The sequence below is a fragment of the Melozone crissalis genome, unplaced genomic scaffold (assembly GCF_028551555.1).
Source record: "Melozone crissalis strain CALT ecotype California unplaced genomic scaffold, PUWL_Pcris_2 ptg000042l_1, whole genome shotgun sequence".
Classification (NCBI taxonomy): Eukaryota; Metazoa; Chordata; class Aves; order Passeriformes; family Passerellidae; genus Melozone; species Melozone crissalis.
Genome location: NW_026535820.1, coordinates 41896095 through 42472810, shown reverse-complemented (window position 1 = coordinate 42472810; position 576716 = coordinate 41896095). Strand labels below are relative to the sequence as shown.

The 576716-nt window shown below is 37.8% G+C and overlaps 1 protein-coding gene and 1 non-coding gene across 3 annotated transcripts; one reads left to right on the top strand and one right to left on the bottom strand.

Moving 5' to 3' along the window:
• Positions 1 to 147224: 147224 nt before the first annotated feature.
• On the bottom strand, positions 147225 to 147293 carry LOC128942778 (small nucleolar RNA SNORD123). The gene has a single exon (XR_008483641.1). It is a non-coding gene; the product is annotated as a small nucleolar RNA SNORD123 (small nucleolar RNA).
• A 4433-nt stretch (positions 147294 to 151726) lies between these two features.
• On the top strand, positions 151727 to 461829 carry SEMA5A (semaphorin 5A). 2 transcript variants are annotated; one of them, XM_054284906.1, is made up of 24 exons: positions 151727 to 151805; positions 170434 to 170509; positions 233365 to 233455; positions 251082 to 251280; positions 268602 to 268701; positions 280431 to 280476; positions 321258 to 321320; positions 327226 to 327324; positions 328449 to 328662; positions 341770 to 342055; positions 345285 to 345420; positions 348741 to 348945; positions 369208 to 369415; positions 381248 to 381365; positions 386580 to 386761; positions 389002 to 389145; positions 396580 to 396727; positions 430267 to 430492; positions 439957 to 440175; positions 449202 to 449372; positions 454240 to 454395; positions 456424 to 456471; positions 458675 to 458886; positions 460242 to 461829. In XM_054284906.1, exons 4-24 carry the CDS (start codon positions 251148 to 251150, stop codon positions 460359 to 460361), a joined length of 3234 nt encoding a protein of 1077 aa, XP_054140881.1. In that variant the 5' UTR covers positions 151727 to 151805; positions 170434 to 170509; positions 233365 to 233455; positions 251082 to 251147; the 3' UTR covers positions 460362 to 461829. The 2 variants fall into 2 exon arrangements, with proteins under 2 accessions (XP_054140881.1, XP_054140882.1); XM_054284907.1 differs by lacking the exon at positions 151727 to 151805 and adding an exon at positions 152166 to 152307.
• Positions 461830 to 576716: the final 114887 nt, after the last annotated feature.

Genomic DNA, 576716 nt, shown 5'->3' with positions numbered 1-576716 from the left:
GAAAAACTGAATGATACCTTGTTAGAGGTGAATGCAAGAGTGGGAAGAGCAGAAGCTGTAAGAGATTGAAGCATGGAATTGATGAGATGCAGCATGGAAATATTTGTTTGGTGATGTTTTATAAGGAAGTGAAAAGGGGTGTTTCAGCTAACAAAGTGTAGCAGCCTACTTGCTGTTTAGCCTGTCTTCTAATCTTATCTCTCAAAAGTAGACAATTTTTAGTTTCATTCTTCATTCTTGGGAAGTGCAATGCCCAAGGTCAGGAGGTGAACCCAGGTGTCCTGAGTTTTAGATTGGAGTTCTGTCTGATGGAGCACAGTTGGGAGCCACATACAAATTATTAGTTGCCTATCTACGAAACAGTGCTTGGGCTGGCAGCCCAGTAATGCTGTGCTGTTATTCCAGGCCTAATTATCAGTTTGACATAATGCTAGTGAATGAGTGTAAACTTCTAAAAAATTAGAGATTTGCTGTATTAAGCACTGTACTTTCTCTGTTAGTGAGAATTCAAATTCAGAATTTTGTAATTCAAAGCAAGTTATAGAACAGACACTTGGTGTACAGGGACAGTTCCAGATGACAATTAATGTACTATCTCACACATGCATTTTGAGTAACAGTGAAGTTGAGAGCCTGTAATTATGAAGGAGGTACACTCTGTTCAAAATCCAGATGAAGAGATAGATTAACACTGTCACTTCATTGATTACTGCTCCCATTTGTTTGAATTTCAATGCCAAAACACAATAGATGACATGATGCAAAGAGTGCATTGTAGTTGCTGTAGTTGTGGTGTCTGACTTTATACAGTTATACAACAATGCTCTGGTGCCCAAGAAATACTGCAGTGTAATTCAAATGCTATAAATTTATCTGAGTTCATTGTTTCTTCTTATGGCCAGGCTGTTCAAAATGAATGCTAAAACATTTTGGAAAGAATTTCCCCAGTAATTGGTTTATTGTGTTTCTGTTTAAGTGCAGTTTACTAAAGTATTCATCTAAAGGAAACACTGTCAATCTCTTCTGATGTGTACATGAATTTATTGAAGTGCACATTAGGGAAAATATCTTGTCACCCAACATCTCTCTGAGTGGCGTGATATGCTTTGAGTTTGCAATATATCTGTTTGGAAAAAAACAACTCCCCTTCATTCTGCATTTTCAGTGTACTCAATTCCACATGTAGCACCTATATAAACAGCCTTAAAATATTGCCTGAACTCTCCCTTACAAAGTCAATGGAGCATTATCTTGACCTACCTGGGACGTTTGTTACCCAAATGACACAATAACCAGAATAGCCCATCTGTTGAACCTCCTGGCTCATCTGCCACGCTCTGTGGGCAGTTCCAGCCAGCTGAGATTCCCAGCTACCTTGTGAGGAGAAATCAAAGAACGTGGCTGCTTGTAGATTTTTTTTACACATTTTACACCAGATTAATTGGACTTAATTGCTGTCAATACTGATGCAACCAAGAATTTTGCAGCTGCCCGGGCATCAGGTTTGAACCAAGGGATTGCAATGTTTGGTGTAATGTCCTATAAAAGTGTACAGTGGAGGTGTTGCCAGAAGCCTTCTTGCTAGACCTCATTCTCAGGCAATAGCCTCAAATAGCAAATTAAATTAGTGCTGCTGCTTGCAGTCTTCATCCCAGATCTCTTTGAGAAAAGAGGACAATGATACCAGATTCCTGCTCTGGCCGTCTGAGGGAAGCAGTGCCTGGCAGCCTGAATATCTGGGATGGCTGCAGAGAAGTCTGCCCCAGATCTCCTCTGCTGTGTGCTCAGCCTGGCTTCCCTACCTGTCCTGGACCTGCTGCTTCTGCTGAGCTGCCACCTGTCCTGCTCCTGGGGGCTGCTCCCTCATGAAGTTTGGAAAGGCTTCATCTTTCATCCATTTTCTGGCCTTGCTTGTTTGCTTTTTCATACAGAGATTCTTATGCAAGAAGGCAAGCAAATGTTTATGCACATAAAAACTGATAGTTCTAAATGGTTTAGGTGTTTTTAAATTTTTTTTCTGCTTTGATAAATACTTCAAAGTAACAGAAATAGTGGTGTCAATTTTCTCTAAAAGTCTTGGTCTTCCTGATATGCAGGAGCTCCATAAATTTATTGAGGTCTCTGGTTGGAAACACTAGACCTTTTTGTGGTGCTACAGTGAAAATTTCTTCATTTCTGTGCAGGATTCAAATGTTTGACAAGAGTTCATTTCAGCAAAAGAGTGTTATTGAAAGTGTAAAAATCTGCCAACTTTGGAAATTATATTTTCACCAGCACTTTCATCTGTGAGATTGTCTGGTTTTGGTTTTGGCTGGGAGGATTCTCATCTTCCCACTATTCTGCAGCCCTTAATATTGCTCTGAAGCCTACAAAGTTAATAGAACATTTTTCACAGGACATGATTACTTTTAATTCCAGTCCCAGTTGTTCTCTCTTGGATCTTCTCACCGGGAAAATTACTTGCGTACTAGTTTAGTGTAGCATTCTAATGGATTGCCTCCTTCTACCTTTCTCCCACCTTCTTTATTTCCTTCCTGAATTTCTTTTATCTGCTCTTGTTTAGCTGGCTGCTCTTCTCACAAGAAGGGCTATTTTTTAAATGAAAATCCATAACATGTAGAGACAGTAGCTTGCAATTTGTAATTTAGGCAGAATTAATTCCATTCCTGTTAACTGTGAATGCGTCTATCATGCACGTGTAATTGAACATAACTAGATCAGAGGAGCACTATTAAGTTTACATTCCTTTTAGGTTTTGAAAGAGACCACAGCGGTATTAAAATTATGGTTTCAAACGCTAAATAGAATAGCTATTAATCCATTTTGTATATTAATAAAGAGACAAATTAAACACCCTTGGTCATGGTTTTGTTTTAATTTTCATTAGTTGTTATATGAGATTTCTTTCCTATTAACAAAATGTAATTTTCTTTTGTCTTACTTGAAATAGCTCCTTACAAGTCTTCTGTATTTGTGGCAGAGGTTATTTCTTGCCATTTCAATTTACAGCTTTTTAAAATAACTAGTCTGCAACAGCTGCTATGTTGTTGACTCTTCAGGTAGCACGATAAATTGCATTTTGTGTCTGAAATAGTCCTATATCTATTTTAAAAATTCATGCTGTTTCACAGACATTTGTGAAGTTCAGTTTGTTCTGAGAGGTTTTTTAATCAAAGCTAAACACTCATCCCTCTGTCCCCCATTTGCACACTTGTCTGTTAGCAGGACAGATTAAAACATTACAATGTTCATAGCATAATGTGAAATCCTTTTGCTATTTTCATTCTTCTTGTTCATATATTGTGGTTTCATTCCTTCCTGAACAAACTTATTTTCCAGAACTACATATACTACTTGTGTAATGACACAAGAGCCATTCTGTTAGAAAATGCAATCTTTCAGATTGCGGTTTCAGCAAAGGAATGAATTTTACTGGCCACCCAAATGTAATACATCTGTTGTAGTGCATCTGTGTTTTATTTATCAAGGAGTATTGGAATGGTTCAGCACTTAGCTGCAGGGCTTTTAGTCTCAGAACAATTTGTGTATGTGGATACAGTGATGAAGTCTAAAGGAGGGCAATGGAAGGGCACACTGGACACCACAATCACAAGCATCAGAAGCAATTGTGTTTTGGGAGAAGAAATGGATGTCATACTTAGAATGTTGTTGAGAACTAGTTTTTATAACAACTGATTAAGAATTCCATCCTAAATTAACACACAGCAATCAGAGCTCAAATCTCAGAGTCTTAATGTGCTGCTGCCCATGAGTTAGACCTCAGCCAGACTGAATCAGGGAGAGGAGGTGCTCCAGGCACCAGGGCAGAGAGTCTCCCACAGCCCCTGGCACAGACCATGGTGAGGCAGCTGTCCCCCTGCAGACTGTGGAGTTCCAGAGGGGAGCACAGATCCATCTGCAGCCCCTGGAGTGTTGTCATCTTATTGCAGGGGTCCCATACTGTTGTCTCCTTATGTCAAAAGTTTCATACCTTGGTGTTTCTGTGGTCAGCTCCTCAGTGCACTGACTCCTTCCTGTTCACCAAGTAGCCAACTGACCCCAGGTCCCATCTCAACCAGCCATCCCACTCTTATAGCACTCTTCTTCTCATTGGTCACAGCTGTGGCCTGTTAAAGTCAGGCCAGTTCCTAATCTTTGATAATTGGTCCAGCTGCAACTCCTTAGGGGTAAGATTACTTTCTACACTACCTTTACTTTCTTATATTCGATCCCCCTACACTGGAGCCCTCCACACCAGAGCAGGTGGATGTTCAAGGCAGGCTGTGGCCCTGTAGGAAGCCTGTGCTGGAGCAGGCTCATGGCAGGACCTGTGGGCCGGTGGAGAGAGGAGCCCATGCTGTAGCAGGTTTGCTGACCCGACTTGTGACCCTGAAGAGGACCCACAGTCGGGCTGCCTGTTGCTATAGGACTATGCTGCATGGAGAGACCTACACTGGAGCAGTTGCTGAAGAACTGCAGCCTGTGGAAAGGACCCACACTGGAAAAGTTCATGGGGAACTGTCTTCCGTGGGAGTGACCCCACGCTGGAGCAGGGGAAGAGTGTGAAGAGTCCTTCTGCTGAGGACAATAGAGAGGGAGAGACCACATGTGATCAAGTGACTACTGTGGCCACATTTCTCTTCACAGAGAAAAGCAAGGCACAATTCTTCCCAAGAATATTTCTGGGTTTTACATTCTCTGAACCTCAGAGAAAGGAAAAACAACTCTTATGATTCACTGTGCCTGTGTTTGTGCAAAAGGAGAATGCAATATGGAGATTGTTTACCCAAAGTGATGGTGTTTTGTTTCCTTGGCCTATCAGGGCCAAGCCTGTGTGTGTGTGTGTGTCAGGACTGTCGGCTGACAGTCACAAGATGATGAGTGCAGTTGTGTGCAGAGTCGAGTTCTTGGCAAATGCAGTTTATATGTAATGTAATTTAGTGTAATATAATATGGAATAATACAGTATAATAAAGTAATTAATTAGTCCTCTGATAAGATGGAGTCCTGCTCATCACTCCTCCCTGCCATGGGAGTCCCTGCAAATACTATAGACTACAGCTCCCATTCCCTGTCCTCCTGCACCGATGGGTGAGGGGTGGTAGAGAAGTCAACAGTGATGTTGAGCCTGGGAAGAAGGGAGTGGTGACAGGAGAAAGAAGTTTTTAAGATTGGGGGTTTATTTTTGTTATCCTACTCTGATTTAATTGGTGATAAATTAAATCAGTTTTCCCAGGCTGCATCTGTTTTGCCTGCAGTGGTACCTGGGTGTGGTTTCTCCTTGTCTTTATCTAGACCCACAAGCCTTTTGGTATACTTTCTGTCCGTTGCCCAGCTGAGGAGAGGATGATAGAGCAGCTTTTGGTGATTAATCATTATCCAGTCAGGGTCAGTCCACCAAAAATAGAGAGGTGCTTACCATTCTTAGAAGCCAGCAATTGTATTTCTCTCCATGTTTCTACCAAAAAATTATCTTGAATTTATTCACGGTGCTCCTGTGCAATTATATATTCTTTATTTCTGAATTACAAGAGTAAACACCAGTAAATTTAAAAGTGTAATGAAGCACATACTGTTGAAAACGGGCAGAATACTAGTATATTTAGCAAAAGATCACAGTATAGAAGTGCAGGATTGTGACTAAAATGTAAATCTACCAATTCTAGTTTTATCTCAAATGTATGTTTACTTCACATTTCAGATGCCCCACTTTCTGATTGACTACTGAAAGGAATGATGTACACAGCATATCAATTGTGTCTTAGAAAAGTGATGCTAGTTCTATTACTTGACTGAAGTTTAATTAAAACACTAGAAACTAGTATTTTAGAAATTCCAAAATAAAGTTCCTAAAGACATCCACAAGTACAAAATCTACATGATAGAGATATTGAATCAAAGATAGCTTAGAAAAGTTTTAATGGCATATTTCGTACATAAGATTGAACTCTTTAGTTCTTTGTCATTTTAAATGTATTTTCCTCAGTTATACCTTCCCCAACTTTTAGGTGCTGTATTGAAATTTAATGTTCACATTGTCTTCACAAACTCAACAAGGCAGAAATATTTGATATGATGGAACTCCATTCCCCTTTCCTCTTAGCCTTTTTTGTTTTTAACGCCACATCTGACCTAGCCATACCTTTCTGTTGAAAAATGGTATCTGCAGCAGCCATTATGTGCCCCTTGAAGATGACAGAGAGCTGCCTTTCAGCATACAGAGGAAGGAACTGTTTTAACCAGTTTTCAGGGCATTGCTTCTACAGTGTTTCTCACCAGGTGTCTTAGTTTTACTCTGTTAAGTGGTTTGGTTTTTTTTCTCTTCCCTGTTTTCTTAAATGTTTTGCTATTCCTTTTATCATCCTTTTCTGCCAGAGGCAGGGGGGCAGTAAACAGCACAGCTCTGTGGATGAAAGCAGATCTGTGTGGAAAGTGCTTCATGAAGTATTGCTTTTGGCTATACTTTTGGGTCCCACCATGAGCCTGCTTGCTTCTCCTGAGACCTAAATTTGACACTTGCTTCCTGAATATCTGGTTGAGGAAGGTAGCTTTTGAATTTTTTTAAGTCTATCAGTCTATTTTTATAAGTTAATCAGAACAAGTACCTTCGGTTTGTGTCTCAATTTTTGAAGCCAGTCTAGTTGAATTTTTTTCTTTTTTAATAAAGTACCTTCTGCTGCCTTGCTTGTTAACTTTCAGAGGCAGAAGCATCAAATGAAGTCTGCAACTGAAGCATGCTGAACTCATCCATCTTCCTTCCTGCCCTGTCCCATGCTCTTATCTGGAGCACAAGCAGAAAGAGCATAACGATTTGGGGGCCCACATACTGGCAAGTGATGAAGACGATTTCTCTCTCTTCTTCTTCAACATTTAGTAGGCAGGGAGTCAGGGGTTCTGCTAAGGCCTGCCATGACCTGGGAGAGCACAGTGAAGAGTCCTTGGAAAAGAACTGAGGTTGAGATTTAGTCAGAACTTTTGAATTAAAGTCAGGGTTCAAAACCCTCAGAGAAGTTTGGGATAGGAACCAGGCAGGTGTGCAAATTAGAGTTTAGAAGGGAACGATTGAATAAAAAACCATTTATATTACTTATATATGGAAAAAGTAGGTCTGATTTGGAGGTTTGGCAGTAAAATAAAATGGTTAGCAGGGAGCTGATAGTATTTTGACACTGTTGGCAGTACTGAAGTTGTGTTGGGCAGCCTTGTGAAAAACTGTGTGTGTGCAAAACTTTCTGATATACTGGGGCTGGCAGCAGGCCCTCCATGCCCCTGGCTGCGATGAGCTACGCCCAACAGAGCCCATGTCCCTGTGTGCCTCTGGTTGCTGGGATGAACTAAGCCAAATGGAGCCAGTATCCCTGTGTGTCTCTGGTTGCTGGGATGTACTAAGCTAAATGGAGCCAGTATCCCTGTGTATCTCTGGTTGCTGGGATGAACTAAGCTAAATGGAGCCAGTATCCCTGTGTATCTCTGGTTGCTGGGATGTACTAAGCTAAATGGAGCCAGTATCCCTGTGTGCCTGTGCTGCCCGGCGCTGTCAGTGAGGTAAGCAGATAAATCTACTCCCTGCATTTTGGCTGTGGTTTGGTGGTCAGCCTGGTTACCTGTGTGTGTGGATTGACACAGCATTCCCAGCTGCTGCAGGGGTGCAAGGGAAGAGTTGGCCTCCAGTGGAGAGCCCCACTGCACTGGGGCAGGATGCAGAGATGGGGGAAAGGCAGCCCTCCCAAAGCCCAGGTGGTGAACAGGCAGGGAACAGGCAGCCTCTCCATCCATGACAACCACACTGACCCAGTGACAGGCCAAAGCACCTCCCAGCTTGGCAGTGCCCCTACATCTCCCCAGGCAGCTGCTCCCACACTTCCAGAGCCTGCTGGAGCAGCAGGCAGTGAAAGGTTCATCCCTCTGGCCCTCTTTTCCTACCAGTGCTCAGCAGCCAAACCCCGTGTAGCCTCCAGTGTGGTGCTTATGCCTCTCTGCTGTGTTTTGTGACTTTTCCACATGGACTGGGATGTCACACTCATACATCCATGCAGCCAGAACACCCTGGGTCTGGCCTGCCTCCCTGCTGTTGTCCATAGTTTACAATGCCCATGAAGTGTACAAATGCCCTCTACATAAGGCTGTGTGGGAAAAATCCCTAGAAGAGTGAAGAGATTTTAAAAATAAATAAATAAAAGGAGGAATAACAAGATTTGGAGATTCCATTACTTAAAAAAATACTTCTAAGTCTTGAGTAGAAATGTTCTTTAGGACTGCAGAAAATGATAACCAAATAAATTGTGCTGAATTGCTTCTCAGGCATTTTGTGTTCTTCACTCTGAAAGAGGTTAATAGACTGAAGGATTTTTTCTTGGTTTCATCAGAACTAAGAAATCCTATGGGCCTTTACATGTGAGAAGATTCATATCATAATTATTTTTATATGCCTCTGGGGCTTTTTTTTCCCCCAAACATGTTTTTCTTTGTGTTGCTACTCATTCGTAGGGGCAAAGGGTAGACACATTTACAGAAAACCCAATATTTTCGCCTCAACAATGGTAGCCATAAAATAAGATTTCTGTTTGTATGCAATATTTTTATGTGTGTGCTGCTCTGAAACACAGCAAAGACCTGACTTGATGATGGATTTTGACTTCTGAAATGCGTGTCTTGTATTAGTCCTGCATAGATGTCTTCCTTCAACAATTCTGAATCATGTTAATTTTAAACACTTGGGTGCTGAAGATAAATTTCCATTAGAGACTATTATTTAGTGTCTACCATAAGGTTCTTATGTGGTTTGCAGAGAAAATCTTCATGTGAATTATACTTATGATATTGTATAATTCACTATTTTCCTAGATGTAATTCTGCTGAAAAACCATAAACTACAGTAATTTTTATTATTTAGATTTTAATCTTGGTATTTTTTCATTTATATTAAAGTCTCACCTTAAGATACTTCATAATAATTTAATTGCAGCTATTAAAATGCATTTTGCTAAATATAATTCCTGTGCTTTTGTCATAACATATTACCTTTTTATGTAGTCAGGGTTCTCCTAAATTGCATTTTCTCTGTATTTTGTTTAAGGAGAAATCTTACACTCCTCAATTGTAGAGACTGTTCTTCCTGTGTTTTTCTGTACTGTGAATTCTTGAATCAGTCTCCTCTTTGAGAAGAACATCAAAAGCTTAGACCTTGCTTAACTGATTCCAAGTCTTTTTCTAAGGAGAAAGAAGTCTGTTTTCTGTTTCTGATTTTGGTCATGTTGGTCTGAATAAGGACCTCTTTTATCCCAATCAGTGATGCAGCTAAAGGGAGGATATGCTAAACTAAATTAAAATACTATCAAACCATAGGTTTCCTGTCTAGTAGTTATTTTTACCAGGTAAATCCAAGGTTTTTCTCATGGGACAGTGTAATTATTTTATGAATGGATTGCTTGGGGGTCCTATGAAAGACGTGGTAAAGACAAACTAGAATTAATGAGGTGAAATAAAAATAGTTTGATTGTCTAAGGCTGACAAAATTATTTACTAAAATTTAAGTAGTATATTGTTAGAGATTTCTGTTGTCTTGTGCTGTTTTGGGGCAGTTAAGGTACAAGATAGACTTGGTGTGGGTTTTTGGCAGTGCTTTGTTGAGAAACAGGATTCCTGTGCTCCAGTGAGATTATATCTGAGGATTTCCAGTGGTATCATCCAGCCACAGTGCTGACTCTCTCATCAGTCTTTGTACTCTGTGTTACTGTTTGCAGGATTCTGCTGCACCTGGCAATGAACAAGGTCATGTGTTAACTTGTTTCTTTCTATTATCAAGAAAACAATTCTTAAAGTTATGCAGTGGAACAGGAATTTATTGTCAATACATTTACAAGATGCTATCAAAAGTAATTTAGCAGAGAGAAAGTGGCCTTTTTAGAAGGTGTTTATAATTGTTCTTGACAGCAGCATCCCATCTATGATGCAGCTGGAGTAACAGTAAATGGGCTTTATGGAGATCCACAGAGTAGAATGAGAGTAGGACAGAGATTTGCTAGATTAAGCAAAGGAAGGCATTCCTGTATGCCTCAGAACATGGATATTACTCCCTAGAAAACCTGCAGACTTAGATGTGTATCTTGGAAGATGCTGAGGATTCTCTCAAAAGTGCTGTCAAGCTCCTTTCTGTCCTATTAATGCTCCCTGGTTTCATCTTTGGCTGTGTTCTAAGCATAGTCAAAGCAAGTCTTAAACCTGGTGTGAGAATTCCTTTATGCAATAGGAAATATTTGGTTGACATGGTGACTTTAGTGGGTCTATTGCCCTTTCCTTGAGATACCATCCAGATTATGGGTGCCCAGTAGGAACATTGATATATGAACTTTGTCCTGGCCATTCAGTTGATGATGAACAGTGTCTTGTGAAAGCTGTTTCCTCACACTCACAAAGTCTGTTTTAAGATTTAATTTAAAACATTGGCCCCATACAGTTTCTTGTGTGCACATTGCAATATCTGTACTATGATGTCAGGGTGGGTCTTATGGGTAATAAATGTAGAGCAGGAAACCCTCAAAACCTCTCATTTATGCTCTCATATATTCTATCAGTGTGTTTTGTTTTTCTCTTCAACACAAATGATCTCAGTAATTGCTTTCATGTCTTCTATTGGCTGCCACAGAGCAAATCTGAATTATATTTTCTAGGTAGTTACAGCTCAGAACCTGTCACTTTATGTCAAATCTCTTTTGCTTTTTCCATATACAAAACTTTACTTTTATCTTTAATTTCATTTTCAGAAGTGAATGTTGTTTGCCATGTAACTCTCCAATCTTATAAGACAGCTGTGTGAGGACAAAAACAATGCTGAACTGTGTGTCCTTTACAGGACTTGTTTGGGGGCCATTTTTTCGTATGCAATCTTGTAAGCTTTTTTTTAGAATTGTCCTTCCCCTTCAAGGTTCAAATGCAATTTATTTAAGAGACCCTCTGCCCCATCCCTCTTGAGGCTTGCTCTCCAATTTCCTAACCTCAGTGTTAAATAATTAGTTTTGGAAGGCTGAGCAGAAAATAAAACTAAATTAATATATGCATTTGAATGGTAGCTTTGTGCAGTTCCTCTTCTGCAATTAGAAAATTGTCTTGAGTGCTGGTCTACCAAAGGTAATTATGAGCAAAAGGTTGAGTTCTTTTTTTTAATGAGTTCTGCCTGATGCTGAGGGGAAAATCTAGTCTGGTGCAGAGTATATTCAATAGTGCTAATTAAACCATTCCTCCCACTTACTTTAAGTCAAATTAGTTTGATCCAATTGAGAAACTGTTTCACTGAGGCAGGTCTTTAAGGCTTAACAGAATAGTTCCATATTACCTTAAATGAGAGGGCTTTTTTTGTGAAGGGACTACCAATCTCCATTGAGTGAAATATAGCTTTCTTCTCTTTTTCTTTGTGTTACAAGTGAAACACTTGAGTAGCCTCTGCTACTCAAGTGTGGTGATGCCAATTGGAATTCTGTGTGTGTTGCATTTCCCCCCATTTTTGCATAGAATAACGGGTTTTTATTTTATTAGAAGGAAAATGAAAAAAAAATCAAGCACTTTTGGTGCTTGTTCCTAACTCAGAGGCATGACTTTTTAAAATCTACTTACAATAAAGTAATAAAACTTTATTATCAGAACTTCAGGAGATGACTTATTGAAGGCATCACCCCGAAAACTCTTCAGGGTGTTAAGGACCAGAAGTTAAAATGCTTAGCAGTGTTGGGTTTTTTTTTTTCAAGGAGTTAAACCCAGTCGTGTACTGCTTACTGAATTTCACTGGTTTGATGGGATTATGGACCATGAAGTATTTTTCTGTTATGATTATAGACATATTATCAGGAAGTGGATTGTTCCTATCAGTGTCATGGACAAAATTTGCCTTTATTGCTACTTAGACCTCCTCAGGCATATTGGTTTCAGGCAGGAGTGCTGCACTACTTTTTAAGGTACACTGTGTTGATCTGGATGTTCTTCTTTGGGAGGATGTGTAATGCTTCTCCTGCTGAAGTTGTATGATTGTATATCCACACAGGTAAAACTACTTCCCCCATGCCAAACATCACTGGAGAAAAACCCTCTGGTGTGACAGAGGGGGGGAATCTTGTACTTGCCTGTTCACTTGTGGGACTGACCCCCTGGGTGTGCTCAGTCTTTTGGGTACAGTTTGGGCCTGAGGAGGTGCCACTGAGGATCTCTGTCAATGCTGAGGACGCTTCACATCACTCCAGCTTCTGTTTCACAAAGGCAGGTTGTGAGCTGTTCTCTGTGTGTCCTGTGAGCACCAACCAGCCTGGACTCCAGGGCTGGCCAGCTGCTGAGAGAAGCCTTTGAAGACCCCTGGCTTTTGCAAGCTGGACTTTGTGGTATGCCTGTGTTACAGCAGCTGCAGCGGGGGTGAATGAGCTGAGTTAGCTCAAAGCTGCTGAGCTCAGGTGCTGCCAAAGTTACTGCTGCAGCAGGAAAGCCACACGATGGAAACTGGTTACAAACTCTTCCCACTTGGGTTGGCTCTTTCTTGCTGTGGCTGCATGGTCAGCAGTACAGTACCCAGGCTCTGCATTTTTGACTTATCAGGAATGTTTTTGTGAGCTGTGGTTACAGCAGTGAATGCCAGACACACTGCTCCTTGAAGGAGCAGTGCAGTGTGGAAATGAATATGTGCTAAAGAATAAAGAGCACTGGAGAACTAATTCTGGAGTAAGGACAAACCAGTAGCATTGGTGCTACCTGATACCATCTGTGGCTTTGATATCCATTCTGGACTGTGCCACTGGAGAGTGTAATGCTGATTCTTGTTTTGAGCAGCTTTCTTAAAGACTCCTGTGCCTATGGTAGAAAATAGAAGGGACCATACTGCATTTATGCATTCACAACACACTGTCCCTGACCTCTCTTATCCTGCAGACTGTACTTAATCTCCCACTGTCTGGGAGAATATTAATTACCAACTGTTGATGGAGTATACATGTTAGCAATTAAATGTTATGGATGAGTGTAGGCTGGTATTTGAGCCCTTGCCTTGCCTTGAATTTATTGATATAGGCACATGCAGTTAATTCAGTACCTTTTTACAAGTTCTGAGTATTCTCTAAGAGTTCCCAGGATTTTCCTATAAACTATTTTATAATTCCACCACAAATGGGCTTTTTTATTCCTGTTTTCTCTCAATATGTTGCTTTATATACTCCTGAAGTCAGCACGACTGAATGGCTGCAGCAGCAGTACTAAGTAGCTCATTAGCTTTATAAAGATGAGTGGCTTGATTTAAGTGCAATGATTAAAAAGAAAACTGTTTTGCTGAAGGAGATAAGGTGGGCCCCACAAATTATATGGTTTACATACCATTTTTTTTTTTTTATTACTTGAAATCACTGACCAACAGCAAGAAAAAGCACTTAAGCATTTGGTGTAATACTGGCATATACAGGTATTAAATAATGTGCATAATAGGAGGCAGGCTTTTTAGCTGAGAATTTGCCCGGACAGGCATCAAATCCAGGGGTTTCCTTTATAGTCAGAAAGAAGAAATCAAATACTGCAAATTGATTTGCATTTATTTTTATTTAGTTTATTTTTGTTTGGTGGCAGTCCCTTTTCAGTCTAGTTAAAAAAAAATCTTGCATGGGAGAGCTGCCAAAAAGTTGACAGATTAATGCTCATGATTCTTTTCTCAACCAATGATTCTTTCTTTGAACAAATATTGGACTCTTTTGGAGCTCCTGTGTTGAAGGTGCCATGACAGTAAAAACAAAAATATGTTAATACATTATAGAAGGGAAATGCATTCCATGCTGGTCTCTGATTAAAGTCTAGGCCACATTCTGCCTATGGAAAACTGCCTTTCCATGCTGGTTTGTAACTCAGTTAATGCTTGCTGCTCCTGAGTAGGTGAAGAATTGTCATATACAATTTTAATTGCAGGTAATATGAAGGGAGATATTACAGTTTTGGGTTAGTCCTTACTCTTATTGGTTACATTTATTCAAGAAACTTCATGAACATACGACATATTCCATAACTCTTCTAAGCATTACTCTAAAAAGCCAGTTGCACTTGTCAGTGTGACTTTTTTCAAAACTTTTCACAAAATCATTAAAATTTTGTTTGGACATGGCCTCTGAAGGCCATCAAGTCCATCCTTCTGCTTGAAGCAGGACTGTTAGCAAGTCTAGATCTGTTTTGTCTGACAACCTTGAAAACCTGGAGAGGCTTGGGATTCCACTTATGTGAATAATATGCTATAGTGCCCAACTATCTTTCTAGTGAAGAATTTTTTCTCAATGTCCTTCAGTCTTCCTAACTGCAGCCACTCCCTGTTGGCCCTTGTTTTGCCATTGGCCACATCTAATGAGAGGTGGTCTCTGTGGTCACTGGAGCTGCCTCTCAAGCAGCTGTGGGCTGTTGTTAGCTCTCCCTCTTTGCCAGATTGAACAAGCCCAGCTCTCTCAGTCTCTTCTAAGGGGCCAAGTGATGGCCATCCTTACAGCCTTCTGCTGGACCTTACTCAGCCCCTCATCATCCTCCATGAGTGGCAGAGCCCCAGGTTGAGCACAGCTTTCCAGACATGGTCTCTTCAGTGCAGGAGCTCCCTTGACCTGCTGCACCTCCCTCAGTGTGGCCCAGTATTGGCTTTCCAGCTTCCCAGGGAGACTGCCCCATGGCTCACATTCACATTGGCACCTGCAGTGGTCCCTGGCACCTTCAGCAGGGCTGTCAGTCAGGCAGCCACTTTCCAGCTGTGCTTGTGTGTGAGGTTATTCTTCCCCATGTGCAGAACATTGCAGTTCTGCTTATTAAGCTTTGGGAAATTCCTCTTGCTCTAGTTCACAGGTTTCTCAAACTGCTCTGAATTAAGGCTCTACCGCTCAATGTTTCAATTTTTCCTCCATTTGGAGCTGTCCTTGCATTTTCTAGTATGGGCATTCTTCCTTATGACCCAGGTAGCTGATGAAGAAGAGGAACAATGTCAGACCCAGAATAAACTCCCTGATTTTCTTTGTGTTATTGACTGCTGTCTGGACTTTGAGCCATTGATTACTGTGAGCCCACAGTGTCCAGGCAGTTTTCAGTATATCTCATAGTTCAGTCAGCTCATAGTTTCTCAGCTTTCTGAGCTTCTGTGTCAAATTGTGTCAAAATTCTTATGAGACCCAAAGTGGATCATATCCAGTGCTCTCCCCTGGTCCAGGGGATGCAGCTCATCATTTCATCATAGAAGGCAATTGGGTTGGTCATGGGTGATTTGCACTTGGTAAATCTCTGCTGATTATGCCCAACATCATAATTTTTGTCCTTCACATTAAATTTTCTTCAGATTAAATTTTTGTCCTTCACATACTTGAAAATCTATTTCCCTTTATCTTAATATGAGTTAGTGGAAAAAGCATATCATCTCTTTGAGACAAAGGCACATGAATGCAATGTTCTACTGGCAGCAGCAGAGGTATTTCATGTCCAAAGGAGAGAAGCAGGGATAAGCTGCTTTATTGGTACAGATAACATCTATTTTAATGAGGAAGAGAGATAACTGCATATATGCTAGAGATTAGTCACTGTTTCGCTAAGGTAAGATTTATCCAGGAATAAAGTGACACCTTAGGAAACTTAGCTTTGAAGAGAGCCATAGGAGTAATATAAAGTCTTTATTTATAATTCACTTAGGAAATATTATACTACATGGTAGATACAGAAGAATTCATTGACATCTCAATTATAATTATAGTCCTTGAGTTGTGAAAGCAAAAGAGTAAATCTCCAGATCTTTAATAAGAACAATGATCATTTTCTCTATTTTAGGTGAAATATTGGCTAGAGATCATGAAATTAAAAGTTAAACAGTTGCTAAGTAAATAATTTGGCACTTCAGGTGAGAAAATGTAAATCTTTTTGAGGGAGAAATATATTTTCTCAAGATATAGAAAGTTGTAATTTTATTCTGTAGTATATTTAAAATTCACCTTCCCGAGTAACTTTCGAGAAACTCCTAAGTCCTTCCTCCATATTGTTTAATTAATGATTTTTTACTTCCTCCTATACCTGCATTACGGTGAGCAGAAACTATCATTCTGAATGTATGAAGACAAATGCACAAATGGGTATCAAGTCCCAGGTAACATTTCAAATTCAAAAAAGTCTCCATCTACTCTGCTATTAGAGCACCTGATAATTCCAGCCGGGGAATTATTTCCAGTTGCTCTACTCAACATAGCTACATATGCTGCATATATGTTTTTATGAGTTAAAAGAAAGTAAACCACTGAAAGTTTGTCAGAGACCAGTTCCATTTTGTTTTCCATATGTCTTTGCTTTTCCATGTGTTTGCTTCAATCACCTTCTCTCAGACTTCCACACTCCTGAGACTTCACCGAGTTTGTTAGGAATTCTTAGTGTATTTTTGCTGCTCTTCAGATGAGACGATTGATTGATTTCCATGTTGGTATTTGCGGGTAAAGAAGTCACTGGATGCTGTGGCATTTTGTTTTGTTTTGTTTTGTTTTAAATAAGGGTTTCTGAAGAGGAGAGAAATTCCTTTTAATAGCAGAGTGAGTGAAAAGTTTCTCCACATATGTTGCTTTTCCTGGGAAGCCTGGTCTACCTGACCCAACTTGAGCAGAAGGATTTGACCAGACATCTTGAGAGGTCCTTTCTAACCTTTTCCGATTCTGAGATTTAGCTGTGATTTCCAATTTTCATTGGTCATAGAGGTTGTATGATGTTGCATATTCTGGAAAAATTGTGCTTGCATGGAGTCTAAAGCCTTAATGCAAAGAGATTTTGAACCCTTCTATTCTGGATAGAAAATATAATCCCAGCATCACAGGATAATTGAGTTTGGAAGGAACTAAACAAGTGTCTCATCGAACCTCATGTTCAAAGTAGGATGAGCTATGAGCTCAGATTACTTGGAATTTTATATACTTTGTATACTTAAAAATCTCCAAGGAAGGAGACTGCACATCTTTTCTGAGTAACCTGTTCCTATGACTGCCTGCCCTTGTGATGAAAAATAAAATCCCTTCAGCCAGTCTCAGTCTCTCATTTGAAATGCTTGCTGTGTCTCTTCTTCTCATCATGCATCATTTTGAAGAACCTCTCTCCATTGTCTCTGTGACCTCTGTGTAGATATGAGAAAGCTAGGTTCCTCTGAAGCTTTGTCTCTAGGCTGAGCAAGCCAAATTAGCTCAGTTTCTAATAACAGGGTGAATTCTCCTGGCCCCTGAGTGTCTCAGTAGCTCTCCACTGAGCTCTGCTGAACTTGCTCCACTTCATCAATGTCTGTATTGAGGGGGGGAAATTGGACGCAGCGTTTGAGATGAGGTCTGTGAAGAGCTTTTGTCTACTAGCTATGATAATACAGCCTAGGATGCCAGGGCACACTGCTGGCTGGCTGCCCAGGGTCCTTTCCAGTACAGCTGTTTCCCAGCCTATCCCTCCCTGTCTGCTTTTGTGCAAGGGCTCATTTCTTCCCAGGTGCAGGACTTTGAATTTTTCAATTTTGAAATTATAAAGCTCCTGCAAGCCTATTCCTCTAGTCTGTCTAGATCCCTTTTAACAAAGACTTGCTCTTAAGCATATCAGCTCTTTCTCCTAACTTGATGCATGTGCCAACTTGATGAAAGTGTGTACAACCACCTGCCTCCAAGTCGCTGATAAGTGTATTAGAAAGGACAGGCCCCAGGACAGACTTCTGTGGTGCTCCACTTGTTGCTAGCCTCCAGATTCAGTAGGATGGGCTACCTACTGTCTTCTGACACTGATCATTCAAGCAGGTTTTCTCATGTTCAATTGCCTACCAATACAGATCATAACATGATAAATTTCATACAAGATTATTGTGAGAGTCAAGAATATCTCTGAAGATGAAAGTAAATGACATCCATTGCTCTCTCTTCATCCCCAAATCTAGTAATTTTACCCTAGATGACAATCTAGATTAAATAGATGTTCACCTTATGTGACATCTACTTCATGTGCCCGGAAACACTCTTGGAAAAGACTTGCTTTGTGATTTTTTTTCCAGACATCAAAATGAGACTTGAAGTCCCCTTACCTTGTGACTTTTTTGAAGATTGATACAACATTTGCCCTCCTCCAGTCATGCGGGACCACTTGATCTCTATGAGCTTTCAAAGATAATAGAGTGCAGCCCTGCAAGGATACAGCCTGTTGGATCCCATGAGCTGGTGTGGGCTGAATTCTCCCAATTAATCCCTGAGTCCTAATGGACCGCTGGTAGATCTCCATGATCCCTTTCACTAATCACAGAGGTATGGTAGACCTCAGTGAGACAGATGGCATTAAATACATCAATGTTATTTGTGCCTGCTGTTGCTAAATCACCTGTCTCCTTCAGCAGCTCACATATTACTAGCTCAGCCTTACAGCTATTTTTCTACTTCTAGGCTCCAATGAGACCTTGTCTTTCACTGAAGCCACTCTAATCAATGTACTTGTCACGCTAGAAAAATAAATAAATGTGAGGACCTGTAACGAGATGTTACAGGGTCTACAAGTAGCAAGTAAAATTTTATTAGGTAGCTGTGAAACCTGGAAAATTTAAACCAAAAGCTGCAATATGCTTCTTGTTTACAGTTCTTTCTGATGGTGTTGTGCAAGTTGTGGTGGCTCTAGGGGTGCCAGCAGCCTTGACTCTCCCTGCCCAGCCCTGTCTCAGTGATGCCACAGCAGAGTCTGGTCTCCAGCTCAATACTGCCCAGCCATGGGTCCCACCAAGCTGGGCCCATATCCCAGCTCATCACTGTCCCATCCCCAGGGAAGTGCTCAGTGCCCAGAGCTGGGGGTTTCCTGGTGCCCTGTTCATGGCTGGGGTGGTGGGATGGGCACACACAGACCCATGGGCAGCCACTGTTCTTTTGCTGGTCCCTGCCACAAGTTGTATTTCTAGTGGGGTCTTTTGGGGATCCACTGCTATTTTCCTCTACAAGCAACGAATTCAAACTTTTCTGAAAAAGCTGTTATCAGGTTCTGCATCTTGTGTCTCAATAGAGTATTTTGAGGACACTGCTGAAAATATCTTTCAGTTTTGTTTGACGGGTACTTTCTACCACCTGAGGCATGTGCTATCTGTGTGTGTCATGTAGGGAATCTACTGCATTTTGTATTCCTGCTTCTAAGTTTAGCCCTGTGCTGGGAAAGGGATGGAATTTGAGCCCAGGAGAACTTGCTGAAAAGCAGCTTTTAATGCCTTCAGATCTTAGACTCCCTCTTGACTCCTTCACTTTCTTTGATGATGTCACATGTTTTGCAGTGTTAACTACAGCCCTTGTGCTGTAAGGAAGGACCTTTCCTTAAACAGGTCAGCTATCATATTGCCTTTTTAGTACTCATCTCAATCATACAGAGACATCTTAACCTCTGGCAGTAATGATGAAGGCAGATGGGCTGTGCAGCCTGGCCTTTTCAGCTTTGAAAATGCTTGTGACCCCTGTGCTATGACTACCATGCATCTCTCCTGCCCTTCTGATGGCAGTGCTTAACAGGAGATGGAATAAGGACAAGCCTTGCAGGAAATCTCCATTGCACTGTCCTTGAATGCCAAACACTCCATCTTCATCCAAGCTAGATAAAATAAAGGTATTTTTCAATGGGAACCTCTGCTGGGCCTGTTAATTTACAGCATTAAATGATGTGTTGCTCATAGAATAACTTTGCCAACCATAGATTTGCTGCCTGTGTGCACAAATGGGTTCGTGGTTCTTCTGAACTCCATTCATCTTGAGATAGAGGTTTCCTTCTTTTCTTCTCACCCTGCCCTGGGACTTGGCCTGTTTGGTACAGTGTGCCTGATTCTGCCCCCTGGAAATGAAGCAGATGAAACCCACAAGTACAGAAATCTTTTTACACAGCTTCAGAATAAGGCCTTCCACCTATGACTAGGCTTCTGAAGAAGGATAAAAAGTCTCAAAGTCACAATGTCCCTGCAGTTTCTATTGATTTCAGCAGTATTTGTGGGTGCTCAGCAGTTTTGTTCTGCGTGCTGACTGTACATGGGCTAAATCCCACTCAGCTGCATAATGAGAGAAGCTATAGAGGCAAAAATCCCCAAACCTTTTTGCCTTCATATTCTCTTTCAAATGCAAGTGAAGAAAAGTCTGAATTAATTAGTGGAGAAGCTGCAGAACACCCAAGAGCATGTCTTGATTCATTTGTTTTAGAACAGTTAGATGTAGAACAACTCATGGAGAATGACAGTGAAGTGGGCAGCTTCTAGAGAGCCAATACTAATTTTTCACTAAATGCTTAAAATGATGCGCATTTGTAATATCTTTATTACCTGTATGCAGTGCAGTGGATCAGAGTAGGCTTCAATATGAGGATTGCAGAAATATCTCTGGTATTTTTTTCAATTATATTTGTTATGATCTGTTAATCTTAGTAAACAATGCAACATTTTTTGAGTCTCTTCCTTCTTCCTCTTCCCCTGGGCCTCACATGTCTTCTGGACTCCTTCCCCACCACTCATACATTTAGATATTGAAATGATGAAGTTCAGAAGCCTGATATCTTCATCATTATTGAGGCAGAAGTTATTGTAAATATTTCTCTCTGCAAAGCACTGTGAGGTAGGGTCTATGCTATCACTGCACAATCCATTTTGTAGCTTAGATTTGAATAAAGATGATGAACATATGGTGCACATGCACTGGCTATGCACAAAGGCCTCAGGCAATGTATAAATACAAGTCATTGAGTGCTCAGGATTTGTTGTTTTATTTGTTTCGGGTTCTTTTTAATAACAATAAACTGTGAGTAAATACCTTCTGAGGTGCCAGTCTGATTTCTGTTGGCACCAGAGTGTTAAGTGTCTTTCAATAGAGAGCGAAACTTTGGCAGCAGAAGTAATAAATATACTGTGGGTGCCTAGTATTAATCAGATAGGTGCTCATGCAGCAAAGTTTTCTTCCTAAGGCCCTCCTACTGTGGGCATAGCTTTTTTCTAAAAAAAGTGATTCTACCAGCCAGAAAGAGGAGAGATTTTTCATAGAGAATTTTACATGTCATTCTTATGTTACAGTGATATCTCCCAATGCTGCAGCCACCTCACTGGCCAGGACCTGAAGGGGCCTGGAATTCAAACCAATGAGAACATCCAGACTGGGTCTTTCAAATGCCATATATAAAGGCGGGGCTGGAAAATAAAAGCTCTCTGTGCCACATGAATATCAGGGGTGTGTGGTCTCTGTCTCCCCCAGTACGTGACCTAACATTCTTAAATGGTTTTCTCTGAGTTTTCTCTTCTTCCTTATCAATATGTTAATGTTCAGGGAAGGCCTTTTACTTTTTTTGAAGGTGTCCATCATGCTCTGCACTTAATTCTAGTTTTCTTCCTATTCCTAATTAACTTTCTTAATGATTAGGGCTGCCTAGGATGGCAGGCAGAGAGTGACACTGAGAGTCTGGTTTTTTCTTCCTGCTTGGCTGGACAGGTTCTCTGCTATTTCCATCTCACATAACTTGATCTAGTTCTAGTTTCCAATCTAAAACTGGAGTCTATAGTCACGTATGTCTGCCTTGATATAAAATGAAGTGTATATAGTTGGATTATTTTTCTTACATGGTACATTGACCCCATCTGGAGGCTGAGCCCCCACCAGTCACTCATGCATTAAGCCCAGCTGTCAGGGGGGAAAATCAGAGGGGCAAAAGTGAGATAACTCAAGATAAAGATAGCTTAATAGGTGAGGCAAAGCTGCAAGCAGAAGCAAACCAAAATAAGGTGTTCACTCACTACTCATCAAGAGGCAGAGGTTTAGTCACTTCACAGAAAGCAAGGCTACATCATGCTTAACAATTCCTAGGGAAGATAAATGCTGTGGCCACAAAGAGTCCCCCTTCCTTCTCCTTTTGCTGAGCTTTTACTGGGGGGCACACGGTTGTATGGTTTGAAGTATCTCTCTGGTGGTAACTTTAGGTCAGCTGTCTTGGCTGTGCTCACTCCCAGTTTCTTCCACACCCCCAGCCTACTTGTCTGCAAGAGCAGAGTGAGAAGAAGAAAAGGAAAAAATCCCACAAAACCCCCCTCAATGCTGTACAAGCAGTGCTCAGTGATAGCCAAGACACTGGTGTGTTATCAACCCTGTTTTAGCTTTTAATCACAAATTCCCAAACTCAAACCACACCACCATACAGGCTGCTATGAAGACAATTAAGTCCATCCCAGCCCATTAAACTTTTGAGTCAAATAGTATGTGCAGATGGATTTAATTAAGGTATTTTTAGTTTGATCCATAATCATGAGTAATTTCAATTGAAACTCAGTTATTTTGTGGTTTTTTTTTTTTTTTTGACAGGATGTTTATTTTATTTTGAGCTAGATTGTTGAGAAATGGTATTTTTACTGAGTTTATATTTTAGACCTTCTGGGGAAAAAACCCCATAAATTTTAGTGTTCCCTTCCCTCAGTTAGTGACTGAGTTCACTAACTCAAAGATGCTGTTAAATAGCAGTGGATCAAAATTCATCTGCAATTGTCATTGGTCAGGTCAGCTATATATTTTCAGGCCTTAAAAATGCAAAAATGTCTTTCAGTGCTGGACTCTTGGTAAAGAAATCTCTCTGCCAAACTGAAGTAATGCAGACAAGTTCCGCAAAGATCCTCATTTAGTATTTCCTTACTTCAAAAGTCCTCTGTAGGTGAAATAGAGGAAGAGAAGACAGATCAACAGCATTTAATATGCAAGAGAGTAAAACCTGAGCTTCAGAAGAAAGTAAAAAACCATAGTTTGAATTAAAGTATTAACTCCAGTGTAATTTGTCCTGCATTTAATTTGTCCTGCATTGTATTCCCTTTATTAGGGGATACATGGTTTACTTCCATGGCTTTTAGATTTTGGAATTAGAAAGATCCATACCCTGAAGTCGTATTAATGTTAACTCTAAGGGAATGCCTAGCAGTGCTCTCTGTGAGCAGATGACTTTGTGGCTCACAAATTACAGAAACAAAAATGGACTCTAGTGTGAGCAGATCACCAGCAGGCTGGGGCACAATTGCTTTTATGTTGTAAGATCACAATTCCATTTTGCATTTGTAGGTCAGAATATATTACTATTGTGTTTCTGAAGTGGGGAAGAGAGAGAATTGCCCATCTTTCAGACATATCCAGAAAGCCACAGGTGATGCCAGGGAGGAAGAATGCTGTTGCATTCTCTTCAGCTTGATTCCATCAGGTGTTTTATGGTGGACATGAGCATCAGCAGCAGCATCAGCAGCTGAGACAAAACAGGTGCTGTGGAGAGAAGTAAAATGAGTCAGATTACATCAGCTGTGAAAGTATCTAAGTTGTTTTACTTCACTGATGGTTTGGTCTTTATTTCTCAGCAAAGCACTGAGTAGCTGCTTCAAGAGTTGGAAGTCCTCCATGGTGCCAGCATTGAAGGACTATAAGCAGGGCAGCCTCACCAAGGGAGTGGGTATTTGTAAGTATTATGGACTTATTCACTGGACTTCTACAGATGAGAATTCCTTTTTCTTTCCTTTCTGAGGTGATGCACATTTTACAAATTTTTGCTTTTTTGTCAGGAATATCCCATTAATATGATCTTAGTTTCTGGGATGTTATTTTGTTTGATGATGGTAATTTTTGGTTTGGAGAAATTTTTGTAAATACTTGAATCTGGGATTTTGAGATGCAAGTTCATTATAGTAATTCTTCCTTAAAAGATTAGTTGCTTAATTTGCCAGAAGTGGTATCATTTTGCCTCTTCCTTTTACACTAACTCTTGATGATTAAATGGAAATTTGAATTCCTTTCATGTCCAAACTTTCAGCTTTGAGCTGCTTTTATTGTTATAAAGTGGAACACATGTTCTGAACCTTTAAAAAGCTTTAGAAGAGTTCCTGAAACTGTGTTTCTGTATGTTTTGACAGAAATGCCCCAAATCTTTATTGGTAATTCACTCTTAGTTTCGAGTCACTTGTTGCTGAGAACTTGGGAAAGCTCCTAAAATTTACCTTCTCTAGTAAAAACATGCCAAATTCTCCATATTTTGTAGTCCCAATAGCGGAGTGTATTGGAGTAAGCCACAGTATATTGTAGAACTATAACATAAAGCAGAGAAAATTTAAGTTCATTTAATACAACAGTTAAATCATATAGAGAAAAAATGTTGGGTAAATAAAAAATATAAATGTTCTCCTAGCAGCAATAGTAGCAATTGCTTGGCTATGATGAGTAATTTATATAAAATTGTTGGTATAGTAATGTATGCATACAATTATTTGTAAAGTGTGTTCGGTGTGGTAAAATCAATATAGCTCTGGGAACAATAACCTTGTATTATCTTATTATCTTGACTTCTGCATATTGAAATGTTTACTTTTACTGTTGCACTAAGTCTGTTATATTTTTTTTAGATTAAAAAAAAAAAGTGCTGAGGAGGTGGGGCAGGGGTAAGGAGCAGAAAAAACCCAGCTCAGCAGGTGACACAATTATAAACCCCAACAAAAATGAAAATACATAGGCTTTAATGCTGTAGGATTGTGTATTTTGTGTTAGTGTTGACTTCTCACTCAGTAGTTCCCCGATAGGTAAAATCATGTCGCACGTGAAACACACAGGTCAACAAGAAACTCTGTGAAATTGTTATTTTTTAATATGGTGAATCTCATTATTTTAAACTGTGTCATTACAAATGTTCATCATTTTTCAGTGATACTTAACTAAATTATTGAACTGGATATGGGATGTCTAAAAGTGGAGGAGAGCAAAATGTTAGCAGATTTGCTTTCAGCCTTCTAGCTGAGGTTCACATGAATTTTGGTAGGGTCTACACTTGTATAAACTACACAAAATTGTTTTTGTATTACTGTGCTCTTAGGTGTCCTAGTTTTTCTAATGGTTAATTCCATGACCCTCAGATATGCTGCTTTTACCTACTTGATGTACCTTGCCATTCACTCAAATATTTGTGGAATAAAGTATTTTTCAACCTGAAAAATAGTGCAGAATATTTCCCTAAACTCATCAGTGGACATTGTTCTTTACAGCTTTACATTTGCTAGAAGAGGTAAGATAACATCTACCTTTGTATATTCAGGAGCAAGGGCAAAACAGAAATATTTTAATAGGTTTGTTTTGTTTTGGGTTTGTTTTGGTTTTTTCTCTTTTTGATAGAAAAATCTCAGCAATCAGGGATTTGTCAGCCTGTGTGTTTCCCTATCTTCTCTCCATTTTGCTCTACTTATAAAAGTCTTTCTTGCACAAACAGAAGAAGCCATCTCAACAGAGGTATTAACTGTCATGTTGATGACTGCTAAAATAAAGAGTTCAGTACCTCAGTACTTTAATATAAATAATGTTGATTAAATGAAAGGCAGCCCTGCACTTTGAGCATTGTCACAGTAATTTAGACCCTTAGAAATGTGCAGGGTGAGTGGACATGTAGGGTAGAAAAATGACAGAACAGTGACTCTTGAATTTTCAAACATTCAGATGCAGACCACAAATCCTTTCCCACATGTTAGCATAGATCCAGAGTTAACAGCAAAATCAGCATTTGTGGTCTCTGATTCATCTTTGCTTAATGTAACAGGGAATCCTTTCCTGTGACAGACCTCAGAATCCTCTCCTGTCTCCTTTCCTTGGGGGGAGGATCCTAATATGCCATAGGTGACCTTAAAGCCAGCTTTCTTCACAAGGACAGGAGTATTTGTCACTGGACTTACAGTCTTGTTTTGAAATAAATCCACACTATTAAAGCAGGGAGAAGGGAACAGCTCATGACTGCATAAGAATTCAGATGTCTTAAACCTTTAAATTTGAAGACATGTGCTAGTTACTTCACCTTCCATTGAAAGCCAATGACCATTAGTGGGTAATGAGCACAGAAGCCAGTTTTGGGGCAGGAGCTGGAAGGAAGCTGTGTTTGCCCTCTTTTGTTCTGCACAAACACACCACTGGGCATACCGTTTTCTTCCATATTATGTTTTGGCTTCATTCTTTAACTGTTTCTTTGCTACCAATAGCCTTTGTTTCACAAAGAAAAATCTGGACTTGCTTTTGGAGTTGCTTTATACATAGTGTATACATAGTTGGCTCTGTTCTGTGTAGAGGACAGAGCTGAGGCTTTAGTTTTACACAGGACACAATCATATTTTTTTTAGGACAGGCAGAATATTTTACATATTCAAAGACCACCACTGTCTTTTGCATAATCTCCCACAAATTATAAACAAGTTTCTTGTAAGTGATAAGGAAATCCTCAAATGAACTCTGGAGAAACCAGCAAGTGAGTGGGGTTGCAGTGACACACACAAAGCTTTGAAGTGGGATGCTCTTGCTTGTGATGAGCTCAAGGGATGGGGGCTGCCCAGTTTGTAAACTCTCCTATGGGACAGAGACTGATCTTTAAGGAAGAAAGGAACGAGTTTGAGGAGCTGTGAGGAATGGACTGCAAACTCTTCCCTAGAACGCTGTAGGTAGAATTGTGTGCATCAATGTTTTGTCCAAGTCAGCTGCTGAAGCAGGGTTGAGGACCCAGCACAGAAAATGGAAAAAACAAGCACATGAAAAAATAAATAGAAGCTGACTGAGAAATCAAGGAAATGCTTTGGTGACTGAAAGGTTTTTTTGCAACCTTACACAGACTGTTTGTTTTGTTTACTTGTAATAAAAGCAAGGGTAATATAGTACTCCATGCCAGAAACAGGAGGTCAAGGAGAGTCCAGTGGCCTGCAGAGAGGGGCATTAACAGATGTCTGAAACACAGAGTGTCACTTTGGCCCTCTGACCAAACTGGTATCCACGCCTCAAGGGCTGGGGCATGCTGGGGGTGATGCTCTCTGCATTACAGCAGCAATGCATCGCACCAGTAATGCAGTGCCCCAGTGCTGCTGGCACTCGCCTGTTCACTGGCTCCTCAAATAGCCATCACATATGAGTAGGAAAGACTAAACCCATTGCTTAGGGGTCTTCTGGAGAAATGAGATATGTAGCAGGCTTCTCTTCAGAGGGTAAAGAATCCACACACCTATTAATGATGGGGATAATGGGATGGAGCTTGTCCTCGTTAACTGTAACATTGAATCTTGCTGTGGATTTTTCTTATGTGACTTTTATTAGAGTTTTCCCAAATAAAATATTTTGAAATGTTCAGACATTCCGAACATATAAAAAAAAAAGGCCTGAACCCTAAATAGAGATTAAAAAGCCATTGAGGTCACCTAAATTTGCCTCTGTCCTGGGAAGGTTTTCTGGGGTTTTTTTTTTTGCTGGTTTTGTTGTTGTGGTGGGTTTTTTTGGTTTATTTTTTGTTTGTTTGGGGTTTTTTGGTTGTTTTTTTGTTTATTTGTTTTTGAGGGGGTGGCAGTTAAATTTTGTATTTGTATGGGAAGATTTTTGTTTTGGACAGAAATTTTTTATTTAATGTAGCCACACATTTCAGTTGAAAAAATATTCAAATATGATATGTAGAATGTTTTCAGTGAGATAAAATTCTAAAGTACTCTGCTGTTTTCTCAAAAATTATATCTATATTTGTTTTAGTAAATTCTTTTTACCCTTTCTTCTAAGGTCTTTGTTTTGCTGCCAGTTCCTGATCAGAAATCCAGATAGCTGAAATAATCCTTTGTGAAACATTTAGAGTTTTTTATGTTTCAACAAGAAGGAGAAATTGGGTGTTTAAATGTTGATAAGAAATTGAGTGCTCCTGCTGGAATATGTGTTATTATTTAGTTTGTGGACCAAATGATGATTGACATTGCTAGTATGTGTTTGGAGTAGAGCCTAATACTCTGTGGCAGCTCTTTAGTGGTAGCATGTCTTAATAAACAATTTTTGTTTTCTTCACACACCCTCCAGCATCGTTGATCTCTATTCTGGCTGGGGACTTCAAAAAAGAAATAACAAAATATCTTGAGGGAGCTATTCTCCTGGTGTTAGTTAACTTAGCTGAATTAACTCACCATCACAAAATGTGCTCAAAGAGGAGAGAAGTGAAATATTGTTTGACTGCTGCATGCTGAAAACTCTGCCATTAGTGGCTGAAGGATTTGTAGTGCTCAATAAAGAAGTAACCTATAGTAGTTATAGTTGTGCATGGCACAGTGAATTATGGTGAAGTGATTGCTCACCTAAGGCTGAAATTGCCAGTGATGCATTTCTTGGGGCAGCTCTACCAGGAGGATAGTTTTTATAGGCACGTAAAAGATACCAGCTATGGGAGAAGCCACAAAGCAACAACACTGAGTGGTGTGCTGCCATAAAATGTATGAAGGAGCAAAGGGAGTGGGACAGAGGCAGGAAAGGACCATTAGTTGTGCTGTACTGTTGGCAGAAGAACTATATTGATAGATGCATATGGCTCTCCTTTGCTCCAATTTGAGGAGCAATCAGCAGAATGCACTTTCTGGAAGTGGCCTTCTGTGGTGATAAGTCTGTTAACTTCAGAAAAAACACCCAAAAGAGAGCTGTGATTCAAAATGCTCTGCAGGTGATGTCCCTTCTGTCCCAGAAGCAACATTTTCAACACCACTGCCTCTTTGTTCATGAAGCTATTAAACAGAGGAAAAAATCAATACATAATTTATCTTTCCACAGGTGGCAGAGTTCAACAAAGTGCTACAAACTGATAGTAACTGAAGAAAAAAGCAGTGGTTTTGGTATTATGCTGGGAAGGAAATTCAGTTTTTATAAGAAAAGTTTAAATATACTTTTGTATTTGTTGCATATGTCAATGTCATATGTGAATGTTGCATGCATACATTTGATAGCTGGCTTTCTGCAGAGGTTTCAGGAAAAAAATTAGGACTGACATGCACAGCTAGGAATGGGAAGTGATAACAGTAACATTATTCTAATCAAGAGTGCAAATCTTTGTTCCAAAACATGAAAAGGTCAGAGTCAAGTCTTCCTCTGTCCAATGAGGCTTTAAAATTCATGTTTTACCTTCCAAGAAAAAAAAAAAAAAATCATCTCCAGAGAGACAGGTTGGTATTTTTCATCTTATATCTTTATTGTCCTGGATTCACCTCCATGAGTGTGATGTGGTGGCTGAGGAACAAGATAGAGCTCCATGGGAATTCTGTTTGCAGGAGTGTTTCTCTGGGAAAGGAAGTAAACTGGAGGATCTCCAGGTGCCTTCCTCAGAGGCTTGTTTGTGGACTCATGAGCTCCAAATTTTGAGAAGCTCCTGAACAACCTTTGGAAAAAGGAGGATTGTCAGCTCTCCAGACTTTTAAAAATCCCTGCTGCTGCTAGGAGAAGGGCTTCCTCATAACTGTCTGACAATGACTGTGCCTAATGAATGAGTAGTCCTGTAATTGTGCCTATTGCAAATGATCATTTCACTGCCAGCTGTAAAGCATTAGGAATTGTAGTTTGTGCACAGTGTGTGCTCTGAAGCTCGTTGGCTAGGGTCAAAATTAAAATGATTTGTATTTTGTTCAGCTCATTGTACTTTATGTGGCAGAAATGTTTAACAGCATTTAGGCTATTGTGAAAAATGCTACTGTATTTATTCATCTTTGCACGTCTCTGACTGTTCAGGGGCATGGGAGACATATGTCTGGTGTATCTTGGAGTTTCTCTTCAGTTCTGGGCAGCTGGTGCTGCAAAAGTCAGGTCAGTTTTCCTGGCAGTCAGTTGCTATGACAGTATCACTTTGCCTCCAGGATTTCCTCATTTATGTGTATTGTTTATTGCTTTGTGAGATCTCAACAGCTCACTGTAATTGTCTCTCTCCAACACAAATACTTTGACAATGAATCTTTATCCTTTTCTTGCAAACACAATATAAAAGCTGAAGTATAATAGTTCTTTATATGGTATTATCTAATTCCCTTCACTGCTGTTTTGAATCAAGGTAAATAAACTCATTAGTCTGGCAAACTGATGTTCTGAAATAGGTCAGGAGCATAGAATTTATGCTAGACCTTCACTCTGGGCCCTGGCTATGACCATGGTCTGGCTATGACCATGTTTAAATTTTGCAATCGGAGTTTACTGGTTTGGGCTTTGTAAGTATCTGAGGATATTTTGAGGACAAGATATTCAGATTTGGAAATTGCTGGAAAATGAACCAGTGCCTATACTTTATCATATAGCCTTAAATGCTTGAAGGAAAAATTTGCTGCATTTCTCATTTAAGGATTTTTCAGATTGTGTGACTTCGTGCCAACATTCAACTCATATTTATAGTTCTGCTTTAACAATAGTGTGATCTCAGCTCAGTGAGTGCAGAGTTTTTATTCTGCATGCTTGAATGATTTTCAGCCTCACTACTGAAGTAATTTAGACCTTCCAAGTAGGCTTCAAATGTTTCCTGAGACAATACCTATATTTACATAATTTAGGGTTGTTGTGGTTGGGTCTATTTAACTGATGTATGAAGAGAGAACTTCCTGTATCCAGCCATGATTACAAGACAATAGCACTTTATTTTCCAATTAAGAAACTTATTGCCATGAAGTTATCAAATTGGGGTTAATTGTTTAGGGGCTGCATCAATATGTGCCCCTTCAAGCATTTATATTGGTTTTCCTCTGTGTTTAGGTGTCAGCATTTTAAGCAGACAATAGTTGAGCATTGATCTTGCTCTCTGAGGCTGCGTGTACATTGGCAGTGAATTATCAAGCAGGAAAATACATTTCTGAAGCAACCTTTCTTCCTGTCTCTCTATTCAGAATGATCTTAGTTTTCAGAGTGGTCATGATGCACGTGAACTCTATATCTTTCAGAGGAAATAATTCAGAATAACTCCTCAGACACTGGAGGCCCCTTTGGGACGGCCATGATGGTCTAACCAAGAAATATGCCAGCTCACCATGACGTACCTAGCATAGAGCAAGAGGCTTTTGAACTACTGAGAACTCATTCAATATGTTGGAGATGTTCTTGCACTGTATCAAGGACTAAATACCATCTGTATCTATCCTTCTCCAGCTCTCAGTGCTCTGTTTTGACTGATGCTCCTTCCTCATTCACCTACACTTTTCCTGGTGTATAAACTTCTCTCCTTTTGCCTGTTTTACCTTCTGCTCCCCTGGTCCTTTGTCAAATCCCTTTTTAATATTCTCACAATTTTTAAAATTATTTTTTTCTCCATACCACTTCTCTTCTCCTGTGTCAAAGTCACATATAGAGTCTTTTAGTTGAGACTTACTGCTCAAAAGATGTAATATGTCACAGCCAGGCCCTATGACCTGTGTAATGCAGCAGATGAAAACAGACTCTGCTAGCCTCTTCTGCTAGTATGCCCTAACCTGTTTGAGATGGGTATTTTGTGTGGTGTCTGATGCATCATCTCTCTTTTTTAAAATTATTTTTCCCTCCAGTAGAGTTGGAATGATTGTATCACTAAACTGTATCAGTCACACAACGAAATTCACATTGTTAAATCGTTGTGCTGGAATCAGGAGTGTGTCCACATATGCAAAAAATAAAGAGGCTAGGTGCTCTCTGCCCTTTTTTTTATCCTAAGAGGCCATGATTAGCCTTTTCATTTGACTGAATAATCACTGGATCTCTGCTATTTATCCAAATCATGGTGTTAAAGAAGATGCAGAAGCAATGTGCTCCATTCTAAAGAAATTCCTAACCAGGAAATACTGGCAATTGAATATCTACACAAAACATTTATGCTGTGTTTTGAATCTTCTTGGGCCTGTCAATGAAACCTAAATAATAAATTAATGATGCTACACTGTCTGTAGGTTCTGTGTCTGACATGGTTAAGGTAAAAAACTGTAATGTCTATTTCCCATGCAGAGGGAAAAATACTGGTTTGTAAGGGCTTTCTCTTTCAACAAAATAGCACAGCCTACTTTAAAAGCAAGTAAGTTGCTTGCTTTGAATTATTTTGTATGCCATCTTTGTAGCCCTTTGATTTCATACAATAGCCTGCATCACTCACAAAGGATAATAGAAACTGAGAGAGGCTGGGGAGAGCCAGAGCACAGGCAAAGTTTAGTCAGCTCTGCCAAGCCTGTCAAATGTTTATTGTAGGCATGCACTAGTTTAGTACATGTAAATGAGTTTTGAAACTTTTTGTGTCTCAGACATGTCAATTTAAGGCATGTGTTTCATGATGGTGCTGCTGTTCCAAAAGGTCTTAAAATATTGTAAGGAAGGATAAATGTGGTCATTAGGAGAATTTCAAAGCCCTTACATTTAGCAAATTGCCCTTTTTTTTTTAATAAGAAAGCTATGCTAATCAGAAAAATGTTAAGGTGCTTGCCATGCTGCTGAGCTGAAGTGAGCAAAACAGGAAGAGGGATGGAAATTGCTTGTGAATTATATCTATAGAAGTGGGGTCATGATCAAGATTGAGTCCACCACTAGTAAATTCTGCTGTGCCAAGCTTTGACATTAAAACATGGGAAAGGCAATAAAGTTTTCATTTTACTAATGTAAGGCAAGGCAATACTCATTAATTCCTTAATTATTGTGAGAAAAATAAATAAATAACCCCCTCAGTGAAAGTGTTAAGGTGTTGGAGATTGCAAACTATTATAAAAGACAGTGGTTCTGGAGGCTCTTATAGGTTGTTGAACCTTGCTTTTCCATCAAACTCCAGGTTCTTCTAGTACTTTGCTAAATTGTCTATTTATTCATTGGTGTTAAGACACATTGAGGGACAAACTAACAGAAAATGGTACAGGTGCTCTTTGAGGGACACAGAGGCAGTTTGTGTGGACTGTGGTTATCATGTGCAAGAGAATTTCAGAATGTCACTGCTCTGGGATGCCTAAACAGAGACACTGGCATTGTAGAGGATAGCAGTGCTCCAGCTTTGACAGGTGTTGGATGTACTGTGCTGCAGAGTATTCGAAAGGAACCTCATAGTCTGCTTAGTGCTTGGAGAGAGTTAGAAGCTTTTCATGTTACTTCATTATCAACAGCCTTCTCCACCCAAAATATGCTACATTGAGTCAGCCAAATTGCACGTTTCAGCATATGTGGGTGACGGAGGAAAAGGCTAGGTTGGTGTCTGCTGTGGAGCTAGCAGAAGACCTGTGATGCTTTGAGTGATTAAGCAAATGCCTAATAGAGATCCAAAGTTTCATCATGTTGAGATTTTTGATGGTGCTGGGAGGTCGATTGGGAGGTTTTTATGAAGGTTGAGGGCCACTGGTTGTTTCTGTATGTGGATATGAGGATGGTGAGGATGGATAAGGCAAATGATCCTAAGTAAGCTTTGATTAGGCAGGAGTGGAGGGTGGTGGCAGCTTTAGTTGCTATTAGTTGTAGGTTGGCTAGTCCTAGTATTTTGTATCAGGAAAGGTCAATTAGGTGAGAGGCAATGCTTTGTCCTCCGTTGAGGAAATTAGTTGTGCTGAGGCGGTGGATAAAAGGGTTAAAGTATCCTAGTGATATGGAGAATTTTGAGGGAGGGGTTTGCTTGGGCTATTTTTGAAATTTCTAGGGCTAAAGTGATGCCTAGGGCTGTTATGACTAGGGCAGTTATTTTAATGGAAAGTGGTATAGTTGTTGGAGGGGTTTTTGTGGGGATGATAAATGAGGTGATGAGGAATCCTGCCAGGATGCTTCCCAGTGCAAGGTGAGTAATTGGAGAAGTTACTGCGGGGTTGTTTTCATTTATTTGGGTTAAGAGTGGAGTCTGAACGAAGCTGGTCTGTACTAATACGGTCATGCGGATCGTGTATACCATGGTGAATGATGTGGCTAGTAGGGTTAGGAGTAGGGCTCAGGTGTTTAGGTAGGATGTGTTTAGGCTCTCAATGATTTGGTCTTTTGAGTAGAATCCTGCTAGAAATGGTGTTCCTATTAGAGCGAGGTTGCCGATGGTGAGGCATACAGTGGTTGTGGGTAGTATTTTTGGAGTCCTCCTATTTTTTTGATATCTTGTTTGCCATTTAGGCTGTGAATGATGGAGCATGAGCATAGGAAGAGCATGGCTTTGAAGAATGTGTGGATTGAGATGTGAAGGAAGTTAGTTTGGGGAGGTTTAGTCCGATTGTAACTATTATTAGTCCTAGCTGGCTTGAAGTGGAGAAGGCAATCATTTTTTTGATGTCGTTTTGGGTAAGAGCACATGTGGCTGCAAATAGCATGGACAGGGCCCCCAGGCAGAGGCACAGGGTTAGGGCAGTTTGGTCATTGCTGAATAGGGGGTGGGTTTGGACGAGTAGGAAGATTCCGGCTGCTACTAGGAAATCAGAGATTTTGAACTGCACATCTGCTGCTCTGATAGCTGTCAATTTGTCCTGATTTATATTTTTTTTTTTTTTGACAGTGCCTGCCAGTTGCTGACAGTTGTTAGAAGCTGTGATTTGCAAAGTGTTACTAGGTTCTAAGTAACCATCGTGGGAAAATATGTGATGTTACTGTCTGAGTAGTAGGGCCTGGTGCCTCATTTGTAATCTTTAAATTTTTCTCCTCAATAGTAATTTTGAGTGTGCTAGGGCTCTTTATGGTAAAAGATATTAATAAGAAAAATGGGTAAAGTCACTTTTTATAAGAAGGCATTAAAAGAGTTTATAGAATATTGATTTAATAAGAAAATGAAATATCTTTTATGGCCTTTCTTTTGAAAAACAAGATAAAAAGGCATTAATTGATTAGTAATTAAAAATAATTAACACTTAAACATGCAAAACTCATTTATGTACTTACTCCTAATTACACTGCCACAGAGCATGGGTTTATATTTTACAACTTCTTACCTAATTATATAGATCCAGAATATAAAATGACAGTGCCTTAATCAGTGTAAATGATAAGTGCTCATGTAAGTGACTTTCATATTTTTACTGCCTATAAGATAAAATAATGTTTGGAAGTAGAAAGGTTTTAATGGATTGTTCATGCATTATTTATATTATTTTCTACCAAATGAAGGTGTTGATGATTGTATGAAAGTTGTGTTATTCTACTTTGTTAATATTTAAACGTGTAAAAAACTCCAAAATCATATAAAAATGCTGCATCATCTTGTCTTTATTGTGTAGACTAACTTTGCATTTTCTTGTTAAGTTTGAGCTGCCTAATGTTTTTTTCTATTTTTTATTTTCTTTTTCCCTCAGTTCTGTAGTCATTTTACTTTTGCAGATCAAGTGCTGGTCCACACTGTCTCACTTTTTAAACTGTAACACTTTTTAAAGTGTTATTAACACTTTTTTGGACTTATTGGATAGAATAATGTGCAACTGTCAGGGAAATTCTCAAAATTAAATTAATTAAATTAAATTAATAATATAATAAAATTAATAATAAAATTAAATAATAATAAAATTAAATGAATTTCATTTTCTCAGTATGCTTTAGGCACTGTTAATTAAGGATGGCTTCTACTACTGGAGCCATGGCCAATGCAACTTGTGTCTAAATTAGCAAGTTGCACATACTCTATGACAGGTTTTTTGTTTCTATTTGGTTGTTTTACCAGTAGGGGAATCAAGAAATGTACCATACTTATCCTATTTGCTATCTAACCTCATATGGGTTTTACATTTTTGTATACTCCAGAGAGTGCGACTGTTGGGCTTAAATTAAACCTGAAGAGTGAATGTATATGCAAATCCAGCTTGTTTATGCATAACCACCATGAACAGTTTAATAAGCAATTAACTGTTCTAATTGCTGTTTAATAAGCAGTTAACAGTTCTAACCCTGCAGCAGGTCACAAGCGATTTTGCTTACCACTTACCACAAGGTTCTATTTGAACATGTATCATTACTGTTGTACTGCATTTCATTATAAAATATAAGCTGTGGCTGGGTAAAAACATAAAATGGACTTGAGCTGTGTGTGGTAGTACTTATCCTTATAGTTATTTATTTTAACCTTGGATACAACATGGAGGCAAGGAACTGAATTAATTGAAAGTTTTCTTATTCTATGCATAAGACTGGAGCCAAGAGAAAGCTTCAGATGCCTTAAAGATGATGTTGATTTATTATTTAATCCTATCTTTCCTTCATTTTACTTCTAAATACTTAAAAAAATCTAGAGTTAAAACCTTGAAAACTCTCCTCTTACAAAAAAACAAGCTATATTAGACATATGGAAATCTAATTCCCACTTTCCTAGATTAGTTAGAAAAGCAGTTAGCTTAAATGAGCATTGAGAACTAGGTTTTTTCTGGTTCCCACAAATACAACTGAAGGAAAGTGGCAACAGTTAGGTTGTGAAAACGAGTTAGCTTGGAAAAATGGGTAGCCACTTATCAGAAGATAAATGGGGCTGAGATTTTTACGATTGAGATATGACATATGGAAACTGAAGAAAAAACAGAGTGGAAATAAATTCTTCCATTAATTTCCCCATAAAATATAATATATTGATTTGTCTAATGGGAATAAAGTGAATTGTTTTCAAATAAGGCTTACTATAAAATATGGATCTAAGGGCACTTTATGTTAATCAGCATAATCAATCCTTTATTCACGCTGGAGGAAGCTCAAACAGATGAGACATTGCAGTCATTTTCATGGCCCTGAGTTAGGCATGTCATTTTGCTCCTGGAGGAAAGGCCTGTCCTAAGGCTGGAATTCAGCAAAACTTCCTCATCAATGCACAGAGGAGCACAGAGAAAAGTGACAAAATCTGCTTTAGATTAAGACTGCTGTCTCTTCTTCCAGCTAAAGCAGAAACATTGTATAAAATAACTTTCTTTGTGTAGGTGTTTGAAATTATCCATAAATACCTCTTGATCTCTGACAGGCTTCTATAGAAAAGACAATAATTTTAGATCAAATGCATTTAGGGCAGTCAAATCTCCAGCTAATAAAAGGGGTATATTTCTGCAGAACTGAATTGCACTTTTTTGCTCTACAATGTGAAAAAACATCAACACTGCTTTTTAAAAATATATCTAATAGTCTTAGAACACTTTGTGCCTAGTTGAAGGCACATAAAATGGACCCAGAAACCAAATGGTGATTCCAGGGATGAATAAATTTCCTGTAGTGGGGCTGAAAAACTGATTGTAGTAAATGTGACTGGACTGAATCCCTCAATACTTACATCATCTGGGAGACTTTGGAGTACCTTCCAAAATGGAGATACTTTGCTCATGAGAATGGACACTTATTTGGTAACTCATGTATGGTGGCCTTAGATAGGATTCTGTGGCTTAGCCAATGGATATTTTGGTTTTTTACTGCTTCAGTTGTGGAGACTAGGGGCTTACATTATGTACTCTGCCAAAATTCCAGGCAGACATAGGAAGATTTGGCCACTGTATGTAGACACAAAAATTATTTAAGGCTATCTGATCACATGACTAGGTTTTTCCAGGTCCTGCTGCAAGTTTTGTGTATGTTTGACAAATTGTCACAAAAAGAGGTGTCCAGGTTAGCTAAACCAACATTTTTCACTCATACAACCTCACCGCTGTACAAAACCAAACTCTACTGAGCTAGGAATCAGTCACAGAAACAAAATGTTCCTAATATTTCTTGCAGCAAGGCTCTCCTTCAGCATTGTGTTTCCTTCATCATCAATAAAAAGACAGGGCTAGAACACAGGAGGCCAAATAATTCACCCTCCTTCCATAATAGATATTCCCCCCCTCTAGGTGGACTTCAGCTGTATGTTTTAAGCTAACAGATGATCAGCTGATCTGTTCTAGCTGTCTCCAATACTAGTGATTCCACCACAGATTTTCATGCCTGAATATTCTTATTGTTTTTCTAATACTCAGACTGACTCTTCCTTGCCGTGGTTACTTATTTTACTGTCTGCTGTGGGCATAGAGAGAAGTTTGTTCTGAGTAATGTTAATACTGAGATTATCTTTGCTGCATTTGTTTTCCCCTAGAGTATTATCATACATGCACATTTACATATGTGTAAATGAACACGATTTAGTCTTTTGTCTTAACAGTTTTAGTTTTTTTCCCAGGAAGTCTCTTTTTAGTCAAAAAATGGTGATCAATACTAGACATACTGCTCTCTTCCTCCCAATTCCGGAGAGAAGGTAAAATTTCATTTTTCTTTGCAAATATGTTCACACCGGGACTGTTTCTATATGCAAGCATTGCTGAAGGTCTTTTCTCCTGGGAATACCTTGGGAAGGATCCCAAGCCCATCTCTATCTCTGTGTGCATAATCTGTGAGTCACCTTTGAGAGGGACAAAATAGATAGACATCCACTTAGATAAAGGTGCTCTGAATGTGCTTTAAATAAAAAATTATCCTCACTGTCCAAGCTGCCAGGTGGTTTTTTCACATTTTTATCATCGCTCTCTATTTTTAAACAGTACATCCAAGATAAATTTTTTCAGATACAAGTTCAAAGTAGAAGCATGTATTTCATTGTAAGTGTGGCTTGGGTGTTTAGCCCAGGGTGCTAGCACTTCTCTGAATTTCACTATGGGGATGTTTTTTCTCCCTGTGAGATTTTTTTGTGATCTGTGTTAATTGCATTGCTGGGGTCACTGAGCCCCAGAACCTCTCTGATTAATCCCTTCATAATCTGAGTATTAAGCTCAGTGTAGGCACCCTCCATCTCACAGTGTAAGTATTTACAAGGATAACTGCATCTAACTTGTGGCTGAAGGCCTATTATTATAAATCAACAGAAAACTTAATATAAACTGGGTTTTATGTGTGAAACATAGATCTTCTTTTAGCAGGTGCACACTGTATCTGAAGGAGGGATATCAGTGACAGCAGTACACTTACAAGCATCTACAGACTGTATGTGGAAATTATGATAAAACACCAGCTTTGCATAAAACAGCGCCTGACAGATATTTTCTCATCTTCTGTCTCATCAGTATCTAGTCCTTTACTGCTTGCAAGCTGTAATGCTGAAATCTGTCAGAGGGTAGACTCTGAATAGTCTTAACTTTATGCCTTTAACCTTGTTTTGAACAGGTGGACATTAAAGTGATGTGTGTATGTGTGTGTATATATATGTGCACACACAGATGTATGTGTATGTGTCCATTCAGTCTTCAAACTCTATCTGTTCTGCCCCTTAGTTTGGCTGTAAGTTTTTAGGGAGTAAGATGAGTCTATTTTTAGAAAACTATTCTTCAATTTGATAAGTAACATAGCTTCTTCCTTTGTCTTATGAGAAGCACATTAAGTAAACCCTAAAATAGGAAACATTCTCTCCTTCCAATTCCTTCTCTGAGTTTTCTGAGGGTCTGGAAGGCTTTTTTGAGTTTCCTGTTATTTTTTTATAATAGAAATAAGTCTAGTTTTTTGTCTTATTGCAACTTGTTTGTTACTTGTTCCATGTGTTGTAAAAGGCTTTTCAAATACATAGGTTTCTCATCCATTTCATTTAACTGCAGCGATTGTTCTCATGCCCTCCAGAAAGTCCTTTAAACATGGATAATCATCAACTTTGACATTACTTGTATCATATTTTTCCAAAATGTACATATTTTCTTACATGTGCTCATGACCTTTCTTGATTTCCTGTATGAAAGCAGGAGAACAAGAAGCTCAAATCTGTTTGGTTTTTTACATGCTGTCTTTTAAATTAGGTGGGCAAAAAAAAAAAAAAATTCAATAGGTCCTCTAGTTCCTGTGATCTTAATTCTGCAAGTTCACTTCTTTTTATCTGAAACAAATGCTGGTTGCAATCTAAGAATAAATACGTGTGCATGACTGGTGCAAGTGAACTTGTTATCAGAATATTGACAGAAAATCCCTGACCTGCATAACTGTTAAGACAAGCAACCTTATTTTAAGGAGTAATGTCCAAAGAGTAGGAGACAAATCCAAATGGGAAGATATGGGGCAGTCTTATCATGAAGGACAAATAGAGGAGGCATCTGGGCAGCCTATGTTGAAATGCTATTTTCCTGCCTAAGCAGAAGTCTTTCCTGTCTAAAAGCATGTTAAAGATAGTGTTTAATCAGGACAGGTCCTCACAGCTCCATCTCCTCTGTTTTTATTAATTTTTAAGTCCTGATTTGTGTCTTGAACATCTTTTTGTGTTTAATTGAATTTTTGCATTTTGTGGTGTCATTTGCCTTCTTTAAAGGAGTCATATTGTTTTTAGACTGCAGATTAAACAGTACACAATCATAATCTCATTTTACTGCCTATCTCACAGTATTATATAGTGACTTCAAAGACTCCTTCTAACTCCAGAAATTTCAGTCAAATTCCTGATTGAAGTTTACTATTTACCAAAAATATTCCTGAACAAAGTCTGTGAGTGTGCAAGATGTGATGAGTTTCCCTTTTTAACTGCAATATATGACATATTCTGGAAATTGCTCTTCATATTCTCAGGCACACCTTAGCAAAACCATAAGACTTCCTCATGAATACCTTTATTTGATTGTATAGCATGGAAATCTAAAATTTTGGGATGGCTTCTGTTGTTTGACTTCAGAGATCACCAGAACTGCAAGCACATGTGTTTCTCTGTGTTTTCTGACTTGTTTCAGTTTATTTCCTACCATAAGGCCTTCACTCTCTGAGACAAAGGTTTCATTTTGTTCCATTTCTGTCATGCCAGTCAGAGGGGGGTGGGTCATGGTATGATGAATTATTTTTAATTGTGAGGAACAGCCACCAAATAATTGATGTTAGTACCAGATTCCCACAGTGGGGCTGTTTATGGTTGGCACAAGGGAGTGCAAAGTCATTGCATTTCAGATCCCTATGATCACCCCTGGTTTCTGAACCTCCAGCACACCCCACTCCTTGGAATGTCTGCTTCAGCTGCGCTGCACCTGTGTACCCCCTTTGGGCTTTATACTTCTTGTAAGAGTAGGGCTATGTAGGCTGACATGACAGGTCTTTTCTTGGTTTGATGCTGCCTTTTCTTCAAATATCAAATTACTTCTTCAAGCTTTTTGCTTGTTAAAAGTGATTTATTTTGTGCGACCTTCTCTTCACCATTTCTTGAATTATCTTGGGTAGTTTCTCTGTGTTAGCCTTTTCCCTTTTCCCTATGTTAGCCTTTTGAAGTCATCAAAATGATGTCTAAAAGAAACTACAAATGGAAACTATACTGAAAACTTCCTGATGAATGGGTGATATCACCTAATTCTTCATCACAAAACAGGTCGTTCTGCTGTAACCCATCAAATGACACATTGCACATCTGTGATAACACCATTTGTTCTTGGGAGTACTTCTGAATGCATCAATGTGAAGAGCATGTCCTTTATCCTGCTGTAAGTGTGTATCAGAGAAACAGAAGACTCACAAAGGGAAAAGAATGACATTTTTGTGTATATTTTACTGCATTCACAGACAGGATGTTAAGGATTCTAGCAGTTCAGAAATGTTCTAGGAATTCCTTATTGCTTTGAAGAAAAAAGACAGAAAAAGGTCAGGTAACAGCTCTAGGTGATGGGGGTGTATAGGGACAACTGTTTCAAAACAGTAAACTCCCAACCTGCTGAGTTTTGGCACAACCCACAGCAGGACATTCCATCACATCTCTCTGCAGAGCAGATATAGAGGATGTTTCTGTTTTGCAACACAAAGAGTACAAACTGTGATCAAACCCCTAGGTTTGGATAAAGAATTATTGAAATTTATGAAGTGTCATCAGCATCACAGTCATCCAAATGAAAATCATAGTTAACTATTCAAAGAGATAGTTCATATTACCATGTTCATTATATTTGCATTCAAGTGGCAGATGTGACAGGTTGTGGTGCAGAAAAAAGATCAGGTCAGATATTTTATATTTGCACTCACTCATAGACTGAAACATTTGGATGACTTCATGTGAGAAGAACATTTGTCAGACCTGTCTGTGAAACAGGTGTCACTTCCCACTATTAGAATGGTATTTCCAGACCTTCAGTGGATCTCTGCTTTTCATCTCTTCTGCATTTTTGACTAATTTGTTTCCTGTGATGCCTGCTTGGTCAAAAAATATCATAATGCCTCTTCACTCTGAGTCTTTTCTCCATTCTTCTTCCAGGGTCCCTGATTATTTTTAGTGTTTGTTTGAGATCACTCTTGTAGTCTCTTTTCAAAAGAGGTAGCTGAAAAATCTAATCCTCAGGTAGTTGTGGGGTTTTTTAAATGTGCTTTTTAGTCACTTATTCTCCAAGTTTAATTATTCCTCATGCAACTGAATGTGCAGAGTTTTTGGAAGTAATTATGGCTGCGATGAGTTCATATAAATCAGCATCTTTATTGGGCTACTATTTATATTTCTGCTTTTGCATTTGAAATACAGCACTTAACATGGCATTTGAAGTCAAGCTCTGATAAAGTTCATAAGTAACTATAGAGTAAATGGCTGTTTAGAAGCATTCATTGAAATGCACTGCTATGAGAACACCACTTTCATCAATTAGTGTTTGTAGATTGATGAGCAGCCTGAATAAATTCCCTCCTTCTCTCACAGTTTTTAATTTTTTTTTCTCTGATGTTCAGCTTACCTCTTTCATAATATTTAAAGAATGATAATTCTAAGCTGCAGTTGGAGACTTCTTAATCTTGGCAATCTTCTATTACTTAGAAATTTAACATTGGCTTAGCTTTGGTGTGTGAAAATCTTCCTTATTTGAAGGTCTGATGTTGTAAAGGGAAAAAGGGATATGAGAGTAATTTGAAATACTATTTTTGTTTTTTAGAACAGTTTGTTGGGGTTTTTTATAAGGCTTTTATGTCTTAATACTCAGATTTTGCTGTTTATTTCTTGAATTTTTCATCTGTGTTAAGAGGAAAGCAACTTTATTTGTAAGCATTTCCCTATGGCATTGAATTCTATTTATGTGCTATTTATTCTAATTATAATAGGTGGACTTTCTGAAGGAAAGTAGTTTTGGTAGCAAGACTTACAGCAGACATCTATGCATTCCTGTCTCAACTTCAGTGTACTGAAAGCAAAGCAATATGTTTCTGCCCTACTGCAATTTTATAACAGCTGTCAGTTTACTGTGTGTAAGCTGCAAAATTTATTTTCTAAAACAAGAAGAAAAGCCATTTGAGACACCAAATTCTGTAAAAAAAAAGGTACAGTTAGGTTACTGATTTAATACTACTACTCTTGTATGCTGTGTCACATGAACAAATTGAATCACAGGACTCAAATTTGTCAATATACAGCTTTTACAGTAAGTATGGTTTTTTATTTTTTTAGCAGATATATACTTTTAAAAACTTATAAGTTTTCTTTCTTTTCTCTATTGTCTTTAATGAACATTCAGTACTTCTAAGAGATTCAGGGAAAAGATAATACAGAGTTCCTCTCTGTAATGTAAGAAACAGCAGTCTCTGTCAAACTCTTGAGGCAATTTATCACAAGGGGACTGTTTGACAGAAGCAACAGCAGGAGTTCCTGAACCAAATCTCTTTTGGACTCACAAGTTGATCCTTTCTGGGCCATCTGGAAATAAACCTGAGCAATATGTCATCTCTGTGAGCCCAGATTTTTTTTGGGGAAGTTTTTGTTTTTTGATAAGTCTTGCTAAGAAGTGCCAGCATTATGCCAGTGCTCCCAAGAGATTTATTTGCTCTCCCTTTAAATTACTGATCATATGAAGTGGTGGTTTAGGTGTTGAGTGATGAAACAGCAACAAGTTGGCCTGTCAGTAGAAGGGTACTTCTCCTGAATAATCATAATTGGCATACATGTTTGAAATGGTCCGTTTTTCTCAGCCTTTTTTGTTCTCTGGACACATGAATGTCAGGAATCAGGGTTATCACAAGTGCAAAAATTTTCTTTAGAAAATAAGATTTCTGGCACCTTTTCCTTGACTGAGATCTATACATCCAGATTTTCACCAAAGCTGCAATGTGAATCTGGGGTAAACTTGGCATAATTTCAATAAATTGCCAGAATTACTACTGATAAATAGAGTATTAATTTGGTTTGAATTTCTCCCTCCTCTATCACCTGTGGTTCTTTGGAGAGAAAAGGTGACTTGTGGGGGGTTGTTGTTGTAGAGTTTCGCTGTTTTGGTTTTTTTTTTTTAAGCAGACTGTGTCTGAAAGAGTTTTACCCACAGAAATAGAGCTGATACATATGCCTTGCTCAAAGCAGTGCATTTATGAAGCACCCAGCTTCAAGGCATTCTGGGTCTGAACTTTTCCAACTCATCCCTCGAACTGGGTTTTGGTACAGTGTGTGTGTCTTTGCCACTGGGTAGTTATTTGTGAGCATTGTTATGCTGTGCATACAGCCTGGTGTCTTGAAGTTGTTCTGAGAATTGTGCTGGTGACCTACATTGAAAGGCAACATTTGATTCCAGATTTTTAAATGACGCATGCAATTTTATAAATTTTTTGAATAAAATTACATTCTGGATCAATGTGAGCAAGGAGATCAGTAAAGCTCCCATTTATCTCTTCCAACACATCCAAAAAAGAGTGAGAACTAAAGGTTCAAAAGCCTGGGATTTATTATTTTCTGTGCCAATTGAAGGCTCTCTTCATGTGCAGTGCACAAAAGGCCATTTGGTTGTTACTGAAATTGCTGACTAAAATGCCCATAGCTGACACATTTGTCAGAAGACTGACGAGCATGTGATTCAATAAAGTTTTCCAGCCTTTTGTTTGACATTTTGGTGATTGGTTATCATTGTGAAGGGGATTGTTAGTGAATTATTTTTATTCTGTAGGGCATACAGATAAAACTATTTTTTTATAGCTCTGCCATTGCTAAAACATAAAATAACATTTTCTTCCTCTCTACATGCACTTAGGTGAACTTTGGTTTTAGCACTACCACTGTTTTGAGAGAAAATACTTAAAAATCTGTAAGTTCTCAACACTGCAGGCAGATGATAGCTAAATATGAGGGTCATTGCCCAGCATTTCATTTATTTATAAAATATCTTCATGTGATAAGACAAGTACATGGCTCCCACAGAATGCCCATGACAACTAAAATGAAGTGTAAGCCTCATGCAAATATTATATCTCCTGTAGATAGAAAGTCAATCTTTGAGGTTCAACAGGTGTTGATAGATTTTAATATATTAGCTGAGTAAGTGTTTGTAAAGTGGTTTAATCTTTGATGCAATACAGCAAGTTATGCTGGGGATTGCAATGGGCTTTCTTTGTCTTCTAACAGATCACCAGGTCTGGGTGAAAAGTATTAATACAAAATATGTGTTAAATTAAGCCAGAACAAAAGAGAACTCTCTTCCTAGGTTCTTGTACTGCACTAAATATAGCAGGTCTTCAATATGTTATTTGTAGGCAATCTTTCATTGTGTGAAGAACGCAGGAAAGGTAGCTTTGGAGGGCATAGGAAGCGTCTCTTTCCAATTGCAACATTCTGTGTGTACAACTTACATGAAAAAGATGATGGAATCACAGAGTCATAGAATTGTTAAGGTTGGAAAGGGCCTCTAAATTCATTGAGTCCAATGGCTAAGCCAGCATTGTCATGTTCAACACTTAACCTTATCCCTGAGAGTCACATCCATGTGGTTTTTGAATATTTAAGTTTCCTTAAACTTATTCTACAAGATGCTTTATAATTTAGTCACTGCTCGATCTCCACTGCGTTTCAAGATTGGATGTACTTTTATTATGTCTCAGGGTTACTGTGCCTTCAGATTCTTTGATGAATTTGGCTAAGAATCACCCATTCTTCAGACAGGCATCATCTCTATCAACACACCAGTTCTCACAATGCTGCACTCTGAATTTTTGAATAGCTCAAGCCAGCATCAGTAAGCATCAGTGCCCTTTTCAGCATCTCCCACAGTCCTGATTTGATGTGCCAGACCCCCACAGACCTTCTGTTTTTGTGATCTGTTTCAGCAGCCAGAAGGATGACACTGCCTCTGAGGGGAATGAAAACCCAACATGAATATGCAATTTCAGAGCCTATGGAACATTTTGGATCTGCTTCTGAAGTTGTTATGTTTTAAGGTGACAATACTGTTATGTTCAATGCTAAGAAATGGCTACGGGATTCCTGCTTTTCTTCAGGTGCAGGAGAACATCCTTGGGCAAAATGGGAATCTGAAATGAGTAACCAGGGACAGGGAACCCATCTGATAAATACAAAGAAGAAATGGTTAGACTTTCAGATTCTTGGATCAGATGGTGTCAAGAGTAATCTCCAATGTATTTCTGACACCAGGCCTGTATCTTTGCTTCTCCTTTGCCTGCTGCCACCTAAAGACAATATTCAAGGCTAAATTTAATTCCTGTGAGAGTGAAGTCACACCTTACGACTTTGGTTGGTTTTAAAAGAACTTTTTCTTATTATGTTTACAGTGCTCACTCCTAGATTTGGGAAGTTCTATTTATATTAATATCTACAGATCCAAAGGAAAATCCATTTTCACACAGCCAAAGCATTTTGTACCTTGACAAAATGCTGCATTAGAGCTCAAGCTGTGTCTGGGACCTCACTGAAAAATGTCTTCTATTACAGCATTTACTTAGTACAGCTCTGGAGCTCAATCCCAGTCTTTAAATATTTGCATTTTTGCAGAGATATTCACTGTGGACATGACTTGGGAGGATGATCCTTCAGTTACTGTCTCAATGAAGGACATCAACATCCTGATAGCTGAGCCTGGAGTTCTTTCAAAGTATCATTTGTGTGGATGGGCAGCCACTGGAAGAAAGATGGAAATTACATCCTAGTAAGTGCAGTTTTCTCATAAACAGAGTATGGATATGTAAATGTTTTGAAGAATTCCAGTTGCTGATAAGCAACTTATTTTATGAGATATGGACTGGGAATTTGAACAACATAATATGTATATACCTTGACAGGGCCTGGATAAAATCCTAGGGCTACAACTTCTGGGTAGTGCTCAAGAGAAATGTTTTGCAGTTTTGTCTTTGCTTAAATGAATTCATGTGCAGTTGCAGGAGTGGGGAGAAGGCAGATATGGGCCTCTGATGCTTTCTGATAGGGCACTGATTACAATTTTTTGTCTCACATGTTGCTTTTGTATTTCTAAAAGAGCGAGAGAAGTACATGTCCTCCTTTTAGTCCCCATACCAGACTGGCACTCTCTAGTACTGGTGCTCTCTTCCTGGATGAGTGTCTGGGATGCTTTCTCCATTTCTTCAATACCCCCATTAGAAGTGACTGGAAAGTTTAAAAAAAGTTTGAAAGAAAGGCTGAAAAAATCCAAGTTGTTTTAAGGTTACTAATTAATTTAATTAGGATATCATAAAAATGCATTATGAAGCTTAAATGAATGTAAGTCTTGTTTTTCTCTAATTTGCAAAGATTTCTGCTTTTCAGGACTCTGTGATAAGTTTTTTATTCCCAATCAGTATCTTGCATCAGCAAGATGTCATAAAATTTTTATGATTGCATAAAGACATTGAAAAAAATGTCTAGTGACTATAATTTGTGATGGAGTTTTTTTATCAGAGAACTGTTTTATTGTCTTTTGCAGCTGTCTATTTCAGCTTTACTTTAGTTTTTCCACTACTGACCAGACTACAAAATTAAAGCTGGGAACAGGATTTGTTTTGAATTAAGTCTGTTTGGTGACCTTTGAGTCCACTTGAGTCAGAGATGGATGAAACCCTTGGTACATTTTGAACTAAGAATGTGTGGGGAAAAGGTGTCTTGGGAAGCTGTCAGAGAAGATGTTACTACTCATTCAGTTTCCTCAGGAGCTGTAAAAGGTTCCCCAAAAGCAGGAAATTATGAGAAAGTAAAGATTTTATAAAAACACCGACTTTAATATGAACCTTTCCAGCTTTACAAAAGTTTGGCAGGTATAGGCTTCTCTGATTTTAACCTACCACAGATTGCTGTCAAGAGCCATCTTAAGACAGCACTGATGGGGTAAGACAGCACCATAGCTGACCTAGAGCTTTTTGAGACTGGAACTTGAGAGAGAGAATCTGAAGGAAGTGCTATTTACATGAAACTCCAATTGAACTTGAAACAGTAATCTTGCTTTGTGATGGAACTCATTTTATACCTGCCGAACCAAAGGGGTCACTTAGCTTTGTCTACCCTTGTATTTGCTATTGTTGTATACAACATTCACTTTTGCTTTTGGGATGTCTGCATGAAAATCTATTTAAAAAAAAGAAGGTCTGAGGCAGGTAGTCCTTGCCTTTATGTCCATCTACTCAGCTGACCCGATGCCCTTTAGGAAGCATGACTTCACTATGTGCTTCAGAAAGGCAAGAATTTTTCAAGCCAAGACTGACTTCAGAGAAGTCTGTAAAACACAAGCAACAGAAGCTTCCATGAGAACCTTTTGTGTGGCAGCAGCACCAGACTGGGACCATGACACAGAGAATTACATCTGCCAGTGGGCTCTGACTGTGCCAGAGGTTGTCTTTTGGATGTTTCCTTTCTATGGTCTTCTCTCTGAGCTTGGGGTGGAATTCATGATGGGCCCAAGATGGAGAGAACAATAAGGACATGGTAGACTTCCTTTGTAGACACTGAAAATTCTTCTAACAACCATTCCTGTTTTTGTAGTTCAGAATGTAGTTTTGCAACATGTTCTGTCACACTGAAAAGAGAAGAGCTTCTCTTTCCTGTTAGTTGTGCTTGATAGGGAGAAAGTTGCTTTTGTCTTGGGAATGGTTAGCATCTACCTTAAGCGTCTAAGCCTCACACCAATTTCTTCTTCCATCACTGCTGACTTGGACCTTTTTTGTCTGTTTGAAGATGATAGAGTTACTCTCATCTTGAGTGTTTTCTTTTATTATTGTTTCTTTCTATTTCTGACATAGCCCCTTCTCAGGATATGTCTTGGAGCTTCATCTATGCAAAGAACTTGAGCTCTTATGGCATCTGACTCTTTCCAGTTGATAGATTGACAAGTGGTCTTTTTCTGTCTTGAATTAACCTGGGTTCTAGTTCGTGCAATTCAAGTTCTCTACTGAGAACTTATTAGTGTCTACCACTGCTTTAGTCTCTTGTCTCTTTGTGGTTTTGTTAACCATAATGAAAACAAACAAACAAACAGTGAAAAACCTCCAAACCTGTAGGCTTGAATCCCATCCTTATATTTCAAGGAATAATCTGCAAAGTTTTAGAAGCTTTGGTTTTTCCAGAACCATGGAAACACTTGGAAGGTTTTATTGATTTGAGTCAAAGATACAAATTTATTAATAATAACATATTTATAGAAAGGTCTAACCTGAAGTTACATCTTCTCTCTGATGAAGAGCAACAGAAGTAGAAGCACTGTGGTGATATGGTAGAATACCTAGTCCTGTCTTCTCACTGCAATTTCAGTCTGCTGATCTGAATGCTAAGCAACCAGCTAAGTGGTGTCAATCACAATGCTGCCATCCTGCAGTAAGACAAAATGAATTTCTTCCGTTTGCTCTGCTGTGTGCTGCATGGTTGGCATCAGTTATTTTCCTTCCTTTTTATGTCATTTTCTGGCTTTCTGTGATGTTACAAAAGGCAAATTTGCATAGCTAGTGAACAAAAACATTTGTGGATCTGCCTGTGCTCCACATAATTAGCCAGAAAATTACTTTTGTACTTAATCTAGAATGTCTTGCACAGAAAACAGTGCATTGTTGGAATTATCTATGAGTGAATAATAGTTGGGACATATGTTTACATTGGCTGTTTCTCTCAGCCCTACTTTCTGTTGTACTTCAGGTAGTAACACGACTCCTGCTGCTATTCCATTCTGCTAGCTGAACAATTCTCATAGTGTTAAGTCTAGGAATGATCGCACTTTTAGTGACTTCTAGCTAAGAATAAATATTGCTGTGCCTTTTGCATACAAATTGTAAATGACAGGATTCTATTCTTATTTTGAGTTTTTATGTGGAATTACCATGTGAGAATAGTAACACAATATCTCTTATTTAGCCATTATTTTTTAAAATGATATATAAATATTAAAGGGTTGTTTTCCTCATAGTAATCAACTTTAAAAAAGATGACAGTAATTGTATTGATCTAATAATTTAACAAATAGCTTCAGTATGATTGTTGACATTTTCTTTCTCCATGTTAGGCAAATTAAGGATATTAGTGCCCCTGATTTTGGTGACTGTGAGTTTCTTACTATTTAGGGTGTGGGGATTTTGTGTGGTGTAAGCCTGTACTTATTCACTGATTGAATACATTGTAACATCTTTTGTTGGTAGCTCTTTTGCACTTAATTTCTTTTGTTTTCTTTGTAACACTAGTGGGTCGCAGGTATTTTCTATGGAAGTCATGTAATTTTATGTTGTGGTTTCTCATGTTTTCCTACAGATTTATGTCTGTGTCCCATATCTTCATAAAAATCAAGCATTTATGGCTTGAGATTGACTTTTACCTGGACTACCATAAGATATAAAATCATGTAATAAGCAATCACTAATGAGTATAAAACTGTTGACACTGACATGGAGTTTAATTTAGAAGTATTCATAGTCTCCATTTCTACAGATACAGTTTTGTGGGCAAAATGATTTCAGCTGGGATTTTGTGTAATGATGTACTGTGAGTACAAGACTCCTCATTTAGACATCCTGTGTGGATAGGCATATTATGAAGTTAAATATTTAAGTGTTACTATTGAATGTGCCTCCACATAATTGCAGGTACCTGTAATATATGGGTGCAAAAGTAAAGGCAAAGCTTAAAAAAATCTGTTTCTCTTATCTCATAGAAAAGCTGGATACCAATGTACTCTCTTTTTTTTCTACTTCTTCTCCTTTTTTTCCAAAGTACATTCCTTGCAAATGAATATAAATTCTAAGAATCACTTCTCTCCACATGAAGATCTAGGCTAATGCCTCAGCAAAATGGATATAGATTTTTTTTCCTGTAATAGTAATAACATTTGCAAAGATGAAGTTGTCAGGATAGCTATTAATACCCCAAATTAAGCCTTGCTCATAATCTTCAACATGCTGAAGATTGTTCTTGATATATCTTTGGGAAATCCATACAAAATACTTTGCATTGTTTATGTCTGCTGAGTTTTCTGCACACTTCTTGCTCTCCCTCCTATTAACTGGTTTTTTGGCAGTTGGAAATTTTTGTAGCCCTGCGGAAAAAAAAAATGGTATGCATATCTTAAGCTATGCAATAACATCCCTTATTTGGGGTTTATTCACATGTGTTAATTTGAAAGGTTTTAATTCAGTCTATTTGGGAGCTGCTGGAAAGGAGAAGTGGCAGCAGTTTGCAAGTTGAATGTTGGAAAAAGAGAAATGGATGTACTGGGTATATGAGTAGATTCATTTGGGATAGGAAAACCTGAGTTTTGTTTATTTTCCCAGTCAGAGTACAGGTTTAAAGAGTAACAAACTGAAGTCATTTGTGAGCATAATCAGCAGCACTCATTACTGGCTGCTAAATAGTCTGAATTTTAACTGATGGAGGCATATGTGTATAGAGGTTTAGATGTCAGCAAAGCTCACCAATAAAGAAGGATCTATCTAAGATATTTTCAGCATCTACTATTGTTCACTGAGGCACCTCTGCATATCTGGGTTGAAAATTCCTGTGGAAATTTTGCCCATCAGCTGCCTTCCCCTTGATGCAAACAATTAAGCAGCTTTAATTTTCAATAGATGTTATCATCTCTTTGTATCTCACTCTCTTATGAATTAGAGATGGTCTGGATGGTCCTGATAACACAAGATATAGTTTAAATCTTCACTTGAAGTTCAAGTCAAATGTTAATTGGTGCTTGAATACTTTGGATTTAATTATTTGGTCTGCCATATCTCTTTCAAAACAGACGCTGCACTAAGCAATGCTGTTCTTTTATGCAGTTTAACTGGGCACATGATAGACTTGAATTTTTAAAGTAAAACTTTTCTTTGATAAAATTCTGTCTCACTACCTAAGTCTAAATTTTATACACTTCTGAAAAAGCATGAAAACCAGGCAAAAGTTAACGAGTTTTTGGTTTTCTTTAATGTAGTATGGAAGAATAAATGTATAGTGCTTCAAATGGAACAATGTAAATATAATACAATTTAAATTGTGTTAGTATTCAACACTAGTTTGTATTTTCATTACTGAATACCCTGAGTTCTAGAAATGTGTATGTGTGCATTTAGTGGCCTGCCTATGCAGGATAACTTGCAGAACTAGGTCTTTAAACATTTCAAGGATCTCAAGATATGAGTCAGATAAAATTGTACGTTTCCAGACAGCGTTAATGAAAATGTTAAATAATTCACACAAATCATTGCATAGAAAATACTTAGAATAGGTTTTGTGAAATTTATTTTCAGTTTTGTAATATACCCACTGCCATTTTTTGAAAATTGTAATTTAAAATGCATAATTCAGTGATGCTTATAGGAGTTATTACCCTGAATTAATACTTCAACATTTTAGAATGTTTGGTATAAAACTTTAATGTCTTTGTTTTTATTAAAGTGGTTTCAGAAAAAAACCTCATAATTTCCTTCTATTTGAGAGATCTTTATGCCTACTATTCTTAAAGAAATACATTAGTATGAAAAAATGAGTCATGTTTAAGCCATGGTCTGGCAATGCCCTACTAACCTGACAAGTATCACCAGTTCAAAAAGTCTTTACACTTTCATGACAGGGTTTATTGTATGGGTCTGCTGTGGTGGGGATTACTACCAAAGTGCACTGCATTTATTGCTGCCAATGTAATTTCTACTTGGCACCTCTTGGAGCTTAACTCTCATTTGCCCTAATGAGAGGGTGTGTAAGGAGTCATTCTACTGGCAGTGGTTTGAAAATATCTTCAGTTTAATTGCCAAAATGCTCTTAAGCTGGTTTGTGTCCACAGAGTAAGAGGTAAAATCAGCACAACTCTTAGTTGTAAACAAAGACTCAGGTGTAAGTATGTGGAGAAATTGAACCAGGTCCTCCTGGCTGTATTTAAAACACTGACAATCCCTGTGTAGGATGTTATTTAGTTTTGAATGTCTTATTTTAGGTTCCAGTGAAATAAAGATTTAGAAATAGAACTGAAATCTATTCAGACTAGAAATAAACCTAATTAAAAAAAAAAAAAAGGCCAATCAAGTAAAGCACCAAAGACCAACCATTTCCTGGGTTGTATCAGCATGAATACATCCAGCAGTTCCAGGGAAATGATCTTTCACCTCTGTGATACTTGTGAGGCCATATCTGGAGTATGGTGTCAACTGCTGACACCATTGTTTTCCCAACATAAGGTACTGACATATGAAAATGAGTCCACTGAACGGCCATCAAGATTGCCAAGGAAGTGGAGCACGTGAGCTATGAGGAGATGACTAGGCAAGGGAAAGTTTGGGAGAGATCTTCCTTTTCCTTCAGCTGACTAAGCTTGGAAAATATAGAGAAGATGGGGCCAGAGTCCTCTTAGTGGTATGCACTAGTAGGATGATATGCAAAGGACAAAAGCTGACAAATGGGAAAATATTATCAGATATAGTTTTTTACTATATTATCAGAAATAGTTTTTTTAGTTCATAGTTTTAATAGTTTTTTATATTTTTTTCTAATGAGTGTTATTATACACAGGAACAAGTTGCCTAGAAGACTCTAGAATCTCCACTGTTTTCAGAGCTTGATGAGTCACAGCCCTGAGCACACTTATCTAATGAGACCCGCTTTGAGCAAGTGTTTGGACTAGATAACTCAAGCCTGTATCATTCTGTGTTTCTGCAAAAACATGCTACTTGGAAACTGAATGAACATCCATGTTGTGCTCTGCTTTGGCTCACAGAATTATCTTAAAACCATTGTGATTTTATGTGTAGCTGGGATCTTCACTAACTCTTTTTTTTTTTTCCCCAGCTTGTCAAGTTGAAAGATAATAAGAAAGTATATGTAGGTTATGGAGCAAGAATGGAAAGCTGGAGGTCTTTCTGTGCACATTACACTCTGACAGTGTTCTTCACTCACTGGCTACTGACCAAAGCAAGCAGGGATGTGGGCAGTAGGAAAGTAATTCAGGAAAAAAAAATGGATTATGAAACTTCCAAACTTTATTAACATAGCATGTATGATTCTTATGAAAAGCTGAATAGACCCTGAAGACAAAGGGTAAATGCAGGCATGAGAAACTCTCTTTATGTATGACCCAAACAATGTTGTATCAATGTCAAAAATATTTGGCCTCCCTGCAGATGGAGTCAATCTGGAAGAACTGTAAGCAGTAAGAACAGGGGCATCAATTTAGGCAGCCAGCAAAGGGTACTGTCCTAATTGCTGCATCTGCATTTCATATCTAGAATCCCAATTCTAGGATTAAAGTGATTAAAGCATACTTAGTAAGTAGTTTTGTGTCACTAAAGATGGACTTCTAAAACTGTACAGTGACACAGGGAACTTTCAGCCTCTCTGGGATCTACAGGAAATCATAAGATTTGGACTCTGACTTGTGCTGCCCCATCTTCTATGGCTTCAGGCTGCCAGGCTGAGGCAAAGATTACCATACCTGGGGAACATCCCATTCCTCTCTGTGTTTCTGGTGCTGCCAAGAGTGACCCTGACCAAAGCTGTTTCACCAACACTGGCTGAACCCACTCCTAGTCTGTTTTTGACTGGTCCTTGCTAAGGTGACACTGTCCTCCTGTTCCGCAGTATGGGATCTCAGACCATCAGGGAAGATACCACCTCTGCTCCAGCCTGGCATCTGAGTAGCTGGTTCTCCTGTTCTATTTCACACTTTGCCCCCAGTCATTTGATATAGATTCTCCTTGGCAATTTTTACATAATTTCCTGTGACTGGTGTGATGCTGTTTACTGAAATGTGTTTTCAGCCTTCACCCAGCTCTAGACCATCCTGGAGTTTCACTATCATGATGAATTATTCTCTCTTTCTCTTTCTCTCTCTCTCTCTCTCAATTTTTTATTTTTTCCTTTTTACTTTTGACCATGTTTGAAGGAGAAATTCTCCACTGAAAACAGGAAATTCTCACATCCTACATAGTGCAAGTCAGTTACAGTACTGCTGTCATCTTTATGCAGACATTATCCTGGTCCTGCCCTCAAGACTCTAATCAAGGTCCTTGACCTTTGGACTTCTCTCCAAGCATGCACAGGAAATGCTAGTTTGGATTATTTTGTTGAATGAAGAACACTTGTTTGAAGATTTAATTTAAAAATTTATTTTAGAAATTTAAAAAAAACACTCATTTGAAAATTTAATTTAAAAATTCCGAGAATCTTTTAGAGCACTAAAGAAGGCACCTCAGCCTCATCTGGTGGAAGCATGTACTCACATAGACAGACATAGCAATTAATAGTTCAAACCCCTTGCCCATCAATAAGGAATCACTGATCGTGCCCAGAGGAAGTTCCTTCGTTCAGTTTTCTGAGGTAGACATGAGTAAGCATTTTCTCATTTAAGCTGTTAACTGTACACAGATGTACATTTAAATGCCATTTCACTGGTCCTTTTGCAGAGGTGGAGTGTACTGACATTATTAAAAGTGATAAATATAAAATCATGAAAAAGCTTTGAAAAGATTGGTGTTTCACTTAATTAATAGTTCAATATATTTGATAATCAAGTTTTTGGACAATATTTTGGCAATATTTTATGCTGGGTTTGGTCTTATTTTCCTGAGTTCCAGGGCCAACTTGTTTGAGATAAGATGACATTAAAAAATTATCTGTGAACTTTTTCACTCTTCCAGACTTTTCTGGGAGTTGGTTTCCTGTTTGTTTTCATATCAGGATTGATGTAAGACTTTCTGCTCTAACAAGAAGGATGCTATTATAAACAAGAAAAGAAAAAGTACATGGGTGGCAATAGAGTAAGTTTGAGCCTCTTTATGGCATAAGTTAAACCTTAATATTGCTGACCTTTATCTCACTGTAACAAAGGCAGAAAGCAGCAGGCACTGGATGACTCATTTCACCTCCCAGAGCTTGACTGTGTTTCTCACCATGCTGGATTTTAGAAGGGAAGAGGGAATGGGAGCACTTTGCAGCAGAAGCATTCTGCCCCTAAAGCTGAAGTGATGTTGGGGCAGGCAGGCTCTGTCTTGCAATAAATGTCACTTCACACAGGTCATGTTCATTGCATTGCTTAGGTGACTAACTGCTGTGGTTTAGCAATGGCATTCCCCAATTTTGTGCTCCCACTAAGACTCCCTAAATCACCATCACTCACTCCCTGTGGTGGGATGGAGAGGAGAACTGGAGGCACAAAAGGCAAAGATCCTGGGTTGAGGTAAGAACAATTTTCTGGAAACAGCAATGAGATAAGAAAACAAACACTAATATCAAATATGAATAACAAAAGTGTACAGGAGAGAGGTGAGTGATTCACATTCAAAGTGCTCACGATTGGGTTTACCCCACTTCTCCCTCCACCACACTTACTTGACCAGAAGGAACTCGTCCTCCCCAGAGGAGACTCTTCTCCATGCCCTCGGCAATGACAGGGTGTAGTATAAAATAACTGAGAGTCTTGGCCATGGCCCCTCCTGCCTACTGCAGGAATTAAACACATGTCCTGGTCAGAACCAGGACACTAATTTAACAGTTAGTTTTGAGCAGGAAAAAGTGCTGCTGGCAACAATGAGCTTGAAAAATCACAGGCAATTTTTCCATGAGTTTCTTCCTGTACCCAAGATTTGAGAAGCAAAAAAGAGATGCTTAGTCATATGTCAGAGGGTGCTGTGTTTTAAAATCAGTCCCTGATTGCTCCTTTCTTTTTTCTTTTTTTCTTTTTGTTGCAGAAATCCATAATAATGAAGGAAATGATAGAATTTATCTTTCTGTAATCAGCATATTTATTCATGTACTCCTGAAATAGGCTTTAAGTTTTCTTCAAGCTTAGGTTTGAATTATTTCACCAGCAGTGTGTCAAAGCACCACCAGTAAGAGATGTGAAGCTAAAAACCCAAGACAGTGAAGGCTTAAAGGAAGGAAAGGCAATGTCAGTAATTTTGTTGGTGATGTCTGGAAATTTCTTCTTTCCCTTTCCTCTGCAAAAATATTCAGAAAAATGCTCCTGAAACTGAGTGCCTCACACAATGTGTCCTACTGCTGTTGGAAGAGATTTGCATTTTTTAACTGACCAGAACAACAGCAGCCTGTTGTAATATGCATTTATTAGCAATTCTTCAACTTTAATAATAAAAGATTCAAACTTCATGTTACCAGTTTTATCCTAATAATAGTTTTTTTCTTTGTTCCTTACAGATTTTTTTCCCCTAAAGAATATAATGGAACTTTGTCTATTTGATTGCTTTTGTTTTTATTTATTTTTCTCTGGAAAACGAAGATGACCAGTGAGTTAGGAATACAGATTCTATTTAATTTTGACTACTGAGTCAAAGGCTCCTTCTTGCAGGCTTTAGACTAAAGCCCAACCATAATCTAATCACAGCCCAGTTCTTGAATCAGGTTATTGAACCTGACTCTGACATTGTCATATTTAAGCTGATATATCCAGACCTGTGGATGCATCCAGATCTGAATTCCTGCAATATTTCTAGGCAAAGTTTATTATTTCAGTACCTAATATAAAAAGTGCTTGAGGCTTAAATAAACTAATGAGCTACCCTAATTCTGATTTTTTTTTTTTTTAGGATGAAATACTTTGTTAAAAGTTTTCAAGCATTTAAGATTTAAACAAATTTGATGTTGGGTATCTGTCAGAGATACTGAAGCTGTGATTGCACTTATGTTGTAGCATCTTGTTATTGTTGAAGTTGCTGTTTCCCTTTCTTAAAAATTGCCCTCAGGCATTTTTACCAAAAGACTGACTTAATTTATACTTACTTTGTATTTTACCAGTTCACTAAGCAAGAAGTAGAAAATATTTGCCAGTTTAGGAATTCCATGAAGTAATACAGCTTTCAAGGGTTCAAAGCTTTAAAGTTATGGAAGAATGCTTCTTTCCCCTTCCCACCACGAATTTACTTTACTGTGGAGTTACAAATGTCTGTATTACAAAGGGAAATAGGAACCATATCAGAGATGGAATCTCTGTGTGAAAATATCTTTGATTTTCTCCCTTCTGGTATTCTAAAAACTCTTCATTTCATGATGAAGGAAATTACTGAATATGAAAACTGGAAGGGTTGCTGTAAGGGATCTCAGCTTCAGAGGCAAATAATGTTATTTTATCCTAGTTCTTAATCACTAATGGTTTATTACTATTATGGATAACTTTATGGATAAGTTTAGTTACTTCAATTGAATTCTGCTAACACTATGAGGTGTACTGAAAAGAGAAAAAATATTTATGCCTAGATATGTGTAAAAGTGGATTCAAATTAATGCCATATAATTATAACTCAAAGTGTATATGTTGATTAAATTAATGCTACATAATTATAATTGAAAGTGTATATGTTGATTAGGTGGTACTGGTATGGTATAATCCTTCCAATATTTATCCACATTTACTTTCTTCTACTCTTGTTTTACCTACTCATTCTTAAAGCAGAGCACCTTTAGGAAAACAACCTCCATGGTAGATATCAAAAGGTCTGGTTACTTCAGGTGGCTATTTTGTATTAGAGCAGGTATGAAATTCTAAATGAAAAAGAATTGGGCAAGTAAAGAATAACATATTCTTGTAGATATTCATCATTAGGTACAGAAACCTTTTTTTCAATTTCCATTTTGTGCTTTGAAAGAGGGGACAGTTGATGGTAAGCAGTTTTTGACTGCATACCTAGCAAAATTATTATTATTCTCTCTTCTGTCTGACTAGTATCTGGAGAACTGTTATGTGACCTCCATTTTCCTGGGACTCTTGGAATCTTTCTTAGGCACTCTTTGAGAAGACTGAATTTTGTGTGTGGAGCAATTTCAGGATTACTTCAAGTTCCTCTAGTGCATTCTTTGCAAGCTAGGTGTGATAATTCCTCCAAAGCAAGAAAGTGTAGGGGGATAGAATATAAGAAAATAAAGTTAGTGTAGAAAGTAATCTTACCCCTCAGGAGTTGCAGCTGGGCCAATTATCAGATATTAGGAACAGGCCTGACTTTAACAGGCCACAGCTGTAAGCAATGAGAAGAAGAGTGCTATAAAAGAATGGGGTGGCTCATTGAGAAGGGAACTGGGGTCAGCTGGCTACTTTGTGAAGATGAGAGAGTCAGTGCTCTGAGGAGCTGTCCACGAGAAACACCAAGAAGGTATGAAACTTTTGGGGTAGGAGACAACAGCATGGAACCCCTGCAATAAGATGATAAAAAGAAAGTAAGACCATATTGGTGAGAATTTAAAAATAAACCAATTCTTCATGTGAGTATGTGTTGTGCTTCAGGGTTTTTTTGGGATGGTATTAAGAGCATGACACTAAACCCCAAATATTTAACCCAAGGGAGAGCTCTTTATTTCTGCCACTGTGCCAAGGACATGAATGATGATGCCTTGGGAAATTATTAGCCCAGTACCTATGCTTTCCAGGGATCATAAGTTCTAATAATGTGTCTCTATTTATCTTCAGAAAAGAGAGGAAGAAACCATTTATTTGTCCTTTGGGACCATTTTCTTCAGGCACTCAAAATCACGCCTTTTTCTGCTGACATAGCACATTAGCAGTATCTGGTGACATGACTAGATTTTTCTTTCCCTAGGTGCAGAAAGTGTTGATATTGGGGGTTTACCTGATCTTCAGGAATTCATGCCTCTGAGAAGAATGGGCTGCTGTGAGGAAAAAAAGAAATCTAAAGTTGAAATGTTCATAAATAGTATATATTGTTAGAGAAAAGCATGAAAAAATTAAATCAAAGAGATGTCATCTAAAAGTAATGTCTCCCATGAAAATCAAAACCTATGCTGCCAAAGAATATATATACAATAGTCAGAACTGGAGCTATGGCCCCAGTATTGCACAGCCCCATCTTCTCATTCTCAGAAACCATTCCTGGATATTTCAAGGGCTGCTGTTCTGTGCCCTACTTGCTGTCCTATAACTTACTATGCTGTTGTTCGTATGATCTGTAAGGTTCAGTTCATAATCCTTTACAAAGTCACTCAGTTTGCCTTTACAATCAGGAAAAAATGGAGAAGCTTCACCTGTATTTCACACAGGTTTCAATAAACCTTTTTATCAAAGGGCAGTGTTTTATGAGTTATATTTACAGCCACAGTTGTCCTCAGTTCTTTAGGAGAAAAGATGATGTGGCATGTTTTATTTTGTCTCTGAAGTTACTGTTGTGGATTTTTTAGGTCTTGAAGTCAATGAGAATTGGAATAGCTGTTGTATGGAATTAAACAGATTTGTATAAAACTACCCCTGCAATACAGAGTGTTGTCTTGTCTCACCTAAAAATTGGTGAAAAGCAGCCACTGATATTCCCCAAACCTCCTACTTGGAAGAACTAGCTAGGTTTACCTCTGGGTACACAGTGTTGAGCTGTATTTGATAGCTGTGCTCAAAAGTGACTATCAGTAGCAAATGGCCTTAATATGAGAAGATGCCTTTCTGAAGAACAGGTGGCAGCTGGTTTATTCTGATCCACCCTAAGGTGCTGTTGAATGTTTTTACTACCCAGTTTAATAGTTAAATATACATTTTTATAATTTGGTGACAATAATCATCCAACAGTTTGTCTCTACTGAAAATGTATGTTAGAGAGGAACTTGGGTAGAACACTCCTTTTTTTGAGTTCCCTCTCTCTGTACAATGCTGAACATCACACCTGATGTTCATCCATGCCCAAAACCTGTGTGAGGGAAATTTCAGTGCTACTGAAATCAGAGGCAAGACTAATCTTGGTGGGAGAGTTTGAGCCATGACAATGTTGCCCTCTCCCAAACCATCTGAAAGACAAGTGAACTGTGGCAGAAGGGGATCAAAGAGGGAATTTCATCCAAAAGCAGCACAGAAATCAGTGTCTGTAATTGCAGAAACCACAGAAAGCTCAGAGGGCCAGGATGTAAATTGTGCACTTTGGAAAAAAAATGAGCTCGGAGTTATTAAGGCACAATTATGACTCCTCATGACCTGCATCTACCTAACTGGCAACAGAAATCTAGGCTGAAATCAGCAGCCTGAGCTCTTAATTTGTTTTGCAGTAACCTGGATTTAAAAAAAAAAAACCAACCCAGAACTGTGTCACCACTCTGATGCTCTTCTGACAACACAGATGATTTGGAGCTTCTGCCTCAATGCTGAGGACAAGACAGTACTTTAACTTCAGGTTTCTAATTTTGCAGTCTTCTGCCTTGTTTAACTTCAGAGCTAGTTGTGCAGTCTCCCTTGTGATTTATGGAGAGAAGAGTCCAGTGCTAGAGTATGACTCATGGTCAGGTGTGTATCCTGGGATGAGATAAACTCCACTTTGATGTGCCTGTGTCTGCTTATTGGCTATAAAGGTGCCCTAGGCAGCTGTCTCAGATGTAATGTTGTGTTCAGTAGACTTCTAAAGGTGAACAACAATGAGTTGTATCCTTAAGCCTGACTTAAATCCATTTCTAAGTGCTTGCTGTGACCTTGTAGTTCAGTTTTATCCTTATTTTTGTTGATTAGACCAGTATATTACATCAGAGCATGAGAGCTTTACCCAGTAACTTTGGAAACAGCCTGAAATGCAACATAAATCTTGTGTGTTTTTGTATTGTTGTACTTTCCTCCTGCCAGTGTAGTTTGTAGGAAACAGAAACAAACGTGACTTTAAATATTTCAGTTTCCACTTAGCACTCTTGTAACACACTAAATACTTCTAAGATTAGCATAATAAGGATGCTTATGCTGAGGTTTGCCGTCCCAGGAACTGCACTGCACCACTGGGTATTAATCACTACTGGACAGACATATCTTAAGATCCTTGTGAATCCATTAATTCCTGCAACCCAGCTTGCTGATGTCTTTGAATTTAGTAACAATAGACTTCCTCTTGCATTATTTAGATGATTAATGAAAATCTCCAACAATACTGAGCAGACAAATGTGGAGTCTTGTTAACCAGACCAGATGTAGCAGCACTGTGACTATCAGTTTCACACCCTTTGCAGATTTTTGATCTTTGTTGCTTCATATCCTTGTGAAAATTCCACATGAGATCCTGCCAATATCCTTATAATTTATAAATTCCATTGACTTTCCACTATTCACAGGGCATAGCATTCTGCTAAAGATGCACATTACCTTGATTTCATTTGACTTACTCATAGAAGAAACTTGTCCTAGCAATGATTTATTTTTTGTGCTATCTTTGCACTTACAATATTTTTTTATTCTAACATTTCTCTAGGAATTTATCTTAATCAAAAGTTCCCCACATCTTTCCTTACACTCTTTGTAAAGATATGTGCTATGGGGTTTTTTTCCTAGATACTTTGGTTTTCCATGAGCTCTTAGAGATAGTAATTTAATTGTTGTACTTCAGCCAGGTTTTTAAGTATTTTTACATTAAATTTATCCAAACTGAACAGCCGGAGAATATTTAATTTAGCTGGGCTATTTAATCTCTCTTTAATGCTGAATTTCTATGCAACGAATATAGCCTCTTCTAAAGCTGAGCGGTTAACATGGATAATATCTTTTTTTCTTTATGTTTTATTAAAATTTTCTCATTTCTGGTGCCATATGTCAGTTATTTCCTATCTTGAATAATGATCTCATGTTATAACTCTTTTTTTTGGTTATTAATAATGAAGAAGAGAATAAACTGTTTACTGTGTTTGGAAAAGGTACAAATGGGCCTAAATTTCAGTAAGGAAAATTAAGATTAAATGTAATTAGTAATTTTTTTTAATGATAAGGGCACTGAGGGCATGGAAAAGATTGTCTAGTGGGGCTCTGGAGCTACTTCTCACTGTGTATCTGAAAACAGGCTGGTCAAATTCTCTTCCATTTTTTTCTTGTTGGTTTGTTTGGGGGTTTTTGGTTCTTTTGGGATTTTTGTTTTGGTTTGTTTTTGTAATGGCAGAGGAACGGACTATTTACTGAAGTTCTTTTTCTGGGTCTCTATGAAAGCTAATCTAATTTTTTCTGGTGAAAAATCAGACTGCAGATATTGTGAATACAAACTGGGAGCTGTAGGTTTTATTTGCTGCTTTGTATTCTTCAGGCAACACTGCCAAAATGAGCCAGTTTGTCCATCTGCCTCTTGTGTGACACACTGGCTGCTGAAGGCAATGTCAGGTTACATAACGTAGAGACTTCTGCTGGGGTGACCCATATATCCTAGAACAGATAGCCTGGATCTACAGAGGAGTTGAGATCTGAGAAAGGACAGGAGAGTGAAGCTCACAAGAAAAGTGCAGACACTTGTAAAATGTTTGTATCTGTGACCGTGACATATTTGCTTTGGTTCCCACAAACCTCTTACATGAGACCTTCTTTTCAGATCTCTTGAGTAGGAGGCAGTGAAAAGGTCACATTAGCCCCCTTTCAACCTTCCTTGTACTATGAGCTAATAAGGAAATTATATTTTTCAGAAATTTTAATGTAAATCTGCATGTTATATGCAACACTTTTAATCTTGGAAAAGACTTCTGCAGTTATTGCTGCATGAAGTATTTGATTTTGGTAACGTTGTCATTCCACAGCTTGATTATGTATGGAGATACAAACTAAAGCTCCCTAGTTCTGCCATGTTTGAGTTGACTTGGCTGTAGAGAACAGCTTTTTATTTTTAAAACCCCATATTTTTGGTCATGGTATGTCAGACTGAAACAGAGCTCTTCCTTATGGACACACACAGGGAAAGGAGGATGGAGGGGACTTCATTTCACTCTTTCAGAGATTAGGCTTAATTACAGCCTTTCCAATAGTTACGACACAGAGAAAAGAGCAATCAGGGCTGTGGCTATGCTATGCTGAGCTAGCCAGTAGAGCATGCTGTTCACTTGGAAACATGGTGACAGTATTCTTCCCCTTTGCCATGGAAGTCAGTATCTCAATTTCAGGTTCAGCAGAGAACTGTGGCTCAACACCCCTCCATGAACTTTCCTAAAGTTCAGGTTATCACATTAATCAGGTTTAATCAATCCTGAATGATTTGGGATTCATTTTGAAATATCTTCTATGCTTTTAGTGACTGACATTGTTGCAGTAGGAACTAGCCCGATGCATCTTCAATTATAATTTAAAAATCTGGCATGCTTTTGTGTGTTTCAAATAGCAGAACTCCGTAAGGAAAATCAAAACAAAGAAGAAAAAACCTGGCATATGGGAGGCCTGCCTCACCTGTAAAACATTGAATTGTCAGGAAAAAACAACTATTTTTTGTGTTATTTTGTGTGACTCCTCATCATTTCTTGGAATACTTTTTCCCAGACTTTAATCTTTTAGAAATTCACTTGAATTTCTCTCATCATTAACTGTCAATCAATCATATAAAGTATCACAAAATTTATTTTTTATTTATTTTGAAAAAAGTGAAAATTTGGGTCCATGAATGCACTAGGATTTATAACATTTAAATATTATCATAATACATATTTAAAAGATTTAAGTGACCTTTTGATGGGACACACATAAAGCATTTAAGTAAAGTCTGGATTGAGTAGAAGATTGGCTAAGTAAACATGTATCAGCTTAAAACCTGTTCTTACAGTACAAATTTCACTTATTTCAGAGGTATCCACCATTATCATAACAATAGCTCACCATTCTGTGCTCTTAAGTATGATGTGATTATTTACTGCTTGAGTATTCAGAAATAACAGAGGCTCGTTCTGCCTTTGAACAGACATTCATATCTTCATAACTTTCTGGGTCAGAGGGAAGAAGGACAGAAGGAAGAGTGAATAGAAGTATTTATTTTATGCAAGTCATCTGTAAACTCTGCCATATAAATAAAATCTAGCACTCTTGAATTTTTTGAATGGTTATTTATCAGTGCCTTAATGGAGGCAGTACATGCCAACCCTTTTGAAATCTTTTCAATGTGCAGAGTAGCTGTTTTGCCTAACAATGTAATTTATTTGTTTATTTTTCAGATTTTTTTGATCTATGACTGTCATTGTAATGCTGCTTTGTATTTATGTTTTTATTCCTGTAAATACACTATGCATTTTTCCATAGCAAAAACATGTTTATCAATTAAGATACAATCTTAGCCCTGTATAGTTTGTAGTCTAAACATGTCTCTGGTTCATTTTGAGAACCAACTCAGATTTGTTGATTTTCCTCAGCTCTCCAAGAGCTCAATCCAGATTGTGTATCTGTGCCACATGCACTGGTGGAACAGTAGTTGTACAAGAAGATAAGTAGCAGAACCTATAAAATAGAAGAGTTAAGAAGCTGAGGGGAGAGTGTCTCCAAGTATTGTGGTCACTCTCTTTCAGCCAAGCAAAAAAGGAATCAACCACAGTCCAGAAACATTGTTTTTGTGTGGACTGCTGAGAGTTTCTGGTTACATTTCTCTGCTTCCCTTTACACCTGGCATGTGCCAGGGCCTTGAGGGGACTAAGGGGCTTTCATGGCCCTGACCAATGTTGCTCTGTGCCTGAGCTGTGCTGTGTGTGTCTTTGCAGAATTCTGTCTTCTGCTATTCCAGATTTGTCACTTGGAGTTCCCAGCTTGACATCAGACCTGATTTGCTGCCTTGCCCTTGTCTGGTGTCTGCTGGTGAATGGTGCAGTTGTCACTCACCTTGCTCTTCTTGCCCACTGTGGATCTGTGCCAGAGTAAGGGCAGAGCCTGCCTGTGCTGTTATCCTCCTGGCTCCTTGCTGGCTGTCCCTCATGGATCAGCTTCACAGCCCTCCCACCACTCCTGTGTGACCCCCAGATCCTGCAGGGGAGTGTGGCTAGAGTACAGGGGACAGCCTGCAGCCTGTCAGCCCTCTTTAGTACCCTCGGCACACAAAATAGTACCTCTGCACACCAAATTTCTTCAGCTCATTTGGGTGAGATCATGGCAATTTTTAAGTATCCTGCAGCCATCCTTTGCTGCCTTCCCAATGCCCAACCCAATGGATATTAGCTGCTTAGGAGAAATGGCTTAAGAGCCCTCGGTGACAGTCCTGGATGGGGCCACCCTCTGCCATGCAGCTGCTCAGGGACCCGATGCTCCAGGAGCCTGATGTCCTGTTCAGGGCTTCAGAGCAGATTTCTGGGACTGTATTCGTGCAACTGTGCCTAAGGCTGCCTTCCTGGAGCTCTAGCAAGGGAGTCACTTGGCTGCTGACAGCATCCATCCATCCATCCATCCATCATCTCTGCTGGAAATTGTTGCTTTGCACCATAAGCTCCTATTTTTTTCACTTTGATGCAGTATTCCTTGCTCAGCTTGATAATATCATTATATATGTGAGGGTAATTTCTTGTTCCCCAAAAGTGGTCTGGTTTTTTTCCTCAATGGTGAGACCTTTAAAGGTTAAGCTGTGAAGCAGAAAGATAATTGTCTTTACATCTCTTCGCTCATGGTTGATTTTATTCATAAACCTTTGTGACTTCTAAGTGCGCTCATTCCTGGCATGAAATAAAACTGTTTACTTTAGAAATTGTGTACTATGGATAAAGCTGTCCAGCCATTAAGTTTGCCCAGATAAAGCTGGCTTTAAACACAGCAGACAAAGATTATCACTTGATCATACAGAACTATCCTAATTTTTAGGATATCCACTAATTTACAGGAGCATTTGTTAGATGTCTTTCCATTCTTAAAAAAAATCTTTACAGGTTCATGTCTTGACTTATTTATGGATTAATTTCAACAATGCTGTCTCTGTTTCTTTGAACTTTCTAAAAAAAGAGGAAAAGTAAGTTCTTTCTAGTACCATACAGAATTTGAAAATAAGTGGTCAAGCTTGAATTTACTAACTTTAGGAGCGTATGGTAGTGCTTTGCAAGCTATTTCATGTACTAGGCAGGCTTCCTTGGCATTTCCAAGAAATTAATAGCTTAAGACTAAGAAAGGATCAACTTCTATTGTGTTGTCATGGGACATTTTTTTACTTATTTTAGCCCAACATGAAAATATGAACATCTATTATCCAGCTGAGTCTGTGAGGGCCACTGAATGTGACATTGCATTGTTCATGAGGCTGATCAGTAATTATGGTTCACAATGAAGTGTTTCAAATTAAAAAGATACTGGTTCATCATTTTTTATACTGCAGTTCTATGTAGTGATAAAGTTTATTAATACTTGGAAAAGATAGATTTAGACTGTGATTTTATTCCTATAAAAATCAAAGTTAACATTCCACCACAAGTTCATTCTGCCCCAGTAAATGGGTATGTGGGAGGAATCTTCATCACATGTTTGGGCAAAACTGTGTAGTGTGACATATTCTTAGATAATAAGTGCATAAAGCAAGGGAGTAACATTACATAAAAACCTGTGTTATATTTTATAAATATTAATATGTTTAACTTACTCTGTGTTTCAGAATTGCACTCCAGTAACTGATTTTAAAAATATCAAGTAGTGCATTCTGTGACTAATGCTGACTGTGGGTAGGGTTGGGTGTGCTTGCTTGTTTGTATTCTGGCAGGTAACTCCTTATTTCTCCTGCAGAACTCCTGTTTCTCTGTTTTTCTCTCTGGATACTGAAGGAATTTGCTACCTCTAGTCCAGGATAGAGATTGAATATCTGCAATGAGGAGGAAGGAACTTTCTGTATGTACAATAATGTTCTGCATATGGAAAGGCACTAATCACCTAAAACATCTACTAGAAAGTTACAAAAAATATTGTTTGTAGGTGACAGGACTAGAATCTGATTTGTCACGCTAAACAATACACTCTTCTGTTTTGGTGATAGTCCTTAATGACATCCCTTCAAGTTTTGGTAGTCCCTGCCTCAAATCAGCCTTCTTTGTTGCATGGCAAATGTCATACAAATGTTGTATTCTATGTCTTTAGTATCAGGACAAAGTCCTACTTTTTTTTAAATCTAAAATATTCTAAAAAAGTTTGGAGATATGGATCACTGCATTTCTATATCAAAGTTGGGCTGAGAAAGATGAAAGCAGCCTTTTGGTTTGCTATCTGTCCTATTTTTCTCTTTCACTAGGGTTTAAGGGCAATGCACACAATTGAAAAGGTAACAATGTTGTCTGCAGCAAGGCTGATGGCTTTGTCCATTAATAGCAAAGGGTGGAACAGGAACTTCCCATCTGAGTTGCAAAATAGATTGCCATTCTGTGCCAGGACGATTCTGCAGTGGGCTCTCACTTTCTGTAGAATGTTGATTGTCTGGTACAATGTGCTTTTACCTCTCCCCCTGTTAAGAGGTACAAGTAAAGGTTCTGGGCATCTGCAGAAGTGGTAACTATTTGTGGACTAAATTATTTTACGCCAGGATTGGGGTGTGCTGAAGCTCACTAGGTGGGCATCATGCACTCTTGCCATCTCACATCAGATTGTTCCTTGGCATCTCTTAACTCTTGCAGCCTTACACTATAAATTCTGTGTCAGTTCCTGTCTGTTTCCTTTCCTCCCAGCATCTCTTCAAACTGTTCTATAAAAGGTTGTGGACTTTTGCTAATGGTCTGGCAATTCTTTCTATAAGGCATTGTCTTCTCAGTCAGCAGTTTTTAAATGCCAGCTTGTGGTTGCAGTGGACTCTCTGGCTTCTCATCCTTCAAGCAATTATCTCCTTCCCCTCACCTTTCTTGCAACCTCTTTCTGCAGCTGGTTGATGACAGATCCTTCATGTCTACCAGTCTGTATCACTCTTCCAGTTTTCCAGACAATATGTTTCTCCCATAATGCATCCAGAAAACTGTTGTTATTAACTAATAGTACCTGCATGACTGTCTTATTCTGAAATTTCTGACAGCATTTATTGTTGAAAGTTCTCTATCTAGGATAGAACAACAGATTTTATTTTATTCGGAAAAAAAGTAAATATTGATATAATATGTACTATATAAAGACATAAAAATAGATAAATAGATAAAAGCCCCTATTTGTCACTCAGCTTTATCAACTTCATTCAAAATAACTTGTACAGCTTCTCCAAAAAGTCAGCATTTCTGTCTGAACTGTGAGAGTCCTGTGTAGACATGGGATCAACTAAACCCCTGTGTTGTCATCTTCCTTACCTTAGATAATCACGGAACCACTTTATGCTTTCTTTCTGGATAGACTATGTAGAAGTTTGTGAAACAGCTTCTCCCAGAACTGTTTTTGCTCAGTGCTACTGTCTGTACTCTTAGTTAACCTTCCTTCAGGATTTTATTTTTCAGATCAAAGTGAGAGCTGATTCAGGTACAGCTGCCTCTTTCTGCCAAATAACCTCTAGATCTGTTCATGCTGGACAAGTACAGTGCAGTTCTCAGCTCTTCTTTCAGTGAAATCAAGAACAGGATGCCTAGGATTTCAGTTTTGTCTTCATCCTTGAAAGGACTTAACTGATGTATATTTTCTTAACAAAAAGTGGGGATACTTTTTCAGAATAGGGAAAACTTGTGGTGCTGCTACATTACTCGCGGAAAGGGATCATAACTTTATTTCTTGTCTGATATTGATGTGCACTTGTTGCCGCACAAGTCTTGGATAAGAAACTTCCCTTCGGTTGCATCTCTACCAGTGTACAACAAGGAAGGTGGCCTTTTCTCGATGTGAGTGAGTGAATCAAGGGGCAATTAATCTGCAGTAGATTACCTAGTAAAGGTGGGACTTTAGGTGCCAGCAAGTGGGTGTTAATTCCAGGCTGGTGTTGAAACTCTGCCACAGTCAGTGATGGAATGAGAGTGATTCATGTGACTGACCTGTCTGCTGTAGGATGAGTGAGTTGCTGTCTGGAGCCCTCTGGCTGAGCCCCTGCTTGACCCAGACACCTGCATTAGGAGGTGAATTCCATGCTTGCAGTTCAGCTGGGAATGCACAGTCTTTCTGTCCTTGCTTCCAGGTCAATTTCTGTATTCTCTCTGAGGCCTGCTTAACACAAAAATCAATATAAAAATCCTCAGGCTAGGCAGAGAGCTGCAGTTGCATTCTCAGAGTCGTGGTGGTTTTAGCATACTCTGAGACAGTAATCACACTATTGCTTAGCAAACTGGAGTGGTGTGGAACTCCCACTGTCTGAACTTGTTCAACCTGTGGCATGAATGATGCACCAACAACACAGCTGGTGTGGGGAAGGCTGCTGCACAGACCTGGGACACTTCTGGACGTGCAGTTACTCTTCCTGGATTTGAGATCAGAGGCTAAAGTGCACGTAGTGTTTAGATGCCTTGGAGATTAGGTGTCAACTGAGTGGAAAGCAGAGAAGGCACAATTCTGGAGTCTAGTTGCTTTCAGTTTTGCTTTAGTCCCATTTTATGTACCTCCAGAAATACAAATCTGCAGTGAGTAGATTTGTTATTAAGCATTTCAGTACCAATACCTTTCTGAAATATTTTCTTCAATTTTTTTCCACTGTGAAAGCTTTGTGATTTTTTTTAAAGTTATGTTACACAGTTACTTCAGAAAGTATTTCTTCAGCCTGTGTTAATTTAAGACAATAGTGAAAACCAAGGGATCTTTAAATTTTCTTCTTTCATCTCAATTTTATAGTGAGTAAAATTGTGTGCTCATAGTGCACTTTCTCTTTCAATTCTCCTGTTCTTACTGCTGCCCTTTATGGGCTTTTTCCTTTCTTGTGATGCTGTCACATTCTCTACATATTTATTTATTTATATATAGGGGTTTTTTTATTATTTGGATAATATTTGCCTTTCAAGCTTTTAATTAGGGTTCTACTTGTGTGCTGCTCTTACAACCTTTCAACCTTTTTTTTTTTTTTTTTTTTTTTTTTTGCCTGGAGGGAACTATAGCTCATTTATTGTCGTTTTCTTACTAATTTTTTTTTTTCAGAAAAAACCCACAAAGACATGTGTTTGCATATCTTGCTATTGATTTTATTCAATCTAGTGGACATTATTATTGTCAACTAATTATTAAATCCTCCTTGTAAATAGTTCTTCTGGATATATTTGGCATGATGAGGTACTGTCTAACTGTGATGCAGATTTTGATCCTTAATACTGCTTGCTCTGTTCAAATGACTTAGATCATCATAATTTTTAAGTGATTAATTGAATTAAATAATTTACAATTGTATGCAATCAGCTTTTTTTTTTTTTTGCCTTGCTGTTTGGCCTCTTTTTTGCTGTGTATTATAGCTGTAATCACCAAAACACCTACTGAGATGACAGATGGGCACAAGACCTGAGTCACCCTAGGGGAAAAAATTGTTAGATTTTTGTTTTGTCTGGATTTCTTTTTATGTTGGGTTTGGGTTTTGTTTGTGCATTTTGTTTTCTTTTTGTCCTGGTGGATGAAACTGGTTATGCAACGTGGGCAGGATCTTGCCCAAGGCTGATTTACGTTTGGGAATGGGATTATTGTGTGTTTCTGGGCAGAAGGGCTTCTGCTTGACAATAGCTGACATCCTGGTAGTAAATTCCAGCTCCCCTCTACAGGCAACCTTCATGTGGAAAAGAGGCCATTGTAGTTTTGAGTGTATGACTTCTCTGATAAACACACATTTAGTTTAGCTTTACAAAAATACACTTGGATATGTAAATTAGGGCAGCTTGGAGCCAAGTCTGAGCTGCTTTTTGGATGTTATGCAAGGTTTATGCAGTGATTACTGAGCATTTCCACAGAAGGGTAGCAATTACCACTGCAACCCCTACATTAGATGACACATACACAAATAGTGAAATACTGGAAGGGAAAAATAAACCTAGTCTGAACAATACCCACAGATTGAAACTACTATGAGTAATGCATAATGAGAGGATCAGTGAAAATGAAGTGCTAAACTTTTAACCTAAAGGATGAGTAGAGGACAGCTGTGGAAAGAGGACAGATATCTACAAGTTTAGGGTGCAAAAGCAAAACATGCCTCACTTGATGGCAGATCTTTCCCCTGCTGGGTGCTCCTCTGTGCAGTCTGTGTGCATTCCCTTTCCTCTGACTGTGCTGCTCTTGTAGAAGTCTACTTCTGATCCTATTTACAGATGAAAAATGACAGAATGGGTAGGACTGGGAGCTGCAGTAACCAGTCCATCACCTGCACCCATGTGTTTCCCTAAAATTCTTAACCTTTATTAATTAAGATTGAGAAGGAAGGGAATGGGGCACACAAGGGCATCACAAACTGAGCTAGGTTAGCTAGATCTGGAACCCATCTTCTTGAGAAATGTGAAGGTATCTATTGGTGCTAGCAGACTTCTGAGAAAGGGCTTAGGAAAGGTCTGAGCTGGAGACAGGAGGGTTCTTTGATCCAAGTGAGTAAGCTGGCTGCAAAACCAGCTTCCTCCCTTCATGAGTTTTTAATACTGTGTTTTAAGTACTAGCTGTGCTTTTGTTCAGTGCGTGAAAAAAGATGTTTTACTCCTCTTAGTGGTTGATATTTGACTTCTTTCCAGATGTCTTCTTGAACGTCACCACTCTTCCTTTTCAGACTTGTAAATACACTTCAGGGAAGCTATTATTTTCTGGTGACATTAGGGACAGGAAGGCAGAGGAAAATGTGGATGTTCCCAGTTATCACTCGCTTCCCCTTTTTAGTGTCTTTTTGCCTTTTTTTGTTTGAAGCTATAATTTAATGACAAACAGGTTTTGATCTGCGAGCAGATGCAGGCCTTTCAGGTTTCAGTAGCACTGGGCACAAAATTGTGTGTGCAAGAGTAGAAGTGAATAGGGAAACAAAGAGGGTAGGACTGGAAAGATACTCTGCAGCTGGGACATACTGGTACAACTAAACCAATTCTCAAGATTTCATCCCTTCTGTACTGCCTTTTCTGACTGAGTGTTCATGCCGCGAGAGATACAGAGAAAGACGGGAATTACCAGGCATGCTGAATTCTACTTTGATTCCAAACACGAAATGTGTTTTACTTCAAATATATGGTCTACCAATTTCATCACTTCTTTTTTCCCCCCTTTTCTTTATATCTGCATTAATGCAGAGTAGCTTACCTTCTTAAAGTTGTAGTTTTCATATCTACGGTTTCTTGGGAGAATAGGGAAAAATCTTCACCTAGGTTTTGTCCGGTTAATTCAATGAATTTTACATAGCTTATATAAACCTACATGGTATGTTTTATCAGCGATTTTGTGTGCTATCAGCATTACTAACTATAAGATTTTGTGCATTATAACTGAACTGTTATTTTATTGAATGCATGAGGAGCAGTCATTTAGGATACTACTTAGAGATTTTGACAATTCAGCATCATAGACGAATTAACAAAAAATGAAGGAGATTAGCTAGGGCTGAGCAGGACTGACAGCAGAATGATATTCATTATATAAACACTAAACAAATTCTAGTCACATTAGGTTTTAAATCTTTTAATCTTACTTTTCTTCTTCTTACAGAAAATTGGTTAAAACCACTTTTTATCTACATCCAACAAGTTATATTGAGGAAGGATGAACTGCCATGGAGCTTGCTAATGCCTTTTACATTTTAATTTGAATTTTCCTACTAATTCTTTTTTTGCTCAATGGATATTTTCAGGTGAAAATAAGTTCTGATTTCTGACAAAGTTAACACATTTCAGTATCTCTGCTTTTAAACATAATTCCATGTACAAGTATAGATGAGAAAAATATAAATCAAATGAATTTATTTTCTAAATTTTCTCTCAGATATTTTTAAACAGAATTCTCTATTTAGAGACTGAATTTGAAAGCAAGCAGAACTTATCTTTGTTAACTACTGATTTTCTTTATAGTTTTTCTGGGGACATTTACAGGAAATTGGGGAGAAATTAATCAGAAAGTGTTAGATTACACTTGAAATATTCTTCCTTCAGTCATAACATGCCCTTAGAAATTATGAAAAATGGAGGCACTCTAAATATGACAGTAGGAAACAGGATATAGAAATTTAAGCAGTAACTAATTTTCTGGTTTCCTTCTCAGAAAAATCTTTTTCTGAACTACTTACAATGACTAATTTATAGACATATGTTTAATGATCTTATATCAACCAATGAAAGCCTTGGGAAATCTGACTTGTGCTTAGCCTTTTGCAGAAGACACAAACCTGTCCAGTGAGCCAGCTGAAATAAAGGGATGAACAGCACATATTGTCTGTTAGGAAAATGGACAATGCAAATGTTGCCAGCTCATCTCAGATGTGTTCCCATCTGGCTGAGGGATCCTGCTCTCCTTTGCTGGGAGGATAAAGTTGCTGTTGCATATAGTTTGCAATCCCAAAACTTGCCATCACCTCTTCAGACTTGGTGAAACGTGTGTGCACACAGCACTTTTAGGTTCAGTTCATGGTCTGATGTCTTAGGACAAACCACACCTTCATTAGTGCTTTAAGCTGATATTCTGCACTGTGAACTGGAATAATTGAGTCATGCATTTCCGTCTGCTAGTGTGCTAATCTCTGTAGAAAAATGACATGGGGAGTTAGGAATGGTGATAGATTAAAACTGCAAGATTTGTCAAAGTTCATCTGTCAGAACTCCAATTCATGAGTCACTCTAAATCACTCTACTCTTAAACCCCACTTCCCAACAACCAAAAAACCACTAGGAAACAAAAATTCCACAAGGTATCACCCAAACCCCTCCATGTGTCTGTTCAAATATTAATTTTTTTTTCAAATGGAGCTTGATATTACATGTTTATATGATACAGCATTAGCACAAAGCAGAGTGCAGCCTGGAGAAGAGAAAGTCCCCAGTTTCCCTTCTGGGACCTTCTAATACCTAAAGAGGACCACATGAAAGCTGGAGAGAGATTTTTACAGGGATATGTATAGATAGAACAAGAGGGAATGGCTTCAAACTGAATTAGATTAGCTCTTGGGATGAAATTCTTTACTGTAAGGGTGGTGAGGTACTGACACAAGTTACCCAAAGAAGCTGTGGCTGGCCTGTCCCTGAAGGTGCTCAAGGTCAGGTTGGATGGGGATCTGATCAACCTCATAGTGAGGGTGTCCCTGCCCATGGCAGGGGCTTGGAACTGGAGGATCTTTATGGCCCTTTCCAACCCAGGCCATTTTATGATTTTTTGGTTTTGTGATTTTATGATTAGACCTGATGACCAGAAAATGCTCCTAAGGATGTTTTCAAGAGTCAATGCTACTTGTGTAATCAGCTTTTATATTTCATTTGTACATTCTGGTTGCTTGCATGAATGTTTATCTTTGGGCCTTATGAGTGGTTTTCCCCCTTCAAGTGTCAGGTTGTTAGAATTAACACCATACACAGTTTTCACTTCTGTTTTATAAGATTTGTTTTCCAGATGCTTTTTAAGGTTCCTGAGCTACCACTTGCACAGCTGTACCCCAGATTTACTTTCGTGTGTCACAAATCTTTCTTCGGCAGATCCTTTTCACTTCTACTGACAAGCATAGTCAGAAAAACTAGATGGTTCCCAGATGGCCCAGCAAAAAGATAACCCCCCTAACTATGGTAGCTCTAGAAAGGGTACATCAAGAAACTGCTATTTGCAGCCCTGCACCAGAGAGGGAGAGAGAGAAAGAAATTTGAAGTGTGCTGTGTTGGTGGCCAGAACTTCCTGTAACCCTCAGCCTGGGCGCAGTTGGACCAGCTACTTATTTTAGGTTTCTCCAGGTGTTGCCCTCTGCCTGGCTATTTTGCACATAGCAGCATCTTGGACCTTTTATGAGAAATGTAAGCCAAATCCTAGGCTGAACCGAAAAAGCATCCAGGAGTGTCTGTGGTGGCTGAGTAGATGGCCCACTCTCTCCCTCTGGCCCCAGTGGAGCCTGAGCATCACTTTTGCTTTCATGTTCTGCTAAAACAGTCAAACTGTAGTGGCCAAATGCTGCCAGGAGAAAATCCTTGGGAAAATGGATGCTCAGCTGGATGGGAATCTGTACAACAGGCAGGGAAAGAAGGTATAAAGCAAAGATAGGAGGAAGGAAGGAGGAACAAAATATAATTCATGTTTCAAACAGTTCTTTTAGGAAAGCTGGTGATTTTGGTAGCTTCTGAAAGCATTTAGAGCAGCAAAGTGCTTTGCAGTTTATTTCAAGATACGAACTCACCTAAATGACCAGCCTATTCATGGGGACTCACTTTAACCACATTTAACTGATATTTTCCAGAGATCTTTTGTATTCTTTCTGTAGAAAGATTTTACATTGACTTATTTTCAACAATACTCTCCTGTAATGACAAAGATGTCTGTTCCTCCTGTTTCATAAATCAAACACCATTATTTTCTTTCTCACTTGTGCCTGTGAATCTAATATTTAAAATGGTCTAATTCTCCGCACAGTAAGACAAATAGGCTCCAGGAAATGGGTAAAAATGACTAAACCTCCTAATCTTGCAAAGTAGTTCTATTTTTCTTCAAAAACTTCTGCCAACAAAAGCTAAACCCAAAATATCTATACTGACTTAGCCATTTCCTAAAGTTGGGAACCATAACTTTACTTTGTATGAATAGTGATTAATTCATAAGATGTGGTGGATGGTTTGAAGCATAGGTGGCATGGGTTAAAAAATGCTGGAAACCATTCTTTATTCCAGGATATGCAAAAAGGAGTGCATGAATAAATCTATTGTAGATATCGAAGTACCTTGGCTGGAAAAAAGTCTTTACAACTGTGTTTAGATAGATTTAAAATAATACTGCCCCATTTGTGTTGTACTTTAATATAATTTGACCAGTTAGTAAAACTGAAAGTGCTTTATTAGAAACATAACAATTCTACTGTACAACTTTTCCAGAAATACCCAGTAGTGTTTATGCTGATAAGATGTTGCATTAAAAATTCTCCACAAAACTAAAAAACAACACCCCTCATTCTCTCAGTCTCCTTCAGAGAATAAGATAGATTGTAAGTTTTAATTGGATGATTGGATATGGATACCTCTTTCCTTTTTTTTTTCTTCCCCATTTTGTTTTCCTTTTACTTGCTGGTAAACTTGGTGGGTAAGCATGAAAATATTTAGCACTTCCCAAAAAACTTCCTTTCCTACCTCATATTGAAAAATGCAGAATTGTTTTAAGCAAGTTCATTACAGAACACCTTTCTTTCACGGTCATGTTGTAGCTCCTTGAGGTGGGCCTCAAAATCAAGACTTTGAAAGGTGCTCTTCCCTTCTCAACTCTTCTGTTCTGAGAGAGTGAAGCTATTGTGCACTTGTCAGGCTTTAAGAAAATGGAATCACTAGTAGAGACTTCTGAAAAGTAAGTCTGAAAATGTGTGGAAAATAAGTATGTACACATGCATGCAGTGTTTATGTGTAGTGTTTTTCTGTTGGGACATTTTGTTATTGCTTTGGTTTGTTTGTTTTTTCCCTTTGGCTTCATCAGTTTGGCCTTGTGGTTACTTCATTAATCTGCAAAATTAGAAAGAAAGTTGTATTTTGGGGAAGTGCAATTTTTATGTCACGGCATATAAGATCTAACAAAATTCACAAGTACAAGGTAGGATTCATTAAGGAAATATTTACATATGTTTGTGGCAATCTTGCAGATTAAGGACAGCTTGCTTTGTTTCTGTTGGTTATTGGCATGAAGGCATTCATTAGCTTGGATGTCAGGGTTGCAAAAAGATACACTTTAGGAGCTGAAGCAAAACACCCTTGTGTAAAAGAAAGGTAGCTGGGTGAAGGGTATTTGTTTCTCAAGGCAGGAAAGTGCATTTACCAATTATCCCTGTTGACCGTGCTCCTAACAGGAAGATTTTGCAAGATGTGTTGCTGTGTGTGTAACCAATGTACAGCTGTAAGTAACTAAATATGTAGTGAGCAGTTTAAACAACCATTATGAGCTGAGTGTATTCATAACAATCCATACAACAAGGAAAGACAAAGAAAACAGTGCTTCTGACTTTATCAGCTAAGGCAGAATAGTAAATTTAACTAGTAGTGCTGTCTGTGAGAATATTAAGGGTCAGCATTGATCAGCTTTTCTTATAATACAAGATTTTTTTTAAAGACTTCCATTTAAACTAGAGATTGATAATGATTGATTATGATTGATTATTCTCATTAAAACTTAAAATCAAGCCTCAAGCCTAAGAACTACTGCCACAAAGGCCATTGGGGGAAGATACTGCTTGAGGCATACTTGGCAAAAGCCTGCTTTTTTTAAAAAAGAATTTCCTGGAATTTCCCAAAAGCAGAAAGAACATGTAGTAAACTTAAAAGTTTAACTTCTTTTATTCTTTTCTGCTGTGGCTGGGGAATCACAATCAATCATGCTCTTATTTTTAACTCTGATACAGATGCTGTTCTTACAAATGTTGTAACTTACTGTAATGGTGTTTTATGTAACTAGACAAAAAGGTATCTCTTCATGATCTCACAGATGTGTCCTCACCAAGTTTCCCCTGTTGTCTTAGGAAATATTTTCTTTCTGCAAAAACTTTCTGCTTTTTTTTCCTTCCTTGATTTGTCACTTGCAGCTTATCTCCTTTCAAAGACACGTTCTGTAACAGAATAAAGCCAGTTTCTGGTGATCTTTTAGGAAATGGAAAAATAAAGGTAGATCAGGCTGAAATGTAGAGAGCTTTGAGAAATTATATAAAAACATACAAAAGTCACAAGCATCAGAAATGCTATTTCCTTCTCTTCCCCATGAGAATCTTGCTTAAAACAAAATAAGAAAAATCTTACATTTATATTGCTTTTTAACTTGGTCTAAGCCAAGAAGAACTATTCTATTTTCAGTTTACCATTAGAAAGCAGAGACATTAATCTATGTTTAGATCCATTGTTTAAATTAATGTTAATTTACGACTCTGAAATAGGCTCACAACATGACAACCTTTTGAGCTGACATCCAGCTGTGGGATCTTGGCAGGTATCAGGAGAACAAGACCAGATTTTCTGGCTTCCTCCAATTCTTATGGTTTTCACTTCAGAATAACTTAGATTATTATATCCTGTGTAAGGCTGTAACAAGTGTAGTGTGGGGTCAGGAGCCTGCAATACCCTCCCTATGTTATTTCTTGTATTTCTTATCCTCAGGTGCTTCCAAGGGAGAGTTAAGGTGATGTGACTGCAGAGAAAGATTTTTCAGTAGCAGGGTTATTCCTAAGTATACTGATAGCTTTTTGTAATCTCTCTACTGTGGAACATATCCTCTGTGTCCCTGAGCTGCTCTTCTGTGTTTGGTGAATTCACCCAAGGATCATGCTAAATTTTAATTGAGTTGTTGCTTTTTAGTGAACGTTCAAATGCATGAGTAAGGATTGCATTTGCAGGACTTTAGATTTGTGCAATTTCTATCTACATTAGCCTGGTTCCTCGTAACACGATATCAGCAATTTGAAAATGTGAAGAATGTGAAAATCTGGAGATTATTAGCAGGAAATGCGGCGAGGGTGTATCTGGCCTATGATGGTCAGCGTCCGGCTAGCAGTGGGCAGGCCGACACCCTGCTGCAATCCAGGGCAAGCACCCCTTGGCGTCTGAGGGCCTCGGGCTGTGCTCGCACTACGGACCGGTCTCACTGCCTGTGCGACTGCGAAAGAAGGAGCTGGACTCTCAGTGGGGTTAACTTCGGTTTAATGAACAAGCCAAGATGACATCCAAGGAATAGCCACAGGGAAGGAACCAAAGGGAGAACCCCAAGGAGAGACCAAGTAATGGGGGGGGGGGGGGGGGGGCAGTGAAACAAGGTTATAAAGGGGGTGGGTGTACCAAGGAGGGCTTTACATCGAACCAATCAGGAAGGGTGGAGGGATGAACTTCACATAATTGACTTAAAGGGGAAACCAATAAATACAAAGTAAAGGAGGGGCTCCGGGACCACAGCCAACCACAACCCCCAGAGAGGAGAAGATTCTGGAAAGTTAGGAGGAGTGGGGGGTGATTGACTGGGCCCAGGGAGGAGAGAAAGTCCACAAATAAGGGAATAAATGGGAGGAGGAATTATATAACTTAGATGACTGACACTAACCAAGGGCAGGGGTAACCATAGTAACCTAACTGTCAGTAGGGCTATGGCGGGAAAACTGGGCAGGGCAGAGCCATTTTACATTGAACAGGGGGAAACAATACATAAAATGGGGGAGTATTACAAAAAACTTAACAACACACCACAACAAGGAAAGATGTTTTGAACAGAAGTAAAAAAGTCACACATTTTCACTTGCACTAATTACTAGTGAAATATTGCTAAAGTATAATTTTAAATTCTGGGTGCAGAATGATTGTCTTGTTGTTTTAGAGAAAGAGAGACAAAATGCATCTATAAAATCCAACTGCAAATGTTTTCCTGTGCTGCCTCATTGATTCCCAATGTCTTGCTGTGCATCCTTTATGATTAGGGATTCACCAACTGTGTGGGTCACAGCATTATTCTCAGCTTTGGTTAATTCCTCTCTGCTGAGGGCACTGGCTGTGTTGTACAGCAAATATCCTTGGGCTCTTCAACTCTGAGTATTTCTACAACAGCTTTTCATGTTTGCATTATAGTCTTCAGCAAAACACAATCAGCATATCTGCTGGGGAATTCAGCTTTACTTTTTTGTGTGATTCCACTATGTCTTGAAACTTTTAACTGCACCATAAAAAAATATTAAGTGAAGGGTAGCTGAAGACATTGGCAGCTGCTTGTGTTTCTGTTGGATCTTTGCTCTCAGAGAAGTGTTACAGGGAGTTAACTTTAGAGTGTGTAGTGAGCTCACTGGTAGAATGCTACTGCTAAAATCATCAGCAATAAAGAGGCCAAATTCACAAACCCCATATTGTTAACAGGCCATTAAAGCTGACAGGAGCCATATTTATCTTTTCTGCCTCTGCTGTTTCAGACTCTCTACAAGTGAATGACACCCTGAGTTGATTTAAGCTGCTGTTGTACAAATCTAATTTAATTTTAGCCTTTCATTTTCCAGATCCCTTTCTCCTCCCTTTCCTGCTGCTACCTAGACTATTGCCACCATGATGGAATACAGTTGCTCTGTCAATTATGTAGTGGTTTGAGGGTTTTGGGGGTTTTTTGTTTGTTTTTGCTTTTTGTGGGTTTGTTTGGTTTTTTTTTTGGTTTTTTTTTTTTTTTTTTTTTGTGACAAAACCTGTCTGAACTGTTCTGTGAAAATGGTCTGTTTTAAAAATAACTAACCAATCACTCTCCCTTCTTTGGGAAAGACTATGCATTCTGCACTGCTTTTTCATAAAGGCATAGTTGTAGTTCCTTCCTTTTCTGTGTTTTTGAATGGAAAAGATTCTTGCTAAGGCATGATGTGGATCGGAATTATAAAATGTAACTTGTTCTGCTACGTGCAACAACTCTGTGCATGTCTGTCATAGGGCACACATGCACTCAAGATTCATGCTATTCTCCTTCAGAAAATCATGATTATTGATTCTATGGTATTCTAGTTAATTTTTCCTAAAGGCAGAAGTTAAATGTCTATTTGTCATTTAGCTGAAAATATCAGATCAGCGTCAGTCAGTTGGTGCAGTGTTAGTACAGTATCAGTAACACAGATCATCCCAGTTATTGGTTTGCCAGAAAGAAGAAGAAAGCTGTTACAGCTCTATAACTTCTCTCTTTTCCCACTTGCATTGCATCATTTGGTGCCAGGCACCTCTCCTCACTTGGGGTTGCTGCCTACATACATAAAGATCTAATTTAATAGTCTTATTGAAATTATCAAGGGCATAATAAGAATTTGAAAATATAAGTCTAGATCAACTAAATGCTTTGATAGTAACTTTGAACTACAAGGGAAACAAGTTCCTTCCCTGACAAAAATACTTGATTTTGGTTGAGATTGCAGAAGATTACTGTACTTTATGGTGTGTAAGGTGTTTAGAAACAATGTGTTTTGATCAGATAGAGGAGGAAAACAAAGATATCAACAAAAAGAAAGCAAAGATATCAACAGCAACCAAAAAGAAGAGTAAAAAAGAAAAAATCCAAAAAACCCAAACCAAAAAAACTTTATGCTTACAACAAACCTTTTATACTTACAACCAATGGCAAAGAATTATTCTTCTCAAGGAAAAGTTATGACACTTGTTCGTGTTGTCCAGCCTATCAAAACGTGCATCTGAGCAGGCTTCATTTTAGGGCTGCATTTGACTTTAACACCGAAGATAATTTTCTTGTTAATTAAAAATCTATCTACTGTTGGCTAAATAGTTACCTTGCTTCTTATGCTAGTTAATCTGTATGCTCAGTGTTTCTCTTCTTTTGAGTGGCTGGGTTTCTTGGGTTGGTGGTCTGTGAGTTGGTGGCCACCCCAATCTATCCCTCCAGAATTACCCTTTATCCAGGCAGAGCTGATTTCAGCACAGTTGCTGAGTTGGCTTTCTTAGTTACTTCATTGTCTTGGGAGCTCTGACAAATGACCTTGTGGCCTGCAAATTCTGCATTCTGTGTGTCCACTCTCAATGGTACATCCTTCTCCCCAGGCTTTGTCAGTCTCCCCCTAGGTCTGAGATCACTGCAGCATGTCAAGCCCTAAATCTTAACAAGGGAATTCTACTGACATGTTGTTTATCTTTCTAACACCTGGACATTCAATCCCTGCTGAGACTGGGACAGAGTGAGAAGGGGACGGATGCTGCTCTCCTGAAGTTCTTCCATCACAGCCACATCACTCACCATGGGCTGAGGGCTGCTGCCCCAGCCACTGGCAGGGTTTTGCTGTTACTGGAGATGAGCTCTGACCAGTTTTCTGACAATGTTCCCAATGCAAGGCTGCTCATTGGGAAATATGGGACAATGCCCCCCTTTCTTCCTGCTCTTAATCTGGTCTTCCAAAGGTGACTGCCACATGACTGCTCTGCAAATTGATGCAATTGTGTTTGACAAGCATGGATTTTGTGAAGTAAATAGGAGTTATTTTATGCTTTTCTCTGTTTTCTTCTGCTGTACTGCTGTAGGACACTAGTCCCACTATTAACTAGAAAATTTTATCTTAGAGCATCTTCAAACTAGAGCAGAGGGGCTGTTGGCAACTCCAGCTGAGGCTGCATCTGGTCCAGGCTTCTCTCCTGCCATGAAGCAATTTAAGTGTCTTCCTGTGAGTCATTACCTGAGGTGAATCGATATTTACTTCTGTGAGCGTTAGAATTAATGAAGATTGGTCTCTGAAGGATTTGTGTCTTATGACTACAACCTCTGATGTCTGCTGGAGTACAAACACCAGATGAAATTTCTTGTGCAACTGAGGTTCTGCAAACCTCTTTCTGTACAGATTTTTTTCTAAGGATCTGTGCGTGTTTTAGCTTGTCCTTTAGTGCAGGCCTCTTTTTATTTCCAGTTTTCTGGTTCCATGAAACTGAAGGATATAATGGCATTGGAGGTTTTTATGCTCCTGTTTAATGCGTTTGAAATTGGCTAGTAGGTTGAAAGATAACTGGGGAATGGAATTGCAAATTCTCACATGCAGACATAGTGTAATTGAATGAGATTTTCTTCTTCAAGAAGCCAGGTTAAGAAGAGGTGAGACAGGCAATCCTGCAGAATGATTGCCTAGACTGTGAGGACCACAGGGCTGGAGTACAAGGCTGTTTGTAAATAGAAGATAAGCTCAAATAAACAAGTATACTTTAACTCTGCACAACCCAACATTTCATGACAGAGCAGATTTGGAAAGGCAGGGGCTTATTACTAAATCTTTTTCTGATGATATTGGGGCACTGAAAATAATATTAATGCACTCATAACTGGCAGTTGCAGCTCAGGAAGGAGCACTTGGAGTTGTCATGACTGCTTTCATAGTTCTCTGAAATCCATTAGCTCTTTTTGAAGCAGAGATCAAACCCAGGTTTTTAAAAATATAAAAATCTTGGCCAGGATCAAGAAGGATTTTAAAGATAGGATGAACTGCATTATTTTGCTGCTGTATAAAATCATCATGCACTTGCATCTTGAGAACTGTGTGCAGTTTTGGCATTCTGACCCAAAGGAACATAAAGTACCACTTCAGAAAGAACAGAGGGAAGGGCAATTAAAATGATGAAATGAATGAAACAGACTGAGGAGGGACTTATGAAGATCCAGGTTTCTTCAGTTTTGAGCAAAGGTTGAGGCGTGAGGTCACCAAATAATACACCACCACAAAGGCAGCACATAAAGTGTCGTCCATCAACTTCAAATTGCAAGAATTGAAGGACACTAGACAAAAATAGCAGTAAATAAATTTCAAGTACTCAAAATAAAGTATTTTACACTGAAGGTTGCAAACTTTTCGCATTTACTAGTAGAGGAAACAGTGGAGATGGATAGTATCAACAGGTTCAAGAAAGTTGCTTGAATTTATGAGCAGCAGCTCCATAGATGGATAGTACACAGGGGAGGTTAGTCCTGTCCACCATTTCTAATTCATGGAGTTTGGAGACTGGAGGATGGAATAGATTGTGGGAAAAGCATCTCTTGCTGCTCTGTTGCAGAGGCAATACTGGGCTTGATGAACCATTGTTCTGAACTGTTGGGACATTCCTTAAGTTCTTGTAGTGTCCTGAGCTGACATACAAGGCAAAAACTAGACTGTAGATTTGAAGTGATGGTGTGTGGAACAACAATTAAACCCCCTAGTTTTATCTGGTCTGTGTCAAAGGCAATAATCTGCTGACCCTAAATGTCAGTCTGGGGTGATCACAAAGCCAAGAGGGAACAAGTGAAACTGTGTCAGCATTATTGCTTGAAGAATAGATTAAAGACTTTTTTTTTAAGAATATATTAAAGATTTTTCTCTGCTTTTGCATATTTTTCAGAGCTGCATGTTGAATTGTGGTTGATGATGGAACTACATGCAGATGACAGAGGTTGGTGACAATTTTCTTTTACAGTGAAACCTGTGAATTTGCTCAAACATACACTGTTAACTGGATTTTCCTCTTTGAAAATGAAACATCCCGTTTCATCACTGTGATATAGCATTGTTTAGTTAAATGATGAAGTATATAGAGTACAGTGACTAATTTGAGAGAGACGAGATCATTGTATTTATACTCTGGTAAGCAAAATTAGCACAATGCATTTTGTGTGTGTAATCATAACACTTTGACCTCAAAGTAAAAATGCCTGATAGTTTGGGGGTTGCAACTCTTTCTGAAGCAAGACTTTAAGTATTTACTAAGTGGCATTACAAGAAATAGCAACAACAAAAAAAAGAATTAATTTCTAATCCAAGTGGTGAAATGAAATAACAAAATAAATTTTTAAAATATCTGTTTTCTTACATTATGGCTCTCAAAGTGGTTTTATTTTCTCAAAGACAGCAAGAAAAACCACAGAAAAAAACCTTCTTTGTGTATGTTGTACATTACAAGGTGTTGCTTTGACTCTCTTACATCATGCTAATTATTTTATGGGGTTTTTTATCCAAATGGGTGTTTCATCATCTTCAATGGCCACTGTAGGGTGCATTTAAAATAACATGAAAGACTGAAATACTTTGGAAATGTCAGTGGGTACAAGTCTCTAAGTATTTATGGGCTGATACTTTGAACATTCTTTGGGCTCAAGAAAGTATTTTGCCTTCTTACATAGCCAGGTACTTGACACGTGTTGAGCATTTTTTTCTCTACTCAGTGAAACTTTACATGGAGTAAATTAAGTCTTGGAGAAACATGTTCTTTCACAAACAGCTGTTCTCTCTGCAAATGTTAGTCCTCCAACTGTTCTTTGCTATCTATCAGTCCATTTTAGGGCCAAACTAGGCTGGCTTTACACTGAGTGGATCTTAATGCTGTGAGTCATTCATTATAATGGAATGTTGCTAAGGTAAATAAAAGTACAGATCAGAAAGGAAGCATATGGTTATTACTCCATTTTTGTTTTTTTAATGTATGTGTCTCCTGGAAAAAGTAAAGAATATGAACAAAGAAAGAGAGACTGAGATGTGGAAATGTGAGAAAAATGTATATAAAGGATGCTTCAGAAAATAATTGGAAGGGAGCAAGGGAAGTGAAATAATTTAATTATGACAAGGGATTCAAAAATATTTCTGTTGCAAGAACCTGCAAGTCTAGTGGTGTCAAGACTAAGTAGTTAACCTTGTCTCTGAGATGCAATACAACAAAATAGGACAAAAAGAGAGCACTTACAGGCAGAAGGAAAAGAAAACTGAGGTCTTCTTAAATAATAATAATAAATAAAATAACTCAGGAGACTGAGAGGACTTCAGCTATGGAGGGTGACAGTGCCAAGCACTAGTTCTTACTTCTAGACCAGCCTGAAAGTCTGCAAAGAACAGCAGGTTCCTTACTTTCCTTGAGATACCAGGGTCATACTGGATCCTGGCATGCCTGTTGCCATCATGATTTTCCTTAAATTCAGGTGTTTTGCATCAGATACAGCCAGTAGATCTGGTCCAAAGTGTGCAGAGATGATTAGTGTGGTGGTAGAGGCTGGACAGTCTGCCCCTGGCTTGGCAGTAGTGTTCTTAGGTGGATGTTGAGCTGCAGCAAGTCAGGAAAAAAAAAATAGTTAAATTTCTTTCTACCAAAAGAAACATGTTTACTGTCAAGGCCAAACTTCTTTTGCTCTTGATATTTACATCAGCAGTGAGGATAAATCTTCTCTACTGAGTCCTTGTGTGAATAGTGCAGGGGCTGTCCCTCTGTCCCTCTCTTGCTGTGGGTGTAGCAGTGTGGGTGAGCAAGCACAGCCGGGGACTTGAATGGTCCATCTGAAATGTGCCCCAAGGTTTCCAGAAGTCTGTCCTTGTGTTGAGGGGTGTGGGGAGCCGTGGCCAGACCCAGGGATGATGATGGTGGAGATATCAACGAGAAGTGTGTGTGCTCCAGGCTGGTTCTATGGGCTGTTGTGCTGTGGGACACCAAATCCCAAGGGTTTCCTCCTCTTGGTGAGTTATTTAGGAATGTGCTCTTCTTTTGCCAGGCTGGCAAGCTCTGCTACACAGAGGACAGGATAGTTCTTGATGAAGAAGGATTGCAGCAGGGAAAGAAAGTCATGTTTCTCTGCCTGTGGATGACTTTTTGTAGAGTTTCTGTCCTCACCGAAACTACTGCTGGCAGGCAGAAAGCAGAGCTTTAGTTTGGGTCCCTTAGGATGTGATGAGTGGGGAGTAGGGAAAGCAACTGTAGAAACAGCATGCAGCAAAGTAAATGAAGAGCCATGCTGGGACATTGCTCTTGCAGTTTATGGAAAATAGCAGGAAAATACGTACAGCCAGTAACCACAAAAAGATTTGAAATAGATGACAACTGAGCACCGATAAGGAGGCTTAAAAACATTAGAAACAATTTTGGTTTGGTGACTTGACTGTACTACATTTTAGATTGCTCAGGTGATCACTAATATGAAGCAGAGAAACAGATTTTGGAAGTATAAAAGCTCTGCCTAATGGTGAAAGGAAGCAGAGGCACAGACACATGGATAGAGATCGGGTTAATAGGGGCAAAATTAGGAACAGTACAGCATGCTCCCAAAAGGATTAAGGAAAAAGAATTGGTAGAGGATGAGACAGTAAGAACAGTGAGAGTGAGAAGACAAGAAGAATAATTTAGTAGCTTGATGCTAAAAAGCAGATTGAAGATATGAAGTGGATTGGAATTAGTAGTGTTATAATTGATGAAGCCTTGTTCAGTAAGAAAAGCTTCTACTTCAAACTTCCAATAGCATTAACAATGTATTTTTCTATCGTGGTATTTTTAGTAAGTATTTTGTTTGTATTTACTGCACCATATTAATGTAGGACAAGCGTCAGAAAAAGCAAGACACTATTTGTCTGGAAGTTAAAGAGATTTTTGTGCTTCTCCTTTGTTTGCTCTTGCCTTCTCTCTCCAGTCTTAAAAGCCTTGAAACATCTGATTAGATGTATCCTTCATGGCTGGAAGGTAGCTGCAAGCTGCCATATGTGTTTGTTACAGAGAATAATCCTCAGTCTCTATATGTTCCCATGTTCCTGTCAAAAGGGAAATTTCAGGCATGCTAAGTATAATTTTACAGTTTCCCATGGGGGCATAGTATCTCTAGGTAAGAAAGGATTTTATCACAGAAGCAATAAAAATTAGGACATGGGGCGTTTACATTGCAGGTAAAACAGTTGAATTATTTATTCATTTAATTGTACAGATCAAGTTAAAAGGCAAAATTATTTCTTCCTCTACTTATTACACAGTAAGAATAAATTTCTCTGTGCATCAGTGCATCCAGACATCCAGAAGAACTGAGGTTATAATCCAAACCCCATATAGTCTACAGTTTCCTGAATCCTATTGAATTCAATTGGTTTACTATAAAGTATAAGCTGGAAAGATAAAGTTCTAAAATAATTCCTCTTCCTGATAAATTTGCTGCTGAATGTCAATCATAGTGTTGCTTTGCTAAGACATGGCATTAGAATGTGTGTTGTGGGGCAGACATGAAAAATTTTATCAGTGTTTGTTGGAATTGGTTTCTTGGCTACCACCAAAACTTACCCAAATTATCCATTTTTTCTGTCATCAATTTTTAAGGCTGTGAAGCCATCCTGAATCCTGATCTTTTGTGTAGTATGAATCTGCATTTTGCAGAACTCTGGCATGTCTGATGTTTGTGTCTGTTCACTCACGCTGTTACCCTGGCATTGTAAAGAGATGAAGGTTTTATGTACATGAAAATACATACAGGTGAATTCTTTGTTGCAAAAAGCAGTGATGGGTGTTAGGCAGACTAGTGAAATAGAACTTTTGCCAGAACATATCCCCATGTGAGTCTTTAAGCAACTGATGTGGGCAATATCTATCATTGTGTCCTGTGTAGCATGACCATACTGCTGATATTTATCAAAGAGGTATCTGAAAAAAAAAATAATTTTTGCTTCCAGTTTTGGGTGAAATTCAAATGTAGAACATGAAAAATGATGAAATCGTAGCTATTATTCAGACTCTAAAAGTTTAGAGAATGTCTAGTGCTTTGGAGGTTTGAGAGAAATTATATCTGAGCTTTGCTCATATAAGCAGTTCAGGATTGGAGGAGAAATAGAAAAGAAAGGGAAAGTGAAATATGATGTATATATGCAAGTTAATACTGACTGTTGAAATGCTCTTTATCCACATTATTCTTTTGAGGCTTGAACTTTAAGTCTCAAAGTAAAATCAGCATGTATTTCAGTCTTAAAATTTGCTGAGAACATGGAATGTAAAACACAGAAAGAAGGCCATGAGCTGTATGCACTTTCCTGTGGAAGAAACCACTAAGGAGAAAAGCCAACTAGAAAATGCACAGAATGGACAAGCAAAAACCTTGATCCAGTGTGTTGCAGGTTCCCTGTTCACTTCCCTGTTGAGTGATAGGGGAAAGAAAAACTTCCATGAATTCTGCTGCCACTCTTCAGCTGTAGCCATCAGGGAAAGTGTTAGGAACAGGACTCTGCTCTGTGTATGCACACTGGGAGCTGCTGCATGTGTTACTTCACCTCCTCTTTCTCCAGTCTTTGCTCATCCAACAGTAGAATTTTCAAAATGCTGTGAATTGAGTGCCCAGCAGCAAGCAGGCCACTTACTGAGCTGCAAAATGGAGCTTCAGGAAGGGAAGGGTACTGACAGTAGACATGACCAAAATGGAAGCTGAGAGATAAAACCCAGGAAAGATGATTGCGTATTTCTAGAGCTGCATATAAAACAGGTAGTACATTTATCTAACTATGAGATGCATTCAATGGATCCTGTTTTAGGGGCTGATTAATGAAGCACATAACGTTGGAAGGAGTATTATAGATCTCTTGTCACTGTAGTGCTGTGACATGTTGTATTGGCTTTCTGTAAGTGGCAATAAAAATAGGAAAAAAATGCCCTCTGTAAAGGAAGGAGATGTCTTGCACTAATCCTCACTGCTTTTGAAATGGTATTTGGTAAGCCTAGGATGTCAGAAGCATACCTAAATAGTCTCTCAGAGGAAATGATCTTGGGGGCTTGTGGGGGGATAGAATATAAGAAAATAAAGTTAGTGTAGAGAGTAATCTTACCCCTAAGAGGTTGCAGCTGGGCCAATTATCAAAGATTAGGAACAGGCCTGACTTTAACAGGCCACAGCTGTAACCAATGAGAAGAAGAGTGCTGTAAGAGAGTGGGGTGGCTGGGTGAGAAGGGAACTGGAGTCAGTTGGCTGCTTTGTGAAGAAGAAAGAGGCAGTGCTCTGAGGAGTTGACCACAAGAAACACCAAGCAGGTATGGAACTTGTGATAAGAATGCAACAGTATGGAACCCTTGCAATAAGATGACAACTTGGGCTTGGATAAAATTTCTTTAGAGCCTCCATAAGTTATGTAGGCGTTCATAACTTATATTTCTTAAAGTTATTTACCAGTAGATTTTCAGTGTTCTTTGGTTGAGAAAGAACAGATAGTGTTCTTGTGGTTTAAGCTTAAGAAGAGTTTTTGTTAAGATATCTGGGCTCAACTGACGTCCACAAGAAGAAAACGTACTATGATGTAATGAAATGTTTAAATTTAAATTAATTTAAATTCTTACTGTCTGAGTTCTCTAGGCCAGAAGCAGAGTGTTTTATGTGTCTCTGGAAGAGTACTTCTATTTATATTAATAATTATTTTCTAGAAATATAATTTCCTTCAACCAGAACTACTTCAAATTCTATCTGAAATAAAAAAAAGATCATTTAAATGGAAAACCTAGGAGTCTTCTAGATAGCAAAACCTGAAAGGAAAGATTGCATTCCTCTATCCTCCTTTTACTCAGTGATTAGCTCAACCACCTGAGGTATGGAAGGACTGCCTGAGGTGATCTGCAGTTATATTAGAGTGCAGCAGTTGGTGGTTTCAGCAATTTCCCTTGGTTAAATAAGCTAAAATTGGTGTTTTAAGTGCATCTGTTGAAGAGCCAGGAGCATATTTTGTAGCTCAGCAGAAGTAAGGAGCCCGAGGAACAGGTTTTAAGGTACATGAAGGCACTCTGAAATCTGTGCTTAGTGGAGACTAGGAAAGAGCAGTCCCATTCCTCATTTTGGAGTCTCCTGGTCAGTGGCAGTGGCACCAACCTATGGATCCAGTGCCCTTAGAGCTGAGCCTGATTTCATTTACAGATTGCTCTGGGTGAAACGAAACAGTTCCTTGTTATGATTGTCAGGGTTTGTCAAGGAAATAATCTAGATTTACAGTTTGGACCTGGCTGAACTGAGGTGTGTGTAACTTCTGTGCAGGCTGGTGCTTGCTGACACACAGGTTGCATCAGTTCAGTCACCGAGTCCCACAGGTGAGTGCTGTGTCTCTGCTCCAAGCTGGTTTTTGGTGCTTGGTGGTGAGCCACACCTTGCAGCCCTGCACTGCCAGGACCAACATACTGCTCTCCATCCTTGACTTTGTAGTTCCCATGCACTCTGGAACTGAGCTGGCTTATGCAGGGTTAACTTGAATGTGACTGCACTAACTTCTGAGGTGAATTCTTGTAATGCAGGAGTGACTTTTACTCTTCTATTAAAAAAAAAAAAAAAGGGGGTTGCATTGTTATATAGGTTTAGTGTCTAGGCTAAGTTTGAAACAATTTATAAACAAAGGATTTCTTAGTCCTAGTCTAAGGACTCTCTTTTGGTAACTGATTTACAATATATATATCAGTACACTTAAGCCTGATGACTATTTAGAATAACAAAACAATATTAACGTTGGTTCATGTTTTTGTAGCCAGGTTCAAGTTTTACAGTATTACAGAAAGAATGTAAACAAAGCCCTACCTTGAACTTGTGACTTTTCTGTTTGGGTGTGAGTGAGAGGAACATTGGGAAAATTGGTATTGGCACATTGACTTAATTTAGAAGTCTAAAGCCTGCAAGGTATGAAAACAGATACATTTTTGCTCTGTGATTAATTTTGGTCCCAAACCTGTGAATTTTCCCATAAAACTCCATGAATAACTGAGCCAAGTAATATACAAAATTGAGTAGGTTCATTTCTCTATGATGACATTGATTTCAGCAGCTTTTTGACATTAAGAAGCTGCATTAATTAAAACCAAAGGGCCTTGCAATCGATTTTCTCTACTTTCTTGCCAGATTTCTGTGTGGTTTTTAAGTGAAACGAACTTCTAACTTTCTTGCAAAATATACAAAAAGTATATGTGATTTGAGAAGAAATATTAAAAAAAATTCTCTGTTTTGGAGCCATGATACATAACATGATTAAAAGCCATGGACATGAAAGGAAAGACTTCTACAGGCTTTTTCAGGCTTTTGATGAGACTCTTCTGTTGATAGTTAATCTGTGCAGAAATGCAAAGGGTAATATGATTCTTTCCTCAACATGCACAAAACGAGGAATGAATATTAAAATGCACGGTGTCACCTCAGTAACTGTTTTCAGGTGTCACCTACACTTCCTTGTCAATAAGGAGATGTGGCACACAGTACAACAATTTTGTGTGTTTTAACATTTAAATAATGCTATGCAACCTTAAACAGCACCAAAACTGCATTTCCTGTCCCTCATTATATTTTAATTAAATATTGATGGACAGTTTGTTTATATCAGGATTTTATTCTGTTAAAAATAATGCCAGTTTACGACTATTGTTAGTGAAATAGCTGGAGCAGCAAGTTGGTGATTAGTGTCAATTTCTGTTGACCCAAGAAACATGATATAAATAAATTAATTTGTGCTTGTCAGTTGAGCTGCTTTGCTGGGCTGGAATAGATTAAGTTTAGCTAAAGTCAGCTGAATAACCCTGAAACATTTTGCTGTATGTACCTTATGCATTTATAAACCTTGTGTGTTGTAATGACTTGTGTGAACTGTGCTATGCAGACAGTGCATAAAAGAAAAAATTGCCAATATTGCGCAATGCCTAGTTTTAGGTACAATTCTAAACCCAGGAATACTGCTTTTGATGTTCTTAATTGCTGTCCTGTCTACTGGTTACACTGCATGTTTTAGTTTTTTTCTGATGACTTGATGCATTCCTAACTTTCATGAGATTTGTATCTCCGTTCATAAACTACTAGATGGAATGGAAATAAAAAAAAATAAAACTAAAATGTATTACAGAAAATAGAACTCTAGTAGCAGTTGGAACAGTATATCCTGTATTTTTTCTCATATCTAATTCTCATCATAATTTTGTAGGAAATAAATCCTAATCTCAATATGTTGATTTAAGCAGTAACCTAGAAGAACTTGAAATGCATGATAAAGAGAGAAATCCAAAGCAGACCAGAACAAACCCTTAAAACACAAAATTACTAATAGAAAAAGAGGCATTTGTCCTGGGCAGATGAAAGTAGTGCTATAACTGAGAGTAGTTTGTAATACAGAATATCATTCAACTTCCTCTGCAATGACATTGGAGATATTGTTGAACATGGAAATATTTGTGTTGATTGTGTGCTGGGCTAATTAAACATCTTGTTCCGTGTTAGAAAATGCACAGTAAATAATGATGGAAGAAAAATGAAGTTTTGAAACAAAAACCTCACTCTCAGTTTGTTGAAGAATTATTTTCTCAGCTAGCAAGGGAAACCCTATACATCAACCATAATTCTCATAATCATCCATGAAGTTACTTAAGAAACAATTACCTGTCCTTCTTAAAATAGCTTCCAAGTGATAGAAGAACATCTTCTAACAAGCTAAGTCACCTTTACAGTTTGGCCTTTGCTCTTAAGTAATGTAATCCTATTGAGCTGACTAGATGCTAATGGATTCCTCAGATGTCAGTGATGTGCTTTAGTTGGCACGTTAGAGTGCTCAACTGAGAAGATTGCAAAGAACTTCTCTGATACACGAAGGTGCTTTGATACTTCATGTAAGAAGCAAAAGAAAAATGAGGATGTGGAGAGATTTTATGAAGTTTTGGTTTTTTAGTGTAGTGGGAGTGGTGGTTGGTTGGGTTTTGGGGTTATTTTAAGCAAAGAAAGTAAATGGAAGTAGAAAAAACTTTTATTTGAAGAGTATATTCTAGAGAATTTGAAAGAAGGGTATTAATAATTTGCTGTTATTACCACACACTGATATTGCTTGGAAATGGCCTATGAAGATCCTATTTGAGAGTCCAATCCTCAAACAAAGAAGGAAAATCTAAGGTGAGGTTGCTTTTGATAGCTTTGTCTAGCTGAGATTTCAGTATCTCTAGGGATGGATATTTCACAGCATCTCTCGGCAACTGTGCCAGTGTGTAACTAACTTCATGGTTAGTTTTGTAATGCTTGATGACTTGTCTCTTGCTCTTCTTGGTTCTGACTGCCCACTCATCTTAGTGACCATCTACCAGGCTGGCTTCAATACGTCAATGGTTTTCTTGTCCTGGGGATGCCAAAACTGGACATGGGACTCTTGATGCAGTCTCAGGGTTGTTGACTAGAAGGGAATAACCCCTTCTCCTGCCATTTGGTTGGTAATGCAGCCCTGTCCATATTTGGCTCTCCAGCACAAGGCCACTTTGCTAACTCAGCTTCAAGCTGTGAGCTTCACCTTTCTGCAGAGCACTTCCTTAGCCAGCGGGTGCCCAGGCTGAGGGCTTTTCTCTCTTGGCTGTAGGATTTTTACTTTCCCATTGGTGTGCTGCTGCTGAACTTTTTGAGGCTAATGTCAGCCTTATGTCCAGCCTTGAGGTGTGCCCTCAAGGTTGTTGATCACTCCGCTGAGCATAGTATCTTCTGATGGATAATCCCATTGACACATATGGCTGATTAGTCGTGCTTACCTAGATGCTCAGTTGTTTCTCCTCTCTTAGCCTTTGAGCTGTGTATTAAAAATGTCTCATTCTTTTACTCTGTGTGATGAAAAAAAAAAACAAAACACAAAAACCAGAAATCCCCACCACTTTGTTCTTTATACTCTTCATTAAGCTTTGTCTGTGAAAATCTACAGTGACTTACTTTAGGTGTCTCCTTTCTTTCACATCAGAGTAGAGATGAGCGACTTAGGAAATATAATAGTTGTTATTCAGATAACTGGACTGGTTTTTAAGGGATGGCAAGGCAAGCATGATAAAGTTGTGCAGGATTTTGAACTGAAAAGAGGAAAAAATCTGAACTTTTTTTTCTGGGATTCACTATATCCTTTTCAATGGCATCTCACCTCTAGTTTCAGAACAGCAAAACAAGTAGGTGGGTACACTGAGTCCTGCCTGCTAGATGACTTGTGCACATGAACCATCACTTGGAATAAATCTTGTGAGATAAGTTCAGTCATGGTTTGTTTGGGTTTGCTTTTTTCTTTTGTCAGTGAGCTCTCAATAAATACGAAGGGCTATTTTCACCCTTTCTAATTGAAGTATTGTGTTTGCTTTGGTGGGCTTGTACACCATGCTGCCCTTGGGGGACTGGCAGTGGGACTCAATCGCTGTGCTGGCCTCTGCCAGTTTCTTTGGTTTGTTTAGGAGAGAAGGAATAAGGGTCATTTTCTTGTAGGAAAATGTACAGTTTTTATTATCTGACACTGGTCTTCCTTCCCTTTTCTGACCATCACTTCCTTCAATCAAACTAAACCAGGTTTAATTTATCTCCCACCTCCTGTTTAAACTGCTCATGCTAATATATAATTGCCTGCAGCTGGTTAGGAGGTGCCCACAGGCTCATCCATGGCATAGCTGACACAAACCTTGATGTCGTGGCCAAATGTGTCTGCTGCCAGCCACCAGCAGCCAAATGTGTCTGCTGCCAGCCACCAGCACATGCTCACTTCACCTTTAGTCCATTGCTGCAGCCCTTACACCAGTGGTAACTACACCTCTCTGCTGAAGCTGTTGTTATGTGAGCTAGTGGAATTAAATCAGGGGTGGCAGCATGGGCTTCACTGTTGGTTTTGACTGCAGTACAGGTGCTCCTTTCAGAAACAACCTGATTTATAGGTGTGAACTTTCTCCCAGCTTGATAAGAAGAGATATCTTTTCAACCTGCCTTCTCACTGTTCCTTTTGAGCCCTGTGGCAGCTGCCCCTGAGGGAACTGCTGTAGATTTGTGTTGGCTATTGCACATTTGCCTCTAAATTTTTATTAAGTATTTTTGGTGTCACAGTTATATACTGACCATGATCTGGAATATCTCTTTGGTCAGTTGGGGTTGCCTGTCCTGCCTGTGTCTCCTTCCAGCCTCCCAAGCATCCCCAGCTTCCTCATCATTGTGGCAGCGTGAGAAGCAGAAAAGTGCTTGGCTCTGAGCAAACCCTGCTCAGGAATAACAAAAACAGCTCCATATTTTCAACCCTGTGTTCTACACAAATCCAAAACCACAGCCCCCTGCCAGCTGCTGTGAAGAAAATTAACTACCCCAGCCAAAATCAGCACACGCCTTTACTGCTCTTGCTAATGTTATCACATATTTTCCAAGTATTTAAATGCATTGACTTTTATGGGGGATGCAATTGTTACCTGCATTGTCACTTACCGTGCACCACCTGTTTGTTCTTGCCCAAACTTGTACATTGTAAGCTGTGATCATTCCAGGGTCAGCTATTTCCACTTGAGGTTTTTATGCCCTTTTTTCTGAACAGCACATTTGTAACAATAATCTGTAGGACAACTAGGAGAGAAAAAGAATTAAGTATTCTATGCAAATACAGTTTAAATCTATAATTCATTATTTTTTCTAATTAACATTTAACTTATGCTTTTAGAATAATATGAAGTTTGGTCATGCTTTTCAAGATAAGTTCTAAAAGATCATCCTTAAAAACATTAGTGAGTATAATTGAAAATTATATGTAAATTACCTAAAATTTCTTGGAGCAAAAATAAGAGATAATTGTGGCCAGCTGGTGTTTTAAAAGAAAAAAAAAGTTTAAATTAAGGGCCATAAAAATAAAAGTTAAGAATCTAAAAGCAGACCTCTTAAGTTTGCTTTAGGTTTTTATAACCTCTTTCATGAGATGTGTTTTTGCTTCTTGTCATTTGACCTGGGAGAGGATATGTGTATTGATGCATTTGTTCATAGCCGAAAAAAATTTCAGAAACAGGTTAGAAATTCAGTGTTGGCATTTCATTGTCTTTATATTTGAGTTAGCTCAATAAAGTCATACCAAGCTGATGTGCAGCACTGTGTTTTCAGCATTACTGAAAAAAGCTCCACATTGAAAACTGAAATGGATAGCAAGCAATATTTTTCTTAAAATGACTGCACTTTCAATATCAATGAAATCTTAAGGTAAATAAGTTTTGATTTGAAGGTCTAGCTTAGATTCAGGCAACTGAGCCTATGCACTGCCAGTATGGATATCAGGGAATGAGGGTTGTTAATTTGCTTCAGAATTAGCTCCTTTCACTTTTTCCTCCTGCTTAGTGCTCTTCATGGCATCACTGCCAGTTTCAAATGCGCCCTTGTCATGTGCAGCTGAACTCACCAGAGCATCTCATACAGTAACAGGCACAGTGAAATTTCAATTCAGTCTTTGGCATTCAACCTATCATTCCTTGTAAGGTAAATGTTTCTTTTTGAAGGCAATCTGGAGTATTTATTCCACATATACAATTGCTGAGATCTGTCATTAATTTGAATTTACAGTTCAAATTGACTCCTCTTTTTCACTTACCAATGAAAGCATGCCACATTCTCTACCATACATAAACATAAATTCTCTACCACACAGGTATTGTCCTGACATAGCATGTTAATGCTTCATATTTTCTACTTGTGAGACAAAGGGAACGAGAGACAGCTTAAGAAATATAAACACTTATTTTAATCTCATTTGAACCTATGGCAAGTTGACTATTTCATACTGGTATATTTCTATATCTAAAAAGTAATCATCTTGATAGGTGTGTATATCAGAACTTGGATATATTTTGTTCCATCCTTATATCTAAGGATACATAAAACAATCCCAGGTATGCTGCACTTTTTTTCAAAACACATATCTCTTCCTGGTTTTATATTTTTATGAAAGTTTGAGCAATGAGCCTGGAGGTGATATGTGACTGTAATCTGGATTTTGTAACATGTTTGTTTCATTGTAATATGAGTCTCCCAGTGTCCTGCAGGCTAAAAGTACCCACATCTCATGCGATCTGTGGGTAAATACGTGATTCAAAATCAAATATACTCAACTGAAAACAGCCCCTGACAGGTCCCAACAAAGTAAGGGTGCATGACCTCGCTGGTTAAGTTTGAGTACGGGAAAAGAATGAGTTATCCCTGAGAAAGCTCAGTCATACTATACAGGAATATATGAAGGCAATATAAACTCTAATTTATGTTTATGGGAAATAGACTATGAGGAAAATCTAGAGGGACTTGGTGCAATGTTGCTGGGGTCTAATCCCAGATAGCAACTAAGCCCCACACAGCTGCTCCTTCACTCTCCTTGTCTGCTCCCAGAGGGATGGGGGAGAGAATTAGAAGGGTAGAAGTGAGAAAACCCATGGGTAGAGGTAAAGACAGTTTAACAGGTAAGCATGCAAGCAAAGCAAAACAAGGAACTCATTCACATCTTCCCATGGGCAGGCAGGAGTTCAGGCTTTCCCAGGGAAGTAGGGCTCCATCACTTCTAACAGTGACTTGGGAAGAAAATGTTATTGCTCCATTTACCCTCTTCTTCCTACAGCTTTACGTACTGAACAAGATGCCATATGGCATGTGATGGCCTTGGATCGATTTGGGTCAGCTGTCCTGGCTGTGTCCCCTTTTGTGCACCCCTCCTTGTGCACCCCCAGCCTCCTCGCTGGTAGGCTGAGGAGAGGAGCAGAAAAAGCCTTGGCTCTGTGTGTAAACACTGCACAGCAATGGCCAAAACATTTCTGAGTTATCAGACCTGTTTCTAGCACAAATCCCAAACATAGCCCCATATTAGCTGTTAAGAAGAAATTTAACTTTTTTTTTTTTTTTTCCCAGCTAAAATCAGCACAAATGTCAGCCCAGTATCAGGAAGGCAACACTGTTCTCCACCAGCAGTGCCACATTTTTCAACCAAAATTAGAACTATCAAGTGTTAATAAGATCTTGGCTGGCAGAAAAGCAGACTTTTTTTTAAACTAGGAAAAAAACCCTATCAAAAGTATATTGTTGCATACAAATGGACTTAAAATATTGCATTTAGTAGCTAATAAAATTTTCCTTGAATTGGCTAGTTGCTTGGTGAGGGACCAAACCCTATTTATTAGTATTGGAAGATAAATCTTGGCACATATTCTCAAGGCCTTACTTGAATAAATAGGACGTTTCTTATGTAGCATTACAGTACCTAACACTGGAACAGTACTTAAAGCAAGTTGCCACCATCCTAAGAAGACATGGGCAATATCACATCTGATGGAAATATAACCAGACTGTCAACAGAGACCAATCTCCTTCCTCTATCATTTTCCCATTTTTCAGAAAAAAAAAAAAAAAAAGAGAATGTGTATTGAGCTATATGTCATTAAAAGCTCAGAGAATAATCTTAAAGAAATCTTGCAAAAGGTCATCAGGAAAACACAGACGCTTCTGTAAATGCCACTTTTTAGAACTGTTCTAATAATTCTGTTTTAATTTCTGCTAGCTTACTCAAATTAGTCCATAATTGTCTCTAAATAGGGCTGCTCTGTCAGGTTCATTTTATAGGCTGATGATCAGAAAAGAAGTATTTAATTCATAGATTTCAATACAGTTTCTGCTTTTTGTAAAACATTTTATCTCTGTTTTGTAGGTGAGATAATTAAAGGATAATGAAGGATGTGAGGGAGTTTTGCAGTAAATCAGCAGCAGAGTTAAAAAGGGGAGGATGAAGTTTTCTTGATTTTCAAAATAATGCCCTGGCTACTAAGCTGTGAATTAATTTCTACTGAAACTGTCTCCCATGCAAAGTTTCTATGGAGTATAAAGTAAAAGGGTTTTGTAATACCCCAGAATTTCCTCCTGACTATGCTTCAAATTGTTGCACTTTCACTCTGTGTGAGTTGTTGTCCTGATGAGTTTTTTCATATTCCCTGCTGTTTATTTCAGTTGTTGAGTAAAAGTAATGTAATTTTAAATACAAGACCAGTTCTGCACTTTGAGTTCAAATTCAGAGTATTTTGTGCTTCTAGATATAATCCCATTGGATTCCTGCAAATTTACCAAGTTAAGTTTGCAGTTTACTACTCCCTCACAGTAATTGTACTATACAGTTTCCCTCAAACTGCTGTAAGGATTTCTTGAGCCAGTGTTCATATCATTTTCTGTTTTACTATTCAAGATTAATTTTTTTCCATTGGTTTGTCTAATTCTTGATTTTTGAAATAAAAAATTTTAGTATTCTAGAAAATCCTAATGCAACCAGGCTGTTTGATTGTGCTCTGTAAAAAGAATATTTAGGCATATTTGGTTTGAGCTCAGTGACTGACATTTTTTGTCAGGTAACACAGCACTTAAATTACCATCAGTGCATAGCTACTCCCTATTCATCACTGCATGCTGCTCTTCATTTTACAGATTTCTGTGGTGTCCCTTTTATCATTGCTTCTCCTCTCAGCAGCATCTAATTGTGTTCCTTTGGTTTGCTGTTTTTTTTTTTTTTTTTTAACACAGAGGTGTTATCATATTTTTTTTTTTCTTTTTGTAGTAATAGTCTACTTGTTGAATGCAGAGGAGCAGATAATTCTGGGTTTGAGCACATTACTGATATGTACTGTAGCATAACAGTCTCTGTTTTGTGCTCTACTTATTTCCTAACGTTCTGTTGTCTTTCTGGTCACCAGTGAGCATTTTACCATTTGTTTTCTCAGAGCTATCTGCAGGGAATATAAGGCCTCCTGCTTGAGAATAGCAAGCTCATTTGTTACTGCGTGTGCAGGCAGGCTTGCCCATTACACGTATTTATTAACACTGAATTTCAGCTGCTCCTCTATTGCCCAGTTGCTCATCATCATGAGATCCTTCTGCAACAGCTGGCTAACTCATGAATGTTTAGAGCACCAAGGAAATGTTTGATGCAAGTAAACTCACTGCTTGCTTAAATACAAGGATTATACACACATGTCCTTTCATGTCAGGTTTCCCATGGAACTGTCTGGATGTGGATGGAGTTCTTCTTTGGTTCCTGCTGCTGCTGAACAGGGCACTAACTTTTATTTAGTTCTACTCTACTGTAACTACATCTTTTTCTGAGCTTCTCTGTCCATCACAGAGGGCCTTGAGGGTATGATGGGAGAAACTTTGATAAACATGGTTTATGTATTGGCTGGAAGGCAGGATATTTTGTAGCCTCTGAGGAGCTTTGGGAAGTATTAGATCAATGTGCAAATTGCTGTAGTCAGGGCTGTGCACCTCACTGGCTCCCACCTGCCTTAAGAGTGGAGCTGATTTCAGTCAGGCACTGAAATTGAAATGCATCATGACAGTGAGGAGAAAAAGCAAAAAATGGTGCATGAAGTACACTTCAGTAAGCTGAAGGGTAATATATCCATCACTGCTTTGGGGGGACAGATGATCAGATAATGCCAAACAAGCGTCATGTCTCACAAGCTCTCTTTACTGACGCAGTACAATGACCACACTATTGACTAGACTAATGTCAGATTTTAGGGAACAGGAGTAAGAGATGCTTTCAAGATCATCCTGAGTTTTATCATGGTTCTTGAAAACTGTGCATGTAGCGTTTTTCCAGTGGCTGCTGTCTGGGGATCCTATAATGGGCCTAGACTTAGCTGTTTTGGGCAATTTTGGGTGTCTTCTGATCTACTTAGTTCCAGCTACCAGACCACAAGGTCTCCTGGAGAGCCTGAGTTACTTTTGACTCCCTCCTTCCTGAAACCATGATTCCTTCATGACAAGGTGAATGACTGTGGAGACTGAATAGTTATAGCCAATTCTCTTGCACAGAATACTTAAAAAGAGCTTGACTATGATTCCACAGTAACAGCAAAACACAATCTAAGGAAAACCTTTAATGGAGGGAAACACTTATGTAATAAAGTAGATATTTAATTTATATGACGCAGAATATATTTGGTAAGAGTTATGAAATTTAGTTACTGTGATCATTTTCCTCAAAAGATATCTTATGACATTTTACTTGGGTAATTTTCTTCCCCTGCGCTCCCCAAATCTTCAGCTCCAGTGAACAGTATTTCCCTCTTTAATAGGAGGAAGGAAAATAATCCCCTTATTCTGGGCAGGAACTGACTGGAAATTCTTGTATAATTCTTCTGAATTTTCACACTGACTGTTCTCTTCTGTGCATCATACCACATTTTTCTGCAACAGTTGTAACAAAGAAACCCCTTCAGATTTATTTTCATCCTTGTGTAAGTTCATTAAAAACATGGCTTTGAAGATTGCAATGTCTTTTTGTTCAAAACTGTGGGAAAAAGGCCATTTATGATTTATCATGACTCCGTTTCCAGTCAGAGAAAAAAAATTTCATTTCCACGTATAAGATTTCAGAGGGCAGAGTTGATTTGTTTTTTTTGTTTGGATGTTTTGGTTTGTTTGGGTTTTTTCCCATGATTTTGGGGGGGGTGGGGGGGGGTGTTTTTTTGTATTTTCCCAGATTTTTGAAAGGTTATAGCTCAGATTATTACATTTCAGTTGTGGGTCAGAAGGCTTTGCTTCTAAACTTTTTAGTTAAACCAGACAAAAAACGAATTCCGTGTTGGAATTTATTGGATGCAGTGTGTTCCATTGCTTACTGTTAATAAACAAAAAGATATTGCTAGAAAAAGATATTGTGACTGAAGTTATCTTCACAGTCTCTCTTCAACAACTTCAGCTGTGACAGGATATGTTTTGCAAACGCAGAAGCGGTCGCACAACCATCTTTTTTGTTTGTTTGCTTTACTTGGTCTCTGCACAGCGTAAATCACGTAGTGGTTTCTATAAAATCAAGTTACAAAAAGAACCTGGGTTATAGCTGCTCAAACCCTAGAGATAACTTAGCTTGCAAGGAGTGGGGAAAGAAGGGATTGCAAAAAGCAAACAGTTACAATGCTCTGTGACAGAAACTGGTTGTAGGGTGTGTAGCTGGGCTCCATTTAAGTTTATTCTTTGTCCAAGTCTTTATGCATCTCCTGTACACAGCATTAGTTTGCATTTTATAAGAGACTTCCTTCAAGAAGATGGAGAATTTTAGTAAATGGTTTGCAGCTTGTTAAAAGTTAAGTTTCAAATCAGAGCTTCTTCCTCCACCCTGAGAGCCCAGAGAATTAGGCATGTACTACCAGATAGATTGTACAGAAAAAAAGCTGTAGTGCTGAGAGATTTGAGTTCCCAACAAATCACTCACAAAGTTAAAATTAGAGCCTGTTATTTCAAACTTATTTATTCAATTTATGGTAAGTTTTAAGATTGGCATTAAGAGTAGATAATAACAACAGTTATATTGTTGTATTCTCTATCCCCTCTCTCTGTATTCTCTACAGTTATGGAGTTGTAGAAGGCGCCCCAGTGCCTTCATTTACTCGTGTTGATAAATGTCTTTGAAAATATAATTCTAGGATGTTCAATTGTTCTGCTCTTGTGCCTTTTAACTCTGAAGCTGCTCAGCACAGAGACAGAAGAAAAGAAATGGTTTTACCACTGTCTCAGGAGGCAAGTTCTGGCAGGTGTCTGTCATTATGTTGGTAACTTGTGAGCAGAAGCACAGCTGAAGTAGGAAGTCATTCTGAAGTAAGAGTGGCAACCATCATAAGTTTATGTCAGCAGTGAAGTTAACGAGTATATTCTCACTTCATAGCCCGTGGAGGGAGCATTATGTACAATTACTTGCCTTTGCAACTAACAACAAAATATGACAGGGAAAACATTATAATGGAACCACACAAAATTCTGTTTCAAAAACCTCTGACATGTCTGCTGAAAGGATCTTTTTTTCCCCAAAGTATTTAGAAATTGCTGCTGAGGAGAATTATAAGACCGGTTGGAATACCTAGGAATAAACTTTGAAAAATTGATAGCTTTTGATCCCTCTAACCAGTTAATAACTTCTCTGCATATATTCTATGAAAAACATGATAAGTAATTATATTTGTTAAATAATGTAATAATCTTATTTTATATCAGGATTATTTTTGAAAGAAAGTTTGGTTTGGCAAATCAAAGAATATTTTACTTTAGTCTTCACCTGTAGACCAAGCTTAAAAATAAGCATTAAGCTGTATAGTATATGAAATACCTTAAATTAATAACAAAAAATATAAACTTGCCTATACTCCTTATGAGACCTTATCTTAGAGGTCTTTCCAGATGAATGCTTCTCTTTTTTTCTCACTCAGCCTGTTTGAGGAGTAGAAGATAAACATTCTTAAGCAGAGAGAGGGCAGTTTCAAAATTGGATGATATACCCACTGTCTAGGGGGAACACCATACTTAAAAACTGTGCTCTCTCTGCAGAGAAGCCATTTATCACCAGCCTCTGAACTGGTGCCTGGATAAAGACTTTTTATTCTTAAAGTGTGCTCAGGTCCAAAGCCTTAGAGATATTCTGAGCTAGATCATTGATAGCTCAATCACTAGGAAAAGGAAATTTAATTTTACCTCAAAGTGCTGATAGAGGTCAGGTTCTTCAAATCATGACTCTGAAAAATGTTGCATCCTGTGTAATCTCTTCTGAGTGACATTGCATCAAAGACACTGCACTGAGTTACAAGCCCTTTCTTATACCTTCTGGAAGTCAGTTCCCTTCTTCCTTGATATTTTTGCTTTGACTTTTTTACTTTTGAGGCACTACTTCCTTGCCAAATGCTTCATACCTATATTATGTTGGGGGTTTTTGTGTGCCATTCAGCTTGGAAGAGGAGTTTGGAAGTGGAATTCCTTGTCCTTGGAGGAAAGGCTCTCAGTCCTTCTACTGGCAGTAAGAATATGGACCAGACTCCTTCAAACTGGACATGACAGCATGAAAGCAAAGCTCCTGATGCAATGACAGGCCATTCCAGTTCATACAATTATTCTCCCTATTTTCTACAAAGCAAAATAAGATGTGATTTCAGAACAAAGGGAACCTGGAAAGAGTAGAAATCTTGTAGTCCCTGGAGCCCTCAAGCCACCCATTCTATGTGATGCTCTTTGGCAGCTCTAATATTCTAAATCACCACTGCCATGAAGTTGGTCTTTATTCATCCCTGGATAGAAGAATTTAGAGCAACCTTCTCCTGTTATCAGAAAAGTGGCCAGAGTGTGGCATCAGATTTAAGAGGTTTATAACTTGACTTTCCTCAGACAAAAAGTTACAACAGTACCAGGGTCGATAACAGAGGAGGGAGTGGGTTGTGGGCCACAAGAAGGTCTGCACTGGGAACGGTTTTGCTTCATGAAGGGCTAATGCACTTATGATGTTTTTGCCTTTCTATCTCTATGTGGTCCTTGTATTTTCTCATAGATCCTGGCATTAAACAACACATCTGCAAAAAGAATGTTATTTCGCTCCTGCAAATAGTCAGTTCTTTCCCTTTTTATTGCATTTTATTGCTGTTTGGTTTGTGTGGGTTTTTTTAATACATGTTCCTATTCCTTTCTTTTTTAAAAGCTGATGAGTACCACCTTTACTTCCCAGCTGTCTGAGTTAAGACAGATATACTTGACATTTTCAAAAATAACATGGAATGTTGATCTCAAATCTAGCTGACAAGTGTAAAAAAATTTCTATTTCATGGACCAGGTACAGGTACCACTCAACTATCTATTCTATGAATGCACACCAGTAAACATAAAATATGAATGCAAACTTTTGCATGTTGTAAACTTCTGCTGATGCTGCCCTGATGACCATCAACACCCACCTTCACAGAACGCAGTGATGAATAAACTGGCTCACCAGTCTTCATTGTATTTGCTCCTTGGGAACGAGCTCGGAGTTGGAAGAGACACTCTTAGACCAAAAATTGTATGAAAATTTCTTCAGAAATGAGATTCCTGCCTGGAACTCTATTGACTCCATTTATTGACCATTTGGAGAATTTGGTGTTGGTGCAGGCTGGGGATTCAAGCAAGCTGCTCAATCGAGGGTGACAGTTTGGCCTCCAGCTGCAGAACAGCTTAGTCTAGTCTTTAAAACCACAAAATAATAACAAAAAACCCATTCCAATTGCAAATGAGTAGTATTCTAAATCACCATCTGATGGTTGCTCCAGTTTTGTGGTTGTTTCCATAAAAAGACAGCACTACCAAAAGCTGGCATTTTCAAAGAAATTTGAAGAAAACCCAGTAGTTTCCAGACTTGAGAGTTAATATTAAATGCTATTAGTTTGTAGTTTTAGTTAACTACTATATCTTGAACTATTTCATTTTGAACTGCAAAAAAAGTATTGTGCTGGGATAACTTAAATATTTTAGTGGTTATATCCATTGTCTCTGTATCAATTACTGGAAGATCATCAGATGTTTTGTGTCCTCTTGCTTTGGGAGTGATTAATAACACTAAACTATGAAGTCCCAAGGCATTCTCTGGGCATCAGTTGAATGTTCCCACTTTCTCAGAGTCAGGAAATGCTGGTGCTCTGTCAGTACTTCTATTTACAGTACTTGATTTCATTTTTTTTGGTGGCGGAAAATATATTCTAAATTTTTCTTCCCTTAAAACAACATTTTGCTTACGTATTTCCCTGGTGAACATCTGGTCTGTAGTCCTGTTGCTTGTGTTCTCTCATTCTTCCAAATGTTGACAAATCAGCTCTGGCACCACTTCCATAAATAGCTAAATCTTGCATGCAGGTGATTCCCTTAGCTTCAGTGTACTTATTTACTTAGTCAAAACTAGATATTTGCTGAGACCTCTGTAGGTTTATGTTTATTTGTTGGGTTTTCTTTGTAAAAGTTGTAAAAAGAGCAGTTGAAGTCAATCATCACAAAACCGTGTTAAATAAGGACCATGGGTTTGGGCTTTAAAAAATGAGTGTCTTTCCCTCCTAATTTTGATGGAAGATGAATTTTGAAATAAATCATCATTAAAGATGGAGATACTTAACAGCAACATATAATGATATAATTTTATTGTTTTCTATTAAAGAATAATTTTATTGTTTTGAAATATGTTAACCTTATATTCTTTAGATTATAAGAGCAATTGTTCACATTAAAGCAGTGAATTATTGTTATTTCTTGGGACAAACTACCTAAAAATAATAAATGCCAAATAAAATCCAGATATTTTTTCTAGAATTTTAATTTAGGGGAAAAAAATAGTGCTCTTAATAAAATAACTGGCAGGGTTTTTTTTTTTCCTGTGGGTCCTAACTCTAGAGCTGTGTCCTTGAAGTGAGATCTGGAAGGCTGCATGCAGGTCAGCTCCCTGTGTCTCCAGAGGAACACACTGGCTGTGTGTCCATGAGGGCAGGCTTTCCCACATGCATTGTTTCCCACTTCACATCAGGGATGCTTCTGCCTTTCTCCATAATCTCCTTTGTGCACTGCACAATCTGCCTACCCAGCTTTTTTGGCAAACTGCACTCTGCTTTGCCCTAAGGCAGCTCTGCTCAGAAGGTGCTGTGCTGGGGTTTATGCAATCAGCACTTTTTGAATCTGAGCTGCTTCTGTCCACCTTGGCAAGATTGCCAGAAAGTCTTGCAGACAGCCCATCTGTTTGTTAGTGTGCAAAGCCTTAGTCTTTAGCTATTCAAGGCTCTGTTGGGGTGGATTAGAATTAAAAATTTGGGGTGTGAACATTATTCATGTTTAGTTTTAATCACATTTACACTGCTCTTTTCATAACTCATCTAGATTAATTGCAATGAGGTCAGTCAGCAGCAGGGAATATGTTCTGAACAAGGTAAAACTTCACACCTTCCTGCCTGGAAAAGGGCAGAGTATCACAGAGAGCCATAAAATCAGGACTGGCATGAAAAATGGGAGTGTGAAATAATTTAATCACTGTTTCTCAAAATACAGGGACTCAAGTCAGTCAATGGAACTATTTGATTTAAAAATAAATTAAGTACTTTTTCACACAACGTACCATTATGTTGTGAATTCATTCTCAGTGCAATCTTGAGAGGGCTAAAAGCATAAATGGGTTTCAAAACAATTCTGTGAATTCATAAAGAGTAACTCAATTGGTGACCAGAAGAAAATCTGCTCTGGATGCAGACTCAGAAGGCACATGTCTGGCTACTGTGTAGATATGCATAGACTTTATTTTTATAGCAATCTCCAGACATTTTCAGCTGGCCACTTTCAGGGAAGAGGATCCAGGTTCAGCAGACCGATGCCTTGTTCTTGTGCTTCCTGAGTCCCCTTCTGCTCTGGTGCCTGACAACACAGTCCCTGAATGTCTGTCTGTCTGTCTCTGCTTGCTGCTGGAAGGGACCCAGATGAACACCCCACAGTGAGAGTGTGATGTAGGGCTAGACCTGCCTGCCAGGTTTTGAGGGGTGCAGTAAAAACACAACCTGAGTGACAATCCAGCTTTTCAGGCTTTTAAGATGAACCTTCAGAGAGTGGTTTTGTTGAGTTGTAAAGTGAGATGGGTGATGTGGAAGCTGGCGCTTGATTTGACCCTCAAATGCAGGTGGTTTCATTTATGTATTGGTAACCAGGCATGTTGCTGTCTTATGCTAGACTGGGAAATCATGATGAACTTTCTTTTGGAAATGGAACTGCTACAGGCTTCATACCTGCTAGACGTGATTAAGACCAGTGTATGGCTGGATAAATAAATTCTCTATGTATAATGTATATTCCAGCTGCCTTCATCCTTCTAAATGTACAGTTTGTACATTTTATGTTTGTGGAATAAAGCTTGGAGAAAGGAAAGGCAAACAATAATAACAAAGCATAGGGGTATACTGGCAGACGTGGACTCAGAATTGTTTGCTCTAAGGCTTCTGGGGAGGAACTGTGATTGCTCTCAAACATTAACATAATCAAGAAAAAGTCATTACTTGCCACCAGCTTTGTGTCATCTCTCCCAACCTACACTACTAGGGTTAAAAATTAGTAGTGCTGAATGACTTACCAATAGCAGTTATAATTTCTATATTGAAGATATATATTCAAAACTAGTGTATTCAAAACATAACTCACCTCGATTTCAAAGCATGCTTAGGCGCTCTTGAAATACTCAGTAGCTAATCCTCATTAGTATCCTAATTCGGTAGGAAAAACAGGGACATGACACAGTGGAAAGTGAAGGTTTCTTTGTGGGAGATTATTTTATTTACAGTATTATTTCTTTACTGTATTATTTCTTTACTGCATTATTTATTTTATGTTTTATAAAATTTTAAAGTATCTAGAATTATGCTGTGTACATTATGAAACAAAATACTAGCTCTGTGAGGTTATTTGTCTGTTAATAGGAAGGACTTAAAAGAGGATCTAGGTGAGCCAGGGATGTTGGAGCTCACGAGACCTGAGAAACTCTGAGATCTGAGAAACTCTGCACTGTGTTAAGGTAATCCCAGAATTGTCTCAGATAAATGTCTCTGGAGTAATGACACGTTCTGCTGATGGGAGCAATCAGTGTCAGTCTCACAGCCAGGTGTGCCTCCCTGCCTTGGCTGGAGTGGAACACTGAACAGAGCAATGTCTGTCCTGGTGTAATTGCTGAGCTTGCTGATTGGACAGTCAGGCTCTATCCTTTTCTGGGTCAGTGCCTAGCCCCTACCTAGAGCTTTCTGGCAGCAGGAGCTTTCTTTGGTTACATCACATAGCGAGGAAAGAGGGACCATGGGATCTGCTTTACTCCATCCTGAGGGTACTGCCGCACTCTCAGGGCCTGCCCTGGATGTTAGGCTGCCACCTGCACTGAATGCAAGCATTTTCCACTTCTCCTGACACTCCTGGGCCACTGGAGAAGGAAGGAATTAAAAAATTCCTCTAACTATACCAGCAGGCACGGAGGCACATAGTGCAGTATTTCAGGTAGTTGATTGAACAGTGTGGATCTTTGGACTCCAATCACTGTTCGCAAGATTTCTGTTCACTCAGTTTTCTATTTCTGGACTCTTTATGTATTTTGTTTAAAAATAGTCGTTGGATAAAATCCTTTTTAAGTTCTTTAAATGTTTGCCTTTCATGCAAGCATGAAAGAGAAATTTGTAAATACATGTAAAAATAATTAGGGTTATTATCTGTAACGACCAGTACATAAAAACTATGTGAAGTACATAGTCTCACTGTCAAAACCAAAATTTACTGCAAAAAAAAAATGTTTCTAATTGATTTTCTTTTTTATTAATTCTTAACTAGCTGTTAACTCGTAGTGTGTGGTGCTTACAATAAACAGTGGAGCCATATTTCTTTTGATACAAATTCTACAGTCCTCAGGTTGCTGAGTATGTGTCCTTGTTCAGCAATGGATGCAGAGACTGTGCTGGTTAGAGAGCAGGATGGCAGAAACCCATAGAAAATCTGCTGTCTCAATGCACATACTTCTAGCAATGGCTAAGGCAATAAAGTAGCCCCAGGGCTCCATGAAATGAACATAAATGCATGCCCTTTCCTTAGGATTTCAGGAAAACTGGAGTTTATCTTTATTCTGGCCTCAGCCTTTCCAGTTGTTGGCCACTTGAATGTAAAACCACATGAATGTGTTTGAAATTGCATATACTTATAAATTTGTGTAAGAACATGTTATGCATATATAAAGATGTGCTAGATCTAGTCTAGTCTATGACTAGTTATCTGGGATGTTTATTTATCTTTTCCAGAGAAAATCACAGTGTAATTCAAACACACAAAATGAAGCTTTTGAAGTTTTTTGCTCATAATAACAGGGGGTTGGACAATTGTTGGTTGAATAGTTTTAAAAAGCAGAATGAAAGGTGAACTTACAGAGAAAAGGTCTGAGGCATCAAAGGACACTTGTAAGCAATAGAGGATACTGTAAAAGGGAAAATTATATTACATTCAGAAAGATCAGGCTCCTTTGAGAGAAAGAAAAAGTGAATACTATGGGAGACCGTGAACTAAAAATAAAAGAAAATTAAAGGGAAAGATGTACCCACTAAAGGGAGCATAGAAAATACTTATTGAACACCTTTTACTTTTTTCCCTTTAACACTATTTAGGCAAATAAAAGGAGTTCAGACACCAAAGCTGAGAGAGGTTTCACACTATCCTTTTTGAAAAAGACGATGGGAGTGAAGATGAGTTTGAAGACCAAAGAAAGGGCAGTGAGAGAGGCTAACAAGGAGGAGAACATACTAATGGAATAATAATAAAAGGGTTGTTTGGGTTTTTTTATCCCTTTAATATTTGAGAAGAGTATTTAGGGTTTTTAAATAGTGTGTCTAACCAGCAGTGAGAGCAGTAGTGAGCCTCAGCAATTGAGCTTCTCCATTTTCTTGTTTTGAAAGGACATTAGAAGCAATCTAATTGCCTGACACTACTTCAGTACACTATAAATCTCTACACAGAAATACATGCAAGGCCTTCAGAAGACTGCTTGTTCATCAAATGGAGACAAAGAAAGAATGGTTCAAGGTTCAGATTATGGTATCAAAGAGACTGCACATATCAGCTCTCCCCAACAGAGCAGTTTTAGAGTAGTTTTATGGTCCTTCTGTGTTCTCTGTTGCCAATGTCACAGAACATTGCAGCATAGGGAGTCTACATGCTTTTCAGATGGTTCTCATGAAAATAAAAATGGTGAAAAGCTGAACTGGCACCATTCACTGTTTAAAGGCTTCCTGTCAGACTGTTCTTGAGTGAATGCTTAATTTCAAGTATGCTTAGAGCTTAAATATAGGGTAGAAAATTTAGAAAATAAAGCAAGTTATTACTGGGGAAGCAGACGGATCACAGGAGAGCAAGGAGAAGGAAGCTGTCACGTGCCACTTTAGGGAGCTATTGGAACTGAAGGATAAATGCAGAACATAGTGTAGCCTTAAATAATTATTCATCAAAACACGTAAGACAACAAGATTTTATTCTTTAACTTTTTCTTCCTTTAAAAATGGATTTTCATTTCTTTGAAAAGTTTAGGGTTTTTTTACTGAGGTCCATGCTGTAAGAACTGGAGGCAGTGCTTATTAAATGAAATGGGACTGTCTGACTGGATATAGGGCTGGTTTGTGTTTTGTTTTCTCTTGTAGGGATTGCCAGGTAATTTAACAGGTTGTGCAGAGGGGCTATGGAGTCTGGAAGTTCTGAAAACCCTGAGATACTGATGTGGATTCCATGTTAGCTTTGATTTATGGAGGAAGCTGGACCTCCTGAGGTTTCTTCCAACCTCAGTTATTCTGGGAGTCTATTTATTACACCTCTGTCCTCTTTATCATGCAGGAAAAAAGTAGGGCATGGGATCACATGGTTGTGTCCACACTGTGTCTTGCATACGGAACTTTAAATGCTTTCAAAAATAAACAAAAAAGTGACATTACTTTTCCCATAAATTTTGATTGTCCTTGGTTTTCATATGTGAAATAAAAGCAGAATTAGAGGGTATTTGTTTGTTTATTTTGATTTGTTTGCTTGTTTATCCTAAATCCACTGCAGACCTCAGAAGTTTTCCTTTGGAGAGCTTCTTTGTATAGGCCTGTTACAGTAGCCTAGCAAATCAAAGGATAACAATTATGGAAAACTTTAATAGCACATTTGTGGCAGTGTTGGTTACACATCTGGCTGACAATGCCCCTGGTGAATTGTCCCATCTGCCCACTTACTCTGCTTGCATGAGATATCAACAATGCTATGCTGAACAACAGAACCTGGCAGGCAAAAATGCAATTGAAAAGGTGTTAAAGGGTGATAATTGGGCAGATTATCTTATCAGAGCTATCTGATTATGTAGAACATCGCAGATCTAATGACCTTGATTTAAGAGGATACTCTTAATCTGGTAGTGCATGTCCTTGATAAGCATTGCCTGATGGCATGTCTGTGGAGCAATAAGCAGAAGAAAATATTAAAATTTACTAAAAAAACCCCAAAACCCTTAGAAAAGAGATTATTGGAAAATAACGTATGTGTTCCTTGCTGTGTCATTTCTAAGGATCTAGACTGGATAAGGAGTCAGAGATTGTAACATGTGAAATGTCACAGCTGGTAAAACCTGAAGCTGATCTTTCTAAAAAGCTGAGTAATTCACTAAGTGTTTTCCTTTTCAGAATGTGGGTTAGTGAAATCACACACTCCTTGGCATTACTTCCCAGTGCATGAAAAGCTTCTGTTCTTTATGCCACATTAACATACATGAACAACTGGGCTGAGAAAGAGGATTAAGTGTAGGGTGTTGTAAATTTTAATACATATAGAGCACCTAGGTCCTTTTACTGACAAACTCTTGGCACCAGGAGTCCTGCACAATTGCATGATGGGTTTTGTCAAGGTCTGGTCCAGAAATATCCCTATATTTTTCCTGAAACAGTTTCAAAAGTTTTTCCTCCCCCTTTTCATCAGTTCTCTGAAAAAGTACCTCCACAGTTTGAGGTTGCTCTTTTGTTGAATTACCTCACCTTTACTTCCCTCATAAAGCCACCTCTTTGTATTTACTGTTGTTAGTGAATTCATTGCTGTGTTTTTCAGTTGAAACCTAGAGGATAACTTACAAAAAATTCCATTTTTCTGGTAGAATATATTTTGATGAAAAATCTTTTGTCAACTTTAGTTTTTATGTCTTTCTTTAAAGCATCCAGTATTGACTGGCTTCTCATGCATACATCATGCATGTAGAAAAATAACTATAACAAAAACCTATGCTCTTTCATAATGGAAAGGTTGACTATATACCAGTCAAATTTCAGATGAAAATTTTAAAATATCTTTTTCAAAATAAGAGTTTGATTATGGGTCAAGGGCAGAAAGCAAGACTGGCTGGCTCCAACAGCAGTTGCCTTATCAAGGAAGAGGGTAAGTCACTCTCAGTCTTACTAGAACTACAGTTCTTTCTTGTTCCCTTGAAAAAGTATTGATAGTAAATCCAGGGTCACTGTACAGCTGTGAAAAACTGCATCCACTGTATAGAAGACCTTTTACCAGTGGTGCTTTCGGATTTGATAAGGCTGAAATTACTTAGAGTTGAGAGAGTAGAGGGAATGATTATCAGAAAGGAAATCTGCAAGCAGTTCAGAATTTCTCATCGTACTTTTTTTTTCACTCTTCAAGGAAATAGAGTTGTAGCAACAGATATTGATCTAGCTTGTGACACAACTTGCACTTTGTTGCTAGAGTGAATATTGTGAGTTTCTTAACATGTAGTGGTGTTTATCTTTCCACAATAAGGTTCAGTTTCATTTGGCAAAAGGTAGCACTTCAACTAGGCTGAACTTTGGGATGTGTCAAAATGTAAAGCCTGAGGGGCCTTTTTGCATGTTTATGTTGCTTTTGCAAACATGCACAATGCCAGCTGTGCAAAATGTCCCTTCTGCCTGAGGCTGGACAGGAAACTGCACCCTCTCTTCCCACGCTTGGCTATGTTAATCCACGCTTGTGATTGCCAAATGTGATTACTGTAACATGTTGCACTGAAAAATCAAACTGCTAGCCAAGTCAATAGATCTAAAGGGAGAAATGGAAGTTTACAGAGAGGTCCCTGGTCTTATTGAAATACCAGCAAGGAGTGCTAGGTCAAGTGTTAACATGAGACATGTCTATCTCATAGCAATCTCCTGGCTTCTGCATGAGCAGTCTTTCACAAATCTTAAAAATGCACTAAAATAAAAATCAAACAAAAAACTCTAGTTCTGTTAAAGAGATTTGCTATATCACAAATTAGCAGAGAATTCTTAGGTGTTTTCGTGCTCTGTAAAACCCAGCAAGGAAATGTGTCCTTCTCTGCAGCTGCTTTGCAGTCCTGTTACTCATGGAAGCCTGTAAGTATTCTTCCTGCACTGATAAAGTTGACTGGAACGCTGTAAAGCTAAGCTGTGTTTCTTGGTTGGTGGATTCAGCAGCTGAACACTGTAGGTGAAACCAGAGGTGTTAATACATTTTTACTCCCTTATATTTCATGCATGATGCATTTTCTTTTTGACTCACCCTGGCAGACTGTTGCAGCCCCCAGCCCTTCTTGTGTTCCATGATAGGCAAGAGTAAGCCATGGCCTCCTCACAGCACTGCCTTAGAGACATAACTTGCTAAGTGCAATATTTTTAAATATCTGAAGCTTTCTTTGTTAGTATAATAATATAAATCCTGGACTGTCTTGTTACTGCTGGTGAATGGATCAATTATTTTTACATACATCTATTACAAAATCTTCCTTCTTGAAAAAATTTTGAGTGAACAGGCCTGCAGATCATCTTCCCAGTGTGAAATAAAATGCCATGAAAGAACGCTGAAAAATGGTTGAAATGTTCTCTTGACCATCTGAAATTTTGCATGTCACCATTGTATTTGTGACCTTTGCTCTTATTTTTCTTTTATGTTCTGTAAATGATTCATATTTTTCTTGTTGCTGCCAAAAACTCAGTTCTCAGTGCCAGTTCCTAAACTGTCATCCAGTTTCAACTTTTGCTCATATATAAAATAAGCTTGAACTACTGAATATCCCTGTTTAATTTCTCACCCAGGGAAGTCGGTTAAAAATAGCTAACAGGTCTCATGCAGCTCCTAAGGAGGCAGGTTGGGACTTTGAGACTGTAATCAGTTTAAATTGCTACTTTTTCATATTTTAACCTCTACTTACTCCCTGCTTGTCTTTGCCTCCTGTTCCCTCCAGGATACTTTAATTCTTTAATTGTTTTTATGTGTTCGCTTTACTTTCACAATCAACTATGGAAAGGGAGTGTGCATAGACACTGACAAGATATATTTGTTTGTGACACATGATATAAAATGTGCCATCCACCTTTTAATATCCTATTTTTGTGAAGGTAGTGTCTCGGGAGCAGCTGGTGAAAAATGGCTCTGGCTGGGTGAGAACCAGGATTGTATTGTGTAATAATTAGGCAGCCGTTTCTCTTGGAAGTTATTAATTTTGCCTGTGGATATAGAAACTTTGGGGTTTTTAACCTAAGGTGCATTTAACTTGAAATATCTTAGAATCTGAACAAAAACAGAAGGGCAGATACTAAAAACAAATATGACAATCAAGCATGAAGAAGTTTATAGAGTTAAAACATCAAAATAGAGTACATTTTCAGTTTGATTCGTGTCCAGCTATTTTTTGTTTGTTTGTTTTCTTTGGTAGACAACATGAAAGATAATCATTTGGTCTTTCTGCCTAGTAAAATCAAGAAGTATAATACCTATTGAAGAGTTGCTGTGGAAGCATGTTTCAAAAATGTTTATTTCTACTAGAACTGCACAATAAAATGAATCTCAATGTGACTCTCTTTTGTCTAGGGCCTGTCCTATAAATACTGCCTATTTTACCCTTCTTTTTTCGCTGTGAATACTCATGGGAGATGGCTAGAAATGTTTAATCAGAGTAATACCAATAGCTACTATCACACCAGTTGAAATTCTTGTGCCATGTCTACAGTTTACATGTGCACACAATTCCAGATTCCTGTGTTATGGGGCTGATATCTGAGGTATAGTACTTTAAGAAGTTAAACACAGAAGGAAGACAGAGCAGGAACACCAAGATGTGAATTATTTATAGTTTTTTCCTTCTTAGGGTTTTATTTGCTTTTCCTAGTCTAATAAAACCATGGTTTAACTCCTTTATTTAATATTTCTTCTTAAAAAAAGTTTGAGTTTTAAATGTTCTAGTTATCTTGCCTTGAGATGAGCCACAAGATCTCTTATTTTTCATATTTAAGCAAAACCATGCAAAATGAATACAAATCCTGAAGCTGTATGTGAATGTCAATGCTGCAGAATGCCAGAAGTCTGTTGGCAATTTGTATGAAAATGTCCCAGCTGTGAGCTTGCTGGCTCAGGTGCTTCCAGCTGTGCTGCTGCTGCTGCTGTGGCATGAAGTACAGTGCAAGCTGCAAGCTCTCCAAATCTGTGTAAATACTTAACTCAAAGCTGCACTGTGCCTTGGTGCTGTGTCTGCATGGCTAGCACCCAATGCAGACAGAGCAGAGCTGGTTTTCCAGTTCCATTCCAGTTATAGTCATCTTTTTTTTTTTAGTAGTCATACTTTTTATTACTCTGTAGATGTATTACTGTAAGGCTTTGTACTCTACATGTAGTCAGTACAAGCTAAAACAGGGAACATCAATTGTTGTTCATTAATCTGTTGGTTTGGGTTTGTTTTTACTTGTGTTTTAGACAGCTAATTCCATATAAAATAAGATGCTTTGGCAGGTTGTCTCTGTTTTACAAGGTTAAAGTTAGAAATAGTCATAATGACATAACTGAAATGAGGTCCTTCAAACATGAAAAAACCCTGTTTATGAAGATCCACTTCTCTGAAACTATGGTGCCTTGGTACCACTTTGCTACTATTTTCTCCTAACCAGTGGTGAAGGATCAGAACATCACTGTGGGAAAGGATGAACTATTTCTGTAACATACTTTGTTTTCCCCACCTTTGATCATTCAGTTTTTCTCAACACCTGTTATTAAAACAAAAAACTAGGAAAGATTGAGATGATTCAGTAACTGTGTATTCCTTACTTGGTGGAGATGACTGTCTCTTACTGGGTTCTGTGAAACACTGATTTTCAAATAGCACAGATAAAATGACCAATTTCTGTTTTGTCAAAACCTTTGCTGTCTTTAGACTTGCTTAATAGTGTTTTGGTTTTGTTTTTTTTTTTTTCTCTGTGGCCTTCAGTATAGAGATTGCTGGGAATGCAGGTGAAAGGAAAGACCCCTTCTGTCTCTATCCATCCTGCATCTTTCTTTAAAGAAGGAAAACATGTTCATCTCAATTGTTATGCTTTTGTTTTTGTTACCTCTAATAAAGTCCAGTAAGCAGGCTATGCTTATTCATTTTCTGCAAAAGAAATAATTTTTCTTGATTGATCCCTATATCTGGCTGTGAGGTACAAAAGAAAGTATTTCAGTTAACAGCTACCTAACAATTTCAATTTAGATTTGGAGTGTTCATTACATTTTGGAAATACATTATTCACCATCATTTTATTTTAAGCTCATCTTAAAATAAAACTGCAGATGCCATGTTACAAAACACTCTTTTTTGTAAAATTTTCATGGTTCTGATGGTGCTTTTTCTCCACATTTGACATGTTCTCAGTGAACAACATTTCTGTGATGTTCCTTCCTATGCCATCTTTCATGTTAATTTTCTAGTTCCATATAAGTATTGTTAACTACATGCTGTAAACTTTGTATGGGATTTAATGGGATCTTGTGAAAAAGAAATGCTTTAGATGCACAAAAGGTACCTAGTACTTCTGTAGCAGCACAAAATAAGATGCAATGTGTATGAGGTAGCTTATGCTGATGATTTCTCATGCTCTTCCTCTCTTTACTTTGTTTTTCTTTGTTTTCTCTGTCTCCCTTGGGGCTCTCAGGTGCCCTCTGTTATGGCTTACTAAAATTTAGGAACTATAGGTGCGATGTTACTAACAGCTCCCTAATATAGTCTACTTTTGGTTTTATACAATTTTTCATTACAGGTATTTTAGCTCTTGCTCCCTAAATTTTCATAATACTTTTCTGTAAACTTCATTTGTGTCCTCCACTATTTCAGTTTTTAGTAAAACAGGTGTTGATTATCATTACATAATTGTTAATAAGAGAATATCTTTTGTTTTAATCCAGCACAGACCTTTCTAATGACTAATTGTAGGCTGTTCCCCTAAAAAATCTTCTGCAGAGAGAAGGCTCCAGCTGCCCCTTTTCTAATTCTGAAATTGAGATAGTGTCTTCACCCCTGAATTAAAAACCTCACTTCAGAACAAACTGTTTATGTCAGGTCAGAAGATGTTTATCAGGAGTGTCTGTGTGCCTACTTTTCTATGTAGTTAAAACAGAGACTGCATTGCTCCAAAGAACTGACCTCGGGAAAATGTTAGTAGGAAGTAAAAAATCAAAATAATATTAATGCATGGGAACTCTATTTAGATGGTAAATAAATGTACTCATGGATTCCTTAGTCTGGCAGCAGGAGAGAAGCAGTACCTCACACATACCAGGCTCTGGAGATAGCTGGGCATGACAGTAAGAGGTGATTTGATATGAAACTGCTCCCCATGCCAAACATTTATTTTGCTTTCCTCAATGTGTTCCTCTGTGCTCATCAGTCTTGAGAAAATTTAAAATCTAGATTCCTGGTTTAGAATTGTTGAGGAGCACACCAGGGATTGGTGCCAGCTGAAAGCATGAACACAGAGCCGAATACAGTCCAAGGCCAGTAATGTCTGCTTGGATACTCCCGAAGCCAACAGCTGAAGATGAAGAATTAGCAGGCCACTAGAGACTGAGGACACAACAGTCTCAATCCAGGGAAAGAAAGGGTGGTGATAAAGCTGAGGTTGAAAAAGCAGTATATCCTTCCTGCTAAAGGTTTATGGGAATAATTAAGACTCCATTCAGTGCCAGGACCTGGTTTTGAAAACAGCCTTAATGAAGCTCCCTAATAACAAGAAATGAGGAGCTGTATCTAAATTCAAATAGAAACGACAAGAAAATAGCTACTGAAGTCTCATAACTCATGTAGCTGGAATTCTGTGAGAGATTTCCCTGGCATGACAATGGAGCTCTTACTAACATGCCTGCCCAGTCTGACCATCTGAATTCTGCTGAATTAATATTGATGCACACCAGGGTAGTGATGTCAGAGAGCCTGAGGCTTCTCCAGAGCAACCTTTGTTATGTTGAGGGAGTATTACAGCCATGAGTGTTTGTCAGGTGGAGGATTTGGAGGAGGAGCCATATTTTATCTTAAGATCACTGGAGTTTCTCTTGGCATCTCAGGGGCTCTTTGATTCTTCTTCTTCATCCAGGACAAGGTGAATGCAATGGCAGATGATATCTCCCTGATTTTTTTCTCTTGTGATCATCCTACTAGCCATCAGTCACTGCTGCTTGGCCTCTGTTCTTCAGGTTTCCATTTGACAATTCACACTAGTAATATCTGGCTGGCCTTTGATCAGGTCCTTTTTTATTTCTGCACCAATACCTTCCATGCATGTATTGAAAATGACTCTGATGCTGTCATGAGACATCTTTCTGCAGAATTTGGCCCATCCTCTTTGAAAAAAATAAAATGTTGGCTCATCGTAAGTCCTCAGTGACCTTGTCTGGGCTCTCCAAATATCCTGTCTTTTTGCACAACGATTATCCAGAATAAAACCCCTCCTCATGCAATTTATTGATACATTTTTTCTTACAAAGTTCAGATGGAAAGACTATTTAGGATGTGGTGGGTCATTCTCTTAAAGACTTTTTAATCCTCCACATAATTCAACTCCACCAGTGCATTGCCATCACCCTGGGTTACTTTCTCCATCACAACAATTATGCCTTCCTATTTGCTTCCTTCAAACTGACAGACTGTTTTCCAAGTCTCTGAACTTGAAAATGAGACCAATATTTCCAATTCAATTTTCCCCGTTCTTATAGAAATATCTCTATAAGTGATTTCACCACAAGGAACAAATGGAATTTGTTGTAAACAGTGGAACAGAGTCACAGTACATGCATGCCTTCATCATATGTGGTCTGATTTTTAAACCTTGGTACATCATACTAAAGCATCCTTAAAGAAACTTGGTTCAGTGTTTTCAGTCACTAATTTTGACGGCCTTCTCTAGAAAGCTGGATTTTGAAAGTTGAATCTCTCAATTGTGTTTCTTTGACTATGCTTAGTAGCCTATATTTAGAGAAGATTTTTAACAACCTTTTTGGCAGCCAAGGAAAAGAGACTGGAGAGGGAGACTCTGAAGAGCAGCATGGAGCTGTCACTGGGAGGAGGTGATTGGGTCTTCTGATCTGTGGCTACTCTTCAGGGGAGCTCTCTGTGTTGTTCTGAGCATCTGTTTCAGTATTGATTTCTGTTGAGTGTTTTTTCTTTAACCTGTTATTACTTCTCCATTACGCATGCTAACAAAGCTCCCAATTATACAGTGAGAGCAAAGTTGAATCCTAAATTAAATAATTAAATTATTAAACTCAGTTTGATGTTTCAGGATATTGTCTTGAAAGCTTTCATTGGAAGATCTTTTTTTCTCTCCAGGAAGATATATTGCACCTCTTACTGTTATCTCCAGAGTAATATAATTATCTATTTATTACTTAGGTGAGGAAAATGGCTCTTCAGACAATTGGTCACTCACATCTGTGAATGCCAGTGAAATGGACTAGTGAATGTCAACCTGCTCTAATTATGTGCTGCTGGCAGTGAAACACATTGTGGTTTAGTTTGAAGTAGCAAATTAGAAACCCAAAGTAGGTAAAAATGACAAAGATTGTAATGAACTATTTCATTCAGAGAGTCTCTTCTCATCCTACTTCCCAGCTTTTAGGGGGAAAAAATTTGCAATGACTGCAACCAAAGAAAAACAAATAAACCACAAAAACCCTCACACCTCAACAATGTAGAGACTGCAACATTTGAAAATATTAAAAAGGACATACTTTGCATGTGTCTCAAATTTTTGTGACTGACAGAATGTAGATCCATAAAAAAGCCTTTGCATTTACATCTCACTACATTAATTATCAAAAGTGGTTATATACCTGTTCTTAATTATATTTGAATACCCGCACACATGTATGTTAGCATTGCTAAACAGACCTAACAGTATCTGTAGGGACACATTGCGCTGAGTGTTCAGAGAGCCCAATCCAACAGAGCATACCTGGATCATCAGGTAAAATGCTGCTGACAAAGGAGAAAGATGGAGAAAGTATGCTCTATTTTAAAGGTGGGATCATTTGGAGAGATCATCTGCTGCATTGGAAACTCTGGTTCCTTTCCCTCTTCATCCTCTGTAGAGGTTTGAAGCCACATGTCCCACAAGCACTCTAGTTACTGAGTTCTAGTGGTTGCAGTTGTCCTAGCTGGGCTTTGCAAGGAGCCGTGCTTCCTTCAGTCACTGTTTATGATTTATAGGAAATGGTTGGGAACTTAGCTGAAAAAATAAGGACTCTTCAGTAAAAGTAGGTTCTTTCTTATTTTAAGGAATTAGATACCAAAGACTCTGAAAGTGAGCATGCTAAATAATAAGCTTCATATTTGCTAATTTCACTGTCTCTGCATTGCTTTCTGTGGGCCTTTTTCTGCTCAGTCCCCTTTTTGAAGCATGGCTGCAGCTTCCACCAGACGGAAGTTACCTGGGTTCCTGATAGCATAATGCTTAGTATAACTGCAATTTTCTGTGTAAACTTCAGTTTTCATCATTGAGCAGCTACTGCTCATGACAATTCTTCTCTTTTTAGAAGGGACATCTATGAACGTTCTTCTCTCTTGAAAATGCCTACCACTTCCAACCTCTTGAATCCATTTTAAATATGCCCATTGTATGTCATATTTGACCATTTAAGAGATTGTGTATTGAAGGCTTTGCAATAGCACTTAGAAAACCCTCAGGCTCACCAGCACTGACATCTGGAAAACACAAGGCAGTTTTCAGGCCCTGGTGTATAAACTGCCATGATACCTCAAGGGTTTAGAATAGTCCCTGGCAGTGTAGACTACAGCATTTGAACTGTAGAAGTTTAGATCATTCTGTCTGACAAGAGTTTGGGCAGTTGTAATCAACCCCAACAGTGCTATTCACTAGAGGCAGACAAGTGAAATGTGTTAAAATATTGCTGAAATAAAAATGTGTCAGAAATGAACACTGAAATGAATATTTAAGGCAATGTAACTGTAAATTCTGATAAATTTGTTCCTGATGGGCCATTCAGGTACAGCTTTTAATTGCTCTTCACAGAAAGTTCATTTTGACCTTGTCACATTTTCTGCTTCTTTAATGTGCCCTTTTTTACATTTCCTTTTTCAAAATTAGTGCCTGTAGTGTGTCTGTTGGTCATCCTCTTACTCTAGTTCATATGTAGAGACTTTAAGTAATTTCAATTGTCTTTGAGTTTTTCAGGTGCTTTCCTAATTTAGCAGACAAAGAAATATTGTAATTTCTCAGTTTCTTCCAACTCTGGTTTCACTCAGATGATGAGGATAGAAAGCAGCAAGGTTTTCCTGGTGTGAAAGTATGTTCATTAAATTACATCACACTTCTAAGTTATATTACCACTTTCAGTAGTACTGCATGAATGACTGTGATTGTGGGATCAAAGGCTCAGAGCTTTATGCATTTGGAAACCATGATTATGTTTCTGTCCTAGAAAACCATAAAAATCTAAACATAAGATTCAGTGGCTGATGGATAAATGACTGCATGGATTTAATGTGAATTGCTCTTAAAAACAGGCAGAGATTATATTTATTTTTCTGTGCAAGGATCTGGGTAGAAATCTGAGTGACATTGATCATGGTATTCAAGAGAAACATAATTTCCCGTAGAGTGTTAAGGGAAAGTGACTTATTTTGTATTCCATATACAGTGAAAATCTTTTATGTGAGACACCAACAGGCACAAAAGGAGAATAAAACAACACTACCAAGACTTGTTTTGCTTAACTGGAGCAGGAGACATTATTAGGAAACATCCTTTGATTCTCTTTGAGGCAATCCTATTTCTACATAGAAGAAAACATAAGTGAACAGTTATTTGCCCAAATCAAGAAACCTGGGTTAGGAAAATTAACAGTTCAACCTAGCATATCAAAAAATACTGGAACAAATAATATATACTACAGGAACAAGCAGCATAAACTAGCAACTGAGTAAATTTTATGGGGTAAGGCCCTGGAGCATTGCATGCTGGCAAAACTAGCTCAGCTAATCACTGGGAACCCCAAATGCGTTATGTTTTGACTTGAAAGGCTTGATTGAGGAATTAAACCTGAGTAACATTTCAAATATTTGAGTTGTCATTACCCTACCCTCAATAGGTTCATAGATCTCCATTCTGGCAGTAAACAATTTGCCACAGTTCAGGCTATATTTATCATAGATCCATAGAATTCAACGACAGAAGGAAGCACTGGATCACACTGGCTGATCCTGTTATCCAGATCTGTGAGTCTGTGTTGCCTATGGTATAGATGCTTTTGCACGCACAATAAATCCACTCCACTGGTCTCACCTTCTGCACGAGAATCAGGGGTACATATTGTGCAACAGTTTTGTCAGACTCACTGAAATCAGGTGCTGGAGCTCTTTTTGCAACGTGGTCCCCATGAGCCCATGCTGTAAAATGACCCCTTGGTGCACCTCATTCTGTTTTGTTACCTGCTGTCTCTCTTGATCTGAATAATCCATGTTTGTGGAAATTTACACTTGGCTAGTATATGTTTTTCCCAAGAGGACACATTAGGTAAAAGCTGTGTCTAATTTCTGTTTTTATTTTTTCTGATATCGGATTCTGAACGCTAGTATACTTTTCTTCCTTTCCTTTCTGTGTCAGAGCTGCATTAGTATTCACTAATTTTTCCACAATAAAGACAGTTGAACTGCATGCACGTTGCCTTTCATTTCTCACCTGTGATGAAGTGACAGTTTGAATTATTTCAAACCCTTTTTTCCCAAACTACAGGCTGGTTTTGTGGCTCTTGATCATCTTCAATTCTCAAAGCTCTTTTTAAAAAACACAAATATTGACAGTGGTTGTGTAATCTACATTAGTTTACTGCTAGTTTTACTAAAGTCACGGTCAGGTGTAATTTCAGCTGATCACAGCTTTCCTCTTTATCTGTCATGGCATAGCATGGCACTGGGAGTTACTGCTGGGCCTTTTGTGCTCTCCCACAGAGGCTGTCCGATGTTTGTTGTTAGCCTGATGACTTAGTGTGAAAATGTGTCTTGTTAGAACAGCCTGTTCTGATGTGGGACTCTGTGCTCTGTGTGATGGACCCCTCTTTGGTTTGTGTTCCCTTACATGGAAAGAGCAGCTTGGAGTTCCCAGCCAACACTGCAAGCCAGCTCCCATCCAGGGGACACCCCCTGCACTCTGCTGATCAGGTGAAGTATGGGCAAAGGGACCTCCCAGACACAGCAACCATGCCCTCACCTACCTGCCCTGTTCTGCACAAATATATCTGTTGCCATTTGTCCTTTTGCTGGTTTTTGTTTCCTCCAAATTTATTACAGCAGTCCAGGTTCTCACTAAAAATTAATAGTGTGAAGCAAGGTCATTTTACAGTCTTTTCCTGTCAATTCCCTTAAGGAAAGAAAGTCCCCTGCTAGTCTATGAGATTTCTATAAATCTCTGTCTCTTCTTAGGTATTTCTCAGTTAGCTCTTATTTTTCCTGATAAAGTATGCATAAAATTATACTGTGAAGCACTGGCTGTTTGATTAGTATGTCACAGGACATTAAATAAAATGCCTTGCAGAGTTCTGTGTTTATGACCTCTCCACTCCCCCAAATTTTTATCCCCTAAAAGTGTAAAATGAGACCTGGGAAGGACTATATTCCATTTAAAAAAAACTACAACTCTTATATTTCAAGACTCAACAGTGTCCTCTCCTTTCTTGCTCTGGCATCAATGTCATATTCAATGGCCCATTGAAGTGTAACTCAGCTGTCTTTTTTGACTTTAACAATGCAAAGGGAAAAATTATTTTTCCTCTCCATACTGTGGAATGATGGATTGGCCCTTTTGTATTAATATTTTCTGATAATTTCTTTTATTTTGCTGGGAAATGAATAAAAGCAATAGAGAGACAGGAGATGGGATAAGGAATGCACCTTCCTGCCGGGGAGCTTGAACTCCTTTTGTATGTGTTACTCGAGAATTGCTGCAGCTGGTTTGCCGTGGGTGAGCAGTGCAGCCAGTGCCGTAGGGTTTCAGAAATATCCTGTGCTCATTTCTGCTGCTTGATGTGCAATGGGCAGCTTTTAGGAGAATCAGTGCAGAAACTATTTTCAGGTGCATGAGAGGGCAGTGTTTGCTTCATCCTGCTGTGAAATGTTATGATGCAAAATCAATGTAGCTTGCCATGGAGTAGTCCCATAACAATTATTGGCTTCATAACATATTTTTCTCTGCAGTGTCTGAGACATATGTTACATTACAGGCAAGTGGCTATTTCCATACACAGATAAGTATCCAATGAGCGCAAAAGGTACCTTCCTTGCAGCAGACAAGTATCTTCTTCCCGCAGAAGGGCTGGCAGGAAACAGCTTCACAGTCTGCAGCTGCTCAGAGTATCAGCAGTAGAAAGTCCAAATGACAAAAGGGCCCGTGATGATCTTTACCTCAGTAGGATCCTCTGTAGTTCCTACTAGACAGGCTTTTTTATAATGCGATCTCTGCCACATTTGGCCAGTGCATGAAAAACTGGATGAGTACATGGCTTGCTTTTTGTCTGTTTTTCTAGTCAGGAGAAGCGGAATAAATTTGAATGTAGTTGAGAATCTTTATAGAAAATCCCTCTGTGAAGGACAATTCTGCACCAATACCTCTGTGAAAGATCTCTGTCAGCTAATTCTTAATGAATAGTGTGTGCATAAAGGGGGATTTGGCCTTTATAAAAACACACTAAATTTGCATTTGAAGTAAGTGCAATACATCAAGTACCTTCTTATGCCACCTTTTACCACTTGGATCGTGGTATTGTACTATGTAGTGAAAGGAGATAAAACATTTCTTTTGAACACTGGTTTGGAAGGAACCCTTGTGTTTGAGCTCCAGATTAATATGCAGCCTTTCCTGTCAAAAAGTATCGGAGATGTAAAGCAATGGTGGCAAGATCAGCATCAGGGAAGAGTCACAACAGGACTGAGAGAGATATGGCTCATTATCCCAGCACAGCAAAAAAATCCCTTCTCCAGCCTTGCTGAGGCAGAAAGGGAAGGGGAAGTGATGATCCCTCTGGAATCTGGCTATTAACACCTATCTGAACTGTATGAGCTCCTTTAAAGAGAAGAACTTGCCTCAGAGGAACTTGCTCCCCAGGAGGGAGATGATGATGAAATGCAATGAAGCTCTTTGGAAAAGTCTTTTTGTTCAAGGTCTCATTTACACAACAGACAGAATCTGTAGCTGATCAAGGGTCAGCAGCACACTGCCAAGCCATGCTGGATGCTGCCTGGCTGCATCTGCAGGCACAAGCAATCTCCCACTACTTCTGCATCAGAATAGACAACTGAGACTCATTACTGAAAGGTGACAACCAGATGCTGGCCATGGCTTGGGCCTTTCAGTCTCCATCCAGTACACATTGCTGTTGGCATAAGTTGCTAGCCATGTGTCACACTTTTGTAAGCTTTGTTAAGAAGGAAAGCAATTTTTAATGCATTTATCAGGCCTGATTCCATTGTGCATGAACAGGTGAAAGGATAAAAATATTTACATGAAGGAATAAATGTATTTTTCCTTCATAAAGAAAAGGCATAAAGGCTATTCCACTGTCTGTGTAGGAATAAAATATGCAGTAAGTTCACAGCAAAACAAACCTGTCCTATGATCTTGAATCAAAGAAGCATAACCCAATAGTTTATTGTGAGTTGATTTTCTGATCAAATAAATCACGAACCTTGCTAATTTTGCAAACTTATGAAAAATGCCTTTTCTGATATAAGGCAATCATAGATACGAATTGAGGTCTCTGTTGTCTGTGTGCATGGTTGCTGTTTTTTGTTTTGGCAAGAGAGATGGAGGTAGTCCAAGGACTGGGATATATGTTCTGGATCATTGACTACATTTCAGAGAAGTTTGGCCATAACTAAACATTGTGCTTGACTTCCTTACTTACAGAAAAATGAGAAATGTTCTCCTCTGGGAGCAACTCCCTCCACTCACTCAAATGTGGCTTTGTTAGGGATAATGGTCTTGTGGCTTGGGCATGAAATAGGGAAGCACAAGAGTGTCTGCTACCCGGTCCTCACCCACAGGCAAATGGAAATGATGGAGTGGGACAAAGAATGTGGAGTTTGCGCTCTGGCCATATGAAGCATTGGTTTTTAGTTGGAGGACTAGGCATTAGGAAGTTAAACATATTTTTCGGGCATATAATAGGTTTTTGTGACTATCACAACACCCTTCTTTTCCTAATGTGGTGTAATTCTGATGTAAATAGTTAAAATTGTCCAAGGCAACCTGTCCAGTTCTATGTCATTTGTGCAACCTATACCACCAACAGAGGAGTTGCCAAAACTTTTGCAGGTGATGGTGATAAGAGGCTGAGAGGGAAGAACCTCTTCTACAAGCACCATGATTTAGAGGAGGATGACTATCCACTAAGACTGGCCTTGGACTTGTGTCACAGGTCAACTTTTCCTTTCCTAGGAATTATTCATTTCTTAGACCCTGATTCTTCTACCACGCTTATGATGGTGTTTATTTGTCCTTTCTGTGTAATTTGAAATATAAATTTTATAAGTAGGGTATGCATAATCACTAGAAAGTACGTTCTCTGTGCTGCTGTCCTGCACCAGATCATTTGTGTGTTATGGTTACCTTCCAAAACTGCTAGTTGTCATAGTTTAGGAATAGTACTCTCTGATTTTGTGCCCTCACTGGGACTCTCCACTCTGATGCCTCTTGCTCACTCCCTGCCCCTTCCTCTCCCCCTTCCTGTTTGGTGATGGAGTTGAGAGCTGGAGGCATGAAAGATAAAATCATGGGTTGAGATAAGAGCAATTTACTGGAAACAGCAATGGAATAAGAAAACTAACAGTAACAGCAACAATTTAATGACAAAAGGTATAAGACAAAAAAATTATTTACATGGCAAGTAAAACAGTACAGGACCATTTTGCCCACCACACTTTTTCCCCCAACAAGAAACAAGAGAGAGAATCCCTTACTTCTGCTCCTGGCAAGTGACCTGACAAAGGTACTGAATAACACAAGAGTCTGGCCACATTCCCCTTCTGGCTACTGTAAAAAACTAATCCTGTCCTGGCTGAATCCAGGACAGTAGTGAAATCTGAGCTCATCAGAAATATAATTCAACTCTCCTTTATCTTATCTATGGAATGTTCTCTTGGACATACCTGCCAGAAATCAGAGTCTTTACAAACTTTCTATATAATTCTGGAAAAACTACAAGAAATTTGATCATACATAGATCTTTGATCTATGTATGAAGGCAATATATTTTTCATTTGGAACAACAAGCATTTGTCATATTAAAATAAACTAAAAAAGCAGAACCAAAAACCAACCCAAACCAAAGCCCAGCAATCTGTCCAAAGTCAATATCATAAGAAAAATTGGCTCGAGAAGCTAAGCTGTCAGTGCTGAGCTCAGTGATACAGAAAAAGTGTCTATTTAAACCTCCTGCTCTCTGAACAGATGCTATTTACTTTGCAGAAGGACCTTTTTCAACCTTTGTTTTAAGTCTCAGACTCTTTGGTCCTTCAATAAGAGCTCATCTGTTTAGAAACCACTCTAGCTATACTTCAGTGAACACAGCACTAAAGCCTTCAAACAGTGCTGTTGTTTGGCCCAAATGACTGATCAGTAATTCTTTCATGTCTTCATCCAGTGAGGTCATAAAAGAAAGAATGACAGGAGTTCCAGAACTCCCTCATACTGCCCCTGAATGTCTGTTCATTTGTCATTCATTCTGCAACCTGTCCCTTTCAAGCCAACAGGCATTAATTCCTTGTAAAATCTGTCAATAGTAATTCTGATTTTAAATTTTTTTGTAAAAAAAATATTTCCCAGCATATTTGGCATCACAGTGGTTTCAAAAGTTGGATTCAAAACATGAGGGACTCATGCCTCTCCAGAGGCAAAGCTTCTGTCTACATTGTTTTAAGAAAAAACATTCAGCTGCTTCATCTGTCAGTCATTCTCTTCCAGGAGAAGAAAATACAGGCATAACAACAAAATGAGATTGCTCTCTGAAAGCAAAGAGTAAAAACTTGAAGCTTTTTTATCTTTTTCTATGATCTTCCATTATCTGTCTCTTGCTGTCAGTAAGGATATAGTTCTAAAAGCAGGGAATTGGACAAGCTTGGTGTTTTGTGCCAAACTTCCACTGCTGATGCAGAGAAAGTACAGAGGCGTAAAAACAGAAGAAAGGAAGATCATATATGCTTGTATTTCCTGACTGAGAACAGAGCTCAAAGTACCATTTTGGTAGCAGCACCACTGAGGAATGTTCCCCAACCAACTCAGCTTTTAAGGGTACTCTAGTCCCTTAATAACCAGAATTCTGCAAAGAATAAAACAAAACAAAACATTTAATATAATTTTTTCATTTCTAAATATAACAATTGCAACACTGACACAGGCTCCACATTATTATCCTAAACTTAAATTGTCATTCTAAAAATGACTATAGTAATTTATTGCTGGTGCAAATTATTTCCTCTTCAGTACTATACATAGTAAATATACTGCTGAGTTTATCAAAGTGTAGAAGCAATTTTTTCCCCATTTATCTGTAGTGTAGCTAATTAGAATGGCCTAATACTCCTTTGTCCTCTGGTTTCAAGTACTCTCAGATAAGTTTTTAGGGACAGAGATGATGAACACCTAGTAAGCAAAGAAGACAGAGATCTTGAATCATGACAATGTACCCTGCAGCTTCTCCCAAGAACCCTTCATCTTCATCATCATGACATGAGTACACACTGTTCTGCTCTTACATTGCTCCCAATTGATCTCAGAGCTTTGCAAGAGGTGCCATCCATAGCTGGTACTACCCTGAAGACTGAAAAATCAATGATCAGAGGAAAAAGAGCCATCAATTACCAACCCATTTAGATCTTGGAGACAAGTTAGTGATGTTGTTTTAGAGAAGACATCTTGAAGTTATTTTTAAAATGACACTAGGTACTATAATTCCAGATGCTAAGAAAACTAAACAGCTTTCTCTAATGACAGCTGTTCCCAGGGACAAATAACTCCAAAGGCCAGACTAAAATAAGTGAAGTACGCCTCTATTTCAGTCCAACTGTGCCTAGAAAAATAACATTATGTAAATACTGCTTACTGACAGAACAAAGCATCTGCCTTTGTGAACAGATTTCAGTCTCAAGCTAAATAATACAAGGCTTCATTTTGTTAAGGATGTTTACATTTCCATGAGTAACACTGGAAGTTTAGTCCTTACAATTACTTATTTTCCCATATAATTTGCCATAATGATTATGATGATAAAGGGTTCTTCAAAAATTCTGAAGAGAACTCAGTTTTTCTCTTTTGAAGGCAGAAGTCCTTTAAGCTGCTTAACATATAGAATGCAAAGTCCTAAGAAAATTATCTGCCCAAATATATCTCGGTCTTTTGGTGGAGGCCCTTCAAATATCAGAGCCAGACAGCTACAGAGTACCTACATGTTTGTAGTGAAAACCAAGCGGTTATGTTTCAAGAAAATAGTTTTTCTTTTAAAAAGCTGCCATCATTTACAATATGTGAGATAACTGAGGTAGCTCAAGGCGATATGTGGAAGAACAGTGACAGTTTTTTCCAGTGTCTTCAAATTTGATCTTTACCTTTGTTTTAGGTTTGAGATAGAATTATCATTAGCCAGGCCCTAGAATTCATCCCTTTTGGGTTTCCTCATCAATCACAGATTATTTTTGTGGCTTTTTTCATCTTTTTCATGGATGTCTTTCATGAATAGCATGTGAAAAAATATAACTTTGTTTTATTGGATACCTGACTGGTAGGTAATTGGTGTTTTGTAAATCAAGGGGAAAAGTCTACTGGTGACAATTAATTTATCCAAAATAGAAATACAAATATTTATTTCTATCTTTAGCTTGAGGAAACTGGATGCCTCAGTCTCAAGATCATATTCTTCTTTCTCTTTTTATAATGCTAAGGTGTGACAATGGTCACAGAGGTTCTTGAATGAGGCAAGAGACAAGAATGTTGACTCCATGTTCAGAAGGCTTGATTTATTATTTTATGATATATACACTACATTATAACTATACTAAAAAGAAATAGAAGGACAGGTTTCATCAGAAGGCTACCTAAGAATAGAAAAGAATGAATAACAAAGATCTGTGGCTCGGACAGAAAGTCCAAGCTATCTCGTCTGTGGTTGGCCATTAATTGTAAACATTCAAGATGGCCCAATCAAAAATCCACCTGATGCATTCCACAGCAGCAGATAACCATTGTTTACATTTTGTTTCTGAGGCCTCTCAGCTTCTCAGAAGGGAAAAATTCCTAAAGTAAAGATTTTCACCAAAAGATGTCTGCAACACTAAGGACACTTTTTAGCTCCTTTCCAGATGCATGCTTCCATACTGTGACCTCTTTCTTTCCCATAAAATATCTGCGATTCACAGCAAAGTAATAGTCAGACTCTCCCTGGTGCTAAGGGTGTTTATGGAAAGTGTTCATCAACCCATTGTGCTTATGGAGTTAATGCAGTTAAGTCTGTTCAATTACTTACTCAAAGCCATAGATTTCTGGGCAGCGCTACAAACCTTGAACTTGAGTTTTGTTCCCAGCAGCTGAATCAGATGAGAAACTGAAGCAAATTGTCACTCACTGGAGTTCAAATGGACTACAAATAGCAATTGCATACCTTCCAGAGGAGAGATTTCCAGTCCATCTGGACAGTCATCTGTAACCTCAAGATAAATCTGTCAGAGACAGATTTCAGACTGTTTCAGACTGTTCCACCACATGTCAGCTTGCACTCATGCAATGCCTGAAGCCAGACCTCACCCTTCCTCCTCTGCAGAGCTGGCAGAGGTTGGTATATCAAGCTGTGGAATGTCAAACAGCTTTATATGTCTCCTGTCTTGGCTTAAACTGATAGGGTTTGTAAAAATGCATCTTTCTCATAAAACTCCTGTTGCTGGCTTACAGAAAGGGCTGCTCACTGGGACCATTGGATAATCCCTGCTACATGGTCTCTATATGTGGACCCAGATGGAGACAATACACAGACATTGAAAGCAAGGAAATCAGTGGAAGACACTCCATCTTCTTTTAAAGATTTCCATAGACCAGAAAATATCTCACTAAGCATTGTGAGGTATGCATAAGTATGAAAGAGCCCCTTGGGTTTTTTTCCGCCCCAAAGCAATAGCTGACAACTATTTACATTTTGTTTTCCTTTCAGGAAACAATCTCTTGTCAGTCTGTACTCTCTTTCATGATTTGTCCTTGGATCAATGTCTAAACCGTAAGTCCAGTTAAAGACCTATTCACTGTCAAAAATACCTCAAGTGTTTTGTTTTGTTTTGTTTCTGCAGAAAGACTCTGATCTCAGAATGCTTGCAAATAGAAGGAATAAGGCATTATGCATGGGTTTCCTCTGGTCCCCTACCAGAGTATAAGAAAAAGGAGAAGGAAGGAATTAAACTATGTTTATCCTAATAGCTTCTAAGCATCCAGGACAGTTGTACCTAATTGATTTCTTGCAGTTCATGCCAGCCTCTATAGACAAAAGAGAGGAATATTTTCTATGTAGTTTGAGATTAAATAGGCATAACCATGAGCCTTCATTGCCTGAGAAAGCATAATCAGTGCAATGTGAACCAGGCCATGGCACTGACTACTTAATCAGGAATTATCTATCAGAAGAAACAGTACCAAGGCATATAATAAGAGAGGCTTTTACCTCCCTCCTTATGACTGAATTCTTTCTTAATGCTCTACCAGTAAATTTTCTGGAGATGTGTGTTCTTTCAAGTTATAACACTAGCTGGAAAACCCATGCTTCCTAACTCCAGCTTATTTTTATTTACTGTCTTTTTTTCCTAATTACTAGTATTCCTATTTGAGATGCAGAATGCCCAGTGTTGGTTTCCTTTTATTGCTAAAGGATATGCTTGCTTCTAGGAAATACTATCCTTAAAAAAATAGGTTTTAGGACTACATCACTGTTTTAAGTTATGTCACCGTATGTAAGAGGATTTGCAAGTGTTTAGAAGTAAGTATTACAGTCTGAGGAATAATAAAAAAAGCATAGGTAATGGAAGTTATATGAGAATGGGAACAGAAAAGCTGGATTTCATGGCAGAGATCAAGAGTAAGATTCAGAGAGATGATGCAAAAGCCTGAACCTGCAATATGTGCCCACTAGATACAGGCTACTGCAGTTCCTCCAAAAGAAAGCTTGTGGTGAGCATGGAAAACTGGGAGTACTGAGATAAAAAAACCAAAAAGACCCCATGAAAATAGAAATAGGCATCTATTCAGTAGCACAGACTTCATTAATCACTTCTTGTACGAGACACATCACACTCACAGGTGCACTGGAATGAACTTTGTGGAAGTCGACTTAAGCCCTTAAGTTTGGATACAGGAATGAAATTACAAATGAGTTAAAATATTAGTAAATTCAAGGATTAAGGAAATATGCAGCATCTGATACAAGGCAGATCAGCTGAATTGCCTAGAAGGTCTGAGTGATTGGAACTTAATTGGAAACTTATGTACTATCTCTGTTCAATATTAGAAGATGGTCTTTTCAGAGAAACACACTTCACTAAAAAGACTTTCACATTTATTTGCAAATTGATGGTGTAAAACCTACTGAGGATATGCAGAACAGGAAACATCTGGTTCTGTCCTTCTGACACATTTTGTGCAGTCTGCCAACATAATTTATACGTAATTATACTAGTTTTAGCAAGACTACTGCCTCTGCAACTCTAATGAGAACAAATATATTGCAATTGTTGGCTGATGTTTGTGCTTTTCTAAACTTTCTGAACTACAATGCTTGTGCAAGATCCTATCTTAGGAATTTATTTGCCGGGTTGCATCATTCAATTTCTGTGGGATACAATATAAGTACTAATTTTGTTATCATTATTTTTCTTAGGACACCCAAGCCCAGATCAGGCACTCACTACATAACAGAGCCTATTGTCCATCTAAAATAAAGGGTGAAAAACTGAAGACAAACCAATGTTCCAGGAGATTAGGGGACAATGTCAATTAAATGGGCTTGTCTTTGACACAATAACAGATTAATAATTGTCAGTTGGGGTTTTTTTTGGGAGAATTATTAGGCACTACAGCAAAGATGTGTGCATGAAGAGACCAGGGCAGTGAAAAGCCTAAAGTTATGTATATTTATGGATAGCTCCATATAGGCTTTTTGAACAAATAAGCAGACAGGGCAATAGGTGGACTAATTAAAGCTTGAACCTCATTCCTGGATAATAAATGAAAAATTATTCATAGAATGAAAATAGCTGTCAATTTCTTTCATTTTTTTGTTTGTTTGTTTGTTTGTTATGATGGCTACTGTTGACCTTGCAAAGAGCTGCATGAGCAAATCAAACTGGTGGGTTTTGAAGACGGTCTTGGCAGCAGTGTGTAAATAGATGTGCCCAAGACCAAACTGCCTTTTCTGGGGCCAAGATGTTGTAGTAAGTAAGCTGTAAATTAACTGAGACCTTAATGAGAACTTTAACAGCAAGAGTGGATGAAAAAGGCCAAGTTTTAGAGATGGTTCTGTGTCCCGTCTCGGCTGTTGAAATGGCCTGGTAAGGCTCTGGATGGCCTTGAGGCAGCCCGCGCTCCAAAGGATGAAAGGAGTCTTCAGGTTTTTCAATTCTTCAGTGTTGTTTATTAATTCTTATCTACAATATTTTCTCCCGGCCCGACAGAGGTCCGCACAGCAAGCCAGCCATGAGCACACTGACCTCCCCTGGGGCGGCCGCTTATTTTTATACCAAAAACTACATGTAAGATATTTACCTTTTCCTCCCAATACCTTTCACCCTTATTGACAAGTGTACATTCAGTAAGAACCAATCTCAAAGTGCCACCATCACCACCGAAGATGGACGACAAGAAGAAGAAGGACAGGACACGCCCTAATTCCTCCATCTTGTCTCCTAGAACCCCCCTGTACCGAGATTCTAAAACCTGTGTTTTCACTCTATAATTAATCTATCCCTTCACCACTTATCCCCGTGTGATCCTCCCATCCTCATACAGGTGTTGCGTCCAGTGCAGGATCAAAGTCCAACCACCAAAAACTTCCGGCAACGTTCCAGGACTTCCGAGCCCCCCAAGGGTTGTCTCAGCGACTCTGCACATCAGGAATGCTGTGCCGAGTTCCCACAGTTCTGCGGGCATAGCAAAGAGTCTAAATTAAACCTGGCATCCAAGTTATGGGTGTTTTTAGCAGGACAGGAAGAGTCCTTTCAGAATCTGGAGAAGAGAGACAGCACTCTGTTTTAGCTGTACTGAACTTGAGATGGCAGCCAAGGGCATATCAGCAAGGCATACCCTTGTCTTACCCTATGAAGGTAATATTTTGGGGAAGAGAAGTCTGGAATGAAGCAGTATCTGAGATATTGAGGTTAAGATGATAATGGAACTTGTAGGTGAGATGAAACCGGGAGTAAATCAGAAAGAAAGGGACCAGAACTATTGGAAGTGCAGACAACGTGACCTATGAGGAAATGATGAAGGAATAAAGATGGTTTTTTCCTTAAAAACAAAAAAGAAAGTTTTTTTACTGTCTACATAAGAATTAAGTGTAACTGGAAAATGGAGAAAATAAACTGCTCTCCACCACAATTGCAAAAAGAAAGTGTCAGTTTAAGGTAAAGGAGCACAAAAATCCATTTCCAATAATATGGGTAGAAATCCATGAAGACTGTCATCTTCCTTAGCTAGATGCTTTTAGAAACAGATACATAACTGCCAAGAAAAGCAGGTAACAAAGCTAGCTACAGCTGAATTTATCAAGGTAAGATGGTTCTAATGGTTTCTTGCAGTCTCTTCCAAGTTTGACAAAATTGAAGGTCCATGAAAAGTCTAAAAATGGGACACTTTTTATGGATTCTTCACCCTTTGAAACGTTCATATGCATCCAGTATGATATGTGTGGGTTTCACTGATATTTAGGACTTTTCCCCAGCTGATGTGATTTGAAAGGCATGGTGATACTTAGGAACTCCTGTAGTCCTTAGCCAGTAAATATGGTTTTTGCCACCCCTAGCAGAAGGTCACAGGCTTGGTGGGCACCTGGCAACGTAGAGGCTTAGGACACGTCTGGCTCTGCCCTGGTGAGAGCTTGTTTTAGCTGTGGTAGATATTGCCTGGTGGACACTTGCCTGATGTTGCCTACCTTGGCTTCACTTTGGGAATGCTGGGGTGTAGTCACTTAGATTTTCCTGTATATATTCTGATTTTTATCATCATCATGATTATTACTACTATAAATTTTAGTAGTATTTTACTAGATGATTTAGATAACAGGCTCATCATAAAAGGCTAGTTGCGTGTATGTGGTATATTGCCTCTTGCCTGTAAGCATAATCTTTTCATATAAGAGTCTGATGCCTTCCTCTGATTCAGAGTTGCTCAATTTATTCAATGCATTATTGTTTTAATTTTGATCAGATCCTTGATGGATAAGACAGATAGTTTTAGTGCCATATTTCTAAGACTGGTTATAAAAATTCTTTAAATATTGAAGAACTGGAACATGGATATGTGTGGGTATTTTCTGAGGCACTCCTATTTCTTAATAAAAAAATTTAGCTAAAATTGTGGTGTTAGAAGCCTGTTACATCATGACTGATATATAAATTGTTGAAGCCTTTACAGTATGAAGAGCCACAACTCTTCCACAGAAGCCACAATTAATTAAACTGATAGAAGGGAACAACTTCTCTTAAAAGCCCAGCCTTGTCCTCTGGCTACTTGTTAAAAATATGATTTGACTCCCAAGTAACTACCTGTACAGATTTTTTTCTTAAATCTCTGAATAACGGGGAAGGAAATGTAGACAGCTGTGAACCCACTGTGTCTACTGGAAATGATGACCCAGTCACACTTTCATACTCATTAACTGAATCCCTGAAAATGGAATGATCAGAAGATAATACAGTGCCTTGAAGGGATATTAATCCTTTTTTTCCCCTTTGTTTTCATCAATATATTTTTCTTCTAATTTTTACAACTTTTTATGCTTCTTTTGTTTGTAAAGATTTATGCCAAATTTTTTCAACGTGCTCAAAAGCCAGAGAGGTTTATTACAAGAAGAATTTAATTAAGCTTTTCCAGAAAAACATTTATTTCTTCATCCACTATTTTTTTCATCATGACCTCTTCAATTAGTTTTCTTTATTTACCTCAGATAGTACAGAGGGGACTTTGGAAATTGTATTGTTATGTAAATTAACTTATTCATATTTGCTTTGTAAAATGAAGAAAAATATGGGGAAATGCCAACCTATTATCTATGAGGTAAGGGTGTCTGAAATTTTAATATTTAGCAGCCATTGACCAAAAGCATTATATTATGTATTCCTCACTTGTTTTAAATTGTGGCAGTTAGAGCTGTAACCAGAAGCTGAAATGAGCTGCAAGCTGTGAGCTGGTCTGGCACTGTGCACTCACACTTAATTGTTTTCACTGCTACAGTTCTGTCACTGTACTGCTCTCAATTTCTCAGTAACCTCAGCAGAACTCTAGAAACAACAAAGCTCACTGACTGACCATTGTTGAAAACACTTGAATGCTAGTTGTACTTCTGGCTTGTATATCTTTGTCAAAGCATCAAGCTCAATATTCATTGTCAGATCTTAACCTTAAGGCTCAAAATGGTGACTTCAAACTGAATTGGCTATAGTCTGTTCCATTCTGATGCTGCTGATCAAAGAAATAATCCAAATTATTTGGAAACCAAAAGTCTTCTGTGTAAAGGTGGTAATCATGACAAGTTTTATAGGTTTTTCCCAACTCCACAACTCCACCAAAGATCAGTGGAATGCTGTTTTCATTTGTAGGCATAGCGTTTTGTTGCATTTTTCTCAAGTGCTTGTAATACTAATTTTAACTTTTCTGTTTAATAAAATCTGATGAAAATTGATCTGTTATTCTTCATATATTGCAAGAGGTACTTAAGCACATGCAGATGAAGTAGAGTTATTTTGGGTAGCAAAGATGAAGAGCAGCTACAAATTCTGCAGAAAGATCTCAGAATGTGGAGTGAACGGATGATAAGAGAGAAGGTGAAATTCCATGTGTGCACTAATAATGGGACACACAGAGAAGGAAGCAATCCTAACTTCACAAGTGATGGATTCTGAACTTGCTGTTGTCACTCAGAAGCAAGATACTGGAATAGCAATAACTACTTTTGTGAAAACATCAGCTCAGCTTTCAGTGATGCTCAAAATAAGTACTGAATGTTAGAAATTAGAAGAAAAGGATAGAGAGAAACCAAGATAACCTCCTATGGCTTCTCTTTGAGGTTTAGTACTATGTAATTCCATAGCATGCTAAAGCCTAAAAGTGTGCTTACACTCTTGATTCCTTCTTTTTCAGGACAGACAGAAAATTGAGATTCAGTGAACTGGATGTGATCTGGAGAGAACAAATAGATAATGACTAATCACTTTGCCTCTATGATAAAATGATGAGGGAAACTAGGTGTTGGATTTCCGGGCTGTTTAGATGGTCTGGGAAAAAGCCCAAAGATGGCCTTGGGCCCCCGGGTTCGAAAGGACGAGAGGAAGCTTCAGATTTGTTCTTGGTCTTGGTGTTTATTAATTGCTTATCTAAAAGATTTTCTCTTGGCCTGACAGAGTTCTGCTCAGCAGTCAGCCATGGGCACACACTGAAAGCCCCTGGGGCGGTCACCTATCTTTATACCCGGAGTTACGTATACAATATTTATCATTTTTCTCCAATACCCTCTACCCATATTAACCAGTGTTCCCCTAGTAAGGTCCAATCCCGGAGTGCCAACATCACCACAGAAGATGGAGGCCTAGAGGAAGAAGAAGAAGGAGAAGGGCACGCCCCAATCCCTCCATCTTGCCTCTCTAGACCCCCCTGTACAGGGATCTTAAACCCTGTATCTCACACTCCAATTAACTTGTCCCTTCACCATTCACCCCAGTGAAATCCTCCCGTCCTCATACTGATGTCATCTCCCATGTGGGATCAAAGTCCAGCCACCAGACATTTCTGGCAGCATTCCAGGACTCCCGAGCCCCCCAGTTCTGAGAGACTGAGATCCCACAACTAGGTGGGAAGCTGTTCAAAAAAAAGGGAGTGCACCCTTTCAAAGCACACCTCAGCTGTGGCATTCCTCAGCCTAAGAGGCTGTAGGTGCATCAGTGATGGAAGAAATTTTGGAAACAGGTCTATGAAGGACTGTATAAATGTACTGAGGTCCTGCACTACTGGATGTCTGTAAGCCTTTAATCACTGATGGGCAGCTGTGTGCTTGCCTTGCTGAACTCCTTAAGAATCTCATATGGGTGGCCATCAGAGACAGGTTAATTGGGCTAGATGGACCATTGCCATATTCCATCTCCTACACTAAAGAATTTGAGTGCTCTGGGTGGAGGGACTATCTGAATATTGTTTGGCAAAGGGTGAGTTGATATCAGGCATAGTACTGAGGAAACACTTTATTATTTGGTTGACACAATGAAGGAAAACATAATTTTTCCTTTTTGTTTTTTCCTTACCCTTCATTTTGTTTTTATCTTTCTGCTTTTCCTCATCTGCTTGCTTTTCATCTCTGCTTCTCTTTCAATTATTTTTCCTTTGTGCCAAACAATCCTCCAGCCCTAAAGAAAAACAGGGCTAAAAAAAGTAAGCACCCACACTGGTGAATAAACTCTGTGAAGCACTTCCAGCTTTCCTCCTTTGTTCTTGGCTCTCCACTGTGGAGCTGAGCTTGGAGTTTTTGTTCACCCAGCTATCAGACAGAATCAGGAGATGCCATAGGGTGAGATTTGAAGTGAGTTATGATTCTTGTTTAATGTTGTTCTCTCTTATTACTATCTACTGAGGATATAGATAGGATCTACTGTTTAATGTTGTTCTCTCTTATTACTATCTACTGCAGTTTGTTGTATGCTTGTTCATCAGCTGTTCAGAGATCAGGTTAAAAAGTGATTCCAGAGCAACAGCACTGTCTGAGCTCCTGGTCCAGTATTGATGGGATGCTGGTGGAGTCAGTTTGTTTTGTGCTGGGTCTGTTGTGCTTTCACTGTGTTTTCAGTGTTAAGAGAGCAACAACAAACATTTGGAGGGATAGAAGTTTTTCTGTTTTGACCCAGACAGCGGTGCAAGCCTCTTGGTTTTTTTCCAAGATGAAGCTTTACTAATCAGGACACCTTGAATTGAAGTAACATAAACAAGTGGGATATTGATGAATTTTTGGAAGAGCTGTACTGCTTTCTTCAAGTGGGTGGAATTGAAGTTGTCCCATGACAAGCTCCATTGAAAATTCAGTATTTCTTGTTATGCTTTTACTAATCTTTTTAGAAAGTGCTCTAAGTGATATATACATAGCAGAACATTTTCCCCCTTCTCTATTCTAAAATAATCAAAGGGATTTTGGTAAAAGACAGGGAATGTGTTTGAAATGAGATATGAGATGTTAATTTGGCCTCTACTCTGCCTTGGCATTGGAATAGCAATTCATTGGCAAGTTAAAACATTCCCTTTTAGCTCCTGATGACCCAAACTAGTTTGAGCCCCCAAGCTGTCAGTCTTTCTTCATTTAGCCTTCCTTCCTTGAGGCCATTGCTACTGGTTTTATAACAAGCAGGGTTTGGTATCATCAAACCCAGCTGTACACATGCTGAGTGATTGCTGTGACATAACAAATTGCATTTCCAGAGGCTTTAGTAAAATGCATTTTTATTTATAATGTTACCAGAAAGAAAAAAACCAAAAAACTCAAAACAATCAGCATGACTTGTTCTTCAGCACTTCAGTTACAAAGAAGGGAGTTAAAAAGAATAAATACCAAGGAAAGATGTATGTTTTCAGATAATTAATTTCTGAGAAACCAAATATACCCTTAAAGATATTTCAGTCAGACATAGTTAGACACTCCATTCCTGGGTCTTGGCAGTGTTAAGGGATTCTCAGATCTTTATATCTGATTATAGTACGAACATCTTTGGCTTTTTCTCCCATCAGATTTGTGGAGTTTATCTGTAGCAGCCTCCGCAGAAAATCACAGTGTGTAACTTTCTATCAAACATAAGGACTGTCATTGATTTTTTTTACTTTTTTTTTGCTATAACATTAATGCCATTGGTAGTTCCAAACAAAACCAGAGTCCTACTGTGCTAACCACTGAGTAAATACACAGAGTTACAAACTCATCTGTGGTTTCCTCAGGTGTAGTATTTGTAGATGACAACACATTATCAGCAGTAACCAGTATTGTTGTGCTCTTAAATAGATGAAAACTCCTAGTACTCCTGATATTGAACAGTTAGGCAGCATAGGATATATGTTAGTTATCTGTATTTTTGGATGAGTGATCTGAATTTGAGAATGGAAAGGAAAACTATAATGTAAAATGAGAAGACTCAATATTGGTTTTCTTTCATGATCTCAACTAACAAATCCAAGGAGTATTTTGGCACACTCTAAGTTCTTTCCTGCTGATTTTTCAGTTGCATTTGGTATACAGAATATGCATTTGAATTTTGTTTTGTGTGATTATTCATAGAGTTCCAAATAGAACATAATTGATTCAGGTTTAAAGGATGCTTTTCATGCTGTGTCACTTACAAGACTTGTGGTGTATTGCCAGATGCCACTAAATACAGCAGGAACTTTGAGCTTTATTTATTTATACTATCTATTAGTCTTCCTCTAATTGCAAATCCCACTGGTGTGAAAGAAAATTGCAGGCACTTAATTTCCTTAAAAGGGTCTTGGTTGTATCAACACAGAAATGCTACAACCCATTCTTGCTCCCACTCAAGTCAGAAAAAAAAAATCTTTCCCACGTATTTGTTACTGAGCAAAACTCCTAAATGCTTACAGGTGTTCATCCTGCATCTAATGAAGAACAACCCGGTTAAACTGGGAGGCTTTGCCTGACAATCTGCTGTAAGGAATATCTAGGGCATTCCTGATGGCAGGTCCATGTCTGCTGATCCTGGGAACATCAGCCATTAAATGTTTAGTAGAAGTGTTTTGAAACTAATTTCCTCAGACATTATGAAATAAAATTTTAAATCACCAGTATTTTGTCCATTCACATTGCTTTTGATCACAGCAGCAGAATGAAAGTGTTTATGACCATACAGAAATTTTCCAGTTCATACAATTTTTCCCTCAAATAATAGAACAACTCTCCAGTTCCCTCCCTAAAACAAGAGAAGTAAAAATGTGAGTAGTCTAGAAAGCTTTAGACAAAACCTGAGGTCCTTTACTGAACAACCTGAGCACGTAAAAAGGCAATAAAATCAATTATACCGTTATGTCTAGGGGAGCTGATCTGTGCTTGTTTTCTCCAAAGATGCCAGGAGACACGGTGGAAGCAGCATGATCAGGAGGGATGGGGGAACATAGTTCACATCTCTTCCAGGGTATGGAAAGCAGGGGGAGCTGAGGGTGTCACCATTCAGACATAGGAGACAGCCTAGGGAAAAGTCTTCACTTCTCTTTCCATGGAGCTTCTTGCTTCCATGTGCAGCTGCTGTGACATTGCATTTGCTTTTGTCTCATGGAGAAATTACTATGCGAAACTCTCCCAGAAGCTGATGCTAATGAATATGTGTCAGACTGATTTTTTTTTTTGGTTACATGATTTATCATGTTATAACCGGAAACTCCCAATTGTCTACCATGTTGAGTGACTGCTTGCTATTTTCCCATGCATGCACACTTTGGAATGAATGTGTCTCTTCCTTTGTACTAGTTATCCACTTTCACTCAAAATGAACAGCTTTGGGGAGATGTTCTCCCAGAAAAGTCCTTAACTTGTGAATTAGTTTTTATCTTCTGGTCCAAGTTGCTGTGTCTTTGGGACATAGCCTATTTTTGTGAAAAGTCAAGGATGTTGGCAGGCATGGAGGATTTGGGTTGCAGTTGGATGACTGTTATTTTTTTCTTGGGATAATTCAAGTAATTTTTTCCATTTTTCAACTGAGTTCTATTATCAATGCCTTCATTTTGATAGTACAAGGAAGTGATTATTACAAAAAAGAGGATAGCATTACACATGTAGCTCCTGTGTATTTCTTCCTTTACTTGCTCTCGTCTTTTTAATTAGAATCTCAATCCCCTGCTGACAAACCCGATTGAAATCTGACATTTTTATGCAAATTATTTCATTAACATTTCTATCACAATACAACTATTTTTAAAATTTTAGCCTTTGAATTCTTAGTAAACATATGGCTGATGGAAGAACAAATGGTGAACGGGCTTATTTTGTTTACACAGCAGCATCAGTGCACAAACCAATCCCCCAGCCCTCAGCTTCTGTTCTGGATTGGGAATGTCCACTAGAGACAAGAGGCACTCCAAAGTGTGTAGACATTAACCCTTGGTCTCCTTTTGTTATCTTCTGGTACTATTTAAAATATGACAGTGGACTTGGAAGGTGAACATGGGTTTTGGTCTCCCCTGTCAACTTGTGTCTTTAATGAACCCCCAAGTCTGAATAAGTAGCAAAACCACTTAGTAATTGAATTGGAGCTTGGCAAAACTGCAAAAAATAGTGGGTTTTTTTCCTCTTTAGTAGCATGTCAGCACATCCCTCCTCCTGCTTGAGTGTTCTGCAATGAGACTTCAAGTTTTTTACAAGTCAATTTCTGGCTTCCTAGAGCAGACTCAGACTAGGTGTCCCCTTCTGAAGCAAAACCTCTTACAAGTTTTCAATGTGTCCAATAAAATAATTATTATGCAATACTGTTAACAAAGCAGTTTTTATTATGCAAAACATAAAGAAAAAATATTTTGAACATGTTACTTCTGATTTAAATAATTTCAATAACTACAGTGTTTTCAGGCTATGGAGAGGAATAAGAGTGATGCATATTTAATAACTGAACTTATACTATACAGAATACTAATTATTGTTGAGGGCAATAAGTCAAGCACTCAAATGTTAGGTAGTCATAGTTGGTGATTTGACTCTAGCTGGGCACTGGGTAAGCACCAAAGCCCCTCTGCCACTCCCCTCCTCAGGTGGACAGGTGAGGAAAAAATATACTCGCGGAAGGGTTCACGGCTTGAGAAAAGGTTAGGGAGAGATCACTCCCTCATTGCTATCAAAGGCAAAGCACATGTGACACAGCTTTGGGAAATTCACTGAACTCATTATTTATTACTTATTGTTGCCAAGCAAAATAAGAGTAGGGTAACAAGAAGTACAATAAAAACACCTTCCACCCACCACTCCTTCCTTCTTGGGCTTAACTTTATTACTGGTTTTATACTGCAGTCCTGGCAGGGCAGGAAGATGGGAAAAGTCCTCCATGGACTTGTCAAACATGAGTCCATCCCACAGGCTGCAGTTCTTCACAGACTGCTCCAGTGTGAGTCCCTTTCATGCAATGCAGGAGCACTGGGCCTCTTTCTCTATGGGCCCACAGGTCCTGCCGCGAGCCTGCTCCAGCCTGGGCTTCTCATGGGGTTACAGCCTCCTTTGGACATCCCCCTGCTCTGGGATGGGGCTCTCCAGGACCTGCAGGTGGATCTCTGCTCCCCTGTGAATCTCTGTGGGCTGCAGTGGATCTCTACTCCCCCTGGACCTCCACTGGCTGCAGGGGAATCTCAGCTTCAGCATCTGGAGCACCTCCTCCCTCTCCTTCCTCATCTTGGTGTTTGCAGGGCTGTTGCTCTCACGTATTCTCACTCCTCTCTTCTCTGGCCACAATTACTTTTGTGCAATAACTTTTTTTCTTTTTTCAATATTACATCCCAGAGGCGCTACCACCATCACTGCTGGGCTCAGCCCTGGCCAGCAGCGTGTCTGTCTGAGAACCAGCTGGCATTGGCTCTGTTGGACACAAGGGAAGCTTCTGGCAGCTTCTCAGAGAAGCCACACCTGCACCCCTCCTCTACCTGAATCTTGCCATGAAAACCCAGGACAACTGAAATTAATGTCACCAAGTGATCCTATTTTCATTTTCCTACAAGGCTACTACTTCCAAGTTTTGTTCATTATGGAATATAACTTTGCTTATACCCTGAACTGACAATGTCACAATGCACACAATGCAGGCTGATATATATATATATATATGTATATATATATACACTCATATATATACATGTATATATAGACACACACACACACACACACACACACATATATATATATATATATAACAACTAATAGTAGAAAAATAGCTGCACACTTTTAAATGGTCCGCCTGCAATAAATGGATGTGCTTTACTTTGCAAAGCTCACAGCTGTTTGGGAAATGGTGGGATCTCTTTAGTTTGGGGATCACTATGGGACAGAGCAAAAAAATGAAGGCTTAAAGTTTGACAGCAGAGAGTTCAGCTCAACACAGATTCTTAGCAGATTTTTGGTATTGCTAACAGGCAACTTTTGAAACACATCAACAAAAATCACACTTGCTAAATTCTCAGGCGATACCAAGATGCACAAAAAAAATGTAAAAGAGTGGGCTGGGCTTCCTTTCAAGTCAGGAAAGATATAGGTACCTCCTTATACTCTCATTGCTCTAGTCTGGCCTGAGTTCAACTGATAACAAAACAGAAGACCAGACTGTGAGGAGGGTGCTTTAGTGTCTCAGTAAAATCATCAAAGTAACTGAATTCAGATGGGTTTGCAGTGTGTGTGTTGGTGTGTGTGTGTGTTGGTTACTTGTTTCTATTTCTCAGTAACAAACACTCAGTCATTTAATTTATTTTCTCTTTTGTCTTTGCCTAGTACTGGCTTCCACAGCCACTTTCAAGTTGTTAAGCATTTTGCTCTGTAACAATTCTAGATTACAAAGACTGTATTTAAACAACTCCATCTAGTTCTTTCCTAACAGGCAACTGAATACAGTGTAGGAGCAACTGAGGAAAATATCACTTCAACTGAACTTGTAACTTTTATTGCTGCTATCAAATGATCTGACAGGAAGTGCATGGCTGGAAAAACGCTTACAATATGTCACACAGCTTGTTAAGATGCTGCCTCTCTTCCCTCCTACAAAACCCCTCTTGACAAGTACATCTACCTTACTGTGTTCACTGTCAGTCTTAGAGAGTGAAAAGGCAGAGAGCAAGTGGGATCTTGGTCACTTAAATATGCTGTCTGTGCCTAACTAGAGGGGTAAATGAACTCTCATTAAAGACAGTCACACTCTTTATAAGAAAACCCATTACTGATCAGTCTTTTGTTTGTTAATGTCTATTTGATTTATGTGCATTTTTTAAGTGGATTTAAGATATGCTAAAAGCAAAACAATAAGGTTCATACAGGGGTTCACAGTAATTTAGATAAATCACTTTTTAAAAGTGACTTAGATGTTGGCCTACTTCAGGAATTTACTATTAAATAAAATTAAATAGCACAGACAATTCTACCACCACTTGGTAAGCTTCTTATAGGGCTCCTAGTGCTAGATCAGTGCCACAGAAATGTTATCTGAGTTATGAGGCCATCACAGCTTGTTAAAATTCCTTTTAGAAACTGCAAAGGTCTAATTCTATGACAGCAGGAGTTATGCCAAGTATCCTCTCTATCCACTCATCCCCAGAAAGCCCAGCACAAAACTGAAGTCTAGATGAGCTCCGAGTCCTGTGTTTTAGACTCCTTGGCAGTGATAAAGTTTCATTTATATATGAGTGTGTGTGTGTGGTGTGTTTGTGCTCTCTATCCAAATTCCACTTGTACTGCTGGGTGATGTAGTAACACAGGAATTCAATATTAATGATTAGGGACAAGCAGACAGAGAGGAGCAACTAATGGATTGCTAATATATACCCTGGCTTAGTTTGAAGAGGTGTCTTGGGGCTAATATAAAACAAAAATGAAAACTTAAATTAGTCTATATAGGAAAGTTGTATAAGGCAGCAGAATATATTACCATCCAAAGTAGAGGAGAAGAAGCAAATATTTTTATTATGTATTAATTTAAAAATCTGTGAATCTTGATTCAAATTTAATAGCCCTTATGTCTCAGGTTTGTAACTTTACATCATTTCAGTCTGAATTCTGACCTATGTAAGAGACCAGAGTTATTAATATTTCCTATTATTTCTACTCCTCAAACTTTATGACTGGATTTCTCCAAGGCATTCTTCATTCTCATTCTTATCTTCCTCTTGATTTTGAAAGTAGCAGTTCAGGGAATTGACTGAAAGATAGAAAAACAGACACATAAAAATTGTTTGACTGATGGTATTCATTGTAAATATTTTTTTCCTGGAGGAGATATGAAGGTGAATCAGGAAATGGATGGCATTTTCAGATCACATGAATCAGTACCCAAGAATTCATCATTTTCACCAAATATTTAACTACTTTTAGGGACTTGAAGTTAGATGGTCCTTTTTAAGAATTCATATAATAACTTCTTTAACTGCCTTATCTGTCAGAGACTTTAATGGAAAGAAACGAGCAATTACTAAAAATCGTATCACAGATTTATAAATGTAAGTGCACATATATTTATATAGCTGTGTTGAAAATATCTTATGCATTCATAAAAGCAAACCATTTTGTTTATAAATAGCCCTAATAATAGAAATGCTGTGAGAAATATTACTTTGTCTTTTGATCACAAATGGTAAACATGAACTCATCAGTTCTCAGGAGCCAAGTTTTAGGCTCTCACCTAGCTTTTCCTAATTTATAGATATTATGGAGACCAGTCAGCTGAACCTTTAAATACAGAACTTAATGTGAGACAGTAACTTAATGGAAAACAACAAAGTTTGTAATTATTGACATTTACTTCCCTATTATTTTCATGAAGAATTGCAATGGTGTCTTTTGCTAAGGCAATTAAAATGATGCTCAGTCTGACCTCACCCTGTGTCTCCTACTGGGCATACACAGCTACAGCCTTTCCTGGCATGCTTTTTAACAGTGTACTTCCCTACCAGACCCATGTGAGAATGAGGATGGCAAACCTAAATCCTCTGGGTCATCTGCTTTCCTGGGATGGTGTCATTCCTGTTTTTACACGTAACAACAGCACAAGTCCCTGGTATTTAAATATGGCAGACTTGTGATGATCCAGCCGTGCAAGATGATGTTGCTCAATGCAGGTGGGAATGCTAAGGGCTCGTCAACTCAAATGCAGCAGGGCAAATACTTTCCTGAATCTCAGTGGGAAAAGAGAAAGAAACAGAAATGTAGAGCTGATGATTGGGTATTTCAACAATGTTGTGTAAGTCAGGTAAATTCAAGACACCAGACTGCACAAACTCTCTGCTCTTAAGCATTGATTCAGGAAAGGGTGCTTGTTTGTATGCACCACTCTTCTGCCTGGTCTGCTCTGGAAAGGCTCTGGTCACCAGTAGGGTTTCTCCTCAGTAATAAATGATGTGGTTAGAAAACACAAAAGTAGGCAATCAACTGTGAGACTTCAAAGTTTTCCTCTGCCTGTTTTTCATGAATTAAACAAAAATGACTAATGTTTTCAGTGGTCTGGAAAAAGTAATATGCAGTGGTAATAAAGACTTTGTGATCATGAAGCAAGCAAAGACCTTTTCCTATGATGGAAGTATAACTCAAGGTTCAGTTTTACTGAAGCTCACACCTTCTTCTTTTTCTATTGTTTTTTCCTTTTTAATCTGACTTAAAGTTTCAATTTACTGTATCTGACTGTTTTTCTAAATGGTGAAAGAGATGCTTACTATCCAAGGTGCTTTTGATGGGTAATGTGAAGACAGGCCTTCCCTTACACTGTGACTTTCCCACCTAAACAGATGGAAATCCACCCCCTTCCCTGCTTTCTAACACTCTTTATATCCTGCCACCACAGGAATGAGCTGAAATCTGGCTTCCCACCAAACTGGCCAAAAGCCTGAAGGTGCTGTGCAGCTTTTCCTCTTCCAACTGCAGTACCATGACTGCTTCCACACGCTGCCATCCTTAATATGCTCGGTCTGTTTTGTTGGAAGGAGAGATTAAAAATTACTAACAGTGAGAAATGTAATGTCAGGAAAATATGAGGCAGAAGAGAAAGATGAGCTCCACACTGGAAAAAAAGCTGGATGCGATGGACTTGGTCTTCTTTTTTTCCCTTCCTTAAATCAGATAGCAGAGCTTCTACTGCTGCTTTCTCCCTTGCCTTTAGCATAATATTCCTAGATTATATTAGATTATCCTTATTTATTTTGGATATAGTAACACAATGAGGCTTAGCCTAGGATTGAGACACCACTGTGCAATTTATGAAGAAACAAAAACCGTCAGCGCCTACTTGCAAGGGTACATCTGGGGATTGCATCACCTAAAATTGCTGGGCTCATTCACTCAACTCATCTGGTTTAACTCTGGAACTTAGACATAGCACAGAGTAACATGTAATATTAAAACTGTTACAGTTTTTAGCCTTAATTTCAAACATGATTAATCTCACAGGCAGTTTCAGACATCTTTGCCCTTGAGCTTTTAAAATAAAATTAAATAAAATTAAGCATTGACATCATGACTGTTCTTCCATGAAACTGGTACAGAACTATAAAGTGCATGACTAAATGCTCTGTGGGTGATATAGAGTCAATATGATTCCAGTGGAATTTTTCTTAGAATGTGCTGTATGCCATTAACACAGTATGATATAAAGATATAAATGTAGTGAGTTTTGGGATTTTTTTTTTTTTTTTTTTTTTTTACTTATATGCCTATTATTTCATAGCCAAACTGCAGAGGAATTTTTAGAGGCTAAAATGTACATCAGTCAGGGGGCCAGAATTTTGATAGGTTTTTTTGGCAGTTGGTTTTGGTTACATGGTGCTTTCTTTTCACAGATAAAGTAGGGGATGTTTTATTTTTTTTTACACAGCAGTTGGAAAACAAATATATCTCCTCTTTAAAAAGAAAGTCTAAATGTATTGTAATAGGTGGAGGTACATAAGAAGTGTAGGACTTGTTGATCTGAAGATGTCTTAATAACACTCCAAAGAAGTTAATAGTATAGGTATGTGAATCATCTCATATCTGCACTTACTTTGATGGCAATTTTTAGGTGTAAAACGAATTCTTATATTTTCTGTACAAGTATTTTCTGGATCAGAAGGAAATCACATGAGAAAGTGACCCCAGGAATTACAGTAATCACAGTAATGGCTTCTTAAACACTATTGTTATTTATAAGCAAACATCCTTGAGTATCAGGGTTACATGACTTTATGAAAAAAAAATAGTTTGGCCTTTAGTATTTGGGTTGGGTTTTTTTAATATCAAAAAATAATCAGAAAGAATGTTCCAAATTCCAGGACTTCATTTTACTGATAATTTCAAACTTCTGTTAATGTTTCTACTTGAACAAGTTTCTTTTATACCCTAGCCAAAGTAAAATTGAGCTAGAAGTTTAAGGCAATTTGGATTTGGAACATTTGGCTTGCTGATAAGTTTTGATGCTAGTTGTTTTAATTAGCTAACTTTTATAAGATTACTCTAGCATGGATGAATTCCATGGTTTTGTTTGTTTTAATAAACTCTTACTGCTTTTAGTCTTCTAAATTGCTTGGTCTTGCTGTGAACAACAAAAGTCAGTTTCTACTGCAGTTTGAAGTAGAAATGCGCAAATGCTGTCACAAAAGAAAAAAACTCCAACTCTGATGGAATTAATTACAATGCACACGTGAACAGAAATAACCTCCTAGTTTAACACAGGTGAGCTGACAAAACACAAAGGCATGCGCCGAAGACCCGGGCAGCGCGACAATGCGAACGCACGTACCTGGGGAGATGCCTGCGCGCCCCGGCTGCAGCCCCGCACTGCCACGTCTCACCGTGCCACGCACGCCCCGGGACCTTTATAGGGGACTCTCCCAGGGCCGGGAAATGAACTTTTGGGGCTGACACGTCGATCGTGCCATGGGGGGGGGGAGGGAGGGGACTGGAGGGGGCGGAGAGGGACTGGCCGCAGGCTCTGACGTGGCGGCAGAAATGTCAGTACCCCACTTCCCCTGGCAGCGGGGCCGGGGCCGCTGCTGCGGGGCTCCTGTTGCCTACGCGGTTGCTCGCCGGAGCCCGGAGGGCTGGGACCGGGACAGGGGGGCTGGCCGGCCGGCTGTGGCATGGGTGAGGGGGGTGCGGAGAGCCGGGGGGCGCCGCTTGGAACTCCCGGTGTCCCTGCCGTCCCGGGGCAGCCGCTGGCGCCCAGCCCTCCTTCTCCTCCTCTATCTGCTGCTCCCCGGTTTTGGTACATTGCCCCGACACCGGAGCCCCGGGCAGCGGCCGGGAGCCCCCTGCGGACCCGGCACCGGCAGCGCTGCCCGTGTGCCACCGCCTCCCCTCCCTCTTGCTGTCACTCGCCGGGATTTGTTGTGCTTAGTTGTACTGGCGCTGAGGCACCTCTGCTCAGATCGCACGGAAAAGCAGCAGCCTCAGGTCATGTTTTTGTGAGCTGCGGTATTAAGGAATAAAAGGAAATAAAAATAAAAAAAACCCAAACCCCAAGGACAAATATCTCAACCAGTTGCAACTTCTCGGCTGGCCCGGAGGGGGGAGCGCGGGGGAGGACAGGGAGTAATGCGAGATCGCCCCAGCCCGGGGCAGCGCCGGCTGCGGGACGAGCCGAGCCGAGCCGCGCACCGCACCGCATCGCCGGGGCCGGGCGGCCGTGGCTGCTCCGCCCCCGCGGCGGGGCGCTGGGTCCGGCCGCCGGGCGAGGCGCGCAGCTGCCGCGCCGCAAACTTGGTGCGAGCGAGCGGAGCGCGGGCGGCTCGGCGGGGCTGCGGCCATGGCGGCGTGAGGCGGGAGCGGGCATCGGTGAGGCGGCGGCGGAGCCCCTGCCCGCCCGCCCGCCCTGCCCGCGGCGAGCAGCCCTCGGCGCCTCCAGGTAACCCTGCCGGCCCCTCTCCCCTCCCCGCCGCAGCGGCGCTTGGGGAGCGCCGCGGGCATTGCGCGTTCCCGGCCGCCCTGTCCATGAGCGGGGCCGCCTCCCCGCTCCTCCACCGGCTGCGCCCCGGTGTCCGCCGGGCCACGGGGGGCTCGGAGGCCGGGCGGGCTGGGGTCCGGGCGGAGCGGCGCAGGGCGCCGGCAGGGGGAGCCGGCAGCGAGGCGGAGCGCCGCTGCCGCTGGGCTCCGGAGCCGGGAGCGCTGCCGGCGCTCGGAGCCCGTCTCGGGCATTGCCCGGCCCCACCCCCGAAAGTCCACTGAGCCTTTCAGAACGGGCGGGCGTTCTCCCCGTAGACGGAGCTGTTCGCTCGAGACCAGACAAAACAGACGGACAGGGAGCCGTATCTCCAGAGGGGCCGGAGCCCGGACCGCGGGCGCTCCGCGCTGCGGGACCCCCGCGCCGCTCCTGCCCTCGGGAGCGCGGTCTCGCCCCGGAGAGTGAGGTGCGTGGCTGTCGCTGAGCCCCGGCTGCGGAGAGGCAGCCGCTGTCTCGGGAACGTTTCGGAGGGTTTTGTCACACTTCAGCAAGTGAAGTTTGCTCAGGCTCATCTTCTGGTGAGAGAAGAAGTGGCGTGAAAGGCACCGTCAGTTGTCTGAGTAACGTGGGTCTTCAGTGGGATGTTCGTGTAGTGCGATTTGAAACCCCGATGTGCTTTTATTCTCACTGTTTTATTTAACTGCACTGTCTTCGGTCTGTGGCGTGACTGTATTTTGGCACTTTCTGAATTGGGGTGTTAGAGTTTACCGTTCCGCGACGATGCAGATGGAAACACCTCAGCCAATTGTATACGTATATTGTTCTGTGAGGATTGCTTACCAGATTAATGACAGCTATTAGGGTTTTTTGTATCAGTCCAGATGCTGAGTCTGCATTGTAGATTGACACAGCGATAATCTGCCCGGGATTACTCCTGGGGGGCAGCTGGAGTGGGGGGAGCTGTCAGTGCATCTGCCTCTCCAGCAAACCGGACTGTTGGCAGGAGAGGTCTGTGCATGCAGGAACACGCAGCATTGTGAAGATGGTTAGAATATGCAAGATTATAGCTGTGACAAACATCCTAAAACTAAAACGTGGTGTTAAAGTTATAGTGGTAGCGTGTTCTGGGAGCCCTAAGGTAGTGCATCTGAAGGTCTTACTCTCTGAAAGCTGACTAACCACTCTTGGTTTGAATTTTGGTGTAACAGCCTGATGTGGTGCTAGCCCAGCTGGAGTGATGTAGAGTAGATTTTTTTTCATAGTGGAAATTGCACTCAAATCTTATTTCTAGAAGTTTGAACATCTCCTGGTTGTTATATAAGGCTGACTGAGTTCAGTAAAGTTTGACTTAGAATTGTTGAGCTTGCTGATGTCAAATATGTAACACATAGTCAATCAAAAGTGTATTGCTGCCTTGAAAGGCTGAGGTATGGCCTTGGCTACTTTGCTTAGTAGAATGAATGATGTTGGTAAATTTCTGGATTTTGTGCTGTGTTCCCACCTTCCTCTCCAGCAGGTACCAATAATATAACTTTATTACATTTACTAATGAATTCACCTCATTTTCTCATTTTAATGCTGAACAGCTGTGAGGACTCCTGCTGAGAGCTAAGGTTTTGCTCTGGCGTGTGGGAGTTTACTTCTCTGTTTGAGAGGTTCTTTTGAACTAAGTAGTGTAAACACTGGCTTCTGAGTTGTACTGCTTATTCCTTGGGATATTGTTACACATTTGTTTTGGTTGACAAAGCTGAAGGCATTAATATCTGAAGTGTCTCATTTCTTTTAATCTTTAACTAGTGCTGTTTTCATAAAATACTTACAGGTAGTAGGAGTGCCTGTGCACTTTGTAATGATCCATAAATATGGTTGTAGTAGGTTTGTTGTACTCATTTCCTGCTGGGCAGAGATGCAGAGGATGGTAACTCTATTGCTGCTGTTTTCGGAAGAAAGAGTTGTGTGGTCATTTGTTTTTCACTTTCTTTTCCCCCAGCTACTTAGTGAAACCACATGGATTCTGACTTCTGTTGATACAGTCTTGTACAAATACAGGATTTTCAATGAATGAAGTTCATTACTTTTCAGGGAGTAGCTGTACACTACAGTCTGTGAACTGCAGAAATACAACATAATTCTCCTGCAATTTTTGGCTCTCGTGTTAGAGGTTGCATGCAGGAATTCAGCCAAGGGAGCAGCTGAGCTCCTGGGGTGAGCAGGAGCAGAGAGACCCGTTTCTGCCCTCTGGTCTGCAGCAGCTTTATCAGCAGTGCTGGCTGGGTCTGATTTCTGTGCTGTGGGACACGTAAGTGGATTGCTGATACTGCTATCAGTTAATAGTAGGTGTGTACTACCAGTACTATCTGTTGATAGTGGGGAGGAGGATGTGTGAAATCTGATACTCTGCTACTTCATGTAAAGCAGAATCTAGTAATTGGTTAGTATGTTGTGGTGATGGACTTTTGAATAGCAGTGAAATACGATTTAGCTTTAGATTTAACATCTGGTTTTTAAAATTTAGATATGCTCTTGATGTTTGGTAATGTGTGTTCTGAAGTTACTATGGCTCCTGAGATGGATTGCTATTGCTATGGCCATAATTATAGGAAGCAGCATGAGGAGCTTCTCCTTTTCTATAAAATCATTTTATGGAAATGTTTAATGGGTATTCTTGTCAATGCAGAGTTCTCCAAATTATTGTTAATCAGTCTGTTTCTCTTTATTATCATCCTTTTATCCTCTCTGGCATGTGCATGCATTCCGATTGGGAAACAGTGTTAAGTTACAGCCTCTGTGTTGGTTCTGTCCTAACGTGTTTTGGAAAGCTGTAGCTGCTTCCAAAGAACGTCTCCTTTTTTTTTTTTTTTTTTTTTTTTTAAATTTCGTTCTGATTTGTCAAACACTATAAACATTTTTCAAACTGACCCTTTTGAGGTGTGTTTGCCAACTGTTGGCGGTAGGCTGGGTTTAATTTCCAGGCTGCAGCATTGCAGCTGTGACCCGTGAAAGGCAGGTGGCACTCTGCTATCTGCAGTTCTCACAGACACCTGGGGAATGCCACGGCCCGAGCTGTGCACTTCAGGTACGGCTTGCTGCTAAATCTGTTGATGCTAAAACGGCAAATTGTTTTCAAAAAAAAAAAAAAAAAAAGTTTTTTTTTTTTATGAGTCTTTTATTTTAGTTTTCTCTATAAATATGTCCTATGATTTATTTAGGAAATTTGCCAGTTTGCATCTAACTATAGCACATTTGCTTAACATTTGTCAGGAAGGTAGCAAATGTAAACCAAGTTAATGATCCCCAAACTGCAGTCTAATTAATGTCCTCTTGATTTTTTGCTGGAATCTATATTCCAAAGTATGAAGCACTCAAATCTTTTGTCTTTTAGTGGATTTGTTCATGCATCTATTCTCAAATTTGTGTTTTTCCACAGAGACTTTGATGCAATCCAGTTGTCTGCTGTCTAGTATCAGCTCTACATAATAAATATATTAATAAAATTAATCTCTGTTTGGGGAGATTGATTTTGGAAGAAATTTCCTGGTGTCCCAGTGTATATTAGAAAATCAGGCAACTCACAGAAAAGCTGATGTTTGTCAATGATAGTAGCAGGAGACTGGGGTTGATACTTAGTCTGCACTGAGGCCTTTTCAATGAAACTCTTGAGTTTAACTCAACTGTGGAAACTTATCTTTTCAAATATTATCCTTTCTTTGCCAAGAGTTTGAATGACTTGTTCAGAAAGTTTAAATGCTGTGTAGCATGTTAGCTGTGCTACCATTTCCAGACTTATCTTCAATTAGCTTATCTGTTATGAAATTTCTTGCATGATAGCCATATAATACAGCTTTTCAATCCTTTTACATTTTTCTTTTTAAAATCAGGATCTGGCCTTGAGCTCCAGTATACCTTAGAATTGTTGGATCTTAATTTCTGGCAGAACTTGTTGATCTTTTCATTGTTACCAACCTCAGTAGTGGAGATTACTTTCATTGGGGGTGTTGATTGAGCAGCTCTGAGTCTTTGGCATATAATATTCTGATTTTTTAATCCCTTGCTAGATGAATAGCAACATGCATCCATTTTGCAGTATTTTTTTAGTTTAGGAGAAGCTCAGGGAAATTATAACTTTGGAAATACTGAAATGTAACCTTTTACTTTCCTCCCTCTCTGTAATACTGGGATATGTTCTTAGGCATTACTAAATATATGTGACGAACAAATTAGAGCACATGTGATGGCTGCAGGATTGGCTTATAATGTGAATTGGGTGGGCTGAAAAAATGAGCTGTACTGTGAATTGTGTTGATTTTCCCACCTCTCTCCAAATTTCAAAACTGAGCTGCTGTCTTTTGTGCTGTTGTCCTTCTCTGAATTGCTAGTCTAGCTGGAAACCCAGAATGCTGTTTAAATGTGCTTTCTTGTTAGACTTAGGTTCAACTGGGAATCAGGAATGTTTAAAACAAAGTTAACTATAAGGCCTCTGTAGCTAGGGAGAGAATATTTTAATAATTTGGGGCCCTGTTCTTCTGACCCACAGTAATCTTATTGCTGAATCAGTCATTTCTGTTAGTGGTGAACTCTACAGACAAAGGCATGAGAAAAAATATTTGTTTGTAGTTTTAAAAGTTATTGGGCAGTTGTTCACCACTGTGTCTTCCTCAGCACACAGTCTCTTCAGAAATTCCTGTTGCCTTTTTATTTCACTGTTTATATACATTTTTTTACTGTGTCATTTTAGTGATCTGCTTTCACTGGAAACCTACAAACATTTGCGTTGGCAAATGTTTTGAAGGGCTCCCTGGGAGCATGGCTAAAATGACCTTCTTGTGGGACAAAATGTATGGGAGGAAACAATTTCTTTTGACCTTGTCTGATAGTGAAATTGCCAAGTACTTGAGGAAAAACTCCTGGCCTTGCCATCTTCCTATGGCCTTGCCATAGGAAGATAGGTTATGTCTATTGCTTTGTTTCTCTCAATGTCTGTCAGAGTTTTAGGGTTTCTTTACTGAGTTGTAATCAAAACTGAAGACTGGAAAGAAATTATCCAGAGTCATTGGGCTGTTACATTAACTAACATGAGTTCAGTTGCTGATGGTCTCTTCTCTTGATGGTCTCGCTTACTTTCTCATTCTGAGCTTGCAATAGCAATATATGGTTGTTTTCGTAGGTTTTGTCATATAAACTGTGTGTGTGTAATCCAAATTTTAGCTCCTTCTCATGCTCCAGTGCATGCTTTTCCTTGTTGCTTTTTAAACCTTACCAGTGATACTGAAATATCTAGGAGACAGTATGTACACAAAATTGTTACTAGTGTCAGGTGTTACATTACCCAGTGCTGCAGAATGGGACTCCTAGCTTAGCCAAAAGATGGGATTTCAGCTTTGGATAGTTTTCTGATAGTGCTCTTCAAGGTGTATCAGCCTGGGATAGCCAAGAGCCTCATGACTCCGATGATCCTCATCAGTAGCTCTGATGAGGGAGTTGCTAAAGATGATGTTGGTACTGTTGTTGTCTGTTGTGCTCATTTTATGACCCTGTAAATCCATGTCCTAGCTCTCACTTGATAAAATACTTCAGAAAAGCCCAACCAGAGAACCCCCTTAATTCCTGTCCACTGTTGACGACTTCTCTTTGTGACCTGATCACCATGGTATGCCATGATTCCCGAAGGCAGGCAGATGTAGATGGAGGATGCTGTGCCATCAAAGAGTCAGAGAGTGCTGTTGTAGTTTGTTGTCCTCCTTGCAAATTCTGGGACTGTGTCAGACCATTGCCTGCTGGGTCCTTTTAGTTGTGCCAGTGTAGCTATTTATGTGGAACCAGAGTGTAAACAGTATTAGGGAACTGATCCTCTTAATGCTTTGCCTTTGAAGTACCCCTGGCCACCAATCCCAGTAAGGCCCCACAGGCTCTGGTCTCAGTGTAACTGCAGGTGTGCAGTCACTATTGTCAGGTGAGGAAGGAGAAGAGGATTGTGTGTGCAGAATAAAATTCTAATAACAATGAAATGTGGAGGATTTTGTCTCGGTGTTTTAGAGTGTATCCAGACAGCTTTTTTTAATGTCAGCTGTATAACAGGCAGCAAGCCCTCTTGTGGAGGCTGCCCATGGACTGAGGCACAGCTGCATGCCTGCCTTCAGCAGCAGGCTAAACTTGCCCCCTGAGGAGCGAGGTACCTGAGCAGCAACGCCTCGTTGCACTGCCCTTGAGTGTGTCCGGAGTGGGGAAATGCAGGGTAATAACCTGTTAAATACTGAAGTTCAGTCTTCCAGAGCTTGTCTGCCAGACCTTATTCTACTGAAAAATGGTAATAGGTTCTGATGCATGCTGTTGGAATTGATAGTAGAAAGCCTCAAAATCCTTCTACATTTATGTGCCAGGAGCATGAGTTCATGTGTACAGTTCTAGAGACACACAAGAGGTGAAGTTGGTGTTTGTGGGAAGAAAAACTTCTCTTGATGCATATGGGTACAAGTCTGAAAATGCTGCTACCCTGGCCTCTGGAGACTTGTCTAACTGATGTAATTCTGTTTTAAGTCTTGGTCAGAATTTACAGTTTCTTGAATTGTCCAAGAAAGTTGCTGGATTTTCCAGTTTATCTTCTGTTGCTTTCCTAAGCGCATAGTGTCAGACTCTTTGCCTATGCATTAGCTGTATCTTTAATATAGAAGGCAACCCAGTGGAGCCTGGGCATCATCCTTTAATGGCTGGTTGCAAAAAAAAAAAGTGCAACCATCTACAATAGCAAAAAGAGACCTGGGCTCTAGAGCTGAATTGTTGTTCTTTTTGGCATTGTGGTCTATTGTTTTACATTAAATTAATGGTCTGGGTGGGGGAACTTAATTTTTTCCTCCAGTAGTCTTTCTTTAGGCGAGTTTGCAAGTAGGTTTGATTAGAACATTCCATTTTTGCTCACTTATCTATCATTGTCAGGAGAGATTGTTTTGCAAATTTATTTAATCTGAAGGCCAATGAGATCAGTATTGAATTTTGAAGAAAAATAATCTTGAACTAGAGGTAAACACTTAATTCTGATATTTAACTTGAGCCTTTATATTTTGCTCTCAAACCCACAATCATAAAGAGCTCTTAAAATAACTTGAGCAAGCATGTTATTTTTCTTAGAGTGCCCCTGTGAACTCATTGCTGGCAATGGTTCTCTGCCTCTTGGGAAAAGGACACATAGGCCTTTTTATAGGATGGCTGTTGACAAAGCTTGTCCTTCAGCTTCACTTGTAGAGCTGCTGTGTTGTAATTGTTTTTTTACCAAAAGGTTAAAAAAAGAACTAATTTGCTGTGGAGTCATATCACTGATATTTTAATAAGGGGAAATATAAGACTTGTTTAACTGGAAATATAGGGAACTCCATTTGTTAGTTTTTGAGGAATGGTTCATATGCTTAACTTACCTTTCAGATTTACTGTAAATTCTGTATAAACTAGACCTGATTTATAATTGCATGTGATGGTTGGTTTTTGGGATTTAGCATTTTCCTTAAAAAAGTAATTTAAACAAGAGGTTTGGTTTTTTTTCCCTGGTACTCTCATCAACCTTGATCTTTTTTATAAGCCCCAAATTTCTAACAGTGCCAACACTGAAAATTTTGGAAGTGGCATGCAGTAAGTGGAGCAGTTGACACCAGGCCTGTTCCCAGCTCTGTGCACGCACTGACACCTTCAAATACTTGTCTGTAGCTGTAGATCTAGTCTAGAGAACCTGATTACAGATGAAACCTGAGGATCTAGAGATTTCTGGTTTTAACTTGCAGCTTTGGTTTGCTTCTTGCTAAGTTGGTTGCTTGTCTTCTCTTGTCCTTTTCTACATTGTGAAAAGTGTTGCTTTGTAATGTCTGGGTACCTTGTCTCCTTCTTGAGTATTTGGGGACTAAAACTTTCTAAGCATTAAAAGAAATTTTGCATGTGTTGAACGTTCTTGCTTCCACATAAAAACTTAATTTCTATGAATCAATCTTCATTTGAAGAATAGAGTTTCTGTGTTTGTATTAATATCTATAGATAGTTGATAATTGGAATGATCAGTCTTTGAATAAAATTGGCTGTTTGTGAATATCATGCATGTTGCCTTTTAGATACTTTAATGCCACCTTTCATCCCAAAACATTAAGAAGAGAAAAAAACTACAACCTTTGGCTTAGTAGTAGCATCTGGTTTTACTTTCATTGTCGTACTTGCCCTAAAATCACTTAGGGTTGTGTGAACTGGAATGCTCATAGGAGCCTTACTTTTGTGACTGAATGGGAAGGATTGAATTAACAAGACTTAGTATTATATTTTTCAGATTTATGTGTTATATTGTGACTGAAATGAGTTTGGAATTGCTCTGCCAGGCAGGTGACCAGGGAGAAAGTGAGGAGCAGAAGATAATCTCTTCAGCTTTAGCAATGGCAACTGATATATAAACTAGTGGCTTCTTCTGAAGTGTTTCATTTGGCTTCTTTTTGCCACAATAGTTCCCAAGATTCACCATTTAAACAGAATTTGGGCTTGTAACTGTAGTCTTTATGTTGCAACATGTGGAATATGTAAAATTTTCTTAAGAAGGAATGTTTATTGATATTTCATCTTTCTATAGTTTTAAGCCTAATCAACAAGAAGGGTGATGTAATCCATGAAACACAGAGCAGCTAACAGGCAAGCTCAAAGTGATATCCAGTTGTTAGAAGAACAAATTACTTGTTGGTAGAATTCCCTTGTTAAGGTTTAGGGCTGGACATGCTGCAGTGATCTCAGACCTAGGGGGAGGTTAACAAAGCTTGGGAAGAAGGATGTACCACTGATAGTGAACACACAGAATGCAGAATTTAAGGGCCATGAAGACATCTGGCAGAACTCCCAAGACAATGAAGAAACTAACAAAGCGACTGTGCTGAAATCAGCTCAGTCTGTCTGGGTAAAGGGTAATTCTGGCAGGGGCAGAATTCAGCTCTGTCTGGGTAAAGGGTAATTCTGGCAGGGGCAGATTGTGGCCACCAACTCAGACTGCTGACCCAAGAAAACCTGACTCAAAAGAAGAGAAGCACTGAGTATGGGACTAATTAGCATGGGAAGCAAGAGAATAATTTACCAATAGACAGAATACTCATTAATAAGAGAACTATGTAACTGATAGCCAATGAATGCTAATTCCTTTGTTTGCTAAGATATATATATATATAATAGTAAAAAGTTTTGATGGCTGGCATGCTTGATTTGAGTAGTATCACTGAGCACCCACGCTTGTGCAACTCTGAAATAAATAAGCAATATCTCCCCTGAGTGTGTAATTATTGGCTTGTTGCACATTGGGTTATGAATCCAATTTTTCTGGACGACACTTGCGTGTTGATCCCAGGAACTCATCTACAGAGAAAGTTGTTGCATCAATTTTCCATAATCCAGTTTTTCTAGGGGATATACCCAGGTGTTCAAAAGTGAATGGAAGAATAGCATCCTTGCCCCAGGGCATCTATGGATGGAATCAGTTTTTTCTGGCAAGATCACTCCCAGTGCATTCAACTGTAGCTCAGCATGGGAAGTGAAGGATGCAAGTCAATATTCAGAATCATTGAAATGATACTTCTTATACTTCTGGCAGTAGTATTTTCACACTTGCAGTCCTATAGAGAAGATTTTGTAGACACTGTATTTAAATATCATCTGTGAACTATGTTTTCTTTAAACCTTCTTTACTCAAAGTTCTACTTCAGTAAGTCCTGAAAGATTTACTGCTAACTCTTGCCAAGTTTCTAATGTCTCCAGACCTGTTGGAATGAGTCCAGAGGAGAGCAGAGCTGGAGCACCTCTCCTGTGAGGACTGACTAAGAGAGTTAGAGCTGTTCAGCCTGGACAAGAGAGGGCTCTGGGGAGACCTTGTGGCACCTCACAACACCTAAAAGGGGCCTTAAAGAAAGCTGAAGTGGGACTCTTTGCAAGGACATGTAGTGACTGAACAAGAGGGAATGGCCTTAAGATAAAGGAGAGTAGATTTAGATTAGATATTAGGAAGAAATTCTCTGCTGTGACTGAGGGTGGTGAGGCACTGGAGCAGATTGCCCTGAGAAGTTGTGAACTCCCAGTCCCTGGAGGTGTTCAAGACCAGTCTGGATGAAACTCTGAGTAACCTGGTCTTGTGGAAGGTTCTCTGGCCATGGCAGGTGGTTTGGGACTAGATGATCTATCTGAAAGGAGGTTGTAGCAAGGTAGAGGTTGGCATTTATCCCAGGCAACAAGCAGCAGGACAAGAGGAAATGGCCTCAAGATGGGCCAGTGGAGATTCAGGTCAGACATCAGGAAGAATTTCTTCACTGAAAGGGTGGTTAAGCATCAGAATGGGCTGTCCAGGGAAGTGGTGGAGTTACAGTTTCTGAGTGTTCAAGATGGGACTGGATATGGCACTTAGTGCTGTGTTTAGTGGACAAGGGGGTGTTCCATCAAAGGCTCCATCAGGAGGTTGGTTGGGTGTTCCAAAGGTTGGAATAAATGACCCTGGAGGTATTTTCCAATCTTAATGATTCCATGATCTTTAAGGTCCCTTCCAAACCTAACCATTCCATGATTCAGTGATTCTGGTGTCTTACATAGTGTGGCTTAAAGCAAGCTGGAGACACAAGCTAATTAAGCTAATTGCCTCCCTCTGGCATTTCTGTTACAGGCAGCTGCCTGTAACCTGTAGATCGCATGTTCCATTCATTCAAGGTTCTGACCCATCAAGGGAAAATGAAGTATAACACATATCTGAAGTAAAACTACAGCGTTGATAGTTACTTTAGTAATGTGCGACAAATGTATATGAATTAAATTAACAATGTGCTAGACAGAACTTATTTGAGCAATAATTTTGTGTAGAAATTGTTGGATGGGGCTCAGTGACCAAAATTATTCTAGCTAGATAACTGGTTCATAGTAGTGTTCCCTCCTTACAGTAAAACTTATCTGTATTTTAAAAGATTAATATTAATAGCAAAATGTGTGACACATGTAATTTTCTAAAGAACTCCTTGCAAACAGCATCTATAAATGCTTCCTGGTTTACTCTATGAATGGTCAAAATTAACCTCACCTTACAGTTCTTCCACATATTTGCAGGGGTGCTTGCTTTCCCCTGTCTACACACATGCATTCACCGCAGTTTTGCTGTCTATACTAATTTGTCAAGCAGTGGCACCTTTTCATTCTCAGGCTAGATACTAGATAATAATCTCTTCATTTGTATTGTCAGATTGGTGCTGTAGTATCCCACAAAGTAATAGTGGAAGGAGAGAGAGGCCTTTCTGGTGGGAAGAACTTCTTAGCTTCAATCCAGTGATTAGTGTGCAAGATTGTTCTGAAGACAAAGTGAATTGAAACAGAGATCAGGACACTGTTCTGATAGTTGATAGTTCTATTTTGAGCTCTGAAGAGCTCATCACTTTGAAGAACAAAGAAATATTGGTATCAAATATTGATTGTGTATTATCCAAAATTCATAAGCTTCTTAACTTTATTCTAGCAAGTTGGACTGCACGGATAAATGCAGCAACGTTTGCTGGAGAATGAAAAAAGTTAATAAAAGAAATACCATTTGAATTAATCTTTCATTATTAGTGAGATCTTTTAAAGGCAGATGTGATTAAATGATTTAACTGGATTCAGAAAATATAATTGAATCAGAAGAATTTTTGTAAATGATGAAGTTAGGTTAATTTAGATGAACCAGAAACATGGACAGGCTAATTGGACTACGCTAATGTACACATATACTTTTCTGAAAGCTGATGAACACTTTGTAAGTGCAAATGTTTCTCCACAGTTTGCCTCTGATTTGATGGTATATATTTCCATGCTCTTACTACAGGCAGTGATTAAATGTTTGTGTTCTGTAAGATTGAAGTGCAGTTGTTATGTTTTAATTTCTAAATTCTTCAGGTTCTGCTGCCTCAAACTGCAGCTGCAGTTCTGAAAGTGGCATCAGTAGGTCCTAGTATGGTAATTAAGATAATGTGCTGTAATATGTTGCTTTTGTAGGGCTCTTAATTAAACGTTAGGTTGCTTAATGTTAATGAAGAGGGGTGGAATATTGAGGGTTGACATTTAGCACTACTTCATTAAAAAAAAATTGGAAATAAAAGTTCTACACTGTTTGTTATCTTCATTTTAGATTAGCAATGCTAATAAAATGAGCTCTTATGCTCTGTTGAATTCCTTTTTGCTGTGTGTACATTTTAAGGCCAAGCCAAATCAGAATATCCCTTGCTTTAATGTTCAGTAATTTGGCTCAGTTCTTGTAGATCTAGATCTGTCCTTTGCAGGATAATGTCCAAAGCGTAAGGCAGGCTGGGGCACTCCGGCATTCTGCTTTGGGTTAAATGTGTGTAATTGTGTTAATGAACAAATAGTTCTCTAGAAGTTCTGGTGTTGTTAGCTGATTGCTCTCTCTCTGCCTAATCCATCAGTGGTAAGAACGTCTTGTGAATTTTGTAACTAGGTGGAATTGCTCTTCTCTGCTTTCACTCTGCAGTGAGTCAGCCAAGATGGTGTCCCAGCAGGGGAAATTATGTCTGTGAGCAAGCTGAAGGTTGCCATCAGGAGGTTGCCAAATGTCCTGTTAGTGCTATCACATGCAAGACATGCAGGTCACCTTTCCTGCATTCCCATAGCCCAGGCTGAGTGTACTGCTGTCAATACTGAACTCTGAGCAAGCAGGGGGCTTGGGCTGGCAGGAGCCTGCTGGCACTCACAGAGCTGTCAGGATTTTTCCTGCTGCTTTGTGTCCTGAAGCTCAGGACAGAGAAGGGCAGCTGCTGGTGTGTAGGTGGGTGGGGATTTTTCAAGGAGCAAAGATAATGGTGTAGGTGGTGGGCAAGAGGGGAGAAACAGCTGGTAGAAATAACAGGTGGGATAGGATGTTTTGGGTGAGTGGGAATAGAGGGCTTCAGAGGAAACCAGAGCCTGTGTGCCATATGAGGGCAGTGTGGTGGGAGCTAGCAGATGGGCAACTGCAAAATTGTGAAAGCCTTTCTCCCTTCTCTCCAGCACTACACACCTGGCAGCACACTGGGCGCACAGTGTTACCCTCTCACCCTGACTGCTCCAGCATCAGACTCCTTTTGGACTGGATCAAAAAGCAAGGTGCCAGCTAACCATTTCCACTGCTGCTGCACTGCTTTTCTTTAGTGCTTAGAGGCACACAGTTAGCTAGAGTTTCTCACACACATAGCTGCTTGAAGCTTCATGGCTGTGTTAATGTCAATATTTGGCAGGCAGGAGGACTTGCTATATAATAGAACTACAGAAACGAAATTCCAAGTTGGAAAACTGGGTCAGGCTAATTGAAGTAATGTCACCAGCTCTGGGGGTGGACAGTGTTCTCCTTTGCATGTTGAAGGTCTGTGGATCTACAGGGCTTTCAGCTGTTCTCCAGGTATGAACTTCCATGCACCTTTTTTTAAATTTGCTTTGTGTTTCTTTTGTGAATTATTATCTGCTTTGCAGTAGAAGTCTAATGTTGATGATATGATCCTCTGTATGTGTTATGGAAATCAACAAGTTAATTTTTCAAACTTAGGAAATTCATCCTGGTTTGTGGAACCCAAAAGAGAGCAGCAAAACCATCCCATAAATAAGAGCATGCACTCAGTGTTAAATGATAACAACTTGGTTTTATATCTTGGACAGAGGTCCTTGGTTTAGTGTGGCTGCTTCATAACCCAGACTCTTTACTCTCCACCTTTTATTTCTGGAAAAATAAAAATGTAATATTTTTTACCAAAGCAGTCAAAAAGCCAATATTTTCATTTGTCTGAGAACTTAGGATCATCAGAAGACTTATGAGGTACTCATAATGCTCAGTTTGGTGTGAGAACGCAGTTGAAATAGGTTGGAAAATCATGGTGGACTTCTGCCTGAGTTCTATTTATTGTGGAGAATATGGAACACAAAATATTTGCTTGAATTATCTGTAATACAAAGTATATTCTGAGATAATAATAAAAAATTCAATACAGCTTCTTTATTCCACTGTCAGCACATCCAGACTTTCCTTTTCCCCCTGTGTCTTTAAATATCTTCTTGTAAACCTTTCAAAGGTAGTTTTATTAACCTAACATAGTGCATATGTTGCTAGTTTGAGAAATAAGTCACAATGACTTGTAGTATTGTGTCAAAAATATCATTTAGAGGTTTAGAATGAGGGGAGCAATTAATGAACAGTCTTCACTACAAACAAATGTCAGAGACTCCTCCAGGGCTAAGCTGCTTCTGTGCCATATTCATTAATTGCTCTTTTGAGCAAAGTTGGTGTTGATGAGTGGGTTTAATTAAGTATACCTGAGAAAATCCACAAAAACAGATCCAAAGTATTAGAATGAAAGATTTGCATTTGATTTAATAAATAAAGGCCTTTTCATTCTCAGGGGGTTTTATGCTTCATGTAACAGTTTCTGGCTGACATTTCTCCCTGACTGCTGTGTTGTCCTCACTGCAGAGTGGCAGACAAGTCTCATGGTTTGCTTCAGGATGCATGCCAAATACCATGCCCATATTTAAGTCTCTATTATTAAATATGTATTAAATCTGTCATAATGGAAGATCTCTCACAGAACTCTACCTGTTGAAAAATGGCAGGAGAGGGAAGAAGCACATGTGAGTGGAAAGATAGAAATCTTAAACTGCTAAAGCTCATTCCAAACTTGCTAACCCTCTAACCTTGCTAAAAATACCTCCTTGGGAAAACTCTGTATATTCATGTGTTTAAAAAAAAACCAACAAAAAACCAAAAAAGCTCCCACCATATGTAAAGCTGGATTTTTTTTCAATGTACTTTGTGGCTTACAGGTCTAAATTGAAACTTGATGAGTGGTTTTTGAGGGCCCCCAAAATCCATGTTATTATGGGAAATACAGTGATACATGTATCAGCATGGGGTTTTTTGTTACATTTTTGGTTCTATTTTGACATGTGTAAGAGTCTGCCGAGAAGGAAAAGGCTACTTCTGTATCTTTTCTGTGCATTGAAATGAAAATTGCATTAATATATAAAAAATACTATTAGTTTGTGTTTTGATGAGAGGGTTCTGGGGGAGGGGGCCCTTTTTATTTATGCTGCTTTTAGGTGTTTGTTTTGCTTTTATTTGTACATTCTATTGTGTAGAGTCAATCAGAATGTGAAGAACAGTATAGTGAAAGTACTCATAATTTGCAGTTTTGAGCCAAGTGGTAACTGGAAGCTTTAATAGCTTTTCAGTACCACTTCAGAAATGGAGATGTGCCATTGGACAGACATGTCAGAACTTAGTAAAAATAGCATATCCTACAGTGGGCATTCATCCAGAAATCTAAATTTAGCATTGTATCCTGGATATAGTACTGCAGGTGGTCACATGCACTAAATTGTATTCAGCACCCTCTGTTATTCAAGCAGGTCTCAACATTCTTATTTTAAACATTTTATGGTTTTATGCAAGGCTACCTTACTGTTATTACTGTGGTTCTTTATATGGCATCAAAATGTGAGACGTGTTTCGTAGGAATTAAAACAAAGCCTTAGCCAGAGATGTTTAGTGTCATGGTTCTGCGTGAATGGAAGTCAGTGGCACAATTCCAGATGACTTCAGCTGGGAGTATTAGTAGATCCTGACTTATTTCTGATAATACATATAAACACACAGCCAGCTGGCAGGTTTGAGTGTGATTTATTTCACATTATTCTCTTTTGCTTGTAGCATTCCAGTAGAGTTTGGCCAAAGAAGCTTGAAGGAAAGTTCTATCTGTGCATTAGGGGAATGTTAATCTTGAGGAGAAACAGAGCTTGGGTATTATGGTTTGATTAATTACTTGAATATTTATGCAAATTACAGTAGGTTCTGATGAGTGTCATATGGGGAAAGTCTGTACTGAGCTTTTTTTTCCATTTATTCTACCCTCTTCTTCCTGTTTCTGGAGCAATAGCAGGACACAGGATTTTTAATAACTGTGGGCAGCAGGTTTCTTTAAAACCCACTGGAATGACTTGTAGAAATAAGGTAGAATTTTCTTATGACATAATTACTGAGTACAGGTGTTAGTTATTGTGTTTGTTTTCAGATAGGGAAACGAGAGCATATGTTTCTCACTCTCTCTATAGATGACTATGTGTGTGGGCAGGGTGTGGAAGAGAGACGACAGAACTCTGTGTATATGTAAATATTCTCCTAGGGGACAAACACCTAGGAAAAAGATGGTTTCCTTTATTTTTTATATTTTAACTGTATGTGATCATATTTTTTTTTTATTCAGAGAGTGTTACTTAATGGTTTGGAGGTTATAAATAGACTTCTGACTTTTTAACACTATCTGTAAGGTGAGAGACTGCTGCTTCACATTTTCAGATTCATCTGCAGATCTTTATTGCTTTGGTCACAGTTTTTTTTAACAGCAATTCCTTGTCATATTGAATACTTGTGAGTATTCCAACAGTTTCTTGGGTGATAAAAGAAATTATTCATTTTTAATTTAGATGATGTCTGATATTTTCATTACTTTCACATGTAAGAGTTTAGGTAATGCTGGGGTGGAGAGGCTGGATTTTTAGGTGTAATATTCATGACTAGAGTGAAGAGAAAGCCATTCATGTGTACTGAAGGGGACACAACGAGTACAGTGGGTAAGATGGAAGTGTGATTTCTCCAAAGATTCGTAGCAGAAGCTTATTCTGTTTATTTGCCATAGTAGACTACTGGCAGGCTTCAAAACAGTGATAAGATTGAGCAGTACTTGTGTTTTAAAAAGGCTGACAAGGAAAACACCCACACAGATAAAGTGTTTAATAAAGGTAATTTTAAGTGATTGCAAATGCATCATGTCTTTGTGGAAATGGAAGTGCTCAGTAAACCTAAACCCAGTGGCCTAAGCAAGTTTGCTTTTTTAATTATAAGTCTTTGCTATTGTAGGAACAATAAGTAAAAAAAAAAAACCAAAAAAACAAATAAGGAAGAAAAGTAAGCTTTTGCCCTCCAGTATAAACCTGGCATTAATGGGTCTGTAGTGTGGTGTGGTGTCACAAGGATCTCTGCTTCTTATTTGCATCTTGGAGGAGCAAGTGTTACAGCCATGAAAGTGAGCAGAGTTACAAGGGCAGCAGCCACGCTGAAAGTGGGTGCATTGGCTGGAAGCAGAAATGAGTTCTGTGGATCTGGTTTACTTTCCAAGTGAAATTGATGTATGTGGGTAAGTGCAAGCACCAAAATGAGCCTTCTAAGAAAGTATTAAGTACAGGATGAATTTTGGGAAAGCTGAATGCTGTGTCATTAGATCTAATGAAGTTGTAGTTATTGTCTTAGCATGACACCTATTATAAAGGCACATAAATAACAGATTAAGGAAAATATGGGCCTATAATGCCTTTCTCCTGTCTAAGGGAGAAACTAATATGTACAAGCCTGTGAAATCTTTTGTAAAGGAGTTCAGACTGCTTCAGTGGAAGGTGCTGCATGGGTAAATAGGTCAATTATATCCAAGTTCAGTGAACTCATTTTAAAAATAATTTTAAAAATTGAGCACTAATAAGATTCTAGTACTCTGATTTAAAAAAAATTCCTCTCCTATTCTAGTCTTAGTGTGAACAGCAACATGAACAGTTGAAAAACACATTTAAGATAACCAGAATTTTATAAAAATAAAGACTGGAGATACCAAAATTGTTCAAAATTCTTCTATGTTCTAAGATTTAGAAAAAAAAAAAAAAGGCAACAGCACCTTCTGCCCCTTCCCTGAAAATTACTATTTTAATGCTTATTTCAACTACAGCAATTGTGCTGGCCTAGATGGGGGCTAGAGGAAAGAAAACTTCTGAAGGCTGAGCTTATTCATGGACTCCTCTTCCCCCTCAGCTTCTGTGCTTCTCAGTAAATGCACCCTGTGCGGGCAAAGCATTTTTGATTCATCTCTCTGAACAACCACATCTGTGGCTTAGATGGTTCATCTCTTTTTATAAGAAGGATGTAAGCTTCACAGAAATAAATTATTCCCATATTGTTGTGAGTTTTTGCACTAATTTTAGACAAAGATGCTTTAGATGTGGGTAAGAAAGTTCTCTGTCTTATTTAGGTGACAACTGGAGACTTGCATGAGAAGTAGAAAATGTGGCTAGTTCTTTATGATATGACATTTTAGGACAGATTGACAAACAGCTTGAACGACATTTGAAATGTGAGATGTTGTAAGAACTCACTGCCTTTGCTGTATGTAAACACTGCTGTGAGAAAAACAAGCTTTTATTTAAAAAAGAAAAATGATGAGGGAGAGAAGAGCAAGTTATGCCTTGAGCTATTTCCTTGTATGATTAACACCTGGACTGTCTTCAGAAAATGGCTTGTCTTTCTGCTTTTATAATTTCAGAGTGGGTATTGACTGAGCAGCAGGGGGCTTTTTTTCTTTATCTGGTGCCTTACTGAGTTCTTTGCAGTCTCCTGACTCTGTTAGGAAGCTAAAATTGCAATTTTAGCTATCAGGCATAGAAATCATTAACAACATTTATTGACTTCTAAACACTCTGCTGTTATCTCGATGCTGTCAGATCACCTTTGCCCACTTTCTACAAAACATAATTGAAAACAATGAAATTTCTCAACTTTTGTGGACAGGTTACAGACTGGAGAAGATTTTTATCTGAGAAGACATCATTCAAGATGAAGCTATAAGAAGCTGCATGTGCTAGAGGTAAGGACAGCTTTAACAAAGAAATCTTGACAAAAAAACGCCGTGTGCCTTTTCTACTTTGTCCTTTGCATTGAACCAAGGGGTGTTTTGCAGAGGTCAAATAAGAAAGTTGTAGTGGAACTGACACAGAAATCCATTCATGCTGACTTCAGATTTGTAGGTTTCAGTATCTGTAGCTTCCTTGCATAGCTCAGTTCTGTTTTACAGTAATAATTAATGCTTTGGTTTTGATTCTTTAGGGTTGATTTATGTATGAAGCTCCTTTGAGAGAACAGGATAGATAGCATTGCCACTGCTTCAGGTGAGGAAATGAGTGAGAATAATTAAATGCAGCTTTAAAGCAGTCTTATGTATCGAAGAGCATTCTCCATGAGGAGTAATAATTTCCTGTCAACTAAGAAATGAAGAAAAGGTAAAGAGAAGATAATTTAAATTAAAAAGCAAAGAAATCTTTTAATAGACCAGAAAGTAGGACACAAAGCAAAAAGGAAGCATACTGTAAAAATGTAAACTCTTTTTTAATACATTAGCAAATCAACACATTTCTCTTATATTTCACTTTGTATTTGGAACCAAAGCTACATGCAGATACATCTTGCTGGAAATATGTGATTATTTTTAATTAGAACCTTGCACGTTTCTTTGCATATTAAGTGCAACAAAGGAGTTAGTAAATTGATACATGAGAATGTTAGAAATAAGGTAAAAGTAACCTGGATGGTTATAGTTGTTACACACTGACTTTGACAGTCTGGGTACTGTAAGTTCTCCCATGTTTTGAAGTACCTGTGAAAACTGGGAGTGGTGACAAAAATCTGCTTTCTAATGCTGTGTAATAATATCATTTGGAGCAAGCCTTTGGCCTTCCAGATATGGATTATATCTGTTCTGAGGATGACATAGCTGGAACAATCTCCCACCCTCCCCCTCAAATTATGTGTTGATAAAGAAAATAAAATACTACCCCTGTTTACTGAGCTTTGTTTCTTTTTGTCACTTTTGTGTGCTTTTCCTATCATAGATTGATCCTCCTCTGTAAATTTACCAGACAGTAACATCTACATAGGAGTCCTGTATCATGAGACACTGGGAGCTTAAAATGCTCATCACATATATGTATATGAACTGTACTATTTGTCCTGATCTGGAATATGTCTTTGTTATTATGTTTTTTAAATGCTGAATATGTTGTACTGCCAAAGGAAAATAATTCTCCCTGCCATCCATTGCGTTTTGTTCAATTTAAGCAAGTTTTACCAAGTTCCTGTCAGGTTGGGGTGCGGTGGCTTTGTGTAGATTAAGCACTAAAAATTGTGTGAGAAGGATAAAAGAAAGGTTGAGAGGAGTGGTCAGGAAGTGGCAGGGTGTTAGGAGATGGGTTTGGAGTGAGTTCAGAGTGAAGAGGCTGATCAGGATGCGTGGGAAATGGATACATTGTTCTCAGACATAAGATGCGGAAGGCTGGTATCAATTTGTTGGGAGGAATGTGATGAAAAATGAGACTCTGATAACTGTTTGAAGGTTTGAAAGCAATCTTTGATATATTGTGAAATACGTGTCCAGTAACATTTCCTAAAACCAAGGATGGCAATGCTGTCAGCTCCACTTCAGATGAGGTCTTGTAATTTTTTAACATTGCTACTCTGTGAATAACAGAAAGTAACACTTGTGCTGAGCAGTAGAAGTGTTAAGGCTGTGATGTGCACAGGGAAGGTGCTGTAAAGTGGCACCTGAGGCTGTGGTGTGGCACAGGAAGGTGTCTCACAGCCCCTGCTGCAGCCACCTCTCAGGGCCAGGATGGGTGTGGGAGTTCACACAGAGCTGGTGGTGTTAGCACTGCAAATAGCTCTGGGGCACTGTCCTGATGCACCACCTCAGAAAGAATTGAAGTGGTCATCAGGCCATGCCCACGGTGAGTGCTCCCTCCAGAACTCCTTGGGCAGAGGTTTGCTTTCAGCTTTGCTGAAGTGCCTGGGTTCTCCTTGTGGTTTCTGAGGCAGTCACTGAATGTGCGTGGAGCACAAAGGTAGCCATACATTCATGGGTATCGTGAACTCAAATTTACTGCCAGAACGTGAATTCCAATCATTATGGGGCACCTGACATTTAAATAAAGAAACAAAATGCCTCAGCCTTGATAATTCAACTTGCTGCATTCGTATTCATCATTTTGGTTGTGCAAGGGAGGGAAGGAAAATTTGCCCTGACATGAAGTGCCAAGCTCAGCTGGACATCAAACTGTAGCAGGTGTTCTCGAGGGATGAAGGGCCTGCAATTTGCAGGAAGCCTGCTTGGGAGGAGTAGAGGGCTGTCTGCTTTTGGACAGCAGATTTGCAACTACTTGCTGAAACTTTCGCCCAGTGACTGTAGTTGCTATTGGCCTCTTTGGAACATACAGAAGCTTGCTTGCTGTACCATGGTGATTAGAAAATATTAATTTTGTTATGCACAAAAATCCATCATGAAAGTCCTTAATGAAAGGTTGACCATTTTCTGCTACTGTTAATTTCTAAACTTTTTTTTTTTTTTGCAAATGTAATTGCTGCTATGATTACAGAATGCCAAATTGAGTTTGGGGACATATGCAATATTCTTTTACCACTAGTCTAGTCAAATAATTTTTAATGAGACAAAGAGCTCGTTGAACACCCAAATTGGTTTGTTTACTTCAGTAGCTTAACTGCATTAAAATCAAAGAGTTTGCATGGGCAGGGGGTAATCTGTGTCTTTGCTGGGCACCATTAATCACTCCCTCGACTGAGTGCAACACTTTTGAAAAGTGACTTATAGATGATTGAATAACTTTACTCTCTACACCATTAATGGCTCCCAGCAGGCTGCTAGTCTGCAATCACAAACATCTGTGCATTTGAAAGTTTCCACTTCCTCAAACAGAGACATATTTTACAAAGAAAAGAAAAGGGAAGAAAGAGGAGAATTTGTTTTTGTGTGAGTGGTCTTTTGGAAAAAGGGCTAGTGGAAAATGTTCATGCTTTAATTCTTTGTTCATGCTTCTATGTTAAAGTGTCGTATGAGTTTACCTTGAGATCTTAATGGCATTAGAAGAATTTTTTGTTTTTAATTTGTTTTTGTTGTTTTTACTCCATAGGATCTTTCTGACATTTGATATCCAGTAGTGTAAGAAAATGTATCCTGATTGCCTAGGAACTCATGGATGTTTTTGTTTTAACTGTGTTTAAAGTAAATGTAGCCACTTACCCCTAGACACTGCACAGTGTGCTTTACTTATTCAAAGCTGATTTCTCTTTTGGAAACCCGCTTAACAGAACAGAGAGCAAAAATCCTTTCTCCAGGCAGTCTGTGACTTTTAAAGTAGTCTTTTAGACAATCAATTATTCAGGGGAAGAGTGCTGGACATTGGCCATGTTTCCTCTCTGCAGAGTGTCACGGTGGTTCCCACCACACCTGACCCAGGTGGGTGCTGCACAGCTGTTGTCACTGTCACAGAGCCACTGAGGGACAGTTGCTTGGGACTGCAACAGATCGTCCAATCAACCACCCATGTTCAAACTGTGTTTGTTTTCCTTTAGCTTCTTCTAGCACATATTTCAGACTATCTCAGCTTTTTGCTTTTGAGGACTTCCAGTACTTGTCCTATATAACCTGTTGAGTATTAATCCAAGAGTAACATATTAAAAGCATGAGATTGATGGTGCTGTTTCAAAGTTCACTTTTCACTGTTCTTGCAGTGAAAAGATCTCACCTAAGAGGACTTGATAGGTAGAAAAAAAAGGACGACCCAAAGGAAAAAAGAAGAAGGAAGGATGCCTCCTTTATTGGTCAAAGATAATTGGTTCTGTACTGAAGACATGTTTTAAGTTATCTATGGGTAAGGATATGACAGGATTAATCAGTTTCATGAAGCAGTGAAAATTTACTGTGTAATTGAAAGGTGAAAAGTTTGCATCCATTAATCAGATTGGTACTGGGGTAAGATAAAGATAGCCTTGAGTTAGAAGTCTAACAATTAATATTGAAAAGGAAAGTGAGATGAATTGTGTGTGTTCCCTAACAGCTATGCAGAATGGGACTCCTAGGTAAGTGTCTGTTACCCCAGAGCATGTTATAACCAGAAGTTGATGTATAGTGGGATAATAGGACATCTGAAGCTTCAGTTAAGTACCTCTTTGACAAAGCTAGCTATGATTTTAGGAGACTGGGCATCTTTGCCTGTTCCAGCATTGCTACTATGAGTGAGAAATGTTGGATCCAGAGTTCCCACTTCACTATCAGGTGGGGAGGCAGATTTTTTTTGTGCTGTCCCAAATAACTTGCCCAGCTACTTAGATGAGGCACCCTAATGGGTCTTGTGTCCCTGAAAATTTTTCCTATCATATTTTTTTTAAATTTTTCTGTGAGCTTCTAATCAGTTTAACTTCTGTGGCCTGTGGTTTAAATGTACTCATCACTGGTGTCCTGGACTGAGCACCAAAGGGGTGAGGTCCAATTCTGAGCAGAAGATAGGAGTTTTGAACATCCTGAATGTATTCTGGCTTGTCATCTGAACTGGTGATTCCTATTGATGGTAGGAAAATGATAGGAAAAAAATATGGCTGACAGAGTGATCATATTGAGAGATTTTTTTGTCCACTAGACTCATATTTTCTTTGTATGTGTGTTGCACTACCTGTTTCCTTTTTTTTTTTTTAGTTTCAGAGAATTACTTGATTATTAAAAGCAAATCCACAGTAAGATGGAACTATCCCATGGACAAATACTTCCCTGTATAATTCCTGTAGCCAGAGAAATTTAAGCTGCTACAGCAGTAGTGAAGTGGCAAGGATTGGTCACAAAACTTCTTTGCCAAGAGGGGATTTTGTTTGGCCTTATGTCTGGCCATATTGCTGCTCCTGATCTTGTTAAATGCTTTCCACTACCCAAATTATTTTATATGTATGTGTTTGTAATATACAAGAGAGGGGCTTTGTGTGTCAAGACCAGGAAAATGAGTTTTCATTCCATCAAGGCAGAATCGATAAGAGGAGGATCATGAGCTACTGGCACTTGTCCTGGAACATAACTTACAAGTGCTATTAAAAGAATGTGGCTGGAGCTGTCTTTAGCATGAGCATTCAATAGAACATCATGAGGAGAGCGCATAAATCATAATAAAGTTTTATAATCCTTTTCCTTTATAAATTAAAGGAAATTAGGAAATCTTATTTGTTCTGTGTGATTTTTTTCTTTCTTTCTTCCCACCTCCCCATGTGCTTGTAGGTAGTGTTGGATTATTCAGCTGCAAATAGTTTGTTGTGAATTTATCCCTAATATTCACACTTTCATTTATTCTTTTTTTTGTTTTCATTGTTAGTGACTGAAACTTGGTTACTTAACTGCTCTTTGTATTCTCTGCTGCAACTGTCAGTGCTGGTGCCCAATTCTGCTGATGGATTTAGTGATACAGAGCTGGGCTCCAATCAGCAGTGTGTTCTGTAGGCAGTGGGCAGATGGTGATATCCAGGATCCATGATGAGCTGAGGCTGGATCCGTGCAGGCACTGATAGGCACTGGCTGTGGATGCAGTGTTCACTTGTGAGCTGCTGGTTTATGTCAGCTCTGAGCTTGTCCAGTGAAATTTTTCATAGCAGCTTCTGAGCAGCCGTGCTCTCACGGGGTGGGGAGGTCTCCCTGTGCCAGCCCCAGTGCTCTGGCTGTGCCTCCTGTGATGTCTCCATACAAGCGAGACCCTGGCTTAGCTGCAGGAAACCTCTGGCATTGTGGCAGAAGCGGGAGACTGCAGTAAGTGAAATGTGCTCTACACGGTTCTGCAAGCCCTCTAATTTGGAGCTTGTGTGTTTACAGACCATGATAACTGAAGCTAAACAAAGCCAAGCAGCCTTTAAGAGATGTAATAAAAACAAACAAGCGTGTACATCTCTCTTCCTAGGTGCCTTCATTATGGCAATGGCTTGGGAGTGAGGCTGTAACTAATCCTCTAAAGTGTCAGCCTCTGTTATTTATAAATTGCTTTCTCATCTGAATGATGGAGTCTCACCCTCTCTCATGCTTGCAGAAAAGTTGATTTGGGCTTTATTCCCCTGTCTTCTTGTTGGTAATAAAATGTACAATCATATGTTGTGCTCTTGACTAAGTTTCTTCTGCATCTATCTTTGTTGACATCAAGCATTAGTAACAAAATATTTTCTCTCCTGTTTTTGTAGAGAATTGCCTAACTGAAAACTGAACTGTGTAGGAGCAGGGGGAAAAATAGCATGTGTGAGCAAAACCAAGCCTCCATATTAAAAAAAAAAATCCAAAACTTATTAGTAATTAAGTAATTATTAATCAATCTGAGCTACATATAGAAGGAGGTCTTGTATTTTGTGACAACATGCTTATAGTGTTCTATAAGCACTTTGGGACACTATAAGTGTCCTTTGGTTATTGTCTGGCTTAGGTGTGGCAGCAAAAGCTGTTTGCAGTCTTGTGCTTGGCATGTAAGTGGCCAACAGGTTGTGAACCAACACGTTTTATGTGTCACTGCTGAATTCCACACTACAGTGTTGCTTTTAAAACAGTAGGTTTGTGTTGATAAATGAGTCAGCTTCTGGTAAAGCAAGGGCCTGGAAGAAAGATTTTTTTTTTTCTGGAAATAGTACTTGTAAAGGATGGCTTGAGGAGTAAGGTACTGGTTAGGGCTTTTTAAAAATAATGAGTTAATAAGAGTTGCCTTTTAATAAGATATGATCAACTGTGTAAGATACATTTGCAGTGTAGATCTGAAGTGTATGTGTTCCTAAATCATTACTATTTTATGCTTCTCATCCTCAGATGTGAAGTTTAAGTACAAACATCTATATTTAATATTCGACACTAAAAGTAAAGTGTATGTTTGGTCAATAAATTAAGGAATTAAGAAAGGAATTTTGGATGGTCTGAGTTCACATGTCATACAAACATAACATGATCAATTTTGTATGAAAAAAATTGATCTTTTTGTCTGCCAGAGGAAAAAGAGTAACTTCTAATCAAAACTACAATGGGATAGTAATAAGAAATAAATTGGGAAGACTTATTTTGCTATGGGTCAATTATGCCACATTAAAAAAAAAGTACAACTTCCCTAGGTGTATTAATATAATACAACACTGGGATTGTTACCAGCGTTCACTTCACACTGAATGACACCAGTTTTTCTTGGAAACTATTTAGTACTCATAGAATCAGAGACTGTCCTGAGCTGGAAGGGACCCACAGGCAGGCATCCTCAAGTCCAACTCCTAATAATAATGGTGTCGAGGTTTTGGGGTTTTTTCCCTCTCTCTCTTTTATTTTTTTTAATCACAAAGATTATTCGACAGGGAACAATAAAATTGCTCTGAAACCTCAATACTAAAAAAATTTAGCACTTTTCATGTTGTGGTAATTGCAGGGAGGTCCTTCTCATAGCGTGGATAAGTGTCCAGGGAAGTCTGACCTGGCTGCAGTGTGGGCCAGTGATGCAGAGTGATCTGCGCTTGTAATACAAAGTGTTGTGCAGATGAGCCCCATGTTGCAGCCACCATGGGTTGTGTAGCAAAGAGCTGGGAGCCCTTTTCAGTGGCAGCTGGAGTCCTGCCTCTTGGGCTTATGCAGGGAGAGGTCACTGAGAGTTTCCTGGCACAGGAGTTTCTTTCTGACAACACTTTAAGCACTTTTTGTTTTCAGTCACGTAAATAGTGTGTGAGCTACAGAACAAGATCAACTATGGTATAAAAATGGGAAAAGAGATAAATATTTTCTGCTTTGCTAAAGAATAGGTGGTGGAAATGACACACCTAGCTAGTGTGCTAGTCAGAATTGGGCTGTTATCATCTGGTCTGCATTAGAAACTGTGATTGATACTGGTAAAATAAGTGAATAGAAGAAGCTGGCATCAAAGCTAACTACTTTCCCATATCTTAAGGTAGAAATTAAAAACTGACTCTTTTTTTTATGCTTACAAGCATAATTACAGCTGGACTGGTATCCTTATAGAAAACAGATTTTCGGCATTGCGTTACTTATTCTTGAAGATAGGCTTCCAGAATAAAAACAACATGCTCAGGCATTTTAAAAAGTTTTTTATTTTTTTTAAAGGATATACAATAATGATTTCTTAGCTTCAAGGCTTTAGGATAAAAATAGATAAAACAGTGAGCTGAAAAACTCTTTTCTGTCCTGGCCAATGGGTTATCGTCTGCTCTATATATTTAGCTGTATACAAACAAATATATGAAGATAAACCTTCCCCCTTTGCTCCCCCCAAAAAACTTTGAAGGGTGCTGTTCTTTGTTTAGGAGTGGGCTAGAAAAAAAGAGTATTGCTCAGCTTCAAGCCTTGGCTGTCATATCTTAGCATTTGTGGAAATACTCCCCAGCTTCCAGGAACAGACCTGTGAAATCTGTGAGATGAAGACTTTTTTTTAACAAATGTGGTCCTGGCATTGGTTTGTGTACTTACTAAGTTACATTTTGACTATAAATTTTTATTTTGACAAGTGCAGAACATAATTTGTTGCTAAACAAATTATAAGCTAATGTAATAAGCTCTTTTTGTTTTTTGCAACAAATAATTTTTGATGCTCTTATTTATTTATTTTTATATCAAATACCATCTGTGTTCTTTATTGTAATACTGTAGTTTTAGCAATTAGCACTACACTGCTAGTGCTGTACCACATATGTTAATAATTTCTTTCCTAGTTGGCATTGATCTTTTGTTCCATGCTGTTGGTTCTGAAATCTGGAACTCTGTTGCTTACCTCTAAATTACTGATCCTTGAGCCATGAAGTATGTTTCAGGTTGTTTTGATATTGCATAGATTAAGTTTAGAATATTTTAAACTCCACAGTGCTGTGTGTGTTGATTTATTTATTATTTAAATACGACACAACTTATCTGAGGTAGTGCAGTTTTTTTCAAATGCAGAGGACATTTGAAGTGTCTCCTGCCCTGTCTGGGAGTTACTGCTCCTTGGATAATTAGCGTGGATTCATTCACTGTAATCCTTATGCAAGTAACTTCTGGATGAATTGGTGTGTTTTATAGTCAGACCTCTGCAGGAGTCAAAACTCTGCAGGAAATGATCTGATATCCTCATTCCCACTTCTGTAACACTGAAGATGATGGCTAGCTAAGGGCACTTCCAGAACATGGAGATACTGTTTCCGTGTTGTTTGACTCGGCTGTGTTGAATGCATCCTGGTATTAAACAACAAAACAATCAGCTTTGTATGATCAGAAGCACAGAGGTATGACTTCTTTTTTGATGTCCTCTCATGCCTCTTGTTATCATGTTCTGAATGTGCCCACACAACACTTAAAGGCAGAGGGAAGCTTGTTCTGTTTGTGGTTCAAGCTGGCTGGCAGGGAGCCAGCTCCCATCTGAAGGCTGTGCAAACTTTTCAGTTCATTGCAGTGTCAGACTTAAGTTAACACAATTCTGCTGTGTCTACAAGTCTTATTTTTTCCCCTGGGTTTGTTGGGCAGCTTGGAGCTCCTGAGGTATGACCTTTTCTTCAATACATGACATAACTGTACTCTTTATCACATATGCCTTTTTTTTCTTTGGCAACCGATGAATTGGATTCTGCTTAGAAATTTTAAGGCTCTTCACTTTTTCCTCTCTACATACATGCCCAGACCCATTTGGAACTTCTAACAACAACAGTTAATGGTTTTGGCTTTTTTTTTTTTTTTTTTTGCGTTCAGTAGCTCTGTTGCTGCAGCACTTGAAAAATGGGGTATGGAAAAAAATCAAAGTAAAGAATTTGCAATTTAGAAAATTTGTAGCTAGCTTTAGATTTGGAAAATCTAACCCAGAGGTTTTATATTTGTGTCATGACTGTTTAATTCACATTCCATCTTGCAAGCTAGGCACCCAGAAAACAAGGGAGGTGCCTCTGGGAAGTTATGTATGGAACTTGCTAATCACAGTGGAGTAAAGGGGTAGTAGTGCCCCCAAACTTTGGCTGGAAACCTCAACTCGATTGTTCTCTCCTCTATAACCCTCAGTGTTACTTACGTGAGAACCTACCTGTAAATGGCTTCTCCCTCCTCCAGCCTCTCCTATAAATAGGTGTGCAGTGAAAGTGTAGGACTGAAGATGAGAGGTGTTGGAAAAGGCCAGAGCATCGAAAACTGTCTGGGGAGTAAAACTGAAACTCAGGCAGCTTCCAGCCCTGGCTGATGAGCTTGTGAATGTAATGCAACCAAGTCCAAGCATCAAGTGACAGACCAGTTGTGGCTGAGAAACAGGGAGTGGAAGCAGGAATTTGAAGTACCTGTTGGTAGCTTGAGCTCTGCAAGGGCCATCATGCAAATAGGATTTTCTGTTCTACGTGAAAATTTTGGGTCTGTGCACTGGCTGCACTCTTTTCATATTTATCAGGAGGGACCACTTGTTGCAAGCACTGAGTTGATGGCAGGCCACCTCATTCCTTTGACCCTTCAACTGGAATAGCAAAAGATGCCAAAGTCACATTTTGCTTACTTTTTTATTGCCTCTCTTTAAAGCAGTCATGATTTTCTTGAGGCTATGAACAGAATTCATTTTCATCACCAACACTAACTTTATGATGGTTTCCGAAGCTTGGAAGTGATCTTTGTCAGAAACTGGAGGCTGATCCTTTTCAAAGAAGGCATGATGAAGTCACAAGGGTAGAGGCATTAATCAGATCTGCTTGCTGTCAAGCAGGTTCTGTGTTCCCTGGATAATCAGAAACCTTGCCCGCTGCTTTGCCTCTCTGCAAAGCTAGCTATGCTTTTACAACTAGAGAAGAGAGAAAATAGGTTTTTTCTTTTCTCAAGGTAGTCTAGATGGCTCTGGTGCTTTCTACACATCTGTTAGCTGGGGCTGAAAGTCATTCATTAATTAGCAATGTTCTCTATAGCAAGGAAATATTATCCCAGTTGTAAGATTAAAGTATGACCTTCTCCTTTTTAGCACCAGATCTATATTTCAATATTTGTAGTAATTTGTTTGAAGGGCTTGGCCTGGACACCCATTAAAATGCATTTATTTTTAACACTTGCTCCAAAACCCTATAACAGTTTCTTTTTTAAAATGTGCAAGGCTGTGGTTTACAGCCCCTGCTCTCCAGCTCTGTTGGTGCTGTCAAGACCTACGGCTGCTTCAGCACGTGGGTGGGTTGGCAGGTGTGATAGCAGTGCCTGGACTGTGTCTTTTGATTCCACAACACTTTCTTGACAATCAAAGGTGGTGTTGGCCATGAGTTTCATTATCAAAAAGGGTTTTTTTTTATGTGTGTTTGTTCAATTTTAACACTTTTAACCTCAGATTCCGAAAGGTGTGTTGTTGTTACTTATTTAAGGAAATCTACTTGAGAGAATGTTAAGTAGTCATTCTTTTAATTGGTTGCCTATTTTTAGTTTCTCTTTTGTTGTTATAGTTGGAGGAATAGAGTTGGTATGTGTGGAGCATCAGCCTTTTGCTTGTCTTTAGTTCCTGTGTGCACAAGAACTCAGGGGAGTTGCAGATTTAGTGCTTTGTTCTACCTGGTTGAAAGGTCTAATGTTAACCAAGAGAGTTATACATATATCCTCTGCCTGCTCTCCACATCAAGGAAGAATATAAGCTGTGGATTTTGTTTCTTTGGCTTCAACTGGGGCTGGATTAGAGGACATGGAAATCGAAGATTACCTTGTTCTCACTATTGTTTTTCTCTCACTTGTCTTTGTAATTGTTTCAAACCTGTGTGTGTCCCAAGACCAAGTCTTCAGTGATCTTGACTTTGCAGCTGTTCTGTGACTGAAGTTTTAAAGTTTTTGATTCAAACTTCTTTAAAAATTCTTTTGGGTGAAGGAAGTATTAATCATATCTTCCAGAATTTAGTATTTGGTTTTGTAGCTTAGTTGTAATGAGTGTTGCAATCTCTTGCAGAATTTAGTATGTCTCTTTTATTGGAGATTATGGAATGCATTTTATGGTTGGGGAGGAGGAAGCTGCAGGGGAGTACATTTCATTTTTTCTGCCACCAAGTCAGAGGAGCTCATTTCCAGACACAAGGCTCTATTACCATTCTCCATCTCCTGTTTTTTATAATTGCACGGCTACCACCTCAGTTTGATTTGGAAGACCTCACCAGAAATTGGCAGTTACAGGAGGGATGCTCCTTCCTGTCTGTCTGCTGAGGGCTTGTCCTCACATGTACCTCTGGCATATCGTTTGCCAGGTTTGATGCTGGAATGGAAAGAGCCTTGCTACTGTGACCTGGATGTGCTCTGTCTGTCTGGGGCATTTCAAATTTGTATTCAAAGCACCCAGTCACTGGCAGATTTGATCAAAAACCAATTTGAATCCCTTTTCAAGATGTGTAGCTTACATTTCTGCAGCCTTTAGTCTCCTCTCTAAACCTTACAAAAAGCCTAAAAATATGGGAATTTCCTTAGATGATGATGATGTTATTATTAACTATTACTATTATTATTAGTTTTTTTGTGGTGCATTGTACTAAATTTTAAGCACTGCAAAGAGTAAAGGACAATATAGATGTGACAGAAAATGCATGGGATACAATCAGACAAAATATGTGCTGTTGACGATTGTGTGACTGCTAAATGAAAACAAAGGAAAATGTGAGAAGAAGAGTAGGTAAATAAGGATTGTTTTATAAAACACTGACAGGAACCTTACTTATCAGGATGGAAAATCATACATAACTTTAGAGAATGTTTCAAGCAGTTTTTTGGAGTATCTGCAGAATGAGCATAAATATGTATTCTGTGCCAGAGGAATGTTTTCCTGGTGCCAGGTAATATTTTTGTTGTTCTGACTTTTTTTTTTTTTTAATCCTTCTAATCTAAATGAGATTAAAAAAAGCCACAAAACCCTCTTGACTAGATTGTTTTAAATATATTTGGGTTTTTTTTCTACTTCTGTCTATTGACATCCCTATCTTATTGTGGTTCTGAAACTCTGATGTTATCTAATCATGCCATTGAACTAAATGATATATTTAGGCTTACTGTAAGATTTAGGAATAAAGGAGATGTTTACCAGAGGCCAATTTTCCAGTGTTACAGGTGACTCTTATACTTGTGAAACTGTTATTTTCTTCACTTCTCTGTGTCTCTCTTCTGTCCAATAAAGTGTACAAATCCCACCATTATTATATTCTTTTTTTCTTCCTTTTTAATCCAGCATGTCTGCTGTGCGCATCAGGAGAAATGCATCATGTGTTTGTGTAAAGAGTGTGTGATATGAGTCATTATCAGTGATGAAATCTGTCATTCAGGCCGCCCTTCCATGAGTTATTGGAGGATATTGTAAGAAATTATTTTGCTGCTCTGTAAATCAGCTTTGGGGTAGACCAGAACACAGCTGCTGAATTTCAAGACTGTTTGCTACGGGGACACAGGAGTGGAGGTTGGAAGTCATTATAGTCACATAGTCATTATTCCACCATAAGTGGAAGAGTTAGAAGGAGCCTTTGAAGATCATCTAGTCCAATCTCACTGTTGTGGACAGGAGCATCTTCCACTAGACCAGGTTGCTCAGACCCATCCAGCCTGACCTTGATAACTTCCAGTGATGGAGCACTCAGAATTTCTCAGGGCAGCCTGTTCTAGTGTTTCACTGCCCTCATGACTACATATTTGTTCTTTATGTCCAGTATAAATCTTTCAATTTATAAACATTGCCTCCTGCCCTGTCATGGAGATCTTTGCAAGAAGTCTCTAGCTGTCTTTATTTCAGCCCTCTTTACGTATTGAAAGGCCAAAATTTTGGTTTCCAGTGCAGCTTCTGTATGGAATTTGCTGTCTGGGTCACTGATTATTGTTGTGTTTGTTGCCAACAGAGCCCTGTAAATATATCTCTACTGTTTCTTTATCTTGTCCCCACTTTTGTATTGTTTCTGCTTCCCTCACCATCCTGTCTTGCCTCTGCAGGCTTTCTCTGCATGTCTGCTTTGTACTGTTCAGTCCTGACCTGGCTTCCTGAAGCTCTGCTGTTCTGTCTCATAGTCCTTCCTTTCTGTTCCAATTAATCCTAAATTCATTGCCATTGATAATCTGATCTTTATTCTTTTTTTTTTCCTTCAGTAATACAATGTTCTTAAGTTGTTTTTTACAGGCCAACCGTTGCATTTCTTTACTGTGGGACTTCTGGTTTCTCATCAAAATTGTTTTCTTCCTCCTTCCCTTCCTTTTATCTCAGGTCTAATGGACTAGCAGATCTGATTACATTGTTCCCTCCCTCTCTTGTGCTTTTTTTCCTGAGCCTTATGAGGCTGTGATGGTCTCTTTAACCAGCCAAAAGAATCTGAGTTTAAAATGAACCCATCTTGTGGGGATATGTATTTCTCTGCTTAGGGCTATTTTTTTTTTTTTCCCCAGAGCTGCTGCCTCAACTAAACCATTTTGGTCCCTCTGCATAGCTTCCTACCCCTCTTCTTTTCTTCCTTTCCCCCCAAGCAGCTTCTTTCTCTCCTTGGGTACCTCAAGAGAGAATTTCTGCTAATACAGGAAAGCCCCTGCCTCCCATTCTCAGTCCTTTCTTGTTTCCATCCTTGGTGCAGCTGTATCTATGAGCTGACTTCAGTGGTTATGGCCTGAGGGAGTGTGCTCTGCAGCATCCTCATGTCAGCGAGCTGGCCAACTGTTGCTGTTGAAAGATGTGATTTATAAGAGATATATTTGTCTCATAGTGTTCGACTTTGGCCTGAAGAGAGAGCTAAGTGGAGTAAGGATAGACCTTAGCTGAAATATAATGTGCAGCTGTTCTCCAAACATACTGTGTTTATGACCCAGGATAATTCAGCTAAAACGATCTGGAAACCTTCAGAGATAAAATGCGTCATTTGATGGTTATACTTCTTACTTTCTGAAGCAGCAGTAAGCTTGCACTCTTTCACTTTCTGATAGGTGAACCAGCTGGAACTTAGAGTCTTGGAAAGACTGGTTTGTAAGAACAGAAGATCTCAGTTCATTTGGACAGGCTGTATTTGCTGGGCCATGCACCTGGTGGATGACAACTTTTCCAGAGGAGCCAGAGTATGGCTGGAAAAAACTTCATTCCACCCTGTCGAGTAATAATGTTTTTACTGAGAGGGGGAAAAAATATCAGCATGATAGATACCACTCAAGATCACTCTGGACATTTTTGTTTTCACCAGCATATGATGAGGGATCAGCTCATAGTGCAAGGACTGGAATGTGGCCAGGACCATGGAGATGGCTAGACAAGTTACTTACGTGCCTGGGACGCTTGGCCTGAGCCTGATGTTGGTTTTTTTCCTCCTCTGTAACCTCTACAGAGTGGAACTGACATGCTTCTTATTAATAGTGCACTGGAACAATGGTATGTAAAGGAGGTAAATAACATTTGTTCTCCCATCCTTTAACACACATGTTCAATACAAAATGCCAAAATATGTGACTAATAAATGGTGCAAAGTTTCTGTAAAGGATGCTAATAGGTTTTCTGTGTTCTCACTTCCACTTGAAAGTGACTTCTAATACTCCAAACAGAAAGCACTGTACACAGCAGTAATTTTCTGTGTGCTTACTAGAAAACTTCAGTACAGGATCTGATTATAACCTCTCTGTCAACTTCAATCAGAGGTGCTGAATTTTAACCCTAGAACACTGATTAATGTGGAAGATTATGCTCTCTGGCCTATGCTTCAGAACAGAGGGAAATTTAAATGGTGGACTTATAAAAATATTGTGTCAGTCAATATTTGTCTTTACACAAACATACTGAGTTTGGAAAGTGTTGTAGGTGTTCAGCTTGAGGAGGAATCTCGTAATTATGTGGCAGTAGATTTTGCTTTTCCTTCTCCAGTTTGGCTCAAGGTGCTGCCTAGCGGGATTATCTGTGTGCTTGCTGCCATGAGCAGGGCAGTCCTAGTTCTGGCTGTGTGCTGGGTCTTCCTCTGCTGAAGGTGCCCTGATTCACCCCAAAATGAGAACAGTTTTCTGTTGCTCAGAGGAGTGAACTGGCTTGCAAACTGTCTCAGTGAGCTCCAAGGAGCTCAAACGTGGACAAAGGGGGGTGAGAGTGGAATGAATTCATCTACTTACTCTACAGCAGTACACTCTGCTTAGCTCAGCCTCCTTGGTTGATATAGCAAATTTAGGTGGAATTCAGAGCAGCAGTAGGAAGATGCTGGGTGCCCCATCCTTCCCCTGTTGCCAGAGGCAATGGTCTTTCTCAGAATATAGTCTGGAGTAGTCTTCACAATGGTGCAGTGTGAGCAAGACCCTGTATTTGCCATCACCTTGGTCCAGGCAGTGACTGAACTGTTCAGCTGCAAGTTCTCTGAGCTGTTCAGTCTGCACTTGCCATAGGAGGCTGCATTTCAAGTGCATGAAACATGTGAGGTGTCAGACATCCCTAACAGCTGGCAGGACCATTCCACCAGATCCAGCAGCTCTGCTGGTGCACAGCGCAGGAAGGCAGGAAGGAGTTGGGCCTTAGGGAAACTGAGGGAGAAGTGAGGAGGGGTAGGGGAAAGGATAGAGCGACACATGGCAGGAGAAGAAGTAAAAACAAATTGGGAAACTGAAAAATGGAGTAGAAAAAAAAGCTCTTGCATGGATGCATGGATTTTATGTTGCCTTATTTTTTGCTTTTTTTTGTTAAGGACAATGCAGTAAAATAATTATAAGCAGAACTAATTACTCAGATTCCCAGAATTCTGGTCTGATTGCCCTGCGCTGCAGTGCTTGATAGATTCTCCTTTATACTTCACTGAATATGTTTTGAATGTGAATTTGGTTTTGGTGTGAGGTGATATGGAGGGTCACACTGTCTGTGTGACGGCTGGCAAGAGCACTCCACTGTCGCTCCTCCAGCCCAGCCTTAGGGAGGAGGCAATAACAGAGTTATGCCTGGCCTTTTTGCTTGCTTGTTCTGTGTGCCACCATGGGAGCTGGGCACTTGGGATTAGTTTTCTTTTTCCTTTTTGGGTTGGTTTGTTCATCCACTGGCTGTAGCAGGGATCAAGGAGAAGGGGGAAATTTTTAAACATGGTAGAATAGCATGTGTGGTGAGAGGATTTGTTATGTACCTGTCTGACCTGAACAAAGATTTGAGGTTGGCTTTGGGGGAGTAATTTTTCATGGAAGTTTTCTGAGAGGGCTTGCACCTAGATTACTGTTCCAGTCCCTGGCTGCTTAGCTGAAGCAAACCTCTTACTGCAGTTCTAACTTGCATTTTTAATCACAGACCTTGAATCACAGACACTGGATTCCTTGCCAGTAAAACTAAACAAAAAGCATGCTCTTTATCTACTAATGGATGCTCACACCATGAGGCCAGACTAGAAATAGAATGAAGTGAAGCAACCCAAAACGTACATGGTATACTTACAGGCATTTGGTTTTTAGTGTAGGGGAAAAGTTTTAATACAGAAACATAGCCTCTGTGTATTTCTTGTTCACTAATTTTTGGTGGCTTGATGTCCTCATTTCAAGGGTATGCGGCTATAGTTACAGATGATGAAACCTAGACTGGGGAACAGCTTGTGGAAGAAAGACTGGTGGTAGAGGAGGTCCATTTTGTGTGAAATGCCAATTCACAAGTGGATCCACAGATTTCTACAGACTGAACTGGGTGCTATGTGGTACCTGTGCCAGACAGCAAGAGTGTTGCCATGTTAGTGTCTGTTTATACCAGCATTCCAGTTTTGGCTTGGTTATTTATAATTTGACTGGATTGCTATAATTATTACTCACTCTTAGGCCAATAGCTATTGCACCAGATGGTGAAAGTGATCATGCTATGACTCTGCTTTGCCTTGCTTAAGAGTTCTCAGAATCCAACTGGGCCTGCAGAAAAATTCTTCTAATAGAGATGGGTTCAGTCTTTGGCTGAATTCTCTGTCAAAAGTTAGAGGTGTCTCTAAACAAAACCAGTCTTTATCCCATAGTTAGATACCCATAATTGTAAATAACCAGCTAGGAGTATACACCAGGTATTTAGACAAGCTAAATCTTCTGGATATATTTTAGAGGTTTCATCTAATTGTGTGAAAATTAAACTTCATGGTTTTTTGATTCTTTGTTGAAGTATATGAAAATTCATTATCAAATTTAGGTGTATCAACTTGGTTGTGGTAGGGGGAGCTTTATGGACAATCTATTATTTAGAGCTGTCACATTAGGAGCTGCAGGGAGGCTGGCCTGGATTATAAATTTGTGCATGAGGACTCTGCTAGGCTTTCTCTTAACCTGACAAAAAGGGGTGTGAAAAAGCTTTGGGTGCCAGCATGTTATGGGAACAGAGCTCATTGTAGGTTTTGGAGGGAAATGCTGGAGATCCCCTTAGCAGGGGGGGTTGATATAAAGGAAGAATGGGGTGGAGGAGGTCACTTCCAAACAGCAGCAGGAGCAGATGTCAGAAGAGAGGTGTAGTCTGTCACTGTATTTAGATGAGCGCAGCTTTTGCCAAACTGGCTATGCCCTCTGCTATCTGTATGTGTTGTGTTTTTGTTTTTTTTTTTAAACCAGGGAGAAGAAATTACAATGCTCTTAGTTGTACTCTGAGACTGTGATTCCCTTTTTTAGACTGTTTTCAGAGCTGCTTTGAAGCAGTTTCCAAAACAGTATTTAAAGATAAAATTGATTAAGGTTTATATTTTAAAAGCATGACAAATTTCTCTGCTTAATTTAATAAAATTCAGGCAGGTATGTATTTGAACCAGTAAAATATTAAATTGAATTTTTATATCTGTGCTGAGTCTGTCTGAAGGGCAGACATGGGAACAGAATATTGTCACTAAGCTCTGCCTTCAGGGACTGCAGTTGCACGTTTTGGAGCTGTCTCCAGGCCACCATTGCAATCAATATTTGCTGTAATCAAAAATGAAATGAGGGAGTCTTAAAGTGGTGGGTGCATTTAATAAGATGCTATAATGACCTAGCAATGAATTGAGGATCAATTGAAACTTTTTAAACTGGTGCTGAATTGATTTAGTGATTTGCATTTGGCTTAGTACTGTATGACTGTTGACAATAATTTATTTAAAAAATTGCATTGCAATTTCCTCTTAATTGCACATGGTATGCTTCAGGGTGGCAGGGAAGATATTAAAATATGAGTAACAGATGTGATGTTTGCTAATGGAGCATCACATCCTGTATATCTTCCTCATCCTGTTATTTATTTATCTTTTAGAAAGAAAAAATCCACTTCGTCCTATGAAGTATCTGTTTTGGGTTTTTTTTCCCAGAGGGCTGAACTAGTCATTGTTTCTCATAAATCAGTAAGTGGAGAACAGCCAAGTATAGCAGTTATGTACCATAACATTATTATTACTGTAGGGTTATTAAGTCTCAATTTGGCCTTCAGAATTTTAGATGTGCACCACTGTTTGGGATCTGAGCTAAAGATGTCTGGAGAGAATTAAAACTTGTGCATTCATGTCTGTGAACTCTCTAAGAAATCCTTTACAGCTGTATTCTGCCAGGTGTGCTCTGTTCCACATGTGGCCAGGTAAAGTTGCTCTTGTCCCAGGGTAGCTCTGGGAGAATTCTGTTTGCAAGGGCACTGCTGTCATATTGACCAGCTCTGACATCATGTGCAGATCTGTATGTTCTGTGTCCTGTTACTGCTGACACTCTTGCTCTTCCTTCTCAGTGCAGACACTGTCTCTCTTTTGTGCTGTGGGATGATACAGCACCTGAAGGAAGGCCCAATTCCTGTTGTTTTTTTTTTTAAAATGCAGATACAATTTTGGAGATCTCTTGATGGGAAAGTACAAACCATGCTTCCCAGGCACTTCTCTTGCAGCCTCTTACCCTTTTCCTAGATGAGAGCAGTATCTTGGTTAAAGACTTGAAAGAAATTCTTACTTTAACTCATTTTTAATTCAACTTGGATTATACTTCTTCTAAGACTGCCTAAAAGTATAACAAACTTGAGATTTTCAAAGGTTTTTTCTCCCCCTTATTTAAGAAAAAGGAGAAAAAAACCCAACCCCCAGCATGCCTCCCAACCAACCATTAATAATCATTGATTATTACCAGTAACTGTTTTTTGTACATTTACTTCTTTCCTCAAATATCAGAAAGCTTGAAAGAAAACTGTTTAATAAAACTTGGATATGAGAGAAAATTACTTTGCTGAAAGCATAGGAACTTTTTAGCTGTTTTGGTTTCCTGTCAGTTTTCTCTGTAGATCTACTGGGAAGTAAAATGCCCTCTAAGACAGAGTGCTAGTTGTGTTGTGATGAAATAATATCCATCCTTTAAAGTCTTTTTCGTATTCTAATAAAAGAGTTGTCTTTACTACCTCTGCTGGTACTTAGAACTGCAGCCCAGTGTGTTCTGCTGGTGAGAACCTGGTGTTCCTGTTTTGTGAAAAGTGATCTGACTGTGTTGCAGTTCATCTTCACGGACCATGTAACTTCTTGCTAAGAACACATATTTTAAATACTTTTAATAGTTTCTGTTAGCTATTCCTGTGTGTTTCCATGGAGACAAAATGGAGCTTTTGAAATAGTATTTTTCATGGAGGAATGCTGCAGTTTTGTGCTCTCTTTTGCCAGTAATTCTGATTAATTCCTGTTAATTTCTATGACATCATATGAGTTTTCTGATTTGTTTCCTCCCAAGTTGTACCGTTCAAATTATCGTAACACAATTTCTTTACCATTCCTTAATGGCCTTATAGGACCACACAATGCATGCTGAATGAAGTAAAGGTAGACCAGCAGGTACTAGAAAAATGACATTATGCAATAGATGTCAGGAAAACCTTCACCAAAAAGATAGTTGGTACTCTTGCAAATAAAAAATAACAAGGGGCTACTTTTCCATTGCAGTGATCATCCATATAATCCTGTGTGAGCTGGGTAGGAACACTCTGTGCTGAGATGAATATCCTGTCTTAGAATAGTCTTAATGTAATCACAAATTTATTATTGGAGAATCATTCTCACTGTTGTAGACTGAATTAGTGTGATAGTTGCTGGTGATGAGCAGATATGTAGGAATGGTATTACACTCATGGACTTTGTGAGTTTTGGGGCAGTGCAAGCTTGGTGCCTGGGTATCCATGTTGCTGATGTCACTGCTTGGTGGGATGCATCACAAATGATAGAGCAAATTGATATTTAATATCACCTTTATTTACCTGCATGACCTCTGTGTAGCATAGGAGTGATTTAGTTGTGCAGAAAGATGGAAAGGTGTGCTGAGTTACCATTAGATTTTTGCTAGGAACAGCCTTTAGAGCATTAAAGTGTGACCTAAACTGGCTTTCTGTGGTTTGTATTGCAGCTTTGCTGTATTGATACAGTGTATAATACAGAGTATAACATCCCAGGGGAGGCTGTGGAGTCTCCATCCTTGGAGTTACTCAAAAGCTGCTTGGACACTGTCATGGCCCAGCTTAAAAACAATTTTGGACCAGATGACCTCTGGCAACTTCAGCCTTTCAGTGATTCTGTGATATTTTTGCCAGTGTAGTTGCCTCTTGAATGAAGGGAGTAAAGTGGCTGTATTGGTAAAATACTCCTAATGTAGACCTGACCTGTAATCATTTTGTGCTTGGTTTAGAATACTGTACCTTTTTTGTCTGTGTGGCGTTGCAGTAACTGCTTTGTCCCATCAAGACTTTAGCCACAGGATGAGGGTTGTGTATAGTAAGCTGCGTTTTGGTTGTCTGTGCATTCTCTGGTCTGAAATTTAACAGACCTTGTTCTGACATCTGGAGTTTTTGTGACCACTGACATCCAAGAGAGCTTAAAAACTGAAAAATATAAAAGTGCCTATAGGTGGAAAATACTGAGAAATTTTTATACTGTGTTGTACTTTTGCTAGTGAAAAAAGTATTTCTGGAAATTGTTTCTGGCAGGTGTGTGGCAAGTGAAATCCATGAATATGAAAGCCAGTAGCATTTGTATATAGCTGATAACAGCATTCCAAAACCAAGATTGCTAGCTTCTGATAAAATAAAATACAGAAATACCTGTTTACCACTTTCCATTTTGGCAAATGGACAAATTTGACTTCATTTAAGTGAAGTGCTTCTCAGCCCTACCCTCCTGCATCGATAGGCTTCAGTAGTTGAGCCTTGCCAAGATGAACTTTTGTAGTGTTCTTAAGGTCCTTAGTAAAGTTGTTCCTAAATTGACCAGCTTTTTTTGGAAATGGACAATGAAAATAAAGCTGGACAGGTAGTAGTTAGATGAGACCTTAAAACAGAGTTTATTGTAGGAGCAAACTGTCCTTGACAGTCCAGCTGCTTTTCTCATAAAAACTTCTGCAGACTTTTCTGGGTGTGGACAGTGAGCAAGTTGTGAATCTTTGATGTTTGTGGCCTTGATGCCTGGCTGGGTGAAATGCTGTCTGGGAGAGTAATGAGAGGAGCTGCCGTTCTCCTACCCAGGCCTGACCCCTCTTTAGCCTGCCAGTGGGGGGACTCTCCACATCTGCAAGTTGTGTCCGACTGGTAAACAACTCCAGGGTGGATGGCAAAGAGGTTCAGAAGAGGAACCTGTCTGCAGGCACTTCCTAGGCGATTTTTCCTTGATGCCTATCACTTTGTTATTAAAATCTGTCTGTTTTGTGCTGCATGAAACATTTGTGTGTGTTGTTTTATGGACTGCTGTGTTCAGTGCAGTCTCGTGTACGATAAGCGTGGAGCTCGTTGTTGAGCAAGGCACTTGTGTAGCTGTTCAAAAACAGCCCATGCAGTACACACAGAGACAGGAGAAAAGCATATTTTATCTTAGGACATCCAGGAATTGCTTGTCTAGCTGTCTTTAAGGAAAATAATTTTCTGCTGGAAACATTCAGTTCATGTTACTGTGGGTTTCTGAATTTCATGACAATTTGTGGGTTTTTTGAAACTTGTCTGAGGTGAAACTGGGCTCTGAATTGCATCATGCACTTCTGTGCTAATGTGAGTAGCACTTGTGTTTTTATATTCACAAAATAAGACACCTAAATTAACTCTTAACACCTGGTCTGGGCCAAGTCTTGGTTACAGAATCCTGGGTGAGCCACCCAGTCATTTCACTTTCCCAAGAACCAAAAGTGGTTGTCTTTGGTTAGAATGTTTTTCTTTGTACTTGGATAACAATTTATTTTTTGTGATTTTATCATACAAGAACTAAAAATTTAAGCAATCCTTCTGCAACTGGATAATCAAAATATGACTTTATTTAGACATTTTCAAATATAAGTCTTTGACGCTTTCTTTTATAAAATAAAAGCAGGTTGAAATGAATAAAGTGATTTTTGAGGGAAAGGAGGGTAAAAGAAAAGTTTTCAACCCCTCAAATCTGTTTATAGAAAAATCATTTTTATTGACTCTTTTGTAACACCATGTGTCAAAAACAGCCATTTAGCACAAAAGTAATCCTATTTTGTGGCCTTCAAGGAAAAAGCTTTTTGTAATTGTGTTTTTTTTTAAGAAATTAGTAGAGCTTGGGTATATGCGTGTGACAATATAGTAGTGTATTGACGTAAAATTTTGTTGCTGCAATGAATAAATACTTGTTTAGATAATGGCTGATTAACATGTTGGATCTGGCATATCTAGAAGTGTGTACTTGAACCAGAAGGATTGTGAGGGTTTACTCTGCTTTGTACTTCATAGAGAAGGTATTTTAACCCTTTGAATGTGCAAAATATCCCCAAGTGAGAATTATTTCAAGTTCGAAGTAGCAACTTGTACTTTCTTTCTGAATTTATAGGGCAAAAAGGTAGAAAAGGTTCGGATCAAGACTTTCATGAAGTTTTTAATGAAACAGGAAAGGATCAGTAATTTGGAAGTAACCAAAATGACCCTCCTATTGTAAAGGCTTGGAGTTTTCTTCTACACACATATTTATTACTTGCTATTAATCATTAACTTAAAAGTCTGCCTGTGCTTTCAAAGTATGTCTTGAAGGTTTGTGCATGAAGGAATACAAACACAGGTTTTCCAAAGTGAAAAATAATTAAGATTAATGTTGAGAGAGGAGCCAAGTATTCGAATTTGGCTTCGGTTGAATTACTACTGTCTCAGGACCCGTGGCACAATTCCTTTGTGTAATAAATTATTCTGCCTAATGTGTTTAATTTTTATAGAATCATACAATATTCTGAGTTTGAAAGGACCCACTAATCATAATATTTGAGAACTAGTGTTTAAGCACGCATTAATAAAATGAAAATAGTTGTAAAGATGGCCCTCAGTAATAGTTTGAGTAACAGTTCATTAATAGTGGGTCATGCTGAGTTGCCAAATCTGACTTCTCCAGGTTGGAAGAGTTGTGGGTATTGGGCAAGTGTGACTGACATGCACACATATATTCCCAGGCTGGTTTTCCCATATCTATTTCAGGGACTGATGGGTTGGAAACATTGGTGACTTGAGCTTCACCCCTAGTGTAGATTTGCTGGGATGTGATCAGATTCATGCCTATCCTGCTATTGATACCTATGCTAACCAACATATAACTCAATTGGTATGTCTGCAGCATAGATAAACTCTGAAAAGAAAGTGGTGAAATACTGCCCTAAGCAAATTGACCAAGGCTTTCTACTGGCAAATAGTTTGCAGCAGCAAGTGAGGAGAAAGGAGCATTTTTTTCTCATCTATTTACAAGAAGTTCCACAATAACCATAGCCACACAACTGTGTGGGCATTTCCTTGGGTAAACAAGCCCTGCCCTCTGTTTGAAGAGGATAAGTGTGCAGTCTTTTGCTATGTAAGTGGGACTTTGGCCATAGAATGTTGCAGATAAGGAACTCTGTTTACTCTCTATCTTAGATTTGCCTTGTGAATTTTGACTCACAGCTCAGTTTATGGGTATTTAGGGAGTGAGAAATAGCAGCATTTGGTTTATAATTCAAACTGAAATGATTTCTTACTGCTTGTTAATTGTATGTGTTCACGTTAAGAGACTGGAAAAGTGATGTTGACAGGAGCTTGGGGTAACTCTACCTGGAGTCATAGGTGTTAAATGTACAAATTTGATTAGAAGAACTGAGTCACTGGTTAAAGGAACTAACCTTAAAAGCCCAAAAAAAAAAAAAAAAAAAAAAAAAAAAAAAAATTAGGGAGATTCTCTTATAGAATGAGGCTAAATATTTGGATTTCTAGCTGATGACATTTTCGGGTCTAAACTAGTATTCTGTCTCACAGAACATAAACATTTATTATCTTCCTGGTGCACAAAACACCTTTGTGCCCACTCTGTGGTTCATGGGAAAATGATTTGACCAGGAACTAGTTGTTTGGCCAATACTTGTCTGTGCAACATAGAACATCTTGCAACATTATTCATTTTGAGTAAATTTAGTGAGAAAACTAGGAAAATATTTCTAAAATTTTGTATTTAAAATCATGTGGAATTTGCTGTATGAAGAAAATCTACTGTAGACTTGGCACACAGAGACATGAATATTTTAAGTTTTTGTTTCTATTCTACTTAAAGTGCACTTCCCAACTGCCAAAGTATTTTTTACTTTCCAGTTTCCTTTAAGGGCATGAGTGTTCTTTTAATCACAAGCTGGCAGCTCACAGCCTTCTTTAAAACACTTGCTCAGCTGCTTCCTAACTGAGGATCAATAACTTCATAGATAATTAAACTAACCATCTCTTAAAAATAGATGCCATCTTCCATATCCCTTATACCCCCAACCTCCCACTTATCCTATTTGACAGCCTCTGCCTATGCTGGTTTGCCAAGCTGGGTATTAATACTCCAGTGCCAGAATGCCTGGCTCGAGCCAGTGAGGGATCCTGTGCAGACAGCTGCACTGCAGGCATTGTAACTTCATAGCTTGAAATGCAGGCACTTATTTATTTATCCTAAATATAACTAACAGCAATAGAAATGCATTTTTTAAAAACCAAATGCACTTAATTATCAGCCCAGCTGTTGCTGTTATGAACATTTTCTAGGAAATACTGTTTCGGAAGTTCTGATTTAGTTTTTTTACTTTAAAAGTAAAATTAGTATATATTAACAATATTTTTGAACCTTTAGACACAACATTGAACTTGTGATTTCTATCAAAACACAACTAGGTGACTGTCACAAATGTATAACCTTGAGCAGCTAAACTGACCTGAAATTTATAATTATTGTTATGAAACATGACACTGTTCTGCAACAAAAGCCATTAAGCTGGTGTAACAAATGCAGTCTTCATTTATCATTCATACTGAGTTGTGTTATCAGCTTTCCTGGAATAAATCATACTTTCTCCATTGATATTTTCAATTGGAAGAAAAAACAAGTATATTCCTTAAGATAATTCCTGTGTTCTTAGAATTTTTACTTTACAAAATTTAACATTGTCAACTCAAATTGCCTCAAAGAAGTGTGGAATTGAAATCTAGACTTTGTCTGTTAAAGATTGAGAGATGTTGATAATGGGGATTAGACAAAATCTCTAAAGAGGTTGTCTATAAAGGGAGATTATAGGCCTTTAGGTTGTGTTTTGTAAGAGTATAGATATTCACTTTTTATCTGTGAAATGCGATGCAAAACTGTGGTGTAAATTTGTACAGGAGACAAAAACATTTCCGTGCTTCAGTTTCAAAACTACTTTCAGTCAGTGATTGCTCCTCAGTGCCATTTAACTTTTGTATGACTTGCTGTGATGCCTAAGATTTCTGGGGGAAAATATTGCTTAGGGGTGAGATTATTCTTAAAAAGCATTTAAAATTTTGCATTCTGACATACAGAAGACTGTTTCCTCTAAAGTACCTTGAAACACAGAGGTTTTTATTAGTGAAGCTCTAAGTTTGCATCGTGTAATTGAAAGGCTTTTCTACTGTTAGTAAAATTTGGATGAATAGTAGAATAGTATGTTCAAAAGTCAGTATCTCTCTTATAGGAAACCCTACTTGGTTTCTCTGTAAAAACTCTGTTAAAATAAATTAGAATGGCTCATATGTGGGCCATGATGAAAGACCTGGTAGCATTTGTTGTCTTAGTACTTAGAATTACCAATGACACTGAATAAAAATTAATGAGAAATTATGACTTAGAAAATAGTAAGAACATAGGTTTTATAAAGTCACTGTGTATTTTGATATGTGTAGATAAGTTAAATTTTTTTAGTTTATATACAGTTGTGTCAAAAAGCATTCAGGAACAAATTGCCAAACGTAAAGGAAATATATGTTTAATATGTTTAATACATGCATTCCCATTCCTCCCTTGCATCTTTTTTTGTTAGTGGAACCTTTTTTAATATTCCAAAATACTGAAGCTGATAAGCTGATACAAAACTAATTTGTATAAATTGTTCCATGAATACATATTAGAACATTCAGATGTAGTGTGAATATTCTTAATTATGATTGTGTGGTTGGGGTGAACACTTTTATTTTACTCGATTAAATTTAAATCTTAATATGGTCATTTGGACCTAAGCTTGGGAGGGAGATAGGGTGAAGGGAATCAGATTTCTCTGTAACAAAATGAACTTGTTTTTCTGCCCGTCTCAGCTTCCTTGCAGATTAACATTTTAATACAATGTTAGTAACATAGCAACTTTTTAGATATCTTCTTTTTAAAAGTACTTAACTGTTAGCACTATTCCAATGGACTTTAAAGAAACGGTTGAAGAATGTCTAATTAGTAACTTCAACTCAAGTGCTGACAGGTTTTTAATAAGCTTTTAAATAATATGCAATGAGATGTTTTTTTGTTCCCAATATAAAATACATTAAAGGAAAACTATATTAAATAAAATTTAAATTAATGCCTTAAAAATCTATTGGACTAGTAAAGTTAATAAATATCTTCTGATGGCTTATGTTATAATTCTGATATGACTGCCCATACCCAGTTGTTGCAGATGATGGAGTTATTTTCTGAGATGGTTGTGTTTGTAAATTATAGTGCAGCATTCTTCAAACTGCATTGGCAGTTACTCAATGCATTTCTCCATGGAGTCTCTTTTACTAATGGAAACACTTATGCTAGTGGAAAGGATAAATTATTGTTTGCTCGGATGTTTAGGGTTCAGGCTAGTAAAAGTAAATTAGTCTAAGAAGTAGAGGAAATGCCTGGCCTAGGATACACACAGGACTAAATGCCACTGCTCTTTCTCGTGGGAGAAATTTTTCTTACCCTCTTGTGTCAGGAATGTTTGGTGGGTCTCAGCATTTCCAATCTCCTCCCTCCCTGCACTGGGCATCAGATGTTCCTGCACTGAAAAGACTCAACAGCATGTTAACAATTCCCAAAATATTTTTGGCAGCCAAGTACTATCATGCTGGGTGACTTGAGGAAGACTCTAGCAGTATTGTAGGAGTAGCTTACTAGTTTGGCTGGGAATTCTTTTGGGATAGCAGATTTGTCAGAGGGCACACATACCTGTAATAGAGATGAGAGTAATCTTCTCTTGAAATCAAAGCCTTATTTCATTTGAAATTAATGGTATTTATGATACTGGAGGATGGACTTTGGTAGTGGTAGGCTATGAGTTCTTAAAAAGAAATAGGGAGGGGAAGAAGGAAATGAATAGGGTTGTTATTTTAAAAAAAACCCTACAAATCAACAAAATGCTTTTCAATACAAAATGCTTTACAATGCTTGGGAAAACGTGGAAGGTGGTCTGCAAACAAAGTGCTTATTTGTTTGAGATCTAATGAATTTGATATAGTTGCATGTAGGGGGATAGAATATAAGTAAATAAAGGTAGTATAGAAAGTAATCTTGCCCCCTAAAGAGTTGCAGGTGGGTTAATTATTAAGGATTAGGAGCAGGCCTGATTTTAACAGGCCACAGCTGAAGCCAATAAGAAGAATGTTATAAAAGAGTGGACTGGTTGGTTGAGGGGGAGCTGGAGTCGGTTCGTGTAAGGACAAGGAAGAGTCAGTGCCTAGAGGAGATGCCTACGAGAAATATCAAGGAGGTACAAAACTCTAGCAGTATGGAACCCTTGCAATGTAATGACAATAGAACTCTTGCAATATAATGACAACAGTTGAAAATGTTCTATGTGACTTGAGTCTCTGATTAATCTTTGTACTTTTATAGCCACACTATTTCTGTTAAGAGCAAGGAATTTTAATTAATCTCTAAACTCGTAGAAATGGGATATGTCCTTTTAAAGTCAGCACTGTTTTCCACACCATTTGCCAAAACTGTGACAGCTTAACACAGAAACCCAAAATTATCTTCTTGTTTAATAATTTGATGCTGCACTTTTGTGTCTGCCTTTGAGAATGTATGAATGATGACCCACAAGGGTGAACAGCAACATTTGAGTGTGGTATAGTGTTTTCAGCACTGCTTTCAGGTCGTCTGGGGGTGTTTACCACAGATGTGTGGTGGGTTGACCATGACTGGCTGCCAGCTGCCCATCCAGCTGCTCCCAGGGTCTCTGTGTTCCTGGCTTGGTTCCCCTGGCTCAGCCCTGGCTGCTGGGCAGCGTTTTGCCCTCCCTTGCCCAGGCTTTCTCAAGGGCTCAGCTGTGCCCTGCACTGGGGCTGCTGTTTCAGTGTGGGAGCTCCAGAGAGATGCTCCACATGGAGCTGCCCCTTCAGCTCTTGCTGCTACAACATCTTGACACCTGCACCACGTACAGGTGTCAAGGCTCTGTCACTGACAGGAGGGCTTCATTCTTCTCCTCCAACACCTTCTGCTCCCGGCCGTGGGGCACCAGCCTAGCCTTGCCCTGGCTGAGGTGGCTGCTGTGCTGTTGTGGGTCACTTCAAACTGCTGTAAAGGCCACTTGTGGAACATCCTGCAGGTGAAAAAAGCAGCAGGGAGGAGCAGTTGTTCCTGCAAGCTGTGTCCTCTCAGGTTCTACTTGCCAAGCAGCAGTGGTCTGCACAAATGCTGATGGATGCTGTCCCTAGTGGCTTTCTTGTTCATTTCTAGAAGCAGGGAAGAACAGGAGCAGAAAGAGACTAGTTTTCTGTTTAGTACCTGGTCTCCCTGATTTCATGGCTTAATCAGGGATGGTGCCTGCCCTGCCCTGGCTGGTGGTAGGTCAAGATCAGAGAGTTCCTGCCAGTTTCAAGGGCTTCTTTTGGCAAGCCTTGCCCAGGGCAGAAGGTGGCTGGCCTCCCAGAGGCACTGGACCCTCCATCTCTGCATCCAAGATGTCCCTTCTCCAGTTAGATCATTTTACATCTCAAGGACCGAACTGGATAAGTTTTGCATCTTGTTCTACTTGCTTTGCTTGATTTTTGTTCAGTGTTTATCTTGCATGGTGGTACTGAGCAGCTTCTTAAGGTGACATGCAAAAGTAGAATGTTTCCCCACTGAATCCTGATTTTGAATTTCTAAGTATACTTTCTGGAAGACAGAAGACTTCACAAATGCACTTGAAAGAGATGATCCTGTTTTTCTTGCAGAGATAATGCTGGGTTAGGACTTCAAAGAATGCTTGTCACTATCAGACTGTGCTTGGGTAGATAGGATCTTTTGTTTGCATGTGTTTGGCCTGAAAGTGTATCCCACAGTTCACTCTGGTGTGTTACTCTATTACAAGCACTTAATTATTTTTGTACTAAATGCAAAGTTCTCATTGCATTTTAGTCAAAGGGAACGGCAAATATTTCCTCATGGCTGCAAAATGAAATATTCTCAGCGCCCAGCTTTTCTTCTTTCTGTGTCCATGCGTCCAGATTGCCAGTAACATGAACAGAAGCTCAGCTGAGATCTGCTTTGGAGTGGGCTCACTTTTGGAGGGAGAGCACAAAGCTGCAGTGCTTTTCTTTCTTTTCCCACTGACCCGGTTGTTCTTATCTTTCCTCACTGGTTCATGGTGTCAGGGACATAAAAATTGCCTAGAGTAAGAGTTGCTGTTCTATTTCATATAAAATTTTATACGGGCATTGAAATTGTGGGGTAGTAGTTCTGGCAATACAGACCTCTGAAAATGATGTGGTTTTAATGTACTCAAAGAATGCTGTATGTTTAAATGATAAGACTCTAGTTTAAGAAAAATAATGGAAAAATAGTACTTACTTTTTAAAAAACAGTACTTGCAGTCTGAAGGTGTTTTTTTTATGTCAACACTTTTGAGACCAAGATTGTGATTTGTTTGAAGTTTATTGGTCAGTGTGAAAATTTACTGTGAAAGCTGTCTGTGTTTGTCAAGTTAATTTTTCAGGGGTATGAAATTCAAACTTTGCAAGTTTAAATATTTAGCCTAGAGCTGGAAGCTAGTGCACTTCCTATCAAAAATGTTGTAACTCAAATTGTAAGCATAGTGAATTATCCCAGCATTCATATGGGATTTTTATTTTTGTTCTGTTATGTGATTAATTAATACTTGTTATGTTCCAGTGACCTGCAAGATGCTAAAATAAAGAAAAAATATTATATGTTATGATTTAAGCTGGTTATTTAAATGTATTCAATTAATTGAATTAAGAAATTACTTGGATGTCTTGAAAGCAATGCAGTTTAGTCCATCACATATTTATCTATTAGTCTTCCGAATATGTTTGCATGTTTGTTAAATTGTTAATAAATTGTGACTTGTTCAGATGTCCCCATGCTTTGACATTCTTTGGAATACTGAAATTGCTGCATTTTGAAGTGGGATAACAAAGCTCTCCAGAGCTTGTCAAACATGAAAGGAGAGTTATAAATTGGAACTGCTTAAAGATTTATGCACACACAGCTCACCAGAAGTTTTGTGAAAAATTTTAAAATTTATGGACTCTTGTGAATGATGGCTTAAAAGTTAATTTGAAAATTCTTCTGCAGCTGAGAAATCTGACTCTGACTGGAACTGCAAGGTGCTACAGTCACAGTAGGTGATAATGTGGTAACTTGGCTTCATTTCTGTAATTTGTGGTCAACAAGATCCTAGTACTGTAAAAGTGGAAAAATCAGTTTCAGGGCGCCTGTTGATTTGTGTAAAGTTTTTGATTTATTTGTTATACTACATCTTTGTGTTTTGGTTGGCTTTTGTATTCAAATGGCTCTTTCTAAACTAAATGTGTTCTTTGTTCTCTTAGCCAGCCTGATTTTTCATATGTGAAATAGTTTTCATTAAATAGTTTATAATTGTAGTTCAGGGTATCAATTTTGCGTCTGGGGGTATCTGGATGAATATATAGAGCAGTATAGTTGTGAAGACAAAAATCATAATACAACCAAGATGGCTTAGAGTTAATTGATCTGGAGATGGGTTGACAGAACTCTAAACACAGCCAGCTGTATGCCCTGATAACGTTCTTGGTTACATCCACGGGAGTAGAGCCAGTAGGTGAAGTGATTATTCCCCATTATTCGACACCTATTAGACCATGTGTGGAGTCCTGGGTCAGGTTTTGGCTCTCCTGGCACAAGAATGCTGATAAGCTTGGGTGAATCCACAGACAGGCAGTGAGACCATCAGAGGATTGGAGCGTGGAAGGGAGGGAAGAGACTGGGTCAGTTCTGCTTGAGTTGAGGCTGCAGAGGAGGTGGTGTGAGGAGGCCTAGTGCATGCAGACATATGTGCAGAAATAGTGAGTGGTAAGTCCTGGAAGCTTCATGCTTCAATTTAGTTCTGAGTGGAGAAAAAAATCATTGTGAAGATATTTAAGGACTGGAACCTGTTCCTGAGAGACAGTTTGAGCCCCTCCACACTTTGATGCTGTCAGGACCATGCTGGATGAAGCCCTGAACTGCCTAAATTCACTGTTGTCCCTTCTTTGAGCAGAACATTGAGTTAGGTCATCCTACATTTCCAAGCTGGAAGGTATTGTGATTTTATGGAATGCTAAGTGATGAGTGCAGGGCAGGACACGCTGTAGATGCTGTGCAAGTGCTGTAAACTGCTGAGAAGAGTTTGGCGCAGAGCTGCAAAAACTTGTTAGAGCAAATCTGCAGGCAGAATTCCTGGTGTGAGGATTCACAGTATGCAACTGTTGAAATCTGAAGGAAAAGTTCATATTATTCAGAATAGATTTTGCATCTAATAGATAAAGCTATGTCATTATTGAAAGATTTTATAGAAATTACTTGCAAATTCCACTCCATACTAAAGAGTTTCCTGCCTTCTTTTCTCTAAGGCAAGGATTGTATTTTTCTTTAAATGTCATACACATGCACTTTTGAATGGTTGTGGATTATTCACATTTGTGTCCTTTCTAGGTTTCTATTCCACTTCTGGTTCTTAACCATCTTCCATCTTGAAACAAAGTATCTCCCTGGATGCCTGACTGCTTCTGATTTTGGGCTGCTTCACTTTTTTCACTCCTGCCTGGCTTGAGATAGATGGTGTTTTTTTGTTTCCCAGTCACCATTTTTTTTCCACTTAAGTACTTGTGTTTGTCTTGATAAATTGGTTGTTAAAACTCCTTGCTGTCACACCAGTGACTTCATGGGCCAATTCTGTCAGAATTCTGGTGTGCAAGCTACCATGCTTCTTCAGCTAAAACTAATTTTGTTGTTAAAGTTTTGTTTCCTGCATGGACAGTTACTGCTTGCTTGAAGTTTTGTTTTGTTTTTTTTTCTGATTTTAAGAAGAAACATCTCCAAATCATATCCAGATTAATCAGTGCTACTGCTACTACAAGTAATCATTATTACTATATATTTCATGTTTCCCTTCTATTGCTGGCTAAAGTAGAGAAGGAAGAAGAAAACCCTCTATGTCTGTTCCACTTATGACATGTAATAGGATCCCTGCAGAATAGGGAGTATTGGGTGGTGAGGAGAAACAGGAGAAAAACAGGAATGGGAAGGGAGGTATTTTGGATGTGGAAAGGGGGAAAAACTGCTGGTTGACACATGGTGTTGGTGACTTGAAAGCTTTGAGGTATGCACACTTAGTTTGGGCATCACTGAGAAACAGGACAGAATGAATCATTGTCATTTGGCAGAACAGATGCTGAAGATCAATTCTGGAATCAGCACTGCATTGACTTCATCATGAGAGTTGAAGAGAATGGTTTAAAAAGCCAAAGGTATCTCCTAAACCTTGTGCATTTTAGTGGCTTGAAAGACTGGCAACATACAAGTATGTTGTCACCATGGTACTATTTATTCAGCTCTTTGCTTTTTGTATTTTGCTTTTTGTCTTCGTTCAAAGCTTCTGTCTTCTGTTGTGGTCCTGGGTTTTGTATTGCAACCATATAACATACTTTCTAGATGCCTGAACAATAAGTAACAATAGGAATATTATTTCTGTGACCTGTTTAATGTTTGCTACATTTCAGGCCTCTGCTGACATGTCAGGGTGGTGGAGTTGCAGGTGTGTTGTGCTCCTTCTCTGGGTTTACTGATATGAATCTGTTCATGTTTTTCATACTCATTGCTCAGAGCTCACATTTACACTCTTCTTCTTCTAAAATCCTTATTAGAGAAGAGAAATTTTGGGTGTAGAATATGTATGGGTCTCTTGCTCTGAGATGCAGTTTCAAAAAGTACCAAGTCCTCCTTCTATACATTTGAGATTTGAAGCATTTCCTGCCTCTTCTTGCACAGGGGATTAATTAAAAAACCCAAAAAGCCAACCAAAACTCACAGTTGTTAGTTGTCTGAAGTAACACCAAATTTTTCACTGAGGGCTAATTTAATGAGAAAAACAGATTAATTTTAAATAGGAAGATTACTTTTTAAAAAAATGACGTGTTCAATAATTTGCATATGCATTTCTTTCCCTTTGCATATAGAAGTAGATGTCTAGAAGTTTGGATGTTTTCAGTTGCAGAGACTAAAACGTCCCCTGTTCATGCTAGTTGCTCAGATGTTTCCCCTCAGAAAACTGGGATGTGTGGATAGGTGATTAGGTATGGACGTGATATAAGCATACCTTATTGAAAGTGATGATTTAGAAGGTGACAGTGTTGAAGTACTTAATGTTTACTTAAAAAGAACAAAAAAATCTGGCCTAAACCTGTTAAGGCCCCAGAATGCTAGAGAAATGAGATACTGACAGTTAAAATGGACTTAATGCCCCATCTCCTGAACCAGAATTAGGAATCTTACAGGATTAAAATAACAAAAAATAGATTTGTGGTCAAATTTTAGTTTATTCTGAAAAAAATTGGAGGAAAACAATGTAGATATCTTCGGTGGTTTTTCTTGTGAGGGTCTTCTTTCTTTTTGTTTACTCTTGGTTTTCAGGTCTATATAGAAGATCTACATTGAGTTTAGCATTCATTGATTTCTCTCAAAAGCAAGTTTGACACATCTTAGTCTGTTTAATGAAGGTGATATTTTATTTTGAAAATAATCATTATAAAGATTGTTTTTCAACTTGTGAAGCATTACTTCTGGGATGACTAACACTAAAAGTAAATAAACATCACCTTCTGGTTTCTTGTATGAAATCCCAGTTTAAATGTCAGAAGACTCAATTGTAAGAACACAACTTCATTATGAGTTGTGGAAGGGATGGCCATCTTTTATATTTTTCTTTCATCCATTTGCTAAGGCCACTTTAGTTATCAGATAGAAGCAGATTGCTAGATTTGTAATGGCTAATTTTGTTTTTTTGTTGGAAAAAGCAGAGCCAATCTGAATCTCAAGGTGTATCTGATACTATATCTGGAAAATATTAAATTGAGCATTCAGGTTGTAACTCCAGTTGAGGGTGCACTCTGGAGAGTTTGGCTTGGTGAAAAAGAGACCCCAAACAGGGATTTTGAATTGGACAGTATTTAGAATTTATAGTAGAGAATTAAGAGTTTATATGGACTGTGAAAAATGCACTGATTCCCTGTAGAAACACCGAAATTGCCGCATTCAAAGCACTGAACCCCCCTGGCCCTTGACTTTAGACTGCCAGGGTGGTAATGGTTTGTCACAGTGAGGTTTCTGAATAAAATAAAGCTGTTAATAAATGACATGCATGGTAATTCAGTATAGTGTTCTAGTTAAACATTTGCATCTTTCTGCCACTCTCATAGATTAGAGGGGACTGTTGAACATTAGTGGTAACAAGATGCACCTCATATGCATGCTAATGGATTATAACTTTTTATAGGTGCAATTTGTACCTGTCTCTCAGTGGATTGGGAAGTGGTGCATGTGGAGCAGATCGTTAAGCATCAGTAGCCAAGCTTTACTAATTAGCACGTCTTCCAGTGCCAACTCTCTTTGTCCACAGAGAATGTAAATTATTCTTATTTTCTCCCTCAATCTTTTGGGCTTCTTAAGCAATGTATCTCTTCGACTGGGAGATAGAGACTGCAGATTTGTAGTTTTCAATTCTCATTATTAATTGAAGAACGTGCATGATTTATTCAAAAGCAGGGATGCTGCCAAAAATGATCTAATTGGTTAAATAAATAACCCTAAGCTTTTATTACTCAATATGTTTTTTATTGAATTATTAATGCTATATCACCCTCCAAATCAGTAAGAGCTAATGACTGATTTGCCTGAGGCTATTAATATTTTTCCAATCAGTGGTAAACTGCTATGACGATTTCTTTTGCTGACTTGTATCTCACTGTACTTGTTCACTTGCTAAAATGGTGTTGATCATAAGAGAAAGGACTGAAAAACAGCATCTGAATTTCAGCTTGTTTTGATTGTTTTTTTGGTGCCTGATGAAATATATGTAATTCTGTTCATAAACTAGATTATGAAGTATGTTTTGGGATAGGGGAAACAAGAAAGAGGAAATATTTTTTGAGAACCATTTGTTGTCAGGAGGATTCAAAGAAAGAGAAGCATAATGCATTTATTTAGCACCTTTGCTGTGAAAAAGGATGAGGAATTTGAGCATTGTATGATTTTGTAGTGGTAAATAATATTCCCATATATGAACAGAGGTGTGCACAAAGAAGTGCTTCAATGTAGTATGGAATGGTTCTGAGCAAGTGACCAGAAAAAAAAGATGAAGTAGGCTCTGACCTTAGCAAGGCACTAAAGATCTTGTAAATTAAGTTTAATCCTGTTTCTTTGTATCTGTTTCATTCTGAAAGAGAAAATCATCACTAACTGTTTCTAACTACAGAAATAAGATTGGTAATCATCTAGTTAACTGTATCAGATGGCCATTGTGAATGTGTATGAAAATGTGGGTGTATCTCTGAAAACTAATGAAAGAAAAATTATTTTAAAACCAGAAAAATGTTTCGTGTTATTGACTACTAGTGGATGATATTACCCTGTGTATATCCAAACTAGTGTTGCTTAGACCTTTTTGTTTCAAATGTTAGCTTTTGTCCATCACGTCAGGTGTAAGTGAGGTGGTGGAGAAATGCGCTTTTTTCATATCAGATGTTCAATTTTTTTTTTCCTTTTGAAGCTTTTCCAAGTGGGTTACATTGCAACAAATGACTGAGCCTTTTCCCTTTTCTCAAACCTTTACTTGAGAGTAGGGATGATTGAGTAGTCACTAGGAGATGGATGAATAGAGTAAGAGGAAAGAATAAAGCCATGAACTCTTCCTGATGGAGAGGAACAGACTGTGTGTGGGGAAGACAGCTGAGTTTTGGGAAATCACAATATGGCATTTGGGAACTGTCATTTGTTAATTCCTGCGATACAAGGAGAGAGAGAAACTTGAAGCGCAGTGATATCCAGGCAGCAGCACTTGCTGTGGCGTGAGGTGCTGAAGGCTGAGGATGACAGATCAGGTCAGAAAGGAAGTCTGTCTAATTCACAGGCAACAACTCTGTAAGGGGGCATCAGAAATATTGCCATCCAGCATCTCTAGTTCAAGAGCTGCAGAAACTGGCAAACCTGTGGTGTTCCTGAGACTCATCTCTAACTGCTCTTGGGGATGCAGCACCAGACACACCTTTGGCCTGACCCTGTGGGGCATTTCCCAGCTACTTAGGGACAGTAGCATTGATGCTGGAACCCATTCGTGCAAAGAGAATTTGGAATTCCCTTAGCTGCTGGCTGTTAAAATTTTGGATGTCACTGTAGCTTCTAAGCTGAATTTGGGGTTGTCTTTGAGAGGAAAGCGTATAATAGTGCTTCAGCATTCTGGTATTCTGTTAGCTGCCAGTGCAGCTTCTTGGGGTCATTGAAAAAGTGGATATACCATTGGGTAACTTTGAGAATATGGAGTCAGAAAATACCTGAAGGCTGGGAGAGGGAAAGTAACTTGGTCACATTTGTCCTTTTCCATTCTTTTCTTTAGTATGTTTATGTGATAATACTGTTGCCATGAAGAGGGTATTGGAGTCTGAATAAATACTTAGAGATTAAAGTAGAAGCAATGAATTAGTTTAAAGTAGAAGCAATGAATTACTTTAGAGTTCCTAAGGCAGATTTGTGCATTTGCATTTTTCATGCAGTCCCTATAAACTAGTACTTTTTTTTTGCTATTTCTTGTTGCTAGGTGAAAGACCCAGGGGGGGAAAAAAGATAGTGCCTGCCCTCTCAAATTGTTATGCTTAAGAAACAGTAGACTGGTGTGTGGAGGAAAAACTGGGACTGGTCTCTAATATTTTGTTTTTACCAATGGCCTAAGTTTATTTATAATAATAACGACTAAGTAGTCTTTTCAGAAAGAAATACTTGGAATTACTTACCGTTTTAAAGTGTTTCAGTAATAAGCTGGTACAAGAAGTCTATTGTTTACATTAAGAATCAGGTCAGGTTTTGTCACAAAAATTTAGTCAGGTAAAAAAAAAAACAGTATTTTATTCAGTGCAATGAAGGGAGTTGTTTTCTTGGCTTTTATGAGGATAGTTAGCTTTTGCACAGACTTTTATGAAGTTCTCATGCATGAGCCAATCTAATCAGAAGTGTTCCACGTTAGAAAAATATTGCAGTGGCTCTCAGAGAATCCAGAGGTGAGGTTTAATGACTTGATACGTCTTTTGCACTTTCAGTTTAATATTTATGGTTTTGTGATATGTGTTTTGCTACTGGAAGAAATTGAAAAGTGTGTGTACAGAGAAAGAGACAAAGGTAGGGCATGCTATATTCTTTTTAAAATACTAGTAGTTCCTTGCTAAATACATTCTTTGGTTGCTACGTGGCTTTGGTTATTTTTTTGATAGTGCAAAGGTAAGTGTTTTTTTGCATATTTAGTTTCTTGTACAATGAGGTCTTAAAGCCTTTTCATATTATAAAGAAACTTAGTGAATGAAACTAATGTTTCTTCAAAATAAGGGGTTGGATTTTGTGTTAGAAGACCACTGTAATTATAGCAGTTGATTTGCTGGGTGATCTGCCTGTGCCTTTGGGATGGAGCCATGAGAATGCAGCACTCTACAAGTGTTTTAAACTCTTGCAATGGATATTGTTTCAGTGGTTTTAATTTAAAGATTTTGGCTATTACAAGAATACATCTACCTGAAAAAGTAATTTCTAGGTTGTTGTAATCAGGAATTTGAGTTTTTCGCAGTTCTGCTCAAAGATGTTGTAATCGTGACATAAAAGGTAAGAAGAAAACTTCAAACAGAAATGCAGTGATGTGGTCACATTTGTGAACTTTTTTCAAGTCACATCCTGGTGGTCCATATGTAGAAACTCTTTTGAACTCCCTGTGGAAAAGACTTTATCATCATGAGGATGATTGTGGATCAAACCTGTAGAGAGAGAGGAGTGTGCACCAATATTTACATTACTGTGCTTTTACATCAAGGTTATTGTCTGAAGGGACATACCTCTCCTGAGGAACAAGAAAATATTCAGGGCTGAGCTGGCAGATAGAATAGGAAAAATCCCCAAACAATAAAATAAAACAAACAAAAAAACCCCAAACCAACCAACCCCCCCATCCCCCCCAACAACCAAAAAAAGCCCCAACCTTTGTTGCAACTTTCTTGAAACAAATAATGCAAATGAACTAATTGACACAGTGGATTAGTCATAGCAGCAATACCACTGAGACTTCTCAGTCTGAAAGCCTTGGATTCAAACAATGGAAAATGGCATGCTGCCTGTCCATATTTGCCCTGTAAACATCATGATCTGTCATCTTTGTAAATGGCTCTGCAGCTGATAAGGATTTAAATCTCCATTTTTTAATGTTTGGCTTTACATTTTGGGGAAAAATCCTAATAAACATACTTATTATCAGACGAAAATTTGGCTATGTATTTATTATATTATCTCTATTTTTACTTCATGGTGTTTATTTGCCCACCATTAAGCACATAGTATAATTGTTTTCCCCATATAATAATACAACCAGAAGGTTCTTATGTTATTAGCCACATGTTTGTGCAGGAAGAGAAGGTTCATAAAGCCAGGAAGATATTTTGCACTGAATTTTGTTCAGTATTTTAAAATGAGTTTTTTAGCTATATCAAAATTCTACTAACAGCTGGTCTGGTCACTTCCCTTATTTCTGCATAGCCCTTTGACAAGTCAGAGTCAGAACTTTAAGTGAGGATTTCCTCAGAACCATTGGGTCCATAACACAGTTGATTTTCAGCTGTACGTGTTCAGCTGACACTCGGCCATGCCCTCCTGGCTGCTCCTGTGAGACAGTCCAGGTAGGACACCTTAGTGTATGTTTTGCTGTGGGAAGCATTTTTTTTTTCTGATAAAATGGGAAAAAGACTCTTCTCTCCCTTGCTCACCTCCCTCCTCTCAGTATCTGACAAATCACGTTAATGCTATTGACCTACACTTTAAAGAGCAGTTTTTCAGTGTTTGAAGGCTGATTGTTTTCATGCATATGAAATGGAGGTAATGCAAAAATCTGCCTCATGTGCCTCATTTGACTGAGTTTATGTGAGTGTAGGCACTTTTCCACTCACTGTTTTACTGAATATATCAGAGGATATGTCACAGAAATCTTTTAATATTTCATTCTCAGTTAGTAGGAAGTAATGAAGGAAATTTGTGCCAGGCTTGCTGTCTAAATCAATGGCCTCTCTGCTTACCCAGAAAGTTTCCTTTTCATCCTTTTCTCTCCAGGTGTCCTTGCAGCTTGTGCTGCTCAGGACCCCACAAGAGAGAGACCATATCTGGTGCCTACAGACATAACAGTGTCAGTGAAATGAACTTGTGTTTTTCTCTTGCATTTTAACAAAAGCAAGCCTTATCTCACTTTTAATCTTTCCCTCTGATTTCTTCTTGTTAGCTTTGGACTTCTTTGTTTTTTCTGTACATGTATGTGCCCCCTTCTGATTAGAGTACTGCTGACTAAGGGTGCTGAATGCAAAACAAATCTATTAACTTAGTTCAGTGATCTGCAAATGCTTTTGCTGCTATTCTGCTGGACACAAGCTATCTGTAAGTATAACCATTTGGAGTGTATTTTCTAGTGCTCCGCACTTTGGAGAAATTGATTGGATCGACTCCGATGCCAGGCCAGCATAGGTTTGGGGTTTTTTTTGGAAGTATTTGGATTTTTGCTGGAACTATCAAGACGTCTAAAATCTTTTGTGTTTAAGAACACTGAGAAATGTGAAAAGAGAAACCTGGAGATTAGAGATACCTGCCAGTTAAGAGCTAAAATCTAATTTGAAACTTCAAATACTAACTTGGATTAAGTGGTTTTAGAATACTATTGGTTTTTTTTGGTTTTTTTTTTTTTTTTTTTTTTTTAAAGCAGGTGATGATGTTTGACTTCCAAAACCAGTGGGGCTGCTGAATTTTACTCTGGTCAAAACTGGATGAGGTATTTATTCAGAGCTTCTATTTCAGTATACTGGCAGTAGTTCAGGTGTTGGCATGTGCTCTGCTGTCCCTGCTTGAACTGTGACCCTACCAGGAACTGCATCTCAACATGGACTGTGTCAAACTTTGTGTCTTCCTGTGAGTTGCTGGTCTGGCTATTCTATATATAAAAATGAAACCAGTATTTGTAACATCCCTAATTCATTTTAGGTAGGTGAAAGCTGTTTTGAGTAAATCCATTTAGTGGTATTTTTTTCTGTTTTTAAAATTTTTTCCCCCTGTGATGATATATTTGGATTTTTTTTTTTTTTTGTGAGCAACTGCTTCCTAAATGCAAAAAGTGAAAATATGAACATCTATATTTAATAATTGGCTGATTAAATTATTTTTTTACATTCTCATCAGGGTTTTAGGTATTGATGCATAGTGACTATTACATTTTTTTTTTAAAGTAAAAAAATGAGTTTGGGAATGGTGATTTTTAACCTTGTTATTTTACAAAGAAGTAACCCGTTCCATTGTTAAAGATGTGTTTTGGATACTCTGACACCAGCTTTAGTCAGGAGCAAATATGCAGCTGAATGTGTTTAGGCCTAATACAGGGTGTTGCTAGTACATCCTGAATGCTTTGGCACTTCCCCAAATTTTTCAGCTGGAAATCATGAGACAAATGAAAATGGTTCATTACTACTCTGTGGTAATTGCTTCTTCCATCCCTCCTTCTTGATTTCCAGCTTCAAAAGAATGCAGTTGATGGTCTGTACGTGCATTTTTTGGGTTGTACTTGCTTCTTCCTCAATCACACGTGTTAGTTATACTGCTTATATATATCTATGTTTTACTGAAATACCTGCATGAAAGAGAGATGTTTGCTCTGATATAGAGGGGATAAGATAGTAGAGTCCAATTACAGGGACTTGTGGCTTGTACATTTTAGGCTAATTATGCAGTGTTTTCATGGCAGTAAACCAGTTGACTCAAGAGAAATAATGCTGTGAAGCTGATTATCATGAAAACATGGAGTTTAATATAGAAGTTTGGAAGATAAGAAACAATGGGACCAGTGTAATCTCTTGTCCTTTGATTTTTATCCTTGCTTTTCAATGCAAAGTCGGAAGTGGTAAGTGTTATGTTTACAGTGAATTTTTGAACAGCTTGAGCTGACTGGATTTTATTTTGTTCAGTAGAAGAGTTTGTTCCCATCTAGACTAGAAGGAGGCAAAAAGCCCTGTATGTGTACTCAGAAGGGCATCAGCCTGTCCATTGTGTGGGTGTAGGCTTGGTGTGTAAAATGGTCACACTGCAGGGATGTCAGGAGATGTGAACACAAGGTGAGCCACCTTTGTCTAGAGTCTGCTGTGATATTTTAGGAGTTCAAGATGTTGGAGGTGCAGGGGATGCAAGATGACAGAAATCTTATGACTGAGGAATTAGAACTCAGCAAAAAAGTGAAGCCTTTTAGATTCCTAAAGTATCTGTGATCTAGTCAATATATGAAACTGGAGAAAAATTAAACAAGGAATGGTTTTATGAGCTTTAGTCTCAATAAAAATAATTTAAAAAAAATGAAAATTAAAAAAAGAAAAAAAGAAAAGAGGATGTGGGGAAAAAGCTATGAGATAACCAAGATAGTCAAGTTGGAATAATTTGTGTGTGGGTCTAGAATAAGTCTAGATAATATTGATGCAGAACCCAGTAAGGTCATTGCACATGCATCACAGATAAATTTGAATTGTAAATAAATGTTAGTTTCCAAGGCACTCTTGAGAAGTTTTAGTCTGAAGTTAAATTTGTGTTGTCCGTGATGAAATCTCTGTGGTCATAATAAATTCCAAATCCTTCATGTTTTGTTAATGTGAAGAATCAGAACACCACCCCACCCCACCCCCCCCCCCCCTTAACCCCTAAAAAAGAAAATGTAGTTTGGTTGTTATTATTTGGGAAGTGAAGGTATAAATGACAGTGAACTGCTTTATCAATACTGCTGGTGATGGAAATGAGAGGGTGTGATTTTCTGTATGAGGGATTACTGATCTTGTCTTTCCCACAAACAGTATGTGGGCTTTGGAAGTTGCCTTTTTGCAGGGCTAGTTCTTTCCCTGGTTTTACTCATACCACAGGAGCACAGTTTTCTAGAATCTGGTGTTGTGTTGATGTGATGTGGTATTGCAGACTTAAATGTGTGTTCTGCAGATGTTTGTATTATTTCACAGCTCTTTGCATTTCTCAAGTCTCCTATTACTGTTAGAAGAACTGGAATTGCTGTTTGTTTTGACTGGCAGGTAGTTGTATTAACAGGCTGATACTGCTGCAGATATTTAATGAAGAATATATTAATGGTTGATAACACTACAGTCATTGCTTTGAATTTTATAAGTATTAAGTAAATATTCACTGTTTAGTGCTAAATGTTAAGGGAAAAATAGTGAAGCCTTGTGTTTTAAAAGAACTTCTCAATGAGGAGAAAATTTCTGTAGATACTCTTTCAGTTGCATGGTGATGATAAATGCTAAACAACATTTACTTCTTTTTACCCCCAGTATCAGTTGCTTTATGCATAATTTTAAAAAAATATCTGCATAAAGATAATTAAGAATACATTGTGCTTGCCCTGAGTTAGCTATGGAATGCTCTTTCTATTAGAAAATATTAGATGCTGAGCTAGTTTCATAAAATCAAATACTATAGGTATGTAGTTACTTACAGTGAGACAGATTTTTAAAAATGGAAATAGAAACAAGTTTAGTTTTCATATTAAATGCATCTCAGCAAATTTGTGTTTTCTGTAATTATATAAATTGTTAGATATTACTCATTTTTGGCTGTGTGCCTCATAAAAGCATGCCTGTTCCTGTTTTTCGTAATGCAAGCCAAGATGGGCAGTTTAGCAGGCAATCTCTAAGCTGACAGAATGCCAGCTTTATAAAGGAAAAACACTTCAAATGCATAAGTGATGAGCAGAACACTTTTTTACTGAAGCTGAATGAGTTCAATGCATAGAAAATGCAAGTTAGAGATAACTGAGTAATATCTTTTTTGTAACCTTTAAAGCAGCCATCACACTGAAAACTCTGTTTCTGTGCAGAAAACCAGCCCTGATGTGGCATTTGTTTTCACCTGCTGTACATTTAGAGTAGCAAGCCATCTGTGGCTTTTCATGGTAGATGGTTGCACTGTCTTAGAAGGTACAGAGGAAATTTGTGCAGCTCTATCTCAGTTTAAAAGCACTAAAATGGTAAGTCATGAAGTTGCTGTCTTTTTAAATAGAAAAATCTCATTGAAAGTGGAAATATTGTGAGCTGTCTTCTCCTACATGCACTTTTAATAAATATGTAACATTTATATTTCTTTGAGTTGCTTAATGGCAGGGAAGAACATTTATTTTGATAAATTAAAGTGGTTTATTTTATTTTAATATTTTTGAGTGTTCTTTTTTGTGTAGCTGTCAATGTTTTGTATGTAAATATTTTTAATATATAACACATATACAGTAAGTGAGTAGACATTGTTTTATGTAGGAAAAAAGTACTACAGAAACAGAGTTGTAAGATAAATTCTAGTGAAGATAAGTGGTGAGCTGGTTAGACTTTTACATTGCTTACTTGGTTCTTGAGGAGAAAGATAAAGAGGAAGGAAATATGCAAGTCCTTTGTTTCTGCTTTAGACAAAAAAAAGTAGTGTTGTACAGAGATATCAGATCATATTTTTATGTAAAAAATTATTTCCTGGAGACAGTCTTATAAATCTCCAAGCCTTGTAGTACTGTTTTGTTTCTTTGCTCTGAGGTACACAGAGAAGTTGTGTTATCTGGCTTTCTTGATGGGTCCTTTTGGATGTGCCTGTCCTTGTGGCATTGTGGCTGCCATCCAGCCAGTCTGCCTTGGTGCCATTCCTTCCACAGCAGCCAGGTCTCGGCCTCTGTCTTTTCTTTTTAACTTCTCTTAAGGGTGATCCTCTGTGACCCACCCAGACACATAATTTATTAGTTTATGAACTGTAACAGTTAAATTTCTGTGGTTTATAGGAGGTCATTCTCTCTGAGGTATTGCTTATTTCTGAATTACAGCTGGTCATTTCTAATTGCACAGGCCTGTTGTACTGCTCAGTGTGACTCCAGTTTCACAGGATGACCATGTCTTTTCCTAATATAAATCAGCTACATTAAATAGAATATTTTACTGAGCTTCTTGAAATCAGTAAAATTACTGAAATGCTTAGCACTGAATGCAGAGTTGCTTTTCTTTCTGATGTTCTTATGATGTAGAATGCTTTTTGTTGAGATAGGGATGAAGTTGTCTCTCTCTAATGAGTTCTTAATTAATATGAAACCACTTCATCTTCATTGTTGTTGAGACTTTCTTTAATCATTGTGGTATAACAGTAGAATAAATAGGAAATAATAAGTCTCATTTCTTGCTTAAAGGGATTTTGGATTTAAATTGAAAAAAGAATTATGGTCTTTATATGAAGAATCTCTCGCTTGTTGTTGTTTTTCCTCTTTTAAGGATTTGGACTAATTTAATAGGAATTTTAATGTAGGAAGGCAGGGTCTGGCAAGTGTGTAAAGCATGATACTTCTTTTTATTTTGATGATTTTATTGTTGTGTTTTCTTGCCATGTGCAGCTTAAGTTTTATTTATATTATACATCTTTTCATCCACAATCCAACCATGTATTTATGGTGTTCTGCTTTCATGAAAAGTGAACCTTTTCATCTTATACGACTGTATCTCCTTAAAGATCTTATCTTTTAACATAAACAAATAAAATAGATTGCCAGGTATTTCCTGGGTTCCACACTTCTGATGGTGACTGAAGTCAGTCTGCTGTTTTCCTGTGATTTCTGTTCTGACATATATTGCTTACATTGGGTTACTTACACTTAATGGATTTCTCACCTTGCACTCAATTGCGTTGACATATACCCATGGAAACAATTTATTTTCTGCATGGGCATGCTCACTATAAATATTAATGCAGATTTTTATGAAGAATATTTTATTATTTAATATTTTATTTTGTGGTAATTATCATAAGAATTGGTCTCTGTCACGTTTGTGCCCTCAAGCAGAGGAAAAAAGGGAGATGTTTAATAATGGAGAGCTGTAATGAGAACTGTTCTGTCAACCATAGAGGAAGCCTGGGACAAGGCAAAATGTTTCTACCTTTCTACCTTAAAACGATGGATGGTGAATTGAAGGGAGTACTCAGGAAAAGTGAAACAAATCTGTCTCATGTTGTAAACAACTGTGCTCTTGCAAGTTTGTTTTAAGGCATCAGCAAATTAGAGTAGGAAGAGATAGAAAAACAGGGAATGGAATTGCAGATGCTGATGTACAGCTTCTCTGAAGAGAGATGGAGTGGGAGGAAGGCCTGGTGATAAATTAGCAGCAGGGGCTGGTTGAAAAGGCAGGTTGGAGGTAAAACTGGCAGTAGGTTTGGGGAAAAGATGTGCTAGGAAAATGCTTGTTTACAGTTATGTACCTGAATGTGTAAGAACAGGCCACAGGTGCATTTCCCAGCTGTGACAGATGTTGCGATAATTTCACTTTGCATTTCACCTCTCAAGCATATTTGGCATGGATATCAAGGATCAGGCTTTAGAAAATGTGTATACATTAGATAAAAGGCCTTCAGTGCTTTGAGTATTACAGCATGAGAGAATTGCCTGCATGCAATGTTGCTGACCCTGATGTCTATCATGACTGTAATCTGCAAAAGCCTCCAGCACATCAAAATATTGAGTGGCTTTGGCAACCGCGCTATTTGTGAAAAGCACATGTTGCACTTTTTGCTCACCTATTGTGTAAAGGTAGTGGAGATGAGAAGGGAGAGGGTGCTTTAGAAAAGACACTGCTGAGGTAAGAAGTTACTCACTACTGCATTCTGAAAGAGGAGCATCCTTACCCCTTGGAAAAACCCCCAAGCTTACAAAATATTTTGAAAGCTTAAAGAATTCTAGTGCATTTAGACAATTATGCCTTCAGCACTTACAGTCCTCTGGGAAATTGTTTTATTTCTTTGGGAATTTTCCTACAAGGTAATAAAGTAATTGTTTCACAAAACATGGCTAGATAAACTTTTTTATGTTTTCAGTGTGGTTTCAGCTATAGGCTTTTGTCATTTAGGAGTATTCACATTTATGCACCATTTTCACTTTGCTTTTAAAAGCCTTTTCTACTGTTGTATGCAAGAAGCAAACATAAAAATTGTGTAAGCCAGGAATTCTGTTTATATAATCTGCATGAAGAAAATGATAGAGCTTTTTAAACCAGTGGGGTTCTTTTAGAGTAAAAAATTGAGTTGTAAGCCTGTGTGCTTTTGTTATTACAGCTGGGTCAGTTTAAGCTTGTTTTTGACCTTAGGTTCCCTTGTTCCCTCTAACCTTTTGGAGGCCTCAGAGCTCTCTCAGTTCATGGGAAGTCTGGCAGAGAGGAGGAGGACACTGGCAGTGTTTGGACAAACACTCTGAGTATTTCTAGATACCCAACTGTCACAAATTGTTCTTCTTCGTATACTTAGGAGGAGAAAAGCTCCAGTAATTTTTGCTAAATATTTTATTTCCCCTCCCTTTTTTTCAGTTTTACCTTTTTAACAGGAAGTAAGTTGTGAAGTTGTGTTTTACTTCAAGTATCCTTCTGCTGGTCCTGTTTCATCCGGTGAAGTACTGGATATTGATGACTGTGACCAGTGCTTAGAAAAAGTTTTAAACCATTAAGCAATTGCTCTTTCCAGCCATTTTGCTGGAGATCAAAATCCATCTTGGAAAGCTTGTGTTCATGTCAAGAAAAGAGCAGCTTCCTCTGTATAGTATGCCAAGAGCTGCAACTGATTTAAAACAAAGGTTCGCAAAGTCCAACAAGGTCTATTCTGAATAGGCTCTGAGTGTGAAAAAAGCATTTCAGGCACATCCGAGGTGAAGATTCTGTCCCACCACCATGTATCTGGAAGCTGAGGGAGTTGCAACTAATGATCAGGCCTTCTGCAAAAGAGAGTCCAAAGGAGTAATTACTGGTGATTTTCCTTGTGTTCAGGATAGCATTTTTGCACTGCATTTGCAGTCTGAGGACTACTAGCTGGGAAAATAACAGATCAAACACAGAGCATACAGTGGTCCTTGTCCTTAGGCCGTTGTTTTTTCATGGGTTTGCTGGCACCAGTGTTTTTGTACTCAGATCTCAGCCAATTGTGATTGGTGACTGCTACTTTACAAGTGAAGTACTTTAAACATCTTGATGGTGATGTGATTAATCGTTTATCATTCTTACAGGCTTAATTTTTGGGGTTATTTTTGGAGGAGTGTTTTTTCTGTTTGTTTTGGGGTTTTTTTAGTGCTTGGCACAGAGATAGTGGCCTCTTTTTTGCAGTATTTGCTTCTTGCAATTAAAATAAACTGTTCTCTATTCTGGTTAACACCTTGAACATGGTCCCATTTTGTTGGCTATTGTTGTTTCTATTGTCCCTCCATTCTTATCTTCCATTTCCAGATTGTTTTGAATCATGGCTGTGACTTTCATATTTTTCCACTTTTCTCCAAATGTGCTCTTTATTGACAGCAGTTTTAATTGAAGGGTTCATAGTGTTCAGTTCTTCACGAGGAAGGGACTCTAATTTGCCCAGTACAGGAACAGAAGGCAATTGTCCTGTGGAGTGACTTTGTTCCTTGACTCTGAATGCATTTCAGATTCTGAACTTCAGTATCCTGGTAGCATCCTAGATGAGGATGAAGTAGTGTCTCTGGAGATCTATTCTGTTTTAGAAGCCAAAAAGAAACTGCAGTGTGTGTATGCCTGGATATTAGAAAACTGAGGTTTTCTAAAATATTGCCTTGGGACTTCTGCTGTTGCCTTTCTTTTATATGTATGCTACAGCATTTTATTTTTAAATGAAAAATGTTTCTTGGTGAGAGTTCACAACTAAACTATATGTGATGCTCGTGACTAGGGATAAAAGTCAAGGCAATTTTCTAGCAGCTGACTTTTCCCCACTACTTTATAATAAAATATTTAAAGATTTGTAATGATTTGGATGACCATGATAAGTGATTCTGTTATTGTTCTGTATTTTATATATGTACGTGTGTGTTTTAAGAATACTTCAATTTTTAGGGTGATGGGAGATGAAGTTGGAAATAGTACCTACAAATTTCTTCTGTTTAAGTATAGATTACCTGTTCAAGCATGCACAAGTACAATTAAATGGTTATCTCTTGTGTTTAGAATTGGTGGTGATGGTTTTACTTGTGCTTTCTTTTGCCTATCTACTCCTTAGTATTAAAGTTGATGTTCTAGGAAACGGAAATAGGGGGCAACAAAAAAGGGAATCTGGCATCCATAGAAATAATTGTGAATATTGTCTCCTTTTTGTAGCTGGACATGACCAGGTTTTCTTAGGACTTTAGTGAGAGTTTAGTAAAAAAAAAAAGGTTTAATTAAAATAAATGCTGGATTGGATTAAGGGATGATTTTTATCAAGTTTCATATTTGTTGTATTTTAAACATATTTCTCCTTTTGGTTCAGTTTAATAATCCATGATGTACAATTTCTTAGAGCTGTTTTGTAGGACTAAGTTATGGGGTTTCTTATAATGAAAAACCATGAGGGCACTCAAAGCTTGTCTTCTGCAGAGTGAGGTACTAGCATTTTAAATTAGGTTTTGAGTTTGTGCTGGAGAAAACTCTTTCAAAATATGGCAGATGATGTATTTAAAAAAAAATTCAGAGGAATTGCAGTGCTGTTTGAAGTCTAATTTCACCAACCTTGCTATTCAGAAAAGTGTTTGAGAACTCCATGAGACTACTTTGTTTTTGTTGCTCTTTGAAATGAGAAGCTAACAGGATAACTCAAGATAAGTAATGAAGAATTACATTGTAAAATTCGATAATTAACAGAAGGCAATAAAACTCTGAAAAACTTTGAAGTGTGGGCCATTTGCTACTTTTACCATATGTCTAAAGTTCTAGTAGACCAAAGCTTGCAGTTAATACTGAAACAGAGTCAATGCTGCAGTGTTGCTTTGAGCAGAAGTATTAGTTCTGTGGAGATGGAGGGACATCCAGTATTCAGTAAATATAAAGAATTTTGCATCTTGGTCACTTTTCTTGGGGATCAGTTATAACTATTGCCTTGCAAACAAGAGTTTAACCATATCTTCATGTAAGTCTGTCTTGTGTAAGTCTGGAACCCATTTTGAGGGCTAGAGAAGCAATTGAAATGATGTAACTTTTCTGAACTGAGCAAGCTGTCAAATCCATCCAGAGGTGTTGTGTGATAGTTCTCCCTTCGTGTCTCAAGACTAATTTGTTTCAGAGGACCTTATTGCATTTTGTAATATATATAAATAGAACCATTTTGTGATACAGTTGATTTAAAATAGCAATGTCCAGGAAGAAAGGCAGAGCAGATGAATGCTCTTCTGCTGTAGGATGAAATTATTGGAAATGTTGGATCCATTAAAAATTTAGTTCCCTCACTAGCTCTCTCAGTATTTTAAGGGTGAGCTTCATCCTGCACTGTCAGTATTTCTTATGAGATGGACTACTCCTCATTAGTCCTTTGGGAATATTTATAGGTATTCAAAGGCCGAAACTGGAATTGAATCGCTTCCAGTCCTGTTTATTTGGTGTTTTGTGGAGACCAGTGGGAGTGCTTACAGCAATCTGCGTGAAATTTCTACCACGGTTGCTACTCTTCAACTCTCCCCATTCCTTTGCCATTAAGGGGATATCTCTGGCATCTTGAGGGAATCTTTTTTCCCCAAGGAGGTAGATCACACGTCACAAGTAGTATGTCTGTAAAAACAAATTGAAAGAAAGTAAAAGCTGCTCCCCTTGGTTATGCTGTTGCAAATGAAGGTGCTTCTTCTGAGGCAATTTTAGTAGAGTACATCCTAAAAAAGGGGTGCTAAACTTACGTTATTTTTCTGACTTTTTCCAGTTTTTCTACCTTTGACTCTTTTACACAGAGGCAAGTAAAAGAGCAAAATTTGCTTGACGGAAAACTAATGCAGAATGGGAGAAAATACCTGAAGAAATTGTGTTCCTGTGCAGTATATAGTACACACAGTTAGCAGGACTAGGTGGTTAACTAGCAAGGTTTTAGACAGGTCTCCTCACAAGATTTCCACTCTGCAGTTTGGGAAGTCACAACTTAAGTGCTCTGAGCAGTTTTTATTGATGTTGCATCCCATTGTACTGATAAGATGCCTTGAAAATAAGCTTTGCTAATTTTGCCATATTGCTATCAAAAGACTTTGACGTTTCTAGAAGTGTCACTGAACAGGATATAGGGAAGATATTATGATAACTATAATATTCTTCTTGAGCTTCCCCTTATTAATTTTAGCTTTTATTTAGAAAACTGGCTTTAACATGCAAACCGCAAGCCAAGCTCAGAACCTGAGAAAAAATCAGCAGTCCAGGTGATAAATCTTACAATAATAACGTTACAATTTGAAGTAAATTCTACTGTACCTAAAAACAAAAAAAAAAAAAAAGGAAACCATACTGCACATAGGCTACCCATCCATAACTGTTTTCTGTAGTGACTTTTTTGACTTACAGATGTTTCAAGATATGCAGAAATGGGGCATGAATTGGGACATTTTTAGGAAATGGCAAATAGCCCTGCCTCCTGTGGCAATTTCAAGCATGTAAGAATGTCTAAACAAGAAAGAGATTCTTGGTGCTGAGTTTATTAACCTCCCACTTGATGACTTCTCTTATCCTTTCCATTTCAATATTAGTTTTGATTTCCTTCAGTTACTGAATCGTGATTTCCCTCTCTTCTCTGCCTTAATTCTTGCCTCTCAAGTGGGCTCTGCTTTTGTGTTTTCAGACAATCCATTTCTTTCCCACTAGTGCTCTATATATAAAAATGAGGTATTTTCTTGACTACCTGATGAAAAAGTAGGTGATCCTTGTACTCTGAAATAGGAAGGCAGTCTGTAACCTAAAACTGGTTTATCAGGAAATGTTTATTGGAAACTTTCATTCTTAGTATTTTTCTGTGCTGCCCTTCAGTGGATAGGAGGAATTACTGAGCTACAGGAGGGTTGGTACTGCTTTGTGATTTGTGCCTATAAGCTGCATTCGAACAGCTGCATATCACCAGCCTGCCATAACAAGATGTGCATAATAAAGTAAAAGCAGAGTGCTCATCTTTTATTTTTCCCTGAATGCTTGGTCTCTGCCTTGAGAGCTGCCCTGTGCTGCATCCCCAACCACTTTGACTGTCTGATTTGCTTTACAAACTTTGAGACTTTAACCATGAAGTACAAGGCCCATAGGTGTTCTGGGGAACAGCATGTTCCAACAAGGAAATAGAAAAACCTTTCCCATTTTTTTCCCGGTATTTCCCAGTAGTAGCACACAAAGCAGTGCAAAAGATCTGTTTCTGGGTAGAGAAAATATTCTTCAAATGCTGCATCTGAACTGTGACCTTAAGAGGATTTTTTGGGTAACAAGGAGGGACTGTAACATAGGTTAAAACTGTATAAAGAATAATGTTTTTTCTGAATTTGGTCCCTAATTTTGGGCAGTTGGGGAGGTGTATTTGATCTCTCAAAGACCAAGTTCTCCAGATGTAACACAGTTAAGAATATGACTTGAATCCTAATAGAGGAAATATATGAAGAAAACTCTTTGCACAGAAATGTATGGACACAAACAAAAGCAAAAGGCATCTTTTAGCTTTATTTTTGATTGGCAGTGGAGGGTAACTATAAACTGATTTTTAGGTTTTTTTCCACCACCAAGAAAGGAGAAGGGGTAGGAGAAATTACCTGAACTGAAGGGGGGGTGTATTGCTTTTTTATTTTTTTCCTAATAGATTGATTTTGGTGAAGAAAAGACTCTTCTATTAACAGTAAAATGTAGTCCTCAGACCAGTTAAAACAGTTGTATAATTTTAAGTTGATTAAGACAGAGCAGAGCAAAGAAGCTTCTACCAGAGTATCTGCTGAGTGCCCTGCTAGGATGCTCAGTTTCAGTAAGTCAAGGTTGCATATCTGAAATGTTCCCTTTGCATTAAGTCCTTTTTCCTGTGGCTAAAAGGAAAAAAAAATTAAGTTAGAGTTTTGTTTAACTGGAGCCTTTACTATTGCTCAGAGTTTCTGAGTGAGAGAACCAGAGGGGCCTCCTGATTTGCAAAATGATGTGCACTTCTGGGCCAGCACTCACTGTGTAGTGTCATGATAGCAGAATGTCTCCCACATGCTTACACATTTTTGTTCAATTTTGTCTCATCTGTGGTGATGGTAAAGTAATACAATTTTTTTTTCAAAATGCTATGTGTTTTTTAAAATCCTATTACTTTAATGTTATACTGTTAAAATCCCATTTTAACATTGTGTTTATATGGGAAAATGTAGTACACCCTTCTGTGTGGTCTAATTTTCATTTGTGATCTTTGTGTATCAATGCTGCCTCCAGCACGATGTAATGTGAGAGCCAAATTAATTTGTTTTGGAGAAATTCAGACCTTGGGGTACCAAGTGAGAAAATAAGTTGTGGGTAAAAGCCCTGCCAATTGCAGCCTGGGCACCAGCTATATGTATTTAGTCTGTGGTGGAGTTTGAAGGTTATCTTAGACAAAGTGTGATTATCTCACAAATTTATCTGCGGTGCAGCTTCTCTTTGCTTTGTTGCATTGTTTCAACTTATCTTACCTTTGAAAGATGATGAGCACTTTGGAATATGGCAGCTTTTCCAGCAGCATTGTTGGTATTTCTGGAGGGAGTACCAGTCTTAAAATGATGATTTTCATATGAAGTTTGGGTGTGTCTTTGATGTTTCTTCTGCTTGTTTGTACTATTTGTTTCCTGTAGTAATTCTAGGAAAATTTTAGTGGCTTGCTCTGATGCAGGCGTTCTAAAAAATATCTCTTTCTTCATGTATAATTACAAGAGGTCAGGAACAATGGAAGCATACAAATCCTTGCAGATAAATTTAAATAGGACATGCATCTGTACTAGTAAGTAAAATCTTTGTTTCACAATTCAGATTCTTGGAGATTCCTAATGGTGTTTCAAATAGGAGTTTCCTGGTTTTTGGCGAGTTTACTGCAGTTAGTTGTATATGTATTACTGATTCATACAATTATATTGTGAATTAACATCAGAATTGTAAGTGTTGCTTAGTGAGTTGTCAAAGACAATGAGAGCCCATACCTGATACTGTAGTTAACGCTGCATTTTAATAAACGTGCCTCAGGACAATGTGCCTGTGCCTCTGTTTACTTTCCTGCACAAGTTCTCCCAAAGCTTGAGTACCAAAACTGCAGATGAACTCCAGCTCCAGCTACCAAAATCTCCTGCTGTCTTTTGTGTTATGTTTTCATATGCAAATGGAATCTCAAACAAACTTGAAATACAGTAACCAACATCAGATCCAGGTGTTCTTTCTCAGCTGCCTGAGGCGAATGCGGAATCCTGTACTTCATGCTCTACTTAGTGTGGATGTAATAAGTTAATTGAAAATGAGTATAAATTCTTTGGATTGGAGATACAGGGGGAAGGAGAGCAGTGAAAGGAAGTTCACTGTGGACACAGTGCTGGGAAGTTCTGCTGTTTTAATCCTAGTGCACAGCAAAGCATAGAAGGTGTTTGTTTTCAGCGATGGCTTATGATGAGCTAGGCATTGTAATCAAAGTCTTGACAGGGATCCTGCTTGTATATTAAAATTCTTCTTCCTTAATCTTGTTAGTACCAAACACAAGAAAAAGAATCTGTTGAGGAGCCTGGAAATTGTGTGTGTCCTCCCTGGGATGGTGCCCAGGACTGAAGTGTTTACCTCTTTCTATTTGCTTAGCCTGAGGCATTTGTGATTGCTTCAGCACGGTGAGCAGCCAGGGAGATGAGATGGGAGCTTGCCTGCATGTTGGGTGGCAAAGGGAGGGATAGGCTTCTAGAAGAAAGCATTGCATGTTTTCATTGCTGATGGGGAAAACATTTGGCCCTGGGTAAGAGTATTTTAGACAAGGCTTGGAATATGTCCACATCACAACAACCATATTTTTGCTATCTCTACAGTCACCTAAAAAAAAAGAACCCTAAACCCCACAGCATTCTCCATGCTGAAGAGAGAGAGAGTAGAAGAGCTAAGAATCTTGCTGTGGGAAGCAGGGAGCATCTATCACTTTGGGATTTATGGTACCAAATGGAGTGTGCTGTGTGTTCTGCCTAACATATCCAGTGATGGATATGTTAAGTTTTATCTTTCTCTCATGCATGCTGAGATGGAAGAAGGGAATGCATCCATCACTGAAGGAGAACAATCAAAGCAGAAAAAAAATTAGCACAGAATATGAAAGCACTGTAGACAAAGAAACTGTTGCTACTTCTCTCTCTTGTATCATAAATGATTTCAGTATGTTTGGGCTGGGAGCCTAAACGGTATAAACTTTGTTGATGAGTTGTACCAACCAGTGTACGTGCACGCTCCCCTCCCACCCCAGCCCCCCTTCCCATAAGGTTTAAGAAGTCTCCCCCCATTTGAAAAAGCAGATTACAAGTCAATTTCTTCCCTGATACATAACAAATAAAATTTATAGACTTACCTAGGATTTAATATGATCTCCTGTACTTAAAATGGAATGGGTATGATTTCTTTAAATAGTTTTGGAACACTTAGACCGACAAAGTGGATAAGCCAGTTTTTGGAATAAACTGGCGTGTAAAAACTGGCAAAGTTTTTAAACACTGTGCATTGTAATTGCATTTTGTTGGGATATTATTACTTCAGCTGCACAATTAAGGGAGTATGTGCGTATTAGCAGACACTTTTCCAATAACCTCAGGCTATATGCACTGAGTTGGATTTTCCTCTTCAGACTATCATCTTGGATTCTCCCAGACTACATACCACTGCTTTTTTTTTTTCTTTCTGTGCAGCAGTGCATGCTATAAGCAGTAGTGAGTGTAATACTTTCTGCATTGTTAGGCAGTGAGCATTATCAGCAGCTGCAATATTCAGGAGTAGCCTTTTTGTTGTTATTTGGCATCTGCAGTACCTACATGAATCTGTGCAGTCCTGTTTCTCCAGAAGGCAGCTGGGCTCTCTGACTGAGAGAACACAACCATAAAGGTTTCCTGTAATTGTCACTATCCTCAGGAGTTCAGTCTTAATTGGAGCTGCCGAGTTTCCAGTGCAGTTCACTGAGATGTATAGAATCTTGTATTTATTTAAAGAACATGGGTTATATTAAAAGATGTCCTCACATTTTATAATGGTGAGATGGGGTCAGCTCAAGGTTCTCAAAAATGCACCACAAATCAGTTCCTGAGTGAGAACTATAATCCAGGTCTCATAACTCCAAGCTTCATCCTTGGTCTGCTCCCAAGCAGATGTCCCTGAATTAATTATGCTACAGAAAACATATCAGCTGGTATCCTGGAGTACAGCAAATGTATTTCAAAATAGTAAATAAAATCTAGGACTTCCCTGGGGCTTGAACGTTTTTTTTCTCTAGGAGGTGTCTGTCATCTAAGCTTTGAGTTTTTTAAAACTGAAATGAAAAGGTTCACTGGCTTTTGCCAAAGGTCAGAGTAAACATTATTTTTATGGTTATATATTTAAAGATGCATTTGCTAAGGACTGATAACCATAGTTTTGGTTTTACCTTTCTTAGCTTATTTGCTGCTTTTGGAAAATAAAGGAGCCATGTACTAGTTAACGAAAGAAAGGAAGCAGATGTTTCATGCAGACTAAATTACACAGAATTCAGTTTTGTTGGTTTTTTGCAAATCTTCATAGATTTTGGAACACATGATGATCAATGAAATTTAAGATTTGCATGCTAGCATCAGCTACCAGCATGTCACTTAAATCAGAGAATCAGTTAAGACACGAAATTACTTGGAAGACTTCCAGAAATTCCAGAAAAGCAATGATGTTTTATTCCAAGGACAGTTGTTCTCCTGTCTGGGTGGGTGGAGTGATGCTGAGACTATTTATCTTACAGGTGAAAATGGTAGAAGAGGTAGAAGCTGTATGGTGTTGCATATTGGGAAAGAAAGGAAATTTCTTAAGAAGACCATTGCATGGTATCCTTCTGCAATATTAAAATGCGTGTGCGCGCAAACACACAAAACCAAACCAAAATGAACAAAAAAACTCCAAACCAAACACAATACATCTATCTATTGAGCTTCATCTTAAGGACACCCAAAAATGTTGGACACATTTATTTTTATCTAAGTCTTGTAGAGATACACACAGAAACAAATTTTGTATACATATGCTACAGTGTTCAGTAATTGTTTTCTTTGACTTGCATTATGAAGTTGATTTCTGTCGTCATGACACTCTTGGCCTTTTATGTCCTCAGTACTAACACTGTTTGGCTGAATGGTACTAAAAAGTGTTATTCTTGTCAGTATCCTGGAAAGTCTGCCTGGATCATCAAACCAGTGAAATTCAGGTTCAGAAAAAACATGTAAAAGTTTCAAAACATGTAGGCAGCAAATACCAGTGGCAACAGAGCACTATAGACTTCAGTAAAAGACAGAGAAGCCCAAGGATAAATGGCATCACACTCAAGAATAAAGATTTTCAGAAGTTTTGCTGTCAAACTCAAGGAGATTAAAATTGTATCAGAAGTGATTTATTTTGAATAAAATTACTCAGTTGTGTAATTTGAAGCAAGTTGGATAAAGGCCATGTTTTCCCTGCTCTTTGAAGTCTTCATGAAAAACATTACTTCAGTGGGAGCAAGACCACAATAATTTCTCTTTTATTACTGTTTTTCTCCATCTCTACCATTTTAAACAAGGTAGTAGTGTTTGTTCTGTCAGAAGTCTTTATAATGTATTATACTTTAAAAATGACTGTTTTGGGATCATGATGTGGTTTTTGGAAGAACTACGTGCTGCTGCTCTTGGACTATAAATCTGTGGTGGTTGGTTAAAAGGCTAAATGAACATTAACAGGTCCAGTTACTTTGACCTCAGTGGAGTTAAAACAAGTAGCAGGGCAAGTTCGGTGGCTTTAAGTGAATTATTATTAGTCAAATCCCTGCAAAACCAGATAAATGTTATGTCATTCTGTTTTGTAACTTTCATCCAGAGAACTCTGGCTGACTGGTGACTTCACATATTCTGGCCTGTGCTTTCCTGCTTGCAGTATGATTCCTGTCCTGGCACTCCAATCTCTGCATTTCTTCTGTTTTGGCCTAAAGGAGTCTGTTCTGGTTATTTTGACTTTACCATGCCTGTGGAGTCAGCCTGACAAAGTCAGGATGAGTCACATGTACTGTTCATGAGGTTTGCATGTGCCTGTGTGTGTGTGTGTGCGCACATGTCCACAGTTGTTAATGCCTGGGAGCTTGTGCTCAGCAAGGTGAGAACAAAGCTGGAACTTAAGAGAGTCCAAGTACTGCTCCTGTTTTGATTGGATGTAATTTCTGAGATGAACCAGAAAACACGTGTGTCAGGACCTGGAAGTTTCCCAGACCTGCACATGAAGCAGGAGCAGACGCAGCACTCTGTACACTGAGCTTCTGCTTTGCAGTGTCTGTTTGCAGGTGTCTGTCTGTTTGGGATGCATTTGTATGAGCTGGTTCTGTGGTCTCAAGCAGAGGTGGCTGGGGCATGTTCAAGGATGTTTTTGATTTTTAATTTATTCTGCTTTCCTCACTCCTGAAAATCCCTATGTTTATTTTATTTTGGTTTTATTCTGCCCAATTTATAACAGGGCTATTCCTATTTCTGTCATGTTTCTTATACCTAGATTCTGCTCAATAATTGCCATCTTTCTATGTGCGTGCATTCTTTAGTCAAGAGAATAACCTGAATTTAATGAGATATTTTTCCTTATGCAAGGACCTCTTCAGCATGAAGAGAGAAAGATAAGTAGTAATATTTGCTAGCATACTTCATAAGGAGAAATGTTAGTATTTGTAGAAGGAACACAAGGTAGTGGATTGTAACCATTCATCCTTGATTGATTCCTGAAAGTAAGATATATTTGCATAATGCAGGCATGTTTTGGAGGAGTGGAAGAGGAAGGAAAATATTTTATCCTTTTATTCTTACTCTTGTTTTCCTCTCCTTTTCTCAGTTTTGATACCTTTTCAGTTTTGACAAGATTTTCTTTGTCAAATATCAACAAAAGCAAAGAATGTGTTCAGTAGTATTTTAAATAGTAAGTGAAGTTTACTTATATATGTTCAGTTCTCCTGTGCATAGATGGTGAGAACACTGAAGTCTGGAAAAGCCCCATCTACCTGGTGTCCCTAACACTTCTACTTTAGCCTCACTGACATCATCCGCAGTCACTTGGAGCAGCTTCCTCAGCTCAGGTTGTCAACTTTGTGGAGTAAAAGCCAAGGCTGGCTGGTGGAATGATGTGGAGCTGGCATGTTCTTATCCCACTCAGTGTCCTTTTTTGTCTTGTGAGGTGAGCAGGGGTTGTCATTAGGTGTTGTGTGAAGGTCCTGAGTGCCTGGGCAAGCTCCCAGATGTTATGAGGTGAGCAGGGGTTGTCATTAGGTGTTGTGTGAAGATCCTGGGTGCCTGGACAAGCTCCCAGGTGTCTGGGTGAGGCGAGGCTCTGCTGTGGCACACTGCCTGAGCAGTGCCGTGCAGCTGCAGCAGAAGTGGGAAGCCTCAGCATGCAGATGAGCCACGGTGTCTAGACATGCTGTGATTGTTTCTTTGCTCAGTTCCACGTGGAGCCAAATATCTCTTCAGGTGTAGCAGACAGAGGTGAGCCCAGTGCCTGCACCCATGTAAGAGCAAAGGCGGTAACTGCGTGTGTGCTCGCCGCAGTGCCCCTGCCAAATTCAATCGCACTGCTTGCTCATACCAGTGACTTTTGTGCTGTATCCTATCAGCAGCAGGAACCAGCACTCCCATGTGTTTTGCTTTAAATCTTGTGATGATGTCTTGAAACCTTCCCCTATTATACACCTATGTCTATTTTTATCTGTTTGCAGAAGTCCCCTTGCTGCCCCATTCTTTTAAATTAGTGGGTTTCTGGAAAATAAAATGTACCATGGTTGAATTCCCCTCTTGTGTACCTGTGTTTGTCATTGAGAGTAGGTACAACAGCTGTTTGGGAAGTGAGTTTGTCTGTTGCTTTTCCTTACCGTTTTCATAGAAGTTTTTGCGTTAGACTGAAACTGATCATCCATTCTAAAAGACATTTTGAAAGGAAAGAGTGCGAGACAGAGGCATGAAGCAAAGCCACTCTAACCTTTTTACTCTAGCAACTCATGCTAAACCAAAGCAAAAGTAAACTAAAACATGATTGCATACCTTCCAGTAAAATTGATGTTTTTTTTTTTTAGTTAGACTTCTAATTTTGGTGGCTTTATTTACAGTTTCTGTAAGACTGGTTTGGTGTGGGCTGTGTAGACCGAGTTAGCCTAATTTTAGCTTAAATAAGCGAATACTCAGGGTGGTTTCTGGTGTTATCCTACCCACAGCATGTACTGTATTGTGCTTGATGAGAGTGCTTCCACAGTCACAGGAGCTGCAGGGTTGCCATATGAAGAAGTGTAAGGGGAGCAAGACATGAATCTGTAGAAATCAAACTTTTACGTATTAGTTTTTGTGTGTGTGTATAGTTTCCCTAAATCAATAAGATGGATTCGTACCCTGCTTTCCAGTTTTGTTTATGTACTTAAGATTAGAATAAAAGTAACCTTGTTCAAGCTTTTATTTTGATTAAATAAAATCTGATATGTTTATGTAGAAATAAGAATCATGAAGTGACCAGGTTCAGGTGCTTATAGAAAGCACTAGAAGTGTTAGGCTTGTTTAGAAAAATTGAGGTATACAGGCTTCCTTGTAATGTTTCAAAGTCTAATAATTCTGCTGCTCATTCTGGTGTAGTGAGTGCATACATAAATCACTAGCACACTGCATCTTGGAGATGGGTTGCTTGTAGTTGTCTGTAGAACTTGCTGCAGAGTAACAGTTCTAATTAATTACTTGACAGACTGAATGTCTCAGAGTAGTTTGTCATCAACATGCACTGGTGACGGGTAGTTTGAGTGCTGAGGTGTTTGAGCATTCTCTGGTACATAGTAGTATAAAAAGCAGAATTTGGTCCTCTTCCAAGTTTTAAATTTGTCCTTGCCTTTCTGAAAAGTGGGAGGCAAAGAAAAGGCGATGCAATGTCTTGTTGAAAATATAAGCTTCTCCTACTACCTTGGACTATGAAATTGAAAGTGACTTTCTATACTTCAGCTTTGCTTGATCCCTGTGCCTTGGAGAACACCATCTAAATCTGTTTTTGGCAACTTCTACAGCAGAGACATCACTGAATTTCACGGAGGGGTCTGTATATGTGGACATATGATATAAATGATATGATAAAATTCCTAATTTAGGATAAAATATGTAAATTGTAATCTGAAGTACTTGATGATAGGGAGAATGGGATTCTTGAGAAATTTTGATGTGGTAAACATAAATCTGAACTTGTTGGCCAGTCTGGAGAGTTCTTCTTGTTCGTATGAGGTTTCCAAATATTTCTATGGTTATGCATTTGGCAGGCTTCCTGAGACTTTCATAGGTCAGGAAAGCATTGGAAAAAAATCACAAACACTTCCAGTCATCTAGTACAATCATTTCATATAAGTGGGTAAACAGAGTGGAACAATGACTCCTTTTTTGCCTCACGTCTCTGTTTAGGTTCAAGGGTGAGCTGTTGATTGCTGGTGTATTTGTTCTGTTCTGTAGACATTCTCAATCGAGGAAACGAATGCTTTAATTGGACAGAGGACTACTGTTTTTTCTTGTGAAGTGCCTTTTTCTTGAGGTGCTGAGAGCAGGAAACTGCTATGGGATTCCTGTCTTGCTGTTTCAAGTAGAGATAGCACTTGATTGATTAGCAGTACTTTTTTTGGTTTAATAAATAAAAAAGCAAGATAATTTTTTGAATATTTATCTTGTATTTGTCATTCCTACAAGATGGGTTAATGTCTTGAAATGTCCTTAATGATGCATCTCTCTCTTGAAAATGCTTTTTGTGTTGTTTTGAGATATTAGAGAGTAACTATGTTTTTCTTTTGAACTTTGTTTTATGGAAAGATGGAAGAATACTGAAGTTTTACTCACCTGAATTTTGTTATGGATGCTACTCAGGGACAAATTTAAGTCTGTGTATTAGACATGTTTAATTTTAGTGGTATTAAGGCACCAAGGCAAAATATAGAGTAAGGATTTTTCTCAAATTCATGTCTCATGGATTTTGGTAATTCTGCGGCAAATATTCCTCTTCTGATTCTCATCCCAAGCTGCCGAGTATTTTAAAAAATGATTTTTTTTCTATCTCTTTCCTTTTGGTTCTTCTTCACATTGCATAGTTCAAGTGCCTTACATTTCTAATTTATTGACTTGAGAGACATGTTTTATGTCTGCAATAAATGTCTGAGAATTGCTGATGAGCTGCCTCCTCAATACCTATTATTTCTCTTCCGTGTTCCCTTAACTCCTAGGAACCTCCAAGGCAGACCCAGGACCCCACTTTGGCTCTGCACAAGGCTGAACAGAGGCAGTACATGATTAGAGAGGGATGATGACTAAAAGGTGGGTAAGAGACTGTATTTTGTTCAGTCAGTAGATGATAATGTCATGCAGAGATGATGTCTGGAAGGAAGACTTGTGATGTGACTTTGTAGACCATTACAGTTGTTCTGCCTTTCTCTTTTCCCTAAACTAAGGAAATCCAACAAATGGAAATGGGAGGAATGAAAGAAAAAGAACCTGCAATTCTGCTGTCTTGTTACCTCTCTTGAATTATGCTCAACCTCAAAAAGGGAAACTATGTAAAAATGGGGATGCTTGTTTACAGTGACACTGAAAGAGTAATGTATTTGAAGGTCACTATTTCAAGATGCTGTTTTGGAGGCTCCACACAAACACTTAACCATCAGTCTAAAAATGTCTTAGGAAAAGGAAGCCTGTATAGCTAAATGACCAGGTGAAGGAGACAATTAAAAGCAAGAGGACATCTTAAAAAAAGCTGTGTCTATGTTCAAAGAAGGAAATTAAACCAAAACATTCCCCTATCAGGCTAAACAGAAAGTTAATGAATGCTTTTTTCAACCACACCAAGAGCAGGAGGCCAGCTGGAGACTCTGTGTGGCCTGTGTGTAATGACTCTATGGCAGGAATGATCCAAGATAAAGCCATGGCAGAAAACTGAGTAATTCTTGTGTGTATGTGCTCACCACTGAAAAGTGTGGGGTGGTTCCTGTTTTGGAAACCTTCTTAGGTTAGGAGAAACCTTCTTAGATTTAGGAGATTGCTTTTCTGGAACTAATTTAATGTTCTCAGTTTAGCAGGTCCAGATGTAGTCTGCCTAGTTGTTTTAGGAATGGTAGAGTGAAATAGACTAGCTTCTGACTGTGGTATGCAGCCCTTTGCTTTTAAGTATCTCACCAGTTGAATACTTGAAGATGTCTAATTTCATACCACATTTCAGAAAGCAGTCATGTGGACTCAGAGAGTCTAAAAACCACTGGGTCACCTGTTTAAGCTGAGTGGATTAATTAAAAAAATTAGATTAGAATCTCTGTTTTAGAAAGAGCATTGAGTATTATGGTGGAGATACTGAGAAAGGATTGATTTCTGTGAATAAAAGCCCAATTAAGAGGATGTTTAAGACCTGATGAACTGGTTAATATACGCCTTCACCTACTTGAAGGATCTTTAGAAAGATGATGGAGCCAATGTTCCTAGTTGTTACAAGGCTTTGCAAGGGTTCCTCAGGGGTGAAGACGAGAATCTGGACTTCATGATCAGAAGGCTGGATTTATTAATTTATGATATATAATACATTATGACTATACTAAAAGGAATAGAGAGAAAAGTTCAGAAGCTGCTCAGCTAAGAATAGAATAGGAATGAATAACAAAGGAGCTCTCTCTGATTCTGTCCCTGAGAGAGCTTGGTCATTGATTGGCCCTTAATTGTGCGCAATCAACATGGACCAATCACAGGTGCACCTATTGCATTCCGCAGCAGCAGATAACCATTGTTTACATTCTCTTTCTGGGGCCTCAACTTCCCAGAAGAAGGAAAAATCCTAAAGAAAGGATTTTTATGAAAAGATGTCTGTGACACCTAGTTGTGGCAAACCAATAGCAGGAGGTCAACATACACAGATTGCAAATTGAAATGTTCTGATTGGACATTGTAGGTAAATATTTTTCTGTAGGAGTATATTTCAGCACTGAATAAAACATGGGTTTGAGTGGGGGTGGCACCTCTCCTAGTAGAGCTTTCGAGTCTTAGTTGTACAGTGCTATGGCTGACCTGATCTTCTGTGGCTTTTAATGGCTGGCCAGACTGTCTGACTGGAGGACTCCCAGAGATCTTCTGTAGCCGGTGTTTTTGTGATTTGTAGTCAAATCACAGAAATGGCCTGTGGTCTTTGAAGGAGACAACTGGCATGCAGGTGAAAGACATCATTGGATGTATTGCTCTACTTAAATGATGAAAATTTATTTCATATTGAAAGTTCTCTTGAAAATTTTTTAAAGGAACTAAACAGGCACAAGTTAAGGAGGAGGACTGTGTTATTAACTGTTTTAATAATTGTTTAAATGGTAAGGAAAAAAGCTTCCGGGGAAAAATGTGTTGGAAATCACCGATGGATTCCCATAGATAGCTCTGTGAGTGCCCGCGGGTATTTTCATATTTATAAGAGACTTGGGACAAAAGTGTGGTGACAAGGTTTATTTCTGAAACTAAGTTTTATGGGACAAAAGAAGGTAAAAAAATAAAAGGGGCAGACTGAAACAAACACAAAAGAACCATGTAAAGCCAAATGGCCATTAAAATGATGGAAGAAATTCAGGATCAGTAATGTTAAAGTATTTTGAGTTAGCTTGAGGTCTTGGGACTATAGGCAGCATTTATTGAAAAAATCACCTCTATATTTTAGGAACAATTGGGAAGGAAATTTATATCAGAAATTACTCTAAAAGGAGAGAAATTGAAATATTAGACCACTTTCTAAATCTGTGAAGTGTTTTGTCTTAAAGATGGTGTGCTGTCCTGGTCTCCTTATCTCAGAACAAGTGAAGTAGAATAGGAAAAGTTTCAGAGAAAGGCAACAAAAATGAAGAAGGGCAGCAGGATGCAGAAGACATCAATGGAACAGTGTTCCATGCAACAGCAACTAACTAGGTGAGAGTTTCCAGACTGGGAAAGAGAGAATAACCAGGTCTTAATGCTAAGTGTTTGTAAAATTATAGGAGCTGTGAGGTGTGTCAATAGGAAATGAATACTCAGTGCCACCTAATTTTATATTAGAAGAGAGATGAGCTGAAACAGACAGGAAACAGTTTTAAAGCTAGGAAAAGAAATGTCTGGTTTGGGGATTTTTTTTTTTTTTTGCATAGTGTGTAAGTTCTGAAATTCCTTGCCACAACATGCTGTGTGTGCTGCATGGTTATAAAGAGCTTCTGAACAAATATGGAAAAGGAGGTGGAAGAAAAAAAAAAAAAAAAAAGATAAACAAAGGTACTATCCCCAGGTAAGAAATTTACTGAGCTGCAAATTAGGGAAAGTATGAAGTGTTTTGGGGAGAGTGGAAGAGAATTTTTGCATGTGGCTGCTCTAGACATCTGCTCTTAGCTGCTTCTGAAGGCAGAGTAGTAGGTCAGGCTGGATGTTTTGTCTGAGTTGGTTTTGTCATTTCTGTTGGGCTAAACAGCCAGCCTGACCCACTGTGGTGGTTCTTCAATGCTGTTTTATAAACAGTAAGGTTGCAGGGTGCAGTCCCAGAAGAGAACTCCGTTACTAACACTATTTAAAAAAATACTAAGCTGTTATGTAATTTGAGGTCTCCCACAGAGCTTGGAGCCTTTCCCCTCATTTTAAGATAAATCCTTTTAATCTTGTTTTGGCACTTGATAAATTACAATTAAATTTGTTTTAATATGTTCAAGCTGTTTCTTTGAGAGTTCAACTCTTAGTCAAAAAATCTCAGTTTTCTGTTTACCCTGTTCTCTGTACAGTCTGTAGTGCCTGTCAGGGAGTGAGGAATTACCAGAACACCTTTTCTTCATCTGTGAGTTCTAGTGAGACCCATTTTGGTGTAGAGACAGTAAACTTCAAGCAGAGAGATAAGCAAGATGAAATGACAAAGCCTAAAGGAAGTACAAAGAGAAGGGGAAACCACTGATAAATCTGGAGATACTTTTGTGTTTGTGAATTAATTTGAGGAGCAAAGTGTTGGAGTTATCAAGATCAAAGGGGAAAGGCTAAAAGTGGCAGCATTTCATATGATAGCAGTTTAAATGGCTGGAACAGATCAAGTTACTGGAAGGAAGATGGTAATGGGAGAAAATTAGAGGAAAGTAGGTGAGTTGATCTTAAGGAATTGAATGAAAATATGTAAACAAATTTGAGGAACTACTGAATAAAGTTCTGAAGAGTTAACAGAATTTTAGGAGCTTCGAGAGGAGTAGATACTGGGAATGAAAGCAGCAGTATGCTTAGTTTTCCATCAGTGGTTTATGCATGTGAGATGGATGGACCCATGCAAGTATTGAAGAGTATTCCAACTTCCTGTACCAGTATGTATACTTCCTCTGGGAAGCTTTCCAAGGGACTTGAAATCAAAAATTTCAGAAGGGGAAATTATTTTTTTTTTTTTAATTAGGTCAGAGAGGTTAGTTGCTCTTTAGCAAAAATGAATTTTGTTAAAACAGTAGCAAAAATGAATCTAAAGAAGCTGAAATGGAGACTGAGAATTTCTAAGTAACATGGCCAAGACTTGCAAAGACAGAAATGATACGAAAATTTGAAATAGTAATGTACAGTCCTGAGGAAAGAGTATTTTTTTTGCAGGAAGAGGGGATACAAAGGTGTAGGTTATATATGGATGGATAGGAATTGCAGAATAAGAGCAATTAAAAGGGAAAGAAGAAGAATTGTATGACAGAAGTCATTACGAATTTAAAGTAATGCTTAGGTTAGCCATTTCGCCACCCACCTAATTCTTTCACCTCATCCATTTATGAAGAAAAGTTCTTCTTCTTGGGCTTCTGACTCTTCTGGTGTCTTCCTTGTGGCTCTGTGTGTAGTGGTGAGGGTTTCCATTTGTGCAGAACCTGTGGAATTTTAACAAATGAAGCATAACAATGAAAAGCTCATTAGTAGTAGTTGTTCTTTGTTATAAGAAACCTGCATTGCTTCAAAGCAGCAATAGCAATTTCAGAGTTGAAGGAGCTTCATTTTCTTCTGGGAACTTTGTGCTTGGTGTGTAACATAACTGCAGATCACTGAGCTGCAAACAGCTTTGTACTGAAGTGATGAATTGGGGTGCGCTTGAATCTGCATATGAGGTGAGGAAGGATCAGGGAGGGATGGATGAGGTCATCGTGCCTAATGGAAAACTCTTTGTTTCTTGCAGGGAATGAGACACTTCCCATTAAAGACAGTTAAATCTCTGAGATTAATGGCATCTAGAAGCAGGGTTTTAACACCTGGTGTGAAACTAAATGGTCTTTGATTTATAATTTTAATCTCTCTATTTTTTTCTTATGCTTAAAATTCTAGTTAGGGGTAAAGTTCAGCTTCCCCCCCACTGGCACAACTGCCCTCCTTTAGGTCACACTCCTTGCAATAGAGATGCTACCTTTAATTATTCCAGATACCTCTCATTTGTCTAAAGACTCATGGGATGCTTTCTCTTGTTGTGATGATTGAAAATGTCATAAGAATTTGTAGAAAAGGGCACTGTTTTGAGACCTTTTGAGCTGACTCTGTTGATCCAAGTTTGGTGGATTTATATTTTTTTTTTCACATGACAGAGATTTTTCTGCTCTCAGTGTGTGCATTAAAATATGTATAATCTGTTTGCTCTGGAAGCCCTTTTGGCAACACCGCTGAAGCAGTTTGAATTATTTTTCACTCAGAATTCAGATTGTATCTTTATAAATTGTGGTAAAATCCAGTGCTGGAAAGCATGCGAGATTGACAGCCCTGGAAATTGAAATCCCTGTTAATCCATGTACTAGCTAATACAGCCTAGCTGGAGCAGACTCTCTATCTTGGCAGCACAGCTCATGGTTAACCTGATGAGATGACCTCTGTTTCAGTTATTTATTGTTTACAGAGCCCTGAAGGTTTGCAAAAGATTTTTCACAGTAAAAGCAACGTGTTTCAATTTCTGTTTTCAACATCTTTCTACATGGTGTGTTTATTACAGTATAAATACAGGTTTGTGACTTTAAAAAAAACAGAACGCTGCACTGAATTTCTTCTGTAAAAGAGGTGTTTGTGTGTGGCTGTATTATTAGTTGTAGAAATTGGCAGGGCTGTAGTGAAAGAAACAGAATGCATAATGGTGACATTAGCAATTTAGAAATTTCTGCTAGATTACTCTGCAAATGTCCCATCAGCATCATGGTGGAAGTGGCATGTGACAGGAGAAAGAGTTGGCCATGTATGAAAGGATGGGGGGAATTTGTTCCTCTATCCAAATGTGCACCTCAGAGAGAGTCCCATCCTCTCCCTTCCCCCCTCTCTGGGAGGCAGCATGCTGGGGTAGAGCATAGCAACACATCATGCTAGGAAGTTTGGTACTGCTCGTTGGTAAGTTGAGTATCATTCTCGTGTTAAATGTCCGTCTTCTCAAGTTACACATTTCCTAACACTGCCAGAAATTGCCAGGTTTTACTTGGCCAGACGTACACAATATATGCAAGTTTCCTTGTTTGATGTGGTTTTGGTGTGGGGCTTTTTGTGTATCCAGTCCCTTTTCTTTTTGCCCCTCTCTAGATCAAACCCTGCATTTTATTAGTGCATGAGGTACCCAGTGGAAAGGCATTTCATCCTCAGCATTTTCCCTCTGGGCTCTTTATTTTGAATTCCATCAGTAGATTCCATAGACCCTTCTCATACCTGTGATACTTGTATGTATTTCCACCACTGCTGCATAAAGTGACACTTTTCTCTGAATTTTCAACACCATACCCACAGCCAAAGGGAAGGTTTTATTTGTAAAGTAATTTATTGTTCTTGTATTTTACCTTGTGCTATTAGTAGACACCATCTCCAAGGATTCCTTTTCATATGTTTGTTTAGTTTTTTTGTTTTGGTATTCCTTCAAGAGCTTTGATCTTGGGCTCTTGTCCTGGAAGTAGATGTAACATTTCTTTCTGTAGCAATGTGCAATTCACATCAATGCAGAGACTTAGTAAATAAAGGAGAAAGACTATAACTGCAAAAAGCTTACAGTAGAAGAGATTAAGACTGTGAGATTTTAATATTTGAGAGCATTTTTAGCACTGCTGTCAGGTGAAGAAAAGAAATAAAAGCAGATGCAGGAAAGGAAATGTAGTGTTTTAGCATTTTATTGGTGTTTACATGAATACCCTCTTCTGCTGATGACAGCATGTTTTAAAAAGGAGAGGAACTGAGGTCTGCAGAGACTGGGAGGATGAGCGGGGATGGAGTAGGGGAGCACAAAAATGGGTACAGGCCCTTCTATATACGTTTTGGGGGCATGTATATTTAATATATATTTTTTGGTGGTCTTGGGCAGCACTAAGTATCTTGGAGATTGCACATTATCCAGCCTTGCCTTAAAATGAAGGGGTGGTCTGGAAGTTTCCCTTTATGCAAATGTGGGGGTTCTAGAAAAATTGGATACAAACTAACTAGCCCAAGAAAGCTGAATCTGTGCCTTTACTGTTGGTAAAATCTAAGCAAAGATGCAATCATCCTATATGTTTCTGTTTAGGGGCTGAAGGTGACCTTGACACATTTGGTCTCTGAAGTGTGGATTCCTCAAAAGGAGCAGTCAGAGCTGTGCTTCAGTGTATGCAATCTGTGCATACATACTGTATGCTTATAAGATTCCAAAGTGATAAATGAAAAATGATGGCTACAAAGATACCAAAGTGATTTTGTATATGATGGAGACATCAGTGACACTTCATGTAATTTAGTCTTTGACTGATGAAAGCTGTCAGGCACTGAGAAACCATTGGGATAGATGTCACTAAAGAAATTGAATTTTCACAACATTGTTGTTTTTTTTTTTTTTTTTTTTTTTTATGGAATAGATTTTTTTTCCCTGAAAGCTTGTAAATGGAAATCATTAAAAAGAGCATCATCATTAAGAATTAGATAAACCATGGAAATTAAAGTAATCTAAATAAAATAAGAGGATTTTTCAGTCTGGAAAAAAATAGAGTGTATTTATATTATTATTTTTGAGACACAAATACACAGAGCAGGACAGTGTATGCTCTGAAGAAAACCCACAAGAGGCTTTCCTTTATTGAAACAAGTAAGTCAAGAGCCATTCATTTCTCATTTAACTTTCTATTTGACATCTCCTTATTTGTTGTTTCACATTGAGAGCATTGCATCATTACATCAGTAGTATATGATTTCTCTTGTGTCAAGTTTTTACTACTTTTAAACAGACGTAAAAATATAACTTAAATTTTTAACCATTGTGTTGGAGGAAGAAAATAAAGTTATGATTTATTCTCTTTAGAAGAACTTTTTCTTCCTCTCTCTTTTTTCCTTTTTTTTTTTTTTTTGGTGTTGTGATATATTTTAGGATGTAGTAAAAAATAAGCAAGTTTGTATTTACAAGGTTCAGGTGTGTGCAGGGATGTTCCTCATATGTGTAAAACCTCGTTATGTGAATATATGGGGTCTTAAGTATAAGCATTGTAGTAATAAAGAATTTGGCCTTTTATTTTTGCAAACTCTGATAGTTTGGATATTTTAGCTATAAAATGGTCTTTGAAAATCTTTGTGCCTTCTCTTGTTTTTAAGTTTACGTGGTTTATTTCAGGAAAAGATTTATTAACTTGATATTTCACAGAAACTTTAAAATATCTGTATCTTACTTCAGGATTTAGTGAGTAACTAAAAATGTGGATGAACTTCCAGAAAGATCTAACAGAAACAAATTTTTTTTCCTTCTGGCTTCTTATTCCAGGATCCTGATAGCTTTGTCAGGGTTCTCTATGTTTCTGATTAACATCTTCAGAAGACAGAACTGATGCAGAGGAGAGCTGTCTGATTTTTCTGTTGCAGTTCTAACTGAATCAGAGATCTATATACAAGGTCTGATACAGAAGAGTGTAATTTGGATTGGTGGAATCCCCTTTGCTTATGGTCATGGGAGTTAATCATGGGATTAGAGGAAACATTGAACAGTGCTTTCATGTGTGTGTTGAATCTCTGTAAGTGTGTGGTAAAAATCTTGTTGATGTATAAATTATATAAATCATCATCTTTGCAGTGATAGTGTTAAAGGGCTACAAAGTGAAGTAGCAGCCTACTTGTCCCTTATGCAATCTGCTCTGGTGGGAGGTGTCTGTGTCCATGGGATGCCATGACCAGGGTTGGACCTAGATGATCTTTAAGGTCACTTTCAACCAAAACCGTTCTGTCATTATCTGATACTAATTGTATATTATCTGTACTGATTTGCATAATCAGTGCAGACTGAACCATTGGATGGTTCAAGCCGCCTATCCCATTGGATAACCTATTGCCTATCCAAGAACTGGTGAAAGAATCCAGAATCTTGGTGAGATACCTGTGTGTTTTGAATGCTTACATTGATAGAAAAGCCACACATAAATGAATAGTTGGGGAACAGGAGTGTTCTGTAGCAGAGAAGTGGGATGGGAGCTCTGAACTGCCTTACCTCTCCTCATGCTTTATCAGTCTGCTAAACCTTGCTGTCACTTAAGCTGTTGTTGTGAAAGCAGAATATATTGGTTGTTGATGGAAAGAAACAAATCCAAAGCTGGGAATTACATGGGAGTTGAGAGGAGTTCAGAGTCTGAAATGCATTTGCAGATGGGGCCATGGGGCTGAGTGGATTTGCCCTAAAAGTTGTGCTCTCCTCCACTGCATTTTGGCTGCCTTAGTTGTGCACCACCTTGCATTTGCTGAGAAGTGTTTGTTTAATACCCAGTGCCCTTTAAAACTGTACCAAAGAACTTCAGGACTGAACCCACTGCGAGAAGATGAAGTTGCCTTTATTATCTAAATAAAGCAGGCTGTCTAATAGTCATTTCATGACACTTTGGAACTTTTCCAGCAGTTCTTTATGGTAGTAACTGCTTTAATATAATCTTTATTTTGGAAGTTTGCCTAGTATTAATGTGCAGAATACCCACTAATAGTTTTGTTTTAACAGTAAAATTTTGTCCTTTAGATTGCTGATTCACATTTAAAATATAACATATAAAGTTTCTATGAGAGTTAAATACCAGGTACTGTCAAGTACTTTTATGCAGTGATAAACTAAATGACAGAGAATTTTTTGAAGTTGGATATTATTTAAAAAAAAAAAAACAAAAAAACCCCAGTTATTTGAAGTTGCTGTATCACTGTCTTCCTTCTGGTTTCTCTTTACATCCATGTGCAAATTTTGGCATGTTTTTTAGTACAGTTTACAAATATAAAATAGTATGTCCAGATGGCTACAGCAATAATCTGTGATGCTATGATCTTCTTTTTAAATTATTCAACACATGTGACTCCAATCTCTGTGTTGCCTTTTCCCAATAAATATAGAATGCAACAGCTAAGCTTGCATTACTTTCTTATTGCCTCTTTTTTTTACCTGCTTCAATTAACTTTGCCTTTGCTTGAAACTACTTTTGTACATCTTTCAGATTTGATCTTCTCCCAGTCTGAACTTGTGCTTTTGCTTCAATCAAACCTTGCTTATAAACGGGGTTTTTGGTGTTTGTTTTAGTTTTCTGGACAGCTTTCAAAACACAAGCTTTTGTAATTTAAGAGTATTTTATATATAATGAAGTTTCAGCGCATTGTTAATGCAAAGTCACAGCTTTACTTGTAGTTATGACCCTGGTCCCACATAGATTCTTCATTCTCATTGGTGAAATTTCAAAATTCACTTTCTCTGTGACTGAAAAGCTTGCAGAAAAGCAAGACTCAGACCTTAGCAGAAAATGGAAACCTGGCTGTGCTTGGTCAGAGGGATATCCAGCCCAGCATCTGGTCCTAGGAGCAGCCAATACATGGCTCGGGGAAGAGCGTAAGACCATAGCAAGCAGGTAGTGGGATTTTTCCAGGACATTGTTTCAGTTTCAGTTTTAGGAAGTTCCCGAATTTCACAGTGCAAAATGGGAGTTTCTAGGTATTTTATAGCTAGCAATGGGTCTATTTTCTGAAGGTCTTCCTGACCCCATTTTGAAACTTTGTAATTTTTTTTTAAATGAGCAGAGCCCTGTTGTATGGACTCTGTTCTGAACTCCTGTTACTCTCAGCACTTGAAACTGTGTTTCTGCTACAGAACAGCTTGTGTTCTATGTCGCTGATGGTGGTGACAGTCTGTTGGGCCCTAAGAAAATGTGTTTGGTATGTCAATAATAGTACCAACTGGAAAAGGAGCAGGCAAGTGTTGTGTAGAGAGAAAAGAGAAGACGAAATGCACGGCTGTATGTGTTGATCCCTTATTTGCTACAGTTTTTCCTTCTCCATTTCCTTTTCCCGCCCTAGCTGACACTTTTGGCCTTTCCTGGATCATTGTCTTTCACTTCATGCCTTTTCCTTGTTAAACCTCTTCTGTTTCTTCTTTCACTTTTCAGACTTCTATTTGCAAAAATCATTACCATTTCATTTTTTCCATTTTTTTGTAAAAGAAAAAACCTTGCTGACTTTGTAGTTTACTGAGGTGGAGAATCCTTCCTTTTACTGCCTCGTTTCAGATGGTTGGTCTAAGGATCGGAGTTCAGTGGATGTTCCAGGCATGGCATGGGGAAAGGCTCTCTCAATGACTGGAACAAGGCACTAGATATGAGTGGAAGGAAACTTTAAGTAGGAATCTGTGTCTTGGGAGGATATCAAAAAGGCTAAGGAACTAATGGATAGCTAAGAAAAAAAAAGTATTTCAAAGGAAGTGCTGACATTTTATTGGGATTTGGGCCTAGTCTGTGCTGATTTGGCTTTATTTCTAATCCTAAATGGCCTGTGGTTCTCATTTGCCTGGTCTTGCTGAGTTGGCCTGTGCTTGCTCAGGAAGCTGAGCTCCACTGGCTGTACACCCCACTGATGAGGCAGAGGAGCCCACCGTGTGATAATTGAGTTCCAAGGTGTTGTTACAAACTCCTGGCTTCACTCAGGCCAGTGTTCTTGAAGCAGTGCTTCCTTTGCTGAAATCACAAATACCAGCTCTGGGAGAAGTGCTGGGGAAATAGTTTTGATGACAGATTGTTGTTTTATGACTTGTCACCCCTAGCTACAGATATTAGCTGTCTTTTGGCAGAATGTCACTATGAATTCAAGGACTGACTTTTGACTGTGCTAGTCAATGACAGCTGATGGCTGTCTGCCTCTTGCAGAACTTAAAATTCATGCCACTGCAGAAGTGAATGACAGTATTAAAAAAAAAATTGAAGGAACTCAGTAATCATTTTTTTAATTGAAGCTGACTCTCACTTTATGCAAATACAAATTAGAATATGCTACTCTGCTGCATAGTAAACAGTCTGCATTGCTGGGTCCAGTGATGACGCTTGATGGTGTATTATTTCACTGAAGAAGGTCTGTAGTTTCCAGTCTCATCTCAGTGTTTAGTGAGGTGATCTTTGAGCTATTGCTCTGTTCTAATTGTGTATCTGACTGATATGCAAATTGTTTTTCTAAAGGTGTGCTGAGTAAGGAATCTATTTCAAAGTAAATGCACTATAAAGAGATATAGATTTGTGGTTTTTGTGCATTTGACAGGAAATAGTATATGCTACAGTAAAAACAACTTCTTGGGGGATTTTTTTTTTGGCTTTTTCTGTCTTTTTTTTTTTTTTTTGTAAGAGCCCTCTTTATGCCTCCTTCTGGCCTCCATCCCTTTTTCCTTCTGGCCTCCAGGGCTTGTCACTACTGGTGAATTGAAAGCATACACATTGCCTTAGAATTTAGCTAAATTATTGGTAGGTGTGGTGACAGAGTCTTTCTTATGTATTCTTTTCTCTAACAGTCTTCCTCTCAAATGTTTTGCATTAGTTTCAGGAGTTTGGCTTTAACAAATCAAGAAGAATTACAGAAGGAGGCACTGAGCTACATTGCAGGGGTATTCATGATGCCCCCTTTCCTGATTTGTGTACATGCTTACTAGTGATACACAGCATTTTTTTGGTGAAGAAACGACAATTTTCCCTGTTTTCTTGTCACTTGCAGCAGGAAGCAAGTGTTCTCTTCTTTTAATAAATTGTAAAAAAGGTACCACTAGCCATACAGTAGACAAACTGGGTATTTTTCATAGAATTTTCATGACCAAAGATGAAATAATTACTACTATTTTAGAGTGTATGCAGTAGCAATATGGAGCAACATCTTTCTTTGTACTCATAATTCTGTTCTAATGAACCCACAGAATGTGCAGTTTGTTTCATTAGTTAAATACTTTTTTTTCCCCCAGGCTTGTGTTAGTGCAAAAAGGTCACCCGGAGTAGTTACTTCACATGAGCAATTTTTTTTCCAAATCTTTACTGTTTTGCAAAGATGTGGAGCGAAGTGCCCAGGGAAAGTGGAATGAGTCTCCTGCAACAAATTACATGAGCAGCATCTGCAAGAGTAAACAATGGTGTGCATGTAAAGAAACCCCAGTCCTGCTTGTGAATGCCTGTACCCAGAACTAGTTCTGAAATTGGCACCTTTTAAACATGCCAAACCCTGCTGTTTGTACACTTACATTGGCATAGGCTCACTTCATCTTTTACTAAAAATGTAGTTTAAATCTGTCACTTATAGAATCAGCAAAGATAATTATTTGAAAGCATCTTTGCTTTGGAACAGCTGCAGCTAGTGTGGCAGCTTTTGCATACAGTGGCTTCTTTTGATTGAACAAAGGAAAATGTAGTTTATAATTCAGAGGTAAATTGTACTTTCAACACGGTGTGCTTTAAGTGATCTAGAAATATTGACATCCTGATTATTTGACTTTATACATATGACTTCAGTGCCTGGAGGGAATAGTCTTTAAATGAATCTGCTTGGACCTAGCAGTAGCAGTTACCTGCCTTGCATGCTTAGCTGTGCACACTTTTTCTCTTTTTTTGATTCAGCTGAAACAGAAAATCTTGAATTGCTGGGTTTTTTTTCTTCATCAATTCCTGTTGTTGGAGAAACCAAAGGCTACATTTGTAAAATAAAATACCTTTGCCTAATAAGCCTCATTCATCTTTATATTTCTTCTAGGCAAGCTGGATCAAAAGAAAGGGAATGAGGGATAGAGTAAGTGCACTAGGCTCTTTACATACAGGGATAAAATAATATATTGAAATAAATTGCATTTTATAGCACTGCTTATTCTGCTTTCTTTTTCATTTTACATCTTCAGATTGCTTTAAAAACTTGTGAAATGCAATTTCTTGAAAGTCTGAATAAAGGTCTCTGATAGAAAAGTTATGCAAATGACAGGTCAATGTGCAAATATTCGGCAATAGTTAAAAAGCTGGTCACTGTCACTATTTGGATATATGTTTTGAAGAGTTTTGACCTGACCATTATTGTCATTGTTGAGAGAGACTTACATATGTAAATTATACAGAAAGCAAGGAAACTGGTTGAATCTTTTCATGTTTATTCTCTTGGCTTTGTCTTGTCTTGTCATATTGCTTCAGGCTACCTATCCCTTCTTGGCATGAGAGCTGCACTTTCAGTAAGGAGAGGGGTGATTTCAGGAAAGATTACTTTGTCTGCTTCGAGCCCTCTGACTCTTTGCAGTGTCTCAGGTCTGTGTAGCTGCTTCCACAGGCTCACTCTTGCAGCTGTTGTCTCGGGCAGCAATGGAGCTGGTGCAGTGGTCCTGGCTCAAGGATGTACAGAAGGGAGCAATCCAGCCAGTACAAGTTCTCTGGAAAAAGATTCAGTTTTGAAGTCTCTTCTAAGGTGTCTGTTCATCGCTTCATGCTGTGGGTGTATGTTGAAGGTGTATGTTTCTTTGTAGGGGGTTTAGTTGTATTTTTTGTGAGGGTTGGGGTTGTATGGTTTTTTGGTTCTTGGGGGAAGAGTTTTGGTTGGTTGGTTTTCCTTGTTTTGTTTGTGGATCTTGAAAAAATCCATTTTTTATTTTTCACTCTAGCAGTGTATTAGGTGCAGTCTCCAGACTCCTTTCTCCGTCCATGCATACGCTAGTGTAGTGAAATGAGTAGAAACTTAAAGAACTTGTGATAAGGTTTCTATCTACTGCCTTGATTTACTGTTCTTCTGTCAGTTAGGGCCTCTGAAGGTTCTCCTCTGAGTTGTTGCCAGTAAGCTTCTCCTCACAGTTCTCTACAATAATGTGTTTAAATTAATTCATCAAAAATCATTCATGGACTTAAATTAATAAAATATGCAATGCACATAAACAGCTAGAGGTTGAGGTAGAGAGTAGTTTAGGCTGTTACTCTTTTTTTCTGAGATGTATGGTCAGAAGTGTATTCACACCTTTCTTTCTTCCTCCTCCTTTTTCCTTGTTTTTGCATATTCTAAATGAGAGAGTGTTCCCTGTCTCCGTTTTTGCCATGTGAGATACATGCAGTGCGAGGAAGAGTTCAGCTAGTAAGGAAAAAAGTCTTTGACCCCAAAATTCTTCCACAGGATTACTATAACATGCAAACAACTGTGTCAGAGACCACCTATGGCATGTAAGTAGTCTGTTGAGAAAGAGAATGCTGTTTGGATTTAGAGGCCAAGGAGAGGTGGTGTTGTGAAGGAATCTTTGTTACTGCTACTGAGTTTTGCTCACAGGGCACAGGTGGGAGAAGTCCTCTTGATACCTGCAGGGTACAAGATATCAGACATTTACATAATTTACATCTTAGTCTTTACTAATACCACTATTAATCCCATGAAATTAAGTATCCTTTTTGTAATGGAGACCAAGCCACCCATAACTATGTGCATATTTAATATTTGGATGAAGGGTGCTGGTAATTTTCTTTCTTTCTGGAGAAACAGGATTATCTTTTTGCTGTGTTTGCTGAGTAGAGTTGGTTTTTTTGAAACTTGGCTGGCATATGGAAGCCTGGTTACATAAACACCATGGGCTTCATTTACAGCCAAAGAGACAAAGAAGGCTGAGATTTCAGTACAAATGTTTCATTTTATTCTTGTTTCATTATCTTTTCCATTATAGTCACACATTTATGAGTATTTATTTAAATTTTTTTAATATTATTTCTTTTAATTTTGAGACTTTCAAAATTAAAATAAATAAAGTTTTGTTGGTTTTTTTGTTTCTGTTTTTTGTTTTGTTTTGTTTTGGTTTTTTTTGGTTTTTTTTGTTTAGCATGGAATTACCGTATTCCTAGGTCTTGGGGTATGTGCAAGCAAAACATTTTTTTGAGACCTTATGAAGGTATCAGGCCTTCATTTTGCTTCCTAAATGCACAAACATAATCTTACAGAAATCTGAATTAGAAGTAGTTGTTAGTAGTGTATTTGTCTTTAAGTTAGGAATAGGAACACTACAACCCACATAAACTACTTTAATTTGTGTAAGAATAGTGCATCATGCATATAAATGTCAATCTTACAGAAAATGAACTATAAAACATTGGACCAAGTCCTTTATGCACTACATACATTAGTATCCAGAATTTCTATGACCAGATACTGCCTGTTGTAAGCCATAGACAATTTGTAGGGCCAGGTTCTTATTGGTAAATGACATAATGAGACACTACTTAGGAAGGTAAGGATATGAATCTAACTGCCTCATAGCTTCTCCTCCTTTTTTTTCCAGTAACTTAAGAAAGTTTAGCAAAGAAGCTAAAATTGACTATTAAATTTACTGCTCAGATGTATTATGCCTTTGATCTATTTATTTTAGTTTAAATGAATGAGGATTAGAAGTGTCCATGTCTAGGCAGGAAAGATTCTAAAGGCAGCAAAATAAGGTGGTAATAGAAGAGCAGTTAGTCTTATGAAGTCTGGTGCTAGTAATGTTAGGGACCAGTGTTTACAATCCATTCTGCTTTCTGAATGTAGCTTTTAGAGCACACTGCTGTTATTGTGGAGTGTTTTTTCATTAACAGCCCTTTGTTTTATGCATTTAGGATGTTTATTTTACGCAAATAGAAAGTTTCCACCTTATTAAACAGCACACTACAATTCAATGAGATCAAGCATACTAGAACTCAAAATTGCTCATTTTCTTTTCCTGAATGTCTCCATTAATTAGCAGAGTGACATTTCTGCTTTTATGGAGCTGTCTTAAATCTCTGGTCTTCCCTCATGAAAGGCAGTGATGTCTCATTTCTGCGTGTCATCAGCACGCAAGCCTGTGTGACTCACTAAAGCTGCTAGTGGTGAAGGTTTCTTTTGGGTTGTATGATTAGGTTGTAACTGCTTGGCACATTTTTAGTGATGAAATGAAAGGAACTGGGTTGGATCTAAAATTATAATGACACTGTACATATTCCATTACTTATGTAAGGGTGTGGTTATTGGATGTTTCAAAAAATCAGGGAGTTGAACTTCAACTTTTTTCTGATTCAGAACGAAAACCATTACATTGTTCATTGATACCTAAATTTTCCTAGAAAGGGGTCTTCATCATTTGAGTCTGCAGTTCGCAGCCTTGTCATCAGTCAGGAAATGGATGGGGACTAAGTCAGTATCAGAAGTAGTGACCCTCACTGCTGTAAAGCAGAAGTGTGTGTCAGAGCATTGAGGTGAATCTTGTCCTACCCCTTTCTGTGCTGTTCCATGCAAACTCTACAGATGGGCAAAAAATACATGCTCTAGGGCTGTTGCTCTCTCAAAGTAGTCATTCACATGAGGGAGCAATTCCTCTTCTACCTTGTGCTTGTAAGAAGTTAGAGCACTCCTTTATCTCTGAGGAAAGCAAGGCAAGAAGCAGTGGATCCAAGTGAAGGGAAGAGAGATTTAAGTATGTTTGCTCTATTTAAGAGGATAAAATAAAAAATGTTGAAGAACATTCTTTTCCCCTCATGTTACAAAATAAAAGAGAGGGGGTAATGAACATTGATTTTTTTAAATCCTGCTGGGTGATCAATTTTCCTAAATTGGGTAACTGATGATAGGTTTGTGAAGTGATTAGAGGAGCAGCTGACAGTATAATTTTGAGTAGTCAGATGCTGCACAAAAAGGAAGCAATGTTGTTTTGTTTTAAACTTCAAGAATTGTCTATTTTTTCCTATGGTTGCTCTTGTTCTTAAATAAATCTATTTGAATTCTCCAGGTGCTTTTCCCACATGAGTGCAAGAAGAGTAGACAGTTAAAAGAAGTGACTGCTGTGGAGGACAGCATGACCACCATGAGAGGAAGCTGCTTCCTCACACTGCTCTTGGCAGGACTTGGGGTGTTAGGAATACTGGAGTCAACAACAACAGAAGATACCCACTGCCACAGAGCTGAGCACCCAATTATTGCATACAAAGGTAAGATGTAAATGCCAAAAATCTTTTCCAGAAGTAGGCTAAGTATTGTGTAATCACTTCATGGAAACCTCTGCTTTCAATGTAGAATGACATGGGAAAAAAGGTGCATTCAGTGCTGTTGCATAAAAATCTGGGCTCTATTCTATGCAAATTAAACACAACTAAGCTTTCAAATTTTGTTCAGCATTTGTAGCTGAATGTATCACTTAAAGGTGGGTGACCCATTTTCCTTTGTGATTAAACCCAGCCTGTACTGTTGCATGGAGTTCTTCTTTTCCAAGTGCACAATTCTACATGTGTGCCCTTAATTACATGAAGGACTGTGTTCAATTGCCTCCCCTTCTTCGTTAAGGTGTTAAACACGATGGGTCCCAGGATCAACCCTTGTGTTATTCCACTTGTTGGTGGCTCAGGTGGAGTAAGGGGAATTAAACATTTACTCTCCTAACGATAGTTCTTGCTAAACAGCAGATGCCTTCTTTGATATCTTAGTGGAGGTATTGAGTCCCTCAGCATCATCCATTTTTGCTGCCACTAGGTCGGATCTGCCCAAGTCAGATGTTTTCCCTGTTTGACCTTTTATCCCTGTTCAAACTTCCATTACTATTGGAGTGGTAGAAGCTGTTCCTGTTGTCCTTGACATTCCATGCAAATGGTAACTCCCACTGAATGAACTTTGTGTAACCTGACGTAATCCCTGCATGCCCATGTGGTCTTTCTAAATTCCTCCTTGTCCCTGCTTATGCCTGATACAGCCCTTTTTGCATTGGAGCTATGTGAGTTCCTTCTTTCACCAGGACAGCCTCTTCATACATGTGGTTGTCATCTTGAGTGTTGGGGTGGAACACTGAGGAACAGTTGGAACAAAGCAAAGAATACTTGGAGGATGTTTTCTGTAAAAACCTGAGGCAGTTAATAACTTATCTGCCTTTTTTTTGTTTATTTGAATTGAGAATTTTCCATTACTGTCACAACTTAGAGGGAGTTCCAAATAGTTTCTAGTTATGAGGATATAGGGATTAAGATGTATTATATTACACATTGCATTCCTCCTGTTTTTTTAAGAAAGCACATGTGTAAGTTTTTTATTTCAATGAATTAGAATTTATTGAATTTTAATTGGAAAAAGATTTGTTTCCATTCTTTTCATAAACTTGGAGAAAATAATGTTGTGGTTTTTTCCAGAAACTATTTTGTTCTGGCACTTTAATGGTTTAATAATAGTAATGGTACCAGCTGTCCTGTTTTTCAATGCACTGGAGAATGAACTCTGTACCTCAGAACAGCAAACCACCAGTGTATTATGAAGGAGGGACCTTTATCACTCCCTTATTGATGGGCTAAATAAGTGTGAGTTATTCTGATGAAGTACCTGGTGTCCTTAGCATTCATATTGTGGTAAAATTTAGTTTAAAATGCTATTTTTTATCAGAACACGCATACACAATATTCTAAATTAAAGTAATTAAAGTAGAACAGTTAAAATTCTGTTACTTAGCTTCTTAATTTCACAAACCAAGAGATCACTGCATGTGCCTTTTGGTTTTGTATATGCAACTCTAAAAGAAAATAATTGACACTCATTAGCAGTGCAATGTTCTAGGAGTTAATTAAAAATGTGTCATTTTATGAATCTAATTCAGCCAATATTTAGGAGGGTTTCTTGAATTTAGACAGATCCTGCCTTCTAGACCTCTCTCGTTCTCTGTCATATTTAATTTTTAGTGATGTCTTTCCAGTTCTAAGTCATTATGCTAAGGCTTTTTGGTAATAGAGGCCATATTGTTCCAGCTGCATTTTTTGATATAGCCAAAGATAGTGTCACAGTTCAAGTTTACTGAAAAAAACCCAATTTATTTTTACTGTAAATATATGTGGGAAACATAATTATATAGCAACATTAATGGTCAGATCTTTAAAATGAGATGTGGAAAGACTTTGAATGCCAGGGTCCCTCTTGACCTTTATGGTAAAAATACCATTAATTGGTACATATCCATGACATACCTTAGCCTTTATGAACCAACATCTCTTGAAAAATATTCTAACAAGCTGTAGTTCATACTTCACACAATGATCTTCTGGGAGTCCTTAATAACTCTTGAAAAGTACATGTAGAAACACATTTGCAGTGCAGTATACAGCATGTGATAGCTAGGTAAGCTACTTGGTGTGGGCACACAGCATTTGATTTGTAGTTGCAGGATGGCCAGTTAATGGAAAACAGAAGTTTTGAGACCCCAGGAAAAAGTGCCTTATCTTTGAATCTGTATGTTAGGAATGGCTTAATTGGGATATGACAATATAAGGAGAGAGATGGGTGTGAAAAGCCACTTTCTGAATGAGTTGGCAAGTTTCAACCAGCCTTACTGATATCCATGTTCTTCCTGAGGCATTTGCTGACTTTATGAATGCCTATAGGAAAATGCTCTCTGTATCTATTGATGTCATTAGTGCTGCTAGATCAACATCAAGTTGAGAAATCAATTTATTACAGTTAAAATCCCATTGAGTGCTGCATTAATGCCCTGGTCTGTAAAGTCATCTTGTAGCAGTGTTAGATCCACCAGAGCTAAATTCTGTGTGGCTGTAGCACTGAAATATTGTGGTTGATGCTGATCATCAACCAAGGCTGAATGCTGTTGAGTGGAAAGTGCTTTAGAGCTTGTAAACTCAGTACTAACTTTACAGAGATGTCAACACTTTTATTTTACTTATAACTGATCAAAGCCCTCTTTTTTTGTAGTTTCTGGTATGCCAAAGTAGCAGTGTACTTATTTGATTTGTCTTCCTTTGAGAGGTACGGTAGATGAAGTATAAACTATTAAATAAAACTAATGGAGTGAGAGTCTGTTGTAGTGTATGGGTGAACAGCTGCAAAAAAAACCTAATAAAAAGACAAAATAGTCCCCAGGAGTTGTCACAGTGAAATATGAAATGGGAGTATATCTCCTGAAAGAGCTTGCTTTCTTTCCCACTGCTCATCAAAAATTGCTCACTTTAGGTGATGATTCTGTCAGGCTACCTTGTGTAGAGATGCATATACTATTTCTAGCACTGATTTTTCCAGCTTGATAGTTTTAGTTGAAGACTGTGATATATCTTCTGATAGGAAATGGCAAGAGTTTCACCCAGTTGAGAACCAGTTGAGAACTTTTGCTCAAGTACTTTGTTAGAGGAAAAAGAAGATGCAGTAGCAAGAGATGCACACACTTTGAAAGGATTTTTGGCATGATCTCAAAGATTTCATTTTATGTCTCTCATACACAGTATTAATAACCATGTTGTAACAACCATGTTGTTTATCTGCGTAATTAATATTAGGACTGAAAAAATGCACTTTTTTGCTCTCCCAGAGTCTCTAAGAGGGGCTGCAGTAGATCAGAAAATGTTAGCAGCTCTAAAATTTCTTATCATAGAGCTTACTTAAACTAGAATAAGATGCTTTGTGTCTTCCTTGGAAACTGAAAATTTCTATTTCTCATTATTTAGAGTTGTTAGGAATTATCACAGAAAACAGATTTATATAAAATAGACCTCAAAGTATTGGATTGACAGGATCAGCCCAGGAGTGCGCAGTTCAGTGTTTCATGTTGTGAAACTGACTGATGGTGCATGGTCCCTCTTTGAAGTTCCTTTCTCTCTCTCTCTCTCTCTAAGGAGGATTCTGCATCTAGAAGTGGAAAAAATGTGCTAATCTGTTGAAATGCAAGCTTAAAGAAAAAGTTAAAAAAAAATGTAAAAAAAAGAATCTGTCTTCGTATGCTAGGAATTCATCAGCTGTACTAACTAATTCCAATAGTTGGAGTCAAGGGCTTATAAATCAAATGTAACTTAGAACTGGGTGAAAGGAAAGAGGATGTAGATCACGGAATGGATACACAGAGACTCACTGTGAAATCCTTGATCTTTACACACCTTTCTAAATGCTTACAATGTAAAAAAAAAAGGAAATTATGCTTGAGGTAGCTTAAGAGTTAGGGCAGAAAAAGAGTTTAAATAAGCTCCTCATTAAAGATGGTCTTACAAATTTTATTTGTATTAAATTTTATTTTATTTGGATGTACTTTTTGTTTGCATATAGATATGAAATATTAGGTCTGTAAGTGTATTAGGGTTTACTGATGGTCAGCTACTTGGAAAAAAACAGTTCTCCTATTATAGTGAGGGAATTATAGGATGGTGTTTAACTTGAACAGTTAGAAAAGGCTGTAAAAACCACATTTGCTCTATGGGAAACATCGATGCTTTATAAAGATTGAACTATTCTTAAGCAAAAAAACCCAAAGCAAAAAGTTTAGTGGTGTTATGTTGTCTAAATATTTCCAGCGTTTCATTGTCCACCTGCTCTACAGAACCTTTGTGGTAGCTCTCTGTGGACCTGACCTTTTATTAAATCATATAAGAACTCAACAAAACAAAAGCAAAAATGAAAGCAATCAACAAAAAGGATAGAAGTAGTTACAGTGGCAGCTTGTTTCCCCTGACACACACTTTTGCTGAACTTTGAAACACCAGACCTTTGCAAACTCAGCTGAACACTTGTTCTGTAGATGGACCCAATCCATGAGGTAGAACTGAAGGGGCCATCACAACTGCTTAGCAGCATGTGAGTGAGCTGGAAAAAAAATGACCCAAATAGACTTTCAGGTGTTAAATTTTAGGTATTGATTGTCCAGCAGTTTACCTGCATAAAGTTGGGCTTTTCTATAAGAAATAAAATGCAGTTGTGAACTTGACTTAATTGATACTGGGAGAACAGCAGAGATCATTTGCTCTGGGGCAAGTCTCATTCTTCTAGGCTACCATGAAATAATCAGAATTTAAAGTTGTGCTGTCTCAACAAAAAAGCATCAATTTACATAATTTTAGAAGCTATATTTAGGGATAATTTAAATACATACTGTACCGTAACAAAGTTATCTGTTGAATAAACATGCTCAAAAATAGCATGTCTCAATCCATAAGAAATGAACTTAAACCCTTCATTTCAGCTTGTGGTTAACCAGAAAAGAAAAATAGTGTAGTTATTTTTGATTCCTTGGTTAGAGAATCCTAAGAAATATATTTTCTTAACCTTATTGTCTGACCACCACAGGATTCCCTTAGTTGATGTTTGTCTAAGTAATATAGACTCAGTACATTGCTCTGCTCATTTTATCCTGTGGTTTGTGCATGCACTCAACATGTGCCAGGAGGAAATAATATGTGGGCTGGATGAAGGAGGATAAATGGCATATGAACTTGAGTTTGTTTGTACTCTTATCTTTCTCCTAATCTTGTTGGAAGTTTTCTTTTAAACTAATAGTACTCTACCAAGCTGCTTAGTTTTTTCTTTTTTTTCCCCAATTTTTCATGAATACAAATCAAAGATGATCTGCCAGAATCTGCAGTGGGATTAAGGTGTATTGCTTTCCATTCTGTATTGTCTTTTGGGTTTTTTCTTTAAATGAAGATGATTCATCAGTGAAGAAGCATTGATTGCTAGATGTTGCAACTTTGGTTTTTCTAGATGATAGGACTACAAGATTGTTTGCACTACATTGCCAAGAACCAGCCCCTCTTAAGGAAGAAAATAATTCCTTTACCAGTTCTCTATTTTTTTTGTATTGAATCAAGTTTGCTTTTACTTTTGTACAGGTGATTAAGCTTCTGGTAGGGAACAGCAACCTTCAACCCTTTACTGTTAATTAAAAAATATCTCTGGAGACTGAAGGTTACTATCCTCCTATATTTCCTTGAATCACCCACTGTCATTGATGCTCATTCACATGAAAATAAAAAAATGAAAGAATGTCAGGGGATGAATTCTCCAAGCAAAGGACTTGCATACAGCTACTTTTTTTATCCCCTCTGAAAGTGATAATTTTTTAAAGCTAGCATCAATTCAAAATTATTTTGGCATCCCAGTCAGGTGCTGGACCTTCATGGAATGCTAATAATTTTCATAAACTTTGATAATATAAAATTATCAGTGGCTACAAGGACTAGTGAACTGTGCAGACATGTCCTATGAGCCTTTCCATGGCCGATATGTTCCTTATTGCCCTAATGTGGCTCTTTAGGTGTGCAGTTCTCTGGTTGTTAACAAAGAGCAAAATGAGTGAGAGACTCCTGCCACATTTGACTTTCTGTACAAAGTGGGCAGATGGACTTAAAATCTGGAATTTTTGTTCTTTTTTTTTTTTTTCTTCTTCTTCAAAAGAACTGTATTTTTGCTAAAATGTCGTAAATCATCCAAACTGGGATATGTTAAATAAACAGATCAGCAATCAAGAAATAGAGCTGGTATGCAGATGAAGTTCTGTCAATTTTTTTGTATGTGTGCTTAGAGCAAGAGGGAGCACAATATTGCTGATTTTTTTTTCCCTGTTTTATCTTTTTCTCCACCAGATAGAATTTCAGTTTTTTCATAAGAAAGGACTGGAGAAAAGGGGGCTCAGAAGTGACCTTATCATGCTCTGCAACTGCCTGACAGGAGGCTGTAGCAAGGTGTGGGTTGGTCTCTTCTCCAAAGTAACAATTGGGGGGACAGGAGGAAGCATAACTGTGCATAACTGCCTCAAGTTGTGTCAGGGAAGACTTATACTGGGTATTAGGAAAACCTTTTTCATTGAAAGCATTGTTGTGCATTGGGCCAGGCTGCCCAGGGAGGTGGCAGAGTCACCAAATCTGGATGTATTCAGTGGAGATGTGGCGCCTGGGGAATTGGTTCATTGGTGAACTTGGCAGTGCTGGGTTAACAGCTGGACTCGATGATCTTAGTGATATTTTCCAACCCAAATAATTCTATAATTCTGAGTAACTTAGACTGCTAGGTCAGAAAATATGTCAACAATGGCAGTTACTGGACATCTGATCCTGGGCAATTTTGTTTTCATACTTTGTAATGACAGAGTTACTGTAAAGACTCATCCCAGTGCTCTTCCCTTCCAGATCCTGTGCAGTGTTTATGGGGCCTGTATTGCTGTCACTTGATGGCACCTGCTGCCCTTACTGCCTATCCCTGAATGCCACCTTCTGCTGCCTATCACTTTGGCTGAGAGACTGGGGAAACCCTGGCCCATCCTTTGGCCTTGCTTCAAGCTCTAAAGTTTCAAGAGTTTTAAGAGGTGGAGAGGAAAAACATTGCTTAAAATTTTGGTTTTCTTCCTAATTTCTTAAATAAACAGAGCCTTAGCAATAACCTTACCAAGATACATTTTGTTTTTAGATAGCTTGGGTGGAAATAGAGAACCACATTCAGTGTTTCTTCAAAGTGTTGTTTGTTTTTTTTTTCACATGCATTCTTCCCTGTCTTCCTTCTGTGGCAGTGCTTGTCTGCTGTTGACAAGACTTCAGGACATTGGGTAGCAGCTGATTTTGTGTGGCTGAATGTGGTAAATACTTACTTGTTACATGACAATTTGTCATTTTCAGGTTGGAAAAAACTTCGACTTGTCCTAAGCTTGTCTTTCCATTTCCAGTGCTCACTTCAGATTTTGGTTTGATGGATTTATAGCTATTTTCTACCATTTCTGAAAATTAGGACCTGACTGGTTTACAGCCAGCTCTACAATAAATCTACTAAAGTAGTTGTTAATAGTGACAAACCCCTGGAGTTTAGCAGTGTCTTTTAGAACAAAAGTAAGCTCTACAAAGGGAAGTGTTGACTGTAGTGTTTTGATTCGTTCTTTTTTTTCTCTTGCATGTTGTTTTCTTTTTTTGGCTTTGGGGCATCCTTTTATTTTTGTGGTGCAAGAGTGGAGGAGGTGGGGAATATATTGCTCTTTGAAGTCCTGGCTCCAAACTCTTAAAAGATCAGTGTTAGGCTTTGTTCTCTATACCCTTTGTCTGTAAAATATGTCTTATTTTGTTAGGTTTTGTATTTCTTCATGAAATATCATCTGACCTTTATTTTTTGAGCTACAGTCTTGGGCAGAATTGATAGGATCAGGAAATTTTATTTTGCTGAAACAATGTAAATAAAAGGGTTTATTAAGTTCATATGCCAACATAAGTAGGAATGCATCATTGCAGAATGGTCAGTTCTAGGAAAAGAAGCAAAAATTGAAGCATAGATATTTCCAACAAAAGGAAAAGTGCATAACTGTCTAAGGGCAGTCTGTATTTTGTTTCTGCTCCCAACAGTACATGTATTGAAATTGAGCAGATTTCTTTAGAAAACTCCATCTTGAGACTAAATAATGATTTCCCATAACTATAGAACATGATTTCCTTCAAAATGAATTCTTTGGCTGGCTGCCAAAGCCAGCATGCAAGTGTTAAAATGCAAAAGGTTAAACCCTTCTGAAGAGAGCGCGTGACTGAGGATGGCAAATGTTTTTCATGGTCAGTCTGTCTCTCCATCACATTAAGGAAGATTGGCAGCAGCAGCACAGGGACCAGAGGTGGTAAATGTAAGGAGTAGCTGCTCTCCCTGGGAAGAGCATTAGGGCTCTGTGCTGGATGAGGTGTGAAGTTAGTGGGTTTTGACTGTGCTGGAAGCACTGAAACCACTTTCATCTAGGTGGGGGTTCAGTCTTTTTTTGCCTTACACTTTCTTGTATTTGTATGCAATATGTGTGTTTGAACAATGAAGCATAAACAATTCTGAACTCTTGTTCAGAAAAATAAGAAATAAGTAGGCTTTGCAGCAGATGTTCCCGTCTCTTCCCTGAGGGCACAGACAGTCAGAAGGCAAATTCCCTTTAATTATCCCAGTAATAGACATATGTACACACATAAGAATGCAGCAATATGTACTTCTAGCTGGGGAGCTCTGGCAGGGCAGAGAAAACAGGAATGCAGGCTAGATTTTAGATCTTGAAGGTTAGAGTGCATTGTTCAAGCAGGTAAGGGAGCTGGGGCAGGGCAACTGCTGTGACTGCATCTGCCCTGCCTGGAGAGCAGTACTCAGGTGGCCAGGGCAGCCACTTTGTGCCTTCTGTGACAATCGATGGCAGATGTGAGTACTTGGGTAAAAGGAAGCAAGTTTACCCTAGGCTTAAGAAAGAAGTTCAAGTTTCATGCATTCAAAGTCAAGAAACATATACTGTAGCAAGTATGTTCATTTTGTCTTTTCCCCATTAATAATAAATTACTTAGAGCCCTGCCTCATTACCTCCAAAATTGTTCTGAAGCTGTAATAGCTGTTCATAAAATGAATGTGCAGTAAACAGGTGGTGAACTTTCTGGAGAATATCAAGAGGTTTATGGTCTTGGGATTTGTTTTATTACAAGTGATTTAAAATGGAGAGGAGCACAAGAAGCTAGCAGAGCTTCTAGATAAGGCTAGATATAGATATTTATTTCTTGGCTTCTGCAGTTCTCTTTGTATGGAAAAGCAAGCTTCAGGACTGTATTAAGTTTTATTGCTTAGTGGAAGGAAGGCAGCTGGTTTGTTTATGGGATCTAGAGACCTCCAGAATACTGCAACTGGAAAAGGATCTGTAGTTTTGAGGTTGGTTTGTCTTTTTGTTGGTTCTTTTTTTTCTTTCTTTCTTTCTTCCTCCCTTCCTATAAGTAAAGATGAGCTCTGAACTGCAGATGGAGATCTGACATATTTTCATGTTTCCAAAGGAGAACCAAATGTAGTGTGGTTAGACTTAAAAGAGGAATCTTTTAGTTTGTGGTTGCTGATTTAATCATTTTGGGCAACTTTGTAACTTCATCTTTTCCTTTATAGAGGACTGGATTGCATTAAATAATCCTGCCTAGACATTTTTTTTTCCCTGGAGGGAAGAAGTGATATTTTGTTTTCTTATATCTTCCTGGACACCTTTTTTGGAAACTATAGAGTTCCTACTGTCCAATCACTAATTACCAGAATGCCTATATTTTCCAATGTGTTTTTCAGATTAAAACCTATTAATCATTTCTATAGGAAATATTTTGAATTTTCAATTCTATTAAAAATAAGGGCTTGACTAAACATATAAACATATTCTTTCATGTCCCAGTTATGTTGTCCATCCACATACTCTTAATTCTGTACACAGCCCTGGTATAAATAAGTTCTGTATAGCAAATTAAATGTCTTTTTCATTAAAATGCAATACTGAGTACTGTAACAGATCCATCTGTCCTAATCCTTTCATTTTACAGAAAAGCATTAAATGGTGTTGGACAATGCTGTCTTTTTGTTGTTGAACTACTGTTCTTCTCCTCATATGTTGTGTCCAGCCTGCTTCTGATGTACTCCAATTAGATTGTTAGAGCCTTCTGGTAGCACAGACCATTAGATTTATTTACATCTGTGGCTCTCCTCAGGCCTGACATTTGAATATTTGTACCTTATCTATGAAAAAGTGGACATGCCAACTACATTCTATTAACAGGTGGACCAGGAATTTTGCTGGAACACTGAGCTGGGATTATTTTTTCAATTTGTATTTTTTCTTCCTGAAAACATTTGTCTCTTTCTGTGAGGTGTAAATGTTAGAGACTTGCTTACTCCTTGTTTGTTTATTTGACTAAGGTTCTCGATGCAGTAGTTTTTCCTTCATGTGTATGAAAAATTACAGAAAAAGCACCTTCCTGGTGTCTTCTAACTCATCCTGGTGGTGTACATAAGTGCCTAGTACTTAATGTTGTGTTACTTGGGCATTTTCTTTTTCCTTCTACTTAACTTTAACTCTGGAACCAAAAATGAAGTGTAGGTCCTACCTTTGAGGTCTACTATTGTAGGATGCATTAATAACTATTTTGTCTGTGCCTGCAATGCATGCTAAAGGAGGACAGCAATAGGAGGATGTAGGAAGGATTAATGGATACCCAGACTGCTGACCCAGGGCTATAATTATATTTGCTTTGCATCCCACAGCACCTCTGGATGTACAGCCTAGGCAAAGGGCGCTCTGCAGAATCTCCCTGTGGGATTTTCTCCAGACCTATGGAATAAGGCTCCACAGCATGGGCAAGGCACACACCTTGGGGATACAATTCTGCAATAAGCAGTCTGGGTCATAAAGCTGAGGGTGGTGCATGGTCCTGGAGCAGGTCTACCAATGTAACACTGCATGTAGAAGGCATATGTCTGGAATGAAAGGAAAAGCAGCCTGTAATGGGCAGGCTTTCCTGCTTTGCAGTGATCTGCTGTCTTCCAAGTGCTTGGCTTCTACCATGGGCCTTATGGAAGAAAAGCAGGGCAGATGTTTGTGCTTAGATTCTGTAATGAGTATAGTTTAGCATATTGTTTTTGCTGGAGTACTGTAACCCATAGAATGAATCTTTTCTGTAAGAGAAATCAAAAATATTTGCTGTGTTAATTATAGTTGTTTGATGAGGATTTTTTTGTTTATGATTATTTAATCATATTTTTTACTTTCTTTCTCAAAAGAAATGGCACTTTTAATGATTTCATGGTTAATGCATCTAATAGAAATTAAATGGGAAAAGTCTGGTCTGGCCTGTTTTGCAGCAGAGCTAAGCTAAGGTTAGAATAGGAATTTGCTTCAAAGTAAGTAAAAAAAAAAAGCATGACTTCACAAGTATATTAAGAATAACTTCCATTTGTATGGGTTGAAACACTTTGTACCAGAAATAGAACCACCACAGTTGTGGTGGAGCTTCATGGTGCTGCAGCCTGAGGAGTGCACAAAGTAGTTTGTTCAGGTGCAGCAATGGGTTTCTTTCCATTGCAATGACAACCAGACAAGCCCTGATGCCTAATCCAGAAGTTTGTTTGCAGCTGTATTTCACCTGAGGAAAAAAAAAAAACCTGTATATGATATCTTATATTGTCAGTTACATGTTTGTATCTATAGTTGCTTTCTACTCAGTATTTACTTTCTTTTTTTAAACTTATTGGTCAAAATTATTTAAAACATTGGAGTCATTGCATACAAATGCTAAGAAACACATGCCTTGTAAAAGTTCTAAAAAAAGAGTTATATTTCTGACAAGCTAGGCTTCAGCTCCTATCTGGTAAGTGGAGATGTGAATTGTGTTTTAGAAGTCATACAGCTGTTCTTTTGCTGAACTTTCCTGATGGAGTCCTCTTTTTAGTTGGAACCTGTGGAATAGTGTTGGCATGTATTTCCTTTCTTCACTTGAGCTGTGAAGCACCTATTTTCCTTTCACTTGCAGTGAGTCAATGACTTACCAGCAAGGGTGTGTATAATACATCTCCATGAGGAGGAAATACAGTGTGAAAGAGGTAGGAAAACTGGTCACTGGAAGTGTAAGAAAAAAGTATAGGCAAAATATTTTGCAACAGTCTCTGTCTCTGCCATCTTTCTTGCCTGTTTTCCCAACATGGAGCAATGCTTGTTAACCAGAAATAGTTCTGATTGAATTTATTATTCACAGATATATTTATAATATAACATTATTTTAAGATGAGAATAGTTACACTGAATCAATACCAGTGGTGCACAGAAACTGCTGAAGAAAATCTTGTTTTTCTCAGTTCTAGTTTTAAGATAGAGACTGTGGAGTCCTGAAGCACCACAGCAGAGCATTTACAAGTCCTCCTAGCTATGTCCTCCAAGCACCAATGTTGCAAAGAAACACCCAGGCAGGACATGCTGAATGAATGAACAGGTGGATTTCCTCTTGCCAGCCCTGACACCTTGCTTAATAGATTCCCCTGGGGTTAATGGCACTGTCACCAGGGCACCGGGGGTGATGCAGTGGAGTCAGCGTGGCACATCCCTGGGGAGACTTCTGGCATGTCTCGCTGCCTTTGAAGAGGATAGTGGTGTAACTTGAGTATCACAGGAGGAGATCTAAGGCTGAAATTTTCACACAGCTTCAGGAAGATGGAGTTATTGCATCATCCTTAGATTAGATACATTTAACTGTGAAATAGCTTTAGCATGCAGAAATATATTTTTATTTTCTTCTGATAAGATTAGTGAGTTTGTTGTACTGATGCCACCCAGAGACTTCTGTTAATATTGCAAATCTGCTAATTTTCAACTATGGTGTTATTTTGTGCTGTTATTGTGGCGGTATTATTGTTGTGGTATTACTATTATTATTGCTATCATTGTTATTTTGCTAACAGAGTTTCTTCAAGAAGATGCTGCTGTGCATATGTTTAAATTGTGCTCACTATTTTCAAAAAGGACACCATGACACGAGGTGTCACATACATACACTATAAACAGTACTGAAACTTTTAATATCTATGGTAATTTTAAAATGAAATCAGGAGGTCCTTATTGTCTTTGGACTTTGTTATTTGCAAAGTTTTATTATTATAGATCACCTCTGAATTTGGCTCTAAACATACCATTCTATTCCTTGTAAGTAATTTCTCAATTTATTTTACTGTTTACTGTAGCTCTACTTTGAAGTACTGAACAGTGAAACTTAGGTTAGAGGGAATTTTACAATTTCATTTGCAAAGAACTGAAGAGTTCTACCCTTGGGGAGTCCTTGGAACAATGTAAACCAATCAAGTCATGGCCTGTTGGGCAGATGCTAAATTTAAAGTAAAACAGAGACAGGTTTCTAGTCTTTCATTTTTTAAAATATGAGTATCTAATGTCCTACTGCACAGCTTTGATTGTTAACTTCCTTTGTCTTTAAACCTCTTAAAGAGAATTCCTTGACCTTTCCTCTGAGCTGGGTGGAATCCGGTGTGTTTGCTTTGCTGTCGATTTATGGACCACGACAAACTTTGTTTTATATTAAATTTAAGCTATTAACCCTCCCTCCCAAAGCTTGAACCCCCCAGCAAAACCTATAACATTCGATTCCCAGTGTGTGAAAGAGAGCTGTAGCCTTCTCAGAAAGATTTTTTTTTTTGTTTTTCGACATCCATCTTTTAGTTCCATGGGAAACTATTTTTCTTGGGAATATTTTCGAGTTACAAGGCCTGAAGATTTCAGTCCTCTAACAGCAATGAAAAATTTTTTTGGTTGTTTTTCTAAGGGTAAATATGTCTCGAATGTACCAAAAGGATGCAGTGAGTGTTGGCAATCACCTGCTCTCATGACTGTATGTGTACTATGGTAGTTTCCCCATGACAGCTTTGAGTCCCAGACTGATGTCTGCAGATGGGCAAACATGCCTACTTAGTTTTAAAGGAAAAACAAGTCCAGGCTGAAGCTGTGTTTCAATAAGTCTTCTCAGTATCAGGAGTAAGAAGAGAGAAGTCAATAAAGGGCTTGGTGCTTTACTGTAATTCGCATGAAGGTAGGGCAGAGGAGAGGGAGGGGAATGTCGGGAAGGGGAGGGTTAGAATGGGAAAGTGTAGGGATGTTGCTGTTTGTCACCTGTGACCAGCAAGCAATACTATTATGTTATGTGTTGGCAGGGCAGCTTAACTCCCTTACACATTTATTTATGCTACTGTTGTAGTACACAAAATGTACTGCTGTGTTATTGTGTAAAGCTTGTCATGTTGCATCTGCATGAAAACATTAATAAATTTAAATTATTACTTCTTACTACTTTACCATTATGATTTTAATTGGAAGAAAAATAATTTATAGGCCTTTAGTGGCTAATTATGTTTTTTTGACTCTAAGGAGATAATTCAAAGCAAAACTAAAAAGTCTTGTTTCACCTATGGGTTTTCAGCTAGATTTCACTGTTTTGGTGAAAAGAAACATAATTATTCTGTTAAATAGTTACATAAGCTTTTATTTTTGCTGTGTACATGGGGTTGGATTACCTTTTTTAAAATTTTTGCAGGCACTGTTTTTGTTAATTTCTCTTACAAAAGTGTCGTGAAGTTGTAGCTTCATCTCAAAAATACTTATTTCTGTGTGACACATGCTGCCACTGTGACTCACAAGAGATGCAGTTTCAGAGTGTTTTCTGAAAAAGAAGAGCTCCGGCAGCTATTTGCTCTTCCTGACCTTATTCCCTCAAGCAAGAGCACTGCTGAATGCAACAAAGACAGGATAAAATAATTTATATTTTGAAGGGGATTCAGATTTCAGAGAGATTTCTTAGCAAGTCCTCATTCTTGTTCTCTAGCCTGGGCTTGCCTTGCCCTGCCTGGCCCCTTGCTCCAAACCTGGAAGTGGTCTCAATCACCTGCTTGCTGTACCTTGAACCTTTATTGTGTCGTGCTGAGACAGCAGGACAAGTGGAAGAGAATTGAGTCTTTGAATCTCAGTCTTCCCTGTGGTCTTGTGGCACTGCAGTATTTCTGTGTGCTGAGCTGTCCCTGGCCTCTCATGCTGTGGGGAGCCACTCCTCTCCTCTTCTTTCAGAAGACCAAGGCTCTCACTTGTCCTACCAATGTGGAGCTGGGATAATTCCATTCTCAGCTGCTTACCTTGTCACTCTTTCAGAGACTGATGTTTCCACCGTGGGTCTGGCTGGTTTTTTTGTTTTGTTCTCTATTTTTTCCCCTTTTTTGCCAGTAACTGAGATTCTTTGTGATTTACCTTTGGATTTCCTCATCTTCATGTCCTACCTAATTTCTTCATGTTTTATAACTTTTAAATTGATTACTTTATATGAAATGCATGATTGAAAAGTTAAAGCTGCAAAATCAAGTACAAAAAATTTAGGAAACACTTGTTTTATGCTTGCCTGTGTAGCCATATATATATATTTAAATAAAAATAGATATGTATGTATAAGACTATATATACAGGCCTGTAATGTATATGAGTGTTTTTGCTCCCTCAGAATCCTGCTGGGTTCTCTGCACAGCATCTGCAGTAATGGCTGATGGCAGCTGTAATCACAGTTATCTAATATGTGGCCATATCCCCTTTCCACCCCAGTGTCTGAATCCTGGTTTGAGCACCCATCCAATGCAGATGGAAATCAAGAGTGAATTTAGCTACAAGTGCTGTAGAACATGTACAAACTGGCATTGCTAGCCTGAAATTGCCCAGATGCGTACGGGCTGACATTAAAAATGCAGAAGTTACTTTTCTGACACCCAAGTGATTCTATTTCACAGTTCCATCTGTTTTTCCAAAGTATATGATGATGCAGCTTCTGCGCACTGCATTTAATGGTTGTCTGCAATGGCTGAACACATTTTGACTCAGAATAACATTTTTCTCCTGGGCCCATTCCTTAGGAATGGATAGCCCACTTGTGCTAAAACTTTAAATTAGGAACAAATCATCCTGAAACAGGCACCAGACATGGATTATTTCAACTGAGACATTTGCCAAAGCAAAAATATGCTCGTGAGTGAAGAAGCGAGCTTAGAATGAGTGTTTTTAACCTGAGCTGCAGCTAATGATACCATTGTCAAAAATTGCACTTGTGCAGCACCCTCAGGGGGTTGGGTTGGTTTTGACTCCATGTTCTAAATGGTCCTGACCATGAGCTTGATTTTGGTCTTTCAAGTGGCTGTTTGACACCTGTAATCTTCAATTAGGGCTGCAGCCCATTGAGCCGTACATACTCAGCCCTCTTCACCTTTCGTATAAGTTCCAGCCCACTGCTTTGTGACTACATAAAAAAAAAAACAAACAAAAAAGCTTCAGTCAATGTCCTGACAATTTCAGAATTCTGGAGAATGAGAGTTTTGTACAATTGGACTTTTTTTTAGCAAGCCATTTCTACCATTTCTATTTCTACAGAAATTTTCTATATTCTGCATGTCTATTTTAAAAAATTAAGAATAAAAGATAATTATGCTTTGTTCCCACAATATTGTGTTTATTTAGCCAAACTGTTTAGTGTCCAGTTAGTGATATGAATGAAAAAATAATCTACTAGTAATGAACATATTTAAAGATTTGATTTGCAACTATTTATGTGTGCTTAAGTTGGAAAGTAGGAACATGTTTGTATTCTGAATACAAGTAATGCCCCTTGCTGATTTTCAGTAATTCACATGCTTGTCTGCCCTGCTTAATGTAGCACTAAATTGGTCTGAGAAAGGAAAGTGAAAAAAAAAGTTCAAAGAATGTCAAACATTTTTGCTTTTTCCCTCATTTCTCTACCTTTTTATTGTGAAAAATGATGAAAAGTCAAACCTGCTTTCCTCATTGCTTTTCACTTAATCAGATCCTTTTGTAAAGAAAAGAAATAACTAAATAGCTAACTAAAAAAACCCCAACCCTCTAGTCCTCAACTGTTTTTAATGCATGGAAATTTAATCTAACTTTACTTGAGTATGTCCGAGTGAATTGCAGTTGTACTGTGGTGTTTTCTGCTTTACCCAAGGAGGAAAAACAATTCAGAACAAAATATGGATACTTGATTCAAGTGTGTATCAGGTGGCTGCCCTATATATTTTACAGGCCTGTACTATAAATTGAATGGCGTGGTGGTGAAAGTCTCCTATGTTTCCTTAGAGGAACATAAGGAGAAAACTTGCAGACCCACTCGAAATATCTGCAGATTTAATGGTGACTGCACCTATAACATTTATTGTAAAAGTTGTATTTCTTGATTGTTTTTAGAAATTGCCCCTTGGCTACACGTGTTCAAAGCAGAAGATGCTGTGGACTTCTCACAGTTAACATTTGACCCAGGACAAAAAGAGCTTATTGCTGGAGCAAGGTGAGAAATTTATTTTCTCTTTTGTGTTGCACCAGACTGGATTTTGTTCTTTGTTGATAAACAGTATTTAGCCAAATTCCAATATCAGTGTGCTCTTGTGTGACTCCCCTGCTTTCTAGACCCCCTAAACTGGATGTGATGTATGTTTATTTCTCTAATCCGTGACCGGAGTTACAAGATGGACTGCCTGCCTGGCATCAAGGTTTATAATAGCTTACACTATCCTAATTTTTAGGAGAACTATCCTGGAGTACACAATCCTTGTGTGCATCCAGTAGAACAAGCAGGTTCCATATGGCAATATGACAAAAGTTGCCATTACATGAAGCTTAGGATGATCCCAAATTTGGCTACACAATGTGGCTCTTTGTGTTGGGATGTTTCTAATAATTATTCACTCCGATGCCAGGAGCGATCTGTTAAGGACTGCAGAATTAGTGGTAAAGTTGGTGGTAGTCACTGTTTGCACAGTAGGAGTGCACTCTGCAAGCTGTGATCAACAGTGACACTGTCTTAGATGTCAACATTGAAGCTGTGGCAGTCCTTGAACACTATTTTTTTTTCCCCTCTTAGCATATGGGGCATAGTAAAACATCTTGGTTGGCCAAAAATGTAACCATCTAAACTTATTATTCACACCCACCTTCTGAATATATTTTGCCTTTGAATTAACAAAGTTCTATTCTCTTCACTTATCTGTTAGCTTTAGCATTGGAATATATTTCTGTTTCCCAGTTTGCTTCTTGGATGAAAATGAGGTTCAAAATGCAGAGTCATAAAAGGCACTGCAAGAAAACTTTATTCCATGGACCAGTGGAAGTTGCTTATCTACAGGGGAAAGCTTTCTGAGTGTGGAAATAGGCATGTGTGTATATTCATATATCTTTGGTCCACATGAAGTGGGGTCCTCTGTGCCTTCTTGATGTTGGTATTTCAATCATGTAAACTACCCAATGGAACAAGGTGTGAGGTTATCAACTGCTGCTACTCTGTAAGGACTGTCATCATATGTTGTCTGAGCCTCTTCCCAGGCCCCAGACCCATGGAAATGTGTGTTGGATTAGTGCATTCTGTACAGATATTCCAATAACTGTTAAAAAAACCCAAAACTTTTCTCTCCTTCCTCTCTTATTTTATTTTCTATACTGTTTATCTGGAGTCCAAATCTGAGAAAAAAATAAGCTCATTTAAACCAGTGCTTTTGATGAAGCTTTTTAAATCACTGTGGCATAAGCTTGGGATGATTTTGTTGAATGAGCAGTGACTACAAAAAAAATCAGCTATTAATTCTGCTTTTTTGCTAAAGATCCCATACATCAAAAGATCTATTTTTCCTAAAAGTTAATGATGCTTCAGAGCTTTATATCTCTTATTCTGACTAAAATTAAAAAAAAAATAATTCAAGGTTATTAAAATTATAACAGCAATTTTGTTTCACGCAGTTCAGTACAGTTGGCTGTTACTTGTTCATAGAAGGTATTGATTTTCCCTTTCCTTATTCTGCATTTCCATTCTAAATTTTAACCTTTCTGGTGTTGTTTGGCCATGGAGATCTTCCTTTAGAATACCTAAGCTTGCCTGCAGTTTTCTCTAATTGTATGTATTATTGATTTCAGTGCATCCTTTTCAGTACACACCTTTCTGTTCTTTAGGCATTGTGCCCCATGAGTCCCTGTACATCATGGGATCCTAGATTCAGAGACTAGCAGCCACTTTTCAGGGTGCTGTAGTCCCAATACTACAAGTGTCGATCACACTGATAATCTCACTGATTACACACCTTCTGCATGTAGTCTCCACTGCAGGTAGACCGAATCTATTCATTGTGAATCACAGAATGTACAGAATGACTAGGTTGGAGGAGATGTTCAGGATCATTGAGTCCAACCTATCCCTAACACCTTAATTAAACCATGGCACCGAGTGCCACATGCAGTCTTTTATTAAACTCATCCAGGGATGGTGACTCCATGACCTCCCCAGGCAGACAATTGCAGTATTTTATCACCCTTTCTGTGAAAAAATTTTTCCTAATACCCAACCTATATTTCCCTTAGTGCAGCTTGAGATTGTGTCCTCTTGTTCTGTCCATTGCTGCCTGAAGAAAGAGACCAACCCTCACCTGACTACAGCCACCTTTCAGGGAGCTGTAGAGTGGCAAGGTCTCCCCTGAGCCTCCTTTTCTCCAGGCTAAACACCCCCTGCTCCCTCAGTTGTTCCTCACAGGGTTTGTGTTCCAAGCCCTCACCAGCCTTGCTGCCTCCTCTGGAAGTGCTCGAGTGTCTGAGCATCCTTCCCAAACTGAGGGGCCAGAACTGGACGCAGCACTCGAGGTGTGGCCTCACCAGTGCTGAGTACAGGGCAAGAATGACCTCCCTGCTCCTGCTGGCCACACCATTCCTGATACAGGCCAGGATTTCCTTGGCCTTCTTGGCCACCAGGGCACACTGCTGGCTCATGTTCAGCCGGCTGTCAACCAGTACCCCGAGGTCCCTTTATGCCTGGGCACTGTCCAACCACACCATCCCCAGCCTGTAATCAGATCTACTCTGATCTTGATTGGTAATAAATGTAGTTAATTTCTTCAAGTTGTTTCTATTTGCCCATGAAGGTAATCAGTGAGTGATGTCTCCCTGTCGTTATGCATCTTTTGTTTTATTTTCTTTTCCTGCCCAGTTGAGGAGGGGAGTGATAGAGCAGTTTTGATGAGAAACTGGTCTTCAACCAGGGTCAGCCCACTCCATCCTTGCACCTTCAGGATTCTGCTTTAGTAATTTGGTGGTATTCTAAACTAGAGAAATGATTTTTCACGGCCAGAAGCTGTGTTTTGGTTCATCTTATGTTTATAATTGGCTTTTTCCACCATAATGGATTTAATGATCCCAAATTTCTCTGCCTTAGAAATCTAACCAAATACTTATTGTGAAAATTTTGATACTATTGGAAATCTTTAAATCCGATATTTAAAGATATTCATGGCGGGTGACTCTCTTTCATTTATGAAGTTCTACAGCCTCTAAAGATATTTATGATTTGTCTTATTGAGAATGGTAGCAAAGATCCCAACTGGGATCCAGACTGCATTCCTGTTGGGAGTTGCCAATGCAACTACATGGAAAGACAGATATGACCCTATGATACCCCAAAAGGTGCCTCCCAGAGTGATTGAGAACTTTTGATCTCTTTGCACAACGTTCTTTGGAAGCTTTAAATTGTGCTAGTGTGCAATATTCTGTTTATTTATGCATGAACAAGGTTTAATGAAATTAGTTGGAATGTAAGGAAGGACTGCTAAAAGGCAGATGAGAAGAGGGTTGGAAATGTGGTGCAGGATAACAAGGCCTGAATGTGTGGACAGCACCTACCCATAAATCCATCAGCAGGTGCACCTAGAAAAGGATGTAGCAGTATAAATGGAACAGCAGTGTTGACAGAAAACCATAGTTCAAGTTGGCCATGAGTAATTTAGTCAATTTAGTAATTTAGGAATGAGTTTCATCACATTTTGCTGAGGCAAACAAAATTAGAACAGAAATAATTTTGATATAGAGATCTTCAAAAATATGGTGGGGACTTTATAGTATTCACCATAGCAGGCAATAACTGGGAAGTTCATCCTATATTGCTGAGATTAGTCTTGCTTGTCCAGTTTGGGAAATAAAGGTGGTCTTCTGATGTCTGTGGGCATCCTGTTGCTGTGCAAAAATAGATGATTTACAATTGTATCTGTCTGCCTCTCCCTGCCCTCAGCTTCCTCAGGTTGTCTTCCACTCCTTGTGAGAAGGTTATAACTGGTTGATAGTTTTTCATTTTTTTTTGTTTTGCAAAACATCCAGTTCTCCTATAGATATTGAGTTGGTTAATCTGGAGTCAGTGTTGTAGCCTTGTTTCAGTTTCCTTACACCATCAGCAGCCATCAGTGAGTGGTACCACTCCAACGCTAGTACGTGCCTTCACATTAATCATGCAATCCATGCTCCCATGAAACTGTGTCTTTAAAATGTGCCCCAGGCATTGTTCTTAATATTGTATGTGACCTGGCAGATAAAAATAAATGAGTTCTATTGCAATCTGAAACCTTCTTGGGAGTTCATTTGTTTTCTTAGAAAAAAGCCAACCCATATGGCAGGGCAGAATTTACTTTTATAATTAAGTGGCACCAGCAAAGGATTACTCTCAGGGCATTAGCTCCTCAGTAAGCTCAAGGAAATGAGAAACTACTTGTTTATCTTATTCTGATAAATTCCCATAAAATATTCAGATGAAATATTTTTCTGTGTGTTACTTGGTGGACTGATTTAGCATATAATAAAATATTATTGTGATTTCTGTATTTTGAAATACAGAAATGTAGGCTTAAAGAGTCATGGATTTCTCCAAGAACACCCTTGTCTTCTTTGCTGTGTGAAAGTGCTTTGCCATATGTTTCTTTGGGAAGGTCAGTTAAAGGGGGAGAAGGCCAGATTAGGGCAAGGATACAACAGTCTGTGAATTGCCCAGACAAATTGTGCATTGAGTTTTTTTCCTCCTCATCTCCTGGCAATGTACATAACATGTAGCAGCTCTAGTTTTGATAAACCAAAAATTGCTAAAAGTGTTTAATCCATTTTGGCTAAATGAGAGTTGTCAAAAAGCATGTCTGAAATTCAGAAGTTAAGGGCAATTTTAAAATTTTTCTTCGTTTTTGGTGACTTTTTGTTTTCTCAATGGTTTTATTCAAACCATATGAGAAGAATTATGTCTCTTTTTAAAGAGAAGTGAGGTTGTCCTCTTTTCCCAAGCCTCCTATGCTTGAAATTTTGATCTGGTAGCAGCCTGGATTGAGTTCATTCATAAAATGTGGATTTTTTTTTTTCTTAATTCAAGTTGGGCTATACTTTTAAATGATATAGTTAATATCAGAAATAGGTCTCAAAGCTATCCAACTTTCTTTTTAATTGAATAATACATACTTAGATATACCTTACCTTTTTTTTTTTTTTTTTACACAGAGTATCCGAATAGTGGTGGCTTTCTCCTGTATGTTCTTCTTCAAGTTAATTAAACTTGGTTTTTAGGATTGTCTTGCTTTGAGGTGGCTTATTGCCTCTGTCACTCCTTATCTCACTGATGAAGGACTGCAACAGTATGGCTTCTCCCTTAATTAGATGTGTGTTTGGGAACATTAATTTGAACCATTACCACTACTTGCCATAATAACAGAAAGCCAAATTAAAGGATTCATTAACAGTGGCTTAAGGATCTCTAATAAAGGAATAAATAAGTACACAGGTTTGCTTTTTACTGCTGTCTGCTCCCAGCTGGAGAATCTGAGAGCTTCCTGTTAACAAGGCACTCTGAGGGCTACAGATACAGGGAGAATATACAGGCAGAGGGAATTGGTGCTCTATTCTTTCAACATCCATCTGGGTATCACTGCTCATTTACCACTTGGCTCAGGGTAATCTATCCGTCCACTGACTGAACTGGGCTAATCTAACCCAATCTAATCTAATGTATGGTTTAATGCTAAATTTGTGAGAAATTATCACCTAAGTGCTGCAAAAAGAGGGAGGTCTTTCCCCTCTACTGCTTGTCTTTCCTACCTTGCTAACAGGCTCCTGAATATTTTTTAAAGCTTCATATGTCTCCTGCTTATGCCTGGTTCCACTCTGCAGTTTTCTCCTTCTTTGCACCAATGCTGGTAATAGTCTGGTTGCAGAGCGATGGTAGGCAATTCACTAACTCCACGAAAGTCCTTCTTGTTCTTGTTCTGATTTGATGTCTTGGCATTTTAATTAGAATAGCTGACGTGGTGCATCACCACAGAAGCCCTGGAGTTGACTTCTGAGTTTGTTCTCTTCTGTAAGAACAAAAGAGAAATGACCCCTTTATTAGGGGTAAATGGAACTTTTGTCGTTGTCATTTCAGTTATTAGAAAAAGAAAATATCCAAACTTTGGATACTTTAGACTCTTTACCTTCTCCCGCTGACCTTTCTTGCATCCCACCTCCAACTCAAACAAACTCTATGTGCCCAAGTTAATTACTGTAGTAGGAGACCACAAAATATTCAAACTGTCTAAAATTTCTGGTTTTAAGCCCATTTCCATTGTTGGGGGACATTTGGATGAGATATAACAACAATGTTTAAATATAATTTCAAATTAATCTTGAAAAGAAACAGAAGATTAATATATTGAACAATGAAATGGTAACAAGACCACATAGAATTTCCATGGCCCTTGATGTGAGTGAATACTGTACATTATATGTAATATCTGCCAAAATATAAAAATGGGGGCATGTACTTTGACATGTGTAGCAGCAATAAAAAAAGTATTAAAAATTTGGCTAGCCAAATATGAAATATTTGAAATACAGGACTAATATTTTGGTTGAGCTGTTATTTCAGGATAAAGTTGTATCCAACAACAGCTTACTAAATAAATATCTCAATAACCTCACAAACTCACCTGGGCTAAAATATAATACTCAGAAACATCCTTGACCTGCATGCATTGGAGGCACACAGGTGTCAATTGTTGAGAGGCCATTGCCAGCTGGGGGGATCTTGAGTGCTGTGTGTGAGGAGTCAAGGCCAACAGAGAAAGATGTTAATGGAAGTTTGAGATGACAAGGCATGACTTCAGGAGGAGGGTGACCTCCAGAGGTGCAGGAGCACCTGGTACTTTTCTGCTTTTTCTGGAGAAGCCCATGGCAAGAAATATGTACAAGTGACATCTGGCTGTTGAACATCTGTGCAGGAGTGCTGTGTTCTATGATCTTCAGCATAGCTGAGCTTGCATGAGGAACCACAGGGATTCAAAGCACAATTTACTAATCCAGAGGAGAAAGCATCAGAGAAGGAAATTGGGTTTCACAAGATCTTTGAGTGGGTTAATTCAATTTTTATTGGGATTCTATCATAATTGAATCCTATAGAGATTTTCTTATTTATTTTGACAAGCTTATTGTTTCACTGGTCAGCTTTTTATTGTGTGAGACTTTGTTTTGCCACTTCGAATATTAATAAACTGGGGTTCGTCTTCATTCCTCTAGAAAACCTGTAATTTTAGAAATTATTTAAAAAGAGCAATAAGAACAACAGAAATAATTTCTCCCTAATTTTTAGGATGGATCAACCTACTAGTCAGAAAATATTTTTCTCTGTGCATATGATGTTTTCACATCTTTAGCATTTATCAGTAAGCCTCTCATGTAATTATTCTCATTTGTTGTGGCTTCCATTTCATGCAAAATGAGGATAATATATAACTTTTGGCCATTCTGCTTTTTGTTATTGTAGTTTGACCATTTTCATAAATGATTCAACTTAGAACACTTGTACTAGGTTTCTTTTATTTCCACTATATAATCCTTGGCTTTTTTAGATATTTTTCCTATAGACTTATAATTTAACCAAATATATTTTGTACATTATACTTTTATTTATATTGATTATCTCCTTTTGCCCTTTTTTGGTTTTATTCTTTCCACTTGCTGACTTTACAACACTGCAAAGCTAGAATTGCCTTTCATCCAGAACTTTACCATCTCAGTTGTGGAATTGTGAAATTTTGCTTAATAGTTGACTCCTGTGGAGTTTATACTTTACATTTTCAGCCCTACTATTTTTTTCTCCCAGTGAATTGAATAAAATTTTCTTCTTTCATGTGAGTTAGTGTCTTGAAAGAAGTGAACAGGAAGTAATCTTTTTTTGGTTTATTTCCAGGAGATTTGGCAGCATGTCTGGTCATACCTCGAGTGTCTGAGTTTGCTGAAACCCCTGTTTCTGGATTCAGGCTTTCAAATGCAAATGCATGTGGGGGTTTAGGATGGGTTATGGAGATTTTCTGCGATATTATTATATTTTGACATTTTTTTTAAAAGGCCTAATCCTGAATGCATGTTACTCTGAACTGTGTGTGCCACCTTAATGTTCTTCTAATTCATGTCTGTGTCTAGTACAGAAGTATTTATTGTTGTCCCATTCAGCTTTTATAGTTCGCAATTTCACAAAAAACGGTAAAATGCTGGACTAACAACCATTACTAACATGATAGACTTTTGAATCTTTACAAATTTTTAATTGTTTTTTTACTTGGATTGTTCAGGAACATACAGAAGATTAGTTTTAAACTTTTAGCTGTAGTCATACTGAACGTATTCACTGCAATAGATTGAAATATATTGTTGTGAAAGAGGTGACTGCAGCATGCTGTCTGTGTGCTATCATTCAGCTCCCACTGATACCAGTGGAAGTGCTTACCCTTGGGTTTGAGCAGGCTCTTGACTAATGGGTTTTAATTATAACAGCTGAGCTAGAAGAGTTGTTCAGTGCTGTGAATATAAAGCAAAATGCTTACTGCCTGCTGGATCTCCGAAGGAGTAAAGGATGTTGCTTTATCTCAGTGTTAGTTGTGTTTTCTTCTCATTAAGTGTCCTTCTGTTTGCAGATTTATGTAACATATTTGCTTTCCTCATTCATTAAGCACCAAATGGAAACAAATTTGCCAATTACTGCCAGTGTCAAATCAGTTTAGTTCCAGCGTGCAAAATTTGTCTTGCTTGTTGCCACCATATTTGGAAAAGAAGCAGGGCCATGTGCTAAGAGGTAGTATCTGTGCTTCAGAAATGTAATTTCATTTTTCTTTCTCATTCTTTGTTGCCTTCAAAGCATAAATGCCCTGGAATAAAACTGTAGTCTGGGGCATAATCTCAATAACAATTTAAAAAAATGTTTTTACCTGTCTCGTGAGGAGCATAATCACTCTGCACATGTCATGAAAATTGGCAGTGACTTTTTCTGTGGACTGCCAGATTTCTTAATACTACATTTCCTATGTGTTTTTTTACTGTCACACTCATTTCTTTATTTTAGATATTTTCTCGTATATGTGCTTTCTGAACGAGTTCTCATATGCTAGTGATGCATTCTTTAAAATGTTAAACTGTTGGATTTGTAAAGCTAAATGTAATCCTGCAAGTTTTACTGAAGTGGGCACATCTAGATAGGAATAACTCTGATTGCTCTCTGAGTGCTAGTTTGACACTTAGCCCAGGATTATTTATGTAGTCACAGTCAATCTGTGCTGTCCATTTGCCCAGTTTATGTTGCTAAGGTGTTTTTACTGCTTCTTGCATATTGCTTTTCTTGTTCAATTTTCCTTCTGCTGGCTTTATAAAGCTAAAAATATTTTAATTGGTTATTGGCAGCCACAGGAAATTGAAAAATGTACACTTATTAGCTCTGCCTCTTGATCATTCACATGAATGTAGACATTTTAGTCTCCCTAACACTTATAGGATCAATTTTTCTAATTTCGCACTGAATATATTAATATGTAGAAGTGTTGTGCTCTACTGAATAGGATAAAAATCTCATTTTCTAGGAAAAAAAAGGCAAAAATTTTGAGTGTCTGTTTTTCTTCAGGCTGGCACTGTGTTTGTGCATTTATTTGTTTAGAATCTTTAAGTTTGGGACAATAGCTTACTTTTTAACAGAATGAAATGATGTCAGAATGGAAGATGATAAAGAAAACATTATTAATTTGATAATCTGTCCTAAAAAGACCTCATCAGGCATAAATTTTCAGCAGATATCTGAAGATGAAGTACACATAGCAATTGAAATCTGTATGAACTACAGTCCCGAAAACTTAACATGTGAGACGAGACTGCTCACATATTCTGCAACAGAGACTGCATTTATTTGTAGAGTGAGATGGAGCATTTATGTGCCATTTGATACCACTGAGTTAAGAGAGCAATTTATACCTGCTGAGGATTCAGTTCATTTTCACTGGAAGAAAAAAAAAAGTTGTTTTGCACCAGCAGTGAAGTTGGTTTCATTCATATTGGAGTGAAAGAAGTACAGTGATGGGTGATGGAAGTTTAAATGCACCAAGAGGGGGAGCAGACCAAGTATTTATGCTCCCTGCTGAATACTTCTGGGCAAGACATTCTGTGAAAGTGAAGGTATTTTTTGCCCTTATATAGGGAGTGTAGAAGTGTTAGAAAGATTATAATGCATTAGTTCCTGCTGTTTTGATGACAGTCTTTCAAGTCCACTTGCATGTAATTTGTTGGTGAAGCTTTGTGTGTGTACACATTGTTGTGCAAAGTACTGTTTTCTTCGCTTATCCACTTTAGGTCTCTTCATGAAACTCAAATATTATAGCTATTTCTTTGTGCTGATTTAACTGCATAGTAATAAATATTCTCTTTATTTTACTTTCATGTGGATTCTTGCTCTTAATACCCCACCTCCTGCATTTTATTTAGCAGTACTCCTAGGAAAGACTAGTGACATGGTTCCTGTACAGCCACAATTTAAGTAGACCATACATGCACCAGAGTCAATAAATAAATACTCATAACTGTTTCTGAGAGTCCATAAATAAAGACAGCCATGATGTCCATGGTGGTTATCTTTCTGAGTTAGACAGATTTTGGTTTTGCCCTTCTCCCCTACTCTGCTGTCTCATTAAAAAAAAAAAATAAATGTAAACTACAAGTTCTGACCATCTGTGCCCATTAGCAATACCTCATACCTCTTGGGAAAGAATTAGAATTATTATCTCAAAAAATATGGCCTGATTCTAATTTTGATTACACACCTATAAGTTGCATGGATTTAATATTGCAGATAATTAATGAATATTGAAGATATTTAAAGGTAAAATTCACTCATCTCTTTGTCATATGGGTTTTTTTTTACTTTAAACAATTTTTTTAAAGTCTTATCAATTGGTGTTACAAATTTGTTATGAATAAATTAGGATGAAAGTAATTTATATTACTTAAAATTCCATTTTATTTTCATCTCTAAAAGATTATCACTCTGTAGTAGCATTGGAAAATCAGAATTGTTTTAAATAACGTAACAGGCAAAAGAGGACCATGGAATATTACTTCTGTGAAGATGCAGTAGAAAAAATGAATAATGAAAACAAGAAGAAGAGGTGTGATAAGAACTAAGAAAGAAAGAAAATAATGTCAGAGGAGGAATATTTCTTGCTTGTGGTTTGCCTGGACCCCTCCCAAGGTCTGTAGGTGCAGTGATGCTGCTGTAGAGAAAAGGCAGGATGAGAAATATTTTTGCAATAGATGCGCAGGCTTTTGAAACCTGTGCTTGGTTGGTCTGCGTGTAGCTCCTGCTGTCTGTGTGAAAACATTCTTAGACTTTGGAGAAGTGAGACCACATAGGGCAAGACTTTGCTCCAAATTGTGGAAACTCAGGGGCTTGTACAGATTTGCCATCATACTGAGACCCTGTGCTTCAAACTTTACATGCATGTGGCTGAGCTAATTGCATGAAGTTCCTGTCTTTGTGGGGAGGAATGGAGAGCTTTAATCTGCCTGTCCGTGTGTTCTGATGGAGCCATCCAGCGCTGCTGCCATGGATCTGCCAAACCTCTGAGTATTTCTTCCCATTGATTCTAAAAGAACACTGGAGCAATGAATCAGATGTACATGCATGCAGTATAAATATCTACTTCATTCATGTTCAGCCAGACCTTCAGACTGAAAATCTGTTTTAGAAATTAACTTAGTCCTTATCCCAAAGGGCTGCATATTAGGACAGCCTCTGAAAGAATCTGAAGCCCTGAATACCTGTCACTTCTAAATTTTTTTTGTCTTTATATTAATTAATTATGTTTTTATTTAAACAGTGGTAACATTTGGGTTTTTCACTGAAACATTAGTAACAATTCATTTTTATCTGCTATTTTTTTTAACCCCCAGAAACTACCTCTTCAGATTGAATCTTGAGGATCTCTCTCTAATACAGGTATGTTTTATTTCTGTTTCCTGAATTCCTCTGCAAGATGAAGGTAAACAGATGTTTTAAAGCAGATAATCAAGATATTCATGAGCTTCATAGCTACGCATAAATATGCATGTGTTTTTGTCCTTTTTCTGGCCCCCTTTTTATATAAGTCATATTATCCCTTTTAATTCCAGATTAGCTTTTGTCCCAGGCCATACAGATCTGATGTTGCCTTACTCTGCTGTGATTTTTTTAGAGTGGATTTTCATAGTATTCATTAATACAATTTAAAATTAACTACCTTTAGGTTCAGTACTGTCCCTATTAATTCATGAAGTAATACTATACACAGCTGAGTACAGAAAAGTAAAATGCTTTCAGGTAAGGCTGTCCTTGTGATTTGTGAAACAACTTGTGTATGTTTTAATTAGACTTTCAGATTTCATTTGCCATTATAGAAACAATATCTGATGTTAGCTTATATTTAATCAAAATTACAATATTAATAAATATTCAGTTTTGTTGCTGATGTTTCAAACTGTGACACACCAAGCACTTTTAATATACAGAATTTGGGCTGCCTACTTTCATCTTCTGTGCCATGTTCAATATCCTGACAAATAATTCAAGTCCTAAAGATTCTTGTTGACAGACTACACTAAGAGGTGCTGTTGTAGTTTATGCTGCTATGCATAGATTGAAGTTCATGGCTTTCCCTTGTTAGGACATGCATCAGTAGGCTGAATTCACTAATGAGGGAGAAATCTGTAAATTACAGAGGTTTATAATTGTGCTGTTTCAAAGAGACCCCTTCTCACTCCAATCAATCAGAAAAAAACCCTACAAACTGAGCACAGAAATCATACTGCTGATAGTTATAGTAGGTTACCATAACCTACTATTATAGCAGGTTACTGGGTTTCAGTCTTACACCTTTAAACAGTCTTCTCAAGTTGACTTTTAGTAAAGTTTCTTATTTTATCTTCAGTATTGTAGCATTGTAGCGCCACTTCTTTGCCTCAGTATCTTCTAATATTCTTCAACAAATCTTTAGAAAACTTGTGTTTCTAAATCAAAAGTGTTCTTTTTTTTTTTTCCTTTCACCAGTATATCTTTACTATCCCTACACCTAGTATTCAATTTTTCCCCCTTATTTTCAAGCCGACCATTATTACTCCTTCATATTTTTTCTTCCCAGATCTCAACTTTCTTTTCTTTCCTTCTACTTCACTTCTAATTCTGTTAGAGTGCCTCAGGACAGCCATTATCCAAAAGATGTGTTTCCTTGGAAATGCTAGTTTTGGCAGTTCCAAATCAGCTGTTAGGTGACTGAAACCTTTGTTTTAATTTGTAGTGTTGATTATTTAGGATTTCCAAACATGCTAAACAACACATTCAAGTCTTGTCTTGTAATCTGGTATTATAGTTAAAAGAGGCAGGAACAAAAGTGAGAAGCAAAGCAAAAGATGTATGAAATCCTAGCAGAACAAAATGATGGAATTTCAGTGGAAAAATAAAGCTTGTTGTGGTTTAACCTGTTGGTACTTTATGTGCTAGTTAGCGTTTCTTTGGCAAGGGACTGAGCACTTGAGCATTTTATGTACAGACAGAAGAAATTTTCTTTTAATATTTATTTTTCTTCACACAGTTTTTGTCATAGTAATAATGTAAAAAAAGTCTCATTTAATCCTACTTATGTTGCTTGCTTTGATTTTTTTTTCTTTTTTTTTTTTTTTTTTTAGCATGAGCCAGCTTTTATAAAAACATGCAGATGTTTCACAAGCTAATAAACCACGTTTTCACATCTGGAAAAGGGGCACACAGTGAAGTGCTAGCTATTAGAGGCTTTCAGCATAGCTTAATAACAAGACAAAAAAAGCTAGAAACAAGACAATCCATATACCTGTTGTTTAATTATCTTAGAAAATTACTCAAGCTCTAGTTTTGTTATTATGTGTGGGAATCAGGAGAAAAATTATTGACTTTTTCTCTTGCACAGCAAATACTTCCAACATGAAAGCAAATTGGAACAACTTGCATCCTACTTATCTACAGTTTTCAATTAGACCTTTATAACTTTATTTCCTTAGCATTGCCACTTTGGTTTTTGGGGTTTTTTTTGATAATAGCTGATTCATCAGTTGAATCTTTCTTATTGTACTTTTCTCTCTGGAAAACAAAGGGAATACCTCAAACTCAATTTTGACCATTGACCAAATATCAGTTATTTTTGTCCAAGTTCATTCCCTCATCTGTCATGCCTAACTGTCTGTTGGAATAAATTAGTTTGTGCACACTGCCAGTGGGAAGACAATAGGCTTCATGTTACATGTAATAAACTGCAACAGTAATAATTTCATATTTATAGTAAAAGCATATTTGAAAACATTTTGTTTACAAATTTCTCAGTATTTTTGGAAATATAGGCATTTAATAAACAAAGTGTTTTTTTTGGGGTATCATCAGACTTTGCAAGATTACCAGATATTATTTTGTAATAGGAAAGCTTTTTAAAAGGGAATACAATAAATAATGACTTCTTGTTTGCAAACTTTTCCAAAAATTTCTTTGGGCCAAAACATGTGTATGTCCTATCTTTTACAAGTGTATGCCTGGAAAATAGAAAAACACAAGATAATCTTCCTTGGAAAAAAACCCAAAAATCCAAACCAAAACCAGACATCCATTTGAAATTCAAGTTATCACAAAAGAAGTGCAGGACATCTATTGAAAGGGTCCTGTTTCCACCAGTTTAGTGGAAGTTAATCCCTTGTAAAAGTGGGGTTAGTGTGCTTCCAGAGTGCATCAGACAGGATGTGCATTTAAACATGAGCTGGTGCTGTGTGCTGAGACATCGCCGCCCATTGTGGATGCATCAAAGTTGTCATCCCACATGTCATGGTTCTGTGCTTTATAGGAAGAGCATGTTGTTTGAATAAGCAAGTTCCATATGATAATATCTTTAGCAAACCAGTATTTGATGTATCTCAGCAATTTTCTTTGTGTAGAAGAATAAAGAAAAATAGAGCAAGTGAAAGCCTTTTAAGCTCTTGACGGAGAAGCCGAAGAGTCAAATTGTTCAAAGCTGCCTGTTGGAACAATGCATGCATAATGATTATGGATTAGGGAAGAAGCACTCTTTGGGGTTGTAGAAGGGCAAATATTTTATCTCTCTGCAGCAATAGCAGGCTCACAGACAGAGAAGGCCTGACTGTGCATGGATTTGTTTTGTAAGCTTTGCTTTGTTATTGCTCACCTCAAGTAACAGTACAATGATCCATAAAAACATTGGCCAAGATGAAAGCTATATTTTCTGAAAACTCTGTTATATTTCTTAAAATATAAAAGCAGAAATCGAAATAGTAATTTTTAAATGAGTAAATTTATTTTCAAAAATATACTCAAAAAACCATGACATCTAGGAAAGGTCAGCATTAATAGTGGGGCTTTGGCATTATTTGGTGGGTGGCTGTCACCAGTATCTGTTCTCACCTTTTCTTTTTTCCAATTTTTTGAAACGAGAGATTCAAAATGTAAGCATTTATTTGTGTCTACCTACATGACAAATTTTCTGATGTGTCTGTAAAGAGTAAAAAGCTAATACATGCTGGTTTATAAAAGTCTTTATGCTACAGTTGCCATAAACAATATAAGCCAGCCTGCATAATCTTTTGACAAACATACAAAGTGTACATCTTTTCTTCTTCCATAAGGTGAACTTCTTAACTCAGGTCATTAAGGCATTTATAGGGCACATGCTTGAGTTTGCCTTTCCCATTTAAATGTTCCCTCCATGGAGTCTATGTGCTATTTGGGATGCCCAGAAGGTTGAATATAAGCCTGTTCCACCTGCTTCTGTATTTATATAGCTCACCACATGCCTTATTCTCATTCTGAACCTTCACATCTTTCAGTTAGAACAACACACGCCTCAGAGTCCACTTTTAAAGGCAATTTTAGCCCATTTTTGCTGCAATATTTAAATTAAATTCTTTATACAGGCTAATTTCGTTTTTATGTGTGTTATTCAACTTTAAATTCTGGAATCTTGAGGATTTATGTTTATAGATTTGTTTGTCTATGTGTTTATACATGCACATGTATTAGCAAGGCAGTCAAGGAATTAAAGGCAAGATTTGAACTGTGAATTTTCTGGAAAAGGAGCTACTTTGGAGAGCAAATTTTACCTAAGGGAATTCTTGCTATTGTTTGCATGTGTCAAGAGTGTCTGAAATACATGTTACATGTGATAGTTCACTTTGGTAAGAGACATTAATGGTTAGATGGTAGGCTAAATAATGAGTTAAGTAAATTATACTGTTCTTTGAGTGCATGTTTTGTGTGTACCTATGAGAAATAAAGAGGGAATTTTATTCCATGATTGAGGTTTTAAAAAAATTCATATGTATAACCTGAAATGCTTTTTCAGACTTTACCTGAATTTTAATACAGAGTATAATTAAAAAAAAAAAATTAAAAATATTTTTAAAATAAATCAAATCCTCACCAGGGTAGTAATTCCATTTTGAAAATAACAATTGTTTGCTATTGTTATAAACAGGGGTTAATATATCTTTTGTGAGAAGCCTTTGTAACCTTAGTTTGTCTTTGGTTAAGGTGGTACTTAGCCAAGTCTATAAAAAATGGAGGCACAAATCACTCAAACTCTCCTTACAGTTAATTTTTGGGTCAGTGCTCGTGAGTTCCCTTTGCTATGAACAAAATGAAAAGTTGTAAGTAGTTATGTAGGATCAAATCTTTACTTTATGCTCATGATCCACAAATTCAGAAATAAAGGGAATGAAGCTTTAATATTTTAACCTCAAGTTTTTCAAGTCACTAAATAAATAGAATCCTTAAAAGGCCACTTAATTATTTTTCTGAAAATTTTGTTTAGTGATTTTCAATCCATTTGTTTTGTGCTGTATTTTACTTACAGTCACTATTTGTGTAACAGATGCCTGATTTGTGAAGTACACGAAGGAAACCTAATGAATCATCATTTTATTTTGGGGTGGAATAACTGTGCTGAAAAGGAAATGCAAGAAATATTTTCTCTGATATCACATTTTAAGGCATAAGGGACCTCAAGTAAGGATGTCCTTAACTGATGACAATCATAGTTTGGCAATATTGAAATGCCAAGAAGATTGAGATTTTACATTCTATTTGAGCGTCTAAGCAGGGGAAAAACAGACAAAACCAATGAAAAAACTCTCTTGGGTTCTCCTGTGCCTGGTATCTGTTTAAGGGTGAGAGGAATAGAGAGCATTCCTTCCTTTTATAGGCACTTTTCTCTCTTTTTTATGTGAAGGTGGCATCAGTCATGAAAATACTGCTTCTCCTTAGGCCCTTTACATTTGTGTCTGTGACACACAATGGATAAGCAGAGTGCATAAGTTTGTGTAACTTTTGATGCTGTCCCAAGTTCCTCAAAATGTTGGAAGTGAGGGGAGCAACTTGTGCTTATAACACTTTCCAAAGAACACTGAGGTGACCAAATCACACAGAGTGACCAAAAAATAATAGAGCTGGTGCAAGTGTCTGTTTTGGTGCTAGGGATGAGTAAAATGTGCAGAGGTATTTGGACTGTTACCTTTTGTCTAAATTGGTGCTGAGAGCAGGGTTTAGAAAAGAAAAAAGTTAAGAAAAGGCAAAGGGTGGTACATCTACATATCACAATGCCACTGCTGTCAAGTATCTCTTCCTTCCTCTTGTTGGTACCTTTCTGGTGGTAGATTGTTGGATTTGATTGTACAATAAGTGCACAAATAATTAAATTAGAATATTGGAAATTTAAAGAAGATTTATAATTATTTGTGAAGCTGGAGCTAGTTCTTTGTAGCAGGTATAGATGAACTTTGTGGCTAGTGTATTCCAGTTCTTTTTCTGGGATCCCAATAGTATTGTCATTAGTTTGTTTGCTGCTTGCATAACAATAGTTACTGACCAAATGTAAAACTTCATTGAAGCCAGAAAAGGATGAATTCAGCTAGCAGTGGGTAATTTCACATATCTAATCTTTACCCAAATGACCTCTTTTACATGCAGCTGAAAGCTAGATAAAGCATGTTAGATCCTAAACCTAGATAAATCATGTTAGATCACACAAATCCTGATATTCCCTTTACAACATATTTGTGCAGAAATCAGTTACCAGCAGGCAGTGCTTCATTTCTGCTAAAAAAAAAAATTCTGGGAACAGTTATTGAAACAGCTGGTGCTCTTAGCTTCACCTATATATTAGTCAGAGGATGGCTACTGTTCCAAAACCATTTAGGTTGTGTTTGGCCAAGTACTGATTCACTCTGCATTCTGAATTTTCTTTCCATGTGTGGGATTTTTCATCTGCAGAGGTGTGGCTACACATATCAGCTAATTGTTTAAGGGTTTTTTTCCTCTGTGTGATGTTTTAAGTTCATATCCATACCCCCACTAAAAAACTATAGAGAGGGCATGCAGGGCAGCCAACTGGATGTGTTACTCTTCTGCTCATTTCTGCTTGTTATTCATTTACACTTGGCTTCTACAAAATTTTGGAGGGTTTCAGTCTCCAGCATTTGTGATTTCCTACCCTTCTGTACAGTTGAAATTTGTCATGTAAATTTAAAAAGCATCTAACTGAAGAACAGAGTGCTGGCAAATTGGCAGGGCTTTGCTGCTGGTTTGGCTTATCTGTATGTGTTAGTATTTTCAGAGATGGAGGAAAAGAGTAGAGAAAGAAAACCAGGCAGAGATGTTATTCTTCATTTATTTGCTGTTCTGTCATTGTTTTGTGCCATACTAAAATACGTGTGCAAATGAATCCATTTGGCCAAGACACAGCTTTTTATTCTCTTTTCTTTTTTTTTTTTTCCTCCCTACCTCTGCTTGTTAGGCTGCATTTCTTTTATGTTTACATTAATCTTCTGTTCTGGTTTTTTGGGGTAAAGAAGCAAAATAGGTACTAAAATTTTTTCCCTTGCGCTGGAGTAAAGCTTCTGTTTTCTTTAGGTATTAAAAATTTTGGGGTTTGTTTTTGTGTATTTTTTCTTTGCTTTGTTTGGTTTTTTTAAAGAGAAAGGGGAAGTCTGGATCTCCTGATATATAATACAAGGGCTTTCATTCTCATGACAAGTAGAGGTGATATCAAAAAGTATGTGTGTACATTTTACAGCTGATACTCCTGAAACAGCTGATTTGGATTTTATAGTGGAATAATTTCACCCTTCCTGATACTTTTCCCTGGTATTATCTGTGGTGGTCAGCCACACTGCATTATATGCACGAAAGGTAATTGTGGAAATGGCTTTCTCTCAGAAGGTGACACTTGTTCATGTTTTCACTAAAACTATAAATCATTACAATCACACAAGAGTAATCACCAAGTAGAATCTGTTTGAAAATAAATCAGGCTGCTGCTTTCCAAATCTTTGGACTGTATACAATCCCGGCACACTTCAGCTAATTCTGGACTCACATAGCATCCTGTGACAACAGGGTGATATTTATGGAGGGACACAAGCTCTCTTTGACTATCAGCCTCTTTCAGTGTCACCTCTGTACTGAGAAAGTTCAGAAATGTTAGGAAACTGTAGAAAATGACAGCAGAAAAACTAATATAGAGAGTGAAGGCAGATTGCCTTAATTCTCATATTGTCTTGTCAGGTGGAGAATTTGCCACAAGCAGTTGCTGATGGAGAGTCCCAGCTCTTTGGCAACTGGATGCTGCAGTGTTGAGCAATTTAGAAAAGAAATGGAATATACAGTGTGCTCTGGAAGACATGATATCTGTAACAGAGTGTCTGCAAACATGTTTATTGATTTTTGCTTACAGACCATGATAGTTCCTGCTATGGAACTGCATTGTGTGTTCTGGCCTGTAACAATTAATTAGAGTTCCAACCACAGTTTGTATGCCGTGCATATTTAAAGAGCAGGCTTAAAGACACATTTTTTCAGCCCCAGGGAGAATTGTCTTTTGGAGTACTGCAGAGATCCATTGAATAGCTCTGCAAGGTCAGGTGGGATAGGGCATAGATGCTTTTGGGTGATGCTACAGAGAGGAGATGAGTTCATCTTACCCCTGCGTGTTAGTGATCATCAGTACTTGGTAAAAAGGCATTGTTTGGTCTGTGGTGTCCCCTGCAATTGGTTGTTGAAATAAAAAAAATGATAAAATTTAGAAGATCAACACTTAGAGTAATAGAAAAATGGTGGAGCAGCCTCATGTCCCCTCGCCACAGGGCAGAAAAATTTAAGATACACATCTTGACCCTCAGCTCTAAGGAGCCTTGGATGCACCCAACTGCCGAACTATGGAAAGAACTGGCTGTTTCCATAAGGCAAAAGGTTCTGTTCCCTTCATTCCTTGTGAAGAGGTGTAAATATTTTCAAGGTTAGGAGATAAGTTTTTTGCTGCTACAGTTAAGGAAAAGTCAGGATTTTTAAACTTTTAAGGAAACAAAGCAGCTATACTGAGGCTGAGAGACATGAACACTTGTTGCTATAACCTAGGTAGAAGGATGGATTTGAGGAACTTGCAACAAGAACATTGGTTGGTCAGGGTTCCATGCAGGAATGTGTGGGAGGGAAGGTTCTACTCTCCTAAATGGTTCAGGGCACAAAGAGAGGGTTGCTTCCAATGTGTGCTTGCCTGGTCAGCCCAATTTATGAGGTGGATTGTTGCTCTTAAATGTTTGAGAGAGACAAACTTAGTCATAGCATAGGAAGCTAGACCTGTTCTAAATTGAGATTGAAAGTTGTTTTACTCTGATAGGCTTATCCAATATTTTGGGACCCTTTTTGCCTTCATTTTACCTCATCCTTATTTTTCTGCTGCCTTTTCCTTACCAGATTTTAGTTCTCTTCTGTTTTGGCATGTATTGTTTTATCCATCCCAGATGGTACCTCAATATGATGCTTCTGCTGTCAAGTCTGGGAGTAATAAATCATGTCAAACTATGGAAATCAATCAATTTATTAAAACTGAAAGTTAAATGTCCTTTGAAATATCTGGGTTTAGACACATATATGAGATTTTTGTATTAAATTTTTTGTATAGCTGTTATTTTGAATTTATTTGAAGGCAGGCAAATCTAGACCCCCACAGACCACAAGCAACTCCCAAATGCTCAGTGGATTTGGGAATTGCCCTCTAAAGGACATAATCTTACCCATAAAGCAATTAAGAGAAATAATGTCACTGTTTATGATGTCAGTATTTTACTTCAAGCTTGCCTGCCTTCAAATCATGGTACTTTTAGGTGTTTGTCCTCCAAATGGAGCCAGGAGTCTGAGCTTAGGTGTCCAGGCTCTCTGTTTGGTGGATGGGGATAGCTCTGCACCCAAGCACTGGATCCACTGATACCTGAGTTCTGAACTTTCTGATGCTTCTGAGGAAGATTGTTGAGTGCACAGGGAAGAATAAATGAATAAATGCCACCTTTCTTTTTTTTTTTTTTGGTTAAGTATCTCTTAATGGTTAATTATCTCTATTGAATTTGACAATAAGATTTTTTTTCTACATCACACATATGCAGCAGACTTCCATTGTGAGTAAATAGTATGTAAAATGTGTGTCAAGCTCTTTCAGTCATGGTTTCTGAACTGTGCAAACAATATGAACTTGAAGAGTGTGACCACTATTGTGCATACTTAAGCAAGTCTGAATTGAATTTGGGCTGATCTGTTATGGACTTGGTTATAAGTTTATGTCCTGTATGTTTGGTTTTTTCCCTTTTTTATTTTTCTTCCCTGATTTTAATACTATCTTCTGCAGTCAGTACTTCTGAATGTTGTATGTTTGCTCAAGTGCCTGGGAAAAAAATTGATTTGCTTCTCCAAATCAGGGATGTAATGGTGGTTGGTATACTGCTTTTCCAAACAAATAATCAAATAACCAAAAGAAAAGAACAGACCATTACAAACTTATGGAAAATTGAGAAATTACATGGTCTGTACTTGGGCCTGTTCATATATATTGAGATATTTATAACAATTCAGATTTATATAAGTAATGAAAACTAAATAGTTCAAAGGAAAAAAAAAATGGAGTTTTACTAGAGGTTAATATTTATACCTACAGTTATGTCTGTATTTAATTTTGAAAATTACCTCCTTGATGAAAACCTACAGGTTTTTTCCCAGGGTATAGCTACCATTTTAGTAGTCAGAAATAGTCAGCCACAAAACTGTTCATGTTTTGGTTTAGCTTTTAAACTGTCTGATTCAGTTAGGTTTATTAAAAATCAAATGAAGGACATGAGAAAATCTCAGAATTTCATATATGTGAGGGTACCCAGGATAAAGCAACCTTATGGAAATCACTTCTAGGAGAAGCCAGTAACTGCGTCAGAAACAAAACAAATTTCTGTTAATTATTAGTTAAATAACAACTTCATTGTGGCATTGACCATTTTTATGTGCTATGTGGGTCAGTTTCTTAATAGTTTTGTTTCTAAATGAAAACTAAGGTGAGCATGAGTTTTCAGAATTTTGAAATCACCTTGGAGATAATTTGATTAATCAGTAAATATTTCCAGACATAGGATGGAGATTAAGTTAAACATTTTCCATTGTTTTGGGAAAAAAATCCACCAGATTTATACTGTTATATATTTATTGCTTTCTAAGTCTTTGAATTGAGCATTTTAAATTAAATCCAGTGTCTGGTACATTTACGTGACATTGGTTTCTGTTAATTGCATTTGAATATGAATGACAGAATGAATTCATTCTGAGCCATGTTGAGTGGAAAATGCAGTAGCTGCCCAGTATTTGTACTCAGCATTGCTTCTTGGGTATCTGTCTGTGGGAATCCTGCTTGTAAGGGTAATAGCTCATAAGCTCAAAGTCTTTACCTAAATATTTGGGCAATTCTGAGAGTGATTCTATGCGTCCTCCCACTTATCTCAGGGACCTGAAATGATGAAAGATCAAACTGTTCTTTACTTTTTCCCTCACTTTGTAAATATGAGAACTAGGAAATCAAGAGGAGAGACTTTGAGGGAAGTGATGAACTTTCCATTGATGAGATGAAACCTTTCTCAGGGAAACTCTGAGCAGCGGTTCTCTGGCCTCAGAGAGCAGGCAAAGACTTTCCCAGAAAAATCCTGGGAAACTGTGGGAAACTTAGAGGAAAAGAATTCAAACAATTATTATCTCTCTTTCAGTAACCGTTGTTTATAGATATGGTTCTCTAGAGTGTGTTATTGCCACCAATAGTGTGTGAGGTTTTCACTTTGACACCAATCAGGTCTTAGATCCACCATTGTTTCTGTAAGAACTGTAGATTTATAATAATGAAGTGTCTTTCATGGCTTCTGGATAATGGAGTCAATGCCAATTATTACCTGGCTGGGGGCCTCCTACCACAAAACTCTTTCTGACTCCTAGGTGCATGGTTATTTTTGTTACTCAGTAGAATTATGCATGCTCTTGTTTTCCGAATACCTAGGCAATAAAAATGTCTGAATTAAGTTTTATACTGTCAAATTCACACAAAACCTTTCACAGTGGCATTTTTTCTTACTTTAATTACGTTAGGATTTATTAATGAAGCTTTTACAATATGTCAAGACAGGTCTGAAAATAATTCTGTATGTTCGTAGAAGATAAAAAATATGCCATCATATATTTATGAAGACTGCTCTAGGCATGATTCCAGTCTTTTCTCACACATCTGACAGTGGTGTTACTTATAGAATATTTTGCTATTCAGCATGAGAAAATAAAGCTGAATGAGTTGTACTCGACAAAACTCTGCATATGCATTGGCAAATTAAAGCTGAATGGAGAATTTCGCATGCAAATATATATGTAGACAAAATTCTTTGTAAACTGATGTGTTTTTTGGGGTTTTTTTACACAAAATGGTTATAAAATAGACATTAAATACTGAAAACAGCAAGGGTGTCAGGAGACCTGCATGGATGCACAATGAGTTTCCAGCTAAACTCAAGCAAAATAAATAAATATTCTAGTGGTGGAAGTAGGGACAGGTGACTAGGAAGGAATACAGAAATCCCTGTCCAAGCAGCCTTGGGTGGGATGAGGAAATCCAAAGCACATGTGCAATTGAATCCCATGAGGGATGGGAAGAGCAACAAGAACTTTATTTTAAAAGAAATAAATCAGATAAGAATCAGCTGCTTTTCTGTTTCCTCTTGGAGTTGTATTTAGATTATTATACTCTAGCTATCCCATAAAGGAGGCTGAGAAATAAATCTGCAACTTGGGAACTGATGCATGGAAAATCATGTGCAAAACATCTACAAAAGCAGGCTTACTCTGTAAACCAAGTATATTTTTCCACTAAAATTTGTAGTTTCATTGATTTTTCTGCTACATGCCCAGCTACAACACACAAAAAGGAAGAATTGCTTTCATTTTCAATTATAGAGGAAGAAAAAAGTTCAGTCATTTTTATTTCTGTAAAATTACATACAAACTGTAAGAAAGTATTATCCATTGTACAATTGCACTTTAATTAGTTGACCTTAAAGAATGATAAATCTACCCAGGCGAATGTTGAGGGAATAATTGTATTTCCCTCACCAAAATCGCTGAAACTTCTGTGATGAAATAACAGGTAGCATGATTAAATGCTGGTTTCTAGGAGTTACATTCTCACTGGGACTTGCAAGTTGCAGAGAAGAGTAGCTGGACAGGCTGGAACACAGGTAAAAATATATTCCTGTAAATGAATCCAATCAGACTAAAGCTCTATAAATGCATTTTAGAGTTGGTTGGTGCAACATAGCAAGCTCACTAATAATGCTATGGAAGGCCTGTGTGGTTATCACCTGCATCAACTGGGAAAGAAAATACATCTTGTAGCCTGAGAAATCATGCTAGGACAAACACATCTTGCAGATGGAGTAGGGAGTTTCCAAAAGGGAAAGTTCAATGTTTACTGCAAGTAGGTAAAAATGTGTTATTTGTTTTTATCTGTGAAGAATAAGTAATATTTGCCAGACTTTTCAGAACAGCAGGTATATGGGCAATGCAGAACGTAACAGAAAGGATCATGAAGTCCTTGCTGGGAGAACCAGCCATGCATAAACTCCCTGCTGATTCTAAACAGCCAGTTGAAGAAAAAGTGCCAGGAAACTGGAGATTACCTCTTCAGAAAAAAAAAATAAGCCAAACAAAACCCCCAAAAAAATAAAAACACAGATTGAATCTGGTTTCTGTAGAAAATCAGAGCCAAATAGATGAAAGAGCTTTAGTCAGTGTAGCACAGAAAATGGAGTCCTGAAAGATAAAATCTGAGGAGAAAAGAGGATTAAAACTAGTAATTTCTTCAAGAAGAACATCTGGTCTGGCTAAATACACTGCACAAAAAGCAGCCCTTTTAAAATGGCCACAAAATGGTCACAAATCTAGAGTATCTCTGGAAGCCAGCCAGCCAAGAAAAAATCCTCAGCAAAAACCCATGTGATCACCATGGCAGAGGAGACAGACTGAGCTCTGGAGCAAAGTGGAGGCACTGCAAATGTGTGATTAACAGATTGGAGGAGGAAGGCCAGTGCTGTTTACCAGGCTGTTACACACAGTTTTCAGCCAGCATTTTTACGGAGCAGGTGATTGAGACTCTCCAGATGCACATCTCTGTGAAGATGTGCAAATGGCTTTGTGGATCCTGGGTGTAGTCATTCAAGTTTCTTGGCTGAAACATAGTCTGCAAAGACTTGAATAAGGCCCAGGGAGTATCTGAAGTCATTCAAACTCCTAAATCTTCAGTCAGGGCAGCATGTTGGTGCTGTGCCTCTGGGATCACACAGCCCAACACAGCCCCTCTGCTGCCTGTATCTGGGCTCTGAAGTGATACTGATGCAGACAGTGAAATGGAGTGGGTAAAAAAAATATTTTTTGTCTCAAAAGTAGGAAAGGGAAAAAATGAAACAAAGAGCATCTAAATCAAGTGGTTCTCAAATTGCTCCTGCTGTAGGAAAAACCTATTTTTCGTATGTATAATGGACTTAGTACAGCTATTAAGCTGATGTGCTCCTCTTATGCAGGGCAGGGTGTAGCACACAAATATCAAACTCCATTTTTGGAAGCGTTAAATCTATCTGAATTGAAACCTCTTTTTGGGCCACCACAGCCCCAAACCATAGTGTAACTAGAATAAAATTAAGATAATTTAATTGGGAAACTGCACTTATCAGTCAACCCCATTCCCAAAAATTCCCTTGATTCTGAGATAAAACAGGATGGAGGTCTTCTAGGGAGATAATAAAAACTGGCTTGGGTGTGATCTTGCACACCCTGCTTTAGGAGAATCTGCTTTAGCAGGGGAGGTGGACTAGATGATCTCCAGAGTCCCTTCCAACCATTCTTAAGAGATAGCCACTAAAAACACATAATGGATTGGAATAATAGAAAAGATTGACTACTTTTCTGTCTCATTCAGAAGAAAGTTTTTGCATATTTCTAAAAAATATTGTGTATTTTCTGTATGAATTAGAAAGTCTCAAAGAGGCAGTGAGAGCTGAAAAGTGAAATAGAATTGACAGTCCAACAGCCAGCATACTGCTTTTGAGTGTAAGATTTACTCGAGTCTTTATTTGTCATTTGATTCACTGCCTGCGTTTGGATCTCTCTCCTCTGTAGCTTGAGTTTCCTAAACAGTAGGACTCAGAAGACTCTTTGGTTTTTCTCATTTGCAGATATTTAATTCAAACTCTGAGAAGCTTTTTTAGTAAATTTGTGATGGAACTTGGAAAAGCTTTTGGGAATGATTCAACACTTTCCACAGTCATCATTGTTACTATTGTTGGAAAAGCCCTGTCCAGATCTGATGCCTTTGTGTAATACAGGCTTTTGGTTTTGAGAGAAAGGAAGCCCACAGGACTTCTCAAATCTGACTTGTGGCATGCTTCTGGGGTGACAAGGTGAAGTGCTGTTAGAGCTGGCTAGTGTTGCTTTTGCTGGCATTCATGTGGTGTAGCTGAATTTTTGAAACTCTTCAGGTCTGTCATTTTGGAACATTGCTAGATGGATGAGTGTATGGGTTTGGATAGAGCTGCTCTGCTCCCCTTGCAGCCCAATGTAGATCTTGCTGGAGTGCTGTAGTGGCTCTGCATTTGTGTGGCATACCAGAGGTGCATTAATCTCTCTAGCACGAGGATTTATGGCAAACTTAGCTGTAGGAGCATGGACTTCTATGCAGACTGTGCACCAGACCTCTTAATATCATGGCACTGGAGTAGCAGATGTTTGTGTTAATTGAAGCGTGCTGAGATATCATTTCCTTGTCTGTGGTATAGACAGCACTTTAAAATGCATGTTGAACAGACAGTGTAATTACTGTGTGGAAGTTTATAAATACTGATGTTACTGATTCTGATGTTAATGCACTCTTGTAACAGCCATGGGAATATTGGTTGAGGCTCTTTTCCTGCTGGAGTTTGTTTTTCCTCCTATTTTGGTTTCAGAAGAGGAACACAAAAGCAAATTCTGCAAGTCTTCAGACCATTCAGAACATATGTGGTATAAGGTGGTATCAAACAAGGGTTATGGTTTAAATCTATATTTTTTTGTCTTGGAACTAAGCAGACCATAATGAGTACCTACAGGAATTTTTAGAGAAGTGGAATAACTTCTTTTGTATTTGTCACCTGCTTGATTAGTAGTGACATCCTCAACGTGCTTGAGATCATGAAGAGTGCTTAATTCTTCTGGGCAGTGGAAAGCTAGGTCCTCACATGGGGAGAGTATTTGCTTTCTTATGTAAGTTCTGCTGTTGATGCTGTCATGAATGCTAGGACAGCCGGACTGCTAAAGAAGGCTTCTTCTTGGAGAAATGACTCAGAGAGCAGAAATGTGTCCCTTTTGTCATCTGAGTATGCATTATGCAGTGCAACCTCTCTGCAAAGGTCTTGTAAAGGAAAGCAAACAAAAATGCCACCCTTACAGACTCTATCTAGGATATATTCTTCCCTTCTCATGCCTTATTGCTATACCGACAATCCATCAGATTGAATTATATGCTTGGTAATACCCAGAGAATCCTGAAAATAGCTTATAAAAATGAGCTGACTGATTGGAAATCTGATGAATAATCCTGTTGGTAGACAAAGCATATCTGAGGTTGCTCTTTCATTGAAGAACAGATGGGGATCTTATTACACAGAAGTAATTGATTTGTAAACTGATTAATGCTCAGGGTAGATTTCTGCTATTAATAGGCATAGCTATTTATGTCTTGATATGCATTAGTATCTACCTAATGACAAGAAAATTTTCAGCACTTTTTCTTCTTTCAAGAGGCTCTTAGCGTTATTTTGCAGGAGCTGAGGATCAATACTTTGAACAGAAGCTTTTCAGCAGTCCCCATGGATAGCAATTACATTTTAGAAAAAAAAGTCATATAACGTTGCATGTTCATATGGATGCATCCTCCTCACATAAGTCAGTGGCAAGCCTTAGTGTCTCTAGAAATTTTGTCTATTGTAAGTTCTTATTTTTCCAGGTGTAAAGTCCAAATCCTCTAATGCCATTTCTGGAATGCCTGTCACTCTTGCTAACACAGGCCTTTTTGATATCACAGTCAATTTTAGTATAGTCTTATACAAGGAATGTTAACAATATTGCTTTCTCAACTTTGTAAACTCAATAATGATAAAGATAATAGTGATGATGATGGTAATAATTACTATTACTTAAAGTTTAAAATATTCAACCACCTCTTTTCTTGAATTTCTTTGCAGAATGATTCTTGGCTTCCATGTGTTCTTCTTTTATAAGATTGAACTATTAATCTAGGTCTACTTTTGCCATTTTAAATTCTGAGACCATAGTCAAGACTTCAATCAAGCACAGAGGACATTTTTTCTGGGCTTAGGAAACAAGCAGAGGTCTCAGAAGCTTAACTGTTAAATAGATGAAGGAAAATGTAATACTGAGAAAATGATAATGTTACTTGCTGTGCTGGTTCTAGATGAAACTCTGTAATAAGATTTCTTTTTTGACAAACTGAGAGCCATGTTGTTGTGAACAGATGTCACAAAATGGAGCAGAGAAGAGCAGCAAGTGTATTTTAAGTAGAAAAGAGACAAGTTTTAAAAATATTAAAGAAGGGGAGAGCAGACAGTTTGCATTAAAAGTAGGTGGCCAGAAACTACTATGAAAGTACAGTGTCTAGACTCTAGTTTTTTACCAAATTAGTTATGTTAAAAACAAGTTGTGAAAATAAAATGTTACTTTGCCTACAGAGCTTCCTAACATGTTTAAAAAACCCTTATTGGCATTAATTAATGAGAAGCTGTGTGGTGTCCTTAGGATTTGTATTTGTGTGGAGGGAAGCACAAGCACAATGAGCAGAGAGAAGAGAGTTAGAGTAATGATTGTACCAACAAGGTGATAATGTCAGAAGTCATACAGCACAGAGCAGAAACTGCATTAAATCTGTGACCCTTTGCTACTTTTGCTTGTAGGGGAAACGGAGAATTAGAGGGGAAATATACAAAATTTCTGTACAATACATATGCCTCGATTTAGATTCAATTTATTAATTCAAAATGCAAACTTGACATTTAAAACCTGTTTTTAAAAAAAAAAAGTGACATCAGATGGTGAAAGTAATCTTACAGAGTTTCTCAATGCAGATTTACATGTAAAATTTATAATGAAGCAATATCGGTGATATTTATCTATTTCTAACATTCTTCTTTTTATTTTTCAAGGCTTATTATTTCTGTTCAAATAGTAATCATTTCTAGTGTCTAAAATTAGAAAAGAAAATTTCATTAGAGAAACCTTCTTTCACTGATTTAATGATGTCTAGTGTCTACCTATGCCTGGGCTGAGTGTTTCTCTTCTTACACTGCAGTAAGATCTTTCCAGTGCTGGAAGTGTGGCAAAGTTGAAACCATTAATGAGAAGGAGATTTCAAAGATCATCGAGTCCAAACCTTAACAAGAATTGTGAAATTAGTGTGGGTGCCCTGCAGTGTATACTAATAGGAGGAAACTTTCCATAGAAATCTCTAGATTTATTTGTTAGTGTTTTTGGTGTAGGTCTGTCCTTCTCACTTGTTCAACTTCCCTTGTGTGCAAGAAGGCTGTAGAGGGGCACCCATTATTGCTTCAACGTTGCAAATGAGATCTTCCTGCTCAGGTTCTAGACCATTTATTTAATGGAATAGTGGCATGCAGGTACATCAAGCTGAATTATCAGCTGCACCTCTTATAACAAGGTCTTTATGATACAGTCTTCAGACAGCTTGGTTTCAAGTTTAAATTCTGAAGGTTTGAATCAAAAAATGTGATGTCCCATATACCTTTTTAACTTCAATAAATGGGGAATTTATGGCTCACTAGATATTGTAGCCCAGAGACAATTTCTCTGTTCTCCTATCTGAAAACTATAATACCCTGACAGTGTGCATGGCAAAGATTAGAGGAATGGTGATGATAGTGCTCAAATGTTAGACTTTTTATTCAACAGCTGGATAGCCTTTCAGGAGCTGCCACATGCCACTGCCTTCTCTCCTTTCCACTGCTCCCTCAAAAAACTTGTAACGTATGAAAGGTTAACTTGAGGATAAAAAAGTGCACTGATCTTTTTCAGAAACTTCAGTCTTTCATGATATACTGAAGGTTTGAGCATGTAATCCTAACTTGGGCAAAATTCACATTTGTGTCAAAGGAGGCTTTATAGCTGCAGGATCAAGAAGTCTGGATATTCTGCTGCCAGAGTGGCATACAAAGAACAGCCTTATGTTGGATTCCTTTGACTTATCATTTGGCATTTTTGGATTCATAGACAGAATCCTAAATCTGTTGTTAGATACTGAAGAAGAAATGCTCCAAATGGTGAGTCCTTTTCTGTTTTGTTGAGGCTGCATCCATCCAAACATTATTTTCCTAATTTTGAGTGCCTGAACCTCATATTTTCCTCAGGCCTAGGAACTTTCTTTAAAAGATCACCAAATGTTTCCAAATAATTTGGAAATAAAACTCCTCAGGGGGTTGAGAGTGATGGTAGTGTTGCTCTGACAGATCCCCAATGCGCCAAGATGCTCATATTGGCAACATGATCTGCTTTAATTGTCAGCATTCCTGCATATACTCATGCTCCATTTGTGGCTGAACATTGCCTTCCTCTCCCACTCATCACTCTTACCTTTCTGGTCTATCAGGAAAAAGTATATGTTTTCAGGCCATTTTAAGTGATGTAAGCAGGTACCATGCAGATGTGATGGCACAGAGGAGGAGCTAGAAATTTGTGGGTAAAGCAAGAACATTTTGGGCTTAAGGGGGAGACCTGAAGGACAGAACTGGGAATAGAGAGAGGAACCCACCTTTCAACTTACACCTTATTACTAGACACGAGCTCAGCTTCTTAAGCCAGAACAAATAAAACCACCTGTTTTGACTAATCGTCCTAAAAGGTAAAAAAGTAAAGATGAAAAAGGTTTAAAAAAAGTCTGTTTGTTTACATTTATTGAAAAAAAAAGGGGAAAGAGCTGTGATTTGTTTATGAGTAGTAGGTAAAATGAACATGCTGGTAAAGAAAACTGATGAAACAAAAAAACTCAGAAAAATCTAAACCTCTTAAGAGCACTTACCCTTTAAAATTAAATCTAAGAAGAGAATCTGAATTTCTGAGCTGCAACTTGTAGGGATGGAAACATCCTGGAAAGTAGCAGTATGGTAGAAGTCCTGTGCCTTTCAGCTGCTCTTTTACAGTGCTGTTACTAGAGATCCCAGCACAGCCTGAAAGGCCAAAGGCTATGAGAGTTTAGAGCTCTGGGGAGTGTAAATAGCATTGTTTTTTTCTTCACTGTAAGACTCCAAACTCATACTATCACTTTTCCTCTTAAGTCTTATCTCCTTGAAGGCATTTTTGCCTCTGCCATTTTTTCTAATCTATGTCACTGAATGCAGCTGGAGTGAAAAAATATTAAAATAGCTAGTTTCTTTTCAAACAGAGTTACTTCAGTTGAAAATCTATGCTCCCAGTTTATAAATCTGTTTTCTCTACGTCTTTGTTCAAACTGAAATTGGTAAACTACCCTTGGAAATTTCAGTATTAAAATTTGGAGGTTTACATTCTCAAGAATGTAGAATAGGGGTAAAGAAATATAAAAAAATTATTGGAAAGTAAACCCAACTCCAAATAAATCTTCTGGGCCCAATAGAGGAAAAGGTTCTCTTAATAGAGAGGTTGACAATGCTGGGTGGTTTTGCAGTGGAGTGCTGATATTGACACAAGGCTATTATTCAACTTTCCCAAATCTCACTGTTAAATTAAGAAATGTTCTATGCAGGACACTTTTCATCATGTGAGTTGTATTCTATGGAGTTGTGTGAACTTCGAGATTCTCAAAATACGATGCACCTATTATGCTAATGAACTATTGTGCTATTGATAGTGAGAGGTTTTATAAATACACAGCTGTGGGAAGATCAAATCATGGTTTTGAATGTGCTAAAGAAAAATAAATGAGGAAAGTCACTTCATTTATGCTTATTTACATTTATTTTACTCTGTATCACACTTATTTTCAAAATAGGCCTGTAATTTCCACCTTGTCTCCTGCAGTTTTTTGGATTGATTCCCATCTGCTCCCCATGCTGCAATGTTTAAGCAGTGTCTTTCAAGCTGTTCAAATTGTATTTTCATATATTAGCCATCAGATAAGGTGCTGTTTTATGTCTGAAGTTACACCATGCCTCCATATTTTATGCTGAACACCTAGCACAGAGGCTGGATAGACACCTGGGAAAATAGCTTAAACCATTGCAGCTGGTCCTCTGTCATTTTTATTGGCAGAACTTGAAACTGTGTGTGTCTTCTTCCTGTGCCTAGAAGTTTGAGTGGAGCTCTGACTGCCACTAACCTCATTTAGACCCTGCTACTTTCATTTAAAGGATCTATCTGGCAGATTTTTGTCCAATAATAAATTAGTCTGGAGTGATCTTGTGCGAAACTCTGGCTTGATCATGGTCTCATATTTCTCTCTTTAAATCTGCATCCTGGCTTTCAGAATTATAAGATCTCAATTGGAAAGCGAATAGTGACTTGGCTGATACCAAAAGCCAGCATTAAAAAAAAAAATTAAAAAAGAAATGAATAAAAAATTCAAAACTGAAATGCCATGTTACATAGTTTGTGACTAAATTTTAGTAACTTGGCTATATTTCAGAATTGTCACTGCTTCTTGAACATCTCAGCTGGAAGCCTGAAACTATTGCAGTATAAAACAGTACCCATAAGAGGCTCAGAGCATTTCAATAAGGCATCACTGTATTAGATATGCAGAGCTACTGATGAGAAGAATAAGAAAGATAGGATTTTTTATTTACATATGCTTATTCATATGGAAAAAACTCATCAAGTGTAGTTTTTCCAGCTGAGATACTTAGCCATGCAGTGGGGTTTTTTGATATTTACTTCAGCAAGTAGTTATTTGTCCAATTTTCGGTAAATATTATTGTCCTTTTTTACCCTGACATTATTAACAGTGCCACACAATGGGATTTGGGTAACATTGCTAAATGAAGAAGATGGGAAAGACCTGCCTAAGTAAGCTTTTTCCAAACAGTCTAGTAAGCACCGGACAAAATTGTGATTAATATCTTTTAGTCTCCTTCAGAGTCTCTCTCCCTCAGTTTTCCCTTGGTGATAGTTGCAGCATTTCTTCCTGGCATCCTGGTGACCAAACACTGCTGTTTGCTCTTTGGACCAACGAGAAATCCTACCTCTGTTTGGTATTATGTAATCTTTATTGGGAATGAAAGACCAGCAAGATGGGTGAATCTATTCAGAAACAGCAAAATGAACTGCTTGTTTAACCCTATTCCTAAACCTACAAGGCAGAGTAAAGGCTTAAAACAGGAAAAAGGAATTTATTCATTAGTCAATTCTAATTGTAACCTCAGTTTTTCTCTGTCATTATTTGTTTGTTTCTTTTTCTCCGGCTAATTTCCAGTTGTGAATTATCTGGATTCCTATGGGACCTCTTAATCTATATGTCTCCTTTCTTGCATGATAGTACTTGCTGACTCTGAGCTGTCTGCAGTTTCCCAATTGTCTGTCTGGCTTTAGACTAGCAGATCTTCAATATTTTCAGAAGGGTTTCCGTTCAGGGGCTTAGCCATGAAAAGGATAAATCATTCCCTGCTTTACTGGAGATTGATAAGGGACACTTTCCAGTAATCATCCCCTTTATTTTTAGTCTGGAATAGAAACTTGCTTCTTCTTCTACTTGCTCTTCTCTCTTTATTCACTTCTGTTGTCATGTGTGAACACTTGGGCATATATTCTGCATTGATAAAAAGAAACCTTCTGAAAATTGTGGAGTTCATCTTAAACATGATGGTCACAGGACCTTCAGGGTAGGGAGGAGACTATTAGAAGACTGGAAAAGACAATTATAGGAAGGTTTAAAACTAGCTGGAGACTACAGCCTGATAGTTTTTCAGGCTAGATGAGAATTTTGATGATGAAAAAAGGGTGAATTCTGTATCTAAGTAAGCTGTCATAAGCAATGTAAGGGAATCTGGGCTTATTTAATAAAATCTCAGCATATTTTAAAATTTCTTGAATAAAGTATTGATTTTTTTCCTTCTAGAGTAACTTACATTTTGGTTTTCAAAATGTACCTCAGAAACAAATCCTTTCCTTTTTTATTTGGAGGGTGCTTCAAAATATAGGATGTTAATTTCATTGTTCCTTGTGATAAATTGAAAGTTCTGACTTTGGGATCAATTTCACACAAATAAAGTCCTTGCTACAGGTACAATGATGCTTCTGTTTGACAGGTCCATAGCTGGTTCCTTGAGAAGACCATGAAAGAAGCAAACTGCTCCTAACTGAACTCAAAAGACATAAAAATGAATTCTGAAAAAGATGAAGATGGGGCTGGTGACCCAGAATTGTGGAATAGTTGTCTGATCTTTCAGGAAAAGATTTAGGAGGGCTGAGATTGACCTTGGGTTACATCTGGAAAGTGATGCTAAGAGCAACAAAGGATTCCACAAGCAGCTCAACTGCAAACTGGAGACTGGGGCAAATGTGGTCCCACTGCTTAATGGGCACAGGGAACTGGTAAAAAATGACATGGAGAAGGCCAAGGCACTCAGTGCTGCCTTTACCTCAGGTTTTGCTGTTTTGCTAGTAAGACTAGACTTCATGAATCTCTGGCCCCTGAGACCCATGGGAAAGTCCAATCTCTCCTTTCACTCCCATCTTTTTCTTTTGTCCTTAGGGGCAGCATCCAGAGTATCTCTCCCTTAGCCTTTCTTCCTCCCTGGGTTGCAGACAACAACCAGAGAGGTTGTTGTTTCCAAATGCTCTAATGTCAGCAGTGGATGTGTATTACATTTCCCTGACTTCTCCTAGCAGGAGTGGCAAACTAAAAAAGGCCAGTGTTGATAGCAGGAATGTGTTTGTTGCACTGGCACCATCATGGACACAGAGCGTAGCCAGGCAACAGGAAAACAGGGCTTTCATTTATCAGACAGGACACAGAACAATCTCTAGATGTTCTTCCCTCTGCTTTGAATCAGGGAAAGCAATTTGCAAAAGAATATGTGCAGAACATGCAAAATCTTGCACAAGGGAAATTTCTGTAGCAAGAAATATTCAGAAGTGGGGGTAACATAGGTAGAAACACATACTCAGATTCAGGTAACAAGATTATGAATGCTGACTTGCAACCTGCCTAGAACAGAACAGATCATAAGTTACTGGAAAAGTGCTTTCAGTGTAAAATAAATAACATATGAGTGAAGAAAAGGCAGTGTGTGCTGCTTGAACCTGGATATTATCATAAAAACAGAATGCATTTTGGGTGGAGTCTAGGCTTAACACAGGATTTTGATTCTTGATTTTATTATTTTACTTGGGAAAAAATCCCAAACTTGGTCCATATTATAAGCATTTAATATAATTTCCCTTGCTATGAAGAATAATTTTAGTGATATTATTTATAAATGATGCTAGATTTTCTTTCATTTTTGCATTAATTCTTTTTAAAGAGCATAAACATATATAATTTTGATGAACATTTATTTCTAATTTTTAGTAAATTAAGATAAATAGTGGGTGATGTCTCTCTATTTGGAGTTACAATTAGAAGGCTGTATCAGTACTGGGTCAGACCATACCTGCTGTACTGTCTTGTCCCCAGCCTGCAGCAGGTGCCTGTGAAAAGCCTAAACTTTTAATGATGGTTCCTTCAAAAATTTTCTCAGCCATTGGAATCCAGGAGCTTCCTGAGGTGAAGATAGGGTCCTCGGTGGGTTTTTATCCAGTCAGCTCTTAAGCTGTCACAGAGGATTTGCAAAGTGGGGTAACCACAGGAACAAAATCACACCATTCAGTGACTGAAATTTTAATAATAATTAAACAATTTTCTCTGTTTGATTAGGTTTTATAGCACAAAATAGAATAATGTGTTGCCAGCAGGGCAGATTTAATCAAGACCTCACTTCCCTGAGGAATATTTTCATATCAATTTCACCCTGTGACATTTAACTCATTTTTTGTATCTTTGTTGTTTTATGGAAGAGAGTTCTGCAGCTCATCATGGAAATGAAGAACTTCTGGGGTTTAAATCCTTAAATATTCTTTATAATTCAAAGAACAGTGAATACACTTTAAATTCACTGTTTAAAATCAGTGAACGATATTCTCTGTGCACCTTTCTCATAATTGTATAACTGTCTATTATCTCTCTCCTCAGATGCCTTTTTTCCTAGCCTAAGGAATCAGTCTATTTAATCCTACTCTGTAAAGAAAACACAAAAAGCTGAAAGTCTTTTGTCCCCTTTCTATTCATCTTTCCTAGTTTTACTTTGAAATTATGGGTTGGGACTGACATGCAAAAAACTGTTCAAAACAAGGGAGTAAATGGATTTGTTCTATGGTACAAGGATGTTCTCTAGTGTTCTATACTTCTTGTAATTTATTCTTATTTCTTTTTTAATTATTGTAACTCAATCTTATTTTTGAATAGTAATTTTCATTTCAGAGCTCATCAATGAATACATGAAAATAAATAATGTATCTAAGATATTTTTTTCCTGGTGTTTTATCAAAACTGCAAATTAAATTCAATATAGAAAACTAGTCATTCAGATTTATAAGGGTTTCCTAGAACTTTGGGCAGTCAGTTCTTTGCTAATGTCAGTAACTCAATGGCTTTAGCCAGGATTGTCACATAACTGTTCATTCCCTTTTCTGCATCACCAAGGATATGTTCAGCATTTATGAGTTCTGCTGTAGATTACTATGTATCTCAACTACTCACATCATCCCCCCTGAAAATCGGCCACATACCTACTCTCTAACTTCTTAACCTCTTTATCCATTTAAGAACCTTCCCTCGTGCCCTGATTGTCTTGAAGAAATTCTTAAAGGTCCTTTAGTAAGAGAACTTGTCCAATACATATTTCAAACCCAAACGGAATGTAACTTCTGGATATCCTTTGATCATACTTTGTCCATACCGATTTCTGTTTTTCTAGTAATTTTCTTAGGATTTTATTTCATTTTAGACGGAAGACTTGGCCTTTAATGTGCTTATTGTGGTTCTTGTCAGCATAATTCCCTGGTCTGTTGAGGTGCCTCTGAAAAAACAGAGAATTTTGACCTCCTATATTCTCTGACTATTCCGTAATTTCTGTAGCTGCTGAGAGTGTACTGAGTCCCATTGCCTGGGTTATTAATAAAGCCATTAAATGATAGTGGCCCAAATGTCAGTCTTCAACTGACTGATCACTGGTGACCAGTTGGATTCTGTGCTACTGAATACAACCCTTTATGCCTTGTGATTTAGACACATTTTCACTTTTGTTATCAACTGTTAATCCAGTCAGTATCTCAATGGCTGGGCTCTGAGGACACTACAGGAAACACTGGCAAAGATATTGCTAAAAGCAAAGAAAAAGAGTGAGCACTGTTCTCATCAAAGAAGGCAATCATGTTGGTAAGAGATGATTTTTCCTTCTCTGATCCATGCTGGTTTTTTCCTTGAAAATTTGCTAGAGAAAGATTTTGCTGTGTCTTCAGTCCACTCTGCCAGTAGGCTCAGAGATACTGAACTGGACAGTTTGCACCCAGCAGTCAGGGTGGTTGAATTCACACACCAGACCTTACTTTATTATTGTCTTTATCTTTATCTTTATCTTTATCTTTATTATTTATGATACAATTTTTGATTATTTGCTTGATAGAGGCATCAGCATTGATGGTTTCTTGGATCTTCCTGGAGGCCATTTTAGAAACAATTTTAATAATTTTAGTATTAATTTGCTGTTTTCCAGACCTCAAGTACCAAAGCATTTGTAAGTTGAAGGTCATACACTGTTTAACACTTCAGCACTTTCCTCTCTGAATTGCTTTAATATTCTTGAACAACTGACCATGCTGAAAATGTGTTGCTTTTCATTTTGTCTGTATTCTATGACCTCTTGTAACAACACTATGATGAGGAGAGTTCTTCATTAGCAGCCTGCGTATTCTGGGATGAGAACTTCTTTGAGCTCTGCCATGCTGAACTTGGGCAGGGGGAGAAATATGGGGGTTTTTTTGGTGTGGCTTTATCTTAATCACTTCTTTGATCTTGTATTGCTTCTTTGAACTGTCAAGATTCCTGCTTTTAATGTGTTTGAAGGACTTACTCGTAATATTTATGACTTTTAAAAATTATTCTTCAGTACTTTGTTTTCTTTATTTTGACACTGCTTTAGTTTTTAGAAAGATGCTTACTTCCTTTTGTTAACTACTTCTGTCCTGTTAATCTGTTCCAAGTTGCCCTTTGCCTCAGGTTTGTTTTTATTTTCTTTTTTAATTTTTGCAAGGTAGTGTTTATGTGTCTCCAGCTAGGTATCCTTAAATGCTGCCAGCAAAAAATTTAACTCTCAGCTGCCTGACCTAACTCTTTCTTATCATACTGCTTCCTCCTGAAGTTCCCTTTCATGAAGCAAACCTGCTGTAGTATCCAAGTACAAATTGGTTGCTGTTACAGTGCTATTCCTGCATGCTACTCAGAACTAAGTTCAGAGCTGCTTTTTCACTCTTCAGCCTTATGTTAAGTTGCTTCATGAAAACCTTGATTTGTGTTTAAAAATTTACTCTTGCTGCCAGGCTATAGTGTTATGGCTGTCCAGATTTTATGAGGGTAGCTAAAGTCTGCCATGCCTACTGTACTCTCTGGCCTCATAGCACTCCTTACAATATGGCTTTGGGGAAACTGCCTTCTGCTCTGGAGAGGATGCCCCTCTGTACACGCAAGTCCCTTCCTAGCAGACCACTGGAGAGACATTTTCCATTTTATCTTTCTCTCAATAATTAGCTTTGAAGATGATGTATAGCATGGACTATGGATCCCTCTAAACGTGTCTCAGCTTCTTTTGTGAAACACATGACAATCAAATCTCTACCTCACTTCATTTTGTTGGCATATTTGCTCCCATACACATTAGTGTAAGTAGAGAGAACCCAACATCTAGATCATTTTCGTCTCCTTCTTCTCACTCACCTGCTATGATATCACTGGATGATCTTTCTTGGGCGTAGCACTGTACTGGAGTTTTCCTGGAGGTCATCTCAACACATTCCTATATATCTTTATTTGGTTCTTCAACAGTTTAGTGCTCTCCCTGTCCCTTTGTGGGTGTTTAGAGTGAACCCACCTGCAGCATGTAATTTTCTCTTTCAGGAAAGACCAAAGGATGTATGTTCTGTCTGCTCATTAGGGCACATACTCATGGTTGGTAATGAGATACTTTGCCCAAATAGAGCATATTTACTCTGACTGCCACGAATATTAGCTAGTGCCCTCTCTTCATCCACTCTTCTTCCACTTGTGGTGTTTCGATTTAGGACCATGTGTGAAACCTGAAATGTGAGAAAAGAAATTAAAAATTGTGTTAACTTCTTTTGCTAAGATGCAAAAGAAATTCCCTCTGTACTCCCTGTGCAGCAAAATACATTTGCCCTTTGTGTGCAGAAAGAAGTCAACCTGTTGACATTTTCGGTTTGCTCTGTGTTGTTTTGATTTATACAAGTGCATGTTGCAGTCTAGAATTGAATCAGACTAGCATTTGTGGAGAGCTGACCTCCTAAAATAGACAAAACTTTGATAAAAGATGTTATTGTGGTGGCAACAGTGGGAGGGATTTCCAAGCATGCATTTTAAGTATGTTCAGGCTGTTAACAAATCAGAATTGTTATCTGTTCTCTGCCTTGCATCACATCTGCATTAACCACCCTCCCCCCCACCCAGGATTCTTAAGATACCAATCTGTCTTCATTAAACCAAGAACAAGAGCCAAATGATTGAGATTCCTGCTTGACTTATCACATTTGGAAAATTGGCATCCTTTTGACACTAAGACATGACAAGCTACATCAATTCTGGAAAAATAATGTGTGTTAGAAGGTAACTTTCAGCTAGCACAACATCAAACATGATTTTGTATTTAGATTGAGATTAAAGACATTTATTGCAAATGCATTACTCCATTTTTGAGAAAAATTTATGGCTTTTTATGCTAGGATTACTGTATACTAGAAGTTGTTCCTGTGCATATTAAGAAGACTTTGTGGTGTTATGGACTGGCTAGGTAAAATGTGCTAATTTAATTAAAAAATTTGGTGAGTTAGTTCCACTATAGAGGAGTTCACGGGTATGTGCAGAAGGAAGGAATTTAGTGTATGAGTAAAACATTAATTCCCAACTGCCATTAATCCAATGCAGCACTTTGCTGCCAGTGGGTTTGTGACAGTGGAGTAAGAGAAGATGAAAACTAGCAAAGAAATTCATTTGTCTTCCTCTTGCACTTCCTTTTTTTCCATGATAGCTTTTGTTTTGCATTACTTCTGGTTTAGGTGCTTTCATATTCTGTAATGGAGCTGTGTTTAGTTTCAACTGTAAGGGGGGCGTTTGCTGCTCCACGATGAGGCACAATGAGGCATACAGCCATCTCATTTTGTGGTACAACTTTTTTTCGGGTATTATTGACTCATGTGCTTCAAGATTGCTATTACTGGTTTTACTGTTACTGCTGTTACTAGTTCTAGCAGCTTATACTTTAGGGAATGTTTAATATTTTTGCCAAAGGCATTTTTTTTCTAATGTGCAGAGGAATTTATTTTGAACAATTGAGTTTTCTTGCCTGAGGACATAGTTATCCCTACAAAATTATTGAAATGTCATTTAATTGCCCCAGAAAAATGAGCAAAAAACCCAAGATCCAGCTCAGGTACATTCAAATTTTTTATTCTGTTGTGCTACTCTGTCTAATAACTTTGTAAAATCAGAAGTTTTTAACAGTCGTGCACAGAATACAACTTCTCAAAAAGCTGCCAATGATGTTATCTTATTTTCACCCCAATCACTTTGTGATTGTGTGGGGATTGTGGGGAATTTAGGAAGAGAATTTTTTTGCAAATTGAAACATTTTATTTCTCAGTACTCTCATTTTTACCAAAAAAAAAAAAAAAATCTTGCTTGTATTTCCCTCTCTAGCAGAGGAAGCTTTCAGTCTGAATGGAGGAGGTTTCAGAAAGTTGGAAAGTACCAAGAAGAGTAAGAAGCAGATTATTTTACTAAAGGTGTATTGATTAGTCATAAAAATATGATGTGTGTTAATGGATATTCTCCATTTTCACTCTGATCCAATCTGTTGGGTAAGAATAAGAACAGGCATATGTTTTTGGAAGAGTGATTAAAACCGAAAGAAGGGATAAAGTGTCCATCAGAATCAATACTTTTAAGAGCTAAAGTGTGTGTGAGAACATTTTTTTTTCCCCTCAAACTGATTTCTGACAAATGGGGAGCATTGTGAATGAAGATATTCACATTGGATTTTAGGTAATTTGAAGACAGCAGCATGCAAACTATTACCAAAAAAGTGCAAAATGGAAGCAAAAATGGACAAACATATGTAATAATAATTTAATTTTAAAATACATAATTTTTATATATGCATGTATGTAAGGTATTTCTGTAATGTACACAACCATATAATAATTTCAGTTTGGAATTATATGCATTCAAGTTTTTAGGGTGTTTTGTTTCTTCTGTTTCTCAGTGAAGTGGCTGGTCCTTGCTGGCACTCAACTCACATTGAAATTTATTTGCTACATCTCACTGTAGTATAGATTTTTTGGGATTAATGGGAAGTGTTTTCTAACAGAACTGCAACTTTTGAAATCATTTTGGCTTAAGAGAAAAAGAGTCTTTAGCTATGAATATTGTATGCAGTAGGAAAAATTGTTGGGAGGGCAGAGTGACAGGTTATGGCTCCCCATTCCCTAAATCCCTGTGCTGCTGGTGAGGAGGAGGCAGAGTCCAGATTGAAGGGATGAATTTGTTCCTGTGAAAAGCTGGTTGTAGTCGTGGTGGGAAAGTGTTTTAGCTATGTCTGCTTCTGACCATCAGACTCTATTCTTAATTGTCAATAAAATGAATTCATGAGAGAGAGGCTGGGTGGGCATCTGGCAGCCAGCCAAGCTGCCTACAGTCTGGCATGCTTGCTGAATGTACACACATTCCAGTTTCTGTCCTGTCTTCCCTCTGCTTTTTCCAGAAACTGACAGATTAATATTGAACACACGCAAATTCAAAGCACCACATTTAACACAGAATAATGGTAGTCTGGGCTAATGTAGCCAAAAATTGTGCTATTTCTAGGAACACAGGTAGGAAGGAATGCTTTGTTTTTATCCAGTCTTAGTCTTATGTTGCTGATGTGAATTTTCTATTGCACTTGAGGAAGGGGCTGTGTAGGTTCTCAAGTCAGAGGTAACATCCAGTCCAAATGAATGTCTCTGCTCAGGCTTTATTTGTCATACTGAGTAAGCAAGGTTTTTGTTGTTTTGGTTTTGAGCTGGTTTTTTTTTTTGTTTTGTTTGTAGGTTGTTGTTGTGTTGAGGTTTTTCTTGTCATTGTTGTTAGGAGGGGGCATTTGTTTGGTTTTTTAAATTATTTTTGTTTTACTTTTTACTTTGGTTGTTGGGTTTTTTGGTCAGTTGGTTTTTCTTGGGTTTTTTTAAGCAGAAATAAAGATTGTCTTTTATTTTTTCCTCACAAGAATATTGAGATATAGCCATTTTTATATACCTGGAACTTAAAATAGAAAATTTATTTTGCTTATTTGAATTTTTTGACTTTGCAATTTTGTAGAGAAGCTCTCAGAACAGCCTGATCTGAGTTTCAAACCCATTTCACAATTCCCAGTAAAAGCTAAAATGAGTGGACTTTGCTCTAATTCTTAAGTTCTTCAGTGTTTCAGACATATTCTAAGGGGATTTCCTATTCTAAACTACTGTGTGGCTGCCCCTTTTCTGTAGTGGCTATTAAGAATGTTTACAATTTCTCACCTTTCTTCTGTTCTTCTTAGAGAAAACTTGCTTTGATTTTGGAGTGCTTTGCTCTAGTAAAAGCTCTGGGATTTGTTGCACTGACTTCAAAAGATTTTCAGCAGAAAAAGCAGAGAAGAATTTTTAAGAAATAATTCCTAGTAACAGATTTTGTAACTATCTGTTTATAATTATAAACTAGCTTCCAATATAAACCACTGTTAAAGAGATAAGAGCTATAACATACCCATCAGGGGACTAGTTGTTAATAAGGTGTAATTTGAAAGGGGAGAGCTGATGATATCTGCAAGAGGAAATAAGAGCCCCAAGGCTGCATAGAAGTGCCTCATTACCAGTTGCACTGGGCATTCTGTTGAATGAGTTTTATTTATCATGTTTTTATAGTTACTTCCACTGAGCTTTTGGCAACATGAGAAGAAAAATACCAAAGTACAATATTGTTGTTCTAATGCAGCAATCAAAGAGTTTCTAAATCAAGAAATATGGAAAATAGGCTACAGGAGTAGAACATTACACAGCTGTTTCAGAAATAAATTTTTTGGCCTTCCTGCTTGAGATATTACTAAAATTACTGCGTGCCACTGAAATTTAGGAGATACTTTTCTCAGCACTTGAAAGGATCTGAATCTAAAAGTTGTGTAGTTTCCTACAAGTCTACAAGGTCAGCAGGGAGGGAAATAGGAGGGGGAAAGTTGCAGATGAATTATTAATATATGACAATTGTTTTACTGACTGCTTTCCTAAGATTCCTTGTCAATGCTGAATGAGATAAGCACCTTTATATGTAACAGGAGTGTGTTTTCCCTTTAAGCAGCTGTTCCATTGTCCCTGCAAAAGTGGCCAATTTGGATCTGAATGTTTGTCTTTTAAAAATTGGATGGAAATCACTCACCCATTTAATGTCACTGTTATGAGGTTGCTAGATGTCACTGACCTCTGCTAATTAATAACTTGAATGATGTTCAGCATATAACCCAGAGGTGCAAAGTTCTGTGTGCCACTGACAATGCTCCAGACTGTTCACTTGTCTGAAAACAAGAAAGAGAGAAGGGCACTTAGATATTCAGGCTTTTTCATAGCCTCACTGTAATCTCACATCTTCATGATGAAGTCGTGATTTAGAGTTGGATTCCAGGCTCCTTGGTTCTGACTGCTCCTTCCATTGCACTTGGAGTACACAATGTTCCCATGAAGACATTTTCATATTCTGAGCAGATCTCCTCCTTAGTCCTGAGGCTCCTTTGTCTCTCTCACCCTTGATTTCTGTATAATTTAGCAGTGCAGTTACACTCCAATGAGTTTCCTATTAGCTATAGGTTCAAGATTTCTGATTTTAATAAGCATCTTTTGCATTTTATGTCTAATGAGAATTTTTCTCAGCCTGCTGGGGTTCTTTTGTCCAACTCCACAGCTCATGATATTATCTATATCTTGATGACACTCACTTATGTGCCTCTGTACTTATTATTCTTCTCCATATTCTTGCTATTTGGTTTCTTATGTTATTTTAGCATTTTTCAAATTAAAGCAAATTATTTTAAAGTAAACATAACAAAAATTGAAATTTCCTGATTCCATCTTTCCCTTGGTGAACTGTCAATTGTGCTGTCATCAACTGTGTTGACAAGTCTTTGGAATTTTTCTTGTTTTTGTCCTTACTGTGTTCAATTATGCTCAGTCTGCTTTCTAAATGTCTTATATATTTATGCGTTATCCTTGAAAAAGAAAACTTAATCTTGATTTTCACAGTCACATATGTGGGCAATAAACTTAACCAGAAGGATATAGAATTTGTGTCTCTTTGCTGTTGAAACATTTTTTTCACTAGCTTTTCTCTGGACAATCTACATAAGGTGGTGGCTCTTACATTTCTTGTGTCAATAGCATTCTATTTTCTCTGTGCTTTCATCTATCTAAAATCTTCTTATCTGATTTTTTTTCATATTTAATGGAAAAAATATGCATTTTGAAGTTTCTTTAAGAGATTTTGTCTCTTTGCTGTCTTGTGAGATGCCATCTTTAGGTTAACTTTAAAAAATACTTTTATTATTGTAAGTAACAGTTTTTGTAGAGCATAGTATTTTCTCTAGAACTGGAGATAGGTATTACTATTGACAGACCCAAGCTTGCCATCCCTAAAGCCTAGTGACAAAGCTATTTAAGTAAACAAGTCAAAACAACAAGTGGAAATTGTGATGAAGTTGTTCTTCTCTTCCTAATGTGACATTATGTAGAAAATTACATGCAAACATACAGAAATACTTTTTTTTTTTGTAGTCTCAGTTATTCAGTATCACTTAGAAGGCGTTAATAAATTTCATCCTCCAGTGTACCTCTCAGGTTCATCTGAGGTTTTTTCAGCTCGTGCCTGGAAGCTGTAATGCAGCTATCTTTGACATCCCAGGAAAAGGATAAAGCATGTTGGCCGTGTCTTTCAGAGGTTATTTCAGGAAGGTTTTTGATTGCAGGAAACACTCTGAAATGCCATGGCTTCCTTGGCTGCCTGTGGCTGAAAGTTGCGGGATGGTGATTGCTGGGCACCCTGTATCAGCATGGCTGTCTTGATCGGCAAGTGAGCATGGGGCAGGATTGCCCACATTCCAATGCTCTCTCTTCCTTTAAATTTCCATGCAACTTATTACCAATGAGCAGGTGTGCAGGAAAAAACCACAAACTTCTGCTTGCCTGTGCTGAAGGTCCAAACCAACATTTTGTGGCACTCTTGTACCAGAGGACTCTTGTCACCACTGACTTTTTTGATAACCTTAGGGGCTTGAGAAGTATGAAATTACATTAAAATTCCTTTCATTCATTGGAATAAAGAGAATCCTGACACATTGAGACCTAAAAATTTAAAGCACTATCAGTAAAAAAACTAACAAAACTGAAAATGTTTCTTTCAAAAGGTCTTGGAGCCTACTAAAATCAATCTTATTTGCAAAAAAAACCCCAAAACTCAATGTGGTAACACAGATGTTAAATCTTAAAGGATTCATATGTAATTTTTTCTAAACATTAAATTTACTATATGTAGTATAATTTCAGAATGTGCATTAAAGATGTGTTGTGAAATCTCATTCCTACCTGCTGAATGGCTGCCAAGTTTGGTAGTGCAAGAACATTTTGTTGTTTTACCCCTTCAGCACAATCCTGCATTCAATTTTTAAATGTCCATAAAAACTGTAAAAGCCTCAAAATGCCAGATTGGAACAATAAAAACTTTGAAAGTCACAGTGCAACAGTTTTGGGTTTTTTAATAACTCTCTGGGAAAACCCTAGTTCCAAACATACTCAAGTTTTGAGTTGCTAGCTTCTAGGTTTGGAACTTCATTTTCCTCTCTAAAACTGTGTCTGTTAAATGCAAAGAGAGTGAATATTTTGTCACATTTAGAAATCCTTGCAGAAGACAAAGAGGGGAATGCACACGTGCTTGGGTAGCTGGCATTTGTGATAGTTCAGCCTTGGGCAGAGTCCTGTGTCATTCAGTACAGTGGAGTGGCCCAACACAGAGGGTTCATGAAAGTCTTAGTAACTCTGAGTTCTTCTCTAATATGGTTAATTTTTTTCTTTTATCATATTAGCTCTGAATTTTTCCAACAACTGTTTATTTGCATAATCAGTAAATCAGATGATTAAAATTTTGGCTGCTTCATGAATTGGCAGGGTATGTATTTCTCATTTTTTAATATACTTCAGGCTAGTATATTTGGAATAAAATTAAGTTGACATCAGCTCCTTGAAGCCATATAAAGCTTTAGATATTACTTGGTTTAAGTACAGAATTATATATCTATCAGGGGATCTCAGTTCTAACTGAATTCCAAAGCCTGGAAAATTCAAGCATGATTTTATGTTTATTTCCATACATTTTGCAGTGCTTACTTTATAAGAAACTGTAATTTTTTAACTGTGGATGAACAGTAAAAGCTGATTCTGAACAAATGAAAACACACATGATGTTATTCCCAGGAAAATTGGCTGCTACATGTGGCAAAAAAAAAACAAACTTGGAGGCAAAATAATGCAGTGACTGCAGCCAATTAGTAAAGTTGTCCATATGGTGCTGGACTTCTTGTATGAGCTGCTGGCCTATCAATTCATGTGAAAGCCTAACCAGGACACCTTAAATCCTCAAAAACCAGCTTTTCCTCTTTTCTTGTGATCCAGAAGGTGAAGCTATATTAAAAGGAAGCTCCTTTTTAATAATTTGCTCTTGTTTTTAATTTAGAGAATGATAGGTTCAAAGATATTTGTCACAAGCCTATTGGCAAGATAGGCAGCTCCAGCGGTAATGGCTGCAAGGATGAGGGGTCATGACTCTGTGGAAAGCAAGGAAAATGGTTCCTGTGAAGTAGAGACAGGTATAAATCTTCCCTAAGTGGCTTTACATATTTGCTGGAAGCAAGGATGTCGTTATACAAAAGCATGCCTTTAAACTCCTGGTAACCATCAAAACCACCACTAACTCTGGGGCTGCTAATTTGCTGCTAATGTCTTGCTGGTGTACTGCTCTGTGGCTACATTCTTGCTTTGGCTTTACGATCCTGACACTTTCTTTATAGCCTCTTTAAATTCAGCTTTTGGAATCCAGCATCCAGAGCTAATTAGGCAGGCTGTAAGACAACCTTGCCAAACAAGTCAAAACATTTTGAAGCCATTCATTCCATGGCTGGACTTGATGTGAACAGTAAGGCGATATCGCTCACGTTTGTTGACATATATTATTATGGTTATTGCCATTATACCCCACGTCCCCAGAGTATTGTTTAAATACATGATACAAGAGATGAAAGCAAGCAGATAGTGGGAAAAAAAAAAAAAAAAAGGGAAATATCATGTACTTGTTAGTTTTTGGCATTGTGTAATTAAACCATCTCCTTTAATGTTATTTTTGCCAGTATCTAATTAGCAGAGCCATCTGCCTAAGAAGTGCTGGACCATCTGTCTGGAATACTGTTCTGTTCATTTCTTGGTTCTTGACTAATTAACTTCTTTCTCTATGAAATGTAATAGTACATTCTGTTTCTACATTTCCAAGTTTTTATATAAATATATATATGAAGGCATACTGTCTACCTGTATATGTTTTGAATATCTGTGTAACTACAGGAATACAATTCTCCCAGGAGGTCTGGTTGTACTCAGTTATGTGCAAATTTCACTGTAGGTGAAAGCCACACTTTTTTTGGTGCTCTGTTGGTAAAACTAATACATCTCTCACTTAAATAATTCTAATTGGCCAGTTCTTTGTTGACTGTGTTCAAATCTCCAATTTCCTGTCTACGTTTACTAATTCAAGTTAGAATAGAAAGGGGCCATGTTAAAGTTAAGTATGTAGGGCTCTGATTTTTTTTTCCTGTTATATTTTGTGTTTTTCTGGAAAATTATGTGATAATTTAGGTCGGAAGGGACCTCCAGATGTCTTGCCTGGGGACTTCCTTTGTTGCTGCATGTTGGGCATGTAAGAGAATCCCTTGACAGTTACTTCTATGAACTTTATTTACTGTTCCTACACTTTCCATGTTCCTCTTTTAATATTCTTCAAAGGTATTTGGATAAATCAGTTTAAATTACAGATTGTCTTTCAGTTTTTGTTGGAGTTAATGTCTTTGCAATTATTTAGTTTAACTTGCTGAAGATAAAACTTCTAAGCAAGACTCTTACTGTTCAGCCAGAGAAGTTACTAAAATATATCTGTTGTTCCAAAGAATATTACTAATTTCAAGAATGTAATTTTTAACTTAACATATATATGGCTGTTGAAAGCACGTTTTTCTTCATTTTGAAGATAATAGTTTCATTGCGTATTCTCGAGTTGGAATTTTCTTTCTTCGCTGGCTGGAATTTCTCTCCTCCTACTGCCCCTTGAAAATGCCAGGAGAGATTTCATCTGAAGTTTTGAAGTTCTTTACAAACATCAATGTTTAAAGCACTGGCACAGTTATTTACAGCTGAGGTTTTTCAGAAAGCTGCCTGCCATCAGTTTGAAACTGGAGTTCAAGCTCAGAGTGTGCACCAAAGCCTTGATTTTGTTCAGTCTGATTTTATGTCAAATCTGTATGGACCTTTGTGGTTCATGCATTTTTTTTAACCTAAGAAAACAATATGTGTTCAAAAGTGAGCTGTGACAACCTCATCAGAGTACACTGGGTTAAGTTCAAGTTGTATCTTTCAAGTGCAGTCTTTAGAGTTTCTCACTTTGACTTTAAAGGCGTTAAAAATCTCACTACATTACATAATTAAGGTTTATTTATGCATAAGAGAATGTATTTATGAAGGAGATTGAGAAATTAGGGGCACACTAAATCAAGTCATTAAATTCATAGAGGTGCTTGAAAGACCATATTGATCATAGGATTTATAAAAGCCATGTCATTGAAAATATTGTCAACGTGTTATCAGAAACAGACTGGTGTGCCACCTTAACCCTCCTTTTTAACCTCTGCAGCTGTGTTCTTTGTAGAGATGTGTAGTAGTAGCTGTGTATCACCTGTCCTTTTTTTCTCTGACACTGACTTTCAAATCCCTGTTTACTCTTTCCCCAGAGAGAACAAACCTGAGTGTGTGTAATTTGGTTCAATAAACTTTGTTGCCAGTTTAAATAGAATTATAACATTAATTAAAACCAGCACACTGAATTCTGCAGGTTGTAATTTGAATGTGAAAATTGAAGGTTCTCATTAACAAAAATAGAAAAAAAAGTATCCTAAGAGGATAAAGCTTAGCTGTATAGATCTTTGTAGTGAATCACATATCCAACATGGCTTGCATGTCATATCTGCACGCCTCCTCTGAATTTCATGGAAATCTCATCAATCAGTATTAAGCAGGAGAATATGTCAATTTAAGGGAAGCAATGGGTAACAGTAATATCTGTAAACATGGTTTTACACTTGCTTTCTAGAATAATGCAATCCATATGTGTCCATCTGATCATTCAGAATGACAATTTTCAAGTCGCAATCTTCTAATGGCAAAACCCACATTATTATTATTCTTTCAGGACATTTTGTTTTTTATTTGTGTGCTGAAGATTCAGGACACATTTTTCTCAGTTTTTTTCCCACATTGAAATGACATTTATCTTAGAGTTTTCTACCTGTCTTCCTCCTGTATAGAAGCATTACACTGTGTTGAATATCTAAATTTCCATTTTGTGGGAAACTCCCCAGAATTTCCTAAAGATTAGAAGGTAAAAAGGAAGCAAGCTCTATGTAGAAATGTTTGACTGCATTACTGAACTATGTGGGAGCCTTAGGGACCAAAGTACAACAGATTGAACTACTCAGCTCTCTTCAGATGCCTTTGTTCTGTATTTCATTTGCAGCCTCCTCTATTATTATCTCCTCTAGCAGTGGAACCAAGGGCTATAGGACTATGAGTACACTTGGTTTCAAAGAGGGCACTTTGCTTTGTCACCAGTGTGTCTGCATTTATTTCTTGTCCACATAGTATTGTTCCTTTTTAGCAGGTGATTTCATGACTAGGGCTTTCCCAGAGAGTTTGCCATTTGGTTAACTTGCAAGCAAATATATTTATATCTAGTTGTAGCAGTCTCTTCTGTTTGGGTTCTTGTATGTGCTGTTAACTATGATGTCCAGAAATATTACATAATGTTTTAATATTTCACATACTTCTCCTTCAAATTACTTTTACTGTGGACTTAGAGCCAATTGAAAGCTGGGTATTTTGTCACTGAAAATTGATTCATGATAAACATTTTGTATTTAATGCAATCTTTTTCCTTCAGTTTGTGCCTGACATGTTTTTCTCAGTTCAGTTTTGCGAGAACTTTCCTTCAAACCTTCCTTTTAAGTACCCATATTTCCCTCTCTTTCTACTCTGACCTCGTGGTAACTAACTCTTCTGTTTCTCCAGGCATTTGAAATTTTTTGTGTTTTTCAGAGATAACATATTCAGCACTTGTGCCTTATAACATGGAGGTTCAGTGTGTCCTAATGGATTGATTAGGAATTCAGTTGGTCATCCTACAATCTCTATTACAGATGTGAATTGCTTTTTACTTTACTGAGTCAAAAGAGCTGGGTCATTGTTGCTTCTTTATCTAACTCAGTATTAGAATTCTTTCATGCTGCTGGATATGGTTTGCTATAAATTCTAGGGTCATTCACAAGTGGATTCTTCCAGAAGTTTTCAATATATTCCCCTGTACACCATACTCATTTAGCATTGCAAAAGCAAATGCTGTAAATAGGAAGATTTATGATGGAGGAAGAGAAGTAATTACATAAGTTTTCACAAGTAGTTTTTTTTTTCTTTAAGTGAAAAACACTCATTCTTGGGCTTGTTGAAGCACAAATACTCTGAAGGCATTTTCCCCCTTACTTTAAACAGGCTTTTGCCCTATTATTAAATAAATAGACAGTCTACTTGCTATTAATACAGTCTCCATTAAAATACAGGTAAAAAATATTTTCTATATTAAATCTGGATAAATGATCTTTCATTATTTCCTTGTAAATAAAAATGAAAAGGCTGTGATTTCAGTAATTAGGCAGCAGTGGTTGCTTCAGAAATCTCAGTTCGTCTTGATAAAATGTGCTTTGTGGCATTTTTATCTAAGGAACATATGGATGTGCACCGTTGAGGTGAAAGAATGCAGCCTGATTTCAAATGCACTTTGACTATACAGGCATTCAAATATGTATATGTATTGGCACATTAACACCAAGCATGCAACCTGCTCCACTGAACAGCAACGTTTGTAAGTCATAGCTGCTGAATGTTAGATATGGAAATAACTGGAATTAACTCATACAGTGAAACTGTAGTAATACAGACTAGGCTTTACAGTCCTGGCATAAATCTCTTGAAGCAGTGAGACAGCTCAAAAAATGAGGATAAATTGCTTCTGTCTGCAGTGCATTGTTTCACTGTTGTCTTGTATGTCTCTGCCCATGGCTTCTTTCTCTGAATGGATGTTTTAGTGCTTCTGGTTAGGGCTGTAGTCATACCTTTGGAGACTAAATTCTCCATTTGATGCTTGAGATAAATATCTCAAAAAGTGCAGTAGGGCGCACTTTCCCATTGAGCAAGGTTTCTCAGCAGAGCTGACTTCAGATACTGCAGTGATGCAGCCCAACTCTGTTGGAGAAACAGGTTCAGCCTTTCTGTGTGTTCCTCTATCTACTTACCCTCATAAAACTCACAATAACAACAACAACAAAAAAAGGCTAAATAGTATAAATGTAACTGTGGTTGTTTCTGCTGTAGTCATTGGTATAGTGAATCATAATGTTGGCCAGCTTCCTTTTGGATTAAAATAATGAAAGACTTCAACAACAAAGCTACATTTCTAGGGAGAAAACTCTTAAGAGGCATTTATGGATGGGATCATCCATAGCTAATCACCAGTATCTCTGAAGTACATAACATAAACATGGGCTGTGAGAGCTCAGAGGCTTACATTTCTGAGTTAGCTTGCATTTCTAACAAATTCTTTTTGCTTGCAGGCAGTGGAGTGGCAATGTGATGAAGCTACTAAAAGAGCCTGTTACAGTAAAGGCAAATCAAAGGTAAGCACGAGACGGCTGATCTGCTTTAATAAAAATATTATGTTAATAGCAGATGTAATTCAGTGTATAAATCCCTACCTTATGCATTTTTGCTGTCTCTCTTTCTGAAGAGAGACATAGGAGAAGAGTCTGCCACTGATGCATGAGCAAAGAAATAAAGAAGACTGAGAGATAGAGTCACGTGATTCCTGTCTGAAATGGCCATGAACTTTAGCTTCCAACAATTTACTGTTTTGACACCAAGGTTAAGCATATGCATGTCATATGTAGTGAACTCTATTCTCACTTCATTTTCTGTGCTGTAAATCCTGAATATATGTGTAATTACTTTGTAAAATTCTCAATTTATATCCCTATGTTTAAGATGCAATTTTATTAACTTTTTTATTTCCTATCTACTGGTACTATGAAGAAAATAATATTAAGTGCACTAACTTCTTAGACATTGAACTTGATGTATTTTTGTACTTAAAACCAATTCTTTATCTGGCCAACTACAATTTCTATTATTCAGTACAGGAAAATGTAATGCTAAGATGGAAGCTTTGGATGTGCCAACCTGAAGCTGGTTATCAAATTAATTATAAAAGCAATTAGAATTGCATGCAATCTATGTTTTTAATTTTTATACTGTTTAGTGATTAAAGTTAATTCAACTATAACATAAAGGGAGAACACATCAAAAGTGATAAAAAACCCTTTTACTCAGTAGAATGAGTAGCATACATTATTGTTGTGCAAAACTCAAAAAATCCCAAGCTTCAAAAACATTCCAATAGCTCTATCAACTAGTAGAAGAGGAATCTCTTCTGCATAGTTAGCTGCATAGTTAGCTAATCACTGACTTTTACGTTTCTCCCATTAAACAGTGAATTTCTAGCTCCTTTTTTGCTAAGTGCTAGGAAATAAAATTGCAGTGTATGATTGTACTTCTGAGATAAACTTCTGAGGAAGAATAGCCTCACTTCTGAAGCAGGGCCACATTACACTGTGAGGTATAAAAAAGAAAGGACTTTTGGAACCTCGCATTTTAAGGAAATGTTTAATTTTCTAGGTTGTTATTTTTCCCTAGAAAATTTATGCTTAAATATGTAATATATCCGTCAAGCCTTTATCCTTAGCTATCATATGACAAAACTTGGAAGTAATGGAATATGCTCATGTGACAATAGAGAATGTCACAATGCATTGATCAAGGGGAATATACAGTGGAAACTATTCTGGTAGGAATGCTGTGTGTAACTAAACAAATATATATGGCTTTGTTTCACAGTGATTTTCCAAGTTTAAGGCTGTGAGCATAGCATTCAACTTGTCTGAAAGTCATATAGTGCAGTGACTGTGATCTAACTTGATGGATGGAAGTAATTAAAATTCGAGGCTATAGCCGTGTACTTTGGAATATGTTGACAACACTGTTACTGCACATTCTATTCAACAGTGTAAAGCATCTATTGCTACTAAATAATTTTGTTAGGGGGAATGTACAACACTGGTGATACGCATTTGAAAATAGCAAATAGCCCTTAGTGTAGTTTTTCATTCATGCACAGTTTCATTTATGCTCTTCATACCCTTTTAAAGAGATGATGATTGGAAGTTAAGCTCTCACTGTAAAATGGTATATATGAGATTCAAATAATGACCTCTGTGATTGTTTCTTGGTATTGTTATTATTTGTCTAAGGATTTCATTTGTACCCATAGCCATGTTCCTCATTCACAATCTAGAAGAGGGCTTTAGTCTTTATGCTTCACTACATTCAAAAGAAATCCTGGGAGTAAATACTTGTTATTGTTATCAGTTGGGTTGGGGTTTGTTTTTGGTTTTTGAGTTTTTTTTTTTGTTTGTTTGTTTGGTTGGTTTTTTTTTTTCCCCTCTTTTTTTATTGTTTTGGTATTGTTGTTGTTGTTGTTGGGTTTTTTTGGTGTGTTTTTTTTTGTTTGTTTGTTTGGTTTTTTTAATGTGTAAACTTTGTGGCCTGAAAACATCATATGGGAGTTGCTGGAGAATGCAGAGATACTGTCTGAGAAAACCTACCCAGCTGGAACTTCAATTGTCTTTTTGAACTTTTCATGCCTCTTCCTATTTCACTGATGTGGTCAAGGTTCAAATGAAAGATAAATTTATGACCAGAGAAAAGATAGCCAAATTATGTTTGTCTTTTATTACCTTATTTCCAAGACTAAAGCAAGGTCACTATACTCTCCGTAGAAGGAGATGCATACAGAGCCTTCCCTTGGAAAAACTGGGAATTTCCAGATCAGGAGGAATTCATTCCAGTCCTGCATTGTCCCTCTTCATAGGAAATCTCTGCAAACACAATTCCACTTACTGTTATCAGGAAAACTTGATTGCTTGCCTGTTGTATAAATAAATGCAGCCCAGATTGCAGAGTTGCTGGGGGTTGCATTTCTGTAACATTTCTCAGGTGAATTCAGATTTCAGGGCAGACACATGTAACTGTAGGAAGACACAGGAAAGACTGGAGTCAAAATGTTCAGGCCAGCCTAGACTGTGGCAAAGGAGAGATGAGGATTGCAGGGATGGCTGTGGGTAGGTTTTTCATTGAGATCCTTATTTCTGTAGAAGCTCTGCTAACCACAGAGCAGCTTGAGGGCAGTAAGTTCAGGCGGCAAAACCTGAACTCATGGCTTGAACTGATGGAGTGAATGCCCTGAAACCAGAAGGTGGCTTTGAACCCTGAAGCAACTCAAGTAGTTTTGAGATAATGGTCAGTGAAACACACTCCTTTTTTTGTTCTTGAGAAAGAAGCTGCACGGAATTTTTGCCTGTGGCTGTTATCGGTTGTTCTGAGGTTTATGCTTTAGAAGCCAAGCAGGGAAAAGAGCTGAAGGGGAAAATATACAGGGACATCTGTCACATTTGACAGTGTAATGCACACTTGACTTTTGAAGGCTGATGTTTGTTATTCAGACTTCAGACATTTATCTACCAATTTAGGCTTTTGCCTAAAATAGCTAGTGGCTCCAAGACTGAGCCACGCAAACTTATGTCCTTGTGGCCAGCATGCATTAGCATGTAGGAATCTAAAATGCCAGGCAAGATTAAGATAATAAATTTGCCTATTCATACTGTCACTTGTGGTAGGGAATGTTAGAAAGAAAAAATAAAATATAAATGCCCTTCTTGAGAAGGCCAAACCAATGAGAGGTTAAAAATAATAATGCTAATTGAAATTAAGTTCCATCTCTTGCTTATTTAAGATTCTAATGGCTGGGTGTGTAAGTATCTGAACTTTCAATAAAAGTATTTAAAAATTAAATGCAGGTATGTATAAAATGTTAACCTATACAATAAATATTGCTGTGAGAGGATAATTATCTTGCAGTCGGATTGACCTTGGATTGTCAAGGTAGTCTTAAGTAACTACAAGCAGCTTGCTTGGCTGCTGAATTGTTTCTAATAGTCATGTTTTGTTTCAGATATGCTGATACAAAAGTAGAAAGTACTTTCTAAATGTATTTCTTTACTTCAGATATATTTTTATAGGCAAATAGGAAAGTATACGACATAGAGGTTGAGATGAACTGGAGAATAAGACTACATAAAAGATGGCTACCAAACCTAACACCACCCCTGACCTAAAATGTCCTTTGTTTTGAAGTCCTTTGCCACTTTTACAACATGCATCTCATTTTTGCATCGGTCAGAAGTGAACCACTACAGCCAAACTTGACTTCAGAGCTAGAAAAATATCTCTGAACAATTCAAATGACTAAATAGTGAAGTCCTTTTTCAGTATGTTTTTGGGTGATGATAGTTTTATTCTCAACCAATTTTTTAACATTTTCTTTTGCATTAATGTGGATTTTTTTTTCAAATTAGTAAAGTAGCCAATTAAAAAAGGTATAATTCCGATATAAAAAGATATATTTTACGCTGTGATCCCAACAAGAATTCCATATGAGATGCCTTATTTGCCTGGTTGCAGTATGGATTGTTGTCTAGTTGGCACAGGACTTGTAAACATTAAAGAAAGAATCTTGTGATTCCCAAGAATGTCAGAGTTTAAGAAATTAGCATTATTTTTGAACAAAATGAGTGGGTGATCAGTGTGCAAGTAATTTGGAAATGACACTATTTCAGGGAGATCTGGAACATGAAGAGGAGAGGTTGGATGGGTTGTAATGTCAGAACCCACTTATTTTTCCTACACGTGCATTCCATGCCTTGTTGCAAAGGGCAGAATGGAAATAGACCAATGAATAAATTACTGTTTTATATTCTGTGAACCTCATTGAGCAGCCTTCCAATGAAAAAACCAAAAAACAATTCCCCCAAAAAGTTACCTTCTAATTTTTGGTGTGTTTTTTTAGTGATGGAGTTAAAGCAGTCTGATAAGGAAACTGCCAAAACTACCAACACTGCCAAGCTGTGAAATAACTACTTTTTAATAGCTTGTTGCATTGCCCAACTCAGTTATATGGTTGTGTATTAGCTTCATTGTGATTTAAAGAATATTAAGATGCCAGTTTTATAAAGTTCAATATAAAAACTTCATTTTTTTTTTTACCCAATAGGAATTAACTCTTACTTCTAAGATATTTGTCCCTTGCCCTTAGGGGCTCAAAGAGAAAAGTAGCTCATTTTAAAGCTACTTTTTCACAAGAAACTGATGCAAATGTGGGTTTGAAAAGGTACTTTTTCCAAGAGGTAGTTTCTTCCCTGAGATTTGAGTTTATTTTTAACTTGACTTTTATGAGGAAAGGTATAGAAGATAAATTGTAAAAGTTTTCTCAGAGACCTTTAAAGTATTTTCCCCATCTTCTTTTGCAGTCTATTTTGTGCCTGTTCAATTTATTTAGGATTATATTTGTTGTCTTCCAGGATGAGAGTCTATTTTCAAGATAAACAAGCAATCCATTTAATAAAACTGTAGGCCAGATAATGGGACTTCTATGCTATTACTTTTGTATGGATTTACTTACATGATTTCACTTAATATCGGCTAGAATTGCATAACTGTATTTTCACAAGTTTTTTTTCAGACTTTTTATGAGACTATCTTGTGGTGAATGCTAGAGACATTCAAATGTAAGTTTCCAGGAAACTTTATTTTCTCCAAACAGATTGTTGATCATTTTATTGGATACAGGCATTGATTTTTTTCAAGAGAAGCGTTTAAATTTTTTCTCCTACAGTTCTGGGAGATTTTTAGTATTGCAGGACAAAGCTTTTTGTTTGAATTAACAGTAGACATTGGTGTTGATTTCTAGCTCCTGAAATGAGAGATGAATATCACAAAACCTTTATCCATCCTAATGGGGTAAAAAACATGTCAAATTATTCCTCAGGCTGAGCATCTTTGTATTGTGGCAATGTAATTTTTTGAGAAACTTTGAACTTACAGGAAATGAGACACTTCTAATAAAGCAGGGTAAATTATGAAATTAGTGGTAACAAATCCACATCAGAACATCTCAAGAATTTTATTTTTACTAGTCTTACTATAGTTTTGTTACTGAAAACCTGTTCTTGCCCCTGTTTTCCTCACAATTTCCTGTCTTGGCCTAATCTGTCTTTGAAGTCAACATTTGATCTCCTGAGACAGTACTGTATTATTTAAGTCAGCATTTATCAGATCATCTATCTGAACTATCAGTTCAAAATTTAGCTAAGTCTTTGAAATATATCCTGAGAGGAAATCTTCAGTACTAGAGGGGTTTATTTGTATCCTATTAAGAACTTTTCACAAAGGTTGATAGATGCATGTGTGTGAATAAGAAATCTGTGCAAATTGTAATTGCTATCTCAGGTATGCTTAAGCCTTGTTTACCTAAAATTTTTTTTGTGGATAAATAAACACAGAAAGCAAAGTGTTATTAGTCTCCTCTGTACTCTGCAGTATCCCTGAATATATTATTTGTTTTTTGTGTGGCAGGAGGAATGCCAGAACTATATTCGAGTGCTTCTTGTTGGAGGCAACCATCTCTTTACCTGTGGAACCAACGCATTCACTCCAATCTGCACCAATCGCACAGTAAGAGTTAAAATGTTTTACCCCACAAGCTGGAGTCCCTGCTCTGAGCAGATTAAAAAGCAGAGCGTGTTGAGGCTGAGAGCTCTCTGTTTGGGTATTGATGAGTGACCTGATGTGTAAAAGGCTGATTTAGCTGGTGGCAGGTCAAATAGGAGAGCTAGCCAATCTCTTTTTGCACTCTTTTCCTCAGCTGTGGGAGGAATAGTAGCTCCTCCTACACACCAATTTTTATAAACCTTATGTGTTTATAAGACTTCTGCCTCTTTCAGGTTTGATTGGCATCAATAGGTTTAGTTATCAACTGTGGTTGGGTAGCTGCATGCTGTGTATGTGTAGTTCTGGAGAAATGAGAGTACTTGTATTAGTGATTTCTGACTGGTGAGAATGAGAAATCTTGACTGAGATCTGTCAGTTTATGTTCAAAATAAGCCTAATTATAGCATCAGTAATAGTCATAATAAGTATAAAAATGTCACTGTTTGGACTAGGCTGCCTATTTGTTTCAGGAGGGGAGAATCACTTAAATACAAAGAACAGCTGTATTACTAAAAAACTCAATGGCAGATTTATTGTATTTAAACCCACTGCACACCTTTATTTTCAAATAGCATATTAACATCATGCTGTGGTTTATGGCTGAGGGTATTTGAGCTACTAAATCGGAGTTGATTCTGCTGAGTTGGAGAGCTCCTTTTCTTACTCTCATTTTTCATGTGAGTTTTTTTTCATAGAACACATCAATAAAACAAATAATGGATTTTTTTGTTGTTGTCTGTTGTGGTGGATACTATATTGATTCTGGCTATCAGGTTTAGTTTTATTTTCATAATAATAGTCTTTGCAGAGGTAACTAATTTTTGAGCCCCTTCTAATAGAAAACATTTAGGCATGGTGGATAATGACTGACATATATGCTTTACTTATCAAAATGGCGAAAGTGAGATCTTGCAACACTACAATAAGATTTTCTAAAGCAACAATTTCAGATTGATGTAGAGGTTGGCTACACACAAAAATAAAGTAGATAACAGGTGTTTGTCACAGGATTTTGCTCAGATTGATGCAGTTTGGCTGAAATTATAATTTTCAGGTCATTTTAATCCCTTTTTAAAATTGTTTTACAGTTAAGCAACTTGACAGAGATACATGACCAAATCAGTGGCATGGCTCGTTGTCCCTACAGTCCCCAGCACAATTCCACTGCTCTTCTCACTGCCAGTGGAGAATTATATGCTGCTACAGCCATGGACTTTCCAGGAAGGGATCCTGCTATTTATCGAAGTCTGGGGGCCCTTCCTCCTCTCCGAACTGCCCAGTACAACTCCAAGTGGCTGAATGGTGAGTGCTGATGGACCGTGAGACTCATCTTTTTAACTCATGTTCATCATAATCATGATATTGAAATCCCATTCTGAGAATCTGAATGTTTTTGGAGTATTGCTTATTTAACTTTATTTTGCTTTTTTAATCTATTATTTTACTGGTATAAGTACTGTGGAATTTAGTTCATATAGCTAAAGCTTATAGTTGTGCCTTTAAATGCATGTCATTTTTACAGGCACAGGGATGAGATGCACATACAGTGCTCTTACATGGTAATGCTGAGTCAGCCTTGAGCAGCAGCTTGCATTGAGCATTCTTTTCTAAGTCCCTCAAAAACCTAGGGCAGAAAATAAACAGTTTAGAATGGACTGAATTCTCCTGACTTTCCCTGCAGGTCCCAGCCTTGACAAGCGGAAAAAGTTCAGCTTTCAAGCTGCTTGGGTGGCAGACTGACATTTTTGATGCTTATTATAACTAAAGGATAGGGAATAGTTTACAAAATATATCATAAAATTGTGTTTAGCAGTCAATTTTGTTTCATGGATGTTAATCACATGATGAGGGTTTCCAGCTGGGAGAAGCTGCAAACAGGCAGGGATTCCCAAGATGTGACAGACCAAGATGCCACTTTGTTTATTACAAAGAAAGGAAACAGTTTCTTCTAAAATGAAAAATATTACTAAACATAAAGTGTGAAATTATGTATATTATAGTTTGCCCATGCCCGTTCCAGAAGAAAAAACAAAAAAATAAAAACCATAATGCATGTTATGTGACACAACAGTCACTATTCCTAGTACATTTCATGTTATGATGGGCTGAGTCTCATGTTGGAAATTAAATACAAATATAAATTGTTCTAGCTTCAGAACATTTGGTCAGCTGCAAGTAACAGATTTTATTTTGAAAATATCTGTTCTCATGTAATGTGAATGCTGAATTGTGGTGGTTATACGACTGGTATATTTTATTTGAACAGTGAACCCATCAGAGGTGGCTTGCAGAAATTTGAGACCTTTTCTGAAGGCTGAATGATTTTAGAATGTTAATTATCAACAACAAAAAAAGTCCTAAATTGTGTGCAACATAACAATTATGACAGTGCAAAAGAAGTGAGGGGAAAAATGAAGTCATTGTATGTAAATCCCTGGTCAGGTACCATTTGTCCACTCAGCTTGGTATTGGAACTAATTGCTGTGCCATACCTGCGTGCTTTTGTCAAAGGGGAAAAAAGTCTTCACACAGAATTTGCAGCTTAACTGGATATTTTTATGCCAAAGGCATGCTAAAATTCCCTCTAGGTTTCTCTAATTAATCTTATTCACTGTATTCACATTTTATCTATTAAAAGCTTCAGATGTCCTTATACATTCTCCGTTAGAGTTCATTCTTCTGACTCAAAACTGTTTATAATTAAGTTACCAGGAAACTGTAGCTTTTATCTTTGAGGAGGAAGAACAAGATGAGTTTTGTAATTGGAGCCAGATAAAGTAAGTCAAATAAAAGCCTGAAAGCAGCCCAGTCAACTGTATTAAAGGGAGGGGTTATTATTTTCTTGGGTAGCTAGGAGTGAGGGATTCATCTCCTTGACTTGGGGACTCATCTGCTTTTATGTCAATTTGTGAGCTTTTATGATTCAGTGCCAAGAAGCTGCATTAGTTTTTCCCTGCTTGGATTGAAGGGAAGATTTTGCTGCTTTCACCGAGAAAGTAACACAGATTGATAATCCTGCAAGAAAAGTAAGGCATCAACAGGAATGGAAGCTCCCTAGTCAATATCTGTTATGCATCCGTAGCTCACAGTTACTGTAATTCAGCCTCGTTTGAGGTGCTCATGTGCATGCTTCTGTCAGTGTTTCCAATTCTAAGTTTTCCTCAGAAGCACCCTAGTTTTTCTCACTTAGATTTTCTGCTCTGTGAATCATGTTGGACCAAATCAAATCATCTCTGGGGGTGATGGCTGTACTCTGAAACACAGCTGATTATCTTGTTCTGTGCTTTATTGCTATGCAGTAAAGACATTGTTGATTTTAGTGGCTAGCACAGCAAATTCGAGATCTTCAATCCCATCAGTCAGGCAAAAAGGACATGCCTATATGCTGAGGCAGTCTGCTCTTGTTGTTTACTGTACCTTTTGGTGAAGGATCTTGACTTGCAAAGCTCTGAATCTTCATCACAGGAGAAAACTTGTTCCTAATCTTGTCAGAAGGTCTGTAATCACAGGAACAATGATACACAGTTTTGGAGGAGAAAATGGAGTTGATGTGTCAGGTTGCTTGGATGAGATCCTATATTACCATGATATGATTTCAGCCTCTGGAATCACAGATTTCACCAGTAAAATACATTTACGTTGTTGACTGAGTTTCCCATTTGTTCTGGTTTAGCCATATTCACGTATTGATTGTCGGATCCTGCCTTCTGCTGGGGGCTTGATAGGCCTGGAAGCAATCCACATCAGCCAAGTACATAAGTTAGCAGCTATTCACTGAGCATCATCATGATCAGCTGCTTAATATCAGAAGATTTTTGAGAAATCAGGGAACTTTCAGTTCTGAATTACCATTTTCTTGATGCACTCAAGACTCATCTGGAGGGGACAAAGATTTGGTTAGTTCAGTTAGAAGAATTAATTATTCAGCATATGTCTTAAATTAAGCTACAGAAGTATGCTGGGAGAACATAACTGAAGGGGAAAAGGTAAATTAGTGTGAAGCACAAAGATTTTGAACAGGCACAAATCCAAAAAGTTAGATGGACAGCACAGCAAGACTGCCAACATAAAAACCCTATTTCTGATTGGAGCTAGTTATTGTGGAGCCATCTTTGAGGCTCTGTGAACATACTGCTTGTTCACCTGCTAGACAACATGCTTCAGGATTTAACTCCCTGAATTTTGTCTGGTTTGAAAATTTTTATTGGCAGAAATGACTGTTTACCAAATGTTACAGATATCTGCACACTTCCCTAAAGTTTTTCCTGTTTTGGAAAATTTTAGAGTGTGCATGGTCATGTTGTCTGCATTGATGGAGGAAAGAAGCATCTGGTGGTACTGATTGAACTTAGTCTCTTTTAAGATTTACAGTAGTAATTATTCAGCTCTTGAATATCTCTGAATAAGATCAACTGTTCATTTTTTTAAATTTATTTCAGAACTTCTAGGAAAAGAAATTGTTTTGGTTGATTTGAAATTGATAAACAGAAAAGATGTTCTGTTTATCAATGCTATTTCTGTCTTTCTGGTGCTCCTGTGGAAAACATCAAATGCAGCTGGCCCAAAGGCAATGAGCAGTTTTTTGACCACAGTTGTAACCATGCAGAAATTCAGCTTGTCTCTGTGATGAGATGCCCCTGAAGCACCAGGCCACTGTAGTAGCACTCACCTTAGTTCAGCAGGGGTTGGGCTGCCAGAAGGAATTTATCAAGTGGCAATGCAGGGAGAGACAGCCCCTGTGTGGTCCTCTTGCCAACCCGGTCAGTCGCTGTTCTCAAAGGGAGCACGATCACCCAGAGGAGTTAAAGAGAGCTGCAAACCAGCTCTCTCCCCATCCAACAGCCCTGCTGGCTGCAGGATAGTAAGACCCCAAATGTGAAATAGAGAACCAAACTCTCCTTCCCATGATGTCATATTTTGGCCATCACTTCTCCCATGTAAAGGAAAATGGAATGCCTGAAGTTACTCCCAAGGATATGTATAGATGCACAAACAGATGAAGAAAGTGGAAAGACTGCTTACCAGTAATTTATTCTGTAAGGTGTCCTGTTCTGCTGCCTACCCTCTCTCTCTGAATCCATGTTCAAGTGTTTGTGTGCTTCAGAGAAACAATTTGAGGTGATAGAGCACACACTGAGGGTTGTGTCTAAAGCAAACATCTCTCCCACTGATTTCTTCTCCTGACCAAAGCAGTCAGCAAGACCCTGAACTTCAGCCAGCTGCTCAGGTCAGTAAAGGGCAACATGTTGCTGGAATGTTTTAAAATTTCCCTTTTAGTGTTTCATAAGAAGAACAGTCTGCCTTACCAGTCTACTTTGGACATTATTAAATGATAAAAAAGAAATTATTCTTTCATTAAGCTGGCATGCTGTCTGTTTCAGTGTCTTTAAGGTGTCAGTATAAAAATGTTTAAATAATATCTGGAGTTGATGTAGTATGCTTCTAATTAGACTTTACTGTAGAGTTGATCTGCAAAGTGCAGCGGGGCAGAATTTGTCACAGTTTTCTCTAGAGAACAGAAGTAAATGTAATAGTTATATTTGCAGTCTACAGTTGCAGTGTGTCCAGATTGGCAATGAAAAGCCTTCAGTGTTTATATTTAGAAACTTTTTCTGTAGTCCAACATTTACAGTTAGTAAAGGTATTCTCCTTTCAATACACCTCTTTAAATCACTAAATGTTATCTGATACCTCAGTGTGAAAGTTGCCCTTAGTCTATAATGTCTGTTTGCTTCCCTCAGCCAATAAAAGGGCAAAACATTAAAAAAAAAAAAAAAAAAAGGAAATCCCTGTCTGTTTCATCATGCAAAGAAACACTACAACATTTGGTTTCATAATTTGTCAAATGCCTTTCCTTATAGTTTCATGGGTCTCCAATTGTCTTGAAATTATTTCAGCCGTTTTCTTTACCCTAGACATGTAAGGGTAGATGCTATTGGAACATATTAAATAAATAAAACCAGTGTTCTAAATGTCACAACATTTCATCAGTGGGGAGATGATAGATGATTAAAATTTAATCCTGGATCAGATGTAGCAATAAAATAAAATAAAACAAAAAGAAAATAAAATTTAAAAATAAAATAAAATAATCTCTTCCAAATGAGAAGCCTTTCCATCTGAGGAGATGAATGTTTGGATTGTTCTGCTTTACTGCTAGACATAATATTACTATTTTTCCTTTTTCTGTCCTAAGCATTTGGTTATTAGATACTCTTACTAAAGTGGTTCTTCTGAGATCACTTTCTTAAAAACACTAATAAAAAGATTATTAATCCAGAGCAGATACTTTTAATCTTCACAAGTAATAGTAAGAGTAAAATTCTTACAAAGGTGGTTTGGCTATTGGGGTTTAATACAGCTCTGAATCAATGCCTATTATTGTTTGTAAACAGATTTTTATTATAACTTTTGCTACTAGTAGGATGTGTAGAGAGAATTTATGATCTAAGAATAAAAATTAATTATTTCAATTTTGGTTTTAAGGATTAATGGAAATGGCTATAATAATTCAGCGTTATCCTTTCATTTTTCTGGGTTTTAATGAAAAGCTTTGTAATTACCTAGTGCAAGCTTTTCTTTATTATGTAATATTTCATGTAACTCAAAACCAGTGTGTGCTTGAATGTGCAATGTACTTTTTCAGATAAGAGTCCTGACTGAAAATATGCAAAGCATATTCTGCCAGTTTTGCTTATTTTGCAAGAAGACAAATAATTACATTTCTTTGGTTCTGCCACTCATAAGGGTTGTTCTTTTCTTCTGTGTATATCATCATTTTTGCCAGTATCCTAAAATAGGAGAGAAAATACCTGCTGGTTTTGAAACCTGTTCTTTGGCTTCTTCACTGGAGCAGTTACCAGAGGAAAAATTTGAGCAGTTAAGCTGTGTTTTTTATTTCAAATTCTTACATCTTCTCCTTGATGGCAGTGATAGAGTAGGAGAGCAGTAAGCTGGTGTGAGGTGGAGGTGCCTCCCCTAATTTCTTTTTTCCTGTGCCAGACTAAGTTATTAGAAAACACCTTCATAGCATTTCCTTACCTGTTTGAAATGGTAGACAACAAGCCCTACCCATGGAGTTAGGATATTTTTAGTTCTTTTCTACCCTAGGTAAACCAGCAAGGTCCACCTACCATTTTTTAAAAACACAAGGAGGTTACTGAGGACAGAGCTTGGTCTTTTGTATCTCATCCAGCCTGCTTATGTCAGGTGCCAATCAGAGAGGCTGGATGAGGAAGGAGGACACGGCTGCAAGCAGATCATCTGTTCCCAGCTGCAGAGAGGCACAACAGGAGTGTGGCCCTCATTAATGCACACAGCTGTGATACACAGTGACCCAGAGAGAATGAAGGAACTTAGGACTGAAATGCATCTCAGTCAGGGGAAGGTGGAAAATTTCAAATTTCAGGGAACATGAACACATGAAGACCAGCATTTATCAAAGAAAGGAGGGGACTGAAAGGTTACCTGAATATGAGGAATAATGTCTTTACTGTGCGAGTAACTGTGCACTGGAACACATGACCCAGAGAGGTTGTGGAGTTTCATTCACTGGGGATATTCAAGAACAGCCCAGACAGAATCCTGACCAATGTACTTTAGGATGACCTGACTTGAGCAGGGAGGCTGAGTGAGATGACCCTTCTAACCTGACTCATTCTCTGATTCTGTGTGATTCTGTGACAGAAATATTGGAGATAGAGATGGAATTTCAACAGCAGACATACCAAGCCTTAAGGTGAAAGGGGAAGAGGATCATTATGAAATTGGTTTCCTTTTCATTATGAGAAGAAAAAAGGAAAAAAAAGAAAAAGGAAAAGAGGAGCAGGTTGGAATGGGTTGATGCTGCCTGTATTCCAGGCACTCACCAACAAAGCCTTTCTGTCACTCCCCTCCACAGCTGGAGGGGGGAGAGAAAATACAACAAAGGGTTCATGATTTAAGGATGGGAAGAGATCACTCACTAAATATCATCATGAGCTAAACAGGCTCAAATTAGAGATATGAATTGAATTTATTGCTAACAAAATCAGAGCAGGATAATGAAAAGTAAAAGAAAACCTTAAAACCTCCACCTTCCCCCCCATGCCTCCCTCCTTCCCAGCACTACCTCCTACCCTAGTGGTACAGGGAGACAGGGAATGGAGGTTATGCCCAGTTCATCACCCATCACTCTCTCTGCTCAGGGAGAGGGGTCATTTCCCTGCTGCACCGTGTCTCCCATGGGAGACAGTTCTACATGAACTTCTCCAGTGTGAGTCCATCCCACAAGCAACAGTCCTTCCCAAACTGCTGCAGTTTTGGTCACTCTTCCACAAGGTGTGGTCCTTCAAGGACAGGCTGCTCCAGCATGGGCTCCTCTTTCCATGGGCCTTCCATGGGGTCACAGCCTCCTCTCAGGCATCCACCTGCTCCGGCATGGGGCTCCTCCACAGGCTGCAGGTGGATTTCTGCATCCCCATGGAACTCCATGGGCTGCAGGGGCACAGCTGCTTCACCATGGTCTTCACCTCCAGCTGGAGGGGAATCTCAGCTCTGGCACCTGGAGCACCCCCTGCCCCTGCCTCTCCACTGACCTTGGTGACCGCAGGGCTGCTTCTCTCACATTCTTTGACTCCTCTCTTCTGTGGCCACAACTACAACTGCACAATAACTCTTCTTCCTTCTTAAATCTGTGATCACAGAGGCATTGCCACCATTTCTAATTGGCCCAGCCTTGGCCAGTGGCATGTCCATCTGTTGGAACTGCCAGGGATTGGCAGAGCTGGACATGAGGAAAGCTTCTGGCAGTTTCTCATGGAAGCCCCCCCTGTAGCCCCCTCACCAAAGCTTGGCCATGCAAACCAAATGAACAAGTCTGCAGGGAAAGTCATTTACTTGTCTCCTTCCCTGAAAGACTAAAACAGAGAAAAGAAAAAAAAATTGGCAGTGAAAATATTTGGAGGGAAATGGCTAAGCCATCATAATTGGGTTTTCTTTCCATACCATGACAGCTGGTTGGCAAAATCTCCTTAAAGAACACTAGATTCCTCTGTGTCTGGGAATTCTGGATTCACTTTTAAGTAACCATCCAAGCTTCCATATCTTTTGATAGATCCCCATACTCCAAATTTCTAGAGGTTTTGGGCAAATTAATGAAACCCCTATGTATTTTTCACACTTACCCCCCCCCCCCCCCCACCCTTACATACACGGCTTCGCAAGGTGTCTATCGACTGAATATAGGTGACAAAATCCACTGAACTCCAGGTGTGACTTCAAGGACTTCAGTATTAGGTTAGAGTGCAGAATGGCTGCTGTGACTAAGTTTGCCACTGGCAAATTTACATCAGCAAAAGGATATAATATATTGCAAAGTATTAAGTGATGTAAGAACACTTTACCTTGAAAATGAAGGAGATTTATTTAAAATAAACAACAGGAAATAAAACAAGGGATTTTGTAATACCATATTTGAAAACAATTTTTCAGAAAAGAAATAATTGCATTTCAGAATTTATTAGAGTACATCAGTAAAAAAGTAATAAGTGAGCATCCACTTTTATGATTATGCTAAATTGTATTATAAAATCTATCAGCAATATAAGAGAAGATTGGAAAAAAAATGTCTGGGATACCCAGTTTTAGTGTATTTTGCTGTCCTTGCTCTTCCATACCTATAAAATTTTCAATTTAGCAAAAGGAAAAGAATTTAAAAGAAATCATGGAGAGCTAAGGCATTGCAAAGGAAATAGTCCAAATAGATTGGTAGCCAGCTACTCTATGGCAGGTTGGCATTTTTAGCACGCATCACAAGTAATTGTGAAACAGAGGAAAAATAGCTATTAATAAACCATTCCCAGCAGTTTCATACAGGACTTAACATTTTACAGTTCAGCTCCTGAGGATGGATATAGCTGTGATGACCACAAGTTATGTATTACTTTTGAGACATATAATGGTGTAGGAAAATTTTACTCTGTCAATAAAATTTGTCCCTAAACCTTCATGAGCAGTGATGCCTTGATCAGCCTAATGGAAGGTCTGTACTTTTTTTCCCAACAGCTGCAAAGGGCCACAACTAAATGAATATATTTAATGAATATCCAGAGATGGCAGAATGCAACTGCTGCTGGACTTTTTTGATTATGTTAATAAGATGAAAGGAAATAATAAAGACTGGCACATCTGAAGCTTAAATTCTTTCCAATGCTTTAAGTGTCCCTTTTGGAGAGCATTTCTAGCTGAAATGTGAAGTTTATTCAAAAATCCTCAAATGTGTCTTTCTAGAATTTAATGCTATTAAGCATTTGGCTGAATACAATTATTTGGAAGAAATGGGTCTTTAGAGATCAACAATGTGGTGTGATTCATTGATCTAGTGAGGTCAGTGAACAAGTGAACAGGTTCCAGAGAGATGTCATTCAACATTAGAGCAGTATCTAGACTCCTAAGATCTTGAATATATTATGTATTAATGTCTTTGTGTGTGTGTCTTATATTGTGTGCATATATACATATATAATATGATCTGTGTCTAAATCAGAAAAAAATAGTATTTTAGCTTTCTTTTAACATTTCTGAGATTAATTTCACTTTGGATTGGGTCTTCAAATGCCTTGCACTTCAGATGTGAGTGGTCACATCGCACAGGGACAGTCAGTGGAAGTCACAGCTCTTACTTGCTTAGGGTAGGCCTTGGACCTTTAAATCCTTAAGGTTAATTGCTGTTACCTCCTTAAGGAAAGTTAGACCATTTCCTGTCATTTGGTTAACTCTGGAAGCAGTAGCATCCACTGACTATATAAATTAAGCCATGTTAGATTGCTTCAGAAGTGAAGTTATATGGATTGAAGAGCAAAACTTCACTTTCTTGCTCTAAGTTCAGACAACAAGAAGAGGCCAAGACTACCTCAGGTGCTCTCAAGAAGCTCTTTTATGCTCCTATTTCCTATTTCTATCTACAGAAAAAATCTTGTACTGTTCCTCTTATCCTTTTACCCTGCAGACTGTATCCACACCACTAAATAAAAAAGGCCCAGGAAATAAGCTTATGCATGACACCTTTGGCAGGTGGAAAGAGTGAATAATCTAAAGGGAATCATTGTGTCTTCCTGTTAAGTGCCTTCACATTAAGAACAGAGACTGTGTTCCCCAGAAAATGTAGGTTTGTCTCCAACCTTCAGAAATGCAATCATATTATTTCTGGTTGAAGCACTATCTTGGCTTCATATGGTTGAGTTGTCTTTTTTGCAGTAACATAGAGGAGTCTATGGGGAAGCATCCTTATTGGGCAGTGCTCACACTGCTTTATGAAGGAAATGGTAGAAATTCCCAGGATTTGTGCTGAGTGAGCAAACTTCAGAAATAGCAGAGTGATGTGTTTGCCCAGGGGCAGCACTAACTAGCCACCCAGTGCCTTTGGTGCTTGGGCTTGTGCTCTGTGTAACACTGCTCTGTGATGTACACTGGAGCTATGTTTTGGGTCACATTTACAGTCATTTTCTTGCTTTCCTGATTACACTGGTTCCATTTAATTTGGGAAAGTCTAGTCAGCCTGACACGTCCATAAATTGAATATATAAAAAACCCTCTAGAGGTCATATACAATATTTGTGACATTATTACAGGTTGACATTCTCGTACTAGCTGTATCGTGCCACACACCAGAATCCTTGCACTTGTTGTGGTGATCTGATAAATCAGAAATGAGATGTGTTTGCCCTTCCAAGAGCTATTTGCAAAGTCAGCATGAAACAAGAGATTCACTTCATTTGCTGCATTAAAAACTTACATGGTAAAGCTTCCATGTCAACAAATATCAGTCCACAGCACAATAGTTGGACACATAAGAACTGATTTTTCCTAGCTGAGATGTACTTTTTCCTTTGAAGTTTTGAGGTGACCCTGTTTGTTTTTCCCAAAGAGAGAATGAAATAAACAAAGTCTGACATGATAATCTTTCCGTATCCATTGAATTCCCTAAGGTAACTCTGAGATTACTACATTTAATGCAAATGAAAGAAGTTTTCACAAGTTTCAACAGCAGGTCACAATTTCATTGGTTCATAATCAATAAAGTGTAGGTGTTTGCAGTTGTATATATTATTTCTCAGTTTTGAAACCATAAAATATGAGTACTAGGTATTTTTTATGCATCTATTATGGTTATCAATGCAACTTTAAAATACTGTGTTTTGAAAGGTTGACATGGATATTCAAGAGCCCTAAATACATTCTGAATGCATTTTATATTATTTTTACTTCTATAGTTTGTGAAGTTTGTTTTATTTTTGCAATTCATCATTCCTTATGCTGGATGATTCCAATAGTTGTTTTTTTTAACTCTTCAGTGAGATTCTGTAGCGCCAATGTAGATATCACTGGGCCTCCAGTGAGACATATCTTCAGGCCTGATGGCAAGGCAGGGCCTCCTTTTTTTAATGTTTGTACAAAATATTTTTTGTGGGTGGATCAAACTGATCTTGAGTATTTGCACAGTAGGTTTTTGAAGCTTTTGAGGCCTTTGAAGCAAAATCCCTATTGTAATGAAAGTTTTACACAGATGGGGAATGAAGATTTAAGGTTCTAGTAGGGTTAACATTACTAATAGTTTAGTTCTTTGTATATTGTCAATGTAATTTTATTTCTTATTATATAAGTCCTGTCCAACTATTTTGCCTTTTTTTATTCCTTTTTTTAAAAGATACAAATGCACTGATAGTATGTAACTTACGAAGGCTCAAGACACCAACATGTTCTTAAAATTGTTGGGTTGTGATCTGACAGCAGAATACCTGTGCAGCTCTGAATGTAGAAAAAATGTGGTATGTTCCAGACTGCTCTCAAGGAAGCACTTCATAAAATAGAGGGTGAAAGTTACAGGGAGGAGTGAGAGCACTGTTGGATCTGCTCAGCTTCATACATCTGAGGCAGCTCATAATCACTGCTGCCAAAAACCTGCCCTGGGAACTCTCAGCACAGCAGATAGAGATGGAAGCAGCACAAGAGGCCACATTAGCTGGGATCTGGTCTGTCTTTGAAAAAGAGTTTTCTGACAGTTTGGACTGCTGTGAGGCAATGCCAGCTTGCTTGCTTTTCTAGTGCCCCTCCAAAGTTCTGATAGGTTTGAGATATTCCTGTAAAATGCTTATATCAAATTACAGCAGCCTTTTTCTGTACAATAGTGCTGTCAAAAAATGTTAATCTATTAATTTTATTTGAAGTGCTTCCTCACAACAGATATTTCTAGAGCAATTTTTAAATTTGTTTTTTCCACTTCAGAATAAAATTTGGAAATGAGAAACTGAAGTTTTCTTGTTTTTCAGAGATATCAGTGTTCTAAAATGGTTCCTTGCACAAGTGGGGCTCTTCTTCACAAATCTATGTATCAAATTTATCTTCCCTTTAACAACTTGTCAAGTTGTCAGCCTCTTCTAAGGTCATGGACTGTCCTCAGTTCTAGTAATCCTTACAGGAAATGGACCACATGTTTATTGTCTTTGGTATCCCACTGTTCCTTTTTTCTTTCCTTTCAATAAGTATTGCCATCTGTTGTTTTACACATTTTTTTTACATATTCTCTAATTTCTCCTTCATCACCATCAGGTTTTTGATTGGTTTTTTTTATTAGTTTTCAATAATTTTTTTTAATAAGAAAAAAGAAATCTGTAATGCTCACAAAAGCATTAAGCCAGATAGGGTTGAAATGCAGTTATCTTACCATCAAATATTCTTGTGTAGTTCTCTTTTCTTTTAATTACAGCCCCTGAGCACATTTTTACTCACCATCAATTACCACCCGTTATCCTGCTCATCTGGAGTAATGGCATGGTGGCAAAGCAGAAACAGAGTTAAAAGTTAAAGCAATTACATTGTAAGAATTCACCGTGTCCTTATGTGAAGAATGAAACCTCCGAGACACTTTTGGTGGTGGAATACAGGTAGCTGAGCCAAGGTTGCCCAGCACAGTCTTGTTCTATAAACACCTAGAGCAAAACCTGTCAGCCACATGCCGTGGTTTGACCCCAGATGGCAGCTCAGCTGGTTTTTGTGCTGGTGGGGCGGTGTGAGAAGGAAAAGGCCTTGGTTCTGTGTAAATGCTGCTCAACAATGACAAAAACATCCCTGAATTACCAGCATTGTTTCCAGCATAAATCCAAAACACAGTGCCATGCTTGCTACTGTGAAAAGAATTTAAAAATTTACCCAGCCAACCCCAGCACATCATGACCATGTATTTCATAATCCCAGCTGGACATGAGCTGGTCTTTTCAGATGTTGTGGTGCCACATCCCTAAAGGATATTAAAAAGTGTGTTTATCTAAAGATAATGCTTGAAGATAAATCCAACTTCCACATTAGTATGAGTGCATATATCACAAGAAAGCAATAAATGATCTAAATGATCTATCCTTCTGTTATTTTCAGAACCAAATTTTGTGTCATCTTATGATATTGGGAACTTTACCTACTTCTTCTTCCGGGAAAACGCAGTGGAACATGACTGTGGGAAAACAGTTTTCTCTCGTGCTGCTCGGGTGTGCAAAAATGATATTGGTGGCAAGTTTGTGCTGGAGGATACCTGGACTACCTTCATGAAAGCTCGTCTGAACTGCTCTCGCCCTGGAGAAATTCCATTTTACTACAATGAACTTCAGAGTACTTTCTTCCTGCCAGAACTGGACTTGATCTATGGCATTTTTACCACTAATGTGTAAGTAGACTGAATGATATATTTTATTTTCTTGCTGTTTGTGATGCCAAAACCTAGAACTTCTGAGCTACTCTCTTCTGCATATGCCAAGTAAACATCATAAATTTAAACTGTTATTTTGCCCAATCCGCTGTTTTCTGTGAATAAGTATCAGTTCTAAATGTTTCCCACATGAATTGTTGAAAACACGAGAGAAGGAATAAATTCTAATTCTTTCCTTAGTGCAGGGAGCCAGTTGTGTTAAAGACTATTCTGCCAAATTGTTCACTTATTGTTAGGAAGTAATTAACTTTTATTTTTACTATTTTAATATGCAAATGCATTATGTATTGATGAAATAATAATTTTTAATTTCAATGTGACACAATCATGAATTTAGCATGATGGAATTTGGCCATGTCATAGAGAACTCATCTTACCTAAAACAGCACAAGAGGTGCTCTTAAGTATTTTAATATAGTTCTAACATGTCCTTATGTGAATTTGAAGGCCAAACCAAGAATTTACCATAATTTTAAGTGAACCTGTTATATCAATAAGGTAAAATTAAGGAAAAGAAAGTACAATTTGGTCTTAGAAATTCAAATTTGATAAATATTAAAAAGTTGGATGGGCATAGAAAAAAAGAGACATTTATCTCATAAATATCCTTTTTAAATTTAAACATGATAACTGGTTTCAAATGCTGCTCAGTAAGAGCAGACTCTGTGTTATGGCTGTGCAGCCCAATGTTCAGACCACTGGAATAATTTCTGATTTCGAGTTCTGATTCTCCAGCCTTCTTGTAGTGTCTTGGTGTGTAAATCAGTTTTGTCTAGATTTTAAAAGGTCCTTGGGCATCTAAACCCTGAACACAGGGATGCCTACCTTTTATAAATATCCATTAACCAGTTGGAAGCATTCACAAATTAATGCCAGCAAATTATAATCCCTATGCATTCTAGACAGTGAGCATGAATTTGAGCTCATTTAGGCATCTTCTAGACTGAGGCTCACCCCTGGGCTGGCAGTTCAGGCTGTTAGCAAGACTAGTGATGAGATGGTTGCACCAGGCTGTGGCAATTCCTAAGTCATGACATTGGATGACGAGCTCAGCCTGTTTCTGCAATGGAATAATGTAGGGAATCCAAACACTGTTATGTAAAGAGAAGAGCAGAGACTTTGAGATTACTGGGGATAAGAAAATTTGCTGTTGTTTCAATTGGTACTTTTAATCTTGTTGTTGTTGTTTTCCTGATTAGTTGATGTACTAAATGACAGGTATTTGTCAGGTGGCATCCACATACTCTCTTCAACTAGATCTTTCTTGAGAAGTCAGAGTAGCCTGGGCATGTTCCTCCCATGAAAAGTCTTAGCAGAGGAATTTTGCTCTAGAAAATCCATGGGGCTTTGGCCATGGAAGAGGAATGATGTTCCTGATGCTTCCTGGCTCTCCTGAAAATGGGCTTGCTATTGTTAAGACTACCTTTGCCACATGAAAGTAGACAGTATTTTAAACCTTTTCTCTACTTTCTTCTTCCCCTGTGGCCCAATGTTCTGACTGTCCAAGAGAGATGAACTATCCAAAGAGGAATCAATTAATTATAAAGGTTTGAGGGTACAGTTTTTCAGTTGCTCTGTTTAAATGCCTGCCATCAAATGTTGTAACTAAATTTTTAGGTATTTTTGAAATATTTTAGAGCTGGGATTACTTCCCCATGGTGACTCCTGTTCACAGATAGTTTGTGGAACTCATATGATCCACCTTTCTGGCCTGCAAGTGACAGTGGAGAAACAAAGGGTTTCCTGTGACAGGGAACAACATATTCCTTTCTGTTCATGAAATAGCATCAGATATAACTTAATGGCGTTCATAATTCTTCAGTCTCATTATCTTCATAATTAAAATTAAATTTTTGTACCTTAATGCTTTTTTAGTATACATCAATATACTTGTGGAGGGAAATATGGAAACATTTCTCTGACAGCCAAACATGCACTTTTTATACATCATTGACTATCAAGTCCACTATAGCCACTGCTTCATAAAAAGCTGATTTTGTTTCTTTCAGACTATCCAAAAAATCTATAAACATGAGTCTCATGTCCTCATAGGACTTCATGAAATTCAAGAAAATATTGGTACAGTTAATAATATTAGTGAGATGCATTTAGTGATATAAGCAGGGATTTATCAGCTCCAATGATGATTGATTCTGCAGAAATTGTAAGCATAGAACTTCAAGTTTTGGCCTTCCTTTTGGCCTCGTTTGAAATAAGAGAGACAAGTATAAGAAAGCAAATTGCTCTTTTGTCCTGGTATTTAATCTGTATATCCTAACTCTTTTTTCAGTTGGAGTTTTTTTCCCATCATTATGGAGTTTCTATAGTAGGTTTTCTTAATCCGTGTGTAAATTCCAGGGTAAGCTTAAAAAAAAATAGTGGGGAAAAAAAACCAGAGAAGAATGCTGTGTGGATCAGTTGCCAGCAGTTTTAGCTGCAACAGGAAATCTGTGCAATTGACACCTTCGTTATCTATTCCATTATCTCAAAATGAAGAAAAGAACAATGCAGCTTTCCATATTAGGAGCTTTCATAGCTTTTAGATTATATTCTTTGCACTATGCAGAATTGCTTTATTGCCTTGTACATCACATTTTCAAGGCAAACCCAGGAAATTGCGTGTTTTGTCCAGCTGCCATTTATTGATGTTTATTTTTTTAACATGATATCTTGTAAGCAGTCCAAGTTGTTTTCTCTTGATGGGTTTCTGCAACTTGCATTCTTATTGCTGTACAACATCTCTTGGAAGACAGGATTGTTTGTGGACGTGTCTTGTCCAGACATTCCATAGGATCTAGAGACATACCATGCACTGAAAAACCTTACTTATGTTATGTAGTCATTTGTTGTATGGAAGAAACTTCATTGGACCCTGAGAATAATATCATCCTGAACTTTGTACCTAGAAAAGACGTGTCTCATGCTATTAAAACAGCAGCACAAAGTAGTAAGTTCTGAATTTTTCCCCACACCAGCTTCTTGTTAAGGCTGACAAATATTCTAAATGCAATGACTATGCTAAATCAGCTCATCGTTTGTCATTATCTTGAGATACCATCTCCTGGCTGATCATATCTGCTTCATTAATTGCTTGAAGGATTGAAGAGTTACTGCCTTTTTATTTATTTTTCAGCAATTTGACTTCTTAGTGTTATTGCATAGGTTAATGTATTTATTTCTTTTGCAGGAACAGCATAGCAGCCTCAGCAGTTTGTGTTTTCAATCTGAGTGCCATAACTCAGGCCTTTAATGGACCCTTCAAATACCAGGAGAACTCTCGCTCTGCTTGGCTTCCATATCCCAATCCTAACCCTAATTTTCAGGTATGGATATGTGGGAGAAGGATGATATTTTATGTAAGCTTTCCTCACAGTACTGTATGGTTCATAAATTATAAATCCAGTTTTTCACTATATTTTAGCCTAAGACCTTAAAAAAGCCTAAATTTTAAAAAGTGCTTAGGAGAGCCTCTTATTTCAATGTATTTAATTTTAATTTTATCCTTCCACAAAAATATTTGGGTTGAAAAACAGATGTACTTTGAAGGGTTGGAGAAAAAAAGGCTTAACTTCAATCTTCTGTCAAAATAAAACACTCTGGTTGTCTGTCAAGGTGACATTAACTCCTGTCTGAAGTATGATCAAGCTACTAATCTCTTTTTCATTGTATTTGTGCTGTTAGGACTTAAAAAATTGAACAGTGTCTGGCAGAAAAAAGGAAGTGAGAGGGAGGTGGTAAAGGAGGAGTGGTCAGAATTTTATATATTTTTATGTGCAACATGGTTCACACTCCCTGAAGAGTGAGATTAAAAGAATTTGTGATATGTTCTTCCCCTCATTTGAGCTTGTTTGCCTCAGAGAGTGTAATAATGTGCAGCTGTCTGATAGTGTAAAACCAGTTAGTTCAAGGTGGGTCATTTAGAGGAATTCTGCAAAAAGAAAGGGGTATTTCAGTAAGCACACAAGCATTGTTTTCATCTTTTTCATAGTCACTACTCCTACCAGGACAATTTTTAATGAGTGTGCTTCTTGCAGGGGATATGGAAGGAAAAGCAGCATTAATGTGATTAACAACAATAGCTTTTCATCAAGGTATTTAAGTGTAGTCACCTCTATCCATTTCTCACCCCCACTTAATCTCAATGCAATTTCACAAGTTCACTTCTGCTCCTGGGAGAGCCTTCCCCCAGCTTGTAAGAGTCATAAGATCTTTGCTAGCATGAAAAAGAATCACCCATTGGGGATGGTAGGTAGTTTTAATTACTTCCTGATCTATGGAAATGAAGGAAAATAAGGCACAGCTTACAGGCTAAAGCCATGTTCCCAAGTAGTATGTTTGTCATGAGCCAAGACTCTAAGTATGCCAGAAGCCTGCACAATCAGGCTATATTGTATGCAGCTTTTCACCTGTTGTAGAAATACTTGTATTGTCAAAATAGTGATAGAAAGAGGGTCTAAGAGAGGCTAAATTTTTGAAGGAGAAAGCCTGAAAAAATGCTTGTATGTAAAAATCCTATCACCTTTCTTACTAGCTAAGCACATCCAATAAAACTTATTAAACTCTCCTTACAAATTTTGCATTAATGTGGTGTTAATTATTGTGAGAGTGGCCCAAACTGAATGGTACTTACAAAGAAAGATGACAGCCTGATGGCTGTGTAAAAACAGTTTAGGTCTCTGCTGTACTGTTAGTGCATGTCTCCAAGTCCCAGTCAAGACAGGTGTTGAAATTTATTTCTTAGATGGCCTGGCTGATTTTAATGCAGCTGGTACTTCATTCAATTTACAAGAACAGTGACAACAGTTGTATCATATCTCACTGAGCCACAAACAGCTTTGAAGGCAGAGCTAGTGTCAAAAGCTGTAATGAGGCCCTTTACAGCACAATATTGAAGGCAATTGATGTCAACTGATCTCTAGGTATCTTTAACATCCAACTTCTCTTCTTTTGCTGATGCTGCTTTTTATTCCCTTGAATAACTTTCTGCTACATTTCTGGCTCCATAACGGCAGCAGTGATGCATACTAGAAGCTAGTCTAATGCTTAGAGATTTAACCATTTTTTGTGACTTGACTTTGTGACTTTAGAGTACACGCCTTATATGGATTCGATATATTCATTCACTGAGTCATTGGTTTCCTTCCAGGAAAGGACTTTTATTTGGTAGAGTAGTTATGATAAAGGATCAGAAGTTCTGTTTAGTCCCAGAAGTTCTGTGTAGTCCCAGAAGCAGATTTATCCTCTGAGTATTCACCTACTCAGTAGCAACAGAGAAGTCTGCAATTTGAAGGAGGACTACTGCTATGTAGATATAGCAACATCAGACATTGTATTTCCAAGGCTGATTTATATTAATGAATTATTTTCCATTTTAGAATACTATTGGAGTCCCAGTTTTGGGGAACATTGTTTTCTTCAGAGATCATTGCTTTTGTCTTTAGACAGGGCAATGTCTTATTGTAAGGCCAAGGACCATTTGCATTTTACTGTACTGTGACTATTCAGTTGGAATTTTTCCTGCTTGATAGATCCAGAGAACTTCTTTGGTGTGGTTTATTTTTTTCACTGGTCTGACATACAGAGCAAGTAACTGTTTCCTGCCAGTTGCTAATTTATCATTCTTCATCATCTGATCTCCCATTATGAAATAATTTGTTTGACTTTTTTTAACATTTGTGGGTTTGGAACAATCACTCAATTTTGGATTGAAATTATAGTAATAATAAAAAAAACCTGGTATGGTTTTGCTCACGCTATAATTCATGGCATAGTTTATGACATAGTAAAGCAGAATGAAAATGGTGACTTAGTTATGCCTTTCACGTCACCCAAATATTTGATAAGTGTTGTGAAGTAGTGCTTTACTTCTGTGATGCATTTATGCCTGAGTAAACATGTAAATGTTTATACATTCCCATGCATTAAGAAGATTTCTCTTTTGTGTCCTCAGTTGAACATAAATATGTTATAATTAACTCCCAGTTATTTTGCTTTGTTTATTTGTGTTTGAAACGTGTCCATGCAGCTTATGGAATTTTTCCTGTAAGAAAAGAGCACAGTTTTCATATTTAAAATATGGTCAATTTTAAAGAAAAAAAAAGTCTTTGCTGTGGATAATATTTACATAGACCTCTACACTGTCCATTTTTGCTACTTAAGATGGAGTCGCAAGAAGCTTCTAGAACTACATGATGTACTGTCACCTGGTTTTCCTGTCAGACCCTGGCAGTGGTAGGGCATGGGGTTTCCTTTGAAAATTTGTTATGTCATTAGCACTGAGGTCTGTGAAAATTATAAAGAAAATTATACAGAAAATAAATTTTTTTTTTGAATGGTAGTTTTTCTCTTTCCTGCCCTTTGAACATAGAATATAGCAAAATATTTCCATAATCCACTTGTGCTGGTCAGTCTGGTGCTCTTCCATATGGTTCAGAATTAGGGAGCCTCCATAGTATTGCCTCAGGAAAACTGAGCTCCCTGAGTCCCTGGACAGTCTGGTTAGCACCAAAATGGGACCTGAAAGTCAAATTCCACATTGCCATTTTGAGATATGCTCTTACTTTTATTTTCTTGTGCTGTAAATCAGAGGGTAAATATTGTTATTTTTGGCTCATAGAATCATGCTATGTTTCTGTCTTTACAGTGTGGCACCATGGACCAGGGTTTGTATGTAAATCTGACTGAGAGAAATCTTCAAGATGCACAAAAATTCTTCTTAATGCATGAAGTTGTTCAACCAGTTATTCCAATTCCTTACTTCATGGAAGACAACAGCCGATTTTCCCATGTGGTTGTGGATGTTGTGCAGGGCAAGGACATGCTTTTCCATATTATCTATCTTGCCACAGGTATGAATCTTCCTTGCTGGGATAACTGCAAAAATTTACGAGGTCTTTGGGTTTTAATGTTCAGTTAATTACTTATGAAATACGTGTACAGCACCTTGAGCATTGGCTTTTCCTCTTTGACACAATCACCTATCTTCTACCTTTTCTGAATAGATCAATTTAGCCACTACAATGTCTTTTATGTTATTTTGTGAACTCCAGTTCTGGTGTCTGTTTCCTATTCTCTTTGAAGCTGTGAAGCTTGTAAATCAAATCAAGCGTTGGAAGTTCTACAAATAGGACTTCCAAAGTTCCACCATCTTTTGTTCCATTTACTTAGTTAAAGGTACAAAGTTAAGGGCCCAAGACAAGATGGTTTAGGACTCTCTGATGAAGAAGTAACTTTGTAAATATCAAATACAACAACTTTCCTTTTCATATCATTTTTAGGATATTTATTATGCAGTTTTATACCCTGCCTCATTGTTTGCCCATTTTTATGTGAGCTTAGCATGAAAAGAAAAACAATCCTCCACCTTGTATTGCCTTCATTAGAGCTAATGCCCTCTTGGTTCAAAATTTCAATCTTCTTAAAAATAATGAGGGAGTTGGAGAACTTTTTTGCAGAACAAAGGCGTCCCCAGCTGAGACTGAAATACTAAATTGGACTAATAAGTTTAAAGCCTTAAGGCATAAAACTTAGGATAGTTCTTAAGTACTTGGGCCTATGCACATTAGTAGGGAATAGTTCATCAAAGCAATGGTTTTTTAATGTTCAGTTTGTCTCATTGTGCTCTTTGAAAGCTGGGCAGTAACAGAAAAGTTTTTGATAGGCTAAAATATGCTTGCATTTGACCAGTTCTAGTCAAAACAGCTTTTTGGTTGGTAAATCAGAACATTTTAAGTGAAATCATGCCAATGCTAACTGATGTTGGTATTGTAGAAACCTCCTGACTAAACCTGAATTACAGATACATGCACTGAATTGATTTTATATGAAGAGACTATCACTACATTGTGGGATATTTACATTATTTACAGTCTTGGAAGCACCAAGAATAATGACATTTGTCATAATTCTGATTGTCTTTAGGTTTCAGTTTCCCTTGGTGCGTAACCATTTACATTAGAATCAGCAAGTGAGGATCTAAAATTTTATGCTTCATGGTTCATTAATAAATTGTGTTCGGGAGTGATTCCGTGTTCTTTTTGTGCTGCTAAAAAAAATACTGCCCCTATGCTCCTTGTGATGTATCCTTGCCTTTCACTTTAATTCTTCTCTGTATGTCTGGTTCTGATCATTCATGGAAGCAGGGTACTTATCTTAGCTGGATCTTTAGTCTAAACTCTGCACATGCTTTCCTGTAAGTGGACAGTGTATGTTTTATAAGTATGAGAAAGCATATGACAAAACCCCCATTCTATTCTTGCAGTTTTCTTGACTTAGTCAATTCTATTTCACATGTATTTCACTGAATCACAGTGGATTTTGTTAACATTCCTTCTACCCCAATGGAGTGTAAGTGTTAAGACTTATTTTCTAAGAAGTACTAATACTCACTTTTGGTACAGAAGGTAATTGTACCTTCTTATTGTACTTTCTGCTGCCTCTAAGAAAGTGCGTTCAACTCTGATGTAAGTTCTGCCAGTATGCAATTTGCACTTAGCATTGGAAAGCAGGATGGATCCAAACCATGCTGTGAGAGATGTACACCACATAACTTTTGAAGTTATAATTAATTCCAATGTTCTCTAAAAATTGTCTTTTAAAATGCACAAAGCTTCAGTGGAAAAGCAGGCATACAGATTAGATTTAATAAAAATGAATGTTCTGCTGTCTTTGTTGCTCAAAGCAAAAATCCCATTTTTTTAAACAGATGACCAATAGTTACGAGAACATTCTTTCTCTCACCTACCCACACCCTGTTTTTAGAATACAAATATTACAGGGGAGAATGACCCTGAAAGTATAAATGTATAATCTAATTTGATTAAACCTTCAATAGACGTAGTATTACTGATGTAGTGTTACTTTAGGAGAGACTGGGAGTAAGCAAACAAGTGCATTAATCTGCTGAGTCAACAGTCTTCATTTCCTAAACCTTTGCCAAATCATCATTCTGCTAGGAGATTCTGGTGTGCTAGGGCTTAACAGCTACTGCTTATATAAAAAAGTATGCTTTGGTACTTTGGAGAAACATCTTAATCTTTCTCTGTACTGAATTCTAACACAGAATGAAGGGATATATCAATTCCTGCATATTTTGTGCTGCTGGCTTTAGGCAAGAAGAAATCCCTGGAAAAATTTTCCATGATTTAAAAAAGAAGATCAAGGAAAGCATGCATGGATGAACTAAAGCATTCATGATGTTCTGAGCTAAAAGACATCTATAACAATACATGAAATGTAGATCAAGCTATAGAAACACTAGATATCCTTAAAACTCTCTAAGTTTGAAAGGCCTCTTTCTTCATAAAAAATTCTAATCCAATCAACATATCATAGTTTGTTTCCCTCCCTTTTGTCCCTTTTCCCCTATCTTCATATTTCTTTCTTCCACTTCATTTCTCCCCTACACTCTAAGTGCCTACGTGTCCCATGGTTAAAAATGTTGCTTTAGGTTTTTTCAAAATAAGATGCTGCTGCAAGGGCAGGTATCCCTTATTCAGATGGCTTTTTCCAAATGTATTTATTTACTCAAATGAATAAGAAAATTATAAGATATAGTGTCCAGTTTGAGGGCATTATGAACATATGATAAACTTGGGAGTTCAGAAAAGGTAATACTTGCACTGTCTGGTGAAAACCTTTAAAGGCCATCCTAAAAACTGCTTGGTGAAAAACATCCCATTTTTCTGTTCTTCAATACCACTGTACAGAGTGCCCTCTGTATCCTGAGTAGAAGTGGTATATGCCCAGTGATAGATCTCAGTTACTGGGATTTATAGTACAGCACTGATGAAATTGGTGTATGACTGACCTAAAGAGAGTATGAGACCTGAAGCAAGATTTATTGTTGGCTACATTGCATGTATCTAAAGAGTGAATTGCTCACTGAAGTGAGCCACAATTTTTATGCCATAAATCCAGGTTTTATCTGAGGCTTAAAGGTCACTGGAGGACATTACAACAGGTTTCCAAGGAGTTCTAAAAACTGCAGGTAGCAATGCCGAGAATAATGACAAAAATAATTCTGATGGAAAAACATACAGCAATTATAATGAACAACTAGAAAGAAGAAGAAATTTCAAAAAATTTTTTTGGAAAATGCAGGTAGAATTTTCATACATTTGCCTTTAGAAGCATTGAAACAGGTAGCAAATATCCACAAATACAACAATTTTTTCTCATTAAGCCCTTAAACTTTAGATTATACAGAAACTAGTCCCGATCTAATAAAGAGATTTGGAAGTTTGCTTGAAACTCAGTTTGGGAATGCCATCATAACAGTTTGTATTTCTTCTGTTTGTCTTCCTAGATGGGAGTAAACTTATGCAAAGTACTCCCTGATATGATTCTTCTGTGATTTTTGTTACACTTCCATCTTGTAAATTTTCATTTGTAATCAGTACACTTCATTTTTTTCTAGGAAACAACCCAAGGTCTTAACAAGAAAAAAAGTTGTATGTTTCTTACTTAAAAGTCTCTGATGGAATATTGTCATTTTCCTGGCAGACTACAGCTTCTGATCAAAGTGTGCAGTTTTCACAGTTCAATACACATGATGTCAGAATATATGCAGTATCTGTGCAGTTGCCATCCTGAGAGTTATAAGCAAAAATATGTGCTTATGTATGTTTCATATATGGTGAAGAGGGCAACAAAGCTTAAGTTAGCTACATTTTTTCCAATTTGGTGCTATTCCTGACTGCATTATCTTAAGTGAATTGAGGTTCTTGGAGTAATCTGTAGGTAATTTCTGTAGAAAGGAGATACAGACATTTCATCTCAGTTAAGAACCACTTTCTTTGTCTAGAAATTACAATATGAATGCAATAACAATAAGGATCAAGTAGTTGTTATTCGAGTCAGAAGTCAACTGTGAAAATAATAGGTAGTCTATTTGCATGTATTTATCCTTTTTAGCTCAAAACCAGAAACAGTGGAATCAGAGTACAAATGGATAATGGGGCATATACACTGTGGCACATAGTTGTCGCTTTTTAAAAACCATTTTTCTTTTTTTGTTACAGAAAACACAGTTGTTTTGTTTTTTATGCCTTTGCTTGACAAAGGTATAGTGCGCTTTTACAGAGTTGTAAAGAACCCTTGGAGTGGCTTTAAAACTATTTTCCTGTAAGTTGTTGCCTTCTGGACTTATGCAATGCCATTTCAAGTGCCTTGAAGGAAGGATACTCATCAGTTACTTTGATTGGGAAAGGTGGTGCATGTTGGAAGACACCAGTGCTGACAGCAGTGTGATGATCTTGAACATTTGTTTCAAAAAGTCAAATAGGGAGCCATAAAATTAATAACCATACTCTATTCAGCTTTTGCAGTGACACCTATTTCTGAAAAAGGAAAACCCTAGCTGAACTAACACTTTGTTTATATTGTTAATCTTTCAGGAAAAAAATCTTTGCAAAGTTCTAAAAAAAGATGTAAAAGATTGCATTGTTTTGTCTTGGAAGAGTCTAAGGATCACTCTGGGATTTGTCCTAGCTTTTCTAAGAAGGCTTGCTGTATATTTCTGCTAGCATATTTATGTTATTTTCCATGTAGAATATCTCTAAAGGCAAAGAAGGATAATGCAAAACTTTGGGGTTTTTCTATGTAATTTAACAAAAGAAATGTTGATTTTTCACTGTCTTATGTATTGTGTCATCCATACTGGGCTAAGTGGTTTTAAAATGGTACTAAATGAGAGTGGCTACATCTAAAATCAGGGCTACAGTGTTATAAGTTGTACTGTGTGGCTCCAGAGGATGAAACTGGGCATTTGAAATGTCCAGCAGTACTGATTTCCTTGGCTTTATCACTGTGTGTAGAGATGAATCATTCTGCCAGATCCAGTTGGTGAGCTTTCTTAATAAATAGATCGCTCTAACTAGAGCTGGTTAAATTATTCATTGACAGCAATTTATATGTGAGAATTGCAACCCTTTATTTGGTTCACAAATTACACAGCACTTATTTGTAGTCATTTTTTGTTATTATAATCAACCCATAAATAGGTCATTATTTTGATTAGTTTGTTGCTGCTATTTGCTCATAGAGTTTGTTCATATTTTAGTTATCAGGTTCATGAATTGTCTGCTGCAAGTAGATGGTGTTCTGTTTTCTCGAGGGACAAATTTAAGTAGGAGAAGCCCTTTTTTCTGTCCACAAATTATCATTATGTCTTTATAATTGCCCAGCTCTGTCAGATAAAGACTATAAATAAATGTCCGAAGAACATACAGTGTGCGCACTTCTGTGCTGCCACTGGAAATCAGAATTGCTGCAAGAAGAAGCTACTGGCTGAAGAACAGCTGGCTCTGCTTGCATGGGAGCGAGATTAATGTGTGGGCCAGGGAGGGAAACAGATTGTGAAGAGCTGGAGACAAAGTCTCAGCCTTCCATTAAAAAAGAACAGCTCCTCTTTGTCATAGTGATGCTGAGCTTTCAAATCCTGTTTGACTACTTAAAAAAATTAGAATGGCCAAGTAGCCTTTCCTTCTTCCCTTTTTATTTTTTTATTGGAAATATCACTTCTTCTGAAGAAGAAACTAGACTTGACAACCCCTATGTTCATTTCTTATTAGGTAATTCTAATGCAGAAAATATGAAGCTGTGAGCAAGAGAGGTATGCTACATGAGGCTCAGAGTTTTCCTGATGTCTTCAAAGCGAAGATCTATTATGATCTACGCCTACCTTCAAAACTCTAATTTTGCCCCTGTAGGTACACTGCCAGTCAACAGTCTTGGTCTTAATTTTGGAAACAGTGTTGGAATTAGCCTTATTTTGGGGTGAAATTTGATCTTTGTACCAACTGTGTAGCCCTTCTGTGAGTACACAGGACTCAGGACACTTCCTGAGAGATGTGGTAAAGAAGCTTTCCCTTTGAAGGGATTTGACTTTGTCACATGTTGCTGAATCTTCTTTAGAATAGCCTGCAAGGCCTTTTACTTAAAAAAACCCCTTTCTTTTAAGGTGAACATGCATAGGAGTGACTCAATAAACCTATTCCAACCACAGAAGAAATAGTTAGATCATGGGAAGAAAGAAAAGTTTGAGCCTTACATGAAACTCAGCTTCGACTCTAAAAATCCCAAAGTTGGATCACAAGTATTTGTCCATGATATACACAAGATTTAATGTCAGCTGTCAGGAAAAGAGTCATTAAATGGGATATTCTACTGAGCTCCTGGTTTTGTTGATGTTTACAAGCTTCTTCATTCTGCATAATTTTTCCTGGTAACCTCAATAAATCCAGAGATTTACAACTAAGCATTTACAAGCAGTGGCACTAATAATCACTGGGATTTTTTCCCCCTTGGTCTGGTCATTGGACATGGCAAATCTTAACAAGCTAAAGAATTTCTCAATAAAAGATATGCCTTACTTACTTTGTTATGTGTCTTGTAAGTCATCAAAATGTGAAGATGCTGGATTATATTATTTTGTGATATTTGTGTGAAGAATCCTGTAACCTGCAGGTTGTATCACAAAAGATGGATTATTTTCCATGCATTTTACTTTAATCAAGTCACCGTGTAAGAGTCATTATATTTGGAGCAAAGAACTACTTGTTTACAGATTAATGCTTCTAATTTTTAGGTTCTTTTTATTTTTACTTCTTATCCGATAAATCTTGGAAATTTGGTTCTATGGCTACATACCTTTAGGAGGAATAGCGATGACTGCAACCAGAATACCTTTAGGAGGAGTAGTGATGACTGCAATCCTAGGCAAGTGGTGTAACCAGTGGTTTCATCACTTGCCTAGGAAATACACAAAGATTTTCAACCAACAAGCTCTGTGAGACTTTCTGGTTATTGCCAGATATCCTGGCTCCTAGACCATTATATAAAGAATTTAATGTAATGTGATTATATGTGTTGCATACCATTGCTATGTATTGTGGTTATGGCTACTTTAATGTAGTAGGGAGAGTAATGAGATGAACAACTTCTGGTGAGAGGTTCTAAGACTTTTCTCTAATTCCAGCTTTGTTTCTGTTTCTTGTCCATTTAATTTCTTACTTAGTACTATTAGAAAACAAAATCAGCATCATTCTTTCCTCCTCTATTTCTCAGCAAAAGCTGTGTTTTACACTGAAATTGCTGCTGAGGTTCTATATGGATGTATGTACTGGATTTGACTCACCTAGGGACTGAGGCACAGGGGCATGTGCTATGCAAACTACAAATGAGTTTGAGTAGAGGACAGTTCCTGAAACTTTCTCTTCAGTCAAGTTGGTGATGCTTCTGGATCTGCACAGTAGTCAGTTGTCTTTCTGACACTTCCAATTAAAATAACCATATATGGCTTGATTAAGAAATCAGGCAAGGTTTGTTGTGGGTTATTATCTGACAAATAGTTTTCTCCACTTGTGCATCTAAATGCTTCTTTGATCTGGGCACTGAAAAATTTATTCAGTAGGAAAGCACTATCATATTCATGGCATGTGTTGGGTCCTACAAGGTATTTATTGTTTTGGTGGTACAAAATAAGGCAATAAAAAATAATAGGAGTGGTAAGCACTCCCTGTCCAGTCAGATCCAATCAGAGTTTATATATCTCAACTTTGGAAGACTGGCAGGGATCCAGTGCTTCTATTGAATAGTAATTTTTTCCTTTGAGCACAGTGTGGCATTCTTCACTGCTGCTCTGTGTCAGATATCAAGCCTTAAATCCCACAAACCACTTCATCTTGCGATTAATATCTATATTTATTACCTACTCTACTACTTAGGTTAGAGGTTATACAACTCTTGAGACGTCCTCATCTCCATTATCTGAGAAGCCCAGTCCTAGACATTGATTAAACATTTTAGAGGATCTCTTCAAAATTTGAAGTTTTCTTTTCATGAGAATTTTATGGGAAGTTAATATAGACTTCTTTGTTTGTTTTGTAGTCAATTTCAGCAACCAGTAACAACCTTATAGTTTTATTTCTTTGTCTTTTTTAGAATCCAGGATATTGAAATTGCATGTCTCTTGACAAATGTAATGTTTCCTATTTAGAACCATAAGAACTCTTGTGTCTTCTTTGCCTCAGGGCTTCATGTTTTGTGTGTGTATGTGTCATTTTTAGTGCAGTAAAAGCTAGATTTTGCCAAAACAAAAAAAGGGACTGTAATTTCAGTATATTTCCAAATGGGCATTCTCTAGGGTGGATGTTATTCACATCTAGCTCTTGATATTGGATCTGTTTAGTTATCATCTAACTGTATTAGGGAGTAAAATTTTGGAAGTAAAAGCGTATTGTCAGTCACAGTCCTCTCAGCAAGTATCTGAACTGCTGCCTAGCTTGTTCTAGTTTGTCTGGAAGTACAAACTAGGTAACTCACTGTCTGCTAAGTACAACCTTAAGTACAGCTCTAAGGAGCTCTTTCACAATCATTTCTTCTGATAGTGTTGTTTTGAAAGAAGAATTCATGTTCAACAGACCAAAACATTTGAGGCTTCTGAAGACATCTGATGGGAATCTTGGTACTGATAGTCTCATAGCACATGCTCACCGGTCAGTGTGCTTATTGGCAGCATCTGTTTGATTCAGATGTAGTAATAAATGTACAAGCAACACTGATAAATGTGTACACTTTGTTTTGTCTGTAGGTTTGGTGCCCCAAAATGGTCTTGGTATTCTATGTAATGTTGAATTTGACATTGTTGAAATCCATTCCTTTTCTAAGCTGGAAGAATGTGTCTTTTTATATGCCAAGTTATTTTAGTGTGATGCAGGACAAAAAAAAAAGTTTTACTGGCCTTCTTTGAGGATGCTTACATCATTTTTCATGATTCTTGTATTTATTTTTATTTCTGAGTGCTTTTTTAGACAGAACTTGAGTAATTTAAATAAGAATTCAAAATGAGAATATTGTTTGGTAAAATCAAGAAATGTTTGCTTGATGTTGTTACAAATCACGCCTTGATCTACATAGACTACTTGATATTTCCTGACAACTCCCCAAGCAAAAAAAAAAGAATGTGAGGTACTAGAGCCAAGCTTGGAATTCTTGTCCATCATCTCTTTGCCAAGTCCTGAGAAACAGCTTTTTTTCCCCCAACTCATTAAAGCCTCATCTGATTTTATGCTGTAGTTTTAACCATATCCTCTCTGCTTAAATTGCATTTCTTAAACAAGTGGCAATAATTAAAGTATTGTTATTCACATTTTAATATAGCTTCCTGGAGGAGTTAGAAATGATGATACCCTGTATAGGGACATGATCAAGTAGCCATGCATTGAAAAAACTGTATACATTTCTTGGGGATTATCTCTGTAATAAACACATCAGCACAAGAGAGGAGGGTCAGTCTGCTACTGACATCATCTGGATGGCAGTGACATTTGTGGGGGGTATGTAGAGTTGAGGTTTAATTCCTCATAATGTTCAGAGTTCAAAGCCATTCCTTGCACCCCCTTGTTGAATGGTTGATCCAGGAGAGAAGGGGCTGCTGTGGATGTGGAGGAGCCCTCCCAAATCCACTGTCTGGAAATGTTTTAATGTACATGCAGAGCACACAGTTCCTGTAGCCATGCAGCCATCAAACCAAGTTGGTAGAGAATTCAGATAGAGAGATTATGCCTTTTTCCCTGCTCCAAGGACTATTAAAATTTTTTTCCAATGTCTTTTTTAATTAAGTAGTAACTTCACAAAAAATCCCTAAGGACATGGAAGACATCTATTCCTTACAGGGCATAAAAAACCCCATGATTTTTCTTGGCTGCAACTGAGACTTTTCTGCCTTTGGTTCAACTATCCCCTAAATACTGAGGGAAAAGAATGTAACTACCTGTCACTGGTTTTGAATTTGTCATGGAATCAAATCAGTGGCCAAGCAAACAGCATAAGAAAAGAAGTTTCAGTAGGGAAATGTACCTGTTAAAATATTTGTGATTAGATATGGTTATAGTTTAATGAGATAGGAAGTGAAGTTGCAAGTTTTAATTTTTGCACTTTAGGTGGTGTTATTGTTCAGAATACTGTTCTTTCATATTTTCACACATTAACTCTATAGAAAAAAAGTTGACAATTGAATCCAGATTTCACAATTCCCCAAATTGTTTACTAAAAAAAGTTAATTTTTTTTATATTATGCTTTCTTTACTAAAACTTTTATAATTGAAACATAATTAGATGAGATTGCAAATAAAATATAGATTAGATATTTACTCCTTGATAAAGTCTTAAAAATAGATAATGATTTACCTCAGCAAATAAAAGGAATGAATGACAAAATGAAACATTAATAAATGTTTTCTTATAGTCTGTTAAGAAACTGTAGCTGCCATAGCATTTGCTCATAGATATTCTACAGACACATGTTACTTCGAAGTGGAGTGCATGAACTGTTATGGGTACATCAATCTTCAACACAGACAAAATGTTATGAATTTCTAGCTCAGTTCTAAGGCACATTTTGGCAAACTGGCAAATCTCTATAAGATTGGAAATAGAAGTAGTAGATAAAGATGGGTCAATGAGCATGATTCATTAAAAATATGTATATTTTGAGGTTGTTGAAATTACTTTTTTTTTGTTAGGCAACAAAAAAACATCTGGTCTTGAGCTAGGAAGGGTAAAACTTTGCCACTAGACTATATGAGAATCCATCTAATAATCTTAGATAGTTTCATTTTCTTTGTGAAAGAAACAGACATAATTGATGTGGTGACTGAGACTTGTAATTCAGTACGTACTTGTTATTTAGTATCCGTTCTTGCTTGGTCTTTTCCAGAAGATTGAGCAGTTTGGAGATCCAGTTTGAGGACCTAGAAGCTTCAACTTTGTAGAAATAGTCTTCCAAAGCAAGGCATACTGCATGCTGCTTGCTTTAGCTGCCAGTTGCTTTGCATCTTAGTCTCAAGTAGATCTGAATATCTGTTAAGAGCTTGAATTCTCTATTTGAAAGATTTTTGAATGAGTCTGACTGGAGCTGGATTTAAATTCCAATTTGAGGCGTGAAATGACTGCCAAGAAATGGTACACAAATTGCCCTATTTCCTAAACTTTTTGATTCATTGGAAGTCCTACTGGTGGAAAGGTTATTTGTACCAATATATAATGTTTTACCCAATGGACTGGTGGATACTGTCTGTGCTAAAGGCAGGTATTTAACTCTCTGCATGGTAGCTACTGGAAGAAAGCTTTGCTAATTCAACTGCAAACTGACTATATCCTTGATGCTTTTGAGACACTATACCACATGGGAATTTAATCTACAAGGGACAGAAGTATTCTAAAAATTGTTGAATGTTTACAAACTTTTCCTCTGGAGAACAGTTTCCTAAAGAGAGGATTGAGATGGTGATTCTCTGGATTTCCATCGATAGATACATTCCAAAATGGTTCACTTTTCGAGTGGAAACAATTTTTTTAGAATTTGATATTACTCTTTTTTAGAGACAGAGTTTGTTCTGCAATCATTATTGCATGGCATGGTATTAATTTCTATGTACTTTCTGTCCTCCCAGACAAATGGCTTTGAAGAATGGTCTTTATTTTTTTAATAACTATTACCTATATCAACACTTTTTTATTCAAAAGGTTCTTTAAGTCAATAGTTCAAATTTCTATTAGAAAGGATACCCCATAAATATTCCCTTCATAAAATAAATATACATTAAATTTCGACATACAACCATGAGAAAGTCCTCTAGTTGAAGAGTTATGACTGAATTTCTCTTGGAATAACCACTGGGGCATTAAGAAGTTGCAAATAATTTTAGAAGGTATGCAAATAGGTTTCGGTTAAAATTGCTCCTTTCAGATTCTTAATAGTGGATAAATGACTTAAATTCTCTCCCCTGCATGGAAGTCTGGGGATGTGTAATAGACCATCAGACCTCCTGTGCTGACAAGCATTATCAAAAATGTATCTCATTTCAGTGTTGATTTAAAATCATTTCCAATACTATAAGGAAGAACATCAATATTTACTTGAAATACAATAGGAAAGAGGGAATACAAAGGAATCAGAGCCAAAGACAAAGAACATAAATCTAAAGTATTATGTGTCCTTGCTTTTTATAGAGTATAATTCAAAAATGCTGTCGTTGCATCCAAGAATTGAAAAACAAAACTGCACCAGATTGCAGAAGTACTCGGGGTCTTACCCGGATAAGAATAATTTAATATAGAGTTTTTCTGTGTTTTTCTTCTACTGCTTCCAAAGCTCTCTTCTGAGAAAGAGTCAAGCCTTTCCCATTTCCTAAGTTAAGCAGCTGTTTGGTGTTTGAAACCATTAATACACTAAGCACTGTGTGGTATAGCTGTTTGTATATAATTAAAATTAGCTTTTAATAAATATATTAAATTATGCATATACCTTTTTAACACTTCTTTTTTTCTCCTTTCTAATTGCCAAGACATGGACGACTGAATGTCCCATTTTGAGATTGCTATGTATTGCACATAGTTGGACACAAAGCAGGAAATTTTATTTCATTTGTAGTTGCTTTTTTTTACATTTAAAGTCTTAGCTTCCCTGCTAATTTTTGTTACCTTCTCTGTCTAAGGAATTACCAACAGAGCAGCAATGACCATGGACTTTCCTAAAAGCTTTTAAGCTGTGAAATTCAATGCAGTTATATGGCCAAAGATTTTTAGATTTTTGTTGTTCTCTAACTACATAAACAACCTCTGAAATGCAGAGCCCTTTGATATTGAGCATGGGGAAAGAATGATTTGGTTTAAATTCTGGAATGATAAAAAAATGACACACCCTGGTATTTGTCCTGTAACACACCTGGAACAGAGATGTTTATATGCTTCTATTTTACTTCACATGGGGACAAAAGCTCCAACACCAAAAATATTCATGGTTTTGTACTAAGGTCTCAGATGAACAAAGTGCAAGATTTTTCAAGCCCCAGAATGTAGCACTTTTTATTTTTTTTTTTAATTGCATCAGTAATTTAATTTACTGAAATTTAATTAGATGTCAATGAGCAATGATTTATGAGTTTTCCAGGTCACTTGCATGCTTTTTTTCCTTCAAGTATCCTGTAATAGAGTAAGAAAAACTAAGAGACCTGAATAATAGAAAGCTTAATCTTTTCTGTTTCCTGCTAGTGATGGCACACAGGGTAACCAAGATTTTGAGTAGACATTTTGGTGTTTAAAAATGAATCTCAATATCAACCAGGCAGAACAATTTGCAACATTTCTCAGGGAAATGCAACAAAATGATTTTTTTTTATTTCCAGCTACAGTATGTCATAGAAGGTTTTGCTATGCAGTTACATAATTGCTTTTTTTATCTAATAAATGTCCTTTATATCTCAATTTCTCTTAATATCCACCCTTGCCTTGTTGTCATCACGATAATGACTTGTAATAGTAAGAAAATCACAATGGTTTATTGTTTAAATGATTCTTTCATTCTCTGTTATGCCCACAAAACAGAACATTCAGATTTTTAACCTCCATTTTTGTCTGATAGTTGTAGAAAAATCACATCTATATATTTTATTACACCATCAAAATATATTAAAAATAGAAAAAAAATTAACTATCACTAATCACATGGTTCAAGCAGGTTTCAGATGGAGAGACAAACATTAACCAGCTCTGAAAATAAAGAGAAATTAGAAAAAAAAATTAAAATCTGCATCTTGATGAAGCATCACAATTACATATTCATTTTGAGATTCACACTTTTCCCTAAAGAAATAATAAATGTACATATAAATATATTTAAAAAAATTAACTTAAAGTTGTAAATTAAGGCCAGAATTTTAAAATCAAATTATATTCTTTTTATTTTCTGAATCATTATAGAAGTACTATGCTTACCCATAGTATATATTTAATTTTTAAAGAAGAGTTGAAGCCCTGTCTACCACTTTCCTTTAGACTGGAGTATTCTTGTATTTCAAGTATAAGTATATATCCCAGAAATCTGCAGGTAAAAAGAAAAAAAAAGAAGTTACAGAGCATGGTTATATTATCTTGTCTTCTAAACACCCCCTTGCTTTAAACCTAATTGTACCCCACCCCCATGTGCAAAAACAGGTTATAGCCAAAGCTTTAATTATCCATATTCTACTGATGATTTTACTAATTTTAAAGGTTTTTTTAGAAAGGATGGAGAAGAGTAGGATTCAAACCCCATTGCATTCTCTGTACCATATGTGTATTTTTTGATGTTACACAGATTGCTAAATCATAAGTCCTGGGCTTCCCCTTTTTAGGCTGAACCAGCTGCTGCATTTGCTGTTCCTGCATCTTTTTTTCTGTGTCGAATGCACTAAAACCCTTATGCAACCTAATACTTTCTGTTCATTGGAATGATTTTCTGCTGTTAGCCAAATGCACATTCTACTTCACAGTAGAGCTTTTTCCTCTGGTGGAGGAGAGCAAACATTGATGATACATTTTTCATGGTGGCTCAATGGTTATAAATCACCTTGCACATTCTTTGATTTTTTTGCTATTGCACATTCAGTTAATCAGTTTTCTATTTCAATTTATTATTCTGAAAGACCTCTGCCTTGAAGGTGACTCTAATGCCCTAGTTTTTGTTGTTATTGTTTCTATGGTGTTTAATACAAATATTATATGATTATTATAACCAGTGTTTATATCTACATATGGATATTAATTACAAGATCTTTAGCATTAACAGATTTTTTTTTCCTTTAATTTCAACAGTCTTTATACTGTCTTAATGCTTTTGTTTTTTCATGGGAAAAATTATTTGTATACAACTAATACTATGCAAAACCAGTGTGTAATGGATAAAATTAAATTACTTACTGAATATAATTTTCCAAAGTCTATTTCAAATTAGACTTCTTGAAAATATAAATAATTCATATTTGTTTCAGCTACATTTGAAAATGTATTCTCTCAAGTCTCCATCTGTTAAACTCCCTGGTCATTGTGCTGCCAGATTGTTAAGTTTATCAATGAGTCTGTTTTCACATGTTATGACACACAGAGTAGAGTATTTCTTGCACAAGTGGTATCTTATTCAAGTTTAGTTACAAGCATCTCCTGAGGTTGCAAATGTTTCTTTAGCATCTGTGTGTTGTGTTGACTGCCCCTTTCCATCACACGGACCCCATCCTTCCACCTGATTAAAACATGTTATTATTCTGAAGAATGTTTTGTGGGAATTTTGAAAAACAGACCTGTAGTTACATTGAAAGTTTATAGTTTAAAGTATATTTTGCTGTTTCTTTGGATTTTTCTTGGTATATGTAAGGAGATTTTCAGATTTGTAAAGGCACCTTGTTGTGCTCAGAAACTGCAGGAATGTTTGTTAAGTCTTAAATATAGGCATACAGCTGTCCTGAAGAGATATTTGAGACTATTATTAGTTTATTTTGCTTACAACTCATATAGTTTAGAAGACAGCAGTGATTTTAGCTACATTAATGAAATACGATACTGTAGGCTTCTTGCCTGAAAACTATTGGTTTGGATTCTGTCTCCTGGTGCTGGTTCAGTTGCTTTCTGGAGACCAACCCACTCTTCAAGGTACTATGGCAGGAGTTAAGATTGAAAGTCCTTCCCTCTCAAAAAGAAATGAGTAGAGATTTTTTCTCTTCTTTTGAAGAAGTGAAATGCACTTACTGCTATACTGCCTCGTGATGATTTGTTTGCTCAAAGAAAGCAGCAATATTTTGTAAACGTAACAGCTCATGTAAATATTTATTCTCCTTTATAGCAAGAGTTTGCTAAGCTTCCTTGAGTGGTTTTATTTCTGTTAGGAAACTCAGGGAATTATGAGTTTATTAGTTTGTTGCATCTACTGTTTGCTTTGTATGTTCATTTTCTGTTTTGTTGCCAGTACCACCAAAGATGTTATAATGATTCCAGCTGAACTCTTGCAGTGTTTTCCATTGCTGGCTATGATTTACACCTCTTACATCTTAAAATTATTTTTTGCTTTTAGAAATCATCCTTTCATTTTGTCCAATCATAATTTTGTTCTTTACAGACTTTGTTGCCTCCAAGCATGTTCTTTAAAACACTGTCTCATGTTCTCCATGCAGTTCTTCATAGCAATATTTCAACAAGAATTTTTCTCTTCATTCCCAGTCATTAGATTTCTAATGTTCAGTTGCTGGTTTTGCAAGTCTCTTTAAAACTGCTGCAGTACAAACTAACAAAGCACATTATTACTCATTCTCATCAATGTCATTATCTTTTACTACTCCTCTATATAGTTGGCCATCCTTAAAAAAAGGCTGTCAGGTGTCTGGATCTATCCCAGGATGTCTTGCTTACAGTCAGGATGCAAAGATGCCATTCATTTGAATTCTTAAATGCCTGTTAGGCTCAGGCTTGACATTTGTGATGAAACTGCAGCTTTCCCTGTGTCTGTGGCAATAAAGTTGCATCCATTAAGTTGCTCTGTGGTTACTAGCCTTCTCAGCTGTTTCTTGGCAGAAGGGGACACTTAGTTTGATTATATAACTAAATATTCACTTGAAAGATTATGACAGATCAAAAAAACTCCATGTCCAGGAGCCATGTTCCAGAATTATCTTTTCCCTACTTTTTTTTACACCCTACTTTGCTTTGCAACTGTGGTGTGAAAATAGCCAGACAGACAACACTTTTGAAGATGGGACTTCTACAAGTCCTTTAGGAAATCTGCAGTCTTTGCTGGAGGCTGTGCTTAGTGTTGCAAACATTGTAGTAGATTTGGAAACAATGGAGCAAAACCCCTGACTTTTGAAAGCAGTGGAATCACTGGCTATGATTTTCCACTGTAAGGAAGTCTGATATAGCCATGTTGCATGCTAGTATATTTTAAGGATGTTGATAGCTACACACCCTAGCTACGCACCATAGACTGGTGAACAAAGCACAAATTAAATCTGTGCTGTCTCAAAGTTGTGGAGTGAAACCAGATCCTCACCCTAGTTTGGCCTCCCAGGTGGTCCTTGCAAAATCAAAGTCATACACAGTAGGAATTTAAGGCAGAGAAGATAGGTTGCAGAAGTCAGAAGCAAGGGAATTTATTGAGGCAGATCTCAGGTAACATTCTATTCCTTTTTGTTGAGTTTGCATATGACCCACATTGCTCCTGAGAAGAGCAGTGTTTCTTCCTGATAATCTGTGGGATCTCAGGCCCTGTTTCTTCAACTGAAGCTCAGTCAGTTGTGACTTCCAACATTTCTGAGTGCTGATCCTCTTAGACAAGAAACGAAAAAGAAATGGTTTGGGAGATGCTGAAAGAGAGCAAAAGGAAATATGAGGAATGAAGAATGTATGCCAAGATAAAAAGGAAGAACAAGGACAATGACAGATGTCTTGCGGAAGGCATTAGTGCTGCAGTTCTCAAAGTGAGAATATTTTATTTCTTTCTGGGGTGGTATGCTGCTGGAACCATGATCTCCAGGTCATACACTTGAATAAAAAGAACTGTAAGTCTGCCATCTATAATAAACGAGCCACATGAAACAGAAAGTTTTTGTGTTTGATCATATTCTCCTGTCCAAAGCTGTATTTCTAAATTGAATGTGTTTGTAGGCATAGGGGAGGGAGGCCTCCAGTCATGTGTTTTTTCTTCTCCTGGGGAAGGTGACAGCAAATGATTCAGTCTGTAGATGCCAGACCCAGCACAGTGGTAGGAAGAAATATTAGTCTGTAGAAGAAGCATGTGCTGAATGCATGTGTACCTGATTTTTGTCTTATGCAGGAAAACTGTGACAAGCCAAGTACAATGTGTCATGAATCATACTGAATCTGTTGTCTGCCAGTTAGCATGTGATATAGAGTTGCACTGACTGATCTATAAAGCAATACCAATTAATTTACATCTGTAAAATTATCTCACTGCTCCTTCATAGTACATTTTTCCAACTTCTATGCTCAAAAACAAATCATTCCTCTTCCACTCAGTAATTAACACAGTGTTGTGGTTTAACCCCAGCCAGCCTCCATGTACCACACAGCCTCTCACTCACTCCACTCCCCTCCCCTCATCACAAACCCAAAACACAGCCCCATACAAGCCAGTGTGAGGACAGTTAATTCTGCCTTAGCCAATACAGGCACTGGAATTTTGGGAAAAGTCTCAGACCATATTTTGACCATGAAACTTTCTGTAATTATAGTCAAGATTTTGTATCCAGTAATCATCAGTGCAAACATTGCTTGTTATGTTGTTGAGCTGAGCTGCCTATTGCTTAATTGTGGGGCAAAACTGACTGTGGGCAACAATTTAATTAGGTTTTTGAATATGTCTGTTTTAGATTGTTTGGGAAAAAAACTAATCATCAAATTAGATATTTTTATATCAAAAAGGTTAATAAAAATTAAAATTGTCATTTACTGAAAGTTTTTTTTCCAAAAAAATGGTCAAGCATGTTTATATCAAAAAAGGACAAAAATGTAAACAGGTATATGAAGTGATTATGTTAAAACCTGAGAGGCTAGGCAGAAGACTTTAACATGCATACATGATTTGGTATGATCAAAATTTTTCTATGGACTAAGAGGAATCCATTTTATACACTGAGCTAATAATTTATGGTTTATCATAATTCATTTTGACTGTTCAATAGAATAAATAATATTATGTAATGTTTGTTATATCTTATGCATAAACTTCCTATTGACTTCCCCTGCTATTTGGTATACGCTCTCCTTGCGAATACTACTCCAGGTCTTAGAATTGAATACTCATTCTTTCTCAGGAAAATGAGGAGCTTTTAACAGTCATCTTGCTCGTCTCCTCTCCTCTCGTCTCCTCTCCTCTCGTCTCCTCTCGTCTCCTCTCCTCTCCTCTCCTCTCCTCTCCTCTCCTCTCCTCTCCTCTCCTCTCCTCTCCTCTCCTCTCCTCTCCTCTCCTCTCCTCTCTTCTTTTGGAGTCTATTTGAGGCTGCTTTTTTGTATTTTCGTATTTTCTTACAGTTGCTTATTTGCTGTTCCTCACCTTTTCCCAAGCAAAGTCTGGGAATGTCGTGTTGCCCTCCCTCAGCCCATTTACCCTGGAGGGTGCAATGACTGTGTAGGGGTGCCAGCCCTTGGCCTCAGTTGCCCCCAGGGTGGAGCTGGTGTAGGGGACACAGACGTGTGGCCACCATCAGGCCTTCCCTGCCATGGATAAAAGCAGTACTCGCCAAGCCAAGGCCAGACACATCCTGAGAGCCTGCACTGCCAACTCTGAGCCAAACCTCTGGCCTTGTGCTAGGGATGGCAAACCCTCGGTTTTCTGGGCTGCAGAACAGGCCTTCCCAAACATTCCCCTTGCCATTATTACCAACTCAAAAGGGAAATCTTTCAAGACTTTAGGGCTTATCTCTGTGTGTGTTTGCAGTATTGGATCTTTAATACTTCCTTTTGCTGGCACATAAAAGAGTACATAATGCTGCGGCTCCCTAAAATATTTATCAGTGTGAGAATGTGATCCTTTGTGTTCAGAACAAATGTACTTTGATATTTTTAAATTATTTTAAAACTTTGCAAGAGTGAGTCATAAATGTTATCATATACTCTGACACTGGTTTTCAATGCATTACTGTTTTTCCTGAGAAATCACATTAAGAATGGAAGTGAAGAGTGAATGCTAAAAGCTATGATTTTGCAGAGGTTAAAATCAGGATAAGTAAGAAGAAGGGGTTCAGCCTCATTCATTCATATTCACCTAGACTCAAGACCTCCACATAGTCATGTACATATGCTTTATTAAATGAATGTGATACATATCTAAACCCCATAATTTTAACACAAAGAATGCTAAAACAAACTGGGGAAATTATGGAATTTAATGCTTTTAAAACAATGCTTTCAATATATCAAAGTTCAGGACAGTCCTGAAGACTGAAGTCAGTAACCCTTGGCATGAATGTGCATTTATCAAGCCAGACTTTGAAATCTTGTTTTCTTGTGACTGCTGCTCTGAAGGCTGTTCTGCGCTAATAACTTTTTAACTTTTTTTCCTTTTTTTTCTTTTTTTAATGCATTGCATCACATGAAAACAGCCTTTAGTTTTCTAAGTTCTTTTAACTGTACTATAATGCATAAGGAAACTTCAGTCAAAATAATCCTGCATTCTTAAGCTTCATTGAAAACATCCAACACAAAGATTTTTTCACTGAATGACACCAAACAGGTAGAATTGCCAGTGTGATTTTTAGTAACTCATTTTCCTCTTGCCTTTTCAGACTATGGCACTATTAAGAAAGTACTTGCCCCAGTGAACCAGACTTCAAGCAGCTGTCTGCTTGAGGAAATTGAGCTCCTGCCGAAAAGTCAGCGAGAGCCCATCAGGAGCCTTCAGATCCTGCACAGCCAGAGTGTCCTTTTTGTGGGCCTTCAGGAACATGTGATTAAGGTCCCCCTGAAGAGATGTCTCTTTTACAAAACATACAGGTATGAAGAATCAGCTAGCTTGGTTTGACTGGAAAAAAATACATGCAGCGGGTTGGAGAAAAATGGGAAGGATAAATGTCTGCAAGTAGGAATCCAAATTAATTGTCTCTCTCAACAATTACTTCCTGTGTACCCTGTCTATCAAAAATGGCTCTGACTACTTGTACTAACTTGTTAGGACTAGATGAGGCTCTTGAGGAATTGAAGTGTCATTATGTAGATTTTAAATTGTGAAGTGAAATAGTAAGAAATGTTTTATATAGAAAACAGTTATCTGGTAAAGTGCCATATAGCTGCTGGTTTAATATTTTTAAAGCTTGGGACTTGAACAAATTTAGGGGGGTTTTTTGGTTTTTTTTAAAGCCATTTTATAACTGAATAAACAATGTCTCTTTGAACTCAGAAACAAATTGGGTTGCATGAACTGAGAATCAAGAGCACTTGGAAAAGGGACTATTTAAAGGTAGTGTTGATCAGCAAACTGTAATGTAAAAATCTGAATATTCTACTAGGTAAAAGGACTATGCAGCCAACAATTGTTCAACCAAAGAAAGAGGATAACTTACAAATAATCACTTGGTTGTAGACTGTATTATGATAGTTAAGGAACTTAAAATTCAGCACACAACTTTTCAATAGGCTATCTGAAAATACATCTGGGCTGCACAACATGCTATTGGAGATTGTTCATTTCATCCAGTTAGTTGTACCTTCTCTTTGGTAGTGTGTGTTCCTGGTAATTCAGTGAGATTGTTTTGTGTTACATCACATGGACATTCATGAACCAGTCATGAGGTTTTGAGAACCATGACAGAGACACGTGGTTGGTTTTTTACCTTGTTTTGGCTTCACCTTGTTTAACATATATTCCTCTGAAAAGTTGGGCTGTTAAAGGAGGGAGAAAGGCTGCCAGTTGCCTCTCTTGGCTGCTACACTCAGGCTCAGAGACATTATTTGTGCACAGAGATATTATACCTCCCCTAAAAGGCAGCGTGACCATTCACAGGTAGAGACATTTCTGGCTGTCACAGGGCCCACACAGTTGGTCGCAGCAGGGAGGTGACCCCGGGACACAGGTCTAATAAAGATGTGGCTTGGTGACAGTGGAAGGACATTTCCAAGGGACCTGCCTCACCATGGGAATTTGTACCATGCAGAAAGCCAGTGAAAGGCTACTGGGTTGAAAACAAGACTGAAGGTAGAGGTGTGCCCTAGAGAACCTGGTCCCTAGACCAGGGAAGGGAAGAATTCTACCTTTCAGTTTTTTACCAGCCTGTTTTTTGTTTATGCTGTCTTATGTAGCATATTTTTGGCATTTTCTATTGAAATAGAAGAACACTTTAGGCCCCATTGGAAGTCCTGCAAAGCTTACTTTAGGGAAAAGTTTTATGTGGGCAAGTCTCTGCTTCAAGAATTTTCTTGGCTTAGTGGCCTACATAGGATCAAGTTTCAGTTTCCATGGAAATTTCATCTTTCCTTGCTTCAGAGAGCTGAAAAAGGATGTGTGGTGGTGAGTATTTACACCCAGCCTGTAGTCCACTTTGGACATTTCAAGGCTGGTGCCTCATTTTGTTTGTAATGAGGAGTGAATGCCCAAGGTCCCTGCTACCTCTGTTTCTCTCAGGACAATTCCCAAGGCGTGTCAATTTTATTCCAGCTGCAAAGCCCAAACATGCTTCTGCCCTTGCAGGGTAGGACTGCTGTTTCAAATCCCAGACCCCATGCATGGCTGCAGGCTATTCATTTCTCTCCCTGTGTGAGCACTGGGATCTAATTGTCTGATCTTTAAAATTTCTCTTAGAACAAAAGAAAACAAAACAAAAAGAAGTGGTGCCTTTCCCATTTTACTGAGAACAGTAGTTAAATGCCTCAAATACTGCTCAAATGATAATTTATTCCTCTGCCCAGAGGTATATGAAGTCTCATCTTCCAGTGGAATGATTTATTTAAAAGGAGATAAAAATGATTCCTTGTGGGGTTTTTCAGTCATGTCTTTTGTAGTTGTATGACTTCTCTTGTAGTAATTAAATATTCATTGCACCAAAAGACTTGCCATCCTTGCTTTCTTCTTGGTTAAACAGTTCACCATCAATTCTAGGTCTGTTTTGTGAAAAAGGAGAGGATTTAGAGATGTGATCCAGACAAAAAAAAGGACTTTCCTTGTCATCTATCGTTAGGGACTCATTTGAAGAATGCAGATGTAATCTTTCTCTCACCTATAATTTACTTTTGGTTTGACTAGTTTTTTCCTGGCTTATGCTGGATTTCTTTTTGTTTTTTTCTTTTTGTATGTGGACAGAGTACAAGTACATTTCTATACATTTCTCTAGGCATTGAAACATCTAAAACTTGCCCATTGCGTTTCTGGGTGCTTTAATACTCACATTCCTCTATTATGTTGCTAACTATTACTTCTATACTGTAGCAATGAGTAATGGGTAAACGCAGCAGAGTAATGGATAAACCTTACTTAAGGTAATGCCTTGGAGCATAGTGGTTTGGGGTTTTTTTTTTTTTGTATTATTTTAAATAATGTATTCACGTTTATCATGCTTAGGGCTGTATAACTGTGCCAAAGCTTCATTCTGAAATTCCATCAATGATAACTAGTCTCTAACCCCAGATCAAGGATGTGCACTCTTCATTATCCGCTTCACATAATTATTGAGGAATAGGGCATGCTTGTGTATGAATAACAGCCTTTAAAAAGTCAGAATGTTGAAGAGTGCTACCTCACCTGCTCCTTTTGTGTAAATGGCAGAGTGCTCAGTGCCTAATCTTATCTAATCTCTTTGTTTAGATTTCTTGCTGAGCTTTCAGACAATACAACTTCAGTCCCTCTGTTGAGCAGACTCTTTCATGAGCTAATATCTCAATGCCGAGATAATTTTCTTGAGATTGTCCATTGTAATTGTTTTTCATTATTCCTTTCCTCATCTTCCCACAGTAGCCTCTAAAACATGTGTTGTTGCTTTTATTTGTAATTTATTATGTCTCCTTAATAATCACCCTAATGTGCTCTGCACATCATAAGTCTGTTCCTCCAGCACTTTTCAGTAGTGGAGAAACCCTGTGACCTGCTGCTGCTCTGACAGATATTCCATCTGCTTCAGCACACTCCAGTCATGATTCTACTCCTATAAATACTGCTAGCAAAGGCTCTTGAAAATATATTTGGAGGTGAATGTTTTGGGTTTTTTTTTTTTTGTTTTGGTTTTTTGGGTTTTTTTGGGTTTCCATTTGTTTTGTTGGGGTTTTTTTGTGTTTGAAATGCAGTTTGCTGCACTTTATTACTGTGACAGCAGACCTTACCATGGGCAAAACCTGTTGTCACACCCATAGTTTAGGTTGCTCAGCACTTTCCATTATGCCCTGATGATTATGCCCATCATTCATCAGTTTCCCATGCCAGTTATTTGGATTGCCGGTTTCCATGGGGGGCAGGTGGAGGGTATTTCATGCAGACTTCTGCCAATGCCTGAATAGTTTTGAACATCCTGTCATAATTGTGCTGGCTTTGAGAGTCAGCTAGAGAAAAGTCATTTGGGATGTGCCAGTACTTTGGAAAATCAGTTCTCAAAAAAACCTGCCATCTTCAAGGTGCAGGAAGCACCAGAGAAGTTACATAAATTCGGTTCTCCTTAGGGAAAATCCCTAAGGTTTGACCAGGTTATTATCACCTGGGTATTGCAATTCACACATTTATCAAACTTTTATAGAAATCCATCAATGATATTCACTGGAGCTATTTTCACAGATGGATTCTTCATCCCTCTCTACTTCTTCAAAGTTGAGTAGGCCAAGCATGAAGCACAACTGACTTTTAAATATCTGCTAATTAACTATGATGTGAGATAAACAAAATAATTATCACTATAAGATAACTTAAACTCTCTAAAATTTCACTTTCTGTGTTTCACTTTGAAGGTTCTATGCATCCATAATAAGGAATAAGATCTGTAGTATGGGGGTACAGACTCTGTACCCTGAATCAAAGAAACAGTCAGCTTTCTTTTGTTGGCAGCTGTAGCCTTCAAAAACAACCCCTGGTGGCAGTGATTTTTTTTAGACAAATTTGTCAAAGTTATGCTTTGTACTGGCATTTTCAGGGCATTAGTTCTGAAAGGAAAACAAAAGTCTATATCAGCCCAATGTTCTTTAAAATCTTACCAAGCAAGGGTCAAGGATTGGTATTTCTGATGGAAGATAGATTTCACACACTTGAAAGGCTTGAAACCTAATCTTGCTATGATGTTATGTCTAAGTAAATAGATAGTGCCATCTGCTAAAAGCTGTACAAATAGTGACTTCTCTGACATAAAAAACCTGCCAACTTCTGAAAATTTTTGAGTATTTTTTTTTGCAATATATACCTAAAATACTACTGGGTCACAAGCTTGTCTTGCTAAGTAATGTTATCATAGCTATTCTACTATAACTAACTTTTTGCTCTTTGAACTTCTTTATTCTTATTTTGGTGTCTTTGTGAGCCTTCAGTTAAGCAATCTGTACATACAAGAAAACTCTGTCAGCAAAATGCTAAAAAGAGTACTGAATTAACTAATAGAAGAAAACAATATACTCATTTCATTCCTAGAAGTCCAGTAAGATCATTGATTTAAGTATTTCAGCCACTTTCGCATTCCTTTATTTTGCCCTAGCTGTAGATTTTGCATCCTCTGAAGTACCCTCGCACTCAGTAGGAACCTGCTTTCCTGGTAACAAACATTCTATAACATTAAATAGTAAAATAATTATTCCTATATACTGATATAGGGTGGCTATACATTGACAAGCTACTAACAAGTATGTGGTCTAAACCATTGCTAGGTGGTCATGTGTCCAGGAGAGCTTGCCAACAAATGGGATTGAAATTGCTCTTTGGAAATAATCATTCCAAAGTATTTCTTTTTGGGTATTCAGGTGGATTTCCTGATTTCAAAATATGCAGGCTTTATTCCAGTTTAAATATGAGAAGTCTGCTGCTGCATTATAATGGCAGAACCACATGAGGACTGATCTGAATTAGTGATTCCAGAGTAATATTCCAGAATCAGAGTCCTCATAAATTTCCCAGACTGGGATAAACCATACTTCTGTCTGCAAGTCTAGATTATAAGCACATATTAAAAATGGCAGTTCTTTTTTTGGGTATGAGATACACTGAGAAGTTATGTTCAGTAGGTGTCAACTTACAGACACTATTAAAGTTAGCAGAATTATGAAATAAACAGTTTTAAGTTTTTTGCCCTCAAAAGTAGTAGAATATTAGTCCCATACTGCAGAGGGAATAGCTTGACCTTTTCTGCATCTGTGAAGATGAAAGCTTTTGCAGAAAGTGTCTATCTGTCCTGCAAAATGCATTAGAGACAAACTGTTCATTTACATTTTGCTGCCCCTGAAATTTTAGTGACAACCCTTTAAAGTGTGATCTATGTATGTATGTATGTATTGTGTTGTAAGCAAATATTTTTGTCAAACAAGAATTTTACAGCCTCCTCCCAATTTATTTCTTGAAGTAGCCTTATGAAGGAGAAAAAATGTGTTTTGCATTTAGTTTGCAAAGATGTAAGTAAACCAGATAGACTTGACTGCATATTTGCGATTCAGATTTTATTAGTAGGATATTGTTTTAAACAAAAAAGTGACCTAAGAAAGAAAAATTTAAAACAGTCCTGTGGTTTTCATATATCATGATGTAATTAATTTTGTTGCTTTAAAATATCAAAAGATTCAGGAATTCTAAGTTCAGTGTGTTTACTCTTAGTAACTGTAGGTGCTTATGGGCAAGTTCAGGAAGTGGGGGTTGGACAAGTGCACAGTGAGGTGGATAGGGAAATGGCTGAATGCCAGCTCTCAGAGGATTGTGATCAATGTCACAGTCTAGTTGGAGGCCTACTGGTGTCACCTAAGGGACAATACTGGGCCCAGCATTGTTTAACTTTCATCAGTGACTTGGCTGAAGGGACAGATGTCTCCCCAGCAAGTTCTCTGACCACACAAAGCTGGAGGAGTGGCCGATACTCCAGAAGCCTGTGCAGCCCTGCAGAGGGACCTTGGCAGGCTGGAGAGATGGGTGGAGAGGAACCTTGTGAAATTCAGCAAAGGCAAGTGCAGGTCCTGCGGCTGGGGAAGAATCATCCCAGGCTGGAAAGCAGCCCTGGGGAGAAGGTCCTTCTAGACCTATTGGACCAGTTATCCATGAGCCAGCCGTGTGCCCAGTGGTATCCTGGCCTTCCTGGCCTGCCAGGGCACATGGGAAGAGCCCTGCCAGCAGGTCAAGGGAGGTGATCCTGCCCCTGTAGTCTGGTTAGGCCACATCAGGAGTGCTGTGTGCAGTTCTGGACTCCTCAGGACAGGACAGACATGGAGCTCCTGGAGTGTGTGCAGTGGAGAGCAACAAAGATGAGTAAGATCTGAAGCATCTCTTCTGTGAGGTGAGACAGGGAATTGGATCTCTTCAGCTTTGAGAGGAGAACATGGAGAGGAGATTTATCAGTGGGTATAAATATCTGAAGGGAGGGTGTTGAGAGGACCTTCTGAAAATTGTCTTTCACATTTGATCCATATCTAGTTACTTGGAGGCATCAACATTCAGTGAATTGTGTAATGCAAACAACTTTTATACACAAATTTCTGATTCTGGATTTGATGGAAGGACCTTGTGGGTTGAAGGCTGCTATTTTCAGTGATTTTGCAAGATTGAATTGTATCTAAATGTATTCGGAGTATGCTACAAAAATTAAAATTAGAGGAAGCAATGGTAGTCTGCTCAGAGTGTCTGAGATGATTAAAGGATTTGATTTTCTTACCAGTTCAGGTGAGAAGTATTCTGAATTCAGGTAAGCAGTATTCTGAATATTTGACATGCATGTTAGCTTGAGCTACCTGGGATTTTATAAGTTATGTCCCTACCATTTATCTTCTGGATCATTCATCTGTGTCTTTAGATGCCCGTTCTTCATTGCACACACATATATATGTATACAGCTGCAAAATCAGTAGTAATGAAAACACTGATAGGTACCTTTGTCTGGTATCACATTCATGTATTCATTCAGCAATGGATAGAACTCTGCATCTGGAGCATGAGACAGGCTTATAGCTTCAGTTTTCTGTTTGAATTTGCAGTGATGAACCTGTCTTCTGCAAAATAAGATGATGACCCTGGTTCAGTTCCTGATATGCAAAGTGTCAGGTCACATTTAGTGGTAATGGGGACTATGTAGGCATGGATATTTAAGTAGAAATTATTGAAAGGGTCAGGAGACTCAGTTCTTTGAAATGCTGTGTATAGGTAAAAACAGAAAAATGTTTCTTGAACAGTCTTAGAAGATGCACCACTTGCATTTATATGTATTGTATGAATAAAATGTTACAGCTCTCAGAGGATACCTGATTAATACTTTCATATTCATATGGCAATGTACTCTTCCCATCAAAGGAAATTTTAAAATCCCTTGAAATTAATGGTATTATGATACAGCTTTTAAATTTAGGGGTTTTTTTTGTTCTTTGGAACACATATAAAATCTTTTTAGTCTAAAAGTCCATGAGATTTTTATCATATTTTGCTCTGAATTGTATTCAATTCTGCCTTATTTTCTGACTCAATAAATCATCTCAAATATAACTGAAGTAGGACAATTTTTCTGGCCTACTTGATGATAATTATAAAATAGCTGAAGAATAACCTGACTTTTACTGACTTGCTTTAGAGTGAGGTGGCTTATGGTTAGTAGTCAGTCAAAACCCATTGCTAAGGTGTAGCACCACTGCCAAATGTGTGCCTTGCAGGAGACACACTCTGCTACCTATCATTTACATTTGGTAAAAAAATGTGACAACACAGAGCAAAATTAGCATCAGTCAGGAGAAGGCAAAGGCTGTTGAATGTTCTTGCAGAGATTGCTGACTTGATAGGGTAAGTGGCATCAAAATTCTTCAAATGATCCAGTTTAATTTAATTCCTGAATTTCCTTCCTGGACAAAAGTGCCGGTTTTAGCAGTGCTGGGACAAATCATATGAAGTCTTAGAGATGTGGGCTGGTGCCTACTGGGATTAACAGACAAAACATTCATTCTCTGCTGAAACTGAGATGTAAGGTATACTTCTAGAGACAAGATGACAAAATATATTATTCAGCTCTGCTATTTGCCATGTGACAGTCTGAAAGGGCCCTGTCAAATGAAATACCTAATACCTACTTTAAAAGTTATGTAGTTTTTCAATAGTGGCACCTAAAATGACTTTAATTTAGACAGAGATTTGGGAGGAAAAGGAGATAAAGATGTGTAGTGCTATCTGATTTTTGACGTTCCTTAGTTACATAAAATTGACATAAATTTGACAGCCACGTTCTATAGTTTCTTTTGTTATTTCATGTACACATTGAAGCTGTTCCTCTTACTGCTGTCTCTTGGGAGAGAGGTACATGAAAAAAGATTTAAAACAGTATGAAATTTTCCTAAGGACACTTAACTGCAAATTAAGTCCCTTTAAATTTCCCATTTCAGATATAAGTTCTGATTTTTTTTATACTTACAAGCTTTATTATTTCTGTTTTTTTATCTGTTAACTTATTTTTTTATCTGTTTCTCTGTTTTATCTAGGCATAGGAGATAAAAATAATTAGCTCCTGTTACTCACACATTAAATCAAAGGAATCATCCCTCAAAAAAAAGAAAATGGTTTTAAAAGGTGACATAATTAGGCAGTAAAGATAAAACCTTACCCTCATATTACCTCCCTCTTTGAAATTTGAAAGAAACTATGTCCGCTTTTCAGAGATATAGGCAATCTGAAAAAAAAGAAATAAGAAAACTCTCTGAGATGTGAGGCAGGGTGGAGAACAGAGAAGAATTGTTGTGCCAATACCTGAGAACAGGGCAGCTATTTAAGTCAAGTCCTGCCACATCTCCTGAATATGTCTGACACAGTGAACTGAAGGAGGTTGATGATACTGAATTACAGTTTTCTAGGGTTTTTTTTTTTTTCTGTTTGGATATAAGATTTAAAAACTGAAACTTTTTACAATATGAGACTTAAATATAATAATGTCTGGGACAAATAATTAGTACATTAGTGAAAAAAATCTCAGCAAAACTAGAGTTTCTCATGTGAGGAATATTTCTCTGAAAATATTTCTTGTTGCATTGTTTGAAATAGTTCATATGTTTAGAGGATTAATTTCTGTATTGTAGTGTAAAGAAAACCATGATTGAAGAATAGTAATGCCTCTGATTTGTGGAGGAAGTTATTCCTCTTGTCATCTGCATGAGGTTAGCTGAGTTACTAACTTCTTAAAATGATAATTTTCATGTGCTCAGTGGATCTTTTTAACTAAATTCTGAAAAGATTCACCTCATTGTACCTTGCTGCAGTGTGGTCCAAACCTGGTCAGCTACTAAAAAAACCCCACTCAGTGTTCACAGAGTGATCAAACATTCTTTGTCATAGCAGTACAAGAACTTGCTATTCTTCATGGAACTAGGATCTGTTCTGATACCAGAAAATTATAAGGACAGTCAAAATATGTTTCAAGCACCTTTCTTAAAACTTCTGAGTGACTTATAATGAAAGTTGCAAGTCTTTTTGATTTGTTTGAATTGTAGTAAAGTGAAAACAAAGGCAAAAGAGGAAATGGGGTCTAAGACCAGAGTGGGAGAAGGACCAGCTTACTCCCACTAAAGAGGGAGTATGGTTCTAAGAAAGAGTGTATTTCAAAAGACTTTGAAATATTTTTGTTTTTAATAAAAAGTTTCTAAAGCATAATAACTGAGTTTATAAATATGAACACTTTGAAGTTAGAAAATTGACCACTTCAGCTTTGAGGCACTCATTGTCATTTCAGTGCTACCATTGCTAACATTGCCAGTTGTGCATTGTCAGCCTTGAATTTGTTTTTGTGTTATTTTCTCATCAAACACATGCTTTATCAGAGATACTCAGAAGGAGAATACTGTGCATCACGTCTTGCAAACTCTGGAAGACCAAGACACTTTAAACTTTCCGTAATTTGCAATAGTGTTCATTCTCACTTTCTAGATAGTTAAATGGAAATGTGTAGCCTGAGTTACAGAAACGCTAAGTGCTCACAGCTGCAGGAGCCAACAGTGGGAACTCTCTTCTGAACAGCAAATTCCCTAAAAAAGAAGCTTTATCTTTGGGCTGGAATCCTGATTAAGGGTATCCATACCCATTTTGACTGTTATGACTCTTACATGATGCTATGTTTGCAGATGCTGTGTATTACCAGTACTATGCTCCCACATGGTACTGGTAATCCACATTGCCCAGTGGAATGTGGAAGTGAATTATTTGAAATTTATAATTATGGTATTTTGGAATAACACTCCAGGGAATTAGTAAGTCTGCATTTGGTCAGATGTTAACATGGAAGTACATGAAGAGTGCCAGAGATAAGTAGAAATATAAATAAAACACATAAATTAGTTGGGACAGAACCACAGAACACTTGAAATTGGCAGGGGTCTCTGATGGTCATCTGGTCCAGTGCTTGCTGGGCCTCCTAGAACCAGTTTTTCAGGGACGTGTCAGGGTGGCTTTGGAATATCTACAAGGAAGGAGATTCCAGAAGCTCACTGGGCTATCTGTGCCATTGGTCAGTCACTCTTTCTGCAACAGTGTCTTCTGATGTTGAAGGCTCCTGTGTTTCAGTTGGTGCCCATTGTCTCTGATCCTATCACTGGGTACCACTAAATACCCTGGATCCTCTTCTTTGCGTTCTCCCTTTAGGGTTTTGTACATATTGATGGGATTCTCTATGAGCCTTCTCTTCTCTAGGCTCAACAGCTCTCCCAGCTCTCTCAGCCTCTCCTCACTGGAGAGGTGCTCCAGTTGTTTAATCATCTCTGGGACCCTTCAGTCAACAGATGTGATGGGAACAGATAATTAAAGAGAGAAGGATAACGCCCATGGATTTGAGTTGAACAAAAATGATCAGTCTTAACATTTTTTACAATCTAGAAAAAATGTTTAAATGTATTATTTTTTATGTGTATTTTACAGGTATTTTTACAAGTGTTAAACCAATTATATTGTGCTTCACTATAATGGGTGTTCCCCCTCCTCTCTTACGGATCTTTAGCTATGAAGCTGCAGACCTATTGCCTGGAATGTTAACGCTAGACCTTAGCAAGAGAAGCCTGCTATTTATTAGATAAATGAACTTCTAGTTTTCTACAGTGGACGTTTCAGAGTCTGTATTAAACTGGACTACCATCCTTCTCTGTGATCCATTTCTTTCCCTCCTCATGTGCCCTTAAGAGAGAGTGTTGAGTACAGCATGTGGTATGTAAGAGGTGTGATGGCTGCCACCAGTGCCCCTTTGAACTAACTTCCAGAAATTTTATACAAGTGCAGAAAACAGATCAGAAAGTTTTCTAATTGATTTCAGAGAGCAGACACTGTCCTCTAATTTCTGAAAAAGATGATATCTACAATTCCAAAACTAACAGAAAAGACTAAGAACTGTAACCTCTTGAAATTTTTACTTGGGGCAGTCAATATACTCTCTGTATGAATTTCTGTAATTCTCTAGTAATTAAGTACAGCAATCAGTCAAGACAGCATACCATGCATGCAGACAGAAATTCAGCTATGCACTTAAAATAAATCCTAGCTTTGTATAGGCATTCAAATTAATTTTTCCTCTGATTTTTGTAATTTTGTCTGTGCCATATCACAACAGGGATTAATTTCACTATCTTCCTATGAAGTACCAAGAGATGCTGCATAGTTATTTAGAAGTCTTTGGTCAGTACAAATGAAATAAATGTCCTGGTTATCTGATTGGTTTTCATCCACAGTGCATGCATTGGATCCCAAGACCCTTATTGTGGCTGGGACATGGTGATGAAGAAATGCACAACACTGGAAGAGAGTCTGAGCATGAGTCAGTGGGAGCAAAGCATTACCGTGTGTCCAGTAAGTCCAAATGCATTCATTTGTCTCTTGAAACCTTTGATTCCATGTGAATTTCATGAAAATGAGCTGGCATCGATTTTTCAAGCTCAGAAAACTGCATTTAATGTCATTTTCCTTTGGTTTTCCCATCAGATTTTAGCAGAATACCTAGTTTCTTTTCTATTTCCTATTAAACTACTTCTGTGATAAAGTTATTTAGAGTAATTTCAAAGAGTGGTTGTTTTTTATCTGTAATGTCTATTTTCCCACCTTGAAAACAAATGTTTTCTAAGATTAGTGATATTGACATATTTTTCCCTGCTGAATTTTTCTCCATTATGTCCTTTGAAAAAGTTTAATCACTAATAGTAAAATTTTTTCTTTTAGGATTATTTTTGGTAATATAAAAAGCCAAATAACATCTTCTAAAGTCCACAAATTGGAAAGCTGATTGCCATGAGTTAAGGCTCACACACGTTAACAACAGAGATGATAATTACTATAAATGCAAGGTTCATATTTACAGTGGCTTAACACTTCTCTTTAAAAAAAATATTTTGAATAAATTCAATATAATATAAAAAACACCAACGAACTTTATATGTATCTCTTGTTTTAAAATTTATTCTGGTTATTTTAATATTCATTCGTTTCCCGTGCTCAAAAGCATGCAAAAAGAGGGGTTTTTGTGCTATTGAGATTTTTTTTTTTTTTTTGAGACCCTTGCTGCTTTGTCCTTCTGCCCATTCTAACTCAGTTCTACTTTCATTCCTAGTAAGGACTTCTTGATCTTGTCCCCACTCACCAGTGAAGCACATGCATCTATAAACTTATGCTCACATTGCATTCATATTCTTATTTCCATGTGTTTGCAAGCTCCCTTTAACATCTTGATGACACTTCTCTCTCCTAAGCTGGGCTTTGTTAGTGAACTAGAGATGTGCAAAATCAATATAAAGTTATTTCAGCTCTGACTTGTGCTCTCCTCATGTGTTGCAGCAGCCTCACAGATACACACACTACACTGATTCTGAGGGCCTTGAGAATGTGCACCTGTGTTCTGACTATGTTTGATGTTAAATAGCAATTTTTAAAACATTTTTTTCCAAAATTTTAAGAAATGTTTGTGTCATGTTCTGTCATTTGCTTCCACCTTCTCATAGAGAGGACTAATAAAATAGGGCTGTGTTGGATTCATCTGCATTAGCATTTGAGCTGAAATCAGGAACAACTTTGGGGAAAATACTATGATTATTGAAATGCCTTATTTTGTTATTTGCATGGACAGTCAGCCTGCTCATGTGCTCAGTCTTTGAATTGTGGCACTAGGCCTTATTTTCTTTTGTAGATATAGAAACCAAGGCCAAGATGGGGTGGAGGGAGGAATAATTTAGAAAGCATAATTCCATTCTGTTCCATTCAACTGGAAAAACAATTATTTAGTATCTATTATATGACATGTGCACAGGATATGGCAGTCTAGTCAAAGCAGGGGAGCACCTAAGTCTTGCTTAGAAATTTTTCTATAGCTGTGAGACTTATCCTGCTGATCTGAGATTCAAAGACCTGGTGAAACTGCAAAGAAATTTTGTCCTTCAGCAGATTGAACTTGAATAATATATGGAAGATTTTAGAACTGTCTAAATTGAACAGAGTGGGTTTATACCTTTACTTTTTTAAAGCCTCATACACTAAGTACCACATTGTTGAACAGTTTGGAAAACTTCACAGAAACTTTCCTCTGAAGTAACACAGTATTCTGGCAAACTGTAATCAATTACAATTTTGCTTAGTGAGGCTTTCAAATATTTGTTTTTATAGCATTTTTTTGTGCTGTGCTCACAGGATATATAAGCCAAGATGTAATTAATTTAATTTTTGTAGGCAACTGAGCTATGTGCATCCTTAACATGTGCTAGATATATTCAAGACACTGTTGCAAGCAGAAAATAACAGAATATTCGAAACCTATTTTCCTTTTTTTGGTCCCAACTGCTTCCAATATCTTAATTGTTAGCAAAATTACTCGTATCTTTTTAAAATGGTAGGTTTTTTTAGATTAATGAATGACCAGTTTCTTCTAAAATTGGATCAGAGAGAGGTCTGTTTATACAATAGTTTAGTCCAGAATAAAAAGTGTGATCAGTTTCCTTGAAGAAATTATTTCCTACAGAATTATTCATATTGCTGAGTACTTATAGGCATGTCATGACAGAAGAGAGAGTTGAAAGGGAGAGATAGATGAGTATCTTGCTGCCATCTCTGGACTTTGAAGATCAGTTTTGAAAAATGTAGTTATTTTGGTTTTCTTGCTCTGATTTAATTCTCAATTTGATTTTTAGGTTGTTGTTTCAGTTGGCATGAGTACAGCAATTGTGTATAACATAAATATGGGCACTAATTAATGCTATGGCACATTTGATCTCTTTCCAGTTTGTCATTTATCCCTATTATTCATCCAATAATTTGTGGGGCAATGAAGGTTCATTATTTTTTTTAAATATTTTCCAGTGGGACAACTTGCAATCCATCCCTTAAAAATATCTAGGAGCTTTTACAAGGAAAGTAAAAAAAAAAAAAATTTAAGAAAGGTTTTCAGGATTTTGGGTTTGTTTGTTTGTTTGTTTAACAGAAGTATGCAACATGAAATGGCTTTATTTTTACAGTTCTTCCTGGGGAAAGTGTAGCATGGGATCTGAATTCATTAGGAGCTTCAGGAAACTCTGCAGATTCACTAAATTCTACCAAAAGTAATCTCAAACCAAAGACCTCTTGACAGAGTTAAAAGCTGTGACCTTTACTCAGAGTGCAGAGGCACAAGCAGGAATATGAGGTGTGTGCAGAGAGACTTCAGGCAAAGGTGGATATTTGGAAGACATTAAGAAGGAAGAAAGGTCCAAAGCTATCTGCAGAAGAGAAAAGATGACAGAACCAGGGTGGTAGAGAGGGAAAGCAGAGTGCAGCCATACCAAGATGTGATTGTCATTGACTATGATTTTGCCCTTGAGGTGTCAGATGGTGAAAAGTTAATGGGCATGGATTCTGCTGAGGGCTGCAAAGGCCCCTCATTGGTACATTTTGCTTTCCTGCAGTCATATGATGAAATTGTTTGATATCACTTCTGAAAAAAGGATGTTCGCAGAGAGACAGAGCAGGTGAGTCATGGGGAGCAGCAGAGACCCCAGTGGGATGATCTTTTCATGACCAAGGAAAAATAATGAAGAGAGAGAATGTGTCATCAATTTTTCTTTCTGAGTTCAAGCTTTCAGCTATGTTTTATGTATACTTCTCTGCCACTTAATATGTATTATGGTAAACACAGACAGCTGTTAGCTTGTGTAACCATAGACAGGCTTTAGTTTAAAACTGTAGGTGCAACAATAAAGATGTTTTGATGCAGCACAGAAACAGAAAACAGCAAAGGCATTTTCACATCTCTGACATAATTACATGGGGGACATAGAATTGTTAGTTTATGGACTATAAATATTTGTTAGACCAGCAGTGTAAGAGAGAATAACTCTGCTTGTCACTTAAAAGGAAGTATTTCTTGTTGTCTTACAAAACCCATCCATGTAAACTCTACATGAGCAAAGGTTGGTGAGTTATTTTCAATAAATAGCTGTCAACAGATTCTGAAATTATTAATTATGGTTATGTCGGTTGTAGCTGACAGAATATACACATAGCTGTTCTTGCACAAGGGAATATTGTGAAAAATAAATGTGAGAATTGTAATTAGTAGTGAAATTATGATATCATTGCCACAGTGGAAAGAAGCAGCCAACATCCAGAGTGTCAGTGGAAACATGCTTTATGTTCTAATTGAATATCTTGTATCTTCAAAGTATTTGTGCCATGTACACTTCTCTCGCCACTGCTAAAATACTAAAAATACTAAAGGAAGATACAATTTCAGATCAGTTTTGACAGTCTGCAACTGTAATTCCTGTTTCAGTATGTAAGCAAATATTAAAGTGTTATGTTCTCGCACATCGTATGAAAAATGCATGACTACAAGTGATTCATATTTATTCTAAGAGTGAATTTAAAAGCTGCTTGCACTTGTTTGTGCTGTTGTTTTGACTCAAAGTTAGCATGAAGCAAACAAAAGGCAAATTCATTAATATTTAAGTTTAAACTGGCCATAATTTCAATTTAGAATCACAGATTTGTCAAGATTAACACCTTGATAAAAGAATATTATGAAAATTTGCTTTGTCTGGGAGCTGATTTTACCACATCCTGCCCCATTTCTTTAGAAAAACTCATTTTCTAGCTATTTTTTTTTTCATCTGGGCAATGAAGATTTCATATTAAATGTGTTACAGCTGCTTGATGGAAACATTCCAGTCAAGATGAATGGTCTGAACCTTCCAGCCAAAGGGTTTGAGAATTGAATTCTGTGGGAGCAAACTGTTTCATCATGTAGGGTTAGGTGCTGATTTTTGGAGATGTTTCTAGGATTTATACATAGAATTTCATATAACATTTAGAGACTGTCATATTTAAAACCACTTTTCATCCTTATAAAAAGGATGGGAAAAAAAAAATCTGTTTCCAAAAAAAAGATACTCATCATGGAGATTTCAGTTTGATCATCCCAGTCTTGTTACCCTTCAGCATCTGTGTTTAGAATTGTTTCATTGGAAGGAAACTGAAAGATAATTTAGTTTGAATCCCCCTTGCCAAGGGCAGGAACACCTTCCACTAGACCATGTTGCTCAAAGCCCCATCCGACCTGGCCTTGAACACTTCCATGGATTGGGCATCCACAGTTTCTCATGGGAAACCTGTTCCAGTGTCTCATCATCCTCATAGAGAATTTCTTCTTCATTTCTCCTTATCCTCTGCTGGCTCTTCCTTTTGATCTTGGTTTTTACAGTTAGTCTCCAGGTTCCATTTTCACTGGAAAATTTCAGGAAGCAGGGATTACAGAAGACAATCAAGAGGTAGGCAAGCATAGTTGTGAAAGGTAACAGTTGTGATTTCTGTTATTGCTATTGCTGAGGCTATCCAGTGCCTCAGATTGGTCAGAAGTTGTGGAAATTATGCAGCTATAGGAATTATGAGGGGAGGTTGCTCATGGATGGAAGGTATGGAAGGTGTGTCTCTCCAGTGGAGATTGCTATTTTTGGTGGCTGAAGGCTAAACCTTCATGCACAGCACAATAAAGGGGTTCTGTGAAGGAGCTGCCAAGCCTCAGGTAAGCTTTTCTGTTGTGTTTGTTTCTAGATGAGGAATCTGACAGTGGATGGACACTTTGGGACATGGTCACAGTGGAAGCCTTGCACCCACACTGACGGGGCCAGCGTTGGCTCCTGCCTCTGCAGGACGCGCGTGTGTGACAGTCCTGCTCCTCAGTGTGGAGGATGGCTGTGTGAAGGGCCAACCATGGAGATTGCCAACTGTTCCAGGTATGCAAGACAATTTCACGTTCTATCATTTGTGGTTTAAAACTTTTAAACTTAATCAGAATACAGTCTACCCTTAAATCTACTGATTCTGTGCATGAAAGGGCAAATGGGACATTAGAAAGTTTCTCTCAGACTTTGTAGGAGAGAGAATGAGTCAGAGAACACAGGGTTCATTTCAAATGCTGTGTACCAAATAATGTTGTCCTCAGATAATTTTAACAAAAGCTCGGAAAGAAAAAAAAAATCCATGTTAGATAATATCCAAAGTATGATCTTTTTCTCAGTTCTGTAAATAAAAGAAGTTGCTTTTCTGCAAGTTAGAATGCCTTTCTTTTTTGGAGGTCTCATATTACCATTTTAGTCCCCCGTTCTGCCCAGAGAAATAAAAAATGTTTTCATTGTATCTTTCAGTTGTATCACGATAGCAAGTTCTATTATCAGTCTGTATAGAACTCTTTAGCCATTGTTTTGTCTTCCTCAGGAACTTGACCACTCCCAGAGCAAATCAGTGAGAGCAGATAATTTTAAAGAGACTCAGAACATCACATATTTGGGACTGCATCAGAAGTTCATTTTTAAATAGTATTACACATTTATTATACATACTTTAATTGCAAGATGAAACATATATTGGTCCATTCTGCTTATTTTCAGTGATTCTTTCTGGGCTTTTTTCTTATTTTTTTTTCAACATCACAATCACTTCATGATAGTGAATAAAACTGATTTCATTTCTGCACAAGGTAACTGCAAGCTGTGTAAGTGAAAATAGTCTATTTTAGGAGAATTACCAAAAATCTAATAGTATATAGCATCAGGTCAGGAGAATGATAGAAAAGATAAACATGCTGTGAGATACTGAACAATGAAACAACAGCTGTCAGGTTTAGAAGGGAATTTGGAATGTGATTTGGGACTGCATTTGCATTCTACCTTTGGCATTATTACACTACTGTTTTAATGCCTTACTTATGTTAGAACTGCTATATTAGTAAGGCAATGTTTTAACTTTTGCTTTTATGATGGAACATCAAAAGATCAATTTAGTTTAGTTTTATTTTTCTTTATTTGTTTGTGTTCTACCAATACAAAAACTGCAAAAAACTAGCCATTTAAAGCTTTGGATAAAGCTGAAGTGCATAATTATAATTTTTTTTTCACCTAGTACAGGATATGGAATTCCTTTTCAGATTTTTGGTCTGTGATATTTTTTCTAGGATTTTTTTTTTGGTGGGGGGAAGGGAGGAGGCACGCAGGAGTCCTTTCAAAAATTTCACATATGCAAGGTACATACAAGTGTGTGAACTCCCTTAGCTTTTTTGTTAAATTGCAGGCAAGGTATTGACATCTTATCAGAATAACCTGAAATTGAAATTGAGAATGAACTGAAAATTAGAACTAATTGAAATTGAGAACTAATGCATTTTAATGCTTTTTGCATTTTAATGTCATAGAGTCATTTAGACTGGAAGAGACACTTCAGATTGAGTCTAACCATTAATAAGCACTTCCTAGTCCACCACTAAACCATATCCCCAAGTACAACATTTCCAAATCTTTTAATGCCTCCAGGGATGGTGACTCCACTACTTCCCTGGACAACGTGCTCCAATGCTTGACAACCCTTTTGGTGAAGGCATTTTTCCTCATATCCAATCTAAATCTCTCCTGAAACAACATGGTGCCACTTCCTCTCATTCTGTCCCTTGTTAAAATCAAGAGATCAATGCCTGACAGAAGAAACCAACCCCCACCTCATTATGGTATATGGTATATATTACCATATATATGTATATGGTAGATGGTGTATATTACCTTTTCCTCCAGGATTTAATCACTTTCTTTTCAGACAAGGCAGCAAAATTTGACATTTTAATCTCCCTGAAAGTGATACATAATTTAAAGTTAGCTTCAGAACATTGATCCAGGAGTTTGCATATGTAGTTTACCCAGAACAAAGTGACCAAAAGCAACTAAATATCTTCATTTCTTTGTAATTCTTGTGTAAGGAAGTAATTTTAGCCATTGCTAACAGCATAAGCAAATTCATTGCAAAGCATGCAATATGGAATATCATAGCACCTTTATTTTGGTTCGGTATTTTTGAAGAAATGGAACACGATGCAGTATTAATGACTTCTACAGAAATATTAGTAGGCCAGATTCTGCTGTCAGTCACACCTAATCAGCCATTCGCTATGTATAACAGATGACAGAGCCTGAGCTTTTTATTCTACCAGAAATGGAGGCTGGACACCATGGACTTCTTGGTCACCTTGTAGCACCACTTGTGGAATAGGCTTTCAAGTTCGTCAGCGTTCCTGCAGCAATCCAACCCCTCGGCATGGAGGGCGCGTCTGTGTGGGACAGAATCGTGAGGAGAGGTGAGTTATCTTTTTTCTATGGTCTGTTTTAATTTCTTCCATGCAGTTGTATTCCACAGGACATTTTTCTCCTTTATTTGCCTTGGTTTTCCCTTCCCTTTCCTTTCACTCTCTCTTTAACTTCACTGCTGTACAGTGCAGTATTCCCATTAACGAGGCTGTGGGTCTGCAGCAGATCTTTCATCTTTTGCTTCTCTTCATTCCTCCTGAGCCACCTGAGAGCTCCTGGTAGTGCCAGACAATTGGGCTGAAGCAACGTGCTGCTGTCCCTTGAGACCCTGAAAATTGATTCTCCTTGAAAATTGATTGCACTGTGTTTGAATTGTAACTTATCCAGCCTCAAGACCTGGAATTCAGAACAAAACATAATAAGGTCACAGCACTATGTTACTGATGCTGTGAGTTCATATTTTCTGTTGTAAATAAATTAAGCATTTCTATAACATAGAAGGAGGTTTCAAGGGCTTTGTTTTCTATTCAATAAATATAATACACCTTGAACTCAAATATCTTTAGAAAGGTTTCAAGCTTGGTGGGTTATTTTAATTGTTTGTATCTATTTTTTAACACCTGAGCAGATCAAGTCAGCTCAGATTTTGGTTTCACCATGTACTTTTTTGGCACCAGACTAAGTATTTTGTCACTAGCTCAGAATGTCAAGTTCAGGTCTTTAATTCTATTTTACATGCACCCTAATTACATTTCTAATTTATGTGGACCCTACATGCATCTCTAATTTTTGTGTTTGTGGTTTTAACAGGAATTAAATATTTCTTTAAATCAAGCTAGAATATATTCAGATAAACTGCAACTCTTGCATGCATTATGTTGTTTCCAGAGGAATACCAGAAAGCTAGATAGCAGAAGACTAGCATTGGTGTCAAAATCTGGAGTCCTGTAGCCATCTGTTCCAAGAGATGTATGCAGATATGTTTCCTTCCAATATGCACTTACAGCTTACTTCAGTGTTTCTTTATGGATGATGTAGTATCCTGTATTGCTGCTGGGTGTAAACTAAAGTCAATAACCTTTATGAAGAGTTTCAGTGAGACATTTAATTAAACACCAACTCTAGCATTTCTTCAGATTAAAAGATTCATTGAAGCAAGGTTGCATCACACATTTATGTATTAATGGATCACCAGGGACCTGGTCTTTCTAACTCCTAGATGTAAAGGATCAGTATCACAGAATGTGTGAACTTTTCTCACTGTTTCAAGGCCATGAATATTTACCATTTCATTCTGTAGGAGAGGATTTTGTTCTTTTGTAAATTGCTTTCTGAAAATAGGTTGCCCAACCAGAAAGCCATCACCATCAAACATAGATTGTATCTGCTGTTATTTAGCTCTGTCCCAGCATGAATAACAGTTATTGATTTTGAGAGGTCAATCCAGGGCAGGACACAAGATTAAACATAGAAAAAAAAATAGTTCAGTTTGGAGAGACTTTGGGGTGATGGACTGTAGATGTTTATAGTAATTGTTCATTTTAGTTTAACAGAGCATAAAGTTTGATAAGAAATAAAGAAAACCTTGAGAAATACTTTCTTAATTATATGAGCATTACAGCAATGGGTGCACTGTAAAAGCAGTTACAAACTGGAAAGTGACTTATGATGAGTTCAAATAACAGCAGTCCACAAGGGTTGAATTTTGGTATGCAACAGTTCTAAAGGAACAATAAGCTTATGTTGCTTTGCTTTTGTAGCCTGCAGCTTATTTGTCGTTTCTATCTCCATCTAGTTCCGCAGCAACCTGGGATGAATGTGCCTGTGAGTTTACTGCAGGATGCCTTTTTCTCTCAGAGTTCTTCTGTCACTGTTTCCTGCCTCTTTGAAACACCCTTCACTCCCAATAGCCCTTCACTTTTCTCCCTCACAGCTTGCTCACATTTAACCTTCCTGCCTCCTCCTTTGTTTTGTTTATTATCCATGTTATGTCCTGATACTTTTAATTATTTTTAAGTGCCTTTCATTTTTTTCCAGAGGGTGTGGTAAGTTAGGAAATTTTGTCAAATAATTTGTAAAGCAGCTAGTGGAATGAGGCCTCAGTTATTTGCCAAGATTTTTGTCAGTGTTAAGCCAAGTACTTGGAGAAATCTTTTCAGAGCTGTAAAAAGCAGAAGGTCCTGGGATATTCGCCAGCCAGGGCCCATCCCATCTCCCGCAGGAGGGGAGCAGGGCAAGCCTGGAGATTGTGACCAGACCCAACCAAGAGTCTAGAGCCTAGTGACACATGACAATGAGAGAAGTCTGAAGTCCAGGTAGGAAGCTAAACCACAGGCCAGGGTTAGAATCAGGTTAAATAGAGCTCCTTGGCCCATTGCTGTGGGTGGAGGACCCAGGGGAAGCTGGTTGGGGCCATTAGAGTTTTATGAGTGTCCTCATGGCTCTGCCAGCTTGTGGAGAGTTTTGAGCTGTGAGGGCACTGGAGTACCAGAATTTACAGTAGTATTATTTCACTCTTTCACTCTCATTGAGTTACATCAGAACCAAATGGAAGCAGTTCCTTTGACCCCATAACATTTAGGCAGGCTGAGCAAACATTACATGTGCAGTAACTCCTGAGAAACATTTACTATTTTTGTATCCAAAGTGCCAAGAAGCAACTTCTCAGATTTTCTTATTTAAATCAACTGTTTATAAATAGCCTAATAATTTACTTTTTTGATGACTCAGCTCATATGTAAAATGAAAATATATTTTGTATTAGTTAAAAAATTTGAATTAGTTGGTTTACACATTGAGTGCATTTGTCTTTTTAAATGTGCATACTCTAATCACCTTCACATGTTCAGGGGTATAAATATAGGATTCAGTTTCCACAGCCATCAATGTGCCAAACTTTGAAACAGCTTTTCAACAAAGAGTGATTTCAGTAGAAATCCAGTACATAACTCCATAGAGAGCAAACACAAAAAAGGCAGCATATATCTGAGGTAAATTTACTTTCAGATCTGGATCCATATTCAGCTTGAGAGTATTTGTTCATGTGTTAAGACCTAAATGTTTGTCTAGGATATATTTGTTTTAGCTCATGAAAGCCATGATCCTATCATGGCTAATGTATCAGGCAGCTCTGTGCTCGCTGGCCATTCCCTTGAAATCAAGGGCAATATTTGCCAATTTAAAGCATTGAAGATAGGTTAAACTGTTTCATGCTCTGCTGCTAAAGGGGTGCATGGGAAGGGGGGAAAGCAGTTGAGAGATAACAGCAAATACTTGTATTACAAAGCAAATTCCCCTTGTAGAAGTAGGTCAAAAGTGCAGCTGATGTGCATGTAGACAGAATATGGAGACGGAGTAAAAATAACATTGTAACAAAATTTGCTAATAAAAGAATAATTTTGTAGTTAAGACTCCAGATGGAAGACATCTTGATCAATTCCTTAGGGGCTTAATTTTTCTGATTTTTCCTGTATAAGAAATATTCACTGAAGCTGCTGGAAATTCTCTAGATCTTAGTTTATAGAGTCTGTAATATCCTTTCTTGACATTATCACGGGGTGAGAATGTTTGGCCTTTCTGTGGAAGATGCTGGAGATATGGCCTCATTAAGTCCACTGGTCCCCCTCCTCTTTATGAAGAAATAAGGGACATTAAAATGTGAATTCCTTGCTTTCAGTGGATGCACTTATCTTTTATTACACAGGAAAGAATAGGAAAAAAACATGGCAATTAGAAAAGTAAATTGGCTGCAGACAAGGAGTAAATGTTTGAAAGCCCTAGATATTTTGGCATGTATAAAACAATTAGAAGCAGGACATATTGTTGCATTATTTTGTACATGATCTGAGCAAACATTCAGCTTTTGGACTTGTTTCCATGAGAAAGAGGAGCTGCTGAGAGTCAAGTGCCTGCCCTGTGTAGCACTGCTTGTTTCTGAGCAGTGTGAACAAGGCCAGTCCACTTCAGCAGAGCAGCTTTAACACCACAAGGCTTTAGGCTTGCTTACACTCCCCTGGATGTCTCGTCTTCTGGGAAATGTCTTTTCCCACCCTCCTTGCTTTCTCTGCTCCCTCTCTTCCACAGAAGCCCCTGGGAGCACATGTCACCTTCCAAATAACATCTCTCTGTGGAATAAAAAGGGCACACTTGTAACTGTCATGCAGTTAGCCCATAATACTCAGTGCTGGATAGCAGCACTGAAATAATTGAATAAATTGATGTCTTACTAAAGGTTGAGATCTTTATAGAAACAAGAACAGTAATGTTAGTTGCAATGAAGTTGTAGCTGTAAAATTTGCTGTAGGCACTAATAGCTGTGGACACAACTGGACAGAGGAGGTTCACCCTTCCCCCAGTATGACAATTCCTTTATTAGGGCATTTGAACTTGGGCCCACTTCAAGGGAAATGTGAAGGGTCACTGTAGAAAACCCACATTTCTCTAGGCTGTTCTCCATTCTGACCTTCCTGCAGTTAGGTTAGGGGAGAGGGCAGTGCTTTCACAGATTCAAGCTTCTTGCATTGCATGTTTTGTTGGATTACTGTAAAACGTTAGCCCTGTGGGTCCTGAGAACAAAATTAAGAGGGGAAGAAAGAGCAAAAGGGAAAAAGGGTTGCTGAGTGACTTGAAATGCAGCCAAGAACAGATATAATGAAACTTGGCTCAAAGCCCCATGCTGTAGCACAGTTCTCAAAGATCAATTGCAAGGATGTCTCTAGCTGTGAAAACATACCTGATGTTTTCAGAGGCTGGCTGATTGAAATAAAAATAAGATTCTACTTATATGCTGTGTTGGTTTTTGGTTTTGTTCTCTTTTTTATTTTTTTTTTGTCTTCCTGAAAAAAAAAAATGAAAAATTGACAGTGTTGACTATTAAAAAAAAAAAAAAAGCAAACAAAAACCAAAACTGTTTTCTAAATTGAAGTAGTTTGCATAGAGATTTTAGGGCATCTTTTCAGCTGCATTTTTAATTAGTGTTGGATAACAGAATTGCCAGCCCTTTGAAGTGCTTTCTGTGAAGGGTCATTGTTATTAGGTTTCTTTTCTGTCTCCTGCTGAAGTGAGAGAGTGGGAGGTGAGGCACATAGGCACTGAAAGAGCCACTGCATAGTGGCATGACTGTCCTCGAAGTGAGATCTGTCATACCTAACTTCAGGGGTTCACGAGAGTGAATGTTTATGTGTGAGTCAGGTGTCTAAACTTCCACTGTGGTCTGTAGGAATTTAGTCAATACAGGCTGTGGAGAACAGTAATTTGTGTCCTTCTGCTCTATATTCCTTAACTTCTTCAAATCAATCATTCTAGTCTCCCTAGTTTGTATTGACAAGATTTCCGTTGCCTTTAATGGCCGCTTAGATGTCTGTCTCCCATGCAGCATTTATAGTCCAAGGAAATCAATCTGTACATTTAGGGGTGTATTTAAATGACCTTTGCTTTAGGGTGACATAAATCATATTTTTTACTGGGCTGTTTCTTTCCATCAGCTGTTCCTCAAGTTAGATGACTACTTCATTTTTAGATAGCTAAACTGTAGCTGCCTTTATTTTAAGGCAAGACAAGTTCCTTAATTTTACTCCTTCATGCCTGAATATAGGTAATTTTCAACTTCATGGCAGATTTGCTTCAGCCTCAGTGTATCTCCCAAATTAACTTAACACATCCTCATTAAGAACTGAAATTATGCAAAGTTTGTACTAATTTGACTAAATAAATGCTGATGTTACATCTATATTTTATTGACCATACATTCTCAACAAATTATCTAGAAGAAACTATTACACACATTCACATAAATGACTGCATGTGACAAAGAAAGTGTGCAGCTGGCATTCTAGGTGAAGAATATTCAGGCACAGAACATTCCTATGTATCTTTAATATAATGTGAACTGTAATGTGTTTACCTAAATCATGCACTGAAGAATTCTGACACCAGATTCATAAATATTGAGGGTTTGGGCATTTTTTCCTCAGTTTCCAGAGGAAAGGTCAATACAAGCTGTGAATAATTTTCTTAACTCTACAGAAGCAGAAAACTAAATGTCACTCCCCTATTAACCTCACTCCCAATCTTTAGATTTTGATGGAGTTGCCCAGACCTAGGGACAAAGTTTGAATTTTAGGCTCCAGCATGTGCAATAAATCTACTTTTTTATGTTACTTACACCACCAACATTATTTTTTTGCCCTCCACAGAGTTCCAAATGTTCAAATTCCTTATAATGAAGGATAATGAAGAATTAGAGCTTGCAGATATTGGGGCTTTCTGAATACTAGCAAAAAACCTGTTGTTGTTATTCTTGTTGAAAATGACAACTGTTCATACTGTCATTTCTCTTTTTGTAGAAAATTAATACCTGGAGTATTAGAGTCAGTTTTGACTATAGAAGAGTGCTAAGAGATGAAAACTCGTTAGAAGGGCAATAAGACATTGGATTTTGGATAAATGGTGTAAAAACTGAGGAAATACTGTATCAGATTGATTTGTTCATTCAGGACACTCAGTATTGTAACAAGAGCTACCCAGATGCATCCATAAAATATCAGGGAATTTCTTTAGAGTTGTCTGTTTCCTAACTATGGTGCGTGTTTGCTTTATCTAGGTAAGAGTTTGGTCTCTTAGAGAGCCCTAGTCACACTGGCTGCTGGCCCAAATCCTTTGGACCTGCGTAGAGCTTCCTTAAAAAGCAGCACATGCTATGGCTAGAATCATTGGATGGCACACTCAAAAAAATCAGGAATCTAAGGCTTCTACCAAAATTGAAAAAACTCAGCTGAACCTGGGATCTTCCCACATTCCTTCTGAATGTATTGGTACAAAAATGACAACTCAATAGTGCTTCCCTCAAGAACCTACTAGGTCTCTGAATCAGTTTGCAGCCTACAGGAAAATCTTTCAAAGATTATAATAGCTAAAAACACCCTTTAAAAGATAAAGTAGTAACATTATCAACAAGTGCAGTTCTTTATGCCTAGAATCAATGTTGTAGCTCTTATATTGTCCATAGAAGCAGAAATGCTATGAAAAGCAAGTGTAGCTATCTGAAGATGAAAGAGATAGATCCTAATCAATTCTTAGCTGGAGACTGATAAAAGACTGCCTGCATGAATGTTTGCCTTCTGTTTAGTTGACTGCCACGGAGGCATAGCCCCAACTGGTTTTAATAAAGTAGTTTGCAATCTTGCTTACGTGACCACAGTACAATCGCGTGGCTGCATCACATGGAACATTTAAAGTCACTGAATAAAGCAAACAAATGCTACACCCACACAACTGCAACCGAAAAAAAACCTACTCAAATGTTTAGACAGCGTGTGCAGTGTTGCAACTGTTAGTGAGGTGCTTAATGAGTAGGGAGAAACCCTTTGTATAAAATATTTCCCTATACAAATAGCTATCTAAATTATGCAAATGTGGGAGGTTTTGGGGAAGGTCTTGTTCTCATAATAAATAGATTCTTTGCCTCCTTATTTCTCTTCTCGCAGGTACTGCAATGAGCATTTGTTGTGCCCCCCTCATGTGTTTTGGACAGGCTGGGGGCCATGGGAGCGCTGCACAGCTCAGTGTGGAGGAGGGATCCAGGCACGGCGCAGGACTTGTGAGAATGGCCCTGACTGTCCTGGCTGCAGCGTGGTAAGCAATCTTCAGCTTTCTCTTCATCAAATATCTATGGCCATGTGCCACAGATGTCTCTATGTCATAGAATCATAAAATCATTTAAGTTTGGAAGGGCCTCTAAGGTTATCAGGTCCAACCATTAACCCAGCTCTGGCAACTCCTCCATTGAACCATATTCCCCAGTGCCTCATCTATGTGTGTTTTAAATGCCTGCAGGGATGGTGACTCACACTACTCTGGCCACTGTATTCCAGTACCTGATAACCTTTTCAGTGCAGAAATTTTTCCTAATATCCAATCTAAACCTCCTCTGGCAAAACTTGAAGCTATTTCCACCTGTCCTAACACTAATGCTCTATAAATGCCCATAAAGCATCTGTGTATGTCTATAAGCTCTACCCCTAACATGAGTAGTCACCAGACTGTTTTTGTCTCTATGTTTCTTGTGTGTGCTGAAATCCACACAATTTATCAATCAGAAATATATATAATTCAACTTTTTCACAGTTATCATCTAGAATTTAAGCTTCTTGAGGCAAGGTTGGTGCAGATGTAGATGTGTTGTTGCAGGTTTAGAGTGGGTTTTTTTTTTTATTTTTCCCATCAGAGAGCATAGGAACCCTAGCTATGAGCCCAGGACTCTAGTATACCATTCTGTACAGCAGAGAAAAAGCTAAGTTTCCCGTCTAAATACATAAGGAGCCAATCAGTGGATGCATGGAAGCAGCAGGAGAGTGCTGAGGTGATACTGATTAACAGTGATCTCAGCACAGCAGCAGCCTAGCAGCTGGCAGGCTTTGAATTTACAGTGGGATGATTTGAATGAGCAGAAGTGCTTTATTGGTACCCAGTATATTAAGAGAAACATATGGGAAAACATGTAGGGGATTTTTCTTATATCTGAATAGAGGTAGGTAGGCAAAGAGGAATTTTTTTTTTCTTTTTACTATGAAACCACTTTTTGCATGTCTTAATTTCAGAGAGGCCTAATTATGAGGTTTGTCATAATCTGTGGTCTGTTTGTTAGACTGGCTGTAATTCAATGCTAAAGAAAGGATAATTTATTACCTTTTTCTAATTTGATGGTTTTGTGCATTTTCCCAGGATTTGTTCTCTTTTAAAAATTTATTCTGATAATAGAATTGCATTTTAAGTAAATTAAAAACATCCAAGAGACTTGCTCTTTTATTTCAGTTAAACTTTAGGAATTAACCCAATAAATTAGAATTCTATCAAGTTTTCCAAAATATTTGCCTCTTCTCATGGTACATCAAAAAAGCAGACATATGGTCTAGATCTGGTGTTAAACCTTCCTGACTCTCACCGAAAAGAGCACAATATGATGGTTTTCTCCCTCACTTGTTCCTATTTATCCTATAATAATGTTTGTGAAATATAGCAGCATTTTATTTTGCAGAGGATCTTCCCATGGTCTTAAATCAAAAGTATGTGGTTCTAATTTGCTTGGAAAGCTCTATGAGGAAAGTAGGAAAACCTTTCATGTAAAAATTTCTTATTATAACCAATTTGAGATTAATGGTACTGGAGTTTGTAATTTATTAACAGTCTTAGCACATACTCTGCTGCGCCACAGAATTGTTAACAGTTCAGCTGTGGAAATGTTCTGGAGATTTTTTATTAATTAGAAAAGTATTGCACTGCTGGTTTCAAGCTTTGGAGTACATAGTTGTCTTGCTAAAACTTGCCACCAATTGAAATCTATCCAGTGTAGAAATCCTCCATAAACTCTGGTGTTCTTGCAAGACAAAGTATATGTGTATAAATTAGGCTGTGGTATAAAGTCTGTGTTCTGTTTAAGTTTCACTGAATTTGAACCTTTGAGTTCCTTGTCTTGATTCAGACATTCCTGTCTTTTCAGCTGTAGCAGGGTGTAGTCACTAAGTGAAGCTGGAAAAAAAATACTTTATTTCTCTCAGAGTTTGTTTCATTAATCGAAGAAAGTGAAATCAAATATATTTATATGCCTTCTTTTAATTGTTGAAGGTTTAAATATTTATATTAATAAAGTTTTATGAATGAGGAGTGCAAATATGAAACTTGTTGGATGTTCTTCTGCTTCAACCAAATTTTTGGTTTTATTGTAGTAGGTAAGTATTTTTCTAAACAGATGGAATTATTAATTTTTATCATTGTGAATAAAGGAGAAGTTAATGTGACTTCTTACTACTGTTTTCCATTCTTTACTGGCTATAGTGATACTCAACTTAAGTTTTGCAAGATATTTAGTGAATTTAGTTTCTTTCAAAAAACTTTTTTCTTTAATATCTCTGAGTACTTGAGAATCTAAAACAATCTTGGGAAGTGTTGTAGTGAAAGTGGTAGTAATCCATACTATCTACTGTTTGTTTTGTCTGGAGTAAAAGATGTTATGAGGCAAACATTTACCACTTGAATTAAAGGCATAGTTAGGAGTAGACTCAGGAACTTAAAGTGCTTGGTTCTCTCAATCATTAAATGATGGCTTTAAACTATAAAGAGACTCTCCAGGTTTCTGGTTTACCTTCTTCAGTGAGGATGAACTCTGAAACCTTCACAACATTTGAGCAGCATGAGTTGCAGCTGAATAGTTCAGTGTCTGTCGCCTGTGGAGAGGAGGAGAAGAAAAAAGGGTTGAGGATTGGAGAACTTATTATTTAAGAAGAGATAGTAACTATGTTAGGCTTCATTTCTTCTTGAAATGGAAAGAAAGTTTTGATGCATCAGAGGTTAGGATGGATGAAATGCTGTCTTGGGACCCCTTTCAACTCTGCTAGTTCTTTGTTTATGGAACTTCATTTTTAGGGAATTGTGGGAAAAAAACAACAACAGCAGCTGTTTTTATAAGACTTAAGAAATAGAGTCTTACAGTATGCTTGCCAGCAGTATCAGGGGACCAGATTTAATTTTTTAGGAGAACCTGCCTCTTCTGTTTTCCCATCTGCAACCTGGCTGTAAGACTGCAGTATAGCCACTCCTAATCTATTTTCCTGTCCTTATTTTGCAGCTTTTACCATATTAATGGCTATTGTCTGTGTCCACCTAATGATTGATACCACACAATTTTTAATGAACAGTGTTTCTTCCTTTTAGTTTGATGGTATTTCCCCTAGGCTGCAGTATCACAGCAGGCAGCTACTGCCTGTGCTTGTCTTTTTGAATGTTTCTCATCAGTTGGTTACTTGACTTTATCTGCCTTATAGCAGATAACAGCCAAGCTGCTTGAATATTTTTTATCAGAACTCAGTAGAGTTCCCTACTGTTATTTCCAAATTATTTTATAAAATAATAATGATAAATTTTTTTATACATATAAATATTCCACAGAGAAAAAACCATGATGGTATCTTAAAGATGCATCTGTAGCTTAAATGCACTCAATACATGAAAATGGATGGCCAGAGACTTAGGGCTGAAGGCGTTTTCACTGAATATAGAAAACCATAAATCAATATGATACAGGAGAATTAGACCACAGAGACTCATAAAAGTCAAAAAGATGAAGTTTGAAATCAAAATCTGGAGTCATAAGGACCTGTCAAAGTCTTTAAGTTAATCAAAGCTACTGAAGAGTGCTTAAAATTGCCTAATAAGAGATAGAACCATCACAACCAAATTTAAGAGCTGCTAAAATCTGGTAATAGAAAGTTTAAGCATATCACAAAACAGGTATTAATCTCATGTATACAGGTGATACAGGCACTAGAGAAGGAACTGTGGAATTCTCTGGACTGTGCTAATGTGACTCAGAGGACAAACATCTTCAGATTTTACAGCATACTCAGATAAGCTATATGTTTCCTTCAGAAAATGCTTCTTTTCCCTTGAGAAGCATAATCTCACTTGAATTTGTCTCAGGCCAGTAATAAAAGAATAACTTTTTAAAAGAATTATTAATAGAATGAGGAATCCAGTTGGAGGCTGAAGTTGAGTGACATGCTTTGCATGTATATTTGTCTGTGTTCTTGTTTCAGTCACACTAACATATACATTAATCTTAGTTTTTGTACTGGGTGACTGGTAAATGGTATATACTTTCCACATACCAGAACAAAGCATGCTGTGTTTTGCTGCAAAATAAAAACAAAAACAAGAACAAAAAAAAAAAGGAGGAATTTTATCTGTTTCTTAGAAAATAATAGTTATTTTGGAGGTTTTTTTGTCTTGTGGTTTTGTTGGGTTTTGTAGGCTTTTTTTTTATTTATTAGTATTATTGTTTCAATGTTCTGGAATTGTAAACTTTTTTCAGAAAGTGTATTTGTATTCTAGCACTTTTGTAATGAAAGAGGATGAAAAAAAGAAAAAAGTCAGAATTTCTTTTCCTTCATCAATTTTTTAAAGAGAATTTGAGGATGGAAGGTTTACAGAAGTACTTTGTACATTGGAGAGAACAGTCTGCCTTTTTTTACTTGCCATCTCACAAAATAAGTTTGAAATTTATAGTCCTGAAAAGTCACCATAAAATAAATTATACATTTTTACTGGTTCTTTTTAAAGTTTTTGACTTAAGAAAAATCATCTATATCATAACCAGAAAACAATCTCACAAGCATGATGTATAATAAATTGTGCTATTTATATGATGTTTGCCTACTTTATGCTCATTCCCTTTTTCAATCCTTTTTTCTTCTGTAATGCAAACTTTCTTGGGTATTAACTGTTTTTATGTTTTAAAAGTGTAACAGAGTAGAACTTCTCTTTTTTTGATGCTGCACATTCTACTGCAATTTTAAGCTATAACAAGTTAGTTAAAGAGGGTAAAACAAAAAAAACCCCAAAATCATAAGAAATAGTTTTCAAAAATGCTTAAACATCTTGATCAATGGTACATGTCTGCTTACCTTGGTCAGTAAAGTGAGTTACCAGCTTGGCATTCATGGTCAAGGTAAATGTGAAATACGAACTGGTTGAACTGATGTGCATATATATCCAAATGTGAGCTGTTTAAGATGGTATTTGAGCATCCAGCAATCGTTTTTCTATTTCATTTATTTAGTTTTGAAAAAGAGGCTAAACTGTAAGGTGTTTGCTTTCTTGCTAAGAGTAGTGTGAAGCATCCCTTTTTTGAGAAATGTAGTTTTTAAGGTAACTTTAAGCTGTGAAATACATTTTTAGCTGCTAGGAAAGTGTCACTACTCTACTTCAAAGTATCCAGTTCAACCTGTGACAACTGACACTGACTGCAGTCCTGTTCTGAAATTCCTGTAGCAAGCTCTTTCAGGGACTTCCAGGTCATGTAAAATAACTCCTTTCATGGATGAATGCCATCTGATTTGTGATCACTTTCAAATCTAATTGTAAGGCTTTGCCAAAGTGAACACATTCAAGAACTTTGTATTCGGCATATGTGTATCTGTCATAGAGATGATGAATGTTTGATTCAGAAGTCCAAATCTTATTTAAAAAAAAAAAAGTAAATAAATGTTAGTGTAACAGGGCCAAGTGACAGCCACGTGCCTCCATCCAGTTAGGGAGCTGTACTGACCAGAGACCGGAGACCAGATTTCCTTCAGCCAGAATTTGCCCCACAGTTTCCTGAAACACCAGGCACACTGGAGTGTGTCCTGTCTCAGGTCTTGCCATTTGTTGCAGTTTTCAGCAGTTCTTGCGCTGTAGATGTAGTTTTCATAAATGCTGTTTAGATGTAATACTGTCCCCCCAGCTCTGAGGCCCTGTGTTTGAGTTTTCCTTGTTACTGCCACTGAGAACCACAGAAAAAGTACCTGAAACCCTCTTCAGTGCAGTGCTGGGCTCAATGACTCACTGTTAAGAGATGTGAACTTTGACTGGGTTGGTTTTGGATGCAAATGAAAAAGGAGAAAAATAGGAGGAAAGAAGCTTGGATAGCAAAGTTTTGTGCTACACTAGTTTTAAATTGAATTAATGAGCAAAACTGAAACATGAGGATATTTCCTAAGGACTTGTGCTTCACGGAGCCTAAATTTTTTTCATTGCTGTGGACCTAGAACATTCAGTTATCTCTGGAAAGTAATCCATAACTGTCACTGAAGACTAAAAACCAGAACAAAAAAGTAGATGGCCTACTTCTAGCTTAGTTTTATCAAGTAATAGAGCTTACAGGATGATGTTGTGGTCTGCCAGATGCTCTTACTCTTCTGCTCATAAGTAAGGCACCCACTCCCCCATTACAAGTATGTTTGATGGGAAAGTGGTATCAGATGATAACAAGGAATTGGGACAAGTTGCATGAAAAACAGGGGCCCAGTAGAAGGAAAGAAACCTGAAATGGTTTCTACACTGAGAGACAAATTTGCAGCTTAGTCCATTGCTTGGTCCAAGTGGTGTCAGGAGCTGTACACTCATTGGTGTCAATGGGTGTACGTTTCATCACTTGTGTTGTTTGGGACTAGACACACATCTCTTAATTTCTGGCAGTTGGACTGCTAAATCCTATAGGCAGGAGTATGAGAAGGGGAAATATGAGAGAATTAAATGGATCAACTTAAAAGACTTGAAAAATAAACTTATAGAAAATCAGGCTTCGTTATTTCCAGTGCTTGTGGATCTAGTTTTTTTTTTTTTTGTATGGGTTTTGTAGCTTTATTTGGTACATAAGTAGTTTTTCTATGAAACCAGAATTGACATAAACAGGGAGGGCTGTTAAAAAAAAAAAAAAGTCTGTCCTGGAGTATCCTGGACTTCTTGGAACAACTAAAATTGTATTTAACATAGGGCATTTTGTTTTTAAAAAGAAAAAAAAATATAGTAAACCTCTAATCCAAATTTATGGAAAACAAAATATCAACGGAGGTAAAGACAGGCTGCTTCACCTGATCTCTGATTTTAAAATTGCTGAACAACTTCAGAGTAAAACATAATTCTGATGTAAATGGAAAGTGCAGTGCAGTCTCTTAGGATATTACTAATGTAGACCACTTCATATCTTTCTGACATTGTTCTTCAAGAAGATAAAAGGGCTTTCTGACAGTCAAAATGGAGCAACTTCAAAGTAAATTATATTAAATTCATGATAGGGCGTTGTAAATAGAATTATTATTAGTTATACCTGTTTATCTCTCTCTGTTACATTGATGTTAGCTTTATCCATCTTGATCCACTGGGCATACTAGTGGTTTGTCCTAGAAGGAGAAACATCAAGTTATTGGAAGGTTACTCTAGATCTCGTAAAGGAATGTGTTTGGCAGATTTTACTTATAAGTGTTTTTAGTCACTTTGGAGGAAAAATTTGGATTATACTTTCTGGTGACCTGAACTTTTGGGGCATCATCAATACAAAGATTGATTTATATGTCAAATAGGAGGCACTAGATGTCTCTGAGTTCTGAAGTAATAGAAATCAAGAGTTTTGTATCATAATTGCAATCATGAACTCCACAGAAGCTCCTGCTTTCACCTTGAAGCACAGCGAGGAACAGGACAGGAGAATGACCCTGGTGTGTGAATTGTTTATGATTCTATCTATAAGCCAGAATGTTTGTGCAGTGGTGAAAAAAAAATAGGTTCAGTTATAGCATTTAGTTTCAGCAAGATATTCCCAGGGAAGACAAAATGGTTCTCTAGGGATTCATATATAAACTAATCTCAGAAGGGATGATTGTAACAGTCTGGACTGAAGCTGGATAAAATCACAGTTTTTGTTTCGCGTATTGCAATAATGTGATTTCTCCAACACTGCTGTTATCTTCAAAGCTGAGCTTGTTTTGAAGCTGAATTTATCTGACAGCTTTGTGTCAATGACTGAAGTCATGAAAGCTCATTATGGTTTCATCTACCAATTTCAAAGTCTCTTCCATTACAAAGATATGTCTTTTTCAAGTGTGGAGAAACCTTAATTTTGCTGTAGTCAGTTCAGTAGCAACTTTCATTGTACAACTGTAGTCAAAAAGGGAAAAAAGGATGCACGAAGCATAACATGGAAAATTACCTCAGAAACCCGATAGAGCAGTTACATAAAATTCTTCTGTAGCCATGCTTACTGATCTTAAAGGATATGGCCCATGGTGGAGGTGGGCTGAGCTCAGGAAAGTGTTTCAAAGGAAGGAAAAGATCGGGATTCTCGTAAATCAGAGTACCAGGGTTCTAGTGTATGAAGGACTAATACATAAATTAATGACAGGTTTAGAGAGGGAACATTGGGGTTCCTGTGTACTCTATACTGTGGTGTACTAAATTTTAAGGAAATATGAAGCTAGTGAAGGGAATTCATTTCTATCAAGGACATTGTTAAATAATGTAACTTGTTGCAATAAATTGTTGAAGCTTAAATCTTAAGAACCAATAAAATTGCACACAACTAAAATTGTGCAGAATGTCGGGATAAAGTAGAATTGTAATAGACAAAAAATTAGGTTTTTTTAGCATAGTAAATAAAATGTTAATGTTTTAAATCTTTTTCCTGGGTATTAACAATCAGATTTAGGGCTGTGCTTTTTGCATTCTGCTTATTTCTGTGCTGCCATTTGACAATAACCAGGCAAGGCATGCCTGATCTAGAATGGCATTTCCAATGTTCCTCTTTTTAAGGGAGTGTTGAGTCAGTTTGCTACAAATTGTCCTTCTGATTTATTCTGTTCTTTTTAGGTTTGGTCACCTGTACTTAAAATGGCACAGTACAAACACAGTAATTGTGTTTACACGTTTTATACCAGAAAGTCTGCTCACATGTAGACCTTAACACAAAGCAGAGTTTTGTTTCAGTATTCTTCAATTTGACCTCAGTAAATTGAGGGATGGATTGAAGCCTGAATAAGGAATATGCACTGTTGCCATTTATAGCTTCACTAATGCAGCAACTCTTGAAGAGTGCTAGAGGGATTTGTTAGCTGAGCTGACTGACAGCAGTCCTTAGCCATCTGAGTGCAATTAAATGGAACTCCATCCAAATTAATTATGTTTATGTGCCAGCTTTTATTTTTACTTAGTCTTAGGACATCATAGTAATTTTTAATTTATTTGGCTGTGGTAGGATTTTAATTTTCATTGAAAATAGTGTCAGGCAACCCTGTTCTTACACAAGTTATAGGAGGTCGAGATATAATTTTTTAAACTTCTGAACATTTATTGATGGAGTTATTAAAACTTCCTTTTATTTTTCCTCCTTAGTTCATCCCATCCTCCCTTTCACACTAAGTTGTTGACTGAAAATACTTCTGCACTAGTACCGCAGCCACCAAATAAAAGGCATTTAGTTATTCAAAGCCTCTGTTAATCTTGAACAAATATGTTCACAAGCCTTAAAAAAGGCAAACATACTTTTTCTTTGTGTTTATTTATAACATTTTTTTTATCTTCAGGGTGATGTGACTCAGCCTCTTGCAGCATTCTGAAATAATAATATTTAGATCTGAATACTCCAGAAGATGGGATTGTATTCTTCTTGTCTGAGAATGTAAACTCATGCAAACACTGACCTCATTTACCAGAATACAGAGTGATTTATCCTTGCAGGTTGGAGGGCAGGATGAAGTCTCACAGTCCCCCTATAAAGACCCCTTTTGTTACTTGAAAGCAGAATCATGCTGCATATTTCCTTCAGCTAGAGAAATACAGATAAAAATATTAGTCCTTCCAAACCAGATTTTTTTTCTGATTCAACAATACTTGTTATTTCATCTGAAACATCAGAAAGCTGAAGTTATAAAAGCAGACCTTTCAGTTTATGTTATTAAAATCTCCAGCCTTGTTACTTATAACAATTTCTAGCATGAGGGATCAGTGAAACAAGTTACTACCTTGTAACGATACAGGTGTTCCTTTATCTATTGTTTGAAATTTGTGATGGCTCTACATAGCCTGGGACTGGTGCAGAAATAGGTCAGCCCCAAAATGCAGTTTTTTGCTTTGCCCTGTCAGAGAGGGTGCAGATGTAGAAAAGCAGCTGCAGACTATACCTGTATTTTTTCAGCCATCTGGTTCAGAGGAAGGACAGATTACCTTCGATTTCTTTGTAATTTAAATAGATCTCCAGAAGGAAAAGTGGAAAAGCCCCCCACCCACAACAGCAGAGCTGACCCATGGTATTGCAGATATTTTGCCATTTACACAGGCTGGACTGCCAGGCACCAGGTCAGATACCAGGCTGATACTCAGCCAACATCTGTGCAGTGCTTAGCACAACACTCTTCTGGGTTATTGCTCTGTTGCTCAAAAGCAGCTCCGTCTTTAGCACATGAAGATTATTTCTGAAGGTAGTGGAAGATTCCAGAATTCTTTGTAAAAGGCTGTTTACATGTTGGTCTTGTGAGGACACCGTATGTGGCTTTGTCAATTTACTGTTCTGGTGATGTCACACTACTGTGGATATACTTATTAGCAAAAATTTTATTTTTCCAAGCTGAGTTTATTCTGCCCCCATCCCCTCAGTATAAATTCTATGAAAAACATGAGAGTTAGTCAATAGACCCAAATCTCTTGGCATTGCCTGACTTAGCTAAGTATTTTCACAGCCTTGGATGACATTAACAAGCAGAAATCCAGAGAGTATATCTGGCTGTTACTCTACCTAGAAAACTTAAAATTCTGCTTTAAGCTGAAATGAAATATGCTCACTATATTTAAAGCATGAGAAGAGATTAATTCAGAAGTTTCTGAAATTTTCATGCAGTTGTTCACAAAACTAGAAATATACTGTATGTTTTCACATAGGAGCACATAAACCTCCTTGCAAAGGAACTAATCTTCCTATTAAAAATAGTTAATTTATGTATCCTATCCCTTACTGAAAAGCTGATCCAGAATCCCAATGCACATATTGAAGCATTTGTATGAGATAGCTTGGCAGAATGAATATTTTGTTAAAGAGTTTTAAAGTACTTAGAAAAAGAAGTAATAGCAGTGAGTATTATCTTCTTCTGAAATGTAGGGCTAAAAGGAATATTAGACATATAGTGAAATCTATCATCAGCAATTTTGTATGAAGTACAAAAATGATCCATTACACAGAATGCAAGAAAAAAAGCAACTGGTGGATTATAGGAGTTAATCCATCAAAAATCTTGCTGGGAGTCATATGAATGTAATTTTGAAAAAAAAGAAAATTAAGAAATGCAGTGTTGTTTGGTATCTCTAGTTAGGGAAGTGTTTTCACTTCTTTCCTTTGTTTTCAGAATGACTGGTGTTTTATTTGCCAGTTAGTTTTCTAAGTAAAACTGAAGAAGCATAATAATACGGCATGCCCTATCTGTAAAGTGAAATCTGACTTTCCATTATAGTCCCAAGAAAACTAACTAACATTGCCATAGGAAGAAAAAAATATGTCTGATCAGAATTTCCTGTGTTCTGAGAGGCAGGTAGCGTGAAATGCAGAGAAGAAATGAAAACCTAAATAACAAGAGTGAAAGATTTTACAAAGGTATTTGTCCTTTCTAAAGCTACAGAAGAGCTTTGCTTAATATAGTCAGACAAATAGAGATGAAAATGAACTATTAATCTTTTGCCTTTTGTGAGGTAGGTACCTTTGATTATTTGGGGGAAATTATTGATGAGTTTAGCTCTTAAAACTGCATTCTTCCTGCAGTCCCAGCCTGATAAAGAGCATGTGCTTTTTTAACTTTATACTCACCCTTTTCTTTTTTCCCTCTGCAGCCCACCCTCCGGAGAGTTCTGTTTAGTTTTGTTTTGTTTTTTGAGCATAGGTGCCATCTTAGGTACAGTGCTTTCCCTGCTGTTGGATCAGTTTAGCCCCACAGGGTTACAGCACAGACCTTGTTGAACACCGTTCACTGTGAAACTGGCCATTTATTCCTCTCTTCCATTTACCATCTCTTAAGCAGTTAATTATCTGTGAAAGCATAATAGATTTTTGTTTAGCTTGTGGCTGCAGGTCTCCTAAGAGGGAATATCCTTTGAGATACATTGGGAAATGTCTTTCTGCATCCAAAGTAAACTGTACCAGCTTACCACCTGTATCCATAAGTTTGTTGACTCCTTCAGAGGTTCTGATAGGTTTATAGCTTCCTTTTAAAGAAAAGCAGAGCATATAATTTTGTTCTCCAGCAGATCATATTTCATATTCCACTAATTTCATGCTTTATTATGATTTCCCTGATTTGCCCAATTCAGATGTCATGCTCATTTTTTCAGTTCCCCTGAACTTCCTGAAGTATCTTTTAAAAGTGATGTCACATTTAGCATCTTCCAGGCTTCAGATAGGAAGGTAAATTTAGGCAAGAAGCTGTGTGTCGCTAGTATTAGTTTTCCTATTTCTGCTTCTGTAGTTACATTCTTTGGTGACATTTTTTTTTCTCTTTTTATCTATTTGTGCCATCATGTCTTCAGCTAGCACGGCCTGCTGTGTTCTTGCCATTTCTGAATACCCCTTGTATGCCTTCACAGTACACTGGGCAATTGCTACTTGGTAGCAATCTCTCTGTTCCTAATGTCCTTGAAGAAGGACTGCATCATTGCATCTTAGCCTTCAGACCTCACACAGTAATTCCTTGAATTGTTTTCTGGCCTCTCTTCTTGGGGCTTTAGCTGGTCAGAGTGACCCTGAGATACGTCAGAAAGTCTCTTTTCCCAGCATGGCGGTCGAAGAAGGAGTCAGAACTCTTAATTTCTCGGTCTCAAGGTTGTTTATTGTTCCTTGTCTATAAAATTCTTTCTCCTATCCAGCCAAGGTCTGCTCAGCAGGGCAGTCAGAGGTACTCTGCCTGTCCCTGGGGTGGTGTTATCTTTTTATACTAAAAACTACATGTACAGTATTTACAATTACTTTCCAATACCTATCATCTATGTTAGACAGTGAGCTTCTACTCTAAACCAATCTAAAAGTGCCAACATCACAGCAGAAGATGGAGGCCAAGAAGAAGAAGAAGAAGAAGGAGAAAGGCTGGACATGCCCAGATTCCTCCATCTTGCCCCCAGAACCCCCATTCTAAAAATCCAAAAAAAATCTATTTTTCATCCCATGACAAACTAATTTTTATTCTACTTAAACTTTTTTTACTTGTAATTTTTCATATAAATGTTGATAATTGTTTTTCCACAGGTCAAGATCACAGGCACAGGGCTCTTGCGCTCTGTGCCAAGGTCTCTGAGCCCCCCGGGCAGGGACTTGAGCCATCCAGCGCAGTCAGAGGAATTTCCTGGGTTCCAACACTCTCTCACCATGTTTTTACATTTATTATGCTAGATTCATTATTATTTCCCTTCATTCTTGGTTCGTACCCAGCTTCACCTTTTTGCAGGTTAGTGTTATCTCCCCGCTGTTTCGTTCTGATTTCTTTTTGCCCTTCCTCGGATTTCTTGATTGTCAGCAAGCATTTGCTCTCTGCCCCTGAAACGCTGCCCCTGGTGAGCTTCCCTCCTGTCGAGCTCTGCTGGGTCACATCCCTCTGCAGGTCCCTCATTAATGGTTGTGTTGAACCCAGCTCTCTTCTTTGTTCATTTGTACTGTAGAGGAGGGGTCAGGGACTGGCCCTCTAATACTTTTTCTCTTGAGTAGAGTCACTTCTCAAAGCAACAGAATTCAGCAAAGAAAATTATTTTTAAGCTTTTCTGGAAAAAAAAAAAAAACCAAAACCAAAACTGTTGGCCAAAATATATGTATTTTTGTAATTTTATTTGTATTTCTTAACCTTGGGCAGTTAAACCAGTAGCCTAGTTTACTTAGTCAAGGGTAAAAGCTGAGTTCCTGCAGGGGACCTTTTGCAGCTACTGAACACTTATATTACATTTAAAACCCCCCAAATACCCCTTCTCTCCCACTTACACCCTGATAGCTCCACAGTTCCACCCTAAGGGTGGTCAAACAGGAGGACTCAGAATCCATAATCTTGGAAATTTATGGAAAAAATACAGCATTTGGTTTCTGTGGCTGTTCAAAATCACATTGTATTTTGTATGCAGTCACAAAACGACACACAAAGTGGTTTGAGTGCTTGATTGTCACTGCTAAAACAGGGCCTTAGCCAAAAAGGCAGTGAAGTCGACTTAGTCTTCCTCTGATTTCAGGGATAACTGAGTCAGCCTCAGACTTTTTGTCATTCTGACTGCTTTTTAAAACAGATAAGTACTTGCTCATAAATGAATTCCCAACAGTTAAAGAATAGTTTAACGTTGCCATCAGATATATTTATTATGAATTGAATGCAAGGGGGGATAATTGTAATTTTAAGCATATTTTTCTTCCTACATGGTTCAATAAGTATAAATATATATTTTTTAATCTAGCTTATTTTTTTAAATTGTCACTTATCAAATGCAGTAAAAAATAGTCCTTTGAAGCTTCAAATTTGACATATTCTCTTGGGGAAATGACTGTAAAGGCTGTGGGAGTATGAGAAATCCCTGATGAATTAACTTTCCAACTCGGTAAAAGCACAGAACCAAGTACTTACTCATTGGAACAAGGAACGTGATTAGGAAAGCAAAAAGCTCTAAACCCCACAGCTGGAGCACAGATGCCAACAAACATAACTTTGATGCTTCACAGATGATTTTGAACACAAAGCTGTTCCAATTGATTCCTTCCCTGCATTTTCCTTGGAGAAACATTAAGTGCTCTGTGGTTTGTTTGTTGGTGTTCTTAAGTGGTGAAGGGATAATACAAGTTCATAAAGAAAGGGTTTTTCCTAAATGGATGCGTGCTTGCTCAATTCTATTAATTAAAGTTAACAAACCATATGTCCATAGATTTTTAGATGTACAGTACAAACAGTGCAATTTTTCAGTGCTTTTCTGGATGTCACTTTTTAAAAGAAAATGAGGGTGGGATACACTTACTCTGTGATAGGAAACTTGAAAGTCTAATGCTAGAGAGTTTGTACCATCTCAGAAACCTTTTTTTTAACTTCAGAAAAGCAGATAAGCCCTTTAAGGCCACCTCTAACACCAATTTAAATCCTGCAGTGGAGCCTAACTTGCAGCTAGTGTTGAGGTTATAGAAGGTGTCCATATACATATAGGTATTTCTGAGGCAAATTCTGGGTTGTAAACAGGTAGTTGTGTAGGTGTGTAGGTGCTGAAGTACGTGGTAGTTGAGTGTATTGTAAAGTTTTAGTAAGGCTCAGTAGCACAGCTGTATTGGGAGTGTAAAACAGACACCAGACACCTGTGTGCTGGGATGCAGCTTCATCCAGGTTTGTCTGAGTGACTGCCTAAGGTGAAGGATACAGAAGGAAAGGGAACTGATCAAAAGTGTCTCAAAGGATTTTTGAGCTCTAACTTGACTGAATCACTATTGGTCCTGCTGGGATCCTGCTCTTCTTTGGAGAAGTCATGCTCATCTAGATTTCCTGAAAGCCATTTTGTTGTGAAATGATAATTTAGGTAAAGAATGACTTTACCTGTTTCAGTTAGTGGTTTAATTCAATTCTCATACTTTGAATAATACCAATCATTGCATGAACCTGGGTTTGTTTCATTCATCAAAAAACAGTAAAGCATGAATGGCTTCTCTGAATTTCTGCGAGTAAAATACATACCTCCGTCACCATAATTCCTGCACAGTCCCAACTATAATTAAAAACATGGTAGAACAGGACTTCTGATTCATATTGGCAGTATTCCAGGTGACACAGACAGATTGAAAAAAAAAAAACCACCCAAAAAAAACCCCCACAATACATTATAAAACATAAAGGTTTATCTTAAAGAGCTTGTTTAATAACACTGCTGTTATTTTCAGATCAGGAACCAGACAGCAGTAACTGTAATGCCTGTTGCATGGATGAGCATCTTCTTGACTTTCTGAATTATTATGTTTCCATTTTCTTACACTTACATGGTGACTAGGACAGATAGTACTCATAAAAGGATTTAAAGTACTGTAATTAATGAAAAAGTATTGCAAATTTTGAGGAAAGAATTCTCAACCCTTTTTTTTTAATTCAGCTCATCTTTTAAATGGTTTCAAAATTACAAAAAAATCTTGAAAATATGTATTAGTGAGGGAGAAATAAGTGAAAAATTGATAGTGTATGATGAATGCAGTTTTAACTATATTAACACATCCTACAAATTCACAATTCACACTTGCTTATGTGACAGTAAAGTCTTGAACTAAGGAAAGCAGAACTGAATTGTGCCAGGACCTTTATTACTGTTCTCCTATTCGCACTGCCTAAAATTCTTAAATCTGTGGGCAGAGGTTTTGGTTGGTAAAAATTATTACATACTAGATATTCACAACGTAGTAAATTAAGTAAAAAATTTCACTCCTTTCAGAAGAACAGAAAAACAAAAAAGAAAGGGGAAACCATTTTTTTTACACACCACTTCCTAAGCCTTTGATGGGATTTGAAATGTTGAAGACATTTCAAATATCCCACCTCGGCTCATCTAAGGGCTGGCTGCCCTGCAGATGAGAGAGTAGCTTTACCTGATTAAGGCTTCATGCTCAGAACTTAATTTTTGATTTACAATATTTTCTATGACTTGATGCTGATGAGGATTCATTTCTATCACTTTTTTCCCACTCCAACATTGAAGTATCATGCTATGAATGAGTAGTCTGAGTTTGATTCTTTCCTGAAAAGGGTATGAAAATGGAAGTTTGAAGCTCTGTGGAAAAAAATTACAACACATAAAACAGAAAATTTGAATGTCAGTCTCTGCCTCAATTCCTAGACTGTTACGAAAGTATCTACATACTCAGAAACAAGTTTTAAACCTTTTCAGTAGTTGTCATTATTTTCCTGAGGCTCCATTCTAAAGAAATTCCATTTTACAGTCCTATTTGCACCCTCTATATCAGATGAGTTTAATTACTGTATAATCACAATCAGGACCTGGCATTCATAGATCTTTGCTGATATCACATGATAACAAAGACAGCTTAGATTTAGAGCTTCTGGATTTTTGTTTCACATTTTCTTGTCTCATAGTTTTGAATTCAAAGATACCAGTGGTAAATAAGTTTCATATATGTTGGTTGATATTGGTAAAGACTTTATCACAATTACATATAAGTAACATGATTGATTTGGTTTCATTTAAGGAAATTATGAAGTTGAAAACTCAATCATTCCTGTACTGGACCTAGTAACAATAAGAGTTAAAGTTGCACATGAATATTTGAAAATATTCCTAACTGTGAAGTATTTTAGGAGAATTTTCTTGCAGTAAAGTTAGAGAACAGATTGCTTGGACTCCCACCTATTTACTAACACTTATAATTATGTTACAGGCAAAAAAGAATGCACCATTTATATGAAGCCAAGAATTTAATCTTAGTCTGATTAAAGTCTTAATGTTTCTTACATTTATAACAGCCTTATCAAAGAGTTTAAAATTATGTGCTGGTAACATTAACACACAAACTTTTTAGTCTCTGCCTTTCTCTGGTGTTAGGCTGGCCCTCCCACTGCCCCTCGATGTGGGGGTTGATGGTTTCAGTCGGGGTGGATTTACAGCAACTGGATACCATCCTGAGCCCTTGGCCAGAAGAATGACATTGATATTTATGATTTCTTTTTTCTCAATTTAGGATGTGGCTGGGAACTTTTTTATGTTTTTTAAGAGGTTTCATGGCCTGCTTATTATTTGTTGATTTGCAAGTCCATATTGCAGTGGAATTTACTGTGTAATGTGTGTTTTACATATGTTGGGTGCTTGCCCTTTGTTCTCTCTGCTCCCCAAGGCTGGAGAAGAATGGCCTGACTTACCTTGCTCCTGGGGTTGCACTCATTTGATGACCTGTAATTGGCCATCAGAGATGTTTATAGCCCTTCTTCTATAAGCTGTATATAGCCTTCTTCTATACCTTCTTCAGGTATTGCTGTGTGCCAGTTCTTTCAAAGCTTCCTCTCTGCTGTGTTTTATACAGGGTTCTAATGGGTCATTCTGCTCTCAGTAACTACATGTTGCAAATGCCCATTAGTTACAAAATACATATTGGTGTAGAAATTACATCAGACAATTATAACAGAGCTGATGAAAAGTTAAAGCAGATAACAGAGATCTGATAATTAGACAATTGCTGTTGCTTGCAAAAACAAATCTGGCAAACCAGCACAAGCTCAGGCACAGCCCAGCAGGTCCTTTAGCCTGTCTTGTTAGCTTGGTGCAAAACTGGTGGCCTGGTACAAGCAGCACTTAGTCCCTATTTACTGAGCTACAAAGCAAGGAAGCATGTTAGTGCTTTGCTTATGCTTAGGTTTCAGGTGAACCATTCTTGCTGGAATGTGAGAGGAGCTCCTCAGACGATTCAATGGCACTTCCCACAGCCATGAAAAAACCCCAAAACATTGGATTTTCAAACCCAAATCCCTTCATATGGACATCAGTGTTCCAGAAATCCCATTTCAGCTAAGGATTGGGATAGCTGTCTCTGGATTTTATGCAGTACACTTCACATCCACTGGAATAAATCACTTATGACATGAGCTTATGATTCTTAGTGCTAGGCCTTATCCTGTGGGCAAATAAAGATGCATCTGGGGTTTTTGATCCTGCTAACAAACATTGGAAATTCTCATTTAACTGCTGATTAGTTGGAGACTCCCTTGATCAAATGCAACTGTTTTATGCTCATATCTCACTGGTTGTGATGCCAGGCAGGCCCACGTTTGTTTTCACTTTGGCGGAAAGAAGATGATACTGTATCACTGTACCAATAAAACTACACAATCTTAACATTACATGTTGCTGTTCTGATCAAAAGCTCCTCTGAGCCAGATGCTTCTGTTTATTACTCAATTAAAGTAGATATAAAATACACAGGTCTTCTTCTCATTGCTTTTCTTAAGTTCCTATGCCTAAAATGATATTTTTTTTTAAATTAATAATCTTCAGTGTATGAAAGTGGCTCATGGGACCTCATTAAAGGAGTCTCAAGGAAATCTGAAGTTGGCATAATGTGAATCCATGTGACCCTCTAGCAAGGAATTGCTTTGTTTGTTAGAAAGGCAAGCAATCTCTGCGCCCACTTCTCCTTCCTGCTAGAAGAAAGGATCTCTTCAGAAAAAAACCACAACTTTAGAGTGTAATAATCACATTTAGAACTATTGTAGCAGAAGATGTTGTTCCTGTATCTCACTCAGTTTCCTCCTGTGCTAAGAATTGTTCTCTGGGGCTAAATTGATAGAAGGAGTGATGGTCATGTAAAGTATTTTTTTTGCTATTCTCATTTGACTTGAAATACTAATACTGAATGATTTAAATTTTCTTAGGGCTTAATGTCACTGAATCCTACAAAAAGTAATTTTCATTTTCTGTAATGATTTGTGTTTTTGAGAGATGTAGCAGCCATATGTTTACAGATCCTGTGTTCAAGTGCTAGATAAATGCTTTTTGGAACATTCACACATACAAAATTAAATGTCTTTTTGCCTCTGAGTGACAAGACTGTGACACATTGGAGTGATTCTATCTGGAATCTTTGTTTAAAAACAAATAATTACCCTGTTGCATCTGCCGTAGGTTCTTTCAGAGGACACAGACAGAGAACTTTCCATTTTGTAAAATCAGATACTTTCTTTGTCATCCTGCAAAGTGATCACATTAACTTTTTTTTCTTTTGTCATGAGATTTTTAAAAAACACTTCCATAATTTAAGATGTGGTTTGGCTATATCAGCTAGAGTTCAAGGAACAAACAACTTCAAAGTTGTGACTTCTCACAGACTTGTCTAAACATGGAGAGACAGAGAGGCAATCTGAGGCGGCAGAAGAGCTACAAAAATATTATTTTGCTTGTATGAAATATAAAAAAAAAAAAAAAGGCAAAGTAAAAAAGCTCTGTTCCAAAATGTCATCTGTTGAAATAATTTCTCCAAGCAATATTTGATGTTAAGAGTAAGAAAGCTGGGTGATGACACATGATTTTGTATACCTTAAACAAATCCTTAGTAAACTTACATGTGGCATTCCTGCCTCCTGAAATCCCTCTAGGCATCTCTCTCATGCCTCTCTCTGGTACAGAAGTACCTGGGTTGAATGGCTTAGGTTTCATAGAGCACTGGGATCCATTAAAACAGAGAGTTCATGTATCATTCAGTGTCTGCAGAGTGATTGCTTGTATAAACCAAGCCTTCCCTGAACAGCATGTTCTGTATCTCATCATCACTGATACTGAAATATTTACTAAAACACCCACGCCTTGATAAGAAACCGCTGTTTTAAGATGTACTAGAATCTGTGACCAAAACTTAAGTCCCACATAAACACATTTATGAATTACAGAACTAAAAGTTAAAAGATATAGCATTTCTTGTGTTCTTTTAAAACTGCAACAGTGTAGGTAGGTGAATTAGCATTTTAGGAAGCCACATTCAAACCTTCCCTTTGAGGATCTGTGAGAATTTTATCTGCATGAAGATTATTGAAAATTCTATTCTGTCATCTTCTTTCTTCCTTCTCCCTTAGGATCCCAGGGACTGCTTGCAGTCCCTCACACTTTCATCCCCAAATTCCTACCAAATACCTGCATTTTCTCATCATTGGAATTTATTTAGCTGTAGCTGCTTTTATTTTATGTAGTCACATTAAGGACTTCTTGTGGGTATGCAAATAGATCAGCGCCATTACCTTTATTGCTTTTCTATTTTTTCTTTTTTTTTTTCTCCTTTAAATATCTTTTTCTAGGCTTCTTAAGAAAAATAAGAAACAAAGCAGACGGCCTGTCTTGCCTATTTTGGCCCATTTTCTACCTTTACTGATCTTACTGGTGTTGCCTTGTCTTTGCGCATCTAGAAGAAAGACTTCTTCTCCTGTGAACTTCTGTGTTTTGCTGACAAATTCCTGAGTATCAGAGAAGGCTGTCAGAGAGAAAGAAAGATGCTTTACCAACTTGTCCAATTGGGGGAAAAAAGCCCCTCAACACAAAAATCTTTAGCTATAATTTTCTCTTTGTGTATATACAACTTCAGACTACCTTTGCACCTCTGTCATGTTGTGCCTTGAGGCTTGCTGGATGCCAAGGCTGCTCTGTCACTCCCCTTCTCATCCTTGCAGGCAAGAAAAAATATAATAAGAGGCTCTTGGGTTGAGGTAAGAACAGGGAGAGATCTCTTACTAGGTTGCCCATTATGGCCAAAACAAACTTGACTGGAGAAATCAGTTTATTTTATTTTATTACCAGTCAAATCAGGGTAAGGTAATCAGATTTCAAACCGAATCATAAAAGAACCTTTCCCCCACTTCTCCCTTGTTTCCAGGCTAAACTTCATGGGTATGGAGGCTGAGGTTCATCACACATCACCTCTACTGCTTCTTCCTCCACAAGGGTAAAAGTCCTCAGTCCTCCCCTTCTCCTACAGGGGGTCTCTCCCATATGAGACAGTTCTTCATTAACTTAGTCAGCTTGGATCCTTTTCACAAGCTGCAGCTCTTCAAGCACTGCTCCACCGTGAGTCCCTTCCAGAGAGTGCAATCCTTCAGGAATAGATTGCTCCAGCAGCATAATTGTTATCAAACTTGCCTTGAAAGTTTTATTTGGTAGGCCAGAATGTTTATAAATAGCCAGACATTTCAAATTTAAAATCACAGTGTGAATACAAAATACTTACACAGAACAAATGGCCATTTTTAGGAAAATAGTAATGCTAACACTTTTATTTTCCAGCTGTTAATGTCATTGTCCTGAAAATGACAACGAGTTGATGGTATGCTTACAGACCTGTTAAAATCAAGCCTTATTAATCAAGGATTATTAAGTCTACTGTGTAAATTCAGGGCACCCATCCTAAACTTGAGCTAAAATTCCATCACATGAGTTTCAGTTGTATATTCCAGTCATGGTCCCATAGTTACAGGCAGTAAGTCCTCTCCACATTGCTGGGAATATTAGAAATACAACATAATGTATTTCCCATTCCTCTTTTCCAATAAGTTAATGTGGGTTTGTTTACATATTGCTTTGATAAGCAAGCACAGCATTTCTAACTACCCAATGGCAGTCTGCAGCCTCAGCATCTGGGAGGCATGTGCCACAGTTAAATTTTCCAATCTTTGGCATGTAACTCAACTCTTGTAGCTTTTAGCTATTTATGCTCTTTTTCTGGTATGTTGAAGAGAAAAATTTTAGTAGATGTCATATTCACTGACAAATTGAGGGTTTTTTTCTTCCCAATTTGATCACTGCAGTGTGAATCAATCCTTTCTCATCTCCTTTTTTTCTTACTCTTATAAATGAGTTTATGTACCTGTTATGTCAAGAAATGGGGCAGAGCTGGCATGCAGAAATTTGATTTGCAACAAGACTTGAGATGAGCATAGCTGTGTATAAAGAGAAGCTAAGGGTCCTGTGTGTACATTAAGTAGCAAAGTCCTTCTTTAGGAGCTTTCATGAGTATTGCACTAAGAAAATATATATTGCTATATCTCCAACTTGTTAAGACTCATAAAATGCTCCATTTGAACTGTGCTTTGATTTAATTTGTTCAGGAAACCAGACTCTGTTCCTGGTCAGTTTATTTTCATTACCACAGTATTTTCTTTCGTATGATTTTTTTTACAGTCTATAATCTCCTCCTTTTGTTTTCTTCATTAACTTTCTGGCTTCAATGTCTTTAGCAGTGCTACCTTGCCCCTATACACTGCTTAGCCTTTCTGCTGAGACGTCAAACAAGGTGTAAAATGAAAGAGCTTTAATCCTAAGGAATTTCCCTAGAGCAGCAGAGCACGGTGTTCAGAAATCCTGAGCTGAAACACACAGGCCATTGTCAATTAAAACCTGATCTGGTTTACGCCGGGGTCATGCCACCTACAGAACAGCTCCTATTTGAGGAGGTACAAAGGAAGCCCATGGTTATTTTTGCTGTATCTTCCTCATACTGGAAACAGAGCATAATATGAAGTCAGCATATAAGTAGTGCTTTTTTTTCCCCCCAGAAACATCTGTCTTACCAGGAATTGGCTGAAGATCAAAAAGTGTTTTCTTTGCAGACACAGAACTTAAAAAAAATGTAGACAAATTAAAAGCTTTGTAAATAAACTTTATATAAAACAAAGAGCACTAAAATGTCTAAAAATAAAGAGCGTTGTATGAGAGAAATTGATTTATAGGGAGGTTTTTCGATTGGCACAAATTAAATTGAAAATGTGAAACAGGAGGTTCAGTTCTGATGTGATTCTGACAAATGACAGGCACCATTGGTGGATGTAAAGGCAGGATGCAGATTTGCCTAAACAGAGCCATGTGTTGCTTCTGGGAAGCTATAGGGGGTGTGAACTTCTGGGTGAAAGTTGTAGTGGAGATACATCAGAGGCCATGTGAGACCCATATGCCTTCAGAAAAATTTGGAAGCTAGGTGAGATAACCCACAGCATTTGAAATGGAGCCATACATTTGGGAAATTGAATCCTGTGTTAAATGTACATGATTTAATTAAAAGAAATTAATACCCACTCATGAGAAAATTACAGACAATTGTATATTTATAATTGTCTGTGCAGTTTCACTTACTCAGCATGTTAAGCACAAACGTGAAAGTTTGTAGGTAATTTGAATTTATATTTATTAACACAACTAGAGGCATAGTTTTCAAATATCTGTTTCTTTGTTTCTGCTTTTCAACCAGCAACTTGTAAAATTTTAAACTACTCTTTTGATTGTCCCTTTACTTTTTGTGGTATATTTTTTTCCCCACATGTCCAGGGGCTCTAACACATGAGTTAAACTGATGCTTGCTACAGCAATTTAAGTAGCTCAGGTGTCCCCCTTTACTAAAGGTCATGTTTTCCCATAGCAGAGTTGGCAGAAACAAATATGTTGGCTTTTTGGTTGCAGTGCTTCCTTGTCCAAGTGATTACAAGCTATAACTGAAGATGATTTTGTGTTTATCTTCTTGACTGTAGCAGCAGTGACTGAGGTGTGGGCACACAGTCACATCTGTCAGCTCAGCTGTAACTTCTGCCCTGGGGAAAGGCAGATGTTTATGCTATGATAACGTATTAAATTGTGCTTAAGTGCATTTTTTTGGTTCAGTTTACTTCCACAGGCCTTGGTCAAGGCCTGAAAAAGATGTTGCTAGCACATTTAACCTACCTTGTATATCTATTTGCCATTGGTGGTGTCTCTCAACATTGCTTTAAACGAATTTGGAGAATGGGAGATGTGTTTGTTTCTCTCCTTTCACTCATACACAGAGGAATAGCCTTTGAGCTGTGAAGATATGGATTTTTATATGCACATTAACTTTCCATCTTTGAATTTCCTCTGAGTAGATGGAACTTTCTGGTATTTGTCAGTTTTGAAGATGAGATAAAAACCATCTGGGGCTGGATGGATCTGGCAGCTGAATATTTGGTAACATCCACTGGGCTTCCAAATCCATACTCAGATCCCTTACTAAGTGACTTCATGTTCAGAAGTGCAGATCACTGCCTTTCTGCTACCTCATCAGAAAGTGCAATGATCAAAATCTCTGAATCCGTGTCTTTGTGTGTCTAAATCAATTTCCAATGGGTTTAAATACTTCCACAGTTGAACACATCTCTGCAAGCAGTTCTGCTTTTTACTGCAGCTCCTAGGTTTGGACTGGCAACTCTGAATTGAAGTTCATGGCTCCTCATCTGTTCACTTTCTACCATTTCCATCACTTACACATTTGTTATTTAGGAACTGCTCTAACATTTTAAGTGCTGTCTCAGAAGTGACATTATTGAATTTTTCCCTCCAGTGATTGATTTATCATTTAAGTTTTCCTTTACGTGAAAAATACAGTAAGAATACTACAATAATCAGCTTTTCAGAGCAAAACCAGGCTTCAGCTCTTCCCAAAATTAGTTTTCTCAAATTTTACTTCTAGTTTTTTATAAAACACAATTTATTAATCTTTATAACTAATGTGGGAAAACCCAAAAAAAAAACAAGTAAAAGAGCTGTAATTGAATGTTTGTTGTCTAAATGATTGCATAAGCAGCTAATACTTTTACACTATCAGGTCAGTTTTGATGTACCAGTGATTAATAGCTGCATTTTTTCCTTCAGATTTTGATCCTAAATTGTGATCATTCAGCTGAACCTAAAAGATTGTCTCATTGTAGAAAGTAAGATCAATGATGAACTGTAGGCTGGTAAAAGCATTACTTTTAATATAAGGCTGCACTGATTATATAATGAATGATTGAGGATAAATTAATAAGTATCTGAAAGAGTGATCTCTGGATAGATATAAAATAATAATGACTGTTCTAATCTTCTGCATTACTTGGCAGCAGGCTTTTCACACAGTTGATTTTTCAGGTTTAAATATTATGGAGGTAAACGTGTCCTTAGTATGTACATTTCAAGAACTACCTTAAGGCTGTGCCTAATTTGAAACTGCCTTGTTAAAGAAAGGAGCCATTTTGCCACATTGACAAATATTGAAACTAGCATTGGGTGAATGTAAGCATCAGATACCTAAGAATCAAACTTTTTGCCAGTCACAAAGTAGCCAAGTAACTCTGGTGTTGCCTGTGGAACTTCCACTTTTGGTGTTCAAAAATGTGTTGTTAGGGATCTCCTTTTACAGCAAGAACATAGCTCTTTTTGTCTTTCTAGAAACCTGTGTGAAGGAAAACACAAAATGAAGGTAATTTATTAGTGATAACAGATTTGCAGTGATTATGAAGCAGCACTCTCTAAAACTGATGAGTTGATAGCCTTTTTATGTCTTTTTGACTATTGGATTAGCTCCTAAAAGGCTTAGTCTCAGTTAATAAATACTTGGATAGCCATGATTTCCAGCAGTTTAAAAAAATATATTTTTAGTTAATAATAACTGTTTCAGCAATTTAGAAGATTTTGTCAGGAATTATAGAGCCTACATTAAAAATGTTAAGCTTCTCAGTAAGAGTATTTTGAAACTAATTGCAAACAATTGAGTTATTATAGCAAAAGAAATCACCCATTTTCCATCTGAATTAATCCTCCTTCCTTTGAGTTTGCATTTATAATGAATGAAGCCACATGCACAGATTGTTAGCATGGCCCAGCTGAGCAGTAACTCCTTGAGCTGCAGGAACTCACTTTTTCCCCATGCATTGATCATACCTCCCAAAATGGAGTTTTGAACTACTCCTTTTCCCCACTTCTGAAGTACTGAGTGATCAGGGAAGCTACATCTCTTTTCCTGGTCTTTTCAAATGGCACATTCCCAATTTGAAAGATAAAATTGAATTCTCTCTCTTTATAATTAAATTTATAAAGATGTATTTCAAGGCTACTCTTTATGTGCTGATTTTAAAAGCTGATTTTAAAAGCTGAAAAAATCAATTTTGATTCACTTACAAGTAACACATCACTTACCTTTAATGATATTTATATTTCACCATCTACTTCTCATGATGCTGCTCAGATTTTGGTCCCGGATTTCCTACTGCAGTTGAGGCCTTCACTATGTGACAATATAGAAATCACTTTTCAGTCAGTTTTGGTAGATCCTACAGCCTTGATTATTTATGGTCCTGTGTGTTCTGCTTTCATCCAGTCAGTAATATCTAATACCTCTTTTCTTTCCACCAGTCTAAATGGCAACACTCAGGACAAAAATAATTGAATCCTTAGTCCTCTGACAGGCCCTTTTGGCTTTCTGAAATTTTTCTGGGTTCAAGTGGTGACATCCCCAGCTTCTCATCCCCCACTTTTGGTGGTTCCCACCTCACAGTGGGGCTGCTAGAACTAGAGACATGTTTATTATATGCCAGATTGTAACACTGCATACAAAACCACAGACAAGGTGGAACTTACAATAAGATTCCTGAACTGGAGAAAATGACCCCTGGACACCAATCTCCTAAGCAGCAACTTACCTGCAAAACAGTAATTTTCAGTAGTAGCAATTTCCTTCAGAAAAGTTTGATGAGTTTGACATAAAATGTAGCTTTTGAGTGGGGAGTTACACAAATGTCTGGTAGAAAAAGGAAAGTGGTGGCTTTGTTCAGTCCAAAAACTGATGGTTTATGAAGAGGTGATGAAAGTAAGAACTTCCCTTATCAAAGTAAAATTAGTGATATTGAATACAGGAAGGATTTGAGTCCTGAGCTGTCCTAATCCCCTGACCTGCCCACAGGGCCTTGAACTCCTCCAGGGAAAAGGGATCCAAATTCAGCCTTTAATTCCTTTTAAATTGCCCTTCACACCAATGGGGATTTTTCCAATTCTTTTCTTTAAAATACACAAAATTGAAACAAAAAGTTGTGTGCAGTCAGTATTTGCAGCCAAAACCCACATCTTTTTGGTTCAGAAGAAACTTATTTTCCTCCCTCTATCCATCAAAATATTTTTAAAATCCATTCTAGACACAGCGTCCTAGCCTTACTCCACATTGCTGCAGGATTGCATCTGCAGTGAGCAATAGTTTCTGCAATCCTGGTTCCATTGGAATCAGGAGAACTCCTCCTATGGATGTCAACTGAAGCTAAAACACTGCCTACAAACTAGGATGTCTAAGTGGGGTTAAAACACAATGGGGATCTCAGAAATTCTTTCAGAGTTTGTTTTCCAAGTGTAGCGGTGAAATTTACAGGGTAGAAGATGTTTTGTTTAATGGATTGAAATTAATGGAGTTTGAGTGTTCTTTTATGTCATGCTTTTAGAGTAGTATTGTGGCAGCACAATTACACTCAACTAAGGTATATCTACTGGTATTTGGTTGAAGAACCTGGCTTTTTGAACTGTGGAATAAAAAGAAATATGATCAGGGACTTGTCTTTTGTTTGTTTTAGTTTAAAAATGCCTCTTTAAATAGACAAGACTTTACACTTCTGCAGTAAAAACAAATGAACCATTTCTTTTTTAAAGTTCAGTTAGTGATTTTTTGTGTTTTTTAACCACGGGAAGATAAATTTTATCTATCTTTTGGTTCTTGGGGAGAGAGAGAGTGTGTTAGTTCTTCAGGGAACTTATATTTTGATATGTAAACAAGGCCCCCTCTACGTGGGTGCTGTTTTTCTCTGGAGTTTTGTAGCCCTGTTGCAGTTGGTTTGGCCTTTGTTTTGCCTGCATGTGAGAGCTATCCTTTCTTTTAACTATGTATTGCTGTGGCAAATTCAGGGGCTGAGAGATGGCTGAGAGACTGAGGTTCTCATATCCTGCAGCCCTGTCTTGTCTCCGGTGACAGACATTCTACACCATTTGATTTATGGATCAGCAGCACTCTTTTCTACCAGTGTCTTAATACCTGAAGAATTATTTTGGGCTAGTAAAATAGAATTTTAGTGTGCTGGAACAAAAAGCAAAAATTTCTAAGTATTTTTTAACCAATGGATTGTTTGGTGTTTCGAAAAATATTTCAGAACTAATACAATATATTGAAATAAAATCATAAAAGATACCTCTTGGACTGAAAATATTTAAATACACTGTCAGTGTTGATTTAGGTGCTTTATCTGTCACACTAACAGGTGAGAAAGAAAAACAGACATGAGTGCTACAGAAGTGCATTCCACACAGACATACTATATGCATCAAAGAAATAAGAGCTTGTTAGGAGAAATCCCTCCATAATGTAAACATATAAATGGGAATAGAATGCTCCATCTGAGTTCTGGTTGTAATGAAAAAAAATGTACTTCAAATGTAGATAATATTTTTTGCCTAGTTTTTTAAGGAGATATCAGAGTATCATGCTTTTTGGTTAATTAAAATCAACCTTAAACTAGGAGTAAAAGTCTCAGAGATTCTCAAAATGTTTAGGAATTTGACTGAAGTAGCTATGCAGAGGCTAAAAAATAAGTAGTCAATTCCATGTCCTCCAGGAGAAAACAGTGAGTTTTGTTGTTTTGTTCAGTCTTATTTAACAACAGTCTCCTCTAATTTGAAATTGCATTTTACTTGTCCTTTTCTAAAATAATATAACCAAATAATTCTAAATAAATCTTGGTAGAAAACACGATACTAATATTCTTTTTCCATTTCGCAGAAATACTAGGGAATACTATTTAAGGACAGAAGCAAGGTAGCTTCTTAATAGCATAATCATTATCTATGATTCCAAATATATTATGATTTCAAATAATCATATTAATTTACGATGCCTTTTCTCATATTACCACCAGTATTCTTCATGATCATTTTTTATTTAAATATATTGTCAAACCATGACAATAATTTTCACAGACATGTATTTTGTGAGGTATGTATTTATTTGCATATTTTTTGTAAAATTTCCAGTGATCTCCTAAAACCTGCAATATTGAGTTGTGCCCTAAAATTTAGTCTTGCAACTCTTACTGCATCTTTACCGGGTATAGCCAGGCCTAAGTTCAACTGTCTTCACTGGCTAAATCCAATCTAAACTACAAGCCACAATATGGTGAATTAGACCACAAGTTTTAGAACAACTTGCAAAGAGAACTTTGAGAATGTGGTTAAGCTTCAACTATTGCAATGATATTTTTGGAGTCTGTAAAAGGTCTCAAGTAATTATTGCTCTGAGTCCACAAGTGTACCCTAAGGACTAATGTGCATAATCCATCACTTGAGCCCCTGAAGTATTTCTCTGAGTACCTAGAGAATCCCCCAGGAGAGCTTGACCCCATCTCTCCCTTCAGTCCATGTGGAATGTCAGAGGTGGAGTTGAGCAGCTGCTGTCTCAGTTACTCTCAGCAGCGCTATTGAAGCAGAGTTCCTCACTCCTTTTCTAGCTCTTACTACTGAGATGAGACCTCAGTGTTTCATCTGAGACTTTTTTTCATCTGAGACTTACATGTGGTTACTTGATTAATGTGCCCATGATTCTAGCTGGTAAAATTGCTTTGGAGAGGGCCATATTCTTGAAATCCCTCTTAGGTAAATCATTCAAGCATTGGACAAGGTGATAAGAGGAGGATAAACCAAGCAGAGGTATCAGTTTCCATATTCCCTCTCTTCCCTCTCAAATCTTTCCTGTTAGACTATGTCTTGATGCTAGCAGCACTTAATATATCCATGTATAATCTGAACTATGACTTTTCTCTCCCTCTTCCCTCACTTGCACATCTGAGGCAATTCAGAGCAAGTTCATTGCTCTGTTTTTAGCAGAGTTCTCAGCATCAGATCACATCGATGCTCTCAACGAGCACCGCGTGGTTTTTGATTGCTCCGTGGCAGACGTGGTAGTCAGCAGAGCAGTGCAGCACTCGCTGTCTGTGAGAGAAGCCAGGGGGCTCGGCCAGGATATTATTAGTGCCAGAACTCCAAGGAGTCTTCCATTCTGGCAATAGTCCTCTGAATTTTCTCTTGGAGAGATTATTTACTGCTGCAAACATTCTCCAGTTAAAGTACATGTACTTTTGTTTGCCCAGCTTTCTGAGCCTTTCATGGTTATTATCCAGTGGTTGAATAGATAAGCATGACAGCACTCAAACTTTCATATAAGCTGTGCAGCAAGCAAGAGGAAAGGAAAAACTAATAAGTAGTCTTCACAGGCACTCTTCAGGAACATCTTTCTTTCTATGCTGGTAACAGCATAGGAACATATGCTCTCTGTCAGGGTGTATGAAGGGACTACACATCCTGAAGCATACTGAGCACTGGCAGTCTGTCTTTCTAGGAGCAAGGGAGCTGATGTGTTCATCTCAGAAGTGTGTTAGCAAAGCAACATTCAATACATTGCCACTAAATTAACTCCTTCCTCTACTAGCTATATTTATTTGACAAAGGGTCCATTACATACCTCACATATTCTGTTTTACATGACCCTTACCTTTCTATGCCATGCCTAATAGAGAAAGCCCTCATATTTCTAGCAGCTTTTGGTTTCGACTGAAAAATATCAGTACAAAAATCAATAACAAATGAAGAGCTGAGATTTTTAGACTATTGTGACTATATTGAAATAAACAGGCTAGTAGCTACTAAACTGGTTGATTTTTTCCTGCTTACTTAGTAATAAAGAAGAGTTTGGGATTCAAGATGTTTGAAAGTAATACAGCACATCTCCTCTTCCAAGACATTTACCTTTGCAACAGAAAATAATTTGATTCAGAAAACTGAAATATGTGACAAATGTTAAATGGATTAAAAGCTGGTTCATTGACAAATTGAAAAATGTGCTGTCAATGGGCAGATATAAATTACTGTGTCTAGTAGAGTCTGCCTGAAATCAGTTCTTGGGTCAATAGCACTTAACATTTTTATCAACAGTCTAGACAGTGATTTAAGGCATTTTCAGTAAAGCTTGAGCAGGACAGAGATTGGTGAGATAGTAAATAATATGTTAGATAATTACAGAAGCTAATAAAACATATTTTAATATTGCCAAATACTACCAGCCTCTTGTGTTGGATAAAAATCTATAGGTAGTTGTTAAGCTGTGATTTAGAAAAGGACAGGTTATTAAAGATAATTGAGTCTACTTCGACTCTTTGTACAATCTTGTGGAAGGAAAAAGCACTAATGCAATAATGTGCATATTAAAGTCAGACTGTCAGGAGAATGGGGTGATGATTGCTTTTGCATGCTGCATTGATAAGATGGCTTCTAGAATGCCAAGTCCATTTTCGGTGTCCAGTCTTAAGGAAAATGAGGAAATAGGACAAATAGAAGACATTGGGGTGCACAGGACCTGGAAATCAGGTTTTAAATCCTGTGTAGGTTTAACAAGCTGAGCTTAGTTTATGATTATATATGGTATTTGGGCATGAAATTTTTTTTGTAGGTTTGGGACAAGAAACACTCTCAGCATCATTGATAAAGGCACAGCAAAATTCAGTGACTGGAAAATTAAATTAAGGGGAAAATGCAGCCTCATATTAACTTGCAATTTGTTAGCTTTGCAGATGGCTAAATAGCAGAACAGCTGATCCAGGGAAGTGGTAGACTCATCATTGCTAGACATCTTAGACATCATAAAAATAAAAAGAAAATAAAGGAGAGGGAAAGGCAGATTTAATGATTTCTTTATTTACAGTTCATGTGCTGCAAGGAGGATAGTCATACATGTTCTGTCCTAAGTCTAAGACATATCTGATTTAAAGAGTTGAGTCCTGAGGAGGCATTGAGAAATTACTTTCCCTTTTGAACCTGGGAGCAAATAATTTGGTTGTTCTTTGCTGTCTTCTGAACCAGAAACCTGACAGGCTGACACTCAGATCCCAGAAAGGTTGATCATCTTCCCTGAATGGGAGTGCCTGAGTATGACTTGTGAGTATGACTTGACACACCATAGAAGTGATTAAAAGGTTTTAAGGTAGGGAAGGACTTTGCACAGCCCTCAGGAGGGAGCAAGAGTAGTCCAGCTGAAGCCTTTGGTCTGAGCTCTTTATATATGAAGTAACACAAAACTGTGGAAACACAAGGTTATCACAAATCCCTGTGGCGTCAGAACTTGAGAATCCTGAACATAATGGTTCAGGGTTCTCCGGTGTATAGCTGTGTTAGTGGGACAGGGATTTCTGAGGATTTTTTTTTCCCACTCTGACAGATAGAAAAATTAGAAAGGCTCTCAGACAATAAGCTTCTTTTAGATTTGAAATAGCAACACAGGCTTTAAATTAAAATACGGGTTGAAAGTGATTGGTCTAAACCTAGTTGAGTATGTTCATAAGTTGCACTATCTGTGAGAAGAGGTAGTGGACTGAGGGAAATGCGAGATAAAAAGGACATTATCGCCATGGGAAAGAGAGGATTAGGTAATCTATTGCTTGTTGGAGCATGTTGGTATCAACTGAGGTAGAGATTATGGAAGAAGGAGGTTGTACTATATGATAAATCCATTATTTCTATTGTTTCCTTAATTTTTAGTATTTAGTGAAATTACAAATTTTAGTAGCCTGCTTTTCAGAAGGAGCTCTCTTTCTTAAAGGCAAGAGGTAGAGAGAAAATTTAAAAGTTTTGCCACTGATGCCTATTTTTTTTTCATCTTTAATAATTTGTCAGTGTGAATTCATTCTGATATTCAATGCTTATTTAATTTCATCCAAAATTTTACACAGAATTTGCATCAGACGAAGTATATTTTGTTCTGGAAAATGAATAGGCAGGACCTACAGACCATGATGATACTTATCAGAAGATGTAGAGTGTGGGGCTTGAGGATACTGACAAGTCTGCATTTGTGAGAATACTAGCAATTCTGCATTTTTTTCTTAAATGTCATCTGTTCCGTTTAGTGTGTATCACTCCACAGGGAATTTGCTTCTGAAGATAGGTTTAGCAATTCTGGAGCTATGAGTAACACACACCTCAGTGAGCCAGAATCTGTAATATAAAACAAATTTTATCTGTTGTCCCTTTTGAAGTATGTAAGCAATATATAAAATGGACAGTGGTTTGCTTTTTCATATGCCACTAGATGTTACCAAGGAATTATTTGCTGGTTTGTGACGTGTACTTGCAGTTTATTAGAATTCTTCTTAATTAAAAGCTTTGGCATATTTAGCTTCACCTTACTTGGGGCTATTAATTTATAAAGGATATGCTTGATTATGGTACTTAGAGTGTTTGATTTACTGTTTTTATGGATGTGATAGATCTAATTTGTACTTGATATATAATTTGATATATTATTGCTTTTAGCAGTGTGGTACTGCGCTTGCATAGAAGCTGGAAACAACACTTTCAGCTTGAGACGGGTATTAAAAGTTCATTGGTGATCAGTGCTATTAGAAATGTTGAAAAAATATCTGAGAATGTTTTTAAAAGGGTTATCTTTTTGTCTGAGTGTTTCTTGTGTGTTTTTAAGGTCATACTTGACGATTGTGTTTATGATGACCTTTTTCTTTCAGGAATATCAGCCTTGCAACACCAACGCCTGCCCAGAGTTAAAAAAGACAACTCCCTGGACGCCCTGGACGCCGGTGAACATCTCAGACAACGGCGGTCACTACGAGCAGCGTTTCCGATACACCTGCAAGGCACGCCTGCCCGACCCCAACCTGCTGGAGGTGGGGCGGCAGCGCATCGAGATGCGCTACTGCTCCAGCGACGGCACCAGCGGCTGCTCCACAGACGGTGAGAGAGCCAGGCGGGCTCACCCTGCCCCCTGCTAGGACATGCCTGCAGTTCCATTTTCAGCTCAGAGCAGAGGTTCCTGCTTGCTGGTGTTGTGTGTGACAGAACTGATAATGAAAAGGAGGCCATAGTGATCCCAGTAGGGAGCGTAGCCTGTATTTCTTCTGGATGTAGCGTCGTCATTCAGCCTAAGCAAGTGTCTTTCATCACCAGTTATGAGATTTGTCAGGTTAATTTAATTCTCTTCTCAGTAATCCTGATCTTGTAAGATTCTATTACCCCTTATACTCCCCTGAGCTTTTAGTAGGGGTGAATTTGTGCAACATTAACAAATTTCCAAAGTATGGAATATTCTAAGAAAAACTTCTGCTCAGTAGTTTGAAAGTAACAACTGTAAGATTCATACAGGTGTTTAAATAAATAAGGAGTTTATGAACTGGATAATTTCTCTTATAAAAGTTTATGTTGTGCTTTTGCTGGTAATTGAAAGTTCTGTTCATTTCTGGTATTAAAAACCAAACTACTTCAAAATATTTTCAAATTTAGATGAATTTAAATTGGAATTACTTTGTTTCAGAATTTTCTTATTTTCCTATCAGTAATACCTAGTTTTGTCTAAGTGTAAAAAATTAAAACTAGGAGAAATCATTCTAATTTTATTGATGCATTCCACTGATTAACTTTTTTTTTATTTGTATATCAGTGTATCTTTTAAGGTATTATATTTTAGTCATATAATTTAAAAAATATTGTGATTTTATTATTATATTTTAATATTTATAGGCCTGTTTTCCACTTACATAGTCTTTTGTATCTTCACAAGACCCAGGTTAGCCGAAAAAAAAAGGATAACTGAAGGCATTTGGCTTATCTAAGGCCACAAAGAGAGAACAGTTTGTGAGTCCCTGAACTTTCTAATTCTCAGTATTCTTCAAACAGACCAACTATTGTGAAAGTCACTTTTTAGCTCCTGCCTGTACTAAGCTTACACATCAAGGTTTTGGTAGCAGGGGAGGCTGCAGAGTTGGCTTCAGTGATAATATGCTAGAAACTTCCATTCTCTCCCCCATCACCTTCCCCCCCACCCTTTACCCTGTACAAAACCTTTATTGTTTCACTTGGCATCTGTGTCTCTTTGGAGGGGGAAGGATGTTAGCAATTTTTTGGTACTGGTACTTATCTGGTACTCCAGATAAGACTTAGTTTTGTGTTCTATGTCATTCCCGTTTCAGATAATCGACAGTGTCAAATGTTGGGGTTTCACTTAGGTATGGATAGCAAGGCAGATTTTGGCATGGAGCAACTCTTGTCACAAGTGTTTCTTCTATTCTGTTTTCATCCAAACTAAATTTCAGACTTTATTGAGCAAAGATTTTACTCTGCTAGGGTTGGTGTATGACCTGTCTCTTGTCCTTAATGAGACTTCAAGGTGGTGCTGCTGCTTTTTGCTGTCTTCCAGCACTTAGATATGGGTGATACGTTTTTAAAATTTCATGAGATTAAATGAGAAAGAGAATATTTTTCTCACCAGGCAGTGCAGACTTGGGGAAGTTATCACAAGCAGAAGTAAAGCTACAGAAGAATCTAGGTATAATCTGGTCTGACAGCTGAAATGGCAGCATGTAAGAGAGGAGTATACCATAGCCAACGCATGACAAGAGAGGAGGTCAGTAGGGCGAACCAGAGAAGAGCCAGTTTGTTATAGATCACATTGCTGCAAGAACGTCAAACTTGGCATGGAGACACCTCTCTCAGCTCTGAAGTCATAATCATAAGACCTCTCCTGGAGCTGGATGCATAGTCTGACTCCTGCAGAATATAGGCAGAAGTAACAAAGCCTATAATTTGTTAAATAAAACAGTTTTTCAGTGTGCAAGTAATGGGGGCGGGGATGGTGGTTCAGGTGCATTTTTTGCCTGATTAGCATGAAGATTTTTTTTTTTTTAACTTCTGAACATAATACTCCTGAATTTCCTAGCATTGTACTTTTTTTTTTTTTTGCATCTTGCTGAAGCTGCTGCTTTGATTCATTTGGAAATAATTCATCACTGGAGAAGTGTATGTGCATGACCTCAACCCTGTTGCATAGTTATAGAAATGTTCATCTGAGTGAAGGATTTTTGCTGACTAATTCCAAAACTACTGAATATTTAAGTACTTTTTATTGAGTACTTGACAGGGCAGAAACTATTATACATCTGTCTGTTCTTTCTAGTGAGTGCCCTTATGGCTTTGTCATTAATTTGCACTCATTCTTTGATTCATTTTGGCCAGTGAGTCTTTAATTATTCTGCAATGAAAGGTGAAACTCGATCGGTGTTCCAAGTGGCTGCATTAACCAATACACTTCTGGTGAGAACAGCACATTTTATTTTGAGACTGTTTGCTTAATAATTTTCTGATTATGGATGTCAGAACAGTATGGTATGGAACATTTATTGAGTGAGGGATGAGGGGGCACCATTTTGATTTGCTGATGAGATGAAACTTGGTGAATGCATCTGAACTGCAGCATTCAGGAGCTGAAAGAATTCAGGAGCACTTCCTTGCCCCCAGGTTTACATGTGGGCCAACCCAACACCATTCTGCTCTGATTTCAACACTGCTCCTTGATTTCACGGGAAGAAAATACATGAATAAGAGTCGTGCAGAGTAGCTGTAGCTTTTGGGGCAGAGGGAAGTCACGAGAATGGGAAACCTTGAATTATGGCAGGCACCTTCATAGGTGCATTCACCTAGACAGCAAGAAAACATCATAACTTACTTCCACCTCACCAAAGCCTGGATGCTGTGAAACATTATTTTCATTATCTCCATGTTGAATTGTAGCAATTTTCTGGCTTTTACAGAAAGATTAATTCTGGTACAGAGTGCCTGGCATACCTCATTACCAAAGATGTGTTCTGCAGAGATCAGTTCTCTGTTCCTTGCAGATAGGAGCCATTTGTTAGAAATTTTCTCATTGCCTATAATCTCCCACTGTGCAACTATAGTCATGCCGTGTTAAACAGAATCATGTTTCACTGTCAGATGCTAGCAAAACAAACTTTCTTTGCAGTCTGAGCTTAGAGATAGAACTTCTTGCCAGAAACCCGCTAGACTCCTCCTGAGTGTGGTAAGATTTCCATCTCAATCAAGTAAGCAGTAGCATTTTCAGACTGTATTCATGCTTTTCTGATCTGAAGTTTGATTAGGAGGAAAGAAAAATAAATCTTGTTCCCTGCCTCTGGGTTTTCATGTAGTGCTCAGATAGGAAAGAGACAGCTATTTCAAATAAACTGTAAGAGATTGTGTACATTGTACATCTTAATGCAGTCTGTACAATCCAGCATTCAGGGTAAAGAAATTACCTTACCCTAGGCTTTAATATGTGCTTATGCAACATTAGATATCTACATTAGACATGCTGGCTCTCTGTTAGATTATCTGATATATAAATAGCAATAATTTTATTGAAAACATGATCTTTTAACCCAGGGATAAATATTTCACAAGGTATGAGGTTGCCTGATACTTCTAGGTTGAATTTATCCAAATTCTAGACTCTATAGTAGTCTAAAAAGAGAACTTCAGCCCCTGAGGAATGAGGGACCCATTGAAGATAATCATCTGATATAATGGGTGCAGTTCACCCTCTGGAGATAGATCCTGCCTTCTTTCCATGGTGTACAAGGCAGACAGCAGTGGTGGGCTTAGACAAGACACTTGACTTTGACATGGCCAGAGTGAGACCAGGTTGACCTACAAAATACCTTCTGAAGGCAATTAACAAAGGAAATACTTCTATTTTCATTCATTTTGGTCTTAAAGAGTCTTTTTTTTGCCTTGTTTTTTTTTTTCCTAGGCACCTGGAAATCTGCACCTAGATTCCTAGTTATTGCTGCTTCCTCTATCTCAAACCTCATAACAACTATTGTTATTTGTGAAGGCAGGATGTGATTTTGTCTGAATTACTCTCCTAGTGGCTATGATCTCTTGTGAAAAGTTTGATTAAGTCTTTCCTTGTGTTACCCACAGGAAATCTATAGTGCATTCAGAAATTTTTACAGAATAGAACATGTGCTGATAATCAGGAATGTCCTGTACTCAGGAGGATTAAGTTTGGAGATGTTATCTCTTATACTGTCATACTGAAGCTAAGTTGTGGTATTCTGAGTAAGAACCAAATAAATTCTGGAAGTTAGAACTGAATTTGATGACAAATTCAAGTTTGATTGACAAAGCACAACTCAGTGGAACTTTGGGGTAAATAATTAAACACAGAAAAACTATGTAAAAGAAATAAAGTTTTCATGCTAACATGACATCTTCCATCTAAATACTCTTTGGGTTTTTAAAATATGTCATCTTTGCATTGCATTAATGTTTGCCATTACGTTTTACTATTTCAATTTTACTACGTTTTGGAGGTTTATGAAGTTTTTTATAAGTTATAGGTATTTAGGCCTGAAGTTATGTAAGTTTTATGCTTCAATAATATTGTCAAATAACTTGCAGACTATCTTCAGAAAGTGACAACACTGAAACAATCTTTGCTTATCCTTGTTACCTCTGCACTTCAAGCAGTGTTTCATGCTGTCACTTAGAAATTATTCAGGATACCTGAATTTTGGCTTCAGATCATCTTTTCCTAAAGTCATGAACCTGAATAATTGAATTTTCTTTGTTAGGTCGGAACTGGAGGACATAAGTCATAAGTCAGTCAAGTAATATAATTTATCAGGTGTCACAGCTTCTTCTCTTTTACTTAGGGCTGTATTACTTAGCTACAGGCTAGACTAGGGAATTATTATTAAACTATGTGCTTTAATAGAGCCTCACTTTTAAGGCAAATTAATTGAACTTGGCTGAGAGTCTTGCAGTTTTCAAGCAGAATCAGGCCAACCAAAGTCTCATTACAAGCTTTTGCAAAGGCAGATTTTTTTCTCCTGTGCTAGTCAGGGCAGGTGACTTTCATGTTAACATGTCTTCAGTCAGAATTAATTTCTTGTGTATTTATGAGGCTATTTCAATTCAACTAAAAAGTTTTAAAAGTGTAATTATAAATCATTGAATCATCTTGGTTTATATCACAATTATATCAATTAATTAGGCAATGGTTTTCAGCTATATTTGCATTATGGCATAAGTAAATCATCACAGAGCAGTACTAATTTCTCTATAATTTTACTGATACTGAACAAAGCAGAAGGGCTTAAAATGAGAGAAAAGTCTTTTGTTTAGATGTCAGTTGATATCTTTTGTCTTCCATGATCTTAGAAGTTAATGGTTATTTTGTCCACAAAATCACTACGATGACTTTTACTGAAGTTTTTGCAGTACTTGCTGTTACTTGTGGAACTTTTCACCTTAGACTAGGACAGCTGCTTTTTAAAATTGTACTGGGATCAAGTAGTTAAATGCCCTTTTCTAGCCACAGTGCAGCAGTTTGTTACTGAAATATGAGTTCTGAACAACTGAAAATGAGCTTCTTGGTAAGCTGTAAGCAGAATTTTTGCTTCTAGTTGTTCATAGGGCTCTAAGTCAGTCATAGGCTTTCTGAGAACAATTTAGTTTAAAACATTTGAATGATGAACCTGTCATAAAGGTTGGATCAGAATTTGACTTACAGATGTTCTGTCTGTCTTGGGAAAGCTATTCATTAGTTTATTGATGATGCTATGACTGATCATTCTCTTTGCAGATTTTACAAGTGTTTCTGTAGATGGGCTTTAATTAAGTTGGGGCTAAGATTTTATTTTGGCAACTAGACTTTTGCTGCTACCATGCCAAGGGCATTGGCCATTGCATCCTGGTTTGACTATATATATTTATCTTGGGAGCAGTAAGCTGAGAAAAGCAGCTTAATGTTGGATTTTGTTGGGTGGCACAATCTAGTTTCTGTCTATGGAGTTGGATATAGAGCAATTTGAAAGTGGCCCAAGCTGCAAACAGAAGCAGCAAGCAAGAAAACCACAGTTTAATGAGACAATTTGGAGTTTTCAGTTTTGTGCCACTTGCTCTGAAAGATTACAATGCTTTTCTATTTATGCCTTCTCCTGTTGAATTTGATGTAATCTGTGGTAAGACTAGGACTTGGTGCTGTATATACACTTACTTTCTGAAGAATTTTTGCTTCAATAAGTTCTGCAATGTAATCTTTTTATTAATTTTAAATTGTTCCCCATCCCCTCCACTACCTCAGTTAATAAACAGGACTTGTCAGCTGAAGGATGCAGAAACTTGGTTCAGAGCCCCACATGGGCTCTCTACCTGTGCTGAGTGAAGGGGAAGGATCCTTCCTTGACCTACTGGAAAAACTCTTCCCAGTGTAACTCAAGCTCCTTCTTTTCCTCATTGCTGGCTCACATTCATCTTTCTGTCCTCCAGAACCCCAAGATCCTTCTCTGCAGAGCATGAGGTGGTTGCCCTCAAAGTATGGTTGCATGGGGTTGTTCCTGTGCAGATTCAAGACTTAGCATTTTCCCCAGCTGAACTCCATGAGGTTTCTCCCTGCCTTGTCAAAGTGTGACATGACCCTTTGGTGTATCAGCCAGTCTTCAAAGTCAAGGCAAAATTGTCCAGGTCATTAATGATGGTGTTAATCAGGTTTGAAATTCGTGACTTTTCTGTCCGCTTAATGGCTGATCACTGTCCTATGGGCCTGGCTGTTCAGCCAGTTTTCAACACATTGCACTGTCCACTTATCTAGCTCATAATTTGTTGACTTGTCTAGCAGGAATTTATGTGAGTCAATGTTAAAACCAATACTATAGTTGAGATAAGTAACATCCACTGTTCTTCCTTCATCTGTGCACCTTGTCCCCTCATTGTAAAAGGCTATAATGTTGTTTAAGGAATATATAGAACAGTATTCCCAGAATGCAAACTGATCTTGTCACTTTTCATGCTGTTAATGGTATAATGTTAATTTTTTATTGTGTAGTTTCTGTCTGAAAAGAAAATTCTAAAAGCCCCTTTATGAACACTTTATTAACTACTGTAAAATTGTAAAAAGACTGGTCCTTATAATAAATTTTTTAATGCTTTGAAAAGAAGAAAACTCAGGGGAACACTTGCTGCTGACAAAACTCCACACTGAAAAGATTCTTTTTGGAATATTTTTCTGTTTCAGTTCTAAGCTACCTTAGAGCTTTGCCTTAGAAGATTCCACTCCCCAGTCCCCAATTTAAATGACAAGAAGTCTAATACCATAATGTCAGATAAGGTTGCACGTTTTTCTTAGGACTTAAAAAACCACACATATCCTGGAAAAATGTCTTCAAAATATCCTAGTATTCTTATGAAGTGTGTGATGGATTGACCAGCACAAAGTGATACACCCTGCAGTGAGTTGTGAATGGAATGACTGGCAGTCTGGTCTGATTATACTTTTTTCATTGTTTGCATTGCTCTTAATTTAATAACTTAAAAACCCCCTTGATTTAGAATTCTGGTATTAAATATATTATTATTTTGTTTTCAGAGCTCACTGTAAATATAAGCTGAGAATTTCCATGACCAGAGTGATACAAAATTGCATAAAAAGGGTCTCACAGAGCAGGAAAGTGGACCTGTATTCATAATTCACGTTCTGTTTTTCTGTACTTGCTCCCCTTTTTGCATTTGAATGTATGTCATGTTTTTTGAGATGCTACTTTTAATATCTGTGTAATAGAATCGGGCTCAGCAGGAGAGAAATAGTTACCCTCTATAATTCCTGAAAGGTTTTATCCATTTTTAGTCATTTTTATACTGCAGTTCTGCTGTTTTCCTATTAATTTCAGCAGTTTCTTATTACCAGTATTTCTATGTCAATGTATCATCATTCCAGTATTGCACTTTATCAAGTGTTGAATAAAAACATGGAAACCCTCATCTACTTTGGGATGATTGTGAACATATTTCTTGAAGAAGAAATTAAGCAGTGTTACTAATGCCATAAGCATTATAGAAATAGGATAGAAATAGGGTGGACACTGCAAATAAGAGGCTCCTCCATCATGGTTATGCAGAAGGCTGATCCTGTTCAGTGTAGGACTGCTGTTGGGCAGACTCCTCACGGTATTATTTCTGTCTGTTTTCATGGCATCGTTCAGTAAATCTTCTGATTCTTCGTCTCCATTTCATATTTCCACAGTACTTATGACTGTGGGTAGGGCATAGAACAATTTCTTAAGAATAGACATTTGTTCTGCAGTTAGAGCTGCCAACAATCCCCCTGCATTTCTCCACTGTTGATGCAATTCATCTGTACTTATGTTGTCAATACTGCCACATCCTCTGCTGGCCGAAGTACCATTCACAGGACCTTCTCTCATCAAAGCTACTTTAGTAAGTACTTGTAATAAAAGCTGCAGTTATTGGTCCATCAATCTTAGAGTTTCCACTGGGAAAGGTGAACTGCTTTGGCAACAGTAGGAAATCCCAGCAGTGTTGGTGGAGATTCTTAATAATGATGCTTACAGGAAAAGCTACAACTCAAGAGTGATTTCAGGGTTGTGCTTAGTACAGTTGAGGGAGTCTTTTCACCTGCAGGATCAAGCCCCAAAGTGACAGAGATACTCAAATGAACTGCAGATTAGAACTTCACCAGGGGCTATATCCAAGTCTATTGGTTGGATGCTGTGTACAAGATCTGTGTGTCCCTTCTCACTGATAAGTAGCAGACTTCATCCATTGCTGTTTAATCTAATGCCTTTTCTCCGTACTAAACTTACTTAAAAATATGTTTTCCACTCGATAAAAAATGATTATTTTTAAAAGGAATTTTCATAGCTGATTCCATAGCTGATTTTCATAGCTTATATGTGGCTTAGAACACTTCAACTCAGTGGAAAATAAACTGATTTTTAAATTGGCAAAACATTGCTTTTCACAAAAAGGTAGTTTTGCTGGACTTTGTGGAATTATTGGTGGACACTATCTAAAGTCTGAATATGGCTAGGATAAGCATAGTGCATGGGATACCCATGGGCCTCTGTGCACAGCCAGCAGCAGTGAAGGCTGGGTGAATTAAGTAAGCAGAGCCCTGCAGGAGGACCAGGGAAGCTGACTCGATGAGTGGTCACAGGAAGCTCGAGCCTGTCTCCTTTGTCACCTTCTTCCTGTGAAACAGATGCAATTATATCTATGTAATATATTTGGAGATTTTCTGATGGTAATTCCTGTGCAAGAAAAATATAATTTTTATCATTCTTTGGTGGAGTAAATTGTCTAGTTCAGTCATTGCGGCCATGAAGCTTTAATGGAAGTGTTGGATCCAACTCTTCACTGTAGTTCTGTGTAAGTGATTGTGAAATTTCTGTTGAAGAAAAGATTCTTGAGATGAAACTAGGGTTTGGATTGTGAGGCTAAAGGACAGGACCCTTCTCTTCATATTATTTACTATTAGAAGCTTAGGAGTAAATTTGAAGAGGAAAAGCTTTTTTTGGGGTGAGATGCTGTTTTAATTCAGTATTACTTTTTTGGGTTTTTTTTATTAGGATTGTCAGGGGACTTCCTGCGTTCTGGAAGATACTCTGCTCATACCATCAATGGTGCCTGGTCACCCTGGTCTCCATGGTCTCAGTGCAGTCGTGACTGCAGTAGAGGTATCCGGAATCGCAAACGGGTCTGCAGCAATCCTGAGCCCAAGTATGGGGGACTTCCTTGCCTTGGCCCATCTCTGGAGTACCAGGAATGCAACATTTTGCCTTGCCCAGGTAAGTTTCAAATGAAATGAAAGAATTTAAAACAAAATAGCTCATCCTTAAATTTATATCTTCCATATTTGATTTGTTTTTTTTGGGTTTTTTTTTTTCCAATTTTAGTTGGTGAGTTTTGGGTTTGTTTTGGTTCTTGAATCAATTACAGCTCAAATTTACCTTTATAATGTGAGTGGATTTGGGTAATATTCCCATGTGATGTCAATAAATTTATCGTCAAGAGTATTAATAGCTATATCTTTTCACTTGTGAGACTGACTCTAAAAATATAATTTTAGTAGGTAAACTTATAAGAAAAAAAAAGACATAAGAATTCTGGCAAGACATGAAATCTGGCCTAGTCTTTATTTAAACTAAAATATTATTTTCATCACAGTGGTTGCTGGCATTAAATCTGTGTTAGCTTTTAAGTGTAGAGTTGCCAGCAAATAAGGTTCACAACTGATCACCAAATTAGATGGTTATTCAAGCAGTCTATAAAGATTGTTCTTGGAATCTTGAGTTTCTCCTTAACTTAAAGTTGTTTTATTATTCTATGAAAGGGATTACAAGTAGAATATATGTTTACAAGAAACTACTTTGGATTAAAAGTCATTGTTCCATCTCCAACCTAAGGGGAAAAAAAAATCCTGGTTTCAGTCACATCTCACCCTTCATAAAACAAACATTCAAACTGAAAGGCTTTTGAGCTTTGCAGAAGCTTTGTGGGAAAAGAAAGGGGAAAAATACAGGAGAACACATGAAGAAAATAAGGTGCTGTTGGTTTAGGAAGAGAGAGTACAAGGTAAGAAACAATAGAAAGGAAGAAAGAAAGAAGAGTGAATGACTCAGTTCTTTCCAGCAGCAACAAATAAATTTAGAAATAAGCTTTCATACATCTTTAATTGTATTAATTATGCATAGCAGTGCTTCATATTTTCTTGTTGAAGACTTGAAGATTTTGTCATTTATTCAAGTGCAGACCTGAAGAAATTCTGTGGCAATATACGTACTATGTATGTGTACCTCTATTTTAAAGCATATATGAGTATTAGCATATACATATATGGTTTCAAATTAAAACTGTATTGCTGAAATAATGGATACATTAGATACATATTTATTTTTTAATAATATTTTTAATAATATTCTTTAAATATTTTTTCCAGTCTTTCCAGTCTTTCCAATCTTTTTGCAGATTGGAAAAATCTTTCCCTAAGCTTTTAAAGCCCTCTAACAGTCACTGTCCATTCCTTGCATCAGAATTTAAGCTGAAGATCTGTGCAGAAAACACTTCCCTCTCGGGAAGACACAGTTCCTTGAAAAACATGTTTCCATCTTGAATTGAACCTGAACAATATGTTTTGGCACACAGCCTACAAACCCAGCAGCTCTGTGAATATTCTGGCTGTTCACTGAAAGCAAATTTCTCTGCAGTTTTATTGCTAACAAGAATTGTAGGATTGTTGGAAAACTTGAATGCCCTGAGGCACTCAAGCCCCCAGCTCTGCTTCTGGTGGGGCATATCCATGGGGAATTTCTATTGAGGATCCCTGTTTTGATCTGGGGAAACACCCGTTGAGCCATTGAAGTTCTAGAAGAGGCACTTGGGCATAATCAGCCAGCAAAAAAGCCAGTGCTTTCTGCTGCAATTTTCTTGCTGTATCCAAGGAGAAATGTAGCTTCAGTTGCTCATTTTCTAGTTTCTCTGACTGTGAGTGTGAACATCTAAGGAGATCAAGGGAAGAGGTGAAGCTTCTTTCTGAGGCATGAGGCATGACCAGTGAAGGGTTCCATGTTTTCTACACTAAACACTATTGGAGAGAAGTGGAAGGGAACCAACAGAAAGCCAACATTTTTTAGAGAATTAGGAAATTGTGGTCCAAGTCTTCTCCATGTGGGCACAGCCCTAGTGCATGATCTGATTCATTAGCTCTCAGACTGGAGTCATAGCACCTTGCTTTTCTGGGGTAATAAAATGATAAACGATTCTGTTTCATGTAACTGCACTGTTCAAGTAGTTTGGCAGTAATTCATTAAATCAAAGATTTAGAAGACCATTGTACCAACGTGTGCAAACCTCCCCAGGGATGTATGCAGTAGGTGAAGCAACCTAAAACATAGCAACTCCTCACTGGCTCCTGCTTCCCTTGCAAAGGGAATCTCCCCATGGGACACTGCCCTCAGCCTCCTCTGAAGCACGGGGGTGATGTAGTGTAAGGTACCAGCTCTGCTCACAAGCTCTGAGATCCTGATTGTACCACCATACTGTAGTAACTGAAATACATTCATTAAATGGACACAGATTGTCTATAATACTGGGCAAGATTTATTGTTCAGCCCATGCTGTTGATTTTCAAATTAAATGCTGTCTTGAATTTGGGGGGAATTTTTTAAAGTTTAAATTAGTCAAAAGTTTTCAGAAGTGGTATTTTTATTAAGCTCTGCAGATATTCACTGCTAGTTCATTTTCTGAAAGAATTTTTTAATCAGTAAAACACACCTAATAACTTTGTTGTAGAGGCCCTAGTTTTTTATGAGATAGACAATATCCTGGACTAAAAAACATAATTTTAAAGCAGAAGTTAAAACTGCGCTTTGAATTTGAAAACATTTTAAAAGATCAGTTGATATAAAGTGTGGCGGGCCTTTCTGAAGAGAGAAGCAGTGCCCTACTCTATATAATAATTTTATTTAGAGACAAGTTTTATTTTTCTTTTCAGTGCAAAGCAAATTTGAATAAAGATGTAGAAAATGAAGTATTTAGATGTATCATAGCCTGTAACAAGGAATCACAAAGTTCCTCAGCTACAGAATTACTGTTTGCTAGTAATTAAGAAAAAACATAGTAGACTAAATCAGATCTCAGACAAATCTGAAGGGAAAACTTTGCAAGCACTAGATGTAAATGATTTTTTGAGACATGCCAGAGTAAAATATTATTGCAGAATAAGGCTTACCCATAAATTAGACATTGTAGGAAGGAAATAAATTCTTACTGGAGAAGCACACCAATAAATTTGAATTCTCTTAATTTTTAATGAAAGAGACAGAAAGGCTAAGGAATGTGAGGGCATTTTGTTCTGACCTTGACATGAAAATATTTTCCATAGTACTAGAAATAAAATTTTAATAAAGAATTTGATGCTAAGATTTTCCTGAGCTCTTCGAGGGTAAGGACAGCTTCACGTGCTCCCTTTTGGCTGGGATGGATTGTTACCCTTTAGTAACAATCCATCCCAGTCATTACACTTCCAGAAATATCTGGTTAGCTGGCAGAGGTGTGATGGAAGCCATAGAGGACCCTTCCTGCCACTGCAAGCTCAATTCTGCTTTGCTTCCTCTTCTGCTTATTGCAGGCAGGATCAACCTCTCATGATGTAAAGTGCTGACAAATGGGAGTGATAGGGAAATATCACTGAGCAGTGCTTAAGTCATGCTGAAAGTCAGTAGGGCTTAATGCTTCTCAATGAATTAATCTGGGCTCAGGGTCATCCTGAGAGATACTAAGCGCTCTGAAGGAGTAACACAATGAAAAAGCCCACGGAGCAATCAAAGTGTACAAGGCTGTCTTGTCTGGTAACTGTCTTGCAACCCTTGAAGTATCTGAAATATACTTATTAATATATTAATAAACAGAAATTGATAGTTAAATGCAGGATCCCAGAACTTCAAATAATTACTGAAGTGATCTAGACTTGGCCTTCAGTGAGTTCTATTAAACCTTTTTTAGGCCTGCAGTGGAGAAACTGAAAATTTTTCTGCAGTAGTAAATGGTCCACTGATGGGCAGATTGGTAGCAGTCACTGGGCCTTTTGCTCATAGTATTTGAAGGCTGAATGTATAATAGTAAATTGAACAGTGCCAGAAAATTGCCAGAAATTGTACCCAGGTCCTGAAAGATGTTTTTTCTGTATTGTTCAAGTTTTAGAATGATCCCTCATATAATTTTGCCTTCAACTAACTATCACTCTCCCAAATCAGCTGCAGAAATAGTTTGTGAGCAAGAGTAGTGTAAAGGCATGTTCATAAAGTACTGTTTCCATCTGGGTAAGCTACTTTGAGGGACAGGAGAATTTGAACTATTTTTTGCACTAGCGAATTATGCTTTGAACCTGTGCCTCGGCTCTTTTTTTATGTCTCAGAGATATGAATAGCATTAAGCTGGCAAGAACTGAACTGAACAGGCTCAATAACTGTGAATGCTCACTGACATTTCTGTTTTCTTTGAGTTACTAATCTGCAGTCAATAATGAATCTAAAATCAGTCATATCAAGATTTTGTTGTCCTTGGGAAGTTTGCAAGATATTTACATTATGAAGAGAAATAGATGATGAAGAGAAGTGTTGTTTGAATGATAAATTCTGCAAATCTACAAAAATTACAGGAGTTTGCTGACTATAAGATCTGTTTGCCTGACAATGATTCAACCTAAAGGACTTTAAGAACACTGTCCTAGTTCATAGTATTGCACATCTCTTCAGTTATCTCTGTAGAAAAAGACAACTTTTCTTCATTTGTGGTTTTTTTTGTTTCTTACTGCCTTCTCTTATATTCCTTTGCATAGGGACATGGGGATGTGCCTTAACGGGACATTTAAAGCAGAGCTGTGTGAGCACCACTGAGTAGCATGAGCTACAGGAGTTCCTGTTCTCTCTTCTCCTCAGGGCATGGTGGAGGATCAGAGGGAAAGGACATTTCAAATCTAAGGAAATTTCTTAGATTTGAAATTCTGATACTTCATGAAAATATTTTGTGATTTTACTAATTTCAGATTTTTATTGTAGTAGTTCTAGTTTAGTTCAGTTGTGAATTTTTAGCTGAGAAGATCTGAATAAATTCAAATGTCACTAAACTTGCTAATAACAATAATGAGTTTCAGATATACAAAAATCCCTGAAAGACTATTTAAGTTATTTATGCATCCCCTAAAGCCAGTTGCTTTTTATTTGTTTTATTTTTTTTCTTCTTTATTGTTTTCATTTCCTCCTATTATTTTTTCTTTGAACTCACACTTGGCCACAAGGAAACAAGAATGTATTTAAAAGAATAAAATTTATCCTGCAGTAGCTTCATAAATCAGAAGGAAAAAAAATTACTCCAGTAAATGGAAGTTGAAGCCCCTCTCATAACGTGCACTCATCTCTCTAGGCTGCTTCTGTAGCCAGCAAGAAGAAGGATTGACTGCTCTTTGAAGCAGCTGTTGGCTTTCTCCCTTAAAAGTCTCAGTTACAGGTTTAAATCCAAGTAGACCCTTAGATTTTGTTATTGTTCTTTTCTTAGAACTATTTGTTTACCTTGTGTTTCTGCATTGACTGTTCTATTTTGACTGTTTCATTTTTGAATGTTTCTATTTTGACTGTTTCATCCAGCATTGTTTTTATGACTAAAAGGTATCACAGAAATAAGACTTTGCCTTTGTAAACTATGATGTAAAAGTTGCTCCTTTCCCACCCTGAATCATGCAGCAGTATCCCACAGGACTGGGAAAAAGCAGTAGACTAAGTGATGTGGAATGGGATGGTCCCCAGGTGTCTGGAAGGGAGCAGTAGGCTGCCCAGCATGCAGACAGCTTATAAAGGAGCCTGCAGTTCTGTCTGTGTTCTCATGAAAGCAGGTGAGGTCAGTGTGTCTGCCCAGACTTCCTTGTAAAACCCAAAGTTTTACAAGTTTATCCAGTTTACTTTATTGTCTCTTGGAAATTATCCAGTTGTGTGGATGTTTTGTCGTGTCCTCAGGAGATCCCATTTCTGTACACTGTTTCTTCCTGGCACATCCTCTTCCCTATGGTGTGGGGTTTTTTTTTTATTGCAGTGAAGAAATACTTATTAACCTCAGCAACAACCAGCAGGCAAAAAGTTGTTTGCTTTGCTCTAAAGGAAAGTGCACTGTTTGATAGCGCACTCCTAGATAAAAAGTACCTTCTTCCTAAAGGGACCAACCTCAGCAATTGTCAGAAAATGTAAAGACTCTCTAAATCTTTCATTGTGCAACTACTTTAATGACTTTCTTTTGTCTAACATCTCTACAAAATGGTTATGTAAAGAAACTGTAGTGACTGGAACTTTCCTTGCTGCTGTGTATTTTTCCTCCTATAAGAGACAGAAATAGCATTAAGGGCTCCATGACAAAAGGAAAAAAAGGGAAAAAAAAATCCCAGATGGTGCTGTGTTGCTAAGCAACGTAAAGAAAGAGGAAAGAAACCACAGAGCTCTATTTAGGTCTTGTAAAAACTCAAGCAGTAAATACCCACTCCTTTGATCTTATTTAACCATGATGATGCCCTATTATCCTCTATTGCTGAAAAGAAAAAGTTCTGGGGACAGATAAAAGAGGTAGTTATAATAGTCCTTGAAAGGTTAGAGGCAGCCTGTCAGTAAATAGTTACTAACAAAAACCAAAACCAGTTACAATTGCACTGTCCAGATCAACTAGGATCAAATCTAACATTGTCTGTTATATTTGTCCCATGCCACCTTCCCCAGACACACTTCTCCCACTACATCTGAAGCCCAAAGGTACAGCCATGATCACTGCAGTTGTGGAACACGGTGTGGGGACGTTCCTGGGTGTCACATCGGTCTCTGCATTCTCGGCCACCTCTAGATCGATGGCAATTTCAAATGCAGGTGCATTTGTAATTCTCACTCTGGTCCATTGAGAAATAAGTAGGGAAGTGTTGGGGATCACTGTCTCCATTAAAGCAAACAATGCACTGGCAATATTTGCAGACAATTTATGTTCTGTGTAGTTAATCTCAGGCAGAATCAATTCTGTTTCATGAAGGTATGCTGCAGCAGACTTGCCTCTGATCATTCATTTGAGCTAGTCAAAGATCGCATTAAAAAAAAAAAAGAATCAAAAAGAGTATCTAGAAAGGTAAAGCCTTTATGTCATATGAAATAAATAGCTTGGGTAACAGCTTCTGCTTTTATTTGCCGTAATTTAAAAAAACAGAAAAAAGAGGCAAGTTTTGAATAAAAGATGCTGTGTCTTGAAATTGTTATAAAATTGCACAGAATATTTCATCTGCACTGAAGACAAATAACCTATGGCTTTCTTTGATATGAGTTTGCATAATACTGCATTAATAGAGTTATCTCAGGCAAAAAGACATATTTGTTTTCCAGTGAAAAGTATGAATAAGAAAAATATAAGTAAGAGAACAAGTCAGATACTCTACCAAGATACAGTATTTATTTATGATAGGTGGTATAAAACTCTCTCATGCATGATGATTTGTTGTATGATGTAGCAATCATTGAATTCCTTAATAATGGAAATAATTTGTTTAAATTGCATACTTGGAATATAGTACCAGATTATGGAAATCCTGTCTGTCAAATCAGGCTTCAGAGTCCAGATAAATTAGTTGCAAGAGTTTTCATGACTACAGTTCTTAGCAAGGAAGTTCCAAGTCCATGCTTTCTTGATGTTTAGGATGATGTTGCAAATAAACAATGCTGGGAATAAAATGCAGTATATTCAACAACTTCAGTTACAGGATTAGTAAATAGTCTTTGGTATGCAATAAGGAATTATCTCTTTGATTATCAGTTGAGAACCTGAAGCTGTATTCTATCTGAAATTACATTTAAAATGCATGTATAGCTTTTAATATCAAAATTCTCCTAGCTCATTTTCTCACTGTTGAAGACTTTACATAGAAATCATTTTACTCAGCTCACCAAGTGCATTTGTGATGTGCAATCCTGCAAAGCCAAAAGGAGTATTTTTTTAAAATGTTCTTCTATATCTCCATCGAAGAGAGAATTTAAATGCAAATACCACATAGATATTTTCACTGTAAGCTAATTTTTTTAAGATTTTTAACCTTTTTTTTATGGTAAGAGATAATAATGGAATAGCATTTCTGTAAACCAGTAGAAACTATCCATTGAAATTGAAACTATCATTAATTGAACAGAGAAGATCAAAAAGACATGGTAAACAACTTACTTCTGTAAGAATTCAAATGGTAATGCTTTAAAAAACGGTTTGAAAAGAAATTAATCTTTTTTGTAGGATATGAAAATTTTGAAAGTTTAGGTTTTTGTAAGAAGATGAATGAAGAAAATACTACTTCCCTGGGAGAGGTACATCTGACTTTGTCACATGGCTACACATACGATGTCTTTGGCAGATGGGTTGCAATGTGGCTCTAAATAACTGAAACACATCCTGAAGCAGTAGCTTTAATAACAGGGGCTCAAAGGAGCCAGACTGGTGCAGGCAATGAAATGAACTTTCATTTAAATCTTGTCTAGTGGCCATGTGTCATATGACAAATGGGTCTTCCATGAAATCCAGACTACATTTCAGAAGAATGTTGTGAAAACTTAACTGGAGAATAGTTTCACATACATGAATAAGTAAATGCAAAAGAGGGTGGGGAGGGAAAGGTAAATGATAATATTTGTTCTTCAAGAACTTCTTTTGGAAACTTAAAATGGCAACTCCTTTTTGTCAATGTGTGTTGCTTTCTTCAGCTTCTGCCATTGTTCTATTTCTAACATCTGTGGTAGAGCTGTGTTAAGACTGTAAGATTATATTGGCCCATCAAATCCTACAACTGTGTTAGGTCATTTGAAATGGGTTGTAGGGTTAAGGCAATCCACCTGTGTTGAGAAACAAATTCTGAATTCCTCCATCCTTCTGTTGCTATTATTTCGCTAGGTTTTATTCGTATCAACAAAAAACTATTCTGAGCTTACCATATTTCTGCTAAGCAAGCTTTGGTATTTTGTTTCCTCAAAACTGAGAAAAGAAAAATCAAGATTTTTGCCCTTAAAGATATTATGATACCCCCTTAAAGTGTCTTTTATGTATGAGTAATTTTGTTAGACTTTTCCAGCATACCAGGGCCTTTTTAAATTAAATTGCATTGTGATTAAATTTGTGGGAACTGTGTTCAGTGACAGCTAAAAATATCCAATAAGTTCAGTAGGCCATGAATTAGATCCACAGAATATGACAAAGATGTGCTGGATTATGTCATGTCTCGCACCAGCTTGGAAAAATACAGTATTCTTTGTCTTTTCAGTGGATGGAGGCTGGTCTTGCTGGTCGTCCTGGTCAAAGTGCTCAGCCACGTGTGGAGGAGGGCATTACATGAGAACCCGCTCATGCACAAACCCAGCCCCAGCGTACGGAGGGGATATCTGCCTTGGCCTGCACACGGAGGAAGCACTCTGCAACACACAGCCATGTCCAGGTACCCATTCATCTTTGGTCTTTGTGTGCCACAGAATAAGGCATTCCCACTCAGGCAATATTGCCCTTGATCTATTATTCAGGAGCAAATAATTTCTCTCCCTTATTAAGTGCATGATCAGCCCTTACATGCTACAATGCTACAATGCTACAGTAAATCAAGTGCTAGCAGAATACGTTCTACAGGAGACTACCTCCTTCCTCCCTCTTTAAAAATTAAAACCTAAGTTGCTGTATCTGAATCTGGATTAAGTAAAATTGTGTAATATTTAAAGTGGACCTCATCCCATTAAAATGAGACTTTTAGTAAAAATATCACAAAGTAGTGCTTTTGTTACAACACCAAACATTCACAGCAAGCAAATTCCTGAGGTTAATATTCAACATGTGTCATCACATCAGGTGATATCAGGTCCTTTAAGTAGATAATATTTGTCCTGTTTTAATATAAAACACAAAGAAAACTTTCATGGTCTTTGTAAAACTCCTTCTTCAACTTTTAATGTTAAGGAACAAAGACCTGATCTTTTTAAATTACAATGGAGTGCTTAGTAGATGAAATGTCTCGGCACTCCTGCTAGTTGTATGATATTATGGATCACATCTATTTCTGTAACTTTGACTCTGCCTTTTGACTCATCTTAAAGGAAATTATTTTTTTAAATTTAAATTTAAGTGAGAAATTGATATTAAAATCACTTTCATTTATTGTTATTAAAATCACTTTCATTTATTGCTGATTAGTGGATTACAGGCAACAACAAAAGAAAAGAAGGAACTCTGATGCCACACTGTATTACTTGTTTCACTTAGAGCTCCTAGACTTTATAGCAAAAGTTTTCTGTTCATGTGATGAGGCTATGCAAGTGAAGGCAAAAGCCCTTGTATGGCAGACTTTGAATGGATCATATTACTTCTTATGATTCTTTCCTTCTCTAGGCACCACATATCTTCCAGCAGAATAAAAGTACGTACTTTGTCAAAATTAAAGCAGATTGGTTTAAAAAAAAACTCCAATTGGGTTTAAAAAAAAAAGGCCAAGCATAGAAATCAGTTGATTATTTGATTTTTTGAGACAAATATTGTACATTTGTATGCAGAAGTCTCACAGCTGCCTTGAAATCCTTTAAGGCATCTTTGAAAGGTCAGAGCTGGAGTGCTCATTTTGCTAGTATTGTAGCTATTTCTCTTGTTGTGCATTTATTTTCTACCACCATTCTCCTATAAATGACAGTTTGCAAACATTCATAAATAATGCCTTCATCTCATTTTGACCTGCTTGTGACCCAAATTTTGGAGCAGATGCAGAATTCAGGAGGAGGTTGGTTTCATTCATCTTAGTTCAAGAAAGTGGAAACTCATATAAAACAATAACATTTCAGAAGCTTGAAATGTATTTTTCACATTCTGTAATGTTTTATTGATACTTCAATCTCACTGAAAATTTGCCGTAGGTTTTTGAAACAGCAGTTATCCACTAGCTGTGAGAATGGCCCTTGCCTCATGTTTACAATATAGATTTCACAACTGCTTTTTACTGCTCTTATTTCACATGGGTATGGGTCAAAAATAACCACAGTGCTTCATACATCAAGTTGGACAGACACTTGAACACCTGCAGAGCCATTTTCTTGGGGTAAGGACCTGGGGAAGAGTGGTTTGTCCTTGTGCAGATCTGAAAACACCATTGCTGACATTCACTGCTTGAGTGACATGCTCAGTGTAAGAGAATAGTAATGACACTTGGAATCTAAGAACAACCACCCAGCACAGAAATGAATATGCAAAAAATAGAAATGATTTATAACATTTCTTAAGTTGTGAAAAGAGCGAAGATTTTTTGGCATTTGAAATACTCCTTTTCTTTTTCCAAACAAAACTAGCAGCAAATGAAACTTTCTGGAATCCTGATACTAAGGATTTGTTGAGGATGTAGAGATTTAATGGAAAATCCAATTGAAAGTATTCAAGTATGCACTTAAAAGAAAGTAACGGGCTTGTGTCTGTAAAACACATCAGTTTTTCATCTTTCCTTTCAAAAGCTCTATCACTGAGTTTTTATTTATATTTATAGTTTTTATTTTAATTTACTCAAATGCAATCACAGCAATATGAAAGGAAGCACTGCAGTATTGATCAATAGTGGCCGACTATCAGTAAGTGTAACCCATTGCAATGTGTCTGCAATATGTTTCATAAAACAGTATTTTATGCCTTAAGTATTTACTGCTTTTCTAAGAGGTGAAAATACTTTCTGTCCTTGGATTGGTAACTTGCACATACAAACAATGGACAAAGCAGCTGAGCATTTAGAAATGGTGGTGTAATACTGCATGAAAGAGATTTAAATGTTACATTGATTAATCTGATCTTTGTGCAGTGCTGCCTTCACCAAGGGATCTCTTAGGAATTGCTTTGTCTTAACCTGGCATCAAAGGCCAGCCAAGAGTCTGTAGGAAGAAGATGTGACATGTCATGATTAAGCCTTGCCATGTTAGAGGTGAAAAGCAGTTCAGCAGGTTAAACACCTATCCAGTTGACCTTCTCTTTTACATTCTCATGACTTGTGCACAGAACTGAAGAGCAAGTTCAGGAGCCTGACTGAGGTGCAAGAGAGCCTCAGATACTTTGAAGATATCAAAGGAATGAGGCAAGATAGCTGAGTCAGTACAAAATAATGCAAAAGCTGTGGGATCACCTTCCCAGGGATGGCACATCTGACAATTTGAAGTCATGCATCTGTTAGTCTCGGGTGTTTTACTCCTCTGCAGCTCTCTGAGGAGCTCCCAGCTACCTCTTCAAACCACAGGTTGGGTGTGAGGACCCACCATTGCAGGGGTGACCCTCTGTTTCATGCTTGCACTGATGTCCTCCCTCTCTCTCCTCCTCTGATTCTGTGTGCCAGATGAAGCTGATCAGCTCAGCACCAGAGCCAGACTACCTGTCCTGTAGTGTCTGATGCACTGCAGGACTCAGTTTCTTTATGGGTCTCCTAAGGAGCAGGACAGAACAGTAACCTTGCCCAATCACTCATTTATGACTTAGCATGATCCCTGTGTACTCTGATGTTCCTATTTCATCATGGGATGTAGCTCCTTCAGCAAAGGATCTGGCAGGCCAAAAGCACATTGGACAAGATGGGGCTGCAGAGTGCACCAGCCAACAAAATGCATTTAGGATTCCCACAACTATTTTGGCACCTGATGCATATATCCCAATTATACCAGGACTGGACAAAAATCTTGGCTCTGGCTTAAGCATGCTCTCTGCCACCAGTGAGAACTGGGCCAAGATTTGTAATGGGCAACATTCCTTTAAGCTTGAATGAGTAGGGCTTTATTGGTGCTAAATATTTAGGGTAAAGATCCATATACTTATTTTACTTAAATCTAGCAGCTGACACTGGAGGTGATAAGAGTAGCTCCTTGATGTGCCACACTAAGCAGGAAAGCAGAAAGAGGCCTGTCCATTTGCTTGATTCCCACCTCAGCTCTCCTACCCCCCTGAATTAGGGCTGAAATACATTTTAGCATCTGCCTCTGTGCTCCTGGTACCCACTCTGCAAATGAGCCCCTCCCAGGACCTTTCCTAAGAAATAGAAAAGCCAAAGGACAGAGCTGAGTATTTCTGCTACTCACAATAACAAAATCTTACAAGCTGATTGTATCAAGATATTTGTCCTGTTGTTCAAAGAAGGCCTCATCAAGACAGTTACTAATTGTTCATTAAATATCAATATCCTAGTTCCTACATGACCTGCTAGGTAAATCTATTTAATAAACAACAGCTATTGCTTGACATTTTTCAAGACTGCAGTCTCAAGTATTTCTGCTGCAGTCTGTTATATTTTAGATGACTGAGAGTTTTAACTGCTTTCCTGTGTGAACAAGGGGAAAGTAATAAGTAAATGTGAACCTTGTATTCTGGAATTATACAAGACATTAGAAGGGGCCCCAAATACTGTAAAACTTCCTTTTCTTTCCACCTGATAAACAGTGTAGAAAAGCTTCACTAATTCACTAATTGTAATGTTTTTCAATCTAACTTGAATCAAAATCAAAAAATACAGTTTTTCATTGAGCCAAAATGAGATTTTGTAACATTTCTTCATATTGGCATAAAATCACTTAAAATTTTGAAGTAAAAACAAGTTTGGTTTGGAATAGTAGGACTCTATTCTATATCAAAACCATAATGCCATTCTCATGGGAATGAGATCAATTCACTTCATTTAAGGAAGGTATCTGAGATCACACAGGCATGAAATAAAAATATCTTCATCAAAGCTACATGAGGAGAGGAAGAAATATAGAAAATAAATAGAAGGTGACAAACTGAATGGGGAAGAGAAGATGAGAATCTACAGCCAAGAAATGAACCTGAAATGGGAAAAGCTAAAAAAGAAAACTTTAGAAATCTTCCAGATGTGTCTATTTTGGGGTTAAATACATATTCTGTTTCAGAATAGAATACTCTTATAGTTCTCATTGCTACTGGTCAGGTACATAAAAAAATGCAGTGCATTTGTTCACCTTAATGACCTAGACTGGAATTAATTCCACAGCTATCCCTCTTTCAGTCACCCCTACAGAATCCTCCAGCTTCTCACTTCCACAGACAAAGGCCATGGTAGAAGCCAGAATCATGTGATGTCTGTGGCAAATTTACCATCACACCCACATTTCAGAGACTTCTGCCAAAGCCAAACTGCCTTTGTTTAATCGGAATGAAGGAGCTGCTAGATGGTGGTGGCTGGGGAGGAGGCTTTCTGTTCTAACTCAGAAATACAAGCTATTTCTCTCTGGCTAGGGGCGCTTGAACTCCTTAATCCCAGTGTCTGCATGTGTGTCCCTCTCTGCCTGTTGCAGACAGCTGGTCCGAGTGGTCCGAGTGGTCTGACTGCGACTCGTCTGGCCTCCAGACTCGCGCTCGGCAGTGCATCCTTGTGTTCCCTGTGGGCAGCCAGTGCACAGGCAATACCACGGAGAACCGAGCCTGCGGGGTGGACTCCAACTTCATACCAGGTGAGACCACATCATCCAGCTCCTTGGAGGATTGGTGAAATCTCTCAAGGTTTCAGGAGCGAGGCATAGCACTGTTCCAGACTGCACCGTGCAGATCCATGAGCTGAAGCAGAGCTTGCCTTTAGTCAGCACAAGGATGTTGGTCTACTGTGTAGAGACAATGTATCTTGGTGTCTACATAAAAATCTGTCCCATGGCACCCAGCGTCACTGCCTTGGTTAGTCACTGTCACAGCATTCTGCAGGTCTGTCCCATTCTACTTCATAGCAGAGGATGAGTACACACAGCAAGCAGAAATAGTTTGCTTTTTATTTTAAATGGTTTTGGGACTAGGATTATTAAAGAAACATTGCTGTGGGTTTTGTTGTTTGCATGTACAAAATGGGTGCTGTGGTTGTAAGTCTGGAAATAATTTCAGATAGTCCCTTACCTTGATAACTGCTCAGAAAGATAAATACCATTAGCTTTGCCTCCAGTTTTATCTCCCATGACTGCTAAGTACCTGATGAATAGTCACATTATGTATTATTCTATAGTATTAGTTGAAACTCATGACTGTACTTTTGTTTTTAAATCGCAGGAGTCATTTAAATCCGCACAACAGTATGGATGGTCACAATGCACTGCTGTTAACAGTTGGCTTTCTCCCTATGTACATTAAAAATAGCTAGGGTTCTTTTCACAGACAGAAAAATTTACATTTTAATGTATCATTTGAAATGTAGCTGTGTTTATTCAGTGCTGCAACCTTTTCTTTGAGTGACTGTGCAGTAAACTATAGTGCAATGTAACAAAGACATCAGCAAAGTTAAACTCTGTTTTTATGGATGGTGCATAATGCTTTAACTCCCAAATTGTATTTTCCTCTAAAACCAATGTGAAAAATGTCAGTATGAAAGCAAAAACACCCACATTGTATTTTCCCTTTTCTAAGACTTTTGAAGCTCTATTAATATCCACATTCTGTGAATCTGCAGCTTAATCCAATATCAGCTCTACATCTTGTTTTGGAAGGAAGGCATTTTCAGAATCTGAAACAAGCCACCATGTCTCTTGCCCTTCTGGTTTGCTGCCCCACCTCACATTACCAGTAACACAGCAGATAAGGTCATGCCATTACTCCCACCTCAGTGAATCAAGCTGGCTTTCTCTGGTTCACTTGGCTCACTTTTTTCATCCAGGTCCTCTAACTGAGAGGTTTCCTCCCTAGCTCTTGGCTGAAAAGACCAATCCCTGCAGAAGTGGCAACCTTCCCCTGTTGTAAGAACTGGGCACATAGCACTAGCCCATTTCTGTATCTTTTACCTCACTTCATTTTTTTCTTGGAAAGACATTATCCAAAAACTTAAAATTCTCCTTTTTTGAAATCTGGTGTCAGCTACCTCACTTGTATACAAATGATCCTTGACCCTTTCAGAGAGGTTCAAAAGACTGATTCGTAAGGCAGAACTTCCCTTCACGGAAACCATGGTCTGGAAGTAAGGAGTGGAAAAGCTTGTTTGCCTTCAGATTTTATCCTGTATTTTCAAAGTAAAAATGGTAAGGATACAGGCTGGAATTGCATTTAATTAGTTTACTATTGAGACCTACAAAATTAGCAGTTGTCTTTTTTGAAGATGTATAAATTCCCACTTTTCACATTAGTGCTAGAAGTGACTTTTGGAAGTAATGAGCACATTTGAAGGCAAGGTAATTAAACTGTAGTTAATTTTACTTCAGTAAATCAACTCTTTCTCCACAAGCCTAAACTCCACAAGAATGTTTCCATGTACATTTCATCGTTTTTATTCCAGAGATGTTTTGAGGAAGAATTAAAAACAAGTTGTTGCTTTTGCTTGGGAAGCTAAGGAGCCTGAAGATGTCATAGGTCCTTTCTATTAATTCTAACACATAGTAAAAATATTTTTTGCCTTTAATTGAAGTGAATGTAATAGAATGAATTTTTAAATTCTTTCTGTGTTAATCTAACTAGAAGTTCTCTGTAATATTTTTTTCTCCTTGGCCTAAGTGGTTTATTTGTTTTTCTAGAAATATCTGTGGCACGATCCAGCAGCATAGAAGAGAAACGATGTGGCGGTAAGCTTTGCAGCTCAAGATATCTGTTAAATGCTGAAATGTTGATTCTCCATTTTTTGATTTTGTTTCACCTTTTGCACTCTCTTATTAGTAATATTCTACCTTCTAAATGCTGCATTCTCATTATTTACACTTGTACAGAAAAAAGTAGTTACTTGTACAGAAAAATGTAGTTACTACAGGATTTCTCATTAAATATCCATCTGTCATTGGTGACCTTTGAGAGTAGAACATGCATTATTGGATGTTTTTATTTTCTTCTTTGTCAGTGTAGCAGTCACCCTTGTAACTCAAAAAGAAATATCTATAATAATCTAGTTATCAGAAGGTCGAAATTTGTAAATTTGTTGCTCCTCCTTTTTCAGGATAACAAGTGCACAAACCTCTTTTAGACTCAAAAAAAACAGCAGAAAAACAGCCTGCTAACAAATTTAATAGCCCAGACTCTATCTGGGACTCATTTTCAGCTTCATTTTCAGAGACAAAACTGAAAAGTAAATAAAAGGTTCCATTCTAGAGAGTCGTGATGCTAGAAAAATAGATCTCGAAAGAAAAAACTTTTAAAACCACTAAACAATAAGAAGAAGAAGAAAGAAGAAGGAAAATGAACCTTTTTTTCTTAGCTATCACGCTTAGTCTGTGTTGTCATGGTAATAGCTCTGGCCAGTCCTAGTATTCTTCCATGCACAGATAAGCTGCATTTTTAACCTAATAAAGGACAATGAAAAAGCAGAGGTTGTGAAAGGGTACTTGTGCATATGGTAACTTGTTATGGGAGCAAAGATAATGTCATTTGATTTTTTTTGCTAATTAGCAGTTGTACTCTGAAAACATTTTGCCAAGTTCTACAGCACTGGGAAACCCTCATAAAGGTGTAGAAGGATATTTTACTGATAGATTGATATATTGACACAGTCAACTGAGTAACCTAAATATTAGTTTGTGTTTCTAGGTACCCAGTAGGTATGTAAAGGTTTTGTAAACCTTAGATTTTACAAAAAATGGGACCCATGTGCCAGCCCATTTTTCTGTATCACAGTGAAAAAGATTAGCATCAGTATATCAGTTTTAAATCCTTAATTTGTACATTTAGGCAACTACAAACAAATTTTCAGTCATGCTAAGATGAAATTTCCAACATGCGCTTCTCAGTGATACTTCTCCCCTAAAGTAAATGAAAAAGCACAGCTCCTGTTCCAAATAATGATGGAAAGCAGTCCAGTTTGTTTATTTCAAGCTAATCCTACTGGTTCCATATCTGGTCTGGTGTCTGTGTTCAGTAACATCAGGGGATGATTGTGCTTTAAGTTCCCTCCTACAGTTTCATGCAGCAATGGGCTTCCTCTCAGTTTTAATCCTTGCGTAGGTGGAGAGGATTTCCCATGGTCTGATGCCATTGTGCCTGTGAAGAGCAGAGCAGACAGGAGGGTGCTGGGCTCTGAGGTGTTGACTTTGTACTCTCTGGCTGCCCTGCTTAAAGGTGTATTGAGATTCAAGGAGTCTATCTCTCGCTACTTCCCATTTCTTCCTTACTCCCTCTTAAATAAAGAAAAAGTTCCAAGAGCTCGAGAAGGAAACAAACTGGCCAAGATACAAAAGGAATGATAGCCAGCAAGAATTAAAGCAGGGATGGAAAAAACATCTGCTGCTGCTTCTGGGATATGCATCCAGTAAAAGGGATATGGAAAACATTTATGGAACACAGGAATGGGGTTCAATGATACCAGGATTTTTTCAGTTTTGCCACGAGTCACTATGCATAAGAGAAAAAACTGTACTAACAGCAGAGGAGGTGATACTGTAGTTCACTGAAAGAAAAAAACTATTTATACTATATACATAATTTATACATAACAAGGCTCTGTTGCACTGTCTGAAAAAAAACCCCGATGAACCATTCAAACATACGGAATGCAATTAATTTTTCTTTTATTTGTGTTCTGAACTTATTTAAGCATCTTTCAATGATCTCTACTTTAAGAGATGTATGGGTATCTAAGATTCTTATAATGGTCCTTTCAGGGAGGTAAAATGAATTTACTACTGTAGGAATAAACCATCGCAATTGAGATGTTTCAGGGAAACACATGAAAATTCCCTTATCCTTATTTGAATCAAACACTTGTCTACATTTTTCCCCGAGCTGAAGCTTTTACTGCTACTGCCTCAAAATTAAGATTGCCTTCTTCTCTCCGCTCCGCAGAGTTCAACATGTTCCACATGATCGCAGTGGGACTGAGCAGCTCAATCCTGGGGTGCCTTCTCACCCTGCTTGTTTACACCTACTGCCAGCGGTACCAGCAGCAGTCCCACGACGCCACCGTCATCCACCCGGTGTCACCCGCTCCGCTCAACACCAGCATCACCAACCACATCAACAAACTGGACAAATACGACTCTGTGGAGGCCATCAAGGTGAGCAGAGGGCTGGGAGGTACTCAGTGCACCTAGACGACATTTCTCCTTGCTGCTTTTCCACAGTGGCATTTGAGCTCAGCTTGTGCTGATTGTTAATGACAAAAGCAGATTTCACTTGAGGTATTGTAATTGCAGATCCTTTCACTTGTCAATCCCTGTTAGGCAGGAAGTTGGATTTTGCATCTGTGTATAATTTATACAGCAGGTTTTGCTGGGAAAAAAGCAAATCACTCAAGTTGTTTTGTGGGGTTTTTTTTCCTAATTGTGTTCCCTAGTGGCTTGTTCAAGAAGTAAATAGAGCCATTTACCATGGCATCCACTGAAGAAATTCCTTTGACTCTGATGATCCAGTTTCAAGGGCACTGTTCATCTTCCTGCACTATGTCTCTGTATGGGAGCTATACCTGGTGAATATATTCTGGGTCAGACCCTCAGCTACTGTTTATAGCCAAACTACTCTGTGAAAAAGCAGTACAGGTGTACTGAGAGTCTATAATGATATCCATACTATTTCGTCATTATTCTCAAATTGCTTTTCTCTTTTTATGACCTTTTAAAATAACTCTGCTTTTCAGATCCATTAAATTAAGGACGGATGTGCATTTTGAAAATACCTAGTTCAGTATCTGCAGATTACAAAGTTTATTCATGCATCTGCAAAGCTTTTTTGCAAATGAGGATTTTTCTTAAATCCTACTTGGATAATCCAGTTCTTAATTTCTGCATTTTTCTTTCTAATTAAAGACATTTTAATGAAAATTATTAAAAACAGCAAGAAAAGTCTGGATCTTCTAGTCAGCAGTGGAATATGAACCTAATTTAAAGCTTTTTGAAATTCCACATCATCTCTCTAGATAGCTACAGAAACAAAAAAAAACCCCATTCCTTTGAAAATTAGTATTCTAAATATCCATATTACTTTTTTAAAAAACAGGTTTTATGCTTTAAGGCCTTCAGACATTTCTGCCACTTGAAAATCAGGGAATTAAGACAGTAAAGAGAAAATAATGCTTATTCAGTTAAAAGATAATGACTCATTCTAATAGGAAGGACTGCATATATATGATTAAAAATATTCACAGAATCATAAAATTAGTTCTCTAATATTGTAGGGGAAAATGCCTGGCTTTATGAAGTAGAATGACTTTCTGTAGGAATGTTATTACATAAGAAGATGCTTCTTGCAAATGCAAGTTTCTGTAGATACACAGGTATTTCTCAATGCATTTTTGACTGGCATGCTGTACACAGGTATGTGCCACAAAAACTGCCTTGGTGAAAGAGCACTTAGTGGTTATCTTTCTTCTGCCCTTTTCATTTTCTGATTTCTTTTTTTCTCTTTTTCTTCTCAGGCATTCAACAAAAACAACCTGATTCTAGAGGAGAGAAACAAATACTTCAATCCACATCTTACTGCAAAGACTTATTCTAATACCTATTTTACAGATTTCAATAATTATGATGAATACTAATGGGCTTGTGTATTTTCTGGCCTCCTGTAACTCCCCAGTCCCAAGGCCTTTGCTACTCAAGTGCTCATGTGATTGAGGCTTCAGAGATGAAGTTCAGAGACATTTCAAGCACGATCCAAGCCATCAAATCCCATTGCTGCCAAAAGCCCAAACCACCTGTTTGTGACATGATGTTTTCTTTGCAGAATGCAAAGTTGGCCTTCAGTGTCAGGGGCAGCTGTAGCCCCTTAGTGTTGCTGGACCACTCATGAGGATTGCATTGCTTCGCTCAGTTTCATAAATTTCCACTCATATTTCTCTAACAAGTGACTAAGTCATTCCGGAGTCTTAAAAAGAAATAATAATGTTACCCCTTAAATCTGGGCCAGGAGTGCAAATCTAATTTTCTTTCTAGGCATTGTCTTTTATTTCCTTGGGGTTTAAAAAGGGAGCTTTGCTGTTAGCCCTCTGTGCAGTCTCCTGAAGCTCACACTGCCAAAAAGAGCTCACAAGGTGCTGGGGATGACAAGAAGAAATGTGGCAGTTTAGTGATCCTCTGCAGCAGCTCTGGGCTCTGTAGGCTGATCTTCCTGGGCTGTAAATCACTCTGGCTGCTGTTCAGCTGCTCAGAGTGCAGAGAGGTACTAAGGCTGTACCGAGGGATACAATCTTGTAATTAACCCGGTCACCTCCGGGGTCAGTGCTTTGCAGCTGCAAGCCGAGCCCAGTCACACAACGCCTTCACCTTGCTCAGTTTAATTTTTGCGAGGGTGTGGAAGGGGCATGTCCCAAGGGAGCCCGAGGGAGGAGGGCAGGTGGGAGAGGCACACTGGGAGGTTTTTCTCTGTGTCTTTAACGAGCCAGCCTTGCTGCAGCACGCGGGTTTGTTGTGGCATTCCACAGGCTTCCTCTCCCTGGTGCGTGCCCATGGGACACACTTGTCTCTGATGGCTGTGGCCACCAGGCTGGCCATGGGGCAGTACAACTGCACTGTGTATTGTGTGCCATCTCTGGCTCTTGGGGGCATGTAGGCATAATCATAGGTCTGCTTTTTTCTTTCCAGCTTTTACTTTATATGCACGTGTCCAACAAACAAAGCTGGCTCAGAGAATATAAATACATTTGCAAGGGGCTGTCTCATCTTGCTGCCATGTCTGACCTGCATCAGTCAGCCCCTAGAGGAACATTCTTATGGTGTTTCAAGTGATGATCTTGTTGGATTTCATTGATGTACATATTTAAGTTTTAAGTTATCAGTTTTAATTCCTTTTGTAGTGGTAGATGAGAAAACACAAAGTTTTATACCATTTTTCTTTGTCTTGTCTGTTTTCACCCACATTCATGACATTTTTATTTTTGTATCTGAAATTTTATATGTATAACTAAAAAGAAAATTGCAGGGATTTGAGTCAGATTTTACAGAGTTTATAGTAGCAAGGAAGCATTTGCTATTCTCAGAAGCTAGTGAGAAGAAATTAAGTGAATATTAAGGATTAAAGGACTGGGCTTTCATTTTCTTGCTAAAAGCAAAGACTGTCGCGCTAGAATACTAGGGAGGTATGCAAGGAGAAGCAGAGTGGAAATGCTACCATTCTGTTTAGAGCCCTTGCTAGTTAGGTTATGGTATGATAGGCAAATAGAGAAAAACATGTATATATTATAATGATTTGCCACTATATATGGAAAAAAAAAATCAAAAATACCAATAAACACTTCCCTAGCAATGGTAAATACTGTATCTACTCATGGCAGTGAGCTGTATTTTGGAATGGAGATAGATCTGAATGTAGCACTATGCTTCCAATCTGCTCTACAGAAAAATGAAAAAATTCAAAATGGTCTTTAAAATGCTATGCAGTAAAATGAACACACATTTACCATCTATGAAAGTAATTAAGATCAGCCACCTATTTTTTTTCCAGCTGAATAGTTCTCCCTGTTACTAACTCAGCTAAATGAAAGCACCTCGTCTTCACACCACCTCATCTCCAGAAAGTATAATAATGCTGGGTCTCTATAATTTGTGATTTTTTACTGTACATTAGATTTGGTTTTCCAGGAATAAATTAGCTGATTGCTGCGAGTAAGAGAAAATTTTCTTTGCAAGAAATGGAGGGAAGAAAAACTCTCCAAGTCATAACCAGTATGGTATTTCAATTACTGTGTTCATGCTAAAAGATAAATTTTATATTTAAATAAGATAAAATAAAACCTATATTGTTGCTACTGCCAAGAAAAAGCAGCACATGTACATACACACGTATGAGCAACATTGTTCCTTTCTGCCCCTGTATTAAGAGCACATTAGTCCAACTTCTGGATTTTTTATTTAGACTATTAGTTTTGAGACCAATACCTTTAAAAGATTTGAACTGTGTATTTTTATTTTACCTTTTTTAATTAAAATTACTGAAATTATCTTCTTTTTCCTAACTCCTTAGTAGTTTGAGGCACGCCTAACTTTATAGTGATCTATTTTTCATTCTTTTCGTGGATAAATACATATGTTAGATATGTGTTATATAGGTGTTAATAATACCCTTGGTTAAGTCTGCATGATCATAGGTAGAAGTCCATTTAGCAGATGCTCAGTCTGCTCACACTTCCCTCTCCTAAAGGGTTATTTCAGGTGTTCCAGATCTTTGAGCAGCTCCCATGCCAATATGTCAGGAAAGTAATTATTTTAATTATTTTTCTTCATGATTTAGCTTCCTAAATTTAGTTGTTCTATATCACAAATGAAATATATTCAAAATTCTATCTGAAGCAGGAGGGTAAACGTGGAAATTTCACAGCACTTAAATGAGAAAAACTAGATGGCAAGATCTCCTTGTCAAGCTAGGTTGTAAGACAACAAGTTTTAAAGCCTTTAGATATTTGTGTCTTAGGTAATTTTAAAGGACCCCAAATGCACTGCCTTTATCAGTATTTTCACCTTCTGAATTCTGTGTAGCTATTCTGGTAGTTTAGTACAGCTTTTTCTAGTACGTGGAGCAAAGCAAAATGCAATCTCCATTAATTTTCAATTGACTTTATTTAACATTTTTTCTAAAATAGGCTACAAAGCTGAAAAAGCAGATTTCATAGAATTGTTTAGGTTGGAAGATGTCCAAGATCAAGTCCAACAATTAACCTAGCTCTGCCAAGTCCTCTATTAAAAGATGTCCATTTCTTCCTGAAAGATCTTATTTTTCTGTCAAAAATATAACAAGTGGGCATTTCCTGCAAACCTTGTTTAAGCCAATAGAGCTCTCAAATTTTCTCAAGGATCAAATGTGGTTCTGAAAGCATTGTTTTTTTTCTTTGAAAGTGAAAATCTAGTCCCTTGCTCATTAAATGCCATGCTTAAGTATCTTCCATCCTTTTGCTTGGATAAAGTGGTCTGTTTTGGACAAATAATTATATTACCTCTGAAGCCATTAGTTACTATTATTAACCATGCTTACACTGATTGCATAAATTTAAAAATGCTTCTTTATTTTGAATGCAAACAGTTTGGCAGATAAATTAAAATTCTCAAAGTTGTTTCCATGTAGCCCTGCTGCTTGGAGGGATAAGGAAGCAAGGCTGCCAGTCCCATCCTTCACAGTACAGACACTCATTGGCCAACTCAAAGTACTGCTATGCCTGAGTACACATTTTGTGCTTATTTTTTATTTTTCTGAATCATAGCATACGTTCCTCGGTTGCTTAGAAAATTGACTCCCATGCTTGCAGATATATCTTGGACGTTGATTTGAGTTTGATGATCTTTATAGCCTTTTTAAGTTACTCTATATAGAAGCTTTTCCAGCTGTTTGCAGTCACCTGATGTTGAAGCAGTGTGGTTTGGCTAAAACTAATTGAGAGATTTTTTACTAGGAATAGGAATTTTATAAGAGAGGGGAAGAAAGAATGGGGCTTAAATGGCTTTGATTTCCAGGCTATTAAGCAGTACTGATTAAAGTCTCACATTGGTGTGGGGTACTGTGCATTTAGTTAGCTCTACCAGAGATCCATGCCAGACTCTGGGAAAGTACCAGTCCAGCATGCAAATCAGGAGCTACTGAAGCACTTATGTTAGTGAAGAAATTTCTCAGAGCATCAGACCATATGGCTGTTCAAACCAGAAAAGAATGTAAGAGGTCCCAGATGTAAGTAAAACGTTAATAGGATTAAATGCTTCAGTATTTTTTTCTTCATAATTATAGAATAAATATATTCACTTCTTTAAATGTGGGACCAGTTTTAATAAAATCGGCGCAACATGAGCACATTCCTAATGTTGACTGTATGCATAATGGCTTTGCTGTATGAGATCAATTCTGTAAACAGTTTGGTCCAAGCTTATCTTGCTCTGCTTGAGGCGTCTGGCCAATTTTAACTGTAGCTGCCACCAGCATTGTCTGTGTCTCATCTAGGAAAACATACTTAGATGGGCAGAGTACATCCTGATGAGGGCTTGTGTCTCTCCACCAACACTGCAGTGAGCCTAGAGAGTGATGCTTGTAATTTGCAGAGTAATTTCCATGCCTAGGTTGGCATAAGCTAGGCTCCTGGATATAATTTTACTCATCACATAAGTAACCACACCAAGATCAATGGTATATATGTAACAAGTTACTTATTTTAATGTGTTTACAGAATTGAGCCCAAAATGTATTGCTTCTGCACAAATCCATGCACAGTACAAGATGACTTCAATAGTAAAACAACCAGATTCATTTAAAATTGTTCACAAGCAAATCTGCATCTTGATATCAGGGAATAATATGTGTTCATTGTGTGGGGTATTTGAATTCATTCCTTTCTTTGCTAAATAAATGAATGATAAAACAAGATATTGCTTGACTTCATTTAAAAGCCATTCTTCCAAATAAAGAAGGATTGTGGGATCTGTGGACATTTTCCCTTTTTTCTGTCTACTTTTCTCCACAAAAATGAACCCGTTTGTGGCTGAAATAGCCTTTAGCTGGACTGTTCTGTGTCACTAAATGAATGCTTTGCATTGTGTTGCCATGCGACGACATTAACTGGGATGGTACAAAGAGGGAAGTACGCAAACCTGGGAGGTTTGGCAACAATTTCAGCCCCAGCAGAAGCAAGGATAGGCAGAAGTGAAACCAAAAACATAGAAGAATGTGACTGGAGGCTCAGCAAACTTGTTAATAAACTCAAAGGAACACAGGGGCTTTTTGGGAACTACAAAGGGTGAGGCTACCCAGACTGTAAGCTCCTGGGTAATCAAGCCAACTAGTAGCTCAAGAAAAGGCAGTCTGATTGCAACAGGTATTTGTGCAAAGTTGCCTGGTGACACTGGTGGCACGGGTGACACTGTCAACATCAGGTTAACCAGAGGGGGTAGAAGTACTCTCACAAGCAGGGAGCACAGCTATACAGGTGGCATGTTGACAATACCAAATATCCTTCTTGTTGGCAGGAAGGATAAGGCAAGAGGAGCAGGTCTGTAGAGCTGGTGTTGAACTTGTGGATTTTGGACTAGCTCCAGGCTAGTCTCACAGGCTGTGCACCCACAGCCAGCTAGAGTGTCTACTCCTTTAGTTTCCCCCATTTATTAAAGAAAGGAAAATGCACCGTAGAGATGGCATGCTCTTAGACTTCTTGGTGCAAGTTCAAGCACAGTGAGAGGTGTACTAGGAACTGATAAACCTTTTGTTTCCTGTTGGCTTTTTGGATCCAGGTTGGATACTTTATCACATACTTTTCCCCTTGCCTTCTCTGCTTCTGGGGAATTGATCCCTGCTTCTACCTTGCTGAGTATTTATCAATTTGAAGAAGAGATTTTATGCCAGTATTAAGTTTTGCTAAAAATTTTTACAGTAAAACTGACATCAAGCACTGCGTGAAAACTGCTATTGTGAAAACAAGTCTGTCTGTCTATAACTGATTTTAAACTGAAGGTAATATAGCAATTCCTCAACTGAAATGATCATCTGAGCAGAGATGGTAATTTTCAAAAAAAGATTCAGTGTAACTTTCAGCATTCGATAATCCAGTCCTAGAGGCTGAGAATGCAGAAGGAAGGTGTTATTTTCACTTGGGTTTTGTTATTTTTTTCCCAAGTAGTCATCCACAAACCTCATCCAACAGTAGATTTGGAAAAAATCTAGATTGGAAAAAATCTAGATGTGAAAAAATCATGGAACGTAGTTAACAATAACAAAGTAGTTTTGTTCACCACAATATAAGAAAGGTATTAACCTACTAGAGAGCATCCAAAGGAGGGCAACAAAGATGGTGAAGGGCCTTGAGGGGAAGTTGAATGAGGAGAGGCTGAGGGCACTTTGTCTGTTCAGTGTGGAGAAGAGGAGGCTGAGGGGAGACCTGATTGCAGTCACAACTCCCTCATGAGGGGAAGAGGAGGGGCAGACGCTGATCTCTTCTCTGTGGTAACCAGGATCCAAGAACTGGTCTGAAGTTGTGTCAAGGGAGATTTAGGCTGGAGAGCAGGAAAAAGTTTTTCACCCAGAGGTTGAGCACTGGAAAAGATTCCCCAGGGAAGTGGTCATATAGAGTTGAAGAAGCTTTTGGACAACACTCGCAGGGACATGGTGTGACTCCTGGGGTGTCCTGCACAGGGCCAGGATTTAGACTTTGAGAATCCTTATGAATCCCTTCAATCTCAGCTTAGTCTGTGTTTCTGTGTGATTGTGTAATATATTCCAAGATTCAGCAACTATATTTCCTAATGGAAATATAATTTTGAATGAATTCTAACTGTTGAATGAATTCTCACTTTTGAATGAATTCTCACTTTTGTTAACTACAGCAGTAGACATTGACTGAAAGTGAAAGAAATGTAAAATTTCAAATAGATAGGAAATTTAAAGTCCCCAACTTTTATTTAAAACTTTGATGACAGGAAAGCTGCAGAAGAAATTACTTTTATATTCTTTTGCTCAAAGGTGCTTTCTTTTGTCATGGCCCTATGAAATAATCTATACAATGGAAAAATTGATTATAATAGTGATGCATCCAAGATAAAATAATTGATATAGAGCTTGGAGATTTTTAGCAGTAGTAAACATTTTGGTTGAGTATCATGACAATGCCTTTGCTTATTGCAATAATGGGAGTAAATGATCCATATACAAATCTTTATAGGGAATAATTTTTCCTTTCCATTAACTTCTTCAAAAACAGCTTTGTTAGCAAAACTTTTCATGAGAGGTGCCAAAGATACTCACGTTTAAGAGGAAGCATCGTTGTGGTGGCTCGAGCACAGAAACACAGGTGCAGAGATCTAAGCCAGTTAAAACTGCAGCCTTGCTCCATTGGTGTTGAGCTCAGTTTGGATTTACACCTATTCAGACAGCTTATCCAATTTTTCTCAGCTTGTCAAATTTACCAGCCTGTTCATTGACTTATTTAGTTATCCACAGGTAATGTAAGATAATGCTTTACAGATCATCTGGGACACAAAATAAAAGCTCAGATGATGGGTGGTGACTTTTTTTCCATCTTACATCCCATCACATATTATCCTGTCCAGTGATGATTTTAGATATTTTAAATAATTTAATTTGATGAATTATCATTTATCAAATTGGATTGTAAGTTGGAGAGAATAGACAGTATATCACTTTTTTGTGATATACTTCATTACTCAGCTTTATATTATTTGACTGCCTTTTTTTTTCTTGATTTAATGTCTTTTTTCAAACTTTGGTAATAAGGCTTTTTCTGCCCCATTCAGGTATTTAATGTCAGCATGACCTGAACTTCATCTCTTTGTGCTCATCTAACAGTTTTCTCCAAATCAGAACACTTAAAATGTGTACTCAAATCTCAGTCACACATCTGTGGTCTTCTCAGCTATTCTTTTGGTTTGCCTTGTTTTTGTACAAGTGGAAGCAGCACTAACCTGGAAAGGAACACCAAGTTCTGCAGTGATAAATTTTGAGTCTGTTCAGAAGAAAAGAACAATAAACTTCTTTAATGTTTTATATTCCCTTTGAAGCTTCCTTCATGATATTATTCAGGTGCCATAGTGTACAAGTATATTTGTCTCCCAGAGCTCTTCAAGTCAATGGTTAACAGTAAGCGCCATGTTTATGGGATTTCTTGATCCCATGAAATGTGTCCGATACTAAAACAGACATAAAACTTGCCATCAACCCATACCACAGACATGGGTAGAAATGTTTTCAAATCTCATTATTTGACCCCAAATATGGATTTCCTGGAAATATTAATAATTTCTCAAGAACATCCTTAGTTAATTTTTTTGAATCCTTGTCCATTACTTGTCCATGCCCACAATAAGCCTATCTTTGCCTATGTTTTCCCATGAAATCTGAGTTAGGATTTCTCCTAAGGTACAGATTAGAGTAGAAGATACTTTCTAGTAGTAAAATGTTGCTCTTCACCACTGTGCTGAAGAAGGGCACAGGTTGAAGAGGGAATTCTACTATTCCTATCATTGGCACTTATGTAAAACATGAAACTAAAGGAAATTTAGAAGTTTGGCTTGCTGGAAGTGGCTTTGGATGATCAATTCCTTACTTAAATTACAGTAATTAAGGTACCATAATTAAAAGCTGTCATGCAAGGCAACACCAGAAGTGTCTTCAAGCCTCTTTCCTGGGAATAAATGGGTGCATCTATGTCTGTACTTCTTTCCTTGTTATGGAATCAAATATTTCTTTTTTTTTTTTTTCTCACAGGAACTGTCCAAGTTGTAATGGAGATTACTTTCTGCATAGCAATCCTCCTCTCCATCATAACTAAAAAAGCTGGTTTCTGGTCAAAAAGCTGGTTTCTGGTTATGAATTTTAAATCTGATACCTGTGTACTCTCTGGTCATCTGTGATTGGGTTGCTTCAGACTCCACCTGACAAGACATCTCAGTTCCTCAATAAAAATGTTATTACAGAAGGCTCATGTGTGCTTAGGGACAGAAAACATTATCAGAATGTTGGTAGTTTTTCAGATTAAGGTGAACATTTTTCCAAGAAAAAACACAGTAGGTAAGTGAGCACAGTCCTCCATGTTAGCAATCATTTATGACAGGAAAATGTGTGAATCAGATCTCAAAATCTTACCCAGCCTTTACAATTAAAATTCATAGGAGAGCTTGATAAAACAAAATCAGAAAGCAGCAAACCTCTAAATCTTCAGTAAACACATAGAAATTTCAGGAAAGGAAAGTTCATCCACCATATCTCTTCAGCAAATGCACTTAATCTAGAGTCCAATATCTATTCAAAATCTGCATTCCATTTTTAAATGCTCACAAACACAAAGTAAATAACTGAGCAATCAAAAAGTGTCCTTAGAGGAGCTGCACTCTTGTCCTTTTTCGAGAACTCTGTGATGACATCAGCCAGTTATCAACCTGGAAAATTTACAGATAATAACATTTAAATATTACGTGGCTGTTTTAACCAACACCAGGAGCCTTCCTCAAAGCTTTCCTGGAAAAGCAGGAAGTCTTGTGCTGCTGAGCAGGTCAGGATTTGATTTGTTTCATCTGCACATTTTCTTACACCAATAACAGGTGGAATTCAAGGCTGTTGTTTTTTACGTAACTCGTGTGTGTGTCTGTGAAAAGTCCCTGCTGAAAAGACAAACTGCTGTATCACTGCCTTATGGCTTCCTACCTGCTGTTTGTAGGCTGGTTTTGAACAAAACATGTATATTCTTGTGTTTCTTGGCTCACATGCTCTCTCTTCTGTGCACAGGCGCACAAGCACATACCTATCCATCACAACAAACAGAGACTGGGACAAGGATTGCTGAAGTCACTGTCAGACCACAGTTTTAGCTTTTTGTGCATGTAATGATATTTTCATCATCCTGTTCCCTGTGTTCATGTTTCTTACTGGTGCTTGAGAGCTCACACACCAACTGAGACCTGGTACATAAACACAAAACAGCAAATCAGGTTTCTGTGTGGGAGTTCTTAATGTGAGTTACCTCAATATTTGAGCAGTAGTTGCTGACAGCCTGTGGCTTAAATAATGTATTATTATCTACGAAGAAAAGCATCTAGAGGGTTACTCAGACAGTCAATACAAATTCAGTTTAATATCCTCTTGATTTCCTCTTTAATGTAAACAATATGAGGGTTGTGGGGGCCAAATAATGAGCCTTAGCAGGGGTACCACTGCCTTGCTAGCAAGCTGGTCTGCCATTCCTGCTCCAAAACATTGTTCTATCAAGTCCCAGTGAGGGTCAAAAAGGGATTCTAATATAAACCAAAGCACAATGCACACAAAACATGCCCGCTCACAGGTGGGTTCTTTTCCTAAGAACCTCAAGTCTCTGCTAGGGATGGAATCTAAGTAAAACTAGCATTTCATGAGGAAAAAAAAACATGCTGACCAGCAGTAATAAAGCACCCCTAGGCCATGAGACTTACATGTTTATGTCTAATGAAATGGGCCCAATGTAGTGATCTCAGAGCTATCATTAAAGGATGGGCAATTGCCAGCAGTGAAGCATCACGGGTTCCCTCTAATAGCAGACTCAGAAATGTGTATCAGAAATGGCAACTGCACCTGGAGGTTCTGTTTATTAGAGCCCTGTGTCCAGATGGTAGGCTTCAGTCTGCTTTGTCTGCATGATAATAAACTCCTGTTTTCTTCTCTGCAACAAATAACATTTCTACAAGAATATTAGCTACTTTTGACAGTGAGTAATTTAAATTGACTTCAGCAGTAGCCCCATACCCAGCCTATAATGACCTTTTCTTCACCAAAGCCTAGATTACTAAAAATGAAGACGAGTATTATTTCACAGTCTGGCTTCTATCTACCCTACAAGTGTTAAAGTTAAAATGTTCCTTTTCAGTACTTTTGTAGTGCTATCTGCTTCAGCTGAATAAACAAATAAAATAGATGATTGCCAAGAATTTTTATCTTTGTGAAGGCATGCGAAATGGCATTTATCTTACCTAACTCTGAGCAAGTGTTAAATTTTGAAAGCCTGTTTAAAGACAATAAATGTAGTTGCAAAATTACTTCAGTCCAAGAAGACCGAAGAAAAGTTTAAAATATTGATGGTAAATATGATTAGAAGTCCTAGGGTGAGAATTAAAAAAAAGCAAATAAAACAATGGGTAATGTCTATGAAGGTCAAAAGGAAACAGGCCATGTAATTGGCAGGAATACTTGTGGCTCTTTCTTAACAGTGCCAGTAGGTGAGATGGGTAAGTGACGTTTTGCCCTTTTATAGTTAGAAGGGTTGAAATTATTTATAAGTCTGAATCTCACCCAGATCATGAACCAAGTCTACAAATTGTTGTGAGGGATAATTTTTGTTCCAGAGAAGCTGTAGGCAGCTGTCAAGACAAGAAACTCTTCCTTCACAAGAATAGATTAAAGTGGCACCTTGCTTTTGCAACAAACACTGCAGTACTTTGTGGGCCATATTTACCCATGTATGGGGGATGCCCTTACAGCACTTCAACTCACCTGTTCTGACTGGTTAGCTGAGGCTTCCAGCTGCTGAGAGCTGCTGAATAAGGTCTGGCAGGTGGGATGAGCTGGTCCCAGAACTTTCCTTCTGTAGTTTGTCTTTGCTGGGTTGTGCTGGTTGCCAACACCAAGGCACCAGTGGATGTATTCACCAGCCCAACCACACCTGATCCTCCCTCCTGTTGGCATGCAGCACCTGGGAGCATCACAATATCTCCCCTCCCAGTTGTCTGAGCATCAGGTGCCAGGATGAACAAGAGATGGTACAATCCCTTTTTATTGGTAGGGGCACAGTGGCATGGCAAGATTAAGGAGCAGTTTTATCAAGGCACAGGGCTGAATGGCTTTCACTGAAGGGAGAGTGAGCACTAAACCTGTAAATTCTCTAAGATAGAAAACTTGTCTTGTGGCAAAGACGGGCATCAAACCATAGCCTCCGACCTAGAGATTTATTTGGAGAAGATAATGCTTTATCTCACAGAGACAGTTTTGAGTTAAAAATGACACAAGGGTCCACATCTCACCTATACCATCCCTAGAAAAGGGTGGGGTCTCATTTTTGCCTGTAGGGTCTATTATCAAGAAAAGATCTGATACAGGTCCAAGCAAACTCTGAAATTTGGATGAAAGCATATCACATTTCAGTGTTCTCTATTTTTTTGCCATGCTGTAGCTCATCAACAATTTTGGCAAAACCCACAGATTTTTCAAGCCTTTTTTCCACAATGTAGTGCAGAAATATGCATTGGCATTATCCACTTCAGCAGTAGGAAATGTGAGGATACTTGAGCAAATATAAGAGTGCATCATCTCCCTCAAGATTTTATAAGTTTACCTGCGGGGCTGGGATGCTATAAATCTGAACATAATCAGGAAAATTCTAACGTAATCTGAACTATGCTGTGATCCTTGAGGAAAGAATAACTATTAACCTGTAGGAACTTGGAGAAGTTTAGTGTGCTGTTATTCCCCCCTCACATTCCATGTGCTATTACTTAGCAATTTCACTGCAAAGATAAAACAATACCACTGGAATGAAACACATTAACACTGCCTAATTGGTAGGTCACTAGAAAAGAATTTCCCTCTGGATGGAGAGAATGTTTTTTAATAGGGTTCCACAGAAACCTATTTTCACCCCCATGCTGTTTTGTGCTTTTTGTGTTAGTCAGGCAGGATGAAAAAAATCCAGTATTTCTGTGCCCAGATTGTGTACACAGCAATACAGAATTAATAACTAAAGATGAGGAAAAGCTACAAAATCAGAACATCATGCAAACAAACAGGCCATACAAACTGTTTGCAGAGTCTTGTGTAATATTTCTTGGACCCTGCTTTCCTGCCTGAGGGTAGAGCTTGATTACTGCACTAGCTGTGAAGCTGGATGTCCTTGGAAAGCTAAGACCTGTTACCATTCTCTTTCTCGCATCCAGGGACCACCTGTTGTCTGTGGAGTGGCTGTGTCCCACAGAAGGGGATAATCAGGATCAAATAAGAGAATGGGGAATAAGGAGGAAATTGATATTTTTTTTATTAGGGTTATTCATGGCTTCAATAGAGCAGAGGCATCTAAAAGTAGATAGACAATGTTTCTCTGACGTTTTATTTATGCTGTCCCTTGCAATTACCCTTTTCCAAGCTGAATGGATGGATCATTTATTCCATAAAGTGTATTGTAACCTTGGAGTTCTTTATAAACTCTGCTTGTGTTCCTCTTGAGTCTTCTTTCTTTTTTCTTTTTTTTCTTTGTGATAGCAATTACATAACTCACAGATTAATGTGGTTTGTTAGGCAGATAACATTGGATGTTTAAAGATTAAGCTGAGGCATCATTCAGATTTCCAATGGGCAGCCCATTTTGAGAGCTCACCAAGGAGTGATGCTGCCACATAAAATGTAGTCACTAAAAGAATGTAATTTTAACTTCAATTTTAGCTTTATTTAATGGATGTTTTCTAATGGTGTAGAGTGTGTCCTTAATTTGCCTCTCTGTAATGTGGGATCCTTGAATAAGGAATTCAGAGGCAAGAATTTTAATTTTTTTTTCCCAGAAGCATTCTTTATTATGGAGGCAATCAGCATTAAAAGCAAGACTGTAAAACACACCAATTTTTTTTGGATATCTGTAGTGGCAAGATGTCAGTTTGGAATGCACGTGCTCTCTAGTAAATGACCCATAAAAAAGATCTACACACAAACATTAATAACTGTGTTAGAGACAGGGTAAAAGACAGCCAGAGCCCTGAACTGAGATTTGTAAACTATGCAGAAAAGGTAGAAATTAATATGCTTTTAGTGTAAACAGGGACAAAGGATCACAAATGAAGTTCAGGGCAGAACCAGTGGAACAGTGTTCTCTGCCCCAATCAATACAGTTCCCATCAGGGAGTCCTCCTGAGATGTGCAACCCTCTGAAACAAGCCAGTCGAGTGCTCCTATGAAAGCCTGAGGTGCCCATACACCTGTAAATGTAAAGCATGGGTGTGGAAATTGTGCCCATGATTTCCTTTCCTTTGCCAGGAGCCATCCAACAGACCTGCCTAAGCTCCTGAAGGATGTTGGTGTGTGGATTTTCCAAAGGTGGGTGTGAAGGGCTGCTGTAGAAAACAATCTGGCAGATTGCAGTCAGTCCATGCAGCTGTCAAAGGCAATGAACAGCAGAAGTTACCAGCAGCACTATTTCTATAGGCAGAAACAGACTGACAAACGAAAGGCAACACCTGGGTCGACTGAAGACTTCAAGCACAGCCATTGGAGGCCACCTGATAGTGGGAACAGAGGAGAATGAAGGTTTTGCCCTCAGTTGCCCTGTCCTGGCTCCCCAAACTGAGGAAGTGTTTCTCATTCTGACGAGCAGGTGGGGTTTTCAGACACGGAGCAAGACTGGCTGCAGTGTAAAGCTGGTGGAGGTCGTGTGAGGTAGCTCCTAACAGGGGGCCGATGCTTGGGGATGGGGAAACAGTTTACCAGCCTGTTTCATGTACTCTGGTTTACAGAGCTGCCAGATCTCATGCTGAGAGTGTGACAGCTTCCCTCCACCTCCCTACAGCCCAACCTGACCCTCTGTTCTTCTGGCTGTACACTACCACTGTGCTGTACTTGCTTTAGTCAGCTGCCAAGGACCCCTGCGTTGTTGGCTCTGCCGAGTCCCACAGCCTGAGAGCTCCCTCCCTTCTTGATCCTTCAGCCCCCTCTCACAGCTCCACTGCAGCATAAATAACAGCAGTCCTGAGGGAGAAAGATGGGAACTGTCAGAGTATGATGAGAGAGAAGGGATCAAACACAGGAGGGTGGAGAGGAGTGCAGGAGCAGCCAGGGATCTCACGGTTGATGCACAGGGAGTGGTGATGAATTGCAGCTTCTGGACTGTGAGATGTCTAATCACACATAGCTCTTGAGGCTGGTGACAGAAAAGTGCCTCCAACACCTAGGCCTCATATGGACTAATCTGTACTTTGGATGTGCCTGGATTGGCCGAGGAGTGTCTGTTTGTTCTTAGCTGGGACAGGCCTGGGGTTTGTGCTGTGCTCAGACCTTCTGACAAAAGCAAGAGAGCAGTGTAAGGGACAGCCACGCTTTAAAGACTAAAGGTCCAGCTCAGAGCCGTGACTGCACGTGCAGGTTCTCCTCTGAGAGCAGGGGATGGCAGAGATTTCCAAACCTCAGCCTGCAAAAGTTATTTTGATTGTCAGCTGTTGGCAACTCAGGCAGAAATCATTCTCCTCTTAAAACAAGAAAAGAGTGGAGACAGTATGGGCTGGCTTTCTTCTTCACCCTTTCTCTCAAGAATGCGATGTGTAACCAGGTTGTGTGTAAAAGGTGATTAAGTATATTGTAATGATGTTGTACCTGCTTGACATCTTACACATTACTTTTGTATGTGACAGCTTGTGATGGCAAGAATTGGACTAAATCTGTATTCTGTTTCCAGCAGCTCCCATATTAACACTTAGATTTGTCATTATTGTCATAATTGCCATGTTAACCTGACACATGTATGTCATGTTAATATACATGTGTCAGGTTAACATGGCAATTAATTTTTACTAAAAAGGTATAAAGGCAGTTTTGGGATAAAAGCTGTAAGGCTTCTCAGTAATGCCTGGACTGCTGAATAATGGTATATGGTGAATACTGGGGTGGCACGTTCTTCATAAGGGATTTTTGTCTCAGCCTGCAGCAGTAGGATAGTCTCATTTGCAGAAAATTATTTTTTCTGCACACTTTTGGTCTCTATCATTCTTGCTTTATTCTGGAAATGAGCTAATCACAAATCCCCAAAATTAAAATAAACTTAATAGAGACCCCTGATGTTCTTTCACAAAATTCAATGGACTTCCATCTGGACAAAGGTTGAATAATTAACCTTTGAAGTCTCCCTCCTCACCCACCCCAAACAAAAGAAACCCCTGGAATAATTCTCCTATTTATATAATGGGTGTGAAAGTTAAAAAAGTATTTGTTCCCCATCCCAGTGTTTCTGATGGAATCTTTTAGTTCCCACCAACGCTGCCAGAAGAAGACAGCACCACGTAAGCAGGCAGGACAAATCCCTTCCCCTTGCAAGCATCTGTGTGGGCCAATGGGGCTGTGAGGGGGGGTGGAGTTGCAAAGGGACATTGCTGTCCTGATAGATTGGAAGATGGGAACTGCTGGTTCACACTGAAAGAAGCAAGGCCAAGGACAGCTGGGGACAGGGTCATCAGGACACCCAGTTATCCACACTTTGAGGGTACACTGAAAAGAGAAGTGAGTGAAATATGGGACATTTAGGAGGGAGCCCAATGACTTTGTCAGATGTCCTCGTTGTAGCAGTGTCTGCCAAACCCACAGTAGGGATTTCTGGGCACAGCTGAGCTGCAGCCTCACAGGTGAGAAGCCAGAGGAACATTTATCCAAGCAGGCCCATGGGGAAGCTTGTTCCAGACTTGTATCAATAAAGGAAGCAATGGAGCAGTGCGCTGCAGATCCTAGAGCAATATGTTTTCCCTGGGTGTTGTTGCAGCAGCATGGAGGCAGAACAGTTGCGCAATTCTGAAGGAACAGAAAAAAAATCAAAATCTTTTGTAAGAAAATGCTACCTTTAAAAAATGATTTGACATGGAAAAATCATGGAAGTTTTAAAGTAGAGCAACAATTCTGTGTTGATTTAGGCTGATTTTATTTCACTTTCTGTTTTCTCAAACTATTTCAAGTCTGATTACATTTCTGTATTTTTTCCTCATGTAATTGCACTTCAGCTAGGCAGTGGCATTTAAGCCTCCATAGAAATAGTTTTGTTTCAGCATGACTGGCAGATCTTTTGGGGGTTTGCCTGTGTTTCCATTACAAGGGACATGCAGTTTTCAGATTTACACATTTTACAAGAGGCCACTGTGGTGGGCTGGCAGCTGTCACTTAGACTGGACTCTGTCTTTGAAATCAGTAACAGGCATCACACTGGGTCTGAAAGTGTAGTAACAGGAGCTGCAATTGCCAGTTTCTGTGGCTGACTCTCAGATGTGGATGTGAAACAGTGAGTACTAATTTATTTCGTGATATAGATTCTATCTTCTTTTCCTGAAGGGATGTAGAGTGAAATTCAAGTATTAGGAGTTATCTGATTTCCTAGGCATATCTTAATCTCACCTTGCAATGAGTGCTGCTGAAGTGCTGTATTAATTGGGAAGATGAAAACCCAGCTCAAAACCAACATTGTTCGGTTTAAATGTTTGAGAAAAGAAGAAAAAGAAAATACAGCTGGAGGGTCTTGATCTTTCTCGTTATATGCTTGTTGCTGATTTCATGTTACAAACCACCTTTGTGGCAATCCACAGGTGAGATGAGGTGGCACAGCCCTCACTCTGCAGGTGCAGTGCTAATATATTGCCACTGCGGAAGAGCAACTGTGGAGACTCAGCATTGAGGGAGTGTGTGACTGTGTTCACAGGAGTTCTTGGATGAGGGAAGAGACGAGAATGTTAACTCCATGATCAGAAGGCTTGATTTATTATTTTATTTTATATATATATATATATATATATATATATATATATATATATATATATATTACATTTTGACTATACTAAAAAGAAAAAGAAAGGAAAAGGTTTCCTCAGAAGCTAGCTAAGCTAAGAATAGAAAAGAAAAGAATGATAACAAAGGCAGCTCTCTCGGACTCTGTCCGACATAGCTCAGTCCTTGATTGGCCATTAATTATAAACATTCAAGATGGGCCAATCACAGGTGGACCTGTTGCATTCCACAGCAGCAGACAACCATTGTTTACATTCCGTCTCTGAGGCCTCTTAGCTTCTCAGAAGGAAAAATCCTAAAGAAAGGATTTTTAGTGAAAGGATGTCTGCAACAGGAGTGGAGGAGAATCGTGCCAGGATTCAGTCAGCATTCCTGGAATGTGTCATAGCCAATGGCTGATCATAAAAATAAATAAACAGTAATGTGTTTCTAGTAAATGTTAGGGACAGGCCCTAAGACTATCTGTCACAGGAACTTCTAAAATATTTCTCTACTTCTGTTTAGGATAGAACTTAGTGAAAGCTCTTATTTGTCATAATGCAAAGTTAAAAAGAAAAGCCACTTTTGGTTTTGAGAGGTGTTAATGAATGAAATGCATATTCTTTCCTTTTTTCACTCTGACATCTGTTTATCTTAAAAAAGAAATTAAAAAATAGAGAGAAAAATTAAAGATATGCAAAAAGTAGCATGCAGATGACTCATGCAGTTTAAGATGAGAACAAGGCACTTTCTGTTCCCACCCTTATTTGGTTTGGGAAAGGTTTCATGGGAGAAGGTACAATAATTGGAGTAAGACTAGATTCTCAGAGGGACCTTTTCCTGTGTGATCTGCTCTAGGTGACCCTGCCTTGGCAGGAAAGTTGGACTAGATGAGCTCCAGAGATCCCTTCTAACCCCAACAATCCTGTGATTCTGTGATTTTCTAATACTATAACTTACATAATGTACTTTCCAATACAATATTTCACATAGAGTTTTTTATTTTTTCATATACAATTGCATGTTATGTATTTATCTGTGATGTAATATATTATGACTTCCTAATGTGTGAATATAAAATTACATAGAAAATGATAATTTATTTTTATAAATTTTTAATAAGTTTTTTCAGTTTCCCCACATCAACCTGCCCTTGTTCAAAACATTTGACACATTATTTTAGTCATGACATCAAGAGATACTGAAATGTCATTATCTACTCAAATCTACTTCATGGGAAGGTGTAAGGAATGTTGTACAAAATAAGCTGGGAAACAACACAGTGGGCTAGGTGCCTGACTTGGGTGAGTTAAAGGTGTGGTTGCTCTGATTGCAAGAACTAAGAAGGGATATAGATACAGATATACAGATATAGCAGGAACCAGAATATCAAACCTCAGCCACTTTCTTCATGCTGGATATCTTAGTTAATATATTACCCACATTTAACATGACCCCTTCCAAGTTCTTCCTAAATGTTTGGATGACAGCAAATAATTCATAACACTGCTGCCTGCGTTTTAGCTAACCAATGCCCACAAGCCACCTGTAGCACTGCACTCCTGACATCTGCAGCAACTGGATGTGTCTGCAGGCACTTTGTGTTGGCAGCCCACTGACAGCCCTGCTGCCCTCTGCCCATCCTGCTCCCACCGTGCTGCCTCAGGCACGGAGCCGCAGCCGGTCAGGAGCACCAGCTGAGTCTGCCCATCCTCTGTGGTGCCCTGAATGCACTGGAATGGCCCTGCCTCACCCCTGCTGGCACAGCCCTGCTTCTCTGAGATTGCCCTGCAAAAGGGATCCTTGTTGAGGCTACTAAGCCCCTTCTGCAGCAAAGCTGAGCGTGCAGGTGTCTTGTCAAAGTATCACACCAGGCTTTTGGCTGGGGAAAAAAGGGAAAGGGCACTGTAGGGGCTATGGAAGGTGAGGAGAAGGTAGACATGCTGGCTGGGGTGCAGGACATGCTTCTGCAGCCCAGCTGCCTGTCCTCCCCTTTGCTCCCTGGCACAGCTCCAGGAAGCAGCCTTTGGGAGCCCACTGTCAGCTTGGGATAGCCATGAGTGGTCACAGAGTTCCCTGTCAGCCCTTCTTGACTACAGTCAACTGTCTGCCTCTCTCAGGGGTGGAAAAAATGCATGAAAGCTTACACAAAACATTTTTAGGGAATCTTTTTCTTGAAATTAAACATCTAGAGTATCTTGACTTCAAATAATGATGATTTGGAATGAAAAGGAGTAGCTGGGACATTGCTGGTGCCTTTCAACAATCAGTTATCCTTGTTCCCACCAGGTAGTACAGCTTTTGTCCCTCTCATTCAGGAAAGCTACAAATCACTGCCCATTTTATCATATCCTTGTCATAAAAACAAATAAAATCAATTACAGCTTGCACTTCTGCGCGCTGCTCATTCATTCTTAATGATAGTTTCATTTGGCACCTACCTTTTTTAGCTCACCAGGAGGACTACATACTCTCTTTTATTGCAATCTCAGTGCATTTCATTCTGAGCGCTGTCCCTGTTTGATTATGGAAGATGGAAAAATCCTCCAACAATTTTTTTCCTGGAATGCGGTCTGAGCTAAGTTGCTTCCCCTGGTGCAATGCTCCAGGTTACTGTTCACTGTAGACCTAAAGAGAAAAAAGACCGCTGCATATTTTGGACAAGGATGGTAGTGAACTTGTGTTAATAACCAGCGCTTCTTTAGGGGTAAAGAAGTGAGGTTTTGAGGCTGACATCAATATCCACTGCACAATCAATGTGCCTGGAATTCCCAAAGCAGTATAAAAATGGCTTCAACTTTCATTGATTTCCCCCAAACAATGTTTTGTGTAGGCCTCCATCCAGTTTTTAATTGTCATTTTTTTCTAGAATGTTGAGTGCAGAAAATGGAAAATACTTGCGAAAAAAACTGTAAGTATATATTTATCTCTCATAAATGTGATATGGTTGGACATGAGTTCAAGCAGAATTTAAAATAATTTTCTAATATCAGGATCTGTCCCGGCTTGCTCCATAAATCAGACCTATTGATTAAGACTGGGACTCCTTAAGAGAAAACATGAACCTGGGTCACGTTTAAGCACAGATAATGCAATGACAACAACCCTCCTTGGAAATATATATATAGCCAGCTAGGGATAAAGTGGGCTAAGGCAAAACTTACCAGCTTGAAATCAGATTCATTTAGGGTTTATTCAATATAGAAATGAGAGAATAGTTACTATGGCTGCTGAAAAGCTGGTTTTAATCTGGAAAAAAAAGATAAAAGGAATTTTCAGTGAAATTTCAGCTATTTCTTTGCCTGTACTCTGCTCTCTGTGATACCTCCTCTCCCCAAGCAAAACCAAACAAAAACCAAAATTAAACCACCCCCCGCCAAAAAAAAAAACCAAACTAAAACAAAACCCCAAACATCAGAACCCCAATATGTCAACAATAGAAGTATTCATATTGGATTATTTTGTCTGGCAAAGATTGCTACATGTTCATTGAAGTTTTACACCTGATGCTTTGTGTCATTCTCCTCTGTTGATGTAGTTGCACACCTTTATACCATATATCCAGGGATATAGCACAATCTTCCTCTTCCCAAGGAATCATGGCGTTACTTCTAATGGAGACCTGAGGCAGTTAAACTCTAGTTCCCAATGAATACTTCACAGCAGTTCTGAGAAGATTTTTTTCCCCCTCAGATATTCAGGTATTCACATTTTCTGACAAAATAAATATTTAATCTCTTGCTGAAAAGTGGGCTGCTATGACAGCAAACCCCAACTTTCTGCTAAAAGCAGTTTTGGAGGAAAACTTCAAATACACTGCCAGCAAGAACTGCAAAAAAAATGGGGGAAAAAAAAGTGTAAAGAACCATAATCTGGTGCACAACATGTCATAGAGCATAATAATATGAGGTTTGCCATTTAAATTCATTCAGGATTTTTTACAGGCTGAAATCCACACACTGTAGGCTGCTAGCGTAAATAGCAGTAGTTTTTGCCAAATGCCATGCTATAGTCATTTGTATTTTGGTCTAATTTTAAGTGTATCCATACCTAGAAATGCTGGCAGTTGTTTCTGTGCTCTCTGTTATTGAAGATGAGCAATATTTAATTTTAAGCTCCAAGGACAGCTCCCGTGTCAACAGATAAACTCCCAAACCCCCATATCTATTTGAAGCAGAATTCTTAGTGTGGCAGTGCTTAGGGAAATTAGCAGGAAATGTGGCATGCTCTGTACTTTTGAAAACAAGTTTTATTTATATATTTCAAAATGGATTAAGCTGCCTATTACAAAGTTCCTATCTTTTAAAACCTGATGCTTAGTTCGTAAAAGAGGGTTTTGTACTTGGCTCATTCTTTCTCTATAATGTATTCATCCAAATCATTGAACATTCTTAGCTTCTTCAAAAAAAATTTTTAATGATGCAGACACTGTTTTGAAAAACATTTTCAACTATTAATACAGGCTAAGGAATAATGGCAACATCATCAGCAACAAAACCCTCCTGTGTCTGTAATTTTACTTGTTAATCAGACACATTTGGTCAGATTTCCTTGTGGATGCCCAACTAAATCCATGCATTTAGAACTTGTGTATTAGTTAGTGGGTTTAGTTAATTATTAATGTTTTTAAATTTTAAAAGTTGAATTTCATAGCTGGTTGTTTCAGAGTAGGACTAGACAGGTTCATTTCTCTCCTGGCACCACCAAAGCATAGATTGGTTTTACTTAGTTTTGATGCTGTCTGTCAAAAACGTTTAGAATATTAATTTTACATTGAATTAAAGTACAAAAGACTATGAAAACATTAGATTCTTTAATTCCCTTTCAAAAAATAATTAAATATTCCCCTGCTTCACCCTTTTCTGAATATCTGTAGCAATTTTTCTGGGAGTGTGTTGAGAGCAATAATAGTTTTTACAAGATTCAGAAATGCTGCTAATAAAAGCCAGATCATGTCCCACCCATAACATTTGAATTTCACATTTTGATGCAACATGAGCTTATATCCCTTCTGGTGCAACCTGTAATCTTTTTTACTTAATGGATTATGGCTTATTAAAGGGAGAAAGGAAGAAAACAAAGTAGATGAATGTCCAGAACCTGCTTTCAGGAAGGTGTTTTTCTTGGTGTAGCACCTCACAGACCAGCTGTTTGCTTTCCAGGTCCACTGTGAGGAAAGTAACATCACGTGCAGGCTTGGACCTCCATATGGATACTGGAGCTCAGGGCAGCAAGCTGGGCTTAAATGGCAGCTGCCAGTGTTGTGGGAGCTGGTCCCCAGACACATCAAATGCTCTGCACTCCTTGCCACTGGCTGCCAGCAAGGGCATCCATTGCTGCCCTGGCTGTTTTGGCTGGCCACTGTCAGGTGGTTCCATCGCTGCAGCTCTGCAGCAAGCACAGAAACGATGTTAAAGACTGACAGCACTCTCTTATGTGCAGAACACTTGTGAGCAGATCCCCTTGCCTCACACCTTTCAGCAGAGCCCCAGACAAATTCTCTTTTCCTTACTCCTTTTTCCTGCAAAAACCCAGCAGCTGGCAGGGCCAGGCTCTGGTGTTCTGCTGCAAACCATGAGCAATTCCCTCCTTAGGACAGTCTTCCTATTTTGAAAGAAATGTTTCTCTAGCATAATAAAATTATGTAAGGCTCAGGCCCAGCCATTCAGCCATTAGTCCCTTTCTGTTCTTTTTTGTTTACCGTCATCTGCCGTAAAAGCTTCCTTTTTTGGTTTCCTTTTCTGAGAAATCTTTGGGTAGATGAAAGGAAAAAAATCTTTTTATCCTGTTTACAATTAATGTCTTATGCTTAAATAATACATCAGTTCCACCATCTATTACAGAAGTCTAAAGAAACAGCATTTTTTACTTTCTATCACAGACTTATTACTGGGACAGACACAAATGGGGAATGACTAGACTTTGCTTCTGTGGACAATGAGGGCAGGGCAGTTCTCTTCTGAGGGGAAATGCAGATTATGGAGAAAAGTAGTTCTTCTCAAAGGGAAAAAGTTTCTGTATAGCAAATATTTGAAGGCCACATCAATTTTGCCTACTTACTGTTTCCTTTTATTTTCTTCCAGTAGTTTTTACAACTTGCTGAGATTACTCCTCGTGCACTGGGCAACGAGATTGATTTGGTTATGGTAGGAAGTAAAGTGAAAACAAAAGGGAAGCATAAGCTTTTGATCTCTCTTGCACTCAAAAAAATTTAATCTTTCTCCAAGCAACATGAAGAGTTTCTACACCTTCTGTGAACCCCAGCACACCTGATGGGAACCTGTCAATACTTTGCTCTTGAAAAAGTGCAACACTTATGAAGATATGTGGCAGAATGTGTACTGTAAATTTCTGCCTTTTGAAGGCAGCTGGACATGACATTCAGTCTGACTGTGAAAATTTATTTCTTTCTCTACTCCCCTGGATAAAAAGAAATTGTTGACAGCTACTGGGGGGTGGGAGGTGGAAGGAGAAGTTGGAGTAGAGGAAAGGAAAGGCAAAGCCTGAGTGCAAAGGCTTTAATAAAGAAGCAGGTTTTTTTACTGAGTAAGCTCCTGGAAGTTATGAAGATTCTGTATAGGAAAGCAGCAACCTGCTTTAAGACTGAAGGAGGACCAGAGGGGAGTTTTACCTAGTTGAAACAGTTTTCAGCTTCTCTGAGAGGATGAATTATGAGGAAATCAATGAACAGCACAGAGAGTGAAGCAGCTTTGGCCGGCATGACATTAACAGCGTACCTTAATAAAAGTTGAAATGTGTTCTCTTTTTATTTGTCAAAATTAAGCACTGCATCTCCATAAAACAACTCTAATATTTCATCTGTCTGAGATTTCACTTGCTGAATGTGCCTCTGTGTATGAAGAACTGCAGCTGAGCAATTTTAGGAAGCTTTTCTTTGCCAGCCAAATTTGTAGGCAGGTGGTAGTGATTGGCCTGGAAATTATATTCTTCTTATTTCTCAGTGTTTCAATCTGTGTAAAAACAAATCTTTTTTCTTTTCTTCATGCTGCTCTACAACTAGCCTTTTCACGGCCATACAAGTAATAATATCATTTTGATACAATTTTATCAAAATTATCTTATTTCTGGAATGACAAACACTGTCTAAGACAAAAGAAGAATGGGTGACATCTACTTTATTCATGCTAACACAGTTTTCTTCAGTCAGTCAGGATGAGATATTATACATCCAATTATGTGTAAAGAAAAGAATTTGGTTGAGCTGTCCACTTTTTTCTTATTATTTTTCTGGCTTATATTGAAAAATTTACAAAGTATAAAAGCAATGATAAGCTAATGGAGATTTAAGGTTGACATATTTTCAAGGTACAATTGGAGTTTATGAAGATAATCATGAACATACTACTTTTTCTTTTTTCTGTCTCTGTCTCTTCCCTTTCTTCGTCCCTCTGATATCTCCCATCTCCAGTAATCTACTTTTTTGCTGCCTAGATCCTATCCCAAATTCCCTGTTTGTATATCTGGCTTTTTTTCTCTTTCTATAAATTCTTTTCCCACCTACTGAGTTTCTGTCTATTCTTTTCTTCCTCCTCCTCCTCAGGCTGCATTACAACTAAAAAAAAGCCTAAAATGAGAAGAAGAAGAAAAAACATGTACTGCACACTAAAAGATTCTCTAAGCTTCTAAAGCTATGTTTGAAAGAGTTTGGTTGCAGTTGCTCATGTACCATATACCTTTGAACTAGCTCAGTTGCTCAGGATAATCTCTAGCCTTGTCACTTTAATCCTTGTTGTTCTTTCTCCCCCTCAGAACCTTTCAGTACCTTTTGCATGTTATTACACACCATTTTATCCCTTTGGAATGCTTTTAATTAAATGGGCCATCATAAGATCCCCTCCTTGTAGCTGATGCCAGGAGGCATGAGTGGGCAGGACTAGTGGGGATGAAATACATGGGCATGTACCAGTGAGAGATGGTGTAATCAGATTATTGCTGCATTTTGTCTCCACATTTCTGACCAATGCAGAGTGCTACACTGAATACAGAGAGACTTGGGTAAGAGAGCCATGCATGTGGTGAGAGCTGATATTTTTTACAGGCATCTTTGAATCCTTGTAACTGAGTTTAGGATACACGCAATTGAAATTACATCAATATGTGCTGTGTTCATGGCATCTGTATTCCCAGAAAAACTACCTAAGAGTTTATTTAGACATTAAGAGTAATGAGACTTTTTGCTCCTGATTAGATATTTAGTGTGGCCCAGTTAGTAGAACAATTACATTGTGTTCAGAGTAAAAAAAAAAGCCTATATATATATAAATATAGAATTTTAAAAATTGTATTCATTTAGGAATTCTCATTTCAGATGCCTTTGAAGGATTCAATCCTAAATGGGAATGAATACTTTTCTTAAAAGAAATCCTGATGATTCCGATTGGGTATTATGACCATTTTAAAGTTTTATCCTTCTGTTTAAACGGAGTTTAGCTAAATTTGTGTTTTGGAGTCAGCCAAGCAATTGCATAAACTGGGCCAATGTTCAATGCTTTGTTTTTCCAGTATGGAGCTAATATTACTGAGCAACTATGTGTTTTTATTTGCAACTGAGTAAACAGAATTCTTTTGTGAGTTCAGACAATCTGGACAAATAACATCTATTACAAGTTTTCTGATGTTCAGCAGTTTGTTAACAAATTTCATCATCAATATATAAGGAATAAACTGAAATGAAAGAGATTACTCACAAGCTGATGCCCTCTCTGAGTAGCATTCTGCACCCTTTAATTAAGAAAGGCAGAATATGTCCCCAAACTTATCTGCAATATTTTACTCTACTCTTTTTTTGCAGTCTGTTGTCTTGCTAGATTTGTCATATTTCACCCTCATTTGGTTAACTGAATGTCCATATTCCAAGGCTCTGCTTATATTTTATATAACACTGTGTGCTTCATTTGTGGTTTTCCTTTCACATTGCACGTACACAGCTGTGTTGTAACTTCACAGTGAAGAAAACAATTTTGGTTTACTTTGTATAGCTTCTTTTAGTTTAAAGACCTTTCCTGGTTTTGTCTTCATAGTAAATTTAAAGAATTTGTAATACATTGAAAAAAAAAAAAGAAATTTAGGTAAAAAAAGTCCAGGGAAACTTATAAGTAGTATGAGATTGCTCAGAGAAAAAGGTCATGGATTTTTTTTAATGGAAATATTCTACTTTATCACTTCTCAAAATAGCATTTATTTTGAATATATAAACAACTTTTGGAGAAAATGCTCACTTGTTTAATTGTAAGTAATTTAAAACACCTTTAAAATTTATTAACTGTGTATTTTGTTTGCCCTGAATCAATGTAATAAAATAACAAAGACATTTAAAATAACAAATAAAATGATCATTAATATATGGTGTAAGTTTAAAAGTGAGAGAAATTTATATAGGGAGCTACAATGATAAACAGAAAATAGATGTTCAATATTTCTCATTTTTGAGCTCCATAAAAATATTTCCACTACATCTTGGTGAAGCATTAAGGTTTATTTGTAACTTCACATATTTCAGGCTACTAGCAACAGGTTGGTGGGGCTTGTGCTGAGAAGGATGTTTAGTTATTTTTTGCAGAATAGTTAAAAGAAAGGCCACAGGCTCCAGTGGTCCACAGATCACAGTTTTGAGAATGACAGATACTTGGCTATAGACTTGGCCAGGGCAAAGCTCAGATGTATTTTAAACAGGGTGTTTGTGCCACCATCATCAAGGCATTTGGTTACCCCTAATTTGCAATGAAGCTCTCTCAGTGACAATACCGCAGTCAGATGGTGAGGGTTGGCCACATGGGCCTGAAGTTCTGGGAAATCGCTTCCTCCAGAAATCCCAAATATTTAAAGACTGCATTTGAATATTCGCCACTCCTTCCACAGCTCTCCAAGCCAGGAACTTAAACCAAAGTGCAGGGCTTGGCTGCCTGCTTTGTGCTGCTCTGCCAGGGTTTGCAGATGACTTCTGTGCCTGCCCCACGCTGCCAAGGTGAAGCCAAGATGCGAGTGCCATCCCATATGGAAGAGGTGTGCAGGCAGGAAAGGGGGGAGAGAACTGGAAGCAGCTGCTTCAGGGTGTGGAAGGCCTGTTCCAGGACTCCTCTTTCTGCTTCCTCCCAGTTCTGCCAAAGTCATCACATTCTTGCAGGCTCTGCAGTGCACTGCCGCTGTGGAAAATCCAGCCTTGGGTGTTTGAACCAATATAATTTAAACTAAATGTAGTAACATTACCATCATTCTTTCATTGTCAGACTCAGAAATACACTTCAGTAGTGTCTGAATTTCTTTTTCAGTATTAAGGAGTAACATATGTTAATTTTTTTTTTCCTCTGATGAAGAAATACTAAGAAAAAACAGGCAGATAAAATGAAGCAAGTATTTGTGTGGGCATAAGGAAGTATCTAGGTGTTAGAAATTTTTTTAAATCAGCACTTTAAATCCAGAGAAATCTGAATTTAGGTTTTGCTACAAGCAAATCTTCTTATGTTAAGATGAATAGCATACACAAAACCTTTCTTCTGGCTTATACTGCCATCCTGAGTGGAGGGTGCTGGGGAGGAAGAATACAAATGCCAATCTCGAGACTTTAAAAGTCTAATTTAATACTGTGAGCAATGCCTTAATCACAGTTAGACATGGATCATAACCCATAAAATTATTATGGGGTGAGTGCATCACTGCTCCAAACTGCTGTCAAAGAGTGATTACAGGATTCTGTCAAACTAGAGGGCATATCAAGGAGGGGCCCACAAGTCTCTCTTCTTGACTCAGTAATAGGCACTACCAGCATTAAAGTTAGGATGATGGACAATAATCTTCTTCAAAAATCTACAGGTGACACCAAGGGGGAAAACAACTGCAAATGCTTTTTAAAAAGTGTCCAATTCAAAGTGATCTTGATAACTTGGAGAAATAGCCCCAAACCACTGAGGTGATATTCTGTAAAGCTGAGTACAAAGCACTGCATTTAAAAAGAATGACCGAAGTAAAAAATAGAGGAAAAATGGTCAGGCTGCTGGAAGTGTGGAAGGGATGAGTATTTACTGGGGACTAGAGACTAAATACAAGTTGAATAACTCAATGTGTATGCAGAAATTGGAAACTCAATTTATATTCTCAGCTTTAGTGATTTCTCAGATGGAATACTGACATCCAACTGCTCAGAGAAAAGCCAGACAAATTCACAGAGAATAAGGTTTCTAAGAAAAGACAAAGAACAAAAACCTTAAAAAAGAAAAGTTGATAAATTATCTGATTTTTATCTCATAAAGCACCAAGAATAAAGCATGACCTATATGGAAACTTGAAGGAAAAAGTTTTACTAAGTGTTATAAAAAGGGAAAAAAATCATGACTGGGAGCATGTTTTACAATATTTTAGTATATAAAAGACTCCTATGAAGGAGGTAGGCTCAGATGAACCTTATGTCCATAAAGAGTAAAACAAGAGACAGTGGGGCTTAACCAAAACTGAAAAAGTTGTAGTCTGGCTTGCAGAAAAAGAATTTAGTCTATCTCACTGGTTAGCAATAAAAAGAGATCTGTGTTTTAGGGGTCATGAAAGGAAACTGGAGATATGTAAGAAGGATCTTCAAAATATCCTTGAACCTGTCTCAGAGCAGAAGAATACTCTGAATGATATCTTAATATCTCAGAATTCTTGGGGTGTCCTGTGCAGGGCTTTTCCCCCTAATGACTCCATAAAGATTTTAACCCAATGGTCTCTAAGCCTGAGTGTACCTCAGAGAAATCACAGATTCTACATATCTATTTCACATTTGTAGCTTACATACAAGCTACAAATCAAATTTGTTTTTTGCATCAAATTGTTGGTAGGCTAGCTCCCCTTCTATAAATGTTTCTTCTTGATATGTGAGGATTGGGTGGGCCCAAAGATTAATTTTTCTTCTTGACAGTTTGCCTGAAGTTTTAGTAGAGGAGATGTATGGAAGCAGGAACCACCTGGCCAAATCAAAGGGTAAATGCAGGTCCCAGCTCCTTTCCCTAATGTGTCCTTGCACTCAACTGTAGCAATGCTTTGGCAGAGATTTGCATTCAAAGAATCTTTGGGGAATTTTGTGCTTGCACATGGATACAGGTCTTTTTCATGATTAGTGGACTTATTACTCCTAAATACTGTTACACAAAGCTATATGGCCCAACTAATTTTCAAGGAGACAAGTCACTAAATGGTTGAGTGTAAGATATCAAAATGAAAACACTTTCTTCCAGGGAACTGTATCAATGCAGCCGATCACAAACCACTGGTGGTTCGTAACTATGGTAATCAATGCTACAGGTAATTTCTTGCTACTCTCAAAGTTTGAATGACTTAAGCATAACAAAATTTAAAAAGTACTTTCTGAGCAATTTGATGATGAAAAAAAATTCATTATTGAAAAAGTTTGCCCATGTACAATTGTGTATCACCAGCTGTTTCCTTTCATTTGTATTCAAAGGGCCTGCAGCCCTGCTGTTTAAATTACTCATGGTATTGGCTAAATGGATGGAGTGGGACATGTTATTTGCATATTGATTTGTTTTGTATGGAAATAATTTTGATGAGTTTTTACCTTATTAGATTGTGCATTGCCATAATGTGTATATGAATACAAAAATCTCAGACTGAGGAGAAGTTTTGAGAAATGGAAATGCAAACTCATGGTAATTTTTATTTAATTAAAAGACATTTAATATTTAAGTAATAAACTCTCATGAATTTAGGGCCTGGAAATTAGAAAAACACAAGATTTAAGAATTTGTAGGTATGAGGTGTGAGCCTGTGTCCTCAGTGTGTAATCAGCTACCCTCAGCATAGCTCAAAGACACAGGCTGAGGTCTTTTGGGCTGCTGAGGTCTTTTGGTTTTGCAGGCTGGGTACTTAGTTCTCATCCAACATGCTCTGTATTCCTACTCATGAAAATTTTAAACTTTCACTTAAAGAAGTAACCACCACACAGGGTCTTACGTAAGTGACTCCAGAAGTCCATGAACAGCAGCATATTGGTAGTAATACCTAGGGAACAGATTTAACTAACAAGTTGTTATCCTGATTTCTTTTATGGGAATAAAAAAATTTACAGCAATTCCATCTTGAAAGTAATTCATTACCTTATGTATATAAATATATATCCCACTTTTGGTATTCCAGATGTAGATGCAGTAGTGACTGTTTAGCTATAAATGTCTTTCCACATAAAGCCAATGAGTGCTTGCTTCAATGAGCCCTGACTCAAGGCTCATGGGGATTCAAGGACCTGCAGCTGTTTCTGTCCTTAGTCACAGTTGTCAGGGGGACCATCTAATGGTGTCATGTCCAAGGCACAGCCATTCTGGCTAATTAGCTATTAGTCTGGCAGAAATCCCTCCTCAATGAAGTTTCAGTACAGCTTGTCTTACTTTCAAGAAGCGAGTCTGATACAATTTCACCAGCAGTGACCATTTGCTTGTTTGCAGGGCATTGTAAGAGCCTTATTTCTTGCTTTATAATGCTTCTGTCAGACTCAAAGGGTAACTGACCAAATGCATTTAAATGTTTTGCAGAGGTGCGCCTCAGAAAAACATCAGAAGATGGAAACTCCAATCACACATTGTAGAAAAAGGCTGTTTATTTATACTGAATGGATCCTTCCATTCTCCAGGCTTCATAATTATTTTGCTGTTAATGTGAAGCCTAAGCAGAACCTCTGCATTTCTGTTGTTCTATTTTTTAACACGTTAACTAATCATGTAACTGCTGCAGAGTTCAGAGATACATATTTTGTACAATTTGAAAAGTGATTCTGAAGATCAACGAACTCCAAACTCAGAAATCTGCCAGCTGGTCCAAGCTGAGGAAGTACACTACTCCTGCACTTTTCACAATTGCAATTGTAATAGTGGGATTTGGAATTGATCTGAAATGGCCTCTTGGGTTCCAAACCTTCCACAGAAAAAAAATAGACTCATTGTTAATAAATCAGTATTGCTGTTGTACTCCATAGCAACATACACTTTTACCACTGGTGATTTTTGAGAGAGAACAATAAAGCTTGAAATTGTATATTACAAACTGGCCTGCTCAAAATCCCAGGACCAAAGCCTTTAACCTGTTAGAAATCCATTTCAGAACCTTGCAGTCTGGCCCTCCAGAAATGTATGGAAGTGTGCTTATGCCTCTTGGGGACCACTCTGATATGCATCTCTGATGACAGGAGAAACAAGAAGGGTGTGTAGTGGGCTGATGCTGGCTGGATGCCAGGCACCCCCCACAGTCTCCCTATCACTCCTCTCCACAGCTGGACAGGGAGAGAAAATATGGAGGTTCCTGAATTGAGATAATGACTGAGGGAGCTCCCTCACCAAATACCATCATAGGAAAAACAGACTCAAACTGGGGATACTAATTGAATTCATTACTAACAAAATCAGAGCAGGATAACAAGTAAAATAAATCTTCACTCCTGCATCCTACCCAGGCTCTACCTTCTTCCCTGCAGTGGGTCAGGGAGATGCGGAATGGGGCTTATGGTCAGTTCAACAAATGCTGTTCCTACCAGTGCTCAGGGAGAAGAGTCCTTCCCCTGCTCCAGCATAGAGACTGTCTCCCATGGGAGACAGTCCACCATGAACTTCTCCAGTGTGAGTCCATCCCATGACAACAGTTCTCCATGAACTGCTGCAATGTGGATCACTGTTCCATGGGGTCAGTACTTCAAGGAAGGCTGCCTCAGCATGGGTCCTCCACAGAGCCACAAGTCCTGCCTGGAAATCAGCTCCAGTGTGGGCTCCTCTCTCCATAGGTTGACTGCTCTTTGCCACGACCCTACTCCAGCACAGACCTCCCATGGGGTCACAGCCTCCTCTTAGGGGATCGCCTGCTCCAGCATGGGGCTCCTTGGTGGGCTGTGAGTGGATCTCTGCATCCCTGTGATCATCCATGGGCTGCAGGGGCACAGCTGCTTCACCATGGGCTGCACCATGGGCTGCAGGGGAACCTCATCTCCAATGCCTGGAACACCTCCTGCCCCTCCTTCTGTGCCAACCTTGGTTTCTAAGGGTTGCTCTTCTCCCATACTCTCACTCTACTCTGGCCACATCTGTGCAATAACTGCTTTTTCCTTCTTAATATGTTATCACAGAGGTGTTACCAACATTGCTGCTGGGCTCAGCCTTGGACAATGGCACATTCTTCCTGGAGCCACCTGAGAGTCAGACATGGAGGAAGCTTCCAGCAGCTTCCCACAGAAGGAGAGCTTCCCTGTATCCCGATCCCACCAAAGTGTGGCCATGCAAACCCTATATAGGGAGGAAACACAGGATGAGCAGCAGGTTTCTCTTCCCAAAGGTTTCAGTGTTGGTGTTCTTTACACATGAAGGCACATGCAGGGGCTGGTTTGGGAAATGTTCAGGAAGGGCATAAAGACTTTTGGTGTTTACCAAACAAATAGAGCTTTGTCCACTTATTTCCTAGAGTTTTAAATTACAGCTCTAAGTTAGTTTAAGTAATGGAAGTTATCTGTATTTTTAAAAGTACGGGGATTTGTGCCAGTTCATCAGATGAGTTCTGAAGATATGGTCCAGTTGTTGATGGTTGTCACCTGCTTTTGAAACACTCTTTAGGAATTTATAGAATATCACCTCATAATAAAGAAAATAAATTTACAATGGCCTGAAGTACAGAAATGGCTAATATTAAAAAGTAGTTTTTCTCTCTTTACCTTGAAAAGGCATTTCAGAATGTATTTTTAGTTCCAAATTAAAATATCCTGTACTAGAAAGCAACCTGAGATAGTAGCCTGAAGCTATTAGAAAAATACTGAAATTTAATTAGATCTTCAGCTCTGCCATAGTGTAATTTCAAGGACATAACTGCATGATCAAAAACTAGTGAAATGAAAAATTGCCAAAAGCTCTTAATGAATCAATGAATGAAGAGTCCAACTCTTCACTTCTAAATAACTGCACAATGATAGTGATCAATAATACAGATAATTCAGTGTGCAGGACAATCTGACTTTTGAAGCTTATGTTTGTATGTGGAAAACAAATTAGGACTAATGACTACTGTGAAGTTCTGTACATAACCGAGGACAGCCAGCATGATTTATCACTACTTATCTACACCTGGTCTCAATGTATGCTCAATCATTTAGAAAAGAAATGAGCCAGGCTCACCCCAGACTGCTCCTATTGTTGTCAGACCAGTATGCTGCACCTGCACTGGAGACAAGCTATTATTTATTTCTCCTAACCAGTTTCCTCTTTTAATTTAAAACCTAAAACAAACCATGGCAGTTTTTCTATGCTAATATCAGCTGAGAGGTATGTGTGCCATGCCCCTGTTCCTCATGTCATTCTTGTTTTCTAGCTCTTGTGGGACAGTTCCACTGACCATGTGCCTGATTTCTAACAGTCCAATCTTCAATTTTCCATTCAGTAGAAATATTTGGCAACATAGTCTATATCATCTAATATATTGGAACTTTAGGGCATTATTGATAACTTGAGACACAGGCCTCAGACTTTTGCTGGCAAAAAGCCTCTCAAACAGTTGATGAGCTGCATATTCCAGGTCTAAGAACTTGAAATGTCAGTAAACAGAGACAGAGGGTTTAACTTCTCAGTGATATGAGTACTATGCAATTTTGCTTTCATATGTATTGCAAGCTTTAAGTGGTGCCAATTTGAAATGAAATAGCATTATACATTACACAGAAGTACATAAGACCTCACCAGCAAATAAAGCTGGCGGCACCAGGTGGCACAGGGTGGGAAGGTCATAAGGTAAGCAAAAGCATGAGCTGCAGCACGCTCATGGCTCAGATCATGGAGGAGATATGACCATGACACTCACCTTGGGAGCCACCAGGCCACTCAATGCGCACTGCAGGCACTCACCTTGCTCTGGACAAAGGACCTTAGAAGAGCAGAATTTGTCCTGGTGTCCAGCTGAAGTGTTAGTCCATTCTGTTTTTGAAATGAGTGCCCTATTTATCAGGTTGCTTGAAAGGTGATGGTTTTAGTTCTCTTTCAACCCATGTTCTGAAGGAGCCAGACTGGCTTTTTGAAGCAAAATCTATTCACATAATGATTCACATCTGAGCAGAGCAAACACATGAATTTAAAAAATTCTCTACTGATGTTCCTGCTACAGTGATCTCATGGTTAAATCCTTTAGTACTGCTGTTCAACCAGTGGAAGGCATGGACTCTTCACCTTTCCTACTCTGCTAGATAACGGTGTTATCATTATCAAAGGTTTTTACTGAAGCTGTTCTGTTTGTCTGAAGAAGCACTGTGTTGTTGGTTCTACTAAACATACTAGGTTAGTCCTATCAAACACACTAGGTATTTCTAGGGGCTTAAAAGTCCCTGCTAAGCAATATTGTAAATCAAAGGCGACTCTGATGAAGGGGAGAAAGAATGACACATCTGACTCCATCATCAGAAGGCTAATGAATTTCTTTATTGTACTATACTATATACATTTCATCTAAATTCAATCTGCCATGCCCTCACTCTTGCTCCCAACTGCACAGAACTGCACTCATCTCTCATTCTCTTGTGACTGTCCTGTGATAATCCGACACACACACACTTCTTGGCCCTGATAGGCCAAGGGAACAAAACATCCTCACTTTGGGTCAACAATCTCCATATTACATTCTACTTTGGCACAACACAGGCACAGCAAGTGAGATAAGAGTTGTGTTTTCCTTCTTCTCTGCTTGTCTCACAGCTTCTCTCTGTTCAGAGGGCATGTGAATACCACAAAGCAAAGTTTCATACTAAACAAAATTTTGTATCAGTACAAAATTTTGACCTTGCTGTAAATTTGAAAAAGAGCATGGCAGTGCATGGCAGTGTACGTACAGGAAGGGCCTGACAAAAAAAGACAAAATACTGATCATTGAGGAATTTAATAATTCTCACATTTTTCTGAGAGCACTAGTGGGAATAGTAATGCAGAATATATATTTTTCCATAGCTGATAAAACAAAGCAATTAGATAAAATAGAATCATCAGTGGTGAGCACTAGGGGACCTTTTTATTACGATGAATGAAGAGCGAAATGCTCATGTCTCTCTAACAGAAGAGGCAGATACTACATCTATTATTCCTCTTGCACATCATCCCAGAATAATGTACCCCTAAATGTTTTGTTCTGCCTGATTTTCATTTAAGTGGTTTCTGGAAATTATGGTATAATTTCAAAATGACCTTCACAAATCCTTTGGGAACAATTATTTTAACACTGCACAAAAATTACATCCTGTGATGTACTATGCTTCATATTTGAATAAAATAATGCATCCTTATCAATTTAAGTAAAATAACCTGTATAAAATCAAAGAGATCAGTGACTCAAGTGATTTTTTTTACCTAGATATTTGTAATAGAAATTTAAATTTTCAAAGAACCAGAATCATCCTATGTTAATCTCATAAATCTTCTCTGAATAATTTTCAGATGTTTAGCTCACATGGATCTTAGAGTACCTGCTAGGATAATTTTTTCTATCTATGTGGCCTTGTAAAATTATTTATATGGTGGAAATATCAATATTTTTTTTTATCTTATCTATCAAATAACCTTCACTTTGACATCCACAGATTACTTTAAATTTAGACCTGATAGAGAGTGACATGGACTGATGCATTTTCTGCATGAAAGTAAGTCTTGCACAGGCAGCCTAAAGAGCTATTTCACTTAGCGTTTGCTATTCTTGTCATTATTTGTTCTAAATGTGCTTTATGTTGTTTTTCTTCAACCATTAGACACTGTCTTGCTAATTGTTGTGCAGACTGTCCTTCCCTTAGGTTTTTCATAAATCAGCCCCTAAAATCTTGCTAATCCCTTTCATTATTCCTTTCCATGCTCCCAACACTGAGAGTGCATTTTTAGAACAATACACTCCGAGCTGTGCACATCATCCCAGTGCAGGAACATGTCAGGTCTTGGCTCTGCAACTCTGCTTAGACAAGCTCCAAACAGCCTGTGCAAGTTTGGCAGAGTCTGTGAGGCATCATGATAACCTGGGTGGCATTGCTTTGTTATCATATATGTGCCACTTATGTATAATAATACAGCAATTTACAAAGACAATTATATGTATATATAGTTTTAAAAATACATTAAATTAATTTCCACACTTCAGACAATATTGCATTTTCAGAGGAAGCCTGCAAAGTGTCTTGTCAATTGGCATGCTGAAGACAGCGAATGAGGAGGAAAGGTGTGCCTCTGGAAATATTTAGTGGAGCCGTGGCTTTAGACCCCTCTCTGACTGTCAACATGATACAGAACAGTTTGTAGGCAGCAGCTGGTTCTTTTTGCAAGGAATATGTGCAGCTGTCAGTTCTGTTCATCTCTGCAGGCCAGGAAGATCAATATGCTGCACAAAGAACTGTCTTGCAGGCGGCAGTGTAGCAGGGAAAAGTATATGACCACAATGTAGATGGAGAAGTTGTTGGCCTAAGCCCCATCTCTATAAGCAGAAGAGATACAAGATCTTTGGTGGGAGAGGGAGCAGGTGACAATGGAGTGTAAATAATCAAAATTCTTGAAAGGGATAAAATAGGACAAGGCATAAAAATGAGCAGAGTTTACACCATGGTTAGGAAAGAGAAAATTAAAAAGGATTTGTGTGATACATGCTGCAAAAATAGAGGAATATCTGAGTGGTGAGTGAGTGAGAGGTGGGAATAGTGCGGCCTCTGCTTGGAGCAGCACAGAGAGAAGGTGGTAACAAAACATTCCAGGTACATCCTCAGGAGATGGAGCTGGAGACAAGGTACAGCACTCAAAAAGGAAAGTGAATTTAGGAGGGAGTTTGTGGGATGAACAACAGAATCCTTGAAGACAGTGGTGTTCTTAACCACTGGAAGCTTGGCATGCAGCCATCTTTTTATTCTGTCTCACTACTCTTCTGTGTCTCAGTCATGACAGGACACCCTGGTTCTGGTCTAGGAAAGAGTGTGAAAGGTAGTTTAGCTCAAAATGTAAATGTTCACTATTTTCTAGGTCTTTACTGAATTAGCTGTCATCTGCACACCCATTCCTTTGATGAATTTGTTTCCTAAATCACGGAGCTGAATTGATGAAATTTTTGGATAGAAGCAGTTTGAGTTGAACTATGATTCATTTATTTCTCATAAAAGCTGATTGTAGGCTGATAATTGACCCAATACTTTCCATCAAATTTGAATTAAATCACACTGGAAATCAGTTACCAAATTCCCAAAGGTATTTTTACTTTGTAGGAAAATGAAAATTAAAAGAGATTGCTCAGACAAAAATGCTTTAATTTGACATTTGTGAAAAGTGTATATTTCTGCACTTTGTTCATCTCCACCTGAGAAAATAATGAATACAAGTATTTCACTATTTTGCTTTGAATTACGAAATAAATAATTTGTTTAGAGCTTTCTAAATTATGGAAATCCTGTGGAACCATGGAAGTGCAGGGGAGGAGATTAAAAAATGCAAATTTCATTTCAGTTGCCAGCTCTGTTGTTTTGAGGATGGTCTCAGTTAAATTAACAGCTGTCATGGATCATCCAAATGCTGAACAACCTTTGGATGCAAAAGTTCCAGAGGGCTGGAGGTAGTGATGGTTGTCTCCTTCCACTCTGATCTTGCTGGGATTTGGAACCCAGCCTCAAGCATCATCACATTATACTAGAGGATAACTTGAAAGGAAACAAAATGAGGACTTGGACCTCTGTGGCCTCTCCTGTGTGATGCAGCCCTCTTGCCAACATGAGACAAAGCCTTTCCTCACTCTCCTCCCCTCCTCTGATCCACAAATTTACTCTGAGATCATGTCAGAGGGGCGATAAAGGAGCATGGCACAAGATACATGGAAAACAGATGCTGATCTCCCTGTTTTTCAAGTGCAGAGGAAATTTTAATTTCTCCTGCTAGTTATGCTGGTTCTGCAGTAAACAAAACAGGTTTATTACTTAAAGCCAAAGTCTTCCCATCTCAACACATACAGTTCCACAAACACAACTTGACTGCTGCTGTGAAAAGAAATATTGTACTTGAGGGAAATATCTCATGTTCAGCTGACTGTAAATCTGTTTTAAAGGTTACACTATTCACTCTTCCTTGTCAGTTTTCAGTTGAAGCATTTTGATTGGTGGGAAGAAATATTTGTTTTAGTTGAATTTAAGTTCAAGAAAGCATCACCTGAAGTTCAAAATGAAAACTTAGGGTCAGACTGAGAAAAAATGACAGATTTTTTAGATAGTGGGAGTTCAGTTCAGCACCTGTCTTTCCCTCTGCAGAATGATACACTGCTCTCCCGATTTCTCTCTTTGACTGAGTTTCAGCAAATTTCTCATCGTATTTCTTCACAGGTTTTCTATTTGTATCTTTTTGTATCTTTGAACATTTGGGATATCTCTAGTTCCCAGTGTACTATTCCTCTGCTCTCAGAGGTATTTGCAAGTTCTGCACATTTATTTCAAGTGAATTTCATTAAGGTTTTTATTTTACCTATTGCCTAAATCACTAAGGGTTACTTGCCATATTCCCAATGCATATTTTTCCCTGAATTGCTTTCTTGTCTGAGAAGTCTCCTTGCATCACAGGTTTTCAGTTATATGCTTGGGATCTTACAAAGACTGTATATGAATTAATTTTGAGACACGTTTTAAATGATAACAAACCCAAAGAGTTTTCATATACCCTTTCAGCTTTGCCACCAATTCTTAAAAAAAAAAAAAAAAATCAAGTTTAGCTGAAGAGATTTCTTCTTTTTAAAGCTTTCCACCAATGATTCATTCTTAGACTTGCCTTTTGGTCAGTCACTGGAGATCCTGAAAGTGAAAACTATGGTACAGTTGTTCAATTCTTAATTTCCTTTTGAATTAAACTAGCAATCTCCCTCTCTGTATATATGCATGTTTGTTTGCCTGACTCCATGATACTCTCCTGTACTAAGTCTGTCCTGGGGCTCCTGCAGATGGAGATGCCAATAGCAGGTACCTTGGATAGAACACAAGGGCAAGGCCAACAAGTAAAGTTACTTTGCCATCACACTCTCTCAGCCTCCAGCAAGCTGCTTCTCAGGGGCTTCCTGAGAGAGATGTGTTAGAATTGAAAAGTCTCAGTTAGACTCTTCTCTCAGAGCTCTGTCCAATTGCTTTTTCAACTAATGCATTCACAAAATCCTGTAGCAAGAAGTTTGAAAACATCAGATATGTATTACACGATGGATATTTCATTACAATTATCTCGGATATACCGAGGTACTCAATTAAAATGGCAAGTCTTTTCCTCTCATTTCTTGTCTGTTTTCTCTGTTTCTTGGCCTTTTTCCTCCCTTAAAATAACTTTGTTTTATAACTACTTCAAGGAGGTAAAAGCCCTGAGGAGAACCCAGCTGAGGAAAGCAATTTAGATAGTTTATGAAGCTGAGGATCTAAAAAAAAGTAACCCAGACAATTACCCCAAGAGAATCTATAATTTTTCTCTATAAGGTAGTCAAGCAAACATACTATCGAAGAATAGATTAAGATATGAAATACTGTTAATCTGCAATGAAATATTTACCTTAGCTTTCACCAGAATATATTTGATTTATTTCTCCTAAATGGATGTTTAATGGACACAGAACTCAGCCAATGGCAAGCCATAAATTCCCCATCCCAGGAGGGCATCACACTGGGCCAGGTTTGGAGACAGCCTGCCAGCCACAGAGCTACCTCCTGTCTCCTCCTGAGTTTGGTGGAAGCAGAGGCTACTTAGAAAGTTAAAAATATATTGTTGCCTCTCCCAGTGAATCAAAATACGTCGTGAACACCACGTGATGGTTCCTCACCTCCCACCTGTTCTGGTACACACACATGTCCTGATCAAACTGGAAGTCTGGCCAGCTCTTATAGGAGTTCTCCTGTTTGCTGCCTGATCGCTGTGTGCTTGAGCCACTACTGGTTCCACCAGCTTTTGGAATCACAGTAAAACCCCAGTTAAACCTCAGAGCAGTGAACACTCTCTCCTCATGTAACATTAGCTAGGACCTGTTCATGTACTCAGTTTTTATCTTGTCTGCAAAAAAAAGATTAATCAGCTCACAGAAAACGATGCCTGTTTGGAGAGGGAAATCTTTGCCCTATATTCATGTAAATTATGAAATATTTTTCCATTGCCAGGCTTGAGGTATTTCTTGGTAGGTGGCAAAAGGAAGGGTGAAATTATATGAGCAGTTTAAAATATATTTTAATGGGTTAGGAAATAAAAACAAATGAAACTTTGTTATAATATTTGAGTTTCTCCTAAAAATATGCCTTGCTGTAATTTCTAGTTTTACTGGTTACAGGGATTTCAATCTACTCCATTTACTGTAGCCTTTTAGAAAAAGATTACAACAACCTTGGGGTAATTAGAAAGTGATGAAAGAGAGCTTGCAGAATCCTCCTTTCAAATATTAAGTATACATTGTCCAATCAGATTACCTTTGTAGCAAACTTCCAATGCTGCACCTTTTACAGCTTTTATTATCCACCTGAGCATGCAGATCTTCTAAAGAGAGAATAAGTTTCCTTTTATCTGAGTACAAAACCTTTTCTGGTAATGAATGATGCCATATAGGTAGTAACATAAATCCTTTATATGCTCTTTAAATCATTGCACAGCATAAGAATCAGATCCTGCACCAGGTTATTTTGCCTGTATAACAAAACCAAATTTTTGATTGCTATACGCATTCATTATGCTCTCCAGACATACAGTTTTGTAAGAGTCTAACCAGAGACAGACAGTACAGGATAATCTGAAACAGATTAATCAGAGGAGGGAACTGAACCTGCACAATGAAAGTCAATTATACTTTCCCCAAGACAAATTGCCATAGTACTAAGGGACTGGAAAGCACCCATCATGCTGGTGTGTGTGTATCTGGGGGACAAAGACTAATAAAATCACTGATTTTATTGCTGTTATGATGTTTCCAAGGATTTAGAAATAGTAAACATCTATTTTATATTTTTTCCAGCAGAAGATGAGGGCAAAAGTTTCATAAATCAGTGACTAGACTTCCAAGGACAGTAGATGAAGAACATGATCATAAGTTAACGGTAAAATGAGTGAATGATAGAGATTAGAAACCACTTAAATTGATGGGCCACTTTATCTAGGAAGTATATGGTGCAGCAAGAAGTACTCAGAAGTGAATATGAAGAATAACCAAATGTATGGCTTATGCAAACATTTATTCAGTTCATGGGAGCCATCAAGGATAAGAAGATGGCTGAAGTATTACATACCACCATTACTTCAGAAAGCCTTGGGATGTACCATAAAACTGTAAACAAGATATATGAGAAGCTACACTTATTTTTGGAAAGGCCTGCCTTTGAAGCAGCTGAACTCCGGGCAGGGAGCTGCAGCAATTTATTAACATTCTGTTAGTGTCCAGTCTGTAAATTAAGTGGAAATTGAAACACATTCTGTATGACACAGTAGTTACATTAAAGAAAAGGAATCCACTAAACAGGCTTGTGCATTCAACAAGACATTAAGACCAAGAATTAGTCATGTTACAGTGTAAGTCAATTAAAGGGGCTGCTGTGCCCTCTGGGGTCCTGCTGATTCTTTCTGATGTGGATATTCCCTCTTCTCATTCTTGCTGCATACCTATAGAGGGATATCAGCTCAGGAAAGACTTACAGGAATGAAAGGGCAAGAGGGGGGTACAAAATGACAATTTCTTTTTACAATGAGGAATAGTGTAAGATAAGGGAAGTCATGGTTTAATAATTTAATAATTTAACTTTTGAATTTCCAGATTCTATCTCCAGTATGCCTATCAGCATCACACTGCACCACACATTTGCTAACGGTTTATGAACACAACTCTCTCACTGCAGTTAAATTACTTGTAATATATCAAGGTAGAAATATGTCTTCAGGAAGCTCTGAGAAGTGGGAACAGAAAGCACGATAAAAAGGTAGTGTAAATTTTGCTAGGAGCACTGGATAGCTCCGAAATTACCTTCCAATTAAGTTGCTCATACATTTTTTTTTATATATAAGCTGAAAAGTTCATACAGGATCTGATTCAGAGAAGACAACCTTGGCGCACTTGGAACTCAGGCCAGAGGAAAAAAAAATTACTGTGTAATAAATATGGGTTTACTTGTAATGTTTTAGTCACTCTAATTTTTGGAGTAAGGGCTAGAAATGTTGTTTGGAGTAGCAACAACTTTTTAATGAGAGATTTTTTTGCCCACCCAATCTGACAGCATGGAGGGAACCATGAGCACTCAGAGCAGGACAAAATACTCAGTTAGTGTTGTGGAAAAGACGAAAAGCCTATGACAGAAACCCTGCTGAAATGGGAATGGCTATGCCATCAAACCAGAATCAGTATAAGTCGGAGATGTGCAGGTTGGACTGAAATGGAATGAGGTCTCAAGGACTTGGGTCTGGAGCATTCTCATTTTATATTTTAATAGCTGGCTGAGCCTTTTTCAGTTGGCACTCATCCACACCAAACTCTGTCTTGCTTTAAAGACTCAGACCATGGGTCTTAAAGATCCAGCTTTCTAATGATTTTTCCATCTGCTTTTCAGCAGTTTTATCTAAACCATGTTTCCTTGGCTCACTGAGGACATCATCCCTGTATGTGACCAACATAAGAAGAATCCGAATTATGTGATTACACTTTTACTTTTTGCATGGACTCCAGTCTGCACACCAAATTCTGCTTTGGGATTGAATTAGGAGTGTGTGATGAAACGCGCCTATTTTTTTGAAGGATCCTTGCTTCGGTTGTAGCAAATGCTAAAAGCTGTGTAGAGAATGGAAAAGAAATTGGGAGGAAAGAATGAATAATGGTCTCCTGGCTGGGGATGTTGAATTCCATCCAAGAGACAGGATTATAAATGTACATCTGCCAAAAATTTCTCAGTGTGATCCTGTGCAGGTCATTCACCCAAACTTCTCACAGGTGTTCTGTGGTTGTGTTTTTTACCCACTGTTAGGTATCAGTATGGCTGGGCTCATGCTGTTTTGTTGCACAAGTGCCAAGTAGTGACAAGTCAGACTGCAGGAAATTTTATTATTTAAAAGACTCAAAGATTTTGAAAAACAGATTTGTTCCAAATCAGTGTATACTCCTTAGATTAGGTAATTTGTGGTGGGTCAATTTTTATTGAACAAGTGATTTCACACTGTTTAAACAGAGTAGTTAATTTTGAGGCTGTACTATCATAAAAGAAGTCTATCAGTTTTTTAAATGTTGGAAGCAACATAAAAAAAATCAAACCTCAATTTAGGCATTGGATATTCTCAAAATTCAATGTTCCTGCCAAGTAGAAATTTCAGTGTGTATTGGAAAGAATCATGTTTGCAAAATCTTGCTTTCAAGATAAATATTTATTCTAGAGGACGAGATTTCATTTGTTTCCATCACTGGAACTCTTCACGATGATAAGCCAATGGTGTGGGGTGTCAAAGACAGAGTGCTTTATAGTGTTGATGCTCTGAAAATTTAGGACCCTCAAGTCTCAAACTGGCCACTTTAATTTAATGCGTTTTATTACCTTAATGGATCTGTGCCTTGGCTCTCCAGCCAAAAAGTGAGGATAATAAACTCTCAGGATTTTTCTGTGAATATTCAGAGATAACAGTAACAACTTCAATGGAAGAGCCTAAGATATAATTTCTAACTCTTTGCAGGATTTGGATGTTATGCAGTAAATAAGACCTGGGGCCATACTCTGTGAAACTGAAAGTGCCAAGTAGCTCATCAGTAATTGAGTATCAGCTATTTTGTGCCCTGATGCAGCTGAAATGGCACAGACAATGCAGAGTATGGTCATGCACTAAAACATTATATAATAATGTCTCACAGTATCATAAACATTAACCCCAAGGAACCCAGCTGAGATTTCACAAGGAATCAAATTCTGGTCTCTGCTCTGTGAGAGTTCACAAATTAAGAGAGATTGCAAATTATTAAGCTCAATATTGCTGCCTGAAGAATAATTGCAAAAATTATTTCAATTAAGCTCAGGTTGCCACAGACTCTCCTACACTTTTAGCAAATTTGAAGGAATATATATCTATAAATTATATTGAGACAAAACAGTATATATTTATTTTTAGTATGCTTGCTTTTTGAACCAAATTTTTCAGGCTAATTAATGAAACCTGTAGAAAACATATACTCTGCTAATGTTTCCAGTGCAAGCAGATTTCAGGAGAAGTCTTTCCTCTCTGCAAATCCTTATTTATTAATTCTAGGTCCTCCTGTAGACAATGGAAAGCAGTTACAGAATTTGTAATATGGTATAATAGCCAAAAAAATTTTCATCATATTGAGAAGAAAGCAGTGAATTCTGTCTATAACAAATCCTTAAAATGAAAGTTTTACCAGGCTTTTAAGCTGTAAATTGAGTATAACTGCTGAAGAAATGTTGAGAACAGGCAAAATCTTAAATTAAATTAAATGGAAGAAACTCCTCTGAAAAGACTCTCTACTTTCTTAATGAATAAAAAAGAAGAAGAAAAAGAAATAAAGAAAGAAGAAGAAGAAAAGAAATAAAAAATAATTTTCAGGGAATTCCAAAAGGCCAGCCCTCAGATTTTCAATCCCATCCCAACCTAAGAGGGAAAGGTCTTCTTTTTCCATTCTCCCATGTCTCTTTCTGAAACAGCAGGAAAATTCAGTTTGAGTCTTACCTAAGAGTTAAGAATACTCTCAAAAATTAATGTTTATTTTCACAAACACAATGAAGATTCAAGGAAAATTTTAAAAGAAACTATATCCATATTTTTAAAAAATTTTTTTACTATCAAAACTTTATTAATATAATTTTTGTAGTCATTAAAAGTGTTAATATTGTGTTAACATTTTCAAATTTGTTAAATGAAAACCTGCTTTAATAGAGAATATTTTTATCCACTTGAGGATTGGCTGGCTATAGATAAATATGCTATTATTTATGCAGCACACCTTTAAAAATATGATAGACAATACTCTCCTCTTCTGAATTTTTAAGAACTGTATGTATGTCTGTGGGGACTGTCTATGTGAAAGAATTGCTTCAAGAACTGCCAAAAAAAAAATCATCAAACACTTAATTTGGAATTACTTATTTATAAAAACATGCATGTTTGGACAAACTTGAAGCAGAACCTAAACTTCTGTCAAAAATTATTGAACCTATGTAAATACCTGAGAAAAAGCAATGAATACTGAAAAGACCTGAAATTTGGAAGCATCCTGATGTAGAACACGAACTGAAGAAGCTGCCAACACTGCACAAACAAAGGACATCAGCAGCCGCTCACATGCAAATCTTGGGGAGTCCTGGACAGATGTTCTCTCTTTTCTGAAACTATGGAACCAGGAAGTAAATTATCTTCAAAAGAAACAAGGAAAGCTAAGCACAATTCTACTGTTTGCCTTCAGTTCTTTTGCTATCTAAGCACTCTGCCCTTTTTCAAGTAAACAATCAAGAACGCCAAGGAAGGAGCTGACTGACAGCATCATGAAATGTTACCTGCTGTTTCACTGTAAATTCTGCAATATAGGAATATCACCTTAACACCATCACCAAAGTAAAAGGAGCCAGAGAAAAATTATGGAAACCTACTGATTACATTTATCTCCTTTGTCTAATGATCTAAGAAATAATAGAAAAAATTCATATTTTTTTGAACACCAGCAATATTTCCTGCTGGACAGCAAAATAACCCGGACTATAACCTGTAGTAGATGTTACAGTAAATTGATTTTCTTCATATAAGATTTTCTGATTTAAGGCAGTTGCTCAGACAACTGATGAACTAAACTTTCATATTCCTTTTGACTTTATCTGTCTTATTTAGGATCCTTTCATGTGAGTTTTATGCATAATATCTGAGAGGGACTGACTGACGCTAAATGGGCTTCTCTTGCTTGACTGCAAACTGTGTTGCTACACCACAAAGAGGAAGCCAGGTCACAATTTGAGTGAAATATGCTTTGTTGACTTAGATGGAAAAGACTTCCCGCTTTCAGAAGTCACATCAGTCTCCAAATTGTGTTTTTTATTATAGCAGGGAACTCAGTAGCAAATGCTTTGTCTCTTTTCTAATGATAAAAAAACCTGTTGTTACACCTTACTGTTTTTTCTGCTTTTTTGCTTACAATTTCCCCCCCAAACATGGAAAAGAGGTTAATTAACTAGTGAGTCACACTTCTGAGTGGCTTTTCTGAAAAGTAGTGTTTAAGTCTGGCACTTTCTGTTTCTCCACATGGTTAGAGGACTTTTTGGTATAGTGCAAGGTTAAAACTACACTTTGTGCTCTGCCAAGGCTGTTTTAATGGGATATTGTCCATATGTACCATACATGGGGGCTAACAGAAGGGCTCAGAGCAGCCTGGCTTACTTTTTACTTTATATGATTAACATTTTAAGCAGATTTAGTGCTGCTAGGATCTGTGGGAAAAAATCCCATTGCACTCTGACAAGTGTTTCATAGCTGTTTGTGCTGACATCCAGCACTAATTGGTTTTTGGCACTTTGGAGGACATTTGAATTCAACCATCCACTCTGTAGGTTTGTCTAGGAGAGTACTCTGGGGCACCATGCAGCCTCCACACAGATAGCCCCTAATTAGCCTCTCTAGAGGTACTTTCCCACAGGTACCAGCTGAGCATGATGCTGTCTGTGCAAGCAGGAAGCCTCAGGCTGATTTAAGTGCTTTTTCCCAATACAGACAGTATCTCAGAACTTACTTTTTCTTCAGAGCTGGACTTCTGCTAATGAATACATTAAAAACAAAAACACGACAACTTTATTTGTTAGAGAAGAGTCTAGCTAAAATCTTCTTGGTGCTTTAAAGGCAGGACTTTTCAGGTTGACTTCAGATCACCTAAACCTGCCAGGTAAGTAATATTCTATGCCTTTACTCAATGCCACAGAAGGATACAGAGAATGCCAGTTAAAGGACAAGACACTGGTGTGGCTATGTGCATGTGGGAGGTGTTACTCATGATGAACACAAGAGGAATTTTACATTTAATTTTCCAATATTAAATGTAATTAAATGTACTTTTGAGATTCTTCTGCATAGGTCTAGAGCCACAACGAGCTTACAGGTATCACAGGGGGCTGTTCAGGGCACCTACAAGAGGTTCCTCCACTCATCTGCCTTTTAGCCTGTCATACTGCATGCAGACATCCCGGGAAAACTACTCTCCAAAGGTGTCTTATATGAACCAGTGTAAAGATTTATTTCTCAACTCTTCCCACCCTGTGTCAATGCCAAGACAAAGAATTCAAGGTAATGCACATTACGTTGCAGTTCCTAGAGATGAGAGGTTACTCATAGAACAGGAAGAGGGTAAAAGCTCTGGGATTAAATGTGTGCCTTCTGGATGATGTGCCATATCAAGGGAGACAGCTGAAGTAGGAAGTAAAGCTGAGAGTAAATGAGGGGGCTAAGGTTTTCATGTCACCAGCCTGACTACTGAAAAATAAAGTCAAGCCTTTGGTTAGGCTGATGGTGGTTGCTCAAGGTGGTTTGGGTCAGCTGTGCACCAGGTATTTGGCTTGAGGACAAACTGGGGCACAGATGGGAGCAAAATCTTTGCGTGCAAAATATTCCTCTTGTAACTAAGCCAACTTGGACTGCTTTTCACTGGGGAAGAGACAGAGTGCTTATAGGGTAGCCAAGAGTAGAGGCCAGAAACTTCAGCATTGTCCTGCTGACTGTCCAGATTTTCAGCGATGTAATGGCACAAATCTTCTCTTAGGAATTAGCTCTTTTGCTGCCTGATCTTCTATTTCCATCCTATGTGTAGCATGAAGCATATGTTGTGGGAATATAAACAAGAAGCAAGTCTGTTTTCTTCATTTTAGATGCTATTTCCGCTTCTCTTCAGGGGAATGCAGCTGCAGATGTAGGTATATTCAGTAAGGGTGTGAAGAAATGGAAATTTCCCACGTTGCAAGTGATGGAGAGCTCTTGTTTTCCCCAAACTCTGTAGATAATGAGGCAATAGCAAAATGAGGAACAGAGAAAGAGTTTCTGCTTTGTTCTGTTTAGCTAGAATATTGTGTGAGCAAAATCAGGCTGCCACTACTGCTCACAAGAACTCACAAAGGCCAAAGGCTCCACAGAGGTACAAACCATCAGGGAAACCAAACAATGAAGTAGGTGACAAAGTAAATTACATTATAATTATTCAAGTTGTTCTAGAAAAACAAAAAAAATGGAAAAAAGGCCTTTGTTAATAATTACTTCCCTTCTTTTAACTTCAGAGAGGCTGCTGGAGAACCTTCAGCAGACTAAACAAATATGCCAGGAAAACCAGCTGAACAAAATATTTTCATTCCATACGTGTGGATCTACTTAAACTCAGCAGAAAAAACATAAATCCTAATGAAAATAAAGTATAAGTATGGAAAATTCTAATTCAGACTTTAATTGTGCTGCATTTGGAACAGCTGTAATGTGGCTACCACAGAAAATTATTTATTTCCATTCTCTGAACAGAACTTCTTTTTCATTCTCAGTTTTGCCTTAAAGAATATGGATGTAATTTTCTTTTTCTGACTGCAGATACTGCCACTGAAGTACCTCCAAATTCACTCAATCCACTGGGCACTGGAACAGCTGTTTACAAAGCAGTCTGTAACATCCAAAACCTCATAAGACAAGCAGGAAAATTTGGTTTCTATTCACAGCTGGAAAAAAGACATGGTTGCAAAATGTGGAAGAAAATGCCCTTTAATATAAGCCATTTCTTCTCAGAACAATATGACTTTGTTCAGAGTTGAGTGTTTCAAAGGAAAACTAAGAACCCTGGTAAAGTTACTTGTGAGTGGTACATTTTGCCCTTCTTTCCTTTTCAAGGTTTGTGGAGGACAAAGTCTCCTCTTTCCAAGTGGGAAGGATGACTCAGAAGGAAGGGTGTCCACTTAAGATCTGACACATCTGGGTCATGTTCTTTACTGTGCTGCAGATTTACTGCAGGAGTTTACACACGGCATACAGACCCAGCTTGAAACTAATGTCAAAATGCAGCCCTGAGGCATCACTAACATTCATTAAGTCTTTGCAGAGTTTTAAGTTCTGGTGGCTTTTGCCTGTGCATAGGTGATATTCTCAAGTGGTGATTGGCATGTTGAAAGGATATGTTACCTACAGAAAGGAGCAGCTGCAGAATAAAACTTTCTGGGATGGCTATGTGTTTTTTTTAATGTAACAAAACAATGTTTGCAGTATCATTCTGGGCTTAGATCATCACTGTGCCTTATTAAAAGCAAAAAAGTTGACCTATATCTCCTATAAATTGGGAGATGAACACCAAGCTCTTGAATGTCTTCCAGTGTGTTGCTAACAGTCCATTATTGGAGCTGTTCTGTTTGTTCATTTTTTCTCTAAATAATTAAAATATTAATTATGTCTAAGAATGAAGAAAGAAATCAAGAAGCTGAGTCTCTAAGCTACTTGGCAGGCAAGAGAATTGAAATGAAGGTCTCATTTTATTCTGTGTACTTTCCAGATGGCTGTTCTATACACCTTCACAGAATTACAGGATTATTTGGTTGGGAAGGACCTCTGGAGACAAGTAAGACAAAGGTTCTTTGAAACTATAGATTTTACTCTCAGGCTGTAGCTAAACTGCAGCAAATGCAGACCTCCCAGCTCCCATACCCTTTTGGGCAATCTACCTGCATTCTGATTCAGTGTTAGTGTGAGCTTTAGGTGTGTGCTTTTTTTCATCTTCACTTCCCCTTCCCTGCAGTCATTTACACAGGAGGGACCTCTCAGAATAACACAGGCTGGAATGACCCTGGGTCCTCATTTGTGAAGTGAGGAAAGTGCAGCCTTATCAAACACTTAATGTGTTTTCCAAGGATTTAGCCCTTTTGAAAGTGTCAGAGGAGCAATAATTTCTGCTCAATTCATTTATTTCACTTCATAGTAAGTAGTACACAATAAACTTAATTTAATCTTTGAGCCTCCCATGTTTCGTACCATGGAGGTTTTCTGTAAGTCTGGCTCGTATGTGTTCTACTTTTTATCTCATTTCCACACTCTGGTGCCACTGTGTGTACAGTGGAAAGAAGGGAGAGTTGCAAGGGGGGAATTTGTCTTCATCCTGTTTTTGAGGAGGATGTCCTGTGAGAGTGCGATCTGCAGCACAGGCACAGCCCTTCCCAGAGCAAGGAGAGTTGCCATGACCCTGCCTCTCCCAGCATCACTGGAACACAAACAGGACCCAGCTTCCTTCTTCCAAGGATAACCTCTTTTCTTCCAAATACAGGCTGATGATAGCTTCATATATGGTACATTGTAAATCTACACATCACCAGCCAGAAAGAAGTCCCAGAAGGGAATTATTTTTGTGGGAAAACAGTGAGAGAGCTGTGCTCTTTCTCAGGGGAGAGGAAAGCATTTTGTGCTGAGCTAAAATCTTACATTTGTTGTTTTTAGTAGAACTAATAAATGTTTTGTGTTGGCAAAGATAAAAGCAAGGACGTAAGAAATACATGAACAAAAAACCCGTGTCATGTTGAGGGAACAAATAGGTAGAGTATAGAGAGGCTCTAGGTGAGTAAAAAACCAAACATTTTCTTACATTTTATGGGAATATTCTTTTTGTTGATTTTATTCCAGTACTGAGCAAAACTGAAAATAAGCCACTATTTGTTTATGAGAGGGCTAGCACTTCTTCCAGTTCTGGCAGATAGCACATTTTCTGTCTGCAGTTACAAGATTCAGACCAAATACGGTTTTGAAAAAATAGCAATGGAAGAGGGAAGAAGGAAGGAATCTGACCACCAGTAATATTTGCTGCACTAATAGTGCAGTGAAAGGGAGGGTGCCAAGAGATTCAGCAAATCTTGGTGTCCAAAGAAATCATAAGGAAGCGCTGCGGAGGAAGAACCATCTGCTAGGAAGGCTGATGGGAAAACTTCTACCACAGCATAAGGTGCATGGAGAAAAAGTGTTTGCTTGCTGAATGAGTACAGTGAGAAAAAAGAAAAGGTGAGTATATGCCTACAGGAGGGAAAGGAGCTTTGCATTATGGTCACTGAGAAAACAAATGTTTTGTCAGGTATGCAAGCCAGAAAAACCTGAAGGCTTGTCCAGTGAGGCAGCTCTAATGAGATCACCTGATACATTTCACAAATCACATCCAAGAAACAGCTAAATTTTAGAGTCAGTTCACTGAAAAAAACATATAAAAGATTGATTCAGTCTAAATTCTTTAAAGTGGCCAATCTATAGTATGCAAGGACATTCCATGAATGGAGGTAGTCTTCAACAGAACAATTGATGGCTCAAGTAAATTTCTGATCTTCAGGGTTAAAAACTAACAAGGACTTAATTCTTTTATTTGATAAAGAAAAATAATATCCTTAGTTAATTATAAAAATGATGAATCATATAAAACTTCATAATTTTAATTTAGAACAATAACACAACTATGGACTATTAACATATGCAAGATATTTTTTGCTGTTTCACAAAGTCAAACATATGAAAATTGAAGATTTACAGGCCAGAAGAATATGAAATGATTTGAAAAAAGAATCTTAAAGACCCAAAGACTGAAAGTCATATTTCAGAACATTCTTTAAGTGACATTCTAGGCTCAGAGTTTTCAATACTACAATCTACATTGACCTTGGGGGATAGTTATGGGGAGACTTTCCAAAGTTTAAAAGATTACTAATGCTTGGAGAGATAGAAATAAATCAAATAATTAGGATGATACTCAACAAAAATAAGCAGTACTTCTCCAAACAGGATATATGGCAATTACAAATGAAATTATTTCATCAGTCAGATACTTCCTGTTGCACCACTGGCTAGCATTGCTTACAAACAAAACAATTTATTTGAGTAAGAAGTTGTGATTGCAAATGTATAACATATGATGACCCAGTGCTTGTAATCTTATTCCAGGCAAAATTCACAAACTAATTTAATCATGCAAATTAGGTTTGTGAAAGAACTGACTCTGCAGTCCAGATTATGAATATTCTTTTTATTACCATGTGATAGAAAAGGAGTTAAAATTATAATAGACAGAAAAACTTTTTGTAAAGTCCAACAAACATGCAATCTAGTGAGTGTAATGTGGCAGGCCAAGGAAGCATGTATGATAGGAAGAGTAGGGATTTCTTCATGGTTTTTCATGAGGTGCACCATTTTCTTTTTTTTGTTTGCAAAGACCAGAACAGAACCATGCAAAATTGAGTGCATTACTTATGATTTTAAATTGATCAGTAAAATATTGTAATTCATAATCATGTCTTGCATCCCATCTGTCCCCCAAGCATTCATTTAATTAAATGTTGTCAAAAGTTGAGTGGAATTTTACCCTGCTTCACTCTGAAAAAAGACCTGACCCCAGGTTGGAGATACCATAAACTAGAGAGCGAACTGTTGTAAAGGTAATTAATATTTGTCAAAGGCAAAGACCATAAAATATTTATTACTTGGATGTCACTTGTTTTCTTCCTCCAGCAGTTCAGAGCCCATGTAGTTAAGCACCAGCAGAATGATGGATACACGCGCCACTCTCAGCATTTACAGCCAGGCGGTGATTGATTAGGCATGAGGAAGGAAAGGAGCAGATGAGTCTCACACCCAGACAAAGCCATTCAATTTAGCAAGGAAGCAATGAGAGCAAGAAGAAATTCAGTGGGTCAAAGTGGGTTTTTGATTAAATTCACAAAACCAAAGGGTTGTCAGTCTATGCTTGAGTTAAAGAGCAAAGTCCATACTTTTCCTCAAAAGTTCAGAATTAAAGGAAAGGCATCTTTATGCTGAGGGTGATGGGAAAGAATTAGTAAATTAATTGGTTCTTGAAGATGATCAGATATGAAAAAAGAAGAAAAAAAGAGAAAGTTTCTGTAACTTCTTATTTATATGATGTAATGATAAGATTATTTTTTGCATGCTATAAAGACATTCTTTAGAATATTCTTTTTTCGCCCTCCTATTCCCTCTGAATTCATCATGAGCAACTGGAAAACTAGTAAATTTATGACATCAGATGAAATGCAGGTGTTTCCTTGAGGGAGAAACAATTATTAAACTACAGCCTAGTTTTTAATATACTAGGGACTAGAAAAAAATAACACTGCTAAAAACTTTATTTTCTATTTTTTAACACTTAAAGAATTACAATTAATTCTAATACCTGGAATAGCAGCTGTGAGGAAAAAAAATAGCGTCTATTAGAGACTTGAATTGTCTGCTCTGTTTATGAAAAGCCTGGGATAGCTCCCCAGCCAGTTCTTAGTTAACCACAGAAACTTTTCTAACTGAGCCAGGAATTACTAAACTTGACACTAAAGATATATAAAATGTATAGTAAAATGGTATAATCCTTTTACCACCCAGAAACTGCATTTAAAATAATTAATAGTTTACTTTAGAAAGGTCCTCTAGAGGCCATCTGATCCAAACTACACTCAAAGCAAGACTAGCTTTGAAGGTTAGTCCAAATTTAAATTCAGATTTGGTTACTTGGAACCTTGGCTGTAAAGCTGTTGATTCCAGCTCTGGTTTATTAATTCCAAAAAGCACAACACCCATCATTAATATCCTGAAGAAGTGTTAATAACTATTTAAAGTCTCTTAAGGGTGAGTTTTAACTCTGTCCTTCAGATACAACAAAATTATGGAAGATCACGAGGGAACAAATCTGTTGCTGAATAATCACTTGCAATGAGTCTGCTTAAATCCTGCAGTCATGCAGGATTTAAGTGGGAATGGTGTCCATCCTGGTGGAGGACATATCTCAGCAATACTCTGTAGCCTAGCTGCTCTAAGGGGGTTTGTGAACTGCATATCCCTATCCTCTCCTCTAAAATCCTGCGTATTAGCGCCAAACCTAAACTGACTGAACCCCTTGTCACCTCCTGAAGCCCAGCTGCAGTCACCCTTCAGCATGCTCCAGACCATGCAGGGAGAGGCAATTGCCATGCTCACAGCACTCCATGTGTTTGTCCCCCAGAGATGCTGACATGCCTTTCTGGAGTGGGATGGCCAGTCTTTACTCTAGAAGAAGCTTCTTTTAGAGCATTCATCAAAAATTTGATTTAGGCAAAGAGCATTGACTACCTCCTTGATCTTCTGTGCCTATCCATGGAGTGGATTTTGTGTCTCAGCCATATTGCCAATACTTAGCTCCCTTTAGATATAACTAATTGCATTGTTCTAAAATCCCTCTGTAATATAACCTCAGTCATTTGAATGACTTCAACCTCCTTATTAATTAAAGTTACTCCTCTCATTCGAAATTACTGGACCAATATTTAGCTTCCTTTATAATTTTCAAGCAACACTATAAGAAGGTTGTTATCTTTAAAAGGGTCCAAAAACCTGTGTGCATATATTTCTGTATGCTGCAATCCAAACAAGCTGTCTGCTCTCACTGGATATTCATAAAACAGGAGCTTAGCAGTAGTGTTGTCTCAGCTAATCTAAGGAGATCCAACAAACCTTTGCTATAGCTGTAAGATGACCTCTGGTTTGTTCTTTACTGACTGTCCTTTCCTAAGTACTGCTTGTGTTTTTAGTTCCAAATGCTATTGATTTTTATCTCATATCTAAGAGGGCGCAAAGCCCGGTACCTCTCAGATTGTATCTTCAGCTCTTAGCGGGTTATATTGTGTAACTTGTACTGATTTGAAGGAGAAGAAGCTAACAGCAGCATTGTTTCTATATCAAAAGTAGTATGTATCTTAAAATTCTATTCAATTTCATGGAAAGAAAAAATGTGATCTGAAAAATTATTTATTTATTTGTTTAATTTCTACAGCAGTCCTGCTGAAAACAAAGTCAAACTGTGTTCTGTGAGATGATGAACAGCAATAGCTCAGAGTCCAATCATCTCAAATAATTTACACCTATGGAGCAGGACAAGTACTGATGGTTACACAGGAAAGTACACTCTTAATGGACAAAGCTCTTGATGAATACAGTATTTTGTTACATGCAAACTTTGATACTACTTCAGAGAATTAGTAGTGTGCTGGAAATGGATGAAATAATAATTAGAGAGAAATAAACAATGCTGAGACGTTTGTTAAATTGGAATAGCTATTTATGTACTTTGTTCAAGCCTTATCACAACTTAACACTACTGAACAAAAATATAAAAGCTGCTGATCTCAGATGGTGTAAAGAACTTCCTAGTGGCAGTGCTACATCTTGTAGGGAATTCTGGAGGAAAGGTGTGAATGAGTGATGCAGCTGTACTTTGCATTGGTATCCAAAGCAGAGTGGCATAGAACCACCAGAAAGAACAGAAAAGTAATTTACAGCCTCTGATTACAGATGTACTATGTAGAAATGAAAAAGCCTGTAACAGAAAACAGTTTTCAAAGCACTGATGCAAATAAGGTATGAGTTCAAAGAAAGAGTAAAAAACAGTCAAGAGCACATTACTGGCGCCAGTTCTGCAAGAAATATGCTGCCTCACATTGTAAGCATGGCTGCTTTCTGCCACTGGATTTAACCAGAAACATCTTGTAGGCAACATCAACTTCTGAGCTGGAAGTTCAGCCTACTGCTGGAAAAAGAACTCAGCCAGGGGTCTTTCACAACTGACCACTTACAGCTCTGGGCTCCTGACACAAAGTGTTGGGTGCTTCCAAACCCCTGCCACCTCTGCCCAAGCCCAGCAGTCCCCTGAGCCCAGGCTGGAGTCAAGGCTGGGTGGCCCAACCAGCCGGGAAAGGAACTCCTGAGGATGGAGCAGAGGAGCAGCACCATGTAATCCTCAGATCTCTGCACAACCATCACAACATTTCTTAGAAGAGGAAAAGCTGAGGCAACTCAGGAAGCATTGTAATATTTCTGATGATTTTTACATTCTCTGTAGCATGAAGTGCTCATGAAAAGAGAAGACATTAGTGTTCACATAGCTCTGGAGGAGCTGGTAATATTTCAGCTGTTTGGACAGAATCCCCAAACACATTTGCTTCTGAATTGTATTAATTAATTGTGTTAATTAATTCTCACACAAATACTATAAAACAATAAATTAACTAAGTGAAATTTTTTGTAAATATCTTTTTCATATTTTCCTTGACTATATCATATCCATATTAATATCCATAATTTTCATCTGCAATGCCAGTTGCTTTGGCTATTTCTGTGTCAAATAATTTTTCTTTCTCTATCACATAAACTACATGAGCATTTTTGAAATTGCTGTCCCATTTATTCCTTGATGGGCTATAATAGTCCTAATCAATATTGTGTTGGAGTCCATTTGGCCCACAGTGCTGTCATTTTTGCAGTGAATGGGAGTCATTTGCTGTCCTGCTGTCTCATACAAAAATAAAAAAGAGATTTATACTTTTTTATACTTGCAGTTAACTCTGCTTGTTCTTTGTGCAGAAAGAAAATAAGAAAAAGCAGGGTTTGCATTTTACCTTTTTTTCCTACTAGAAATAAGCAATATGTTTTCTGCAAATATGTTGAATGAGAAAAGCTGAAGAACACCCTACCTGCTGGACACCTTCAAAAAATTTTTCACTGACCAACTTCCATCATTTAAGGGCTAGTGCTCATAGCTGTGAGAGAGTCTTTTCTGCTGTGTTCATTTTACACCCTTGGAATATCATGCTGGGCTTCACATAAATTTGCCTGGATCTCAGCTTTAATATCAATTGATTTGTTATAGACACACCAGCGAGAAGGCAGAAAAGCATTTCCTACACTTTTTTAAAGTGTTTCCATTTCCTATCTTATTTCATACCAAATGCAATCAATAAAAAATTTGTTTTTTAAAAATAAAAACTATAAGTGCCAAAATAAATTTTCCCAGAACCATTCCATATTCTCCTGAACACTCATGGTATACCTCTGGACTGAATGTCAGATGGAGAGCAGAATGTTCAGAAAGCTAGGTTTTGCAGAATTTTTCTGAACAACTATATTTAAAGATAAAAACAGAAAGGTGGAAATATTAAACTAGAGCATCCAGCTCTAGCTTCTTTCTTCTGTTTCTCTTTCTGCGTTGTTTTGAAATATTCCTTCAGCTTGAGAGTTCTCAAGGGTGTAGAGTCCCAGCTTCTGCAGAATCATGGAGACCTGTCCATTTTGAGCTTGTTAATTTTGCAAATACACTGGAATACTGTCTGGTAAAAAGCATGTCTGTCTTTTCCTCTCTTCTACTTTTATCAAAATTTTCTGTGTGGCTCTATGGTGCCTGTGAATCTTTTCAAGACTTTTTCTGTAGTTTATATGACTTAAGGACTTTTCCACTACCTGCACCCTTCTTCCTCTGCAGAAAGCCTTCATTAAATGTCTACCAGCTCAGCTGGTCACCTTTACAAACTTGTGTGTACAGACAAACAGATTAACTGCGGCCCATTTTCCCCAGTGCACTGGAAACATAAAATGCTTCTTCACCATAACCTTGTGCTCTCCCTCCTTACAAACGATATCATACTATTAACTTTCTAACATCAAATAGCTACTCTCAGAGTTTTCAGTCACTACAATGCCCTCAGTATTTCATTATCTCTGTTTTTCATTAAGTTCTTCTTCTGGTTTGGACAGATCTGTGTTCCATCTCAAAAATTATTTCCTTTCCTCTTTTTCTTTCTTGGCCTTTCCCTACTTTGGTATGTTGTATAATCCTTATCAAAATTAATCTCCACAGAAAACAAAGACATTTAAAAGACAATTTTAAATGTTGCAAAATATGTAGCCAAACCACATGATAAACTAAGTCTTTAGGGAGTTGAATACCAAAAATTAGTTGTTAATTTTCTGCCTCTCCCCCCTTCCTTAGTTTTCAGAGAGATTTTTAGTGATCACATAACAGTTTCTCAGAAGACACATTCCACATTCTTTGTTACATACCTTTAAACTTCATACACCTCTTAGATTTTTCTCATATTCCCACTGCAAAACAAATTATGTTAAAAGCAGAGCTTTGGTTCTTCCTGTGATGTACAAACTTCTGGTGACTCCAGTATACAGGACTGCAGGCATTCTCTCATTTGATTAGTTTCCATTGATTGTTTTGAAGCTTTTTCTTACCAGTAGGAACACAGTACTTCACTGCACAGTCGTCCAAAGGAAGGCAAAGTTACTCTTCATGTCCATAGGAAGCACTCTTCCATCAGCTGATATGGATGATCTTTTGGCTAAGGCTGTTATTGAAATCTGTTCATATTAGAACTTTGGACAGCACTCTTTTCCTTTTTTTTTTTTTTCTTTTTTTTTTTTTGGTTAGCCATATTATTGCGCCCCATTAAGATGAAACAGACTGTGTTAGGTCAACTTGTCTGGCATAAAGATGAAATTGTTAGGGGAAAATCCTTGGAGAGGGAGACCTACTGAGGGAGGCAACAGAATCACAGCATACCATGGGTGCTTGCAGTTCATACCAAGAGAGAATGTATTAAAAGCAACAGGAAGCTTGCATATGCTTCTCCCTTAGTAGCATTTCTTTTTTAGATTCCATATTTTAAGTAATGGATTTGATTCTACAGTTGCTCCTTCTTTTTACCCTCAAACCCACATTTCAGTTTGTCTGCACTCTGCAACCTATTAAGCAGGTAGGACACCCTAAAAATGATGTTTGTTCATTTTTAAAGAAGCTTCTAGTTTGCCATAACGCATAAATATGTATTCTGATCTGAAATATTAACTATCAGCAGAAAATTGTTTTAAAAATACTTAACTTGGACAGAAACTGGTGAGTCTTGAGGACAGATAAGATCTGTTCCTGTGGACAATGCCCTTTTACTCATAGGAATTTTGGCCTAAGAGCATTCCAGTATCTTGGAAGTCTTGTGTGTGTTGTGACATCTGCATCTTCCATCTGTTTTATATTTTCAAAGGTTCCTGCTTCTCACTGGCAAAAGGAGGCATTTTCACAAACCTTTTGAAACAAACTGGCATGAAAGTTGAGGAGAACTAGGTAAGCCAGGTCTTGGCTCATGTTTAATAGTTTTAAGATCAGAAGGAACTTGGCCTTTACAAACCTCATTTCAGAACGATTTATTATTTTTCTTCCTGCTTCTGCAAATAGCTAATGTCAATCAGTCAAATGCACACCTAAATGTGCAGCTAAGCCATGAAAAATATATCTGTCAAAAGAGAGACTGAATATTATGATTCTGTCTATTTGTCTTTGAATACTAGTGTTGATGCAGGAGTCTTTCTCCAAATATTCTTCTGAAATGAAGCTTTTATCTTTTCTTGCCTTTTTGGACAGCCAATGCTATTTTTTCCATTGAACAGAAGCAGGGTAAACCAAGATTGTACTGAAAGTTCCTTAAAGTTGGGTGTCAGCTGTTTGAAAGAATTCTGGGGAATATATTCAGTTTTTTTGAGGGGCATTTCATGGGCCATGAAGGTTATTGTTTCTGACTAAAAGAGGGAAAGAGAGATATAGTGGAGGAAAGAATGGGAAAAGGTACAGGTTAAGACCATCAGAGTAGAAGTCATAGTACCATCAAATAAGGGAGTTGGTAATTTTGAGAGATTTTTTGAGAGAGATTCCAAGAGCTTCAACTAATTTATTTTGAAAGGAAACCATAGCAAAATCCCTAGATACTTTTGTACCAAATCATTTCCTGAAAGAAAGATTTTCATAGTACAAATGTTCAAGAAAGGTTTTCAATCATTTACCCATAGCTGTTACACTTGCAGGCTATCTTTGTGCCCAAACATCGTCTGTACAATCTTTAGATGAACAAGAAAACATCACTCAGAGATAAATTGGAGAAAATTGTTTTTCCATTAACTGATAATGTTGAACTGACAATTTTGATGGCTAAAGGATAAAACTAGGAATGAAAACAAGTGCTTTGTGCTATAGCAAAGAGCAAGTGAAAAGAAAATGTCACTCTTCATTTGTTGAAAATCACACATTTCTAACCAGACTGGATTTGCAAACACCAAGGATGTCAGTAGCTGAAGATTGAACACTTCTATGCTTTACCATCAGACCATTTTTTCATTGATGGAGCCGGATAGGAGTAAAAGAGTGACAGCAAGGAGTAATGTAAGATAAAAAAGCTTTTTGAAGCTGCTCAGGGATTTTAAGTCTTCAAAATAATACTGCTAGGAGTAAGTTAGTGTGCAGAGAGCTGACCAACAGTAGAATTCATTCTAAAATTGTGCCAGTGTGCAATACAGAAAGAATGTGGCTGTGTAATAACTTCCCATAACATCTGAAGTGAAGATTATCTGCCACTTTCTAGGTCACAGAGCCTCTATTTAAAATACTATCAACATTTTAACCTTTTATAATAAAGTATCCCTCATGTGATGCCTGGTATTATTTTTTCTAAGTTTGAATGAAAATATGACAACTGTATTAAATGGCTAATGGCATAATATTTTTTCATTACCATACAAGATTTCATTTTATGGGATTCTGTTTCATCAGTTAAAGAAAACATTTGAAATTAATCACAGGCAGATACTAAAGTTTGCATATTTGGATACAAATATGGGAGGGAGGGCAATTTAGAATGGCAAATATTAAGAGTATGAAAAAACATTTGTATGCTTTCACAATTTAGTTTTGTCCTATATTTCAGTGCTGTTTTGGAGCACACTGTGTGCAAGCAAAAACAATGAGCAGAAACTCACTGTTTGAATCTTATAGTTATACATTAATACAATGAAAAATTATTGTTTCCTTCACTTTAAATTGCAGTTCTCTGACAACTAGTAATTTTGTCCTGTTTTGTCAGGTTTTCCCAATAGTACCTCTCTTTGCTACTGTATTAACATAAATTTTTTGACTGAGGTTTCCTCCCATTACTACCTGACTACTGTCAAAGCTCAATCAGAAAGTGTCAAACATAATCCAACATTATTACCTACAAACAAATTGACTAGCATCACTTTCTATAAAACTCTTTTTTGGAATTTATCAAAGCTGTTCTTGTCCATCAGACTCAGAAAAACAATATTCCTGTTCTCATTTATATTCTACATGCACTGTGGAGTTTGGCATCATAAACGAAAACTTCTCAAAGCATATTTAAATCAAACATAGCTTTCTACCATTGCTGTAGTTAAATTCCACTCATTCCTTCTTCTTTCTTGACAGCCTAGGAACTCTGAGAAATTACATTACTTTCCTTCAAACTATTAAAATGCAATTTGCCAGATATCATGTTTTATAATACCCAATGCAATCTGTATTATTCTATTGTCAAGAAAGAAGGCATTTAAAGCACAGACCTTCAAACAACCAAGTCCAATGGGCCAAAGGGGGAAGAGAATTAAGTAGAAAGGGAACATAATTTGATATCTGAAATACTGACTGTGCATAAAAAGGTGGATAACTCTTGTCACATTTGCTGTGTTCCACTTGATTTCCAGCAGCCTGAGTTTTATGCTATTAAAAAAAAAGGAGAAAACCAATAATTTCAGGTTATGAATATTTCTTAAGTATTTCCATCAAGTCAGACAGAAAATGAAACATTAGGTGAAAAATAAACTGGAAATGATATGTGATTAGAGAGCAGTTTTTTTCACAGGGAAGAATTACAGGCTTTAGGGAAGGGAGAAAGTTTGCTCATGAAAGTCCTGTGTTTGAGAGGGTCTACAGGATTAATTAATATCTGTTGATCACGTAGTCACAAAAGCATTGATGTTGGAAGTACTTCTGGAGGCCAGCTGATCCAACCCCTATTCGAGCAGGACTTCCCAGAGCTGGTTGCCCAAGGCCATGTTGAGTCAGATGGCCTTTGAGTATCTCCAAAGAGGGAGGTGCTAAGTGCTCCATTGCCTCTGGTTCTGTCTCTGGGCACCCCTGAAAACACACTGGCTGCTTCTTCTTATCAGCTTTTGTTCAAGTATTTATATACATGTATTTATATATATTTAAAAGAATCCACCTTTGATGTCAGATAACACTCATTGTATCACTCATCCTATTTTCCTGTAAAGCAGACAACAAAGGAAATAACCTCCTTTACAATAAGTATTTAACATAGTAAATAAAAGAGTTTTTAGGGAAGGATCCATAAAAATACAGAAGCAAAGGTTTTGGAGTAGCTACTGAAGAAAGTTCAATGCAAACACAAAAGCAAAATGTAAAAAATTTGGGACAAATAGATATTTGGAAAGAATGGTAAGATGTTCGCAGTAAATAATTAGCAGCAGTCAGACTACAATCAGAAAATGGCAGGAACAGAGGATAATTGTTAAAAACAAAGTAGGAGCTAATTTCTGGTGTCTAACATTGTCAATCAATTGCTTAAGCAAAGAAAAGTGTTCAAATTAAATAGCAGTTGCTTAATTGCAATGATCTAAAGAGGTGATTTTTGGCAACAAATCAAAGCAGACAGAAAATGAGAGTAGCAAAGGTAAACTGATGCATCCAGGTTATAGTAAACTTGAACAGGTAAAGTGGCATAGCAGGGAGTGAGATGACTATGCAAGTTCAGCAAGCAGAATGAATAAGGCAGCTATGTGAATAAATTATTTTTATTAACATTAAATTAATGTTATTAAATTAATGTACTAATTTATGTTAATACAGTAGCAAAGAGAGGTACTATTGGGAAAACCTGACAAAACAGGACAAAATTACTAGTTGTCAGAGAACCGCAATTAAAAGTGAAGGAAACAATAATTTTTCATTTTATTATGGTAAAACTATAAGATTAAACTGTAAGATTAAACTAAAGTAATCAAAGCTGTGGTTTTAGAAATACTTTTTTCTGTGCTGCCTAGTGTTTTTCTAGTGGAGATGTTGATCTAAAACAAATTTAAGTCTATACATATTTAATATTAATTTTTGTAGGGCTACAGATCTACAGATTAGATTGAAAATTACTATTCTGAGGAAGGACTGGAAAGCTAAAATTGCAATTTTAAAATCCTTAGTTTTAATTTCATTTTAGTGCAGTGCTTGAGACCAACCATTAACCAGCAACAACAATGCTGACATATAGAAAGTAAAAGCAGTTTCTGGTGCTGAAGAAATAAATGTGCAATAAATCAAAACTAGAGACAAACAAATGCAAAGGGAAATCAAATTAAACCTAATATCATAAAGCCTATTCTCATAGAAACAGTTTTTACAATTCTCTGCCCTTGTTCAAATAACCCTTTGGACATGATCCATGGAAGAATGCTAGCCTATTTCAGTGATGTGTCCAATTCCAACCCATTTTCTGTCCTCAGGCATCAGTGGAGACAAATTTGTCAGCTGTGAGAATTCCTTGATTTCCACTGTAGGCTGGGTCTAAGTATAAGGACAGAGAGAAAGAAAGCTGTTTGAAGAAATTGAGTAATTCTAGCTGGTGGATTCTCAAACTCTTACTTTAAGTTTCTTTAAACTTGTGTGTCACAATCTTTCATAAAATACTCAAGGTTTTCTTTTTAATATTTAGCTTAAGGATCAGTCCCTGAAATTGATGAAGAAGAAACAGAATGGTAAGATAAAACCACTGAGAAAATGTTACTTGGATGGGTGATATTTTCCACCTAATAAAATTAAACTTAGGTATCTGGTGTTGGGTTACTTGGGGAAAGAAATTATTGACTTTAACTAGAGAGTAGCAGGTAACTAAAGCACCACATGCCAGCTTGCCTAAACTTCATTTTTGAATTTGGGAATCCTTTTCTGAACAGTGTAATACTTGGCTCTTAAAAGAACTAAGTATTTTGCTATACCTTTTTTGAAGATTTAAGTGTAGACTGAATGCTACAGAAATAGACAGTCCAAATTCTTGCAGTTCATGGAGGTTATGTTCTGAAAGACACAACATTTGAAACTTTGCTGTTGATTCTATCTACTGTAAAGAAATAGAAATAATTATGTACTATATGTCTCTATTTTAATATATATGTCTATATGTTAAAATGGTATAAACCAAATTGTACCCATAATTCTGTAGTGAGCTGTGGTCACCAAGAGCAACACATCTCACCCATGCAGGAAACACACCTCACACAGGGACAGACTGGACACTGAATAATGTAAAACAGATTTAAACCGATTTTACAAACTTATATCAGGGAAAAATCTTTTATTTTATTTGTTCTTTCTGCTACAGCTGTTCAGAATAGTTTGTATGTGTCTAATTAAATAATATGAGAAGAAAGATATTCCACTATACTCATCCTTCCCTATTGGAGAGGCATTGAAGAAACAAACATATGGTGCATGTTAAGCACATTCCTTCAGATTTTATTTCGGAAGTGCTTTAATGAGATGAATATGACATAAAAACTTATGAAATAGAATATGTTTGATGGATGGATTAGTGTGTAGAAACCACAATTTATGCTTAACATGTTTTTAAAATTCCTTATGCGCTAGAAGAAACACTGTTATTAAAAAAATAATAATTTCAAACACATGAGGAATTGAAGAGACTAAAATATTAAGCAAATCTTGAGAGAAAGCATGTTTTACCATTCATTCTTAGCATTTTCAAAGTCTCTGTGATGATCACTTCCTTCCCACAAAGTTTTTTTTTTTCCTGTCAAAACAATCAAAATATGGATAACAGAATGAAAAAAAAAAAGTCTTTTAGAACACTAGTTTTAAAGCATATAGTAGACATTTCTGTAAGTTACAAGAATCTTCTAGGATACTGTCTTGAGTGGGCCTAAAAAAGGGTGGCATGCCCAGAGGAAAATTTTGATATTTCCGATTCACGGTTTGGCTAAGCATTGCTGGGGAAGGCCCCTTGGAGTCTAAGAAACTTGTGCCCAACAAGTTTCAGTCAATCAACAATTACTATAGGCTGGACTAACTCCAGGGCTGATGGAAACTGCAAGTATTTGTAATAGTGTATTACTGTAGAGTCAAATGCCCTGTATAATGGGTATGTTTTACAGACATTACAACCTTGCTCCTTTAGAATCCTGCAGCAGCATAATACAAATGTCGAAATGTAAATCAGATTCCCAAGGGAAAAAAAAAAAAGTAATGAATTTCCATAAGATAAACCAATCAAATTTGACCAATATTTAATTGCCCTTCTTTGGTTGTTGTGATTTTAAATGTCCCCTTACAAGATTCTAAAATGTGCACCATTTAAGAAAGACAAGGTGAGCAAGCAGATTAAAATAGTAATTTTTGTGCATGCTGTCATGAATATTTTTTAATTATCTGGTCCAATTTCCTGTGTATAGCTCCCATAAATGGGAGAAAGTTTTGTGGAAAAATTAAGATTTTTTGCTTTATATTTCTAATCTGCAAGTGGCTCAGCTTCTTCCCATGGAAGTAAAAAAGCAACCAAACAACAACCCAGCTCCCCCTCAAAAAAAGAACCCCAAAAAAAATCTCCACAAGAAAGAAAAAACTTCAGAAGGGTACAGGTATTGTGAGCTAGTTAAAATTAAGGTCTCATATTTTTGTGTCTGCATCTGTATGAGCACACCAACATAAGGAGTGTGCTCAGATAAAATGCTGGAGTAGTCACTGCTGAATGTGGGGTCTTTGGTCCCTTCCACTCTTAGGAGGAAGTCTCCCTTTCTTGTCTGTAAAATGTAAGGCACGCGAGGGGGAAATGCCCTTTTATGCAGTCATCCAGTGGAGCAGAGGAGAGTGAAATACCTTTTACCTTCTTTTTGCTGGGCAGTGACCTAAGGCTGCACCACAGACTCTTTTGGGAACAAACCTGAATCCTAAAAGTACGGACAAAGCTAGGACAGAATTTCTTAGTTTGGTTGAGGTGAGTCAATTGAGTTTTAAGGAGACAAAGGCAGCACAAAAGTCACCAGACAAATGATTGAGCTAGAACATAATTTACCTGAGGACAGTCTTACCAGGGGTGGTAAAAGCCCACCCCCACAGTAAGAATTGTGAACCTTTTGGGCCATATTGTTGCTATGGTGGCAACTCTGAGTACAGCTGTAATGTTCAGGGCTCATTTTATCAGAAGAGAAACATGGATGTTGATGCCAAAAGCTGAGATGTTCAAGAAATTTAGGTGCCTCAAGAACCAGATGGGTCTGGCCACAAAAGGCTCTGAAGTCTTACACTCTGAGCATTTAAATTGTCATTAGAATGTCACCTTAGACATCTGAACTCCAGCCTGGATATTGACCTATTCCCATATTACTGCTTGGCCAATCAGTCTCTCTCAAATACAGCAGTACAAACAGGGTTACGTGAAAGGCATCCTGATGCAAGTTCCAGCCTGCCACAGAAATTAGATACTGCTATTCAGCTATTTTGCAGTATCTCACAGCTCTAAAAGACAGATATTGGATGCAATAACTGCAGACATGTTTGACTTTCTACTGGCTATGACACAATGGACGTAGAAGGAAAGAATATCTGTGATTTATTTGCCATCATTCTAGAGTTCTCTGATTAACACAGTGGTCTTACACTGTGGTCTTACACTGAAGATTTCTAACAAAATTGGTGTTGCTACCATACCACAACACAGTAAAAAATGCTGCATTTATACGTAAGAGGACAAGAAAAAATTATTAATTGCAGGATCACTAGTATATTTCCAACAGAAATAAAAGCCAGATTTTGAGGTGAAAATAATTGAATCCGTGGAGGTAAAGCAAAAATGGAAATAAACTTTTTGCCAAAGCTACAATATAACACATAACCCAACATCTTCTTATCTTACTATAACTGATTTTCCAGGCTAAGAAAAACAAATTTAAATTAAATGACAATACTGGAACCAAACAAGAAGATAAATGACTATTATTAAATTATACCCAGAAACTGGATGACATTGTTTTTGCTAAGTTTCCTAACAAAGTTAAGGACTGAAGTTTTTATTTAGGACTTTAAACTTCTCCTTGTTTATCCTGTAGTGGTCCTCAAATATTTCTTACATGGCTATTTCAATTAGCAAACCTAATTGACTAATAAGAATGTGAGCATCAAGTAGAATTTCAGAATCTCCTTTATCACTTGAACAAAAAAATGGGCAATTTAAATCAGGAAACTTAATGTTGTAGCCTTCAATTTTCTGTGAACTTTGAACACCCTATATAATTAAGATACCTGATGACCAAGTGGTAGCATTAAATTATTAAGTGAAAATGTAATTTTACTGATAGATCCCTCAGTTTATCAAAGGATATTTAATAAATTTGGTTTTCTGCAAGCAATGTTAAAATTCCCATACATTCTTGTATGGGAAGAATTTATAACTAATAACTAATTAACTCATTAGTGAGTTATTAAGCTGCCGGGACAGAATTTAACAGCTAACGTAGATCCTACAGCCCATGTGCTACCTCAGTGTTTTTTGAGGAACTAGGAGAGACAGAAGAGGGAAAACTGGTTTTAGGTTTGTCTTGGAAATTCTTGTTAACTTAGTTTCTAAGTTCAGTCTTAAAATTATAGAGATCCATCAGTCACAGTTATTTCTAGAGTGGTAGACCCTTTCACACCTCCTCAGTCTTAGACATATCCCAGATGAAAATATGAAGAGATCAGCAAGGTGATTAAACAAACATGCAAGCAGACAATATGTATTGGGAAAAAATCACCTCTCTCGGTACATAAACTCCACTAAACAAAAGGCTGTTATCTCATTGAAGCTGTTAGACCACTTTTTATTAATTGCTTTTTGCCTTCATCAAATACTAATGTCTTAAAAAAAAATGTTACCAAACTATCTTGGAAGTAATTAAAAGATATCAATAGCTGTGCATTGTATTACTGATAAAAATCAGGCTCATCATTGCAGTGATGCTGTAAAGAAGGAATATTAAAATACCCATTTTGCAAGATTACAGAAGTGTGCCATTTTTAATGAGTAAGAGGCAGCATGAATTTACAGAGCAAACAAATCATAGGCAGTCACAAAATGAACCTCTTCCTCACTTTGAATTGTAGATTGTGTCACATTCAATCACTTATTAAGTATCTGAGTCCCAGTCTGCATTCCCACTAAACAAACATACAGTCTGAGATGAATTGCTTGAGACAGAAGAAATATCCCTGCTGAAATCAACAGGCAGTGATGCAACACTTGCTGTGTGACCAACATAAATGTACAAATACACTCTCTTGTTCCCTGTCAGTGACTCTGTCAGGCATGCTCCAGAGGCACACGGAAGGCTCACTACTGTCACAGTACATAAAACAAGTGTGAGCATCCATGTTTCCCACCTTGTACTGTTCCTTCCAGGACACTCCATTATTAATAACTCATTGGAGGTCTGTAGGTCTGCCTTTCTGACAGGGTTGGGGTGGACAACACTTGGATTCTCAAGTGTCCTGTTGTGAGACTGCTTTAGGACTGCAATAGGATTTCCAGGCTATCCCAGCTGTTACTGTGCATTAGATTTCCAATAGATGCTTCTGATGGATGTCCTCCCAAGCACAGTCCATGAACTCTTGCTGCAGCCCCACAATCAGTAACAGGCCTGAAAGATTTACAGAGAAGCCACAGCTGAGACTAGGGTTGTGAGTCACTCACTACACATCCACCAACATTATCATTATATGGACAAAAATAAACAGCTTGAATTCTGTGTTATTATACTATTACTAAATTTAATATTAATTACACTTGTCAGGTTAAGAAGTGATCCCCAGTATGCTCCTTGGAGCAATGAAGTTAAAAACAGCATTCAAACATTCTGCAAATTTTAGCTTACTTTTGAATAATAAATCACTGTGACAAAGTAATAAAAACTGTCTTACCTTGGAGAGAGAAGTAAGAAGTCTCAACAGAGGAAGGTTTTGTTGTCTGGTTGTTGTTTTTTTTTCTCTTGCCCTTCAGTACAGAGCCTTTATTTATTTGAACTACACCTAATCACACGTGTAACTGGTCATTTTATCCTGCCCTTCATTCTTCAAGGAATATCTTTCATATTTTCCATTTAGTTCCAGTATATTACTAGTGTCCTGTGTATTTTAGGAGGACTGAATCCATGCAGCAAGAAAACATATACTGTTATAGCACAGCAAAAATTTTGTATAGTCCAATACAAAACATGTATCAAAACATGAAAGCTCTGACAAAGAATTTTAGATCATAAGGCTTGGCTCATTAATTGTTTATTCAGGCTAGGAGGCCATTCTGCAATTGTCAGATTGACAGATAAATAAACAGAATAGCATCTGACAAATTTTTAGTGCAGAAAGAATTCAAACACTCTGATCTTGTTTTCATTTTCCATCATATTGTTCATCATTTGGTGGTGCCAGAATTGTTGTTGACTGTAATGACCTAACTAGTATTGCGAAAAAAATGCAGTGTCTCTCAAAAAGAACTTTCATCCTGTATAGCCATCTTAATTACTAGACGGAGCTTCAAATGCTAGATGTTAAGTAAGTTTTCCCAAACAGGTTTAAATCATCAGTTGTTTAAATCATCAGATGAGCAGGTTCTTTTCTTTCCCCCTACTTCCAAGTAACTTCCTTCCTCCACAAATCTCTCCATAAGAATCACAGGAATTGTAGCCCTGAAAAAAATACTGTTATCTTTTGAAACAAAGAAGTTTCTGGTGAGAATAAAAGTGCAAGTTAACAAAGAGAAGAATTAACATAATAGACACATGTATGGATATGATCTCTTCCCAATGGAAAAGAGTCAACAGTGTATCTGTAAAGTCCTCCTTCTTAAACCCATTAGAGTTCTCTGAAGGGATTAAAAGCAAATGGATAAAATCCAGTTGTTTTAAAGTAAACTAAGCAGTTCAATGCTGTGCAAGCCAGGAGTTAAGGCTCTTATTTGCATACAAGTCAGGAAATACGCAATGTAAGGGACCAGCCTGTTCTTGCAAGGAAGAAAAGAATGACAGCTTTGGGATCTGTGCTCTTCCTCATATTTATAAACAACCTGAAAAAGAACGCAAGGTAAGATGTGGCTAAATAAATTTTAATACTAAATTATTTGGAGCAGCAAAAAAGAGGGCAAATTTTAAAGAGGCTCTCAGAGAATAAAAGACATAATGATAATAATTTGTATTGATGACATGATAATAATGACATTATAATAATTTGTATTTGAATTTCACTGTAGATAAGCTTAAAATGATACAGAGAAAATAGTGTAATTTCATATATAAAATGATGATAATCTTTGAATTGCTGTTATCAGTCAAAACAATAAGAATCTTACAATTAAAATGTTTATTCAATAGCACTATGGTCTTTTCTGTATTTCTTCCCACATATTTTTGAATGGTGCCTACGCTGGTGACATAGTTCACCAAGAGCTTGAATTCTGGTTCTTTCATCTCCATAAGGATATTAACAAAGTTCAGAGAAGGACAATAAATTACACAGATACAGAATGAAGAGCAGGTCAGCTAAGTGGAACTGATCAATTTGGACAGGAGGTAGCTGAAGACAAATACGACACATGTCAGCAAAACCAGCAGTGTCACACAGCAGTTGGGTTCCAATTCAAGATCCAGCAGGCATAAAATAAAAACAGTATGAGAAACTTTAAAAAAAGCAGAAAGAAAAAGTTATTCCCACAAGCGAAGATAGATCTGTGGTAGTTGTTGACATGGGATGTTGTAGGTTCTATAGGTTTCCTTGGATTCCAAAAGACGGTTTGACAAGTCCAGAGGAGAGCAACCTGTCTTGTGGTGTTAAACAGAAAAAAAGTTTCCCTTGGAAAAAACCTGTGGAAAGATATTAGGGATAAGTACATAATATATAGTTCCCCTATTCCTTAGCAATATCCTGTGGCAAGGCAAGAAATTGATCTTGGTGTGCCATTTTTAGTAAACACAAACAATGGGTCACTTGCAACAAGTGTTTCCATCAGTGCCAGATCTGTATTCAAATGTCCAGTCAACCTGGAAGAGGCCTCCATACCTTCAGCTCTTGTTGATTGACAGAATCATGATAATTTTTTCAAATTGATAATTACTTCTGCATAGCAGATGAAGTTAACAGATCTCCATCCAATTCACCTAGTAACCTAGTAGAATCCTGAATTTTATTCTAGAATTCATATATCCCTAGGAGCTGGCTGGTTCATGAATCACCAAGAAGTACATTATCACACTGAGCTATGAGCATCCATTCCCTGCATTTTCACAGCCTTCTAACAGGCTGCAAATTTTGGATTTGCATATGTGTGTGACTTGAATCACTGTGATAAAAATTAATGCAATTAATTGTTGCAATTAATGTAATGAATATAAAGAGGAGTGTGTCTTCAAAGACCAACCTGGGAAGTTTCAACCTGGGAAACATTATTTTCAATAGTTTAAAACCTCTCATTTTCTACAAACACTTTTGAGTTTCAAGTTTTTTCCTTCGCAAATGTCTAGCTTGTTTAGTATAATGAAAGAAATAGTTTGAACCTAGTAAGTCTTATCCAAATATGTAATGATATGATGATAGTTATATGTGTGTGCTCCAAGCCAGATATTTTATCATTGAATTTCAACTATTTTCCTTTAATGACTTTTGCTTTATTTCAGAAATGCATAATGCTATTAATTCAGTTTCCTACCACAAAAAGGTACTGTGTAAAAAGTCTGCTTTTTAAAAAGAAAGAATCTGATATGAATACTGATGATTATTAAAGCTAGAATAAAGGCATTTTTTTCCCAAAGACCCTATGGGGGGAAAAAAAAGCATATTCTATAAAACATTATAAGAAATATCATTAAAATGAGTTCCAGTATTCTTTACTACGCATTAGTAGTGAACAGCACAAAAATGTTTTCCATTTGGTTGTATCAGGCTTGATGAATAGATGAGGTAGTAAACTGTTTGAACGGAAGGAGCTTTTATTTTTGCCATGGACCTGCTGTTCTGCATGCCTGTACCTGAGAATAGCACATCAGAAAACAGCCCTAAGTTTGACAATCTAGACTGAAATGCTGAATATTTTCAGATCAGGATATAATTATTTAGAAACTATTCAAGAATTTGGTATCTACTGCTGAAGAAGTCAGGAAGAGAAACTTTGTTTAAGACTGTAAGACAGAAAAGATTAGATCTCTTCTTTGATCACTCTTTTTTGGGATTTTTATTTAAACAAGTACATCAAGTAAAAGCAAATTTCCATACTACACATCCATCCTTTTAAATTAAAAAGTAGTTTACAAAATCTTTTTAAACGCAAATAAATCTAATAACACCTAAAACCAAAACCAAACCAAACAAACAAAAAACCAAAAGAAACAAAAAAATCAGAACAAAATGAAAAATCAAACCAAAACAAATCAATAAAACAACCGCAGACACAAACAGTTCTGAAAAAATTGAAAAATCATTTTATAACAGTTCATGGTTCACATGTCAGTGTGACAAAGGGGCAACAATTTTTTGTTCTGAGAGGAAGAGTGAATAAGAAAAGTAACTTTAATATATATAGGAAAACTGCTATGAAATATCTATATGCCTTCTTATTGTAGCTGGAAAATCCAGCTAGTTGAGTTAGAATATGCAGAGATTAAAAATAAATACTCTCCCTAAAAACTAGAGTCAATGGAAATAGCAGAAGGCACCTGGGACATTTCATTAATTATTTGTTCAGCAGTTATCTTCAACTTAATGTATAAAGACATTGTCAAAGATTGTGAGCCAAAATATGACTTGTTTCTGTTCTGCTTCCAATCAAATAGATGTTTGGTTCCTTTTTCTCTTTTCTTGTTTCACACTGATGCTTCTCATTAGGTGTTAGCCTTGATCTATGTATGTCATCTGGTGTACATGCTCTGCCATGTAGATGAGGAACTCCACTGTAATTTAGCATGGTTAGTCATAATGTAGAACACAACAACTGGAAATAGCTTCAATTTGGCAAGGCACATTCTTCAGCAGTTAAAGCATTTGGGAATTGTTACCAGACATGCTGATACCATTCCCCCCAGAAAAATAACTTCCGTTATCTGTGTAATATTTTGGCTTATATTTTAAATTCTTCTGTATGTTGACGGTGACAGACTATCATGACATATTCTGCCTTTGCTTTTTAAGACCTAAGCTATTTTTTCACCTTGTTCTAATTCTGGGTTATACATTTGTTGCTTTACAGGACATGGAAATGCTGTGTAAGAGCCTGCACAGATCTCACAGATCTGAACATTCAAGAGATAAGCCACAGTGAAACATATAATTCCTCCTCTTTACTTCAGTAGAAAAATTAACTGCAAACATTGTAATGTAATAGTTTTATTTTTCCAGTATTGTTTATTATTTCTTTTCTTCTTTTTTTTTTTTTTTTTTTTTTGTGGGGGGGGTGACTTTTCAGAAGTTTTTTGGCTTTTTTTTTTAAATAGTGTTGTTTCACGAGTGCAAAGGAATGCAGTTTTCCAGCTGGGATGTAATGCTTTCATCTTCGAAACCTGTTTTAAAAGTGTAGTTTAATTCAGACATCTACTGATCAACAAGCCACTTCTTAACAGCAGAGTTAAAAAACCAAATCTTAGTTTGTTTTTCTTTTCTGTAAACAGTGAAAGTGGAGGAAGGAAACAGGTTAATTAAAATAACATTTCCAAAGCATGTGAGGGAAATATTGCTCTAAAGACACACCACCTTTAGCATATTTATCTTCTCATTTGAAAATCAACAGTGAACCTGATATTTTATCAGACATTGGGTCTTGGAGGATGAGAGCAATAAAACTGCAGCTCATCAGTTTAGGTAAAGCATCAAGGTCACTTTAAGACAAGAGAAGAAAAGAGAAAGACTGAATGGCTTTGATCATGACCATCAGACTTCTGCAAATGCCAGGACCTTTAATTGCGAGGTTACTAGAGACAAACCAGTTTTATTGATCACTCAGAAAGAGTGGAGTCATGAATGTAAAACCATAATCCTGATGGCCACACTCTACAGAAGTGCATTTCAAGCGGTTCATGTCAAATTGTGATTGAAGAGAGAGAGTTAACAGGTTTGGTTTTTTTCACTTTGCTATCAGTTCACAAGGCAAGATATAAATCAAATTTAATATCTTCAGTACATTTAAAAAGACAAGGTGGCTGTTGATCCTCTAGTCCAGAAATTTCTCTGTGTTATATGTCAATACACGCCTACAATTGTAAGAAGAGGAAAGGGGAATCTCAAATCTAGCTTATCTTCCTTTAGGTTTCAAAATCCCTGAAGTTCAAATGTGCCTGGATCATGTTCTTGTTTTGATTTATGACTGTGTAGGTGGGAAGGTACAGCTGCTCTGAAATTCCATTGATGATTCTGGCTTAAATTTAGACTTTCTGAAATAAACTGATTTTGAATCAGGCCAATTTCTAACTGGTGATTTTCAACAGCTGTGAAAATAGAACAACTTTAAGACAATAAGAGACATATGACAAGGAGGACTCAGGGCTGCCTTATAGCTATGTCCAAACTGAAATAAGAATAGCTGAATATCAACAAATACCAGTCAAATATCACTGTCCAGTGGAAAAGAAGATTGGCCTCATTTTCATGAAGGGATAGGGGTACCCTGAAGCCAAGTAGAGAGATAGATAGCTGGGCTATGAAAACACAGAGATTTTATCAGTTATTTTAATGTTTTTAATTCTGCACAGGTTGAGTAATTTCTCTGCAAGACAATACATGCCATGGGAATTTAAGTACAGGTCACAGAGTAGAAGGAAAGAGAAATACAGGCTCAGGAAAGAAAAAATATTTGTTCCCCATCTTATACATTCCCTTATTTTTCAACATAGATCACTGCTATTCATACCAAAAAACCACCCCAAACCCTTCTTTGATATCACAATTCAGTAACCTTTATATTCATATGTAAACATTAAGGCATTTCTTAAGTCTTCATTCAAGGATTGCAGTATTTAAATTCTGCAGGTGTCAGGAAAGATATGCTTTTCCTCTGGTCTTAACATACCAGTTGAACAGTGGGATTTTTTCCCTAGTTTCCTCTAAACACTGACTTTCAACTTTGTGACAAGAATGCATTCTCTCAGCCACAGGACCCACAGAGTTGGTAGTGGAGTAACCATGTCTCTTGATGCTCAAGTTACCAACAAACCTGTTTTTTCAAAGATATTTGGGATACAGAATTAGGATGGCAGAAAACACGGCAAAGGTCATGCCAGCCTAGGCTCTGGGACAGGATCTCTCATCACAAGATCAATTGCAAAGCCAGGTGCTCCAGCATCCCAGTTCTCAGCCCTTGCAGCCAGCTTGACTTCCCCTGCGAGCTGATGTGGCACAATGAGTGTGCACACTTGAACAGCAACTTTTGTTTCACCATTTGTTCCCTTAGTGAATGCACCTGAAGATTAAAGCAGAATATTGCGCATGGTGAGCTGTTAACCTGAGGGAAAGGACAGAGTTTTCCCCTTGAGCTGAAAAAGGCAACCCTGAGTCACCCAGCAAATTTGAGACATGATCAGGTTCCTGATCACTTGGATACATGGATGGGGCTTGAAAATTATTGCTAGACAGAGGTTATGCCACAACTCTAGGAGAGGCAGAAAAGTCAGCCTTGGAGGATATTCTGTCTGCCATATGAGCCATCACTTACAGGTCTGTAGTTCAAGGGGATTTAGCAAGTGATGGCTTGTCTTCTCAGAGTTGCTTGAAGTGCATGAACAGGAAATTTCTGTGGTTTCAATAGCAACTGCTGTGTGGTGTGAATGGCTGGGTATTTCAAAACATTTTCATTGTGAAATACAAGCCCCTCAGGTCTTCAAAAATTTTGTTTATGAGGATTAAAGACATAGAAACATAGAATATGCTGAGTTGGAAGGGACCCCTGAGAATCATTGAGTCCAACTCCTGGCCCTACACAGGAGTATCACAAGTATCACACTATGTGCCTGAGAACATTTTCCAAACCTTTCTTAAATTCTGTCAGGCTTGGTGCTGTGACCACTTCCTTGGGGAACCTGTTCCAGTGCCCAGCCACCTTCTGTGTGAAGAATGTTTTTTAAATATCCAACCTAAACCTTCTATGACAGAACTTCATGCTGTTTTTCAAGTCCTGTCACTGGAGACAGGAGTGAAGAGATCAGTGTCTGCCCCTCCTCTTCCTCCACAAGGAAGTTGTAGGCTGGGATGAGATCTCTATTTAATCTCCTCTGGGATGAACAGACCAAGTGACCTCAGCACTCTTCATACAGCTTCCCCTCAAGGACTTTCACTATCCTTACTGCCCTCCTTTGGACACTCTCTCACAGTTTAATGGCTCTTTTATATTGTGGCTCCAAAACTGCACACAGGACTCAAGGTGAGGCCGCCCCAGTGCAGAGCAGAGCAGGACAATCCCCTCCCTTGCCTGGCTGTGATGCTGTCCCTGATGCACCCCAGGACAGGGTTGGCCCTCCTGGCTGCCAGGGCACAGCTGGCTCATATTCAACTTGACATTGACCAGGACCTCCAGGCTGTTTTCCATGGCATTGCTTTCCAACATCTCATTTCCCAGTCTGTCTCTACATTCAGGGTTGCCCTACCCCAGGGGCAGAACCCAACACTTTTCCTTGTTGAACTTAATTGGGTTGGTGATTGCCAATCTATGATTTGTCAAGATCTCTCTTCGGGGCCTCTCTGCTCCCAAGGGAGTCAACAGGTCCTCCCAGTTTAAACATCCCTGGAAAATTTATTTCGTATTTGTTTGAGTCCTGTGTCCAGATCATTAAAGAAGATGCTGAGGAGCACAGAACCAAGGATAGGGCCCTTCAGAACCCCACTAGTGACAGGTCATCAGTCTGATATCACCCCATTCTCTGTAACCCTTTGTGCCCAGCCCATGAGCCAGTTGCTCATCCATTGGTTATCTGAGTGCTGACAGTACTCAAGAGCTCTAACTGTTATAACTGTTTTTTATTCTTGGAACCAAGAACTAGAAGAAAGATGAATGTAAGAGTGTTACTCATCTCTGATTTTGCTAATTGGAATGCTAATTCCCATGAGTAACTTGGAAATTTAAAAATACCTTAGGTCAAAGTAGTATTTGCATAAGAACAAAGGCAGCAACAATCACTTAGATAACCACAGCATAAGGATATTTTTTTAATTAGATAGCCATTTTTAAAAATCTGAATATATATTTCTACATATCTTTTAAATATTTAAATACACTTAATAAGTATTTCTATTACATCTAAGAAAATCTAACACAGTTTAGATGTAGACAAACAATTCTCATAATTTCTTTTAAAAAAACAAATGAAACAAAAGCACAAAACATAATTCTTGCATCAGGTAAACCCATCATAATCTTGGGAAACACATTTCTGGCAGAATGTAGGAGTTTACCAGTCTGAATTCTTGAATGAGATATTATTCTCTACAACAGGGTAGAGTTACTCTGCAGTAATTGAGTATCATTATATAAAACATGCTGAGATGCTCTAAGTTGTAATATCTACTTAATGAACCAATTTACATAACTTGCTAGTTTAATCTAAGCGTCGAATATAATTTCATCATCTTTCTTCCAGTTGAGCTGTCTCTCTAACTTCTCTTTTCCCAGTGAAAGTCCATTATCCATTAAGAAGATTAGCTAAATCCATATTTCTGTCTGGTTTGGAAAAAAAGCTCATAAGGATACAACTAATCAAAATGTACTGGTATAATGAAAGTGCATTCTACTGTCTTTTATCTTGGGAAGCTTTATGGTAAGCTTTTTCTTTTGTCAGACATTTTCTTTCCTGAGGTCTTTTGTTCTAAATTTGACTAAAGCACCAATAATTCAGCAAAGCATGATGGTTGTTCTCCATTTCTTCCTTGTTTGGCTCTCTTCTCCATTATGGAATCTGCCTATTCTGGGCAGGCTGTAGAGGAATGTCACACTCATTTCAGGTTTGGTGTGCTAGATGGAGAAGTGGAGCTAGAACCTGTGTTTCTCCCACTGTTCTGCACTCCTGTTATCATGCAGAAAACTAGAGAAGCTGCAGGGTCCTGTTATCTAGTACTAGACAGTAAAATAGAAATATGCAGTTGCAAATTCCCTTTAATGCCCAAACTACTGTTCACAAAATACACTGTATTTTTCTTCTCCATGCTTCTTAAACTAAAATTAAGATTTAATTGTATCAAATATGTCCAAAGTGAAAGTTTCAATAAAGCTATCTCCATTAATCTGTAACACCCTTGATGCATTTTTTGATGAGAACTGGAAAGGTCATGGCCTATCACTGCCTAGAGCATGACATACATGCATCCCAAAAACATGACATCCCAAGGGAAAATAAATTTGGATTATTGTGTTTCAGTGCTTATTCTGGATTTAACTGTTACAGGATCTGGCTTTTTTTCTTTGTCTTGTCAAAATTTGCCATTAGGTGACTGGAAACAACAAGAAAATCCATGTAGTTGAGTGCACTCAACTCAACTCTCCTCCTTTGGTCCCTGAGTCGGTATTCCCATGGAGTTCAGCTCAGCACTATTCAGCACAGTCTACACTAACATTTACATTTCAGTGGATGACTCATAGTTTAGCTAGCAGAAAGATAATCTGGTAGGTGAGTCCTTTTGCTGTAATGATAAGAAATCTCCAGACTCACCAGAAAGACGTTTGAATCAGATTATACTAGGAAGATTCACGGGCTCCAGCAAGTTCACAGCACCAAGGCAATAACTTTTTTTTTCATTTGCTGGTTGAAGAAATAAGGAACTGATGGATAATTACTCTTGCTGATCAGTCTTAGTGACAAACTTCAAGAAACAAATGCATTCCAATTACTAGTCATGTTCTTCATGCACTCCTAGAATGGGGCATAAGCACAATGTACATAGTAGAAAAAACCAAAAATTCCACTAGAATCCATATAAAAGTCACAATCACACTTTAAATACCAAGACCAATGTTTTTTTTTTTCCCAGTTAGTACTCAAATCTTTAAAAACATCAGCTGTACGTACAATTTTAGCACGGTTGTCTGTATTGCATTTGGAATTAAATGGTAACTGCAGGGAAAATTAATGAGCTGTAAACTGCACATGTATTTTTTGTGTTTTCTGTCTCTTGTTCTTATTGAACACTTTTGGAATTTATTACAGCTTTTGCCATATATTTTCATGCTCTTCAACCCATTCAATTACCTGTGTGAGCAGCACCTTGATATTTGTACGCAACTCCACCCCATGGCACAACAAGGTTTCTTCCAACTTTTGGAAATAATATTGTAGCTCTAGAAATTTCTTAAACAACACCTAATTCACTTGGTAATATGAATCTTTTAAAAAAAATATTAGCTACTCCTTTCAGTCTAACACTGTGATTTAAATCTCATCTATTTCCTATTCTGAAGATTTATGTAATCTGGATTGTGCTGGAACAGCTTAATGGTCAGATACTCGTGTCCTAGACTGTAAAGATACAGTGCTAATGGTTGTTTCAGAAGGGCTGGAAGTTCATAGGTATTCAAAAGCACATTTTCAGCTCGTATGTTCTTCTAACAGCAATTGCAGAGGACTGCTAGGATTCACATCTTTAAAATGCATCAACTGAATCTACGGCAAATGATATTTACAGGCATACAATTAAACTGAACAAGGATCATGGCTCTGATGTCAACTGGCAAGACTTCAACAAACCCAGCCAAGCTGATTGAGAGGTGACCAACAAAAAAGTAGAGTTTGAAATGGAAATTATGTCATCGGAGAAGAAAAAGACTGAACGATAATTGTGTTTTCCATTAAGAGTGTCTTTGAACAGAACAGGTGGAATTAAAATTCTGGAAGAGAGAGCAATTTTTGGTATGCAGATCTATGTATCTTCCAAGGACTTCACTGTTATGAAATGTCACAGGATTGGAAAGAAACTATTACAGTGTGTTGCACTCACTGTGCTCCCCAGATCATTTACATTCTTGGAAAGTAAAACAATTTAGTTGTTCAGACAGAAACATGACAGAGTAAAGAATAAGAGCAACAGAATAAGCAGGATGGAAAAATTGGTATAAAATAAGTATGAATCCCAACTCTATTCTGTCATAGTAGAGACTCTCTTAGGGGATATTGGATCATATTCATTCTATCACTGTCAGCTTTACAGTTAAGATAGCTTCACCACTGGCATCAAATCTTACTTTTCTAATGTACTGTAGGGCTTTGTGGTCAATCCTGAAGAGATTTTCCTTAAAGCTGCTTCTGCAGTCAGGTTTGTTATCGGTGCATTGATTTCCCAAAGTTGATTGTTGTATTCCTGCATACACATAGGAAATACTTCACCTCTTCTGTCCCAAAGGTGTGATCCCCATCTCACAGGTATCAGGGCCAGGAGAAAAACAAATTCTGTGCATCTGACTGAGAACCATGGTTCAGAAGTTCTATTCACCTTCTTCTAGAATAAAATCTTGTATCACCCTGCAGCAGCAGCAACCACTACAGCAGCAGCACCTGTTTCCAGAACATTTGCAAATCCAAGCTTGCAAATCTCAAAGCTTGTACATGGCCTTTTCTAGCTTGGCTGGTAAATTAAAGTAGGGGTTATTTTTACAAGCTAAAACCTTTGAAGTGCTATGAAAAAGAGGCCCATATCCAGTCATATCTTCTAGTCTTCAACACATCCTTGGCCTTCGCATCATGCGTACTCAACAGGGCATATCTCTTCATATCTTTCTCTGGAGATGTTATTCTAACTCACAGATTCCTTCCTTCTGACTGGTAGTCAATCATAGAATCACAGATTGATTTAATCTTAAATTAGATCATTTAGTTCCAAACCCCTGCCATAGGCAGGGACATTTTCCATTATACCAAGTTGCTCAAAGCCCCATTCAACCTAACTTCAATTTTTATCAGCTTAAGGGCTTCACTTATCTTGCAGACACTCATTCAAACTTCCATTGACATTTTCTGGTATTTCCAAATGGACATCTGGTTGGATACCTCTAAATACAAGTCACCTACTAGAAGGCTTGCTACAGGCTGAAGAATTTTCAGAATCCAAAATTTAACATGTATATCTGTATTGAATTTGGAATTATCAGTAACTGCAGAGAAACAGAATGACCTGCAAACTGCACAGGCATATTTTGTGTTTTCTATTTCATGTCTTTACTGACAAATTTTGGAATGAATTAGGATTTTTTTCATATGCTATTGGACTCTTCAGCCTATTCAATTCCCTGTGTGAGCAGTACCTTGGTATGCATATTTAACTTCATCCTATGACACACAGCAAGATTTCTTCCAACATATTTGGAAACAAACCTGTTGGTCTAGAAATTCTGTGAGCAATGTCTGTCTTATAAATATGAATTTTATAAAACAAATCTTAATTATTGCTTTCAGTCTAAGACTTTAATTTTTGCTTAATCTAAGTCTCATATATTTCTTATTTTGAAGATTGATGTAATTTAGATTATGTTGGAGCTGTTTAATAGTCGTGTCCTAGACTGTGAAGGCATAGTGTTAAAGGTATTTCAAAAAGGCTGGAGGTTCACTGTTATGGGAAAGCACATTCACAAAAAGATGAAAAGGACTTTAAATTGAGCTAAACTATTCCAAATCCTATATTCTGCTAACAGCAACTGCAGATAATTGTTTTAGAGTAAGATAGGTCTTGAGGCAGCATGGTGTAAAAATGTTAGAACTGCAACAGCTGGCAGGTTTGGTTGGTAGTGCCTTGAGAATAAACTAACACAAGTTTAAGTAACCCTTTTTTTGGTTTGCCACCTCTTCCTTATTGCCACTTGGCAGTAAGCAATGGAGAGGCATAATGAAGAGCAGAAAGCAATGGAGAAATAAAATCTGGCTAGCAAAATCCCCCCAGAATTTTTATTTGTGATTCATGTCCACCACAATGGCTGAACTCTGTTGTCCTGGTTTCACAGGAATAGAGTTCATATTTTTTCTGTAGCTGGTGCAGCGCTGAATTTTGGATTCAAAATGAGATGCTGAATAGCACACTGATGTTTCAGTCATTGCTGAGCAGCACTTACCCTAAATAAAGGACTTTTCTGTTTCCCACACTCTGCCAATGAGGCGGTACACAAGAAACTGAGATGGAGCATAGTCAATTTTCCATAGTCCCATTTTCCAGGTGGGAAAAATTGATATTCCATACAAGAGAATGTCATGCCCAGTATATAAACTGTGTGAGTTAGCTGGAAGAAGGAACTGATTTCAATTCAGAGATGAAAATTTGGCATCCCTGAGAGGATGGTTAGCAATTGTATTGTGCATCCCTTTTTTTTCAACCTTCAAGTTGTTTTTCTCTTTGATTGCCAGAAGTGAGCAAATGGCTGTGTGGTGCTTAGTTGCTTGCTGGAGTTAAACCATGACATATTTGAATTTCCAAAGGCAACTTGGCCATTTTCTTTTATCTAGTTTGGAAAGTTATTTCTTACTATCTCCTGATACAAAGGCTTTCCTGCAGAATGCCCTTCTGAAATAATTTATCTGAAATTTTGATTTGCTTTAATTGGTAGAAAATTGTAGCTACATAAAATAATGTTGAATAGATTATTATCAGACAAATAGAGGATTTGTTGATGACCCGCAACTAAAAACAAATAAATCATGTTGTCAGTTTTCAGATTTGAAGGCAACTGTCTAAAGATTGAACTTACATGAAGAGCTGCTCTTAGACAATTCAAATATGCCTGAGATGTTAATATACCTTGGTATTTTGTTGATTCATCAGCCTGGTTTTGATCTGAAACGGTGACTTTCTCATTTTATACATAGGATGATGAATTGACGAGTTTTTTAACTAGCCCATGGAATAGATTTGTTTTCTGCAGTAGACTTTGTTGAGGATATTAAGATACTGAATTGTCATGGTAACAGAAAGCAAGTAGTAGCTGATGTGATAGAGACATGGTTGTATTAACCTTGGTATCAATGTATACAAATGCATTAGATTTTTAATATTTTTGGTTCCTTTTATGAATAATACTATGAGGTAGTTTATGTTACATAGTAAATTTACAGTCCATGCATTAAAATGGGTAGTAAATTTCAGAGGAACAAGTAGGGTTCTTTTAATATGTGGAGAATAATGCAATTTTGTGCTACTGAGAGTATATTTGACCAAATAGTATGGCAGACTTTGTCTGACATTGAATTAAAGTGTGTGACTTTAGGAGAAGGAGTCACAAGATTTTGTGATCTCTACTTGGTGATACAATCATTTGCAGGTGTGTGAATGGATGCATAGAGGTTACCAGGACAACCATCAAACCACAGCCAAATTGCAAAGAGTGGATTTATCGCATTACCTTGCTGAAAACAAAGGGTGGCAGGGACATGGGCTCTGTTTGGCTTAGTTCATCCCAGCAAACAGACACTCGGGGACACGGAGTCTGTTCTGCCTAGTTCATCCTAGGAGAGGATTGTTGCCTGCTTCACTGGAACAAAAAGCTTCAGACATGTCTGAGAGCCTCTTATCTCTCTACAGGAATTCTTCTTCTCAAAACAGGCAGAGCATGCACAACACTTGGCATAAGAAATGGCATTTTCCCACACTTGTTTTCAGCATTCCCAGATACAAGGTCACTTTGAAGCTATTCCCTTGTCCTTGTCAAATCTTCTGGTTTTAAGCCTTTCCTCCCAGAAGCAAGTTTCTTTTTCCGATCACTGACATGCTCAACAACTTATGTACCTACTGGTTAAAATCTTCTCTGCTTCTTTCTCTCCACTGCATAAAAGCCAGGAAATACCTTCCTACCTTTTCTTTTCTGGATACAGAAAAATAAAGTCTGCTTTCAACAGCTGTTCAAGATGCCATATGCTTTTGAAAGTAATGGTAGATAACACCCATGGCTGTGAAAATGGTAAATTAGGGGTGATAAACTTGTTAATTCAAGCCAGAAGACATATGCAAGTATGTGCATATGTGCACATGTGTGCTAAGCTAAGCTTGGTGGTTTCTTTGTGTTTGATGTTATGCCTCCTCAGAATATTTGGAACAGGAATCCTGTCCAAACACTCCTGGTTTTGCTCGTCCAAAACCATCATCAAACACAGGAAATATGCCCTGCATTGATTTGTAAAGCAAATATTCATGTCTAAGGTAGAGAGGAAACAAATTAAAAATACATTAAAACTATAAACACTTTACAAAGAAGCTGTAAAAAAGAAAATTCCACACAACGTATGTAAGAAAATGTACATAGCTTTATGCTACTTTTCTAAGTTTATGATCCTGCATGGCTCTAGGAGGATCATTTTCTAGGAAAGTCTCTGCCCAAAATCTTTGCTTTGTTGCCCTGTCAGCTCTGAGATGGAGTCCCTGCTCTGTCCTAGCTTCTTGATAAAAGACAGTCTTGCATTCATCTCTTGGACTGCCAGTGCTAGAATTCCCAAAAGAGCATCCTTATGGCAGCATTTTGCCTCCTGAGGAGAGGGTGGAGTAGCATTGAGAGTATTAAAATTCAGGATTTCACTTTTACTGTCTCACAATGTCTAAGAAAACAGCAGTGTCTTTACTCTCACTCTGTTAAACAATACTCATTTGTACTACTGAGGGTAATTGATTATAGAAGTAGTGCTCCTTCTCTTACAAGCACCTATAAATGTCTATCAATATACCAAATAATAATCTAGCCAATCCTGTAATTTGTCTTAAAATTTGCGTTGCAAGTTCTTTTCCCTGCCATCCTCTACCAAATTTGAATTCTAAGAATCCAATAGGAAAATATTTTCTACTAGTTATGTGAAATTCTTCACAGAATCATGGAATCATAGAATGTTTTGAGTTGGAAGAGACCTGTCAAGACAACTGAGTCCAAATACTGGCCCTGTGTAGGACACTCAAGGAGTCACACCATGTCCCTGAGAGCATTGTCCAAAAGCTTCTTTAACTCTGTCAGTCTTGGTGCCATGACCACTTCCCTGGGGAACCTGCGCCAGTGCCTGACCTCTGGGTGAAAAACATTTTCCTGATATCCAGCCTAAACCTCCCCTGACACAACTTCGGACCATTGCCTCAGGTCCTGTCACTGCTTACCACAGAGAATGGATCAGTGTCTGTCCCTCCTCTTCCCCTCATGAGGAAGCTGTAACTGCAATGAGATCTCCCTTCAGTCTCCTCCAGGCTGAACAGGCCAAGTGACCTCAGCTGCTCCTCATACAGCTTTCCCAAGAGTCCTTTCACCATACTTGTGGCCCTCTTTTAGATATTCTCTAGTAGTTTAATGGGGGTTTTAATATTGTAGCACCCAGAACTGCCCCCAGCACTCGAGGTGAGGCCACCCCAGCTCAGAGCAGAGCAGGACAATCCCCTCCCTTGCCTGGCTGTGATGCTGTCCCTGATGCCCTCCAGGACAGAGCTGACTCTCCTGGCTGCCAGGGGACTGCTGGCTCACGTTCAACTTTCTGTTGACCAGGATCCCCAGCTCCCTTTCCGCAGCAGTTGTCCCTTTCTCAAGCCTCTTTTTCATGTTTATGCACATGACCAGAGTTGACCTGTTCCAGGTGTAGAGTTGGGCGGGGGGGGGGGGAGGGGGGGGGGGGGGGGAAATGCCACTGAAATTTATCTTAAATATAAACACTTTCTATGAAACATGAGAACAAAAAAATTAAACTAAAATATATGACATAGAAAAGCTACCCTTCTTGAAAGGGTGCTTGTACAGAGCAGAATGGGAGCACAGACAGTTTAGAGATCTCAGTCAGTACAGAAATAGGCTTCAAGCTGAAAATCTGAGGACAGGTTCTGTCCTTCATTTTCTGAAAATTTTTTACCCAAATTTTCATGTGCACACTCATTTCCAGCTCTACGTTTTATTACAATGAGAGTCTTGCATTGTTGCCATTTGAACAAAATTTCATTCTGTCTAGAATTCACAGTTCCTGAACATGCAAAGATGAACTCTGCAGAACTGACACAAAAAATCCAGAATCCAGAATCTACCAGACCTGCTACTACAATGAGTATTTAGTTTTCAGCTCTGTAGTGCTATGGATACATTGCATTGACATCATGTGAATAGATAGATTGCATAGGACATGCACAGCAGAAATTGATCTAAAACATGCTATTACCCACCATCTTCAGGAGCAATTACACACTTTTCTGCTTGTAAACCAAAAGCAGAAATACAGCACCATCACTTCAGCTACCTGGAAAAATTAATATCTAATCTTTATTATTTGTTTCCAGATGATACCTCCTGCTTCTCTTCACCCATCTTGACTTGTTTTCTTATTTATCAGATATAACGGCTCTTTACTATCATAGGTTGCTTTGTATAGGATTTTCTCTTATGTTACAATTTCTACAGTACCTAGAATAACAGATCAATGTACCTGAGCTATTTATGTACAAATACAAGTCATTCTGTAAAATAACAATGATGCTTTTGTCATTTATCCCTTCCAAATCTAATTTTCAGAACTGGAGATGATGATGATGATGATGATGGTTATTATTATTATTTTAATTGTTATTTTCTGCAGCTTAAAGTATTATTTATGTCAGCATGGGCACATTTCAGTATTTCATCAGTTGAAGTGCGCAGGACTATTTAGCAATGAGCAATTTGCGATTTGTCATTTGCTCATTATTATTAGGAAACGGCAAGAAGTTTTATCAATACAAAAGGCCATTGAGTAAAATATCTAAAGCCTCATAAATTAGTTCATAGCAAATCAGCTCTGATCTTTAATGGATTCAATTCCCACTTCATTAATTGTTAATTGTCTTGACAATAAAAATATCAGTTCAAATAACAAGAAGTGAATTACAATAACTGCTCAAATGCCTGTTCAGATAAGCATGAAAAAACATAAGTAACTTACCATGAAAATTAATGTAAAAATCCATTCAAAATCCATTGGTATACGTATTAAATTAGAACCAGTTTTCTTCATGTCGAAGAAAATTATACTCTACAGAATATGCCTATAAGTGGAGAAAAAGATATTTCTGCTAATAGCACAGTAAAAAAAATTGTGATGATCACTTTAGTAGTTTTGAATATTTCACCTAATTTTCTACTGTCATAGTAATAAATATGTAATTGTGTGGAAGGAAAGAAAAAAAAAGAAATTAATTAGATTTACAGTATACAGGCACTTTCTGCTGTTTTCTAATTTTTGCTGTCTAAAGCAGGTCATGAAATTTTACAGCATTAAGTTTGATGCTTTTGTGAAACAATATTTCCACTCCCTATCTAAATGGAAAAGTCTGTATTAATGCTACACTTGGAGTGAGGATTTACTCAGTTAGAACTTCAGCATGCTTGATGTTATATTCACATAAAAATACTTCTCATATACACTAAGTTAAACTACTAATAATTCTTTTGAATTCCAGTAAGGAGGTACCTTTTCAAATTGAACTGAAAGTTCAACTGTCCAACAAGGACACTGAGACCTTGGAGAGACAATAAACCACCACTGGAGTAATCATTTCAACTTGCTACTGGAAGTAAAACCCTTCTTCTAGCGTGGCAAGATTGTTAGTCTAGTCCAGTTAGTGCAGTGTGAAAGCTTTCAAGATAAATTCAGGGTGAAAAGTTTCTCTCTTCTCCTCTCCTCGACTGTGGCTTCTTAAAAAATAGGCATCCATTTAAAATATCATTGAATGTGTGGTGGCTTATGGCTCCTGCAGTGCAAGATACCTCCTAAGAGAGTAAAAATATATTACAGAACTTGTCTCAGAAGCCAGTCTTGAAACAGTCTTAAACTTTTTAGCTTGTCTAGAAATTCAGTACAAAGGTTGTCCCATTCATCTCCTTTCTCATTTTCCTTCTACAAGCAAAGCCATGTCTTCAGCATAGTGAACACCAGACTGTGACTCATATATTTTAATATCTTTGCCATCATAACTCAGATTTTCAGGTTGTCAGACTCATGAATAAACTGTAGCTGTAGCCTGTGAAGTTCCAGGAGAAAAGTTTGTAAGTTATTATTTTCATGCCACTTCAATTCTTAATCATACATAATCACTAGCTCCAGAAAAACATTTTGGCATCATTTTGCTGCTCAAACATCAGGTTACATTTGGAACAGAGCCCAGCATTTTCAAATCTCAGCATCCTTCCTGGGCACTACTCAGACACACAGATTGAAAAATGCAAACTATTAGGCATTGTTTGCATTTCAAAAGTATTAATTATTCCCTTTTGCTCTTCATTTAAGAATGTGTCTTCATTTCACAGTGTTGCTCTCTTTCTGACTATGCCCTATGGGCAGATTTTAATTCCAAACTTCAATGCAAAAATAGATGTAAAAAGAAGGTATTTATTTCTTCCTCTGAGGTCATGCAGTCCAATATCCCACTGTGAGGGAGACAATCACCAACTCAACCATGCTAACCATGGCTATATCTGGATGTCTTCTAAACCTCCAAAGACAAAGAGAGATGAGCTCCTTTTTTGAACCACCACCAGTTCCAGAGTTGTATCACACCCCCTGTGAAATGGTGAGAGGGCATTAGACATATTGCAGGAAGTTTCAGAGTCTGAAGACCCAAACAGCTGACTTCAAAGAGCAGCTTTTGCTGCCACTTACATCTTGTCCTAAAAGTGCATTTCTAAAGCTGCAACTGTAATCTAAAATGGAGGAGAAAGGAGATTTGCCATGCTATTTCTAAGGAAAACATTCAATTTCAGGTATAGAGAAGCAACAAGTGTTTTAAAATTTTCATTTTCTTCTTCCCTAGATTTTCTTTTCATCGTATTACAGTCAGATAGGTCAGGCATCTGCATCCACAGTAGTACAGACATTGTTGTATCACTGATATGGCAAACAATTATTTCAGTGCAAGACAAGAATAACATTTATTTTGTTGATTTTTTTCCTACTGTCATTCATAGAGAACGGATTGTATACTGACTAAGGGAAGAGCATAATTTATTTCAATGCATTTTTAGCATTATCTTTTTTACTGTACCATGTATGTAAAAGTTAGTGGAAAATGAGAAAGTCTAGGAAAGAGTGAGATGCACATCTGAAAGATATCCAGTCTGAGGTGTCCTGTTGAAGGTGTCCTATTCAGTACAGAATATGGGTAATAGGCAGATGATTTTTTTTCCTGTCTGTGGTCCATACAGAGCATGTATGAATGGGGAATTAAAAGAAGTCCCAGTTAACTTTGGAAGCACCACAGCCAGGCTATGTCAACGCCATCTTGTGTGCTACTTATTAATGTGATGAATCTCTTTAATTCTGTTCTTTTCCACAGAGAAATCAATTTCAGCGATATTGCCTGGATGAACTCAGACATTGCACAACAAGCTAGTAAGCACATCTGAATTAATAGCTTATTTGCAAGTGTCAAGCTGCAAACAGCGTAGGCATCATCCTTAGCATTGATCATGACTAGACATCATATTTCTAAAGCAAGTTTAATGTGTCTCTGGTAGCTGCTAACTGTGAAATAGTATTCTAAGCACATGCTAATAAAAATGCATGAACTCGTATGTTTTAAAATAACATCAATTTCCCTAGGCCTAGGGAAGACTAACACGCATAAAGGTTTCATATTTGGGTCCTATCCAGGATTTTTCCTGCCAAATGAAACACCACTAGTTAGGTTTTGAACTGAATGGACTTAAATTTGCCCTTAAATGAAAAAATACACTCATGACTGAAATATTTAATAGGTGATTTTTACAATTAACACAACATCCTGGTAACACTCCTCACAGCAACTGAAATTGCTCTGCTGGCAAACCTCCAGGCCAGCCCATGCAGCCCACCTCTGCTCTTTCACTGGCACATACATTCTACACTCACTTTTACAAGCACTGTTGTCTCATCCAGACATATTTAACAGCTTCTTTTCCTGTCATGAGAAACTTTATTTCAATAAAGGATAAGATTATTAGGTGAGGTGGTTTGGAGGAATTTTCAGGATCATTCTGATTCTGCAATGATTCCAAAAAGAAGAAGCAATTACTCCTATTCGGAGCCTTTTAGTATGTCTTTTCCACATTTGTTTTTCACCTATGAGCATATATGTGCCTTGCCAATGAAGACAGGACTATTTTCCTCCTTTCAGTGACAATGGAAGTCTAGTTGAAATTTAACCACCACCATTTTGATTTCTTTTGATTGCCTTGTCAAGCAAAAGTTCCCCCCTTCCATGAGTTTCTTCAGCTGCATGGAAATTTTTTCCTGTGAATTTTGCTCTAAGAACAAATTTGCATTACACTTCAGCAACTAGAAAGACTAATTTCATGATATAACATCAATTGGATGTCAGCTTGGCAGCGTTGCTAAGCTCTTTGAAGTTAAATGAAGAGAAAACAAGCCTCAATTTGGTGGTCTCTCAATACCTCATGAGAGCAGACATTCAGACACAGAATGGGGACAGATACCACCAGTATTGGGAACAAAACTAAGGCTCATGAACTGGAAGCACAGAACTTGAAGAATACTTTTTTAGAAGACATTTCTCATTATGAATAGAAGGAAAGAATCAGAGCTGACCTGGCAGCTTGCTGAGGGCTCAAATTGGCAAGCACTTCTGACAGGCAAGAATTTCACTGAAAAATAATTGTATGGGAAGAGGGTAACCAGTCTCAGTAATTAAGTTTTCTTCTGGGGTTCAACAAGTATTATTTTTGGCTGCTAAATAAATTTTCTTCAAAGGATTGCAATAGCAGCTTGCTTTTTCAATACCTCTAAACTAATAAATAATAGCCAGTACTAAAAAAAAAATAATGTTCCTTTATAATTCACAACTTTTCCCTCCAAATCACAGCACTTTCTTCTACTTGGGTAAAATCCAAAAGCACAAAATACTTTTCTGTGAAACACCCCTGCTCTTGGAACTCTACCTCTTATAGACTTTCCCTCTAATAAGGCCATGCAGCTATTTTATTCCCAAAGTATAGTTTGTTTCTTTCCAGACTCCTCTGTAGATCTCCAGAGCTGTAGACCCTGAAAGCAGTAGCAACTTCTAGGAAACCCAGTTAATATGTGCATTTTGGTTTTCATGTATTTCCTTTTTTTTTTTTGTATGTACATTTTTAAAAATTCAAACTGTTCTCTCAATTTCCTGCAAGGACAGATAGAGCAAAACTTTGATAAAAAGAATTCCTGTGACAGCAGGACTTACAGCAGAATATAGTTATCTGCTCTTACCTAAGACTTATGTTCATCTCATCTTTTTTATTTCAAATACAAAAATGAAATAAAGTTTCGAATGTTAAAATTATTTTTTGGGGATGAAAAAGAATTTGTATGTTTTCAAGGAAAAAATACTTGGCAAAAGGCAATGTAAGAAAATTTATTGAAGTCTTCCAGGTGGCATAAAAAGCCGCAAGACAATACTCAATGATCAATTCCATATTATTGTGAAATTCAACCAGAAAGAATATAAATTACTTCTATTTGTATTTAGAGTTTTGTTTGCGTTTTGGATTATGGGGAGCATATTTGTTGGTAATGAGTAAGCATTCTTAGTAGTTCAATGATTTTTTTTTTTGAAATTGAAAAAATCCACAGGGCCAGAGGGCCTTAACATCCACTTCTTCAGTCTGGTTTTGTTTCAGTGGCAAATGAAGTCGATTTGAATTCTTTGGATGTTTCCTCCTTTGGGGTAAATAGTCATCTATTTTTTGAGTATGCAAAGAAGTGACATCTTTGTCAACTTTGAGTTTTCACACTGATCTGTGCATGGCTGGTTGCTGTTTCCAGAGTCCATCATATGAACCTTAGGACCACAGTGTGCTCATATGTGAAAATACATTTTTATTTACGTAATCATCTTTATCTTGATATTGATATGAATGTACAAACCTTGAAGAAAAAATAGTATTGTCATTGCAAGCACCTCCATAAAGTGCAATCTTTTATTTCATTCAGGCCTTCAAAAATCTTCCAGTCTCATCTTCAAAAGATTTCCATAGATGTATACATTCATTAATTCTGTTTGGATTTCTTTTATCAGCATATAATTTAAGGAAACTTATTAACTCAACTTTTTTGTAAGAGTCTGTGGAAATTGGTTTAGGATCCCTTTTAGGATAGAATGTCCTAAAGTAATTATCTCTTGGAGGTATTTCTATTTTAGTCTTTTCCCATGACTAACATAATGCATATTTGATTAAACATTACTAGGCATTTTTCTTTCTTCCCATGAGGGAGGAGTAGAAAGTGTGCGAAATCAAACTCATACCACTGGACCGGATGTATAGTCCTACAGGAGCAGTGTAGGCCTTACATGTTTACTGGGGAAGGAACCCCATCTTGGAACTCATGGAGTTTGAAAAGTGTAAATTCTGGTTTGCTGATCAAAATCTCAGTGCCCCATGTAGCTCTCTGGCCAGAAAAGGATAAGCTGACACTTGTCTGTACATACAGAAGGATAATTCTTCAAAATAAACAGGATTGTTTGTCATTTGGCTCTTTTCTAATTTGGATAGATTTCCAGCTATGGTGTCCATAATTTTAGCACTATGAGATGGGCCTTAAATCAGAAGTGTTTAATTTCCTTGAAATGCTCATGAAAACCACTTTGTGTTTGATATCTATATATCAGGGAAGACTGCTAAGAAAGGTGAGGACACTCTTGGCATAGCAGAGCTCACTGCTGAGCTGGGTAAGCAGTCTGTGGAACACAGTGATACCAGCACCTGCTCTTTTTAGTAACTTTCTTTCTTTCTTTCTTTCTTTACACCAAATACCTAACATTAGCTAACGCGTTGCCATTTATTTACCTCTGTGAGAGAGGTGCAAACACACGATAACTAAAACATCTCTTAGATAAGTTAAAATGGATTATTTCATCAAGGTCTGTAAAACCCCTCACAGAGCATAATGATTTTAGAGTAGAATATAATATAACAGTCAAGGCTATGACTTGATCCAACCACTGGAAGATGAAGGTAAAAACATTCAGTGCTGAAAAAAAGTTCTGGTTTTTGTACGTAGCTCAAAAATTACTTAGCATGTATGCTAAAGTGCTATGTTTGCTGGTGTTCAAATGCTCCAAATTGTTATATTGGAAGGTAGAGACTCAAATTCTTTTTACTAGCATAATTTGTGATGAAAGTTATGTCAACTCAAACTATGCAAGTAACTCACATTATATAATTAGATAATTAGTGCAGAACACATCTAATGTCCATGAGGATCTATAAGTCATAAGAAAAATACGTTTTTGATATGGATTACTTACATAACGTGATTAAAAATCTACTGTCCCAATGGATTCTTACAATTGGAGAAGCCTCTGACAGCATGGATTGATACATTATGCTGAATCAAACCAAGAAAGGTTTTTTAACAGAAGCAAAACATTCTTCCTTTCCTTCTTTCCTGATATCAAGGAAATATCAAGGAAAGGGTTTATTCCTGAGAATAAACAAAATAAAGATAGGTCTCCTATCCTATTTCATAAAATCTGTTGGCTGGATAAGTAAGCAAAAAAGAGGTATCTGTGCAGGTAGACAAAGAGAAGCAATGCAGTTCAGAAATTAATCTATATCTGCAGTGCCAGCTGTAGTGTTACTACATTTAAGCCACTTCTTTGGATTCTTGGTCATGGACATGTATCGACACACTATGCCTCTTCTGAATTTGTTTTCATGTTTCAGACATGCTGTATTTGCAATCCCAACACAGAGGCTTCTCATACATACAGGGCACAGTCAAGTGAGGGGATTTTAAAGTACTAAAAATACTGTTATGCTTATTTATTATTATGCAAATACTCAATTCCAGACATAGAAGAATGTCTTTTTGAGTAGAAGTCTTTCCACTCACTTCTAGCAGGAGTCTTTTGTAGCTACTCCATTGCGACAATGTTCACTCTGTCTGTCCTTGCTAAGTCTTTTCTATTAAGATTTATATTCTTAATCTTTTGGTATTAAATGCTAACACACTTTGTTAGTAAGAATGTGAAGTCAGTGTGTGTATGTGTCTCAAACACACAAAAAATGGTGTGTTTGCCAAAACCTGATCATGTGTAAGAGAAAGATCACCATCAGCAGGATTTAACAGTAATGGGGGAACTTTAGAAACAAAGAATAATTCATCTTGAAAGCAGTATAAAAGAATAATGAAAATTCATATCAGGAATCAGAGACCTTGGAATAGAAACAGCAGCCAACAAAACTTGGTCCAACACTGCCAGAATTTGCCCCACCGGGACCATCTCTTTGCTTTGGGCAGCAAGAACAAACTCCCTGTTGTGCAGCTGATGGGGCAGCAGCTCAGTCAGCAAAAAACAGGGACAGGTACCTCAGGTTTGTCTGTGCACAAGAACTTATGAGGTGCTTTCTCACCAGCTGGGAATTAATAGGTTACAGAGAGCAACACAGACACCTATAAGGCTGCAGCATCCATGCCTTACAGGACAAAATGCAAGCAGGGTAACCAGTGCTTTTGAAGGAGCAATGGTGCTTGTAAACCAGAGGATCCTTTGAGGATGACATGGGTATGATGGTAGGTCTGTGAATATCTGTCTCTGTGTGCATTTATGATTATAATTTTTGGGGACTGCTTATTAAAAAATATTAAGACATTTTTAGGTGCTTGATAAATTTTGAAAGTGTCTTGTACTGTGATTTATATGTTGTATTACTGATATTGACCCTGAAAATGAAGATGTTTGCAGGTTTTGTTTATGCCATTTATAAGTCTATAACTTTTTTCTGTCCTGATTCTGTTTAAACTAAATAAACTGAGAAATTTTTCTCTATGACATAGTATTTCATCAACTTTCCCCTTAATTAGCTCTGAGGACATTTTGTCTGAGTTTACAGATAGTGTAACTCAACATAATACTGTTATGAATATTAAATCTTTTCATCTTGTGCTACCAAACACCACATTGTTTGTATAGGTATGGTCCAGAACACTGTAATTACACCATGCACACTAGGAATATATGAAAGCAGCAAGGTCCTCATTCCTCAGGCCATCTTCTGTCCTTCATCAAAAATCTTGGAAGCCTGTCGAATTGAAATTGTACTTGTAAGCTGATATACTTCTTTTTTTGGCTCCTTTTTCAATAATTAGATGAGGAGAACACAGCTGTCAGCCATTAAAGATAGATCAAAAATGTAAACATCTGGGAAAAAAAATAAAAGTCTGCATCATGTTTAAGACTTGGAATGTGGAAATACCATAAGTAATATAGGTGAAATGATTTATTTACATGAATTTCACAGCGCCTAGGGCAATAAGTTACACTGGTTTAGAACTGGAGTCCAGGCAAAACTTATTTTTAAGAATCCCATCTTAGTTATAAACAGAGTGACTAATGATACAAAACACAATCACATACAAAGATATTAATGTAAGTGGTAATACAGGAAGAGGAACAGGAACCTCAGAGTATGAAACAAGGAAACATCCAATATGAGGGAGGTCACTTCAACTTTAAGCGTCTGTCCCTCCTAGTATATAATTTTCCTAAGACACAGATGACTCTTTGATGGAAAGATTAGAAACATCTGAAAGTACTGATGAAGTGGCTGGTTATTATGTCTCAGCTGAATGTCATTTCATTAATATTGGGTCTATGCAGCATATCAGTCTAAAGAATAAAAGTACTGGAGTTCCTGCTGAATAACAATCAGCTGTAAATTCCTTCAGGGACTCCAGATGACGTACAATTCTGAAGGCTGCTTTGTAATTGGAACAGTTCTTGAACTGCTCTTCATTTGCTTAGAGATTCAAATTTGTGTAGAATCCTTTACATTTCAAGCACAAATCTTATCCTCATATTTTAACTTGTTCTAGCTTCCAGGTAAATAACCTGATCTTCCCAGTAAAAACAGGCCCAAATTATCAACCATCAGAAACACCTGAGAAAACATGATTAATATAATTTATGCGTAATATTTTATATATCCTCATGCATTATTCAGCTTGCCACTGGCAATAGCTCTGTGCCTTCATTTCTGTGGTTTATATCTCACCCTATCCGGTGGTAAAAGTCCAAGGAACAAAACTACAGAATCACTGAAATTTGGAATAATAGAAAAGTCTACAGTGGAAGGGATCTCTGGAGATTATCTGACTGAACTCTTGATTAAATCATCCACTGCTCTGTAAAGCACAATCTTGTATATTTCCAGCAAGGGATATTCCATCACTTCTCTGGGCAAACTATTCCAACATATAATTGTTCTTACGGTGAACGAACTTTTTCTTAGTCCAGGTGGAATTTGCCTTGAAGTAACTTGCGCCCATTTCCTGTTGTCACTGAGGATCCTTGTGAAGAGAGTATCTTCACCTTCTCTCTAACTACCAGATTCCCTGAGTCTCCTTTTTTCCTGAGGCTAAAGTTTCTCTGACTGTTGTGGTCTCCAAGGCCGTGCTCATTTTGGTGGGCTTCATACGACCATTTCAAGGTTTGCAAGAACTCTTGAACAGCAGAAACCAACCTGGACTTCTGCTTGTTACCATCATACCTGTGAAAGCCTTGTTATTCTTGACACCTCTTGCCAGTTTTAGAGGCACTGGAGCCCTGCCTTGTCCTCCTGGGCCACCACACTTGCTGAGACCCAGCTGAACAGCAAACAGAAAATAAGCACAGGCACATTCTGGTCGTGTGTGGAGCCTCTGCCCCATGGGGCCCTCTAAGCACATGATGAGCCCTGCCCTGCCCTGTCACCCAACATTTTCTGTGTGGTTTGCTTAGCTCATGAGTGTAGCTGCTACCACACATCCACTCTGCTCTCACTACAAAGTTTAGGAAAAAATCACTGCCTATTTTTTTTTCCCAGCTGATGCCTTTTTATATATACAATCTTTCAAACAGTGGAGTAATTCTCAAGCACCAATTTGCTGGAGTGGGAAAACTAGGGAAGGAAAATGCCACATTTGTTGCTTGTAAGCTAATGGAAGCAGAATAGAGACAGGGCAGAAAAGCACATGTATATTTATATGTACCAGACAAGAAAACAACAAAAAGAAATTTGTCTTTCTGTCCAAGAGAGTCAGCTAGAAATGACTATCCTACTCTGCTAATGGCCAGTAACACATCACATTTTAGTGGCTGTATAAGCAGAAGGAACACAATTATACTCTTTAGAATAAAGTCTCATATACCAAAATAACAAATTCCAGACTGGCTTATACACCGTAAATATGCTAATATGACATACCCTTTTGCTTTCACTTTTTTGATCAAGGCATTTGTGCAGATTGCTCTGGCCAACATAACTTTAATAGATGGTAAATTAAAGTATTCAAATATGCAAAGGGCATAATTTTTATTCAATTCTCAAAAGAAATAAACACTATCAAAATAATAATTATACTATTCTGTATTTCATACAGCATTGCTGGTGGGTCTGAGTTGAGTGTTTACAGATGAGCAATATAAGTTATTATTGTGAATTATTGAAATTCTCTTTAACATCTGTAACACTGAAAAGTATAATGACAAAGTCTGAAAAAGAGTGCTGGCTCTAGTACGACAAATTAGTTGAAGCAGTTGTGAGTCTGTAAACTAATTCTGCACACAGATTAAACACTGATTTCAGTAAAATATGTACATGCAAATATACTTGAGCAACAGTGCAATAAAGGATAAACGGTGCATTATGTTCAAGTGTGAAGGATTTTCTCTTCTTATTCCAGTTGCTTGTATTACAATGTTGACTAAAAATTAGGCTGTGTACTGTGCATAGAAGCTGTGTAATCTTTTGCTGTTCAGGCAGCATGTATTGTAGAGTGCTGTAACCTGGCCATTATGGTCATTTTTCTGGAAGAGACAACAATTAGGAAAGGGAAGAATGATTGAATCCATAATCATTCTTTTAGATTGCAAAGACTTCCTACCTCGTCAAAAGTCACCCTCCCAATCTGAGACATTTAATATCAACACAATTGTTTAGTTTGTAGCATTTGAACTACACTGTTGTCACTATCTAAAAACACAATACAAGTACTTCAAAAGATTTTTAAAAAGTGGAAAAGATGAGATTCCATAGACATGCAAATCTGAATATGCAGGAAAGGCACCTAGATCCCTTTATACACTGAAATGAGACTATCCTTTTGGTTATGCTATGTAACATCATCATCTCTGGGTGAATCTAAGATGGAATTTCAAATATTATCAACCATTTTAGAGAACAACTAATGTATATCACTTTGCTGTAACAACCTTTGCTGTTATAAATCATCCCTGGAAATAATATCTTTGTTACTCAAAGTGAAATAACAGGATGCAAAAACAGTCACATTCTTTTCTAAAAGGAGGCAAGGGGTGGTAAAATAAAAAAAAAAAATCTCATTTTCCTGAAGAGAAATTTAATGTGGAATACTCTTGGACATCAGCAGCATTATTTGTTGGTATGATTAGCTGTAGTATAATAATAACAAATATTAAAAATGCAAAAAATGCAGTAAGAATTAAATGGTTTTAATATAATGATTTTAAGGGTTTTTTTAAAATTTTATCTCTCTCCATATTAAATTATATTAAATATAAAATACTAGCTGGTTACAATCTATAAATGTTCACAAGCTTCTTCTAATAACCTGGTAAGAATCTAATAAGATAGCAATATTTCATGACAGAATTTCATACCTGGAGTATAACATTATGTTGTACTCAAGCATGAAATCTTTCCTTTAGGTATCTAATATTAATTAAACCAATTTCAAACTATAATTTACACATTAAAAGTCAAGTTCAGTTTTTCCCTGAAGTTTTTTTGCTATTTTGTAAGAAATGAGATTTATATTTCTGAAGATGTGGCATTTTCATAAATGCAAAACATTTTTTTTGGTGTGTTCTTTACTTAGATGGTGGAGCTGCTGAATAAAACTTTGGTGTATTTTTTTTTTCCAAGTTCTATGCCAAACTATTGATTTACATGCATAATTACCATGGTCCCCTGTTTAAAGGGTTTATCTAGAAAGTCCTTCTTCCTCAAACACCCTCCCACCATCAACTGAAGAAATATACAAGTCATTGTTTAGCTCTTACTGGAATAATCCTGGGTAGCTGAGTGTGGAGTGCTGTAAGAGATTTTCCTTTCTGCTGCTGTTTAAATTGAAAAGGAAAAAAAATGCAGACTTTTCTGCTTAGTCTGTCCTTATCCTTTTCTCTCCCTCCCAGCCTCTCAGCATTACCTGATTATTGCATGGTTGCCAGAGGCTCCATGCAATTCCAAAAGTAGGAAACAATATTTTTTCGTTTTATTTCTTCACCCCAAGGTTTTACCATGTAACACTCTTTCAAACACAAATTTGGCTTCTATTTTTTTTCCTAATTTATCCAGTTAATAGCTGTGTCATTGGCCAAATTGTCAGTTATTTGATTTAGTGTAATAAAGTCAATTTTCATTCAATCTGTTGTTATTCAAGACTTTACATTCAATTAATCAAAATCCACTAAGTCACTATGCCCACTTTGAAATCTTTCAGAGAATTAATTTAATTCCAATAATTTTATTATATTTCCACAGTTCTTTCTCAGAGATCCCTGAAGGTTCCATACAAAGTGCTTTGATTAAACTTCATCTGAAGATAAAGATGGGATACTAAATTTTGATCTTTTGTTGCAGTAATTGGAAATTCAAGTGAGGATTAAAAACAGTGAGAGAAGTCTTATGTTCCTGTTTTTCCATTCAGCAAAGGACAAGGGCATTTTAAATATAAGAAATCATAAGACAGCCACATACAATATTACAATGTACATGGATAATATATATTATATAAAGCACCTCTCATAGACTTTATTTGTTCAGTGTCATTTATTTTTATTACATTTTTTAAAATCCAAACAGACCCTTATTTAATGAGCCAGTAGGTTGATGCCAATCCAGTTGCAAAAACAGAACTGTAGATTTAGTTTTTGATTACCTTGTTCCTTAGGTAGGCAAACAGGATATAGAAATATGCATTAGATTTCATATGAATGTTCAAAATAGGCTTTAAAAAGCATAAAAATTTGACATTTTAATACTGAGGAAACTAAGAGTTCTAGTTTTCACAAATAGGATGAGTACACATACATTGGTCACACAACATGAACTCTGTGAGGAGAAATCTTGTGTATTGCAAATAAACAGCATTAAATTATTTCTATTCATTACCTCTTTTTAGTTCTATTAGAAGAATTATTAAATATACTATGTGAGTTAAGCAAGGCCACTTTATTTTTTTTAATTGATGCTCGTTCTTGTTTTGGACACAACTGTTGTGATAAAATCTCACAAACTTGTTCTAAAAGTTTATCTAAAATATTTGGTAGTCAAGAATTCTCTGAAATTCACAGATATTTGCATGAATAACACAAAGAAAATAGCCTTTTTATTAGGACTAGGAATTCAATAAAACTTTTTTTTACATAAAAAGCCTGAAGCCAAAACATTACATTTGAAGTACTCACCAAAATTCCATGCAATTCTGAAAAATTTCAAGGTAGGAGGATTATAGTTATTATATTAGGTACCATGTAGGTTGAAAGATGCCTGTGAAGTTTCTAGGGTATCAGAAGCTGAACACAATAAAATAAGAGCTGGAGTAGCATATTTGCTTAAGAGCTAGATGTTTGCATTGAATAGCATAGTTTGAACACTGATAAGGGGGAGGAAAAGTTTTATTGTTCAACTTAGCTAAATATTAGTAAGAAGTAAGAGCCAAATATTTTTTGGGTCATATTGTCACAGCTCTGAGCTGTGGGAGGATAATGCTGCTCTCAATAGCTCTGTGAGCTCTACAAAAGAAAACCCTACAGGAGATGGAGAATTTGACAGATGAATTCGACTTTCTACCTACACAACAGAGAAATTTATCCCTGCTATAATGTTGCACATGTCAATAGACATTTTTGAACCTAGGAACATCATGATGCAGAAGCCACAATAATGTAGGCGTAGCACTGACATTAACACATTTACTATACTATTTTTGATTAATAAAAGACATGTATAGGCTTTTAAAACCACCTACATTCAGCAGTCCAAAGCTGCACATCATTAGATGTGAATATACTTCTTCCTAAAAGTCATTGTTATTTATAGGCCTTTGAATATATCTTCCAGAGCTGTGAGGTTTGAACTGAATTTTCAATAGTTTATTTAGCAGTTTGAGAATTTAACACCCTGCTTAATAACTCTTCAAAATTTGAAAAAACATCTTTGATGACCTGGTAGTTTCTCCTGCAGAATCTGAAACTTGTAAATAATTCGTAATAGACTGTAACATGTGAATAATTTGTAATCAACTCTAATCTGTATTACAAATGCACTAATTATTTTCCTGCCCTCTGTGGTTTTACTCAGTAGTGAAATTCTCTATGGTATTTAGTCAGTGTTTTTTTCATGATTTTCTTTATTTGATCTGAAACATTGCTTTGAATCAACTCATAGGCTGGTACACTATAACAACAAAACACTTTAAATCAAGCATGAGATTAAATTAAGTTTTCTGTTCTGCAGTAAGTATTTATGAGAAGAAGGAAGTTCAAGACTTGTTTACTCATCTCGGAAAAAAAGCCCAGAAACTTTTACCATTTTTTTTGCCTGCTAAATACAAATGTGACATAAAGATTTTTGAAAACACAGCAGTGCATTAATGAAAGATTAAAAATGTATTGCAACTCTATTAGGGCAGCAAGTTTAATGGAGGCAGACCTTTGTCTCCAAGACAGCTTATTTTTTTCCAAACATAGAGAATTGTGAGATAGTAGAATTTCCTCAAATGAGATGTTGGTGACTGGCCTACCCTGAAAATTACTATCTCCATTGATTAAAAAAAGAAGTCAATTACCCTAAGACTATAAATATAAATGCATAAGATTAAGAATATAAATGCTTAACCAAAAGAACTCCCTTAACCTCTTTCTTTGGTAGAGATATACTGTGGAATTGCAATACCATGGTGATTGATGAGGACCAGTTACAGAACACATATTAGTTAGACCAAAGAGTTCTGGTTGAATGAATCATTCACAGCCATAAGTGGTAGATTCCAATGAATACAGTTTATTCCTAAAAGGTTGTTTGAAGATATGATTCTTTATATTTCTTAAGATGACAGAGCACTGAAATTCAAATTAAATCCCCCAAATGGCTTTTAAAATGTTTTTTCATGTTAAACACATTGCCTTTTTAGAAGAGCAAGAGATGTGCATATAGCATCCTTATCTGGACTACAGCTCATGAAAGAAAAACAGCCCCTAAGGATAAATAAAACTGGCATCAGCTGATTTTCTTCACAGCACAGAGCAGAAAACAAGAAAGAGTGGAACACGCTCAATTGCCATGGGAGAAGTTAGAGCTGCTTTCACATTTGGCTTGCACTGCCCCAAATGTATTTTTATCATAGATCATTTCTCACCTCAGTCTCTAAAGCCAACTCCTCTCCACTGGATGTTAATGTGTTCAGCAGTCCCCAAAGCCTATTTAACTAGGCCAAACAGTGTTTGCCCTTGAAGATCTGCTTTTGGAGCATTCTGGAGCTTGACTATGAACTTGTGGAGCTTCAGCCTTCATGATTTTGACGTTTTTGATCCATCACACTGTGCTACAATAGAAACATATGGAAACAAGAGATAACGGCTCACAATTCACAGTAGTGACATTGAAACCAGCTTTCCCATCTCCTGGAATCATGATCAGCTTAGTTATATGGCAGTGAAATGGGAATGATGAGCAGCTCTCAGCCTTGTGCATGTCTGCTGGAGAAGAAATCTTCAGCCACAAGCTTCTGTGGGAACCTGTCAACCCATCTGCAGGGCACTCCTCTGTGTCCAGGGAGTTTTTGCTGTGTGGTTACTGAGATGCTCACCTGCTGCATGGGAAGAACTGGATCCACTGTGCTTTACGTTGGTGTCTTATTTTCCTTTAGCTGTCGACACTACAACCAGAACACCTGATCTTATAACAGGAATTTAACATTCTACCAAAGATCCTTAAGAAAATAAATGTTCACAATTTAACAACCAAGAAGGCTTTAAACCTAATCAGATGGAAGGGTTTGAGTTGCAAAGCTGTCACAGGGTTCAGGAGCAGTGTCAGATTTTCCATGTTATTTCCATGGCAGTATTAAATCTCTTATAACTACATATAGAAGGCTTTGTTTCCCAAGTGTGGTTGCATAAAAGAATGTTTTAATTTTTGGTTACTGTGAGAGACCAATTGCCTCTGTGCATAGATATGCATACAGTCTAGGATTGCCTATGTAGTGACACTTGGAAATTTAAGAAAAAAATGGAAATCCAGGTTTTGTATTAAATCCTCTATCTATAGAAAACCATTACTTCAATTCAAATAAAGTGATTTTATAGGTTAAAATTCCAAACTTTCACAGAAATCTACCCTAAAAGAGGTATTCACAACGTAGCATGTTTAAGAATTGAAAGGCATTTGATTGTTTATAGGGTGCAGTTTGCAGTTGGGAAGGTGTTGGTAGCAGGGCAGGGGGGAGCATCTTGCAATGGTGGTCCCAAGTCAAGACTCTTTTTCTAGTACCTAGTGAGTGTTTTCCTTATCTTGGTTTTGACCCATGAGTTTCCTCACTCCTATGCCTCCCCTTTTCTCTCCTGTCCCACTGGTTGTGTGGGGATGCGAAGGCGAGCAAGAACCTGGGTGGATCCCACCTGCCAACAACAGCCTGGGCAACAACCCACAGACAACAATTTTTAAATTCTTTGGCAATTTAGTCATTGATGAGGAATTTGTGTAGTTGTTAAGTAGTTTTTCCGTGATACATACAGCGCATAATGTATTTTCAATTGCTAATTTTAAAGAGCCAATCAGCAATCCAAAATAATTTCCCTATCCAATAACTACCACTATTTTTTCCCTTCTATCTTTCTGGAGTATAATAAAAATGCAATTTAAAAAATCCATTCTTTCCTGTTTTACATTGAGATTCCTGACTGTCCTGCTTAAGATTGTAGCCTCTTGCGTTAACCTTTATGCTGGCACATTAGTCTGTTCAACCACAGCTCCAAAAGGTTGGATGATAGCCTTTTTACATGGCAGGTAGTTCCATTTTTTAGCAGATATTTCCTATTTCTCTTTTTCCAAACAGTTTAGCTCAACTCATTCTCTACCAGACTATCAGTATAGCAGCATAAGGCAGTAATGATTCTTAATTAAAATACAGGGCTACCTGCGGTCTCATTTGAGCAGAATCCAATTGTGAGCAGAATTTTAGTGGAATCACACATTTTTTGTGTCTCAGAGCCAGTAAAGTGAGTTAATGTAATTGTCATTGATATGACATTAAGATGGTTAGGGTTTCCAGAACTTTCCAGAACTGCTGCAACACAGAGATAAAATATGACTTTATTTTCCTAATGTGTTGTTGCCAAGTTTTCAGCAATAAGTAGAAGAGTAAAAAGCACACATGTACCAAAAATTATTGTTCACATTTTGCATATGATATGACTATAAGCACCCAATCTTACTTATAGTCAACTTCTTCTAAAAATTATATACAGCAGGTATATTGATACAGTGTTTTTTGCATTATAAGCATTAAAATTACACTCCTCTGCTTGTTGGAAAGAAAATACTTTGTTCTGCTGAAGCAGAAGTTCCTCATAGCTGTTTTGACTTATTAGATATATATTTAGATGAGTTTTATTTATGTAATAGAATAGAATAAGGTATTTGTTTTTATTTTGATTTGTGTGACTGATCTTAATAAAGAGGTTTAATAAATATCAGGGGCTATAACTTGTAAGACTATTTTTGAAGCTTACTTTTTACATAACAAAAATGATATTTTGTTTAGTTTTGACACATGCAGTCATGATTACATAATCTCATCTGGAACACAAAATTTGGTGGGTCTACTCAAATCCAAATGCTGAAAATAACTATAGATATCCACTATAACCTTAGAGCAAACCTGAGCTAACAAATTTTAGTTATTTATTTACAAAGAATTACACTTTACTACTAGCCGTCTTAAACCAATTGCAGTTCACCTTGTGGTTCTCACTTTTTAATTGTTTTTTTTTAATTGTTTTTCTGACTTTTTCATATTAAACATTCAAAGAATGGATATTTAAATTTAATGTGTAACATGCTTGAAAATATATGGAGTATAGTTCAGATCCCTTGTATGTATCTTTGCATGAAATGCTACACATGAGAAATAATTTTTTCTGCATTTCAGAGGAGAGGCTGTAACACATTTTCACTTTGAAAACTAATCAGAAATCATGTTTTCACATTTAAAAATAAAAAAAAACATGCACTATTAGTTCTGCTGGCAGAAGAGCTGTTACTTAAATATCTCATTTAGCTTGATTACTTCAGCATAAAGACTTGTAAAATACAAACTAAGCATCCTAAAAAGTGTCCGGACCTCCACAAAGTTTCTCCTTTCCAAATATTTCTCTGTCATACTGCTTCTCTCATAATCTATCATCAGTGCTTTACCATAGCAAAAAATAATCTCAAATTATTAGTGAGAGCTTTTTACCTTCCCTTCCCTTCTGCCTTTTTTTCCCTTTGATTTTTTCCCGTTACAAATCTCACATCTGTAGCATGCTCAATTACATGAAAGAACAAACCCAAATAAGTAAGCACTGCACAGTTCACACAACATAGTCACCCAAGGAGCAGCATTCACCATTCTGGTCAAGCTGACAGGCTGATGCAGATGTGCAATGCCCTCTGCCTCCCAGAAATATAGGAGAGTATGCATTTGATAGAGTGGGGAGAGAAAGCCTCCAAAACCTCTGGGATAATGTCCCCCATATAACTCTGTCCGAAAGAACAGCCTTGCATCAACAGACCATGTGACCAGAATTAACTAGCAATGAACCCACTCTGGAATGCCTTTGTTATGCTTTCAAACTACAGTTAACACAGGGTTAATTTGGTGTCCTTTTGGATTTTTAAAATCAGTAGGTGCTTTTGCAGAGAGTTTTGGAGATGTGGGTTTACTGCATTGTTGTACTTTAAAAGTACTTGTGGGGCCAGATTTTTGTCATCTGTCCTAGTCACTTATTTGTGGTGGTTCCTAAAAGCATTGTGGTGGTTTACTCTAAGCCAGACCACCACTTTAAAACATCCTGAGAAAAACCAAACAGTCTTTCTTGAGATTGCCAAGTCCATTCAGAATACTTCAAGTAATTGCCAAGAGCTGGGAAGCTGAGAAAGATCAGGAGGGATATGGTTGGATAGCTTTGAGCGGACAAGGCACCCCAGAAGGCTGCTCCCTCTGGGCACTGAGCACAGCACAGCACAAGAAATTCCACAGCTGTAGAGCAGGGGTTCTGTGCCATTCTGGGATAGAGGGGCTATCAGTTACAGTCCAAGGCTACCTCTAGCTCCTGTGTACCTGCTTCCAGCAGCCTCCTTTCCCGATAGTCTTCTGGAAATGTCTCACCAATGTGATGGGACTTAGTTCAGAGCTCTTACTGAACAAAGTCTTATCTCAGCAGGGATTGTAGTACCTTGGTGCTGGGAGCAAGGCAGTCTCTTCTAGCTCCCATTTCTCACCAAACCTTACAAAAACCTGGCTAAAGAGTCCAGCTGCTACTGAGCTGGGACTATACTCCCATAAGTCTTCTGCCTCTCACACTGAGCACTTGCAGTAACTTTTGCTCAAAAATACATTTCTACAGGCTATAATGTTCTTTTGTGTTCCATGGCAACTCTGTGTTATTTCTTCTGTGTCTGTGACCAGAATTATCACCATGGCACAGAAATTCTCCTTGGTGTTACATCAGAGATTAATTTGTTTCCCAAAGCCTGTGCCATGATTGAGATATTACTCATTAGAAAGCAGAGGTCTGCATTTTTGTCTCCCCTCTATAGGCACGGAACCAAATTGTTTTCAGAACATTCAGCTGAAATCCGTACTCTTAAATTAGGTCATTGCCCTGATAAATCCTTCCTAACTATATATCCAGAGAGCTGATTAAAATCCAATCTATTTGACATTATAATTAAGCCTCACATCTAGTTTACAGTTTTATAATTACAGCTCTGCATCCTGAGAAAGATCAGAGGTCTCTCTTGTTCAGCTGAGCATTGGAACAGTTCTGCTGAGAGCATCTGAGGGGAGGCAGAACTGGTCTTTACACATATGTTGGAGATAGATAAATGCTGCTGAAAGAGGCCCTTGCTGATGAGCAGATCTGCCCAGACCTGCAGATGTGTCCTGCAGGAGCCATGTGACATTTGGAATGAGAGAGGGAGACTGATTTTTCAATGAAACTTAGCATGTGAAGGTCTGGGACCAGAAACAACACAGGCTGATTCTTTTATATCAGTATGGTATGATCCAGCTCTCTACAGAATTCTACTGTTGCCCTTATTTGTCTAATTTTTGTAAAAGTTATTTTCCTAGCCAGTATTTGCTTTTTCATGTTTCTGAAAAGCAGGGGAGGGCACAGGAAAAGGGGACAGCTGCCTATAAAACTTCAAGATTTTTGTGTCACTCTGAACTCACTTAAAATGTGCCTGGGGGAGATGAAATTTGTGCTTCTTCTTCTTCTGACAGCACTGAGTCTGAAGTTATTTAGAAAGTAAGCAGAGAAAACTGAGATACAGGGTCACTTTTACTACCCATCCCAGCAGAAAAGCACCCATCTTCCATTAAGAGGCATAAAAATCCCTCACATTTTCCTTATTAGACTGCCACTTTCATTATGCACAGGTTTCTCCTCTTCCTTCAGAAGTTTCCTTTGTTCAGTCAATGCCACTTCAGCATCTGACATGACCAAATGCTTTCAACCTCACCCAATGCAAATACCCCACAATTTTTGCCATGAGCTGAAGCAGGCACTCCACCTTCTGCTGAGAACAGTGAAAACTGGTGCACAAGAACAATCCATGTGTTGCTTCCAATGGGATTTCTTTAAAAGAGTGGCAACCTCTTCCTTTACATACTTTAAAGACCATTAACCTACTTAGTTACCTGTTAAACATCTGCATGAAAAACAGTATTATATTTCTCACCACTGTTATATTGTTTGGAGTAAGTGTGAACAAGGGTGCATGGACAAGGAAAAAGAAAAAAGAAAAAGTCTGGTATTTATATTGTGTCCAGTTGAAAACAAAACCTCCAGGCATCATTTCAGCTCCTCTGCATTTCAGCTTTCCTTTCATAGCATACCAGAGATTTCTAGATCACTTTTGCCAAGGTCCTCCTGTACCAGACCCATAGTCAAAAATTTCCCACTGATACGTCTTTAAAAGAGAGAAAAGTTTTATCAGATTATTAACTTCAGAAAATTTCTGATCATGGTAGAAATATAATTTTCATAGCAGCTGTGTGGCAGACTGACCCATGCTTTGGTTGCATTTTAGGTGTCCCAAGAGCTGATGGTGATTTGCATTTATTGTCTCTTCAATTCAGTTGCCATTACTCAGGTTACATAGCATCATTTTGTTAAAAGAGCCTTTACCTCTGTATTGCACAGCAGGATGAGGAACATGCACTGATCAAATATTTTTCCTGTTCAAACAGATGGTGTGCTACTCTTCATTACCCTGGGAAGCTTCTCAATTCATCCTAATTTCACTCTTTGCTTTTTCACTTAAAAAAAAAATTAAAAAAAAGGAAAGAAAAAAGCAAAGCTAAATAGCTTTATAGTTGCTTTTCCAAATAAACTCATTTGTCAGTTTTGGAAATTATATTGCTTTTATAAAGTGTGGTTCTTCCAGAGATAGCATTTTTATTTGATTTCTGCTTTACTGTACACATCTTCAAAAAATATCAAAATATTTTCTTGTACTGTTGTGATCAGTTTCTTCATTGCCTCCAAACCTCTTTCTTAGTGACTGAAGAACTTTATAAGCCTATTTTAATATGCATGGGAAAATTTCAAATAAAGCATTTGCTCCTGCTTTAATATGATATTACTTGCTCTGTTTACCAAAACACTGTGTGTATTTAGGTGTTGCACTGAGGAGACTGGGAAGTATCCTCTTATCAGTGCCTTCTCCAGTTGAAATCTCATTTCCTTTTTAGTGCATGCTCCTACACAGTGATGCTCTTTTGTAAATGTATTTCTAAATATTTGCAATTCTAGAGTTATCTACCCTTTTTATCAGGCAAATAAATATTTCAACATAAATTGAAATACTAAGTACTTCATTTTCTGGTGGGAATTGGTTGCACTGACATACATATACTTTTTAAATTTGACTTTATTTCCTGCATGTGGTTAATCACATTCAAATTCTATTTTACAATACCGACTAACCAGTACATAAAATGAACCTTGTATTACCTCTGTGATCTGTAAAATATTCTGCAGTTAGCCAAATAGGGTTTGTTTTTCTCTTCTACATGCCTTTCATTTGTCTATTTAGACTGGTAATATGCACCTTTTGCTCCATGAGAATCAACCCCATTTGTTTCTTACAGATTGCTTTATTTTTCTTCAGTCATACAACTCAGCTTGTGATTCTTGGGGTGTCCTGCATAGAGCCAGAAGTTGGACTCAGTAATCCTGATGGCCCTTTCCAATTCGGCATATTCCATGATTCTATGATTCTCTTTACTTATCCAACCCCTATTTCCCTCTATGAAGCATGAATGAATACAATTCACGTGTTCTGTTACCCTCAGAGGCAAAGTTAATGCAATGTCATCGAAAAGGACCATCTGTCAAAGCTTGTTGTCTGAGGTCAGTTTCATTCAAAGTCACCCTTTCTACCTGGGAACCCATGAGCCAGTCAGTGTTGTCCCTCTCAAATCCAGGTCTGCACAGCGAGATGGCAACTAGAGTTAACACAAGGAAGTTTGATCCCCCTGTTGCTATTTGCCCTCCATTTGCTTAGATGGGTCTGAGCTTCTCTTTTATCCTACTTCCTCTGTGTTTTAGTGCATGTGAAGAAGCTTTGCCCTGCAATCAAGCTTGAAAGAACTTGAGGAAAAGGATATTTAGCTAAGTCAATAATGATTCTTTCTAAACTCTATTCCCTCCATGCAATTAATTTAACTGTAGCCTGCTCTGAGAGGCTCAGGCTGAGACAATTCTTCTTATTCGTGGTGTTGTACAGCCAGGAAAACATTAAAAGGTGGTTGTACTGTGCTTGTGTTGGCTCTAGGCTTTTTTTTGTCATATCAATACTAACACTACTGGGAAAAGAACAATTTCTTGCTAGACAAATGTCTAATTCAATGGAGCACTAAAATTTTATACACAAACATATAGAAATATGAGCGGGGGGGGGTATGACCATTTTAAGGAAATAATGAGACTCACACAACTTGAAGGTCTGTTGTTTGACAGTAACAAATAACCATATTAATGTAAGAGTAGAAACTAACCACACTTAATAAAATTCTGTCTCTGTTTGGCGAGACAACACCAGATTCTGAAGTCTGAGTCTCATCTGTATCAACATAACAGCATCCTTAGGACAGCAATTGAACCCAATGAGTTCAAAAAACAGGATTACATGGAAGAAAAAACATGTTGCTTTTTATTCAGTAATATTCCCTGCAGCAGGGAATATTACTGAATAAACAGAATAACATTGACTGCTGAATTGGAATCCACAAAAAATGGGTTATCATGGAAGCACGACGACAACATGCGCAGTGCCTTCATTTAACAGTTATAATTTTTCCTAAATACTAAAATGCTGCATTTTTAGAGAGAAGATGTAGCAAAAGATGGCAAGAGAATGTCTTCAATGCTAAAGCTTTGTGCACTCCTACTATTATTTTAAAGGTATTTATTGTTGAATTTCCATAGGAAAAGCAGTTATATATAAAGCTAGATATAACTTATGATAGAAAAATAAAAAAAGGAAATATGTAAAGTTAGAACAAAAAAAAAAAAAACCAAAACAAAACTAAATACAAAGAATATGCTAATAAAGAAAATGCTGGTACTATTTTAAACACCCTGTTTAAAACTTCTTTTCTATTTATTGACTTGCAGAAGGCAAAATGGTCATCTAATTAGTTTCTCTGCTATCTAATAAACATTTTATAATGAAAGACAGATACATAGGAGGACTAAAAACATTTTATCTAGCTAATGAGAACAACAAATTAAGCATAACAGTCCAAGTGTAAAATAAATCCAGTCACTAGGGTCAAGTGTTCCCTGCATGCACAGGGTTTTCAAAGGGGTTGTTATTAGGTAATTTCTATTATAATGAACATTTTAATGCAAACCTTCTTTTTTTAATGATATTTCTTAGTATTTATGAATCCAAAGTCTTGTAAAATACACAACTGTACGAAGTCAGCATCATCCTGAGCAAAATGAAGCAGGAAAGAGGAAAGCAGGAGAATGAGTAACATGTGAGCAACATCTAGTGGCTAACATCTCATTATGAAGCCTGGAGGCGTTGGGCATTATTTTAAGCCTGTTTTTACACTGAATGCTTTTGTGAGGAAGCAAAGCATACGAGGGGAAAAGGCAGCACTGCTTGCTGGTGAAACCTCTGAACTAAAAGTTCTTAAGAACTACTCTTGACTCTTCCTTCACCTTGAGGCCTCTAATAATAAATTGCATTTTAAAGATAAGCCAATACCTGCTCATGACTGTACTTTAGGTTCACTGGAAAGGGGATGTGACACAAAGCCATTTTTTGTAGGGTGCACTATAGCGCTGCAACTCCATTTTTCAGTGGGCTGGAACTTGTCTGTAACAGCCCTTTCCAGATGTACAGTAAAAAGAAGTTCCATCCCTGATTTCTGAGAGTAATTTTCATTCTGTCTGAGCAGTTGCTGAACTCACATATCAGCCACAGGCTCTACAAATGAGGAAAATGACCTTACTAAAATCCTTTACTATAATCCTGCCTCGCATGCTTTCTCTTCATCAAAGACACAAAGCTAGTTATATTTAAAATATATAGACATAGATGATTTAAAGATAGCTACTTTAAAGAAATTTCTCATTACTTAATACTGACACAGAAGCAGGCAATCCAAGTAAAAGAATAACCTGTGACTTTTCTACCTCATCCCACTGGAGAAACAAAGCAACTGTAGAAAATAGGAGCTCAGTGTTCTTCTACCTTGCAGGGGGAAAATGTCAGAACACAATCATGAATATTTTTTGCACCTTATAATAGAAAAATTATATACTGCATAACCACACATGTCCATAGACAACCCTTACAGCAATGTTAAAAGAATGCTGTGAAAAAAAATACTATGCTCTATGCTATCTCATGAAAATTTTTCAGATATACTAAATATCTGAATAAATATATAAATATATAAATATATAAATATATACTAAATATGTGCAGAAAGTAGGAAATATGAAGTAGGAACACGGGCATTTCAGCTAATAAATAATATTGAAAAAAAATACATTTGTCACTTCATTGTTGTACCTTATGAGGTAACACCGGGTGTATAATTTATTCTGAAGAGTTATAGTTTTTTTCATCAAGAATGTTAGTCTTTCCTACATTTATTCATTATCTCATTCACAGTTCCTTCAAGCAATCATTTTCTGTTGCTACTGATCCAAATCCCACTCCTACAGATCTGCTTAAATTTTTTCTAGCTGTGTGCCTAAAGTAGATAGCAACATCTTTCTTTAGCAAGATTTAGCTAAAATTGTCATAAAAATCATGTAACTTCCTTGTTTAAAATATTTTTTGTTTAAACTGTATCTTCTACTACCACTTTTTGAGACAGAATACTGCTGTAGTAAAAATCCATATTTGAGTACATTTTTTAATGTTCTTACCTTCTTATTTTTTCAGAGGATTACTGTTCACAACCTTGTAGCTGGAGTACTACCTTCTGCAGTTTGAGAAGATCCCTTTTTCCTTCTCTTTTTCAAATCCTCAAAGTCTTATTGGAAGTTGAGAAGCAGCTCTGTGCAGACTGTGCTCTGGAGAGCCAGCACACAGTCCTTACTGAGAATCCTGGAGGAATGACAATTCTCTTCCACGCACTCCAAGCATGCATGAAGACAGAAAGCTACATGATTTCAATGACTATTCCATATTATGGAGACCTCCTAAAATAAAGGAATTATAAGAGGTGCTGTCAAAGGATACAACTTTTGCACTAAGATCAGTTCCTCTGCCATGAATCTGGAGTCACAAGTTCATTTTGCTGGGTTTTGATGTACAGAAACAGACCTGTTTGTCAGACATTCTTACTGAATGTCCACGTAGTATTTCAGTGTTTTTCAGAGTATTTTTCATAGTTCAGTGGGACAGCTGAACACTATTCTGTTCCCTTTGGAAATGCTAAAACCACAAGAGAAACAAAAACCAATGAGACAGTAGAACAAGTTTGGAGGCTCCTTGTGTAAGCCATGACTCTCTAGCACAAAGCAGGACAGATTCCCACAGGCCTCACTCAACCCTCATTAGCTATAGAGATATTAGATTTTTTGGAAATGCACACAATCATTTAAACTGTTTCTTCTCACTTAAAATGAAAATGCCTCTCCCCATGCTACTAAGCCCATCACAGTTTGGCAAAAACACACTTTGGAGAATACATCCTTTAATTTTACAATACATTGAACACACCACCTTTTATTCCATCTTACTCTGCTTTTGGGAAAAGAGCTCTTCTTGTCTTCAACAAATAAAAGTAATTGAAAAGTTTTTTAGAAACTTCCTTTGCTTCTTGTTGTATGTCCTGGCAAGTTTTAAGATGTGACCAGCTGCTGAAGACATTACTAGGTGACTTCATTAAACAGTTGTCATGATCATGACAAAAGCTTTCCTGAGAAAAAGAAAAAGGAAAATACTTCTATATTGACTCTGAACTGTGAACTGCTATCTTTTGACATCCCATTGTATCATGGATTTATAAGTGGGAACGGGGCAGCCCCATTCTGAATGGAAGGCTGTACAAGATGACCACCAGAGCACCCCTCCATTTCTTTAATTCTGTGAAATAATCCCACACTGAATCTCCAGACTCATGAATCAGCCCAAAAAGGAATCTGGCTAGAAGCAGAATTCAGGACCTTAACAGACTCCCAAAACTGTAGTTTTCTTCATCTCAGACCCTCAGAATACATCATCTAATTGCCTCCTAGCTTCAGCTGTCATTTTTAGTCCCTCATAGAAAAATTCTGAGTGAACTCAGAAATGGGCTACTCATTTTTCTGCAAGCACCTGTCAGATCTGTAGAGTTTATGCCATTTTGGAAGGCTTTTTTAAAAGGGTCAACAACCTTATCAGGCAATGCCAAAGAAATATAATCAAATACCAACGACACTAAATTGCAATAGATTCTAAATTACATGGTTTGCACTTTCAAAAGGTGATTCACAATTTTCCATCTCCTCAGCTGACACGTTTAAAATTGCTGCTTCAAAATGTCTGCCTTTTAGCACCCAGATGATGACCTTAAACCTGTTATTTATTTGTGCAAAGGGAAAAAAAACGGAAAAAGCAGAAGAGGGGAAAAAAAATATTACCTGAGGAAAGACTGTGGTAAAATAACAGGACAAAGGGAGAAACAGGAAAAAAATTAGAAATGTTTAAAAGCAGCGCAGGTCAAAAAAAGGGGGAAAAACAATTAAAATGGAAAGGTAATGGGGAAGGTAAACGGAAATGCAGCAAAGGTAAGGCAAGAAAACACTGCTGTATTGAAAAACTTTGCTTACTAGAGGCAGTACATTTTTCTCTATGTTTTCATGTTCTGTAGTTAATATCAAGGTGATACTTTGAGACAATATTCAAGCAATAGAAATATGTCTTAGTTCCAGTTTTCAGTCTTGGTTCTTGTTATCTCTGTGTGCCCACTGGTCTTTTTTGAGTTTGAACTGTTTGAGATATGATGGAATACCCAGAATTTTTATTTAGGGAACTTGTTCCTTGGAAATTTTACCATGAAAGAAAACTGGTATACAACAGGATACAAGGAGGAGCTATGATTTTTATATCTAAAAGATCATGATATCATGCACTTCAGGAGAGTCCAAGATTTAAAACTAAAGGCTTGGGAAATCTTCTTAATGTCTATGAGTACCTGAGGCAAGAGAGTAAATAAGATGGAGACAGACTCTTCTCAGTCATTTCAGTTAAAAGGTGAGAGACAAAATGCATAATTTAAAATACAACAATTTCCATTTAGACCTAGGAGTTGCCCAGAGGTTGGGGATTCTCCATGGCTGGAGATAATCACAAAATGACGGTGCAAGGCCACAGAATAACAAACACAAGACTGGACACACTCAGTGTCCCTTTCCAACCTCAATGATTCTGTGATGTTAAGATCCTGGGATATGGCTCTTGGGAGAATCCTGTTTGGAATTAGATGGAATCTAGATTTGGCTGGAAATGCAGCAGAATAGAAGAAGGAAAAGAAGAAAATAGTAGGAAAATGGACTACATAATAAAAGGTACTTGAATTTGGATAAATCTTCCGAGCAGTTCTAAGAGGTGATTCAAATAAAGTGACACTGTTATGAAAACTGAGCATGATTACTCTTGGTGAAGATATCATACCCTAAAAGGCAATCTCTGGTTTTGTTTCATGGAATATCAGAGACAGGGTTGTTGCATGAGGGGGTCAGAGCTGGAAAACAAGAATGATCACATGGACAGAAGGAGACAAATTTGGAGACGGCTAGAGGCAAGTTGTTGACATAGGACTAAGGTCTGTGTGTGAGCCAGGATTGGAGACAGGTTTCTAACAAAGTCTGTTCAAGATCCACCAGGAAACAAAGCTGGAGACTCCAGGGACTGGAGACAAATATACTTACAGCATAGCTGGGGGAAGTAAACAAGGCTCAGATGTGAATATAATGGACCAAAATGCAGAGTAGGTGTGCGTGGACACTCCAGATGAGAGCGTGCAGGGGGGTTAAGGAACATTGGTACATGCAGAGCCCTGACATGTTGAGACTTTCTGGTTTTGATGTTCATCTTTGAAGACTTTATTTTCATTAAATACTGTGCTGATATCACAAATCCTTAAAAGAACAACCAAAACACAGTGATTCAATCATGCTGACATTTACCTTGATCACCACTAGAAACCTTACAATTACTACTATTTGTGTTTCTGATGATAGATTTTTGATACCACGAGACAAAGGTCAGTTCATCCACATTCAGTTCTTTAGAAGTGCAAGATATTCAGTTACCAGTCAGAATAAATACCCATGAAGAATTAAAGCATATTCCCTGGAAAAAGAGCAGAAATTTTCCCCCTATACTCTATGCAATATCCACAGGATGTTCATGAACTGAAATTATTTTCAAAATTAATTTTGGTTAGTTTTTCACTAGGCCATCAAAAAGTATATCCATGAGCAAAGCAAAAAGTAACTACTCTATTATTTAGTTCCAATATTGGTATAGTTAATAATGCACATGTTTCTTATCATCTTATTGTCAGAACTTCCTTGCACAATTCATCTCCAGAAT

Bases quoted from the DNA above. Each gene is read 5' to 3' on its own strand.
- SEMA5A (XM_054284906.1), top strand. From the start codon at position 251,148: ATGACCACCATGAGAGGAAGCTGCTTCCTCACACTGCTCTTGGCAGGA. The intron at 386,762-389,001 runs GTATGCAAGACA...TTATTCTACCAG, and splicing joins GAGATTGCCAACTGTTCCAG to AAATGGAGGCTGGACACCAT. The intron at 396,728-430,266 runs GTAAGCAATCTT...TTTTTCTTTCAG, and splicing joins ACTGTCCTGGCTGCAGCGTG to GAATATCAGCCTTGCAACAC.